This window comes from Necator americanus, chromosome V, assembly GCF_031761385.1.
Source record: "Necator americanus strain Aroian chromosome V, whole genome shotgun sequence".
Classification (NCBI taxonomy): Eukaryota; Metazoa; Nematoda; class Chromadorea; order Rhabditida; family Ancylostomatidae; genus Necator; species Necator americanus.
In genome coordinates, this window is record NC_087375.1 from 16,868,992 (window position 1) to 17,440,579 (window position 571,588).

Sequence of the window (571,588 nt, forward strand, 5' to 3'; positions counted from 1 at the left end):
TAAGCACGTTATTATATAGCATGATGATTACATTATTATGTGATAAGGTTCAGAAACTGAATTTAACAGACCCAAAGAAGAATGCGAAGGTTTCCTACACGCGCAATGATCTGAGCAGTTTTAAAATGGTAAAAAAATGAATGAAGTTGTAGCTTTGTGATAACAGAAAGAACAGAAAGAAAGCACATAGAACGGAGTAGTAGACATGAATGATAGGAAAAGTTAGCAAACGAACATATGAACACTTTGCAGAGCGTAAAAAAAAAGATAAAAGCGTTTTAATGGAAGAATAGTGAGCGTTGCCCAATACTAGGCATGCCATTCGTTTCTTCATTTATCCATGTTTGACCTTACGGATAGGATACGTTGTAAACCTTTCTGTTCAAGTAACGCTAAGATCAAACGATTAAAAAACCTTCGCTTTCGATTCTTCCTTTCTTGCCATATTTGAATTGAGTTCTCTAACATTGTCATGCCTCCTTGGAACCTCATTTCTTTTGAATCTCATTCCTTTGGAACCAGTTCCATAATTAACACTTCTAAATAGGCAACATCAGTAGAACCTGAAACAAAATCGACAGAAAAAGTAATGTCTAGGAAATATATAGTGGAAATGGAAATGCGGTAATGAATATCTCAATCTATTGCACTTTTTCCACATTTCCCCGTTTCTCTTGTGTTTCCACAGTGGTGCCGATACAGGTGCTGTTTTGGAAGTGTCATATATGTAATGTCTAAATAGGCAGCCTACTGATTAGTCGAACACTTCTGTGCACTCACTCACTTTTTCTTTTTAAAAAACTGCGTTTTTGCGCATGTTCGACTGTCTTTGAATCTCAGCATGTTGATACGTAGTTTTTAAATTGATTTCCTTGAGCTGTAACCAAGATTGGCACTGATCGTCTTTACTAAACAACGGCTAACGTTTCGGCGTTATCGCCTTCGTCAGAGCCTGAAAAATTCAAAGCCATTAGTGATTTATCCTCTCAAGCGCCTCATCACCCTACAGAAAGCATCCAGAACTCAAACAGCAACACATTGGCTAGTATTTACCTCAAAACTGCGTTTGTGCGCACTCAGTTAATAACTCGAAAAATGTTTAGTTAACGATAGTTTAGTTAATAAAATTTGAAAGAAAAATTTCAACCAGTCTCTATAATCGAAGGAGTAATCACTTGCACTGTTTTGCAAAATTGGAAGTAAACGTTCATGTACAGAATGCATAAAAGTTTATTTACCCTCACTTACATATGAGAGAAAGTTACTTGCCTTATCAAAGCCAACATGCATGGATATATAGCTTTGGACAGTGCTAGAGCGTAGAGTGCTCGCCTATCAGGGGCATGGCAATGGTTCGGCACCTCGCCGGTGAAGAGTTTTGCATCATTATGGGGTATTTTCGTGATAGACACACCTATCACGATATATAGTAATGAGCTTAGTCCGTGTGTGTGTGTGTGTGTGTGTGTGTGTGTGTGTGTGTGTGTGTGTGTGTGTGTGTGTGTGTGTGTGTGTGTGTGTGTGTGTGTGTGTGTGTGTGTGTGTGTGTGTGTGTGTGTGTGTGTGTGTGTGTGTGTGTGTGTGTGTGTGTGTGTGTGTGTGTGTGTGTGTGTGTGTGTGTGTGTGTGTGTGTGTGTGTGTGTGTGTGTGTGTGTGTGTGTGTGTGTGTGTGTGTGTGTGTGTGTGTGTGTGTGTGTGTGTGTGTGTGTGTGTGTGTGTGTGTGTGTGTGTGTGTGTGTGTGTGTGTGTGTGTGTGTGTGTGTGTGTGTGTGTGTGTGTGTGTGTGTGTGTGTGTGTGTGTGTGTGTGTGTGTGTGTGTGTGTGTGTGTGTGTGTGTGTGTGTGTGTGTGTGTGTGTGTGTGTGTGTGTGTGTGTGTGTGTGTGTGTGTGTGTGTGTGTGTGTGTGTGTGTGTGTGTGTGTGTGTGTGTGTGTGTGTGAGTTTGTGTGTGTGGGTGTGTGTGTGTCACCCGGTGTGTGTGTGTGTAAGTGTGTGTGTGTGTGTGTGGTGTGTGTGTGTGTGTGTGTGTGTGTGTGTGTGTGTGTGTGTGTGTGTGTGTGTGTGTGTGTTTGTGTTTGTGTTTGTGTTTGTCTGTGTGTCACGAAATTCGAAAAAAGGGGTGCGACGGGTCCACCGGCGCCAGACACCTATAGAAGGGGGTGCGGCGGGTCCACCGGCGCCAAATAGCCATAATATGGGGTGCGACGGGTCCACCGGCGCCAGATAGCCATAATATGGGGTGCGATGGGTTCACCGGCGTCGTGTTGTTGCCTCGAAGCCAGAAAGCTATAAATTGGGGTATTATGGGTCCCACGGTGTCGGATCGGTGCACCGGCGCCAGATACCTATAGAAGGGGGTGCGACGGGACGACCGGCGTCGAAATGGTGCGCGATAACTTCATGTGCATGTCGCAAAAGATAAATGGTTGCAGCCGTTTCATAGCCGTGGCCACTGGGCGCTTCGCTTTTCACCTTTATGACTCCTCCGCGTGTCTATTTCCTTCTTCCTTCGCCTCAAGTTTGGTAGCATGCCGTTCTCAGAAAGTGGAAACCCGCATGCAAACGGCTGCTTAAATAGTAGCAGGATGTTTATGTGATCTGACGTGGAACGTTATCTTTATCAGTAGGACGATGTCTTTTACGTCATTTCATGCCAAAACATCATTCTTTGATAACTGTTGGGGAGAAACAGGAGGAATATTTACCCATGTTTCAAGTGATAGTTTTAAATTTTGTGTACAACGTATTGATAAGGAGTGTTTGAAGCTGAAGTTCGAATGTTTTTCAAATGAACTGACGCTTTTAAAAAGAAGACCATGAAATCCTTCCCCTTTAGTTATGATATAAAGTAAGAAGAAAGATTGTTGGAGATACACGAGCCCAATTTCATAGAAAACGACACTAATATTAATTTCCATTGATCAGTGAAGTGAAGCAAATACCACAGAAAGTCTGAAGTTAGATTTTACAGTATTGTTATGCTAACCTTTAGGTACAGCATCATGTTGAAGATACGTTGTCCCTTTTCGTCCTTTTTGAAACAGTTTGATGCGATACGGTCCCATTCTAATTGAAACATGCGAATGCGAATCCGTAAGGTTTCGGGCTGTACTACCTCAGTTTTCCCTCCAACCAACCTTCTTCTCTCTACTGTTGTCAGCAAAGTCCTTATTACACTTGGAAATTTCCTGAATTTTTTGCATTTGTGTCATCGACCGCTTCACAGTTTCACATCATATTTTAACTATTGTTTACCTCACGTGTCACCGTTGTTTACGGACGTTTTTTTAAGCACAGAAAAGAAGGCATCAGAAAAAAAAGCAGGATTTATGGTCTCCTGTAGCATCGGAAACAATTGATCTGTGGTGCTGTATAAGCTCAAGGATTTACATTAAGGGAACAAACAACAATTTCCATGTGAACCATACAAGCTGTTCTGTCACTCTTTCCACGTCCTTTGTGATTGCATATTAGATGTGTTTAAAAGTTGGAGCAGAAGCGATTCCATGAATGGGTTCAGAGGAAAATTAAAATTTTTGTTAACATACACACTTTTTACTGTAACATAGGCTGCTTATAAAATGATAGAGGGTAGAACCAATCTGGCGGTTTGCCGCTAACTAATTCACTTTTGATACGTCACCGTGTTTTCTTCAGTTCATACTTTTTTGGATGTGCCTGGCCTCTAGAAGGACCTCCGGACCGATATGTCGTATCAGCTCTTTTGTCCTCTCAGACAAGTCTACTACCATTTTACGAAATCTGGAAGAATGAATCGAGCGATTGTCAACCGCGTAGTTGCTGAAGAAGTTCTTACCAACTGCGTTACATCAGCCGCACACGGTTTGCTATCATCGTTTCGATACGTTAAAAAAGTGGTCTTTACCAAAAAAAATTACTGGAGTTTGAATGACGGAAAAAGAAAAGTTAATTCCTAGAGACTTGCTCAACGAATCTATGTGCATACAACCAAAAGTGCAGGGTCAAGCGTGGTGATGGGAATCTAGAATACGACCGCGGATTCAATATGTTGGAAAATTCACGTGTTTCAAAAAAGAAAAATCGAAAATTAGCCGGGAAACAAATGGCGAATAAAAAAAATCGGTAGCTGACGGAAGGGAAGAAACACCAAATGGTAGAAGAAAAAATTTGAAAAAGAAAAAAATCAGATACATAGGTAGCATTAGAGAAGAACGACGAAAAAACCCCGAAAAAATCAACATTTTCTTTCTACAATATAGTAATGGGACGATTCAGGTTCGACACCCTGCTGAGCTAAATTTTTGCAAAAGAGTTAGAAACTTGAAACCACTTTCAAAAGATGAAGAAATCAACTTCACAAAGTTTACAACAGTTATAAAGTGGATTTGTTGGAATTTAATGTCGAAAAAAGCTCAGATTCTGTGCACATTGTTAGGTCTGGCAGATTGCGAATAACTTGGTCATAAGAGAACATAAAGGAATAGTTTGGGTGAACTTTCATAGAGGAAGGTTTGCTCTAGAAAAAAATCATATCATTGTTTCTGGAGACCTAGTTTTTTTTTGAAATTTAATGTGACGAAATTTGATATTTTTGTACTTCTTTAGGATTCCTCCCATTTTAATTTTGAGAGAACCAGACGGTCCGAAAAGGAGATTATTTTGCGTATGAGGATTTATTTAGTCTATTCGAATATATGGGTGATTTTATGAAACGCCGGAAACTAAACTATTTTTGTTTTTAACTATTTACTATTTATTATTATTATTATTTATTTAACTGTTTTTGAAACAATTCTTCTGGAGTGGGAAAACTTGCTAATATTCCAATTTTTGCTCGCACGCCGAAAAGCATATGATCATGAATAAAATTCAGTGACTCAGAGTAACTTAGTGCGAAGCAAATAATCTTCCAGTGTGCTGTAGGCGAGGATTTCTTCTAGCAGATGCTGCATCACTCGATTTCCAGGACCTCGCCGTTTTTCCAAATTTTTGATGTGACAAAGATGGGAAGAACGCCGTTTTTCCTATCTTTTTTCCACCAAAATTCCACCGAGACTAGGAACTGAGAAAAAACAGCGATATAACCGTTTTTAGAGCAAACCGTCTTCTCTGAAAAACGACCTAACATTTTTCTTTTGTTCCTCTCGAGAAGACTTTATTCGCGATCTTCCATCTTCCAACAATGTGCACAGATTCTGATTTTTTCGATCATTATATTCCATTAAATCCACTTTCAAACTGCTGAACACTACGTATTATTAAATTCTCCACCTTTTAGAAGTGATTCCAAGTTTCTAATTGTTTTGCAGAAATTCGCCTCAGCGAGGTGTCGAACCCTGGTGTCTCACCGTCACATTGTCAACACGCTTATGCATTTCCGAAACAAAATGTTGGGGCTTCCATACTGTCCTACGCCTGGAACTAAATTAGAAAAACTAATATTTTGTAATTTATGTAATCATTTAATATCAGTTATTGTAATATTTATAATGTATGTAAATATCTTATACGACGTTATATTTTGTCGTGGTTTTCATGTTATCCTTCTTTCACTACTCCTCGCCACTCCTTTGCGACCTCCTTACCTTGCAACCCCTTCCTTCATGTGTGTTGGGAAAATCTCATCACACGCTGTACCCTGGTCATGGAAGGCAATTAGGGAGAGGGGACAGTAGGGTCAAAACGACATGAAGCTGGGTGCAGTTGCTTCAGTGGCTGCGCTCGAAGTTGAGCTGAGCGCAGCGGTCAGGATCGAGTGGGAACCTTGCTAGCATCACGTAACGCTGTGATAGTCCTACCAGGATTCCAACCGTTTCCTCCACCGCTTCGAGCGCAACCGTTTACGCAATTTATGCATATTTCATGGCGTTTTGACCCTGCTATATTTATTAGAGGAGATTTCAGTGGACTCGAAGAGAATACACTTTGAGTGGCTCTTAATTAACTTGCTATTGTGTGATTAGGTTCCTCTGCAGAATAAAGCACTTTCAGTAACATATGAATAATTACTAGCATTGTAAGGACCTTCATTTTTGGCTAACATGTGGGTGAGTTTGCCCTTTTTGAAGTCGAATAGGAAGGAAATTGAATGCGATTTTTTTTTGCTTTTGACATCCTACCCATTCCTTTACAAAGAAAGCCCTGTGGAAAGGAAAGCTGTTCCGGGTAAGAAAGTTTTTGATTTGTCTTTGGTGTGCTTGGTGAGGTGAATACTACCATTAATCTTTGCTGTTAAACTTGAGCTTTTTGCCATGGATCCATAATGCCTCCAGCATCTGGGCGCCGTAATGTGAGATTCATTTGTCAAGATCTTAGGCACTATCTTTCATTTTGTCGAGGAACGTTTCCGCACATTGTGTCGCCATCTTAAGAAGGCGTATCGAAGCCGAACGGATATTCCCATATTTGTTCTAGCAGCTTTGGAATGGGCGTGGCGTGATACTGGAAGCGGTGTGCTTCCTCATAAACGCCGTACGCCGCTTATATTTCTTAATATTGCGGATATCGTTCCAAACTCTGGAAAGATATTTTCCTACCGACTGAATTCGCCAAGGATGTATTTATCTATTTTGATTTCGGACGGTGTTACGATTAGTGCTACTTTTGCTTCATCATTCCTTCTGTAATGTGATTAAATTATAGAAATTATGTCAGTTCTCGTTAATTCCTCTCTTTTATGTTTCGCAGAGTACGAAGCAAACAGGAAGTGCTTCGTTGCTTCCTTCGAAGTGAAGCTCTGTTTGCATCTCGAATTGTCTCGTAGTTTCGCCTAGTACAACAATAGTCAAAATTAAACGATAATTGGAAGTAAAAAGAAAGACTAACACGTTTTTTTACAGCATGAGGTAGTATATATTTTTTGATACACAAAAAATAAACATAAGCCAGTACATTAAACACTACGAGTAAATTTTTGAGCTCTTTTTACAGACAGCTGCCAAGTCGAGTAAGAGAATATTCAGATGAGGTAGCCAACGATTTGCCAGAGCCTGGCTGCTATGTGTAATTATGATGTGCTAGTAACAGGGTAACTCAATGTCGTTCCTCAGGGGGATTTTCTTACTTGGGAAATCTAATTGCAGGTACGTACGTAGTACTTCTTATTCGAATCACTCTTTCTATTGTCGTTTGTTTTTCAGTTTTTTCGGCACTTGTGTTCCTCCTATTTTTCCGTCTACCCTTTCGAGCATTATCCTCAAAAAACACATTAGGTGTTAAGGAGGGCGATGAGCTCAAAAGTATGAGCGAAATATGAGATCAATTGAGTGGTTACGACCAATGATTCCCTGCTCGTACCGATTCGGGATTAAACTAGATCGTCATTGAGACCTTCGTTTTGTTTTCATGGCTGTCCTATCTCTCTTTGCTTTTTTCGCGTTTTTGGTTCTTGTTTAACAGCGTTTCTATGTGTTCTTTGCAGGCGAGTGAAAAAAGGCCGTTTTAGTGTTACTCACTTTGTTTTGATGGAAGTAAAGTGATGGATAAAGCAAACAATCCAACAGAGTAATGTGATAATTAATTATAGGAGAAAAGAAATGGGATTTTCTGCGCAGTTCATAGCAGAGTTTCTGTCATACTCATGTTCCATGTCGTGACCTCTGTGTACTTTCATGCCCTTCTGTTAATGAGCAAGCTTTTCTCAACTACTGCAACAGATAGTAGCCCGAAAGTGTATTCCTGCGGCATAAAAGTGCACGGTCAGTGCTGTCCCGACTCAAATCTCCATTCATCGTCGGTAGTAATCGCGGGAGATCAAAGAAAAAGGACGTGGAGAATTGGACAGAGTTGCACTCGTGGATAGATGCATTTTTGGCTGTGGACGAGCGCAAGTGAGGGAAAAGTTGTAAAAAAACAGGAAAAACCATCCGTCTCCCAGAATTCTACTGTTACGTAGTAGTTAGTAATCCCTCGTGACTTGCATCAATTATGTGAATATATTTGATGTGACAGAGATTGGTACACATCGCATGAATCATGTAACTTCGTCCGGTGAAATGTAAACAGCTTAAAAACTCCGTGACAGAATAACTTTTTTCTTCTAATAAACTTATTCAATTAAAACTAATTCATCTGGATCGCCCACAATTTTGGGTGTGGTATTTGTAAGGATGCTCATAAGCATCCTTTAATATACGTTTTGACATCACTTATATACTTATTGTGCTTTATGGATTTTTTTCTGAAAGAACTGTGGAATTAGTTTGAAATCGTCTTTTAAGACGATCAATTTGGGTAGAGTAGCCTTCTAGCTTTGCTTTGATGAGATGTTCTGACGCCTTTTGACACCTTTTGTCAAATTGTTGAAAATGCATTCGTATAGCAAATCGTATACGAGTCTACTGTTAGCTGGTCACCGTGGCCTCGCTGTTAAGGAACGCAAAGCTTTGAGTATATGCTTCGGGCAAGTTGTTTAAAATTGTGGATTGTCGTTTGGCTGCAGTGACTCCTTCAATGCAAAAAGGAGCTGCTATCCTGATACTCCAAAAAGATGTGCACACCCGCAAAGCTCATAACTTGACGGTTCAAATTTCTGGAGGGGGCATGTGAGCGAGAAGTATAACCCCGTTTTGTCGCTGAGGTGCCGGATGTTGCCCGGTAAGCTACCTAAGGACACTGTGTATCGATGGGCAGTTTAGGCAAGACAATGACGATGAGAAGGCAAGAAAACTAAACGAGTATGTTCTACTGTCCTTATCTTACTCCATTGCTAGGGGTAACCGTATCCATGGAGAGAACAACCACCGTCCTCACGTGACGGTACAGAGGACAAAATATTGTTTAAACATTGTTCTGTTATAGAAATAGAAGAAGAACATTCATCAGATTGCACTTTATTCTTTGGAAATAATGAATGCATTTCGCTGTGAATGCATACTAGCTCATATTAATGTGAAAGCAATGATAAATTCTTGCGAAGAGCTAAATTGTCAAGAAAAACTTCCCTGCCTGTTCCTCCTCACCTCGGTAGTTCTATTCTGGTTCTCAAAAGTTTTTCCAAACCATTTTGCAGTATCGTTCTCGATATTAAATGTTTCTTAGGGTTCTTTGACCTTATGCCGCCAAATACGAACGTTTCAAACGATGTCACAAAACAAGCTGTTCACAAACTTCTCACGCAGCACAAATCTTTATTGAACATAAACGGATTGAGGAATGGGCAGATAGTTATGCTGATAAACGGAAGCTCCAATCCGCTGTATTTTCCGATGCTCGAAACAGTACAACTGACAACTTAGAGACCCTGCTACGGAGAAAAATCACTGCTGTGTTGACATTTCATGGTAGGTGATGACTGTTGCGTCGTCTGTCTAGCGCAAGCAGAATTGGGCACGTGCTTCAATTTCCTCAACCCGCAGTGTCCGCACTTGAAGTTCATAAGGAAGAAACTGATAGAAAGCTAGTTAGCTTTCTTGAATTTGAATATCTACTTTCGGAAGAAGATATGGAAGACTAAGTGATTTCGAAAAACCAGTGGCGAAAACATCTTAATCCACCATCTTCCAGTGCATCCCAGTAAAATGAAAAAAATCCGTTATAGGTAAAAGAACGGCGAAAAGGATGGCAAGGAGTGGCCAGGGAAAATGTGGTCCGTAAATCGTGCACGTATAAACTGGCAATATCCAACGTGTACCTGGGCAGGAGACTGTGTTTCTCGACAGGTGATAGGAATGAGGGTGCAGCTGATGAGTATGAGCCTTAGCGCGCTCTCTATCCCTTCAATAATATAGACAAAGACGTGTGCATAGAGCCCCGTGTGATCTCGTCTCCTCAATGATGGAGCGCATTGCTTGTAGTTTAGAAAGAAAGCAGCTCCGCATTTTCTTAATTATTAAAGATAATTGGAGATGATCGAGCTCGTACTCGTGAACAATTAAAAAATAATTTAACAATTTATTTCCAGAAGGCGCTGCTGTTTAATTCTTGACTGGATGTAGAGCATTGCAGTACAGTAAAACAGATGTGCAGTTGTAATTTCGTCAAGAAATTCTCGAATGTTGTACCCTAAGCCACCTATTGCCTATTCGAGCCTTGTAAAGGTACTTTATCTTTGACGCTCAATGAACCAATCATTCAATCGTACAGGCGATCACGCTGCTATTACATCACTTGGGACATATGTAGAAGAGCAGCCAGTTTAGATATGACTGTACAGTAACCTGAAAAAACCTTTGAACCATGGCTCTCAGTTTTAAGATTTTGCAGACGTTTCTAGAACGAAGCCCTCTTATGAGTTGCTCACGGTCAATAAAAGAAGCGCATCTGATTCATACGAACATTTTCACTTCTATTTTCGTTTCTACGGCCGAGTGTAGTGTAGAGGTTAGAGGTTCAGCTTCCTGCACGATCGATCGGAGGCTCGAATCCACGCTAGTGCTCACCAAGCCTTTCATCCCTCCGGGGTCGATAAATTGGTACCAGTCTTGTCTGGGAGGATAAACTGATTGACACATCGGCTAGCCACCGCTAGTCATTTTATAGGCCAGTTACACGTTCGTGAACCTCAAACGATTCTGAGTTGAAGTGAACGTGGGGACGCATCCCAAGCGCATTGATTAACACCAGAAACTTTATCCTTTTATCCTTAGCTTTCATTTCTATTTTTCTCAGCTTTTAGCTTCCTTCTAAGCTTCCTAAGCATTTCTAAGCCGGCTTAAGTGGTTTTTTTTCTTGGCCAAAAACACTTTGAAATAAAAACTATACGATTAAAGCGATAACTTTGAATTTCGGCTTTTATGCATTCTCTAGTTTTGAATCAGAAGAATTTTACAAATTTACTCCAAAGTTTCTCGCACAGGTTTGGAAAATCGGTTATCGGTTAATTGAGGTGCAAAGAAGGTCTAAATATGGAAAAAAGGCAAATGTGGGTAACACGTAGCGATGTCTTTCCGGCCGATTTAGGAAACGGAATGAATGTGATTATTCAAAACCTAATGAGTATCCACGTTTAGTCCTAGATGTGCTGCCAAGCAACATTTTCACATCAAAAAGTCTGAGCTCCACGCTGGAATTGTTTTATGTCATAATGCCTTGAAATTTCGCTTAGTAAAATTGATTATTCGTGGTCGTAGTACATTTCTCAAGAGTTGTTTATGGGAAAGTTCGTTTTCGTCTAGAGATAAGGGAAGTCATTTTTGCGGTTTTTTTTCGAAATGCACTAGACATGGTGCATTTGGTACCGTAAGAACATGTCGCCTGACACCCTCCTTTTTTCGAATGCAGCATAAATCAATCTCGCAATGTTTTGCCCATTAATGACTAGTACGACGTGCTAGCTCTACTTCTAGCTCTCGCGCATGTTTGCACTTTGTGATACTATTTTCTGTTGAAATTAAGGAGGTGAGATTTGTCTTCCTCTGTGTACACTCTGCCCTGTTCAATATCCCTAGAAACCTGATTTTTCCCAGGCCAGCTCATTTTTGTTTTAATCATTGTCGAAAAATCGTGAGGAAAATGTCGTTGGAGGGAGCGCTCAGTTGCGCCCTTATTTCCCAAAGCTCTAATTTACTTTTTTCTCTTAGTAACTTAAGCTTACAAGTCATAGATCCTCTAAGATTAATGCTAAGGTCTTAAAGCCCTTATTTATTGGTTTGATTATTTACTTCGAGAAATAGGGGCGCCACTGAGTGTCCCCGCTCGCGTCGCGGCAGATGCGCCCTGCTTCTCCGGCTGAACACATTTAGCGCCAACTGTACCTTGCATTGATAGATTTCTTCGTAACTGTGCGAGAATAGGTATGTGTCTCAATCAAAAAAAGTTTCCTTGGCAGTATTTTGATAATCTTTGTTTTTATATAACTTATCATTCACACACATACGTGGAGGACTTACATATCTAAAAACGTTTCTTGTTATGCATCTTGTGAATATTTTACCAGTTCCCCTTGTGGTTAGGGTCAATATCTTGTAGTACCACTTTCTAAGATTCATCTAGATTAGCTTTGTTTATGGCAATGGGACTGTTGTCTAGGATTCCTTCTAAACGTGGAGGCTGCGATTCTCTCAAAGATCTTATTAGACTGCAAAGCTAATGCGATTTTCTCTGGAGGCAGTAAATGTAGGATTCTTGAGTCAACTAGGGATTGCAGACAATTTTAGCCATTGTTCTCTTGGAAATCTTGAGGAAGTCATAATACTGGTATGTCTTGATCTACGTTGAAAACCGTTGAGCTCTTTGGCTATTTTAGGTTTGAACACAGCTTTCCGAATCCAAATAGCTTACAGCCTTATTTTTGCAGATTACAAGAACTTCTAGCAACGTTGCATCGGAGTTTTCTTCAGGGATAGCTGCTATTCAGGTTACTAACCATTCATTTACTAACTTATTATCTCTACACGCCGAAAATTTGTGTCAGCTCCTAATTCACTCAAGAATCTCACGTTTCAGATCTCAAGTATGTTATTTTTCCTATGGTCACAATCTTGAGTATGCTTTATGAGAATCATAAAAGCAAGAAATTTCTTTGGGAGACTTCAGTTGTTTTGTCTACAAGGGCTCCTTTAAGATGCTCATCGGTTCCATTCCTATTTCATCGGTGTCGGAGGGCAGAGCCATTGCTGTTCCCTTGGTTGGTAAGGGAGAAATGACGTTCACTGTTAGATTTGGCTCTAATAGGACCAAAGACCTTTGCTATCCATTGACCCATGGAAGCAAGTTGAGAGTGACAATTGACGGGAAGTCCTTTGCTATGTAGTCGTAGTTTTATCCTTTCGTCCGTGAATACAAGCCCTGTTGTATTCTGTCGCTTTCGATCATCCATAAAACTTATTACTAATGATTAAACTGAGAGTGTAAATATTATGAATTTAAAGCACCACCGGAGCAGCACAAGCAGCCAGAGCCAAAATAGCCAAAATAGCCATAGCTACCGGCAACTGGTCTTATTTAAGAGACGAGATGGGTCGATTAGATTTGGGTTAGGTGTTTTTAGCTGAAATTCTGCATCATCGCATTGTATCACTCTGAAAAAAACATGAGTCTTAATAAAGTGGTTGTATGGTTGTGACTCAGACAAGTACTGCCGTCCACTGCTCCACTGTTTTCTTAGAAAAATTTATTAAAAAGGTATTTCTCAGAACGTGGACAAAGCTGTTTTATAAAGAAAGGAATCACACGTTTCTTAATGCTTATAAATGTTATGAAATACAGCCAGATATGGGCCCGAACAATCGAATCTTCTTTTGTTATCGGATCTGTAAGAAATGATTTCTGGATTTTGGATTCTGGATTTCTGAAAATGTAACTGTTCGGTTTCTGGTGGTCCGATTGGAGTCGGTGCCCTACGATCAAGCTCTGCTCTCCATGGCAACTTGCATAACTCTCAGAAATTCGAAGAAGAACTTATAGTTTTTTATTCTTTCATTATTATGAGGCATGCCGACTTTTATTCACAAATTATCTTGTTTTTTATTCACCGCTACTAATCCCATTTTCCAGATTGGAAGAATTCCTGAGAGTCACTTCATAATTGATTCTTCTGGTCTGCTTAATAAACTTTTCGTTTTGTTCATCGGAATGCTTTTTTCATTCCCCATTTGGTTCGTTTGAAATCTCCCGACAGTCGAAGAAAACAGAATTTATCACGACTCTGCCTGAAATCCGAGAAACACCTCCGAGCAAACAAAATAAGAGTACGAAGAAGGCGTAACCGAGGGATGTGCGAGAGGAAGAGCTGCTAAGTGATTTTTGGCTCGTTCATGCAGTGACGCGAAATGAACACCTTTATCGGGGAGCATCGATAGCGCAGCGAATATCACCAATTGCCCATTTCTACGAAGCGTTAGAAATCTCTCCAGGACAACATCGAGGCCTCGCAGTCGACATATTTTGTGAATTTCAACGGAATTATTGAGAAAATATTGCTCTGTTTTCCGTTAGGACATAAACTAGCGAAAGTAGTAAAGGCTAGGTTACATGGGAATACAATGGTTAGGTGCTTGGGTGGGTAACGGATGCCCAACGGTGTATAAATCAACTCGCTAAATCAATGAAACCTCCGGTAACTCATCCGACACAAAGCTGTTCTTCACATCGTGGAAGCAGATTCCTTTAAAATGTGGTCAAGGAAAACTGCAGACTGGGAGAAGCAGGTTTCTTTTTGAGCAGAAGTGCAAATTTGTCGGAAATTAAACGATGTCCAAAATAAATTTTGGGCGGAAGAGAAAAAGGTGTACGGATACCCTAGTTGTTTTCCATAGCCTAGAGTAGATCTAAGGTAGAAACGTATGACACATCGTGCAGAGCGTTAACAGAATATCTAAGGAATTTTCTTAAAAGCGAGAAATAACTGTAAATTCAAAGATGGCTGCGTTTTATTATGACATTTATTGTAATTAAACCAAGGAACTGTAACTATGTCTTGAAATGAACAACTAAAATGCAACAGAGGGACAAGGGATGAGTAATTCAGTAGCAAAGAGAAGAAATCCAGAGTTAGGTAACATTTCTGGTTACTACAAAAAATCGTCTTCAGCTAATATTACTTGTTTTGGATAATTATCTTGTAAACTCTGCAATACTTTTCCACAATTTTTAATTTCTTGGACTATAAGTGAATTTTTCACTGCCGCTGTTTATTAAGATATGTGAGCTTAAATTTCCTTCAAGTAAAAGTTGAGATATTATTGAATTTCTATTATTTTGATTTGTGTTATGATGAAGCCTCATTCATAAAAGAAATGAATGACCTGAGTTTATGTGGAACAGGAATTCCTTTTGATATCCTTCTTTTTTTCGCTGTCTCATATAATATGGTATGAATTCCTTCTTTTTCTCTTTCTCAACAGTTTCTATTGCTTATTTATATCTATTATTACGAGGAAACCCTCCGAAAGCAACATAACACGAAATTGACGTAATGTGTGAACTTGATGGAGAGCATATAGTTCAGGGTGTAGAATAAGACATTCCAAACTCTATGCTCTCCATCAAGCGTGGGAGCGTGGGTTCGCTTAATTCCCTCTAATCGTCCTGAAAAACGGCGTAGGAAACGGCGTTTGCTCTTGCGAGGTAGGTGAGAACGTGTCACATCTGTGCACGCGGCGCATTCACGAGCGAGCGGTCGAGAATCAATGGAGTTTCCTCAGCAGCTTATTCACGTAATACCAATGAATAGACTGCTCAACAGGAACGTTCAGGAGCGGACCGTCCTTATGTACTTCGTAGAGAGCAGAACCGTTCTCACACCATTTTCCAGGATGATTAGAGGGAATTTAGCGAGGCCACGCCCCTACTCATAATCTGCACCTCGAACTCTGTGTTTTCCACCAGGCTTCCGCATTACATCAATTTTATGAGGTAACCTGATGTTTCGAATGCTCAAAAGGGGAATCTTGCATCAAATATTCGTCGTCCAGCATTTTACTAAATTTTCACTCTATTTCAACTTATCGGATTTGTGACGAAACCAGTAATTTAGTTGTTTACCTTCGCATGCTTTTGTGTATGAACACCCGAATGTCCCTTGCTCTATTGCTATGTTCACTCGGTTAAGTTGATTAAAGTCTGAGTTATAACAATATTTACAGGCATACATAAACGTCGCGAATGTGGCCAACCACGTCCTCGCAACCTCTCTATGAGATAACATTCCTTTTATTTGCGGCTTTAATTTGCAGATTGCTTTATTTGTACAATTACTATTGTGTGACATTTCATTCTAACGTCTATCCTTTCTCCTGAAGACGTTTTATGTGCACCATTAGTTTTTGGACACAACCCTTCCTCCGATCATAAGAAGTTCAGAAAAGCTATTAGCTGCTGAGGAAGAACACATGGGTCAATTTGCCAACAACTGTGACGAACGTCTTTGGTTGATTACTCTCGCCCGTCCTTTGTAAGAATCAGAAGAGTAACAAGCAGAAATATAAGTTCAAGCTCAGAAAAAATGCCATGCCATTTAAAATGAAACATTTTAATGCGCCGAAAAGAAAGAAATTAGTTGCCGGTAGCTTACATCAAATGAATTACTCAAATAATAGCCATGTATGATACTCCAAAACATCAATTTTTGAATGATTGCCATTCGACTCTCTCACCTGATTGAATACGTGTAGCTTTATCATAAGATCTACTTCCTTCGATAGAAAATTTCTCCATACACATTTCAGTGAGTGATCCATGTAGCAAATTCTCCTTCGCATCCTTTATTTTCCCAGAGGCACTCCTCATCGATGATATAAGTGGTACATCACATACTCAAGCACATATTTACCACTTTCTCTAGCAGTCACATGCCGAAGTCAGCTGAAGTGATTCTCGTTCTGTTTTTAAGCGCTTTGTCGTTGGCGCACTTCTTCCACATCCGTTGACTTCTGTCCCTTATACATACATCAGCAGTATCTTGTGCTGTCCACCACCTTCCCTCCTTCGAGCTTATTTGAACAAATACTCAATTTCTTCTATTCTTTGACTCACAACGTTGACAATGATCAGTCTTCGTCGCGGTCTTTCTTGCTAGCAGCATGGGCTGCCACTTCCCTCAGGTCATGTAAGATTTCATTAATTTTGGCAGCGGATAAAAACACTCTTTTCATGGTTTTTTGGAGAGATGTTTGAGAAGTTCCAGTGCAGATTTGGTGCAAAAAGCGGACACTTACTAAAACAGTTAAAAAAAGCTGATAGAAGATACTGATTTGATTCGCGCTTTTCTTTTGTGCTTATGAGGCTTACCCTTTTACCTGGAAGGTGGTTTTAAAATGATTTGATCAGTGTGGTCAACTCTGCGATCAATTTCTTTTTCAAACACTGAGCTGTCCGTTTCTTGTGGTAGGAATTCTAACCGCCCCAACCTCATTCGGTGTACAGCATTTGTTTCATATTCTTCCAATGAGGTTTTCATTGAAAATCGATTGCGGGCATAAAAAGATCCTGAGTCCTGTGTCATCCGCATGCGTCCATCTTGGTTCTTTTATTGTCAAGTCTCCTCTTTACATTTCTGCGGTCTACTCTTCGTTCTACTTCAACAATTAGAGTCTGGTGTTATGACCTATCAGTCCTCATAACTTTTTGAAAACCTTTTTAGTTACGTGTTACACTGCATGCATGCACGCAATTGTATTTTTCATGTTATTATTGTGTCTTCATTCTAACTAACGTGTATATGACCTACTAGCAGTATACAAGGTACGTTCGAAAAGAATCAACTTTTCTGAAATTACGGAGGATACAACTTCGTGATTTGTGCACTCCATTGTTACCCGTTAACCATCGACTGTCTTTCCCAAATTTATTAGTTCTCAGGAAAGTCTGGTTCTGTTTCTGCTGCTTGAATCCTGGTAGAGAGCGTATCCTCGTTAAAGTCATCAGTCCTTTTCAAATCCCGCACAACATTGTCATCCGATTCCGATGACCTAGAGCCCGTTGCAATTGCGTAAGCGGCTGCGCTAGAAGTGCCGCGGTTGAGTAAGGCCCCTCCTCGATTGCAGCCGCTAGATTCACCGAGCTCCTCGGAGCACAGCCGCTTGCACAACTGCAGCAGGATTCAGACCGTTTTGATCAGAACGCATTGTCGCATCCTCCTCTTGGAAAATGGAAATTCATAGCACGCTGCTTATGACGTGCATTGATGGCATCAGCCATATATACTCTGGTCATAGAACTACCAACTAATGACAAAGCCCGCACGACAAAGGCGAAACGTTCAAACTAGGACTAATCAGGATTCCAATAACGTAACTATTTTCCTAATTAGCAGTATCGTATGTTATCGTTACCTATCGTTAATTATCATGGCATAAGAATGTCCGCTCGATCCCGACTGCTACGATCCACCGCTCTGCTTCGAGCACCGCCGCTTACGCCACTGCACCGGGCTTCATGCCGTTATGACTGGAGTATAGACCTTATATCGTATGCAAATTGGTTCTCTCAGGTTTCGCTTCACTACAAAAGTTGTACAGAAAGCTTCCTCCAATGTTGATTTCCTGAATATGATAGAGTCATCGGGAGTAGAGGTAGAATTCCAATGTTTTCTGCCTGTTTTAAGGCAATTGGTTCTTCTTAAATCTCGGAGAGCGTTCGTGTCGATGAAGGCCGTTATCATTTCCGCCCCATACTCAAGTGCTCAACTCTAATGAGAGACTTTTCAGTCCCTTTGGCTTTCCATCAGCCAAATTCTTCCTTGATATATTTCTATTACCAACTCTCCCTAGAATGTGCACGAACTGATCTTCACACTCCTGCCTTTACAGTATAAGTCAAAGGGGCTTCTCTCGTGCACACATTGTTCTTTCAGGAAGAGCAATCGCGAGATTTTTTGCCTTTGTGGGTTTTTCTACACTAGGCCTATTACTGCTGTTAGGCGGTTGTCTGAAGAATTTATAGCATCGTTTTCTATCTTGTTTGCCTCTTCAGCTTAGCAACCTCTGACAAATGTCGATCACATGCAAGCAATGACTATGAAGCCCGGGAGAGTTTTTAATGATGTGGGCACTTTGAGGAGCAATTTCGAGGCTCTTTTCAGCTAAATAAAGGTTGACGGGGTCGTTACTGGATTCCCTTCTTGATGACGCCGCAGATTCTTGGCGTGTTGGCAGATCGTGCTTGATTTCACATCACAATTTCTCCTTGATTTATACTGGTTAGTGCCTTTTTGGGCAGTTTTGAATGAAACATTCAGTAGAGCTGATTGCGTGGTATCAAGAGTAGTGTATCGTATCACATGCAGGTCGTGTGGTGATGACTATATAGGGAAAACGGGACGCCCTCTGTGTATTAGGGTCAAGGAGCATCTAGATGTGCCCGCAAAGTCTAAACTCTCCACTAAAAGCCCAAAAATGAACAGAAAGGATGAGCGCTTTGCGAACAGAAACGAACTAGCCCCTTATCAATAGCTGTCTGGGTCTTAATCTACGAGACTTTATGAAAAAAGCGCCTTGTGATTCATAGTTGTGGTTCGCTAAGCTACCGAATTTCGGCAAATGAGGTAAGCGCTAACCGATGTGTTGTCCTTTGAGTTTGCTCATGCTCTGAATGCCTTCGATAGGGTAATGAGGAGGTTGGGAGGATGAGTCAGCGATGGTTTTGATTTTTCCAGGCTCTGATGAACGCGTTAACGCCAAAACGTTAGTTGTCAGCTATAAAGAAAAATTAATACCAATCTTAGGTGCAGCTCAAGCAGATCAGTAAAAACTACATATGTGATCACACGGTTTCGTGAACACGTAACAAGTAACAAAAGAAAGTCCACAGAAGGTTTTTACCAGCGATGAAAGGCGCAGATGTACTTCTTTATTTTGGTTGTGAACTATCAAAACAACCTTATCATACATTCTATTTCCTGCATTTCTGTGAACATATTCAAAATACTCGATGCGAACTATCTACTGATTGATGTTGAAGTGACGGTCGTGTTTGTCACAAACTAGGAATGTTTCCTGTCCATTATTTACTTGAGCAATTCAAAGTTGTAAACAGCAGACATTTTTAGCGTCAACAAGATGCTTTCCCATTGAAAGAGTCCTTATTGAGATGCGGAACTTCTGCAGTTCTACAAGGACCTCCTAATGCATTTAATTATTACGTGCAGCCGACCTACTACGAGTTATTTTTGGACTTTTTTCTTTTTGCAATGTCATATCGGAAGCAAATCAATGAAGACGGAGATTTCTCAGTTCGTAATTTTGAACTTCCTAGGCCTTCATATTTTCTCTTCAATTTTTTTTGAACTGTAAATTTCTGTGCGAAACTTGAGATGGATGAGTCTGTTCGACGGAACTCCTAACATTACAGGCGATAAGCCTTTACGCTAAAAATTCACTTTGAAAATTATTTGTAATACAAGTTGAAGGTAGCTTTTGTACCCTGAGTTTTTTTTTTAGAATGAAGAAGTAACTTCTTTCGAGGTGGAGTTTAGTGTGTCCCAATGTGCTATGAGATGCTATGACATTTTGTGCATAAGGATAATTGGAGGGGCTGTTACAGAGCACCGTTTGTGTGGAACATGAAGGATTGTGGTTTTAATGTTGTCGGTTTCATTTCCGTTTTGATATACAGTGAACAGAGCATCAAAAAACAGATTCATCCTCATAAAAGTTGGGTTTCCTTATCTGAAAGATGCTAAATCATGTACCAGGAAATTCATTTGGAACACCTACGACCGAAACTTTTGAATAACGTAAGAAAAAAAGAAAAGTTCAATTAAAATTTCGTGTCTTACTGTATGAGAAATCTTCATTTTTGTTTGGTTTTATGATCGCTCCGCAGTCATTTCTTAATTTTTTATTCAATAAAGAAAATGGAGTGAAGCCGAGGTTAATGATAATGAGAAGGACCAAGTCGAAGCTTTCAAGAAAATTGGATTGAACAACGACACAATTGTGAGGAAAAATTCTGTCAAGGTCCAAATGCAGTGAACAATTTTGGACACGCAATGAGTGAACATGGACTGAAAACGTTCTCCTATCGCCCAAAAGTTCTCACGGTAATTCGTAAAGGGGTCGTCATTCAATCAACCTCAACGGTGCTACGATGATTTTTCCCAATGTTACAATAGCGATGGTTCAATAAGGCTTGCCGAATTCCTCGAAATTTAATTTAAAGAAAGTTGAAAGTTGCTCCTTGCCTGACTAACTCCATGTCAGTGCTGTGGGTCGAGTCGCAAGCGACGAACAAACAGGGGCTGATGAAATTAAAAACATCGTGCTCAGAGGAGTTCGATTTCGATGAAATAATGAGGTTGACTTGCTTTGGGATGATAGTGTACGGAAATGATCGAGGTATTTCCTGAAAGGAACATTAAAGGTGAATTTCTGATGATCTAAGGAGCATTTGAAGTCGACACTTGCTTCTATCGGTACAAAGGTGAACCTCACTGGCTTTCAGAAGGCTTTCAGAAATGTTGAATGATTTCTTTTTATTAGTACCGGTTATTTCCAGCAGCGCCTGCCTAGCTTTTATCCAAGATAATGAATTTGTGGACTTCTCTCTTTCTTTTTCTGCACCTCATTTTTTTCCACCTTGCTTTCTTCATCAAATTGTTTGCTTATTCTCTTCTATTAGAAGATTTGAACGATCGGACAATTTTCATATTCATATTTTTATTCCTTTTTTGTAGTCACTAACATCTAGTTTTTACTCAATTTTCTTGAAGGATCAATAAGATCAAAAGTAGTTAAGGGGAAAACAGAAAGCCGAGAAATCACGAGAGTCTGTCGTTGACCAAGGCTTGAAATCTGAAGTGAGCATTCCATTTTTTTTTTGGTGCGCTTCGTAAAAGGTGACTTCAACTAATATTTTGTGCTCGAAAATTGAAACCGCTGTCAAAAGTTGTGGTCGTAGCTGCTCTCAGATGGTGAACTTGCTTCGGTAAGCTCAATAGTGCAATATTTTGCTAATTTAAGTCACACTTAAATTAGCAATATCTAGAGTTGAATCTCCATTGAGTTTTTCGGGAGCAAACCTATCTTCTTCCACGCATGTTGCTACGTAGATACTCCTATAGACGACATTTTCGACGAATGTCTTCGTTCGTTACAAAAATTGCCTGCTATAAAGACAGTAAAAGCGTCTGGTACCCAAACTTGAAAGGCCGTAGCCAGCAGAGCCAGTGGACATTGGTGATGAATGAGGATACAGGACGCAATTCCATTACTTTTTTCACATAGGTTTTCGATGCTATGCATTTTGCGTGTTCCAGAAAAAGTGCATCTTTGAAATGTATGGGAATCGCAATCAATGTACCGGGTCAGTGTGATGCCATTAATTTGAGTAATGCATCCAATTAATGTTTTTGAACACAGTTTTTGCGAATGACTCTTTTGATTAATGGAAAATACTGCCTTGCGGCTTCCTTGATTTGATTCCATTCAAAGTACTGGTTCTTCTCTCCCCTTTCATCCTAACTTCCAGGTAAGCAGTTAGCAGGCACGTACAGCTCTGTCAAAGACACGCGATATCGGCGAAAAATGTTGTTCTGGCCGTTTCACGTTTCATTTAGATCTCAAATTATCGTTCGAAGTTGCACTGATATGGCATATTTTTCATCCTTAACGTCCCATTTATCGTAAAAGGACAAAGGATGAAGTCGTCAACCCGCTTTGGCTGCGCAAACGCATTCGAGTGCAGTTCGGAATAAGCGTGATTTCTCAACGCGTGTCTAGCCCTTACAATAACTTGCGGCGGCTAGCCGATGTGTCAAGTCAGTACTTTCATCCTCCCAGACGAGCCTGGTACGAATCTACAGCGACAGCGGAGGAACGAAACGCTTGGTTGGCACTAGGACGGATTCGAACCTTCGACCGATCCGATTGCAGCCGCTTCGGAACCTCTTAGCGACTGCGCTACATCCATCTTGGGTTTATAATGGTGAAGTGGAAAATCTCTCGACATCATTTCCAAGTTGATACCGGTAGTCTAAGCAGCTACGCGATGTTGCGTCCACAGAAACTTGCACGCGGTGTTGAACCTGAACCATTCCATCGGTGGCAAATTGATGTAGAGCCAAAAATGTGAATGTGCTTATTTCGGAAGAATGTCGTGGAATTGCTAGTGTCTGTCGCGGTTGAAAAATAATTGTGGGGCAGCAGCATTCCAGTGTCAATTCCACTTCACGCACTGGCGAGAGCGGAGAAAATAGCAGTGCACATATTTGCGTAATTCCATGTTTCTCCGTTTTTCTCTCGTTCATGCTTGTTTGCCATGCAATATTTCACAACTTATGGTGCATCATCACATCAACGCATTTTTTTCGAGACACCAATCTTTCTTTTCGTTAGAAATCGCACGTCCTCAGATGTCAGATGTTTGCGGAGAATCTTCTGCTTTTGGTTTGATTTCTGGTTGTGTTGGCGGACATCACTCCATGGATGATTGCGTTGTGTTGCAAAAGTTTTTACTTGTGGACTTGCAAGTCTGTGTTTGTTCTGGTTTGAGAAATCCTGACCGTTTGTAGGGTTGGATCCTCGCGATAGTCAGCCAAGAGCAGATCCCATGGATTTCTGTGGCTGCTTTATCTACAACATCCGACTAATCTTCCTGCATAATGGGCGGCGCCTACCCGGGCAAATCTCTGAGTTTTGCGCAAACAGTCATGTGCATAGTCGGGCATATTCTTGAGGATCAGGAGAACGATGCAATAAGAGAAAAATAGCCATTATAGAGGGGAAAACGAGCTTAGTGCGACACAATCATATTTTAGTAGCGAGCTGCTCTTGAGACGCGTCTTCTCTGCACAACCAGGAAGAAGTGCAATTAAATTTGCGTATCACAAGACTGGCGTAGTTTGGAAACTCGTGGGCAAATATAGAGATGGGGTGCAGCATACGGGTATGAGCGCGGTTTCACCCGTTTCTCGGTAATCGTCCTAAAACGGTGTTTGCTCCTACCAGGTACGTTAGAACCCGCTTTCTTGTACAAACGTCAGTTTCTTCAGCAAACTATTCATTGGTTTTACGTGAGAAGGCCGCCAAGGAGACCTCACTGATCTGCGACCGCTCACTCGTGGACGTAGCGCGCAGAGAAGAGTGGAGCGTTTTTACACATCTTGTAGGAATAAAAACTGTTTTCCACTCCGTTTTTCAGAACGGCTAAAGGGAATTGAGTGCATAGCAATTATTTCTTTCAACTTTATTTGCTTCATGTTTTTTATCCTCGGCTTGTTCTTAATCTATTAGTTGTAATTCTGAGTTATTAGGGAGATTTGCGTAGCTATCATCAGTCTCGGGAACTTTACTATGCACTTCTTGTGTGTTTTATAGTAAATTCTTCTTCTACTAAGAGCATCTCTCTTTTATTGCTGCTTTCCCCCTTCTATACTTACAGTTATACCTTTATTCTGCATATTCTGTATTTTCCCCGGGTTACCTGCCGGACAGCGACCCGAGGTCAACCGTGTCCGACAGTGCACCATCTTCGTTTCGCTGATGGCATTGTTCATAGCAAGACATATCAACCAAAAGGAGGAATTCAAGGAAAATGTAGTTGTGGAGGGGGACGGTTGGCACTCAGTGGCGCCCTTATTTCTAGAAGCTCTTAGTTTTTCCCTCTTATTAACTTTAATTTACATGTCATAAATCCCCTAAGACTAATGCTTAGGTTTTAGGACCCCGATTGATTTAGTTATTTAGTCATTTACCTCCAGAAATAAGGGCGCCACTGAGTGTGCTCCCTCCTCCTGTTTACATTTTATCCAACAGTTCTGTTCGATTTCGTTGGAAGGTGTGGAAAGGTTGGATTAGTTGAAATTGAAAGACAAGAACAACTAACAAGGGAATGCATCTGAATGCCTCAGCTAAATATTTTTTGGATTATGAAAATAACGATGGAATCCAGAAGGGAACCGCAAAGGAAATCATGATTACTTATGTGCAGGCACTTCACAGATATAGCACTGCCAGGCTTTTCTTCTGGACCTTGAATGTGTTCGTTGGTGCTTTTTCTTCAACACCGAAATCATTCATTCAAATTTTGCATGGTAACCTCGTCCTTTTGCATTTCCTTGATCTGAAACTGCCTCTCTACTGTTTTGAGTAGAATTTTCCATAGGAAAATAAAACTGTTGCGAGCAAAGAAAAAAGCTGCAAAATAGCTTTTTAGAGGCTTGCACTATGCACTAGCTATGCATATTGAATATTACGAATTCTTCAAAATTTCGCGCAAATCCCTGATTGAAGCGTCGTAGGAGAGCAGCATAGTTACTATGCAAAGCGCGTTCGAGGTAGGCTTTGGAATCATTAAAGATTCATACTACTCTACATTTTATACTTTGAAAATGTGTCGCATTTCTATGGATGTTCTCGTTTTTCCACGTTTAGGAGTCTCCTCTTGATGCATTTCGGTTTTTTTTTTATATTTTTCCATATTAGTTGACCATGATACAATACTGACCGAAAAGTCAAAGTTGTATCATGGAGTGAGTATCTTTTGGCCACATTTCCTGTAATGTCGGTTCTCCCCGATTGAACCTTTGGGATTCCTTTCCAAAAGAGCCCCCTAGCTGGTCATCTAGTGAACACGGGCGAAGAAATCGTCACCTGTGTTGCCCTTTAACCTTCCTCTCCTCGTAGAACTTCGGCGGCCACGACAAGCTGTGACTATCAAAGCAACCACTATTTTATGTGCGTTGTAAGAATGACGCACATGAATCGCTGCCCTCGATATCCTCAGGGTGTAAGTCTCTTCCCTCAACCACAGTCATTCTGATTCCTGGCTCTGAATTTGACGGCTCTTCTCTCTCCCTTTTCTCGCTATTATTGAAGGATTTGCGGCAAGAGATCTCGTCATCTAAACTTTGCACATATATATATGTACAGTCTGCGCAAAAAAAGTCGCAAAGAGGGGAAACAACCCGTGCCCAAAAAAAAAGAATAAAAACCCCCCCCCAAAAAAAAAATGTACAATACTCTGCATGAACATTGAAAAACCGACGGTGAGTGACGGTGCGGCACCGTCGGCTACCGTCGCCCGTTCAGTACTTCCACAGAAGTGAAGATTTCTTTAAAATCTTTACACAGATGGATTCGACTCGTTGAGATCTATTCAAATATGTATACCATGTAGAACGAATCTATTAAACATGCGGAATAATGCTTGAAAACACCAAAATCATACCTATTTTAACCATTTAGGGGCAATTACAACAGTTTTCGAGGAGGAAATTTATTTTTAGGTGCTGAACAATGTTATGTTCTGTTATTTCTAGAAAGAAGAATGAGTTCCTACCAAATTAAATCATTTGTTCGAATTATTTCTATAATATTAGTCAGAGCTTCGAAAACGGTTTTTTGGGCTTTTGCTGAATTCCAACAACTTTAATACGAGAAATAAATGATAAAAAGTGAATACGTCCCCAGAATAGTGCTTAGAACAACTTATATTTTGACAAGAGGTGAGTTTTTTTCGTCTGCTGGTATCAGAAGGTGGGATATAATCCTTCAAAGTTCACAGGTTGCCAATCACAGTAGGAAAAAAATAGTTTGTTGTCAACTTTGAGCATTTATTAATCCTCAAAGAGCTAGGTAACACAACTTCACCAGGTTTATTTTTGTAGCAGATAAAATATACTACTGTATTTTACTTTAAGAAACTCCGTATATGCGCTTATCTTTTATGCTACAAGCATCAAAGTAGGTAAGTTCCAGTTTTTTCGCGTAGTGCATGATCTCGTTGTGATTTCCTGGCGTTTTGTTTGGCTATTGAAACCGTGATAACTAGAATCTTTTTCAACTTTTGATTTTACACCAATATCTGAGTTTTCACGGTGTTACACCATGTTTGACTTTTTACTGATTTCCTAGAGCTCGGTCTTTTCTCGCACCTTTGCGAAGGCATAGCGCCTCCCAATCGGGTTACGCATGTCGAACAGTGCAGGACTATGGGGGCGCCATTGCCATACACATGGTGTCACAAGTTCATAGAACGATCACAGCTTGACAATAATGACGTTTATTAAATATCAATCTAAATAGAACTTTACATAATCTAAATAAATCTCAGTTAGAATCAGAAAACTAAGCTTAGCAAAAGATGTCAGATGTCATTCTCCTTACGCGGCTATTCATCGCGTCTCGCGCACTCTTCCATACTTCCACTTGACATTTCTCGGAAACAAAGAAAATTTAAAGAGCGCTTAAAACATAAACACTGGATGGAAGTAATGATTAGACAACAACACTGAAAACTTATCTCTTATGAATTCAACTCTGTCGCAGCTGTTGCGCCTCTCAACGGGAACCACTAGATCTGCTTTCAGATCCACGTAGACTTCTTTCTCGAGAGCCAATGCGAACAAATTCTTGTTACCCTTTTTTTGCCGCTTTATCATCTCAACATTTTTTTGAGACACAAAGTCGTATCGTAACTCCTCTCCTGCAGAGGTGCAACACAAATTGCCATTTTTCCGGGAAAAACACGCATGAATAGCGAGTATTATTGTCGTATAATTGAGCGACTTTATCTCCCCTTTCAATCAAGTCGCTATCGAGGTATAATAACCAAACAATGTAAAAGTTTGAGTTCTTCATGTTATTCTCTATTTAAGGATATGCTCGTCTTGTACAGGAGAACGCATCCGCGCATACGAGTTCCTACACTCGTCAAAAATTTCAAGAATGGAATATCCAGCTATTGAACTGGCCTGCTGAGTCCCCAGATTTGAATCCTATTGAATTAGTATGGGGTAACATGAAGAGTTATATTAGGTAATTGGCATTATTTTATTATTTTACAAAGATTTTATCTACCAAATTCCATTTAATTTTATCTGATTTTGCTAACTTCCAAATGAGGTGTTATTCTTTGTCTTTGGAATTTAGACGTCGCGGCGTTCGTACAATAAGCGAATTGAAATCTTCTATCCTTGCATATTGGGAAAAATTAACGCCGGAGACTTGTGAAAAATACGCAGCTGGCATTAAGAGACGTTTGCGAAGAGTTATCAAGCGCAATGGAGGAAATATCCTAGAAGGGCGTCAAACGGAAAGTGATTTTGAAACGGACAATCTCGAATAGTGATTTCAGTGTTCTGGTGTTTAATGATGATATTTAATTACTAAGGTTATATTTAATAAACGTCATTATTGTCAAGCTGTGATCGTTCTATGAACTTGTGACACCATGTGTATGGCAATGGCGCCCCCATAGTCCTGCACTGTTCGACATGCGTAACCCGATTGGGAGGCGCTATGCCTTCGCAAAGGTGCGAGAAAAGACCGAGCTCTAGGAAATCAGTAAAAAGTCAAACATGGTGTAACACCGTGAAAACTCAGATATTGGTGTAAAATCAAAAGTTGAAAAAGATTCTAGTTATCACGGTTTCAATAGCCAAACAAAACGCCAGGAAATCACAACGAGATCATGCACTACGCGAAAAAACTGGAACTTACCTACTTTGATGCTTGTAGCATAAAAGATAAGCGCATATACGGAGTTTCTTAAAGTAAAATACAGTAGTATATTTTATCTGCTACAAAAATAAACCTGGTGAAGTTGTGTTACCTAGCTCTTTGAGGATTAATAAATGCTCAAAGTTGACAACAAACTATTTTTTTCCTGCTGTGATTGGCAACCTGTGAACTTTGAAGGATTATATCCCACCTTCTGATACCAGCAGACGAAAAAAACTCACCTCTTGTCAAAATATAAGTTGTTCTAAGCACTATTCTGGGGACGTATTCACTTTTTATCATTTATTTCTCGTATTAAAGTTGTTGGAATTCAGCAAAAGCCCAAAAAACCGTTTTCGAAGCTCTGACTAATTTTATAGAAATAATTCGAACAAATGATTTAATTTGGTAGGAACTCATTCTTCTTTCTAGAAATAACAGAACATAACATTGTTCAGCACCTAAAAATAAATTTCCTCCTCGAAAACTGTTGTAATTGCCCCTAAATGGTTAAAATAGGTATGATTTTGGTGTTTTCAAGCATTATTCCGCATGTTTAATAGATTCGTTCTACATGGTATACATATTTGAATAGATCTCAACGAGTCGAATCCATCTGTGTAAAGATTTTAAAGAAATCTTCACTTCTGTGGAAGTACTGAACGGGCGACGGTAGCCGACGGTGCCGCACCGTCACTCACCGTCGGTTTTTCAATGTTCATGCAGAGTATTGTAGGCGTAAAACGTAGATGGAGAAGGGCACTAGTCCTCTAATTGAGCTGCACTTTAGAGCAGAAAGACTGCTCTCAACTGAAAAATGGGCTTTTCATTTGAGAAGGTCATCAATCGACATATCGTCGCTGGAAGTGGATAGATGGGTCAGTCGGGGTCCTAAGACGTAGGTATTAGTCTTTGAGGATTATGACAGGTAGGCTGAAGCTATTAAGGGAGAAGAAGAAAAATAGAGCTGGAATCACTAATGCCTGGCCAAACTCACCAATCGCATCAGCTGGAAGCGAAGGGCTAACTCATGTCATGTAGTACTCTCAACGAAACCAAGAATGTTCTTAGAGAGGGCTCCTTTGGAGTTCGCATTTGACAGCTAGGAGCGGTCTTCGTGCTCCAAGAACATTTTTTTGCGTCCTAAACTACAGTTCGATTACAGCAGTGCTGAGTGGCCCGCCACCCTGACTACATTTTGCTCCACGAGATGGTGCTTGAAGAGCTTTTCTTTTTGTGTATCGTAATTTTCCCTTGCTTTTTCTTCGTGTAATAGTTTGTGAATAGGATTAAGCAGTCTTGGGGAAATCCTTTTCCAATAGTTTTGCCGTTTCTTCTGCTTTAAGACGCTTCTAAAATCTTATTCCGGAAGGGCTTCTTCTCCATTTTTTTAAAAGTAATTGTGCATAATTACGTCATCTACAGGCACAATACTGAGGGATTCCTTGTTCGTTTTTCTCCTTTTCAGAGATTTTTTGAAGAAGTTTCTTGGCGGCATTGCAAAAAAGCAGGAATTTCAGTCCGTAGGAATAGAATTTCTCCCCCACTTTCCTTTAATTGTGCGTTGTTAGCATTTTCCTAAAACGAATTTTAGGTTTTCACCACGATTACAAAAAAAGCCAATCATGCAAACGAAGGATTTTAGAAGAAATAGTTTCTTTTGCAGGATCTATGTGCAGCCCAAAATCTTAGAGGCTCCGTAGCAGCAAAACAAGCGATGAAGTTGTTGATAAAGAACTTTGCTAAGACCACTTAATCCTATTCATGAAATGTTTCACGAAAAAATGCCAAGAATATGGAAAGGGAAAAAAGAGATTCTTTCGACGAGGATGCTGCGCTCGGCAAAGAGAGGTCAGGCATCGACCTCCTCTTTTAAGCCGACGGAATATCCGTTTTGTTCTATCAGCCTGCTCGAGAAGTATTGTCTTTTTGGAAGAGCTAGATTCAGATCAATCTCACCAGACCTAAACAGACTTTTTGTAGCGAAGATCTTTTTCCACTTAAACACTCATAGAATGGGAGTCCGACAGAAATTTATGTTTTCCACGTAATTACGAATCCCTCAATTTGACATATTTCTGGGAAGAATGCGTGCCCATAAGAAAAGAATAGCAATGACTTTTATTTATGCTCTGCACATGTTAGATATGACATGGAAAACACCCTCAGCTTAGCCAATCTTACACTTTCATCTCTAACATTATTGTTTTTCTTCTTGAGTGGGAGTCAGAGCCTGTTCGAGCCTGTTCTCGCATTTGTCGTATTACCAGTGACGTCAGGTTGGTTGACTGCTGCAAAGGTGTGTTCGGATATTTTGAAGACTGTGTGTATGTTGACGAGAATTTTCTTCAATACTTTATTAGCAGCAAAATAGGTTCTGTGGTCTTTTGACTGAGAGAACGATTTTTTTGTTGTAGGCTTGATAAATTCATGACAGGTCAGAACGATTGCATATTAAGGAAGAAAATTATATAAATTCACTATTTGTATTCTTGAATGAGAATTAGCTGTCTTTGAAGGTGAAAATTTTTTTGAAGTTAGTCTGGTAAACGAGTCGAAAAAAAATGGTTTTTGTTAGGTAACTTTTCTGTTGCATGGATGAAAACACAGTGAAGAAATTGGCTTACAGAAAAATTTGCGAAAAATCACTTTAACAGTGAACTAAGACGGTGATTTAATTCATCTAAGATCCAAGAGATCCACAGGATGACTTGAGTCTTATTTGAGAAACCAAGGAGAAAACGGTGATTGGTTTTTTTCTGATTGCTCATTTCTCAGTTTCGCTTTAGCTGTGATCTTTTCCCCATTCATATTCACGTATTTATTTGCACTGCTACTTACTTTGTTATTATTTACTTCATTTTCTTAAGATCGGTTTTTGTCATTTGCTACTCGTCATTTCTTCTACAAACCTCACTTCTCTCTTTTGTTCAAAACTTGATAAAGTGATTCAGAAACTACACTTACGTTGTTCTAGCTTGACTCACTCATCACTAATCACATTTTTGCAAATTCCGTTGTTTTTTTTCTTGAAGCAGAAGAAAACAAAGACGGCTGTTGTGACTGTAGTTCTTATTTTACGTCTGCTAATCCTGTCATCCCAGCGAACGACAGCTGACATATAGTTCTTTAACTTTATAAACCAGGAATCTCGCACCACAGACTACTTCAAGCTTAGACCACTGAGGTGCATTTAACGATTGCGATTGAGCACAGGAGAAAGATCTGAGGACGGAAAAACGGTTTTACTGAGAGATCGTCAATCCGTAGATGGTTTGTTCCAGAAAAGGAAACGGCACAAATTAGAATCCCAGAAGCGTTTGTACCAAGGAAAGGATCCAAAGAACGTGCATATTTGGCGCAATAGGCTTCCGCATGTCATGACTGTTTGAGGCAGCTAAAGCAGACCAACCAGCCGTTGTTGGTTTGATGCAGTTGAGATTTCTACTCTTGAAATCATTTTTTTCTTCTCTTCTTCTCCTTTTTGCGTAAATATGATTTTCATCTATGATGGCGTGTACGATACTGTAGTGGAAAAGTGTGCATTGCGGAGACGATTTATCCTATAATTTATGTTCAATAATTATCCTACGTTTTCATCTCTTTTCCTTTTTTTTGTTTTTTTTTCTGTGATTTCCAAGTTAGTTTTATTTAGACTTTTAGACCAAACACTGGTTTCCATTGTTTCCATCTCTAATATTTTTCACTTTCTTTGAGATTTTTTCTTTTCAATGGGGACCTACACTATAACCTGCGGGCTCGGTGGAAACGTTCTCCGGAAGCTCGCATACATACTAATCCTGGTGTCTCATCCGAAGTCTTTTTATTGATTGCCTTAAACCAATGAACGTATGATTTTTCCACATATCAAGATTTAAAATTAGATGCTCGATTTTTGAACATGTGCAAACGGAACCACTGGCGCATCATGTGCTTGGAGATAATATTGCGAACAATATTTTGCACATTTTGCTCACAATTTCCATGATTTTATGATCGACAGAAAATTCGTGATATAAATCTGTTTCAATCGCTTTCAGAGAGTGACTCATTTCTTTCTCGCGCTGAACAGCAAAGTGCTTGAAAGCTTCGTATTCTCGTAGCAGATTTCTGTCAAGTGACTGTTGCAGGAACAGTCCAAAAGCTTTTCCTAAGGGAGTTCTAAGAAAATATGTCTCTTTTTTTTGCTACTGTAGAGGGATATGGCAGCAAAATCTGGAGAGTGATTACAGTGAAGCGTATGCGAGAGCGTAGCAGTTTGCTAGAATTGTTAGAAGGACAGATGGCTGTGCTATCGTTATTCGTGGTGAAAATAGCACCTTCTGCATATATTGAAGGTAGGATACCACGAATGCAACGTGATGAAGGAATCCGCGGGAAAGATAAAGATGGGGTTGGGACTGCGAGATCCAGGGTGCTTCACCATCTCACCTCTGCTTTATCCTCGTAAAAAACGGCGTGGAAACCGCTCTAGTTCTTACTGGTACTTTAGCTCCATTTACACGTTCCAGCCAACTAAGCAGCCTATTCATTGATTTCACTTGAATGGCCCAGTGAGAAGACACCACTTATCCTCGACCGTCGGAAGGCGGCGCGTGCGCGAGGATGGCGTGTATCAACTGAAATTGTCTTTTAAAAAACGTCGTCTTCAACGTCGTTTTTCGCGACGTTTAGGGAGAGAAGAGCGGAACCACTCTGGATCTCGCTATTCACAATCCCATCTCTTCCCGCAGATTCCCTCACGTCACATTCGTGGTATGCTGCCTTCAACCCATTGATGGCAGCCTTTTTTTGCGCCTCTAGCTCGTAGAGCAAGCCAATCGACTTTCGTGAGTTGTATTTGTATTACATTGAAGGATAATAAACCCACTGAATACAAAGATTTTTAAAAAATTGGTATATTATGAACTATAAACGTTGAAGAGTGTGCGACTCACCAGTGAGCTGCGTTCTGCTGAGCGACCGAAAAAAAGCGCGAAACACCGTTGAGCCACGTTGTCCTAAGAGGCTTAATTTGACTGAATCAGCAAAATTCAGAAGAATGTTGGATCGCAGTTAAATTTTACGGTATATGGATTACGAATATGATTTTCGTCTATTTTGAGCTACTTTGTGTCTAAATAGCTTTGAAACGCTCATAAAAATACAGTCTCTTCAAAAGAAATTATTTTTTCGAGTGGCACTTACGCGGTGTGAAATAAACAAACAAATAAACAAGCAAGTAGGTAGTTAGACAAGTAAATAAATAAGAATTGGAATTTTTCGAATGGTGATTCTATTAGCTACCATTAAGCTGCTTCCAATCTCCATGTTCTTCACGAAAATTCTGGAGGTCTGGCTTGTAGTATTGACAAAATAGCGGAAATCTTTTTTTACAAAGAGAATTTTTTCATTGAAAACGATGGTCACATTAGTAGTTTTGTTACAATGATGAATAGACATTCTTGTGTACCAAAATGAACTGTCTGACAATATTCAGAGAATCACTGCCTCTTCCGTACATTTAGCGTAATCCTATATAGAGGACTAAACGCGATATACATAGAATTTATAAGCATTTTGTGGTGTAGCTTTGCTAAAACTAAAACTGCTGTTGTCCCTTACGACCAAAATGGTTATTGCTTTCATATCAGTCAAATTCTTCAGAAAATTACTTTTTATGCCTGAAATTGATGTTCAGAGTGTCATGGGTTTTGAGTGATCCCCACAAATTCTGTGAACAAAGAACGAGTGCGAGTTCCTCCCACCAACAGTTGTGCTAGTGGATTTCTCCGATCATGTTCCCTCCCATCGCAACAGCAGACTTGTCATGAAATATTCATCCGTTCGTCATAATTTGTCCATCTTGCCGAGAGTTCACATGATTACATGTTTTATATAAAATCGCCTTAGCTGTGCTTTGCACACCATCCGTTGTTCTTCCTGAAAAGAGAAACTTCTGCTCCATTGGTGATATCGCTGAGCTCCCCGGGAATATTTCATAACATTGTGATTTTCTGCTTCGTTGTTTTCTGTTCTCTGTTTTTCTTCATGCGGTTAGGACCGACTTACACGACTCTATTTGAACAGATGTTACCTTCCCACGCTCTTAACAATTGCACGTATTCCATTTGTTTTTCTTTACTATTCTTTCTTAATTAGATATTAATGTGCGGTGCTTGCTTGTCTCGAAGAAATATCCTGCTATTGGTAGTTACGGGGTTGTGCCATCTTGGGTGGTCGTTGTGAGCTGAAATTCGAACTGAACGCTGCAAGTAGTACTTGAGCACTTCACTAAAACATGCGATGTGCTCTTCAGGAATCTCCATGCATCCGTGGTTGTGTAAGAAGAGATGCTCTTCAGGAATCTCCATGCATTCGTGGTTGTGTAAGAAGAGGGAAGTTTCTTTCTATCATTATCAAAGTATTTCTTTTCCCTAGAGAATTATCAACAAAGGCAATAAATAAGCAGGACTGACGTATCTTTTGCACAGTTAGTATTTCTCACTGCTTAGAGCTTTCTTGCGTGAGTTTCTAGACGTTCCTATAACTTCCACAATTGCAAGATGTAGACGGTGACCCAAGGTGCCTGAGAATGCCATTTGGAGTGGTTTATTCGCTGGCGACCGACAAAACTATGCAGAAATGTTTACTACGTACATTCGCATAATTTGATAAATAATTTGAGAGGAACAGCTCTGCTCATTGACTTCTGAAAAATCAGCAAAAATTGTGAAAGTAATTTGATCGAGCAAAGTTGGAAAAATTTACTGCGATGATCAATTAATTTGTGCAATATGGCTTACTCTTTCGGACCTTTTCTTATAATTACAATAAACTTATGAGTACTTTTTCCAGCTGACAATTTTCTTTTCAGATCAGCACACCTGTCAAAATACGCTATTTATACATCCTCCATTTTATTCCAGACTACAGCATTTCCCTATCTTGACAAATTTTGTGCATTTCATCAACTTTAAAGCAAACTTATGTCATGTTTTTGGCAGCAAGCAAACAGTTGGAGTTTAGAGTTCTTTTTAAAGCGATTTTTAAACTGATCATTTTATGGAGCGCGTACGAGTCTTTGCAATGATGGGTACAGTTGATCCCGAAAAGAACGACCTGTCCTAGCTGTCTTATTACTAGTACAGGATTAATAGAATTGCGAATGCACAGACAACAAACTTTTATTGAAAGGCCAGGCATTTAGCTTACCCTTCCAGCAACAGAGAAGTCTGGGAGTTCATGAAACAACGATTTCTTGGTAGAGACGGAATGAATTGATTTTACAAATTGTTGCTTTTTCTGAGAAGTTTTTGCTCGTATTTCATCAGTTCTGTGTAAATACATTAGTATCCGTATTATGTCCATGTCAACCGATAAACGAGGGCTTTGTTGGAAGGGAGAAAAATTAATTCTATTCTCCTCCACGAGTAGTTCTCAATTGTATCATATTACATAGATTGCAGAAGGTGCTGTTAGCTACTTCCGCTTTGTTTACTTTCTGAAATGAACCTTAGAAGAATAAGAAAAGCGAAGAGTGGGAGAAAGATTTCATCTCATACTTTCCCGCTGAAAAGAGTACATTCACATCCATGATAGTGCTTAAATTTAGGTTTTGAAATTATCTCTCGCTTAGCTTAGGGAACATCATCCAATGATTTCATATTTTCTGATTCTTTAAAAAAAAAACCAACCGGGTAACTCAGATCTTGGATTAGAACTGGTTCTTTGATTTTTGCTGTGAGAAAAACCTTAGTGGACCACATTAGTGAAGAGCTGATTGTATAATTTGTCGAGAAGAGACCGTTTTGTGAGTGTAAATCAAACGTGACGAGCTACTTCACTGTACTGCTTGACATCCAAATCATAGAGCATCGTTGGCGAGAACCGACAGAGGGAAGCGCTGTAAATCATGGTGCGGTCAGACTTTTTTCAAACATCTTGCAGCATCAGCAAGCATTGATGCAAGTTTTTTTAAAATAGACTCCAACTCCTCCCAAAGTTCCTTTCTGTTCTGGGCACAAGTTAGATGATGCAACGGAGCAATCTTGAGCGATATCTGACTTCTATTTTTCAGTTCTTGCGTTGTTTTATACACTGATATTCACAAGTCATTTGACTCATCATTTTCCCGTAACGGTCTCTGCAACGGCAACGCCGTAGATCTTGTAGTTGTAGTTTCCTTTAATATGATGTTCCTTTAATGGTCCGTGGCCGCTAAAACATGGTATGACTTTGTCAAATTTGTCAATCACAAAGGATCTTTCCTTTTGGTTTCTCGTGAATTTTCACGACACCTCTTCAAAGACTGATATCTTGAAAAACGGACATAGCTAAGGATACGTAGAGTGGCGGGACAGGCTAATAACCTATCTTGGAAATCGAGAACTACGTATAACCAGGTTAAGATATCAATTTCTGGCCGATCTTCAACATTACCATGCGCGCTTGTTTTTATGAGTCCTAGTCCTGGAAGTGTGCTTATTTACTGTTCTGGTTATTTACATTCATAGGTGCGATAGGGAGGAGCCGGACCTTCCATAGGTGAAGGGAGCACAGTCCATGGGGTGCATGTTAAGTGATGAGGGTCCCTTCGCCAACCGTCCAAAAATAAAAGGGTCGGAGCACCTGCTCTGGTTATCGCATGTTCACATTGAAGATCCGTTCTACTTCCATTCCCTTCTTTTTTCTTCTTGATGCCAAATCCATGAGATACTGACGCTTTCTCTCCTCTGGAGTCTTGTTAAACCGCCGTCTCAGGTTTTGTGTTGGTGGAAAATCTTTCCTTCTTTTTCCAAAGTTTTGCACCTTCTCACTGTCAACTTCAGTCTCTGACTTCTTTCTCCCCCCCTCTCTTCCTCCCTCCCTCCTTCTGCCTCTGACCTACACTATGGTAACGCAACCCAACCTAGTTGAGATACATCTGCTATTTCTGTCGTAGTGAACGAAGAAGAAGGATCCGTTATATTCTCTAATAATGTGCTGTAGGCTTTGCCTTCCCATACTTCGGGCTGTCCAGCTGTCCCGCACCTCATGTTCCTATCTTGCAGTGCACTGCAGTGAAGCGTCTTCACATTCCATCAAGCATTTTATCCTTGAGTGAAGAAAACGGGAAAAAAATGCACCCATTTCCTAATGCTGCAAAGATCGTGATTTCTTTTACTTGAGCGTTATTCAGTCATGCAGCACTTTTTGTAATGCTGGACATCTTCTGTGCGTTTTGTTGTTAGGAATTCTACACATATTTTCAATGCTTTATTTTTGTTGTAAATGCTTCAATCTGATGAAGGAAAGTATTCGTATTCAGAAGGTAGAAGAAGAATGTGTGAAGCCGAAAATAGTGTGGGTGTCTGCAGACGTGCTACTCCCAGGGAAATGAACACATTCGATGTCGAATGTGTAATCAAACAACGATTGGGTTGATAAGCGCGTTTTTTTTTTAGCAATCTTGACTCTATTCAAAGGCTTTTGTTCGACACTGGAATATCTCGAGTGAGAGTTCCGTGGTATTCCGCTAAAGATGGAAGAACGCCGAACGCGGAGATTGGAATTAACCGAGGGACAGTAATCTCAGTAATAAAAATAGAAGTACTATCCTCACAAGACGGATGAGCCTTCACGTTTCTCTTATTTCCCATGCACAGAGTTGTTTTATCGCTGCAGTCATTTCGTTTTTGCTCCACAATAACATTCCTCAAGGCACTGGAAGTACTGGACAGCATTTTCCCTTCTCGCCAGAAATTCTAGTTTCATGTGCTCACAAACTCGAAATAAATAAACATCTTCCATGTGTTCTCTATCTTTATGACTCGGCTACATCATGGAAGACAACCAGAACGTTTCGAAAAAATTCTTCGAGTAATGTCCATCACATACCTTGAACACTTTTTTCTGGAAGTAGTACTTTTTCCAGTAACATCCATCGTAGCGGTAATTGTTATTGAAGAAACTGCTCTATGGTTGCTATTCATTTCTGAAACCTTAACCGCGTTATTACTCACACCAGTCTGAATGCTCGCCTTCACTGATCAATTAATCAAAAATTAATGGTAGTGACATTTTCTGTAAAATCAGAATTCCGTTTTTCTAACAATCATTCTTTTATTCTAACATTCTTCTTTTTTTTTTACTATAAATAAAGACAAAAGACTTCATAGTTTTTATTCTAAACGCGTCAGTTGTACATTTTGAGAATATTCAAACTTCAACTTCAAACACTCCATCGATACCAATACAATGTAGACACAATTTGAAAGCATTACTCGAACTTTGGGTTTTCTTCCTGTTTCTCTGCAACAGTTATCAAAGGATGATGCTTTGGCATAAAATGACGGGAAAAACATCATTGTACTGATAAAGATAATGTTCTTGGTCAAATCATGTAAACTGTTGTCTACTATTTAAGCAGCCGGTTTCATTCGTGTTTCCACTTTCTGAGGAAGGCATTATACCAACCTGAGGCAAATGTGGAAGGAAAAAGAGGAGATATACAGGTGAAAAGCAACGCGCGCAGTGGTCACGGCTATGAGACATCCCATTTACCTTTTGCGACATGCACAGGAAGTTATTGCGCACCATTTCGATGCCGCGAGACCCGTCGCAACCCTTCCTATAAGTATCTGGTGCCGACGCGCCAATCCGACGCTGGTGGACCCGTCGCACCCCCTTTTTCGAGTTTCGTGACACACAGACAAACACACACACGGACTAAGCTCTTCATTATATACCAGTGTGAATGTCCGGCTAAAGCCGGACTTCAGACTTTCGGTGATTTTAGCTTCGCTCCCCTTCACTGAAAGTTAATAGTAGTGGTGTTTTCTGTAAAATTAGATTTGGGTTTTTTTAACAACGCTTTCCTTCTCTTCTTTATATTATAAATTAAGGCGAAAGGTTACGGAGTTTTCCTTCCAAACGCGTCAATTCTACATTTGGAGAATATTCGATCATCAGCTACAAACATTCCTTCGATGCCAGAATAATATAGATACGATTTGAAAGCATTACTCGAAGTATGGGTGTTCCTCCTGTTTTCCCCCAATAGTTATCACAGAATGATGTTTTAACACAAAATAACGTGAAAGACATCATCCTACTGATAAAGATAACGTTCCACGTCAAATCATCAAATCACATAAACATTCTGCTACTATTTAAGCAGCCAGTTTCTGAGAACGGCATGCTACAAACTTGAGGCGAAAGAAGAAGGAAATAGGCACACGGGACTAGTCATAAAGGTGAAGAGCAAAGCGCCAAGTGGTTACGGCTATGAAACGGTTGCAACCATTTACCTTTTGCGTCATGCACACTAATTTATTGCGCTCCAATGACCGAGTCCACCGACGCCGGTGAATCCGTCGCACCCCATATTATAGCAATCTGGCACCGGTGGACCCGTCCCACCCCCTTCTATAGCTATCTGGCGCCGGTGGACCCGTCGCACCCTCTACTATAGGTATCTGGCGCCGGCGCACTAGTGCAACGCCGGTGGACCTGTCCCACCTCCTTCTACAGGTATATGGCGCCGGTGGACCAATCCGACGCCGGTGAGCGAGCGTCCGTCGGCATCGAATTGGTGCGTACTTCAGACTTTCTGTGTTGTTTGCTTCGCTCGCCTTCACTAATCAACGAAAATTAATATTAGTGTTATTAGTTCTATGAAATTGGACTCCAGCAATCTTTCTTCCTTTTTTATATTACAACTATAAGCAAAATATTTCATAGTCTTCTTTCTAAACGCGTCAGTTCTACATTTGGAGTACATTCGAACTTCAGCTTCAAACACTCATCAATATATTATAGACAAAATTTAGAAGTATAACGCGAAATATGGGTTTTTCTCCTGTTTTCTATAAACAGTTATCAAAGAATGATGTTTCGGCATAAAATGACGTGAAGGACATCATCTGATAAAGATAACGTTCCACGTCAGATCACATAAACATCTTGCTACTATTTAAGCACCCGTTTGCATGCGCGTTTCCACTTTCTGAGAGCGGCATGCTACCAAACTTGAGGCGAACGAAGAAGGAGATGGACACGCGGAGGAGTCATATAGGGTGTAAAGCAAAGCGCCCGTGGCCACGGCTTTGAAACGGCTGCAACCATCTATCTTTTGCGTCATTCACACGAAGTTATTGCGCACTATTTCGACGCCGGTGGACCCGTCGCACCCCTTCTATGGGTATCTGGCGCCGGTGGACCCGTCGCACCCGCTTCTAGGGGTATCTGGCGCCGGTGGACCCGTCGCACCCGCTTCTAGGGGTATCTGGCGCCGGTGGACCCGTCGCACCCCCCTTTTTGAATTTCGTGACTCTCTCTCTCACACACACACACACACACACACACACACACACACACACACACACACACACACACACACACACACACACACACACACACACACACACACACACACACACACACACACACACACACACACACACACACACACACACACACACACACACACACACACACACACACACACACACACACACACACACACACACACGTGACAGAATAAGCCCGTTATTATATACATGATCATGATCATGATAGGTTGATGATAAAGCGTAGGGTTTTTGCACCTAAGCGCTAGATTTTTGGACTTTCTCCACGCAAATATCGACTTCTTTGTCGCACTCCGTGTTACATAGCAACTCTCTGGGCGCTGAATTCAAACTTCTATCGAAAAATCGCTCCAATCACTTTTCATCGAATTCAGTTGGATGACTGAAACCAACCATACTGTTGAAGTCGATATTACCATTTTTGATTTTAAAACTTAATTAAATTAGAAGAGAAGATGTAAAAACTCTTTTTTTGTCAGCTTAATTACTTATTTTACTGGGCGTCGCTTAAAATAAATCAGTTCCAAAAACAAAAGAAAAAACGTTTTGACAGAGCAAAACTATGTCCTTCGAAAGCCTTAGCGTATTCCGTAAATGTTTGATTTTTTTTTTGTCATTGAAGATGTGAGCCGATTTCAATAGGGGATGTGAAAAAGCATTGGAGAAGTTAGCCGCCAAAGATAAGTGAACTTTGCAGGGTTCTTTGGAATCCTACCATAGAGGTGGAAGAGGATTGCAAATAACAAAAGAGAGTACGTTTTAGGCAAAAAAAAATTTATTAAAAAAAAAATATTTTTTTTTTTTTTTAAAAATTTTTTTATATTTTTAAAAAAAAAAAAAAAATTATTTTTTAAAAAATTTTTTTATTTTTTTTTTTTTAAAAAAAAAAAAAAAAAAAAAAAAAAAAAAAAAAAAAAAAAAAAAAAAAAAAAAAAAAAAAAAAAAAAAGGGGGGAAAAAATAAAAAAAAAAAAAAAATTTACTTCTGTGAGAATACTCGATCTCCTCATTCACGAGTTCACCCTTCCATTCTTAGGCGTTCACTGCCCTGACTGTGCGATTCATTTCCTTATCGTTTTGTTTTTCGAGCTATTTCTAGTGGAATTGTGGAGACGTAGTTTCATTTCGTCGTAATGAAAGGGAAGAACATTTCGAGAAAGTTCAGGCATGCACACTTATTTCGCCCAATGAAATTTTTTATAAGGACATTCTCTTTTCTAGTGGGAAAAACTGACAATGACACTGCAGACAAAAGTATACCGTAGCTTCTGGAAACTTCCATAGTCCCCATCGTTTATTTTGTGGTAGTCTCTTTCATTATAGGAACATATTCCATTCGAAGACTGTTCTGTTCACTGAATTCCTGAACCATCATAAATCTGTACCCTTATATATGAAGTATTTTTCAGCTTGTTATTTACTTCAGTACTTTTCCTTATTTCTGTCTTCCTGTTTTCTTTCAGAAAATCTTCTGCATCGCTCCTCATAATTTAACTTGATTCACACTAGACCAAATAGTCGAGTATTTTGATTTTACTGTGTTGACTGAAAGAAAACTATCCATTGGAATAAATTTTCGGATCTGATGGTGCAAAATTTTCGATGTTTTATTTACGGTCCAGTCCTGGTGTTTTCTCACTTTTTACGTTGTTTGTTTTCTTGATTTTCACTGTTCCCTATCGCTACTATCTCTTTTCCACATAAAATGAGAGGTATGCAGATAGTCAAAGGCTCCACGGACATTTATTCCACTAAGAATACCAATGTTTTCGGAGAAGGGTGTGTTAACTGAAACTGACAATGCGACATACTCTAGTATACGTAGCTGTTTTTCTGTTTCTACCTTTTATTTTTATTCTATTCTACTATCCTTTTTTATTCTATTCTACGATTCTTTTTTATTCTATCCTACGATTTCGGAAGCGACGGATCCTTGGATTCTTAATTGTGTGTATTTCTAAGATATCGAGAGAAACAAAAGAGTTCTTTAGCGCAAGTGCGCCACGATATGTTTGAAGAAAAATCAGAAATTCGCTTGTCAGCCAGCTTATGTGTAGTTCAGGATCTTCAGAATAGGTTTTTATGACATTCCTAGCAGTCTCCGCATCCTTTACTACATTTGTGTAATTTTCAAAGTATCAAGAAAACCAAAAGAGTTCTCGAAAAGAACATTTGTAGGAGACTTCAAGTTTTCTTACGAACCTCTTTTCAGCAAGTAAACAATCTGGACGTAAGTCGTCGGTTTTTTGGTGAAATCATGGACATTTTCCATCCCTTGCGTGCGTGTACATACTTGCACGAGTTTGAGATACGGGAGGCACCTGAAGCTGCCAGTTTCCGAAAACACATCCGACATAATGACTTGTGTCCGTCCCTTCATTGAATGAGGACATGTGTCGTGCTAGAGCAGTAGACTCCATTTACTTACTTGTTAGTAACTCGCTTAAGGTCAGCATTCGGGGAAAATTCTCCCCATTCTGTAAGGGCTCGTCAATCATTTTGTCGCCGATGTTTTCCGAGAATTTATGGGTCGGGGTGGGAAATGGTGCTTTTGAGAGCTACGGATTTCCTTTTTCTGGATGTGTGAGGGAGCTGTGCATCTTCGACATAATACTGATGTATCGGAGGTCTCTACTAATAGGCATATATCTTGAAGATTGCCCGGAAAGCTAGCCCTCGAGCCCATATCGCACAATCTGGATGACACTTTGCAAGAATAATTGCCATCATATCGCTCTGATGTGTTTCCTGGTAGCGGGAGGGTCCCAGCATTTGCGAACAGCTTAGATTTCCAGTCGATCTTTATTCTCTACGTAACCCTTTTTAATCTAATAATTATCATTAATAGTTAATAATAGCATATTATGTTGATAATAATAACAGTAATAAATACTAATTTTAATCCGTGGTTTTACCACCAATGCTTTAATCAGAAGTTAGTGAGAAGAAATTAGTGTTTGTGCGCCCCGGAAAAACTGCTCTGGTGGCTTCTGAGTACGCAGCGTGTTGTACCAGATTGCTTTGCATTTCCAAGATTTCCGTTGCAATGATGGATGAAGTGATCATATTTCATTGGAGAAAAAAGTTTTTCCATAGCCGTTTCACAAACTTTCCGGCGGACGGAGAAGATTTTTCTCGCTACCTTTCTTTTTTGATGTGTCCCTCTTCATGATTGTCGGTTGTGCACTAGCTGTGCTAAATGAGACCTCTTCTTCATCAAAGATCCGTTATGCTTCTCAAGTGTTGCATTTGCTGCTGAAAATCTGTTCACGTCACTTCCACATCAGTTTTGTTTACTGAGCACATATATGTACATGTGATCAGTAGTTCGGTGGTTTTTTTGAAACGATCCTAGGAGCAGTAATGTTCTTTCAGAATTATTCGCACTGCGCACGCATTTTCTACAGGCCTACATTAGGCACCTGCGCGGTGGGGCTCTCGCTCAGCTCAGTAGTTGCGCAGAAAGCCACCCAGCCGTTATGCTGCAGCGATGTGGTTGGATTCATTAGCAAATAGTTAAAAGCTGCCCCATCTTATTGCTCACGCGACGTTGCACTATAAATCGAGGAGTTCTGTTGGGACCGTATCTCATCAGGATAGCAGGGATCAAAGTTTTGTTTCTTTCGAAATATTCGTACGCGTTGGTTATCAGATCGGAAAGTGAGCATATGAATGAGACCTACGAAATAGGATGTACTTTCACGGGGGATATGTTGTATGATATGAATGTTTAATCAGATAAAATGAGAGAAGCGGACAGCTAGAGATAGAGCGGATGGATAAAATTGTCAAAAATAATTTAGTTGAGTGAAATGATGGTAACGTATTTACATTGTGGTGACTGGGTTTGTCCAACCTTTTTTCGGGCACGTTGTCGACACGGTCGTTCCCTCTGTACTTTGATCTCTCCAAATCAGAACAAACAACCGTCTAGCACGGTCCCACGATGTATCGGTTGTGGGCTTTAAAATACTGGTCTGTTGCGTCTCTGAAGGTGATTAAAATTCCGTTTAAATATTGTCAATATTGTCTAAATGGTTCGCTGTTCTGCATCTTCCAATTTCAGCGGTTTCATGACCCATAAAGAGGCCATTAAATAACAACATTTGAAGCATTTCAGGTAGGATTTTCTGTCTTACGATTAGCAGCTGCTGCATGAGCATTTGGTCGAATTTTCGTTCATGCCTTTCTGTAGATCATAAAAGTTGAGACGTTCTTGGACGTTCTTTGATCGAGGAATACACAAAAAATAACAAACGACTTGGTGAAATCCACGGTGGTTACGAATGAGCTGCTCGCATCGTTGTACCATTGGTTGTGCTCTAATTTCGAGCTCTTAGTGATTTTTTTGTACCAGTAGGTCGGTTCCCTTCAAACAATTTTGTGTATGCAATAAAGCAAGGCATTCACAGCAATTTTTCTTATACCGATAGAATACGAAAGAAAAACAGAGGGGTTTTGGTTTCATGTGTCATACAGATGCAAAACCGAGTATGTTGTTAGCTCTTAACTTGGTATTTCTGCTCGTATTAGAAATCGAAGGGAGTCTCTGGACAGTTATTTTCATCTGGTGGTTAATAGAAACGTTAAAATGTTTCGAAGTTCATGTGCGGTAAGCTCATAGCAGTAGAGAGAACTGTTCTTTTTTAGTGTTTGATTCACTGCTACTTATTGAAGCGCTTGTTTATTTGTAGACTACACTATTCTTGAAATTTCCACTCGATGTTCCTGAGTTTAGCCCTCCTTTCAAAATTTCTAGACCTTATAAGAAAAGACCATTAGGGGGCAGAATATTTTAATTAATTTTTTCTCAAATGAAATCGTTGTTGCTGGAATCGTAACTGGCCGGATCGCCCTATGAAACCATCTCTCTCCGGAATGCGCTCGATCTGCTCATTTTGCCTGCGATGATGTGAGTCGCAGCTCATCTCACTGTTATTAGATCGCGCCGGACCCACTTGTCATTGCTCGTCGGATCTGCTTCGCTTCATGGATGCGACATTCATTTCACCGCAACGTGCCATGAGAACTTTGTTTACACGACTAATCTAATTAGACGAAAAAAATCTTCTCGCCTGAGTGCACATAAAGAGTAATTTCACTTATGGATTGAATTGGAAAATAGCAATGTCAGAATATCCAGGACTCAGTAAGAATAATGTCGAAATATGTGAGTTTTCTGATGTAGCCGACAATTCACATGAAGGATGACTCGCCTGATCTAGGCAACTGGGTTTTTTCTTTTAAAAAATGGGGTGGAGGTTGCGTGAACTCACCTCGGAGGACGTCGCTTTGCAAATGTTCCTCGATCAATTTCTTTCTAAACGTACTAGTTTCATCTTTTTTTTGGCCACAATTTCCGTTCAATGAGCGTTTTCTCTGTCAGAAACAAATATTTTTCCTTCTTTTTCGCTTTTTCTCAGACGCTCATTGCTCTCGTTCCTTAATTGCTGTCAAACCGCGGATATCACTCGAACAATAAATTGCCGTAGACGTTCCCATGCGAATACGTGATTGGCAATCGAAGCAGAGGAGTCACACGATTAGCTTGCCATTATTCTTTTGCTAACTAATTTATTGTTTAACTATATGTTAGGGCTCTGCAAAATGTTCATACTTTTTCAAGCAAATCAATGTTTTCTGAAAAATCTTTCGGTGTGAAAATTTCAGTGGTCTTAGGATCGAGTTTCTCTTCAAATTACTACTTTTTTGAGACTAGGCTTCATTTTGATCGAGAGAGCAGACACAGATTTGTTGTCGGGAAGCAGTCGCTGATTTCTGTGCCCGTTTTTGATGCGAGATGGGAAAACCGCATCTTCATTGAAAATTCTTGGCTTCTGTTACGTAGTCTACAACGATTGTTTGCACATTAATCTTCTTAACTCATGTAAACACCTTTTTTCTTTGTAATTCACTTTCGTTACTTATCTTCCATGTTCCCAGAAGTACAGCGTTGAACTAAGAGGTTGATCCGTTTAAATTTACGATTTTCATCGACCACCCTTATTTTTTTACTCTGTGCTGGCTCATAGCCTAGTACGTCTTTCATATTCCTCCATTTTCCCCACTAATACAAAATTCGCTGCTCTTTTGCTCAGTTTTGTTCCGCGAATGAAAAATCCGTATCAGGAATACCGAACAATCGCAACAGCAGTGGCTTGTTTTCCTACAATTGACGTAGATGAGAATTTATGGGAAACAATACAGCCCCGAATACACTGCTTCTCAGTTAAAAGAAAAGTCTGCCCCTGGTCTCCTGACAATATTCCAATTTGAGGCGGAAAAATTCGTTGGCTCGAGCTCTTGAGGTAGTGGAATGTGGAATCGTCATTCCTTATCCAAACACAAACGTCATCTATTCTTTAAAGGCATCACCCCACGAATCTGAGGTGGTGCAGATTTCAGGTGGAGTATTCGTATACAGGATGGAAGACTACGGAGAGGGGGGTGATTCCGTCCATTTCTTCCTATTTGCCGTAAAAAACGCCCCGGAAGATACGGCTTCATTCGTTTTGGCGCACCATTTTGTACCAGAGGTTCGATTGGAGCGCGCCAGTCTTGTGCGGCGCTGCATCTTCCGGGCCGTTTTTTACGGCAATTAGAAAGAAATGGACGGAATCACCTCCCTCTCCGTAGTCTCCAATCCCGTATACGAATACTCCACCTGAAATCTGCACCACCTCAGATTCGTGGGGTGATGCCTTTAATTTATTTTAGTTTCGTTTGAAAGTGTTTCCTTCTAGTCACCTGCAAAATTTGTTTACATAATCTTTAGGAGCTTTCGTGGCTTAATGTTATGGGATTGAAAAATGTTGTATTTTTTATCCCCGCTGTGGACTTTTGCGTGCTACAATATTTTCACTTTGGGGTTTGTATTTAGTTGCAGTGGAAAAAAGTGGAAGTGGAACAGTTGTGGAATGAAGGAACTGACAACGTCTTCGTTTCAGGAAACGTGGATATCGAGTTTTGCTGCAAGTTCTGAATAGTTTTCATGAACGTATCTAATTCTTCTTTAGAAAATAACGAAGTAAAACAACAGAACGTGGGGGAAGTTGTAGTCGATAGTGCACCGAAGAATACACTATGTAGTTTTCGCTGAAGAAGAAAATAACTAGTCACTTGACGGACTCATTTTTTGTTGTATGCGCTCTAATCTTTCTACCATACGTTTTGTTGCTTTACCTCGACTTCTCCTCTTTGAAAGTTAGCAGATAGTCATGTGATGTACTGAAACTTGTAGAGAACCAGATGTCAATGTTTCATATAGATGTGGAAGTTGGATGAATATCAACGAAGTCGATTTTTCTGGGTAAGAAGTTGATTATTTCATTTGAATAACGTTGGAACGTCTATCTGCAGAATATTATTGAAATGGGGCGCTGAGGTTGCAATGCAGTTTTTTTTTCGCTTAAGTGTCAAATGGAACCAATATGCGAACGAATTAGCTTTTTATTGGATAATAATAGTGTGACGATAATACAATGGAGAAGAGTTGAAGAAAAATCTCGTGAATGTGCCTAGGATTTTTTGTTTTCTGAAACACTTGAACCACTTCTCACCAGAATTTGAAGATCGTCGCAGTGAAGGCGCACGAATTTTTTTAAACATAGAACATCTCTGTTCAATTAGTTCCGTCATTTCAAAATATCCTTTCGTCGCTCCAAGACAGCAAAATCATATAACTTTGGCGATTCGCCACGATTCTTTAGATCTAACTCGATTTTTTTTTCTTGTGGTTCTGACCTGACTCATCCTATTTCTGATTTCTGCTCAAATAAGTCTCCTTCACTCCATCGATGTTATCGACACATCTTTCTGCTTCTGATGTTTGACAAATGTGTTGAAAACGCTCACTATCACATTGCTATCATAGGGGATTTTGGTTTCTGGACTCAAGATCAGCGTTTTTTTTTAAATGTACTTTATGAAAGTGCTTGGTGGTAATCAATCTCATGGGGAACACCAACTTGTTTTTCTTCAACTCCGAATTTGAAGGTGGAGTTTCACGAATGTGTATGTGTGATTTGTAGGTGCCAGTCACTTTTGTCTCAGGAAGGAACGACGCCAAAAGGAATAAAGATATATGTTGGACCGGGGCGGTTTGCAACCATTTCGAAAATGCAAGCAAGATCATCTACGATACCACCGCCCTTGCCTGTATAACGATTAATTCATTTTACAATAGAGAAAAGTCGAATGTATTTTACATTTTACATGTTATCCACAGGAAAATAATCGCTTAGCAATTTTTAAAGTCCTTTTGGTTAGTTTTTTCGCAGGTTCATTTTCCAAATGAATTCTAATAAGGAGCATAATTTCAGGAACAGCTCAGTGAGAGCTGGTAGCACTTTTCTTTTTCCTATTAGTCATCGTTAATTTAAAAAAAAGTGACGATGAGTGAAGGTGACATCTGCGGGCATACCGCCATTTCTACAATGTCTTTGTGCAGGATTTTGTACATCCGCCCTATCTGTATTATGAAGTTCGATAAGTGTCATATTTTACCCCGGATTTTTGGAATTTTGACTTATTTGAGCGCAAATTTGAAATCTGGAGTCGATAGCTATCGTGGTTCAATGTCGCACTTACGTCGGATTTCTGAGAAGTTATGAATGTACACTCTCGACATCAATTTCACGCCAAACTTTCACTATGACCACAATTTTACCATGAGAAGAAAATATCTGCCAGCAAGGGTTTGAACGCGTTCTGGAATTGTGGAATGGATCCATCCATGAATAAATGATAAATTAATTGACGCTAATCAATCCGCTTGGGATGCACAACCATCTGCACCACCAGCTTCACTCCATTTCAGAGTCGTTTGAAATTTTCGGGCGGGTGTTTACCATGTACAAATGACTTAAGAGGCAAGCTGATGAATCAAGTTAGTGTTTTTCTGCTCCCAGACAACTTTGGTACCAATTTATCGACCTCGGAGGGATGAGATTGCAGTCACAGTCGAAGCTCTTATTGACCGCATTGCCTCTGCATTGAATCCATACATGTGTAACAGAAATGCCTAGCGGGTATAAACGACTTTGTACCGTTTGTTACATTCGTTAAAAAAATGTCGCACATGCAATCCGTCACTCCATTTGGTTGCCACTAGGAAACTTCATTCACTGATCAATACAAATTAAATGTAGCGGCATTTTCCGGAAAATTCTGACTTCTTTCTAACTACGCTTCTTTCGTTCTTTCGTGTACAGTCTGTAGATCTCATTCACCTTTGGTGGTAATCTAAAGCGGTAGTTTTTTTTCCGTCGGAGAAACTGGTCTGTACTTTTTTCCATTGGAGAACTTCGCTTTACTTCACTACTTTCCTTTCTACTTTTTCTCTTTCAAAGTGTAGTTTGGGCGATTTCGAAGCTTGGCAAAGAGAAAAGATTTGGATGCGATATGCATATTGTTACACAGCGCGAGCCGTTTTCAGACACAGTGCTGAGGTCCTTAAGAGAAAGGAAAAGGATGTTTATGTGTGTTTTCTTTCAAAATAGTCTGAACGTCCGGCTGAAGCCGGACAGACTTCTGGTTTCGCTTCGTGCTGTTACCCCATTCACTGATCAATACAAATTAAATGTAGTGGCATTTTCCGGAAAATTTTGACTCTTTTCTAACTACGCTTCTTTCGCTCTTTCGTTTTCAGAAATTTAAGCATTCACGAAATGATCATGAATTGAAGTGATGATTCTGTGGTTTTTTTTCCCAAAGGCGTTAGTACTACATTAAGAGAGTATTCAAACTTGATTTCACCCTTACATATGTTCCTTTGATAGTAAAAAATGTATGTATGTAAAAGTTTGGAAACATAATTCGAAGCATGGGTCTTTCTTCTCTTTCTATTCATCGATTAGTGCAGAATAATGTGCTAAAATGAAGTGACATAAACGTCATCATCGTACCGGAAGGGTAAGGTTCCAAGCGCCAAATCATATGGACTGTTAGCTACTATTTGAGCAGCAGGTTTCATTCGTTTGAAAACCCTTGAAGAAAGGATGTTGGGAACCTGGGACAAACGTGCAGTGGGAATAGAATGCGGTTCAGCGCCTAATGTGGAAACGCACCACAGCAGCTTTCATGGCCATAAAATGGTTCATAACCTTTTGTTTACTTCTTGACAAATCCATTTGGAGTTGATATGGTGGTACTACTGCATCGTGGGGCAGTGGGAACAGTTTGAGTCATTTTGCCGTTTCCTGGCGCTGGCACACCAACGCGACGCCATGGGACCCGTCTACTCCACGATGACGTTCATTGGCTTCCGCACACTAATCCGCGCCATGGAACCCGCCCCACCCTACTATAACGGTTATTGGCGTCGGCGGATCAGCCCGACGCCGCGCAAGCCCTCTCATCTCCTTTTACCGCTTTGCGGCGCCGGCGCATGAATTGGGAACTTGCTGTGGAACTCGTCCAACTCCTTTTTATCGCTTCGCGGCGCCAGCCAGCATCCAACGCCGCTAGATACGTCTCACCATGTTCTGGAACCCACACATATGCACAAACAAACAGACAAACATACGTGGCAGAATAAGCCCATTATTGAGTAGCATGGTAAATTATTAGGTTATGAATACATATGTTTTTCGTTTGTTTTTTTTTTCTTTTTTGAAAACAATTTAACGTCAACGCAAAAGGTATTGTGTGGAAATTAATATGCGAGTGTAAAGTTTAAATCTTGATGTTTTAAAATGCGGTTCCTTTTTTCTGTGCTTTAGAAAAATGCACTGTAAAATGTAATGTAGAATGTTAATTAAAATGGCAGAACAGCAAATCCAAAAACTAGTCAACTGCGTCACGTTCTTCTTTATCATTATTAGGTTGGTGATTACGTTCTTTCGTATTTTTTGTTTAATATGTTGTCATTAATCAACACAACGATTTTTTCCCCAATGAAAATATTACACCTCAAAACTAAGGTAATCTCCCCAGTATTTACAACTTCGTACCATCGACACGGCAACTTTGCGATGCTCTTCTTACCGGATTTTTTTGCCTACCTGCAAACCAACTTTCGAGCCAATAGGTCAGATCTTGCTCATCTTTGGAACATTGCCAGTTAGGTTCTCCGTGGACTTCTCATACGTTTCTTGCTGCCTAGGCCGCAGTAGTGCTTGCATTATTGTAATAACGGGGCCGCGTATACAAGTCTGCTCGTGGTGACCCTGCCTTTAGAAAACGCAATCAGGAATTTCAGTGTGCGCATTGGGAACATATACCCTACATCATATGCTATATACCTTAGACAGCTATATGGCGCTTCTGTATTCCACCGGCGATTCTCATATATTGCGAAAAGCTGCTGTCGCCTAGGCCATCGCCAAAGGTAACAATCTGAAAGGTCATCTGCTTGGAGAGAGCGTGGGATCTTTGGCAACAATTATCCGTTTCGTCACGATGAACTGTCGTGCATTGTTGCAACTCCAGCAAGTCACCTTGTGCACTCTTCTGGGACATCTTTGTGTTTGCTGCACTGCATTAGACGCGTATCAGAGACCGGCCTGTCATCAGTGTCCGAGATTGCACCTTCTATTGTGGCGATGTGGATGAAAAGAAGGTTGGAGTCTGCACGATAGCTGTGAGGAGCGACTACAAGAATGTAGTGGAGGAATTTGGTTCCTCAAGATGTGCCTTTTTACGACTGCGGTATCACAATGGATGCAAGCCCTGGATCTTAAGTGCCCACGGACCTACGGGGACAGCTGAAGAGAACATCGAAGACGCTTTCGCTTTCTTCTATGAAAGCGATGCGTTTATGCCTAGTATACCCACCCAGCAGGTAGTCATTATCGGACGCAAATGCGATATAAGATATATACAAAATGTATCCAAGATGTGGACTCTTCCACAAAGTGCATCCAGGATGCGGCAAAAGAAACGCTCTCGGTTTTAGAGCCTAGTAAAAAGTTGGCTTTTGTACTTGCATAGACAGGATCCATACATAATTCTGTTTGTGCCCGCCGCACTGGAGATTTCTACCAGGAAGAAGGAAGCTACGTCGTCACCCGCAACAACCAGTGCGATATCGAGTGCTAAGGTGTTCGAAAAGACATGGGAGGACGAGCACCCAAAGCTTATGCTTTACTAAGACAGCACTACATCAAAATGAAAAGATGTTCTGCAGTCCTCAACACTGCTAATAGAATCACTGCTTGTGAGCAACCCTACCAATTTGGTGAGCTCACAAACAGGCAAGCGCTATCAGCTTCAGAGCTCGAGCACGTCCAGCTATTATACGAATTGCGCTGTCAGCAAGGAGTCACCGACGGAGTCGGAGGTTCCGGTTTGTATCCAAAAAATGAAAAATGGAAAATCTGGTGGAGACGACGGGATTAACGCGAAAGCCAATCAAATCAAATTATCGAGCAATCTCATTGCAGTGTGTTATATACAAGGTCTATGAGTGAATCGTCCTGGACCGGCTTATCAAAAACCGCGAAGAAACAACGCGCTAGGAGCATGCCAGCTTTAGTCCTGGCCGATCTTCGACTGAGCAAGTGTTCTCGCTCAGGCGATTAATCGAAATGTGGTAGCGGTATTCGAAGCCAATGCAGTCAGCCATTTTCGACTTTCTCTCTTGCTTTTAACCCTCCTCATGGACCCGTTTCTCCACGTGCTTCCTGCCGATGCAGAACCAGGAAAATTTGTTCGCTTATTTGATGACATACATGAACAGTAGATCAGGACCTTGCAGGAATCATCCTAGCACTACTAGTACGCCCCTTCCGACCAATCTCGAGTACGCCGACGATGTTGTTACATTCGCGGAAAGCACTGCGACACTTCAACATGTTGACAACTTTGTATCGAGGTCGGCTGCAGCCTACGAATGACGTCTACGCCCTGATAAATGCAAGCAGATGTAGGTCTCTTCGGCACTTCGAACGGGAGAACTCAACAATGAGTTCTGTTACCTGGGCTGCATGCTGAAGAACAATGGCAGCTACAGGAAAGATATTCAGCTAAGGCCGTTCGCGCATTCGAGCCCATAACGAAACGCCTGTAGTTGACCAACAAAATGAAGCTGCGAGTCTACCTGTCCGCAATTCGCCCTATCATGATGTATGGATTGGAGACTTGTGCAGCACCGTCTACGTTGATGGAGAGGCTTGAACGCATGAGAAGGAAGCTGCTTAGACGGCTGCTTTTCTACTTTTGGCCGAAGGTATGCCACAATGAGGAGCTTTACGCGGAAGTCGATGTGGTGCACCGGCGGATGACATGTGGAAATTATGAACATCTAACACTGCAGTCGAAATTGGCTACGGAAAATCGTCTTCCCTTCTTTGGTCATATTTAAGGAGACAAGCAGCTCGCCTTCTTCAACGAGTTTTGTTGGATCAGTCGGATTCAAGCTGGCAGAGGCCACCTGGTCGAAAGCGGAAGTTCTGGACTGAGATACTGAAAAAGGACTTGAGGATATTCGGCATGGATAGGCAGTTCAAACGAGACGTAAGGTTTCGCAGGATATGGAATTGCGACGAATGGATCGACTCCGTGTAAGCTTTCGCAGAAGGTCGAGAAGGTTGGGCAGAGCTATGTTTGAGAAAGACGCACCTCGAAGAAGTTGCGATGGTAATCGCATTAATCGATAACATCAACCACCCCATTAAGTAAAGTAAGTCAAGTAAGGCTACCAACCATGTGTTTCAAGTGTTGGAGCCGTCACAACCAAAAAATTCGTGGTCACAATTTTCGGTGCTGACTTGCCAATCGGATGATGTTAGACTTCATCAGTGCAACTGTGTTATTGGCATCCAACTACAACAGACTTATGTGCAAATACGTGGACAATGAATCTGTTTGCTTTTATGTGCTACCAGTCGGAACGTCCCATTTTATAGCTATCTTAGGCCGGCGCACGAATCTGACGCCGTTGGATAGTTGCACCCCGTTTTACCGCTCCACAACGCCAACGGATGTAGTGTAGCGGTTAGAGGTTCCTCTTCCTGCACGATCGATAGGAGGTTGAAATCCGCCCTAGTGCTCACCAAGCCTTTCATCCCTCCGGGGTCGATAAATTGATACCAGAGTTGTCTGGAAAGATAAAAACACTGACTTGACACATCGCCCAGCCACCGCAAGTCGTTGTATAGGCCAGTTACACGTTCGTGAACCTCAAACGATTCTGAATTGAAATGAACGTGGGGGCGCATCCTAAGCGGATTGATCAACGCCAAACACTTTATTCTTTTTTGTTGTTTTTGGGATTTGACACACACACACACACACACACACACACACACACACACACACACACACACACACACACACACACACACACACACACACACACACACACACACACACACACACACACACACACACACACACACACACACACACACACACACACACACACACACACACACACACACACACACACACACACACACACACACACACACACACACACACACACACACACACACACACACACACACACACACACACACACACACACACACACACACACACACACACACACACACACACACACACACACACACACACACACACACACACACACACACACACACACACACACACACACACACACACACACACACACACACACACACACACACACACACACACACACACACACACACACACACACACACACACACACACACACACACACACACACACACACACACACACACACACACACACACACACACACACACACACACACACACACACACACACACACACACACACACACACACACACACACACACACACACACACACACACACACACACACACACACACACACACACACACACACACACACACACACACACACACACACACACACACACACACACACACACACACACACACACACACACACACACACACACACACACACACACACACACACACACACACACACACACACACACACACACACACACACACACACACACACACACACACACACACACACACACACACACACACACACACACACACACACACACACACACACACACACACACACACACACACACTCTAATTTGATAGTACATGCCGATTACTTTAAGAATGTTGCCGAATACTCGTGATTCGTTGGCTAGAATAAATTTTACGGCATTGCCCACTAGCTTCCTATTAAAACAGAAATCTTCACAACTTGCGCGCTATCTTGTCCACGTGTGCTGACGTCTGCCTAAATGGAGAAAACAACTCTGCTCTTATGTAATGCAAATCACCGTTCTTGTCCAAGTTTCCTCTAACCGCTGAAACGTGACATCATGTGACCGAAAATCTAAACGACAGCATAATCTTGCGGTCAGTTTCTCTTTTTCTTTCTTTTTTCTACCAAAATTTCGATACAGATTTAAACATTATGTGTGTTAGTAAACGATTGTGTAGTGTGATAGGTTCAGACATACACTACACAACACACTTCTGAAGATAACGTGATGATCTTGATGGTCTTATAAATTGACTTTCTATCCATTCGTCGTAGTCGTCTATTTTTGGTGAGATTTAGCGTTTTTCTGAACTAACCATTGAAGTCGCCGAATGCCCTCGGATGTTCCTTCACAACCTCGGTCTAATTCTTCAACTCTCACTCCTTTTCAGTTTGTATTCGAAAAAATCTTCAAAACATGCTTAACAAGGCGGTCTCTTTATCTCCTAATAATCTGGCCAAATAAGCATGAGACGGTTCTGTCTTGGACAACGAGGATGGATGTTGTGTTTTTGCAAGTATAATCAGTTGTCGCACCACGTCCACGTCCGCCTTCTTCATTACGGACTATCCTGAACTAAGAGCGGCCGTCTAAAAAGTATCTTAATGTGCAGTAGTTTCACCGTATAAGATGTCCAAGGCTCCGACCTGTGCATCATGGTAGGGGAAATAGCAGATGGGTAGACGAACGCAACGTGACCACATTGACAATGCGTTTCGAACGCATACGCCTGTGTGAAGGAGCTGGGCGCCCTCAGCGCATCTTAGCTGAAAATCCTCTTTGTGGCTGCGTTCTTTTTTCAGCATACGGCAAAACAAGTTACGTGTTCAATCGGTTTTATTTTACCCGGATTCCTGTACGAGGTTTCAAGGAGATTCACACCTGCTTGCACGAGTCATGACGGAAGGTAGCCTCTTGCATGCTGAATCTAGTTATGATGCGAGCTTGACTATGTGTTCCCGCTGCTTGAAGCGAATATTGGCGGATCATCGGCGTAATCGGTTCTCGATCACAGCCGTCTAGCTGTTATTCGCATGATTTCATCTATAGTGAAGTGGAAGGACTGGTCATTTCATTTTCGTACTCCAGTTTTCAATTCGAACAATAAAGTGGACCTGGTTGAGGTTCAAATCAAACTGCTTGTTCTTCGATTCGTGTAGTCAGTTCTGCGACATTTCTGCCATGACGTTGTCGCAAAAAGCGTCACAAGGCAGTCTCGGCAGGCGACGAGGTGGCTCCAGAGTAACCTTTTTCGAAATCTTGTATATAACAATAATGAGACTTCTGATAGTTCCTAAGTTCAGTCACAGTGATCGCATGACTCCAGACGTACGCTGTGTGAACGTTGACATCTATTCTTGGCCACTTTCTAGCTGCTTCGATGTATACAACGGTTGTCTGCATGAGACGGGTATTTTATGGGTTTTCTTCTTCAAGAAGTAGTCGAGAATAAACAAAACGTGCAAAAATAATATGACACTATTCTATTTAATTTCTAATTTTCACACTGATTTTCACTGTGATTTTTTGAATGTAGTTCTCTCTTTCAAGGCTCCCTTTCATCTCCCTTGTCTGGTCACACCGATAGAATTTCTACCATTGCTACCACGCTAAACATGTTTACGTCAGTTGAAGGAGAACTTCTTTGCTTCAATCCAGCGCCTCTATCAGTTAAACTGAAAGCGTAGTGACAAGAGAATGCGTAGCATAATATGCTAATTCGGATTTTTTTTTTACTATTTTGGCAAAATCTTGGGAAAAGTCTGAGATTTTTTTGTGTTCGACGAGATTGTTCTAAAATTCTTGTCTTCCAGTTTCGAAAGTTTGTTTTTGTTCTAGTGAAGTTTCCAGAAGTTCGGTCATAACTTACGTACGTGTACGCGCTCATTATTTGGTGACAAAGGAGTACTCGTCATTCACGTTTTTTTTCGTCTCACTAGTGTTTTTTACAGTTGTTTGCCACTCTTATTGCCCACCAACGTGTTGTGTTTATTCAAGCTCAAACGAGCTCCCATATCTGGTTACAAGGCCGACTACACAGGTTTTTTTTTCTGCGGAGTCATCTTGAATTCTATTCATACAGTTACAAAATTAGCTGAACAGTCTGTATTGATTTTCAGTTAACTTTCGTCACGCCGAGAAATCGTGTGTGCACGCTCACATCACTTTCTGAATAATTCCCTACGCCCGATATCCTGACTTCTCATCCCCCCCTAGTTGTACAGAGTTCAGATGCAATTGTATTTTGTAGATGACGTGAGGCGGAAAAGCAATGTTGAGTCGCACGCGACATTCCTGCGAACATTACTGCGAAAACACCATTTTCCGCATAATTTCTCTAACTACCGTACCTAAGCAATGCTTACGCTTTTTAAGCCCCTCAATTTTTCGAAGTCAAAAGCAATAACTCAAGATATATCTTAAAGTAGTCGTGGTGGCGACCCTTAACCCATAAGTCAACTTGTTCTAAAGCGACGCACTCTGATGATTATAGGAAGTTCTTCGCTATGTATGTACCTCTATATCGTGTGTGATCCACCTCGATCTCCACCTTCTTGACCGCGCCGTTTCAAGCACAGCCGTTCACCGAACTGCGCCAAATTTTTCTCCGTTTTCACCCTACCATAGCAGTTTCAAACTGTTCGTGTATCGCGAAATCTTTCGACAAGTGATTACGTAAATACCCGTTGCTTGCTTTTTGGAGAAAGAAGTCATAAGATTAGAAATAAAGGACAAAGGATAAAGTTTCTGACATTAGTCAACCCGCTTGGGATGCGCCCCCACCTTCACCTCCATTCAGAATCGGTTGAGGTTTACGAACGTGTAACTGGCCTATACAATGACTTGCGGTGGCTAGCCGATGTGTCAAGTCGGTGTTTTTATCCTCCCAGAGAAGTCTGCTACCAATTTATCGACCCCGGAGGGATGAAAGATCGATCGTGCAGGAAGCGGAACCTCTAACCGCTACACTACACCCGCTCCTTAGATTAAAAACACCTCGTTTTATTTTGTAATTTTTAACGGTACGTTGATGGCAGAAAAGCTCTTTTCGGAGATAAAAAGCGAGACTCATAGTGTAAGCCAGTGATTGGGCAAAGATTTGGAGATTCAAGGCAAAGATTAGAGTCCTAATAGCGGCACACTTGTGTTCCGGTTATCTCAGATATCCAGAGTTTGCTTCCTGGTGCTTGTTCAGATTATTCACAGCCCAATCGGATGCCATAACTGATTAAGGCAGTGTCCTAGGTGTAGGCGCACTCCAACACCCTCTATCTCTCTTAAAGGCATCACCCCACGAATCTGAGGTGATACGGATTTCAAGTGGAGTATTCGTATACGGAATGGGAGACTATGGAGAGGGGAGTGATTCCGTCCATTTCTTCCTAATTGCCGTAAAAAAACGACCCGGAAGATGCGGCGCCGCACAAGGCTGGCGCGCTCCAGTCGAAATCCCTGTAGAAAATGGTGCGCCAGAACGCCTGAAGCCGTATCTTCCGGGCCGTTTTTTACGGCAGTTAGGAAGAAGGGACGGAATCACCCACCTCTCCATAATCTACGATCCCGTATACGAATACTCCACCTGAAATCCGTACCGCCTCAGATTCGTGGGGTGAAGCCTTTAAGGTATTCCGACGTAGCAAGAAAATCACTAGGTAAAGGATGTGATAAAATAAAATGAACATATTTCCGAAGAAAGGATTCACCAGGTTAAAAAGCACGATTACTGCAGATTCACTTGGAGCAGAAATCACTATCTCTACGGCAGAAATTCTTTCGAGAGGTCACAGAACGAACTCGGAAAAGTGGACCTAATGCTAAGAGTAGCGGATTCACCACGAACGCTCACGGCAAATTTACGTCCTTAAAGCATCACTCGATACTGGCTTCCTACGTAGAACCAAGAGCCACGTTTGTGGAAAACGCAGGAGTCATCATCGCAGTCATCGCCGTCATCAAAATTTTGTGTTAGGTGACCTACGTATTCCCGACGTCCTGGGTCTCGTTCCAGTCTCCTTTCGGAATTTTTTTTCATTAAATTTAAAGTGCTACTAATAGCAATAATTGCTATCTGAGTTTTCACAGATTCCTCTTCCATGTAGCATATATCTGATGAAAATCCGATATTTCTATTGTATAGGGCTACCAAGGCGAGTGTAGTGTATCGGTTAGAGAATTCGCTTCCTGCACGATTGGTTGAAGGTTCGAAACCGCCCTAGTGCTCACCAAGCCTTTCATCCCTCCGAGGTCGATAGATTGGTCCGGGAGGATAAAAACACTGACATGGCACATCGGCTAGCCACCGCGTTATTGTATAGGCCAGTTACACGTTCGTAAACCTCAAACGATTCTGAATTGAAATGTACATACGTGGGGGCGCATCCCAAGCGGATTGACTAACGCCAGAAACTTTATCCTTTATCCTTTTATTTCTATTTTCTATCTTCTATATTCTTGTTGACGTTGTGTTACATCTCTACGTCCTTAGAAAAAACATTCGTTCTCTTTCAAGTTCAGATTGAGTCATACTCCTTCTTGAATATTTTCGGAGTAGATATGTATGGCATTCGCCTGGGTAATTTTACAGTTGGAAAAGGAAATTTGTGAAAACTCAATTATTCTACTGGAATAGTGCGAAAGCGCCCATGCGCCATTTTCACGCTTAATTTCACTCAGAGTTTGACCACTTTATTCCCTCCACGTACTATTCCTGATTGCCAGCAATTTTCATGTTTGTATATTTTCATGCTCATAGAATATGTCAGCTTTCGGCGTTCTCCGTCCTTGCCGTACTCCTCCACTTCGCTGAAATCCACAATTGAATGTCGCTGCAAATTCACTGGAAGATCCGAGTAGACTACAACTCAATCGTTTATGACCGTTTGATTGCTACGGAAATGCGACGATTTCTCTGAAAAGAAATGGAAAGCAATTGTTATTAAGCGGGTTTTAGGTTTCGAATACTTTAGTAATGTACATGTAATGCATTTAAAGATAACGAAATTCAGTAAGAAAAGAAATATGCAAGTCAGGGTCAGAAGACTGCTTTATCGAAGCAGCGACCGTTCTCGTCAGGCATTCCTGAACGGTTGGAAAGTTTGTTCGTGTACCTTTCAATAGTCGACTTGGAAACACTCTAGTGTTCGCGGGTTGCGGCTTCTGTAAAGATTTTGATTTTCAAGAATGCGCAACTTTTGAACATAAGCGTTAGCTCTAAAACAGCTCCATAAAAATATGCTGGTGAGTGCACGAGCTGAAGGGTTCACGAACCCTCGGAGATCTACAGATCTTCTGGTAGTTGGAGGGGGAGCTCTTTGGTAACATTCAATACGGAACACAAGGGAAAGTGTGGCGCACCTTCCCATCTATTCTATATTAAGCGCTGTTCCGGCTGGAGCTTCTGCTGCTACTGTATTCGAAAGCGTCGGGAGAAAACCTAGCTTTCTTTCGTCTTATCGGGTCAACAGACTGACACCAGGCTTCTCTGGGGGACAAGAAAAACTCGATAGATGGACTCGCTTCCGCAAGTCGCTTTATACGCTGCACACGCATTCATGAGCATCACACGATCCTAGCCTGAAGTCGAGCGTGTAGGAGCATCTCTAAAGGATTGACTAACATACTTTATCCTTCTTACTTTGTCATATAGAGAAATTTCCACGCGTTTTTCTTTTTGCACTGGATGTGGTACGACTGATGCTCAAGGCCATGAGTATTTCACTACTGCGGGTTTCTGTGCTTTCCGGCTTTGGAACCCCATTCTTCGTCAGATCAAAGGTGTATGTTTACTTATTTGTTAGCTGAGTATAAACTAGACATTCTTTGTTTATATTTATCCAATTATGCATAGAAGAAAATGGTGAATAGAGAACAAAAGAAGGTGATTTCCTTGGTTCGGGAGGAGCGTCAATAATCCACAAATATTTTTGCACATGTGTTTTAATCACTTCTCTCCGCAATTTGCTGAACAATGTCTGATTATAAACCGTTTCGCGGATACGATTATTTCGTTTCCATTCCAAGAGAGGCACCGCAACCAAAATGAACTTAGCATTTTGTAACTCCTTGATTAACAATTGTGCATGCAGTATTTTTGCAACGAAAGCACAAAATCTCGTTTTTAATACATAATTTTTGCAGTCTCACAACTTTTTTTAAACCATTCAATTCAAATTCGATTTTTAACGACTTTCATGAAATGTATCCTTTTTTTGCGCTTCATACGACTCATTATTCCGCAGAAACGAGGTGTGCTTGGCGTCATATCGAATCGTACATGTTGTTACAAATTCACGCTGTTTTCCAATCACCACTAGCCTAATCAGCGCCGACTAGACAATTACGGGTTTAGTTTCCACGATTATTGCTCTACTGTTAGTGTTTCCCTCCTCTTAAACTCCTCCTTCCGGATCTTTATGAAGTACCTCATTCACTCAGCTTTTTTTTTGCACTTCAGACTTCGAAAATGCTGACGTCCTCATTTCATTCATCCTTAAGTTCGTCTTGGTTTTGATGTTATCTCCGGTGAAGAATCTCTTTTTTAATCTCTTTTTTTTTACCTTCGAAAGTTAGCACGGCACTGTTTTCTCAATTGTTCCTCTTCTAATCATCAGCAATATGGCAGAATCTGCAAGCAGAAGCTTTTTGCACCACGATGCTCACGTTATGTACCTTTTACCACTTTTTTCTGACTAATGAGGCTGGAGAAGTGGGAATTGAACTATTGTACCAGAGTCGTACAGTAATACAGAGAAGACGGCCGAAAAAACTCTGCAACGACCTGGAGGACCCTTGGACGATCCTTTAGATGAAGCATATTCTGTAAATATATAACGCCTTCAAATATAAAGACACCATCTTGAGCAGTGAACCACGCTCGGAAAGAGTCCTTGAGAGGATCTCGTGCCATTCGCCGCTTTGGAAAAATCTTCGTTACTTCTTGTAAATCTTATTAGGAATCGTATAACAAGACTGCTACGTTTGCAAACGCTGTGCGTGACTGCAATAAGTACAGCAAACCCCTCTTCCGCCACTTACCGCCTTCGCTTCTGAGTGATAAAAGGCGATGTTGCCGGTTTCACTGCAATTTTCAATGCATGAACTCACTTTATTCGACTGACTCTGACAGCAGATATTGCTGTCGAACTGTCAAAGCCAAAAAATAGGCTGTCATGCTAACTATGGTTTTGTCGAAATTCTTTTATTCTTATGAAGTAGATCCAAACTACGAAGTTCGTTTGCTTGCCGGAAAAACCATGACTGCATATCTATGAGCATGTAGGACTTTTGCATCACACAATGCGAGAGGATTGCCGGAAAACGCGTAGGGTTATATTGGGGTATTTAAGGTTAAGGATGTCGGTTGGACGTCACTTGAAAACCACACTGAGAGTGAGAATTACCTTGATCATCCTGAGTGTCGTTGTTCGTCGTTTTCCTCGATCGGACGCCAGTAATACTTCGCTTTTCAAAAGGAATGAATTGTAATACAATTCAGTGCTTATGTTCCTCCTGGAGGTAGTGAAGTCTGGGATCTGTTTTCAATGTGAGAGAGTTTGGATTTTAAAAATGTGTGCCAGAGGTGTATTCGAGAAAATCCATAAGCTGTTATTACGACGACGCAGCACTGAGAGTCCATAATACAATGTTTGCATGGTGTTTTTTGTTTTTTCCCTCGTTTATTCCTCTTTCCTCCTCTTTTTTGCGCCCTCAAATGCCCGCTTGACGGCAGCTTCTGAAAGGGTTCTTAATGTAACATGTTAAGAACGCAATTGACTTTCCCATGGTTGCGTGCAGAAATGTGCACTTTGTCGGCGGAACAATGTTGTTCTTATTTGATGGAAAGGCACAATCGCTCACGAAAGGTTTTTCAAACGGGGGAAATCAAAAGCAGTCATTGGTAGGGATGGACGATTGCATAGTCAGTTTTCTACTCGTTTCTATTTCAAATATCTTTCAACAACACAAATATAAATTTACAGCTACATACATTCTGTAAAAATTTGGGTTTCTTTTCTTCTTCTCTCATTTTTCCTCAACTTTTTTTTTGTTTCAAATTTAACGATTAAAACAAAACAAAACTAGAGCATCGCCTACGTTTTTACAATTTTCTGGAAATTAGTTTCCGTATTTGATAGGCAAAGTATTGGGTTGAGGAACGAAAGAAAAAACTAAATTCTTCCCATATCTGTACAAAATAAAATAATGGTTTCAAATTTATGTTTTATAAAAATTTGCATTTGCGTTTGTTTTCTTTCTCTATTATTCGAAGGTAAGATTAATTCCCATTCACATGGTGTTGGGAAAAGTCGTTGATTCTCTTGTTCGCTGCACAGATGTGAACATCTCCCTACTCCTTTAAACGATTTGTCGTTTAGAGCATTTTTTAAAACTTTTTTCCGTGAGTTTCATAGCGTTTTTAAGCTGCTAACATCTTCAGCGATCGAAAAATTTCTGTGGATTTTTTTCTCGATGACACAAAGCTGATCTGTCATAGCCTTGTCTTAGGCCTCGGGCGATAGCTTAGATGTGACTTCAATTGGTTCAGAACTACATCTAGAATTAGACAAACTTTACAGTACTAGTGTTTAAAACTGAAACAGCTATATATACATGTATGCGAACTTTACATTTCAAGCTTATTCTAGAAAATTTTCATGCAGACGAATGAACTTCATGACATTATGCAGTATGTATTATGTATGTATTATGTATGTATTATTCATTATGTATTACTACACTCGGTAACATCTTTTTTCAGTTGATGAATTTTGTCACGCCAGTCTCTTCCCAGCGTTCTTTCTAAGTAACAAAATCTTGTTGGAAACTTTGAGAAGAATAACAGTGGAGAGTATGCCTTCTGATCAATTCGCAATAGGTTTTCTCCGGAAGAATGAAAAAAGGAATTTACTCTCAGCCCGCGATGCGGCCGACCTGCTTGTGATGCGTTTTCAAAGTCAGAAATCCATATTTTGAAGCGCAGAAAGAAACGGGGCTATTTTCAAGCATTGCTCCTTCTCTGTACAGGGCGCCAACATCACTTCCAGTGGCCGTTTCGTCTCTAAAGTTAGAAATTCTTTTTTGTAAAGGATGTATACATATACATATGACATTTTGGGAATATCTTCTATATCTATGGGTAATTTTCACTTTGGAAAAATGTCCACGACCTATTTGTCTACCCTAGTTAAAGATCTTTAACCCTTCGGTTTCACTACGTATTCAAGTTAGGAGTCACTTTCGTTCGTGACTCAGTTTAGCTGCTAATTCTCAGCTTTGCTCTTCTGCAGTCGTTTACGGAAACGCCAAATTTCTTCCTAAAGCATTACATTCGGATACCCACGGGGTCCACAATAATTGGGATTTGCGGCTGCTTTCATACCTGCTAACTACTTCCGACGACGTCATCAAAGTTGCGATTCGTGTTTTATGAACTATTGACAGATGAAATTTTGGAGTAGGGTTAAAGGTTTCTAGAGCTTCATTCAACCGCTGCTTGCTGTTTTTTGCAGATAGCCAGACCAAACATTTTTTCTCAGCTGCCTGTTCCATAAAGTTCCATAATGTTTTGCATCGTTTGATCTCTGCTCTCTTTGGGCGCTTCAGTTGAATTTTTTCACGCACAGGCTTTCGCGTTGATGTGATGCTATAATATAAATTTCAAAAATTACGAAACATTTCTGAAACTCGGAAAAATGTTTCGAGCATTCATTTATTTGAATGTGTTGGGTTGAGGAATAAGTTATGAGCACTTTTTCAAACTCAAAAATGCTCATAATATAGAAAAGTGATAGCAAAATTTACCGATCTTATTGGATTTTGCCTTCTCGCTTAATTAAAGTGCTAAGTATTGAAAAAGAGCATTTTTGGAGCGATATGTTGTCCAGATTTATTAGAGACCGTGATTCCGCTGAGGCTGGCTGACACAGGTATAGTGGATAGGGAGGGATTAGCGCCTGAAAGTACCGTACTACTCCTTGAAAGTACTCAAAGACCAAGCTAAAAGTGAACTTCTTTTTTGAGTACTTCCAAGCAAGGTTTCAAGGTTGTCTTTAAAGACAGATCACATATCGCTTAACCAATTGGATGGAAGGTGGATTGAGGATTTTTCCACTTTCTGAACAAAAGAACACACAACAAATCAATCAAAGGCAGAACCTCCTCGTTCTCCATGACTTCTTTTCACCGATCAGTCAGTTTTCAATGCATCATGTTGCTTTCCTCATCTATTTTGTTTTTTTTGGTATCTCTTTCTGTTATATTTCGAGTTTTTCTTGCTTCTTTCAATGCTCTTTATGCAATGCATTTTTTTACTTTGCTTTTTTATTTTTTCCCATCGTTTGAATCAAGTTAGGAAATAGTTGGAACGAGAATATGAATATAACTGCACTTCTCGCATTATTTGTGAGGTTTATGTTCTGCGAAGGGAAGCATAGGTTTTAAGGTGAATCCGTGTTTTCCCTTTTGTATCCTGATATGTGTTTTCCTCTTACTGCTACTCTCCTACGGGAACCGGATGTTTTCTGTACATTATGTTCTTCTCTGGTTTGAACGACAGAACTAGAACGAAGGGTACCACTGTTACTCTGTAGAGACCCTCATTCTCCTTCATTTTATTGGTCGGCTTCGCATTTTTTTTTCGTCGCTGATTATTATTGATTCTTGAATATGATTGTGAAAAAATTTAGTTGTTGCTACTAATTTTCGATCGTCATGGTAATTCCATCATTTCTATCCCTGCTATAATGAGATGTATCTTTATTGCAGAAGAAACACAATGAGGGGACGAGCACGATCGTACTGCTATCTGAGCAATGATCGCGAAGCTTTCATGCGCTCACCGCTGCCGATGCGAAATCTTAATCCCTTCTATCTCAGCCAGTTCTCTTTTGGACGAGAGACAGGTAACAAAGTCGTAGATAGTTTAGATCTGTTGAAAATATTCACTTATTCATCCGTCGGGAAACACCACAGTTACCAAGGAAAAGTATCTTATACTAGTTATTTCAGCTTGTATCACTCAACCGAAGCAAGCAGGAGACCGATAAAATGAGCGCAAACTTTAAAAAAGTAGAAAAAACGAAGGCAAAGAGAAGGCAGTGGAAACCCATGGCGATACATGGATCAAATGAGGAAGGCGTGCGCGATTGGGCGGTTGCTAACGTGGATTTAACCAGTAGTTGGAGATCGCTCGAGTTGTCTAACCCCACGCTAAAAGAGGCATATAAGTTGCTTCAGCGCTTTGAAGATGAAGTTGCACTTTCTGTGAAAAATGTTAATCAGTTACTAAACATTCCTTCTTTCCGGAACAGCCTCAACTGTTTGTAGTCATATATTGTTAGTATTAGTTCATTAAACATTATAGAGTAGTTTAAACTTTTATTACTTTTCTGGAAACTTTAGGGATTAAGAAATGACGGGATTTCGTGGTATAACAAGTGGTGCTACAAATCTGCATCGGGGCAATGAGTCTCTAGCGGAAGAGAAGGAGAAAAAAGAACTGGAGAGGGAACAAGCAGGAGTGTATTGGCCAGTTCTATCTGAGTGACAATTTATACACTGCTCACCTACATATACCGTAGTTCTGAGCTTGAGCTTGAAAAATGAGTCTGCAAAATATTAAAAACTTTAGTAACACCTCTGAGAACCTTTTCAAAATTGCTCTCTAAGTAAGAACAATCTCGAAACACAAAATATCCAATTTGTTCTGAAAAGCACTCCAATGTTTTTTATTCAAACATAATTAGCATAGCAGAGACGGGATGTTTCCGCATGTATTTACCCCAAAAATAAATTAATTAAATAATGAACATTTGTAAATTTGCTCTACATTTCAAAGCATGAATTGTGGAAACAAATCTATATATGTTCTGATAGACACGTTCTGTTTGAAATCATCTTCGTGGACGTGAACAGGAGTCGTAAGGGGAGGTGGATTGCAAGGGAAGGAGTCGTAAAGGAGTGCGGAGGACAATAGTAAATGGAGCGTAGCATGACAACCAGGACAAAACATCACGCAGTGTTAAATAATTACATACATGACAAAATATTGAAGGACAAAGGATTAATTATCTGGCGCTAATCAATCCGCTTCGGATTCGCCACCACGTTCACTTCAATTCAGAATCGTCTGAGGTTTACGAACTTGCATCTGGCCTCTACAATGATTTGCTTGGGCTCGCAGATGTGTCAAGTCAGTGTTTTACCCTCCTGACAGGTCCGTTACCAATTCATGGACTGCGGAAGGATGAAGGGCTTGTTTGACACTATGGTGGATTCGAACCTCTGATCGATCGTGATGGGAACTTCTTACCGATCGCGCCACACTAGCCCTGCAAAATATTACATAAAATAGTATTAAATGATTACATACATTACAAAATACTTTATTAAGCTCTAGCCGCAGGACAGTAACATGGAAGCATAAACATTTTGTTTTTTGGATGTACAACGTGTTGATAATATGACAACAGGATCACGCAGGTTCGACATCCTGCTGAGTCAAATTTTTGCAAAAGAGTTAGAAACGTGAAACCATTTTTAAAAGATGGAGAATCTAGTTATACGTAATGTTCAGCAGTTTAAAAATGGATTTAATGGAAGTCAATGGACAAAAAAGTCCAGATTCAGTGCAAATTTTTAAAGCTGGAAGATCGCGAATAACCTCGTGATGAGAGAACCAAAAGAATTATTTTGAGTAGTTTTTTGGATAAGAAAGTTTGCCTTACAAAACAATCATATCGCTATTTTTCCACATTCTACATTAAAATGCAGCCTCTTTTTTTTCTTTTCTTTCTGGAATGGGAAAACTTCCCCAAAAAAAAAAATTTGCCGCGCCGAATGAGCTTTAAGAAAGTCTCATAACTCAACCAGTTCAATGCTGTGCAGATCTTCTTCGATTACGTGGTAGATGGTTTTCCTCTATCAGACGCCGCATCACTCGATTTTCATGGTCTCGCTGTTTCCCCAAATTTTTTATTGGAAAAAGAGGAAAAAATGTCAATTTTCCTATCTCTGTCTCAGTTAATTTCCAAAAAAATCAGGAGGCCGGAAAAAATAGCGATATGACTGTTTTGTAACGCAAACCTTTTTTCTCTGAAAATATCTTCAAATATTTCTTTTGGTGCTCTCATCACGAAGTTATTCGCGATCTTTCAGACCTAACAATGTGCACAGAACCGGAGGTTTTTTTCGTCATTATATTCCAATAAATCCACTTTTAAACTGCTAGAAACTGCTTACAATTAAATTCTTCATCTTTTAAAAGTGGTTTCACGTTTCCGTCTCCTTGCAAAAATTTGGCTCAGCGGGATGTTGAACCTGCATCGTCCCATTTCACATGGCCGAAACAAAATGTCAATTTTTCTAAGCTTTTTTGAGTGTTCTTCTGTAATTTGACCTATGCACCAGACTCTTCTCTTTTCTTTGTCGTATTGTATCAATCAGTATTTAAAAATGTTAGACGGATTTTAGGACAAAAATAGACGCTTCAACAATATTTCAGCAAACTTACTTCCCCTGCTGCTTGGTATTTCATAGCTTTTGCCAGCTACTGAATTTTACATTTGCCATTCGTTTCTCGGCTAATTTTCAACTTCGCTTTTTTGAAACACACAAAATTTCAAATACATTGAACTGGCAGCAACCGAGAACTGCCGCAGCAACATTGGAGGAAAGGAGAAAAAGGAGAAGATGATGATGATGAAGGGAGAGAGGAGAAGGGATTGGTCGTATTCGAGACGGTTGTGTCCCATGTAACTGCAAAGAGTATAAGTATGGAATAATGTCATGCTGTATAATGATGGGCTTATTCTTTCTCGTCCGTATCAGCTACGGATGTCCGGAAAGGGGTGAGACGGGTTCCACGGCGTCAGCTTGGTTCGTCGGCACCAGAAAGCAATAAAATGGGGTGTGGTGGGTCCTACGGTGTCGAAGTGATACGCTGCGGTGCAATAGTACCGCGCAAGAACTCCAGGTGAACTTTTCAAGGAATAAGTGAGACATTGTGAAACGCTTGCGCTTTGTGACGTGCAGACTGCTATATTCTGCTCAACGTCTGGAAGCGCTTTTTTTACTTTTTGTTGGGTGTCTGTCATTAAAACGCAATGAACAGATTTTGTGCTCGTCGTAAACTCAAGCTAAGGTAGTACAACTACATGAGTAACAAAGATTTGTCGAAGATAAAATTGTAACAAACTACATCTTTATACAGGCCCATTTACCGCAGCTATTTTTAATCCTATAGGAGATTTAAGCGGATTAGTTGGTAGTGATTCAGTTGGCATCAAGACCTGTACACAATTCTTTGGGAATTAATGATATTCAAATCGACGGCAGTAAGTTTCAGACCATATTGTCGCGATTTTACTGTTTTCCTTACTTCTTAACTCCGAAAAGTTTGTTGTGTTCAGTATAATTCATAGATGACAGGATGATCCACACAGCAAGGCAAATGAGGCTACTGAATTTTATCGAAGTGCAGTAAACAACACGAAAATATATAAGCACAGTAGATCTTTTCCAGGAAAGTTGGGCGATTCTTTTGAAAACCTCACTCCCTTTTCGATTTTCTTAGACTACACTAAAGTGCATTTCCTCAAGCAGAATCGTCATTTAACTATTATAAACATACATTAAAAACGTCATGTAAGCAGTTATACATTTCCATATTTCCTCTACGTGTTTGTTTATTTCCTGGATTTGTGAGAGGATTAAAGATTCTGCAATTTATAAATAGTCTTAGGAATTTTCTTCCTAATCTCCGTTTAACCACGTGTCAGTAGCATCAGATTTACCTGAGAGCCACATGCATGTACATATCTCGCAGTGGCTGAGTGGCCTATCCACGTACTACCGCAGTTGTGCAGCAATACATCGGTTTTTTTGCACTTTATTTTTAGTGCGGAACTAGCTCCTTTGTAATTTCTTGATTGAAGATTATGCAGATAATTTTCTCGTTGAAGATTACTGCCTGAAAAAGGCTCTTCACAAGATTGACACCTTTTTATTTCCGAGAATCATCCCACCCTTGTATTGAGTCGTTTATGGTCATTCTTGTGTTTAAATGAACATGAAATTCAAATTTTATTCAAATCCCACGTAAACTCATTGACGTTGTCAGAATTTTGACATGAATGAGGTTTCGTTGCGGGCGGAGTTAACAACCAAACAGGCAGATTTTCTCTTTGTTTAGAAACGTCACTCCCGTCAGCTGCAAAATAACCGTCATTTTGAAAAATTTGACCTGTGAATTTGCACCCAACTACGAGATATCGATTCTGCATCTGCTCATGTATTGTCTATTTCCGTCCATTGCGGATTTTCTAACCACCCATTATCCTGACGTTTAATTTTTATCAGAAGCAAAATTGCCCACTGATGATCTTCTTTATGAACTTTCCTGATGCCGTTGTGTTGAACAAGAATATTTTCAGGTCGCTAAGCTTGCAGCAGGAAAGTGTGAAAAAGATTTTTTTAGCAGCGATGCATACTTCACGTGTGAATGAGTTGAGTTCGCAGAGAAACCAGAAAATACTCGATTCAAGAACACCTCATTAAATATGTAGTATGTATTGATTTTTGTCATATTAATCAGGATCGAGTGACCAATTCTGACAATTTAATAATTACTTTTTGAAGTGAAACCCTTTTCTTGGGCTGATTACATGCAGTTCTTGAATTCGTTCAATTCTCTGGGAGGTCCTGAGTGGTTTAAGATTATTATTATTATAAAATTGTTTTATTCAAATATAAAACCTCTCATTCTGATTTCTCATTCATTTTTTGACGTTAACGCTTGTTTAGCAGTTTCGTGGAAGTCGAATATTTGCGCAGTTACTCCCTGAATAATGTTATCCGGTGCAAAATAAGTGAATTTTCGCCGCGGGTTGTCTTCGTGAGTGAAACGAAAAAAAATTGACCTCTTCCTGTTTGATGATTGCTTTTATCGACGTACGTCGCCTTTATTGCTCGACATCATTGCAGCTCTGGATCTCCGCTTGAGGATCTGGACTGAAGCACCTCACACATTCGTATTTCATTTGATGTCACCTTCGCCTTAAATATTATGTTTACCGGCGGAACAATCCAATATTTTAATCTAACGCCTCTTTATCCTCCTTTCTTGCATCTTTATCAGAGTATAGTTCCACTTTGGAGTTTTGCGAATAATTTACTGCATTAAACAAGATACTACGTATATTAAAAGTTTATCCATTGTTTTTTCACACTCAAAGGTGCGCCAACAAATTGTGATAGAGGAAACAGCATTGGTGAGCAAGCAGGTGGTCAAACTCCAGAAAAACTGAAAAAATTCCTGTTTATCTTAACTCACTCTTTCGGATCTCAGTCTCTCCTTTTGAAAGTATTTCTATCAAAGAAAATAAGCAAAAGAACAGTTGTTTGTAGGACAATTTCATGTCAGTATTTTTGGCTATTCAAAGTTTCCGTGTTGTTGTTAATGTTTAAGTACGTGTATTGAAATAGAAAAAATATATGTATGAAATATAAAATAAAATATATAAAGTAAAAAGAAAAAAGCTTCCTTTAGCATTTTGACACTATTTAAAGAACTTAGTGTTAACAATTGCTCCGCACTTGTTGAATAGCGTGATGATGGAGATGCTCTCTAGTTAATTTTTAGGATCAATGGAAAACTGGAAATATTCCTAACTCCCGTATTTCTGTCCTTCTTTTTACCATAACTCATACTAATCAAGATATTCCTCTTATACTTACCCATACGTTGTCGCTCTTTCAGAGAAAGGTTTTGTTCTTTTCCTAAAACAGCAAAGTTCCTTCTTAGATTTTACAACACAATAGACTAGAAGACCTATGCATTCGATTAACTTCCATTATTTTTAGTTAGACACAATCCTGCCCTTTTCTGTAATTTTGGTAATTTTGCTTCTCCATTTTATTTTTTTTTATTTTTCCTTTAGCTACTAAAGAGAAGAGAGTTTTCTGCTTTCGCTTGATGTGAAATGCTATAATGGAAATTTCTCGTTGAAAGAAGTGAATAAGGATACTTCACAATCGGGTTGCAAAGTAGCAGTGTTTGTATTAACGTTTAGTGGTAGCGTTTTTTCTTCAAAACCCAAAGTACACAGAGAAACACAGCGTCTTCCCACAATGTGAAGGTTTTTTCGATAGAGAGTTCCCACTCTACGAGTATTTCCAATACAGATTATATGATTTCATTGATTCATGTTCTTTCAAATCTTTAAAATAAAGTGTCAAGTTGGCAAAACACAGCATTTTCGACACATTCCGTATTTTGCAATTAATTCTGGAGGACGTTGCCTGTGAGATTTGTGCTGAGCATGGAGGACGTCGAGTGGGGCATGGAAAATCTTGAAAAGAATTAGAAAGAACCGAAAAAAAAAACGTTTAAAAACGCAAGAAAGATTATGCCAGGAAGCAATAGGAGGAATAGCGAATCCATTAACCTATGGTTGGGAAATCACTGGAAGTTATGGGAAAAGCAACAAAATAGATAGGATACTGCCAATTAAATAGCAACACTTTTTTCAACAAAAAAAAACTGCAGAAAAAGGGTTTTCTGTCGACCCGCCGCACTTTGTTCTACTGGTTTATGCATGTGAAAAACGCTCTTTACAAGCGTTGCTCCTTCTTCATAAACAGCGCCAATTTTAGCTCAGCTCAAAAATCCCCTATTTTGCATTGCATTTGACACTCCACTTTAATGATCTAAAAAGCAAGAGTTAGTAAAATTAAGGAATAAGAGCAACAGTTTATTGTAGAATTAGAAATTGAATAACGGATAGGAAATACATCTTACATACTTCTATGTACAATTCTTATTTTGAGAAGAAAAAACGCAAATGACTTAACCTCAACCAATCTTCAACCAAATTAATTCCGCCAGACCCATATAATGTGTTTCCAATTCAGTATTCAAAATAAATGGGTAATTTGTCTCGGTAATTCGTGCGTAATTGATTGCCTCGAGTGAAAACTGCTGTCTTATCGTTTACTTCCGTTATGCAACCTCTGAAGATCACACTATTTTCTGCGCTTCAGAGCTCATTATCCCGTAACTGCATCCAAATATCTGGATTTTACTTTCCTGATCATCATTTGTTTCCAATCTACATTTGAGTCGCTTTTCGGCGGTTCTTATGTTCGAGTTTACGGATGGCCATATGGTTTGATCCGTTGGAGACAGCATCGAAACAATCACATCTTCAAAACAGAGTCCAGAGTACCTGTCTTTTGTTTTTAACTTCCGTTCGGGACTCTATTACCCGGAATAATACTAATAGTTTTAATTTCACTGATTTTGGTTACAAATGTCACGTTAAATTTGAAGAAATCTACATCGTCTGAGAACGGAAAATTTGCAAAGTTTTGTTTCACTTTGCTGGAACTGCTTATTTCTAGCAACATTAACATCGCAACTATGTGGTTTTTGCCGTAGTATTTGGATTCCCCCGCTGTAGAATTGGTAGTTATTCAGTAATTTTGAGAAGTCAATGTTTTTGCACAAAAATCGTTGAGTTTAATTAACCTCTTGGAAACAACTGACTCTCAAGCCAGTTGTTCTCACAAACCGTTTTACATTGGATTTATAGGTTCTTACGACTGGTTTCAAATTTTTGAAACTTTTCTGGTGAACTTTGATCGTTGAATGTGTTAGTATTGTTAACAATTCGAGTAACAACTAACTCTCATTTGGAAATTAGGTTTTGGGACCCAGATTTGAAGAAAAATATTGGTATTTTCAACTGCCGTGTCCGGGAAAAGGAATACTCTCTGAGTTTCTACCATAGACTTTCCAATCTAATGACTTGCAAATAACAACACTTGCATTGCACACTTGTACAGTGAGATTCCAAATTTTTGAAAAAATAAAAAGTAAAATGCTGGTAACAATGAATTGATTAGTTAAGCCTTTACAGGACCGCTACTTTCATTCCTCCAAATTATTTACTCCCCATGTTGTACTTACTAGCTGAGAGCTTCACTGTTTTGTTCTGCATAATTTTCTTCTGCGAGAAAGTTCATCTACACTAGTAAAAGTCCTATCAATTTGCAAGGCAACTATAATGAGCTGCTGGAGACACATGCCGAAAACGACGAGATCTCTCTACGAGCTGATAGGATCAAGAGTGTAGATCATGAACATGAACCCGCTCACTTTCCCTTAACTATATTAAACTAAGTTTTCCTTATGTGAAAAAGTCATAGCAACGAAAACATAATTGTGTGGTTTCTGTATAGACTAGTATGCGCGAACTAGCTGCAGTTCTACAGAAAACCCCTGCAAACAAAAGCACGTGAACACAGAAAAGTGGAATTGAAGTGTTGTGATGGGCTGAGGGATTTATACTGAGCTTAGATGTGGAACTGCATGGCACGAAAATTGTAGCAGTTGAGTTGAGCCATAGCCATTCTTGAGTTGATGCGTAATGATGCGTTCTCGGACAATATTTTAAAATATAACTTTTGAATTTTGATGTTGATTCCTTGTCTCTCTTTCAATATTCTGATGAAAACGACTTTAAGCGTAAGTGGCTGTGCTCCGAGCTGTGAGGTGGAGCTAGGTGTCTGGTTCCACGAAAGACCATCTGGAACTGTAGCGATGTGTGGTGCTGGCAAGGGTTCTCACTCGATTCCAACCTACCTATGCTCTGCCGCACCGCTTCGAGCGCAGCCGCTTACGCAACTACACAGAGCATCAGGTCGTTTTCATCCGACTGTGTATATCTCTTGCATTGATGGAGCAATACGCACTAAAAAGTTCTAACCACCATTGTTGATGACATACATGGAAGGGAAGTTCTGCTTTGTTCAGCAATTATGGATTTTATGAACGACGCTCGCTCCATTACGGTATTAGCATCTATTATTTCATCACTTTTTGGTTCTGTTATTCTCGAGATGTATGGAAATTGAGCATTTCCTCTCCTTCATTGTCTTACTCCACCGTTCCCGCCTTCATTTCTATAATATATTCATAAGTTTTGCTCACAGCTGTAAAGAGTATGACTGATTCATTTGAAGCTGCTCAACTCTTTTTCCTCAACTCAGCAACCTTAACCCATGCATTTTCTCATTTTTGAGTGGCGTTATTTTGCTCTTCATCCGACAAGACCACTCAACTCTCCTTATCAAATGTTTTTCGTTTTTCGTTCCTCTGCGTACTTAGTTGTTGTTTCCTCTGTGATGAGGCATTTGAATTCATAAAATGCTCGCTACGTGGAGATGCTACATCGTCCGAGTAACGTTCCCACGTCTTTGTCAGCTATTACTCAGCTACAAGCTCTCGCAGAAGATGAGCACGACCACTGTGGAAGCACCTCCAACATCTTCCCTTGAGAATTTCCATCGACCGAAGTCATTGGATCAGTGCACTCGACGGAAAAGACTTCAGAGAGTTGAAAGAGTACAGTGGTCAGAGGAACTGCGTAGGTTTCTTGCCGGATGAGTTCTTCTAATTTCTTTTATCTTTGGTTCACAATGAAAGTGTTCTTTTCGTTTGATTTCTACAATTTTTTCCGCAATCTGATCCGCAATCGATTTCTGACGCTACCTTTTTGCACATTCTTCGATGTAAACTGATCGGATGCCTATTTTTCCTGAAAGCATTAAAATTGCAATGTCTCGGCATTAAACGCAGCAAACGTAAATGGGGCAGATCATTACATTCATCTACTCTTGTCTTGTTCTTCCAGGTCGGAGATTAATCAAATTTTTTTTGCCACCAGTGAATGCGGCGTTTGCATGTAATAATCTTGCACTTTTCTGGTTTGAGTTCTAACTCAGCTTATTTTTGTGGCAACATGGGGCTAAATTGTAGCCGCTTTCCTTTCGCTTTCCTTTTTTTGTATAACTTCACTTAAAATCACGCACTCGAGGGTATAACGCTCACAGTAATTGTCTTTCATGCTGTGTAAGATATTAAATATTTCACGCAGAAGATTTCAACTTGTTCGTGCATTCCTTCTGCCGGCCTTACGCTGATCAGAAGCGGAGCAAGAGAGTTGTTTTTTTTTTAATGGAAAAAACTCTTTTCCAAATAATAGATAAGTTAGATCTGCATGAATGCGAAAATAAAGACATTGCAACTCATTAATTCTTGTTATATAGTATTGCATTGATTGAGGAATTCTGAATTTTCAAATGGTAGGAGTTTTCCGCTGTAATTTGGAGATTGCTGAACGCACACCAAAAGTGATAAGCTTAGAGGCAGCGTACCACAAATCTGACGTGGTGAGGGAGTCACGGCAAAAGCCAGAGATGGTGCTGTAGATTGTAGGATCAGAGGTGCTTCCGCTCGTCTTTCCCTAATCGTAGCAAACAACGGCGCAGAAGACGCCCTTCTTTTACGACGATTGCAGCCGCAGCGCGCCCCTTGTGCACGCGGCGCATCCAAGTGCGATCAGTCGAAGATCATTATTGTTCTCTCAACAGCCTATTCAAGTGAAACCAATAAAAAGGCTGCTGAGTAGACCAGAACGCATTCATGGAGGAGTGTTCTAACACCTCGTAGGAACTAAAGCGGTTCTTACGCCATTTTTTTCACGATGATTAGGGAAAGGTGAGCGGAACCACACCGAACCAGTCTACAACCATATCTCTAGATTTTTCTGCGGATTCCCTCACAATGTCAGACTCGCGGTATGCTGGCTTTAAAGGAAGCGTACCGTAAACTTAACAATGTTCGGATCCTTCTGCAAATAAAGAGGGACAGAGGTGTAGTTCGCGAATATGACTGTAATCATGCTCAATTACTGTTCGAAAAGGAATGTGAAACAGCGTTCTGTGTTCCCGACTCTCCAACGACAAAAGTTTTTGCGTGATAGAACACGGCCAGTTCCGTCATCGTCCAGTGTTCGCAGTCCAACAAATGTAACTCAAAAAAGCAAAAGAATGCAACCGTACAATCCCATTTGCGTTGCAGATTCCCCACGTTCCTTCAAATGTGATAAGTTGCGTCGATGGGGTGACGGAATGACAAAAGCCTGCTTCGTACGCTATTTTTGAACTAGGGAAATTAATTGTGATTACACTCACTTCCTCCAATCGTCTCAGGAAACGTTGTGGGGAACGTGCCTTCGAACTTTCCTAAGAGGCACCTTGTAGCATGCCACTCTTGCAAATGCTGTGGTCCCATCAGCAGCCTCTTCATTTTTTTTTTGCTTGAAAAGGCTGCCGAGGGAACTTCATCAACGTTCGTCCGCTTGTTAGAGGCGCGGCGCGTGTGCAGACGTGGCCTGTTGTAAGCTGCATCGTTGGAAAATTCGAGCCCGAGGACAGTTTTCCGCGCTCTTTTCAGGACTTTTAGGGAGAATTGAGGGTTGCCGCGCTCATAATTTACATCCTAAATTCTATCTTTTCGTGGAGAGATCCCAATATCGCCAATTTCTTGGTATCCTGCCTTTAATTTTTGCGATAAACAATTAATACACGTACCTCAAGTTCAAATCAGCGTGACCGCTGCGAAGCCGTCATGGATTCTTTTTTGTGATGTTTTTGTCCGTTTCCTTTCATTCCTATTTAAACGCGATTATTATCAAATTCAGTTTATAATTGCTCACGAAAAAACTTCCCTTTCGGTCACATGGTACAAACACGTACTTCTGTATGCTAAGAAATTGAGAGTGTTAGATATTTGGAATTTGTTTTTGCGAAATACAATATTTTCTGACCGTCAATACATAGTAATACCACTCTCCTCTCCAAAAATTCCGTACGAAGCTTGCACGTGTATCTTTGTGTTGCGCAAGCAATTTACAATGTGTAAACACACTTCATTGCCTTCCAAAAACTGCTCTCGAAATCACAGTACTGATTCGATTCCCAGTCCGTAATAAAGTCTGAATTTTTTCGACTCTCCGCCTTGATTTAGTTTCGTTGCGCCGTATTCCTAAAAAAGTTCCTGTTGGAAAAAGGACCTGCGTCCCAATGCAATGCGTTCACGAAGCGAATGTGTTTACGCTAAAAGCAGCTTTTCTGAGTAGTGCTTAGACCAAATGTATTGAATAGTTTAGTTCTCACCAATGAGGTCGCATAATCGAGAGATGACTCGACTTTCAGATTTCTATAAATGCAACTTTTAGCATGCCACATTTTAAAAGGTAACCCACACAATCGTCAACGGACTTTGATGGCCACGCACTGAATCCGGAGCAGTTCATATTGGGTTACGCTCTTTTGTTGCCTTCTACTGCCAGAACCATGCGGGCGTCTGAACAGTTGCACCGGGCTCCACCAGCTTCGGCTTCCTTTTTGAGGGCCTTGGAGCTACCCCTTCCCTCATCTTCCTTTCCTTCCTCTTCCTATGCAGCTGCTTTGGCCTTCGATATCATCGTATTGTGGTTGCATGTATCAGCTAAATAGGGATTATTACAACAGGCATTCCGATACATACGGTTACACATCAGTACAGTATAATACACGTGAGAAAGTTTCAAACATAAGGCTGAATGGGTCAAACAGATTTGTAGCACCCTATAGAGATGAGTGTTTCCACTAAGGGTTCCGTGGTCTTAGTAGTTTGGAAGACTTCTCCTCCGCCCCGCAGGTCGTCCGCTCAACTGCTGAAGACCAATTATTTCGAGGGGCACGAACTTGTATGTCGTGCTGAGCCTGTTGTATACGCACCATGGAAGGTGCAGCAGGGGCGCTCTCCGCAACCACGGTCGCCTAGAGTGCACGACCAGGTGAACATATTTTGAAGTCTGACTCCCCCCACCTTCTAATATTGTGATATACAGGAACATTGTAGTTTTTAACCGTTAGCGTGTTGGCGCTTCAGATATGCAGATTGAACCCTGCGATGCAGAAATAGTTTTTTTTTTGTGGGTTCCTCCGATGTCTTTTCCTTCTTATCCAGATCTTCACACTCAAATGCACATATCGCCAATAAGTGATCATATCAAAAGCTAAGGCATCAAAGGTCTATTCTGAGAAAACCTGGTTCCACTTCCACCTTCTCAATCCCTGGATTTCTTATACCTTTCCTGAAGACATACTAAGACTCCTGTTCCTAAGATCGTTCTGCTTAAATACGCAGTTATCAAAAATAATGAATTTAAGGTTGCGTTAATTAAGAGTGAGTTTTGCATCTAAACTTGAAGGGACAAGAACAAAAATTCGCGCAAATTTGACCTCTCTCTCCCTCCCTCTACTTCTAAGGAGAGAAAAAAATGGAGGCTACGAGGTAAATGATTCTCCCGATATTTCCGGCTCATCCAGTTTTTTCAGACAAACAATTGAGATTTTGCCTAAAAAATCTATTACTGGTTGGGATGTATGTGCATTTGGGAGTAATTTAAGAAGGTTAACCATTTCTGAACTTTACTAGAATTTGAAGCATTCTTTGTTGGTTCTAATAAAAAAGTAAAAGTTGATTTAAAAAAAAGTAGGAGGATTCTGTGGCGTAGTCGAATAAGGAATGCTTTCACTTATTTGTTTCCAGATTTTCTCACTTGTTCTTCCGGTGTAATTCACTAGCATGTAAAAGAAAGCTTTCTAAAGTAGTCATCGTCAGCCTAAGTAAATCATTTACATGCCTATATACTATGTTCCAAATTAGTTGACTTCTCGAAGTTTGGGAGAGTAATGGCAAAAACTGAAAAAACTGAAAATGGATGAGTTCGTTTTGAAAATACATTCGTCACAGCTGCACTGAGAAAAGACTCGGGCGTGTTTTTGAATAACTAACTCCTGTGCATGTAATAAGTTTAGCGAAATGAATACGTTCCATTTGGGGCCATTTGATGCCACATAACTAGTACGAAATGTTTGTCTGTTTGAAATGTATTCTTCGATTAACGATTATGGCAAAAAAAAAACCGGGAAATCCTGAAAACGAGGATGAAATTCAAATGAGTATTTTGTCAGAATGATACTTTTTACTGTGGTTTCATTTCCCATGAGCTAAGCGAGGACGCAAATATAGGACGTTTTTCCTCGTATAACGAGAAACACGCTTTTCCCGGTGTACTTCAAGCACACACACAAGCGAGAGGGGAGACTGAATTTTTTTAAATGAGAACATGAAACTGGAGATACACCTACATAATTTTTCTCTCGTGCGCAATATTAGCCTCTCCTCAAACGGTATTGTTATGACAATATCATGCGAGTCACAGAGTTTGCTTTAGCCGTCCTAGCCGCAGGGAAACAAACATGTCACTACGGTCAACACGGTGTTACTAAAGTATGTTATTGGCTTGTAAGTCATGTAATAAACTTTGCGACTTCTCTTATTTTCCAAATTTCCTGAAATTAACACCTCTGTGTTTTCCTGTCAATCAGACTTCATCTTGTGTGATATCCGAAAAGTCAACATGCGATCGCACAATTGCACGCCCACCTCACAATGTTTTGTGCCCACCGTCCATTGTATCGACTGAAGTATTGATTGACCGATTGTAGTCCACTGAATCCTACAAACGTGGTCAGACGGATGCGTGGGCGTGGCTTATGCGATTGGTAGCCAACCAAGGTTTCTTTTCGCGGACAAAGCCTCACCTGGCACATGTTTGCATATGTTCTACCGCCTCAGCACAGGGTTGTTCCAAAAGTGGTTAGGCACCGCAACTGAGTACCAGCGGTTCACTGAATTTGTGTCAGGAAATCAATCTAATCGCAATGTAGAGCATTACTAGCAGTCCTTAGCCGTACATTTTGCAGATGGTTCCATTTTCATCGTATTTACCCTCCTAAGAACAGCTACATTGAATGGGACCCAGGTTTATGCCATAATCAAATTTAAAAGCCGCCGAACATGGAAGACGAGGAGATTGCCGTGGCTTTTAACAAATTATTTCCTTGTACAGTAAGTAACCGCAATTAATCTAAAGATTTTCGTGTCTCGGAACCTCGACATGCTTCTGTCTGTTTTCTATTAGTGAACCCACGAGATTTTTGGACCCCCTTTATTAGCCTTACGTTCCGGCTTCTTCATGCTCTTCAGGGCGCCTCCGGACGTCAGTATAATAAAATTTCCATTCAAAAATCTCATAAACACACTAATAGAAAACATTAAGTGCAAACGCTGGTCGATTAATTGTAAAAATGTGCCATAGCGATGAATAACCTTTTAAAAAGAAGACCTCTCAGGATTTGTCTGCTCTAATCTGAACAAACGTATCTAAACAGATCTTTTCAGCTTCTGTCAACAATATCTCCAGTTCGATGTCCACACTACCAACAGCCTCTGAAACATTAAGGTTTGCAAAAAATTTAGCTTTTTTCTCACTTTGTTTAGTGCAAAATATCAGCGTTTTCTTTGTGTAAGATATGATGCTATATTTGATGCTGGCAAAATTGTCTTCATTTTTGGGACCACATAATATCGCCTGTGTTAGAAATTCAGAATTATGACTCGAATAAAACCTCAACTATTCCACGGAAATGGTGGCTGTCAAACAGTGAGGAGAGACGTTAACTCTGCATTTTCAGTCAGTCAAAAATTCTGCTGTTCAGTTGCACTGACACAGTTCCATTCTCGTTCTTCATCCATTATTGATGACACAAACACTTGATGAATGTGAAATATGAACAAAAATAGACGTCACCACTATAGAAAAGAGAAACTATTTTCTTTTTGGAGTGTTAGACAAAATTCTCCTTGTCGAGAGATAGCTATTCAGCAACGCACAAGAGATGTTAACTTTCTAGAAAGTAGAAGACGAAGTAAAACCATAAAATAAGATGGAATTATAATATGTATCAACGAAAGGAAAACCATACCATACGTTAGTAATAACAGTCATAATAGGAAAATTCTTTCAAAAGAATCTTTAAAACATTGTCCATTCCTTGTTTCTCCCTAACTTTCTCAAATATCCATTTGTTGAGTGCCATGAGATTCTCGTTTGAATAAAATCCTTCTTGATCTGTTGAACATTGAGGCTTCAAGAATTTCCTAATTAATTTGCTACATTACTTCGCCAGCCGCACGTAAGAAACACATTGTAATGTTTGATCACCAAAAACTGCTGAGTTTTCTGACCTTAATCAATGCTCACATCTGGTTTGCATTTCCCACTGTAATCCTGTTATGTGGCTCTGATGCTGACGAACAAATTACAGCTCAGTCATTGTTGCTGAGGACGAGGATTGTCATTTCCTAGGTCCTAGGTGTTTAATCCTGATTCCCTCTGAAATCAACCAATTTCTTTCGAACAGAACTTGACAAAAATCGAAAGAAACATGCATCTTTGTATCTGTACTTCTGTACTCTTTATGTATTTTCTCTGGCATTGCTAGGTTTGTCAATACGTCTACCTGCAACAATATAGGTTTTAGTTGGTTTTTTCTGGTTCTTATTGCTCGTGCTTTCAATCTCCTTATTTCTAAGAAACCGCTCCTTTTTTTCGAGGAAGGTTCCCATGCTAACGTGGATGCAAGATCCACATCTCATTAGTCGTCATTTTGAAGCTGAGAAAGGGCAATTCGCTCTCAGAGACACAATTTCGAAGCAGAACAAGTGTGCTCATAAGGCAGTATTGCTTCGTGAGGCCATGCTCCACTCAAACTGCTCTCCTGTTTCAAGTTATTCGTACACTCATCTATCCGAAATGTGAGTAGTTTTTGACATACTTCACGATCAGATCTCCATTGATTTCCACTGCTTTCGCGGGACACTTTAGCCCTCTATTGCCTCACGTCTGCCAGTGATCAATGCATGGAAAGTGGAATGGATCCCCCGAAAACTCATTTTTTGAAGAAAACTACGGCAGCATAACAATTCAACGAAAATCATGCCCTCAATGGCCAGTTGAAGCATCGGTTGTCCCTGCTAAATTAAACACCTAAGCCTCTGCTTCTATTGTTTCAGTTCGCTCCTCTTCAGTTAGTCCGCTATCCAAGCAATCTCTAAGTTCTGGGGCACTTTTGAACAGACCTACATCATTAAACCACAACCACCTGAAGTCTCAACCGGTCACAGATGCTCTAAAAAAAAGCCCTTTCTCGAAGACCACTTCACTTGGGGTCCACTTCAATTTTTTTTGGTTCATTCATCTGCTTCTTTTCTCCACACGCTCGAGTATAATTCACTTTCGAAATACATAGAGGACAGGTTTGTGATTGGAGATGGGGCGAACCCGAAAGAACTCCTGAGTCAAGCAGGTAAGCTCGATGAGACTCGTAGGGCAGCTTGTCCCTGGCTTCCCTTATGGGTGCGAAGCTATACTATGTGATGTCATCGTTTAATTCAATTCTTCCTTCTTACGTTTTCCAATGCTATGAGACATCCGTGGTGCACAAAGAAATCTTCGCTATTTGGAGTTCGATTTCGCATTTGTTCTCCCTCACATGGAACGTCATTATGAAGAGTGGTTTCTTTTTTTTACTCAACGCAAATCTTTTACCGAGCGTAACTTCAGTCCCGTTGATGCCTGTAGAGAAATGAGCGACCCCTTCTTCGAAACGAAGGTTTGAAAGGAATCTTTCCGTAACACCCATACTTATGCCTCTTTTTTCCAAGCAAGCGATTTCTTTATCAATACTGCCGTAACGTCCTCATGTACTACACATCCACACTTTTGTCAACAGTATACTGTCAATGGCTTTCTCATAGTCGACGAAGGTTAGGAGGAGAGGCAGATGATAGTCTCTTCAAACCTCTATGAACCTTGATTGAGAAAAACTGCTTTTTTTTATTTATTTAATTGAACAGTGGCCAACATTGGTATTGATATTTATTAACAGCTAACGTTTCGGCGTTTTTGCCTTCGTCAGAGCCTAAAAAATCGTAGCCATTAGTGATTTGTTCTTTCAAGCCTCTTATCACCTACAGAAGGCATCCAAACGGCAGGCAAACCCAACAACAACACACTGGCTAATGCTTGCCTCATTCGCTAGACTTGATAACGCAAACTTCTGGAAATGGCCTCACTTCGAATTACTAACTAGATGACTTTAAAGTGGGACCTATCACTAGTGGTATTGGGGCCCACAGATAGAATTTCCTGGCTGCTCAACATAATCCTATATCAGCCGCTCAAATATGTAGCTAGCTAATAGCTTTAACAGCTTCATTAAACAATTCCGCGCCTCCTCGTTCGGAAGTGAATGTGTATTAGAGTCCTCTGACGTCACGTCATCCTAAACGTACGTCTCAAACGATGTCGCGATGTAGGCTGTTCAAAAACTGCACAGAACTTGAACATGTACGGACTGACCAACATTTACGGACTCACAGGCAATCACGACACTGATAAATGAGTGCTTGAATTGCTGTCCAACAACCTCCAAGTCCTCTCTTCTTGAAACCTCGGCATTTAATAGTGTATTTATGTTTTCTTGTTATGTCAACGGGGTTTAGGTGAAACTTTTTTATTGGCCTGACGTTTCGAGAAACTCGTCTTTTTCAAAGGCCTGAAAATTGTTCGTGGTCTTTGATACCATGCATATCCCATCAAACTCCTCCTCTCTCCTCGCCAACCTCCGATATTGTTCAAAGTACACCACCCAAGACCTTAAAAGGAAAACAACTGACCAGTTTCACCGACTAGCAGGGTTGGTAAACAACCGCGTTCTTAAAGACTGTCACCAAGACGAATGAGATCTACACACTGTGCAGTATCCTTAAGTACTGATGTGTGGATAACGTTAAGAAACTGCATGTGGGACAATCTTATAGCTCACAGAGTGTTACGAACGGCAAGAAGTCATTGGTAATTGATAAGCACTCATTTTTGTTATTTATGGACGGATTCCTGATGGAAATCCAGAATGCTTCCAATGCCTTTCTAGCAGATATTTCTTTCTCGTGCTCTAATATTGTACATTTTATTTCAAACTCATTTCCATCATGCTTATCATTTTTGTGGCGCCCTAACGGTGTCATCGAACTCCCTCGCTTTTTACCAGCCAAATGTTCCTTGATACGCACGTTCAGCATCCTTCCAGTTTCTCCAGTATAAATGGCGTTGCACGTTAGGCATTCTATTTGGTAAATAACTCCGATGTTCGTGCAATCACCGGCCTTACCGAATGGACAAACCACGCAACATTTTGACCCGCATTGCCTATCGTAAAATCTATTGCGAACTAACTGTCGCTTGATGCTGTCGTTTGGGATGTTCACCAACACAACATCATCTTGCAGCTGTGCTCGCAAAAGATTCCGATGAATAGCAGCAGTTAAGGAGTCAGAGACGAAGGGGATGCACAAAGGAATTCTACCTTCACGTGGGATCCTCACTGTGTTGTTCGTAGTTCGAGATTGGGTATTAGATTTCAATCTCGAGTAACCGTTTGAACTAGCTATGCTTGTGGCTAGTTTTAGTGATTCCTCCCGTTCTCTATCCCCTGTGCACATTTCTTTTTTTTTGTTTCTCGATTAAACTCACTCGAGAACAACCAAAAGATGGTTGGCTGCCTTATTTGAATGTTCAGATAAAACTACACAATGGCATTGCAAGTGTGATATGGTATCGCAAGGAAAGCTCGAAAAAACATACTGATAAACGCAAAGTCAGCCCATCCTAATGGCATGAAAAAGGCAATTATCCGAAATATGGTCAAAACAGCAACAGCAATGTGCACAGGGGATAGAGAACGGGAGGAATCACTAAAACTAGCCACAAGCATAGCTAGTTCAGACGGTTACTCGAGATTGAAATCTAACACCCAATCTCGAACTACGAACAACACAGTGAGGATCCCACGTGAAGGTAGAATTCCTTTGTGCATCCCCTTCGTCTCTGACTCCTTAACTGGTGCTATACACCGGACTCTTTTGCGAGCACAGCTGCAAGATGATGTTGTGTTGGTGAACATCCCAAACGACAGCATCAAGCGACAGTTAGTTCGCAATAGATTCTACGATAGGCAATGCGTGTCAGAATGTTGCGTGGTTTGTCTATTCGGTAAGGTCGGTGATTGCACGAACATCGGAGTTATTTACCAAATAGAATGCCTAACGTGCAACGCCATTTATATTGGAGAAACTGGAAGGATGCTGAACGTGCGTATCAAGGAACTGGTAAAAGGCGAGGGAGTTCGATAACACCGTTAGGACAGGTTAGGATATCACCCTTCGACTTGGTCAGTGGTTCCACGGTTACCGCATATATCGGTCTATGAACGTGCTCGAGTTTAGGAGCTGATGGCGCTTCCCGGTTAAGCAAACCGTTGAAGTGAACTCTCCAACCTGATAGGGTTGCTTTCCCGACAGCCACTCCACTGGCAGTGTTGAAGACTGGCTACATCTTCTCATTTTGCCGCTGTGATGTCTTAGTATAACGTAATTTTTCGTGGGTTCTTGCTCATCCACGCGTTTTCAAGCTACTCCGCTCTTGACATCTACTCGTTGTCGTTGTTGTTGCCGTTGACGAAGCAACTTCCTTCTCAGACATTTTTCCAGGTTGACATCACCAGTGTTATGTTCGACAGATACAGAATTGTACTACGTGGATCTTGTCTTCGCAGGTGCAAAGGCAAACTTTTTGGGCGGCATTTGAACCGGAAGTGCTTCCCTTACAGTGTCCTGAATGCACTTCGTAAAGAAATCCATATCGCAAAGCTTCTTCCTTGTCCGTACTCTATCATAAATTGACACACGCTGACGGAATTTCGTTCTGCATTCTTCGTCCTTCAGACTTCCTACGTCGATTTGGGGTCAAAGTGGAAGTCCTCGATTTTTTTCGTGGAACCGTATCTTAAGGCGAAGGACTAGATGGTGATCAGAGTCTAAACAGCTCTAGATGTTCGAATATCCGACTGACAAATACTCTTTCAGGACGTATCCAAGTTGAAGTCTAAGAGTTTTCACCTTTTTCACGCTTGCGCTGCAGTTCAGACGTTAAGGAGGTTCATCTCTGCCACATTAAGCTGATGGGATCGATAATTACTCCTGGATGTAGAAGCAATGATGAGGCCCTTCTGTTCGCACATGACGCCCAGGCGAATACGTCCGATGTTGTTGTTTGACGTGTGTATCACTAGATGATACCTTTTTCATAGCACATCGGATTGTTGTTCAAGTCTCATCCCTGCATTCGATTCGTTTCCAACAACCTTTCTGACCATCTGTTGGATGGATATTTTGGACATTAGCGCATTGACTTCTTCACAGAAAGCGTCCACTTCTGTTTTTAGCAGTTTGCGTAATAGTTCTAAGATCCAGAGTTCACGTTCTTTGCGATCTCGAAGTCATACAAAGGCGAATCTAAGCGATGTTGAGCTAACTTCCTTAACTACTTTGTTGTAGTCATTTCTCACAGCTATCGCGCAGCCTCCTATCTTGTTTTCATCGGCATATCCGCAGTAGATAGTGTAGTCTCCTTTACTGACAATGTTTTCCTTTAAAGCAGTAAAGGGCACACAGAGATATCGTTGAAGTCTAATCCAGGCGGCTTTTTGGAGTTGACTCGGCAGTGTTGGGCAGTTGACGAAACGAATGACTGTTGTCAAAGATTCCATCCTCCTTTGAAGAGTTGACTTTTCAGGTTACAGGCTTTGGCGACACGCTGGGCAACAGCACATTTTTGCAATGTATGGTAACTTTGCGCCATATAACAGTGCAAGTTACATAGCTCGCACGTTCCCAATGCGTACACCTGAATGCCTGATTGCGTTTAGTTCGAAGAAGGCCACCACAACCAGTTAACAATATCTGGCTCCAAAAATGATTATAATTAATTATTTTTCTGCTCCACCTGATATTTCAATTGCTAATCATTATTTAAGTTCCTCAATAGGACATCATCGCTTTGAAAACTCCAAAAATAATAGATAACCTCATACTCATTGAAAAACAGACCTGGAAACACACCAGACGATAGGAGTTCTTGGAAGGGTCTCCAATCTTCAAGTTTGGTTACCACATCAATCGAAACTAAAATAAATTTCCATTTTCTTTTGGGCGGACGCGTTACCTGAGAAAAATTGACTTGCAGCAGACATACATATACCTGCAACATATGTAGTTTTTCTCCGTTAGCTAGAAGTAGCGCAGAATCCGTTAGCACAGAAATCGGATATGGACTTTTTTCTGAAACATCAGCGTTTCATATTACATGTTGTTCTTATGTATTTGAATGTACTAGAATAAACTCGTTAGCAAATCAGGAAAGTGTCAGGAGTTCTGATTGTTGGTGATGTTAGAAATAGAAAGGTTGAGAAATGAGAAGATTTCAGACTTTCAGATATTTAAGAAGGAAGCATATCGAAACAGTCCAAAGTGTAGAAGCGTAGGAAATTCGTTACCTTACATTAAAATGTTACAACTACATTTTTGTTTCTTGGATGGAGTTTACTTAGCTGAAGTTTTATTGCAGAAAAAGCATTTTGCACATGTTTGAAGGCGCTAAATTTGACAGTTTTCGTCGAAATACTTAAGATCACTTCGACATCTGCAATCGTCCAGAAATGGGTCTCCCACCGAACTAGGGAGATCATGCACTTGTGTACCTGTTACGTAACTGTCACGACAGGCCTACCCAGCTAATATCAGGAGTTCTGACCTACTTCAACTTGCTGTTTTTTGTCCTTTCATCTCGCTCGCCCCCCCCCCCCTCTCCTACCCATTTTTCTAACCTTTTGACATTATCTACCAGCAATTGTCGATCATTTTTCCGTTGTACGTTAATATTTTGTATTGATCCATATATATATATATATATATATATATATATATTTATTTATTTATTTATTTATTTATTTGTTGGCGGTGTTTTCAAACCGGACTTAACGTTCTCCAGTGTGCCATAACACTCCACACTCGCAGATGTGTGGGAACTATCAGTGAACTATTTTTTGTGTTAGTAGAACTCCTGTAGTATTACTTAAATTGCAACGATGATAGAGCTGGTAGCATTTCAGAGATGCAGTTTTGCCACGCGGGCGGACGCTAGTCAAAGGTCATACGTTGTCAACAGTGGGGCCCAGGATGCTGTGAGTTCTTCGCTTTTCACTGAGGAACTATAGACTGTAATTGTGCAGGAATTTTCCTTTCCAATTTTTCCCTTTCAATATTCATTTTGATAACAAGTTAAATATTTCCACTATTTTGGGGGTAAGTTCTTAACTCAAAGAAAACTTGCATGAAATGAATAAAAATTGAATGAAAAGTGTGAAAAATAAAATAAATATGAATATATGGAAATTATCAAAGATGTCACTCCGTCTTATTTACATGTTACTTAACATAATGCTGTTAAGTAGAGCATTTCCTCGAAAGAAACTTAAATCGAAATTTGAAATTGAAATTTGTCTCCTTATCTAAATTGTGTGTGTTGTAAAGGAAACATTCTTAAAGGACCTCCGATAAAATAAGGTGCAACAAGGAAAACGTCTGAAGACATCTTCAGGAATTGAATTAATTGAGAGATTAAATTTATTCGATAACAGCTCTCATGAAACTCTTGGAAGCGTTCATGAGACAGTTCATTGTAAGCCTCCTATCATATTACAGAGGCTGAGCGTGAAGTTCGAACATTACCGGTGGATGTGAACAAATTAGGAAGAATGGCGAGGATGAGAATTTGAAGAGGATTCTAAAATGAGGCACTGAAGAAACGGGCCAAAGAAAACTCTGCTGAACATGCTGATCTCAAAATCTTAAGAAAAGTTGGCGGAAATCATTTAACAGTCAATGTCCGTCTAAATTTTAGAAGACATTTCTCTGTGTCTACCAGGATGATCCGATGTCGACCAATATACTGGTGGATTGTTTGGTAGAAAACCCCGTAACAATCCGCAGTCTCTGTAAAGGACGCGTTGACGTAAAGACCATTTGCGAAAACCGCCCCTACATTGAACGGAAGAGAATCGCAAATCGAATCTGGGAAGTTTAGCCAGATCTTTTCGAACATCGAGAGTTAAATGTGGATTGCTGCCAACTTCTCTAAGAATCTTAATGTCCTTTTTTCAGTAGTTTTCTAGGGATTTTCACGATGATTCTCTACTTTTTAAAACTGTGACAAGTCCTAGTAACAGTGCTTGATACAATATAATGAGCAGCACTTTTTTCTCCGCGCCCGGAGAAGTAGCTTTGGTCTAGCTAAAAGAAATAGCACTACCTCATTTAGAGCAAAGTTTTTCTTTCTACCTATCTCTAGAACAGACGAAACTGCCAAAATGCGTAAGGACATCATTAAAGAGTAGGAAAAGAAAGCATTACTAATGCAAACAATGCAACAATTGAAAAATTCCTGAGATTATGTCTGCGGCATCTTCATCTTCTCATCTATATAAAACTGCAGATTTCCTCTCAATAATTTTCGCTTTTTTAAACTGAATTGCATTTCTTGTATCACATTCGATTGTAGCACTGGATTTGATTGGATGAAAAAGTGAGATTGAAGCGAAAGCTCGTAGAGAAAAGAATCCGTAAAATTTGGTTAGATGCTGTATAACGTCGTTCCAAAAATAACGCGGTTTTATCAGCTGCAGAAACTAAAGTTTTCCTGGGTGAGAGAGAGGCTATGTCAGCCTTGAGAAATGAAAAAAGTATAGGCCACTCTATTATCTATGGGATGATCCAATACTTATAAGGCTACTCCCTAGATTGACGGAGTTCCTTCTGCCTTTAACTGCGGACAGAGAGAGGTCATGCTTACTCTTTTGCTCGGCGGCATTGCACGGTATTATGGTGGTTTACACCAGTTGGGCATAAGTTCTACTCTTGAATTTCACTGATGACTGACGGAAATGGAGCCAATGACAGAAAGATATGCGATACTAGGTGGGACACCTGGTATTTGATTGGATGGTCCGCATTCTTGGGCATTCGCAAGGACTTCCTGTAGGCACTACCCGTTTTTCGCTGTATTTTCTTTTTTGCAAAAAATAGATTTGATGGGTTTCGTCAAGTTAGATTTGGCGTACACAGAGCAGCAAAATAAGTTTTGTGAAAGCATCAACTAGGGAGATACCTGTTATTGCTTCTGTGCATCTTAATTAGTGTTTACGGTTGAATTGCTTCGCAGTCGGTTGCTCTACCATTACATATGTGTGACTGTCACCATGAACAACTACGCAGTGCTTCAGCACTAATCAATTGGGATATTTCTGGATACAATATCCTGTATTTCTTACTTAGCAACTATTACAAGATTTCTTGATTCGCAGGGACATTTCAGCAGTAGAGTGATACTAGTGTCTTCATTGACGATGCGGAACAAATGTGATTCGTGCTTCGTCTTCAACCGCATCACTTGCTATCCACCCTCTCGAAACAGATATCTGCGGGCGTTATTTTCCCGAAGGCGAGGAGGAAAACTCCTTTGAGCTAGAGATTTTTTTCTACTGCTCCGATCATTTGCATACATTTGCGGTTAGTGCTGGAATAGTTAAGGAATTGTGGTGAAATACTTGATCAATTTTTCCCCTTTCACACAGTTCAAATTCCTTCAAATATAGTTGTGGGAGAAACTGCAGAAAGCCTAAAAAGAGTAGCGACTAATCATTTTTGCTCTTCTTATCTTCTGCTGAAACCGTGTTAAAAATATCCCGACTTTTTTTTAAACGATGCGGTGAACACTTCTTACTTTCTGAGATATGGTAAACACAAACACTCGTCCATCAGCGGCGGCTGTAAAATTATTTCGAGTTCAGTCCTGAATTGATCGATATGGCGCCAGACTTTTCCTAAGTTTTTTCGTGTTGAAGAATCGAAAGGAAGAAGAGGACAAAGGCGGTCAGCGAAGAAGTATCATTGATAAGCGCTTCGCAAGCACTAGAACAGACCAGAGAAACCCAGCATCTCTCCATTTGCTTGAACTTATTATCCCTTCAGAAAAAGAGCTGAGAAAATTAATTTAAAAACATGACGTTAGGGATTGCGTGCCTTATCAAATTCACATTTTATTCTGAGATATCAGAGGAAATCAGTATTAAAAGCTGAACCTAAGGTTGTTCAAAGAGCTTGGAATTGTTTGCGAGAAGTTTCCTTCATTTTACACCTTTAAACGTTGACCACCATCGATGTGCTTATGGGAACGGTCGGTATGCTTGCCGATCGCCTGGTTATCTCCTACTGCTCAAAACAGTTTTTTGAGCCTGAATTTCATGCCTATTGGTCCTTCTGTCGTTCATTTTTCTTGTTTTTCTTTGCTCCACACCTTGTACATGGACAAAATCTTCCCTTTTAAAAACATCTTGCGTTTGGGAAACAAAAAAAAAACCAGTTAATGAGGCGGAAGCGAAAGGCATAATGAGGTCGGATAAACTCACAAAAGGACTACAGCTTCTTCCCAGCAGGACTGATCGATAGTTTTCGTAGTGTTACACAACTGCGCTCCTTCATAGGGGTAAATGCTTCAATTCTGTTGGTGGATATTTATCTACATTAAGCATTCTCGGGCTGAACATAGTTTTGTTGTGCCATATTTCAAGTCTCTCTCAAGTTTCGTTACTCTTTAGAAGTTCTTTTTGCCGACAATTTGGCCGCTGCACTGTCCACCAGAGCAAGTGTGCTCATTATATCAAGATATCCCATTACCTCCTTTCTCTACAGCTCCGGCCTGCCAGTCGCCCTGCTCAGGACTTTCTCTGACGTTGAAATGGACAGCAGCAGAAAATCTTCTGCTGCTCTATCGCTGACTTTTTTTTCCATCGTCTCTATCTTCCTCATGCACAAGTCTGAGAGTCTCATTCTGTGTCATTCTTCAAGCAACTTTTTCTTAGCTCAGACTAACCCACCCCAATGAAGTGTAGAGAATTCGGCTCTCCTCCGGTGCACAAAGACTTTTTTAAGAAGATAATTTGTGTTTTAATGCCTCTCATACTCTTCTCACTCCAATCCAAATGGTACAGAGAAATCAGAACAATTTAACTCGTGAATTAAGTAAACGCCCACACGGAGATCAGTAATCCATAGAATTCGCGTCCTTTTTATCCGACTTATGCACTTATGTATCTTTGATTGCATTTGCCATTCTGACTGTATATTAATCTGCAAAAGAAAAAAATTAATTCGAAGTAAATCCAAAGTAGCACACTTTATGTGAATTGTTGAAATAATCACATTTCTGAGAAATTTGTGGATTAATAAAGGGCCTCCAGAAAAAAAAGGAAAAAAGTCCAGAAAAGGGAGCACAAACGATTATTACTTGTCTCCAGACTTATAATACCTTCCTTACGTAGTTGATAATATTGAAGTCTCCGGCATATGAATACTGCATCTTTAACTAGAAAGATAAGACTGGATGACGTGTTTTCAACTTGTTGTGGCTCTAGAAGTTTGATTTCCATTTTATTTCCGCAGATAATTACTAGTTCCGAATGACGATGTATGGGTAGATTCTATGCGAGCTCTGGCAGAAGATTGAAAAGAATGGGCTGGATACGCTAAGGGCCACGGACCCCGGCGAAGATGCGGATTAGAGCGTAATATCCACTTTTCTTTTAAGTCAAATAAGTCAAGTTATATGATCCAAAACAGAACACTCACAAATCACGACACTTGAGATTCCCGCTTAAGTTGCGCCTTACTTTTTCTTTACTGCGGTTCGGAGTCGTTGGGGTTTTATGAACGGGTTTCGACTTATGTAATACAATGACCTGTTGGGCGGCGGAAGTTATCAAGTCAGTGTTTTTGTCTTCACAAGGATGTCAGCTTATCCCCCCAAGACAAATGAAATATCTGGATGGCACCAGGACGGTTTCGAACAATCGATGGACCAGTCACAGACTTTTTACCAAATACGCTTCACAACCCAAAATACTACGTGATGACTTAACTAGCCGATATCGGCTGATATTATCGCCTGGCGCGATTCCTCGCGCCGAGGTGTGTCGTCCTTGAACATGGCTCTGCCCATGCTTCTCAATCTTCAGCAGGAGGTTGCACGGAATCAATCCACTCATCGCTGTTCCATAGCATGCGAAACCTTTCGTCTCGCATGAACTACCTCTCCACCCCGAGTGTCCTCAGGTCCTCTTTTACCACCTCACTCTAGAACCTCCGTTTTCGTCCAAGTAGCTTCTTCCAGCTTCAACCCGGCAGCCTCCTCAGAACTCGCTTAACATTGCCATCTGCTGGTCTCCTGAATATATGAACGAAGAAACGAAGACGATTTTCCGTAGCTACTTTTGACTGCAGTGTCATTTGTTCATACCTTCCACGTGTTGTCATCCGCCGGTGCACTGCACGTGCACATCGACTTCTGCGTGAAGATCTTCATTGTGGCATACCATGGGCATACCAATGCTTCATTTCCAAAAGAATACATTTTTCTTGGGTTAATCACTTCTGTGAAATTTATCTACTGTTTTTTTACTATATTTACTTCCGAAAAAAAAACAAAAGCAAGAATTTAGTGTCTTGGGTGAGTAGAAGCGTCATACTCTAGGAAGTTCAGTTTTTACTTTACCATGAGCTAAGGAATTTAGATCTCTCTGTACGTTGCCACAGCTAAATATCTGGCTTTCTCCCTGCCTGTTCCCTCTTGTTTACTTCTCTTGAAGGAGAAAACGCAGCTAATCACATAGTTATATTTCCACTTGTAGCCAGTAATGGTTTTGAAGCTTGGCGCCTCCAAATCCATTAACTATGAACTATCTAGATGCACCTTAATAAAGGATAAAGAATAAAGTTTCTGGCGTTAATCAAGCCGCTTGGAATGCGCCACCACGTTCACTTATTCAGAATCGCTTGAGGTTCACGAACGTGTAACTGGCCTATACAATGACTTGCCGATGTGTCAAGTCAGTGTTTTTATCCTCCCAGATAAGTCTGGTACTAATTGTTTGACCGCGGGGGAGATGAAAGGCTTGGTGAGCACTAGGGCGGATTCGAACCTCCGATCGATCGTGCAACCTCTAACCGCAACACTACACCCGTCCCCAGACGCACCTTACTCTTCACAATTGAAGATTTGGGAAATGATATATTCTGGAAATCTAAGGCGCGATTTCATCGTAACGAATGACTTAATTTCAAAAAAACCTTCGATGGCTAGATTCTGATATTCATCCCTCAGGAATTGGTTTCTGTAGCCTCGGAGAACCCATTTCTCAGTGACGAAGAGAGATGAATAACGATCAGACTTTCGAAAAAGGGAATAGATTCTTTTAAGGAAGAAAGGGCGCCGACATTGATGAGATGAGGTGTCTGCATTTCGGGATGTTTATATTGAAAATTTTATCAACCACATAAGAGGAGAGCTTGTGTTCGTATCATCGGAGCCTATGTAGGTACTTACGTTTATATCCGAGCAGGCGATCATTAATCTTTTCAATTATCCCAGAAAGTGTCAACATATCTATCAATTTGTTTCGGGATACGTTTTGTATCTTTTTTTAGTCTTGAACGGGCATTTCCTTTGAGCGAAACTTTTTCTTCGGTTGCAGCGCATGAATAAATGCACGAATGTTTACAGATGATTGGATTTTGAAGGTTGCAACGGATTTTTCTGCTGTTTGCGGCTTTTTGAGTGAGTACGGCTTATTGAGGTGAAAGAGAACTATGAACGTTTTTTTTTGTTAAGATGAAAAGGTCAAAAGAATTTTCTGCGGAAACTTGAAAGTCAGGTATAGTTGTATAAAAAGATATAATAGCGGCCAAAAATCAATGTCAATTCAAACAGTTTTTTGAGATTTTCTCTTCTGAAAATCAGTGACCCATTTCTTAACTCTCACCAGATTTGTCATTTTGGATTAGAGGCTTATTCTAAAAAAGGTTTACTCTGCCTTTTCAGTATTATTTCCAAAAAACTGAAAATCTTCTTTTTTCACCTTTTTAATTTTTAGTTTATTTCATGTACTTTTTGTGTTTTTCTCCCCCATTTTTTTATTTTACTGTTTTTTAATTCATTTAGGTTATGGCTACAACTTTTGAAGCACGCCATGCCAGATGAAACTCGAAAGTCCATTCTTCGAGGAATCGACCAAAAAATGAGACAAGTCGAATTAGCAAAACTGTTTAACGTCTCCAGAGCGACTATCTCCGTTTTTCTGAAGAAAATGCAAGCAGACGCCGTATATGGAGCAACGCCAAGTCCAGGACGATGCCGAATGACTCACGAGTTATCGACATAAGCCTGTTGAACCAGTCACGAATATGGCCAGATGTGTTCTTCGAGTCATTATCATGCTGGAAGATGAGTCTTCTCTCAGTGAATTGAAGAGAAAATGGACGCATTTTTGCTTCGAAGATATCCTCATAGTCGTACCTATCCAAATCCCCACGAATTTGGCGAAGATTTCCGATTCCATGGTTGCTGAAGCAACACCAAGGGATGATGTTTCTTCCACCATGCTCTACAGTGAACAGTTGATACATGGGATCGAACATTTTTCCAACTGGACGCCTGATATATTTATACCATCACTTTCCATCAAGTTGGACTCGGATTCATCAAAAAATGAAACTTCATTCTACTGCTAGCGAGTCCAATCAGCCCACTTGACACGGGTAACACAATTCTTCTATGAAATGAGCGAAATACTTCACAGGAATCCTTCCACTGAGATTAGCAGCTTGTATGCATCTTCGACATCTTTGAGCAGTTTTAATTGAGGGAATATCTTCATTGGCTAAGATAAGCACGACTGATTCGAAGAATGTTTCTATCGGTAACTCGAGTAACCATTCGGGCCCGCCCTGGATTTGGCGTTGCTCCAATTACTCCATATGTTTGTACTCTCTTCAGAAGGACGGAGAGAGTCGCTTTGAAGACGTTAAACAGTTTTGCTAATTCGACTTGTCTCACTTCTTGCTCGATTCCTCGCAAAATGGATTTTAGAGCTTCTTTGACATGTGGCGTGCTAAGAATGTTCTACCCATAATCTGAATAAAATAAGAAACAGTAAAATAAGAAAACATCTGGGAGAAAAACAAAAAATACATAAGATAAACCAAAAATTTGGAAAGAGAAAAAAGACAATTTTCGGTTTCCCGAAAATAATATTAATCCTAAAAAATCAAAGTAAACTCGTTTTTCAGAATAAGTTTCTAACCCCGCATAAAAGATATGGTGCAAGTTTGGGGATGATTCAGTGGTTTTTAGAGAAGAAATTCTCAAAAAATGGTTTGTCAATTGATTTTTGGCCGCTACTCTATGTGTCTGTCACTATGTTGTTCTTCCAAAATGCTTCCCAGATTTTGTAGCGAAACGCGCCAGGACTTTTAGTAAGATTTAACAGTTTTCGTAAGTCATTTACTCTCAAAAAGGGGGTTGTTCGATGCATTCTTCCGCTCCTTTCCTACCACCATTGAGTTAGCAGCTGTTTTGAAAGAGATAAGTTGGCCTGCATGGAACCATCAATTTTAAAATGACAAGTGGGAGTGGAATCCTTGTTCTTACTCTTTCCTTTCTATCGACTACTGTAAGCCATTTTATTACTCTTTTGCCCCAGAGATTTACACTTGTTGGGTTCCCCTAAATGATGAAACCATGCTTGCTGCATTAAGGCATTTTTAAAAGCGTCTTTGGAACAACAAGTTAATTTCCGATGTTCATCCTGGCTGTTCTGTCTGTAGCATGTTTTTAAAACGTTTTTTTACCTTTGTTTTCACTGTCATGATGGTTTTTTTTCAAATTTCTCGGGCACTTTAAATATGGGTAAACAAATAAAAAAATAAATAGACGGCTTACAACGCATGTGTCAATAGGTTACCTAATAAACTTCTGCATGTCTTTTAAGAACTGACTGCCGCAAGTGGCAACAACATTGTTAACCATGGTTGAATGGTGCTCAAGTAGGTCCAGTCCAGATGTTTCGAAAAAAATCTGCGATTGCGTCGCGGATGTGAAACTTTTTCTGCGTTCGCAATTTTTCTCTCTAGCTTTTAGTGCACAACTCCGAGAGCCCATTTAGGAGGGGAGATAGGATTTCATTTCACTCTTGATTTTTGGCTCCAAAGGTCTTCGCTCTTACTATGCTGATGAGTTTTAAAGAAGGAATTCAATAAAGTCATGAATAAATGGCTGAGGGATCTCATCATCGAGATGTATACGTGTGCTTCATTTCGACTGTGGTTCAGAGGAAATTAACGAATGCGTGCGAATCGCTCATTTACACAAACTTATGCATCTGTTTAGCGTTGAGGGCAAAGATATAGCATCTCCACTAATACTATTACCATACATCTTCGTTATTGTTATTGTCTATTCGTAATATGGATGAAACTTTTCACTTGTCATTACCGTGCACCTTTGAAGACGTACGAAAGAGTTCTGTGAAAAAAAAGGATTTTACCGTAATCGTAACGTTAATGTGAAATAAAAGCATTTATCATCGTAACATGGTGACAGTTAATCTTTTATTGAAGTTTGATGTTATGTCTGAATTTCACGGCAGTATGTTCTTTTGACCATTTCACCAGAAATATAATTCCGAGAACTTGAACATATTTGGAACCATGAACAAATTATTTACTGTACATAACTACCTTCTATGCAGCGATTTTACTGACTATAGAGACTCAGACCTGCAAATCATTGTGGATGAAGTGTTCGGATATCTTGTTGGTTGATCAAATAAACAAATAATGAATTACATCCAGGAGTAATATGCGTTCCTAGGAGGCTGACCCTGAAAAATTCCTCATCGTCGTACGCATAATCTCGTCCTCAGTGGCTACAAGAACATTGTTCGTTGTGTCACACCGTTGAAGCGGTCGACCTTATATCTCAAAGGCTTTTCTTAGCGAGAACAGTACGGCTGGAACGCACATCTCTGCGCAGCATGCGGAGATTTCGTGTGCATTGTCCCTGGAGTGCAGTGGCATCGCATACGCAGTCACCATGGGTAGTTTGAGGATGCATTGGCAGCGATTTTCGCTAGCCCCCTCTGCGACATAAAAATAAGCTCTTTCAATTTGACTAAGTACTTATGATGACATTTTCACCAAACCAGCAAGCTCACTCGGCTGTTTCGAAGCTGAACAACTGAATAAAAGTTGGTGTTTTACGTTGCTCATGTGAATGACTTCATTTTGAAGCCTTTTGATTGGTCAGATATTTGTAAGTTTGACTATTTCCCGGTATATTAAGCCTACATTTCTGTTTTTGCTTCACCTACTCTTTATGCGAAGTGAGCTAAGCCTCTTCCGACTGTTTAGAGCGGCCAAAGAATGAACCCGGATATGTTCCTGTTACAAAATGTTGTATTCTGTAAGTTTCCTGAATGGTGAAGCTCTAGTTTTTTTTCCGTCATTTCCTCAGCACTTCGTTCCGAACTGGGTACGAGAAAAGACAAAAAGAATGGAGAGAAATAAGTCGAATTTGTTTCATGAATTCCGCCACCAATCCTTGGTTGCAATTTGGAGAAGGGTACATCGCGAACAGTGATTCTGTAAATTAGTACCACATGCATATACATTATGCATGGAGAAGAAGTGCAACTGCATATGTGCGCCAAGGAAACATTTATAGGTTTTAAGCAGAGGGTTAGCATTATTGCTTTTCTCTGCTACCTCACAGTATCATTGTTTAACTCTTATGACTCCGTTCAAACGTGCACCAAAAATGTAAACTTTTGGAATTTGAGGATTTTCGGATATCGAAGTTACAACCTTCTACGCAGCACGGCAAACGAAATAAAAAATAATAAGTTTTTTGCTTCCGTCCTATTCAGCAGATTTGTATGAGTATTTCTTTCCTCCACTCTTAATTTCTCTTCTGAACTCTTGCTTTTTTATCTTGCCTTTGTCAACGATAGCATTCATTTTTGGCTTGCGAAGCTTTTAAATATTGTAAAAATGCAGGCTTCTTGTGGCAAAACCAACGAATTACTCAGTGTTTCACAGTCAGAGTCGAAGAAGAACAGTTGTTCCTGGCTTTTGGTCTTTGCTCTCTTCTAGAAGAATATGAAATATGAAACCTCATACTGCCCAATTTCTTAGAGGTAGCAAGCAAAATTAATTTATTAGACAGCGCTATTAGAATTTCCTGTTCTTTATCATCAAATGCAGAGTCCGTCCCAAAAAAAATTAGAGGGAGGAAAGGAAGGGAAGTGCTCTCTTGGGCATCAGTCGGAACCATAGCGACTGTTTTTTCTTTGTTTTTTTTTGTGGGGTGAACAAGAATTAGAGAAGGTGGTACGAAGGAGCACATGTGGAAGAGAAGTGCTTCGTTTTCTGGACGGCGAATAAGACCCGATGACGGGGTCAGCTACTGTTGTACTTTATGTTGTGGAACTGAATTATGTTTTTACGACTTAATATTTGTGACTAGTAGAGCTACTCTGACTACTTTGGAGCACATATGTGACGCTTAAAAACATTTTGTTTTTTATCTTATTCTAAGTAACTATTTGTATTTTATTGAAAGTAGGACATGAATAACATATTTTAGTTTTACTCTATGCAATGCGCAAGTACTTGACTCCTTCCTCTACCCACCCGGCTACCAATGTTGCTTGAGATGTTTTTGACCGCTAAGCTTAGTTGCCTACTGGCTCACTTCTAGCGCTTTTCTCTCCCATCCAAATCTCAGTTGGCCAGCTAGCTCTACACTCCACATGTATTCTGAACATAAGCCTTGATATGGTTATGGTCTCATCTCTGGATCAGCATGCCATAGTTCCCTGCTGAGGCATACATCATAACTGTTTGCTGTTTGTTTACAGCACGTTAAACTATAACGATTTTGCAGAGATTAAACTCGAAGTCAAATGTGACTTCAGCAAAAAAAAGAAGCGTTTACACAGAAACTGCCCGAACTCTCATAGTCAGTTTTCCTGAGAAGACGATTGTGGTGTTATACGGGTAGTCCTTTCACAATCTAGGTACATGCCTAATTTAGTAATAAGTACATAATATGAGAATAATAATAATAGTAGTAATAATGTCAAGTGCAGTTTTTAGTAGTTTTTCTTTAAAATTGCAGTAATGGTTGAAAAACACTAATTTATGCTTGATACATGTGCATGCGTAAGTGCGTAAGTGAACCCGATTCCATTGCAAGGACAAAAATTTAATAACTTAGATTTTTTCTTAGCGCACGTCAGCATGAGGAAAAAAGTTCCCAACGAATGTCGCGCAAAAATTTTATATAGTGGCTCGGGATGAATAGACGCACGATTTCCAAGTTGCCCATTCTTTGGAGTAGATATTTACTACGGCATCTTAGACAATTCTGCGAAAGTAAAGTAGAACATCAGCACACAAATGGAACAAATTGGCACTGATGCATAGATTCCACTGAGTGAGCAAATCTGCTGGCATTTTAATTGCCGTCGAAATCATTATTAATCGTGGCCTCGCTGTAACGAGGCTGAAAAACGCTTCTATCAAGCGATATTTTTCTTGTCAAGACGTTTCCTCATTGAATTATTTCTTACAAGTAATTCTTTCTGATACCAGCGGCTGCGTATCATCCAAATTCTGTAGAACTGCATTCTTTTCGAAATGCGCTCAAATCGCTCAAATCTCTCTTTGATTAGCTTGTAATATCAATTTGTAGAGTTTTTGTTTTCGCGTTTGTTCAGGAGCAAGTTTCCAATCATTTTACAATTAGTGTAAACTATTTAAAAGAGTTTTTTATGCTCTACGTCAAGGTGCTAATCATTTTCTTCAGTCATCTGAGCGAAAGAAAATAACCTAATTCAAAATGGAATTTCGAGACAACAAAAATTAGCATTTTCTTCATCAACACTTCTCCGCTTTTTTTCGGAGCCGCTAGCAGCTGAAGATTAGCAGCTGAAAACATCCGCGCCATGAGAGGATTGGCATTATAGGAGAATCTACAGCTCAGAAAAAATTTTACCAAGATTGAACTAGGTTTGGAAATGACAACTTTGATCTGGACGATTTTGACGAAACGACATCAATAAACCGGTTGAGAGTTAAACAGCGACAGATAGTTGCTGCAGCATTTAACAAAAAACTCTAATAAAGAAGAAATTTGACGAGCTTATGGTACAATCCAATATTTCAAGTTTCTCTGAAAATTAGTGGATCTTCCAGACGATTTGAACATCTTCTTCTTGTACAAAAAAGGTAGACTTTCTGTGTAGTAAGCCTCTATGAAAGTATACAGCTTTATCATTATTTACGATGTGTCAGCTCGAGGATTGTGCCTAATCCTATTACTTCGCGCTTTATGTTCGCGCGCACAACTTTTCTCATACCATACTGCTTGCTTTATTTTGCTTTGCGCATGCTGCTAAATGCTTTTTTCAAATTCTACTTCTCCATAGCCCCTTTTTGATATGAAATCAGCACATACCAATCTTTCAAACTCATCTGAAAAAAGTCCCTGCTATAAATTTCCCGAGAAAAACTCTATAATGTCCTCGACTCGATACGTCAATATCCTATTCCTGTAGAAATGTGTCTTCTTACAGCGTAAACTCACTTCCTTCTTTTGTAGTTGCAGTTGGCAATTTAGAGATGTATTCTTTAATTTAGGTTTTTAAACTAATTTTCACTGTATCAAAGCTGAAAATGTTAGAATAATCTCCAAGTCCTCTCTTCTTTAATCCTCGGGATTCTGGACTGTACTTATTTCGTAGTGTTACGTCAAAAAGGTTATGTGAAAGTTCATTTTTGGCCTGACATTTCGACAAATTCGTCTTTGTAAAAGGCCTGAAAATGTTCGAGGTCTTTGACACTATCCATATGCAGTCAAACTCCTCTCTCTTTGCGAATCCTCGATATTGTTCTAAGCGCAAGAACTACAAACGGAAAACAAACTGACCAGTCTCACCGACTAGCTGGAATAGTGAACCCCGTCCTTACAGATCGTCACCGAAACGGTTGTAACCTACGCAGTGTGCACTATTCTTGAGTACTGGCGTTCGGATAGTGTTAAGGAACTACGTTTGGGCAATCTTATAACTCACATTCATGGTGTTATTCATGGATAGATCCCTGACGGAAATCCAAAATGCTTCCAGTGCCTTCCTAGCAGATATTTCTTTATCGTGGAGTAATATTATGATCGTAATCAGATGGTTGAATGAGATATAATGCGTCTGACACAATATCATATGATTTGTATGTGAAATATTGGAATTTTCAATGGATTTATAGATAATGGGGCACTGTCACGATCCTCTGCAACGGCCCAGCAGCAGGATCAGGTGCCTCACGGGTTCACAAACTCCAGATTGTGAGGGCACTGTATTTCGCACTTTGTCTTTAAGAAGCATGACCAGGACGTGAATACAAAGAGATACGTCGAACTCATGGAGATGTAGGATGAAGTGTTTGGCGTTCAATTCAATGCGAAATCGTTTGGGGCTTTCGAACACGCGTCTAGCCAATGCACCTCGGGGTAATGCCAAAGTCAGTGTTTTTTGAGTGAGACTCTTACCGACTGCATTACATCCGTCCCCTTTCAAACTCACTAATATTCGATTTCCCTCTTTTGTCGAGTAATGCAGCAACGACCTGACGGCGAAAAACATGCGTTTGAATCTTTAAGGCTTGTAACATCGATCCTACGACCATGATTGCACACTGGATCTGTTCCACTCTACTTGCTCCGCTGTGTCCTTCTACTGATATTTGAATGTCAAAGCGCTTATATAGTACTTTTAGTAAATATGAGAAGAACCTTAGTGAAGAACAATTGACAAAAGAACAACTTCTATCTTATGTTATTTCATGTGGAGAACGAGGAGCGGAAGTTTGAGAATTTCTGCCCTACCGCTATGGAAATGAAACAGTTTTTCGGTGCGCGTGGAGCCATAAGTAACTCAAATTCTGCAGGAATTCTACTCTATTTTGATGAATATTCGTTACACATTGCGGAAATTGTACATATGATTGTATTATAATTATCATATTATACATTATTGTATACATATAACACCGCCAAATTCCAGCTACATCGACAGATGTCCACTTTTGCTAACGCTAAACGTTTATTTCACTGGTAAACATCCACTTCTTGTTAATAACAGGTGCAATTTTAATACGATCAACCTACGTACCGACTATTTTTCGAGATTTGCACCTGCTTTGCTTCCCTCATTTCCATCTGCATTAATATTAACTTTACCGATGAACACAAACACAACTTCTAAGATACTTTACTATTCTTAGAACACTACGTAGGACGCACTCTAATTACGCATTCATCAATGGCGTAGTAATTAGTGACTGTGCACTCTCACAGTATAACTGTGTTTCTTTTTTTATTACAAATAGCCGTAGAGTGGAATTTCTGTGATTTTATTGAAACGTTTGTTTGTTTCGAACAGAGACGCTGAAAGGAGCAACGCTTATCATCATTTAATTATATTTACAATCTGCCGTTTCCTTGTCATCTCCCGAATAGTACCATTCTCGGGCTATTTAAAGGCATCACCTCACGAATCTGAGGTGGTGCAGATTTCAGGTGGAGTATTCGTATACGGGATGGGAGACTACGGAGAGGAAGGTGATTCCGTCCATTTCTTCCTAATTGCCGTAAAAAACGGCCCGGAAGATGCGGCGCCGCACAAGACTGGCGCGCTCCAATCGAACCTCTTGTACAAAATGGTGCGCCAAAACGAATGAAGCCGTATCTTCCGGGCCGTTTTTTACGGCAATTAGGAAGAAATGGACGGAATCACCCCCCTCTCCATAGTCTCCCATCCCGTATACGAATACTCCACCTGAAATCTGCACCCTCTCAGATTCGTGGGGTGATGCCTTTAATGTTCAACTACTTCCAAAAAGTTTGCGATGATTTTCGGGTGACATCTTCATTTCTGAGTTTCAAACTCTAGGTGTTACTGTTGATCTTTAGCAACCAACAATCAGTGCTGAGCAGTAATCATCTGGAGGAAAACCTTGTAACGGTGTAGTTTTTACGTGTCCAAGCAAACCGTTGTAGGTTTTTTTTGGAAACTTTTTCCGCCTTGATACCGGAGGGAGAAAGACGATGAAGAGCAGGCAGCAACTTGTGTTCTTTTAATTATTTATCCATTTGTTTATTGAAGATACTCATAAACGAGTTCAAGGAAGGACAGAGCTTGCCGGATTTTACCTAAACTTTATAGAACAAAGTTGACCTTCTTTGTACATTCGTCTGGTCATTTGACAGGTCGTTTTCCTACTAGGTGGGAGATTTCTACGTGAGATCCTTTCCTGCAAATCTGTACAGAAAATTCTAATCCTGAATCGGATGAAAGTAAAACTGTTAACTTGTCGATAGCGCACGTGTAGCTGTGGTCAATATATCCTGGAGCCAACCTCTGCATCAATTCACTCTTCTTCACCTCTTAACCGGACGTGCGGGCTACAGCATCTCTTCCACTCGTTTCGTTCCTTCGCCATCGTCATCCAAGATGTTCTCAAGTTTCGTGAATGACGAATCCTTGAGCCGTATCCAGCTGAGCTCTCAGCTGGTGCATCCGTGTAGCGAAGAACCCCATCTCGTCAGCGGTCTCCTTCGAGGGCGTTTAGCATCTCCTGGGATCCAACCTAGCGTTCTTTTAGTATATCCTTCTTCTTAAGATGTGATCGGCCCATCTATGCTTTGCTTTCGATATATATTCCGCTGGGTCGCGAAAGCGAGACATTGCTCTTAATTCGCAGCTGCGAAGGCCGGTTAGGTGTTGTGTGCTCCGGTTAAACTTCAGAAGACATCTCTGAAGGGCTTTGCGAGTAGTGCGTAGCTTCCTAGACGTGGCAGCGATGTCTGCCTACGTCTCCGCTGAGTAACAAAGCGCTGGAAGGACTGTTGAGTCAAACAGTCGGGCGCGGAGATCTTGGTTCGTCCGTTGGTCCGTAGCTTCCTTGATGGATGCAAATACTTCCCATACTGCTTTCATCATTCTATTCAGTTCTTCCTTCAGGTCGCTTTCCATGTTCATAGAACATCCGAGGTATACGTATGACGAAGTTTCTACGATTTGGAAGCCTTCAAGTTGTACTCCTCCGTTCTCGCAGTAAGCGTTCTTCATGAATTGTGTCCTCTTTCTGTTTATTCGCATTCCTGTTCTCTTCCCTGCTTTGTTCAGTTCCTTTGCAGCGTTTCTGCTTCATTGCTTCATTGTGGTACTTCTCGAAAAGAGAACGATTTCGTCCCTAAAACGAAGGTTGGAGAGGAATCTTCCATCAATACGTCCTCGTTCTTCCCGAGAAAGTGATTTCATTATCCATTGTAATGCAGCCGCGAACAGCTTCGGCGACATAGAATGGCCTTGTCGTACCCACTTTCCAATGGATATGGGGAGGGGGCAGGCTGTACTCCCGGCGAACTTCTTTGACCTTCGACACGGTCTGGATCTGGTCCAAGCAGCTGAAACCGTGACGGAATCCAGCTTGTTTTTGCGGCTGGGCTTCATCCAACATCCTAGATATGCGCGTAAGAATGATCTTAGTGAATACTTTGTATAACACGCTCAGCAAGCATATCGGACTGTCTTTCCGAAGGTCCCCTGGGTTTCCTTTCCTATGGATAAGAACGGTTCGCGAGGTCTTCCACTGGTCTGGGATCCTTTCTTTCTGAAGATAGGATGTCATGTGCGCTGCTAAGATAACATGAAGTGGATGGCCAGCAGCCCGAAGAACGTCTGCTGATATAAAATCTGGTTTGGAGGCTGTGTCCGGTTTCCTTTGAGATGATCGGGTTTGTTAAAGGAAACATCACCTCCGGTTGGTGAGTATGTGGTCGATCTTGCACGAGTCACTCCATTGGGTGTCACTCCATGTCAACCGACGATGATCTTTCTTCATGAAAAGGGAATTCTCATGAAAGAGTAGAGCTGCGGACAACAGCAAAAACAAATCGGCACCGCCTACCGTCATTCATCTGTCGTACATCGCTCCTTCTGCACTTGGCCTCTTGCCGAGCAATTACGTGAAATTTGATACGCTCAGCAGCTTCGAGAAAGGCATGCACGTCAGCATCTGTGGACACTGTTCTCGCGTTGTAAGTATATAGTCCCCATGGCGGGTAGTGCGTGTCGCCCTAGTTCAGAATCAAAGACGTCCTGAGCAACCTAAGATTTGATCGCTTCTCACCGGTCGCCATACTGTCCGACGTCTGAAACGACAGGTTGTTGTTCCAGTGTTCAGGGGACTGAGGCAATGAATATGCTAGAGGGGCAAAAAGACTTTTCTCCAAACTAAGCAACCCTGCCACCGCGAGCTTACCTTTCCCTGCAGCTCGTCTCCAACCTATATGGATCAGGGAGCCATGCGACATTTTGCTAAGACGACGGTGAATCTTGGCGGTGGTTTACTCCCAGCTAGGCTTCCGATTCCGATATCGGATGTGGCAAATATCATATCGGATGTGCCGAACACCTTCTCAACTTGGGAAACTCTGCCGGAGGACGGACCTCCGCGGTGCATCGCAGTTCAACGCCCAGAGTCACTTCCATGCCACTTCCATGCCGAGGTGGTAAACCGTTGTAGAAGTAATATAATAATGTCATAAAAATAATAAGGACGATAATAAAAATCTGACATATTTTGTCTCTAATGGGGAAGTGCAAGATCATAAACATTACGTGTTGAGTCTAATTAAATTTCTGTTGCACCTAATCTCCTATTCTTTGAGTTATCGATGAAATAGTTATGTATTTTTTGCAGATGCAGTGTTCTGTTTGTTTTCTTTCGTTTGATGGCATGTCAGTTTGTTGACGCGATTGAGTAACAGCGATTTGTGTGAGCGCTCCCGCACATCCTACCCAAGCCGCAATTTCTTGTTCGCACTTCATAATCTGTCCGAACTCGCTGTCAATCGTCAAATTTCTCCGTTGCACCTTTGCTGTCAGAATGGTAACTTTAGCGGAATATCTCATGGGAAGGGAAATAAGTTACTATAGCTATATATGGTCCTTCGTTCTGAATACATACCCTTTTTTCCTGCAACTTTTCGTGTTGTAGCGACGAAGACAATAATATAGAGGAACATGTCTTTATGTATGGAATTGGTTTTTCTTCGGAAAGTTCTGCAGCTCCAACATTGCACTTCTGCTGTTCCTTCCTTTTTGCCAATTACTCACGTATTGTGAACGAAGCTCACAGCGACAGTATTGCAACAATGGCCTGCTATATCTAGATTTCGCAGCACAACATTCTCCTATCAGTGGATACTTCAGAGTCAAATCTACTAATGACGATAAGGCAAGTTCCAAGCAGTCGTTAACAACAGTGTTGAATTAGCCTTTCGGTGTTGGGTACTCTACCCTGCAGTAGATATGAATCCGGGCGTAGATTGTAATTGTCAGAGCAAAAATGCAACGCTCACCTACATACAAATTTAGGGAGTTGAGGCTGCAGAAGTGCCCAGTTGCCTTGCTTTACCCGAAGCAACTTTTTGCACCAATTGTTTTTTTTTTTAGCATACAGCCTAATTAACAGAAATCATCCACGAGTTCAATAGATTGTCCGTCCACTCTGATTCCCAATAAGGGTGCCGAGGAGACATATATTTGCTTGCATTTATTAGGGCGGAGTCGCAGTCGGCAGGATGCAGCTAATATCGATAAAAGGTTAAGAACGTGTTGTAACTTCGCGCTGCTTGAAGCGTTGCCATCATCTTCAATAATGACCGCCTGCCGTCTTGTTATCTTGAATATCAACGTAACATGTTCATGGTGAAACGCGTCTTTGTTATAAACCTCAGCGGTTTCCGTGAGTGCGTGAGTAAGATCCAGAGTTTAAGTTCTCTGCGTTCTCTGAGTTCCGCAATCATCTTGACGTCTCGACGAAGTTGATCCAAACTTCTTGACTGTGTTTTTGTTGTGATTCCTCACAGCTAATGCGCGGATCCTACTTTCCTTTCATCAGCCGCAGTAGATGGCGTAACTGGTGCTGATGATGGGGGGCATCCTTGATACGTGTTTCCCGCAATGCAGCAAACGGTCGCAGAAGTCTGGACAGGGCAGCCTGTTCACTTGATAGCAACCGGCAACGCGATATTATGAGACTGATGTTTGTTTTTGTTTGTTCTATGATTCCCTCAAGCATTCGACCTCTCGGTGTATGGGCTCTGGATGCTGGACGGAAGCATTTTCTTGTATTTTATGTGTAGTTTTCCCATGAAACAGTGCGAGTTCTATAGTTCGTACGCTTCTAAGGCGTTAACTCAAGTGCCCGTTCGTCTTTACTAAGAACAGATAAAAACGAAAGCGTATATATGTATATATATATATACATATATATATATATATATATATATATATATATATATATATATATATATATATATGTATATACCATACACGCTTCAATTTGCCCAGTTATTCGTTCAGCTGACCGAAATGTTCATGAGATGCGTGGAGTACTTAACTGTACAATTCCCCAACATGTTCAAACTCAATGTTCGCGTTTAAGGCTAAATGCTCAAACTCCCCATATCTGTGTTTCAAGGTGCATTCATTCCATAGTTTCATTTCTATTTCCATTTTCCTCGTAATCATATTCAGCCTGATTCATTTTGTGCTGTAGAAAATGTTCTTAGGATCATAATGTATACCTCTGCAAATTGCGCACGTACACAGTTTGTAAAGGTTGATATAATAATAGGGCTGAATAAAGATGTTTTGACAGGATCATTGAAAGCGAAAGTTGAAGAAGAACAGAATTATAGGTTACCAACTGTTAAACGTATATCTACATTTGGTGCAGGTTCTCACAGGTGGTGTCAAGAAAGGAAAACAGAACCGTGCAAATTTTGCACAGGTGGTTGCAGATTTTCCATAAGTGTCTGCGGATTTAATAGCTCCCCTCGTCACTCGGGAACCAGTAGAGAACTCTCAGCAAGCCCGAGCTAACTTAAACGCGTGCGGAGCACGCTTTCTCTCCATGCAAATCCAATTCAGACAATTTTGTTGAGCTATAAATCCATCATAGTAAATTAACGTAATACCTTGCCTTTAAGTACCTTTCAGTCGATAGATGCTGTCCACGTCCTCGACACACTACGCTTTAAATCCGTATCTGTAGTTGTATGAAAATGGCGTAAACTATTCTAAATTTCCTTGACAAAATTTTCGAGGATTGGTATTTAGACAACTTAGCGAAGATGTTTTGAATACTGGACTAAAATTTCTCCTGCCGCAACTTTCCCTTTCCAAAATCTAGAAATCTATTCTTTCTCTGTTAGTTGCTCCCATTAGTTGTAATTCGAGACGATAACTCACAAGGTTTTGTAGAGCTTATCTTTGATCATTTTTTTTTCTGCAAGAGAACTCTGAAATTGGGGAAGTTTGGAAGTATGTGTGAATTTTGTTTGCACTGCTTTAGTTCTTGTATCCTTTCGAAGACTTCGTATGTGACTCTATTCAAAGTGGAGCGCAACGAACTTCTTCTCAGAATTCGCCAACGTCTTTTCGCGAACTTTCGCTCCTATTTTACTTCTAACCTATTTCAGCGGACAAGCAATTAGTGCGACTTGAACAGCTAAAAAATACCTTCGAGAGGCTTTATTTTCTAACGTTTTTCCATGTTCATTTGAAGACGGATCATTTAAGTGAGGGGAAGTGCACATATCTGACATTTTATTTCCTTGTGGAATGACATTGAACTGCATAGGATTAGCTAAGTATGCCTGTTTTTTTTTGTGCAATTTGATTGAGGAAATTTAAAGATAGAGGGGAAAACTCAACTCTCGGACATTCTGTTCAAGCAAATTGGCTTCGTTGCCAAATCCTTGCCGAGTGATCAGAGAATGATGCTTTCGCAGTTTGTTCTGACAAACGGATATTTGATTACTATTTTTCTATATTATTATTTCATGCTATTGTAATCGTTTACTGTATATATCTTGTCTTGTTGTGCATTATTAACCCTATTGTTATTATTGCTATTGTTGTTGCATAATTATTTTTTTATTCAATTGGAGGATATATGATTAATTATTAATTATTCTCAATCATTTTTCTCGCTGTTATCACTGCACATCTTTACTATTATTAAATGGATCGACTGTTTTTTGTGACTATTTAGCATTGTTACTACTATTACCACCTATTAAAAAAAGAAACCATTGGTAATACTACCATATATTGCTACTATCTTAGTATTAGATTTTTTTTGTACGGATTTCTTAGTTGCTAGGCATGACGCTTCGCCCTATTTCATTTCTTCGAATAAGCCTCATTCATTCGGCCAGCTCCCGCACTCAGATTTGTTCGCTATTAGCACGACCCTAGGTTTCATTACGCTAAAATAATCTACCCTGAGCGTTGGTACAATGACCTTGATATCGGTCACAATTTCCTCACTTCTGGGGTGCAGCGCAGCTGGAATGAGGTGGCTTCACGATCGATGGTTCGAAACCACCCCAGTGCCAACCAAGCTTTTCATCTCTCCATGGTCAATGAATTGGGGTCAAACTTGTCTGGAATAATAAGAACACTGACTTGGTACTATCGTATAGGCTAACACGCGTTCTACAACCTCAACGTTTCCGAATTCCAGTAAAACGTTGGTGCATCCGAAGTGGATTGACATCCCAGATACTTCTCAGTTCATCCTTAGCGGACTGCCTGCTACTGTTGACAGAGAATCATAAAAAATTATCTCTATTTGATATCAAAGGAAACTTCAGTTTAACTGATGTTTTTCGCTCGAAAAGAGGAAATGAAAGTTTCCGTTAGGAACACTGAGTAGAGTACGGATGGGAAAAAAAACTTGTACTGCAGGGTGTTCCACATGATATTATCATGAAGAACGTGGAATCTTAACAATTACCGCGATTTGAAGTCGCATCGAGCAAAAATGATCAAAATGCGAAAATGCGAACACAGGCCCTCCGTCACTAATATTCGTGGTCCCTTGATGATTGTGTTGCATTTCTTATTTTGTCCTTTTCAAAGGTATTCATTCTAATGTTCTCTTTTCACTGAATATACTTATATTAATGTTTCTTCTCCATTTAATCAAAGGCGAGGTTTTGTGAGGGAAAATCCAGATCGGTTTTTTCTATGTATAAAACAAATTCTTGAAATAACCATAATTCTCTCCTTCGCTTTTTTTTTGCAATTACATTTCTATAGCAAATCTTTCTTTAGTTGCTCGCAATACTTATCTTTCTTAGTTTTTCAAACAATATCTCATGAAACTATTATCAAGAGACGAAATGTCAATTCAGTTATTACAGAGAAAGCTTTCGAGTTCTTGATTTTAGCTTTTTTTGCTGTGCTAAGAAGGTTTTTGTGCAACTTTATTAGTAGCTTGACGCTCCGACGGCCTCATCTCTATCAGAACCCTCAGGATGGTTCGAGGTTTTTGATGCTATGCATATCTCATCAAACACCATCTCCCTCCTTGCCAAACATCGATATCGCCCTGAGTTCACCGCGCAAGAATTGCTAGCGGAAAAATAAACTGACCACTCTCACCAACTAGCGGGGCTGGTGAACAATTTCCCTTTATTTGAGTTCTTTCCATTTCCGTTTTTCAACCTAACGGTCATCATAGTCCCTGCACTACAAAATTATCATTCTTTACACCTTAGGTGAAAATATAAGCTATTTTTCTTTTTTTTGTGGTTTTTGCACGACTACGGCATTCGCAAGCACAAATTTATCATTACTTTTCTATGACTTACTTACTTTTCTATTACTTAAGTACTACATGGTATGCACTTGTCTTTCCTGGGAACTAGCCACTATTTTCCCAGCTATGGCGTTCTCGTAATGAGATCGTGACAAAGTCTTATCGAGTCTTGTCATGCGTAGGGCTTGATTGCATTAACGGTTTTTGCCCTCAGTCGTCTTCAGAGAAAAAGTGGGGTTTGGGATTTCCTAAATCGAAAATGCCAAACGTTGCCGCTTCCTACAAATATTCTGTCCTTTCTATTTTGTATGTACATCAACGCTCGTTTACATGTAAATTTTTTTCTACCGGCGCTTGTTGTCCTTATAAAGACTTTTCTGTGACGCTTTCTCTCTTCATGTTTGCCAGATTCTAAAGAAGATTTTGCGTGATCTCACCCAAGAAGAATGTTGTATGCACTGTGACAACAATAAAAAATTTGATGGGCTCTTCGAATTTTATGCGCTCCATCTTCTTTCTTTTATAATTTTCTTCAGCTGCTTGCCCCACCACATGTTTAAACCAGAAGGTTCTGTGGCTCTTCTCGTGCTTTTGAGTTGTTGTTCCAACTACAAACCATTTCCCTATGTTTCCATCCATTGCGTAAATTATGGTGTCTGGAGACTAGGAATCACCTCTTTCACCTTTCACCAAAAGTTGATTAGAGGTTCACATTTTTCGCATTCCCAAGCATCTTCTTTCCTTTATTTCTTGATGTGTGTTCCATTTTACGTATTGAGGGCCGCCTTTTTATTAGGGCGTCACCACTTCTCTCGATTAAAGGCATCACCCCACGAATCTGAGGTGGTACGGATTTCAGGTGGAGTATTCGTATACGAGATCTTAGATTAAGGAGAGTGGGGTAATTCCGTCTATTTCTTCCTAATTGCCGTGAAAAACGGACCAGAAGATACGGCTTCGAGCGTTCCGGCGCGCTACTTCCTACAACAAGTTCGATTGGAGCGCGCAAGCCTTGTGTGCGCGCCGCATCTTCCGAGCCGTTTTTTACGGCAATTGGGAAGAAATGGACGGAATAACTTCCCCCCCCCCCTCTCCATTGTACTGCTATGCCGTATACGAATACTCCACCTGAAATCCGTACCGCCTCAGATTCGTGGGGTGAAGCCTTTAAGGTATTCCGACGTAGCAAGAAAATCAGTAGGTAAAGGATGTGATAAAATAAAATGAACATTATTTCGAAGAAAGGATTCACCAGGTTAAAAAGCACGATTACTGCAGATTCACTTGGAGCAGAAATCTCTATCTCTACGGCAGAAATTCTTTCGAGAGGTTACAGAACGAACTCGAAACTCGAACCTATGGTAATGAAAGCGTCCGGCTTTAGCAGGACTTCAAATTTTCTGTGGTGTTCGCTTCGCTCGCCTTGACTGACCAAAATTGCCCGAAAACTGAATGTAGTGGAATTCTCTGTGAAATCAGATTTGTGTTATTCTGACAACGCTTTCTTCTTCCCTTTTTGGTAAACTTAGGCGGAAAATTCCATGGTTTTCTTCTTTCTTTTTCTTTTCTTTCTTCCTTTTTTTCTTTCTTTTCTTTCTGAACGCGTCTCTTCTGCATTTGGGAACACTCAAACTTCAGTCATTCAATTTGAACTTCAGTTCCCTCGATACTGATATTATACAGACAAAAATAGAATATAGAAAATAGAAAGCATCACTCGAAGTATTCTCCTCCTGTTTTTCCCTACAATTATCACAGAATGATGTTTTGACGTAAAATGACGTGAACAGCATTGTCGTACTGATAAACATAAGTTCTACGTCAGATTACGTAAAGTGTTCGTTACTATTTAAGCAGCCATTTGCACGGGTGTTTCCACATTCTGTAGAAGGGATGTTACCAATCTAAGGCGAACCAAGGGAATAGACGCGCGGAGTAATCGTCGAGGAAAACCAGAAAACGGGGACTGGCCACAGCTAAGGAACGCTTCACAACGTCTAATTAATTAATTAATTAATTAATTAAAAAAACACAAAAAACCTTTTTATAAAAGGAATTGAGCGTTAGAACGGCGACAACTTTTTCACAATGACAGATAGGCAATTGCAGGTATTTGGATAATACAATAATACCTGATAAAATAGCCATAATTTTTTGCTATCTCTCTCAGTTTTGCAAAATGTTCCACATTGATTCAACTATCGATACTGGTAAACTCCCAAAAACTTCGAAAACTAACAAAAGTTGTCAGGATCATGATCCTATGTCATTTTATCATCTATCATAATATCATGATGTATAATAACGAGCTTAGTCCGTGTGTGTGTGTGTGTGTTTGTGTGTGTGTTTGTGTGTGTGTGTGTGTGTGGTGTGTGTTTGTGTGTGTGTGTGTCGGATTGGCGCGCCGGCGTCAGATACCTGCAGAAGGGGCTGCCACGGGTCCAGCCGCGTCGAATTGGTGCGCCGGCGCCAGATAGCTACAAAATTGGCTTCGACGGGTGCAGCGGCGTTGGGTTGGTGCCTCGACGCCAGAAAGCAGTAAAATGGGGTGCGACGGGTCCACCGGCATCGGATTGGTGTGCAATAACTTTGTGTGCATGATTAAAAAAAAGATTTTTTGTAGTTGTTTCATAGCCTTGGTTACTGTGCGTTTCCTTTATGGCTCCTCCGCGTACTCATTTCCTTCTTCGTTCGCTTCACGTTTGTAGCATGCCGTTCTCAGAAAGTGGAAACACGCATGCAAACGGCTGCTTAAATAGTAGCAAGATGTGATCTGACGTGGAACGTTATCTTTATCAGTAGGATGTCTTTCACGTCATTTTATGCCAAAACATCATCTTTGATAACTGTTTATAGAAAACAGGAGCAGGACCCATATTTCGCGTAATTTATTAAATTTTGTCTATAATATATTGATAAGGAGTGTTTGAAGCTGAAGTTCGATTGTTCTCCAAATGTAGAACTGACGCGTTTAGAAAGAAGACTATGAAATCTTTCGCATTTAGTTATAATATAAAAAAGGAAGAAAGGTTGTTGGAGATACATAAGTCCAATTTCGTAGAACTAATAACACTAACATTAATTTTCGTTGATCAGTGAAGGCGAGCGAAGCAAACACCACAGAATGTCTGAAGTCCGGCTTTAGCTGGACGCTCAGACTGGTAAGTCATATCATGCATAATATATACCATATCATGATATTTATGTCAATTCTTCTTATTGCCTTATCATCGTTTAGAAAACAGTCTACCCGTTATGTAGATCTGGAGCAGGAAAAATATTCAAAAAAATCCTCAAATTTGTAGATTAGTTCCACGTTTCATTTTTAAACTTCTCATGTAGAAGCTAACGAAATCAACTTCATAAGCTACTCTTATGTACTACAACCTTTTTTCTGAACTTCTATATCTCATTGGCTTCTTTTTTCTTATTTTTCTTTTCTACACTCGTATAGTGTGCTGCAATTACTTTCCATATCTGTTGATTTGGTTGAGGCAAATCGAGGATTCGTACAAGACAGAAGCTCAGCCCTGAGTGCTACGAGTAGTATGTGGCGGACCCAAGCATATAAGGGTGGAACTTGTGGAACAGAATTCACACTAAGCAATAGAATGCTCTGATTGTGCAGCGTCCAGGATTTCGTACCTGTACCGGCGGCATGCTGGGATTTGCTGCAAGCACTATCTTAGGTGACACAAAGAACGAAATTATCTGATTTATTCGACAGCATTTAACCTTGAGGCTACAAAAATTTATGATTCATTGGCGTGTAGTGGAACTAGAAGTTTCCGAGTTCGATGACTTCATTCGCAGCGCCAAATAATGGAAATGGAGCTTTTTGGACATGAACGACTCTGTCACTGCTCAATGCTTTGGGGAATATATATGGTGATGTACTACCAAACCAGACACCATACCTTACTGACGGTGCTATTATGTAATGTGCACCTAGAATTGCCTCAATCTCCTACATAACAATCTTTTTTTCTTGCTTAACTGCTTCTGTAATTTTTCGCAGTGGTTTATATCCACAGATATTGTTACTGCTCCAGTTCTTCGAAGTTTACAGATAAATGGGTTCTCTATTTTGAGAGGCTTGTTCATAAGAACTTGTTGGTGAAGTTCATATCACTCCAAATGTCACTCAGAAAAAGGTAGACTAAATCTTTGCCTGAACTTTTGGAATGTCATTTTCACGCACATTATGGTAATGGAAGATGAACTTGATGTTACTGATGGTTCTTTTCCTAATTTTTGTGACGCATTGCTTGTTGGAAAAAAAACCGTAAAATGCGCAACTGTGAGCAACAGGAGGCAGAAGTTTCTAATTACTAAAACGACAATACGACCCACGGCTAGATCGCAGATGCATGGTTGGACTACACGTAGTAACGCACGTTATCCTATTCATGTCCTATTATACGAAAAAAAGAGAAGTTACCGGAAACAGGAAAAAACGCTAAGGTACTGTCACAACGGTTTACCGCCTCATAGTGGCTTGGAGGTGACACTGGGCGTCGAACTGCGATGCACAGCGGAGGTTCTTCCTCCGGCAGGGTCTCCCAAGCTGAGAAGGAGTTCGACACATCCGACATTCCGAATTCTCGGAATCGGAAGCCTAGCTAAGAGTAAACCACTGCTAAGATTCACCACCGTCTTGGCAAAATGTCGCAAGGTGGTTCCCTGATCCATATAGGTTGGGCGACGACCTGTGGTGAAAGCTAAGCTCGCCGTGGCATGGCTGCTTAGTTTGGGGAAAAGTCTCTTTGCCACTCCAGCATATTCACTGCCTCAGTACCCTGCACACTGGGCCCTGCCGTCTCAGACGTCGGACGGTATGGCGACCGGTGAGAGGCGATCAAATCTCAGGTTGCTCAGGACGTCATTGATTCTGGACCAAGGCGACACACGCACGACTCGCCATGGAGACTGTCTCAGACTGTGTACTTACAACGCGAGAACAGTTTTCCACGCCGACCTGCATGCCTTTCTCGGAGCTGCAGAGCGTATCAAATTTCACGTGATTGCTCTGCAGGAGACCAAGTGCAGAAGGAGCGACGTACGACAGATGAATGACGGTACACTCGTCATTCGTGGAGAGAAGGTTCCGTCGCGAAATGTAGGCGGTGTTGGTTTCGTTGTGCACCCATCTGTCGTCCATCTCGTCGATTCTCACGAGGTCCTGTCACCTCGTCTGGCCATTCTTCGCCTCCGCCCTCTGCGCCAAAAATCCATCAGTATCATCAACTGCTATTCACCAACATCAGCAGCTGATGATTCCGAATTGGACGCGTTTTACGAGGAACTGGAGGAAGTAGTCCACAACGAGAAGTCCTTTTACAAATTCGTTGTCGGAGACTTCAACGCAAAACTAGGAAAGGCCACAGGAGAGGAATACAGGATTGGAAGATTTGGACTAGGGGACCGGAATGAAAATGGCAATCGTCTCGCCGGACTGTTGTCCGCCGCTCGCCTCTTTCATGGGAACTCTTTTTTCATGAAAAAGATCATCGTCGGTGGACATGGGAATCGCCCAATGGCGCGACTCGTGCGGAGATCGACCACATACTCACCAACCGGAGGTGGTGTCTACTTGACGTCTCAGTAGTACCATCCTTTTGTAGTGGTTCTGATCACCGTCTCCTTCGTGCGAAAATACGACTTAGCCACACGATGGAAAAGAACATCTGCTATCGGCAATGAAGGAGAAAAGAAGTCGTCTACGACGATTGCGTACTCGGGGACTCCCTGTCCCAAGGTGACTGGCACATCGAGGAGGACCCAAACGTGGACTACGAGATGCTGCTCAGAGGATTACGAGCCTGTGCTGAACGTGCCTCGAAGTCGCGCACGACAAACTTGGATCGAATTTCGAAGACCACCAAGGAATTGTTAGGAAGAAGAAGGGCTTTGAGGCTTGATCCGGCTGCATCGCACATTGAGCGGTTAGTAGCAAACACTAGCTGCAGAAAAGTGTTGCAGGAGGATCTTTTGAAGTACAGGCAGAAGAAGATTCTAGAAACAGCACAAAGAAGAACGAGCCTAAAGAAGTGCCGCAGGGATCTCCGCGAATATAATATTCCGCTAGCAACCTTGCTGAGAGAAGACGGGACTCGCACGTCTTCTCGTCGTGAGATAGAAATCATTACGGAGAGGTTCTACTCGAACCTTTTCCGTTCATCAACTCCTGTGTCAAGCCCAATCATCCCCACTGGCGAAGCTCCACCACGGATTCTCCCTTCGGAAGTACGAGTCGCTATTAAGAGCATGAAACCTGGCACAGCCGCCGGACCTGATTTTATATCAGCAGACTTTCTTCGGGCTGATGGCCATCCGCTTCATGTAATCTTAGCAGCGCACATGACATCCTATCTTCCGAAAGAAAGGATCCCAGACCAGTGGAAGACCTCGCGAACCGTTCTTATCCATAAGAAAGGTGACCGAGAGGACCTTCGGAACTACCGTCCGATATGCTTGCTGAGCGTGTTATACAAAGTATTCACCAAGATCATCCTCACACGCATATCTAGGACGCTGGATGAAGCCCAGCCTCAAGAACAAGCTGGATTCCGCCAAGGGTTCAGCTGCTTGGACCACATCCAGACCGTGTCGAAGGTCATAGAGGTTTGCCGGGAATACCGCCTGCCCCTTGTTCTAACCTTCGTCGACTATGAGAAAGCCTTTGACAGCGTAGAAACGAATGCAATACTGTCAGCGCTGGTCGATCAAGGTGTGGACGCGTCGTATGTGAGGACATTAGCCAATTGCTACGAACGATGCACGACTAGGATACAGCTTTTCCACCGCCCTCTCACCATACCCATTGGAAAGGCGGTACGACAAGGCGATACTATATCGCCGAAGCTGTTCACGGCTGCATTGCAATGGATAATGAAATCACTATCCTGGGAAGAAAGGGGCATACGTGTTGATGGAAGATTTCTTTCGAACCTTCGTTTCGCGGACGACATCGTTCTCTTTTCGAGCAGTACCAATGAAGCAGAAACGATGCTCAACGAATTGAACGAAGCAGGGAAGAGAATAGGACTACGAATAAACAGAAAGAAGACACAGTTCATAAAGAACGCGCACTGCGAGGACGGAGGAGTACAACTTGAAGGCTCCCAAATCGTGGAAACTCCGTCATACGTATACCTCGGACGTTCTATGAACATGGAAAACGACTTGAAGGAAGAACTGAATAGAAGAATGAGAGCAGCATGGGCAGCATTCGCAGCCGTCAGGGAAGCTACGGACCAACTGACGGACCATGATCTTCGTGCCCATCTGTTCGACTCGACAGTCCTTCCAGCGCTCTGTTACGCAGCGGAGACGTGGGCAGACACCGCGGCCACGTCTAGGAAGCTACTTACTACCCACAGAGCCCTTGAGAGATGTCTCCTGAAGTTTAACCGGCGCACACAACACCTTGCCGGTCTTCGTAGCTCCGACTTAAGAGGAATGTCCCGTCTTCGCGACCCAGCGGAATATGTATCGAAAGCAAAACATAGATGGGCCGGTCACATCATGAGAAGAATCGACGATAGATGGACTAAAAGAACGCTAGAGTGGATCCCAAGGGACGCTAAACGCCCCCGAGGGAGACCGCCAACGAGATGGAGTGATGTGTTCGCTGCACGGATGGACCAGCTAAGAGCTCAGCTGGATACGGCTCAAGGACCTCGTCAACGTCACTCACGAAGCTTGAGAACATCTTGGATGACAATGGCGAGGGAACGAAACGAGTGGAAGAGATGCTGGGGCCCGCACGTCGAGTGAAGACGGGCCATCTAAGTATCTAAGTAAGTAAGTAAGTACTGTCACAGGGGACGATAGGGCACATGTGCGCTGCTTTGCGGGTCATCGAAAATAACGCTATGCTCTCTTGTCCCGGGAAATTAGAAAGTTCGCGATCGTCACTGCATCACTTTCTGCTATTTCGCCACACAAGAACATGACCTATGCTTTGCAATCTTGTCTTTGGAGATGCTGCATGTAAGACAGGGCAAGGGGAGGAGATTAGAAGCCTTTAAGCGGGAGGCGGTGATTCATAATAACGGTGGCAGTAAGCATTATCAGCTTGGGTTCTGCTGTGTCTCAAAAAACTTATCCTGTGTCCTGCCATCTCTTCACTAGAAAAAGGACGATATGAATAGTAGCAAGACTGCCGCTTTCAGGACAATAAATCCATTCGAGTTGACTCAGACGCAACGCATAAATTAACTTTCAGTTTCGCAAATCTGTGTGAACATCCTCTCTTATTTGTCTGCATTCAACTCATAGGATGATGAGGAATGCTACGTTGTCCTAAGTAATTTTTTTTTATTTTCTTGTCACAGGCAGGGTTGAAATTCATAAATGAGATGTCAAGCAAAATTGAAAATTCGGAGACATAACGCGATGAACGGGCGAAGAGAGGGAAATGAAGGAAGAAAGAGAGCAGGTGTGAAACTAAAAATCTGAACGAAAGATAACGAAAGATTGGATTCCGTTTTCGTACAGTATGAAGAATTGCTTCATCGAGTAGTTTTATTATCGAGATGAACTGATCTGCCCGATGTCCCTAATCTGTCTACTTTCTAGTTTCGGATTCTATTTTTTTACCTTTCCGGCATGATTCGCAGACTGCTTTCCAAACTCTACCCAATATTGAGATCAATTTTGAAAATTCCCGCGGAGCACTAAAACCACATATTTTACAAATCGCCTACATCAGAAAAAGAGGAAGGCAGAAGATTAGATCGTTCAATAAATAACACATACGCTTTCCTGAAGGGCTTGGAATTTTTTGGCCACAAGGCAGTTGCCAGTGTCATAATTTGCTTGAAGTAGGTCGCGGCCGTACTGACCGCTCACATCGAACGTCATGTTACCGTGCAGCTGCTTTGGAGCATAGTTGAACATGGCAAGAACAGCTCTCGGGCATCTTCAGTGGGCGGTCGAGATTGGAGCCAAATTTATCCGTTCCTGTTTTCTTTTCAAAAGGCTTATACGCAAGAAATTCTCATAGCTTAATCAGTAAGTCTTCATTCCACTGCACTTTATCCGCATCTGTTTTTTTTCGTAACCCTGTCCATTTTACGCCTTTTGGCTGGCCCATTTTAGCTCAGATACAATATTGCTATTGAATTCATTCCAGTGCATGCTTAGTTGCAATACATTCTTTAGAACTGTTTTGTTCTAAACAATGTATTGTCTTTTTTGTTTTTTGTTAAAGTACGACTTCTATCGGATGCATATTCTCCATTGGTATTCTAAACCTCTAGTGTCTCATGTAGTTTGTCAATTCGACTCCTCCAGAACTACGTTGACTGCAGATTGAACAATCTAGTAAGAACATAAGTTGCTTCTAATTTTAGTCACCAAATCATAAACCGGCGAATTTAAGATGGTAACTGTCTTGTTTTGCTTGTTTTCACTTCCGTACTATACTTTATACGGAACCAACATCAAGAGCTTAGAAGGTTGGGCTTTTGGAGCTTAAACTGAGATCTCAGGGGTTGGCATTAGGACGGTTTCGAACAATCGACCGTGTAGCTACAGCGGACGTCTAGCCGACTGCGCCACTCCCGTCCCGAAAGTAAGTAGGAGTCTATAAAACAATGTACTTACTCTCATTTGTATAGTACTTTACTACCGGCACTTCCAAATGTCTTTATGTTTATCCAGGTTCCTTGTTCGTTTTGTATTCTCAAGTACTTCGTTGTACTAGGAACTTCCGAGTCAAGAAAAAATAAATGATAATGTGCTCGGTGTTGATCAGTTATTTGGGGATGCGCACTGTAATTCAATTCAGAATCGTAGCGGTTTTTGGACATGTTTGCGGCTTACGCTGTGACCTTCTGGGGCCAGCTACTACATTACTGACTGTTCCTGTTTTTTCGAACAAGATTGGTATAACGTTAACGACTCTGGAACCGTGAATCGTTTGTTTGGCCTTGTTGTCAATCTATCGACGGTGCAGAGGTGATCTCTCACTAATGCCTTTCAGAAATTCGCTCCATACCTTACAAGGATGCGATGCATCCGTTCACAATAAGGCATTGATTCAGTTAGGTTGTTTTGTTGTTGAACAAGGAACTATAATTCTCCAACACAGGATAGCTTTGACTTCTCGATGTGATCTTCGTCGTATTAGTTGAAAATATAGTCAGCCAGAGTTCATCTCCTTGATTTTACCTGCAAGGAAAGTTCGTTGGTAGAGCATGATTGCACCATTAATCCCTCGGTTCCAAGGTTGCTTGAGTGTCGAGGTCCTTTGAATTTCCAAATTTCAGTACCAAACAGCATTGCAGCAGATTTTCCCGAATAGAGGTCACACAACAAATCATTTTTATTCCAATTTCTTGTATCTTAGAACTTGTAACCTGTAACAATGACATACAAAGGTCAATCGATACAAAAATTGGTGTTTTACCTCCCTACCTAGCTGCCGAGCAGTCGCAGAGGAGCCCCTTAGTACAACGTTACACCTGTCCCTTTAGTAGGAAACTTTTAAAAATATAGAATATTGGAAGGGCTTGCGCTTATTGCGCTTCTTGCGCCGAATTCGGGATCGGCGAAGAAAAGAAAATGAGTGAGCCGTAATGTCATGCCCGTTATAGGAATTCCTACTCAAAATTCCTTAGAGACATTAACCGAAAATGTGCCCTGCGCTTTTTTTTTCAACGATATCATGTCGGGAGCTATTCACATCTTTCACTGCGTAATAATGCGTACCTACACCTGTATATGCCATTTCGCTCAAAGGACGCCTTTTTGAAACATTCTTAATTGATATGACATTCGCGTGCTAGGCAGGTTTTGCCCTTCCTACTCTGCAGAATTAGAACTCTCCTTCGATCATCAAGTTAATTCGTAGCTGAACATCAGTAGTACATTAATATATTTCCACAACCTCAAACAACTGCACAACGAGGTAATGTAGTGAACATTGTAGCCTACAAAAGACTCGTTTCGGTTTTCATGGGTGATTTGGCCGAGCTACAATCTTTCCCCGAACTCTTCAATGCATGGCATACAAGTCACGGAAGCTACCTTAGTCAAATGCTTTGGTGCGATGCGAAACTAACGCGATTTTTGATATTTAAACACTTTTGCGTTGTCATGACATTACAGGCAGGTTTGCTTTGAAGTATCCCGACATTTTTGCAGGATGTAGGAAAATCACGCATTGTAGCATTCTCTATGACGATTACCATTAGAGTTTACTAGTTTATTAGCTTACTTGTTATTTGCGCGCGAAATACCGCGACGGACGGTGCAAAAGATGATTTATTGGTTAAGTGAAAAAATGGAGTTTCTGAAGCATAAACATGTGACTTTGTTAAATTTTTAAACTGATATTGACACAATGAGCAAGTTTTCCCCTTCGATCGTTGTTTTTCTATCTAGAGGAAACACTGATTCGCTATATAAGCAGGAATTCTCATACTTTTTGACTCGTTTTGCGTATTTCGTAAAAATCTACCTTTTTTAGTTTTTTGAGATACTCCTACCTCAGCTTCCTGTATTGCGTTATTTTTTTACATTTGTAAAAAAATTTAAAAGAAAATAAGTTTTAGTATAGTTTTGTAAGGTTTTGTGCTTACTCATCCATCATGCGCATCATCATGCGAAATTCCTCTGACAATTCGACATATGCGATTCATTGTGACACTGGTTAGACTCATATATGATGTTTTCCACAATCCCTCTAGGGAATACTTCATGCATAAGTCATTTCTACTACTAACAACTAATTTGTTCGGCACTTTTCCTTTTTTTCTTTTCTGCAAACCAATTCTCTTCTTTCTCTTCGTATTCAATTCACTTCTTCTCCATATTCTTTTAGCTGTGTATACATGGATGTACTTCAGAAGAGGATTTTTATGATTTCTATGTTTATTCCCAAAAAAAACATTTCTCCAGAAAACACGATCAAAAATCTAAAGTTTTCGTGAGGTTTTGGTGGAACGCAGTACTAGTACTAAGTTATGCCAGTAATTTTTCTTTGTCAAAATCCCAGTTCCTCCACCAATCAGAAGTTTTGCAGAAGTTTTTGGGATATGAATGAAGGTGTTACTACTTCCTTCTTCTTCTTTTGCTTTTGTTCTTCAATGTTTGTTTCGTTTAGTGGCAGGTTCCGTTTTTCCAATTAAATGCTTTTTTTCCGGTTAAAGGCTCTCCGGTTTTTTCTCGGTTCCTAATTCTCGTAAAAAACGGCTTGGAAAATGCGACTTCGAGCGTCCCGGGGCGCTATTTCTACAACGAGTTTGATTGGAGCGCGCCAACCTTGTGCACGCGCCGCACCTTCTGGGCCGTTTTTTACGGCAATTAGGAAGAAGGTGGACGGAACCACTCTCTTCCCCACAATCTACGACCCCGTATAGGCATAACCCATCTGAAACCCTTAGCTCCCCAGATTCGTAGGGTGATGCGTTTAAGTGAAACCATTTCGCTCGGTCATGCGCTTGAGGTTATAGGTTAATGGCCATCTTATGGAGAGTGTGGTTACGTGACCATATTGCCGTAAGCGAGTTTTACGCTTTTCCTCGGCTATTGGAGGCAGGATTAGTTTCTTCCGGATATGTACCTTGTGGTCGATGCGAATGACATCAATCCTCTGCCGCAACATTTCCAGTCCCATACGTTGCGGTCCAACACGCAACGCCATGGATCGTCACAGGACGATTGAAGATTCTATATACTTTTAATATTTTAAATCATTTCTATAACTTGAGACTGTTCTTCCATTGGCAGCATTCGCACCCGTCAGGGAAGCTACGGACCACCTTACGGACCAAGATCTTCGTGCGCATCTCTTAGACTCGGCAGTTCTAAGCGCTCTGTTACGCAGCGGAGACGTGGACAGACACCGCTGCCACGTCTAGGAAGCTACTTACTACCCACAGAGCCCTCGAGACGTGTCTTTTGAAGTTTAAAGGCATCACTCCACGAATCTGAGGTGGTACGGATTTCAGGTGGAGTATTCGTGCACGGCATAGTAGATTATGGGGAGGAGAGTGATTCCGTTCATTTCTCCCTAACTGCCGTAAAAAACGGCCCGGAAGATACAGCTTCGGGCGTTCTGGCGCACTTTTTTCTGCAAGGAGTTCGACTGGAGTGCGCCAGCCTCGTGCGGCCCTGCACCGTTTTAACGGCAATTAGGAAGAAATGGACGGAATCACCCTCCTCTTCATAATCTACTGTCGTTTATAAGAATACTCCACCTGAATTCTGCACCACCTCAGATTCGTGGAGTGATGCCTTTAACCGGCGCACACAACACCTAGCCGGTCTTCGCAACTTCGGCTTAAGAGGAATGTCCCGTCTTCGCGACCTAGCGGAATATATATCGGGAGCAAAGCATAGATGGGTCGGTCACATTGTGAGAAGAGTGGACGATAGATAAAAGACTAGACTAAAAGAACGCTAGAGTGGATCCCAAGCGATGCTAAACGCCTTCGAGAGAGACCGCCAACGAGATGAGGTGACGTGTTCGCTACACGGACGGACCAGCTGAGAGCTCAGCTGGACACTGCTCGAGGACCCCGTGAACGTCACTCGCGAAACTTGAGAACATCTTGGATGACAATGGCGAGGGAACGAAACGAGTGGAAGAGATCTTGGGGAACGCACGTCCAGTGAAGACGGCCATCTAAGTGTCTAAGTAAGTAAGTAACTTGGGATTGTCACGCTTTTCCTTTCGCAAAGCACGCTGCTGGTTGCTAACCACTTTATCCGTGTTTAGCGGTAGTTTTCCTTGCAGGACTGCCGTTGGATGCGATCATGCAACCGTGATATTAGAAAACGGCAGTGTTTGGAATGTCTGTGTCATTGGTCCTAATTGTGCACGTTCTGTGTATATCAGCTGCCATATACTTGATCTTTTTGGCTTTGAGACGTAGGCCCGTAGGCCCGTGACTGTTCATTTTGCAAGCTTCGGAAGATCTCCCATTATGGCATCCATGAAGATTATGGAGCAGGCTGAGCCCGATGCAGGTGGAGGGAGATGAGTAATTCTTCCAACGTTACTCCCTTTCTTCTGAAGTAAGCAAAACGAATGCTCATTACGAATTTAAAAAGTTATTGGATCTCAGGGAAAAAGAATCAATGAAGGAGTAGAAACCTTTTTCTTTCTGTATCTATGAACATCATTTTGTACTTTGGGTTATATCATTTATTCCCACTTCCATAAGACTTGGTAGATCATTAATCATTAATCATCATTCATCATGGATCATTAATCCTAAGCGTGGACAACCCAAGTTATCAACGTTTCTTAAAAACATTTCCTACTTTTGTTCCTCTTGTGAAGGGCGGGTGGAACGCATTGGTAATAGGCATGGCTGGGACCGCGCGATAGATGATTCGAAACCTTCAGTAAATTGCGGCAGACTTCTCTTGGAGAACAAAAGCGAGCATCTGCAAGTCATTGTATAGCTCGTTTACACTTTCCTGAACTTCCAACAATCCTGAATTTAAATCGATCATGTTGGTACATTCCGAGCGGATTAATCAACACTAGATACCTTCTTCCTTAATATTTCTCTCATTTATCAATCATCGCTTTTCCACTCCTAAACTTTCGCGTTCATTCCGCGCTAATTATTTCTTCACTTTTTCAAGTTTTCTGTTGCTATGTGCTCAGATGTTTGATCCACGATCGGGAAGACGATTTCGAAACGGAAGAGTTCCCAAATATTCTGACAGTGTACTCCATTGTCAAAATCGGTAGGTGTTGATGAAATTCAACAGAAAGAGAAGTGTTATTCTTTATCCGTCATCACTCGCTAACAATTTACGTTAATTGCGTACATATATGTGATGAAGTAACGTATTGAACTAATAAAGAAAGCTTTCCATTTTTTCCCCTTGTTTCTTGTTCCTTATTATCGAAACTTCCAAGTTAATTTATTATTTGCTGGTCAATAGGGTTTGCGTATAATTCCCTGCATAGCTCGCAAAAAGGTGCATTCTTCGGGGATTTTCTGTCGGTTCCTTACCAGGAATTTCATATTTTCTTTTTGACCTAAACTATTCATCGAATTCACATGCGCAGGCGAAGTTACAGTCAGATGAAATGAACCTCTATAGCTAATGTCTGGGCTTAAGACCTCTGAAGAGTAAGAAGTGCTTTCTAACAGTCAGTTTGTATTCACTTTTTCAACTTATTCGAGCACGTCCGATAATAATCGAATACTTTATCTCACACTTTGTTTATATATTTATTTGTGCTGTTTTTTTCCAACAAGATTTATGCGATGATTTTTTATCATGTACCTTTTTTCTAGTCTTCATAAATGAGAATTTCTTCATTCATAAAGTCTCCATAAATGTCTGCGTATTCTAATGTTACTTTTTTCACCACTTCTTGCTCAAAACAGCACCTCAAAAAAAGATTATACTTCAACCTTCTGCTTTTCTTGCTTCGATAAACTTTCACTAATTCTGACTTTAGTTCGGTCATCAGTGGGAATCCTCTAAGTCGACGGCATGGAAGAAGTTGTGATCTACAAGCAACTAATGAAGAGGACAAGCCTGACAAGTACGACAACCCTATAGCACAGGTACGACCGCTGACAAGAAGGGGTGGTTCACAGAAAACGTCCCATATTCTGTCGTTCTGTCAATGCGAAAATCGTAAAACACTAAATATCCCTGGTTTTCGAAGGTTTCTCTTTACGGAATTCGCCAATATACTGAGGCCTTCGTCTGCATACGAGTGGTCCTCGCACAGAGCGGGCCGGTTCTTCGTTTGCCACCCTTTTTTGGAGGTAACTGAGTGAATCAGAGAACTCGATTTAATACTGTTAAAAAAAAGAAAGAACTAGTGGAATATTTTAACAGCGACTAAAATTTCATTGGAAATCCGTTGAATTTCCAATGGTTCGAAGAAAACTCTGACCAGTACTCCTTGTTTGCTCGGAATCTAACGCACTAACACGGATAGCAGATTTTCTTCTATAGTTTTTGTTTCTGTCTGAGAAGTTCTGTATAAAATGAAACCAAGAAGTGAGGATTGGAAAACTCCTTTGAGACTCTGTTGAATTACATCTAAACAAGATACCTTTTGTACCTGAGACGATAATTTTCGCACGCATTGGTCCATTTACTTCGAACTTATGTTGGTAGGCGTTCTGGTTTTCAGCTGCTCCTGTACAGTCTGAAACTATTAAAAGAATGAACTACCGTTCAGTCTTCTTGCAACACACATACATAAGAATTCTAATCTGTGGTTTTTGTTAGAATAGTTAACATAGCGTCAAATAAAATAGGCATCTCTTTGGTTATTGTTCACTTATCAACTTTCTGATAAGATGTCGCAATAATTAAGCTTAGTTAGTAATTTTCTACGATTAAGAAGAAATTAGGCGAAACTGCTATCTGTTGAAAGACGCTTCCGAACGAATTTTTATCTTTGGCAGACTTGAACACTTATGTGCCCACTTCCTTACTTGTTTCTTTATTTATTTGTTCGCATATACCAATGGTGCACCAAATAAGGAAAACCATACTTTGTCGGATCCAAAACAGAAAAACAAGTTGTCTGCACCTAATTTTTTTTAATGGAAACCGGCGCAGTCATTCCCGTGGCAGCTCGATCATTCTCAAAGAAAGCAAGTGGTCCTCTCGGAAGGATCTGTTCCCCCAGACTAGAGTGCTTCGTACTAATCAACCTATTCAAGACAAAGGGTGTAGTCGAGTGAAAATAGTTGATATGATGGTATGAGCAGTTCTGAATACTTGAAAAAAGAGTGGTGTATTTTCCTTACAGTCGGTTCTATATGTTTTAAGAAGTTGAGGTAGGCTGCGATATTCTTAGGTATTCGACGGGAAAAAAACTCTGCTCTGCTCTGCTCAAAAAAAAAAACGGGAAAAAACTCTGCTTAACTTTTATTGCAGAATAAAGCATACATTGTGGTTTTCCCAATTAGGTGTCGTAGAAAGAGAAAGGGAGGGGTAGAAAGAGAGAGGAGAAGGGAAAGCAAAAGAGGAGTGAAGGCGAAAAAGGAAAAGAAAAGAAAAGGAAGGAAAGTCGATAGTGGAGTAATATCTCGAAGAAAAAGGCCGATTACAGAACGCTTTTTTTACAAACACGAATACCTCGAAGGTTCCATACTCCACAGTAGCGAAATTTTTGCAGAAAAAAGAAAATCCTATAACTTGCATCCAAAACTATTGCATACTCAACATTACATAGTTTGCAAAAATCTACGCCTGAATTCAGCGACATCATTTGTCGGTCTGGGTGAAGATTGCTAGGTTTAGAAGACTTTCTCGAGAAGAACGTTTTGATAAATGCTTTTGGACATGTTCTGTAGAATTTTTCTTATGAAACATGTCTAGATTAGTATGCTGAGGAACCTTTTAGGTTTCTTCTTTGAAATTCAGATGGGAGAGATTGAATGTCACACGGATTTTTCCCGTCTAAATTTTGAGAAAATCCGACCACCTGGGAAAGAAAAACTTTGCAGATGGGAGTTTCTTTAGACCTCCTATCCAAATAAGGGAAAAGTTTTCAAAACTCTGCACTGTTTTTCCAGAAAGGCAGAACATGCCGAATTTCTGATTTCTGCTCGAGCGTGAATAGGAGTATTTCTTAAGTAATGTTCAATAACTCGGGTCATACTTCGCTGGACTTTGTAACTCAGTTCTCAGCATGCTACACTTCCCAGACCCTTTGCAATATTTAGGTAGAAAAAGTATCTAAATCTCAAGAAAAAAACTGCGAAAAGCAATAATTCAAACAGAACGGATAAGTGCATTGCAATCATAAACGAACTAGCCTCATATCAGTCCCTGTGCGGGTTTTGATCTGCGGGGCGGGCTGTCAGGTCCCTATAAGAGATCCTTGTAATTCATAGTTGTAGTGATACGTAGTGGTCTGTTGTTTTATGAGGTTCAGCAAATGATGTAAACAGTATCCGATGTGTTGTTGCTTGAGTTTAGCGATCGTTTGGATGTTTTCCTTAAGGTTATGAGGTGCTTCAGAGGATAAGTCACTTATCGCTCCGCGTATAATTCAAATAGTTTATGAAGAAAGTTTTTTCCTGTGGAACCTGTTCAAAGTATTTCCCATAGTTTTCTTCTCACAAAATTATTAACCATTTTCTTAATATAATAGTTCGAGTTACCCATTTACACAATCTGATAGTTTTTGGGTATTAGATGTCATCAGCGTTACGTATAAACTGCTGAAAACTATGTGAAACTGTCCTCCTCTTTCCATTAGGAGCAATCTTAAATTTAACCGCTTTTGAAGAATCCGCTCCAGCCGGGAATCGAACCCGTGAGGTCCTACTACTGCTTCCGTTTGACCTGTGTGCATTCCTTCGCCCTTACTTCCTTATTTGGCGGGGAATTGAGTAGGCGCTAGGGCTTGTCCCACCATCACAATTTAAACTACGATTGCTAATAGTTACGCTCTTCCTTTTATAGCATCACCCTAACCTGTTATCGAGGAAGGAGGATGCATACGCTGCGAGGAGCAGTCCATAATTTTGCGGGAGAAACAGGCGGAGTACACACTGTCGTGATTGCTTAACTGTGCACCAATCATTTACTCATCCATCAGCATCCAATACTTCGAATCGACTGCCGCGTGACCGACCCGTGGTTGGTCCGGTAGGAACAGAGTCAAAACTGGTCCTCCTTTTTTTATGAAGTACCTGCAGCAAATGAGTTGATTGCGATGACGGGTTTGTCTCCCGTTACCATTCCCTCGACGATTCTTCTTCTTTCGCGCTTTGAGAGAATTCTTGTGAGAACTATAATGATCACTGCTTGGTACAAATCACTGCTTGGTACAAATGCTTGGTATTCATAAGACTTTGTTTTCATTCCAAAGCTGATTGTGTCCTTTCTACCTCTGATGTCACTCTGGAAGCAAAATGTGTAGCGAAATGTGGATTAGACTGTGAAAATGAACTAAAAATATTCTTTTACTGTAAAATTAGCTAACATCAAAGAGGCACTTAGAAACACTAATTAGATAGTTAACAAGTCGGGCTGAAGGTGTTAGGTTCTCCACCAGAATTTTTTCTGTATAGAACACGTTACTGTCACAGACGAAGGGAATAGACGAAAATATTATAGTGTACTGGCAGATAACTTTAGTGTAGTGGCCTCTACGAAGAGCTGAAATTGAATTCTTTCTGAGCGTATTACGTGGAATATTTGACGAGTACCAGACCGGTAGCAGTATTTTTTACTACCAAGGAAGAAATGAGCTTCTGTTCAGAATATTTCAATCATTCTGAGCATTTGGAGTATTTGAAAGTTGTGCCAACACGAAAATAATCGTACGACACGCAAAACATGGGAATGGCTGTTTTATACTTGCTTTCAATGCTTATTTCACTTCGTTTGGGTAGAATCAGGGTAGAATAAGTTTGAGGAGATTTCAGTTCACTTAAGAGTATTCAGAAAGGAAATTGGTAAGTAAACTGCAAACGTTTCAAGAACTCTTGAAGAAATTACAAATAGGAATGCAGATCATTTAAATTAAGTAATGGATCTAATCCTCGTAAGAGAGACGTGTGGTTCTGATGACGCTAGGTAACTATGACCAACTACGTGGTTCGAAGCCGGAGAAATCATGATTATGTGAAGGAGAAGGAAGTAGTTCCATGTTCGTGTTCTAACACAACCCCCATCAACCTCATATTTTCCGTTAATCTCATCTACAAGTATCAGACAAAGCGGATTTGTTGAACATTTCTTTGGTAAGGAAAGCTGGTTACGTGTGTGAAAATTCAAGATAATTTGCTCGTTAAGCCTTTTCTGTGTTTTCCTTCTGTGAAACGAATCTATCAACTTCCTGGAAATGCACCCCGAAAATTCGTAGTGACTGAAGGAAAGCAACTGCTAGGCAAAATTGCTCATGTTTTTAAAGCGCTCAGCATGACTTCTATACGCTTCGCTGAAGTGAATGTTGTCATTACCTTCCGAAACCCATCTATGTCTCTGAGTGAAACAATGTGACCACTTTTTTCATCTACACTTCCGAACGTTTTTTTTTCATGAACGATGAACGTTTTTGTGAAGGTTTTCATTTATCATTTTCTAATTCCCGTTCGTATCGGTCTCATAACTTTTGCAGTACTGACTATCTCGGCTTGCCTATAATAAATTAATTTGAATTATCCTCAAAAGCAAACCTCAAAAGTAGTTCTGCTCTGATTAGCATTCACTTCACATATATTGAAATGTCATTTTGGGCATCTCAGACATGCACTTTTGTTTCCCGAGATCCTAGATTTTTTCGTTTTCCCCTCTAGACGTTATCATCCGTTTCATACTTGCTCAAACTGGGACCTCTACATGCTGCACATTTTTTTTACTCTTATTTGACACTTCTGTACCAAACTGTTTCTTCATACCTTGAAAATAGTGAGTGTGAACTGACTCCGAGTAAGATGCTAGTTTTCAAAAAGAATACGTTATTCCATTCATTCATATCCCAAAGCTCCAGAGCTCTCACCTCGTCCTTCTCCCTCCATCACGCAAGAATTCCTCCGCAATATCTCCGCTCCAGGCTCCAACATTGTTGAATTGCAGATTGCTAAAAGGCCAACGCTTGGTGGCAATTTGAGTTGACGCCTCTCTCGCCCCCAATTTCCCACACATATGTTCCATGCTTAACGTTATAAGCACCGATAGAGTCTAGTCGTCCTCGCTAAATCCTGATAGGAAGCCAGATATCTTCTTGCAAGTCTGCTAACGATTATATAGAATCTGATTTCATGCTGTCCTCTGTTAGTCGTGTCTCCTATCGCCATTTCCCTTCGCGCTTCTCTTCTTTCCTCTTGATCTCTTTTCTCAAGATATGATCGGAATTGTTGAAAATGTCGATGTTAGCCAATACAGCATCATCAAAGTAGCATTCTGACACTTTAGGTATAGATTTAGGAAGATCTTTTGTACGCTTGCTTGAAAGATTTCTTTTTTTTTTCTAGTTACGTTCGGCTCCAGCAAACTTCATCATCGCATAAAAAAGTTAGACGTTCAGAATCTACCAACGCTTTAGTTTTGATGTAACGGCACATACAGATTTTCCAGAAATCGCTGAAAATCCAAAAATTTCTTAAAAATTAGGCGATTAGAAACTTCATAGGTGGACTCCGAAGTCTTCGTCCTGCTGCATAATGGTTACGTTACTGGAAACTCCAAAAATTTCAACACTCCGGATATAATTTATTAGCTCCGGCTGTTCACATTTCTACAACTGCTTACTAACTTCACAACCCCTCAAACCACTATTTGTTCCATCCGATCCAGCTTGAATTTTCTGTGTTGCTCCCAGGAAGATTCTGTTTCGCGCAGCCCGTAGAAAGGTACCCGTTAGGTTTTAGATATGTACGTGGAAGAAGTTCTAATAAATGTAATTTTTTGAAAGGATTAAGCTTAATTATCATTCTCAACAAATGTTCGGTAGTACATTGCTATTGTACTTTTGAAGTGCAAGGCGGGTGCAGTCGGTGAGAGGTTCCGCCGTGACTGCACGATCGATCGATAGTTCGAAACCCCCTCGTGTCAACTGAACACTTCATACCTTCCTTGTCGATAAACTGGCAGCACACAAGTCTGGGAGGATACAAATACTCACTTCATACATCGGGTAGCCATGCAAATCACTGTATGGGCTGGACACGCGCCTCGTAAACTTCAATCGGCTCTGAATTGAGGTGAAATTTCGCATCTCAAGCGGATTGATTAGCGCAGACACTTTATCCTTAGTCCACTTTTTAAGCAATCGCAATAGTTGCCGGCGCAAGTTAAATAAGTTTAAGAAGTTAAATATCAAGTTTCAAACAATAATACACTCTAAGCTTCCTACATGAATTTTTGAGTAGCCTAATTAAAAATAGATGAAGATCAAAACTTTGACAGAGCACTTTTAAAAATCAAAAAAATCGGATCCGAAACGTAACGATTAAACACAGGAAAGGATGAGCTTTAGGAAAAACAAAATACTCTAAAGCCATTTAACTACATCCTGGACATTTTTCGTTAATTGAATTAATTTTGCCAGCAACTGTTGTGGTAGAGCTGTCGTAAAAATCATCACAACGTCTTCCCAGTAAGTGACTCGATATCCTCCATCAAAGTGTAAGTTTTCCGTCCGTGCGGAGTGGAACAATTGGTATCAAATTTGTCTACGAGTATAAACCCACTGAATTCACATATCAGTGGGCCAGCGATGGAACTCTCTTGCTGCTGTGCAGTCATTGAATGGTTTTTCTTTTGAAATGACGGATAAGGTGCTTTCAGTTTGTCTTTGAGATACCCTAGCACGTTCGATTCTGGATTCGTAGAGGATCAAATGGGTTTAATATCCATATAGGGGCTGTCGATGGTCAATTTATGTATCATATGTATATGTCATATATGTATATGTCATATATATATATATGTATATGTCATCTGTCCTCATCTTCCTATGCAAGATTGATACAATTTATCGACATCGGCGGAATGAGAGGCCTGGCTGGTTCAAGACGGTACCGAACTATCGATCGAATAGAAATACTACTGCGCTGCTTTATTTCCGAAATAAAGGCTGAAGTATGCATAGGAGCACGAAACCAAGTAAACGCTTTTACGAGTGCTGCATACCATCGAACTCATCGCTAAGCTGTTACGCTGGTGGCGCTAACTCGTTTTCCGCCACAAATTTCTAGTATCCCATTGGGATACACTCGTCCATTCAGGCGTTCGGCTCCTACATTTTCTGCTTACCTTTTACTTTTTTGCAGCTCTCCCAAGCTTTTGAATATAATAGTTCCAGACAGCGTCTGTCCCTCGCAATCTGTCTTCCATTGTCTAGAGGCGCATATCAGAAACTCTGAAGCAGCTGCGTCGCTTTCATTCATTCACAGACTAATTTCCATTCATCCATTCATTCACAGACTGATCAGCATTAATTCACAACTTACAGTGTCGTTCGTATGCCCTTTCGCTTAGCAGAACTTGTTGTAATTGATATTTCTGAAAAAGAAAAACACTGTGGAGTGCTGAATCCTACCGTGATCTCATCAACCTAGATTCGAAATTTTGCGAAAGTGAAAATATCGCTGCTAGATTGAAGAAATGAAGCGTAAAACAGTGATTAGATCATCTTCGTTTCTACCTCTGGACAGTCAAGAACGATTATTGCAGAAAAGGTACCTCTAATGAATCTCTACATTGGAAAAGAATGGCAAAGGTCAGAAAAAGGTTTAACTGCGATCGCACATAGCGGGAGCATAGCTATGACGCATTTGGTGGCGTTTTTTGCAGCTCCCCGAATCAACTTTTTATGCAATATTCCTACAATCCACGTTAGATTTGTCCTTTATGGTTAAGTCAAGCTAATTTCTTTGTTGTTAGTGCACCATATACAATAAGAAGTGATTTCCTGTTATCGGTCACTATTATTGGAGTCATTGCCCTCATTAAAGAAAGGGTTAATTTCTGTCCGTCACTTTTGAGTTTTGGGTTTCTTTTCGGATCTTATTGCGCCAAACAACTCGCTCTAAAGACAACACTTCTTTCGACGATAGTCAGTTTTGATTTTTCCATTTTTTGCGATTAATATTGAATGCTTCTATTTCTTTCCAATCTAAAATCATTAAAGTGACCTCCGCGGTTGCTGTTATTTTTTCCCAACTGCGCGGAAGCAAAACTTCACTTTCTCCCGTGAAGTTTCAAGAGAGACAAGAAGAACCTGAAATTCTCATGCTTAATTGTAAAAAGAGCTATAAAATCTGTTCGGGGACAGATCGAAAAATAATTCTTCGGAATTACAACTCTCTTCTGCCGACCAAAGCTCTCGTTACCAGAATGAAATAAAAGGCTAATTTTGGGATTTTCTTACATAAAATATGCATTTTTTTAAGACCCAGAAACATGTTTTTGCGAGTAACTATGCACGATACTTTAACACAAATATAGTGATGTGTATTGTGCAGCTTTAATAACTTGATGTGGCTGAGCTTAGAGTTTTTTTCGGAACCTTTGCCCATTTTTCTTTTCTCATTCAACATGCTTAGGATTTTCTCTAATGGTAATGTTCTTTAGAGCTTTCGATCATTAGAGCTCTTTAGTAATTCATATCCTTGTCGATCTCATGTTACAATAGAATCATGTACTAGTGCTGTACCTGCAAATACTCCCAAATAACGAATTTTTCGTCTGTTTTTGTGCAACCACTTTTCTATCATTAAATTCTGCATCATTCCGTATCAAATAATGTCATGTAAGAAGTAACCATTAAAAAACTCCACTAAAAGTTTCTACCCACTGAATTGTTCGCTAAAAGTCCTCTACATTCTCATTTCGCTAGGAGAAGCTCCTAAAAAAATGGATTTATATCCAGTTAGTCGCAATGATGGATTTTCACATTGCTTGAACATCTGTGTTCGATCGCGCTTTACTCACCTCAAAGCCTATCTTCATGCTTCACTAAGATTTTCTGTCAATACATTCATCCTAACTCATTTTCTTCCGCTCCTTTCGGTCGGTTTCTTAAGGTAACGGTGGTGGCTACTATCACCTTTCAAACAGTCTGTGAAAAGTCTCCTCTGAAAATCATTTCCTTCATTTCTACAAAAACTCTATTTCGAAACTCCATTGCAAAACTTGCTGAACCCCTGAAAGATTTGCATTTTTTTTCCAGAAAATTTTCTTCCGCTTCACTAAAGTTCTTGGACCCTGCAGCTATTTTGATCGGCTGGACAAAGTGGTGAATAATTCCTGAGCAACTCTTCTAGTATGCCGCATCCAGAGAATTCACATTATCGAATTTATTTTCCGTGCAACCATTCATGCGATTCAACAAAATATCTCAAAAAGTCGCTAGCGATGAGTGTGCAATGGAAGAGACATTCCTATAAAATGCGAACAGCAACCGGCAAAATCCTAACTGAATTGCACATGTGATGCATAAATTCACCTATTAGTAATAATTGTCGTAAAGACCACATGTGTCTGTAGATATCAAGGAGGAGTAGGTTCACTCGAATGAGACCGCGTCATGCATTTGGGCTTTCGCTCGAGTAGTTCCACGCCTTCTCTTACTAGATCTACTTTTGTTTCTACCGAAATACCCCCGCACTATATATACCTTACGGTTATCTCCTATTATCTCACCTTACGGAAGTGTATCGCAGGATCTTCCACAGAATGGCTGAATTTAAAGAACGCACACGCATACTCACTTAAGTGATTCCCACCTCCAAGTGATGCTACTGGATTTTCTTAAATTAAATTAGGAATGTGCAAAATTATCATTTTTTTTAACAACCAGCTTGTCCTTAACAAAACAAAAATAAAAAACGATGGAAGGTTTTTTGAGTGATCATTGTTACTGTAACCAACTACTTAGCACCACCCTGAAAGCTTTCGTTCACTCAGAAGCATTCCATTAGCAAATTGCAACTTTGGAAGGTTTCCATGCTCGAAGGCTGTCAGTATTATCTTGATCATCGAAAGCCGACAGACGATCACTTCCTCTTTTCCTCTGATGAATCCCAGGATTTGAAGAGTCCAAAATCCATCCGAGCTTGACCTTCGGTTGACCTTAAAACGGTTTCAAAAATTTCACTCCCTTAAAAAGATCTGGGCTTTGCAAATGATACAAAAGATCAAGAAAGGAGTGTCGAGAATCGTTTTTAGCCACCCTCTTCGACATCGTTGTACCTGATGAATTTTCGTTTCCGATTTGCCGCAACATAAATCATTTGATGATGTGCTCGACGAGCCGACCTTGCTTATGAGGTGAAGAAAGAAGTATAAAATTCCCAAGAGGAGTGTTTTGTGGAGCAAAATATCTCTTCTTCGAGAACACTTGCGTGTCAGTGTTTGGCAACCAGAAAGTCCAATCCAAGAAAAAGAAGCTCATTAAACTAAAAATCGTCATGCGACGATCGCTTTTGTTTCGGGAATAGATGGTTGGGATAAAAGTCACCCTTATGCAGAAAACTTACCAGACTTTCGTTTATAAAAGCTTAATGATCACACATTGGTTGCGGCATCGGGTATATCCACATCAAAGCAGAGTAACACCCATATCACTCTTAAGCAGCACTGGAATCAAAGATGAAGATGAGCTTTCTAGGAATTCTCTGGATCCCACGCGCCCAGATATTTAAAAAGGAGCATACTTCATTCAAAGAACGAGGATTTCATCCTAGTCGGCGTCCTTATTCAGAGTCGTGCAGAAGAACGACTGAGAAGCAGGGAATTCACTAATTTCTCGTTTATCTTTCATCTTCATCATCTTTCGTTCCTGCAAGCGAGGAGGTTAATATGATCCAGCTCTAGTCAAAGCCCGGTCGAAGTTGCCACTTACTCAACTACGTGGAAACATGATTGAATCTGAGAATTCTTTTCTTATTTGAAATGTTTTTCCAAAAACCTACAAGTCCATTTGTTAATCAACTTTAATTATCATAAGAGAAAGCCGACGGGTTGTCAGCTTCTGCTCATCAATAAGACATTTTTCTAACTTTTATTCATATAATCTTTCCAAAAATTCGAGAAATATGAAGGGCTTCCAAACATACGCTTCTTCTTTTAAAAAAAAAACTTAAATTTATCAGAGGACTGGCCTAGTACGTCTAATGACGATCTAATGGACTTGAACCATGAGCAGTAGGTTTTTTTTTTTCGATTTTCTGCGGTGTTATTAGCCACAAATTTTTTTTATTTTGGACTGATTGTTAGAATAGGAAATCATAACCTCTGATATTTAAAATTAACAGAAATCCTATGTATTTTCTGGGGAGAAAATAGTGTAGAAAACTGCATAATCATTTCAGAAAAAAAACACTAAATGGGGAAACATACCCAAAGACGAATCTTGCTTTTGCTTTTCTTCTACCTAGATAAAACGAAATGAATGTGTGCACTTGTGCTTCCCCATCCTTGGAACTTAGTTGGAAACCCAAATGCTGTGTGCGAATCATATCAATGTCTCTGGCCCTCGGAATGAGAAGAGAACGACACCTGGAGAGAAAAAAACTCCTCTAATGCCCTACTTTTAGAATTGTACGTATGATTTATGTAATAAATGTTTTAATTTCTACTAAATTTAAAAAGAATGTTGTAATTACTACTAGTTAATTAAACCTACCTTTGATTAATTTAATTTGATTAAAGTGTGGAAGTTGAGGCCCTACTAGAAATATAAAGTTTCCACATATTATTATTGTTTTACCGTATCAACACAACCTAAACTAAGTTGGGGACGTAAATCCTCTTGGGGCCCATGCGTGCTTTTAGAGAGAAATAATACATAGATCAATCAAAAAATCTTCCTATTTTCCGAAAAAATATCTTAAATTTTCAATGGATCCCATATTGCAGGAAAAAAATTTTAAATAAAATGCATCATCTAGCTCTTCCCAACGAACATTTGTCGGACACTTGACCAGGATGGTATTACATCATCTTAAGTTTTCAAGACAATATGCTTTAGTGTTTGGAGAAAATTGATGATGTTTTCTGGTAGAAGTTACTTCTTTGTCTTTCATTTTCTTTCAATGGGTAACGATCCAGAATTCGCTTTTTATGAATTTATGAATGTTGCTTTCCAGAAATTCTCGTTTCTGCTTTCTAGAAGCAGAAACAAAGAGAGTAAAACAGAAAGGAAAAAGGAATTTTAAGGTTTGGCTTTCTCCAACAGCTAGGCGGAGGCAGGGAATCGGGCGTCGTCAGGCATCGTTTTTCGACAAATGGGCATCATTTTTCTGGATTGCTTCGTCTCTCTTTTCGCAAAGTCCCTTACGTAAACATGAAATCTTCTCCATACGTTTATCGCAATTCCTACGGCTTCATCTTATAATCTCCCCAAGATTATATTGTTGTGGTTATTTTTCGTAATCCATCCCACGGAAAAAGAATCTCCTCTCAGAGGGTTCCCGACACCGCAGACGGTATCGAAGAAGACTGAGAAAATAGAGTTGAAGCCGGAACAATCTGTTGACCCGCGAGAGGAAATCCGATAAAGTTTAAATTATCTAAAAATGTGAGACGCTTTACAGTATATGAATGTTCATCTCTTCGATGAACGCGAGAAGAAAAATCTTGGGCTGATGAAAGTATAAAGAGGTTGCGAAACTTTTTGTGCACTTTAATTCTACCCTTTCGGAAAACCCTAGTTCTCCATTAATGAGACAAGAACGTGGAGTTGTCCAAGAATTCATAAGGCTTCTTGCCGCAACAAAGAAACTCGCATGAGAATCAACTGTGATTAGAAAAGAATGCTGGGAGTGGAAGTGACATAGCTCGATACTGGTTGCAAACGAAAGTACGTAAGCGAATGCTGGAAGTAGTTGATCCGTAGTTGAAAGTTTTTGATGGCCAACAAATACATTGCGCTAATCCAAATCATCTCTTTGTTCTTTTCTTGGCTGAATCCCTCTCAACAAATAAAGTGAATAATTGATAATAGGGAAAAAAGAGAAAGCTCAAGGTACTTGTACGTCGGATTAATTGCTTTCAGAGCAAAAGACGGAAATTTCAGTTGTTTCTTCCGAGTTCTCAACTCGCATATTTTACTTTTATATACTAAACTGATGTTTTCTTTATACTACTCTGCCCATTTATTACATTGTTTTAGACTGTCACTCTTAACATCAATTATTTATTGCTAATTTATCGTGTGGAAAAGGCAGAAAGTAGTCCAAATCGAGGCCGATTTCCCATGGTTGCAACTTGAATGCTATTTAGTGGAGCGCTGGACATACGAAATTACAGTGGTATAGAAGACTAGTGGATGCTCATAGAAGTGTTATTCTCCTTCCGAAGAGTTCACATCGTCAGCCGCATTTCGCCTCATTGAATTTCTTCCATTAGGCCTTCTTATGAATGCTAAAAAAAATCCGTCCTAGCCACTCGGAGCACATTCATTTGGGGGTAGGGAATCTGAGGTTAGAATGGAGTAACAGTTATCTCTTTTTCAGCTTTCCTTCAGTTTGTTCACTCATTTAAACCTTGTTTTTCAATTCTTCTCTCGTTCCATCTTTCCTTTTTCTTTTTTTTTTCATGAACTACAGTTCACATACATCTTTCTTTGAGTCTATATCAGTGGAGAATCTCCAGAAATCTCTCATCGCGTATTTTGCTATTCAGCCTCAATTTTCCTTTAATGAATCGTCGAAAGACCGAACCGAAGCGGCCGTCCTACCAATATGAAGGACGAGAACGAGCAGCTTCCATGTACACGGTAAGTAAAAAGTAGTCAACAAAGTAATTACTGTACCAACACTTAGTGCAGGAACACAAAAATTGGCCAGAAAGTTTTTGAGCTGCACTTTCCGTCTGCTAAGAAGGCAATATGTTAGGATAGGTTGGCTGGTTCATCGGTTCGATTCGTAAAACTAGCTTTCGTTTGTAACGAGTGCGTTTCCTGGACAAGCGACATCGCGAGCACCCGTCCTTCTCAGGAGGTTTGCTGATGATTTTCCCATCGGTTTTCATTTACATCGCTCAGTTTTTACGTGATCAAAAAAGCCTGCTTGGAGTGCTGCAGATCATACTACGAAATTGATGATTTTGAGATCTTTCCACGAAAAGACATGGGTCGCAACATAGATCACGAGTATAAGTCTCATCACACTCAATTTCTCCTAATTGTTCTGAAAAACAGGGTAGGGAAGGGCCTTGACGATAGAATCTTCCTACAAGGCAGCTAATAACGAGGCAAATCTGCGAGCACATGCGCCGCATCTGCCAGCATGCATGCGGACTTTCGATACCGAACTGAATGATCGCGCCATACTTGTGATCTACACCCTTAACGAAAGGTAGGGCACCTCCAACTCTATCTCATCGTTTAAAGGTCAATTTTGTGATATGGTACCTTTAAACTAACTCAAGACTAGTCTATTCAAAATCCCTCTGATCGTGCAAGACACCGGAAAGATCCGGAACGAGATATGAAATACTTACAGTGACTTGGAAGTTTTTCTCTCACTCTCCCTCTCAAGACTGATCTCATCCTTTTCCTTATCGCACATTCTGCGTTTGTGCTGTCACAAGAAACCCCTCGCTCATCGAGCTTCTTTATCTTTACACCTGCTGAAATACTATCCTTAGCTGCATTCATGCTAATCCATTAATGCTGCACTGCAACTGAGTTGGAATTCATAAAAATAAACTTGCCGAAGTTGTTGTCCTTTCAGCTCAACTACAATTTGTGCTAAGATTGAACTGTATAGGCAGAGAGTGCACAAAACAACCTTTGCGTGGGTCTACTAGTACCGAACTCGGGAAAAATTAGCTGTCAAAAAATGCACGAGAAAAATAGAATTAGAAATTTAGCATTAATTTCAGTATAACTTTGTACAAAGAAAGTTACGGTGACGTCTAAGAAACGTCGACAAGTCAATTAATCAGAATCATGGTTTGTTAATCAGAATTTCAGTGGAAAATTATTACTTCCGAGAGATGGAGGTCTTTTTTTTGGAAAAAGGAACCCAATATCCGTTTTGCATATGCGTTCTCAGAATATCAGAGTGATTTATGGTTTTTGCAACACATGAACCAAGCACTGGTTGGCAATCTCGTTAACGAGAATTGCACGCAAACTTTGCACGAGCGTGCTAATCATTTGGTTGATTTACACTTTGGTCACATTTGGAAAGCTACGTAATCGCCTGGCGTAGACGCTGACACTCAATCCCTTCTACCAGTTGGCTGAGCATTCTTTCGAGATTTTAAATAAGATGATAAACAACAGAGTTCAACGAATGCCTGAGGTGAGAAATGTAGTCACTGTGTGTTTTAATTCTCAACGTTGCGCTTATGCTTCTTTGACCAAATGCTTTACCTTAACTATTTACTATCTACTAAAACATTATTAAAACGAGAAAAGGGTAAAATGAGTAAGATTACGATAAGTCAAATTTTCATACAACTGAATAAGCAACTAGTGCATTCGAGATTCTCATTTACCACTTCGAAACTATTACTAATCACAATACTGTTGTATTTTGAGTCCTAATAGACCTCACTAGCGGAAACGGTGGCAAGCCCCCTCAGTGATTAAAATTGTGCAGTTTTTTTCCGCGCTAGTGGTGTGTTTTTTAATCACCTGAAAATTACGTTACTAGGATTTCCCTCCACAACAATCCCACAATAAGATTAGCTGATATGGTATGATTATCGCTTTATGCATTGTGATGAATTTATAATGATAGAAAAGTCGATTTGTTATTGTGATCACCATTTAATTTTCAATTGAAAAAGGAGCGCCGAGAATATTTAATTCAGTTCCAACTCCATTTTTGAAGTAATTAATGATTTGTGGGACGTTCTATTCTCCTTATTTTTGCGGTGCATCTACATTTCTTTCCAGGAGTAATTTAAGAGCAAGTAGATACACAGACAACATGTCTTCAAAATGTTATAAAATATGAAGCAGTCTTTTGTATACACCCGCGCGCACAACTCTCCATCAGACAGCTTTGCTTTGTCTTGGCACGCAGTCATTGCCGTGAGCGCGTTATTTTAACTTCAATAAAAACAGCTTGACTCACTTGACTTAATCGACGAGCTGATATTGTCGCTTGACGTGCCCACATTCTCGCCGAGGCCTGTCGTCCTGGGGCGTAGATGTACCCAAAACCTACTTGATCTTCAGCAAGAGTTTGCACATAATCAATCCATTCGCGGTTATTCCATATCTTGCGAATCGTTCCACCTGTACTTCCTATCCACCCTCTTCTTAGGTCCTCTTCCACAACCTCAGTCTAGAACTTCCGTTTTTGGTCAGGTGGCCTCTTCCAGCTTGAATCCGGGAGAGTCCTCAGGGCACATTGAACAATTCGGTCTGCTAGTCTCATTGTATTGTGACCAAAGAAGCGAGAACGATTTTCCGTAGCCACTTTCGACGGTGGTATCAGATGTTGATACTTCGCACGTGTCATCCGCCGGTACACTACATCGACCTCCGCATAAAGTTGTTCATAGTGGCATACCCTAGTACCCAACAGCCATCTAAGCACCTTCATTTCCACACAGCCGATTATCAGTATCCCCGAAGATGGTGGTACCCAAGTCCAGATCCGTCCATCGTGATAGGGCGAACTGCGGATAGGTAGACTTTCAGATTGAACTCGCGAGTGATGGGAGTCCACCACAAACACTTTGTCAAGGATTGAATACGGAATAGGCCTTAGCACATCTATGTCGTATATGACTCCCACAGCTGCCGTTGTTCTTTACCTCACAGCCCAGGTGACAGAACTCATCTACGAATTCGGTCGACTGCTCATGCCTTCTGATTCCGGTGGAAGGTCTTGAGGAGGCTCACATCTGTGTGCACTTATGAAGGGTAATGGTCATAAGCTAATGCTAGCCTTGATACAAGATCGATAGCATGTTCTGATTTCCACGAATATAACAACATCTTCTACATCTATTCAACATTCATGCCCATCATATACTCGAGATCGTGTGTCCTGATGGTTAAGATTACATCGGCAGTACACTGATCAACTGTTCTTTCCATGACGTTGTCGATGGCGAAATTGAACAGGGAAGGTCCTCCCACTGTTCCTTGTCTTACTCCAGTTACCATCTCAAACGATGTTGTACATCCTGCTGGTATTCGAACCGCAGCACTTGCTCGTTGATGCATGTCATCAAATGGGCGAACAAACTTTCCTGGCACTCCATCGGCGCCATGCGCGTTTGGAAGGCGGCCGCGATGTGGAGACTCGAAAGCGAGTTCCAAGTTTGTGGAGCGGAGTTATGCTCGCGTGTCTCCACGTCTCCACTTGTCAAGGAGTTGAATGCGGAGTAGGCCTCAGCACCATCGTCTCCACCAGACGTTCCATCCTTCATTTTTCTAATATAGATCGGAACGCCCGACTTTCGCTGACCGTAGATGTCGGTCGCTGGACGTGCTCGAGCTCAAGAGTTGATAGTGCTTGTAAGTTCAGCAAGGTGCTGAAGTGATCTTTCGAAATTGGCAAAATTGCTTCACCAACGCCCACTCCATTGGCAGTTTTGAGGATTGGAGAACGTCTTTTCATTTTACTGCTATACTGTTTCAGTGAAGCATAGGCTTTCTTTGGGTGCTTGTACTCCCATGCCTTTTCAAACTCCTTCGGTCTTAACGTCCATTCGTTTTCGCGGTCTGCTCGTCGGTCTTTTTTTGTGAAAGATATTCTGAAGCTGCGAAGAACTGGACAGTGGTTAGAGTCGAAAACGCCGTCCCGATCAGCTCTAGATTTTCGGATATCCGGCTGAGGAATGTTCCTTTTCAGTGGGTAGTTGAGCTGAAGTTTGAGAGTTCTCATCTTCTTCTCTTCAGGCATGAAAAGCGTTGACCATTGCCACCTAAGATGATGGAGACGATGATTCCTCCTGAATCTGGAAAAGGTTACGAGGCTCGCCTGTTCACATAGGTCAGCCAGATGGTAATCGCTATCCGACGTGTGTTTCACAGGGTAGTACCATTTGCCTAGCATTTCGGATTGTTGTTCAAGCCCCATGTTCGCGTTCGCGTCGATTCCGACTATGACCACGTACTGGCTGAGTATCTTAGACATCAATGCAAAGTTTTCGTCATATAAATTGTCGTTGAGGTTCTCTTTACTGGTCCTTGTAGTTGTGTGGGCGCCTACGATCCAGAGTTTGCATCTTCTGTTATTACGCAGTCGTACAAATGCGCATATTGCCGATCCAAATTCTTGTTGGTCGTTTCTCATGCCTCTGCAGCTTCTGGTGACGACAGGCCTATCTTCGATGCATGTTTCCTGCACAGAAATATCGAAGATATCGAGATATCGAAGAAGCCTAGGCAGGGCGCCTTGTTCAAATTCGCTCGGCAATGTACAGCAGTTCAGCGTGACGAAACGGTTGTTGCCAAAGATGCCATGTTTCCTTCAGGAAGCTGATCTTTTAGGTTATTAGCATTGGTGATGCACTGGACGACAGCTCCTTTTCGCAAGGTATGAAATCCTTGCTTCATATAGTTGTGCCGGCCATACAGTTCGTACGTTTCCAATACGTGCACACAAATGCCGGATCGCGTTTAGTCAAGACAGGGCCTCTAGGAGCAGGTAACAGAGTCCCGAAAAAAACTCGAAAGCACAAAACCGTGAAATTGGCTATAATGAGGTCTCTGGGAGGTTAGAATGTATATTATGGGTACGAGCACCATCACGTCCAATTTCCTCCAAATGTGCTGAAAGACGACGTTGGAAACGACTTTTTCGATCGAACATCCTTACAGGAGATCGAACTACGCAGATATACGCGCCAGTTTGTGGGAGAGACAGCGTCAGCAGCCCACCAATTGTCCGTTCGCTCGCACGCGTGTCCCTGCGCTCGCACACGCGGCATGTTGTTAGGTGCCTCGTAGAAAAATTCGAAGAAAAAAAAGGAAAAAAAAATCCGATTTCAAAGCCGTTTCAAGACAATTAGGAGAATTGATCGATTGCGTTCATGCTTGCCCCTATCTTTTCGTGGTGAAGGGGGGATCCTAACATCATCAATTTCTTGATATGTTGCCTTTAAATGCACTATCCATCTCTCTGCACTTTTGCTATTTGAGAAAGCGAAAAGTGCTAGCTTTTTCTTCTGGCTCATTCCCACTTTCCTGCAAATTTCTCGCTCATCGAAGTTATGTTCTATCACTGTCCATATGCTCATCACATAATATACTACGGAGGTGCGGATTTCTTCTGCATCTCGAGTAGTTGTTGATCTGTAACGAAGCGCTAAGTAGCTAGGATTATATAGCTCTGTTAGCAAAAGTTCGTAGCCGAGTTGCACTGTTTTCAAAATAGTCTTTCTCTTAATGTGCCCACAAAATTGACGAACTTTCACTCATGCGTGTACATATATAAGTATTCTGATAAAAGACGATATTATTGCCTCGAATAATATCTTTACTTTTACCTGGACTTTTTGCTGCACTCCCTCATAGTGCATGCGTCTCTTCTATGTACGTTTACAGTGATATTACAAAGATAATCATGGACATTTGGGTCAAGCACGTTTAAACTAGGCTGAATGGAGTTAGTGTTTCTAGGAGGCCACTACGAAGGCCACTTTCACAGAAGTAATCTTTCGTAATAACCCTCAGAATTGATCCAGAGAAAAAGGAGATGATTAGGAAAATGTTATGTTATGTGTTGGATTATGTTTGGAGTCGGATGTAAAAGCGAGAGCAGCTCAGTAAAATTCCGAAATTTTTTAGGTTTCGTCCGATATTCTACGTGTTTCCGGCTATACTCAGCAATTTCGCTCACTCTTGACTGCTCGATTTTCTCCACGGCGGGAATCTGTCCCAAATGTGCACCTGGAAACGGGAAATGAAGAACGAGGTAGACATTCTTTTTGTAGACAAGAATTGACAGCTGTCTCATCTTGGAAAAAAATGATCTTCAATCAGTGAGTCGCGAAATGACGGTTTTTTCATTAACCTCTTCCGTTTCGGGTACTGTTGTCTATCCTTCATGCCTCAGACCCGTCAGACCGTGTCCCCCAACAAGGGTCAAACGTGTGTTGAGATTTTCTCATCGGGGGGTCGTGAAGGAAGGAAGGGGACTGCAAGCGAAGGGGATTGTAAGGGTTGTGTGGTGGGCAGTATTGAATGAAGGATAGCATGATAACCACGACAAAATTGTACATAGTATTAGATAATTACACGCATCATAAAATATTACAAAAATAATATTAAACTATTACATAAATTACAAAAAATAATATTTAGCATCGGACAGCAGTAAACTCATGTTGGAAGCCCCAACATTTTTTTTTGGTAATGTAAAATGTGTTTACAATGTAAGAATGAGACTCGTAGGTTCGACACCCGGCAGAATCAAATTTTTGCAAAAGAGATAGAAACTTGAAAAATCCTCTAAAAGATGATGAATTCAAATATACGTGGTGTTCAGCAGTTTGAAGTTGGATTTAATGGAATTTAATGACCAAATGAGGTCAGATTCTGTGCACATTGATAGGTCTAGAAGATCGCAAATAACTTTGTTATAAGAGAACCAAAAGAAAAATTCCAGGTAGTTTTTCAGAGAAGAAGATCTGATAAAAGGTCTTACAACAGTTTTTTAATCCTAGTCTTGTTTGGAATTTTGATGGGACAATTTTCATGTTCGGGGTGGTCGCGTCCATCACCACGCTTGACTCAGACTTCAACTTTTCCAATATATTTTTAATTTTGTATTTTGCAAAGGAATGTTATGGTTGAAATGGTGAAACTCTGCTCCGTTATTGCTATTTATGTTATTCGTGGTGCAAATATGAACATCAATAACGTATGGATTAACGTTGAGGCAGAAGGTATTAACTTTTGAGTAAAACCAGCAAAATATACTATGGAGGTTGACATACAACTCTTTTGAGCAGGAGAGGTTGCCTTTTTCTTTCCTCTCTTCTTCTCCTTTGTTTCACATCTTTTAGATGTTGATTATTCATTTTCTACTGTTGTATCTGTAAAAACCAGGTTAGCAAAAAAAACCTCCTAAATTCTAGGGAATGCTGTATTAAGAGTTACATATGTTGTTGCGGAGGTCACGTGAAACACGTCACTGTAATTTAACCCGCGCGGTCACGGATCGCTTACTAAAGTTTGTACTTTATCTGTCGTGGACGGCCACATTATCTCGTTTAGGAGCTCTGAACATATTCTCTTCACTTTTTGTTCCGTTGTTCGTCGCATTACGATTGCTCGGTTGCAACTCGTCCAGCAGGCGATTAACCATGCCCTTACCCGATGGAAATGTAGTCATGGCCATGCGATCGTCGTAATGCGACTATCAATGCAACGGAAAACCTTAGCTGTACTTCATCGAAGCAATAAAGTCTCTACTCTCCTATGCGATAAAAGTATCTAAAACCTTTATTTTTGTGTTCATTTAGTAATCATAATATTTAAACAACGGAACTTTCAAGCTTTCAAGACAATTTGGATAACTGGGTCTACGAATTATTCGGATATTCGATTCAATTTTTTTTTCAAGCACCTCCTATATGCGTATGGTAGGGTCAAAACGACATGAAGCGCGTTTTAGCTACGTAGGCGGCTGCGTTGCGGCGCAGCGCCGCGTTTAGGATCGATGGAAGACCTTTGATAGCACACCATTCTTTCTTGCAGTTTGCGATGGCCCCAGCTCTATTCCAACCGCCAGCTCCACCACGACGCTTCGAGGCGATTACGGAACTACTGCTTCATGTGGTTTTGACCCTACCAAATTGTCTGCGCTTTCCCTGTCTTGCGAACCGAAACAATTCACGGTCATACGCATTTGTTGATTACGTACTATGATAGATATCAGCCGTATATCCTAGCTAAATATTGTTGCTACTTTTCCTACCATTTCGCACCACCTGCCATAGTGATTTTGAAGAATGAGTAGAACAGGAAATCTCTTTGAACACGTCGGCGGTCGTGTTATTCTACTAACTTCTTTTTTGCTGTTAATTATTGGTAATTTTTTATCTCTCAAAGTCTTAGTCTTGAATTTTTTTTGTATTAAAAAAAATCACGTGTATTCAACGTTGAAAGTCTGTTTGGCAGAGAATTCGCAAAAGACACCTTCTTCCCTCCTCCCACAGGAAGGGGGTAGGGGACTTGAAATAGTCGTCGAGTGTGAAAACATGTGGCTATAAAGTTATGCATCAGCCTAACCCTCCTGGTTTCGTTCTTGGCTGGTTTAGTACAGTCGACTACAAATTTGTTCAGCTGAGTAGTGGAAACGCGTCACCTGCAGTGCCCCTAGTCTCTCCATTTTCATCCCCTTTTTCTCCTGCTCAGTAAATTCGAAAACACCAAGCACTGAACGGGTATAACACATTCTACGTCAGCTGTATTTCATTTGCTCGATGAACAATGAAATCCTTTCGAACAGGTTGTTTCCGCGGTGTCGGACCTGATACAGCGGTTGGTACCACGCAAACTTAATGTTATATTGACCTCTTGTTATTTACTGCAAAAATATTTCCTCTGTGCATTTTCATTCCCCTGGTTTCACTCCTGTTATTTCAATGCTTGATTTGTGATCACGAATAGCGTATATATGAAATTCGGCTGAAGTTGAAGACTGTGTCAACTTCTCGTGCTAATCCCTACATCATTGAGCGAGTCGGCCATAATCTTTGCAGAACCTTTGTTTTCGCACATCCTTGCATAAACGTGGTGTCCTGGACCGTGTTTTGCTCATCAATGGTTTGATGTAATAAGTTTCGCGCTGAAGATAGCACGGGAGAACTGCCGAGATAGAAAGAAAGTAATCCGACATAACAAAGCAAAAAGAAAGCTTAACAATTGATAAACATTGGGCGATGAAACGATGTGAAGAGGTGTCCGGACTAGTTGACCAGGTTTCTTTCACGTAAAAATCTAGACTTATAAACTTCAATGTTTTAATTGCTGGTCAACACTGTAACAAAGTCCGTGAAAACTCCGCATTTTTTCAGACTTACTATTTTCCCAGCATGTGTAAACTACTATACAAAGCACTACAACTTCATCGTGACCCGAGCACTAGGTTGAGATTACCTAGAAAGCTTCACAAAAGGGCGGTTTCAAATTTCGAATACATCGCATAGGTTCTGCATGTATGGAAAAGCACTTATTAGCAATTGAAATGGATGAATTCACAACTTTAATGTTTTCATCCGGAAAATCAGTCATGCAATCAGTCAACTAGAGTACTTGGAAACTATATTTGTTTTTAATTGATTTTCTTGAGCTGTAGCCAAGATTGGTATTGATCGTCTTTATTAAACAACAGCTAACGTTTCGGCGTTATCGCCTTTGTCAGAGCCTCATTAGCTAGACTTGGTACCGCAACAGACCACCACGAGATTCAAAGACAGTCGAACATGGGCAAAACTATTAGGGTGGTCGGAAAGATCTGCCGAAATATGGCAAGATTTCAAAACAACACAACTTTTTAACAACATTTTATTATTCGACGAAATAATCTCCATCAACATCGACAACCTTCTGCCAACGTCTCACAAGATCACGGACTCCTTTGGCGTAGAACTCCGGCGACGTGGAGGCGAAGAAAGCCCGAAGGTAATTTTCGAGGTGGTCACGATCATCGTTGCGCTTCTCTTCCAGGTGATGCTAAAGCGAGCGGAAGAGGTGGTAATCGCTCGGGCCAGGTACGGGCTGTACGGTGGGTGCGGTAGAACTTCCCATCCGAGCACCACAATTTTCTGGGAAGTCTTCTTCGCGATGTGAGGGCGAACGTTATGGTGCAGCAGGCGAACGTTGTCGAGCTTCGGGTGCTCCTTGCGAATCTTGTCGGCCAGTCTCTGCAGTTCAGCACAGTAGATCTCGGCAGTAACTGTCGTGTTGTCCGGCAGCAGTTCGAAGCAGTATATTCCATTAAGTCCCCACCAAGCGCTCAGCATGACCTTCTTTTCATGGATTTCACCTTTCACGAAAGGACCCGGCATTTCATTGCCAGCGTACCACGCACGTTTGTGGGTGTGGTTGACGTAGAGGACCCATTTTTCATCTCCAGTGACAATGGTGTCCAGCCAGTCGAATCTGCGGCTTCTGGAGAGCAGCTGAGTGCAGACGTCCAGCCGTCTACGGCGGCTGCCGTCGTTCAATGCATGTGGGAGCCACTGAACGAGCTTTTTCACCGTTCCGAGAGATCGCAGTCCATTGCTCAGGATGGACAAGGAACAGCCAAGACTGGCAGACAATATCACACACCTTCATATGGATGCTGCTCCGCCAGATTCTTCAGTTCGTCGAACGACATTGCAGTCGGTCGACCAGGGCGAGGCTCATCTTCAAGTTTCTTGTTTCTGGCTTTGAAGTGCTGGAACCAGGCGCGCACAGACCGCTCAGAAGGGGCTTCAGTGCCGAATACTTGACTTAAGTTTCGATGGGCTTCAGCAGCGGGATTGTAAATTCGGATTCGAACTCGTAAAAGAGTACGCGTCGAATATGGGTGGAATATTCGGCCATTATAGGATGAAATAGGCAAGGAAGAGGGAACCAGATATGTTATGTGTGCACAAGCGGTAGTGTCCTATAATATATTTAAAACGGGAACTTTCAGAACATCTCAAAAAATCTGCTCTACTGCGAAATTTTCGGCAGATACTTTCTGAATACCCACCCCCGATATCCTCATAGACTCGTTGCCTCCGACAGATTGAATGGTTCCTATTATGAGCTATTACGAGGAAGAGTGCAGAAAAACCTGCACGCTAGATGTGTTGAAGCTTCAACATCCTCATAATTTTTCAAATCAACTTTTCCTCATAAAAGCTCCGGCATCACGTCTAGCGCTTAACGTGTTGAACCCGGCCTCCGCAACGAGATAGCGCTGACATCCCCATCACAGGGCCCATGTTCTACTTTGCAGCTTACGCGTCACGTTAGTCTGGTTGATTATCTTCAGGTTTATGAATTCAAAAATCACTATACAAATCAAAAAGATCAAATTTTCTGGGGAACGGAATTGGTTAGGACCCACTGAGACATTAGTTTGGAATTAATTTAACGAGAAGAATTCAGGTCGAGTGAACTTTAAGGCAATTTGCTCCTGAAATTTTGCGCTTATTTGGAACTCATCCGTTGATTTTATAATTGCAAGTGAGTCTTTCTCTTTATTACGACAATGCTCCTAAGCAAGCTCCAACAATAAAATAACACGATGGTAGGTCACCTGCACCACGGAGTTGATGTTTTCTCCACTTAACACCAATCGTCAGCTAATGTACTAAAATAGCTGTATGAAGTCACGCCCTATTTCCAACTTTTGACCCACTTAGAAGGATCTCGCGGCTCGAAGTGAGATATCGGCAAATTGGATTTCTACATCAGCTGATCAGTGATGCAGCTGTAGAAAACATCTTGATGCATATTTCCGGCATAACGCTCTGGCTTTAAAAGTCCTCACATATATTGGCTACATCTTCGTCTTTCACGTATTGAAGCTGCGGCTTCTCGATCCACCTCGCCTACAAATTCGTTGAATTCAGTGGTTCAGTGACATCTCGTTATCTTCATCATTTAACATCTGTCGTCAATTTGATACCTGAAGAAGCTCTTCTGTCAGATTCATGTTCAACTAAGTCGGTCTTTCTCTTCCAGGTAATTCCTTGGTAAAGTGACAGCAAGATCCAGGATGGTTTGGTGAACTAGAACTGACTTCAACGGCGACGAGTATTAGTTAGATGTTTTTCATCTACGATCCTTTGCCCCTTGGTGAGCTTAATATGCAGTTCCTGAGTTTATAGCGCTACTTTATACCTATGAAAAGTAATTGATGTGAAATTATTTTTGAACTAAAGTTCATGTTAACATTGTTGGAGTCCCTTTTGTGAAGCTGGAGAGATTAAGATCTGCGTTGTTGGCAGAGCAGGGTTTTGTAGTCTTATCACGTGAACTAGAATGGCAATTGCGAGACATCACCTGGAGTATGACAGTATATATCTAACATCCTGCGCCAATAACATCTAAACAGGGTAGGAGTTGAAACGGCAGGACCAGCGAGGGCGCAAAAAAATCCTTGACACAAGGTTAAGACTGAACTGCGGACGTGGTACTTTCCATTTCAATTGGAACCTTCAAATTCGCTTCGAAAAATCCATGTAACTTCAAAGTAAGACTTGTCATAAATAATAATGGGGAACCCACTAATAGAATTTTCTGCTTAACATAGTCTCGAACTGCTCAAATGTGTCCCTGCACATCTCGATAGTTCGAACAACTTCCTCGAAAACATTCGCAGTGCCACGTTGAACGCAAGTGTGTCTTGCTAGAGTCCTTTTATACGTAATTTCGACGCTAACCGCAAATAACTGCTGTACTCTCGTTACATAAATGATTCTTGCTCAGCACAGGCCAAATTCTGGACCTGTTTCGATCCCCTTGACTAGTAGTGCACGGACATTATGTTCGCGAGGGACAAACATAATAAATTTTTCTGATTGGCCTCCTTGAATATGAATATCGATTTGCGGAACGAGTGTAGCAGACTAAGCGGTACCACAAACCCAGTAGCGAAAACATCTTGCTCCACTATCTTCCTCCTTCAGCACATCTTAGTAAGATGGAAAACTCCGTTATAAATAACATGTGTAGGACGCCGGAAATGATTACATCGGGTAGTCGAAAAAAACATTTTTCATAAACGTGACCCTTATAGTAGCAATATCTGGTAGATACCCACCCAGAAACTATGCTCATGGGAAAGCACCACTCGCCCCTCGAATGCCTGGCTTCGTTGATGACATAGAAAAGCTTGCGTTCTGTCTACTTCACATGCCCGGCGGTATAAGCGAAAGGCTACGAAGCTACGATTACGTGCGGTTGTCTACGAGAAACAGTGGTATAATTACGCGACAGTGGCACGTAATCATACCACTGTCGCTATAGGAATCATATGACCAGCTGCGCAATTCTTAGCTGCACATGCAGTGGAGCGTTTTCCGTGGTATCAAGAGCTGATCCCATAGCGAGAATTGTGTAAGAGCAACTGCGTGTGTTTGGATAAAGGAGCATCTAGATGGGTTCTCGGAAACCACAGCACATTCGGCATTTGTCCGAAATCTTTCTAGGAGCTTACCGCAAAATGAGACGTCAAAACTGCGAAACAAAGTCAGGATCTTGTCCTTCAAATATAGAATCATAGTATGCAGAACACTGGAAAAGCTTTGGATAAATGATCAATCTTCGAAAGTGCACAGAAAGAGTGAGTGCGTTGCTATCAGAAACGAACTAGCCCCATACAAAGACCTGTGCAGGTTTTGATCTACGAACCGGCCGTCAAGTCCCTTATTAAATCCTTGGGATTCATACTTGTGGTACGTGGTGGTCTCTAACGCTACTAGATTTCGCAAAATAGGTAAGCACGATGCGTTGTTTTTTGAGTTTACTCATCGTTTGAATAGTTCCTTTAGGTTTTTTAGGCTCTGTCGAACTCGATAACTCCAAAACGTAAGCTGTCAGTTAGTGAAGAAAGATCAATATTAATTTTTGAATCTCAAAGCTCAAACAAATCAATAAAAGCTGTATATTCAACATGCCAAAGTTCAAGAACAGCAGAACTTATGACACCACCAATAAATTTACAATTTCTGAAGGATCGACCTTTCTGAACCATACTGCTGAATGTTTTAGATGAATCTGTTCACAAAAATTCAAAGCCTAACAAAGTCTGGAAATTTCGGGACCCATCAGCATCATAAACTTCAAATGATAGAAAATGTGTTCAAAATATAATGTAGATAAGATAGACAAGAAACAATTTCGTCCACGATTATTTTGGATTTCCCGGCTTGACGTTCAAAGGAGAAAGAACAAAAGGATTATACTCGGCGCCGAATGTGCTTGAGCGAGTGCGCTATGTGTTACGTCCTGTACCAACCAAATGAAAACGACCCAATAACTCCTTGCATTTCTTGCGGAGCAGTTCGATATTCTCGATTCTAACTCCTTTAACCCTTTTAGATTCAAGTTACTTTTGCTTGAGCAGCATGTTTTTATTGTAGCACAACTCACTTGCAAAAGTTACACCTGCAACATTGCATCCGAACAAGAAATAGGATTTTGCGAAATGAAAAAAAAATTGTCGCATTCTTCGCTTCGCAAGTATTGTTCTGCCTAGTTCAAAAGCGTTCCCCAGAAATATGCGTTTTAAAAGATTCAATATTTGCTTTTTATAATCAATCCGGACACGATGTGATTAAACTGTCATTCGTAGCCAACGTTTCTGTGACTTCGCCTTCCTCAGAGCCTGAAATGGTGATTGACGCGATTCATCCGATCAAATGCCCTATCCACCCAACAAAGAAAATTCTATTTTCGCTGTTAGCGCTCTGTCTTTTTTAAAAGAGCCAAGTTCGTATCTACAGATGATTTCGAACCCATCCTTCCAGGGAACTTCATAGTGATCGAATTTCAGTTGTCTTGAGCTCTTCGTATAAGTTCACATCGTTTGCGTTCCACCGAGAAATAACCAAATAAATTTCCCTTAACGAAAGTTCCTCTTGTGACAGTTTAGAAGTTAAATTTCATCTGCTTCTACGCCGTGTTCTTCGTTATTTTGTATTTATTAAAAGTATCTCATATTATTCGTCTAGCTAACAGTCTTCAAGTTCTCTCTTTCAAAACCTTTCATTGTGAATTGGATTTATGCTATCTTGTTTTACAGACGAAGTTTTGGTAAATCTTGATCTTGATGGCCTGACGTTTCGACAGCATCACCCTTATCGAAATCCAGAAAACGACCCGAAGTATGATACTACAGATATCCCACCCAGCTACTCCTCGCCAGCAAGAAAGTAAACTGAAAATTTTACGCATGAGCGCAACCAGTGAGCCAATCGCCTATGGTACTGCACCAAGAGAACTCATTCGCGTAGGCTGGCAATATAGCAACGATGTAGATTGCTACCTGTGGCGAATGAAGGTCGCTCGAGACTAATCAGTTTGTCTTACTACTTGGGGCTCTTGTAGAGTGTAGATGGAATATAACGCTTTGAAAAGAAATGGAGGCGTTTGACAGAATATGCCCAGTATCAGATACCTCGAGACATATGAATTACTCTGACGAAGACAGGGTCCGAATGTCAGGCCATTAAAAAAGACACCAAAAATTTCTTGAAAAAAAAGGTAAATCCAATGTGTTCAACTTCTATTCAACAACTAAAATCTCGGAAAATTTCTAAGCGGAAATTCGAGGTAAAAGAAATATGTCTCAAAAATCCAAGTAAAATCTAAAATAAATGACAAAATCTTGGAAGGAATGGTATGAAATTTGTTCTACTCTTCAAGACAAACTTTGCCAAGACGAAAGGACGAACTGATAGACGGCTTTCCAGAAACTTCATCTCTAGTTATTAAATTTGCCGCAGTGGAAAATTATGTGCATCTAATATCTTTGCGCCGTGGAAGATCTGTTGAAATCTTTCACAAATCCTTTTTTTGCTTCATTAGAATGCACTTTAAGTACCATTGACTACGTTTCATTGATATTAACGCGTGGCTTTACTTTCCCTACAACTTTTCTTCATTAGTATAGGGCAGGTGTAACGCTGTGATAAGAAGTCACCTTCAAGAAGTCAAGTCTGCAGAATCGATTCTTCGAAGCAATCGAGAATTTCATTCCTTCGGAATCAATAAATGGATAATACTTATGTGGGATTATAAGGACAGCGAATTATTATATCGCCAGGTTTTAATGTAGGTATTTAAGCCGTACCTCTGAATTTTTTAATAGGAGTTGAGAACGTTAGAGCAGCCCAAGCGCGTTGATTAGCGTCAAACATTTTATCGTTCTGAGGAAATGCGGCGTTTTTCCAGAATGCTGATTTAATGGATCAAAACTTCTCCATCAAAATCTTTACAATAGGAGACAGTGGAAACGTCGTTAGGCAAATAACGTCTACAGCGAAAAATCTACTGGAAATCTACAGCGGTCATGGTGATAGTTTCTGCAACATACTCAATTCCCTGGACCCTAGACGATGTTTGGTCTCTCTACCAATAATCTAGCATACAATGCTGGAAAACATATGATAACAACTTCTGCAGCGCTCAAAATTCAAAAGAAGTAGAGCAGTTCCTCACTTAGGATGTGGTTGCTTTCGCTTTTTATAGGTTATTAGTCTTATCATCATGCTAACGTCATAGCTGACAACGACGAAGCCGTCATAGCTTGCTTGTTCCTCTTCTCATGTATATAATTTTTCCCACCAATATCTACAAAATTCATCGAATCAAGTGTTTTCATGTATAATCAGTGATGTTACGGAAATACTCATTATTTAATTATTATGTCATAATTAATCCTTTTTCCTTTTTTAAATTTCCGCCACAAATCTATTTACCCTAATATGTAACTGTGGTGAGAGAAGGAGAAGATTAAGGATCTAAGCGAGTCGTGCTGGTCTGACATGTCTGATAATTGGTGGGAGTCATGTGAAAATAAGACTTCTAAAGGCGCTACGGCTCCTGCAGGTTCGAGTTAATTCATTTCGATGGCAGCAGGCGAGCCTGTTGTGGGAGAGTTCCCCTCATCGACAGCTTCGCTTGAGAATTAAAATGTTCGTTTGGCGGTTGGTTGCGTTATTTCTGGACTGAGATTGCGCTTCATAGTGCAATTATTGAGCGCAGCACAAGATCTTCGATATGGAATCTTGGAATATCCGTCTTCCGTTCTTGCAAAGTGCTTGATTTCATAAGCGCAACCCACACAACTGCACAGAAAGCTTTTGTCGACATGGAAACGGCAGACAGCTTATTCATTTTTCTCTATAGCCTTATAACTATGCGTGCGGCACTTATCAGCAGAGCACCAGTACATAATGACAAGACGTGACCAGCGACGCTGATAAATGACACTAAGAACAGTCTGAGGAAACGATTATGTGGGCTGAAAAATGAGCTGAGTTCATCTGTTGTCTTGTATGCACTAAATTAATCTGTTGTCCATCAATAAGTGCCGCTAATGGAACAAATGAGTCATCGCGAAACAGTCTGCTTCGGAATGATCCTTTTGTGGATTCTCTACTCGCACAATTAGAGAATTAGAGTTAAATCGTAACTTAAAGATTTGTGATGGCTGCTGCAAGCACGAAGTCTTTTTCAACAAGACATTTTTGGCTTTGAAGAGACGAAGAACACTTGTGACTCCATCAATTTTACTTTTCGCTGAGAGAAACAACTATTTGCTAAAACATTGTTCCGTGTATGAATTAAATTTTTTTGAAGATCTAGATAAACCAACTTCCGGTACCATACAGCACCACATAGTACTGCTGGCTTGAGAAGCTGCATCTGACACCGACTGATTCAGGAAGTGAAACACTCGCCCTCGTTACGGCTATGGCGTTAATGTCTACATGGATTTCCGCCTTCGTCGCCAGGTATGATACATGGGCGTGGCCACAGCGATGGGAGTGGACAAATCCGAAGTCCCGTCATCCCGCTTGTTCGTGTCGCGCCTCAATCACCGTTGTTGTTGTCGAATCGTCTATAGCCCTACACTTCTGTTTCTGGACATTTATCAACTACTACGCTTTCTATGATTATGCGTCTATGAAAAACTCCATATGACACGAAGGAAAAGGAGCGAACTAATTGCTGGATCTATTCCATATTGTTGCCAGAATGGAAATTTTCATCGAGCGGATGCTTCACCCATTCAGCCGCTCCTGGACAATCGACGCTTTTCATCCGTTGAAGGTGTACGATCCTTGAACAATTACAACCATCGATACTCACCCTTGAAATCGAAAAGCTTCAAAAAATGCACTGAAGAATTTTTGAGCGTGCTGAGTACTAACGAATGTGAGAATTTATCTCGTTTTTCAAGATTAGTCAGCTTCTTGGCATTTTTCCCTATTTTCTGTGTCAAAAGCGCTATTTTCTTCAGCATCCTAATAATATATCGCAACATTTTCCAATTAACCAGTTTGTTTGCGGGCAGCAGCAATGATTCATCTAGACTTACTCATCACGTGGCTCTCGTGTGTTAATGAGTCTTTTTCCGATCGTTTACGTCTTTTTCTAACGATAAGCAACAACTTCTAGCAAAGAGTAAATTACTTCAAACTCCTTGGGGCAACTCACACAACTGAAATCAAGCATCTTCCAGCCTCAGAGCTGCCAGCAGAGTTGCCACTACTTGCACTAATTCAACATGCAGTCCTGGAAATAGAGCCCGCACATAGTGATCGGGGCGGATTTAACGCAGTCAGTATGTACGAGGTTCGTATGCAACTGGCGGGTGGTTTCAAACCACTCTAGAGCTGATCAAGCATTTCATATCTCCGTGAAAATTGGTAGCAGACTAGCCTGAAAGGATAAGAACACTGAGTTGATACATGGACTAGCTCCGCAAGTCACTGTATAAGCTCCATGGGGACGCGTTCAAAAACTTCTATCTGATCAACGTCTGGGCATTCGACTTTGATTCTGATTCACAGCCGAACGCTTAGGCACATCTCCGAAAGAATTTATCAACGCCAGCGCCTCATCCTTTATTCTACATTGATATTTCCGTTCTATCACTGATGATTTCTTTGTCGTGTATGGTAACGACAGGGTATTTCTGGACCTCGGGCCTGAGTATGGAATTTATTCCATATACTAGTAAAAACAAGTTTATCACTCCAAAAGTATTTATGTGACAGCCAATTCTCATAAATTTACGGACTTTGCCGGAAAGACAAGAAGTAAGAACACTGTAAACAATACTATAGTAAGTGATGACTTTCATTACGGTAATTTTAAGCGATTTTATTCTTCCTCATCTTTAAAATAATCAAAATTTGGATTTCTCGAGACTTTGGCACTTTTCTCATATTTTGTGTACACCTCTGCATAGGTGCTGAGATTTCTACCATCGTCCTTGTACCGTTCATCTTTACTTTACAAGAATCTTTTTGTTCTGGTTGTGAAAACAGGTCTTTTTTTTAGATTCTTGGCATGTTCCTCCGATGTCCCGACGTTTCTCCGAAATCCTTATTTCATTTTTCTTCTTTTGTTCGAAAATTGTCTTCGTGTTCTATAACGAAGAGAAATACGATACGCTTGAGCTAATGACATCTGAGGTTTCCGTCTGGAATGTGATCGAGGATGTGAGAGCTTATAATGTTATAGAAAAAAATCACCGGACTCAAATCTCGCACAAGCTTTCATCTGATTGTATTATCACACCTTCTCGATCGTCATAGGTCTATCCACGATCAGTCATTTTCGCCAAAGTCGTTTTCAAAGATTCCTTGACGAATTTTAGGAATTTGTATCCTTCAACTGACAACTTGATAAATTTTCAAGGTTTTGGGCGGTCTCATGAAAAAATTGTTTGAGTTAACAATTTCTAAGTTCTGATGCTAAATAAGAGGGAAACGAAGGTCTATGAAGGAATAACAGTATTTATGATTCGCCTAAGCGTAATAGTTACATTTCACAGCCTTAAGCCTGACTATTGATAAAACTTGAAATCTTTCAAGAGTGAAGAAAAAAGAGATTTTTACGCGGTTTTTGCTTTTTTTCGAAAAAAAAAATGGGTAAGGTTGGCCATTACAGTATTTTTGGCAGACGCTTTTTGTCTCCGGCTCCACCCCTATTCACCAAATTGCAGATCGGCTATGCAGTTGTTCGCTTCACTGCACGAACACGTTGCGTTAAAAAAACAGTACTGATTGTAGTACGGGACCAGCGTTGAACACGCATTAAGCACTTCCCAGCTCAACGCATTGTTTATGAGATGTCAGTCGTTTCACCCTTTTCTTCTGAATCACTATCCTGGAAACCGTTTTTTATCGGTTTCATGGACACTAAATATTTTATAAGAAAATCGTCAAGTCGCTAAAAGTGATTGACATTTTGCACGTAACAATGGATGTACTTCAACTAAAACAAATCCACAAATCAACTTTTCTCTACCGCATCATTGTGTTACCATAACAAACTGAAAATCCGCAGCTGGTTGAATCGCATTCGTCTTTTACACTTGCTTTGAATCAGTTAGTTGTATTCAGCGGAAAGTGGCAGCTTTTTTTTTCAAAACGAGTCACATACATCTTCAACAACATTGAATTTTTTTCTCAAAAACATGCGTTCACTGCACTTTTTTTACACACCACGTACAAGCGCAAGTGCATTCATGCATTATCGGTCAAAAAGCATTCCATTCTGCAGGAATGTGCATTGCATTTTGTTTCAGAGAAATATAATGCCGAAAATATTAATGCGTAAATTTCTGCTTCTATTTTCGTAGGGGTTTATCACGAATTAACAAATTTAATCACTGAAGCAAGGACTGACACCCGTCAAGATCTCGATTTGTGAGCAACCAGTAACGAAAGTGAAACTCGACAAATTCTTTTCTTTTTTCTACATTGCAATAGAACAGAAGAGCAACTTTTGAAAGATTTTGGTGCGATACTCATTTCAACGACTGTTTCCTGGAAGTGTACTACACTTAAAACTTGCATAAATTAGCAGTAGAAGTGAGGCTAATTCACAGTCTAACCTAAATCTTTTAGACTTCACGTGGGTTTTATTGCTATTTCGAAGCGTCAAACAAACAATATTTTTGTCAATATAAGAGACCTGGTAAGATTTTTGATGCGTTTTCCCTTGGGAGAAAACTTGTGACAAAAACAATTCACAACATTCGTACGCATGACATTATATTTCATCTTTCTGTTTGAAGTGGGTAACAAGCAAGAAAGAAGGGAAAAGCTATAAAGGTTGTGAAGACCTAATAAACGTCTTGTTGAAATCTTCTCTGTGGCTTCCACTTGTTAAAAAATATGATTGGAGCAGTGTGTGACATTTTCCAGAGAAAAATACACCTGCGATATCTATTACGTCAAACAACATCGTCAGTTTTTATTATAACAATCAGCCTTTCGATTCATCTCCAAACCTCACACCCTTTCAGGTTCCAAAAATCAGTATTGGACTTGTCTTGGAGGACGAGGGTATTGACGTGAAACATCATGTGGACTACTTAAAACATTACACATTCCGCATATACGTCCACAACCATCAGAGAATCTTAAAAAAAATGAAGTCGAACCCATTACCGTATCTCCAAGTGATTTGTTATGACAAGCGCTCTTTTCTCCTTTACGTTCCTCTAGCACTAGAAATACGCTCGGATATGAGCGGAAAGAAAACGCAAGAACTCTTCCGATGTGAGCAGGTATCTGTACTTTAAATGCAGCGTTGACTCTACCTCCGCCTGAGATAAACGACATGATAAACGACATAGGTGCGTCGCGTCGACAACCGCATTCGAGCTCGACTCCGATTTCGCTAATTTTTTGCTGTGCTAATATTTGTACAAAAATTGACTTTCTCTTCATATGTAGTTGGCTATGTTTGGCTGAAAAATAAACACTGTCCACGTAACTAATTTCATTTACAAAATGATATGAAGAAGGAGTGCGCTTGACGATTCGTTTCTATCGCTCGTATGCATTAATACAAGGATTGCCCCGGCTTGGTTCTTCAAGTGACGTGATCGTTAGGTCTCGTGAGTATCTCAAGAAGTCAAAAATACTCATATTGTTTCCAGAACATTTTTCCTCCCCATATTTTTATGTTTTGCGAATTCAAGGTATAATATATAACCTTTGCCTCTACTGATATAATTCCTACTAAATTTATGACCAAAACATTGACGCATTTCTGGAGTATACTAGCCTGATTGCTACCTGCTCGTAGTGAACCCTGCTTTTACTAAACGCAATGAGGCATTCGAGTGTACGCATTGGGAACGTACGAGCTATATGACCTGCAGTGTTACATGGTGCAAGGTTCCCATGCATTGTAAAAGGTGCTGTTGTCCAGCATATCCAAAGCCCATAACCTGAAAGGTCAACTTCCTGAAGGGAGCATGGAATCTTAAGCAACAACCAATTGTTTCGTCATGCTGAACTACCGAACACTGACGAGTGAACTCCAACAAACCACCCTATCTAGGCTTCTTTGATACTCTGTGTGCCTTTTGTTGCGTTGCTGGAAACACTGTGTCAGAAATCGGTCCGTCATCAGTATTGGAGACTACACACTATCTATCTACTGCGGCGATGCTGATGAAACGAAGATAGGTGGCTGCGCAGTAACTGTAAGGAACGACTACAACGACCTGATGGAGTAATTTTGCTTCGCCGACTAGATGCCCCTTTGTACGACTTGCAGAGAACGTGAATTTTAGGCCGTAACTGCCCATGATGCAACTGAAATGCTCGAAAACGATTGCGGACAACAATAAAGATGCTTTCTATGATGCGTGTTTGGCAATAACCGCCGAGCGTCTACCGTACTTCGTTATCCTCGTAATCTCATTGTATCAAAGATGTATCAATCATTGATGTATAGAATAGCCAAGCAGCAGGTGGTTATTGTCGAAGTCGACGCAAATGCGAGGATGGGACTTGAACATCAATCGCATGTGGCGTAAAGGGTTTCCTTTTTTCATTTTTCGTATACAGACCGAAACAATCGGCGCAGACAGATGTTCTGGTCTGTATTCAAAAAATAAAAGATGGAAAATCTGGCGGAGACGACAGCAATTAGCGCACAAACGCTGAAATATCTTCCTTTGTCTGGGTTTCGTGAGATAACAAAAATCATCCGTTCAATATGGTTCGACGAAGAGATGCCTGACTCGTGGTGACGCGCTATCGTAATTCCTCTCCACAAGAAGTTATCCGTCACGGACCCTTGGGACTGTTGAGGAATCTCAAAGAGCAAGTCGATTTTCCTGATGACCCTGAAGGTACCAACATCTCGCACCGCCATCAAAAGTCGCTACAGAAAATCGTCTTCGCTTCTTTCGTCATGTATTTAGGAGATCAGCAGATCAACTTCTCCAGCGTGCTCTGATGAACTCTCTCGGTTTCAAGCTGAAAAATACCCCTGGCTGGAACCGTTAGTTCCGGACTGAGGTGGTGAAAGAAGACCTGAAGACACTCGGAAAGGCAGTTCATGCGAGACGTAAGATTCCGCAGGATATGGAATAGCGACGAATGAATCGATTCTGTACCAGCCTTTCCTGAAGATCGACTAGGTTGGAAAAAGCTGTGCCCAGGGACTACACACATCGGCAAAGATGAGGGCAATCGCATTAGGCGATAACATCATCCCGCCAGTTAAGTCAAGTAAGCCATCCATAAGAATTACAAACAATACGCTCCTGCACGTCATAATTCTTCCGTCGGCTTATTTTCGTCGACCAGAGTTTGGAAGCGATCAGGACTGACCACTTCCGATTAAGTCAAGCTTCCGAAGTGTGTTGTAGTTTCGAAGTCTCTATAGCTCAAGCTTGTCCACATGGCTGTTGTGCACTGCTTTTTTATGGCGAAAGCTTTAAAGCAAAACCAAAAAAGAAAATATTAAGGTAGGGTGAACTTTGGCTATAATATAGCTGTCTAAAAATCCTTCGGAAAAAAAAAACTAAACTCCTTCCTTGCGTACTGATTTCGTGTTTTCTCGTTTTGTTGAGGTTTTGGTCAGGAGTTTATTGAGCAGAAGAATTCATGGTACCTCTAGTAATCACTACCCTTCCCTTCTTCGCAAATTTTTACACCTGATCTTTCCCTGAATCCCATGTTTATTTCATCTAGAAAACTCGATTGCTCGCTGGATCACAATTGTGAAATCTTCTTTTCCTGCTAAAGCATTTTTGAAGCCTTTAGACGACCCATGAAAAACTCTTAGAATTTTTGTTTTGAAGGAACATGACGAGTTTTTAGAGTGACTACTAATTATCTCTGCCGTTATTCATCAGCAGTGGTTTTTCTTACTTTTTCTGATTCCTACACTGTGACTATTGTACTAATGAACAAAATCTAGCTATCATTCTTGCAGATTTTTGGAATTTTAGTCCATTGCATAAATAGGTGATACGTAAATAAACTATTAATTTCTGTTTCTTTTCTTCCTAGTTTTTTCTGCAAACTTATTTATCATGATTCGAGAGGAATAATTCTGTCGACCATATTTTGCCGCAGATCGAGGCGGAATATGTTGTAATCGGAGTAAGGGCGAGTTGTAACATTCTTGCCCTATAAATGAATGAATAGACAAAAACTCTTTATTCATCCTGGCAACCGTGCAAAAATATAGAGGCAATAAAGTGAGAGACACTCGATTTCTCTCAGCAACAGCTTTTTTGCTCCTGTTTACATGCCTTGTAAGTCGTCCGGTTATCCCATGTTTGTGGAGCTCATATTCACACAGCCATGCTGAATTGCGACAACATCGCTTGCCTGATAATCTACTGTAGTAATGAGTTTATCGCCGCCTCAGGGAACAATTCGAGTTGCGGATTTACTAGCAAAAGTGATTCCTAAATGAAGCCTTTCGCAACTCGTACATGACGGAAACTATACCGTAGAACCGTGACGTTCGACGGAAGAGGATTAGTCACGTGAACTCGTGCAAGGAGTATGTGACATTGTTATTCGTTGAGCATTTGAAATGCAAATGTTAGGATATATAAGACTGGACGATTTTCTCTCCGTGATATTCGTGATGTTTCTGAAACGATGAACTGTATGTTTAAAGAGAAGGAAAGAGAAGGAGATCGTTGGAGAATCCGCGAAGATTCGAAGTATAATAACCTTCTTTTCCTGCTCAAACAGCGACAGATTTGACTCACAATTTCTTGCGTTTGCTTAGAATTACCCAACTGTTGTTCTTAGTCTTGAAATTTCATCTTATTAACATTTTTTCGCACTATTCTGAACATTTAATTAAAGCGGCTTTCAAGGACTTCAGAATACTAGCAAAAAAGTCTCTTAGAGGGTCTGTTTGTACCCACACAAGATTGATAAGCAAGATTTTCCGATTGATAAACAATCTTACACTCTAATGTAGAAGAATAGCGTATAAAAGATACAGTCCTTGATGTTTATCAGTCGCTTTGGAATACGACAACACGATTCAGAATCGTTGAGGATTTATGAACGTGTGGCTCGCGAAAGAAAAGCAGTGTGCGAATTCAATGCTTTTTTCCCCTCGGATTAAATCTACTTTTCCTTCCTGGTAGAATTTAAGTGTAGTTAGTCCTGGTCACTTTCAAAGTCTGGTCGACCGAAAATAAGCTGGCATGGAAATTATGACGCTATTCTAATGACTTATTTGACTGTGCCGGTGGGCTGTTGTTACCGCCTGACGCGAATGCCCGCATCTTCGCGGAGGTGTGCTATCCTTGGGCAGAGCCCTGCCCAAACTAATCGATATTCAGCAAAAGCTTGCACAGAATCAATTTATTCGTCGCTATATCATATCCTGCGAAATATTACGTCTCGCCTGAATTGACTTTCCACTCCAAACACCCTCAGATCTTCTTCCACTACCTCAGTCCGGAATTTCCAGTTCCGGCTAGGAGGTCCCTTTCAGTTTGAATCCGGGTGAATCATCAGAACAGTTTGAACAAGGCTGTATGCTGGCCTCCTTGTAACGTGACCGAAAAAGCGAAGACGATTTCGTGCCCACTTTCGACGGATGTTGATGTCAAATGTGTATCAGACGTGTCAGACGTTCATACTTTCCATGTGTCGTCCGCCGGTACACTACATCGACTTCTTCGTTGTGGCATTTACTAAACTAAAAGTGGCTGAGCGACAGTCTGAGCAGCTTTGTTTCCATGCAGTCTATTTTCGCCATCACTGCAGATGGTGCTGAGCCTCCGATCGATAAATCATGATGGGGCGAATTGCGGATAGGTCTACTCGCAGCTTAACTTCGCAAACGATGGAAGTCGACCAAAATCACTTTTTCATTTAGTTGAATACGAAAGAGGCTTTAGCACATCTATGTTGTATATCGCTCTCACAGCTGCCGCTGTTCTTCAGCATGCACCCTAGGTAACAGACTTCATCTACGAGCTCGATCAGCTTTCCGTTTACGCTGATTCTGGTTGAAGGTCTCGAAAAGAACCACATCTGTTTGCACTTATCAAGGCGCAAGTGTAATCCGTAGGCTGAAGCTAGCTTCAAAAGGGGGTCGATAACATGCCGAAGTTTCGTGCTGTTTTCCGCAAGTATTATCAATATCGTTGAGGTGCTCGAGGTCGATCAAGGGGCGTCCTGTGGTGGTGCTTGGTTGATATCAGAAGGACACTGATCTACTGTTCTGTTAACAATTTCGTCGATGGCGAAATTGAACAGGGCTACCGCCGCTGCCCCTGGTCTCACTCCAGCTACCACTTCAAACTATTTTGTGCATCCGGCTTTCAGACTACACCAGCTGTTCCCCGAATCATGTTATCACATAAGCGAACACACTTTCCGTGTACTCGAAACGTGTTCAGAAGACGGCTCCGATGAAAAGAGTGGAAACCCGCTTTGAAGTCCATAATCGAGGACCAAAATGAACAAAACTTCAGTCTTCATCAGTACTTCTCGTGTGCGTCATCGTGTTCTTCGATTTAATCTGAGTTTTGGAGGTATATGCACTCAACACAATGTTTTTCTTATCTTATATGCTTTATTAAGTTGGGGGTCTTATCCTTTTAGACAAGTTTGCTGCTGACTTTTTTTTTAATTTAGAAGAAAAACTTCGCTGATCGGGCTCCGTATTGTCGCCTTTGCAGACGCAACTCCCCAAGTGCGCGTCCGACCCAACTTTCGAAATGATAGGTGTCGAAGGCTTCACACAATGAGTTTCTAAATATTCATGTAAGAAACCTTTGAGCAGTTTGAAAGGTCGGATCTGAAGTGAACTTTAAGGTATGCCAAATTGGAACTGCCAAAACTTGACTGGACCTTCGGCTCAAAATTCTTAATTAAGAAATTAAGAGTACTGTACCAGTTGAGTTGAGTACCTTTTGAAATTGTCTTCTGAAGACTTGAGAGTCCAAGAATCTAGGGAGAATACGACGAGGGTTTTTTTTTCTGCTGCAAATGTCTTACGGTTTTATGATGTTTACAACCTTCTGCATACCTTTACAACCTTTTGTACCAACTCCAAATTGTGACCAAGCTCAGATTTCTCTTGCGAGAATACCCTGATCTCCTTTCTCCCTCTTTCCATAAGCGACCAAAATTCTAGTAATCTAGGGACTCTACGCTTCCTGCAGTATTAATAAGCTTAGTTATATTCTACTATTCACATGATATGACCGCTGTTTTCTTTGAGTCTGGCTGCTTAGAAATGCGCTCTATGTAACATCCGGACAACTGCTTACTGAAGACTATTTTTAGTTGAGCTCAGTTTTCTATGCTCATTTAAACATCCATTTAGTTTATTTTTGCATGAGCGAAACTCGCGGCAAGAAGAAGAAACGCGGAGGCAGTTACTTGTTTTTATTTAGAACTGTGTACGCCGCTCACATATCCGAAGCATGATTTCTCTAAAAAACCTTGATCTTCTGAATTTCATTCTAAAAAAAAACTACTAGTTTAAACCGAAATGATAGTTCATGGCCAATATTCCGTAGGAGAACTACCATAGGATACCAAGCCGTCAATCAACGTCAACTCGTCTTTTTGCATCCTACCTGTTTACGCTTCATCAGGAAAGCTAATGGTGTTTTCTGGAACAAATACAAGATCAATCAGCCGCAAGAATATCATCATGAGGAGCGACGCACGGCCTACACTGGATACATGTTCAATCGGATGAACGTCGCGAACATTCGCCTCACGGCGTAAGGCCTTATGGCATCAGGCAAATATGCTACGTGCGTGGTAAAGGCATCACCCCACAGATCTGTCGTAATATGGATTTCCGATGGTCAAAGACTATACGGGATCGTAGATTGCAAAAACGGGTAGGATCCCACTCATTTCTTCTGAAATCGCCGGAAAAAAAAGGCCCGGAAGATGTGGCGCATGCACAAGGCTGGCGCGCTCTGATCGAACTCCTTGTAGAAAATAGCGCACCGGAACGCTCGAAGTCGTATCTTCTGGGCCGGTTTTTACGGCAATTAGGAAGAATTGGATGGAATTGCCCTCTCCCACACCATCTACGACCCGTATAGGCATAACCCACCTGAAACCCGTACCACCCCAAATTCATGGGGTGATGCCTTTAAGAAATACCGTGCATCATTCGGTTGAACGCATTTGTGGCCGACTATACGCTTGTGGGTTAAGCTACACTATTCATTAAAAGCAGCGTTTTGATCCGGCAGTAGATCAATAACATTTGGTCTGAGCAAAAAGTATTTTACATTTTAATGGACTTCAGAAGAGATCATCGTCTAAGATTATTTAAAATGTATACAGTACCTAATGTTCATATATTGAATCACTACCAAGAAACGCCAATATAGCAATAAAAATAGTAATAAAAATTATAATAATTTTGCGGAAGACGGTTCAATTTGCGGCACTCTTCTCCAAACTGAGCAAGCTGTGCTACTTCTGTTGGTTCAAAATATTTATGTGTCTTCCGTGCGGTGTTCTTTAAATGTGGTTTTTCCAGACGAAAAGTATGTCAACGGAGGTGTTCGATTCGATACCGACCTAGCCGAAGAGGCGAAAGTCACTAATCCACGTGCTGTTAGGCGGCGGCAAAGTGGCTACGCTATCTCCATTTCCAGGTCAGTTTTGGAATTCGGGATCTGAGAAAGAGGGCAGTGAGATGGGCATTACTTTGAAGTTCTTGGATTTTTTGAATTCATTTTCTTTCTCTAGAATGCAAAAGAAGATGTGTAAATAGATGTCATAATGCAAGAATTTTGGCACTTTCAATTAGAAAGTTAACGTTGCATCAGCGCAATTTTTTTCTGGATGTTATGATAGTTCTGTGAAACTTCTTCTCATGACCCTATCTCACGACGCAGAAAGTTCCCGTTCTCCTGCTTTTTTCCCTTTTCGAGGAAGTGACTTGAGAACAATGTGTACAAATTTGTAGAATTTCTCAAATCATAACGTAACGTTTCCTATAAGGTGAAATTTTTTACTTTACATTTTCCACTTGCTGTTATTGATAATGTCGACAAGCCGTCAATGCTCACCGATGTTACCTCAGAGTAACTGACGAATACGTGACCCAGATGCATCCGAAACGTGCGCAGGATCACTTCGATCTTCAATAATCTTGCTCTCCAAAAAAGCCGACTAACTTGTGAACTAAGTAACTGAATGCAACGGAAAGAAACGAAAGAAATCATGAGTTATAAAAGTTCTCCTGTCACATAAAATCTGAAAGTATGGAATTCACAAGCACCGGCGCACATGGTGGGGATAAAAGAAGTTCACCAGATGCTTGAAACGTCGTGTTGCTAGCAGAAGAGACAAACTAATGTGCATCAGAGCTATGCTATGTACTGTCCTTATCGAAAATACGTTTGTCCATAATTATTTAGCAGCAAACGTTAAGAAAAGAAGCACTACTTTGATATTTTTTGTCTTAAACTGTCTGACTCTGGCTAGCATTGATTGAAGGCGATGTTCCACGAAATCCTCAATGTTGGATTCTCTGTACTCATGAATTCTGCTTCGTTCCACGCTTTCTTAGAATGACATCGAGGTTACATGAATATTCCTGAGCTGACGAACCAAGGTCCTCAAGTAATCAAGGAAGCCCACAAGTCTCTAATAACCAGACGGGACGGCTCTTTACACCAGAAAGCTCGTCGAAATGGATATAAAATCGATTAGTGATGAAATTACTCGATAAAGCAGTTGTTAGCATTCGTACGAGTGATGAAATCCACTTTAAGAAATTTCGTTTCATCACTATTCTACGCGTAAAATGTACAATTGTGAGATAAACTGAGACCTCGAAGACCTAGATTTGTATTGTAGTTTATGTTTCGCATTCTCGTTGATATTCGTTCAACTAACAACAGCGTCACATCTAATGTAGGAGAAACCCCGATACTGAGAATTCAAAAAATTATAAGTATAGCAAAGAGTATGTATGGTCTGTGGCTCCGCTATCTAATGTGCCTCGAATTGCGGAAAAGCAGTTTCTACCCGCTTCCTCTGAACGTACGCAAGTGTTCATCCATGCCCAAGATCAATATATCGTTTGCTTTCGATATATCGATGTTATGCTATAAAACAGTGTCTCTACATTTTCTTAATAACTCCTTCTTAATAGCGTTTCCGTAAAATGGAAACTTTTCCGCTATTAGTCTCCTTATTAATGCTGCACAAGGCCTATTTAGTGCCTATTTAAAGGCATCGAATCTGGGGTGGTACTGGTTTCAGGTGGGTTATGGCTGTACGGAGTCGTAGATTATGGAGAGAAGAGTGATTCCGTCTATTTCTTCCTAATTGCCGTAAAAAACGGCCCTGAAGATACGATTTCGAGCGTTCCGGTGCGCTATTTTCTAGAAGGAGTTCGATCAGAGCGCGCCAGCCTTGTGCATGCGCCGCATCTTCCGGGCCGTTTTTTACGGCAATTAGAAAGAAATGGACCGAATCACTCTCCTCTCCTAATATACGACGCCGTATAGGAACTCTCCCCTTGAAATCCGCGCCACCCCAGGTTGCCTTTAAGAAAATCCGCTGCGGCTATCAATGGTTCGGAACCATTCTGGGCCGAGTAGGATCGTCCGGAGTCGTTAAGTTGCTACCAGACTTGTCTGAGAGAATAGAAACACTGACCTAACACCTCAGTCGGCTCTCGCAAGTCATTGTGTAGGTCGCACAAGCGTTCGTAAACCTCGACGAATTCAAGCCCAATGCATTGGCGCATCGCAAAGAGATTGGTCGACGTTTGTCTCTTTAATGTTTTAACGCTAATGTTTTGTGTTCTTTCCAATTATGCCTTCATTCCACTGTTATGGAAACGATTAACGGGATTGTTAAGAGAGATGATTCTGCGCTTCACCTCTAAGCGTTGAGTCCCACAACTCTTTCTTTGGATGACCTGTTCGTGGTAAAACGCTACTCCATTAGTAATCCCTGGTAATCACTTCCTCCTTCCGTTACCATTTCTTTTCGGAACTTTGTTGCCCGTTTGCGTAGTATGCTCCCACGAGATCCGTACCACATCATGTTCTCAACCAATTTTTATGGAAAGCTGAAAGTGCATAAACATGGAAAGAATTGCATACAAGTCAAATTCCATTCGTTGTTCAGTCCAGACAAACTTTTACCTTGTGCGATGAGTTATCATAAATCATTACGCATTCATAATATTGTATAACCGATGACTGAATTAATACTAATTTTATTTAATTTCAGATCGTAATAGCCTTTTAATATTTTTGGGTAGCGAAAATTCCTTTATTCCTTTTTTTTTTTTTTTTTTTTTTAAAAAAAAAAAAAATATTTAAAAAAAAAAAAATTTAAATTTTTTTTTTTTTTTTTTTTTTTTTTTTTTTTAATAAAAATATTTTTTTTTTTTTTTTTTTTTTAAAAAAAAAAAAAAACCTATCGTTGAATAACTACATTATATACTACCTGAAGTCTGAATGTCCGGCTAAAGCCGGACTTCAGACTTTCTGTGATGTTCCCTTCGCTCGCCTTCACTGATCAGTGGAAACTAGTAGTGGTGGTGATATTTTCTTCAAAATTAGAATTGTGCTCTCCTAGCAATATCTTCTTTTCTTTTTCTTTTTTTTTGAAAAAATTTTGGAGAAAAATTTCATAGTTTTCTTTCTTTTCGCCTCGTTTCCACATTTGATAAACATTCAAATTCAGCTTCAAATACTCCTTCTATACAAACATAATATAGACACAATTTGAAAGTATTACTTGAAGTATGGAATGTCTTCCTGTTTTCCCCCAACAGTTGTCACAGAATGAATGTTTTAATACAAAATGACGTGAACGACATCATTGTACTGATGAAGATAACGTTCCACGTTAGATCACGCAAGCTGTTCGCTACTATTTAAACGGCGGTTTCATATCCATAGTCACAGAGGTGAAAGCAGCGCCCGCAGTGGCCACGGGTATGAAACGGTTGCAACGTCCCAATTATCTTTTGCGACATGCACACGAAGTTTTTGCGAGGTAGTACTGCACTATGGCACAACAATTCAAAGCCATTAGGCCCGTCGCACCTCATTTCAAAACTACCTTGCGCCGGCGCACTAATCCGATGCCGGTGGACCCGTCGCATTCCATCTTATAGCTTTCTGGCAACGGCGCACCAATCCGACGGACCCGTCGCACCCCATTTTGACGGGGTCACACACACACGCACACACACGCGCACACACACGTGTATACGCATTGCTGCACACATATTATTCACCACGATTTATTAAAAATTAGTTACATTTCAAGATGTATCTGAAAGTTGGCGCCAGTATTGTTGCGGCGGTTAGCTATTAGTAGTCGTTCACCCTTTTGCATCCGAAAATAGCTAATGAATAATGGACAATGGTTCCAAAATAGAGGTTGTTGGATAAAATGAGTCCGACCTCAAATACCATAAACTCGCTCAGAGTAGTATTGTACCTAGTATTGCATATGGACAGATAAACTCCTTTCGTACATTAGAGTAGCGCCAAGTTTGAAAACCCCACTTTTCGGCGTTTTCCTTTCATTCCTTCTCTGCTTTGAACCTCCATCAGCGGTGATTCAAAAGAAGCGCTCGCTGAGCCTCCAAAAATCAGCGATTACTTTAAACTTGTCAACCAGAATCGCTCTGGTCCTCGACCTAGCGAATTCTAGTGACGCTTTGAGCCTTGGCTCTAGATGAACTACATTCTATCCTTTTTATGACCACTTTCACATTTCGAACCCTTCGTTTATCCTCGGCAAATCTTTTGAGAAGATTAATTCCTCGTCATTAAGCTACTGAATTGAAGCTGTTCGAGAAGCATCCCGTAATTGAGAACTACCTTTAGAGACAGTGGTCACGAAATTGACGACGCGAATAGATAAGGATATGGGTGTAGTTTCTGACGAACAATGCAGAAGAAAACTGCGTAGAGTAGCTCTGTGAAGATTCGCCTCTCTAGCGATGTGTAACCCACGTGACAAGCTGCCTTGCTGGGAAGATGGGGCCCCACAAAGCTATTTCAGCTATTTCACTCTCCTTTTTCCGCAATTTGAGGGAAGAATTGAGGATGCTGAATCGAGCTCATACTTTTAGAGTACATTACTACCTGTATCCCATTATGCACTTAGCAACCTTTAATGACAACATTTTTACTTAGAGAACATTTCGCCTGCAGAGCTATCTACATTTCAGTTGCTTCCAACTCACTTTTCTTCGAACAATTCTGTACTTTTTCTTCGGACTTCGTTTCGCTTTGTCAGTTTTGCTTTGAAAAAATATCTACAAAGTAAAGGAGAACAAGAATGTTTTGAGTTTCTTCGTTGGCTCTCCCTGTCTCCCTCTCCATAAAAAAAATCAATTTCTTTTTTGTGTACATATACATATATATTATATACATATTTTGTGTACATTCATTCATTCAAAACAGACACAAGGAGTCTGAATGCAATCATTCTATAATTTTTTTTTTGATGGCTGGAATAAATAAAATCCAACAAAGTGGATGCATGTGTCTGTGGAACACCGCCGACTGTCTTGCGGGTTTCTGATTTTTTTTCCGTCGTTCACCTGTAGAAATAACCAAACTACTTGCCCGACGACATATCTCAACTAAAACTCTTGTTTTCGCATTGAAACCCATGGCAACCGCTTCTAATCTGTAATGCTCTTTTAAATCCTCTTTTGTTACGTTCATACATCTTGAAGCTTATATTTTCCTTAACTAATGGTCCACAACTTGCTATGCAGGTGCGTTTAGATGAATTTGCTGCTGCTTAGTAAAATTTTCTCAGAACCTTGTTATATGGTTGTGTTCCGACAACATTTCACCAACTTCTCTTTTTCTCGTATCGAGTAACTCCAATTTCTATCTGCAACCATAGCTGAAGTGCAGTCTTTGCATGGTGAAACCGAGCAAGATGTTTTTCGAGCTGTGAGCAGCAGTTTGAGTTCCGTTAATCGTTAACGTTAATTGACGTCACGCGATATGAATGTTTGTTATACTCGGCGTGATTGCACACTGCGTTTCCTTTCATGCCTGCTTCTTAAAGGCAGCGTTCACCGGAATTTTCGAAGTTAGGTTCTTTCAATGGTAGATACACAAGGATCGGGACATAGCTTGTAAGTATCTTAACGAGGATGTGAGGCTCCACTAACAAATTCAGAAATGAGAGACCTCGGGTTTTCCTGAAACTCAGGAATCAGAGACCTCAGGCTCTCCTGAGGTCTCAATTAGCTTGACAGTGTGACTCTTTACAGCTGTATGTGTGATGAAATAAAAGCGCTTAAAGTGGATTAGTGGTAAGACTAATCGGCCTAATTATTTTTATTCGTGTGGAGAAATCTACTTCAAACACTTTCAATTCATTATGGGGCAGGTGTAAAAATTGCTTTGTCTGGTGATTTCAACAATAACGGGCTCCACGTGCTTTCATTTTATCGTTCGCACATGTGTAAAAAGTCCTTGAATGTCTCCTGCGATCTCGTCCTTGCTGGCCCCACGCTACGAAGCCTTTTTCGGTGTCAGTAGACTCTTTCTTGTAACTGGGTCTTGCGTACACCTATGGTAAGGTTGCAGGCCTCTACTCCCACGTGTTTTGTATGTGAACATCGCGTCTTCCCGACATGAACAAATGAAGCATATTAGTTGGATGTGACTCCAAACCGCCTTCCTTGCACCGAGTTCCGAGTTAGCTCTTAATCCGCCACCTGTGAACGCGCGACGTAGCCTCGCGAAGAATCGGCTGTGATCCTTTCATTGATGGAAGTCCGTGGATGATATCCCTAGTATTGGACGGAAGGGCTTTATCAGCATTTTCGCTATCGTCTGCAAATTTTTGTGCTATTTGCGAGTCATAGTATTCTACAGCATGACTCATGATCTGAAATGTCTAGAGTTTACCGCGTCTTTTTTTAAATTATTATGGACTTTCTTGAGTACATTTTTCGTCCACAGTTGATTTTAAAAATCTTCACAATCGATACTTCTAACTGTAGTGGTCATGAATGAGCAGAGCCACTCACATGACCTACTCATCTGTAATTACTAGAATTTATTGTAAACGAAAAATTAATGTGGAACATTTGTCGTGTTCTGAGATGTATTGATGACAATACAGAGTTGATGAAATCCGTACCACCTCAGATTCGTGAGGTGATGCCTTTAAGTTGAGCTTAGTTTTCATCTCCCCTTTTCCGCTCACACCGCCAAACCCTCACACTTCCATGAAACTTCACTCTAGTTTGAACTTTTGTAGGGTTTCTTGGAAAAGAGACTATCTTCCGGGAGTTATGCACTCGTGGACGGCCAAACAAATTTATTTCGGTATGATAGCTTGGATACCATGGAAATGCTCCTAAAAGAATTTTTCTACTTTGTGTCTTCAGCTCAGTGCAGTACAGATCTAATTTTTTTCATTTAAGATGTTTTGAGCTTACCACAGTAAAAACTCTCATGAAGAAGCATACCTATTCGTCCACAATTAAAAAACGGTTTGATTTCACACGTATATTTTCAAACCACCATCTCTGAAAGGTTGTTTGACAACAAATTAAAAAAGGAGAAAATAAATCAGGAGCTCCTCTATGTGTAGTCTGCATCATCTCAAAACTGAAGACTGCATTACTGAGTTATTTTTTTAATCTAAAGAATGTGCCTAGGTAAGGAAGAAAATCACTGGTTCCTCACCTCTTGCCCTGATAGAGGAGAAATAGATGGACTGATAGATAATTACCGGAAGATGCTTTCGACAATTGCTGCCTCTTAACGTACGAAATATCGAACGAATGCGAGGGGCGGAATTCTTGGAGAAAAGCTGACAGCGAAATAAAAAGGAAGTGTAGTGTCTTTTCTTCTTTATTTCATTCTAAACGTGCAGTTTTATAGTTACTCTACGCGCAAAGTTAACTATTCAATAGCATGTGATATTAGAAGTCAGAAGTATTCATAGAAAGTCATGCTCTTTTCAGTTTCCCCACTTGATTTAGTCCTAATTAGGAATATAATCCTAATTTCTGATTTAGTTCATTAATTTCTCTCTCCATTTCTTTCTCCTTTTATATTATAGTTAATGCAACTCTTCTTCTCGAGCTTTATAGGATTTATATTTTACATTGATGTACATATTTGGATACGTACATAGATCTTCACCTACGGACTTAGTTACTACATTGGTAGCGGGAAATAGTTTGGTTATCAAAAGTAAGGATTCCCTTCAATACATCCTAGGTATTGGATATTATTCCAGCTATATTATTCCAGTCGCAAACATCCTGTTTTGTAGAATATCAGTCGATATAAAAATTCTTTCACTTATTCTTTGAATATTACTCTGTAGTTCTTGAAATGGACTGATAGTTAACGTCACAGAAACAAAAAAATGAATTGCGGACTGTAATGGACTGTAAGTAGTAGACCGTAAAAGTTATGAAGTTATTTATAGTACTGTTTGTGAAACTTTACAGTTATCGAACTAAGTTGTCGAGTTGTCAAGAGGTGTTCTAATGATAACCTGAAAATGTGAAGGCGGTTTTCTGTGACTTTTCCAGAAGATCAGGCAAGATGATGGTGTTTTCCGCGCGACATTCGCCCGTCATCAGCTATTGTAAAGGTCTTCGCTTTGGCACACCATTGAAGAAAGTAATCTTAAAGTCATCTAAGCAACATTATGCTCACGCAGTCATGCTTCCCCATCGCCTTTGACAGTCCACAACATAACTCATCCATGAGTTCAATAGATTGTCCACCCTGATTTTCGTTGAAGATCTCGAAGAGGCATACATCTGCTTGCGTTTGTCAAGGTGGAGTCGGAGTCAATAGCCTGCAGGTAATTTCGATACTAGGTTCACAACATGCTGCAACTTCGCGCTGAAGTTATTATATATCACTACTACTCTACTCAAGATCAACCAAGGGAAGTTCTGACGGTGCTTTAACGATTCCAGCTACTCACTACTCGATTTCCCTCCGCATGATGTCATCAACGGCAAAGTTCAACAGGAAGGACCTTACTACATATAGCTGTATAGCCCTTTATCTCACGTTACTTTCCGTTTTGGACAGTAAAGAAAATCCAACTGGTGTTTGAACAGCAGCAGTTGTTCGAAGAATAAGAGTCGCTTTGATTTTCACTCATTTTTCCTGTCGAGTAGAGTTGGCCTTCTGTTCATGTCTTCAATTAAAAGGCTGAAGGATAAAATGTCCGGCGTTAATCAATCCGCTTAGGACGCGCCACCACGTTCACTTCAATTCAGAATCGTTTGAGGTTTTCGAGCATGTAACTGGCCTATATCAAAAATTGCGGAAAAGTCAATGCATTGAGTCAGTGTTTTTATCCTCCCAGACAAGTCTGGCACCAATTTATCAATCCCAGAGGGATGAAAAGCTCGGCGAGCACTAGGGCGGATTCAAACCTCCGATCGTGCAGGCAGCGAAACCTCTAACCGACCGAGCTACACTTCGCCATTTCACGAATCCCAGACTGAGAAAAAGATTCTAAAATTTCAAGGTTACAAGACGGATGGAAGTTGCGAAAAATCCCATATTCTATCTAGTTCCGTGTAGGTAATAACCTAATGTTAATTGTGAAGATAGCATCTGCTTTATCGTGTATTACCATAAATGGCTTTATTTGCCATATAGTTCTATCTCTTCTGTAATACCACGGTGCATGGTGCACCCTGCTTCTATTTCTTCTTACATCGTAGTACGCTGTAGAGTACATCATAATTATAGATGTGAAATCATAGCCTCCGTAATCACGCTTCCCGCTGTCGGTTCCAAGTAGAATCCTCCCCTTCCAGTCAAACCACGGTATGGCCGACTCAGTCAGATTCCGCGGGAGTCATGTATTTTTTTCTACCATTATTTGATTATTCATGCTAGATTTTTCATCTTCACCATCCTCGATTTTTTTCTAGTCTAATTATGCATTGTGAGTTGGGGCTTTGCCATAGTTTTCGCCCCATCTAGGTGATTCTTTGGTTAGTATATTTGCATATTAGACGTATGCAAGGATTTTTTTCTTCTGTCTTTGAAACCTCACAAATAATGTAACTGACTAATTGCTAGACATGACACTTTTTCTGGGGATTTCCTCTCACAAGCAGTCTAATCTTAATGGCAGCGTATCCCGAAATTGACGTAGTGTGGAAACCAGATGAAAAACTCCGATGTACATAGATTACGAATTCGAGCGTAACTAGGCTTTGTTTCCCATGATCGTCATAAGAAACGGCGTTGGAAACGGTATTCGTTCGTTCGAGGTAAGATCGACCTGTACAGGCGCGTGCGCTCGAGGATTATTGAGGTCACCTCAGCAGCCTATTTATGCAAAGGCAATGGAAAGACTACTGAGGGGACCGCAGCGTATAGAAGGTTGGGAGATTCTAATGCACCTCGTAGGGATTAAGGGGGTTCCCACTTTTTTTAGGGCGATTAAAGGAAATTGAGCGGAGTCACGCTCATGTTCATAACCTACACTCCAAACTATATGTTTTCCATCACGATTCCACACTACGTCAATTTCGTGATACGCTGCCTTCAAAATAAAATTTGCGTTCCAACTTATCAAAGATGGATTCTTTACGATTCCTTGCAGAACTCTGGTCGTAACGAAATTCGTCCAACCAACTAAAAAAAAGAGACGATGCTACATATACATAGGCGCTTCCATTTCGTCTGACAACAATGTTTTCTATTTTATGCAAGGAAAATCTTCAAAGACTGGTGGAGGGAGAGTGAGAGAGAGAGAGATAGCTTATATTCGGTTATTGGGCGCAAACAAATTTATATCCTACTGGGATCATTTGCTTCCTACCGGAAGGTCTGGGATTTTCTGGCCTTTATTGGTGATAAGCAATTAAAATCCAAAAAAGTTGTGCAGGTTCGCAAAGTCAGGTAGAGAAAAAACAAATTATGCCGGAAGGCGGACTACTGCTCAAAATCTGAGATTTTCCTAGGATTAGGTCCAGTAAGAGTCTTTTCGCTTTATATCAACTTTATGTATACCGAGTTCTGTAACGGAAAAATTTCTTATATAATATATAAAGCTCTTTTCTGGTGTACAAGCTCCGTCTTACTTGTCATGCTCGCTGAGAAATATTTTCACTTGTACTTGGCTTATCTCTACAAATGGACACACAAACTTTTGCACGTCGATTAGCTGCGGCTACCCGGGTAACAACAGAATCGTCTAACTCCCTCATCTACTATTTCTGAAATTCTGAAAGGATTTGATGCGTGCCGAAAACTTTGTTATTGCTCACATTTTCCTCCACGCTCAAAAGCTACGATATTTACGCCAAACACTCCGTTTACAGCAGTCTGTTTCGTGCAGTTGTACAATTTGGTGCTTTGTGTCACCGAGTGAGTGGCGTTCAAAAAACATGCCTACTTTGTGCGATAATCTTTCCCGATTAACCTAGAAGAGAAACAGGAACTAAGGTTGCTTGGTACTTCAACTCGTGAAGGAGTAAACAATGACATTTCCGCCAACTCCTTTTCGTATTGCTCTTGCAAAAACCATTTGCACATTCCTTGCATTCGATCACCTCCTGGTTTTTTCCTCTGGTTTGAAATTTCCTGCCACTGAATATAAAGGGAGGTGCAGTTGCCTAAGAAGACGAGGACATCGACTTCACCCATCAACGGGCCCTCAAAAGCCGTTCTGTACTTCATGAAAACTGTAGGATCTAAATTGAATCCGAGCGCTTTGTACGTCTTAAAGGGATTACACAATTCCAACACATTATCCTTTTCCATTAATTTTAAGTACCATTAATTGAAACATTCAATTTGACAAACAACAACAATTTTGGCTTTTTGATAGCTTCTAGATCTAACATATAATTTATATTAAAGCTACCAACAATCATATTAAATTGTGAGAAATTTCTTTGCGTATCAGACATGACCACTGCCAGCATGGTTTTCTAGTAGCAAATATACTGCTAAAAGTACTGGGTTGTAAAGAATACGAGAGACATTGTACCAACATTTCAAGATGTAACCGAGTCATCAACCATAGCAAAGATGAAATAGTGAAATATGGTTTTCTGAGCATTTTCCTGGTGCTCCACGTATTCTCTCTTATGAGACATAATCACGTGCATGTATAAATTTTAAATCTTTTTCCGATACTCATCAGCAACTACCTACGGCTGTGTGTTCCACATTCATAATTTATCTGCAAGAGGAGCTAACAATTTTGCTCTAATGGATCGCTAATGGAGTGGAAAAAAAAATTCACCTGTTCCAATAAGCAATGTTGACATGGCCGTGAATGGCGTCCGGCACTGCTGGTTTTACACGCTCTGAGTTTCGTCGTTCTTTTACCTTCAGAAATGTGAAAGACTCAATTTCAGTTTAAGCCTGCACGAGCTGAAGCAGTGTGTCACAAAGTCGGCAAAGTTGTAGTCTTTCAAAGCACATAACGCTAGAGGTGTAGTTCACGAGTGTTTGCATTATCACACTCAATTCCATCTACTAATCCAGAAAAAGGAGTGTGAAATAGCTTTGTCCGTCCCGTCTTCCTAACGATACATCTGACTACCCAATAAAACGCAGCCAACTCTGTCGTCGTTCTTTGTCCGCAGCCCTCAACCTGTGTAACTCAGATAAGCAGCAAGAACTCCCTCACCTGCACCTCTTTAAAAATATACTAGATACTCAATCGTGAACTACACCCGCACTAATGTCTATTTGAGGAGCGATCGCAATGTGGTCAATTCCGCAATACGCTGTTTTTGAATCTAAATTATTAACCACGCCGCTTTCCCTTCATTTTCTTCAGAGGAACATTTGGTGCTAGGAAAGTTTACATGTCTCAGTCAGGTGCTTAGGTTTGTGTTCATGGAACTCTACCATTCAGAACTGAAATCGAACCAGCTGAAAAATCTTAAAAGATCGATTTCCGCTGAACACCCCATTTGTTTTTATACTTCTTGCTGCTAGCTATAATCTTGGCAGTAGATCATTTCCGAACTGCGATGGAATTTCATGCTTTCTCTTTTGGCTAGCAAAACGAACTCAAGCCAACTTTCAGTATTCACTATCAGCGTCAAGTGTGCTGATGAGACGCGACCCTCTCGAATACGACACCTCGTGTTGAAATATTGGTGCTGAAATATTTTCATTTTTTTTCTAGAATCTGTGAAATAGTTTTAAATACTGACTAAAGCACACAATGCGACAAGGAAAAGAGAGTAGTCTGGTGCATATTTTAAATTACAGAAGAACAGAAGCAAAAACTACATTTTTCAACAATATGAAATGGGACAATGCAGGTTCGACACCCCGTTGAGTCACCTTTTAACAGAAGAGCTTGAAACTTGAAACCATTTTTATAAGATGAACAATTTAATTATACGTAGTTTTCAGCAGTTTATAAGTGGTATAGGTGGATTTAGTGGAAGATAATGACCAAAAAAGCTCAGATTCTGTGCACATAGATTTGCGAGATCGAGAATAACTTCGTCATAAGAGGACTTCGTCGCTGAGGAATATTTTGAGAAGCATCTTATAGAGGAATGTTTGCACTAGAAAATAGTCTTATTACTGTTTTTTCTCACCTCTTAGTCCTTTTGGAATTAGGGTAGGACAAAATTATAAATTTTCCGACTTTTTTTGGATTTTTCCCACCTATAGTAAATTTTGAGAGAACTAGACGGCTCGAACAGAGGAAATTCTGCATAAAGGAAGGGGGACCGTAGTCCCTCTATACGAATATATCGGCGATTTGTTTTGCTAAAACGCCGCACTGCTTTTTTTGCAACTAAAAAAGACTATAAAAACCAAAAGTAACAAGAAAACTATCCAAAATCACATTTTTGCTTACGTGTGTGCGATCCTGAACTAACTTTCATAATTCAGAGTAACTTAGACGGAAGCAAATCTTCTTCCAGTGTATTGTAGCCGAGGATTTTCTCTATCTTCCACTTCACAAGGTTTCAAGGGGCTCGTCATTCTTTTTTTAATTTTTCATGGAAAATATGGGACAAATGTTTTTTATCCCATCTTCTTCGAATCTTTGTCCCATCGTGATTCCAAAAAGCATTGGAGGTAGGAAAAAACAGTGATATGACTATGTTGTAGCGCAAACCTCCAAGAAAACTGCCTGAAATGTTTCTGTGTTTCCTCTTATCACGAAGTTATTTGCAATCTGGGCACATTGTTACGTCTGCAATCTTGCAGACGTAACAATGTGCACAGAATCTGAACTTCTTTGGTCATTAAATTCCATTAAATCCATTTTTAAACTGATGAAGACTACTTATAATTCAATACGTCATCTTTTAGGAAAAGTTTCAAGTTTCTATTTCTTTCACAAACACTTATCCGAATGGGGTGTCGAACCTGCGTGGTCTCGTTGTTATAATGTCAATTCGTTTCACATTTTCAACACAAAATGTTGGGGCCACCATTCCGTCCTACACATATAATATTTTGTAATGTATGTAATTATTTAATACCACGTAATATTTCGACCTGTTTATCACGCATCCTCCATTCAGTACTAACACTACACTCCTTTACGACCCCTTCCCTAGGTACTCCCTCCCTTTGCAACCCTCCGATGGGAAAATCCCATTAAGCGCTTGACCTTGATTATTACTTCACAAGACTACCGTAGTGAGAGCCGGACTGATGTAATGCTATAATGTTTTGTACATGCAGTAACTTTATTTTCTTAGGTCGACCTACATACATATTTCCGGTCCCATATATTAGACAGAATCTAATAGCTACATAAGTGCTTCCTAGTATTCATGAAACGTTTTGCAATTGTCTTCACACCTGAATCACTCGGCTGCTGTATCCGAAGTTTTTGAGGTTATTCTGTCGTTATTTCAGTTCATGTCCATCAATGACAGCATGTTCCAAGCGTGCGGTAAATTTTGCAATTTCAACGAATTAACTCTCTTTACTGTGCGCGACACCCAGCAGCGTTCATTAGGACTCTGCAGAAATTCCGATCAAAGTAATTGCTTCTACATGGTCATCAAGATATCGCGATCCTTGTATGTACTTCTCTTATTGCGCTTCGGTAGGATATGCACTACAGTACATAGTTATATGCGCGGTGAGGCCCTCTTAACTCCGACCTGAAGAGAGAAGCCATCCACTGCAATGCTACGTTCATAGTCAACTAGGAACGATTACAACTGCTGCCACGTTGTAGACAACACAATACGCTAAGGTTAGCTAGACTGTACTGTAAATCAAGATATTTTGACTCGACTGTATTTTTGTGCAGGCGGCATTTATCAGAAATGATTTTTTTCGATATTAATCAACGGTAATGAACGACAATTATGGCAGTACTGATTAACAATACTGCTTTTCCACAGAAATTATTAGTTACTATGACAACATTCGATTCTTTGAGAACAATGTTATTGTATCGGCTGGCACTGAAAGCCCATTGAAACTTACCCCTGTGAATCACTCGTCAACCGTGTTCTCCTACAGGACTAGTGTAGCTACGTGCTCTCTCCAAAGTTATACTCTACTAACAGGTAGCGGGGGTACACCTCCATAAACCTATTCCGCTTCTTGAAAACCACCTTAGCTCATTTTCTCGACGTACACAGGGTGACTAGAGGTTTTCTATGAATCTCTGAAGGAGCGCAGTAAGGAAGTAATGGTAAAAGATCACCACTACTTCTGCACGCTTCGAGGTTCACGCGGTCGAGATTAACCAAACTTTTTGCCCTTCCAGGCTTTATAGTTTTGGGGAGACATCATATTTGATGCAGGAGCTCCACAACTTGAATAGTTGATAACCCAACACGGTGACTGTGCGCGACCCGTACGTGCTCATAAACTCCCACAACTCAGAATTGAAGTGGAACGCGTTGTCGCATCCCAAGAAGCTTATCAATGCCGAGACCTTTAATTTCTATCCCTTTTGTAAACCCTTATCACACAACCCTTTTTTTTGTGAATTTTTACGATTACCATTCGAACTGAGAGCACTAGATGAAACTTCCCCAGAAGTCCTGATATGGTTATCACTCGTTGCTTCTTTCTTTTCTAATTGCAACACAGCCTACGCAATTTCCTGCTGACAATCCATGATTGCATTCATCCGATGTTAGTATGTAAATTTGCTCTTTCCCAGGGCTTTGATTTCTGATTTTCCCACGCTTTTGTATTCAGTTTCTTTACCACGAAATTAATTAACTTTCTATTTGTTTTTCTTCCCGCAGCTGTTAGTCACATCCACGAGGATTTTTTTGCTTGAGTGGAAACTTCAGTATAACAACCAGTAATAACAATTCTATAGATAACGCTTGATTGCCCTAAATTAGACGTGTTGATGGGATCTCGGAAGAACGTCGGCTTTCTATAATGTTTGCAGAGCACGCGCATGCACTGTGATCCCCTTCAATGCTCTGAATGTGCCAAAGGACCAGCGAATTTTCAGCTGTTATAGCAGCCCAATCCACTCCATTTTACTTCTCGAAATTTTTCTAAAAATTCAGTTAAAAATTGTATGCTCCTGTTCTCTTTTCTTTCTTCTTTTCTGAAATTTCATTCATGTGCACACGAGAATGCAAGTTCACTGAAAGGAAAAGCAAAAGCAGGTTCAGATACTCCTGGGACGTTGCTGGGTCCGTCTCATGAAAATGAGGTTTTTTTAACATCCTGCTTTCTGTATCAGATTTCTTATTTCTTGGATATGAACTTCGACTGCAGATTTTAATCCATTTGGCAACTAAGACGTAAAACGTGTAGGGTAGTGGTGGTGAAATTCCTTTCACTTGCATCCGCTCTTCGGAATTTTAAATATTTTTGAGTGGCAGTTTTTCCATGGAATGGTGGGTCCTGTGAATTTAGCTTGTTTCTATCTAATTCAAAAGTGACTTTATTTTTCCCTCGGGATCAACGTCAGCCTTCGTGGTTATCGCTTTTTCACGCCAGTAGCCATTGATGATGTCACCAGCAGCAATGAAGGATTTGTTAATGTTCTCGGGCTCCAATAAGTGGAGTTCGCATCTCCTGGTTCTGCGTTTAATGAATTTCTGTTTATTCTACGACTGATTTAATCAATGCCATACCGCAATTTTTCGAGTTCTTGTTTATCCTTTTAAAATTGAGTCTTCATCTTGCTGTTGTTTATGTTTTGTGTTTTATATCATGCCATATGAGCATATTTCAATAAAAAGCAACCATTCTTAGCAACCACCTTTTGATACTTCAGAACTACTCAACTGATAAGAGCAATTAAAGAAACATCTTATAAAAGCTAAGTATATTTAATTTTGTGGGCTTGCTCAATATAGGTTTTTTTCGCTTTCAAGAATAACAAAACTAAAAATTTTCAATCAGATGACTGTGTTCTTGTGAAAAAAATAATATACTTCTTATGCAAGGATGTGTTTGTTAGCCAAGGGATACTTTTAAGCGCATCGACATCGATTCTTTTGTTTTTTTTTTTTTGTTTTTCTTTCTATTGCGTTTTGATAACATATCGAACAGTCATAAGAGCTAGCTTCGTTGTGCCTTAAGCGATCATCTCACATTTCCATGAATCTATCATTAGAGAAGCTGTCATATTACGTTTGCATTCAGGAAATTCTTCAAAGATATTATTAAGTATCCTTGAATTTTTCCTTGAGTTGGATATCTAGAAGGGAATAGGCAAAGACTACTGCAATGCACTTAAACAAGATTTTCTTTCTGCTATAAGGCTTTTGAAGTTTGTTTGCTCAGATTTGAGCCCAAATTCTACTCTTTACACAATGTGGCCTTTTTTCCTCTTTCTCATATTTCCGTCGTTTTTTTCTAGAAATTGAATTCACACTGAAATCATTTTTTTTTAGTGACAGCACCGCAAAGATGAGGTGCCGACTGCGTAAGCAATTATTTGTGCAACGAAATAAGGTAAGTGTTTTCATAATGCTAGTACTTATATTGACTTGAGCGCATCCATCGCAACTCATGGACTCTCTCTCTCTCTCTGTCTCTCTCTCTCTCTCTGTCTCTCTGTCTCTCTGTCTCTCTCTCTCTCTGAATTTCGTCGCGCAACTGAGAGATGCGTCGCGATCACACGGAAAGTACAAATACTGATGTGTGTGTATGTATGAAATATAAACTACATCTACTGCTTTGAAAATGCCAACGTACTTGCTTGTTGATATTTGATTAGAACGAAGTGCTTGTACTTCAACGCTTGTATTTCGTTAAGATTTTCCATCCTAAGCACCAAATTTTCAAACTCATTTTTCGTGTTTTCCGGCTCAAAAAGGAAATTAAAACATAAACATTCGTAAAAGGTGGTGCGGAGCAAAGGGAAACGGGTTAGGAATAGAGATACTCATTTCCTGTTCGTCTGCTAGTGAATTCTGTTTACGGACTTAAAAAAAAGTATCTGTTTAATCACAATGTTGATATTTTCTGTTATTTTGTTTACAACTACCAGAAAGCATTTGCACATTGTAGAACCGTGTATTTCAAATTGTCCCACGGCTTACCGTTCAAAAACGATTGCACCAAATAAAGCAAACTGAAGGTTGAAGATGACACTTTAGCTTTTTGAATAGAAATTCGAGAGCTGAAAGGCTCATGTTTCCATTTACCTGGCAGCAAATTGTTGCTAAGAGTTTTTTCACAGCATTTTTCTGCTAGTTCCGCTCAATGTAGTGGGAACCATGTTTTCGCGGACAGATTACTTGTTTCTAGGTATGTGATCTATCGCTAATTCTGGGGATTGCTGGTCTTCTCTTCGTCATCATCGATGCCGAACTTACCGCACTTTCTACAACTACTCATATTACAAAGGTAGCAATCTCTGTTTGCTTGTTGGTTTTTTTCTGCTTTTTTTCGCGAGAAATACAAGACAACATTGGAGTTTTTGCGGGATCCGATAACTTTTCCTGGGTGAAGCTAGATTTGTTCCTATATAGAAACCTCGCATGACGGATTACGCCTTGAATGCTCCCAGAAGCATAGAATTACATTTGACGGGTGGATCACGGGCCTCTAATCCTTAAGATCTGGAGGGACATTCCGTCGTAGAAGTTCCGCATTGTTATGCAAATGTGTTCGAACAGAAGCTAGGTGTTAATAGTTTAATGCGTTTTTATATTGTACACAAAAGAATCTGTCTATTCTAGACACTAGAAGTTGAACTGTATTTATCACTGTTTCTATTATATAAAAAATTTGTATTATCAGGTCACAGTAAGGGTAAGGAAGGCCAAACAATAGGAAACGTAAAAAGATCTTCTTTTCACCTCCTTTTCTTTTTTATTTCACAATAGCAGTATTTTTACAGCTGTCCTTACTGCATTTCTCCCATATTTTTAGGTTACTATTTTTCTTTTTTGGCACGAACTTCAACGTTGCAAATAAATAAAGAATTAGATAAACATTACAATCTGGAAGTAATAGTAAGACTCAATGTATTTCCTATATTTGTACATTCGCTTTTGTAATCTCCTCTCTTGTATTTTCTACGCCGACTTTGTTTATTCAGGCTCATAACGTGTCGCTGTTTCTTCGTTCCTTAGCCGTGCTCACAACAGTATGCCTCATGTGTTGTCTCATCAATTATCACGCCATAGAAGTGGGTTTTTTCCTCTTTTTTTTTCGTTCACAGTGGATAAAGTAATAATTTACAAGGACTTCTTCTCTGGAGAAAAGCAATTATTACATTTAAAAAATCTCAGTCAATATGTTTCTAGCTCAAATACGGTATGCTATAGTATTATAGTATAATATAGTATTTTGAAATATGACACATATTTGGGCTAACTATTCTCATCAAAAATTCGAAATTTGAGTCAAAAATCTATGGATGATCGGATTTTCCGTTGGGATAATGGCCGAGGATGAGAGACCTATAATTTAAGGGGATTCCCGTGCTGAAGCAATTCGATCTTTGCTGAATCGCCACACATCAATTCATTAAGAACGTGACTGCGACAGCATTGAAGAAACACAAGCATAAAAACAAACTATTAACTCATTCAATTCCTCGCCCTATTTTTGCCGGATGCGAACTAAATCAAGGTTTTTGTTTTGTGTTCTGAAGAACAGAGGTGTACTTTATGTAGAGAAGATGATAGCAGCAATACGCTATAATGACTGCTAAACTGTTCCAGTGATAATCACTCATTTTAACGTTTAAGTACGTAGGAAACTTCTTTCACCAGTAGTGAAAGCAAGTACTATCAATTAATAGGGTTAATAGCTTCTCTGCCGGGGTATACAATATGCAGGGTAATACTCAAAATAAGTCAAGGCTCTGTTGATTTAGAATCAGGGACGATCGGAGAGGAGATTAGAAACCTGGGATGCAATGGGATCTGTCGTTGTCTTCTAACTTTTGTCTTTTGAATCGACAGAAAGTAGATGGACGGGATTTCAAAAGGCGTATTTTAATCTTGTAAAGTCTACACAACCCATATGTCTCGAATTCAAGCTTTTTTGCTTCCGTGTATCCCAAGCAAGTGTTTCTTATCTACTGATTCTATGTTTTAATATCCTAATTAGATTCATCAAGTCAGCAGCTGCATGAACTTCCTACTGTCACTATCTCTTCGTGTGTTACTGCTCTTATAAAATCCATTTTTCAGGTTAAAATAGCGCTTATTGATTCGGGTGCCGATGATTGGCGCGTTGCGGTAAGCATGGATCGGGTGATCAAACTATCAGTGGAGTTGGCAATTTGCGCCGTATGTCCATTTCCAGGTCGGATTTAACACACTTGTTCAGTCTAGTGGAGATTTTTGTGTGCTAGAGGTAGACAATATTTTCGAACAGAAATAATGGACAAAATTTTCTGAAATCTTTTGAAATACGCTTAGTTTTGGTTCAGAATCATTTCAGGTTTCTAAACGTCCTACAAAATGCGTCAAAACCATGTCTGCGTCCTACAAAATCCTAGATAATCCTCTATTGCAGTTTAGACTCGTATTGCATTAAAAATGCTACAATCCAACATACACAAATCGAAAATATACCGTATGTAATTCATCGGCACATCTCTCGACTGGAACTTCACTTCTTATTCAAACATGTACATGAGTTTTAGAATCCTGCCACGATCGTTGAGATTCTTCATTAGAGTTCATTGTCTTTAGAAGATTTCTGAGACAACATCCAAACATAGAATTCCAGCAGAATTTATGCAGGAGTAAACCTAGCTGTAACTGTTTATCTTCTAGCCTGTTTATTCATATCTATATTGGCGGCATTCGTACTGGGACTTATCGCTGCAGATTGTTCGCTAATAGGATCTCAGCCATTCCCATGGTAACATCGACAAAAAAAATCGAAACAAGCTACAATCTGTTAGGAGTATGCATGAGTTGAGCTAATCTAGCTAATCTCACGAAAAATACGAGACTGCGCCAATAATCGGTGTTGACATCTTCGGGAAAACAAGGCCGCTTTCAGAGTTCCATTCTTCTGAAACAAAAATTATAAAGGCGCAAAAGAGCACCAACAAGAAAAGTGGAAACTTGCGAAACATAACATTTACGAAATTTCAAAGGAAAAAATCCATTCATCCTTCATAGAGAGCAAGCAAAGAGATGACTTGGAAAATATGGAAATTGGACGTGCTTCTCAGTCAAAGAAGGCAGAATTTGTTCATTCCTACCACCTTCTATTCGGATCAATATACATGTCTCTTTTTAGGATCTGGCAGCATACGATGGCCATTCATATCGCCAGAAACTCGCCTAGTTAAAATGGTTGACGTACCGGTTGATGTGCTGCTTTCAGTGCCCATGTTTCTTCGTTCCTATCTCCTTTGTCGATTTATGGTACTACACAGCAAGCAATTCCAGGTGTCATAAGTTTTCATCCTTGAACAGGATAAATTGGAATCACTTCATTCTTTCGGGAATTTCACTTCTATTTGTGCAGGACGCAGCCACTCGTTCAATCGCAGCGCTGAACCGTATCTCTATGGATTTTCGTTTTGTCATCAAAACAATGATGGCTGATCATCCTCTACGGGTTTTGATAGTCTTCACAGTGTCATACTGGATCTGCATGTCGTGGATGTTTACTCAGTGTGAAAGGTATCTTTGGAAAAGTTCAATTCAGCAAAAAACTCAGCAAAAACTAACGATTTCTTCCACTTCGAAAACTTGCAGAAGAACTCACTGGTCATCAATTTCTTATTTTATCGTCCATTTACAGGTACGATGGCAAATTGGACGTGGAGCATTACTACCTGAATTCGATGTGGTTCATTATGGTCACCTTCATGTCCATTGGATACGGCGACATTGTACCGAACACCTACTGTGGCCGCACACTTTCTATCACTACTGGTATTGTGGTAAGTTTAGCTGTCAGAAATTTTGACAGGACTATGTTAAAGAGACAGTATCACGGCGCATTAGCCGAGAATGTACAACAGTCTGAGAAAGAGTGCACATCACTGACAAATCCACAGTCTTTTCAAAACGACCTTGTGGTACATTTCCGTAAGTGATCGTTATCCAAATTGCAGTTCCCATTTGAGTTAGCGATGATCACACTGGGAGCGCAAGCGGTCAGACTGCACGCAGTATTCTATCAGCGTCCGCAAAGAACTGACCCAACTGTAGGTTGGGGTCGATTTAGGAAGAAATCGAGCTGATAGTGAGGATAGATCGTATTGTACGGAGGTCTGATTACAGAGATATGATAAAAATTAACCCACTTCTGAAATAGAGGTAAAAGAAGGGGAGAAGCATGAGAAAACAATCTACATTCTCAGATGACTGGTGCTCTTGTACCAGTTGTATTAATTAGAAACTTTGAGCTGAACTTAACTTCATTTTACTCCGAAACTGCGAATTTCTCTTATATAGACACTATTAAACTCTTCGCTAAATGTGTTCACAATGGTGAGAGCGATGGGTTTACCGGAACGCTTGCTTTCTCTCTACTTAAAAACATCACCCCACGAATCTGAGGTGGTATGGATTTCAGGTGGAGTATTCGTATACGGGATGGGAGACTACGGAGAGGGGGGTGATTCCATCCATTTCTTCCTAATTACCGTAAAAAACGGCCCGGAAGATACGGCTTCAGGCGTTTTGGCGCACTATTTTCTACAGGGAGTTCGACTGGAGCGCGCCAGCCTTGTGCGGCGCCCAACAGACTCTTCATCCTCTCCCCACCCTTCTCCAACAAAAAGAGCACCCAAATGAACACATTCGCTGCTGACTATACGTGGGAAGTAGTGAAATAATACGTTTCTGGGAGGAATATAAGACTTCATGCATTGGGTAAATGTTTCTAGGGTGCTGGTGTATCATCAGCGCTTATCGCCGTCATTTCGAGAAAGCTGGAACTTAGTCGGGCGGAGAAGCACGTGAACAACTTCATGGCAGATTCCAAGTTGACAAATCAGCGTAAAAACGCAGCCGCTTCGGTATTGCAAGAGACCTGGTGAGTTTAAAATTTTGGATTTGGGCAACTTTTTTGACACTATGAAGCCTAATTGAACTACACATTTCTTCCAGGTTCATTCACAAGTACAAAAAAGCTTTGCATAAAGGTGATGAATTGCGGTTGCGCCACCATCAACGACGTTTTCTGCATTCTATTAACGAATTCCGACGGATAAAATGGGATCAGCGCAAACTTCAAGAAAAAGGGAATTCTTTGCTGGACGTAGGAAAGGTATACAATTGCAGACTGGGACTCCGTAACCAGTAGTTTAGTATTAACGACAAATCTTTGCAGTTGCACTCGGACATGCATGAAACACTGTGGGAAATGCACCGGGCGCAGGACCACTTCATCTCACAGATAGATATGCTCACTCAAAAAATCGTCGAACTGCAACAAGCCCTCTCTCAACAGTCTTTGATAGGGCAGCAAGCCGCCGCCGCGGCATGCTATTCTCAGCGCCTTCCCTCCACGACGTCACCAACTGATCCTCCGCTGCAACCACTGCTCAACTCAAGCGCTAGCATACCTCGCATTTCGTTGGGAAACCACAGCTTTCATCACAACAATAATGGATCGCTCAGCAATGGATGCATGATATCTGATTCAAAGTTGTACGGTCAGTGTCAGGTGGGTTAGTCGCAGAAATGACCACACAATTCTCCATGACTAGAGGATGTCAAAAATATCGTCGTGTCAATAATATATACGTTAAATCTGTTCAACCGGGTGCAACGCGCACTGAGACGCGCTTTTGGCTGGGGCAAGAAATGGGGAGGAGAGTGTGCGTGCAAAGCGGAGAGGGAGCTTGTAGTGGAGGAACCCCCTCACTCGGTTCTGCACACTCTCTCGTTTTACACGTTTTGACAACATGACGACACAGCACATCCCCAAATGAAGGCTTACATTGAGCTTGCTCTACTGTACGCGGGGAACTCACCAGACCTTTTTTCTGTTCCTCTTCGTAGTTTTTCATTATTTTTACGTGTGGCAGTGCATGAAAAAAATACACAAGTCTAGTGACCTGCGTTTTCATTAGTTCTGTCGTTTATTTTACTCCTCGGATGCTTCAATCTTAAAGGCATCACCCCTCTTAATCTCTTAAAGTCATCACCACACGAATCTGCGGTGGTACGGATTTCAGGTGGAGGTGGTATATGGCATAACAGATTATGGAGAGGGGGGTGATCTCCGGAAGATGCGGCTTCGAGCGTTCCGGCGCGCTATTTTCTACAACGAGTTCGATAGGAGCGCGCCAGCCTTGTGCATCGCTGCGGGCCGTTTTTAACGGCAATTAGGAAGAAATGGACGGAATCACCCTTCTCACCATAATCTGCGAGCCCGTATACGAATACTCCACCTGAACTCCGTACCACCTCAGATTCGTGGGGTGATGCCTTTAATTTGTAGAGGTTTGGTTTCTGTTTGTTTGCTTCCTTTTTCCGTTTATTTTTCCAAACAATGCACACAATTGGATTCTTGACCCTCTTTTTGCGCAACTGTGTGTAGTTAGAATTCCTTAGAGTGAATTTCCGGTTTTTAACTTGATTCCGATTATAACAAACGTCAATCATACATAATTTCACACAAAGATGGGAAAGAAACTGAATCCCCACAAACCAAGATCTCAGAGGCACCCTAGGAACAAGACAAGCAATAAACAAATTCAGCAGGACTTTGAAAAAACCACGCAAGCCTATTCATGCATTATGATACGAAGGAAACAGAGAAAAGCATAATGATTAAAAAGAGAAGAGCGGGGAGTTTTCCACATACTGTAGAAAGAATTCCGTGCACTAGTTCACAAAGGACGTGCTACGCTGTTATGTTACAATACGTATGTATAAAGCCGACTGTACTTCTTTGCTTGCCATGGATTGCTTGAAATGAACTTTTTCAGGTTGATCAAAGGGCTCAGTGTCCAACGGGCGGCATCTATGCCACTGTTACCACACCGTTGATGAATTCGTTTGAAGGAATGTGAAGCAGACCACAGAAAGCTTCTCTGTTCACCATGAATACGGTCAACTAAAGCGGGTTACAGATCTGCTGGTCAAATACATTCCACTGGTTTGGATCGAACACAAGCTACGCCATTTGTGCGAATCAGCGAAGACGACATACCAACCGACAACAATTTCTGCAATTCAGTTCCAGTGCAATTTTGCAGTATTTTCACTCTATTTGACGTCATTGATCAAGTGCATTAGTTAGTAACGGGCGACCTTAACTTTCCGTTTTATACTGCTTTTTTCGCCGAATTCCAAGCAGTTCAATTGTTGTGCACAAGGCCCCTTTCATGGAGAAACATAGGGAAAGACTAAGAATTCTCCTTGAATTTCCATAATTCTCTCTTTCTCGTAATGGGCATCAATATCCAGTTAAGAAGTTGTTTGCAGTTTGCAAGCAACACCCAAGTACAATCGAGGTAAAACTTGTGGCAACATGACACTGCACGTGGTGGAAACATGCAGTGAGCTGTCTCAGCAGTACCTGGAGAAACTCCTCGGACTTCTTTTCACTCCTCTTTTTGCAGATTTTCATTATTCTTTCGTATAATAGTACAGAAATAGCACTACATAGTCTTGGTAAAGTCTTTTCTTTTATTTTTTCTTCTTCGTTGTCGTAATGCTAAATTTTTTCGCTAGATTAGAAGTTTCTGCTGCATCTCTTCGAAAGCTTTCAGCTTGCAGGGGTTGGATTTCTGCACCACGTCTTACGCAACCGTTAGCCTTATTTTAGAGAGGATTTTAGGATTTATTGTTTTAGGACTTTAGGACATTGCAATCCCGATTACAACAAAAACTAATCGTGCACAGTTCCACAAGAGATTACGGGAATTGAATATTTACAAACTAGGGTATCGTAGGAACAAAATAGCTGATAAAACTAATGAAAACGGGCTCTATCAGTACTGCATGAGCGCATTCATATACTATTGCAAAAAAGAGTAGAGGCCATAAAAAGTTCAAAAAGTGCCAGGAATTTCACGCCCACTTTGAGCTCAGTACATGTTTTCGCCGAGGAAGCGTTGCATCTTCGTGTTACAGCACACTTTACGCCGACTGTACGGGGTGTCAATTATAGCGAAAACATATTCAAATCGTCTGGGGCGAACATGTAACAATTTTGAGAAACCAGCGATGCAACAATATTCATCGGTCTATTGTAGAACAAAAACAACATTAAACTTCGAAAATGCCTCCGTTGACATTGATACAGGTTTTGAGGCACTTGGTGAAGGTATCGACTGTGTCACGCAAGTATGGCGCGGCGATCTCGTCCCATGCCCTCCGGAGGGCTTTCTTCAAAGAATCCACAGAGTGGAAAGTTTTTAAGCAGGCTTTTACTTCCAAAAGCGACCAGACAATGTAGTCCATCAGACTCAAGTCCGAAGAAAGCTGATGAAGTCGGGAAGGTTGCTATGCAGTTTAGTTCTGCACCATTCTTGCCTTGTGAGCAGGGGCTCCGTCCTGGTGGTGAGTTCAGGGGGTTTCCAAAATTAGCATTAGCACCAGGGTAGCACTCTGATGATTCATGTATATGTCCCGTGACATTCGGTGGACCGAGTCCGCCGGATTACTGCGAATTCTTCCGCGTATTTTCTGAGATTGCTCGTAGTGGTCACAGATGCAGGACTTCCTCATCCAGATCGATCATTTTCGGTTTCTAGGACCTTGTGGCGTCTAATGGATCTATGGACAACACTTTGGTGTACTGCACGACGCTGGCAAATCTCGCGTGCCAAAAAGCTTTGGCAATGAAGCTCAATGATTAAAGAGCGGTGGCAGGAGTGCCTGACCATACTAAAAATGACATATTTTCATGCTTTAATGAGATAATGATCTAATTAACACAATAAAAACAAGGCAAAGAAAAAACCAGAGGCCCCGAAAAGGAAGTCAAATTGCCCGCGCATATGCTTTCGCTATAATTATGGTTAATTATTACAATTATTATTATTAATTATGATCAATCAAGCTGTCCCATCCAGAAAAAGTCCGATCAAAACTAGTCATAAATCTCTGTGTATCTTCCCAATTGAAAAGGTAAGTATAGGAAGCTTATCATACTGCTCATAATGCTACTGTGTAATATTTAACCATTCACTGTCCTTTCAAGTTGCAGCATTCTCAAAATATCACCTTACAACTTGTCAATTATCTTTATGGACTATGTAGTATTTACAACTGAGTCCCAGAGTATTACGATAGTGCCGTGGAAAAAAGGGCAAACGGCGGAACAAATCTAACCTTTCACATGTAGTACCAATTCACTGGTCATTTTTGTACATACATATCACCACAACATCTCAGTGTAACACGATGTGATTCTCGTAACACTACTCTGCACAAATACGAAGTCTCGACCAAATGCACGGCAACACACGTGTTTTGCTTTTTTTGTTGAACTCACAATGTGATGACTTTTGGTTGTTTGCATTACAGAACATTTTCTAGTTCCAATTATTATGTTTTATATAGACACGTATGAATAAACTTTATAAATATCTCAACGTAGCAACAACGACTGTGTGGAAAACATGAAGCAATAAAGAGTAATTTCGTAACCCTATTTGGTCAGGAATACGACGAAACCATATAAAACTGCCTCTACTTAGAACTGCGAAAGCATTTACAACAATATTGCAGTGAAAATCTGATACTTACATAAAGCAACAACTCATAAGCATCTCGATTAGAAAAGTATCTCTGTAGTTCCTATCCTAAGAGATGGTCGAAGAAAACAACGAACAGTCTAAACAGCCTGAACCAACGCATTTCAGCAATGACACTTATGAATAGCATAGATTGCAGGCGTTAACAGAAGAAAAATTGAGTCAGAAAAAAAGAAAAAAAAACAAAAGCATTCTATTCCTTGAGGTATTAGAGAAAGGTCCGGAATAAGTGAAGAAATGAACATTCTTACAACGAAGATAACAAATAGCGACCAATTGTAAGTTACAGTTATCTCCTGAGATAAAGAGAAACCGGTTACAGGTAAAGAGGCTCCGGTAGATTCTCGAATATGCCTCCGAACATGCCTTGCTCGAGTGATCACCGATAGAAATGTATCCTGTAGAAGTTGACCGTCGCTGATACCAATCAGATCCACCTATTGGAATTTTCTGATGGAAGTTTTGAAGAGAAATATTGTGATGTAAGGTGATCCAAATTTCTAACATCGTATCAGAAGCAAAAGAAAAGTGAAGTATGAGTGCAAGATCCAGTGCATCTAATAATTTCAAATTAGGAAATGAAAACTCTTGTTGAAAACGGAACATTCCAGTTTTCTAAAGTAACGGGTGTGAATATTATCTATATCTTGTAAATCCCAATCTTTTTGTAGTAATCTCCTCCATTGAAACTAACGAATAGTATCGGTACTTGTGAAATAGGTGTATAAATGGAAACGGAAGAAAGCGATAAAAAGGTGATCGTATGGATAGAAAATAGGTGCTTAATAAAGGGACCTCCTGTACCTCTGACCTCTCAGAAGAAAATCCATTTAGCAAGATTTCTAGAATACCTGAGGGTAATTTCCACTAGAAAAATTGTTCCTCTCTCCTAATAGACCATCACACAAAATGTAGTGTATTATCGAGTACACTGTTTCTAATTAATTCAGTAACTTCGACAACTCTCACTATCACTTCTTCCTTGTAACTGTGCAGTTCTCTATACCTCTATAGCAAGAACAGCGTCTAAGACGATTATTTGCGTCTTCATGAACGACTAAAGCATGGCTTTATCGAGGTGCGTTTGCTTCTCCCCGGGTGCGTAATGTCTTGGAGACATTGGAAAAGTTCACGGGAGCCCTATCTTTCTCCAGAAAAACCGAAAAATGGATCAGAACAGTGAGTTCTTACAAATGATCTTGCAACAAAGAACGGCAAACTTTGAAACTAAGCACTACAAATGAAGAACTCAAATTACACTAGCGATATTGATATGAATAGACAAAACACAACATTTATACTTAGCAATTTAAGTTCTCATTGTAAAACTGCGCAGAATCTATTTTATTCATCACACAAACCGGGAGGTGAGATTTTTCACCAAAGAACAGGAAAATCGATACCTTCGCAGAAATCCCTTACTTTTTATGGAGGACTACGATATATATATATATTTATTTATTTATTTATTTACAACACTCATACACAGTGCAGTTATAGTAGAGTTAAACTGAAATGAAGCACCGTGCAGTTGCGTAAGCGGTTCCTCGAAGTGGTGCGGTGGAGTGTAGCAGTTAGGATCGACTGAGGACCCTTTCTACCACCGTTCACAGCTGTAGTTCGCCGTGGTCCCACCTCGATTCCAACCGCTATCTCCACCGCACAACTTTGAGCGTAACCGCTCTCGCAGCTTGTCGTGCTTCTTGTGTTGACCCGACTATACATAAACAAATCAAGAAGCACTACAACAACCGTTAAATGAGTTGTAACATGACGATGCGACGCGTATTCGGTGAAAGGGTGCACTGAGCTCTCTCTCTACAGTATGCAGAAACCTCCCCACACCTCTTTCCTTTCCTTCTTCTTTCTTCTTTTTTATAGACTTTCATTATTTGTTTTCGTGTATTAAAGGATGGATAGGATAACGCAGTCTTGGCGAAGTATTTTACATTAATTTTGTCGTTTGTCTTGCTTCAAGGATGTCTCTAAGATCTAGTGTGTAGGGATTTGATACTTATCTCACTTCTTGAAAGCGCTCAATTTCTATGTTTCACAGTCGTAGCACAAAGAGAACTCTTTTTCGCTCGTTCAGAGGTTTCTAGTGATTCTAAGACGTCTTTTCAAATACTTCAGCTTCGGCTGTAAGAATTGAATTTCTGTTCATCTTTTTGCGAATTTTGTGTAACTGTGCATTGTAAGTCTTCTCCTAGAGCGGATTTTGAGGCTCCACAAAGGTTACGATTACAACATACTGCAAGTACAAATAAGTTTGGAGAGTATTTTTGTAACATTGAAGCTTTGTTCCCGGAAGCTGGTATAATGTATTTTCTTCGTAGTATTGTCTATCGTTACCTACTATTTTGCTTCATCTTCCAGGCGGCATACAGCTGAAGTATTTGAGAAGACGTCTTAGAATCACTAGAAACCTCTGAACGAGCGAAAAAGAGTTCTCTTTGTCCTCGTTGAAAAAATTCAACGACTTTTGAGGCGACCCAAGAATCGACCATATTTTTGGGTTCTTCGAGAGTAGTGGAGTGCTGCTCGGCCAGGCCTTGAGTCATCGACCAGAACAAGTTGTAGTGAGAAGGAGCAACGTCTGATGAATAAAGCGGGTGGGATAGGGCATCCCATTGAAGCACCTCCAAAGTCTCTTCGACGATTTTTTTTTGCAACATATTGTCGAGTGCTGTCGTGCTGTATGATGACTGTTATCGTCATGTCTTTTGGCATACTGGGGGTGTTTGAGCTTTAATGATCGGCTCCGTTGCACTAACTGTTGTTAATTGTTGTTGATATCGTTCGCCAGTGATGGTTTCGTTAGGTTGGAGTACTTCATCGCAGATCACTCGAAGCTGATCCTGCCAGATCCACAGCATTAGCTCTTTGCCATGAATATTCGGTATGGCCGTTGAAGTTGATGCAAGGCTGGGCTGACCCCCCGCGATGTTCTACGCTTTGAATTGTCGGTGTGGATCCACTTTTGGTCCCCTGTCATGATTCAATGCAAAAAAAAACCTTTCCAATTTTGTCTTCGGAGCAGTTGTTCGCATATGATAAAAACGGAACCCAACTTTCTTGTTTTGCATCATACCCATGGCTTTGAGAAGGCTTGAAAGGCGCTTTTTGAGTCTCTTCCAATGTTTCAGCGAGTTTCTCTTGTGTTTGACATGAATCTTGGTCTAATAACCCCACCGTCTTTACACCTTAGAAGCCTCCTTTCGCGTTTTTTGCCGCTGGTGTCCGAATCGTCACTTCAAAAACACTGTAATCACTATTCCCTTCTTTTTATTGATTCTATTTCATTTTTTTTTTAAATTGATGGAACATATTCCCCATATTTTTCACACAACATGTTGATTCGATGTCCGTCAGCTGCATTTTCTTAAAATTAAAACAAAAAAGCGGCGCTTCCAGCAAAGTGTGTTTTGTTGACACAAAGTTTGATATATTCAGAGTACAAACAAAGTAGATTGTTTACACTTCAGAAAAATGACATATACTGATTTTAAGAGAGAAACATAAATTACCTTCACGTAAATGTGGTTACAATATAGGTCCGATGCAATTCAGTGCTAGTTACGCCATCTTTTGCAAATCTTCAAAACTTATTTGTACCCCCAATAAGTTAAAGGCATCACCTCACGAATCTGGCATGGTATGGATTTTCGTTGAAGTATACCTATATCGGGTCGTAGATTATGTATACAGGGGTGGTTCCGCTCATTTTCCCCTGTATCCCTGTAAACAGGCGACTCCGGAACGCTGTTTGTTACGAAGTCCTCTATTGCAACGCCCCACTTTTGTACCCCCACCCTGCGATTCGTCGAGAATCCATCCGGACGCCCCGTTGGGCAAATCACTTGATTCGACAAATTGCAGCCGGGGGCGAGGCGCAAGAGTGGCGCGTTGCAATAGAAGACAAACAGCGATCCGGAGCCGTCTGTTTACAGGGATACAGGGAAAATGAGTGGAACCATCCCTGTATGCATGATCTACAACCCGATATAGGTATGCTCTAACGAAAATCCATACCAGGCCAGATTTGTGGAGTAATGCCTTTAATCAATCACAAAAAATATGACAGAAATTGAATCCTCACAAACCAAGACCACAGAGGTGTTATAGCAGTGAAAAAAATTAATTTAAAAGGCTTTTTAAGGATCTTCTCCTATTCATGGATAATTGCACATGAAAAATATATGAGGAACCATAAACCGGAAAAAAGTGATCCGGGGAGTTAATCGCTTACTGTATTGAAGGTTCACTGCATGCCTTCCTCGAGGATGCGTTGTTTCAATGCATTACAATTCATATTTGCGCAGCGCATTGACTACTACGATCAAGAAAGTCGTGAATTGAAGTGAATTTCAACTCTACTAATGACCATACCTCAGTCATGATTCACTGGGATTTTGATGTTTTTCGTCATTTCGTCGAAGGCAAGTTTGTCGATATAAGCGTTCCGGTCGAGAGAGATTAGCAGTGGTTTGTTGTGGACGAATGCTGTGGCCAACGGAATCCAAACCTTGAATAAATCAGTCCACGAAAAAAGGAAAAATGACAATGACAATGTTCCTAAACTAGGGAACTCGGTGAATATCTGAGCAAGTTCTCAGTACTCCTCAACTAAACAAAACTGTATCTTTGCGTCTTAAGAGATTGTTACATGCATAAATCCAACAGTGGTTAGCTGCGAGAAGTTGAGTGTTTCTGAAACTGTTCACTTAGGAATGACCTTGAAGCCTTGAGCTATGAACAATGTGTCTTCTCTGAGTAATGTGAGTATCCGAGAGGGATAGATTCGCATTTGCATTCGCACCAAACGTAGCGTGTGGCTCGGTGTTGATGCGAAATTCAGAGGAAAGTGTTTTTAGAACGTGCAACACATAAAACACACCTTGGCCATCTCCGGTGCGACCTGTGCGTCCACAACTTCACTTGCTTTGAACTGCCGCGCCATTTTTTTCAGGAAAAAGTTATAGTGCACAGAGGTGAAAGTCTGCAATTTGTATACATTTATCACATAGCGTATAGATAGCAAATTACCCATTTAAAGGCAGCATACTACGAATCTGAGGTGGTGCGGATTTCAGGTGGAGTATTCGTATACAGGGTCGCAGATTATGAAGAAGGGGGCGGTTTCGCTCATCTCTCCCTGCATCACTGCAAACACCCGCCTCCAGAATGGTGTTTTATAGGAAGCCATCTATTGCAACGCTCCACCCCTTGCGCCGCCTCCGTCCTGCGATTCGTCGAAAATCAATTCGGACTGCCCCGATAGGTAGTAACGGACGCAAGGATGGCGAGCTGCAATAGAAAGCATCGTACAAAACAGTATTCAGAGGCCGGCTGTTTGCAGTGATTCAGGGAGAGATGAGCGGAACCACCTCGGTCTCCATAATCTACGACCTTGTATACGGATACTCCACCTGAAATCCATACCACCCCCGATTCGTGGTATGCTGCCTTTAAGTAATTCACGCATTCTTCTAAATGTTTTACGAACAGAATAGAATACTAGCAAACTTAAACAACTTTTCCAATAAACTCAGGTGTTAAAGGATGAAATGTCCAGTCACATTAACAATTCGCTGCTCAGCCTGTAGTGTAGATGAACCATAACTACTAATCCCCTTCTCCACAACAAACACTTATCCTATGCTTGCATATCGAGTTTTGAGAGCTTAGAGTTATGCATATATGCCGTTGATCAGGCACATTAGAAGAAGATACGAACTTCGAAGAATTTGCAATTCGCATACTCGAGAGTGAAGGAATTAATTCGAGAAAAGTTGAGCGACAACTTACTTTGGTATCGTGGTTGTAGTAGATGTTAACAGGAAAACGTTTCACTAAGAAGTGGAGTAACAATGGAGTGAATGACAGCGCCACGAGGAATGTGTTGGCGACTGAATAACTCACGCTTAATGAAACAATATCAAAAAAGAAAATAACATTGAATATTCACAGACGACTGCAATTTAATTTGCTTGAAATTCACGTAAAATCCTTCAAAAGTTTCACCAGATTGCAAATTTAAATCACGAATCTCAGTAATATCTTTCTTCAAATATTTTGAACTAAATTGATGAATACAAACTACAAGACAGTAGTCAGTAGACACCAACTATCACTTGCGAAAAGTAGTAGCAGAAATCAGATTTCTTAACCTCGTTGAACAAATGCATTTGCAATTTCATTGCTTTTGCAGTTTAAAAGCCATTTCACATCAAGAAACCAGGGACTGCTTAGGTCTGCAGCATGAGTATCTTTGTATGTAGCCACTATGCAAGAATTACGGAACTATGCTGCAATTTTAACTGTCTACACCACGCAATATCCGAGATAATGTGACTCAATAGATTTGTATGTCAACGTAGTATGCATATAAAACAACCAGTAACTTCTTAAAGCGAATGCTTCTGAGAAACAGCACCCTATACTCCTTCAAAAATGCAGAAGCAAGCAGAAAGCAGTACTCCCTTAATAAATAAGCCTACTTATTGTGAACATCATCATTGTAGGTCTTTCAGCAGCTGCCTCCCATAAATATGACGAAAGCACAGGAACCATTATCACACCCGCAACCGACGAGGACAATGAGAGGACCTAAAATCTGCGGCACAATAAGGCTTACAGCAATACTTAGAAAAAGAAGAGAAAATCTTCTACTGCAATAAAGAGGTACACAACTTTGTGATAAAAACAGCGGTAGCTACAGTATCGTGTGGACTTTTTGGAGAACCAGGAGGCATTGTTTCCTTGCAGAAGAGAATGGAGTGACCAATCTCATCGCGTGTCAAACTCGACAAAGGGACAAGCTGTGTGAAGGAGTGGGGTATGCCTGAAGACAAATTTGGAACTTCCAAGTAAATAGTTCTATCCTTCAGAAAATTATGTTCAGACTCCAGAAGAATATACGAGTATCGTACCGACCAACATACTCGGGATTACAATAAAGTACAGCTGAAGAAAAGCTTGAGCACTTACACATCATACTGAGTTCCCATCCCCAGGAATTCTCGGATCTGCAGTCATATGCTTTTTTCTGTTTGGCTTCGGGGATTTAAAAACAGCATAGGGAGCGTGATCACGATCGATTCCCCATTCTCATCCAGAAAAATGACATGACAGACGGACCCATCGTATTCATGACCTACACCTCTTATCCTGTCTATTTTTGTAAAAATCAGAACACCCTCAATTTCGCGATATTTTGCCTCTGAGCAAAGACTCCTCCTTTAGGGAAATTTCTCACGAGTAAAACCACATAGCAGAAATTTGCTCAATGATGTCTCATTTTTTGTTGTCAGTTTTAGAGAAAAACAAGAAGTTCGTTGTAAACTATTTTCAAGGAGTGTTGTTCACAAACTTACCTGTACTGTGTTGTCGACAACGGGCCAAGACCTTCCCCGGAAATCGGAATAGTAGTAGTCTCTGAGCCAGCATTACAAATTACTCTGTAACGAGTAATCCGACCCCATTTCTTGATCAATAATATCCCACATAACCAACATTAAAATATTTCACAAACAACTCCATGGAACATCACCTGATATATCCCTAAAATGAGCTGTAGGGGATTCACGGAGCAAGATCGGTTTTAACGACTTTAAGGTGTAGTCGGACCAAAACGTACTGAAGTCCTGCAGAAGCAGACTGCACTGATGGGTGTACCTTGCTGGAACCACCCATCGGTGCAGTCTGCGACGGTCCCAACTCGGTTCCAATTCTGCCTCCACCGCGCGGTTTCGAGCGACTCGTGATTCATGTCGTTTCGACCCGACTATACAGATATCCCCAGGGAGATTTTTTTTTTTGTGAATTTTAGGTTGTTCACAATACTGCACAGCTACAACAATTGAATAATTGCTGCCGAAAACCGGGAATCAAACGAAATGGAATAGAACAGAATTTGGAGACCATAGTAACTTGCGATCTATTCTCAATCTCATTCTCACACAAGGTGAAACTGCAGACCAAACCACAACTCAACCCTCAACTTAAAGCGCGTAAAATGAAAAGAAGCCCGAGATTACCGGACGATGAGAATGAGCTATTCATATTCTTTCAGACTCTTATCAAATGCAATTGACGTCGCAAAGAAAAAAGAGCCAAGAACGAGTTTTCAACACTCCTCTTCGACAACTTGACAAACTTAACAAAATCTTTAATATAATTCAGTTAGGAAGTATTTTATGAATTAAACTGCACTTAACATAGGTAGGGAGACCCACAAACAACCATAGACTTAGTTGCAACTTTTTTCAATAAGAACAGCTTTCATCTGAGTAAATATCAGTCATATGAATAACATTTGTACAGATGCAGTAAGTACGAAACTATTCCTTCAAGATTTTTATTTGCAAAAAAGTAAGTTATTAACATTACATGCAGATAAATTTAAATCAAGAATCTCATTCAAGGAAATTCAGATCTTCAAAGTTTATATCACTGGAGGCTTCTCCATGACTAGAATCAACACCATCGCCAACTGATGCGTCCTCAGCAACGTGCGCAAGGAATGAAGGCCCAGACATGTCGTTAGAATGATGTGCAAACTGTGGTCTTAAACATGGGATTCGATAAATTACGATACATTCCAAGTTTACACAAAAAAAAAAAAGAAATACGAAAATAGGAGCGTAATAACAGGAATGAATATGAACAATAGGAAACACTTACATGCTCGAGGTTCTGATTTTTCTTTTCGCAGTGCGTCTTAAGCAGGGTTCTTGTTCAACCGTGGCTTCAACATAGGCGGCACTGTTCGGATCTACGCTTAAGTTGGTTCCGGCAGGGACTGGGTCTACCCCACGTCTCCGTTTGCTACTGATCTTACTCTAAAGTAAAAAAAAGTAGATTCTTCTAGCACAGAAACCAAATACGAATGTTCAAGAGAACATTTTGGGATAAACTTCGAGAATGCTGGTTCTTCAATATGGCAGACAAATATTCCTCTGTGGGGCACATAGTGTGTTTTCGGAAGTTTTTCTTATCATTACCGAGGCATTAAGCGAGTAGCCACCATCCACACTACCGCCCACAATTGCTTCCGCTGCTTCGACTTAGCAACTTCGAATCAAAACCATCGCAATGTTCTGCTCTACTGCTTCTGTGAATAGTCCATCCACCTTATCTCCCAGACCTCACCTCATCATACTAACTCTTGTACAGTGTCCTCAACCATTCTCTGAAGCAAAGACTGTTCCTTTACCACAAATCCGCTGTTGTGTTGTTCTTTGCATCTCAGCCACCAATTTCTGCTCCCAGGCAATTGTAACCCTTCAATAGGAATGGAACACTGTGGTAACCATTCATGGTGAACACATGGACGGATGATCATCAACGTGTGATTAAGAAACTATGAAATTGTAAAGGGAATGCGTGTGTAAAAAAAATGAGTAGCCAACCTAATAGAAAGAGTGTTATGTAACGCCTTTGAATTAATATTCTGTGCGGCTTCCAAGTTTTTTTTTTTTTTAATTTGGATTCTATCTAGGTTTTGGAGAATCTGATCAAGTGAGAAAGAGAAACAATGCCTACATGGACCACTTAGACAATCTGTCCAAACATGGGAGAAAATTCCTAAACATGATATTGTTGATGATTTCCTGGTAAGGGAAACCTTGCTAAAATTCCTATGTCAGCTCGATTGTGAAAAGTGTCTGATACTAAACGACCTTTAATGACACCAGTCATTCTTCGTGTAAAGAATTCAATTCTGTTTTGTTGAGAGTTTTGTTATAGGTGAGGATTTGCCATATCAGAGTACAGATTCCACACTTCTCAGGTCTTCCCCCTTTTCCAAACATCTGGATGAGAAAAATGCCAGTTCTCCCATCTCCGTCCATCCTGATTTCAGAGAGTGAAAAAATACTGATTCAAGCATTTTGTAAAGCAAACCTTCTCCCACAAAACAAAGTATTTTTTTAGAGTGCTCTTCTCACGCGGCTATGACCGATCTTCTTAACCTAATAATTCTCACGCAACCTACACAATCCGAGCGTTTCTGGTGATCAAATGTTATAAAATTGCGTATGAACTGCAGAAGACTATGTAGTATCTATTTATTCATCTTTTAACTGCAGTTCTAACTTTTCTCATCCTTGACAAAAAGTTGGTCCTCGCGTCCCGCAAAAACCTATTGTTGCCTCTATTGGCTTGTGCAAAGTATTTCTCTTACTTCCGTATAATTAATTTTTGAAATTTTACGAGGAATTGGAAAGAGTCGTATTCCTTCATCACGCCTCAACCTGTTTTACCAAATATATACGTGCAAAGTACGTGTACGTGCCTATATAGTGCTACTCTAAATCACCGCTAGCAAAAAAGTCCCACAGTGCACACGCTATGGAGAAGTGAACTAGTTGTAACCTCGTTGGAAGAAATGATCAGAATACATTATTTTTTAATTCCTACATGAATAATCCAACGTACAAACTCTTTGTACTCCATGATCGCGCAGATTGCCCACCTGTGGTCCGTCATCACGCTTAATCTCACCAACTCTCATCAAGTTGTACAGGGATGATTGTTTACACCAAGCCATGGCAAGTCCTGATGTAGTCACAAATATGATTACCGTGTGATCTTTTTAGAGTTGTGTTTGTTTGTTTGTTTGTTTGTTTGTTTGTGTGTGTGTGTGTGTGTGTGACCCCGTCAAAATGGGGTGCGACGGGTCCGTCGGATTGGTGCGCCGTTGCCAGATAGCTAAAAAATGGGATGCGACAGGTCCATCGGCGTCACAAAGCGGTAAAATGGAGTGACGCGGGTCCAACAGCGTGCTATTGCTGTTCCTCTATTTTCTTGCCTATATTGGTAACATGCCTTCCTCAAAAATTGGAAATACGAATGAAACCGGCTGCTTAAATGGTAGCCAACAGTTTAAATGGTCTGACGTAGAACGTTATCTTTAACGATAGGATGATGTCTTTCACGTCATTTTATTTTAAAACATCATTCTGTGATAATTGTGGGGAAAGCAGAAAGAAAACTCATACTTTGGGAATGCTCTTAAGATGTAGAAATGACAAAAAAAGGAAGGAAACTATACAATCTTTCGCCTATGTTTATAAAAAGAAAAAAGGCGTTTTCAGAAAAGCACAATTCTAATTTTGCATAAGATGCCATCACTATTAATTTTCATTGATGACTGACGCCGAGCGAAGGGAATACCACAGAAAGTCTGAAGTCCGGTTTTAGCCGGACGTTCAGATTGGTACATGAATAAATAAGTACAGTAGATAGGCGGTAGACATCTGATAGTTAGAGCCACACCATGCCTAATAGTGGAGCAAATAAGAAACTAAAAAAGCTGTTTTATCTTACGCAACTTTTCTTACCAAATGAAGTAGTGTATATGCAAAGGCAGAGAATTACTGTTTAATACTCACACATCCAATTCCATTTTCACCACCGTCTTCTTCGGCTCCAGCTTCTGTCTTGAGAAGGCGACGCTCAGGTGTTATAATTAGCTAAAAATAGCGCTAGGTTAGGCATAAATTTGCACAATTTAGCAAGTAAATGTTAAAATCTGAAACTTCCGATAAGCTCGTATTCGATGTACCTGTCTTCTTTAAACCTAATGTAAAGATATAGGCTCTATAGCCAGCACACCCGTTTTCTTCGTTCTTCTTCGATTTTTCAAGACTACGCGCTCGCTTCAACAACTACAAACGTAATCATCACCTCGGAAAGCAAGCATTACTAAATAATTCTGCTTTCCAAAAGGAATTGCTGCACCAGTGATGTAAACTGGAAAATGAGCTCACTCTTCCCGCGCGTTGTTCCAAATCAGCTACAGCAGGTGGAGTAGATGGAATTATTTCCACGCTATTGCTTCGTCCTCTCTCATCCTTAATGAGGATTGCAATAAGCAAATAATATCCGTATAGAAACCGAAACACAACAACAACATTGGGAAAACACTACAGCATTTTCAATGCGAGTCTGGGGTACTACTGTTGTAAAAACTAGGAATTTATACGTCAATATTCTGTTCAGTAACCATCTTCTATTAGGCAACAGAAAAATTTTGAGCTATATTACGCAAGTGATGCAAACAAGCACCCACTTGTGCTTGCATCCGACTCGAGCAAGCCCCAGGAGAATTTTCCGTAATGGGCAGCCCGTTATTAGGATGGGCTCCACGGTGCCTTCTGCATGATTCTGCATGATCACGAGAACTGCGGTCATCAGTGTCAAAGAGATCGTTGCGAAGCTCATCGCGGAGACGCTACAGTCAAAAACAGGAGTTTAGTAACTGTCTATTGGAGCTGATATCAAGTATTTCACCTCATGACGCTGACGTGTAGCACCTAGATTATACAGCTGAGCACCGTACGAGTCTCGATTCAAACGTTCCTGCAGTCTTTGTCGACGCAAGGCACTGCATTGCTGTTGCATCATACGAAGCTGTCGTGTTTTCCTTCTGTCAAGTGGCGGAAAAGACCTATAAATATAAAAACGACCCAACAAATGTTCATTGTTACTGTACTTAGGTGCAGCAGTAAATGGCCAAATTTGAAAGAACGACCCTCTCTAGAAATCTCCCCACAGACAGAGTTTATTGAACGCAGACTTCAAAAATCCCAAAAGCCCGTAAAACAATTGGTCTTATTGGTTTTAATTATTTTTATTTTTAAAATAGCTTCTGGAATCGTACTTCCTTTCGCAGATTTGCAGCTTAATTATCATTGGGTGTAACCATCAAAACGACGAAAAAGTATGAAACATCTGCATACCTTGGGAAATCTCGCACAACATCACGAGAATTAGAGCGGCATCCGCTTCTTCTCTCAGAATCCATAGATGCGTTAGCTAGTATTTGGTCGGGAGAGGTATCACACTGTAAAGGTATCTTTAACGGCACTAAAAAAAAAAAGAATAGGTCGTCAACTAAATTAAATTAATCAATATTTCTTTAACGCTCACGGAATTCCCGTCTAATTCTTGGTTCTTATTCATGCTTTCCAAACTGAGAGTGCCTGCGCGCAGACCATCATAAATCAGTGTTGAGCTTACAAAAAGATTCATGGCTGCATCAAGATTCTTCCGGAACTCATCGAGCACGCCTTTTACAATGTCTGGTAGCTAAATAGAAGTTGATAAGCAATAATTGTTAGAGGAAAGTCAGTTAAGAAATACCTGCTCTAACTTAGCAGAAATTTCCTGGGCTATAGAGACTTTTTGCTCGAGCTCATCATGACAGGAAAGGACTTCAAACTGCATATTACTAGCAATGAGTTCAAAAGTACGAAGGACGTTGTGACAACTCTGAAACGAGTCTTTGGGAATCCACAGTATACAGCCATTATCATTAACTACGCGGAGACAAAAAAATATGCTTAAATCAAAATAATTATAAATTATTGAGGAATAGCCAAAGTCAAAATTTACGTTTTCTTGTTATGCCAATGAGGTTTAGGTGAAACTTTTTTATTGGCCTGACGTTTCGACAAACTCGTCTTTTTCAAAGGCCTGAAAATGGTTCGAGGTCTTTGATACCACGCATATCCCATCAAGCTCCTTATCTCTCCTCGCCAACCCTCGATATTGTTCCAAGTACACTACGCAAGACCTTAAAAGGAAAACAACTGACCAGTTTCACCGACTAGCGGGGTTGGTAAACCACCGCATTCTTAAAGATTGTCACCAAGGCGAATGAGATCTACGCAGTGTGCAGTATCCTTAAGTACTGGTGTCTGGATAACGGAACTCCATGAGGGGCAGTCTCACAGAGTGTTACGAACGGCAAGAAGTCATTGTTAATTGATAAGCACTCATCTTTGTTATTCATGGCCGGATTCCTGAAGGAAATCAAGAATGCTTCCAAAGCCTTCCTAGCAGATATTTCTTTCTCGTGGGTTAATATCGTACATTTTATTTCAAACTCATTTAAATCATGCTTATCATTTTTGTGGCGCCCTTACGGTGTCATCGCCTTTTACCAGCCAAATGTTCTTTGATACGCACGTTCAGCATCCTTCCAGTTTCTCCAATATAAATGGCGTTGCACGTTAGGCACTCTATTTGGTAAATAACTCCGATGTTCGTGCAATCACCGGCCTTACCGAATGGACAAACCACGCAACATTCTGACCCCCATTGCCTATCGTAAAATCTATTGCGAACTAACTGTCGCTTGATGCTGTCGTTCGGGATGTTCACCAACACAACATCATCTTGCAGCTGTGCTCCCAAAAAAATACGGTGTATAGCAGCAGTTAAGGAGTCAGAGACGAAAGGGATGCACAAAGGAATTCTACCTTCACGTGGGATCCTCACTGTATTGTTCGTCATTCGAGATTGGGTGTTTTATTTCTATCTCGAGTAACCGTTTGAACTAGCTATGCTTGGGGCTAGTTTTAGTGATTCCTCCCGTTCTCTATCCCCTGTGCACATTGCTGTTGCTGTTTTGACCATATTTCGGATAATTGCCTTTTTCATGCCATTAGGAATCACTAAATGCTGGGATTGACGAAAGATTCCTGAGTAGTATAGAAACCTTCGGTCTAAGCAAGCAACGCGTAATGATCTTGATCAACGAATGCCTCCAGTGCAACATTTTTAAATGGTCAGGAAAATATTTCTCTCAAATAAGAGGACTTGCTATGGGCCAAAGGCTTGCTCCAGTTCTTGCCGTTTGCTTTATGAGCAGAATAGAACAACCAGTGATAGAACGTCTTCCACAGGTGTACTGCCGTTATATCAATGATTGCTTCATTATAATGAACGATCGCAGTACATAAAACTCACTCGAGAACAACTAAAAGATGCTTCGCTCCCTTATTTGTATGCTCAAATAAATTTTATTTGAGCATTATTTTTATTTTTTTCACACTTTTTTCGAACCAATTCGACAATCCCAACAAGTCTTAGTTGTGACTGAGCACACTATTTGAACAAAATTGGTGAAGAATTGCATGATGATCAAAAGAGACCTAAGAACATCGAATAATACTTTCACAGTAGGCTGGACCGCTACCCAAATGTTATCAACTACGCGCATTCTCAATCTACCCACTATTGTTCAATAGGTCAGTGAAAATACTGTTCGTTAATGCAGTAAAAAAGCTTTATGCCCTGAACGTCCAACTACTGCCGGACCTTTAAACTTTTATCCTTCACGGATCAATAAAATACCAAGTAGTGGCACCGTCTGTAGATTTCTGCCATAAAATCAAAACTGTGTTTCTTGCTAACTGTGGTTCTCTTCTCTTCTTCTTAGAAATGCAAGCAGGGTTGAAAGATCTCGCAGCCTTCTTGGTAAAGGAGTCGGTACTGCATTTTAAAAAAAATATTTAGACATCCCTATTCCATCGATACCGCCACTATATTGAACACCTGACTTTTTCAGTTGTACGTCAGACCAAGCAAACTGCTAAGTGCCATTTAAAGGCATCACCCCACGAATCTGGGGTGGTGCGGGTTTCAGGTGGGTTATGCTTATACGGTCTGACGACGATTATGGTGAGGAGGGTGATTCCGTCCATTTCTTCCTAACTGCCGTGAAAAAGAGCCCGGAAAATGCGATTTCGATCGTTCCGAGGCGCTATTTTCAACAACGAGTTCGATAGGAGGGCGCCTGCCTTGTGCATGCGCCGTATCCTGCGGGCCGTTTTTACGGCAATTAGGAAGAAATGGACGGAATCACCCTGCTCCCATAATCTACGACCCCGTATAGGCATAACCCATCTGAAGTTCGCACCACTCCAGATTCGTGGGGTGACGCCTTTAAGCAGCTGTCTGCGTCCGTGCATCTGATGAATAGAGGAAAGATCTGGCAAACATGACTGGGGTGTGGTACAGAGGAGAAAATACGGAGAAGCACTTCCAGGTAAAACGCTATCCAGGCATCGCACTCCGGCTTTTAACAGCAGTAAGATTTACCTGGATTCAGTGAGTCCCGTCCAAGTAAGTCTTACTGCTTTCTGGCCGCACTGCACCAATAACAAACCATTGGGACCCACCTCATTTTCTGATTTGTAACTTCAGCGTTCCAATCTGTCGCAGTGCTACCTTTCCCACCTAATCTTTTTGTTAGCAATAGTCTAAAGGAGTGAGACTTATCATACCCCATCCACACGTTCTTCACTCTCTGATCGATGCACCAATCTGACTACGCTGGTCCTTCCTCTACACAAAAATTCCAAGTCAGAGCTGAACTTGGTTGATCGTACAAAGTATTTTCGCGACATACAACACACAAATCCACCCCACAAACTAAGCACGTAATTATTTCACAAGGTACTGACCTCCTGAAAAAAGTCTTTAGCACTAGCTGCGCACGCGTCTAGATCATGCGTCGCTTGATCAACGGCCTGATATCCACGACCGGCTGCTTCGGAGACAGATTCCTTACCAACCTGAAAGTCTCTGTTATGGTCACAGAAAATTGTTCTCACTTCCGGATAAAAAATACAAAAAAGCAGCTAGCGCTGCTTCTGCTTTGACTTTACTCTATACTATCTATACATATAAAGCAATACACCCATAAGGAAAAACACTACACCAGAGAAACTGGGCGTTCAACCTCATTTTACTTTCTGGATAATGAACATCTAGACGGCAAATTCAGGATGTGTGTGGAACGTTGGAAGCGTCTTGGATAAGAGTCAAAACTCCAGAAATTAACTAAAAAAGTGTATCTCCGTGTCCAATGACGTCGTCTTGTACCACGAACTCTGCGAGTCGGATCCTCCGGGGTAAGAAACAGGTCAAATGCAGGCAGCACACAACTTCTTACCAGTTGAGCAATTCAACTACGGCGGTCAGCTAGTATCTTGGCCCACGACTAGCACGATATAAGTTTGTTAATTTTATTATTAAAGTATGTAACAATCGTTAACGGTTCTGTAATTTTCGTCATTACTTCATTACTATGCTATATACCGGTTAGGATCGAACGGGAACTTGCTAGCAACATCCAACATCGCAGTTCGCGATGGTCCGACGTAAATTCCAACCGCCATCGCCAGCGCCGCTTCGGTTGCACCCCCTTACACAACTGCACCGGGCTCCATGTCGTTTTAACCCGACTACACTTTTGTTGTTATGGTCAGGCTATCGACTCTTTTCTTCGTCTGACATAATAGTGTACGTATTCCTATATTTACGGTGAGATCAGCAGCGAATGCCCTTTCTAGTGACATTTTCTATCTGTTTCCCAGACTTGGACAATGACACACTTTAACCCACCACTCTGCTTACAAAGAAGCTGTCATAATCGTTTGTTGAATTACAAATGGGTTCATCAATAAGTTTTTTTGGCACCTTATGAATAAAAATCCAATTTTACTGATGTGAGCACAATTGTACACTACACAACAGACATAACTCAGCGCACAGACAGATCGCAGATTTTATTTAACAGGAATTCTGAAGATTTCCAGCGAAGGTTGAAGCCCGATTTCGAGGTCGTAGTTGAAGATAAGTTTTATGAGCTTGAAAGCAGCATATCATAAATCTGATGTGATGAGGAAATGAAATGGGAGGAGTGGTTCCACTGCTCCCATTTCATCTCTCCTTGATCGTCGTTTAAAAAAAGGCGTGGGAACCACTTTGGTTATTACGAAGTACGTGAGAACGCTTCTCTATGCAGACGCTCCGGTTCCCTTAGCAACTTATTCATTGGTTTTACCTGAATAGTCTGGTGATAAGACATCACTGATTTTCGACCGATCACACTTGGATGCGGCGCGTGCACAAGGGTGGCGTGTTTCAGCTGAGGTCTTTCGACGAAAAAAGCTCCTTTTCACGCCGATTCTAACGACGATCAGGAAGAGATGAGCGGAACCATCCTTGATCCCTCAGTGTACAGCTCTAACACTAGATTCTCCCGCGTATTCCTTCACTACGTCATATTCGTGGAATGCTGTCTTTACTGGAACGCCTACAAGCGTAGCGCATGGATATAAATAATAAATTATTCGCTTCTTATCAAAGACTCGGCTTACTTCAATATCACCCATGGTGAGAAAGCGCTTTTCCTCGATGTCATGACCGTTGTGATTTCTGAGGCAACACATAGAACATAATTGACGCTGAAAATAAATTTAGTTGAGAAAGCAGCAGAATACTTTGACAAAAAGTTAACCTTTTAATAACAAAAAGAAGGATAAAGCAGAAAATTCGAAAATTAGCAACAATATGGAAGCAAAACCACCAACCATAGCTTCAGCTTCTGCAGCGCATGTGCGGCACGACAAATAGACTCCCTTTGAAATGACTTCGTCGCAAACCAAGCATTTCGGAAGATGGCTTTCATCGTTCTCATTGTTGTCTATGTTATTGCTCTGTGCTGCTGTTTCAGAGACACGCGCCACTAGTTCTAAATAGAACTAAGAATTCTTCACCTTAACAACATCAAATATTCTTGTCTTCCAGGCACTTTTTTTGTAAGAATACTAGCATATAGGAAGAGGCATTGCTTTGAAAAGAAGGAAAAAGAAAAGGCGAAAATTCAATTCAAGTGTAAAATATCAAATCAACTGGAGAGTAGTAGAACTTTCTTGACAACTTTAGAATCTTGCAAAAGCTGTTCGAAGTCAAAGCCAAAGCTAGTATTTTAGTATTAGTTATTAGTTAAATAGTCAATCCACTTGGGATGCAACGCGTTTTACTTTAATTCGTAATATTTGAGATTTTGGATTGCGTGTTGGCCTATACAATGACCTGCGGGTGCCAGCCGATGATCAAGTCAGTATTTTTATCCTTCAGCTAGGTCCAATTTATCGACCCCGAAGGTACGAAAGGCTTAGATTGCACTAGTGCGGCTTCGAATCGACCATGTGGCTACAACGGCTCTAACCGACTGTGCCACACCTATCCGAAAGCTAACAAGTTCACTGAAATTACCAAAGGGTCAGTATTCTTTGAGATATTGGAACATATGCAGAGGGCACAATGCAATAGATTTTTTCTGGTTTCTGTCCTTTGGACTGATTATCCACTGTTTACGCTTCAAACAAAAAGTCTCAGTAGAACAAAAGGAGAAGTACTATTACTCAACAGCTCCGTGAATGAGGATCGAATTCTACTTTACACTCCTACATTTTGAGTGGAGAAATACCGTTGAGAGTGTGTTTCCTATCTTTACCCAAAAAAATATAATGACGAGAAAATCTTTAAAATCTAATTGAAATGACATAATCTAACGAAAAATCGCGGTTAGCCCATACGATTACATTGTGTTACTGTAATAATGTCACAGCCACCGCTCCCTTGTTTTCACAAGAATATATCCCGGTGTCTGATCACAGATTTACTGTGCTTCCCTAATGCTGTGGAAACTGTACTGAAAACTCATGTATGAACAGAGGTTTCGCAAGACAAAAGGTTTTTTTTTTCGAAACGTAACATGCAACCATGCACCATTTATTATATTTACAGGCATCGCCCCACAAATCTGTTGTAACATGGATTTCCGATGGTCAAAGACTATACGGGATCGTGGATTGCAGAAACGGGTGGGATCCCGCTCATTTCTTCTTAATCGCCGTAAAAAAAACGGCTCGAAAGATGCGGCTTCGAGCGTTCCGGGGCGCTGTTGTTTACGAAGAGTTGTATTGGATCGCGCTAGTCTTGTGCAGGCGCCTCATCTTCCGGGCTGTTTTTTACGGCAATTAAAAAGAAATGGACGGAATCATCCTCATCCCTACAATCTACGACCGCGTATAGGCATAACCCATCTGAAACAAGTACCACCCCAGATTCGTGGCCTTTAAAACATGTATTTACCATGCAAAATGAATGAGGAAGCAGTTGAATCTAATCTTCGAAATTAGAATGAACCAAAACTCCGTCTTTTTAAAGCTACTTTCATCAATTTTTTTTTTTACAGTAGGAGTTCCCACTTTTGGATAAAATCGAAGGAACCAGCTCAACATCTGCACTCCTTACTGTTACGCAGTAGGGAAAGGGAAACAGCAGAGAAGCCTTAGCAGATAAAAGTGAGAAAAGCGGGCAGAGAATGAGTTTTAAAACACATATCGTGTAGCCAGATCATAAGAGATGAGGCTGTTGTTCTGACAGCGTACAAAAGAATGAAAGAATCTGAAGAAGCTATGTCACCAAGCAACTAGTAGAGAGAAGTGAAATGTATAACATAGCAAAAACAATGAAAGAGGTGACAACTCATCAGAAAGTTACCACAACGCGTAATAGTTCTAAAACGCGGGAAGCCACCTCAGCCTCAAATCAAGACAAAAAAGAAATGTTGACCGTAATACCGGAGTACCTTGCAAGCGATAGTTTACTGAGAGACCTTCAGGAGGTACTTTTGTAAGCTGACGACATTCTGGACACTTGATAACCAGCTCGGTATTGGCTCCAATACCACGAAAAGGAAATGGAGGTGGCTGTAATTTAAAAAAAAAAGATTATGTGTAATGCTAGATCATTATGTATTATTTCGTACTTCATAGTGACTAATACCGATGACGAGAAATATGTGTAACCAACCTCATCGTATAAGTAATTACGAAATCCCCCATGTCTCGGCGGTATGCCTCCTAAACCGTAATGTAATGGCGGTGGAGGGCGAGGAGGTTGCACCCATATATCTTCTTCTATACGATTTTGAATCTGAATACAATTGAAAGGCTAACTTAGCTCATTTCCACTCCGCCCTTTTAAGAAACAAAATCAATTACAAAATTCAGTGGATCCTCTCCTCGATCCAGATTAGGAAGGGGTATACGGCGGATGCCTTCCAAGAAATTGTCGTTTCTGGGACCAGCATTGCGAGCGTCAGCTATCTTTAAAGAGGAAGACGAATAATTTGACAGAGTGGGGTGGAAGGATAAAAACAAGGTATAACCATACCGAACACATGAAAATGCAATTCTAAATTTAGCATTGCACGCAATCGATGGGGGTAGCGCCAGTTTGATTTTGTTTACACTACTAATTCGGCAGCTCCTAGTTCTTATAGATGCGACATTGAGGAGCCGGCACCTCTTCAGGTGAAGAGGGTCTAGCTCATGGGGTGCAGCGCAAGTGATGAGGATCCCTTCGCCAAGCGTCAAAAAGTGAAAGGGATCCTTTAGCCAATAATCCAAAAATTAAGGGGGTCGGAGCACTGACTTCGACCATCTCATGTATGCTAGTTCTGTATCAGACGTACTCACGTCTTTTATAGAGCGATCAGTATTGTAAAATGATGAGCATTTAGATTACTTTTACCTTTTGACCAACACTCAAGATAAAATCTTCACTAACAAATTAACCTCCTTAAACGTATAAAGTTGCCTGAACCTGCACACAAAAAAAGACAATAACGTGCAGTTCAGAAACGAAGAAGCCTTCTTAATCCATACCAAGTCTTCTCCATAAGGTAATAAAACTTTCGATGCAACGGTTTCAAAATATACCCTTCTAGTTAAATTTTTCTTTTCCTGACAAATCATACATATTGTTTAAAATCAAAGCTTCTCATACATATTGTACTACTCATACATATTGTTTAAAATCACCACTTTCGATACAGCATAACGCATAGCATTATGCTGTATCGAAAATAGCAGCAACGATAATCACAGAAGAAAGATCACTTCACGAAACTTTAAAAAAAATTAGTTAACTTTAATTTCCAATCTTTAACTTTAATCAACTAATTAAAAACCGCAGTGATTCCCTTATTTCTGGACGCTCTATCTTACTTTTTCCTCTTAGTTATTTTTGCTTACTGTCATAGATCCTCTAAGACTAATGCTTACGTCTTAGAGGAGGACCCCGATTGATTTAGTTATTTACTTCCGGAAATAAGCCCCTGAGTGCTGCCCCCTAAATTTTACATGTTACTACATTTTACCCGCAGTTAGAATAAGCAATCAGTTACTAGAACAGGCAATACATAAAGGATCTTAACCTGCCATGACAGAAAAAATGCACAAACTAACCAGTCTATCCACGCAATTCCCACAGAATGAATGCCCACAAGTAAGTTGGAGAGGCCGGTCGTAACGAAGGCAACATATAGGACACTCGGTCAAATCCTGCAGCTCACTCCTTCCAAACGTACCCGTGCTCGTAGAAGACATCCAGAATACCAAACTAGTCTCCTAATAACTCAAATCTAGAAGTAACTTATACTATATAATACCAAACTACTCTCCTAATAACTCAAATCTAGAAGTAACTTATACAACGAATATATACGAATAAAAAAATGGTAGGCGTATTGAACAACATACAGCATACAATTTAAAAAAAAGAACAATAAAGAAAATACTCAAGAAAATTTCAGAGTAGTGAAAACATATGCTAACACAACAGCAGCAGCTGACCTGAGCATCCGCAGAAATTCGCATCTGCGACGTGATTTTGCAGAAAAATGCAAGGCAAAGCTACTCAAAGAAGAAACTTCTTTATCACTGCTCCTAATGGTTTCGTACACTCGCATTCGAATACTGGAGTTTTTGCACATAACTAAGAAGCATCGTACTAGTGATGTAGTAAAGGTACACCACTAGTACGATGCGGTATCTTACAGGGTCTTTTGCCATGCACATAATCCAAATGTGATAGAGCTACTAATTCCTTCCGGAAATTCCGCTGTAGGTATTTTCCTGGTGAATCACGTTCTCAGCTGTGTCTTGCAAAGCCCAACCGTTGCCAGCCATAAACAGTGCCAGAAATGGCCCGTAAATCTTTACCAGCCCACAAATGCAAGAAAAACACATTCAATGGGGGGAATTCACGTGCAGTCGAGAAAAAACACGACCGAAACAGCTCCGATCCGCATAAACCTGTTCACCACATATTCGATCGTCAACCAAATCATCCTACTCAGGTGTAGTTTTCAACATTTGAGTAGATATTATATATATATATATATATATATATATATATATACATATATATATATATATATATATATATATATATATATATATATAACTATGTTCTTGACAGGAGAGGATGGATTGGCTGCATTTAAAAAGCTACCCACTTAGAGCCGCCATCAAAAAAAATTTTGTGGCGTTACATATAGTCTTTCTAACATGACCATATGTAATACCACAAATACTTGAGAAGGTGCTCCAAAGAAACTGCATCGACAGTTCAGCAAACCAGTCGCTTCCGTAGAATAAAATCCTGTCAGTTTCATGGTGTTTCACCTATATTTCGAAGATGATATTAGCATTTTGCGCGTGCATTTTCCAGAAAAAGTAGAAATAGAGTAAGGACTAAAGTGAGTACAAAATTGCAGCCCTCCGTCTACTAGGCTCGTAAACACTGCAGAATGATAGAGATAACTATCCTTCTGCAGTGCATGAATAAACAGTGGTTCCATGACAAGTTTGAGTAGCACGAGAAACATTCTCAGTCCAAATATACCCGCGTCAAAACTCGACGTTTGACGCATTTGGTGCGCCTAGAAGGGTAAAAACTACATTGAATACGTACGCAATTGCGTACGCGGCTTCGAGACGCTTCGGTGAAGCGTAGCGGCTACGAGCGTGGTGAAATCCTTGCTGGGACCATCCATCGGTGCAGTTTGCGTTAGTGCTGCGCTCGAAGCGACGGGATGGAGTCAGCCGTTGAAACCGCGGGAACCCTCTAACTCCATTCATCTCTGCAGTCCGAAACGCAGATGAAACGCTCTTCGAACGCAGACGCTTACGCAGCTCACAGGCTTTAAGTCTTTTGGCACCATTACAACAATGGAAAATGAGGTCAGCTAATGCGCCGCTTTTCACGTACTACGGTGGTAGTTACTGCGTTCTGTAATATCCCTAGCGCAGATATCTAGAACAGACTCGCCTAGTGCAGACGCACACGAGATTAAAAAGGTTACGAATTAAGAAGAAAAAACATTCGAAAGAGGTACGATCACGAAAAAGCACGTTTTGAAATCCGTATAGTCGGGCGAAAGCGAGCAGAAGCTCGATGATTTTGCGCATGCGGCTGCACCTGCGGAATAGGGGTGGGACCATCGCCAACTGCAGCGAAGAATTTGTTAACAAGGATCCTCCCTTGACCTCACATCATAGCCACTACGATCCATCGTACGTGGCCTTGAACGCAGTCGCATACACAAATGCACCGAGCTTCATGTCGTTTTGCTGCTGCTCATTTTTAGTGTGATCTTTGTATACCACGTTCTCGTCCCTACCTATCAAGAAAAATCCCCGTTCCATTCGCTCACACTTTAAAACAATGTGAAATAATTTGTGGTTCTATAGTAGAGTCAAAACGGAATGAAGCACGACATTGATTACGCGGCTTCTCTGGAGGCGCTTCGGTGGAGAGTAGCGGTTAAGAGTGTGGTGAAACCCTTGTTGGGACCACCTATCGCTGTAGTCTGCCACGGTTCTACCTCGTTTCCCACTGGTGCCTCCACCGCGCCGTCCATGTCGTTTTGAGCCGACTATATGTTCTATACTGCGTTAATATCCGCTTTACTGCTTGCAGCATCAGTGCATTACATGACGGTTTAGGTGAGACCGGTGGAGTGTATTCTTAAAGTAGTGTATGCGGTAAGCAGTTGTTTGTTGATGCTGTTCTTCTCTCAGAGGTGACATTTGATTTACCCTGAATGTTATCAATGAACGGAGCTGTAGTACGCAGGTGTACCTTCAGTGGCACATGGGAATCCTCAAGGCTATTCGGATCCATGGGAAAGGGAACACAGAAGAAGTTTCTCTTAATATCCAAGGCAGGTGTTGGTTGCAGCAATGCGGTTGTCGCTGGTAGCAGTGCAGGGCAGCACATCTAGTAGCTGGGTTCTACCTAGAATAAGGAAGGACGGTCTATCCAGTCAGACACCTATGGCAATCCAATAAAAGCTCTGTAGAACGGGGCGTAACACAGTTCTCAGTGGTATCACAAAATATCATGTTGTAGGTGAAAGGGTTTGTGGTAGTGGTCGATTTTCCAATGTGTACTCTGCGGATTTGATTGAACCAGAGGACAGGAAAGTGGCTATCAAAAATTCCTGGTATGTTTTTAGCCTAAAGCACTGTATCACAGAATGTTTCAAAGATGTGATTTGGAATTATTCTTATAGTGATGGGCATGTCCAGAAAACAATTATTTCTATTGTTTCTCACAGGGCGGGTGTGGTGTAGCGGTTAGAGGTTCCGCTTCCTGCACGATCGATCGGAGGTTCGAACTCGCCCTAGTGCTCACCAAGCTTTTCATCCCTCCGGGGTCGATAAATTGGTACCAGACTTGTCGGGGAGGATAAAAGCACTGACTTGACACATCGGCTAGCCACCGCAAGTCATTGTATAGGCCAGATACACTTTCGTAAACCTCAAACGATTCTGAATTGAAGTGAATGTGGGAGCGCATCCCAAGCGGATTGATTAACGCCAGAAACTTTAACTTTATCGTTTCTCACGTCATGCTTTTATAGCCGGCTCAAAACAACATAAAGCAAGGACAGTTGCATAAGCGGCTGCGCTCGAAGCGGTGCGGTAGAGATAGCGTTTGGAATTGGGGTGGGACAATGGCGAACAGCAGAGATTGGTAGCAGTAGCGCGCATTTCCCCACGATCTCAACCGCAACGCTCCACCGCGTCGCTTCGAGCGCAGCCGCATACGCAACTGTCCGTGCTTCATGCCGTTTTGACCCAACTATAAATTTGTTCTTTGCAGTGCCGACACCGTTCAAGCCTAACGCCTTAGAAGCGTTCAGCTCAAACCGATGCAGCATGTGTTTTCACTGCTTTATAACTTTCTTATCTGAGTGCGTGAGGTCGGGTCGAAAGGACTTGACTGTTGGTGCAACTGCGCAAGCGGTTGCGGTTGGTTGGATCCTTGTTAGCTCTAATCGGAATGCAGAAACCACTGTTTCGCCGCGCCGCCTTGAACGCAATAGCACATTATGTCAAGTTTTTTCTTTACCTCAGAAATCAACTTCTTTCGGGGTCACTCAAGGATTTTTCTCTAAACTGCATCTAAGCAATTCACCAGCTAAAATGTCCCTAGTTTCTGCTTTATCGAGGACACGATAAGGAAGAAGGGTCTTTTGCGATTTTCCAAAAACTTACGCTGCAACGAGAATGTGGTGCTGGAAAGGAGCCGCACAGATACAGATACACACGTAAGCTGCAGCACTCTGAAGAACAAGTGTACAACAAATAAAAACAATTAAATGAAAAGAGATTGTGCAACATATAGGTTTCTTTAGAACCTTTCCATATCTATGTATGTTTTCGAATTTAATATTGCTGAATTCGCTGACATAGTTACACTTGAACAGAACCCGAGGAGCAAGGTTTTTCTTTTTTTTTTTTTTCGAAGATTCTCGAGAACAGGGCGGGCTGGTACTTTGAGCTAAGAAGATTGCGCCACTTTTTTCATCCTCTACTCAAATTATTTCCTAGGAATACACTTCCAGTTATTCAGGTGTATCGCCTTCTTTTCATCGTTGTGGAAGTATTTTAGTGACAGATTACCAACATATAACTACACAGTACATTATGTTTTGTGATAGTGTGCCTGCGAGGTTTTTATATGGAACTCTTTATTTGCCTGATGTTTCGGCTTTTTCGCCGTCTTCAGAGGCCTAAATAGATGATGACTGGAGCAATGCTACGTTTATCCCGTCAAGTGCCACACTACTGTGGGTCAGTGTTTCTATAATCGTTCAGGGTAGTGAAAACAGAAACCTATATACATTGAAATTAGCCTTACGTGTTGTTCCACCGGACGTGGCGCGGCTGGTAGCACGCACTTGTCATTCAGTGTACCAGCGAATGAGTATTGCTGCGTGTAGATCATCAGCGACGATAATTTGATCTACACACAGAATATTAGGCGGTTATAGATCACAGCGGTACAAGTGGCAAGAACTCATTCGTTATCGACAAGCATTCATTCCTATTATTCATTGAAGGGTTTCTTTTAAGAATTCAAATCCTCCAATGTCTTCCTTGCCGATATTTGTTATTATATTATTATTTGATATTATTATTTGTTCCCGATATTATTATTTGTTTCGTGAGCCAGTATAACGCATTTAACATCGTAATCGTTTCCGTTGTGGGCCTCATGTCTGTGCCTTCCTAATGGTGCTATCAAACCTTTTCGTCGTTTTCCTGCCATGTGTTCATTTACCCTCACTCCAAAATTTCTACCGGTCTCCTCGATGTAAGTCGCATTGTACATCAAGCACTCAATCTCATGTATTACCACCATTTGTGCGCAGTCGCCTGTTTTTCCGTAAGGACAAATAACACATCTTTCACAGATGCAATATCTATCATATAGTCTGTTTCTAACAAGCTGGCTTTTGATGTTTGCATTTGGGATATTTACCAAGATCACGTCATCCTGTAATTGTGCTGCGCTGAACAGCAGCACTGACACTGTCAGAGATAAAAGGAAGACAAAGAGAAATTTTGTTTTCGCGCGGAACATTGCTATTCACAGTGCGGGTTCTTCGGTAATGCGGACGTACTATATGGCCATTAGCACATGCAATTTTCAAGGCTACTCTTCGTGATTCGTGTCGTTCTTGGTTGCCAGTGCATACTTCACTAGCGGTTTTGAAATTTTGAAATTCATATTACGAATCACTGCGCGTTTTACTGCAGTCGGATGTGCAGGTTTGGCATGCAATGTGATGTTCTTGCAACTTTCTTTGCGATACCACTTTGCTCCAATAGTGCCGTTTGAAGTACTTATTTGTGCGTTGAGGTAAGGAAGCCATCCTTCTTTTGGGGTTTCTCGTGTGAGTCTTATATACCGCGATTGTTGGTTGAGTATTCGGAAACACTCGTCCATTTCGGACTGTGTTGATGTTATGATGCAACAGTCGTCAATATATCTGCTGCACATTATTGGTCTACGCGAAAGCACTGGTTCTTCGGTTCTGCTCATAAAGCAGATCGCCAGTACTGGTGCTAACCGTTGACCCATTACTAGCCCTCTCAGTTGTGCGAAATAATTTCCTGACCACCTGAAGATATTACAATTCAGGCATTCCTTGATAAGTGTTATTATGCGAGATTTACTAAGTCCATATGTTTCCAAATTGTTACCATATAAATCTCTCATCTCAAAGAGAGCTTGCAACGCCTCACTGTTTTTTACATTCGTGTAGAGTGAGGTCTCTATCACGCAGTTGCCCTCAACTCTCGCATTGCGTAATCGAATAATAATATAAGGAAATGGTGCGTGTTCGACAAATGAGATGGTATTTTAGGCAAAATTTGACTCACGATTTTATTAAGGAACCACGAAATTCGATCCGTTGGTCCTCCCACACAGCTTATTATTGGTCGGATTTTGAATCTTGCCGCTGATATTCAGTTCATCTCATCGGGGTTCAGCTTATACGTTTTGATGAGGCTATAGAACACAGGGCAGGTCGGTTTGTCAAACTTGAGGCGGCTCGCAAATCGTTCGTCAAGACCAGCAGATTTTCGCATAGACATCCATACATGATTGAAGTGTTTGCACTGCACAAGGAATTCTTTCTCTGTTACGCGGCGATAGATCGCTTCATCTTGCAAGTGAAGATTTTTTCTTTCCCGATCAAGAACCTGTGACATGACTACGAATTCCCTACCCCTATCGCTTACTGAAGGGCACATGTTTCCTTTTGTAGTCATTTCGCGGATTTCCGTGAAACCCTACCATTGCTCGTGCATGAGATTGTTAAAGGTAAGTCGTCTATGATGATGGTTATAAGCGGACAACACCCCAGATAGTATAATCCTAAATTTTGTATCTGTTTCGCGAGCTGGTTTAGGTTCTTTATAGAAGTTGCGCGAAAATGGTGTTGAGGGTAACGCTCTTCTGCTCATAGGTACAGCCTGTTGATGGTTACTTTCATTCCTTGCTCTGATTCGAAGCTGGTTCCGAAGCTTGTGGAGGCCTACTGTGACTTTACGGAATATTGACCCATCGATTCGATGTGAAATTGAAAATGATGGCCCAAGGCTCAGAAAGTCAGCAGCATTATAGGACAAATGAATGTTGCCGAGTACCGTTACTCTTGCCCCTTGATTATTAACAACATTTTGAGCTGTTGTGTTAGTTGCTCGGTGGAGTCTGCGTGGACTACTTCCATTGTTGAGATGGTTTCCATTCTCCATACCCAAAAATCTATCGTACTTTACACGCAGGGTCGAGCTGAGGTTAGACCGAATAGAATCGCAGATCGCTCTAGATCCACTCTCAATCCTCCTCCATACTTGATCTGGTAGAAGACGACGACAGGCCTGTTCTTTCGAGATACATTTCAACAATGACGAGTACGATACATACTGTTTTTCCTTAATTACAATTCCTAAGATGGATCGATAAATACCACGGATCCTAGGATGACTCTCAACTCTCAAATAAAGAGTTCTAAAAACCTCGCAGGCACACTATCACAAAACATTACGATGTTTTATTTCAATCATTATACGTTCCTCCTTTTAGGGAACCAAAAAATGTTATAGCAGCAAAAACACAAGTTTTTCCTGAAATCGAAGTCTTATCACATATTCCCCCGCATCCCAATATTGTAACACTTTTATATCATTTCACAAGAAGAATTGACAAACAGGTGTTTCCCTAATTAAAGCTTTATCAAACCCTGCTTTCGAGTGTGTTTCCCAACAAATTTCAGGTTATTCACTGCTTGGTACTAGACTACTTGCCGGACGATATTCAAAGATTGAGAGATAAAGGGATTAAATTTGACGCACTCGATGCAAAAGTAAGATTTGACATTACGAAAACGTGCTTATCAATCGTATAACCCTAACATTTTAGCTGTACTCATATCAACTCTTTTCTGCAGTTAGCTTCCTTTTTAGCTGCAAAATTATTCACTTGGATATTAAACCCTCCAACATTGTTTTAAACCATATGGTGAGGATCAAAGCGGTGAACATTAACAATGCACATGAATAAAAATAAGTCATAAAAATTACTTATTTAGGAAGGTCATTTGAAACTCGCAGATTTCGGTAACGCTGTTCACTTCGGTACTGTAGGGTCTTCTTCTTATCAGGTGAATTAAACGCTCTTTTTTTCGTACAACCTGTGACATTCCAATGAAACATGCGTGCCATGTTTATTGCGGAATCGCATACCAGAAATGCGAATACTCAGCTCTATTGCATAATTTTAACGGTCCGTCTGAAGTTCTCTAAGAAAACGATAATTCAGATCGAGTTCAGAACTGTTCTCATTCTTACCTCTGACTAGTCTCCGCTTCCCTCATTTCTTCCGCGAAAACATAGTATGATTTAATAGTGCGTTGGTTCGCCCCAGAGTCTGCAAGTTGACTGCAATCTTTAAAATGGTTTACACAACCTTGTTTCTTTATGACACTCAATATATTCTCAATTTTAGATAGGCAGAAGTGAAGTTGGAAGAAAAGTATAATACCCGAGATTGATTTGTTCCAGGTAACAAGGTACTATCGTCCACCTGAACTGCTCTTCGGAAGTACGGTGCTTACTCCGGCAATAGGTTCGTAAATGAAGGCTATCAAACCGTGAATTGGCGGTGTTAACCGCATTTTCTTGCCAGACATATCATGCCACAGAACTTCTCAGGTTGATATATAAGTATTGCCCATGTTCGACTGTCTTTGAATCTCGGCATATTGAAACGTAGTTTTAACTCATTTCCTTGAGCTGTAGCCAAGATTGGTATCGATCTTTATTAAACAGCGGCTAACGTTTCGGCGATATCGCCTTCGTCAGAGCCTGGAAAACTCAAAGCCATTAGTGACCTATCCCCTCAAGCGCCTCATCACCCTACAGAAAGCACCCAAACGGTAAGCAAACTCAAACAGCAACACATAGGCTAGTACTTACCTCATTAGCTAGACTTGTTAACTCAGCAGACCACCACGTACCACAACTACGAGTCACAAGGGTTTTTATATAGGGACCTCACGGCCCGCCCCGTAGATCAGAACCCGCATAAGTCTTGATACGGGGATAACTCGTTTGTGATCGCAATGCACTCATCTTTCTTGTTCATTTTTGGACTTTTGGCGGTTATCCAAAAGGCCTCTAGCGTTCTACGTGCTGTGATTTCGGACTCGTAGGATAATATACGAACTTCTACCTCTACTTCAGAGTTTGGATGGCATATTCTACGGTGTGCTCCAAGTGGGGTGAAGGTTTTTGATTTTGCGAGTCCGTCTAGATGCTCCTTGACCCTAATACACAATGGGCGTCCCGTTTCCCCTATATAATCGTCACCGCACAACCTGCACGTGATACGATACACCACTCCCGATATCATGCAATCACCCTCTCTGCCATACGGGCAAACCACGCAGCTGGGAGTTGTGCAGAGTCGATCATACACACGGTTACGTACCAGCTTCGCCTTGAGGTTTGCTGGAGGTATTTCCACAACCCTCACGTCATTCCTTAGACCCGCTTTTCGTAGACAGCCCCGTACTGCTCTGCTCATATCATCAGATATATAAGGTAAACAGAAAGGGATCTTCTCTGGGCCATCCACTACGTTGGGTCTTCGAGAGGGATACCGTGCTTGTATCAAGACTTATGCGGGTTCTGATCTACGGGGCGGGCCGTGAGGTCCCTATATAAAAACCCTTGTGACTCGTAGTTGTGGTACGTGGTGGTCTGCTGAGTTAACAAGTCTAGCTAATGAGGTAAGTACTAGCCTATGTGTTGCTGTTTGAGTTTGCTTACCGTTTGGGTGCTTTCTGTAGGGTGATGAGGCGCTTGAGGGGATAGGTCACTAATGGCTTTGAGTTTTCCAGGCTCTGACGAAGGCGATATCGCCGAAACGTTAGCCGCTGTTTAATAAAGATCGATACCAATCTTGGCTACAGCTCAAGGAAATCAGTTAAAACTATGATATATAAGTGTTTGGGGCGGGTGTGGCGCAGTCGGTTAGAGGTTCCACTGCCTGGATCGAGGTTTTTTTGCCGGAGGTTCGAATCCGCCCTAGCTCTCATCAAGCTTTTCATCCTTCCAGGGTCGAGAAATCGGTACCAATCTTGTCTGGGAAGATAAAAACACTGAAATGACACATCGGCCAGCCCCCACAGGTCATTGTATAGGCGAGTCACACGTTCGTAAACCTCGAACGATTCTGGATAGGAGTGAAAGTGGTGGCGCATCTCAAGCGGATCGACTAACGCCAGACACTTTATCCTTTCATCCTTTCATATACGTGCTCGGAGTTGCCGGTATTTCGAAAAAACCGATTGAATGGGGGTACTCCGCTTCTCCAAGTGTCAGGGAAAATCTGCAAGCTTGCAGATTACTTTCCCTGTGATTGGTTGCTTCGGTTTGGTCACCCTGCATGACTTAAATAGTCTTATGTTCTCTATTTCTACGTATGCTGCTTAACAGAAGCTTAATCATTGCCCTTTTCCGAACTAATCTGAGATAATTATATTTGTTATAGTGATGTAAAATCATTCGATTCATTAGTTACGTTTCATGGATATCTGCAAAAAAGAAGAGGTAATATTTGTTGCTGAAATAGCATGCTGAAGAAGTTTTGGACAGTGCAGCGTTGCTCTGGAAATTAGTACGGCACCTCCCATCTTTCCTAGTGTGTTTTCGTATCTTCTTCCAAGAACTATATGCCGCGAGGAGTCATACGAAGAAACTTTCGGTCGACAAATCTGATTTGCGGCAACGAATGCTATTTATATTTCGCTGACTCTGAAAATGACTTGAAAAGCTGAGGCGCGACAACAACTGTGTAGGAATCACCTCAGCTCGGTGAAACGTGCTGCTCTTGGTCACTACGCTCCCCTCTTTTATCATGTGTTGTGGCGCGGTAAAAATAAACTGTCAAAACGGTTCTTGCATTAATAACTAGCTAATACTAACTGAATAACATTTCTTGGATCAGCCGGATATGTCTAGGTCCTCAATTCCAATGCAAAATTGTAGGATTCCATAGCTGTCGCTCATTTGCAAACTGATATATGAGACAAAAAATCACAAAATACCTCTGAATTATCTACCAATCTACAAGACCTCTCGTTCTCGGCATTGTATTCTCTCATCTAGTACTGTGATATCTCCGCTCTTTGCAACCTTTAATACGCTTTATATTAACAGCTTTAGTAGCTCATGCCTAGAGTTCGGATTGTAGATTGGAGACTTTGTTCCGTAATCTACAGTCCGAACTCTAGGCCTTAGCCGTGGTATCTGCACCACGTCGAAATCGTGATACGCTTCCCTCAAGTATTGATTTCTGGATAATGTATTAAGGAACTGCATATGGGAGATCAAATATTAGGTTGGTGCAAAAATAATGCGCGTTTTCGAATGCTACGCATTATTTTTGTATTATTTTTTCACTTCGAAATGCTATAGATCGCCTCAAAATCAATTATATCAATCGAAGTAAGGACCATTACAGTCCATGCATCTTTGCCAAGGAGACACAAGTTTGCTTATTTCTGCTGCATAAAATTAGGAGCTTTTGGAGTCCACGAACTTCTGGAAGTCATTTTCGGCATCACCTTGGTTTTGGAAAATCTTACCTCTTAGACAGCTCACCAGATGTTTGGAAAAATGATAGTAGGTTTACGAAAGATCTGGCGATTATGGTGGCAGGCATATCTTAGACTAGTTGTGATCACTAAGCCACGCCCAACCATCATCACGTCACTGAGGTCATGTGCCGTTTTTCTGTTGCAATTAAGTGATAGAGTTGACTTCTAGGAATGTTCAAAGAAGAAAAAGGTACCAACGTAGCAAGTGGAAAAAGACGTAGAAAATGAAAATGCTAAAAATGGATAAAGAACGTAGGAGATTTGTACAAGAAAAAAAAACAACATCAGAAAGGATAAATGAAGCCGAAAATTGAAAACGTTCCAAAATAAAAGTTAAAAGGTGTAGAAACGAGAGCCTGGTTTTTGAAAGTTGTAGATTTGTGATTGAGAAAAAAACTATATAGAAGATATAGATGTATATTTGTGTTTATACAGACTATTTAATCCATATGAGATACTGCTGCAGTTTGTAAAAGTTTCGATTTGTTTCTTTTACATAAATAAAACACTATTATTTTCTATTTCTGGGATTTCGTGTGCAATCATTCGATGTATCTTTATACGTAAACAATCGATCCTCCGTGCAGAAGCAATATCAGAGATAACGTGCTCTTGCGAGGCGTGTTTCGCACCTCGTTAGACGATGAGGTCCGAAGATGGACGACGTGATGGGCAGGGCGTAAGGTGAACGCAGGGCAATGCTCTGCTGACGCTATTAACTGCTGCGCAGAGCAATTAACGATAGGCGTTGCCAGTCGTTTCCCCTAAGGATAGGTTTTCGCGGAGGCTGCGGGTACCTAACGATACGCACCCGTTCAAATTCAGTAGCGTCACCTTTGGAATGTGTTGTATTGTCGTGTAGGAGAATCGGGCCCTTTCTTTTCATTAATGCGATGCGAACAAGCTGGAATTTCGGAGCATTTCGTCCACTTCTTTGCAGTACTTCTCTGCATGGATGATCTCGCAGATTTCATGAAGTGAAGTGAAGTTGCAGTGGATTACACCTTCAGCAGCACACCACCATTCAGTCACCATAGTCTTCTTCGGGTACATTTTTGGCTTCGGGAAATGCTTGGGAGCTTCATCCTTTTCCATCCATTGAGTAGGTCGCTTCCTGTTGTCGTAAAGGATCCATTTCTCATCTCACGTAACTTTACGACCGAGGAGTGGATAGTTCTTGTTGCGTAGCAGAAGGATTGACGGTACACGGTGATTTCTTCGGGACTCGCTCAGTTCATGCGGCACCCGGCACCCATTTGTTCAACTTTTTCAAGTTTCCAATTTTTTTCTAGATGGCGGACGACTGCGGAATGCTCAGTTGTTGGGCCTCTCGTGTTGTTTTAAGCGGATGTTCTACGATGATGGCCTTCAGCAGATGGTCGTCAACTTCAGAAGGGCGCCCGCGATTCCTTATCTTCAAGGCTCATATTGCCGCAACGAAATATATAGACCGTGAATTCAGTGGTGCTTCCCTCATCCCAAACAGAGTTGAGATATCTCTGTTGCAGACCAACCCAGCCTGGACTCGTGGAAGAAGATTCAGTGAAAATCTTGTATGGACATATTACCTTCTAAGTCTTGGTACTGACCAAATACAGATTCTCCTTCAAAATTATTTCAACACTAATAACCACAACGAGATGCAATACACTATACTACACAACTTCTAATGTTAAAGATGAGTGTAACAAGAAAAAATTTATCGTGAAGATAAGGCAATGAAAAACGCGAATTATTTTTGCATTGACCAGTAGCTCGAGGAACAACTTGTGACGAGTGTAGCATCGTGTGCTGTACAGAGTACACAAATGATGATTGTTCATTCCGTAGAATATTTCCGATTATGTTTCCGCGCTCCTCTTGGTTACATAAATATGATTCGTTTGAATCTTCTTAATTATTTGATTCAAATGGTAATATGATAAACTACAGGAATTTTAGAAGGCGTTTTTGGCATCCCCGATTTCCATAAATAGAAATATATTAGGTGGAAGTAAAAGTTCAGAACGGTTTTTTGCCTTATCACGACCTTAAAATTAAAATAGAAATAGCCCACTTGTTAATATATTAATGATGGATAATATGTACCATTTTCTTCGATAACTTTTGTCCATTTTGGTAATAATTTCATAATTCCGCAGTTTAAGAAGTCCCTGTCTTTACCGGCAAAAAACTTGACTCATTTTAACAATCCTCCCTTGAGGTCAGATTTGTACCATTAAGAAAACTTCCCAAGAAAAGGAAGAAGAATAGAAAAGGTGATAGTCGCTTGGAGTCAGGTCTGGACTATACAGCTGTTGTAGAACCACCAACCAAGCTCTCGGAGCTTTTGACGCGTCGTTGAAGATGCGTCAATTTGTATAGCAGAGATCATCGAGATTCGTGATACCAGCCTTATGCAGATGGATTCAAACGGTTTTCTGGCTAGTCTTCAGTTGCTGGGCAATACAATACATGCTCGCATAGAGGTCCGACCTGACGATTTCCATGATTTTATCGACATTTTCTACGATTGGCTTACCAGAGCGAGCCTCATCTTCGTGCTGTCGGAACGGAATCATTGAAACCAACGCTTTGCTGTTGCATTCGATAAGGGATAAAAAGGATAAAGTGTCTGGCGTTTATCAATCACTCAATTCACTATAGGTCCGACCTGACGATTTTCATGTGATAACACAACGTTTACTTCAATTAAGAATCGTTTGAGGTTAACGAACGTGTAAATGGCCTATACCATGACTTGCGATAACTAGCCGATATGTCACTTCAGTGTTTTTATCCTTCTAGATAGGTCTCGTACCAAGTTATCGACCTTGGAGGGATGAAAGGCTTGGTGAGGACTAGGGCGGATTCGATCCTCCGATCAATCGTGCAGGTTGTGGAACCTCTTGCCGACTGCGATACACTCGCGCTTTGTATTCGATACAATATCATTACTAGTATTAGGTCCATAAACAGCACAAAATTTTCTGACTGTTTACTCCGCGTTTTCATCTTGGCCGCTGAAGAATGTATCGAATCTTTTTTAACTTCCATTTTTGAACGCTACAACATGCAGCTAACCCGACCAAACACGATGTTGATGAAGATTTTTTTTAAAGGGCAATGTCATCTCGAAATCGCCGTACAGTATGAACCGATGTGATGTTTACTAGTCAGATATGGCTCATTAAAGGTTTTTAGCGAAAACGCTCAGAACGTTTTACTTCACCTAATATTTACATGGAAATACCAACATCCCCACTTTCTTCCTGTTGTGTTTGATAGGGCCAACAAAGGGTGCTGCGACGTCGGAGAACTGCCGACCTAGAAATGACAAGTACTTTTCTCCAAGATTTGACAGCTAGAATACTCAGAGCAAGAACCCTGTCTGAGTTGTGCAGAGATTATCATGTCCGTGGCTAACAATAGTAAGAACTTCCTAAACGCAGTTTTCAAACCAAGACATTTGGAGTTTATTTGCACTCTCTTGGAGGTATTTTGGAACAAGTTGCCATCATTGTAACCGAAGCGTTAGAACATCCTGTGTATAAATTCTCACAAAAACTTTGAGAAAATATTTCAATATTACAAAACTTGCGTTTATAGATGTTTGGTCTGCTGCATGTGTCACTTATGATTTTATAACTGCAAAGCCACTGTTTAAAGGAAGAAATTCTGAAGAGCAGGTTCGCTCACATTTCTAACGAGAAAATGAAATATAGCCATGAAGCTCCTAAAAATTTAGGTGAAAATGATAGTCGAAGTGTTGGGATATCCAAGTACAGAAGAAATAAAAGCTATGGCAGCTAGCAGGCCACGTGTGCGCAGATCATCTCCCAGAGGACTTGCAAAAGTACGAATAAAATTAGTAGTTTCTAGTGGATAGTAATATAATAATCAAGTAGTTGTCAAAACAGAAAAAAAATGCAAGTTTGACGACATTAAGCACTGTGCAAGTGCCTCGGGCTGCCCGCACGGTCTGCGGTTTGATGGTTATTGAGCGCACTGTTGTGAACGTTTAATCAAGCGCAGAGCTGTACAGGTGGCACTGCCCGCACATTCGAAGCGGCGGAGAAAGCGTTTGGAATCGAGGTGGGACCGTCGCCATCATCATAGCATGGCGCTACTTGGTGTTCCCTTTGACCCTAAACGCCACGCCCCGCCACACCGCATCCAGCCACTTACGCAACTGCACCCACTTTCATGTTGTTTTGACCCTGAAAAGATCGCAGCATTGGTGAAAAGTCTCTAGTCTTTTTTACTCGCATTCGTTTTTTCTGCGCTAAAATCTTGAAGTAATATAGAGCTGCCCCTATAATGATCCCAGATTTCAATACAAAAAACCGAATACAAAGAAAATGGGCCCTTGGCGAATGTATCTTCGACTTCCATTGATTTTCCTAGAGAGTGAGATTTTTACCACTGTTGTTTTTCTTTTTACAAATGTTGCAATAAAAAAATTGAAAAATCTTGGCGTTTCAATTATTCAGAGCTGATGGAACTTACTAAGTCAGGATTGATCAGGGTATGCATTCGCGCTAACGCTGCGGTGCAGTATTATGTCTCTGCATTGCTTGTATGCTAGCTTTTATAATGATATCAATACCACCGCTTAAAGACCCATAACGCTAGTAGTTACTGCTACCTTGGAAACATCTTTTGTGTTTTAGAGGACAAAAAATCCAGCAGTAACAATAGTCTAGGGGAAGACGTCTACCTTGAGCAGAGAGACCAATGTTTTCTACTATGTTTTACACTACACCATTGTAAAAGTAGAGTAACTCCTTTCATACATAGATATTCCATAACAACGAAATTCCCATTCTATTTTCTTCTGTCTTACACTTTTGCGAAACATTTAGGTTGTTGTTTCTTCTCTAATACTTGATTTACTTGATTTCATCGGCGACGCGTGTTAACTCCCCATATTTTCGCTGAGGTGCGTCGTCCCAAGCTAAAAGGTAGTTCTGTAAATTAAAATTGACACTATATGTAGAACTCAAGAGAGAGGGTGCACCCAAGACAACCAGAATTTGGTGGATTACCTGTGTGGTCACGAATCGAATGAACAAGGGGGATCCTCTCTGAAGAATTCACCAACAATACCCTGGAATTTCAGGCCAACTAAGTCTTACCTCAATCACAGCGTCGTTTTTTGCGATGTGGCAGGCAATACTTGCAGCATGAAAGTAGAACTAGTGGTCCGCAGTTTTATTTCCAGGATTAATACGAGGCGAAGATACACAAAAAATATTCACGGTACAGACCGTTGCCCCTAGAAAAACCAACACAGTCAAGTAATATTCTTCATCCGATTAAACGGCAATGCTGTTAACTTGTGAGAATGGAAGATCCTACTGAGAGCTCCTGAGATTAGGCGAGGCAATGATTACGATGTACTGAGGATAATGAAGATCGAAGATAGCACGAGTATGACTATAAGAGCTTGTTGTCGATTGGTGAAGTGGAGTAATGCGGCCTCATCATGACACCACTAGTTGGTCCCAATCTGGCACTGGTAATCCAGCTACTTTCAAAATGTTGCGAGTGACCTCCACCGCCACTCGACGACTAATCGATGGCTGCTACTTAGGACCCGTCGGTTTTCCTCACTCAACCTAGGCTATCCGCCTTATTTTGGAACGCTCACCGGAGCCCAGAAGAACCACCTCTCTTCGCTCGGTTATCGGTCCAAAATTCTTTTGTATGCGCAGACATGCCCTTTTATATAAAATATACATATATATATATTGTATACATTATATATTATTATTTATTATTTTATTATTATATTATATATATTTTATATATTTTATTTATACATTTGGTCTGGGCTACTCCGTCCCTTTGCGCGCGAACCCTGAGTCACCAATCGAAATCATTAACGATCGACTAAGAAGCACTAACAAATAACTATGGTCATAAGGCATAAACATAACAATAAATAACTAGGTACCAAATATACACAATGTACATTTTGGAATTCATAGTATTTCAACAGTTCTGTCCAACCTTTTCATCACCAGCGAGAGCTTGCAAAGAATCGTCGCTTCCAAATCGAAGCTTGAAAGAATTTATTCGTCATCGTTGTTCCATATTTTGCAAGGATCTCACCCGAATGCTGATCCAAATGCCTCATTATCGACAACGCAAACAGTTAACCGTGATAAAATGGAGAACCGAGGAAGAGGAAAATAAAAAGAAAAAATGGGGAAGACTATGTATTTTCTCAAAGACTCATCGAATTAGCTTCTAGGGGGTGCTGACCGATAACACTTTTTTGCAGAGTTCAGTAATTTCTGCCGCCTGACTGTTATGTAGTTCGTTCGTCCAAAGCATCTATTTAAAGGCATCACCCCACGAATCGGGGTGGTACGGCTTTCAGCTGGGGAATGCCTGTACGGGGTCATAGATTGTTGAGAAGAGGGTGATTCCGTTCATCTCTTCCTGTATCAGTGTAAACGGACGACCCCGAACCGCTGTTTCTTACGACATCTTGTATTGCAGCGCGCTACCATCGCCACCTCCCTGTCGAAAACCCATTCGGACGAAACGAAGGCGGAGCGGGGCGCAATGGTTGCGCATTGGAACAGAAACTGTCGTAAGAAACAGCGTTCCGGGGTCGTCCGTTTACACCGATACAGGGAGAGATAAACGGAATCACCATCTTCCCATTAATCTACGACTCCATATAGGCATTACCCGGCTGAAACCCGTACCACCCCAGATTCGTGGGTGATGCCTTTAAATGGCTGATTGTATTTAGTGCTAGTGAGTTTTTTAAGCTTTTTTATTGAGGTTAACCTGTACTTGGTGATACAGTGATGATATACATGTGATACGATACGAAAAGTGCACGATACGAACATACGAAAAGACGAGTTAATGCAGTAAAAAATTAGAGAGCTTGTACCACTCCTGCATCAATAACATGTAGAAACTTGTGACATTTGCAGTCTTCATTCAGAAATAGGAAAGAAGCCCTGGTAAAATCAGAACTTGTCTCCACACTATCTGCTTTCTCAATAGTGGTTCAAAAATCCGCCAACGCGTCATATTTAAATGCTTCTTGGTTTACATTTGCCGAAATCAGGGCAAAAGTGTCAACAGGGACATCCCTTAGCCAAGAAGTACACGTGATTCAAAAATCATTCAGATTTACATCTGGAAGATGCGCTTGTTTGCACTTTTCAACTGATTGTTGTCTGTCGACCTTCTAGCTATTGCTGCTGAGATATCGCAATGCGATTATCACACGGTCGGGCCCCTCAAGAAGCACTAGAAGGCGGTGATTTGAGCACAACGATCAAGCGGAAACATACGTATGCAACTGGTTCAACACCTGTCTCATTCTTCGAGCACGGAGTGAAGAAATCACCAGAACTCTGGGGAAAATGTATGATTCAGAAAAATGATTTGTAGATATGCAGGTGTTTCCTATAATTTTATTTTGTTTAAACAAAAGGATTGGTTATATTTGATTGTTTCTCTTAAAAATTTATATGGTATACGTTTTTAAACTATGTATTTGCAGGTGCTGCTCACATGTAAACATAGATAGTGGACTGGTAGCTACTCATTTATCATTTTCAGTTCATTGGGGCTGGGTTTGATGAAAAAGCCCTTTCGCTCTTACAAAATGTTCTTATCTACGATCCGACAAAACGCAAAACAGCCGCGGAAGTACTGGAACTCGATTACTTTGATGCATTAAAAAAGGTAATAAGAGAATTTATAGCAAATGTTTAGTAAAGTAAAACGTGACCCATTTACAGAAATAGTTTAACAGCTTTGACTTCTTTACAAATGATGCGTTTACGTCACTTATCGCATAATAAGTGATATATAAAACTATGAAGAAATAAGGAACAGGAAACTCGTTACAAAGTGCAATGTCTTCACGGAATGAATGCTTCGAGTCCTACAGTGGCAACATATTCTGAAACACTCGTATCCTTGTCTTTAATACTTGCTAACAGGGTTTCGTTACTTCGTCATGAAGTCGATTCCTCATGGTTACATAGGTAGGGCAGGTAGTCATCAGTGAATTTGCATGTAACCTCAGGAGGAGCTTTTCCCTAATCAGGTAAGATTGCGTTTTTGACATCGTGCCCGTGCACTGTAAGCAGACATTTGTACGACATCTCCTTCAGATATAGCTTTCTGCACGTACTTGCTCTGCTGATTGTGTTTCACTAAATAGGCGGGCAAAAACAAGGGAATTTACATTGTATTTTTATTGTTATTATTTGCTTATTTATTTACCAGTCTGAGCGTCCGGCTAAAGCCGGACTTCAGACTTTCTGTGTTGTTTGCTTCGCTCGCCTTCACTAATCAACGAAAATTAATATTAGTGTTATTAGTTCTATGAAATTGGACTCCAACAATCTTTCTTCCTTTTTCATATTATAACTATAAGCGAAATATTTCATAGTCTTCTTTCTAAACGCGTCAGTTCTACATTTTGAGAACATTCGAACTTCAGCTTCAAACACTCCTTATCAATATATTATAGACAAAATTTAAAAGTATCACGCGAAATATGGGTTTTTCTCCTGTTTTCTATAAACAGTTATCAAAGAATGATGTTTCGGCATAAAATGACGTGAAGGACATCATCTTACTGATAAAGATAACGTTCCACGTCAGACCACATTAACATCTTGCTACTATTTAAGCACCCGTTTGCATGCGTTTTTCCACTTTCTGAGAGCGGTATGCTACCAACTTGAGACGAACGAAGAAGGAAATGAACACACGGAGGAGTCATATAGGGTGTAAAGCAAAGCGCCCGTGGCCACGGCTTTGAAACGGCTGCAACCATCTATCTTTTGCGTCATGTACACGAAGTTATTGCGCACTATTTCGACGCCGGTGGACCTGTTGCACCTCCTTCCATAGGTATCTGGCGCCGACGCGCCAGTGTAACCCCTGTGGACTGGACCCGTCGCACCCCTTCTACAGGTATCTGGCGCCAGCGGATCCGTCGCACCCCTTCTATAGGTATCTGGCGCCGGCGGACCCGTCGCACACCTTGCTTAAATAGTAGCAAGATGTTTATGTGTTTATGTTTACGTGGAACGTTATCATTATCAGTAGAATGATGTTTTTCACGTCATTTTATGTTAAAACATCATTCTGTGATAACTATTGGGGGAAATCAAGAGGAATACCCATACTTCGAGTAATGCTTTCAAATTGTATCTATATTATTCTGGCATCGAAGGAGTGTATGCAGCTGATGGTCGAATATTCTCCAATTGTAGAGTTGACGCGTTTAGAAGGAAAGCTCCGTAATCTTTCGCCTTAATTTATAATATAAAGAAGAGAAGGAAAGCGTTGTTAAAAAAACACAAATCTAATTTTACAGAAAACACCTCTACTATTAACTTTCATTGATCAGTGAAGGGGAGCGAAGCTAAACACCACCACCGAAAGTCTGAAGTCCGGCTTTAGCCGGACATTCAGACTGGTGTATAATAACGAGCCTAGCCCGTGTGTGTGTGTGTGTGTGTGTGTGTGTGTGTGTGTGTGTGTGTGTGTGTGTGTGTGTGTGTGTGTGTGTGTGTGTGTGTGTGTGTGTGTGTGTGTGTGTGTGTGTATGTGTGTGTGGTATATATATATATGTGTGTGTGTCTGTGTGTGTCTGTGTGTCTGTGTGTGTCTTACGAAAATCCAAAAAGGGGGTTTGACGGGTCCACCGGCGTCGGATTGGCGCGCCGGAGCCAGATAGCTATAATATGGGGTGAGACTGGTCCCGTGGCATCGAAATGATGCGCAATAACTTCGTGTACATGTCGCAAAAGGTAAACGAGATGTATCATATCCGTGGCCACTGGGCGCGTTGCTTTTCACCTTTATGACTCTTCCGCGTGTCTATTTCCTTCTCCATTCGCCCCAAGTTGGTAGCATGCCTTCCTCAGAAAGTGGAAACATGCATGCAAACGGCTGCTCAAATAGTAGCGATTAGTTTACATGATCTGACGTAGAACGTTATCTTTATCAGTAGAATAAAGTTTTTCACGTCATCTGCTAAAACATCGTTCATTGATAAGATTCTCTCGGAGGGAAACAGGGGCAAACCCACATTTCGAGTAATACTTTCAAATTGTGTCTACGTTATATTGGTATCGATGGAGTGCTTGAAGCTGAAGTTTGAATATTCTCCAAATGTAGAACTGACGCGGTTAGAAATAAATCTATTAGATTTTTTGCCTTTATTTATAATAAAAAAAAGATGAAGAAAGATTGTTAGAGATACACAAATCTAATTACGCAGAAAAGGGCACTAATATTGATTTTCGTTGATGAAGTGAAGGGGAGCGAAGCGAATATATTCTGAATTTGGTTAGACTTTGGACTTTGAGTTCTTTGGTCTTTTTCTAGCTGGGACTTCTTTCTGTTCCTAAACCACACATTGAATGTTGTCTTTTTAACGTGATTCAGGTTACTGAACAATAAACGCATCAAACTAAAGAGTTTTGATTCCTATCACATACGAGCTGAAACATACTGCCTTAAACAGAGGAAAGTACATATATACATCACGTATATCACCTGTACTCCCGTTGTTCATAGATCTGCTCGAACAGGCATCGGTAATACTTCCATTTGACCCGATCTCGCGCAAGGGTTGCCCTGTGGCATATCTTCTCGCAAAGGACTCGAAGATCACCTAAGAAATCTTAATCGGTCAGTGTTGTTGTGATAGTAGAACAGTTAGGTATTATCGCATTATTATTTTCGAATCCAGTAAAGTTAGCAATGCATGTTAGTAGTGCAAAAGTCGAAAACATAAGAAGTATTAATGGTTTTAAAAAGAGGACTTCTTAAGTCTTTGTACAGAAGTCAATTGAATACAAGATTTGAAAGAGACATACATCTTCTCGAGTCTTGAGAAGCGCGGAAGAGATCAGAATACAAATCTTATTCTCGTATTTCACACTATGGTAACACGATTTTAGATACCAAAGTATTACGATGTATTTTGTTGTTTCCATTTCTCGAGTACCAGCTAAAGCGCGACTCTCTACGAATCTAGACTAGACCTTATTATATCAATATAGCCTTGCTTTTTGCACAGCGCAGATGTTGATTCTATCAAGTTCACGCTTGAATGATAGATGATGATGACCGCACAAACACATTGACAACTAGGCAACATTTAGCGGCAGAAAGCCGCGAGCAGAAGCAGATTTCAAGTCTGTAATTCTTTTTAATTTTGTTCTGAGTCATTGGAGAGAAGCTTTTTAACGACATTTGCCTAATGTTCAATTAATTACTTTCTGACTGAAAGGTACTTTAATAGTTTAGAGAACCATCAAAGTGGCAGTGGTCGAAACTAAGTTCCGGGCGTTTCTTGGCCTTAGAAAGATCAATTTTCAAGCAATGAGAGAACAGATTGTAATGGTGCTGATAATTATATGTAGATTACGATGACTGTATGCTAGGAGCAACGTGTCGATAATAGTCACCATAACGAAGTTTTTAATTGATTTCCTTGAGCTCTAGCCAAGATTGGTATTGATCGCCTTTATTAAACGACGGCTAACGTTTCGGCGTTATCGCCTTCGTCAGAGCCTGGAAAGTTCAAAGCCATTAGTGATTTATCCCCTCAAGCGCCTCATCACCCTACCGAAAGCATCCAAACGGTAGGCAAACTCAAACAGCAACACATTGGCTAGTACTTACCTCATTAGCTAGACTTGTTAACGCAGCAGACCACCACGTACCACAATTACGAGTCACAAGGGTTTTTATATAGGGACCTCACGGCCCGCCCCGTAGATCAAAACCCGCATAAGTCTTGATATAGGGATAACTCGTTTGTGATCGCAATGCACTCATCCTTCTTGTTCATTTTTGGACTTTTGGCGGTTATCCAAAAGGCCTCTAGCGTTCTGCGTGCTGTGATCTCGGACTCGTAGAATAATATACTTCTACCTCCACTTCGATTCTACGGTGTGCTCCAAGTGGGGTGAAGGTTTTAGATTTTTCGAGTCCATCTAGATGCTCCTTGACCCTTATACACAGTGGACGTCCCGTTTCCCCTATATACTCGTCACGCACAACCTGCACGTGATACGATACACTGCTGATATCATGCAATCACCCTCTCTGCCATACGGGCAAACCACGCAGCTGGGAGTATCAGGGGCCCCACGGAAAGAATTTCCTGTCTGCTCAACATTGTTGTGCAGAGTCGATCATATGCACGATTACGTACCAGCTGACCCTTGAGGTTTGCTGGAGGTATTCCTACAACCCTCACGTCATTCTGTAGACCCGCTTTTCGTAGACAACCCTCAGCAGTCTAACTTTTGCTGTCTCAGCAGTCTAACATCTTCCTGATTTGTACTTGATCTCTTAGTGATTTCAGATTCCTGTTCCAATGAGAAGCAACAACAAACCAATTCCACAACTAACGATGACGAAATGGCATGTGCGTTCGCAGGAAGCTGTAAGGAAAACAATTCGTCGTTCATCCCCTTCTATATGATTATTGCGCGTTTCAGGAAGAAGAAAACGATACCTTATAACACTGAAAGGTCCCATGTTATGTCACTTCTTATTCAATATCAAAAAGACATACTTTACAACATTAAAGCTGTATTCAAATAATTTCTTGCTGAACTTCTTATGATATTTTGTGCAGATCACTTACTAAACTCGGGACTATGTTCAACTCCAAACTGAACCGACCACGTTTCCATCCTAGTATTAGTACAAGCAGTATTCGTACAAGCATAACTAAGATGCTGGCTCGAGTAAGACATCATCTTTGCACTTATCATATTTCCATTTACTGTTACTGTGTGCACTCAGGATATAACAAGAACATACTCCTTCACCATTTTCCTCTATGATTTCACATATCGTGTGCATACCTCCGAAGCTATATGTTCAATGCGAGTTCTCCCGTCCTGATACAAAACGACCACGGAGATTTCTGTTATGATCATTTATCTGGTTGAATTCTAAAGGCAAAGCATCTCGACATTGACATAGTTGGAAAACTTAACAGAAAACATAGGTTTCAGGGTGTAGATTGCGAGTACTAGAGTGACTCCACTCAAATCCTCTAATCGTCTTGAAAAATGGCGTGGAAACGGCGTTCATAATTACTACGAGGTGTGTGTGATCGCGTTCCCCTGTTTACGCTTCGGCGCTCTCAGCAGCCTATTCCTTGCTTTTACATGAATGGTGTCATGAACCTTTGGTTCAGATGTCATTCACCTAGCTCCCCTTAATTCTATACTTAAAAGCATCACCCCACGAATCTGGCGTGGTATGGATTTTCGTTGGAGAACCTATATAGGGTCGTAGAGCATGAATACAGGGGTGGTTCCGCTCATGTTTACCTGCATGACTGTAAACAGACGGCTTTTGAATGCGGTTCCTCACGACGTCCTCTATTCCACGCTTGCGCCCCTTGGCAATGATTCGTCGAAAATCCATTTGGACGCCCCGATAGGCAATTTATTTTATTCAAAAAAAAACTATTCTAAATAAAGACATATAAACGAATACAAAATATTAGAAAACTAGATGGCGTGGAATATTTTTTAAAAATTTTGCTGGTTTAATTCCACACCTTTTGGTCTGATAATATGATAGAAGTTGTGAAGGTAATGAAAATATTAGACAAATGAAGGATATCGAGATTAAGATGAATGCGAAAGCAAGAAAAATAATATAATAGAATATAGAGTAAATTATACAATGCGTTCTGAGCTAATTCTTGCGGACATGCTTCAAAGTGTGTTTTATAAAAAAAAATTTCACCAAGAGAATGGAAAATACTGAGAATGAAAGAAGGAATAAAAACGAGTGAGTATCCGTTATCTACAGTCAGCTGTCAATTTGAGGACAGACCATCAAATAACCAAGTATATATAGTGCGTTATAGATAATATGATAGAAGTTGTGAAGGTAATGAAATGGAAAACAGTGTTTTAAATGCGCGTGGCTAAATAAGAATTTTGATCCTCATAAGAATTTAATTTGTTGTCATAACCGTTGAACCGTAAGCATTACAAATTTCTGTACTATTATCATGATCATGATCATGCTATATAATTACGGGCTTATTCTGCCACGTGTGTGTAACGAAATTCCAGAACGCGTTTAGACGTGTCCAGCGGCGTTGGATAAGTGTGCTGGCGCCGCAAAGCGGTAAATTAGGGTGAGACGGGTTCTACGGAGTAGAATTAGTGTTATTAGCTGGCGCAAGAAAGCTATAAAATGGGGTGAAAGCTGTAATCGAAATAAATATAAAACTAAGCTAGCTATAAAATGGGACAGGTCCCACGGTGTCGGATTGGTGCGCAATAACTTTGTGGCATGCCGCGGTAGATGGATGGTGTTACAACCGTTTCATAATCGGTGCCACTGCCAATGCTGCGTTTCACCTCTGTGACTCCTCCATGTACTTCCTCCCACGGCGTGGAATTGGTGCGCCACTTTCACCTATATGACTCCACGTATCTATTATCTGGCAGGTCTGCCTCATCTTAGTAACATAGTTCTTAGAAAAAATGGAAACACCGATGCGATAACTGTTAGGAAAAACAGCAAAAAATCCCCTACTTAGGGTAACGCTTTCGAATTGCGCGAAAGTTCGACCTTATTTGAATCTTAGCATAGAGATTGCAACCTTTCGATAGTCAAATTTAAGCAACAGCCAAGATTTTTTAACAAACTTTATTACGGCTGATGTTTTGCCGTTGTCGCCTTCGTCAGAGCCTAAGTAGCCATGTTGTCGTGATGCAATACTCCCGGAGCGATTGCACCACGCGGATATCCGCTAACATAAATCGAAAAGCTAACCGAAAAAAAGAAAATCCAAGAAAGTAGCAACATCACTCTACAACACTTAGAGTTTATAAAACTTTGTAGGATTCTGTAGAACTTTTGATTAATGACCAAGTCACACCCCCAATTCGGCTGACAATCATACCCGCACAGAACCATAAATTCATGCAAGAACACTTCACTGAAAAAGAAATGCAACAGATTTGGAACGCCGACAACGTCACTATTGCGCCGAAAATCTTAATTGGAATGGACTATTTCAATAGTACAATATTCTTAAATGAACCGGCGATACCCTTTACTGTTACTGTCAGGACTTCTTACTACACCCACCTTATTCGGTCCAGTAATATCAAGTATTCCCCTGAAGATGGCAATCAACCTAAAGAAAAAAATTTCTACGAAAAATTAAAAAAAAATTTAAAAGGCCCCCCCCCCAAATAACAACATTGATATCTCGGATCTGTGGAAGCTTGCTACGATAGGGCTAGAGGGGTACAACACAGATGGAGAAATCAATGCACAAATTATACTTCTGCTCAAGAACGCAACTCCAACGCGCATGGCAGAATTTAGGCTCCTTTCAAGTGGAAGCCCAGTAGAACATCTAGCTAACGACTACAATTTAGGATTCAGCCGACTTCACCAATTATTTAAACTCACCAACGAAACCTCCTATGTTGAAAAGAATGTTGTAATATAATCGAAGATCAGTTCAAAAGGAACTTCATCAAAGTGGCTCTTCACGTCCACGAGAATTACAGTACCACAGTCTTTTACAACATCACACGTCAAGCCTTGTCGGTCAAATCAGAAAGCATTACTACCAAATTACGGATTGTTATGGGGGCTTCATCCAAGATGAAAGGCCAACTAAACCTTACCGTAAAGTGTGGGATTGAAAAAAAAAAAAAACCAAACAAAAATTTTAAAAAAAAAAAAAAAAAAAAATTTTAAAAAAAAAAAAAAAAAAAAAAAAAAAAAAAAAAAAAATTTTTTTTGTTTTTTTTTTGGGGGGGGGGGGGGGGAGTGGTTAGAAGCCTGATGGAACATTTGCTGGGACCACCTATCGCTGCAGTTTGCGTTAGTGTTCCGCTCGAAGCGACGGGATGAAGTCAGCGGTTCGCGGGAACCCTCTAACTCTATTCATCTCTGCAGAGTGGAACTAACTATGGTCGTACCTCGATCGCATTGCACCGCTGGTTCTACCTCGCCTCTTCGAACACAGACGCTTACGCAGCTCACAAGCTTCAAGTCTTTTAGCACGATTACAACAATGGAAAATGAGGTCAGCTAATGCGTCGCCTCTCACTTACTACGATGGTAGTTACTGCATTCTATTATATCCGTAGCGCAGATGTCTAGAACAAATTCGCCTAATGCAGGAATACGCGAGATTAAAAAGGTTATGAATTGAACCTTTGGAATTCACCGACTCCAGCGGGAAGTTTGGGCAAGCAGTTTGAGGACAGTAAAAACACCTCCACATAATAGTTGCAATACTAACAGCGCAAGATGTTCAACTTAATGCATTATTTTCAAGGGATTCTTCATCACTAAATGAGTACAAAGTGGTATTAGAAGTGAAGTCAAAATTCCACAAAATTTCAAGCAAAATTTTCAACTGCTTTTCACCATCAGTACTTCTCAAACTTCATTTCGCAATCAATGACTCCACCAATTCGAAAAAAGGAGGAAACACCCCACCCACCCTTTTAATTACTCGAATTTTCATTCATTATTTGTTGAATCATCTCGACTAGTCACATTGATCACGATAATTTTCCTTTTTGTTGTAAATTTCATCGTGTCTTTTCTATTCACTTGTCATTACTCCACTTCCTTCTGTAATTGTGTATTCAAGCCCTACTATTATGGGCGGGTATGGTGTAGTGGGCCTTCCGCTTCCTGCACGATAGATCGGAGGTTCGAATCCGCCCTAGTGCTCACCAACCAAGTCTTTCATCCCTCCGGGGTCGATATATTGGTACCAGACTTGTTCGGGAGGATAAAAACACTGACTTGACACATCGGCTAGCCACTGCAAGTCATTGTATAGGCTAGTTACACGTTCGTAAACCGCAAACGATTCTGAGTTGAAGTGAGCGTGGGGGCGCATCCCAAGCGGATTGATTAACGCCAGAAACTTTGTCCTTTATCCTTTTTATTATTGTACTGCAAATAAACGTGAATCAATCGACTACGATACGGATGATTTACGCTACCACGGCACGAAGACGACAGTATGATGCTTAGTGAATTAGATGCTTAGATGGCCCGTCTTCACTGGACGTGCGAGTAATAGCATCTGTCCCCACCATTCCACTCCCTTGCCTTCGTCTCATTCTCATGTTTTGTGAGTGATGTTGACAAGGTCCTTGACCCTTATCTAGCTGAGCATTCAGTTGGTCCATCCGCACAGCGAACACATCACCCCATCTCATCGGTGGTCTCCCTGGAGGGGGTTTCAAATCTCTTGGGATCCACTGTAACGTTCTTTTAGTCCATCCATCGTCGATTCTTCTTACAATATGGCCGGCGCATCTATGCTTTGTTTTCGATATATATATATATATATATATATATATATATACATATATATATTCCGCTCGGTCGCGAATAAGTAACATTTCTCTTAATTCGGATTAGGCAAAGACCGATTTTGTGTTGTGTGAGCCGGTTAGACTTCAGAAGTCGTCTCAAGGGCTTTTTGGGTAGCTTCTTAGACGTGGTAGCGTGGGTAGCTTAGCGCTGTCTGCCCACTTTTCCGCTGCGTAACAGAGCGCTGAAAGAACTATGGAGTAGAAAGCATGTCCACAGAAGTCCTAGCCCGTCAGGTGATCCGTGGCTTCCTTGACAGGTGGGAGTGCTGACCACGCTGCTGTCATCCTTCTATTCAGTCCTTTTAAGTCCGAGGTACACATATGTTTTTGACAATTTGGGGGCTTTTTTGTGTTCCTCCTTCCTCGTAGCAAACGTTTTTCATGAACTGTGCCTTTTTTCTGCTAAATCACAACCCTATTCTCTTTCCTGCGTCGTTCAATTCCTTGAACATCATATCTGCTTTAGTGGCACTTTTCGAAAAGAGAATGTCGTCCGCAGAACGAAGGTTGGAGAGGAATCTTCTATCAACATGTATGCCCCTTTCTTCCCAATAAAGTGATTTCATTATTCATTGTAATGCAGTCGTGAATAGCTTCAGTGATATATCAGGCTGGACAGAAAGTCCTGTCAACATTTCTCATTTTTTCTGGCTTATTTTTTTTTACTCAGCTTACAATAGCAACTAATCAATAATATAATCACCATTATTAATTACAACAGTGCTTCATCTAATGGGGAGGTCAGTGATCTTTTTCTCCCACAACTAGGGAGATTGGGAGTTGAAGAAGTCGCTGACCGCCAGTTCGACTTCTTCAAACTCGGTGAAGATTTTCTTAGCTAACAAAGCCTTGAGAAGCCGGAATAAGTGGTAGTGTGAGGGGGCAAAGCGGGAAGAATAGGTGGGTTATTGCACCGTTTCCCAGCCTATCTCCTCCAGTTTTTCATGGGTCTCCTTAACTACATGCGGCCTAGCGTTATCGTGGAGGAAGTGCACCTAAGCTCGTCTCGGCCGTCTTTCTCGAACTCCCCAGAACTTCTGGAGCTGACCAGAACTGGTGGCGGTCTGGCATCGTGGGAATAGCTCATGAAACAGCATTCCCTTCAAATCTCTGAAGCACCAAAGGAGACACTTCTTGGGATAGACGTCCGAGTTGGCTTGCGTCGGCGAGTTTTCTCGAGGGAGCCACACGGCACGGTGCTCGTTAGAGAAGTAGAGGACTCAACTCTCTTCTCCAGATCTTCAAGAAACTCCTTTCGATGCGGGCGAAGAAGGAGAGATTGACAGATGGATAAGATCCCTCGATGGATCCCTCACACCTTGACGGACAGCCGGGTGCTATCCGTCAAGGTGTGAGGGATCCATCGAGCCAGCACTTTTCCGTATCCGAGGGTCTGGAGACGACTCGCGACCGTTGAATGGCTAAACCCGACTTTGTCGCACGACTGCGGTGTTGGTCTTTGGATGCTCTTTGACAGCGTCGAAAATGGCGGAGTCTTCAACAGTGGGGAGGGGGGCATACCGACCGCTTGCGAAGCGAGCGAACCAGCGCTTGACAGTCCTTATGGTACAGGTGCCCTTGCCTAATCTGCTGTTGATGTTGCGGGCTGCTGCCGCCACGCCATCGCAAACCTCTATGACTCCCGACACGGTCCAGATATGGTCCATGCAGCTGAAACCTTGACCCGAATCTAACCTAGCTTGTTCTTGGGGTTAGGCCTAATTCAGCTTCCTAGATGTGCGCGTGAGGATGATCTCGATGAATAGCTCGTATAACACGCTCAGCAAGCATATCGGACGGTAGTTTCGAAGGTCCTCTCGGTCACCTTTCTTATGGATGAGAGCGGTTTGCGAGTTCTTTCACTTGTCTGAAATCCTTTCATTCCGATGATAAGACGTCATGTGCGACGCTAGAATTACATTAAGTGGATGGCCACTTATCCGCAGAAAGTCTGCTAATATAAAATCAGATCTGTGGGCTGTGCCAGGCTTCATGATAGCAATTCGTACTTCCGAAAAGGGACTCGGTAGTGGAACTTTACCACTGGAGGCGACCGGGTTTGTTAACGAAGTTGACGAACAGAAAAGGATTAAGTAGGACCTCTTTTCGATCCAAGTTTGTCGTGCGCTTCGAGGCACGACAAACTTGGATCGAATTTCGAAGACCACCAAGAAATTCTTAGAAAGAAAAAGGACCTTGAGAATTGATCAGAATGAGTCGCACCTTGAGCGGTTAGTAGCAAACACAATTCGCAGAAAAGCTTTGCAGGAGGATTTTTCGAAATACAGGGAAGAGCAAGTCTGTAGAAGTACCGCGGGGATCTCCACGAATATAATATTCTCTCAGCAGCAGGTCGGTTCACTTTTGGGTCCTCCCCGATGCTCCTGTCGCCTTGGTACAAGGAGTTCTCTAGTATGCAACTGTCGTACACGACTTCTTCCTTCGTTGTCTATGAGACAGACATTCTTTTCTGTCGTGTAGATGAGTCGTATTTTTGCACGAAAGAGACGGTGGTCAGAACCAATACGAGACATAGGTACTGCCAAGTCGCAGACATTCTTTTCTATCGTGTAGATGAGTCGTATTTTTGCACGAAAGAGAAGATGATCAGAACCAATACGAGATATTGGTACTGCCAAGACGTCAAGTAGACACCACTTCCAGTTGGTGAGTATCTGGTCGAACTCCGCACGAGTCTTGCGATTGGGCAACTCTCATGTCTACCAACGACAATTTTTCTTTGTCATTAAAAGAGAATTCCCATGAAAGAGGCGAGTGACGGACAAAGGCCCGGTAAGTCGATTGCCGTTTACAGTCCGTTCCCTCATTCCAAATCTTCCCATACTGTATTCCTCTCGATTTTTCTGTGATCTTTCCTAGTTTTGCATTTAAATCTCCAATAACAAATTTGCAAAAGGAGTTCTCGTTGCGGGTCACTTCCTGACCCGCAACGGTCAGTAGCAGTTGATGATGCTAATTGGTGTTTGGGGCAGAAGGCAGGGGCAATTAATGGTCAGACGAGGTGACAGGATCGCGAAAGAAATGAGAGGACAAGGTAGGTGACAGATGGGTGAACAACGAAAACCAACACCACCTACATTTTGCGGCGGAACCTTCTCTTCACAAATGCCGAGTGTACCGTTATTTCGATACGATAATACGCTGATAGATAACACCTTCAGTCACCTGTAGGAGATATCAACTGTTAACTGTAACTGTTGAATTGTTGTAAATAGAGATGTCTAATGCCTCTCATGTCAAACGTTACCAGCAGCACTAGGTACACTCCTTGTCCTTTAGGCACACCTCACAAGCGTGCACTTCAGGTACACTTGTTAGGCGTGCCTAAAGGACAAGGGAATCGGGGCCTATAAACCGAAAAATAGAAGCCTGACAACGTACAGATATTGAAGGAGTCCAGTGTCAGTGCCAAGCGCGGCTTAAGTACCGAATTAAGGGGCGGAGCTAGCTGAGTGACGTCATTAACTCAAGGTTCATGACACTCCCCAGGCAAAAACTTGCCATGCAAAACATGAAGTAGAAAGCATAAAAGTTTTAATAATAGCGTTCAATTTGCAAAAAAAAAACCTTTCCGCGAGGAAGATGCAAAACTGACTTTTTCATGCTTACTTCATGTTTTGCATGGCAAGTTTTTGCTTGGGGAGTGTCATGAACCTTGAGTTAATGACGTCACTCAACTAGCTCCGCCTCTTAATTCGCTATTTAAGCTGCGCTCGTGGAGTGCAAGCCGCTCAATCTCAGCTCGTGTCGCCCTCGTCCTATCCAGATTCAATCACCGTGGCTGGCTCGTACTACAATATCCTCTGCAATCATCCTGGCGGACTTATGGTCAACCTCAAGTTCTAGCGAGCGGAAGGATAGGTTCAATAAAGAACAAGGTCAAACTCAGGAAAAAATGGATCACTCAGTTAAACTAACTTCTCCTCAAAACAGATCTACAGATATACACCGAACCCCGTGCAACCCATCAGGCTTCCAGACCTCATAAATTTCGTGATACGCTGCCTTCAACTTACTCTGGACACTGGACTCCTTCAATATCTGTACGTTGTCAGGCTTCTATTTTTCGGTTTATAAGCCCGATCTCCTTGTCCTTCAGGCATGTCTAGCAGGTGTACCTGAAGTCTACGCTTGTTAGGTGTGCCTGAAGGACAAAGAGTGTACCTAATGCTGGTAACGTTTAACATGAGAGGCATCAGACATCTCTATTTATTAAGTCTTACCTTATCCACCAACAGTTAAGCTTTACTAGGTCTAAATGTGTCTCACGAAATGTTTTTATGCAAATGGACAGAACTGACATCCGATTCTTGCGCTGGATCTAGAAGGATTAAAACAAGTCCAGTTCCATCAAACTGGCACGCCGGGGAAAAGGACCGTTAGGGTTGGAGATTTGGAGATAAATATTAGGACGAAATAATTGGAGAAGTTCATTTCATGATACAAGCTATCCTATAACTGCGCCGTGCTCCGTGGTGCCACAATAGTATGGTCCTGAAGTTCTTCATCGGTACGACGTTGGGTTCGTATAATTCTAGGAATAGAATTCTAGGGGGGGGGGGGGAGGAGAATTTGGAAAGATGAAGGGAGAGGTTTTGTCTAGTATTTCAAATAAAATTCCCAAATTGTGGCGTCAGCATTGTAGGATTGATACGATCAAAATGAAGTGAGTCCTATTACTGCTGCGTAAACATCTGCATTCGAGGTGGCGCGATGGAATAAGCGGTTGCGAAGCCTTAGCTAGCTAGCTAGATAGCTTTGCAATACGAGTGGTGTTATCAATGATCCAACCTCGATCGGAACTGCTGGCTCCACCGCGCCGCTCTAAGTGGTTGACGTAAATGTACCAGCTTCAGTTCGCTTTTGAATTCCACATCATGACATCGTGGAGTATCATCGGGTTTCCTTTTTGCATGTTGGTTGCAGAACAGAGGAAATTATTTTAATTGTTTTCTAATATATTTTAACATTGAACATTGAGAGAGTTCAATAAATTGTGCAACTATTCGACATATACATGTTGATTAAGAACTGTAGACTCTAGAGGTCCTCTCGAGCAATTTCCTCTGCCGTCAGCAACTTTATACGTATACATGGTTGTTCGCTCTGTAATATAAACAGGCTACACTGAAGTTCTAACGGTCAAATCAGAAAACAATCAAAACTTTTAAAAAGACATACAGCTTTGTCTTTAGCAGGGCTGCTAGCAAAGTATTCATCAGCTGTTTGTGGAGGAGATTTGATCCCTAGGCGTGTAAACACATCGCTGATCTCCTGAAGAAAACTCTAAGAAGATAAACTGGGTTTCAGTCATGATCACTACCGGTTCCATGCATGGAAAGAATACTATTAAGCATAGAACTTTTAACATTTAAAGAATTTTATATCATAAAGACATCAATCGAATTCAAAAGGAATGGAGAATATGTTTTTACAATGAATATGTACCTCGCTTCACTTTTTTATTACTACTAATTTTGCGACTACTAAACAAATAACATTCACAATTTTTCTCACTGAGAATAAATACCTCCGAAAAGAACATGAGCTCGAAATGAACGGTTCTCTTTGGGGCAATTTTATTTCTTGGGACGAATTCCCCTGAAACGACACTCCTTACACTCTATCTAACTATTGTTGCCTGAACTTTGTGTTCAATGCTAAAATAGCGCTTCGACACATTTTTTCAGTGAGACCTGAACTTGTACAGATTCCTTGGAAGGTACTTTGTATGTTTTGCTCAAGGTAATGAAACAGTCGAACCAAAACTATTTGAAACTTGGTACAGTTGCGTAAGCGACTACGCTTGAAGCGGCACGATGAACTCAGCGGTTGTAATCGACACGTGCGGATCATGCTATCCCGACTCGGACTAAGAGACTAGATCAGCTTACACAACTGCACTAGGCTTCAAATCGTTTTGACCCAACTGCAGGTGCCGTATGACGTTAATAAATCCCCTTTCGATGCGCCACGACAATCATTTTATTCAGAATCGCTTGAGGTTTACGAAAGTGTAACTAAGATATGTATACACTGACTTGCGAGGGCTAGCCAATGTGTCAAGTCAGTATTTTTACCCTCCCAGACAACTGCGCTACACCCGTCCCTACACTTTCCAGTGATACTCTTGGCTGTGAGGCTTGTGATTTTGTTCTGTTCGAAACTTTTCTTCTTAAAAATGTAAGAGAATTATCAAAGAACTGACCGAATCCAAGTAAAAAAATGAAGACGACGGAATTAGAGCAGAAATACTGAATCATTTTCTTCCGTCTGAGATTCGTAAAATGAAAAAGATCTGTTCAATATCGAAACCGACGAATGGATACTTGACTCGAGGAGGCACCCTAACATAATCTCCCTCCACAAGAAGTTATCGGTAAAGACCCTAGAGAGTATCTAATCTCCTGGACTGTACAACGGTTTAGAGCAGATTATCTCGGACCGTTTTATTAAACATTGCTGAGCAACAATATGCGAGGCGTAAGCCGACATTCGCTCCAATCGATCGACGATTGACCAGGGGTTTGTTATCGAGGGAGTGTTCGAAATGTGACAGCGCTATTCCAAGCCTTCTCAGTTACCCTTCCTGCACTTTGGAGCCGTCATCTCGCGCCGATGGAGTACCAGGAAGGTTCATTCGCCTATTTAATGACATGAACCAACGAACAAAAGCTATATCTGGTTGCAACCTAAGGACTACGTCTACGCTCTGATACGTGCAAGACGTGGGTCTCTTTGAGATCTCGAACGAGAATCAGAGTGGACGAACAACCGATTGTGATTCTGAGGAGTTTGTCGGCTTCAGCGTGGGAAGGCCACCTGGCCGTAAGCGAAAGGTTTGGACTGAGTCTGTGAAAGAGGACTTGAGGGCACTCGGCGTAGATAGGCAGTTCAGGGGAGACGTAGAATTTCCCAGGATATGGAATAGCGACAAATGGATTGATTTTGTGCAACCTCTTGCTGAAGAACAAGAAGATTGGGTAGAGCTGTGTTCAAGGATGACAAACCTCGGCGAAGATGCAGGAACTCGCGAAAGTGATTAATAACAACACGCTGTTTGAGTCAAACTGAAGTAAGTAAGCAATGATCATTCCTCTACGGACAGATTCCTATATGGATTCAGGTGCCCCCTATTTGAAAGGGAGTTATGCTTTTCAATTTATGTTTCTATTGGAACAAAAACTGGAATTTTGACTGCCTGATCAAAGCGAAGTGGTTTCGGTTAGACAGTGTCTTTCGGTTAGACAGTGTCTTGATCGAGTGTACAAGTCAAGACTGAAGCCAACATTTGATTGCAGTTTTGGTAATACGCAGATTAGAAGCATTTGCTAAGATGAGAAACAAAAATGTTTTCTTTTTTTTGTATGAGGCAGCTGCAAATATTCCCGTAGTTTAACGTAGACAGCATGGCAATTCTGCTTCAACGGAACTCATTTTTGAGTGGTTATGTGCGCAGTATTGGTTGAGAGTTTGTATTACGACGGAAGAAGCGGCTAACTGCCGCATTCTGCGGAATTTTTCTAAAGACTCATTCATTTCATTTGACTTATGAATGGGCAATATTTAAGTTAACACTGTAAGTAGCAGTAGTATAATGTAAACATACGAATCAATATCTAAGTTTTGCTAAACGCACCTTCAGCCTTCCGCGTTGATAAACACCCTTCATTCCAGCTAAGACTGACAAAGAAGCCTGAAATATACTCTGGATCAGTGCGTTTATGTGTGTATACCGAGCTCGATCAGTATAACTAGTCACATAGCAAATCAGTTACCTAAGTTTGAAGTACACCTGGTCTTTGGCTACACCTTGGATTCTCCTCGGACGGACAAATTAGTGATTCGTATCATAGTATGATGATTCAAAACAAATACAAAAAAAAACTACCGATGTTTTGGAAGACGGCGAACAGAAAACGTGAACTTCTAGTTTGTATACAGTTACATCAAGTTGTCGTGTAAGTCCCTTCCATTTTTCTGAGTGACACTCTACTGTAAACATTTAAAAAAAAAACGGATACGCAATCGGACATCGGAGCTGCGCAACATTCAGCACACTCAATGCCAATCATCGGGCAACATGTTGATGCTTTCTTGAAGTAATGGTAGGGAAAGAAGTTCTGGGTATGCGCAGGTAGAAGGATTGCAAACCTGCCATAGCCGTCTAGATCGACATGGGGTCAACTCTGCAAGCGTTGCCACGATGTTGAGGCGATTTCAGCCTCCTCCCAGGTATGCGAAAGATGAGAACTTTCAGCATCAAAGTTGAGGGACGTAGACGTTCGATAACTTGCTTTTCGGGCAAGTACTCTCCCATGGAGCTTCGATTCGCCAATCGCAACATACCCTTTCCAAACTCAGTCAAAATCCATCAGTACTTCGTCCCAATCTCGGTTCATCTCATCTTCAGTGATGAACGTTTTAACAAAGCTAAGTCTGGTTTGGAGAGAGAAGAAAAAGGCATAAGTTCTTCCTGCTCGTGAAGTAAGATCTAAGAGCGGTCGCTAACTTCCTAATAATAGCAAACCGGATCGTCCGCTTCGTTCCGTATGTTGATGTTCGCCTCTAGTCAACGAATCGACTGCTCAGAATCTTACAGCGAGTAGCCACCATTTTTGAATTTGGCCTACCACTTCGCACAAGTATTGCAAGAGACAGCACAACCGTATCATACCTATAGTAGATTGGTTGAGTCTGTGTTGCCTCCAAATCAGAGTTGTGAAAGAGAGATGACTTGATGAAGGAGCGTCTGCGTGACACTTGTGTGCCACATTAGGATGTGAACAGCAAACCTATGCGTGATAATTAGTACGGTAAAAGTCCAAGGAGATGCGCTCTCCACTCGCTAAAATATAACTCCTATGAACATACGTAAGAAGTGTGAGATCATCGAAAACATTGAAAGAATTCAACAACGGCAACAACCAGATGTTTCTATGAATTACACAGCAGAATTTTATTCAACGCCAACCTTTGCTCTCGTCATCTGAGAGTTCGTTTCGTCATTTACAGTGCGATAGTACTGAATTGCTGGGCTTCGTACAAACTCGAGACTCCGTGCCTTTCGCAGTAATATTGTTAGGGTAACAGTCGCAAGTAGAGTTGCGAGAGCAATTAAAATTGTTGGAACCATATAAACCTGCAAATGTGACAGATAAAGACCAGTATTCTAAATCTGTGGCAGATAAAGACCAGTTTAGAACTAAATTTTTTGAAGTACACGTTCTTCAGAAGCAATGGAGAAGCTCACATTTTGGGCCGATCTTTCTGAAACATTGAATGCCCTCCTTCCTTTTGCGAAATATACCTGCAAGAGGCTGTCATAAAACATCACTAGAAATTCATTTGCGATATGCGGAGATGCACAAATCCTGGAGTGAGGACATCAGTAACTAGTAGTACACTCCAGGCCCCAGGACTGTTGACCAGCAAGCTTTTATGCGGATGAATTGAATTCCAAAACACAACCAATATGAGTTTACTTGTATCCAACAGCTCAGAGGCAATACATCATCGCCACTTCTGTCCAGTTTCAAAATTGCCCGAGCGAGTATTCAAAATTTGTGAGGTGTGGAATAATAATAACCCGTCATCCTATTGAATTCTTTTTTTGAATTCCTCCCTCAAAGATGCTTGTCCAACTGACCCACTAAAAAATTTTATCTAAAAAAACACCATCAAGTAAAATGACATAGCAGTATCAACAGTCCTCTTCTATGAAAGCTTTTAGTTTTTATGCTAGTCTTCCATGCTCTAACCTTCAGTCTTTCAGTCTGTGTTGTTTTTTGTACTGTTGTTTATTATTTGTAGTTTTAGTGCTCTTTTGCAGGACTTATACAGAAATAAAAAATTACTTTTCATGCTATGTTAGTCACGAATTGTAGAAATAACTTTCATTATTCGAACTTTCCTCCACAACGTTTTACCGCCTGAGTTGGAGGTGACTCTGAGCGTCGAGCTGGGATGCACAGTAAAGGTTCGCCGTTTGGTAGAGTTTCCCAAGCCGAGAAGGGGTTCCACACCCCCGAAGTTCCGAGTTTTCGGAATCGAAAGAATAGCTAAGAGTACACTACTGCTAAAATTTACCACAGCCTAGGCAAAATGTCGCAAGGTGTCTCACCCATCAATATAGGTTGGCGACGACTTGTGGAAAAGCTAAGCTATCTATAGCAGGGATGCTTAGTATGAGGAAGTCCTCCTGCCACTCCAGCATACACACTGCCTCAGTACTCTGCACATGTCGCCGGTCTTCTCAGACGTCGGGCGTCAGTGGCCACCGGTGAGAGAGTTTATTTTAATGACAAACAAAATCATCGTTGGTAGACATGGGAGTTGCCCAATCGCAAGACTCGTGCGGAGCTCGACCAGATATCATAGCACCATCCTTTCGTATTGGTTCTGATCACCGTCTCCTTCATGGGAAAATGCGACTTTTCCACACGATAGAAAAGAATGTCTGCTATAGGCAACGAAGGAGGAAAGAAGTTGTGTACGACGATTGCTTACTCCTTGTACAGGAGCATCGGGGAGGACTCAAAAGTGAACCGACCTGCTGCTGAGAGGAGTGCAATCCTGCGCTGAACGTGCGTTTAAGCTGCGCACGACAAACTTCGAAAGGATTCCGAAAACCACCAAAGACGAATGAGTCGCACATTGAGCGGTTAGTAGCAAACTCTAACTGCAGAAAAACTTTGCAGAACGATTGTCGAAATACAGGGAAAAACAAGTCTGAAGAAGTGCCGCAGGGACCCCCGCGAATACAGTATTCGGCTAACAGTCTTGCTGAGCGAAGAAGACCTCTTCTCGTCGTGAGATCGAAATCATTACGGAGAGGATCTGCTCAAACCTTTCCCGTTAGTCAACTCTTTTAAGAAACCCGATCATCTATAGTGGTAAAGCTCCACAACCGAGTCTCGCTTCTTACCATATCCATTGGAAAGTAGGCAATAGTATATCACTGAAGCTTTTAACGGCTGCATTGCAATGGATAATGAAACCACTTTCTTGGGAAAAAAGGGGTATACATGTTGATTCTTCTCAAACCTTCGTTTTGCGGACGACATTCTCTTTTCGAAAAGTGCCACTGAAGCAGATATGATGTTCAAGGAATCGAACAACGCAGGAAAGAGAATAGGGTTGTGATTTAACACAAAAAAGGTTGCGTTGCGATTGCGCGGCTACACTACAGAAGAGCAAGATGGGCAACGCGTAGCAGTCGAATGAAGGAAAAAAGCACTTTTCATTCGCGTAAAGTCATGAAATGTAGAGGACTTCGCCTTTGTTGCCTTCTCATTTTCCATCGCCCTCAACGATTTCAACGAGGTCCTGTCACGTCCTCTGGCTACCTCAACGTTCGTAGCCAGAAATTCAGAAGCTGTACCGGCTGCTAATCATCAACTTTGGCATTTGATAAGTCCGAATTGAAAGCATTTTATCAAGAGCCAGATGAAATGGTCAGAACAAAACGTTTTTTTTTACAACTTCATTGACACGTATGAAAGCGATGGTCGTCTAGTCTGGCGACCTCATAGAAATTCCATTTTCATTTAAAAAAAAAGAGAATCATTGGCGGTGCATATAGAAATCACCAAAGGACAGCTCTTACAGAGGATGAAGGATAAAAGACAAAGTTTCTGGCGTTAATCAATCCGCCTGGGATGCGCCGGCACGCTCACTTCAATTCAGAATGAGTTGAGGTTTACGAACGTGTAGCTGGCCTATACAATGACTTGCGGGGGCTAGCCGATGTGTCAAGTCAGTGTTTTTATCCTCCCAGACAAGTTTGGTACCAATTTATCTAGCCCGGAGGTGTGAAAGGCTTGGTAAGCGCTAGGGAGAATCGAACCTCCGATCGATCTTGTAGACAGCGGAATCTTCAACAGTCTGCGCTACACCCGCCCTCTTACAAACATCGGCCACATATTCACCAACTGAAGGTAATGTCTACTTGATGTCTCAGTGGTATCATCATTTTGCAACGGTTCTGATCAATCTCGCTTTTAAAAGGAAACAAGATTCAGTCATCAAACGGAGAAGAAGAGCTTTCAGCAACAAAGAAAGTTGTGTGCGGCAACTGCATCCTCGACGGCTTTAACTGACGTGTCCGTACCCTAAACCCTGTTTCTTAAACGATTACCTGCAAGTGCTGAATGTGTTTCGGGACTCCTTACTAAAATTTTAAATCGAGTTTCATAAGTTACCGAAGAACTGCGTTAGAAGGCTTCATCCGAATGCACCACACACTGAGCAGTTCGTGGTAAATATCAGCTGCAGGAAAACATTACTAGAGGATCTTTTGATATTCAGAAAGAAGAAAGTTTTCCAAACGTGCAGAGAAAAAGTCTAAAGAATTGCTGTGACCACAGCTGATAAATGGTCTCGTTAGCAATCATTTGAACAAAACCGGAAACCGAGAGGACTTTCTAAACTACCACCCGGAATGCTTGCTGATCTTTTTTAGAAAATTATAGAAAATTTTAGAAAAGTCGCATAAACAATTTTCATGCACATATCAATACAAAAGCACATATGTCTTCGTCGACCAAGAGAAAACTTTCACAACGTGCGAATTTATGTGATACTGTCAGCGTTGGCCGACTAAGTATGAAAGCAATTTATGTGAGGACAGTGGAAGACTGCGACCATCCATACACCATTACTATGCAGGTCTAAAACGGCTAGCTAACTCTAGCAAATGGAAAGAACGCAAAACAGAGCGATGCCATACGTTGATGATGGTCGCAATTGTTTTACGTTGCATAATGCAATCGCCTGAAGGAGGAGTGAGGTGAGTGCTTGTTGATCGAAGATTTCGCCATGATTTAATTTCGCTCCTTTGCTTCGCGAACCTCATCGTGTTCTTTGGAGAAGTGGAGAAGTTTGAGGCAAAGACGATATCCAGTGAATTAAATAAAACAAGGGAGAGCAAAGGACAGGAAATAAAAAAAGACACAGTTCATGAAGAATGCTTGCTGCTATGTCAGAAAATGATAATTGAAGGACGGCGGGATACAATTCTTGTGGAGTGAAAATTTCGTCATACATATACTTCGGCCTTTTTCATAGGTATGGTGGACGACCTGACAGATGAACTAAATAGGAAAACTATGAACTAAATTTAAATAAGATGAGAGTGGCGTCAGCAGCATACGCCCCCGTCAATGACCCGTCCCGTCTGATCAAGGGCTTCGTGCCTACCTGTTTGACTCAAATATTCTTCCAGCTTCTGCTTCATTGCTTGCTTCGAGATTCTGCTACGCAGTGAAGACGTAGACAGACACCGCTGCCACGTATAGCAAATTACTTTCTACCCAAAAAGAGAATGGTTTTAAGGTCTAACCGGTACACACCCAGCCGGTCACAGCAGCTCCGACTTGAGAGAAATATCCCGTCTTTACGACCTAATGGAATGTTTATTCGGAAGACCCGACCAGCGTATACGAGTGTGACTGCTACCTCCTCTGGATTTTCTGCGAGCTGCAGACCGAGTAGGTTGTACTGAATGGCGACAGGAGTCGCCGAAGAGGCCAAGTACGAATGAGCCTGTCACACTGTGGAGAATCGGCGATGGATAGATCGAAAGAATATTCTAGTGGATCCCATACGGACAGCAAGATATGCAGGGCGCCCTTGAGAGAATAGACCACCAGCGAGATGAGCTGGTGTTCTCGCACTATGAATAGACCAGCTGATAGCTCAGCTAAACATGGTTCAAAGGCTTCGTCAACTTTATTTTACGAAACCCACGAACATCGTGGATTGAGGGTGAGAACGGACGGTTTTCAACTATGCTGCGGCCTGCGATTAAGATGGGTTAATACGCTACATTGAACTACCTGAGTGAGCATTTCCGTGGATGTTTTTGTTCCTTTGTTTGTTTTTCTTTCTTCTTATGAACAAAAATCTTTGCTACGTACTTCATTTAGGCTTAGTTTTGCAAGCAAATGCAGACAGGAGTCTCCGCTTTAGTTACTCACCTGCATTAGAAGAAATATAACATCGCGGCCTTCTTGTGGAGAATTGACAGGCAGGTAGACTGGCTAAAAATTACATCTCCCCATACAGAAAAATTGATGTTTCCAACAAATTTGCTTGAATATGTACTAAAGCAAATGTGCACCTGCGTGACGAAATGTTTAATCCAGCTACTGGACTTCTGAAATGTGGGACTCGATCCTTTGGCGTTATCCTTTGCTGTTGTGGGATTCACTGTTTCCATAGACGTGTTGTTCGCTGTAGTTTTTGTCGCTGCCATTGTTAGGAAACGTGATGCGTTCTCGAGTAGTGAAGTATGGAGTAAGCTAGTCTTTCCAGAGACTAAAAAGATTGGGTCAATGTCTTTCAGGTCGTTAATAAATATTAACCTCACGTGAAGGTGTAGTCTCGTCTTCTGCAATAATGACTGTGGTGTCGTTTCTCAGTGGCAGAGGCAAGCACATATAGTAAACAGATCTGAATGGACATACATCTTACGAGGGTTTCTAATCTCTGTTTCCTAAGCTATGAAGGACACATTGCTGACACGAGTATGGCTAGATTTACAAAAAGTAGACCGGGTGCCACATTCATCAATACATGAAGAAGTGTTGCATGCGAATAAACTTTACCAGAAAACTTTCATATCAAATTGTTGTTAGAGGTGGATCAGCATAGCTCGCATTCTTGTACTCCAAAATATTTGCTACACTCACATTGTATTCCAGTCCTTTTGAATGGCGCCAATCTTTCACATTTTTTACCACTTGCTGCGCCTAATCCTGTTTACTTACCTACTTAGGTGGCCCGTTGTCACTGGAGTGCGGGCCCCAGCATCTCTTCCACTCGTTTCGTTCCCTCGCCATTGTCATCCAAGATGTTCTCAAGGTTCAGCTCATTCAGCTTGAGACTATCCAGATGAGCTCTCAGCTGGTCCATCCGTGTAGCAAACACGTCATCCCCTCTCGTTGGGAGTCTCTCTCGAGGGTGTTTAGCATCTCTTGGGATCCACTCTAGCGTTCTTTTAGTCCACCTATAGTCGATTCTTCTCATAATGTGACCGGCCCATCTATACTTTGCTTTCGATATATATTCAGCTGAGTCGTTAAGACGGGACATTCCCCTTGAGTCGGAGCTGCGAAGACCGGCTAGATGTAGTGTGTGCCGGTTAAACTTCAGAAGACATCTCTCAAGGGCTCTGTGGGTAGTATGCAGCTTCCTAGATGCGGCAGCGGTGTCTACCCAAGTCTCCGCTGCGTAACAGAGCGCTGGAAGAACTGTCGAGTCGAACAGATAGGCACGAAGGTCTTGGTCAGTCAATTGGTTCGTAGCTTCCCTGGCGGATGCGAATGCTGCCCATGCTGCTCTCATTCTTCTATTCAGTTCTCCTTTCAAGTCGTTTTCCATGTTCATAGAACGTCTCAGGTAGACGTATGACGAAGTTTTCGCGAGCTGGGAACCTTCAAGTTGTACTCCTCCGTCCTCGCAGTAGGCGTTCTTCATGAACTTAGTCTTCTTTCTATGTATTCGCAGTCCTATTCTCTTCTCTGCCTCGTTCAATTCATTGATCATCGTTTCTGCTCCATTGGTACTGCTCAAAAAGAGAACGATGTCATCCGCGAAACGAAGGTCCGAGAGAAACCTTCCATCAACACGTATGCCCCTTTTTTTCCAGAAAAGTGATCACGTTATCCATTGCAATGCAGCCGTGAACAGCTTCGGCGATATAGTATCGCCTTGTCGTACCTCCTTTCCAATTGGTATGGTGAGAGGGCGGTGGAAAAGCTGTATCCCAGTAGTGCATCGATAGTAGCAATTAGCTAATGTCCTCACATACGACGCGTCCACACATTTATCAACCAGCACTGACAGTATTGCATTCGCTTCTGCGCTGTCGAAGGCTTTCTCATAGTCGACGAAGGTTAGAACAACGGGCAGGCGGTTTTCCCGGCAAACCTCTTTGACCCTCGACATGGTTTGGATAAGGTCCAAGCAGCTGAACCCTCGACGGAATCGAGCTTGTTCTTGAGGCTTGGCTTCATCCAGCGTCCTAGATATGCGCGTGAAGATGATCTGGCTGAATACTTCTTCTTTTGCCTGTGTTACGAAAGATCCTCGTGCAACGCTTTTCTGCAGGTAGTGTTTGCTACCAACCGCTAAATGTGCGATGCATTAGGATCAAGCCTCAAAGTCCTTCTTCTTTCCAACAACTCCTTGGTGGTCTTCGAAATTCGATCCAAGTTTGTCGTGCGCGGCTTCGAGGCACGCTCTGCACAGGCTCGTAATCCTCTGAGCAGTATCTCGTAGTCCTTCCAGATGTCGCAGTCATCTTGGGACAATGAATCCTTGAGTACGTAATCATCGTAGACGAGTTCTTTTCTCCTTCGTTGCCGATAGCAGATGTTCTTTTCCGTCGTGTGACCAAGTCGTATTTTCGCACGAAGGAGACGATGATCGGAGCCACTACAAAAGGGTTGTACTACTGAGACGTCAAGTAGACACCACCTCCGATTGATGAGTATGTGGTCGATCTCCGCGTGTGGCGCCATTGGACGATTTCGATGTCCACCGAAGATGATCTTTCTTCATGAAAAGAGAGTTCCCATGAAAGAGACAAGCGGTGGACAACAGCCCGGCGAGATGATTGCCATTTTAGTTCCGGTCCCCTAATCCAAATCTTCCGATCTTGTATTCCTCTTCTGTGGTGTTCCCTAGTTTTGCGTTGGAGTCTCCTACAATGATTTTGTGGAAGGACTTCTTCCTCCAGCTCCTCATAAAACGCGTCCAATTCAGATTCATCAGTTGCTGATGTTGGTGAGTAGCAGTTGATGATATTGATGGTTTTTGGAACAGAGGGCAGAGGCGACGAATGGCAAAACGAGGTGACAGGATCTCGTGAGAATCGACAAGATGGACTCCAGTTGGGTGCACAACAAAACCAACACCGTCTACATTTCGCGACGGAACCTTCTCTCCACGTATGATGAGTGTACCGTCATTCATCTGTCGTACGTCGCTCCTTCTGCACTTGGTCTCCTGCAAAGCAATCATGTGAAAATTAATACGCTCTGCAGCTCCGAGAAGGGCATACAGGTCAGCGTCTGTGAACACTGTTCTTGCCTTGTACACTGCCTGAGATAGTCCCCATGGCGAGTCGTGTCCGCTTTGTCCAGTATCAAAGACGTTCTGAGCGACCTGCGATTTGATTGCCTTTCACCTGTCGCCATACCGTCCGACATCTGAGACGGCTGGGCCCAGTGTGCAGGGTACTAAGGCAGTGAATATGCTGGAGTGACAAAAATACTTCTCCCCAAACTAAGGAGCCCTGCCACGGCGAGCTTAGCTTTCACCACAGGCCCTCGCCCAACCTATATGGATCAGGGAGCCACCTTGCGACATTTTGCCAAGACGATTGTGAATCTTAGTAGTGGTTTACTCTTAGCTAGGCTCCCGGTTCCGAGAAGTCGGAATGTCGGATGTGTCGAACTCCTTCTCGGCTTGGGAGACTCTGCCGGAAGACGAACCTCCGCTGTGTATCGCAGTTCGACGCCCAGAGTCACCTCCAAACCAGTATGAGGCGGTTAACCGTTGTGGAGGAATCCTCTCTATCGAACTCTAATCATTATGACTCGAAAAACGGATAATTAGTCGCGTAAAAGTTGATCTTCCTTGAATTTCGGCATAATAACTACAACTGTTCGATTGACAATGTGAAGCAAGAGCGAAGATTGTTAACAGCTTTTACTATGGCTAACGCTTCGGCGTCATCGCCTTCGTCAGAGCTTGAGAAGTCAGAGCTTTCGCAATATATCTTCTCAAATGCCTCATCCACAACAAGTCGTTTAAAATACTACACTCAGAACCGAAAGAGCACAAATCGTTGTGCCTGCCTCAGTAGCCGCGTTCCCGTGATGTTAGCGGACATCCGCGTGGTGGAGTTGTCCCAATAATGCTAATTAGGGTAACTAATTAATTAATTAACTAATTAAGCATGTAACCACATAGGTCAAAACCCGCAAAGGACTTGCTACAGAGCCAACTCGTTGGTCACGACACTGCACTATTTCCTTCTACTCATTTTTGGAACTTTTGTGTTTATCCAAAATTTTGGATGAATATAAAAGGTACAAAAGGTCTCTGGAGTTCTGTGAGCCACAATTTCGGATTCGTGCGGCATAATCGTGGTAGCAATGTAGAAAGAAACATTTTCATGACATTGTCTGCGACGAGCTCCGAGAGGGGTCGCTGCATTCAACCCATTTCATTTAGATGTTCTTTCATCCCATTTAGATGTTCTTTAATACGAACACAAATTAATGCACTTCACAACTGACGACTTGAGTAGAGCGATACAGGCTAGTCCGGTAAAGAGCGGTCACGAGAACCAAGTGAGAATCGTGGAAATACCTCCCACAAATCTAAAGAAGCAATTAGTTTGAAATAGAACGTAAGATCCGTTCTGTCTTACCGACTGACTACCCGACTGTGTAATATGCCTATATGTAATAACCAGTCTGAACGTCTAAAGCCGGACTTCAGACTTTCTGTGGAGTTTGCTTCGCTCGCCTTCACTGATTAACGAAAATTAATATTAGTGCCGTTTTCTACGAAATTGGACTTGTGCATCTCCGACAATCTATCTTCCTTTTTTATATTATAACTAAGGGCGAAACATTTCATAGACATCTTCCTAAACGCGTCAGTTCTACATTTTGAGAACATTCGAACTTCAGCTTCAAATACTCCTTATCAATATATTATAGACAAAATTTAAAAGTATCACGCGAAATATGGGTTTTCCTCCTGTGTTCTATAAACAGTTATCAAAGAATGACGTTTCGGCATAAAATGACGTGAAAGACATCATCCTACTGATAAAGATAACGTTCCACGTCAGATCACATAAACATCTTGCCACTATTTAAGCACCCGTTTGCATGCGGGTTTCGACTTTCTGAGAGCGGCATGCTACCAACTTGAGGCGAACGAAGAAGGAGATGGACACGCGGAGGAGTCATATAGGGTGTAAAGCAAAGCGACCAGTGGCCACGGCTATGAAATGGCTGCAACCATCTATCTTTTGCGTCATGCACACGAAGTTATTGCGCACTATTTCGACGCCAGATGGACCTGTCGCACCCCCTTCTATAGGGATCTGGTGTCGGCGCCCCAATCCGACGGCAGAGAACCCTTCGCACCCCATATTATGGCCATCTGGGGCCGGTGGACCGGTCGCACCCCGTATTATGGCTATCTGGCGCCGGCGGACACGTCGCACTCCTTCTACGGGTATCTGGCGCCGGTGGACCCGTCGCACTCCTTCTACAGGTATCTGGCGCCGGTGGACCCGTCGCACCTGCTTCTATAGGTGCCTGGTGCCGGTGGACCCGTCGCACCTGCTTCTATAGGTGCCTGGTGCCGGTGGACCCGTCGCACCCCCTTCTATAGGTATCTGACGCCAGTGGACCCGTCGCACTCCTTTTTCTGGACATCTAGCGCCGGCGCAGCAATCTGACGCCGGTGGACCCGTCGCACCCCCTTCTATAGGTATCTGACGCCGGTGGACCCGTCGCACCCCCTTCTATAGGTGCCTGGTGCCGGTGGACCCGTCGCAACCCCTTGTATAGGTATCTGGCACCGGTGGACCCATCGCACCCCCTTCTATTGGTATCTGGCGCCGGTGGACCCGTCGCATCCCCCTCTATAGATGTCTGGCGCCAGTGGACCCGTCACACCCCATTTTATAGCTTTCTAGCGTCGAGGCACCAACTCGACTCCGGTGGACCCGTCGCACCCCCTTTTTGAATTTCGTGACTGACACACACACACGTGACAGAATAAGCCCGTTATTATATATCATGATAATCTTCTCGACTGTGTAATATGCCCATTTGGCAATGAAAACGACTGCATTGTCTCTGGTGTAGTCTATCCAATTTCGTGCAAAACATGTGGAACCAACACATAGGCGAGCCAGGGCGACCACTTTGTTTTCGTATTAACACAGTGACGACGAGCTTTTTTCATGGCTCGCGTGTGAGACGACACATTTTTTCCTTGTCGAAAATTGTTAATTTTCCAAGTAAATGGATGATTATGATTTTAAAAATATCTGAAAATGCAATGGACGAAGAAACAGTCCTTAAACCCTCTAATAACTATTCGAATTTCCTAGAAAAATCTCAATCACTCGAGACAAGAGGTACGAAAGTAGGAGTATCATTGTCTTTTTGAGTAGTCTTGTCACCATAAGTTCCACATGCCGATGTCTAGAAAACAACGAAAGCCTTGACGATTTGCTGCTCGGCAGCGAGGCTGAAGCTGCTGATGGTGTGAATGGCGACGACACATCTCCTGTTGTTGTTCCTTACACGGACGAATCCGATTCTGACATCTCAGATGACGAAAAAGCAGAGAGCCCTTGGGAGGACGATGCTCAAAAACAGGCAGATGGAACTTTAGCGAACCTGTTGGAGACAGCTGTGAGACGCCGCTCCAATTTTACGAGCTGTTTTTCTCCGAAAAATTCTTTGCCATAGTAGCGGATCAGACCAACGTCTGCGGAGAAGAAAAGCATCATAACTGGAGAGACAGAAGCGGTCATGGAGGATTTGTGCAAGCAGGGTGTCCCTACTCAGTATATAAAGCTACTTCGAGAATTGTACCGTAACTCCACGACCAGAGTTTCGCCATTCTACATGGATATCATCACTGACGTCAAGAGAGGGGCCCGACAGGGTGGTACACCTGTCGGGTCCCTCTCTTGACGCCTGTCTAATCTCACCTAAAATATTCACGGCTACCGTTGAGAACGCAATGCGAAAGCTGGAATGCGACGACGTGGGGATGAAGGTTGACGGTCGGTGCCTACACCATTTACGCTTTCCTGATGACATCGTACTGATAACATTTAGCATCAACCAAGCAGAACGGATGCTGATCGAATTCGATGAAACATGTGGATATATCGGTCTTCAGCTGGATTTGCGAAAGACGATGTTTATTTGCAGCGAATGGGTCTCGAATGCCCCATTCACGCTCAACGGGACGCGTATATCCGAATGCACCAGCAACGTTTACCCGTGTTGGGAAATAAACATGGAGAACGACCCGACCCCCGAGCTGGGCAGGAGGAATTGGGCGGCATGTGGAGCGTAAAAGTATCGAGGATGAGTGAAGAAGACCAGGAACACCCGGCTTACTGCTCATTTCTCCAAGGCCACAGTGCTTTCTGCACTAACCTATGCTTCAAAAATCCGGACACTTTGCAAGCAGGAAGAATATGCTGTGAGCGTCACTGAACCCTCAATCGAAAGAGTGATGAGCCAAGGTGAACAAGGTGATGTACGTTTGTACATAAGCTCGGCAGTTTTTTTTCCCTTCAAACACACATCATGTCATCATGCTTGCGAGTAAATACACCTTGATCACCTTGATCACCTTGACTCCCGTTGATCTTCGAACTGGTCGAGCGGGCGCCCGTAATTCCTCCATTTGTCCCGATCGCGTGTCAGGGTCGCCCAGTGGCTACTCCTTTCGCGTGGGACACGAAGAGCATCAGAATTTTCTTTGAAGGACTTCGTGAAGAAATCTGAACATCGGGTCGGCGGTCTTCCTGCAGTGCGCTTAATATCGCTTAATATCTTAATAACCTTATTTCACTTTCCTCGGTAAACGCGGCGGCGTCTTTAATTTTCGATCGCTGACGTAGGAGAGGACATCGAATCCCGTCCCTCACTTGCGTGAAACGGGATACTCCTAGCATCACTCTCTCAATTGCGCGTTCAATGACGCTCACCGCGTTTTCTTCCTGTTTGCGAAATGCCCAGGTTTCCGAAACATAGGTCAGTGCAAGAAGTACGGTGGTTTTGAAGAAGTGAGCACAAAGCCGGGTGTTCCTGGTCTCCTTCACTACATCCTCGATGCTCTTATACCGCCCCAAGCCGCTCCTGTCCTCCTGTCCAGCTCGGGGGTCAGGTCGTTCATGTTCAATTCTCGACCCAGATAAATGTAGCTGGTGCATTCGGATATATTCGTTCCGTTGAGCGTGAATGGGGCATCCGAGACGCATGAACATCGTCTTTTGCAGATTCAGCTGAAGACCGATGCATCTACATTTTTCGTCGAATTCGGTCAGCATTCGTTCCGCTTGGCTTATGCTAGGTGTCATCAGTACGATGTCATCAGCGAAGCGCAAATGGTGTATCTGCCGATCATCAACCTTCACTCCCATGTCGTCCCATTCCAACTTTCGCATTGCGTTCTCGAGGGTGGCTGTGAATATTTTGGGTGAGATTGTATCACCCTGTCGGACCTCCCTTTTCACCCCAGTGGTGATATTCTTGCAGAATGACGAAATTCCGATCGTGAAGTTACTGTACAACTCTCGAAGTACCGTTATGTACTGAGTAGGGACGCATTGGTTGTCCGAGGCTTCCACGACCGCTTCCGTCTCAACTGAGTCGAAGGCCTTCTTCAAGTCAATGAAGGTGAGACAAAGCGGCATTTTGTGCTCTCGTGATACCTCGATGAGTTTCGTGACAGTGTGAATGTGGTAAATCGTGCTGAGCCCTTTTCGAAACCCTGCTTGCTCGCATGGCTGTACTTCATCCAAGACCTACTACTATTCGTCGGGACCGGGTGCCGTACGATTTCTTACCGAGATGATAGCATGCGTAATCTGGACGGGAGAGCCTCTGGAATGACATGTCCGTCTCCCCTAGGATGGTGAGGAGGCAAGTGGACATGGCTGTCGAAGAGATCAGAGTAGAAGTCGTAGATGATTTTCTCCATCCCCCTTCTCGATGCAATGGCTGTTCCCTTTGGGTTCCGGAGAGCAGTCATCCTCGTCTTGCGACTGGCGAAGTCTCGACGGGCATAGCGGATGCTTTTCCCCGGTTCTGCAGCTGCAGCCAGCACATCTGCTCTTCTCTCTTCGAGGTCTTTCTTTATCGCCTCTCTGCAAAGCCTTGCGAGCTCGGATGTGAGTTCTTGGTTCCCTGCTGCCACGGTTGCGTATCAGCTCAAGAGTTTCAAGAGACAGGCGTCTCTTGGTGGTTTTAAAACTCTGAGCCCTCTTCGTGAAGGTGTTCAACGAGCCGGTCATATTCCTCGTCGATGTTGTCCAATGCGGAATCTTTCCAAAACCGGCTAGAGTACTGAATGATTAATGATAGTTCTGAGATTTCTCTCTCTGAACTTGACGGCTTTCTCTCCCCTCCTTGTGAAGGAGAATCCTCCTCGGAGAAGGCGATGGTCCGATCCCGTATAGAACTTTGGCACAACAGCGACAGGCAGAACCTTTTATTGACGATGATGCGGTCTATTTCATTACGGTACCCTCCACCGGGGAACTCCTACGTCCTGCGTAGAGAGGAGGGCTTCTGGAATTGCTCTGTAGAACTTCTCTAGGTCCATATAGACTTCTTCCTCTCCGTAGTTTGATGTTGGAGCGTAAGCGACGAAGATAGTCAAAGCTGGTGTTGGACCACATCTTCTCATCCGCAGACGTCCGATTCGGGTCGTAAGTTGTTCGAAAGAGTCGATGTTCTTTTCCATACTCGTGTTGAGGAGGACGCCAACTCCACAAACACCTCTACTGTCGCATGTTCCTAAGAACAGTTCTTCCTTCAGTTTCACATACAGCGTTCTTGGCTTGCATCATCAGATCTTCGATGGCCGCTTCCGATGCAAGCGTACGTTCGTTATAAGTGCAGATTGTCATCCTAGTTCTTTTCCGGTTTCGGTAGCGTATATGACTCCTGCAACCCCGTCCTTCCTGGCGCCACCGTAGTAGGCTTTCCTCCGGAATCAGGAGACTCTTTTCTATTGCTGTGACATGCAAAAAAAAATTGAAACCCATGGGCAGGTTGCAAGCCTCCAGTCCCATGAGTTTTTGGGAAACTTCCGTTCTCCGGGGTGGACAGCTTATTTGGCTTAGCTTATTTGTTAGAGGCGACTCCAAACCGTCTCCCTTGCACCTCCTAGTCACTTGATTGTAGGCTTTTGGCTTGACCGACGTGCGGAATACAAGAATGTCATGAGTGGCCCTGGCTAAGCAGAAGCAGTCATGGAGTCCATCATCTGAATCCACTCGCGTCTCTGCGCAAGCACAAGGTCGCTTTTGGTCTGCGATTAGCCCCCTATCGGCCACCCAGGGACGCACCACGTAGCCTCGCGACTAACCGGCTGTGATCGCTCTTGTGGGGGAGATCCGTGGCGCGAATATATACAGTGTCGTAAATTCATTCGTTCTTCTCTTTTACGTTCCGTTTCACATCGTTTTCTATACTTCCTGTCCTTTCCTGTGGTGTGTATATGGTCATGCAGACATTTGGATGCTCCGAAGGAGAAGTTAGATGTATACTTGTAACGTTCTGACCTGATATCTCCAAAACAACAAAAACATTTTGGAACATGTAATCTAGTAGTTATTGTTTCTGTTCTTCACACTTATCTTCATTCTATATTATGGACTTCACTCGTGAGTGGATGTGCTCTGTACCTACACACTCTGTATATTCGATGCCATCCAGTTTTGCACGGGTGTGAATTCTATAATTCTCTTGCTGCATCCAGTACGATCAACAGTTTCATTGATAGCAGTGTTACACCAACTAGCAGTGTTATCGAGTACCTTTATCGTTATATTGATGTTCATTTCTCCTCTTTCTGCTCGGGTGTTCTTCATTGTTATTTTTATAAGTATCGTCAGAGGCCGTTAATATTACTTTGGTATGGCGACTAAAGAAGAAATTGCAAGACTTGTAGACAACCTGTTATCGGGTAGCTGCAAATATCCACGTGACCTTTAGATTTTGATTGAAAGAAGAAATCAATTTGTGCCTTGCAGTTAACGACGCCTCAAATCCGTCCCTCACCTACACAACGACGGAGCAACACATAAGAGATGCAGTTGAAATTTGCACGCAGATTGTACTTGGACAGGATACGATGTTGGAAATCGAAGCGCCAGTGAATGTAAATTTTGTTGGTTCAGTTCAGAGACCATGAGTGAAAAACTGTGATGCTCAAATGAGACTAATTGTGTTTCTACTGATCGAAATAACTGTGACATAAATTCTGTTTCGGTCCCTAGCAGAACTCTACAGAACTAGACCGAGAAGTCATCTCCACCGTTCTTTTCTTTCCTTAAAAAGGTCTAAAGTATGAAGCTCGGGTGAGGATAAACTTCTGTTTTGGTTACTGCGCCTCAGCTAGAGTTTAACCATTCCACAGAAATCTAATACACTTTACATTCACATCTCGGGGGTAACTGTAACACTTGGGCTTCCACGAAACTACCTCCAATCAGTCGCGATATACAATCAGTCGATATGCAAGAGGTGCGTTTTTCCTTCTTATCTGTTATTCCGTCCTGCAAAGCGGAAAGGATCACCTAACAGATAACCTAACCCCCTGGCTAACACTCATGATTGTAGAACCGCATAGATATGAAAGGTAAGGTGTAGGGTATAAATGACTCGAAACTCGTTGACATGAAACTTGTGTTAGGAGCGGCGCGGTAGAGACGGCGGTTTGGATCGACGTGAGACCACTGCAGCGGCGAGTGATGCTAGCAAGAGTTCTCTCGCGATCCTATCCGCTCCAGCTACGATCCTACGCTCCATAGCGCGGCTCCGAATGCAGCCGCTTACGTAACTACAGCGTGCTTCATGTCGTTTTGATCCAACTATACATCAATCAAACAACATCAAGGGCCGTAACCCGCGAGCATTTGGCGTGAAACATGATACATAATATGATACAGTGTATAAGACTATTTCGTGCGTGCAACAGCACACACACATCGTAGACTTGCACTCTCACAAAATAATTAATGTGATTGCAGACGATAGTTCGACCAACTTGGTTAGGAAAAACCCCAGATAACGACTTCGCTGCATACTTACACGTTTGTTTCTACCCGGCTTCACTCGTTCTTACAGATGTACAAGCACATATCGGTTTTTCCCTATGACCCTATTAGGAATGTGAATATGATCTCGAATTCTGGGAACAGAAATCGTTCATATGGACACCCTCACTGGCTCACGCGTATTATTAACGGAACAATGCATTATTAACAACAGCGCATTATTAACAGAACAATGCTGGGGGCCGATGCTGTGAACATTAAACTTGGAAAAAAGTAAAAGAAAAAACGTGAAGTTTTAAGCGTGGATACACATGGATGAAAGAGCAGACACGTTTCGAGTAAAAATGACTAATAAGGGTATGTACAAATCTGTAGACTAAGAACGTAAATGGGAAAACTAACAGTCACGTAAATAAGGGAACAAGGAAGAAAGACCAAAGAACTCATCAGGGTCATTCCCAGAAGTAAGAAAGAGATAAGAACCAAAACCATTTCTGCGTAGTATGTGCAAATCCATACATGAAGCAATCACTTCACGCTTAGTGCTCGCAGATTACAGTGCCTGACATTGCACAGATGTATTTCTAACATAATCCTCCTTTGATGGCACCGCAAGTAGCAATTTTCATGAAGGTAAAGTTTACATGTGTCTTAAGTTTACATGTGTTACGTCATAACACTCGATAATAGGTTGAAAGAAAAAAATGAAAGGAAAGCGATATCACAGGGAGATCAAGCTAAAATTCGGAGAAATATTAGACTACCCATTACTACATGGATACTAACATGTTGAAGTCTCCACAAATTCAGTAATTCCGTTGTATTCACTTTTATCGATTAATTTCTTCATCCAAACCTCATTCGGGAGCTGGCAGTACCTAGCACCTATCCTTAACATAAGTTTTGACATGGCTATACCCCAACTTTGGATCCGATGCTAACCGGCAAGAGTACCGCGGTATGTAACCTTTTCGAACACTACTACCTCCAGAGTAGGAATAAAAGTTATGATAAGGATAGCGAAAGCATTGAGGAAAACAGATTCTTGGGTAACAAGAGAAACAGACTGTTCACGTTTACTATTCAAATGAAATTTATTATTGAATTTCGAGAAAGTTGAAGGTTTGCGGTGATATACATGGACAGTTCCCTGATCTTCTGAGGATATTCAACAGATGCGGTTATCCACCGGACAGCTCGTATTTATTTCTTGGTGACTATATTGACAGGTAACATCTACAGTGTGCTAATTGATAATGCTTACTGGCCTAATTGGCGCGCTGATATCGCGACATCTTCTCTGAGTTGCGTCGTCCCTCAACATGGCTCTGACAAACTTCTCTATCGCCAGCAAGAGTTTGCACAGAAATAACCGTTTGCGCTTTTCCATATGCTGTGAATCTTGTTCTCTCGTCTGTACTGCCTATCGATGATCGATAGAGTATCCTCTTCCACATCTCAGCCCAAAACTTCCGATTTTGATAGGTTATGTTTTTTCAACTCGGACTCAGGACGTGCTAAACAAGGTCTACTGGTCTCCTTCTAACCTAATTAAAGGCATCATCCCACGAATCTGAGGTGGTGCAGATTTCAGGTGGAGTATTCGTATACGGGATGGGAGACTATGGGGAGGGGGGTGATTCCGTCCATTTCTTCCTAATTGCCGTAAAAAACGGCCCGGAAGATGCGGCGCCGCACAAGCCTGGCGCGCTCCAGTCGAACTCCCTGTAGAAAATAGTGCGCCAAAACACCTGAGACCGTATCTTCCGAGCCGTTTTTTACGGCAATTAAGAAGAAATGGATGGAATCACCACCCTCTCCATAGTCTCCCATCCCGTATACGAATACACCCCCTGAAATCCGTACCACCTCAGATTCGTGGAGTGATGCCTTTAAAGGAACGAAGACAATTTTTTGTAGCTATTTTCAAAGACGCAGCAAGAAAGTAAAGTGTGCGACTTACCATCCGCCTATATATCATATCGATATATTCTTCGTTAAGGAATATACTCATCAAGAGAAGCCAAGCAGCCGTCTAAATGGTTGCGTTTCCATGCAGCTGATCTTCTCCATCACCATAGACTTTACTATCTAAGATCCGTACATTATGAGAAAACGAGTAGCGGATAAAATCGCAGCGTTACCGTGGGCGAAGGCAGTCCACCACAAACATTTTTCAAAAAAATTGAATGAGGGACAGGCCTTAGTGCATCATTTACATATCACTCTCCTAGCCGCCGCTGTTCTTGAGCACATAACCGAAAACTCAGTCACGAGTTCGATTGGTTGCCCGTCTTCCTGATTCCTGTTTGAGGTCTTGGGGGCACACACGCCATCGTTATTCTTGTCAAGATAGAGGGGTAGACTGCTGCTAGTTTCGATACAAAGCTGCCCGCATGTTGAAATTTCGTGCTACTTTTTACAAATATGACTGCATCATACTCGAGATCGATAAGGTACGTTTCGTTGGTATCGGCAGGGCAGCGGTTGACTGCTTCTTGCACGATGTCGTCGGCGACGAAACTGAACAGAAAAATCCTGTCATTGCCTCCTGCCTTTCTTCAATTATGAATCCAAACGAGGATGTTAGAATGATGATATGCGTCAGCCTGATGTTAGTACTGCTGCATTACGTTGATTTGTCGATTCATGAATCAATTAAGCGAACGAACTTTATGGGCTTGATGAGATGACATCCGACTACGTGTACATCGGGTATGACGAAGAGCAACCAGCTTGTCTCTTGTTTTTTTTTTTCGCAATATTGGATAAGACACGTATATCACTAACCTCTTGTTTGAGATTATACTAATCGTATATCTTCTTGAACAACGCTTCCTTTCGTCAATCCACATTAAATAGACGCTCTTTGTCATCTCCCGAACCGCCGGTGGAAGAAGGAATTTCATCACTTCTGCGCTATGCGCTAATTTCATCACTCCACCAGACCTTCAATACCTCATTTTTCGGATGAAGACCTACGAATTGGCCGGTGTTTAATCGCTAACCCCTTACGGTGCGGTTAGCGCGTTACTTACCGACCAATTCGTAGGTTCTCGACTTCAAAAGCGTAAAGGCGCTTGCTGGTTTAACAATGTGTTTAAATTGGAGGCCGTTCCCCAGGTTGGTCACATTGAGGATGAGTTGAAAATTTGCGAACGTGTCTTTATGTTGCTCTTAAAACATAGGCTTTCTCAAAATTTTGTTCTCTCATTCTTTTCTGAATCTTCCGTTTCGGCCTTCATTCTTTTGCGCCATTTATTAGATATGGCCGATAATCACCCTCCACTTTTAGGTAATACATTATGAAAAAACATACTAATCTAACAAAAACCTGTTTATCTGGTTACTCTGGAGCGTAGTCACCATCAACTTCAATTACTGCTTTCCATCTGCTTGACATACAAGTGATTCCACGATCAACGTCTCGTAGAGGCAAGAGACATCCATTTTGAGGAATGATTTGCGTGACAATCTGCTGCCCACTCTGTGGGAGAATATGGTGGATGAGGAAGCAGCACTCGGGCCTTACTTGCGATGGATTCGATGACACGCCGCTCAACATGCGGACAGACATTGTCACAGAGTTTGTGAGAACCCTTTGCTGTTGTCAGAGAGTTTGTGAGATACCCATAAAGCCAATTTCCATACCTCACCAAGGCTTAGAGACGATGGACGATTGTGGAATAGTCGACATCGAAGGTTTCGGTCAACTTCGCGTTGGTATGCTTTCATCTTCACCCACGGGTGGCAGAAGTTGCCTGATCGTCTAAATTCGATTAACGTCCTCTTCTCGGCCTAGTGATTATGCACTGTGATTATGCAGCATCCTTTGCAATATAGGTAAGTCATGTGTCAATAACTGCGACATGACCGCAAATATAGCTGTGCATCTTATACAATTTCCAAACCAGATTCTCAAATTCTGGATTGCGATTACTGCAAATAGACCTGCCGCGAGCAGATAATAATCAGATTCGTATGTGCGGCACAACAATCACTTCATATTAGTCAATTAATGCCAATCAAACAGTACAAAGTTAAACCAACTAATCCTCAGTGGAAGTAGCTAGGAAAATTATAGAGGGCGTCAGCAATTAGAAGTCATCTGTATACTGATGAGCTACAAGATCCTTTATCCTGAATGTTTCTTTATTCTTCGTGGAAATCATGAATGCAAAATCATTAACAAGGTTAGTCAAGAAGGTTACTAGTGATTGACGTGTCTCGTTAGTGAACGTTAGTAAATACTTCAGGTGTACGGATTTTACGATGAATGCAAGCGTCGCTACTCTGTAAAGCTCTATAATATTTTTCAGGTACTCCACCTTTAGCACAAACATTTGTCCACGCTTATTGTGTTGTTTAGGACTTCTTTGATGCACTGCCGTTATGCTCACTAGTAGCAGGTCGCATCTTGGGAATGCACGGTGGCCTTTCTCCGAAACTCACATCTTGGTCGCAAATGGATGAGCTTTCCCGCCCTCTTGATCCTGAAGACGTTCCTCTGGCAATGGTTCTTATTTTTATCTTGTTAGACTAAAATCATAGCTTCACACTACACAGCCATTCAGTTTATCTAATTTTGACAGGAGAACTGAAGGCTGCGCAGGTACTAATAGAATTGAGTAAAAAGCGAAGGAGTAACACAGTCGGTAACAGGATCCGCGATTGTATCATCGATCAACTGTTCAAAACTGCCCTAGCACCAACCAAGCCTTTCATCCCTCCATTGTCGATAAAATGGTACCAGATTTGTCTGGAAAGATAAAACACTGACCTGATGCATCGGCTAGCCCCGAAATCATTATTGTATAGGCAAGAGATACGTTCGTTAACCTCAAACGACTCAGAATTTAACTGGACGTGGTGGCGCATCCCAAGTGTATTGACTAACGCCAGACACAACTTATCCTTATAAGAGTTGAGCATTCTTATATAATCGGGTCAGAGTGACCTGTAGCTTGACTAGTACACTAGATTAGATCTGGCTCAGTTGCATAAACAGCTCAAAAGGGAACACAGGTAGCTTTAGAGTTCGAGTGGAATTAGCAAGAGTTCCAACTCGATCGCAACTGCTGGCTCCACTACGCACCATCGAGCTCAACTTTTTATTTACCGATTTCGGTTCTTTATACGAACGGAAAGTCTTAAAGGCACTTTCTAAAGGCAGGAGCGACCACAACTGACTAAAGAGGTCGAGATTGGTTGCTTGCACGTCCACTGAGCTTGTGAATCGTGACTGTAAAATACAATCGGCGTAAAACGGGTTCGGTAGGGTTGGAAGGGTCCAGCGAAGACCTTTGCAGAGGGTGGCCCATCTTCACAGAGCGCAGCAAGGATCTCTGAGCTACTTTCTTCGTATTTCTCCTTCCCTTTTCGTATAGTAAAATTCTCAGCAAAGTACTTTCCGATTAGTTTTGGCGTTTGTTTTGCTGCTACTGGTTTCTAAGATCTTAGTTCATAAATATTCGATTCCTGTCTTATCTGCTTCTGTAATTGTGCAAAACAAGCTGTACTAATCGCAGTTGTACTAATAAGAAAATTTTTCTTTCGACAGCTCAGTAGTTTATTCTGATGCCAGGACATCTCAAAGACTTCACTACGTACGAACTAGATTTTTGCCCCACTATTCGCGTAACAGTGCATAATTGGCGATACTCTATCCCAGTTTTTGATAATTTCCTGCGTCCAGGATTGCTACAAAAAAACTAGTCAAGCACAGTTAGGTGCTAAAATAGAAGAGAAAGTGAATTCCAACGAAATAAAAATTCCATGAAGAAACCCACTAGCAAAACAAACGGTAAAATCCAAGGAAAAGGAATTTAGCAAGACTATGTAATCCAGTTTATGTATTATCACACAAAAAAGGCAAAAGGTACCGTGAAGGGGAGGAGGGTGGTCAATCCTCTTGGAGATTGGGCAAAAGTTACTAAAGTGGTGCCAAGCTACTAAGGTCTTGATTCTTAAACCTAGGCGTCGGTTTTAGTCTTCACTTCGATGAGAAAAATTTTTCGCTTACTACTAGGATGCTTATAAGACCTTAGGTTGTACGGATTCAATTTCTGCCCACTTTTTTGTGTAATTGTGCATGATTAGCGTTAGTTCTGATCAAAATTATAGAAAACTCTAAAATCCTTTCTAAAAGATGGCTAAGTGCAGTTATACAAAAAATGCGTCAGAATTCCAATTCCTCCAAAATGAAGTCTTTGGGAAGATGTTCTGGAATTAGATGAAACTTCTGAACAAACAGAACTATGTTTTCTCTGCTTTACAACAATGAGAGATGAAAATCATGCGCAATTCTACAAAAAAAAAGAAGAATTAAACCCTATAAACTGGATCTTAGAGGCGCCTTAGAAATAAAACAAAAGATAAAACTATTATGAAAGGACTTCGGTAATACTACGTTATGGTATTCGGGCACCATTACACGAACACGAATAATGAAAAGAGGTCCGGGGGTCTTCCGCATACTGTAGAGAGAGCTCAGTACACGATTCCGTTAAAGGCATCACCCCACGAATCTGAGGTGGTGCAGATTTCAGGTGGAGTATTCGTATACGGGATGGGAGACTACGGAGAGGGGGGTGATTCCGTCCATTTCTTGCTAATTGCCGTAAAAACGGCCCGGAAGATGCGGCGCCGCACAAGACTGGCGCGCTCCAATCGAACCTCTTGTACAAAATGGTGCGCCAAAACGAATGAAGCCGTATCTTCCGGGCCGTTTTTTACGGCAATTAGGAAGAAACGAACGGAATCACCCCCCTCTCCGTAGTCTCCAATCCCGTATACGAATACTCCACCTGAAATCTGCACCACCTCAGATTCGTGGGGTGATGCTTTTAAGGGTGTCGCGTCCTCACGCTGCTTCTGTTTTCACGCGGAGTCTTCTGAACTGTGTATGTGAGTGTATCATGTGTTAGTGTTTCGGAAAGATGTGGGGTACTCCTTCAAGGAAAAATAAGAGAATCCTAACAAAGCTGAAGAGCATTGAATTTTCTGTTCCTTGGTGAGGAGTTTCTGGGCGAGTGCATTGCTATCACAGACGAACAAGTCCCAGATCTAAGGCTCCCTTGGGTTTCGATGGGGCCTTATGTCTCCCACAAAAACCCTTGTCATCCAGCAAACCCTTTCATTGACGATGCGTCGCGTCGTTATGTTTCACGCCTACTGCATGTACACCAAGAACAGTAAGAAAGGTGGTCCGATATAGGAAGCTTCTTCGTGTCGAGTATGAGCGATAAAAAATCCCAAGAGATGAGAGTCAGGTCAAAACGACCTGGAGTTCGGTGCAAATGCGCTAGGTTGTGCAAAGTGGAGCAATGGAGCTTATGGTTGCGATGGAGGAGAGGCGAAGGCTTGCTAATTGCAACCGGACCGCAGAGATGAGCAGGAATCATCACAATCACAACCCATTCTGCCACCTCGGGCACAACGATTTCGCAACTGCATCAGATTTCAGGTCATTTTGACTCGACTATAGAGGGAGCTTCTCACACTGCGACAAACGACATAAAAGGTAGTGAACACCTGCTGATCCCTGAAGGAAGTCTGTAGCATTCAAACTTCAACTCTTCTTGTTTATATCTCTCTGGATGGAACAAAATTATGACCCGAATTAGTCTCCCATATTATTTTGAGCTTTCGTTAAGGACCTTCTGTGGTCGGATCCTGATCAACACACCCGAGGCTGGGGTAGAAACAGTCGCGGAGTCTCATACGTTTTTGGAACTGATGTTGTGAAGAAATTTTGTCGAGATATGGACCTTGATCTTGTTGTTAGGTAAGATTTCCATGTCTTGAAGAAAAATATACTCACCAAATTGTCTTGCCCAAATTCATCTTCACAGGGCTCACCAAGTAGTCCAGGATGGCTATGAATTCTTCGCTGACCGTCGCCTCGTAACTATTTTCTCTGCTCCTAAGTCAGTTGGCTTTAAATGGCAGCATATTCTGCCTCTTCTTTCTCTAAACATATTCTTAGAGAATGTTCTGTTCATCTAAAGAGCGCAGCAGAATGCGGAAATACACTCGGGTCAAAACGACCTGAAGGTTGAAGTAAATGTGTAAACGGTTGTGCTCAATGTGAGATCTTTGTTAGCTCCAGTCGGACTGCAGAGATGGGTAGGAACTATTGGGGCTAGCAAAGGTACCACTTCGGACAGAACCACTTATCCATTTACATCGATCATGTTACAGGCTTCAACCGTGACATGATCGAGGTCGGCATGTTATAATCCTGTTACTAATAAAAGAACTAATAAAAGAATAATCCTTGAGAATCAATGGACCAGATGCTGTTCGGGTAGTCTCCAGTCAATTAGCCCTTGGCAGTCATTTTTTCGCTATTTCGCTTTCGCTCATGATATATCTCCTGATGTTCACCTTTGAGGTCCAAATTTTAAGTTTGTAGGTATTGTGGAGAATTTGACAACAATGCAGCCGTAATGGTCGTAAGTAAAAACCTGGTTCGTAGTACTACGAAGCCCGAATGTTTAGTCAGCTCGTGTCACATTTGTCACTACAACTGCCTTAACTTACCTTAAATTTAACGTCTTCCAGGAATGCTCGTTTGAGGTCCTAAAACCGATGAACAACCCCCCAAAGGTGAAGGCTCGGCTCAAAGAAGGGAATATGCTTGAGAAAAGGTCAAAAACAAAACTGAGGAGGTCTAAACTAGCTGCGTGAAGAACGTCGCAATATTGAAGAGAACTATATCAATCTTTAAAGAGTTTTCATAGTAAATTGACAATTTAAATGAATTATGGTTCTTCTTTATGCACACCAGATCTGCACGACCTCAGGCGGTCAGTCAAGGATCCGTAATATAGATTGTTGAAAGCTGTATGAGGTGTGCGTCAGCAATCAAAGAGTGAAATGAATCGCCATGGGTAGTTCCGAATGCAGTCGTTTCATTACATACTCGGTTCAAAATGACATGTATCTTAGTGCAGCTGCCAAAGAAGGCAGCGCTTGAGGCGGCACGCTGGTGGTAACGGTCGGGATCGAATTCGAACCATCACTATCTTCACTTGGACTGCAGCGATGAGTGGTGCTAGCGAAGGTCCCCCTCGATTCTAAACCAGACGGAGACGACGACGTCAGAAAATAATAAGTGGGCAACACTTAATGGGAGCAATCTCATTTGGGTACAAGAGGAACATGCTAAAAGGGCCCATTGTATAAATTAGGGAGATATATTGATAGTAGAGATAATAGCCTCAAAAACCTGGTTAAGATCAGGTAATGACTTCGTTGCATGCTTACATTTTTGTTCTTACATAATTTCACTTTTTCGCGTTACTGCGTTACTTTACTTTCGCGTTAAAATGTTACTATTATTAATTTTTGATTAATTTTGGTTAATTGATCAGTGAAGGCGAGCGAAGATGACACCACAAAAAAGTCTGAAGTCCGGCTTCAGACGGACATTCAGACTGGTTCTTTATACACCAATGTTAAGTACTGATATACTGAAACTTCATGTTTTTTTTTCAAATTCTTTCGTTTAGAGACGTGGTATTATAGAATGAAAAAATAGGCTATGTTGTAATTGTCTTTGCACGTTTTTGGAAGACTGTCAGTAACAAAATTATCCATTTGACTATCCGTCTGTTACTGCTGCATTTTACTTTACGCTATTCAAATTATTCGTGGAAGAAAGCAAGTTCACAAACTTGTCATTTTTTTCAAATCTGAACTCGTTAGTAGAATGTCTGTCACATTATTGATTTTGCGTTGAAATAAATTTGTATCTTAGACTCAACGACCTGATCCAAGGATCAAATCAGCTCTCAGGAATGAGGCACTTTTAGTACTCCACAATATAAGACGACATATATGATCGGTTTTGTTGCAATGTTTAATGGCTATAACTGCAATCAGTGATGGAAGTACCAACTTCCTCAATCGTTACGGCATAATTTTCGGAAGGATTGGGCGCAGCTCACGGAGCTTCCGTATCTGCAACGTTGTCCAACGCAGGTTGAGCATATGTATATGTCATATCCATAACTAAAGAACCTCTATACTCATCAGGCATTGAGAGATATAAAACAACAATCGATGGGTCGACAAAACTGGCACCTTCAGACAAAGTGGCAATCATAGTCGTGGTCTTCACATTCCACTACCCCACTTGACAGATTAGCATAGTTAATTGCGTAAAAATTAAGGACGCTGCTGGAAAGATTTCTATGACCCCACAAAGAAAACACAGAAAAGCAATATATTAGTAAAATCGATATTTCCAGCAGAATGGATATCACATTCGCAAAAGGTACAGACAATACCTCGCTAGCAAAAATAATGAACTCCAAACGTCTGTGTACAAAATCCGGTCGAAGTCGATCCATCCGAAGAGATTTGTATACATTCATACATACATACACTTGTAGATTTTCTGCTTTATACATAATAGTTAAGCCCCCGTAATACAATGAAGAGGTTTGATCGCAAGAATTCAGGATAAAATAGAAGGCAATGACTAAAGATGTGACCCCTTTGAAGAACGCCAAAAACTCATTCAATCACAAAAAAGAGAAGTCTACATAGAGTATCACAGCAGCAAAATCAACTCATTTCATAGACCGATAAAATGCAAAAAAGAAAGTGAAGCTGAATAGCGAAGGTGATTTCTTCTTTAAGATTACCATAAGAACGCAAATATAAGTACATTACGGAATAAGAAAGATCAATGAAATTAGAAGCTGTCGAGAAGACAGTACTGCAAGCTTCAAAGAAGATATTATAAAAAAAATACGGTGCAAACTAAGAAGAGGTAAGCGTATTCAATAACTGTTTACTGATAAAATTCTTTCCACTCAAACTTCTGGAATGGATTTTCGACATCACATCGTGTTAAAGTGAGGTCACCAGGATGAGGCGCATCCACAGTAAGACATTGCCGCGACCTTGTGTAGACAATGTGCCCTGTTTCCTGAAGAATAATAAAATTGGGTGAAACAAAAGCGTTGACAAATGGTTGTATCCATGCAAAGTTGCAAAAAAAAATCAAATTGAATTAAATGAAGAAACAGAAAAGAAACATATTCAGTACCTACCTCTTCGTAAGCCCATGGTCCATTCACAGTTCCTTTTATACAATGGTTTGCTTCTATGCGCACTCCTTTAGGTGTAAGGCACCATTCTCCTTGCGCAAGCTGACCTTCTACATTCAACCGCAGCAACTGAATGAAGCCCAGTATAGAGAAAAAAGACAAATAAGGTTCCATTTCAAAGCACAATAAACACACAACAATATATTTCAAAATACTTTGATGTAAACACGAGAACTAGTCGCAGACAAGAATTCCTGCGGTATCTGATAAGCTGATGAAAAACGAAGAAAAGGAAGCAGTGGAACCAAATAGTGTAAAGTGAAATCATGAATATAAGAATAATGTTACAGATACACCATAGAGATGGAGGTTTCCCCAAATACCATAAATCTCAACTAACTGGGTTTCATTCTGTGATATCTGCTTCTACTCAACTTCTAAAATTCTAACTTTAGTTTCCGCAAATCTAACAACAGTTTGAAGTAATATCCTTTAACGATGAGAGCCTTCACTTAAATATCTTTCGATATTTCTCTCTGGTGACAAGAGTTCAGTTTCCCTCGCAGAAAGTGGAGCCGGCTCATTCGAAAAATATTGAGTTCTACCTACATTAAATACCATGTTTATCTCATCGAAGATCACAGCTGAATGGGGGGAAAATGGAGTTCTTTAGTCAAGTAAACAGTGACAAATTGAGATCTAAAAAACAGCTGGTTGTTTTTATTAATTAGAATCTACAAATTTATGTAAAACATATTTTGAAAGAGTTAGTTCGAATCACAACTGTGTGTCAACATCATTACAACACAAAAGGTATGAATGTTAGAAAAAGCCGACCTGATTGCCACCGAAGCCATGACAGCCATTCACTCCTAACGGACCAGGAATTCCTCCCATCCGATCGAGACATTTGCCTAAATAAACATAAAACATGAAAGTAAGAGTAAACGAGTAAATGGACATTATATGTTAGGTATGCGAATTGTGTATGTCCTTATCATATAATAAAATTAACATCAAGGATGATACGGAACCTACGAATTTTTGGTATGCTACTGATACTGATACTTAAAGTCACCATACTACGAATCTGACATAGTGAGAGAAATCGCTGGACAAGCAAGAGATCGCGTTGTAGATTGTGGGATCAGGGGTGGGTCCGCTCATATCTCCCTAATCGTTGTAAAGAAAAAACAGCATGAAAGACTGCGTATTTCACTACGATTTCAGCTGCAACGCGCAAACCTTATATACGCGCCGCACCCAGATGCAGAGCAGACGAAAGCCACTGGGTTTTTCTCGACTGCCTATTCAAGCAAAACCAATGAATTAGTTGCTGAACGGATCAAAACATATGAGGGAGAGATGAGCGGAACCGCCCCGGATCCCGATCCGACGGGACCTATGGTCAGTAACGACGAAAGTCTCAGAAAGGAAAACCTACGTTCTTTTAGCGAAGCAGGAGATAATTGCTATACTACCACACTTTCAAAGTGTATACAATGAAATTTTAATAACGAGATGTAAATCGAGAGAGTATGCGAAACACATCACGGTGCGCTCTAGAGAGTGAGCATATAGGGTAAGCTTGATGCTAAGAATTGCTATAGAATAAGATGACTTGGCTGTACACGTGCTAATTGTGATACCAACCACAAACAGTACCTATATACCAGTATTAAAAGCCCAAGGCGAACCCTAATCAACGTATTATTCTTCAATCTTTACCTGTATGAGGATTTCGCGCTTCTCCCCAGACTTTGTTCTTCGGTGGGAGCGGATAATTGGGCAAGACATCGTATGCAACATTATCCATGTACCTGGAAAGTATTTTGCTTCAAATCTTCGAAAGTTCTGAATTGCATAGGAAAAACTGTCATGCACCATTTGAACGATTTACAGTGCAATCGTTCCTTCAGAGCCAACTGAGCGGTTAAGTCGCCAGGTTCAACATGTTGTGCTTGTGGTTCGCGAATAAAATAGTACTGAGCATAGTCCTCCATCCATGTTTTGATCACTCGCATCATATTCTGGAGCAAAGTGAAGATAGCGGCGTAAAGAAGTAATGATAACTTCTATTCTTGACAGCTGGCAAAAGAGTAGCGATAGAATGCACGTACCGTCGAGATAATTGGTTTCCCGGAAAGTTTACCAAATGAATATGGCATGTGCGACCTGTACACATGGCCAACATGAGAACAAGGTACAAATAAAATTCCTCCACCGCACTGCCAAATCTGGAGGAAAAAAAACATCAATGAAAGCACACAATATCGAGGAAATTGTAGCCTTACACAGAAAAAAGCTCATAATCTAAGTGAACTTTTGAACAGAAAAGAACTTTTGATCTGTTAGAAACGCATTACTTCGTCACTTTTCTTTAAAGAAGTTGGCAATGTTTTATTATAAGGGTAAATAGAGGCAAAATGATTCTCCTTAGTCTGTGTTCATGCATTTCTTGTAACATGCACGAAGATTGTTTACGGTGCCAATTTACTTTTTACCGGATTTCAAAAAGGAAGAAAGACTATGTCTATAATATATTTTAGATCTATCTTAACACATAAATTCTAAAAGTTCCTCAAGTCACTGATTCATGCACCTTTCTATCACCTAGCATTTCACTCCACTTCATGATTCCACGAGAATTATGATTCAGGATAAAAGCTATGTTTAGCATGGCTCACGTTTGAAGAGATGATCATTGTAGTCGAATCAAAGCGACCTGAAAATGGTACAGCTACGTAATTGGCTGCATTGGAAGTGCCGAAGTGTGAAGCTGGCGGTTGCGACCGAAGCGAGACCCACGCCTGCTGCAACCAGAATGCAACGATAGAAAGGTACTATCGCGGAGAGTCTCGCCTCGTTCGCAAGTGCCAGCTCCACCGCGCCACTTTGAGCGTAGCCGCTTACGCAATTGCACAGGACGTCAGATCATTCTGAATAGATTTTACAAGCAATCCCAAAAGGAAAGATTGCACGAGAAGGGGCTTTCACGACCTTTCGGAGGATTTGGCTTGAATAGGGAAATGAAGAAAAACGAGGGATTTCCAAACTATTTTTATGAAAACAAAGAACCACGTCAAATACTTAGTCCGAAAAAGTTACCTTGAAACTCAGCTCATACTGCTCTCCACCCCAAATTTGAAGACCTTCGTCATAATATCCAAGTTCTTGGAACCATAGTCGATCAATGGCGAAGAGACCACCAGCGTGTGTTGGAGACCTGAGATCAACTTTGCTTACGGAAGAACACTTCTTCGAATCAGTAATCAGCTCACCGGAATGGCATGCTATCGTGGGTCCGGCTATCTCTTTCTTTTCCAGAAATTGAAGTTTCCTTGTAGAGAAGACCCCATTCGAATATTCCGCTTAAAAAAAAACTCTGGGACACACGTAAACTACTAACATCGGTGTTGCTTATTAGATTAGGTTTAAATATGTCCCCACAAAAGATAAAAAGGATAATCGACCATAAAGATCTAAATTTCACATCGTTGATGTCTTCAAGTTGCACTTGAACTCTTTGCAAATTTTCATTTTTATAAAAATTGACACCTTTATAGACCATTTTTTTTCGATCTAAAATGCCGACAGCCAGTGCCTGATGAGACGCATTCAAAAAAACATAATCATGACTGGACTCGCAAGAGTCCAGCCAGCCCACAAATCCCACCAAGGCATCACACCACGAACGGCTTCGAATGTTCCGGCGCATTATTTTCTACAACGAGTTCGATTGATGCACGCCAGCCTTGTGCACGCACCGCATCTTCCGGGCCGTTTTTTACGGCAATTAGGAAGAAATGGACGGAATCACCCTCCTCTCCATAATCTACTATCCCTTATAAGATTACTCCACCTGAAATCTGCACTACCTCAGATTCGTGGAGTGATGCCTTTAAGGGTTCCTAACTACATGTTACGCCAGAACGCGCCCTTTCGTAAACGTTCAGGTGCCCTCCGTAGCCTATTTGTTGGTTTTACTTAAATGGGCTACTGAATATACCTAATTTATCTCCGACCGCTCGCTCGTGAACACGGTGCGCCCACAATGTTGGACCACGTAGGGAAAAAAAGCCGTTTCTCAAGATTGGGGTGAACTGGGCAAGTTCAGGCCCATATTCGTAATCTATAAATAACTCCAAATTTTTCCGCATGTTGCCCAATTACGTCAGCTTCGTTTTTTAGCTTTGAAACAAAGAGAAACAGATAGAATATATAGTTATGCACGCGTTATGATAGTTATGCACAAACCACGACATCGTTTATCACTGGATGCAAGCCATCTAACGCTTACCAAACTGCCCATTATCAACGTTTGGGTTCATTCGCTCACGGAAAATTGAAAAACGAGGTCGTATCGGTCAAAGCTGAGCTTTAAAACACATTTTAATTCAATACCATTCTGCACATTTCTAAAAAACCAAAAAATAAGTTACAGGTCAAGTTAAGGGAGTTAAGTTACTAAGTTATGTTTGAGTCGCAGTGGTTTCATCGAATTCACACTCGCACTGACTCCGTAAATATGATTTAAAGGCAGCACAGCTGAGGTGGTGCGGATTTCAGGTGGAGTATCCGTATACGGGTTCGTAGATTATGAAGGGGATAGTTCCGCTCATCTTTCCCTTCATCATTGCAAACAGCCGCCTCCAGAATGCTGATTTGTACGATGACATTCGTTGCAACGCTCCACCCTCTTGCGCCGCCTCCGCCCTGCGATTCGTCGAAAATCAATTCGGACAGCCCCGATAGGCAGTAAGGGACGCTACGCGTGCAATGGTGGCGCTCTGCAATAGAAGGCATCGTACAAAACAGCATTCATGGGCCGGCTGCTTGCAGTGATTCAGGTAGAGATGAGCGGAACCACCCCGGTCTCCATAATCTACGACTCAAATACGGATACTTCACCTGAAATCCATACCACCTCAGACTTGTAGTATACATCCTTTAACATATCGAACAAATTAATGAAACTCACCAAAGATTTACCAAATGAAATGGAGCTATGTAACAGAGTCGTCGCGGCGTTATAGAGACTCCGTGTGAGCAACACAAAGCTACCTTCATTGGAATTTCATCTCACTGGTCAAAGGCACAGTACCCGTGTGATGGAGTGTTTCCTTCCAGCATGACTTACGAAGTTATTTTTTTTTCAAATGAAAACTTTTATTCCATGTATTCATTGTTTCAAACGTTCTGCTCTTCTCGAAGAGCACTATCGATATAAAAATTATTGAGAGCTGAAGAGAATAAATTAAGAACTTGAAAATAACCATCAGCCATGAACCAGTGCGTAAACAGAATATGTCTGCGGATATTACAGGTAAAGATCGAATTACCTGAAATGTCGGTCTGCTTGCCCATATACACTTCGATACTCCCAAGTATTTGAGTCAATCCCATCAATGACAGGTACTGTCATTACGCGCCTAAAAGACAAGAAGATAAGTAAACCCTCAATTCGAGATTTTAATAGCAAAAAAAAAACACCTAACAAATTGATCAGAAAAGAATTCAGCTCAACTTTACTGCAACTTTCGTTTTGCAGTTCGAATACCGTTAATATAAGTGGAGGTTTTTTTAAGTAATTACAAACGTAGTCATTACTTCTATAGTAATATTCCAGCCTGAACGTCCAGCTAACGCCGAACTTCGGACATCTGACTGAGCTCGCTTCGACAACGAAGTCCGGAGATAAACATTAGGGTACCATTAACCAAATAAATGTCATGGTCATGAAAGGATTCACAACGCTTAATTTAATTCCAGACAAATTCGCATGAAATTGTTGTGCGGTGCTTCTGCGCCGATATCTCTGGTGACTCCAATTGCTTGTGCAATTTGCAACACCTAACACATTCCATGGAATCGCTCCAGTGCTTTCTGACGCACCAGTTCGACGCTCACGCAATTTTGGTGCTTACTGGTATCCGCGCACAAACTCGATGCTATGGGACCCGTTTCACCCCATTTTAACGCTTTGCGCCTACAATTTCATATGTATACGCAGATGCGAAGAATCCATGTTTGCGCACGTCACTGACAAGGAAAGCGCCTTGACAACGGAGCATACATACGGCAGGTAAGGTGAGAGAGTATGGACTGACAATACGGGTCATCCTGACAAGGGAGAGCTTTCGAGAAAGTAAGAAAGAGTAGGGAAAAGAGCGGATAGGGTTGGTCCAACATTTCCTTCAAATTTGGTAACGAAGAAATGGATGTGAAAGTAAGGCAATCTCTAGTGTTTTCTGTTGAAATAGTTATATTTTTTCTTCTATAGGCAATATCCAGTAACAGGATAATGCGAACTATTCAAAAGAGAGTTGATTGAACTGGTTCGGGTGAGGTTTATGAAAACATCGACATCAAAAATGGTAACTAGTATTTTGTTGGTTTCAGTGTAAACCACCAACACTAAAGCTGGAATGCAGTAATAAATTCGGAAAATTAACAAAAATGAAAGTGGCAAGGGTCTGCTTGATGAATATTTTCTCGACGTGGTTGTACATTTCTCTCCACCTTTTCATGGGTAGCTTTTCTTGGGTGAATAAGTTGAATGGAAGCAGTTTGACGTCTAATATAACAAACCCACAACGACCCACTACGGAAAGGTAACTTCTTTTGGTTACCTGTTATGCTTAATTGGCGCGAGAAGGGGTGGCAACCAGTTTGTGTTAACTTCGCAGTGGGCATCAAGGAAAATAATCACATCTGCTGTAGCATGCTTAGCACCAATGGTGCGAGCACGAATAAGTCCTTCACGATCTTCTGTGCGCACGAGTCGAACCTAATGGAAACAATATTTTAACGTTAATCCAAAATTTCGAAGAAAACATAAAAAACGACCAGCACTTACCTTTCCATTGAAGCGCATAATATACTTTTCTAATTTCTCCTTTAAATGCTCTGCAATATTAAATGTGAATGTAACAAAATTAGAAAAGGACTAGAACGCAGCGAACCTTTTTCTGAATAGTCATCAACCATAACAACTTCTTTGATAAGATGTGACGGCGAGCGACGTAGTACAGAATGCACAGTTCTTAACAAAGGAGTCCATCCTTCATTGTGAAAAACAATCACAACTGAGACAGATGGGAGGGTCTCTGGATAGTTCCAGTGCTTACATCTAAAAGGAATGAGAAACTAGTGAAGGGAAGAATTTCAAAAAAAAAATTCTTCGCGGAAGCGTATGAAGAAAGACAAGAGTAAAATAGGATTAGCTACTTACTCCTCCATTCTGATGTCGGGAATTGTGCGATTTAGCGAGATCATGTCGCTTACATAAGTGTTGAACCCAAACTCTCTCTCTGCTCGTTTCGATTCCTTCAATCCAGCATCATCAGAAACTGACACTGGTGAACCACCCTCACCTATAATGTATAGGAGCACTTCTACTAATGAAAGAATAAAATCAAATGTTCTGTCGACGTGGGAGAGCAATCGTGATTGTAGGAGCCCACTATAAAAGCATCGAAGTCATTATCTAAGGGCCACAGAGATGGGTTTCAAGTTGTCGATCCTATTTCATGTTCTCTCTTCTGTCAGCGAAAAAAGTTATGTGAAAGGTTTCAAACAATATATATCCTAAAATCTTGTTCGTTCATACTCCTTATTGAGGAGGAAAGGGAAGAAGATTCTGGACAAGAAAATTCATTATTTCCTAAATCTTAACGCAGTGGTACAGAATTGCAGCAAACTGACTATGCCAGTCAATATATTTTCAAACTCCACTCGTGAATAGGGAGATAGAGCTTATTCAGAATGATTAGGTAAAAATATCGAAACAGTGCAAAATAATTTTCATACAAGAACTGTCAGAAATAGAAAGAAGATGATAGCAATCGAAAAGAGGCCGTTGCTCTCACTATGTGTTAATGACCCCAATTAACATGTAAAAAAAACACTACTATGCATAATAGCCATACGAAGGAATTGAATTAGAAAACAGTTTTACAGCATCCCTCATGCCTTAGCTTTGTAAAAGTGCTACAGAGCAAATGCTAGTACCACATACGTGACTAGAAGTGGTGACAAGTATAGGTGATAAGTTCACTAAATACTTATTCTGCTAAAGGCATCACTCTACAAATCTGGGGTGGTACGGGTTTCAGGGTAATGCATATACGTAGTAGATTGTGGGGAACCCGGGAGCTTTTCTTACGACGGCTTCTGCTGCAATGCGCAAACATTGCGTCCCCCGCATGTGATTCATCCGAATGGGTTTTCGATTAATCACAGGCGGAGGCGGAGCGCAAGGGCTGTGAATTGTAACGGAAGCCGTCGTAAGAAAAGCTCCCGGGTTCCCCACAATCCACGACCCCGTATAGGCATTCCTGAAACCGTACCATCCCAGATTCGTGGGATGAGGCCTCTAAAAAGTACTCAATTTCTGCAATAGAAAAAGGCCACATATGCGTTGCTGCAAATAAAAAATAACAAGAACGAATCCAATTTCCTGGAGATCCAAATATTTTTTGCAACACGCGCAATGATAATGTAACGTTTTCTTACTTCTCAAGAAGCATGATAAACTCGTTTCGTCCAGAACACCACCCTCAGTATTTCGCAACACTTGCAGTGACTACAGTCTAGTCAAAACGACTGGAGGTTTAACCCATTTGCGCACTCGGTGTCGAAGTAGTCCTATGGGACCTTTGCTCAACTCTGCAGGCCGGTTGGCGCTAGTGTCCTAAGTAGCTAGTGGTGGCTAGTAACTGCAACAGGTTTCAGGCTTTTCTCATACGACAGTACTTCAGGGTCAGTGGGGGATAAATTGAAGTTTTCGGACATTTGAATTCGATACGGATTACAACATGGAGAACCCAGTTATTGTCAAAAATATAACAGAGTCAGGAATTTTACGAACAATGCTTGGCTTGTTCTTTCTTCAAATATTATACAAAGAATAAGGGATAAAAAGGATGGGGTTACTCAACCTACTTTGCGTCAACGCGTTCATTTTAATTCAGAGCTGTTTGGGATTTACGACGCGTGTTTGGTCGATAAGATGACTTGAGGGGGCTCGCCGATAAATCAAGTCAACGTTTTTATCCTCCTAGACAAGTATGGTATCTGTTTATTCTGGAGAGATAAAAAGCTTGGTCGACTCTAGGGCGGTTTCGAACCGTGCAGCCACAGCGAAAAATTCTACTAACTGCGCTACACCCACCCCAAATATTATATAGAAGGGAAACTGGCATGCACAAATAAGACAAATGGGATGCTCAAATACATACTAGGCCGAATAATCTCCCATATTTCGGATGATGTGGTCACTAAGAAAAATGAAAAAAAAAATCGATGGATGAAGATGCTTATTCTCTAAATGCGTTATATACTCTATTCATACTCTCTGTTCAAATAGGCGATTAGATGGATGAAACAAGAGAAATATATCAACTCGCTTGGTGGTGGTGAAATATTCAGTTGATTTCAGCACACAAGACAAACACATAAATTAGAGATCTTAGCGTCTGTGTACTATCTATAATTTCACGCTTTCGACTGTTTACAAACAGAGTTCTGGAAGCCAACGAGGACAGATGTAGTGAAAACGAGAAAACTGCAAATATCACCCACCTGGCTGATTCGACGGGACTTCAGGTTGCTTTGGCTCGTAGTTTCCGAGCCGTTCCCCAACGAAAACGGTGTTTGGATCAGCGCTTCCCGCCAATTCGTTATTTTGCCACGCATCGGGGAGAGGTGCGTTAGTTAAGGCATCATTTGCGAAATAAAGACCCTGTAATAAGCTGGTGACAAAGGGTGAGCCCTAAGAGAGATGTTCAGTGGAGAAACCCGACTTCTTTTTGCTTTCGTCCACCAGTGCTCACCTTGTTATATAACATCACAAGTTCTGCAACATCAGTACTCATGTCGTTCTTCGGATTTATACAGGGGTCAGGTCACCTTTTCATTTGTCGCGATCATGCAAGACTCTCCAACTGGTTTTGACTTTTATGACGTACACAAAGAACCTCGGATCTTTCCTGACTTCGTTGAAAAAATCTGACTGACGAGACGGTAGTCTTTCCGTAGCGTGCTTATTACAAGGTGAGACCTAGTCGCTCAGGCAGTAGTCCAATGATTGTCGTTGGATCACATGTCCGACACATCTTATTTTCCTTTGCTTAGCAAATTACGTATCTAATCTTCGATCTCTGACGTCGAATCCTCCCGTTCGCTCTCGCCAGTCGTAAGGTCTCATTAAGGGTTCACGCACAAGTTTCCGTTTTTTACTGTTCTGTAGATTGCGACACCTACTTCTCTCACTAATAGAACTCTTTTTTTTTCTTTGGAAGAAAATTACATAATTAGGCCGGTTCCTAAAATCTAGTCCCTTCGATTAAAGGTATCACCCCACAAATCTGGAGTGGTACGGAGTTTTCACGACGATTAGGGAAACTTGAGCGGTGCAACATCGGATCCCGCAGGCTACAACCCCATCTCTAGCTTTTTTCAGTTTCGTCTTCCTTCACCAAATCACATTCGTAGTATGCTGCCCTCAAATTGTTGCAGTTGTCAAATCAACAGCAATCACTTGGAAACACCACAATAAACACCTTTGCTTGTCTTTTAATATTGCATAACGCTTCTCACCAAACCTTATTTCGATCTTGGAGTTGCGTGATTACAAAGACAACCGTGAACAGGAAGAGTCCAACGAAAATAAAACGAGCCAACCTGAAAATATTGTTATCCCCTACTATATTTCCTCAGAGAAAGGGGAAAGGTGAGAGAAAAACATATCTTGAGCTTACCTCATGCGAAGAAACCATTGTAATTCGATAAGCCTTCTTCGCAAAGTCATCCTAGTTTATTACCGCAGTTCAACACCTAAAAAAACCACATTGAGACGACAATTATCTACCTACAATATCAGTGTACCGGAACCAGATAAATACAAAAAGTATGGGAACAGTAGGACAATAGAATAGGGAGTACGCCAGAAAAGAAGACTAAAACAAGCCCAAACTTAACTAAACTCAAATCCTGAAAGTAACTACTTGTAAAGAAAAATTCCCACGTGTCAAACCAATGGCGTGATGCGGAGCTCGTCCAATGCCCCATATCCGACGCCCACAAGACGAGTGCACTAGAACTTCTTATTTCTCGATGTGAGTTCGGAATAAAATTTCAGTCTCCGTCATTTCCAGAGCTTGGTAACGCTAATTGTACAGAAGTCCTGTGGATGTCTTCTAGGTTTGAAGAATACCACCGTCACTGGAAAATGTAGTTTGGGAGGGGTGCACTCAGTGACTCCCTTACTTCTAGACGCTCTATCTTCCTTTTTCTCCTAGTAACTTTAAATTACATGTCTTAGATCCTCTAAGACTAATGCTTAGGGCTCTGATCGTTTTAGTTACTTAGTTCCAGAAATAAGGGCGCCGCTGAGTGGTCCCCAACTACATTTTACCCCCTTATCCTTTCACCAGTCTGAACGTCCGGCTAAAACCGAACTCTCTTCGCTCGGCGTCGCATCTGAGTAATGAAAATTAGTAGTGGTGACATTTTCTGCAATATTAAAATTGTGACTTTCTAATTATTCCTTCTTTTCTTTTTTTTAAAATACATTATGCGAAAGATTTCATAGTTTCATCTCTATTCGCGCCATTTCTACATTTGAAGAACATTCAAACTTCAGCTTCAAACACACTTTCGCTACCAACATAATATAGACCCAATTTGAGAGTATTACTTGGACTATGGGTTTTCTTCCTGTTTTTCCCCAACAGTTGTCACAGAATGATGTTTTTAGTGACAAAGATAACGTTTCACGTCAAATCATGTAAACTGTTTGCTACTATTTAACCGGCCGGTTTCATTCGTGTTTCCACTTTCTAAGAACGGAATGCTGCCAACTTGAGGCAAACATTCAAGGAAACAGACGCACGGAGGAGTCATAGAGGTGAAGCGCAACGCAGCAACGAAATTACTGCGCGATAATACTGCATTATGGCACAATAATTCCATATTAAATGGGGTGGGACCCGTCCCAGCCCATTACAGGCATCGCCCCACGAATCTGAGGTGGTGCAGATTTCAGGTAGAGTATTCGTACACGGGATAGTAGATTGTGGAGAGAAGGGTGATTCCGTCCATTTCCTCCTAATTGCCCTAAAAAACGGTCTGCCGCACAAGGCTGACGCGCTCCAATCGAACTCCTTGTAGAAAATAGTGCGCCAGAACGAATGAAGCCGTATCTTCCGGCCGTTTTTTTTTTACGGCAATTAGGAAGAAATAGATGGAATCACCCCTCTCTCCATAGTCTCCCATCCAGTATACGAATACTCCACCTGAAATCCGTACCACCTCAGATTCGTGGAGTGATGCCTTTAATAGGTATCTGGCGCCGGCGCACCAATCCGACACTGTTGGACGGACGGACGGACGGACGGACGGACGGACGGACGGACGGATGGACGGACGGAAGGACGGACGTACGGAACGGACGGGACGGACGGGACGGGACGGACGGACGGACGGGACGGGACGGACGGACGGACGGGACGGGACGGGACGGACGGGACGGGACGGACGGACGGACGGGACGGGACGGACGGACGGGACGGGACGGACGGACGGACGGACGGACGGGACGGACGGACGGGACGGACGGACGGACGGGACGGACGGAATAAAAGGAGGTGCGACGAGTCCACCGGCGTCGGATAAGCATAAAAGGGGGTGCGACGGGTCCACGAGCGTCGGATTGGTGCGCCGGCGCCAGATATCCATAAAATGGGGTGCGGCGGGACGTCGAAATCATGTATCGTTGTGTAGAAGTATCGCGCAGTACATTCGTGTGCATCTCGCAAAAGGTAAATGGGACGTTGTAAACGTTTCATACTCCAATCCACTTTCCGCGTTGCTTTACACCTCTACGACTCCTCCGTTTTTCAGAAAGTGGAAACGCGAATGCTAACTACTGCTTAAATAGTAGCCAGCTGTTTACATGATCTGATGTGCAACGCTACCTTTATCAATAGCTGATGTCGTTCACTTCATTTTATGTGAAATATCATTCTGTGATAACTGTTGGGGGAAACAAGAACGAAACCTATACTTTGAGTAATGATTCCAAGTCTAGTCTCTGTTTTACAATGGTATCGAAGGATCGGAGGGAACACCACAGAAAGTCTAAGGTCCGGCCGGACGTTCAGACTGGTATATATATATATATATATATATATATATATATATAATACAATGCATTCTTCTTTACAATACAATCGTAAAGAAGAATGCATCGCTGTGACCAACGAGCTGGCGCCATATCAGGACCTTTGCGGGTTTTGACCTACGGGGTCAGAGGCGAGGGCATCGTTACTAGTTAATACTAGCGGCGCAACTCTCACAACTGGTGGTCCGCTAACATCACGATTTCGTGGCTATCAAGGTGAGCGCTGGTCTGCTTTTCTGACGTTGCTTTTAAATAATCTGTTTGCTAAATCATATCTTGTGGGATGAGGAGGCGTTTGAGAGAGTAGATTACACGTGTCTTTGATTTTTCCAGGCTCTGAAGAAGGCGACGACGCCGAAACGTTAGCCAGAATAAAGATCAATAACAATCTTGGTTCAGCTTAAGAAAGTAGTACACAATCAAACTCTACGATGCCAAGATTCAAAGAAGGTCGAACTTGGAACATATATATATATATATATATATATATATATATATATATATATATATATATATATATATATATATACATGTGACAGACTAAGCCCGTTATTATATAGCATGATAATTATCTGTTCGGATATCTCAGTGTGAGGTAAGAGTGTAATCTAGTTAAGGTAAGAGAGGGGGTAGCGAGCGAAGCTTGATTTAAGTTTTTGGTTAGGTTACGTTTTTGGAACTAGACCGTAGTGGGTTTAGCTCAGGAAATAGCGAAAAAGTTAATGTGTCTTTGAGCTAAAGCTACCGCGCATAGCCTAAAGTTATTGTGTCGAGGCTAAGACTACTGAGATCGAGGTCCTGAGGACCGAGCACAGGTGTCTTCGTAGCCAAGACATTCGAGGCCAAAGATACTAAGGTCGGAGAGTTGAAATTAGGTTCGGGTCGCTCAGTGCTTCTCAAACAATTGACAAACCATTCAACTGCTTGAAATTCGATGCTTCCCTTTTCAAACTCCTCTTTATCAGTTTGGTTTGAATCGTTCCAAGAGTTGTATTTTTTCATAAACGCGATTGTTTTTATATGTAAGTAGAAAACAAATAACGTATATTTGTATTGTTTTATTCATTTTTTATATGTAAATAAAAAAACAAATGGAAGGAACAACAAAAACAAATGCAAAGGAAGAACTGCTGTTCATTCCTTTACATTATTTGTTTTATGGACAGTGAAGGGTTTTTGTTTCAACAATGACTTGAGTCATTCTCTTGTGCACTGGCATCACTCATGAACTGCTTATTTAGATTATGTGCTTGAGTAGGAAGCAAAAAGGAAGAGGTGTTGTTCGGACTTCCAGGAAATTTTATTCGAGTTACGTTTTGCTGACATGGAAGAAAACTGAAGTGTCAGGATCCTTCAAGTGCAATCTTCCGTGATAGAAAGACTTGGAAGCGGTTAATTATAGAATTCGCATAAGCGCGGCTTTCTTCGACATCTTTCTCTGCACCTTTAGCCTTTCTTCTTCACGTTTCACCACACATCGTTTGCTGTAGCTACTGTCATCCGTTGTTGTTGCATGTACGTGATCATGCGAACCATTGGATACTGTGGAGGGGAAGCTTACACGTGTGTTGTACCAAGTTTATACACTATATATAACCACAAACTATATTTGTGCTTACATTTATGTTTACAACTATTTCTTCGTACACAAGTAAATCGCTAAATAAGCACACATGTTATTCTACATGCTATCTATCGCTTCGTCCAGTTTAGTGCCGGCACGAGGACGTACTTTGCTTATTCATTCGGTATGCATCCAATCTTTGCAAGTTGGACACTGAATCCAACAAATTTGATTGCTTGTGCTATTGTTTGGCTGGCTGCATCCGAAGGCAAACAGCGCATGCGTCCCTCTCATCCCGCGCGCAGTCTGGTATGTTCACAGTAATTTTCCGCTTAGCCTGCTCTTCCTTGCGTAGATGAGAGCGCTGAAGAAATATTTCAGAGGATTTCTTTTTGAGTATTGCCAATGTTCGACTGTCTTTGAATCTCGGCATGTTGAAACGTAGTTTTTAAATGATTTTCTTGAGCTGTAGCCAAGATTGTTATTGATAGTCTTTATTAAACAACAGCTAACGTTTCGGCGTTATCGCCTTCGTCAGAGCCCGGAAAATTCAAAGTCATTAGTGATTTATCCTCCCAAGCGCCTCATCACCCTACAGAAAACATCCAAACGGTAGGCAAACTCAAACAGCAACACATTGGCTAGTGCTTACCTCATTAGCTAGACTTGGTAACGGAACAGACTACCACATACCACAGCTATGAGTGACAAGGGTTTTATATAGGGACCCGTAGATCAAAACCCGCCTAGGTCTTGATATGGGGATAACTCGTTTGTGATAGCAATGCACTCATCCTTTCTGTTCATTTTCTTTCTTTCTTACTTTTTTTTTCTACGATTTCTTTTTGCATATGAGTGGTTTCGGACTTTGTGCAGTTTCCTTATCGGTGTCAGTGATTGAGGACGTCCGAACGAAGGCATGTCTGGACAGCGAGCAGTGTTCCGCTCCTTCCATTTTTCGCTGCCAACAAGCCTAATCTCTTCCTTGTTTTCTCCGTTTGCTGTAGCGCCTGCTCTAACTCCATTTACATGCCTTCAGTTAGTTCTCTCATCAGTTTAAGGGCACTCTCATGAGCTGACGCCCACGCTTAAACGCATATTATTGTTTTATGACATACAAAAACGAAAATTGACTACAATAACCATTTCCATACTTTGAAAATATCTTTGTGGCGGCCCTCTATATCCGTCAAACTTCTTGCAAAATCTTGATTTTCCACATCACCTTCCACCACTATTTCCATCATATCTTCATCTTCGTCGATGCTGTAAGGTCCATATTGTTCGCTTTCAGTTTCTCCACCGATTACCGAGGAAACTACTTCTTGCTGCGAACGGCGTCTTAGAGACGTAGAAAGTTAGAAACAAAAGTTGTACGAAGATTAATAGGCTGCTAGATTGGCCTGATGCTGCGTGCAACACAATGATTGTTGAACTGGAAACAATTATCGGCATCTAAACCTTAAACCTTGAAGTCTATTCTCGAAATCTTGGATGCTCGTCGCATGGACAATAGTGCTCTTCGACGCGATACGAATTTCCATTGTCTCTCCCGCTCCTCTTCCAACTTGTTCATAAGCGCAATAAGCAGCTGGAGAAGCCTGTCCATCCTCATGTTTGCTTTCCCTTCTAACATCTCATGCTTGAGTTTTTTTTTAATGGAAACTTTTATGAATTCTGGAGCCGGATGGTCTCCACCACGAACTCGTCTGAGTCTTCAGCATGCTGTTGATGAGCGTGCTCTGCGAGCTCACGGTGGTTCTGCACATATGGGTTCAGTAGAATCACTTCAACAAAAAAGTGAAGATATCAATGTGACTCACTTTAATATTCTCTCTGTAGAGAAGACACATAATAGCTGGTGCTGAATGTTCGTCCGCATGCTTGCTGGTTCTACGCCCACTAAGTCCACTCGCACTGTTGAACACTGTTTCACAGAAAATGCAGCTATGAAAAGGCTTTTCAGGAGCGGCAACTCTCCGATCTCCTTTTCTGAGACATGAATTCCGCAATCTGTTCCTTCGAATATCCATGGAAGTCGAAGAGATGCATTTGGAATTCTTTGCCCTTGTTTACACCATACACTGGGCATTCATCCATGGCAACACTAGAATCAAGACAATATTACTTCTATACAAAAAGAGAAACAAAGTAGTGTTAAAAAATTACTTCCGAGTAGCATCCATAATATAGATTGAAACAGTAGTAGTTTGAAGAGCAGAGAATGTAATTCGACTAACTTGGTTACGAACAATTTCAGACAGTGACCTACTTGCAGGCTTTCATGACCCACTGCTAATATTTCAGATGGTGGGGATATAGAGAGACCTTTGTTTAACAAAACTAGTAACTAAACAAAAGTATGAGCTATATCCCGTTGTATTCAGGTTCAACAAGCGTTCAACAAACTTTCGCGTGGACACCTATTTGCTTAGACACATTATTGGGACAGGTGTAGTACTTGTAATTGTTGTTTTGAATCCAAAGTCACATTATTTGAGCTTCATTAAACCAACAGGGCCTTAGGGGACCATCGGGTAGGAACGACACAGTGTAAATCTGGCTTACCCTCCAGAGCATCCAATGGTTCGCATGGTCGTGTACATGCGACAACAAAGGATGACAGAAGATACACCAAACGATGAAACGTGAAGAAGAAAGGTTAAAGGTGCAGAGAAAGGTGTCGAAGAAAGGTGAAGAAGAAGGAAATTATTGAAGTTATAAGTCCTCACGCAATCACATGCATTAGAGGACAAAATGTAAATTTGGGAAGAAAAAACCAACTGTATGCAGGAATGCATACCACCACATCTAAGAGGTAACCTATTGAATACATAAAACAAAGAAATAAAAGAAGAGAAAACCAACCTGACAGATACTCAAGTAAAAGACGTGGGAATCGAAACTAGAGAATATTATTTTGACCTGTCGTAAGCGTTTGGGTGCTGTGGGCGGACTGAACACAAAACATTGGAAACGACGCCGGTCCAACTTTCGCAAGGAGCGAGTTCTATACTCATGTGGAAAGCGTTGGCGTCACATATGTTCTTTTCAATTATGGCTTACTGAAGTTTGCTATATTTACGTCCTCTACATCATTCCCTTTACCAGTTTGATGTGAACAATTCTTGGTGAAAATGTAGTTGGGGGAGCGGTCAGTGGTACCCTTATTTTGGACTTTTTTCTTACTTTTTTCTCTTAGTAACTTTAGCTTACATGCCATAGATCCTCTAAGACTAATGCTTAGGTCTTAGTGCATCGACTGATTTAGTTATTTACATCCAGAAATAGGGGCGCCACTGAGTGCCGCCTTTCCCCAACCACCCAGCTACATTTTCCTTATTGTGCTTGCATTCATATGGGATAAAGCAGTGGTGTAGCGTGCAATAGCTGTACAACATAAATTGAGACTAATTTAGGGTTTGAATCACTCTTTTCGGAAAACCAAATATGTTAAATTTGAGCTGAGATAAAATGTGGTTGGTGGAGCTCAGTGGCGCCCCTATTTCTGGAAGTAATTAACTGAATTAGTTGGGCTCTAAGACCTAAGCATTATCTTAGGGAATCTTTTACATGTAAGCTAAAGATAGTAAGAAGAAGTAAGATAGAGCGTCTATAAATAGGGACGCTCCCACTACATTTTCCCCTTGAACTCTACGGGGACATTGAGGAAAAGAGTAATTGGGAGATGAGGGAGGGCTTCCTTTTTTCTCTTAGTAATTTTTAGTCACACGTAATAGATTTTGTTAAGACTAATGCTTACGTTTTAGGGCGACGACTAACTTACTTATTTACTTCCTGAAAAAGGAGCGGTTGAGACCCCCACACAAACTACACGTTACCCCAACTTTGCAGCAGCGCTATTTATTTATTAGCATCAAATTTGCAGTCAGCTTCGAACGTACCTTGTTGGTATGGCGCTTTACTGCGCCGTCAGTGCAGTCACTAACTCGCTCCTCCTCTCGGTACATGCGGTTCAGCGAAAGCACGAATGGGTCAGTAAACTCCTCGGAGTTCTTTTCCGTAGCCTTTCAGTCTTTCACTCTTGCGATAGTTGAATTCTTGCTTCTTTCTTTTTGTAACTGTGCGTGTTTATGTCTCGTATCTGAACTTATACCCGGCGGCGGGAGGCCCTGCTTCCTGGACCAATGCTAACCCGGCTCGAAATTCAAAGTGGAGCAGCAGGTACCAATTTCCTCCGTTTTCCCAGAGGAGTATACTCGAAGAAAACTTGGAATTGAATGCTGTAAGATGCTTGACGAACTCTTTCCATAAAATATATGAGGAAATTATCACAACAAAGTAGTACAGCAAACAAAAGTGATTACTATATTCGGATTTTGGGGTAAGTAAGGATTGGAACTGCAACACAGGACGATTACGTAAGATAACTACATGATCCCAATCCTGTATGATGATACATATCCTTCTTGTTCCTATCTCCAGTTCCCTTCTCGTTGTTCCATTTCTTCTTTCATAGCTTTCCTTATTTGATTTGAATTCCGTTTCCTTCCTCGACTTAAGCATTACCTCTGTTTCACTGGTTTTTTCCTCCATTCTATTTGTTTTTTTTTTTGTTGCCTATCTATTCCGCCTTTCTTCTTCCCTTGTCTTGCTTACTTTGTCTTTATCTGTCTTCTTATGTTGTATTTTTGTACCTTTTCTTAAGTGTTGTGTTTATTTTGTTCTTTTTGTCTTATCACAAGTGGTTTTGATTTCAACTTCTTTGTTTTTCGTTCATGCAGCATGCGATCTCTTGTTTCCCACGTATACTTCCTTCATGTTTGTTGCATTTTCGTGTATCTCAATGTTTCAGCACCTTGTTGTTATTTTTGTCATTCCACTCCCTCATAAACTTGCTCTCCTTCCTTCACATTGTCTTTACTTCATCACATGACCGGAACATTAAAGCTAAAGGAATTCAATTTGCACAGAAAATAGTGGAACTTTCTAAAATAAAAGCAAACATACGATAGTCGGAGCAGGTGCTCCGACTTCTTCACTTTTGGGCGGGTGGCGAAGGAACCTCTTCATTTTTGGACTGTTGGCGAAAAAAAGAAAAAAAATAATAAGCATTCACAATTATCATATAAAATAGAAATGTAAACTATATGGTAATGAAATCTTACTGACTTACCTGTTTTCTGATTACAGCGTAGCAGTAGTTTACAGTGTAATAAATACGACATAAGAAGATGTTGCCCAGAATGAACCACCAACAAAACGAGAACGTACGATCAGAGCGTATTTTTCTTCTGCTGGAGCGAAAATTCGCTGAGATAAACCGCTAATATCTCCGTTCAGAAAAGAAATCGCCTGCCAGTGAAGGGCATCTGGAAATACCTCAGAACCTGACGAATCGAGCGGTATACAACACATTCATTATTCTTTCTTCGCCGAAAAATTAGCTTCCAAATTTAGGCATGAAAAATTGAGTGTTTTCAGCATTGAGCACATTACTTTGTTGAAAGACAATGAATCAAAAAACGGAGATAGAGGAGGAAATTTGCTACAAAGTCACGCCAAAGTTGTTTTTTCACTTTGACGACTAAGGTGAAAAAAGTAGACCTGAAAACGGAGGTCGAAGCGGTCAAATTTATGAGTTTTTTTGCTTCGACACTAGCTGTTCGAAACGAATATGTAAGTGTTGTATACCAGAAGAATCCTGATTCTACACTGTATCAGAAAATATATAAAATGTTAGGGAAACTCTTTTTGTAATAGAGATGGAGGGTGAGGGTTGTAGATTCTCCGGCTGTGCAGTCCGAGTCTAATGATTAAGCATAGGAGGGGGGAGCACGCCAACGATAGCGTGCTTCTTCACCCTTCCCGAGAAAGCTACGCATATTTCCACGTCAGCCGAGTTACCTCTGTATAGAATGAAGAATTCTTGAGCGAATATGTGCCACTCTGTTGTTCACTCTATTGTTAGATTTCCAAAAAACAAGTCATTTAGAAAAACTTGTTTTTTCAGAAGCAAAAGACAACAATTTTTTGAGCTTGGGACGCATTTCCTTAAAGGCATCACACACGAATCTGAGGTGGTGTGGATTTCAGGTGGAGTATTCGTATACGAGATCATTAGATTATGGAGAGAAGAATGATTCCGTCCATTTCTTCCTAATTGGCGTAAAAAACGGGCTGGAAGATACGGCTTCGAGCGTTCCGGCGCGCTACTTCCTACGAGTTCGATTGGAGCGCTCCAGCCTTGTGCATGCGCCGCATCTTCCGGGCCCTTTTTTACGGCAGTTAGGAAGAAATGGACGGAATCACCCACCCTCCATAATCTACTATGCCGTGTGCGAATACTCCACCTGAAATCCGTACCATCTCAGATTCGTGGGGTGATGCCTTCAACCCAGTCAAGTATGCTCTGTATAGAGCAAAGAAAGTTAGAGCGGTTATGTACCATTCACTCTACTGTTAGAACAGAGCTGTTTAAGAAGAAACCTTGCTTTCGAAGGTGGTGATAGAAACAGTGAATTTCTGCAACTTAAAAACTCTTTTAGTCCGGTATTTCGGCAAATACTTGTAGCAAATTCCCACGTCTTTTACGCTATATTGTAATTAATCCACGTGTTTTGGTCTGGATTTTGTAATATCTGAAATAGCAATGTATGTGCAAGTGCTGCTCCTGATGACTCATCGCGCCGCACTTCTCTGGGAATTCAGGTGGGAACTATATATAATATAATATATAACATATATGATGTATGTAAGTGCCTTTTTTATTTCGTAATTGAAGTTGTTCATTCGTCCTCGTAGCTGCTCCTTCGTCCAGGTGTTGTTTATTCATCTTCATACTTTCTCATTAAGTACGATTCAAGAGAAAATGCATACTATGCTGTTGCTGTTGTTACTTTTCATCGAATAAGTAATTTTCCCGCTGCCAAAATTGAATTTTTTGTTCTGGTAACTCTTCATTAATACCACTAATCTCCCTTTCATGCTATCTGTTGGCTTATGAGCCCTTCTCTTCTTAACGATGTTTAGGTGTTTATGTTAAACCAGTTTGAGCGTCCGGCTAAAGCCGGACATCAGACTTTCTGTGGTGTTCGCTTCGCTCGCCTCCACTGATCAACGAAAATTAATATTAGCGTTATTAGTTCTGTGAAATTGGACTCGTGTATCTCCAACAATCTTTCTTCCTTTTTTTTTTAATAACTAAAGGCGAAAGATTTCATAGTCTTCTTTCTAAAAGCGTCAGTTCTACATTTGGAGAACATTCGAACTTCAGCTTCAAACACTCCTTATCAATATATTATAGACAAAATCTAAAAGTATCACGCGAAATATGGGTTTTCCTCCTGTTTTCTGTAAACAGTTATCAAAGAATCATAGGTGCGATAAGGAGGAGCCGGCCCCCAGGTGAAGGGGGTCTTGCCCATATTGGGCAGCCGAAAGTGAAGGGGGTCAATGAGACATATATTTGTCGTATTGTCACTTCAACGAGCAAATTTCGCCCTTAATAACTTAGTTATTTGAAAACCTAGAAATAGAATGAAGGGTACATAACTGCTCTAATTTTCGTTGTTCTATACAGAATTTATCTGACCGGATTGAGAAAATGTGCCCCGAGCTCAGAAAATTCGCTGTTATTTTGCACCTGAAAAAACAGGTTTTTTCTAAATAACTCGCTTAGTTGGAAACTTTTTAGTAGAGTGAGGGGTATATATTTGCTCTAGAATTTCTCAGTATATATAAAGGTAGCTCGGTTGACCTGCAGAAATGCGTAGTTTTCTCAAAAGGAGGGGAGGAGCACGTTATGTCACATTTGTATATCGATGTCTCTCGAAGAAAAATAAAATCTGTACAAATAAAGGTGGACAACTCAGAAAGGTTGTTTCATAGTACTCATCAACAAAAGAATACCTAAAAACCATTTATCTAATTTAATTAGTTGGATAGTTGTCCTAAACATTGTTAAGAAGAGAAGGGCTCATAAGCCAGCAGATGGCATTAAAGGCATCACCCCACGAACCTGAGGTGGGGCAGATTTCAGGTGGAGTATTCGTATACGGGATGGGAGACTACGGAGAGGGGGGTGATTCCGTCCATTTCTTCCTAATTGCCGCAAAAAACGGCCCGGAACATGCGGCGCCGCACAAGGCTGGCACGCTCCAGTCGAACTCCCTGTACAAAATAGTGCGCCAAAACGCCTGAAGCCGTATCTTCCGGGTCGTTTTTTACGGCAATTACGAAGAAATGGACGGAATCACCCCTCCCCCGCTCTCCATAGTCTCCCATCCCGTATACGAATACTCCACCTGAAATCTGCACCACCTCAGATTCGTGGGGTGATGCCTTTAAAGGGAGATTAGTCGTATTAATCAAGAGTTACCAGAACAAAAAATTCATTTTTGGCAGCGGAAAAATTACTTATTGGATGAAGAATAACTACAGTAACAACATAATATGCATTTTCTGCTGAATCGTATTTGACGAGAAGGTATGAAGATGACAACACCGGTACGAAAGAGCAGCTATGAGGACGAATGAGCAACTTTAATTACGAATTAGAAAGAAAAAGAGCACTTACATACGTCATATATGTTATACATTATATTATATATAGTTCCAAGCGGAGTTCCAAAAAAAGTGCGGCGTGATGAGTCATCAGGAGCAGCACTTGAAAATCGCTGCTTTTTTGCAGCCGAAAAAACAGGTTTTCTCTAAATAACTTGTTTATTTGGAAACCTATCAATAGAGTGAAGAGTACATATTTGCTCTAGGTTTTCTCAATCTATACAGATGTAACTCTGTTTACCTGCAGAGATGCGTAGTTTTCTCAAAGAGGGGGGGGGGGGGGGGAGTACGCTATCGTTGGTGTGCTTCCTCCTATGCTTAAGCATTAGGCTTGGACAGTTGGGCCGGAGAATCTACAACTGCTCCCCCCTCTCCATTTGATTGAGACAAAAACTTCCCTTAACATGTTATATATTTTTAGATAGAGCGTAAAATGCGGATTCCTTTGGTATACAATACTTATCTGTTCGTCTCGAGTAGGTAGAAAACAAAGCAAAAAACATATAAATTTTGTAATTTCAATCTCCATTTTCAGGTCCAGTTTTTTCTCCTTAGTGATGATTTTGAAATGTGAAATGACAATTTTGGTATCAGTTTGTAGAGAAATTTCTCTTCTATCTCTGTATACCATCTACTTTTGAGTTTCTTGTCTTCCAACAAAGTACTGGCTTCAGGACTGAAAACACTCAATTTTCGATGCCTAATTTTAGGCGCCAATTTCTCGGCGGAGACGAAAGCACAGTGAAAGTGTTGTACACCATTAGATCCGCCATGTTCTGGGGCATCTCTAGATACCCTTCACTGCTAGGCGATTTTTCCTCTGGACGGAAATATTAGCTGTTCATTTCAACGAAATTCTGTTGCTGTAAAAATCACGCTCTAACTGCACATTCTCGTTGTGTTGCTCGGTGGTTCCCTCTCGGTAATGTCTCCTTGTTTAGTAGCTTATTGCAGTGTGATTTACTGCGATACCTCTACCTCAGTGTATTATCTCTTTTTTGATTCCTTGCTTTTAAACAAAGTAATGGGCTCCAAACTGGAGACACTCAATTTTTCATGCCTAATTTTGGACCCCAATTTCTCGGCGGAGAAGAACGCATAATGAATGTGATGTGTACCGTTCGATTCGTCACGTTCTGGGGTATTTCTAGATACTCTTCAATGCCGGGTGATTCTGCTGCAAACTCTAACCGTACATTCTCGCTCTGTTGCTCGGTGGTTCCTTATCGGTAATGTCTCCTTATTTAGTAGCTTATTGTAGTGTGATCAGAAGGCAGGTAAGTCACTAAGATTTTATTCTCATAGTTAATATTATTTTATTTTATATGGTAATTACAAATTAATATTCCTTCTCTTCCGACTGTTCCGTCGTCCATTTGCTTCTTACGTTGAAGAGGATACCTGCAATGGAAATATTCGACTTTCTTACATCTCTCAACATGTTAAACTGTTTATCTTTTTTTTCTTTTTTTCTCGTCTTGATCGTGCAGCTCGAGTGAAGGGGGCCCCTTCGCCAACCGTCCAAAAGTAAAGGGGGTCGGAGCGCCGGCTCTGACTATCGCATGTCTGCAAAGAATGATGTATTGGCATAAAATGACGGGAAAGGCATCATCCTACCGATAAGGATAACATTCCACGTCAGGTCACATAAACATCTTGCTACTATTTAAGCAGCCCTTTGCATGCTTGATTCCACTTTCCGAGAACGGCATGCTACAAACTTGAGGCGAACGAAGAAGAAAATAGATATGCGGGAGAGTTATAAAGTCATAAAGTTGACAAGCAGCGCGCTCGGCGGGCACGACTATGAAACGGCAGCAACAATTTACTTTTTGTGACATGCACATAAAGTTATTACTCACTGTTTCAACGCTGCGGGAACCGTCGCACCCCATATCATAACTATATGACGTCGGCGCACCAATCCGACGCCGGTAAACCCCCCCCTATTATAGCTATCTGGCGCCGGCGCACCAATCCGACGCCGGTGGACCCGTCGCACTCCCCTTTTCGATTTTCGTGACACACACACACACACACACACACACACACACACACACACACACACACACACACACACACACACACACACACACGTGGCAGAATAAGCCCGTTATTATATATCATGATCATGATGATTCGGATAAGTCCTATGAAACATATCCACCGTGTGGATGAAAGAGTCCATATCGTTCTCTCATTCCGATTTATTTCATTTAAATTTTTTATTTAAATTTTTCTCAAGGAATAGCACCACAACCTTTATTATCTCACTTTATAAATTTCAGAATAATATCGTTTCAGAGTAGAATTCTTCTTCAGTTTTTCTCCATCCCATCGCATGCTCAACCTCGAAAACCGTAATGACATAGAAGTAAGGATGCGGCTCCTGAAAAAAGACCGTAAGAAACCGATAAAACAATTTCCGTTTCGTTCCTGCCCTTAGACGGAATCATAGAAAACATTAAGCGCCTTCCCCGGAACTCATCACTAAGGAATTAAGACAGGACATCTGAAAAGCTATGAAATCCCTGGTAGAGAAGAGAATTCCATAGGAAAAATGTGTACGGAAATGCACAAAAGAAATGTAGTGGAAAGAAAAAGAGAGAAAAGTGAAAATAAGAGAAGTTTATACTATTTATTATTTGTGTTCTATTTATTTGGCGGGTGTGGTATAGCGGGTAGAGGTTCCGCTTCCTGCACGATCGATCGGAGGTTCGAGTCCGCCTTAGTGCTCACCAAGCCTTTCATCCCTCCGGGGTCGACAAATTGGTACCAGACTTGTTTGGGAGGATAAAAACATTGACTTGACACATCGGCTTGCCACCGCAGGTCATTGTATAAGCCAGTTACACGTTCGTGAACCTCAACCGTTCTGAATTGAAGTGAACGTGGGGGCGCATCCCAAGCGGATTGATTAACGCTAGAAACTTTATTCTTTATCTTTTATTCTATTTATTTATTGATTTTTGATTGATATTAGGGATTTTTATTTTCGTTGTAGTAAATGTTATGTTTGCGTAATGCGTGTGCGGTGGTGACACAGAAAGTAGCGAGATCGACGCCTACACCGCGCGGTATCATAAATGTGTAAATGTGTACCTTTTTTATTTTGACAACCCCCTTCACTTTGCACCACATTGGATAGTCGGAGAGGGGTAAAACCTTCTTCACCTCAGGAGGGTCATGGTCCTCCCTATCGCACCTATGAATAGAACTAAGGGATCTTAGATCTTCATCTTTTCCAAATTGGAGGAAGTGCCTTTTCTGCTAGACATCCTAAATTATACTGCTCCAATATTGAACTAAACAATAAAAAGGTGCAAAAAGAACACCAGGGCGGTTCATTGCAAGAGCAGTTTCCCGCTACAATTCAACCAATTTCGTAAACGTAGAGAAATCAATGTCTCGTCGTTTTCAAGCTTAAGCGTTGCGCCTTTAAAAGGGAGTAAACGAATGATCGAAAATTGCCGACACTACTTATTACCTTGCTAAACTATAAAACCCCAAGTTTAATTTCATTTCCGTTTTCCGTTTTTGCGGAAGTATGAATACTCATTTGTGTTTTCACAAAAGCAAAAGCAGCAGCACGGAGTCAAGTGTGGAAATTGTGGTTTCGCTCCTCGGAAGAGGTAGCCACTAGCTCAACGCCAACCTTCATCGTCATCAACAAGCCACCAGCCGTCATCAACGCACCTGCACCGAGCCGATCCTCAAGCCACCATCAGCAGTTCACTATTGAGAAGCCACTATCAAGTCAACGTCAACGCACAATCCACTCCACTCCACAAACTCCGCAACAGTCGAGCCTTACGGAGGAAATGGTTTGTCGAACAAGAAATTGTTGTCGAATTTATTAATTTCGTGTTGTCGTCCGCGGCAGTATAATCGATTCCGATGATAGATAAGGGGCGTGGTATAGAGTACCGTTCGCTGCTATGTTTATTTTCGTGGCATAATCACTTGTACCGCCAAGAGTGCGGCAGACAACGCTAGTTACTTCACATTAATTGCACCGTTCTATCTCTACTGTAGAATTAATATATTACACTGAACTCTCGGTCTGTTCAATTAGGGTGATAAAGTCCCTAAATCTCTAGTCACTTACTTCAATCCTCTCTATTTTTCCAGTTATTTATATATGTCATTTCTCAAACTGTTCTGTTTCGTACTATGATATATATATATATATACATATATATATATATATATATATATATATACATATATATATATATATATATATATATATATATTATATATAATTGAGGGTTTTTTTTCATGTGTCTATTGGCATTACGGAGGCTGCATACTCGGAGAATAGCATAATTCTGTAGATGTTACGAACGCTTCAGAATCTTTCGATAGGTAGCAGCCGAGCTTTTGCTACATCGTCGCAACCAGGTAAGTACGTAGTTGCTTATCCGCATGAACAACTACAGCAGAAGTGTTTCTTTAATTTTTTCATACTTCAGCATTTCCAGCGGTATTGGCTCCATCATACTCACTGCTTGATAGTGCGCTGTTTGATGATGTTAGAAGTCGTGTCAGTCAAAATGGGAGAACAATGAAAAAGATCTTAGTGACAGTTGTAAACAGAGATGGATCAAAAAAGGAGTGCCTTATGAACAAAAACATTTCTACAGCATTTGACTGTGCCAAACGTGAGTGCTAAAATTTTAGATAAGCATAATGTCTTTGTAAGAACTTATGATTGAGTTCTTTAAACGTAGTCGTCAGGAAGGAGTACTCAAATCCTTGGTTTTCCATAGTCATATCCTATGTGGAAATCTAAAGACGTGTGTGTGAGACGAGCTTAAAAGATCTTTTGCCGAGGCGCCGAGCGCCGTAGCTTCCAGGTGAACTGATCAATGATTATTTTAAGGTAAGGTGTCGGGTAATGGTTCGTTACTCCGGGAAATAAAGGACAAATAGTATCTACGTACGTCCAGCAGTGGCAAAATCAAAAAAAAAAAAAAGGTGAAGAGGATGAAGGGGATGTAAAAAAGTACAGCATTTCGGAAAGAAGGAAGATGGTGATTAAGAATGAAGACTTTGCTCTTTGAAAAAGGTGGTTATGTTTCATAAAAACTATTTGTTTTGATTAGAGGAGTTTGAAGAAGTAGAAATTGGAAGACTTCGTCGACGTATCCGTATAGCAGCGCAGCGGACCAGACGGTTCACTTTGCTGCGTCTGTGACAACTAAAGTAACTGAATACCGTCATTGAAAGAGAAAATCGACAAGCTATGGATGAAGAAACACTAGGGATGAACAATTATTCACTTTATGACATCTACAAAATCTTATACTGAAACAAAAGCTGAAGAGTAATATTGAACATAAAATTTGATTTTTCATCTTAAAATAAAGAACACGAAACAATTGACACAAAAAGAAAAGCAGCCTCTATTGCTTCATGCTAATGAAGTGTGCTTGAAATAGAACAATGAAAAGTCGAGTTGAGGTTGATGGTTCTAAAACTTTTTTTGCCTTCTCAGGAGAGCTTGTATATGTTTTGTACCAGAGGATATCTGAGATGACACCCCATCATATAACGTGTAAGATAAGCGATTTCTTTTTCCCGATGGTAAAAAAAATCGAGTGCAATTTTTCCCTGCCAGGCAACCAGAAACCTGACAATAAAGCATCCACGAGAACCGTGAGTGTGTAGGAGTGACGTTTTCATATGAGAAAGATACACGAAAGTAATTGTGGATGTGATGGTCAGAAACCAGCAGATTTTTCGGACGGGGGATGAGTTTTGTCACGAATTTTTGTGCTAAAGTGTATCGAATCTACCTTTTTTTATTCAGTACTGTAATTAATATGCAGTTTGGCGTGGCATTAGTATTAAGGCATGAGAATAAAAAATGTATGCAGAAACAAACCGCTTAGTGAACTCATTATGCGTTTTCCTTAATAACATAAGGGAGGATTGAACTGAAAGGTGTTTCAAAGAACTCAGAGACTTACTGAGACCTACTCAACCCCGCTCCTGTTGGGGTCTCAGTTAATGACCGATTCACCTGGGCATGTACTGGACATGTACACAAAAATAGATGTCGACTTTCTTCACTTTGGAAAGGTGAAACTCCATCGTATCGCCCTTTTTGCGATGCTCACAAATATTGGCGAAACTCAGTTCCAGCTCCCTTTCGGAATTCAGCTGCAAACTTTTGGAGTATGGTCATCCAAGAAGAGAGCGCGTATATAGTTGATGGAAGACATCCCTGTTTAAAGGCATCACCTCACGAATCTGGGGTGGTGCGGGTTTCAACGGTAATGGTAATGCCTATACGACAGGGTAGTAGATTGTGGGGAAAAGAGTGATTCCGTTCATCACTCCCTGTATCAGTGTAAACGGACTACCCCGGAACTTTTCTTAAGACGGCTTCTGCTGCAATGCGCAACCATTGCGCCCCCCGCCTGCGATTCATCAGAATGGGTTTTCGACGAATCACAGACGGAGACTGGGCGCAAGGGCTGCGCATAGTAACGGAAGCCGTCGTAAGGAACAGCGTTCTGGCGTTTGCACTGATGCAGGGAGAGATGAACGGAATCACCCTTTTCCCCACAATCCACGACCCCGTATAGGCATTACCCACCTGAAACCCGTACCACCCCAGATTCGTGAGGTGATACCTTTGAAGTCCTTTTGTAAAAGTAGCCACTTTTTTGGACCGGTCCAATAATGACACAGATCGGATGTATATATTTAGATTTCAATATGTTGTGGGCTAAGCGGACGGTGCTGGCGCTCACTTCATATTCGGAACATGTTGTTCAATTGGAGTGTATGAACGAACCGTTGCGAGACAAATGCAGTATCGAGTTGCTTGACTTTCAAAATGAAGACTACGCGGAGCAAATCAGTAAGGTCAGTTGGTCACCCATTTAGTCGTAAGAAACGCTTTTAAGAATGTTGCAACACGTCAACCCAGATAACTCTGACTGAACAGTATTCGATAGCAGCTGCTATTCAAAACCCACATAAAGCGTGGTAACGTGGTCTCTGAAATGCAGTTTGGAAATGTCCTCATCCTTTACATGATTGTTTACATGTTTTAACTTACTACCTTCGTATCGGGTAACATTTGAGCGCAAATGGTGATTGCGAAAAGGAATTTGGTAGCCACCTCAAAAAGAGTTTCAGTCGGTACCTAAGCAGGTTTTTTGAGGTCTGAACCACGTAACAAGGTTGGTTGATTTACTGATTACGTTAACTGGCACAACTAAGTTAATGGGCCTACTGTTATTTTTTGTGAAAGCTCGTTGTAACGGCTTCCTAAGTTCTCCCTGGAAGCATAACGCAAAATAGTTGTGAAAATTGCCGTACATAAGGCTGAGTTGACGGAAATTCGCTATTTATTTCAGTCTTCCTTTCCCAAGTTCGATGAAAAGTTGTTTTTCGGTCCCGTGAATTGTAAAGAGGGAATGAGTTATGTGTAGATCTATGGAGCTTAATCTCAATGACAAGATGAGTGGAGCCTAGGAGGAAGAGAAACTTCTGTAGTTCTGTAGGAGTTTATGTTCATCTACTTCCTTTTGCAAGAGTACTATTGTGCCATTTTTAGCGGTATCCACAAGCAGCGAAGCATAAATAAGGATTAAACTTTGTTTTATGAGAAAGTGTCGGAAGGAACGAGGAAAGAGTGCCAAATGCATTTCAGATTGTTTTGGTTTGTACTAATTCTCTAATACAATACTAGTTGTGAGGGTAGAAAATATGCTGCACCCAGACAGTTAGTTAGCTAAAAGTTTGTTCAGTTAAATTTTAAAGAATGATTTGCAATTGGTTTCTGTTTTGTTGTCATGATTTCCACGTTCGTTCCAGGCATATTGGAGGTCGTGCAGTATACTGTTAGCTGCTGTTTTATCTGCTGGTTTAAGGGATAAGATTTCTGTGTCAGGTCTTTACAATAAAGGTTGCTACAAAAATCCTCTTTTCTATTCCCTTCTGCAATTTGTTTTTCATACTTTACAGTGGAAAAATCGTATTTCGCCGTTGACATAGTTGGATTGAACGATTCTTTGTCACCGGTGCGTTTTGTGTTTGTTACAATCCCAGTGCTTCAGCTTCCGGGTGTCATCTTGGTCTTTTTTTCAGTCTGATCTCAGAGATCTGTCTTGGTTTGCTCGTTCAGAATTTGTCAGCAGTGATATTCCTTTTGAGACTGTATTTGTCCCGCAAGAGTTGGCTTGTGATTATGGGCTGAAATCAAGGCAAGTTCTTCAGTGTCTACGCACTTACTACTTGCTTACTGTTTTTGGTCAGTCATTTCTCACGAACGAATTTGAAGTAAAACACACAGTGTTTGAGATTACGAGTTTTTTCTACACGTTTGCGTTTACTTGTCTCATTTCCCTTTTTGGACGCTCTCGGCTATAATTTTGATTTTCTAGAGTGCGGTTGTGCCGGCTTGGTAATTTTGTGACAGCCATTGATGGCCCAGTAATATCTCGATCTGATCAAGTCGGTCGATTCAGCATAGTTAAGGTAATGGGACCACTATCGTCATTATTAATTCACAGTTTATAGCTTTTCTATCCAATTCATATAATATACATTGAATTTGTTACTTCAACATGGAAGTTTTTAATTTGACAGACTATCTCAAAAGGCGATGTTACCCACGTGGGAGGAGTTTCCCTTCCTGCTGCCCAGAAGACATCTTCGTTCTTATGGGAAAAAATAGTGGAGAACGCGAGAGATGTATGTTTTAAGGTCTCACGCCAAGTACCTTTTTTGTCCCATTCTAAAGTTTCGTTTTGCAGAAAATCGATTGACGATGCTTCAAATAACTGAGAAGCATATAGACAGGGATTGTTTTGAATCTCTTGTTATTAATTGTTATTGTCATTGTAGCGAGACTAATAACCTATAAAATAAACAATTCTTACTGTGTTTTGCAGCTGTCAAAAGAGCATTAGAATTGTTGAAATCAAATAAATAGAGTGGCGAATTTCACTCAGTGATTTACTTTTCCTTTCGTTTGAGAATGTCTCGCAATACTGCTTTAACAATACCTTTCTATGTTAAGTATTATACAGATATTTACCGCTCAAAATTAATAAAGCAAAAAAATATGCTTATGCGTTTTCTGCAGACCCCTTCCTTATTTTTCCGTCTTCCAATTCAACGCAATCGACCGTTGGAGTATGAAGATCACGAATAATTACAGATGTTGAGAAGGTGAAACCTTTTCCTTATGGTTATTTGATATGCAGAAGTTGATGCCAACAACTTTATTAACAACATTACAAAGTGTCATATCAGAGAGTTTCTTCGTAAAATATTTGTGCATTCTGTCCCTCCTAAGTGTGATATATTCTGACTTTTTGTACTGCACAATCGGAAGAAATTCATTACTTTAGTCCCACGTCAACCTCACGGAAAAATGAAAGAGAAAGAGAATATTTGACCTGTATCAGTATGATGCAAAGATTACACCTTCAAAAATTTCCAGTAGACAACACTTTTGGAGCTTCGCTGATGGTTATTCTACTTCGCAAGGCGTTTCAGTTGGAAAATGGATGACTTCCAGGAATTTGAACCACAAAGGTACATATTTGGTTTCGTTTCGAGGTTCGAAACCGCCCTAGTGCCAACCAAGCTTTTCATCCCTCCCGGATCGATAAATCGTTACCAGACCTGTCTGGGAGGATGAAAGCGCTCATTCGATTATCGGCTGACTTCCGCAATTCATTGCGTAGGCCAATACGCGTTCCGAAACTTCAACCATTACGTATTGCAGTAAAACGCGTTGGCGCATCCCAAGTGGATTGACTTTAAAGGTACATGTTACATTACATATTAAATGATATTTAATAAGTCTTCATGTTTGTGCGTGCACCACATGCACGACGCAAATCGCTCATAGAAGTATATTTGAACTATCCTTGTGAAGGAAGCGCCGCATGAAAACCAAAGGGCACTCGCATATAGCAATATGTGGTAAGTTGTAATATAGATACAAACATTCATCTCACTATTCATTTACACACTATATTTACGTTCTTGAATTGGCTCAACACCCTTTTTTGCCGTTTATGTCATTCACAGCAAATTGTCTATTTCCATCTGAAACTGGTGTCATCACCCGCATCCCTGCACCTGCTGTTAAAACTATTTATTACTCAGTTAATAAAAATCAGATCTTCTTGCAATTTGTAATCAAAAAGTTCTTTAAAGGACATTTTCATTGCAAATCTTCAGATGTCGTCATCGTCATCGCTGTCATTCCTCTTTGACAACATGCGCTTCTTGTCTCCGCTCACATCGCAGCTTATTCGGGATAGACGGAGACGACGAAACTTTCTAAAGTGAACCATCGCAGGCCCTGTGTTCTCCACACGCCATGCTATGTTCTAAAGCAACAAACCGAGCACAGCTACGCAGTGCAGCTTTCGCTATACAGTGGACAACGATGGCTGCAAAGCCTGCCATTACTCCTACGAAAATCGGGGCTACAACATTCCTGTGGTACGGTGTACTCTGGAAAGAAAGAAAGAACCCTGATCACTGCATACAAAGAGTGCGCGAAGAAAAGGGAGCATTACCATCCAACTGTCGATGTCCTCACGTACGTTTTGATAGCTGGAGCGTAGATGAGCGATTTCCCTTTCAATGGAAGCGCGCAGTCCCACATGTTCTTCAATGTCTGTTTCATTGGACAGATCAGTGCTAGAATTGGAATATAACACTTTTACTTTTCGGGAAAAAATCAGTATTCCAAAGCCAGAGAGATCTGTGCGCCATTCCTTTGGCAAAGAGGAGAATCGTCAAGATTTTCGATTTGTTTGAAGGCGGAAAGATGAGAACGTTTAAAAATGTATTCACGACTCATTTTAGCAACTTCTAAAGTTCTAACCCTAGCAGTGCACGCAAGCTGTTCGAATGAAATTTGCGTTAGTTATGAGTTATGAGTACACACTAACGCTGTTGATTTCTGCTGGGACAGTTCGGCACAAAACCCAATGCTTATAGTTAATTGACAGTTTATGTGCATTTATTTCACTTCAAAACTTTCAGTTTTCTTGCATAAGCATAAGTAGTTCAGTGAAAAATGTGAAAAACGCAGAATTTTTGCTGCTTTCTTTTCACTATTGGACAGTCCTGGATTTAATTCTTTGTAAAACGACAGCAAAACGCGGAGTCCTGTCCATCCAACAGTGCGACTCTATCACTCATAAGAATGGCAAAATAAAAGATAAAGTGGATTAGTGACGGAATTGTCTAAATAAAACGCTGAAGAGCTCGTTTCATCAAGCAGATCTAATTCCTAGACAGAGAGGGGAGCATGCTTCATGTTTACATTGACATTCCTGAATGCAGCTACCAACGAAGAGAACCCAAAATCAACTATTCTTACGAAAACTGGCTGCAAAGGACTACTTCTATAAGGACACTGAAAAACACTTATGCTCAAACTTTTCTGTTCATGTTTTTGTTTATGGTGAATGAGTGTAGTCTACCTGGTTTCCACTACTACATGAGGATTAGTAATAGGATGATGAGTCGTCGTGGGAGTTGTAGTTACCTTGGTCGTTGGTAAGCCGAAAATGACTGGGACGCACAGAATAGCGAGCAAAGGTATCATTCTGGAAGTATGATCACTACAAGAAGGAAGAAGGAAAGGATGAAAGATAAGAAACTGAGCTTACTTATTATGGTGTCGTGAAGTCAGCGCTTGAGCAGAATGACAGAAAGGTAGGTAGGCGAATCCGAGGGCGGACAAGTGTGGAAAATATTTCCGCGCTCATCTCTTTATTGACTACGGCTTGATCTACTCAACCACCAGTGTTCCTACTTTTTTTTTCTTCTTCCTGTTTACTCTGTGCTTTATCTGCATTTATCATTTGTGTAAAATTACTCGACATAAATTGTAGCATATTTATGAATTACGTAATGTTTCTGCAAATGAAAACCAGCAAGGTTAAGCAAAATTTCATCGGCGAATCACTATCGCCTCAAATCGATGAGTGCACTATACAAATAAATACTAAATCACCACTATGTACATAAACAGACACAAAAGTTGAGCGTAAAGTAACGTGTAAAGGTTAACTAAAAATGAGAGATCGTTTATTTGCCACTGCTTAAGAATTTATTCAGAAAGCCTTGAGCGAATTCGCCTCCAACTAAGCTGTTGATTTGACTGAGAATGACGAGCGGATTCTGAATTAGGTACCGGTTGGAAAATGTCAGTGATAGGCAGAGATCTGGAAAACTGTAATGGCCCAATGTTTCTGGAATAAGTGAATGAAAATTCATTTATTCCAACATCTTAGACTACGTACACTCTCCTCGTAGTAGTTCCCTCCTGCTCACGCATATTTATGTCGTTGTAACGCTTGTGCAGTTGTTCACACTTCCTTAACTTTAGGGACCTTTTGGTAGGAATTGTTCCCAACGGCTTCATCGCAGTATTCCTCATCACTCCTTATAATCTCCAAAAACGTTGTTTTTCATCACTTTCAATCATACGACACTATTACTACCCAAACGACTCAAAAAGGAAATTCTCTAATTTTAAGTCTGTTATTTATTTATTAAATTACTTATGGATGCAGCGAAACAGAGAGTTTACGTTTCTTCGCTGTTTGTTAGATAAAACTGCAAAATCTGTCGGGAATATCTAGACTCCTCTATAAAATAATAGTTCCTCAACAACACCTGTTAGAGCACCTCTCGTCAACGATTCCATAAACGATCCCTCAATATCGCCTCTCTTTTTCGAAATTATTCGTGGAATTTTTGTCCCAATTCGTTCTATACCTCGGAACTCGCTCTATGGTATTAAAGTTCCCCTGACATCATCATTCTTGAAATCCTTTTTTAATCTTCCTACCTCTGAACCACGATTCTTCAGAAAACTGGCCCTTGTTAGATTAAGAAACTAAACATTCAGATACTTGCATGTGGAGCTCTTTTATATCAATTAAAACTTTGCAGAAACTTGGCTTACAGCTTGCAGAAGCTAACAACTATGCTTACTATGTAAACCCAGTATAGCTCATTGTTGCGTCGAGGTTTAATCACAAAGAACTGCTACTAGAACCTTTGATGTACGAAGAAAATAAGCATAGATCAGAGCGCAACAGATTGAGTTGTTTAATTCACCCTATTCTTTGATGTTGAAATACTCTTGAATAATTGTTTTCATAGTCGGGTCAACATGACATGAAGCACCGTGCAGTTACGTATGTGGCTGTTCTCGAAGGAGTGCGGTGGACCGCGATGGGATCCCTGCAAGTACCACTCATAGTTGCAGTTCGCGATGGTTCCATCTCGATCCCGACCACTAGCTTCACTGCATCGCTTCGAGCGCAACTGCTTACGTAACTGCGACGAGCTTCATGTCGTTTTGACACAAATATATTGAGGTGTTCGGAAAGTATCTGCCGAAAATTTCGCAGTAGCGCAGATTTTTTGAGATGTTCTGGAAGTTCCCGTTTTAAATATATTATATAAGGACACTACCGCTTGTTTACGCATATAATATCTGGCTCCCTCTTACTTGCCTATTTCATCCTTTAATGGCCGAGCGTTCCACCCATATTCGACACGTACTCCTTTACGAGTTCGAATCTGGCCACCCCACTGCTGAAGCCATCGAAACTTAAGTCAAGTATTCGGCACTGAAGCCCCTTCTGAGCGGTCTGTGCGCGCCTGGTTCCAGCGCTTCAAAGCCGAAAACAAGGAACCCGAAGGTGAGCATCGCTCTGGCCGACCGACTGCAATATCGTTCGACGAACTGAAGAATCTGGCGGAGCAGCATCCATATGAAGGTGTGTGATATTGTCTGCCAGTCTTGGCTGTTCCTTGTCCATCCTGAGCAATGGACTGCGATCTCTCGGAATGGTGAAAAAGCTCGGCAGTGGCTCCCACATGCCTTGAACGACGGCAGCGGCCATAGATGCCTGAACATCTGCACTCAGCTCCAGAAGCCGCAGATTCGAATGGCTGGACATCATTGTCACTGGAGATGAAAAATGGGCCCTCCACGTCAACCACACCCATAAAAGTGCGTGGTGCGCTGGCGATGAAATGCCAGATCTTTTCGTGAAAGGTGAAATCCATGAGAAGAAGGTCATGCTGAGCGCCTTGTGGGGAGTTCAATCTTCTTTTCTTCGGTTTCTTGTCGTGTTGTCCGGCAGCACTTCGAATCTTCAGTTTCGAAGTGCTGCTGGACAACACGACAGTTACTGCCGAGGTCTACTGCGCTCAACTGCAAAGACTGGCCGACAAGATCCCCAAGGAGCACCCGAAGCTCGACAACGTTCGCCTGTTGCACCATAACGCGCGTACTCACATCGCGAAGAAGACGACCCAGAAAATTCTGAAGTTCGGATGAGAAGTTCTACCGCACCCGCCGTACAGCCCGGACCTGGCTCCGAGCGACTACCACCTCTTCAGAAAGCTTCAACATCATCTGGAAGAGAAGCGCTACGATGATCGTGACCACCTCGAAAATGATCTTCGGGCTTTCTTCGCCTCCATGTCGCCGGAGTTCTACGCCAAAGGAGTCCGTGATCTTGTGAGACGTTGGCAGAAGGTTGTCGATGTTGACGGAGATTATTTCGTCGAATAATAAAATGTTGTTAAAAAGTTGTGTTGTTTTGAAATTTTGCCATATTTCGGCAGATCTTTCCGAACACCCTAATAGTTTTGCCCATGTTCGACTGTCTTTGAATCTCGTGGTGGTCTGTTGCGGTACCAAGTCTAGCTAATGAAGCTCTGACAAAGGCGATAACGCCGAAACGTTAGCTGTTGTTTAATAAAGACAATCAATACCAATTTTGGCTACAGCTCAAGAAAATCAATTAAAAACAAATATAGTTTCCAAGTACTCTAATTGCATGACTGATTTTCAGGATGAAAACATTAAAGCTGTGAATTCATCCATTTCAATTGCTAATTAGTGCTTTTCCATACATACAGAACCTAGGCGATATATTCGAAATTTGAAACCGCCCTTTTGTGAAGCTTTCTAGGTAATCTCAACCTACTGCTCGGGTCACGGAGAAGTTGTAGTGCTTTCTATAGTAGTTTAAACATTCTGGGAAAATAGTAAGTCTGAAAAAATGCTGAGTTTTCATGGACTTTGTTACAGTGTTGATCAGCAATTAAAACTTTGAAGTTCATAAGTCTAGATTTTTACTTGAAAGAAACCTGGTCAACTAGTCCGGACACCTCTTCACATCGCTTCATCGCCCGCTGCAGCTGCGCCCCGATTTGTAACGATTCGAGGATGTCACAGTTCGAGATCGCTCGTCGAAGCGCACCGCACTGCTGTCGCTCTGCCCCTCGTCGGCAAGTTTCTTGGCTGAAATCCCCTCATGAGACTGATTTTTATATCGTCGACAATTCCAACTCATTAGGAACATCAAAGCGTTGCCGGGAGAAACAAAATTGTTGTTCTTTAGCTCTCATCCTCCGGCCAGAACTAGTTTCTGACTTCTGAATGTTCAAAAACTCATTCGTTTATTACTTGGAATGCTGAGAGTTGCCTTATGCTAACCCACCTCGCTTTGAGCAGATCCACTTGTCCGGTTAATATGGCACTCTTTAATTCATCCCCCCACGCATCGAAAGCTTTTTCATCAGCAACTTGTTGGCAGTTTCCGTACGCAACTTGCATGAATTCACTAAGAAATGGTAAGCAGCCTAAAAAAACGAATGAGTGAAATCTATTATCTCTGCTTACTCGAACGAACAACATAGTCTTCATTGGGAATTCTTTCAGGAATATCAGTAATGATTTTTCCAACAGAAAAAGTTGTCTATCAAGAACGATAAGGAACTTAGCCTATGGAAAATTAATCAACTGTTTCGCAAAATACATAAAGCTATACACACTTTATCGCATGTAGAAAAAATCTCCGAGTGTACTGTGATATATAAGATTTGACCGTTTTTTCTCCCCTCCACTTTTCTCAGAAATGCGTGTAATGTATAATTTAGTAAGGATATCTCCTGTTGGAACTTATGCAGTCATGAATATGAATGACGAATGAAGCACTATCTGCGAAATTTTGCTCAAACCAGGATTGAAAACTCAAAATAGAATTTTCCTCACTTCTTCAGTAAAGTAGACAGTAGCACTTTTTTCACGGACAGGAAATTGTATTTTTCTTGTAGATATTAAATTAGTTAAATTAGATATTGTTTTGGTGAGTTCAGTTTCAACCACGTAATCGCCATCAAAGCTGTTCAAGCGGTCATTATTAGGGCAAGAATGAAGAGGTGAGAGTTTGTGTTCAAGGCATTACCTCTGCAAGGGTGGTGCGGGTTTCAGGTGGGTTATGCCTATACACTTGGTCGTAATTATGGGGAGGAAGGTGACTACGTTCATTTCTTCCTAATTGCCTTAAAAAACGAACCAAAAGATGCGGCACGTGCACAAGGCCGGTGCGCTCCAATCGAACTCGTTGTAGAAAATAGCGCCCCGGAACTCTCAAAGCCGCATCTTCAAGGCCGTTTTTTACGACAATTAGGAAGAAATGGACGGAATCACCCTCCTCCCCATATTCTACGACCCCGTATAGGCATAACCCACCTGAAACCCGCACCACTCTAGATTCGAGGGTGATGCCTTCAAGCAGAGAATCTGCGGTAGCGTCGCGCGCCCAGCCGGTCGGTCCGACACCTTTGGCTACGACTACATCCTCAACGTATTTTCCAACAAAGATTTGCCTCCCCTTCGTCACCCTGTTATTACTGTAATAGTAATAATCGATAATAATAGCTGTGGGTGCTGAAGTCAAGAGAACTAATTTAACGTCAACGATTTTAGGAAGGGTTAAAAATTACGATACGACCTCTCACTAACCTGGTCCTTTACGAATACCAAAATTGTTATTTGCTCCGGGAACAAAATCACGAATACCTCCAAAGTCGGGGAGTCCTCCTAAAAATTGCATATTGAAGTGAACTTCTAAATTACAATCTATTTGCTGACCTGAGTTATGCTGACGAGAGGAGCTGCTGGCAATATTTCTAGCTGAGTCACTCGGTCTAGTTGCTTCTAAACATAGTCTCATCTCATCTTGGATGAAATCAGCGCTCAAATTTAAACAGAAACGGAAGAGTGGCAGTGACGAACCCCTCAGGAATGTGGAAGCAAGTCTGATGAAAGGATTTTGTTCAAGTGAACTGTATGGTTTCGATACAATAGGTCGCGGTAAATTCACCGTATCCCCGACGGACTGCAAACGTGTAAATTATTGTGTGACAGCGTTCATTCACAGTTTCAATACTTTAGCGTAATACGACAGAACATGAGGATTTGAGAATGTTGATTATTTGCATGTTGTCTCCATCGAAACATTAAGCAACAATTGTCCAATTCTGCGCAAATCACTCTTAAAGTTGAGAAATTAATGAACACAAGCAAACAGATACGTAAAAGATTACATATGTGATATCCACGGTCTGCAAGACGCTACTTCGACCGAAATTTTTGGAATAAACTGCATAATAAGATAGTTTCCACGATTAGAGCTGATACCTGACACATATTACAATAGTGAGTGGTATTTCCTGAGTATTTTGATTCACCTTAAGATCACTGGGAGGAACAGCTTCGATTGTCTTTTCTAGGTGCGTCGAAACACCATTCTGTGAAATTGGGAAATGCCGAAGGTCTGACGAAAATAGGTCTGCAAGACCAAACGATTTGCCGTGTTAATCTATGGAAATCATCAGGTTACATGAAAAGAAATTTAGAACAAATTGGGATACATTACACACTTCACGAACAACATAGAAAAACAAACAACGCGAATGAAACACGGAAGATTTCTTAGTGAAATATTGATAAAGGTGAAACTCAAACTCACTACTACTTTAATACATCGTTAACATTATGCTATGATCACCATACCTGTGCGTGGAGAATTGAATGGTTTTATTTTGAGTCCTTTGTCACCTGAATCTGCCCTGGATCAAACTCAATTCCAGTTTTGTTTGGTATAAACTATGCACCATTGTCTAGCCCACCTCCGGATGGCTGGAAGCCTCCGCCAAAGTCGGGGAAAAGTTTCGGAAAATCCATAGTTGTGGTTGGTGAAGGAGTCGAAGATGGTAGTCGTAAAGAAGCAATGTTCCCTCGTTCCAGAGGTTCGAATGCTTTCAGCAATGATAATCGTGATTGTGTGGAAACATCGGAAACAGCTACAAAAGTCTTGTATGCAGTTAATTGATATAATTTCGTGCGAATTTATTGTTTTTTGCGTGATTCCCCTTCTGTTGGAAATCGTAAGTTTGCTTAAATCTTTATAAACCAGAACTATAGCGACCTACCTTGCCCTAGGACTTGGGATGGGCGGGCGTCTGCTCCGAGCGGAACTTCCCGTGGTTCTTCAACTGTTCGCCTGAAAAGAGAGATTTCATTATCAAAGCACAAATACTGCAGTTAGTGAGATATAAAGTCGAATTTTGTTGCAAAGTAGAATGAAGAGTTAGAAAAAGAGCGTACAAAAAATTACCAACAAAACAATAAAGTCATAAGAAGTCATAAGAAGCTAGTCATAAGAAAATATGTTGCCCTAAAATGACTTGCCATAAGGGATAGAGCAAAGATCAGATAAACTACGATTCGCATCTTTGGTCAAGATGAAGCGAAAAACTTCTTTTCATTGTAGACGAGCAAAACGTTATCTTTAAAACAGGATTGTTCGAAATCCTCTCATTCAGCGAGGTTGCATCTGCATTGGTGCGGAACCACTTGCTGAAACCACTTTGAGGAAGAAGACTCTTCAAAACAACCTCTTTTTCCTATTCCGGCGGCGCCTTTCATTCCGTCTTTGTCCTCTAAGCGCCGCGCGAAGAATGTTTTTTTAAAACCCATCCAAACAAATGAAGGAGAAATAAAGTTGAGTGAACGGCTCTGCTGTGGAAGTCCAGCACTTTCGCCATGGCACAAAAATTTTGATGTTGGAATAAATTGTGGGGTCTTGCACTATCAATGTGTAGGTGGGTTCTCATCAGTTGTTGCACTCGACATTTTGAAGGACACTTTATGGAAGTTCCTGGGCTGCTTAGCCAGTTGCTGATCATTTTTCTCCCAAACCTGGTCAAATATAGAGGAGTCATACTACTTCTATCTCTATATTCACAGAAAGTATTGAGAATATTTTCCCCAATACTTTTTGTGCTTAACCCTAGACATACACTCAAAACACTCGGTGAGAGCCTCAGATCTTGCAAACCGGCAATCCGAACGAGTAGCCGATGCGAATACTGAATAATTAACGTCTATCAGTTCCTAATTCGAGAGAGAATGCGAGAGAACAGCGAAACTCTACTTCGTGAACATGCAGAGGGTTGTTAAACATGAAGAATGTTCTCTACGGGAACATTGCCCCCTGAATGGTCTCGCGAGACTGCGGGAAGCAAAGGTTGATTTCAGATGTCAGCAACTATTTCTCAAGTAGTACTCTCTATTCCCACTCCAATTCTACAAAAAAAAGAGAAATAGTAAGACATTTCAGTAGTCTAATTGGCAAATAGACGTGTTAAAAAGCAAAAATGGTAGGATCCAGGTTTGAATACGAATCTGAGGCTGGATCATCTGTTTTTTTTTTTGCTGTCCCTTCATACATGTTTTCCCATGACTTCAGGGCTGCAGAGCTCGCAGAGTTTCTGAAGAAGGATAGTTTCTGATTTAACCGAGAGGATTCCAGACAATTTTCACAGATCTCTCTTTCCTTATGACAAAAAAAAAACATAAATATGCGAACTGAAATGCGAATTTTCAAAGTAAAAAGAAGGGGAATGCTGTATTAATGAAGTTTCTGCATTGAAATTAACTTTTTCGTTGACGCCAGTCACATTAGATAAGTGTAATATTTGAATGTCAGAGAAATGTCAGACTTTTCCGTTGATTTTAATTGGTTTGAACAATGCAATCAAACCTCTCTAGTTTCGCATTTTTCGTTACATCATACATTTAGGAAAAGTCGAGACTGTCTGTGAAACTCGACGTTTGAAAAGGCAAGAACTGACTACAATCAGCTGGAACCGGTCAATCGCCGCGTTCTCCTCTATCACACTCAGTTGCCCTCCATTCTCGTGCTGAAGACTCAAACTGCACCGAAGCTGTGCATCGGATAAAATTCAGCGGCTAGCGTTCCGCTTTGATACGGCGACAATCAATTCGTATATTGCACTCTATGATCACAAACACTATCGACAGACTTTTACGAGTGCAAACGTGAATTTCCATAGGATTTTAAGGTATATTTTATATAAATCTACCGGTAGTATATCTGGTTCAGAAGGAGCCTGACATTATTCTTTGATTTCTTGTGTGTCAAAAACTTCCTGTAGCTTAGCGAGTTGTAAAAAAAGTATTTCCGGAGGAAAAAAAAGTAATTGTATTTTCATTGTATAATAAAGTCGAGTTGAAAAAGAGTTCATTAAAGTTGCATCTTTGCAAAACTCAATAAACGGTATCATCAAATACAGCAAAGTTGCTACTGTTCGAGAGCTTGAATGAGTGAAACAGTGCTTTCCCGCAGCTGAAAATGCATCCATAATTAGGATTTCCAGTTATTAAGATTCAGAACGATAATGTCCAGGAAGATGCGATAATGTGTTGGAGAACAAAGCATTCTCTTTTACCAAAGCGGCAAAAAGGTTTTAAATGTTGGAAATATCTTATCCCGAGTTCAAGAGATTATGTGAAAAAAGTAGCTTGCGATTCTCCTTTGCAATTTTCAAAAATGAAGGCGGATCGTTTTGATTCATCTTTGTATTCTGGTAGATTATAGGCCACCACAAGCATCAACAGCGCGGAACGCTTGTATCACTTGCATGCGGGTGCATCTCTAATGATGCAACAAGAATCCTTACGTGCCTGGGATACGCTGATGCGATGACGGAGTGCTGAGTCATCGATTAGGAACGTAATCAATTAGCCGTCGAAATCGGATCGAAACTCCATGGAATCAGCTAACGCCGAGCCCTCATGCGATAAGCCAGTCTACTCCCCAGCAAAAGTGTAAGCTGCGCCGAATGAAAGAAAACGACGACAGGACGAAACACGATTTTCAGGATTTCGTATCCTGTTTCTTCACATTGCTTGGGATTGTTTCGACGAATTAGTAGGAAGTTTACACAGGGATGCCCACAGGACAGATTTTTACTTCCCACATTTTCTATACTACAGAGTGTAAGGATGGGAGTTAAAACGTGATGCGAATTGTAAAGATAAATATTAGGTGGAGTCATGAATAACTTCCGCCCAGGTGCATGGTTCCTATTGTTATTGCTTACGCATACAATGGGTTACCCAGATAAGAGGTTTTCGTTACCACTACGGAGGCAGAACTTCGGTCAGTCCTTAGACAGCAGTTTAGTGTTGTGCATGTTACGTTCAATCTTTTCACCTTAAAAATGGAGAACCAAAAAGTACGCCTAAGCCATGTGATGGTTGAAGTTGTCAACTCGTTGTCAATCGGTTGAAGTCAATATTGGAAATGAATCCATGCTAAATAACGAAAGAGATGGCGAAGAAGCTGAGAAGTGACAATCAGATGTTTTCCGCCACGCCACCTAAAGAAATGTATGGAAAACTAAACGGGAGTTATTTATGACTCAACCAAATATCATTAGAGGAGCAAATCGTGGTTGATAGGTTTCTTTTTGTAAATAATCAAACATCGAACATGTGATCTGTTTTGACGAAGAGCAAGGCAGAATTGCTATAAATCAAATAAAATACGTGAGATTATTTAAATACCACTTTAAAAGGAAGTGCTACTATAAAATGAAGAAGAGCGAATGATAAAAGAAGAGGATAAAAAAGGGAAATCTAAGATTGAATATTTCGTGAAACCGACAAAGTTGCTCTGGTTTTTAGTGAAAGTGAATAGTAAAGGGAACACTCCGATGAAAAAGATTTTATTGCAAGCAAGATACAAATCTGACGCTTATTCTCACATACCGTAGGGGATGGAATTCAGGGCACACTTACAATTCATTGTGTAAAGAGCTCGGGAAGATCTAATGATTACGGAGCTTTCTTTATTGGTTTGCTTGAACTGTGGCCAAGGCTGGTTTCTTTACTCACAGCTAACGTGTCGGCGTTGCCGCTTTCGTTAGGATAATCAAAGCCATCAGTGATTTATTCTCTCAAGCGCCTCCTCACTCTAAGCGAAGACCATAGGATTGTCTTGAGATCGCGTTTTGTAGTTTTTGACGGATAGAGGATGAAGTGTCTGACGTTAATCAACCCGCCTGGAATACACCCAGACGTTCACCTTCATTCAGAATCGATTGAGGTTTACGAACGTGTAACTGGCCCATACAATGACTTGCGGTGGCCAGCCGATGTGTCAAGTCAGTGTTATATCCTCTCAGATAAGTCTGGTATCAATTTATCGACCGCGGAGGGATGAAAGGGTTGGTTAGCGGGTGCCAGAGTGGTTCAAACCTCCGACCTCCTAGCAATACCCCGGAACTGCACAATAATAAAATAGCGACTTTAAAAATCAATGAAAATAATTGCTCAATATGAATAGTATGCAATACTACGCAGTATGATTTCCATAATCCTTACGATAACATAACACCCACATATACATCTGCTTGAACTGAAATGCTTCAAAATCAATAGACCAGTCCAATGTCACTGTTTCATATAGATGTCTGTAATCAAGGATTACAGTATCACAGAACTACTCTATAACTCTACAAATATAGCAGTTTTTTGCAAAAATTGTTAAGCTTTGTTAAACAGAGCTTTGTTAAAGTCTGAAGAGAATTTGGAAGAGGGGAATAGAAGGTCAGAAAGATGAAGGATTGTAGGGAGTGAAAAAGGTAGAACTTTGAATCCAAGAAGTTTTTGCGCATTCTGATTTTGAGAAGTAAATGAATAAAGTATATTTAGAACACAACATTATTTGCGGGTCTACCCAATATCTAGAAATTACCGGGATAAATGTAGTTGGAGTAGTCAGTGGCGCCCTTATTTCTCGAAGTAGATAATCAAATTAAGCCGGGGCCCTAAGAGATAAGCATTAGTCTTAGAAGATCTATTATATGTAAGTCAAAGTTACTAAGAGAAAAAAGTAAGAGCATAGGGAAATAAGGACGCCACCGAATGCCTCCAATCTACATTTTTCCCGAAATTACCGTAGGATTCCTTGGATTTATTTTGTAGAAGTATTTCCAAGATATGTTTTACTTTGCAGCAATAGTGAACTATTAACGTCTGCGTTTTAAAACTGAGTCCAGTCCATGTCCAGGCTACGGACACATAGATACAACAGTTTCTCGTCAGTAGACAAGATACCCGCCGCCGAGCGAACAAAGAAACGAAAAACACGTTATACGAGCTAAACACGATGATGACGATGTATTCATCTTCGGTCGAGATAACAACTGAAAAAGCAGAGATAGAGAACGTAGAGATGCTTACAAGAACCACTGGATATCGACTTCCACGCCACGGTACTGCCAATGCTTGAACGGGATTTTTCTAACATACAGCCTTCTCAATCGGTAAGTCTGGTCCTACCTCCTAATGCGGTAATCAAGGTTTTGTGGAAAGCTTGAAAATATATCGCCGAAAGTATAAAAACGGGGAAACAATGAATAATAAAGTATTACAACCTCAAAGTCCTTTGAAGCTATCGGTAGATTATGGAGAAAAATCATGGATTTTTTCCAACCGTTATTTATTATCATTTATTTATTGTCTTATTTCATTCATCATAACTTATTTTTCGAACGTATGCCGATTAATGTCTGCGGGCCCCTTATTTTCTCAACGCCTTGCTAATTTTAAAGTCTGACTAGTTTACTTTTGGTTATGTGATAATTTATGTAAGGTGAGGTAAGGGTTTTTTTTCGGTCTAATCGCTGGACTTTTATAGATAACAACACTTTTTACTCCTTCACCCCTTCTTATGAGATGTGGTAGGCCCAAAATCCACTTCTAGTAAAATTAGGAGCCATTCAAAAGAAACCGAGCTTTTTTCAAATCAAGTTTCGTCGCTAGTTTTTGTTAGTTGGGACCTAACAAATCAGATGATATCGTGTGGCCAGATTTTGTTTTTTGGTGTTTGCGTGAGAAAAAAAAACTTCCTGAGCGCAGCGAGTGAAAGTATAAATCCAAAGGTGAAACAATCCCATGGATTACTAGAAACAGCACTGGAACGCCGAAAGGATTTCGGACCGGATCAAAACGCACCTTAATCCCAGCGACAGGAAGGAGAAAATAATGAGAAACTTTCAGAAATTTTCATCCCTTGAAGTCCCGAATTAGAAGACCATTAGTTGCCGAAGGTAACAACCAGGCGAAGATCAATTTGAATGCTGCGATAGATGTTTTGAGGCGACATAATAGGCACCTACGCGACGTCCCTTTCATTCTTGGCCATTGAACGTGCAGCAAGTGTGGACAACTGCACGGCAAGATCCGCCATTCGATTCACGTTATCCGGATTGAAAAGTCCCGCCCATGAAGATAAATTCATCTGAAACAGCGAATACATAGTTCTTTTTGGTGATAAGTGCACTGTCGTTCTAAGAGAAGCGCAAAGTGGAATGGAAAAATCCAGTTTCTCTGAAAGATGGTTAAAAAGGCCACTCTAAAAAGATTTGAAAGGAGAGGAAATTAATGGCAGCATAGAAATGTCAAACAAAGAAAAATCTGGTTCGTTCCCATGGAATTTCGGAAACTGCGAGCAAAATCGTATCCTTTGGTTATGTGGTGGAAAAATATTTAAGCGGTGTTCGATGTTTGGAGCTATAGCATAACAGATGTTTCAAGATTGAAGCGGTCCTATAAAATTACAATCAACTTCTTTTCAACCACACCTTATTCGCTGTTTGACAATGTGTCCATTCTAGAATTGTGATTTTTAAGGTCTTTAGGATTATCAGATGAAATGAAAGACAGCTCGTCATGAAAAGACTTAAGAATAGACGAGATTGAAACAAGAGTTGAGACTTAAACTAGTGCCAGCACTAACAAAAGGTCGAAGCAAGTATTTTCACAAAAGATGTCAACTTTAGAAACTTTCAAGATAGAACTTCAAAAATTATTTTCGACGATTTCCAAGTTTCCGCCTTATTCAAGGGAGCAGCGAAGTCTTTAAAAGCCAAGATTTTGTAAAACTGCTGTTTTAGAACATGACAGGACTGGTTCCAATTAAAGGATAAGAGGATAAAGTTTCTGGCGTTAATCAATCCGCTTGGGATGCGCCCCCACGTTCACTACAATTCAGAATCGTTTGAGGTTTAAGAACGTGTATCTGGCCTATACAATGACTTGTGGTGACTAGCCGATGTGTCAATTCAGTGCTTTTATCCTCCCAGACAAGTCTGGTACCAACTTATAGACGCCGGAGGGATGATAGGCTTGGTGAGCACTAGGGCGCATTCGAACGTCCGATCGATCGTGCATGAAGCAGGACCTCTAACCGCCACACCACACCCGCCCCTTGGTTCCAATTAAACGGGTAATTTAACTCAAAAAAGGATTAGCATTGACAGAACCAAAACCGGTGGAAGAAGAAAGAACAACAGCAAACTGAGCAAATAACGTTCTGACTATTAACTGAACGTTCATCGATCTGAGCTGGGAAAGAAGCGGATTTGCTGGCATAACGTGGCCTGACCTACCAAGAAAAAGCATGGCTACAGTTCAACTACTGCGCATTCTGCTGATTTTTCGAAACCAAAGGTCACTAACTAAGAAGTGAATTTCTTGTCTGTTGTTTATCTGTGACTGAAGTTTAAAATTCGAAGGTTATAAAAATTGAAAATTTCTGATAGGAAGAAGGGAGCATTGTATATAATTACATGTAATCATAAACTGCTGAAACTCGGTAGACTTTTTTTTACCGCAGGGCTGTTTCCTGCTGCAAATAGGATGCAGCTGAAGCACATACGCAACTTTCAGTCAGTAACTGCATAAATTCAACAGAATCAAATCATTTGTTTGTGCCACGTGGTTCAATGTTGGATTCTTTTTTGGTTTCTTTTTTCAAACGCTAGAAAAATATACAATTGAAAATGTACTATATTAACATTACATATAACGAAAATTACAAAAAATTAAATAAGAAAGGGAAACGACGAACCCTTAGGGTAACACTTAGTTTTATGTGTTCATCCGATGAGAGACTGAACATGATTTGAATGGAAGGACAAACAGGAGATGTTTTTTCCGAGAATTAATCACAAGCAATAACGGGTTATGATGGTAACTGTAGCATTGCGAGACGATTCTTGGAAATGCTGTGAGAAAGGAGAATCGTACTTGTCCTTGACAGTTCATGGAAATAAAAGAATTGGATTCGCGTTACTTCCAACCCACTCATTTTATTCGCGAAAAAGTGCCTATTATTTGCATTTCGGCTGGATTCCGCAATCGTTGCGCGAATGAGGTCAGAGTGATATCAAAAAAACATTTACGAACAAATCGTATGGTGGATGTGCCTTGGTGTGAACTTTTTCTCTAATCACACAGGAACTCAGCTGACCTGTGCATGTCCATATAGCGGTAGGAGAACGACGATAGCTGCGAATAGCATCTGTCGAAATTCGCAAGCGCACAGCTGAATGAGGATCTGTGATGACCACGCCTCTGCGTACATGTAACCAGCCATGCAAAGCCAGCCAGACGTACGTATCTCCACCGGGGACGAGCAGCGCAGCCCGTGACGCTTACACCGGCCACGGCCCCAATCCCGTTGGCGATGCAGTGATCGCGAAAAACGTCTGAATCGTATCTTTGAGCGCTGCTTGACTGCGCTTACTGAGGAATTCGAAATCTTCTGTCGCAAGTTCATAACATGCAATCACATCCACGTATGTTTCGAACCTATTTGTTTCAAACACAGGTTTGTAGAGTTCTTCTTTCACCGAAAATATTCGTTAAATATTACACTTGTCACAACAAATTGGTCAATTTTTTATTCTACGCTCCTCTTTACGACCTTCTACCACATCTCGACCAATTTGTTCATGCTAGGAACCCTCGGTTTTTTTTTTTTACAAAGCCCTTCTGAGTAATAGATTCGCCCCTACATATTGTAGCAGGTAAGCCTCCTTCGCGCAAAACGCAGATGTTTCGGGATGCCCTCAGTGACGGTTGTGCGTCGATAAAAAACGAAGGTACAATAATTACTCAGAAATGTTTATTTTTGCCGCTTGGCAGTTGTATTTCAGGCTGTTTTATGTTGTTTAAAATTAGGTTGTTTAAGAAAACAACAGTAAGAGGTACATAGAGTAGAAAAAAGCTCTTTAAGATGGTGTACACACTTTGTCCTGAAATAAAAATTGTTTTAAATAGAAACGAAAACAAAAACTCTACAAACTTATGTTACAACCTAACACAGTTGGATGGTAAATATACGGAATATTATCTGTAGTATCTTACATTGTGATAATATTTAATACAGCCTAATCTCGCATGATATAACGATGCAATGTGCAGTAGTTTTTTTTCCCAATAAACACACCAACTTCTACTCTACAAATGGCCCTGAGTGAAGTAATACACATATTGATATCAGTGAAACGCAAAGGATTCGAACTACGGTGTACGTTACAAACCAAGTCCACGCAGCTGAGGAAACAGGTCAACTTGGTTTAGAAAAAGAATACAATACTATACAGGAACATTGAAAAACCGACTGTGAGCGATGGTGCGGCACCGTCGGTTTTTCAGTGTTGTTGCTCAACGTCGCTTGCTTTTAACTTGCCACAAGATGGAAATTTAAGAACAACTCATATATCATTTCATTCCGTTCTATCCAAAGGGACCTACCCAAAAATAGGGATATCGTTGAGAAGGAGCAAAATGCTGCCACATATGCGCCAAAAAGCAATGATTTGAACCCAATGCAGCCTGAGGTTATGCTTGAAAAAGTGTTCAGGGACTCAAACTTCCACATTTGGCCAAAACATCAAGAAGTTGTTGAAGCCAAGCACGAAAATGTTGATTTAGTACTTTTCAACATTTATGCGCGATTTTGGTCATTGTGAAAGACTGTGGTTTATCTTTGCTTTGAACCTGTGTTATAGGGAAACAATTTAACAAAACAGGCAACAAAATCCGAGTAAGCACAAGCGTGTATCTCAATTTCCTGAGATTCCTATTGTTTGTGGAAAGACGAACTCCGTTCGAACACTAGAGCGAAATTTGAAAATCCCACTTTTCTTCCTTTTTCATTCATTTCATCTCTACTCTCGTTAATAAGTTAATCTCCAGAACAGAGACAAAATTCATAGCACCGAAGCAGACCTCTCAAAACGCATAATGTACTTCAGCTTATAAAGCAAAGTTTATAAAGTCCTCTGAATGGATTTCCCCGCTTTCTTTTAACACTTTATTTTCATGACTTTCCTTTTCATGACTGAATAAAAAGGTAGAATATGAAACTTTCGGTTAGATTTTATGCAACTATTTCAATGCTATGCTCCATGATTTCCAAAACATTTTGTTAGCCATAACATTTCGAGTTGATTGGTATCGTTCTCGATGCTATTCGAGATTACTCTGTGATCTATCAGACTACAGTGCCCGACTGTGCACCTCAGCCAGACCTGGCCTACTGCACAATCAGCAACAAAAGCGTTGGAAGACAACATTTATGCAGACGTCGCATATGTTTATTTGAGAAAACTTCTGAATTAGTCCTATTTGAGCTTGAGCCCCTGAACACTTTTTCAACTATTTTGTGACATAAGGCTATGTTAAGTTCCAATCTTTGCTTTTTGGTGCATATTTGCGGTTGTTTTGCTCCCTTCTCAACGATATGTCAGCTTTTAGGTAGATTCCAAAACGGGGAGCCTAATGATGCATAAAATGTCCTTAACTTTCTACTTTATTGCAAGTTAGGAGCAAGCGACGGTGTCCGACGGTGATTCACCGTAACTCACCGCCGGTTTTTCGATGTTCACGCATAGTATTGTATGTACTTGAAGCATGAAAAATGTAAAATATAGGATATTGAGAAGTTACTATTTGAAAAAGAAGTTAATTTTGAGTACAGGCACTTCTTCCTTATCTTCTTTTTCAAACGTCTTCAGATTTCCAATTGTAAACTTCACATTCAAAGCATTTTCAGAGTGTCGGATGGGTCTTCTGCATTCCGCATTACGATATGCGGCTGCAACCCCAGATTATCAGAAACCGCTTCATAATGTTGTCGTCAGCACAAATTCAATGCTCTTCATAGAAGAACAGATCATTCGAAAGCAGGTTTCGATGCAAAATTGGACTTTTGATCAAATTAGTTTTAATCGTGCTAACATCATTCATAATTAACGTTAGTAATTTAACGTTAACATTAATTTCACGTTATCACCCAAGTGATCTTTGTTCAGAGAGAAAAAGTATATTTTATTTTTTATCATAGCGCAATTAGTAACCGGAGAGTATGTAGGTGTTTTAGTTGCTGACTCAAGATAAGTCCGATCAGTTTTCACTCAAAAAAAGGAAGGAAGAGAAACTGAACCTCAGTTCCACCGAGTTTTGCATGTATTTCCTAAGTCAATCTTCAACGACTTCCCGAAGATTTTCGAGGGTTTACTTGATCTTGGCTGGTAGCCGAAACGAAAAGCAGTACGCCAGTGTCTCGGTGTCCGTATTTTTATAAGAGTTACTTTTCAACATACAACGAAACCTTGAAAGGAGTAAAGATGATAATTCAAGAGACTATAACACTCCATAGAAAACTATGACCTGAACAGATTTTGCACTTTTCAAAGAGGATAACTAGATGCCTTGTTCTCCTTGATTATCTTTTTGTCCAAAACTCCCATTTTGGCGCTTTGGTTGGTTTTCCTGGGTTTTTTAAAGCCTCTTTCTTCAGAAAAAAACTATCGCTGTTAGACTACATAAATTAACTTAATCAGGATTATATTAAAGGCATCACCCCACGAATCTGGCGTAGTATGGATTTTTGGAGTATACCTATATCGGGTAGCGGAACCACCCATGTAGATTATGAATACATGGGTGGTTCCGCTCATCTCTCCTGCATCACCTCAAAAACAGTAAAGATAATAATTCAAGAAGCGATATCGTAGAACGAAATGAATTGCCTATCAGGGCGTCCGAATGGATCGCAGGCGGGGGCGGGGCGCAAGAGTGGGGTGTTGCGATAGAGGGCGTCGTAAGGAACCGCATTCCGAAGCCGTCTGTTTACAGTGATGTAGAGATTATATTAAAGATTATATTATTTATAGATTACCGATTATATTAAATTATATTAAATATTAATTGTATTCGTAATCTACGACCCGATATAGGTATACTCCAACGAAAATCCATACCATGCCAGATTCGTGGGGTGATGCCCTTAACAAGATTATTTGTAAGCAACAGTTTCAACGGAATGATAGTTGATAATTTTGTAAACTGTTAGAAAAGGTGGTGGACAGAGAGGATATTTCCTCCAGCCTTTCTGGATTTGGATTCCGGAGCTCTAACCGACTGCGCTACACCTTCCCACGTCTCTTTAGATTAAATTTTCCAAAATCAAAAATATTAAGGATTGAGAAAAAGGGAAGAATTCCTTCCATTTCCTCCAATTCCCTCTTTCCTTTTTAATTTTAAAGTTCATTTTGGGAATACCGCGCAAAATTTATACACGACTATCATGGTGCTGAAAGTGATAGTCACGGACTCTGTGCGTATCACAGCAAGTTAGATTTAATAGACATTCGAATGGCTGACGCCAGTCAAACAGGCGAGTATACCGGTCGTAGGGAGTCTGTGACCAGTTCCCAGGAAGCGTGTGCCAACCTGCGCAAGCATATTCGATTATCTGTTCTATTGTTGTAAAAAGTGGTGTGTTATAAAAATGAGAAAAGCGTTTGATATGACTTAGTAGAATTAGGGACAGACAACTAGAGATAGAGAAATCCTTGCATTGCACAAAGTCTGCGAAGTTAGTCTAAAATAGGAAATTTGAATAGCTTCAATAGGTAAGAATCACTGCAAAGACTTCATGTTTTGAGTGGGGAATATTGCTCAGAGAATCTTAAAGGGATTGATAGAGTTAAAAAGAGTCTTTGAAAGGAGGAAAATTATCTACTTTAGGTCCTCTCCAATATTAAGTGAGATATTTGCCAGTATTTACAGGTATCACAGCAGAACAACGACGCACCAACTAGAAATCTTGGAATCATAGGTCTCAGAAGCATCCGATGATTCAGTTTATCTAATGAGCCAACATTTCATATCCATGGAAGTGTGGAAATGAAGGTGTGTTGGGCTGATCAGTATTGAAATTCTTGACAAAACAACTTTTTGCATCCATATGAGTGATGCAACCCTCTTCATACACCTTCACCTCAACATTCGAAGGGCTGCAGAGAGTTGCCTCGTCGGGTGGACTGAAGCCTCTGTGTATTCCTGAGGTTTTCGTGAAGCGCTGGCAGGGGTGTTTTGCTGCCATTCTTGAGAACTACTAGTGGGGCGGAACAAAGATCGGCAATTTCCGCGAACGCAACCCTCCGCTGCTTTTCATGTGCGCAGAAAGCAAGAAAACAAGGAAAACTCGAAATATGGATAGGAACCCAGAAGAAAGCGCACCTATATCTCTAGGAACTGAAACTGTACGTCTGGTGAATTCTTGTTGTCCCACCCTTACTCACAGCGGGCGGATAAGTAGTGTGTGTGCTACGACACAAGCGTTCTCCGTATTACGGCAGTAGGTGGACGAGTTTCCCAATGAAATTGAGGCGCCGATGTCAAGTTTTTAAATCATATATGGTCCATTTTGTCTAGAGTGAGTAGTTTCAGAATGATTTGTTTGCGCTCATTTCAGATCTCCACATCTTCACCTAAGTTCGTTGTGGTGCACGAGTGGTCTGGTTTCTCATACGACTTTCAGGAATCAAGATAAGTAGTTGATGGGTTGAGTTATCCAGTCATTTTTTTTCAGATGTCGGTGCATCAGCACACGCTGCTCATTTCCGTCACCGAGCAAAAGCTAGATGATACTGACGATCCAGTTCCTGGTAGGTCTCCTTTTTGTTCTGACGATTGTTATTGGCACTCAGTTGAACGTGGACTGAACAAAGTCATTGGAGCTTCTTGAGGTGATAGCATGAGTTTTGTGGCTTACAGGGGCGGCTACTTATTCTGTTTTGCAAGAAGACGGAGATTCACGTGACTCAGGTGACCATACTACACTTATTTCCTTCTCATTCCGATGTATTTACCTCCTCAATTTAAGGCATCGTAAGCGATTACAGCAGCCCTTGGAAGAAGGTTGAGACACATCGAAAGGCATGTGGACTTTCATTTGGTTTGTTATGTTGGTACAAGACACAGAGATAGGTTTCAGGATGCTGTTAGGAAAGGACTTACTGACAGAACTAACACAACCATCCATTCTCAAGAGAACATAAACAGGTGCGCAGATTAGTTCACCTAGTTCAATCAAATCAAAAGTGTAGTCCTGAATTTGTTATTAACTCAAGCATGACTTTGATGGATCATTGCCCTCGAAAAGAGGGTTCAAATGGATTAGTCTAAATTGCAAGTTCCGGATGGTTCGATACGATATTAAATGGTGTCGTAAACCATCTTATTTTTACGTGCAGCAGTCATTCGGTAATATTTGAATAATTTGAGAATACATAAAGGAAAGTTAACGTATTGAAATTGTTTTGTTTTTGTTTTTCCATCTATCGTATAAAATCTTCCAAGTAGTTATTTAAAACTGATGCTGCATGTAGTACGTGATATTCAGCTGTCGCATGAGGCTCTTCCAGCTTTTCGAATCATGCTATTGCGATTAAAAAAAAACTCGTATATCTGAACATCAAATATATGCGCCATACTCACTCAGTACTCGACGCTACCGCCCAGGCGACATTTTGATTCCCTCCTCTCAGGTGGGCTTGATTAACACATTCAGGATCTTTCTGAGCTCGATAGTCTTGGCTTCTTCCGTTTCGAAAGCACTAGAGATGGCTTAATGGCAACATATCATGAAACTAAAGATGTTGGGGTCTCTATAGCAAATATATAACTCGGACTACGGGTATTGCTCTGTATTGAATGAATGATTTGAGAGTGTATTCCCAGTAAACGTCTTGAAACTGCGTGGAGAATGGCGTTTGTTTCTACGAAACGAAAAAAAAAAAACAAACGAAAACGCGCTACCTTTGTGCACGCGCTGCGTACACGAGCGAGCTTTCTAAGATCAATGATCTCTCTCACCAGCCTATTCAAGGAAAAGCAATGAATGGCTGCTGATAAACCCGACGCGTGTACATAAGTGACCATAAACCCGACGCGTGTACTCATGCGTCGGTTTTCTCGGAAGGAACAGTCGCCGTTCCCCACGCTTTTTTTGGGATGATTACGGTGAATTTGGCGGGGCAATGGTCATGCTCGTAATCTAAACTTCGAACTCTATATTGGGTCGCAGAACCCATCAACATCGTCAGTTTCGTGATACACTGCCTTCAAATTCGTATTTGGATGGAAAGATGTCGGGATTATAAGGAACGGTGGAGGTTTACCTGGAAGTCATACCCGTCCAGCTAGATACGGTTAAGTTTTGTTCGTGGAGTCGCAGTGGAAGACGATTCCGGTCTGTTTTCCGCGTGTGTTGTCGTCCTCATCCTTCAGTTTTTGCGGTTGGAGAACGTTGTACTGGTGTTAATAACTTGCCTCTTCGGCAAGAAATATAGTACTTCATCCCACTCTTTGACCTGTAACAGGTGAGGAGCACTTTTTCGTATTGAAATGGGATTGGGAACTGGCTCGATCTCCTCATTCCAATCGACCCAGTGTCTCTTGCTAACATGGTTTTCGTACTTTACTTTTTTCTCATCTCCAGTGGTGACCGTATTAAGAAAGTCTTTTTTTTTTCCTAGACAGGGAGAGAGAAAGAAATAAGAGGAAGCCATGTGTGCTTTCTACTCGGACAACAACAGCTCGTGGGATATCCATCAGCCGATCTTCTAGACCGTGTCAACTTTAGCTAGGCCATGTAGAATAGTGGAATAATTGTTGTGGTAGATGGTGACGAGGTGGGTCTGTTCGGGCCGATACTTTTGTGCGATACGATACTTGCCATAATATCATGTATGGGGCCAGCTGATGTATGGCAGTGAGTGGTGAAAGTCCAAAAGCTGTGCCCAGTAAACCACAACACTTACGAACGTAAACTGAAGTCGTTAAAAACATTGCAAGGGACTTGTGTGACAAGTTATTACGGTAGGTTTGCATAGCATAGAATTTTTCCTTCTTGTTTCTCTCCAGATAAGTTATGCGATTGTCGGAACACTGGAAGATCGACGTGCATCTACGAAATGTCTTCTAATCTAACATCTTCTGATTCGGAAGCAGCTCTTTTTTAGTTAGCGATGGAATCAATTATCTGACAACAAATTCTTCTGAGTTCTTCGTTAATGCAGTCAGCATTGCTGCTTTCTGAACGGCAAAAGGAGCTGAATGCGGTCAATAATCACGAGTGATTATGATAAAAAATCATGTTTTGTTCAACAAGAGGTTTCGCTATTCAAATTTTCATGCAGATTCATTACGTTGTTTCTTTGCTAGTGGGAACTCAGATAAAATCCATCTGCAGTGTGGAGAGGAAAATAGATAACAAGACATACAGTACCTACTACGACCAACTACGGTCTCTTCTAAATGAAAGCTGATCAAGAAATGGTTGACACATTGATCGAAAAGAAGAGTTATTGCTTGTGGATGCCTGAGGTGAGAAGATTTTGTCGGGTGTTGGAAATACTAAAGGAGATGGTATATTGAAGGCAATTTCTGAAAAGATCTTGAAAGACAACCTTTGTTAGAACTAAGATTTTTGTATAAGGTGTAAAGATCTTCTTGACCGTAGTCTTAAAAATTATTTGGTAATATTAAATATTTTAGTAAAAGCAAGGTTGTGGTTGAAGAATCACCAGTGACAAGGCGGCGGGCACCTGTACGTCTTCTCACATTCTCTGTTCTAAACTCAGACGAAGAGAAAGAGGACAACAGTTCTATTACCAGTTTCAATGTACCTGGGAGCTCAAATGCAATAGCTGGGTCGATATCGCTCTCATCATTCTCCGAGGTAAATGTGTTTATTTTTGTGCATGTTATCACCACTGGAAAATAATATATGCCAGGGAGTTTATCAGCTTGTTTCAAAAAAAAAAAAAAATCTTAAACATCATGACGCTAAAGTACTTCTTGTAGTGGCTGATTAGGGCTGCAGCTTCGATTTCTTATTGTCTAGTGAATTTTGGGCTCTGAAGTTTCTGGATTATTTTAGGATTTTAAGGTTTTTAGTCTACATTTGAAAGTCAGCATTCGATTTCTGACATCACTCATATCATGATGCGTTTAGCATTGCCATTTTTCACCTGTGTGCATCTCACTTTTTTTTGCTGCCAAAGTATATTGATTCTGTTGAGTACCATAACATTAGCATATATAAACAAAGGAGAGTTAACTGAACATGTGTCTCCGATTCGTATGATCCATATTTTAGCACTGGCTTTCATTTGTTCCGGTCAGTTACCGATTTTCACAATTCTGTTTTGGACGCTTATCCTCTCCTCCTCTTTAGCTCGATGCTGTTACTGTTAAACTCATCCTACCTAAATTGAGCACCTTGGACTACTCCGAATTGTTGTTCGACATTTTTTGGTGTCATTTAATAAGGCAATCGTAGAATTCAACATTAGGATTTTGGTTTTCCAGTACTCTGAGTCAGACATTGTGTGGACGCCTCCTAGAACGAAAGTCAATTATGATCGTTCGGTAAGTGCTGAAAGGACGGGAGAGAAGAAAGTTCGGAAGCGAATCACTGAGAGTGTGTTCTCAGATAGCGGCATTGAAAAGAAAAGGTCTTGTGCTATACGGAGCGAGGTTTTTCAAGTGAGTCCTCTTAGCTGAAATTAAAGAGGTTATAAAAAAGCAATATCCTATTTCACGTTTATAGATTCACTTCAAGACTATTTCGTTCAGTTTAGGAATGCCAATGTGCACAAAAACCGTTTTGGAAGAACTGAAAATTTGACAATGCGCCCATTCTCCTTGCGATGAACAAGTTGTGAAGAATAATACATGTCGAAAAGTGTTGACATTCGAAAGGAAATTTCCCGTAAAAAAGTATTTCGCAGCAGATAACATTACCCACTTTCAGAATTCCTATGCAGTTGAATGTTTACGAGAAAAAAATTGTGAAATGATTTTTTTTGTGATGTCATGTTTTCCACACAACTTAGAAACATTTTTACAAACGACCAAAGCCTTTTTTTGCTAAACTTCTTTTTTTAGATTCGACATGCCTAATGACTAATTAGGGGTACAAAGAGTTGCTCCCTTGTAGAAACTGGTGCCTAAAATTGACAAATTTAAACAAGAAATAATCAGAGCACTTTTCGTGCATTTGGTTCTTATTGGTTCTTAAGCATAACTTTAGGCTATGACGCCATACAGTTCATTTTTTGCTCTGTCAACATTTTTTAACCCTTTAAAGTCAATGCAAATTCTAGTAGCGTTGCAGAGAATAAATTGTGTCGATGGATTGTCTGGCGTTATTTCATTTTGGATTTTCAGAGTACCATCAGCTTAGAAGATGAAGTTTTCGAGCCCGACGATTTTTCCCCAAATGTGTCATCCTTGAGCGAAGGTCCTTCATCGACATTCCGCTCGTTATCTAGGTGCTTTACACGCACGCTAAGCGCTAGTCACTTAGAGTGCCAGCAGAAATCACCTTTACTAAGTCCAGAAGTGGTAAGTTAACTTCTCGCTTGTCAAAAACTACATTGCGTCTAGCTCTAGTTCAGTCTAACAAACAAAACCCTAACGGAATTACATAATAAAGAAGTATTGTGCCGCATTGCATTGTACTATATTGTGTGCATCTTCTTATAACATGTTACACTTCTGTTAATTTTTTTCTGTTGTTACATTCTTTCGAGTGTTGCAGTGCGTTAGAGGTTGATGTGTCGTGATTGATTTGGAATATAAACTCGTTACGGAAGAGAAACAGACATTGTGTTTCTGCTTTTTATGCTCACATATTCGCATTTCGTTCCGTCTATAATATTCTTTGTGAAAAAGGACAAGCAGATCTTGTGGAATTGTCCTTTGCGCATCGGATTCCTGCAAAGATTAAAGTCTTTTCAGAAGTATTCGCTACCTGGTGTGGAACACCCTCAACAAGAGTCACTTGCTTTTCGTAGCATATCCGCAGAGACGCTAGCGTCAGAAATTCGCCGGCTTGGTCCTGAAGAGTTTGAAAACCGTTACATGCTCATTGATTGCAGATACCCTTATGAATATGAAGGTGGACATGTCAAGGTCAGCCTTTTTAATATTCCTTACTTGATTACTATGAACTTTTGTTTCCATTCACATGTAAAAGTTACACTTCTGTAATACCATCAAGAAGAATTTGGATAGTTTTATACAATGATATCCGCTTAGTGTGCTGTGAACGTCCATGACCAAAGCGAACTTGAGAATTTGTTTTTCCCTGAGGATCCCAATCACCCTATTCGGTCGCGCATTCCTATATTCTACTGCGAATTCAGTCAGAAACGTGGTCCAGGAATGTGAGTTTAACTTCATTTCAGTTTAACTTAGTGTCTTCCTTGGATTTATATGTTTTTTTTACAGTGCTTCCTCACCTCAGGTATTTGTTTTTAAATTCTAACGTTGTTAATTGTGTTGTGATCATACCTTCAACGTCGTCTATTTGCAACGTGCACTTCTTGCGCCTGAGAATGGTGAATAATGAAAAGTGATTGAATTTAGTTGGGTTCCCAGTGAAGTAGAGTAGAAACATAGAAGTTAGTTAGGCGAGCGAGGGAGCAGAAGGCAAATGCGGGAAAAAATGCTAATGCATCTAGTAGGCATTGCAATGCAGAAAAATATTGCATTGCAATGTGTATGGTATGGTCAAAACAACAGTAGCACGGTGCAGTTGCGGCTGTGTTTGGGGCGATGCGTAGCGAATTGGAATTTAGAAGGGACCCTCACTGACACCATTCCTTGCCGCAGTTCGCGATGGTCCCACCTCGATTCCAGCAGCTATCTCTACCATGTTGCTTGGATCGCAGCCGCTGACGCAACAGCGCTGTGCTCCATGTCGTTTTGGCCCGTGAAAGTGAATAGAAGTGGAGTCACTGCAGCAGAAGTGTTTTTTCAGGGCACTTGCACTTCGCAATATTGATCGGATGCGTAACGAATTGAATTATCCGAAAGTTGACTATGCGGAGATGTACCTATTAGACCACGGTTACCGAAAATTCTGGAACGATGGGTGCTATAAGGTTTCTTAACATTATTCTTTCTTTTATTATTTATATTATTTCTTAACATTATTCTTTTCTCAAATATTTCTTTTTTTTTCTTACTTTATTACGAGAATTCTTTACTTTTCCTTCGACTGATGGTTACTTGTTGTCGCTTTGACATTTCTTCTCCGAACGCCTTGTCGTACTGAACTTACAAAGATCTTGTATAGACTTTTTCCTATTATCAGGCTTAAGAATATGCATTTGTGATTTATTTTAGTCAGAATGTGACCCGTGTGGTTATGTACCTATGACGGACTCTGCTCATGTATCTTCTCTGGTCAAATACAAGTGGCACAAATCCAAGTCAACTAGTCAGCTAGTGGTTCGAGAAAGGGAGAGGATTCCACTGAGAAAAACTTATTCTTTATATCGTTATCGTTCTCTTATGCAGGCTAGTTTTTTTGAATATATTCCATCAAAATTTATAATATTTTTTTTGAGTTTGTCGAATATTGGACGAATCAAATCTGTATTAATGTTGTATCTTCGCCCGTATACATGCAATCTGAATTAGCTCCTTGCCTTATGACATCATAGGTTATGCAATTGTTGCGACAGGTCTTTATTAGGGAGAAACTTTATCACTTGAAAAAGTGGTTAGACAATTCCCATATTGGGCTGCGCTATCTAAAGCTATTTTTTGTTTCTTATGGTTTAGAAATCCTTTGTGTTTAGAGCGTTTGAAGAGATTAAGTAGTTCTTTTTTTCTTAGCGAAGATGTTATTTCTGCAGTGTATCTATTTGGGATAAAGTGTACTTGGGGGAAGCACCCAGTGGCGCCCTTATTTCTCGAAGTGAATAATCAAATCAGTCGGGGCCCTAAGGCCTAAGCATTAGTCATAGAGGATCTATGATATGTAAACTTAAGTTACTAAGAGAAAAAAGTAAGTTAGAGCGTTAGGAAATAAGGGCGCCACTGAGTGCCTCTTCCCCCTCTCCCCTTCCCCCCTCCCCAACTACCCTACTCTCTATTTGCAGGTATGTGCTGAAGCAGATGCTAATGAAGAGTTTGCGAGTATAAGTCCGACGGCAAAAACCCCAGATTTGTTGCCTCGGCGTTTAGAATTTACTGACAGTCCGGACTGCAGAAAACTAGAGTAGAAAACAAATTGTCTCGTAATTTTGTTAGTAATTAACTCATTATTTATTGCAAGCACGTGATTACCGTCAGTAGCAGTTATGGATTATCGGCAACCTGTGTAGGTCTGCTGTTTCTATTTTTTGCTGTCTACGCTTTGCATGTTTTGAGGAGTAATTCTTGCACCAATAGCCAGCATATTGTTAATGTTGCAGATGGAATACTTGTTGGTTTTTTTTTACTTTCGCTGCTTCTTTGGGAAAGAATGGTTTCGTATTTATATGGGAACATAGTTGAACTCAAATAGCAAACTTGAAGAAGCGGTGCTAATACGACTGTTCAAATACATCCTGTTCTTGTGAATAGTTTAGATTTCTAGTTAGGTACTAATTTGTTTCTAGGTTAGAATTGCGAATTTCATAAGGTAGATGTCTCTAGCTCTTATTCCAACTTTCAACCTTACTCATATTATAGTATTATGGTATGTCTTTCTCACATTTTCGGGTTGATTTTCAGCTTTACGATTTGAATGCAAAACATTCTGGTTCTTATTGAAACATCATCTGTATATACATGGTTGACCTTTTTCTAGTTTCAATCTATCGCCTTGACCATAGGCAGTTGCTGTCCATCCTGGTGTGCTGCCCAATTTACATTTTCTCTCTCAGTTGTCGTGCTTTTGTTTTTTTCTTCCGTGATGTTGGGCTCATTCTCAGATTTGGTATCTCTGGTATTAATTACTGGTAGTGGTATTCAAAGCCACTAAAATGTTTTTTTTTTCTCACCTATAACATTGGTTTTCTACTGGTTATGTAGCTAGCTTCGACTTTTTTGGTATACATGCAAATGCAAAACCTGTGCCATGAATGGGTCTCTTGTCATGTGTAAGATTTATTTTTCATTTGCTATAAATTTTCATTTGTTTTCCGGTTTGTTGTCTCGAATATCGTGGTTATTCCGATTACGTTGCGTATTGCGTTACTTTTGGTGGTGTCATGCCCATATGTTTCAAGTCGAGGTATACTTCCCACAAACTGTTTCTAGTATAAATAGATTACGGTATGTAGCCAACATTCTTAAATCTATTGACATTTTTTCGATCTTTGAATGCGATAAGCATTTCATCGCATGGTTTTCTTTGGGCACAAAATATTTGTGGCGTAGAACAAGTGTTACGCATTCACATATGAGCTGTTGCTTTTAAAGATTTTCCAAAGTCAGTGAGAAGCGTAGTATTGGACTCGCTGTCGGGTGCAGTAAGCGGCCGACACGGTTTGGCTATTTTGTCGGGTCGAAATTAATAACATATGTATATGTGTCAGATGAATGACGCATTTATTTGTTTCTCTTCTTGCTTTTCTACCTGTTTGATGCGATGACTTGTCCATTACCATATCTATGTCCGATGAGAAGATGTTTCAGTTGAAGGATCCTGTGTAATGAATGGGCCCAACGATGGCCCACTTTGTTCGCTAATTTCATACGTTGTGCCACGTACGTATTTCTAATATTAATACCCAAAGTTTTCGCGCGTCCTGTTCATTTGCGCCTTTTCTGTTTTCAGCCGGTCTCTCGAGGGTACCTGTTGTTGGACCGGCAGAGACTCGCCCTTCCACAGTCACTGACGTTGAAACTATCAGAGCAAAAAGTAAGAGGTTTGTGAGATTTGCTGACACGATTTCAATAGTATAAAGCATTATTTTTTTCGTACCTAAATGCATTGGATATTTAGAATAGGATTGCTTTCCATGTATACTTTGTGGAACTTCTTTCTGTCGTAAAGCCAAAAATAGAGTGTTTTCCTCTATTTAATCTCGGTGGTCTATTTTGTAGGACTTCTTGAATATTCCTTAATATGTCCTTGATATGTCTGAGAAGAACAGAAGAACCTTTCTTTCATACTTAGTTTCCGTTTATTACGTGTTTCACCCATAAAACGAGAAGTTTTGGTTGTACAGCTGCTAGTGAATGTCATAGGAAGTTTCCTTGTCGATACAATTGCATCGACGTATGGAAATGCAGAGATAGTGCAATGCTGTAGAGCCCTAAAGATCATACATCGGAAAGAGAAAAAAAAATAAAACTCTGGTACACGTGAAGATCTCATTTCTTCTGTTTGAGATTGCGTTACGCATAGAAATTAAGGAAGACTCAAGTGCTTTTTTCATTAGAGTTCGATGTTATCTCTTGGAAGTTAAGATCATAGTGGTCGGCTAATCTTACGATTTGGCAATGGTGACATATGACATATGTTGCGAGATTAGGTGCCCTACTCTTAGCTCATTACATCCGCAATGCTGTATTTCCCACAATTTCTGTAAAATCTGTTTTGGATTAACTGTCGGTCGATGCTTTTTTTGGATATCTACTGAAGTGACACGTTTGTGTAGCAGCTCACGAAACGGCCTATTTTTGATTTCAAAACTGATTCTACCACAAAATGATGTTTCTGTAATCTAATGCTCGCATTCCAGTGACTCGTGAAAGAAAAGCGCTCTGCTTAAGTTCTAAATCAAAATACGGTTTATTAGTCGGGGTCCAGTTGCTAGGACTTTTAAAGGTTGCATGTCAGGACAGTGAAGATGTTGAGATCTTCCGACGAATAGATAGTATAATGGTGTAGTTCACGACCATTAGCGTGATTGCGCTCAGTTCTCCTATGTAATCCAGAAAAAAAGGCGTGAAAAACAGCATTGGTGACACTCGTGTTCCTTACCATACAACTCACACGGCAGAAAGCGCGCAATTCCCTCTTCCATCAACGCCCGCAGTTCAACTACTACAACTGAAATAAGTGCTAAAAGCTGTCACACTCGCAAAATCGCAGAAGCGTTGCGGATTGGCATTCTAGTACTATAATAAGTTGCCTCAGAAACCGGTGCAACAAATGCAGTTTGGACATGCCTTTTTAGGATTGCTAGAGGAATTGTGTGTGATTGGGCGCTTCTTTATTTTGTAAACTACACTCCAACCCCTGTCCAATCGCTTAGAGACATTGTCAATGTCATGATGCCCTCCTTTAGAAAAGTTGAGTGGTCTGTACGTTTTTTATTCCTGGATCTGTTATTTGTTATTTTAGGGAAATCGCCCCTGTTAACTCGCCAGGATCTTTAATAGATCGCCAGAATTCTAATCCTCCTACTCGACCTGGTTTTCAACTGGCCACTCCTTGTGTGGAACCATCCGTAACTCCTCCTTCCGTACCATCTGCAGAGAAGGTCGTTTCTAACGGTAGTGACAACAAGTCTCTTTTTGTGAAGGCTCAACCACATCCACCGAGAAAATCTTGTTTGACAAAGAACATCGATCCGAAAATTGTACCCGCTCGGCTGAACCTTAAAAAGAAGACAGTGGCTTTTGGGAAGACAGTTAACGTCTCGCAGACTATTGAGGTGAGTGGTGCTGCCCATTTGCTACATCTCTTGTTCATTTAACAGCTTTACTGCTAAATATGAAAATGAGCGCTTGCTGCTTGCTTGCTTGCTTATCTTGGAATTAGAGGTGCTCATCCTCAGTGTGAAGTTTCCATTAGTTAGTCATCACCAAGTATTTTAAGGGCACTTCACAATTATCCAAGCTAAAGCGACAGATGAAGAAAGAAGATACATTAAAAAAAGAAATGAGTGACACTGAGAACAAAGAAAACAACTCTAACGGTGCTGAAGAACCAACTGGCGAGGTGATTTCGTCGTTTTCTAGACGCTATTATTTTTTCGTTATTAATTTCGACAATTGCTTGCAGGAATCACTCTTTGACATCCTCAAAGGTGTCAGATCGACCCTGGAAGGTCTCAAGGTCCGTGATGAAGAAAGGGCAGAAGAGCTTCGTTCTATTCGTCGAATGGTTGACGAGAAATCAAAAGAAATTGAGAATCTGAAGGGATTTCTTGCAGGTGTTTATTATTTCTTCCTTAGTCCCAGTGCGTGTGAGTGATACGAAGGTCATCCTTTTAGATTTCTTCTCCAAAGATTGTAGTCGATCTGTCGATTTGCTACCTTATAATTCGTCCAAGAAACACCTAGAAGAAATGAAATCTTCGCCAAGGAAGGTGGATGAGGAACTGAAGGATCGCTCCCCACAATCTCCTAGCCACCGAAGGTTTAGTCCGTTACAGAGGGGCGCAGGAAATGCGGTTTGTCATACAGTTTTGTCTCCAAAGACTCAAGCTGAAATACCGATTCTCATTTTGTGGGATCAAAAGCTGAGCGCTTAGGATCGCATTATATTTTTATTGTTTTGAAATATCTTAGAATAGTAAATTTACTTTACGTCTTGATAATAAATAATTTCTTTTCTAGGTTCGAAGGAATACGGATCCAAACAATGTTGATGACATTAGTTTTGAGGAGTTTCGTCGTCTGATAACAACTAATCCTGCTTTGCGTCAATTTGTTTCAGACATTATCGCAGAAGAAAATGACGTTCGTGTTATTTTTTTAATGACGAGAAATGAATGCTTTTGGGATTATGGTCAAACGCATGCCACACTTGAGACGCAACACTCGTTGACTAAAAACGATGGTATTAAACTGCGCTGGTACTCTGTTTCTCTTCATTGTCCCTCTCAAATTGTTCACATCGAAAATGAAAATGTTGGCCTGAATCTTCCAAATGTATAAAAATAAAAATATAACTATTCAATCATTAGAACCTATTATGAACGATGTTGAAGTGTTTGTAGTGATGGGTGGTCAGCTTAAGTTAGTAAGTGAACTTATACATTTCATTAGTACTAAGGAAAATTACTTTGTTTATCTTGAAAGGATCCCTACGTAGTTGTAGACGGCTGAGAATCCGTTGGCAGTAGGCACAATTGTCCAGCTTTAATAACTAACCCCACATCTCATGTGCAGTACGACTAGCGAAAAGCTAGTACCCTAATATTTCTTCCCTGATCTGCTTAAACCTGCTGGGTCTAAAAGTTTCGGTCAAATTTTACTTCGCTACTCTACTCTACACTGCGCTACTTTGCACATTTCTTCTAACGTCTCATATTTTAACTGTAGGTGACACCTTTTTGGTATTTTCTGGAGTATTTTGGAAATTTTGCGAGCACTTCGGAATCTGTTTCTATGATATTCCTTTGTTCTGACACCTCTCTTTTGAATGCTAAATCTGAATAATTCATGCATTTTGTTTGTTAGTTTATGTTTTACAGCATCATGGTAGTTACATATCTCACCGTAGGAGATCAGATAGAGGTGACTTACCTTGGAGAGACGGGCAAGGAAGAGAAGTGGCGAGAGAACCGAGACAAAAAGAGGATCCGAGAACAAGAGGGTACAACATTTCTTTTCACAGTGGTTTAGTCTAAATCACCATCTCAGATAGTTTTGGATTTTAACTCTTAGACCTCGTGGTGCTAAATTCACGGAGAAGGTGACAGTCGAACGCAGTATTCGATGTTCACCACCGGAACTGGCCCAGTACTCAGTGGACACAAGAAGATACATAGCTGATCAGGTTTTAGAAGGTAATCCAATTTTTCGAATGTCGTCATGTCGTTTTTCGTACATCAAATTAGTGTTAACTCTATCACTTTTTTTGCACTACATGGCATTTGCACTGTCTTTAATTCTTTGGTGAGGATGATAAAGTCACTCGGATTTGGATAATAAGGATCTGCCGGTCTCTTCAATGCCTTCTGAGTGCTTCTGATGCTCTTATTCAGATACTTCCAACAATTTGTAAAATCTTTTGGGTAGAGCTTATTAGGTCAACTATACCATGCGAATCTAATTCAACAAAAGTGGGACGATGTGAGAATAGGGACAGCGTTTCTCACCACCAACGGTTGCCGTAAACAGAAACCGAGCTTAGCGCTAAGTGCAGAGCTATCGCCGATGCTAGTGTAAATACATTTTCATTTATTTTGAGGGTTGTCCGCCCAGTTTATGTCTTATCGCTTAAGATGCCCGCGTTGCAGCGTCGCGTCGCATGTAAAGCAAACGTGGAAAATTTAGAAATTTAGAAAGAAGGATAATAATGAAATCTCTTTCAAATACTTTCTTGTAGCATTCTTACTCATTCAACATTCTCATGTTTTCGAGTTGAGACAGCATTTTTGCTGTATCAACTCGAAAACATGAAAATGTGTAGGTGAGTCTTTCACAAGGTCATACATTTTGTCGACTACACACAAGTAAGTGAGTTAATTGTAGAATTGTTTTGTTGCCGCGAGAGAAGTCGCCGTGCGCGACTTGCCCATGTACAGTCGGGTCAAAACGATCTGAAGAACGGTGCAGTCGGATAAGCTGTTGCACTCGAGGCGACGCGGTCCAGATAACGGTTGGAATCGAGGTAGGACCATCGCGAACTGTAGCAATGAACGGCGGTAGCCAAGGTCCTCGCTCGATCCTAATTGCTAACCTCCCCGCTTCGACCGCAACCACTTATGCAACTGCACCGTGTAAATAATTCTTCATGTCTTTGCAGATGAAGATGGTTTGAGCCATTCAATGTATCGCCCCGGTGAGAGTGTTAGCTACTACCCGGAAAATCTTCGAGTGCGTGGGTGCGTTGCAGGATTTTTGGTTGCTATCTTCAGTTTGCATATTGTCGCTCGTTCTCCGTGATTCATGCAGAGGTTTAGCTGTGTGGATGACCCTGCTTTCTCGGACGACGATCAACCTCGAACGCGGCGTAATTATCGTGACTGTAAGTTTTTAGTTCGAAAGAATGATGGGCTAACATTATATCAATAAATCAATTATACCCCTTCATTCCTGATTATTTTCTCGAATTATTTCCTGTAATTTAAGACGCTACTATAGAAGAACGTCGCAGACAGAGAAGAGATCGGCGACCAGATCGTTTTCAAGACTATTGATTATGGGATCACCTGCTCATCTTTGTAAATAATACATTCCAATCTGACTTACATTATGTTAAGAGTTAACGCTCAGATTCGTGTTTTTTTTCCCAGCTTTGTAGTGGTATTAATTTTATCTTGTAAGCACACGTCCTAATTTGTGCGCTAATAAAATTACTAATCTTCTATTTTAAGTCGTGAACCTGATATTTCCTTTCTTATGTCGTACATCAGTTGTGTTTGTGTGTTGCATTTTGTATGTGTGTTACAACCACAAGTTCTTCGGTTCATTTTGTCTTTGCATCATTCCTCGGTCATGTAGAAACAATTATGCTCAAAGGAAAAAGTCATATCATCTTACGATATGAAGATTACCACAGCAGTGAATCTTATCGACGTCTTCTTTGTTTTCGGGAAACTACCCACCACCGAATGAAGCTCGAGGAGATGCTCAATTTCTTTGAAGCAGATTAATTGCAAGAATTATGGAATGTTCGGTCCTTGGGGCCGCGTGTACAAGTCTGATTGCTATCTGCTCGTGGAGTCCCTGCCGTAACCAAACGCAATCAGGCGTTCGAGTGTACGCATAGGGAAGATACGAGCTATATAACTGCACTGTTATATGGCGAAAGATTCCCATACATTGCAAAAAGGTGCTTTCGTCAAGCACATCGCCAAAGCCCATAAATCGGAATTTCAACTGCCTGAAGGGAGCACGGAATCCTTGGCACCAACCATTCGTTTCGTCATGCTGAACTGCCGAGCACTGTCGAGTGAACTCCAACACATAGCACGTGGGGACGACGGAACTTGAGCATAAACAGGAACATCTGCTCCAGCGTCCGAGAAACATGCCGCTCGGCCACAGCATATTCCGCTTTATCTTCCTCAGTCATATGGAGAGCGAGTTCAGGATCATTAATGTATTCCTCTATGACCCAGCTGTGAAACGATAACAAGCATTCCTCTCTGCGTCGGAGAGGACATCGGCATAGGTCTCTCCCAGCGAAATGAGGATCTTATTCAGATCGACTGGAGTAGGTGTAAGATTCTCCTGAGCTACCGAGTCTGCTACAAACCGCAACACGTCCCTACAGGCCGAAAGCGATAACATCGTCTGGGTAGACTGGGCCACAGCCGTATTAGTGCTTGCTGTTGCCAAGACGGGGGCACCTCCTGCTGCCCATTGAGCTGCAATAATCGCGCCAACGAGTGTCTTGCCCGTACCGAAAGCCGCCTGGATAGCAGTAGTGGGGATGCTTCCGGCCCCCAATGCTATGGCTTCGTGTTGCTCTGTCGAAAGAGTGACGTCGCGATCGTGTATCGTGACAACCACGTCCTAAGCTATCGGAGCTGCCGCCCCTTCTCCGCGATTAAGGCAACCAAGGGTGGCAGAGCCATATACTCGATCCATGATGGCGAGGACTACCGATCCTCGCACAAAATTATCGATAAACCGCATCCTCGAAATGTGCTCATTTACAGGGTTGGCGGCAGCCGATGCCTTAGTCAAACGGACTACAATGTCGAAGAGGACGTCTTCGTTAATGGGGCGGCCGTGTTCGTGAGCGAGACGTTCTACCGACCGATTGTGCCAACCGCTGATATCGAAAACCACTCTCAAATTCTTGAACTGCGAGTCCAAATCTGCTCGTCTGACTGTGGCGTGCGTGAGAGTATTAGCGCCGACTATCCACATGACCACTGAACGGCTACCAGCCTCCAGCTTCGGTTGCTATGTCCGTGTGGACGAAGTGGACGCGCAACGGGAAGAACTGGAAACTGTGTATCGCTGCAGTTACCAAGTGCGTCTGTTGATCGTCGTGTATAGTACTTATTCCCGATAAAGCTGAGCAGGCTACGTTGAAGATCCTGGCCGTTTGCCGCTTGGCTAAATCCGGGAAACGATATTAGTTTTCAAAAAGACCCTGCTCTGTCGGCAAGCCACTCCTCGTCTTCCTGGGTTGGGCGAGCGAGACCCAGAACAGGTCCAAAAAGGTATCAAGAGACGCAATTACAAAACGAGCTGCTCTAAAGAAGTAGGTAAAGTTGTCTTACTTACTCCGTCGTACGAGGAATGCGGGACTCAAAAACAGCCGTGGGGTTGCCGAGCGCCTGAGGACTGAGTTTCACGTCAGAGACCCACACATAATCCTTAATCGAGACCATAGACTTATCAAATCCTATATACGAGCCAACAACATTGATGGCATGCTGATCAAGAATTATGTTATGCAAATGGCGACGATCGGGCCCTACGGTGAAGAAGTCTTCAGCTTAACGGAACGGAGTTTCTCAGGATAACGCCAGAACCCCATCCTGTTGAAACTACTTGGTAAAGGACTGGTGTAATGCGATCAATAATAGGCGGTAGAGTCACAGTATCGTGGCGACCCGAGCGAGTCTTTCCTACCAACCCGAGGTCAATATCTGAATATGAGCTTGCTAACACTTCCTGGATAACGCGGGAGGAACGTTGTCGAAACGCGGCCGTATCCTCCAAATGCTGCAGTTCTATCGGCAGAACTGCCGGAGGTACTCCGCCCTCTGGCATCGGGATTATGGGGAACAATGTCCGGTTAAAGCTAAGCTTAGGGTAGCCGGAAGGAGGAGAGTGCGAATAAATTTCCGTCGGCATCCGGGATATACCTGTAAGAGGGGGTTGCGGAGAACACGGACGGGACGCGGATTAACGAACTTCGCCCATGGATGCAAATGCTTCAAGTAATGGTAGAAGCCGATCGGTGTTCCACTCGGTATGCGTACCGGGAGTTATGGACTGCTCTCGTTGCGCCAAACTCCTCGCGGCACCATGACCCCGATCCCTACCATAACGTTTATGGGAAGAAAGGTCTTTGTTTCGGAATGATTGCGATGAACTACGGAATGCTAATGACGCTTCTGAAGGACTGGACAAGCTGGTGTCGTAATGACTGATGCGGTCGTCCACGGCTTGAATGGACCTTGCGGAAGCGACTGGAAGGAACCTGAAACTGAAGGAAAGCCACTACGAAAGGTGCGCTTAACTCGCTTTGGTGGAGGTGAGGAACCACCGCTAGAAGAAGAAGAAGACGTAACGTCGACTTCACCCGAAGTGGCGGCGCGGGTCGAAGAAATTTGGGGTGCTGTGGGAGTAATGGAGAGATTCTCCATAGACGCAGTTAAGACGTACTGAGTTATCGTCTGAGGTGAGAACCGTAGAGTTGAAACTTGCAGCTACACAAGTCTGAACGTCCGTCCGTTTTCACATTTGTCACCTGTAGAGCTACGAAATGTATTTAGTGAATGTTTTTCTCCTTTCCCTTATGTGTGCCTAACCTATAATCTCGGGATTCTCGTGAAGCATTTTAGCCAAGTTAAGCAAGTCACCTATTCAAATTTAGGGACACAAGTGTAAATCTAAAGGGTTTACTTTGTATGAACCCACTAAGGAAGAAAGGACTATTCGCAAAAACAAACTTTAATCTTGTAGTTTGATTCATAGTTTCTTAAGTTTCATAAGTACTACATGATGTAGGATACCGAAATGTTCTAAATGGCCTCATGATTAAGATTGTAATAAAAATTTTGTTCAATTTTGAGAAACCAGTGTGATTTCTATGAATACCTTTACCTTCCATGGGATATATCAATAGTACGATTGCGGAAGTGTGGAAGTGATTAACGAAGGTTAGGAGAACTTTGCCTGTTGTTACATTACACATGTGACAGAACCAAAGTCTGAAAGTGTATTTGAGATCAGCAGCTCCTTTACTTTGGAATGGTATTTTGGAATTTCATCTTTGTCTATCCCCAAAAATCCCGTCGGTTTTCGATGGATTAATCCGTCAGAGGCGGATTTTGGGACATAAGTTAGTTGTAGGTCCTTCCGGAACAGCGGTAGAGTATAATACAACGGAGAAAGAAATCACATTGTCTTAAACAGTTGTTAGCGAGGAAATTTGAAATGATGCATACATTAACAATATATTTATTATTATTATTATTATTATTATTATTATTATTATTATTATTATTATTACTATTATTATTATTATTATTATTATTATTATTATTATTATTATTATTATTATTATTATTATTATTATTATTATTATTATTATTACTATTATTATTATTATTATTATTATTATTATTATTATTATTATTATTATTATTATTATTATTATTATTATTATTATTATTATTATTATTACTATTGTTATTAGTATCATTAGTATTATTATTATTGTTATTATTATACATTAATACATAGTATACATTACATTAATATATCAACATTCACTCGTTTCGAATTTTGTACTTTGATATAGTGACGCTATTTCTCACGAGTATTGCTTGTCACAACACCCTCAGCGAAAGCAAATAGATCGGGCGGCATTTCTTCCCACTTGAAGCGCAAGAAAGATCGAATACATAGGATAAGATTTGCCAAATCGCAAAGTACCCTTTGTATCCTATTTCAGACCTGGGAGAGAATGTTCAAATTTAAGACGCTGCTTGAACTTTTGTAGCTGTGCGTAGGCAAAATGATTTGGAAACAGTTCGTGTGTTATTTCATTTCTGAATTCTTCACTGAGCGAACAGTTCCTATTAAAGGATGTTTCATCACCGAACCATTTTCTCATGAAACTTCCCCTGAAAGCTTCTGAAATTTTCAAAGATGAAACAGTGTGAACTTTTAGCTGTTCGCATATTTCCTTTTAGGCTCAGAATTTTGCTGACTAAGGAATTTTGCTAAGGAATTTCTCTGTTCAACAGCGCAGGTGCCACAGCATGGTTGGATTCTGTTCGGGTAGGTGACGTGTTCGGGTAGATAGGTATGCTGATTGCATGGTGAGAGTTAAAGCACTGTAGGCTTTCCCTTGTAAAATCGGTTATTCGGACCAACATAGGAAACGTTGCCTTCTCTATGAAACTTACTGATTCAGGCTTTCCTAAAATTGTTTTATATTGATCCCTTCTTGAAGATCATTGCAGAGGTTTTGTTGTGCAGATCTGACGTGACCTGGTTCCTTTTATCTATATTTCCTCTTATTTATTTGATTACGTTGAACATTATTCTAACATCCATGCAGTCAAGTAACTTTTCAGACTCAGATTTGTACATTAAACCTCAGTGAGTTCTCCAGCAAGTGCAGAGAATCAAACAGGTAGTTCGACGTCGTCGCCAGTGCTACACAACACTTTCTAGTAGGTTCTTGAGACGTTTGAGTGGTAGGTAAATTTTGTGGATTCATTCCAACAAAGTTCAACATCGTATCTGTGTAGACTTAACTTTATCTGTTGTCCTCCGCTCAGATGTCCTCTTCTGCTTTTGTTATTTCATATTTGTAAAAGTTGAAGCAGTTCTTTTTATGTCAGCAGATTGAGTTTTGCCGCGACGCTGTTTTCGAAAGGTTTGTTTGCGTCCTTTTTATTTATAATTGATCCCCTGGAATCGATTTCTTTAATCGTAGCAATTCTATGTACTGTGGCAAGCTTAGCTTCTTCTTAGCCAAGCCGCTCTCGGCTCTTCCCGAATAGATCCATAAGTGCGTGAACAAACAAAGAAAACACACTTGACGAGTTCTCCAAAGCTTCATCGTTATTGATTCGTTTGCTCTTCTGATGTCATCTATTCATTATAGTTCCAGTCGTAATTTCAAGTTTTTCCTTAATTTCACTTCACATCACTTGAATAGTGTTTATTTGCGTTACGAATTAAAAGCGCTCGGATCTTGTTGCAGCAGCGTTCCCTCTTGACATGTGCACTCGGCGCAACGTTTCCATCAGTGTCTTTTCCGAATTTTTAGATGACGATGACAATAAAAAGGTTTATGTGCAGATTGCTATGACTGACTAACAGACTGGAGTTGTGGATGTATCACAGAGGAAAAAAAGCGCAGCTAAGTATTTATTTCGTAGTTTCATTCTATCAAATTCATGTAACATCGGAAACTGAGCAAGTTATCCATCGTTGGAATGTGTATTCTTTCCCCATAATCTTTTCGTCCTCGCCTCAAAGGAGAATTTGCGTTGCGTAGCCGAGGAAGAACGTATCGGCCTCTTCCTATCAAGCGTTCAATTGTATTTATTGAAATAATAGTTGAAAACAATACTACTGTCACAGGCCAAAATGTGGATGTCCTGCAGCAAACTGCAAACTCTGAAAGGTGGAAAGTTGTATTCGATTCTCCAACATTAGCTACTTGCTTCTTCAGAGCAGTGGACCAATATTGCTGTTATCGCCTAAATTTTTTTTTGTATTTCTTTATGATGAACGTAATGTTTGTTCAGATCATTTACATCTTTTTTTTGCTCACTACTAGTTTCACGGGTAAAACATCTAGTTGGGCTTTCCTGTGATTACTTCCAGAAAAGCAACTTGGAAAATTCCTTGAAAATTTAGAGGTAATCCATCTGTAGTAACTAACTTCATCATTTTTTTAATGTTCAGTTTTATTCTTCTAATAACTCTTTTCCAATTTCTTTCACGTGGCGTCTAATTATCTTATCTAAAATTGACTTCATGTTCTGAAAATAGTGTTAATAAGGGAGGTCTCGGCTGTGGTCTGTACCCATTAAAAGTGCAACGCGAGCACCCAAAAATGGGTCTGGGACATTTACACGTTAATTCCAGTTGCCGGCCACCAAAAAACCATTAGAAATCGGAATCAAATCACATCAGAATGGCCGGTCTATTAGTCTAATTACTAGTTTTCAGCTTTTTTCACTAATTCAGAGTAACCTGATTTGTGGTGCTGTAAGTGGCGCGGTGGAACTGTCGGGTCAGATATTTAGCGTGATTGAAGCAAGTGATGGATAAGCCCACAACGAATCCAACTGTTTACGCGGTTGCAAAACAGGTCGTGCCGTTTTGGGATGACTGCTTTTTAGTGACTGAGAAGTCATTACAACTCTTAAAACTGGAAAAAATATCCCGGGCGAGAGTATTACAGTTCGTAAGAGGTCAGAATGTGAGTAACGACAAACTGATGGTTCGACTGGTAGGATAAAAACACTGCCCTGATGGTAGCCTACACGCGTTCATAAAACCTCACGAATTCCGAAATGCGCTTGCGCATCATAAACGGATTGTTACGCCAGAGATTTTGTTCTCTTGTCCTTTATAAAATTACCAGACTAGTTTTTTTTTCTGAAATTGACAAGAATCAGTTGTTGTTGTTGCAAACTCTTGCGTTATAATTCATGCAGACATCCTTCAGCTGTTGTCTTGTGTACATTCGTAGGCTTTGCCAAGTCATCTTTGTAGGTCTGTTCAGCGAATTTTTATTTTCTCTTATGAGTTATGAGTTTACAGTACGCGTGTTAAAGCATCGATTTACCCTCTTCACTCTTGCAAGTCGATGGCTTTACCGTATACGAACTTTCTTAGTCAAGATTTACTCTGAAATTGCTTTAAATGAATCTGATTCATCTCCAAGAACTTTGCTTGCTCATAACCAATACGACCCCATCCGTTTGACGCAATTTGAATTTTTGTGAGAGTGAGTATGTTGTCATCGTAGTTAGTTTGTACAATCTTCGATTTCAATCCCATTAATTTTCTTCATGGATAATAGTTCCATGCAGTACTCAGGAATGGCGCCATCGTATTTTATGGCTGATTATTCCAACGGAGAGGAAGCTGTGACGGTAATTTTCAATCAAGAGATCATAAGAGTTTCTAGAGGGTTTTTAAAGGTTTGCTTGAAGGAGGACAACACTAGCTGTTTCGAGAGAACAGGACCGTTAAAATTTTCTGTTTGTATTGTTCTTAGCTGTCTACAAATGAGCTAAAATTGAAAATAAAACTAGTCATCTACTTGGTTCTGAAAGCTATCGTTCTTCTGTTACTTGTAACATATTATACCGATAATTGTTCGATTGTTAGCGGCACCCAGCTTGAATGCGCTCAGCGATGACTGTAATCGGACAGTTGATACTTCAAGTAGTTACACCACTAAAAAAGCGTCGATTTCCTTCGTTTCCACTGTTACAGCAATTTTCTACTTGGTGCTATCCTATCCATTGATTTTTCATTTGATTGTTAAATTCAAGCTCCTTCCTCCGACTTCTGGTGCAATTTTGGGTCAATTACATTAGCAGTGCTACATATTGGCATGTTTGAAAGGTTATGTAGCGTAAGTAGTTGTGCAGAACATGAAAACTTCTTTCGCTGTATAAATTAAAAGCACCTTTGTCGAGTTTTGATATTCCATATGTATTGAACTAAGCTGAATATTGGGCCAGGAAATTCTATTGCTTGCGAGTACAATTGTTTATCAATAAACCTATTCACACTCCCTGAGAAAGTCCATAAGAAAATCTCGGTCATCGATCTTGTAAAGCGTTGTGAAAGCGTAAAAATACGAGAAATGATAAAGAATTTATTCAGCTAGGAAGAGTCAGCCTGGATCCATTAGCATTCCACAATTTTCATATATGATCTTACTCAGGCCGGTAACTGCTTTAGGCGCAGATTCCGGTGCTATAATCGACTATCTGAACACCACGCAGAAAATAATTTGTTCATCCTTGTCATAGCATCTTTTTGTGGATTTTTGAAATTTTCGATGGCGCTATGTGTTACTATTCATCTCAAACAAATCAATCTTCGATAATCATTCCACTGCGAGGAAATGGGTCATCTTTCACATTCTAGCGCCTATTTGCTTCCATTCAAATGTTTGTTGAAACTATAAATGTTTTGGCATTTTAGTAACACTTTTCAATGTCAATGTATTCCCGCCGCTGCTTCAACATTGGAATGTGTTCTCGTTCGAGAAAATTCTGTGTAATTTCAGTTTCTTCTTTGTCAACGTAGGGATCCCAAAATTGGTGAAGCTGTGCACTCCAGCATAACATTTGTGAGTTTTTGGTCTATACAATAATCAAAACTAAATTTTTCAATCTTTTAATTAGGAATTTAATAGAGGCATGCCCTGTTCACTGTTTGTTGCGACAGTCCGAGGATCACGACAATGTGCTGTTTGCCAGTGCACCTTGGATGCGCATAGTCCAGATGCTATCTATGTGGAGCCAAGTAAAATATTTACCGCTCCAAGCACTCCAAGGACCGAACGAAAACAGCCGAGGTGCGATATTTGCACAAATTACATCATACCCGGATCATACGCTACTTGTTAGATCAGCAATAGTACACAAATATTGTGGTCGAACGCCTAATCCTCTTCTGTTCTGCTCGTAGAGTAGATAACCTTGTTAGGTATGTTGTACTTCTTATAGTTCGGAGAGCTTACCAAATGAGTGATTGCGTGAAAATGTGAAGCAAGTATATAAGTGAACCAAATCCTAATCAATGACAGCATATCACGAAATTGACGTATGCCTTCATGAAAAGATTAAGGTTAAGGTCACTATTATGAGCGCCATCATGCTCAGTTTTCCCTATACTGCGCGGAAAGCCGCGTGGAAAACAGGATCTTTGACCGAACTTTCCTGCGGGGTACCGTACAAGTTACAGGTACCACGTAGGCGAGCGCGGGCAAATGCGCTGCGCCTGCGAGTGAGCAATCGATAGGCTGTGTTGCCCGCTCGGTGGCCGACGTCGCGCGTATACCTGCGCTCGCATACGTGACAAGTCGTTAGGTGTCTCGTAGGACGACGAGACCGTTTTCTACACCGTTTTTCAGGGCTATTAGAAGAGTTTGAGCATGATCACAAACGCCCGCGATTTAGCTTTCTTTCGTGGAAAGATCAAAACATCGCCGATTAATCACTTTGTCAATCAATTCCTATGCTACCTTTAAGATTTTTCATGGCTCAGTAGGGCAGGATTCTTTTCCTAAAGCAGGATTTCGCTCAAAATATTCTGTGTCAGATCACCGCACACCGCGATTCTCAGCCTGTGCTCACTCGTTTTTGTGCCGTTTTGTATGCCTGGTGTTAATGATAGTTCTGCTACTATAGGAAAAAATGAATTTATGGAGTTGCAAGCTATAGAAACTAGCTGTCTTGTGAGGTTGTATCTGAAAGTATAGCTGAGGCAGTGAAGTCAGCTGATTTGTTGACTTCCCTTGCTTTGCGGCCGCTTTCCTTTCAAGCTAGTCTGAGGATTAACCTTGTGTGGATTGACTTATTGACTCCTCCAGCAGACATCAGCTATACTTTCAGCTGCAGCTCAACAGGACAATGAATGTCATTAAATTATCTCATCTCAGTGACATTTTTTGTTTAATTTTTATTTAATCAAACGTTTCGACATCTTCTTTTTGCTATACCTGAATTATTTTATGCCATTGGGCGATATCACCTGTAGCAGTTCGTCTGTTTTGAAAACCAATTTCTTTGAATTTGAAATTGTGCATTGAAAGCAGTGAATAATGTTCAGGCTTTATTTCTTCTGAATTTCTTAGGGATAGTTTTAGAAATGTAGGGATAGTGTCAACAATCTTTCGGGATTAATATCCGAAGGGAAGATACAAATTTTAGGGGTAGCATTTATCTTTGCACTACAGTATTCTTACGTCTTGTGAGCGGGTTGGTTTCGGACGTCTTCCTCTGGATGAACGGGACATATATTCTTCTTGATGCACATGCTTTCTCTTAGCTCAACATTACAAAACCGATTGCGACATTGTATGTCGCACGTAGTTGAAGAGAAAACTGTCACGTTTTAACCTCATAGTGAATTGGTGCTTTCTCCATCGTGCAATTACCTGCGAGTTCAAGTTTTTAGAGGACTTACAAAGCACTCATTTTTGTTTCGTCGTAAGCACCAAGTAAACACGTTCATAAGGCGACCACTCCTTGAGTGTCCTATGTATGTTTAGGCTCATGTAGTATATGCACACATCTAGTTTACAGCGATTCTATACGAACACAATGATCACCGGTTTCTTCTTGGCATCCTTATGTCCACATTCCCACATTTATCTTTGCACTACAGTATTCTTACGTCCTACATGTGTACTGTGGATCTATGAATCTTATTTCTAGTCTGTTGCTTTCTAGGAGGAATAAAAGGAGAATTTCTACTGACACTGTGACATGAACACTACGTTAAAAGTAACTTTGTCGCTATCGTATGAATGACTAGTGGTGGTAGTTGCAGGTGTATGACATCCACCTTGAAATTAAAACAAACTAACTTTTAGTGCGAAAAGTGGATATTCCTTCATTTTTTACAATCGTTTTCCATATTTCTTTTGGGACTTTCAGTGCTTCTTCTGTTAAGTTCTCCCATTCATGACGAAAAATATTCTTTCAGTGCATAGGCTACATTATTTATGGGATGCCCTGATTCCATTTAATACTGAGAAAATCTAGCGAACCATGATTAACAGCTTGGTTTTCTGCTACAAAAATCGGCTAATACTGGTGCAAGTTCTTATAATTCTCGCAAATCACATGCCCTGCTCTATATCCATAGAACTTGTGCTCCATTGTTTCTTTCATTTTTATCTGTAATTCCTCGTTTCTATTACATGCTATGTGGGGCTATAGAGCACTGTACTTTGGCAGATATAAATCTGTCGAACAGTTCGAAGTACTTATGTGATTAAATTTTGTTTTACTTAAAGAGAATATGCGTTTGAAAAAAAGAGAAAAAGAGAAAAGAGCCATCACAGAAATACTGCACTGAGCACTACGGAACATAGATGGTACTATGCGAGCATGCACGTTCAATACTTTACTCCTAGCCTTTGGGAACAGGATCACGAATGGTCCCATACGAGAGATTAAAAATAACACTCCGTAACTACGTATCTCAGAAATTAAGAAGCGCCCGGCCGTCAATTTGCCAGACTACGATCAGTAACCAGACGAGCTGAAAAAAAAAACAACTCACTTTTTTCGAGGATAATCTGGAATTCTTCTTGAAAATTAGGGATCACAACGGTCGTGAGCAGCCTCATTAGCTACAACATTTTTTATCTGTTTACTATGATTTTAGATGATTCAAAACTTCAGATCGTTTTAGACCTCGTCTCGACTTTTTTCCACCTCGTATTCTGAAGTGATTTCCATCCAAGCACACAATTAGGTTTGGTGCGCAGTTTTCCGAGTGTGAGGATGAAGACTGGATTTCGAAGGCGACGGCGCTATTTACTACGCTCATGGACAAGTGAACGATAGTTTTTCGAGCAGTTTTGTGTCTAGTGCTGGTCACACTGTTCGCATGACACTTTTTCGGTTGTTTTTTGTTAATCTTTGAAGGGGTTTCTTCCCTTCCACTGAGCGTTTGTTTTAGCATCGCACAGAGTGCTGCATGTAGACCTAGTCAGGAGTTTCTTGTTCTCATCGACAAATATGTTGAGTAAGACAATGGGCGGTAAACACTTCGTAGACAAGCAAGTAAACACTAAATTCCAATAACAGCTTGGATTTTTTGTTGAAAATCCGTTTATTTTGTTGGATTCAATTTTCAATGACAAAAATGTAAGGATATAACTTCTTACTTTTTCCCCTTGGCATACTCGTTTTGAAAACTCATGTACTGGAGTCAGGAATGCCGCAGGAAGAATTAAAGAGCTATTAAGCTCTCAGTGAACATCGGCTGCGAGGCAAGGAACGGAGACAACTGACAGATGGGAGAAGTGACGGATTCTCTTCTCTTTTCTTCGTTGTGTTTTCCCATATCGATTTCACTCCACGTTTCTGCATGTTCTACTAAAGAAAGGCGCAGCTCCATCGCATTTCGCGTCCGGTCAGCCCGACGCTGTTTGCGCTCGTCTCCGATCGCACCCTATGAGAGCTGTCAAAACCGTCACTCGACTGTCGATGGGAATCCATCAGTCTATCATTACTCTAGTTCAGACGTCATTGACGCAGTTTATGTAGAATTTCGATAGTGTAGGTTGTTCCTTGCTCGTATTTCTTGTCATTCATGGTTTAAAATCTTTGAACTAGGAAATGTGACACTCCCCTTTCATTTCATCGAATATCGCCGAGAAATTTGTTGGCGTTCATTTGAGATAAGGAAATGTATCGTTTTCATAATAACCGTTTCCGTTAATTATCTATCATTTCGAAGAATGGAAAAGATGAAACAAGACATGGTAGGATAAGGAACAGATGCAGGAAACTGTGGATATTTGGCACATTTATATATAAATATAATTGTACATATATATATATATATATATATATATATATATATAATATACAAAGTGTCTTAGTGTTTTCATTGATTTCTTTGTCAGTAGAACATTTATACATCCAGTTTTTTCTTCTAGTTTATTTCACTTTTCAAAGTAAAACCGAATATCTTTGCAACGGAACAGCAAAAGGGATGATTTTTCTTCCTTTGCAGTGCAGTTTCGTTCGAGTTACTCTCAAATGTGTACTGCATGTTAGCCTGGTTCTAGCGCGAATTGTACTCGTCGATGTCGTAAACTAATTTGTGCCTTGACCTCCCGCAACTCATCTTCGGAACCCGAAATAGGGCAGAGATATCATCACTTAATGTGAGGAAAAGTGAAGTACAAGACAAAGCTCTTCGGCCTATTTTTGATGGGATAGTCGGGATAATGGAGGGGAGCAATGCTAACAGGTCAGCACTATATCTAGCTATCGACGGTTCGTTGCTACGCCGTGCAAACCAATCCTTCACTCAGTCACTTTTTTGGTAATGATAAAATGGTGGAACATTTGTCAGGAAAGATAGGAACACATTTGATACAGCGGTTCCTTCCGCAAATTATTGTATAGACCGCACACACGTTCATGGATCTCCACGATTTTGAGTTGAAATTGAACACGTTGGCGCATCCTAAATTGACTGATCGTCGCCAGGCACTTCACCTTCTTTTCCTTACTTTCATTCACCTACGCAGCGAAGCTAAATGTTCTTTCTTGGATGTATTGTAAGTGTAACTGATGGAGAATTGAGAAGCTTCATTTGAGGATGTGATCATATATCCTTAAGATCTGGTCACATCTCCTGAGTGCATGAACGGCTGCCATTGGATCAATATTTTAAAGTTAGAAAGAAGCATTTCAAATTTGAGGAGATGTAATTTTTCATTTTAATAATATTTCTTTCATTTCTGTCTATCTGTCTTTCGCTCAGCGCATCCATCTAAAATAAAGGAGGCGATTAAAATATGATCCAGAAAGTTTTATGCGTCTACAGCTGCACAGAGAAGGCGTTAGAGGTTTAGCTAACGGGGATCGGAACCAAGAAAGCACAGGGGGATACGAGGTTAACGAGTCTAGCCTTCTACGACAGCCTTCTGTCTATGTAAATTTCCGACGAACTATGATGCACTGTTATTTGGCAGTTGATAGTGTCGTCTGGGAAGATTAGGACAGCATCTTTTAACATCGGGCGAATCTGTCACTTACAAATCCTAAACGGCAGTGTGTTCGTAGGTGCGTCCGCGACCACATGTGCACGACAGCAAATTACGTTATTCGTCGGAAGGGTAGAGGAGGCCATTGTATAAATGAATAATTGCATGAATCCACATTACGTTTTGTGGAAGCGTGGATGGGAATATTCATCCACGGAAAGCACGATCGATTAAGGAGTAAGAAAGCAGAAAAACGGAGTTCGCGTCAGGTAGGGCAACAGCGAGCGGTGCTGTAGTATCGCTCGCTCGCCCGGCTGAACAAATTTGGCTGCGACTATGCACAGATTACTAAAACAATGCGTCTTCTATCCCTCCATAACGAAGAACGTTCGTTAGGCATCATCTTTTTCGAGGCTTTGAGGAAGATGGCTCAGCGTCAGACGGTGTTCCGCTTCAAAAACCTACCGGCATTTGAGTTCTAGGAAACACGGCTGTTAAAATGCTGTAGAAAAGCACTCTCGATTAAGCATACCCACTAATTTTAAAGACAACGTGATCTGATTAAACATTCTCGTCATTTGAGCAAGTTTTGACTCACCCAGCAGAGGCCGGGTATTTTCAGATTGATCTAAATCAGGTTAGAAAGCTAATCACGAAAGTATCTGGCTTCTTTCCTACTTTAATATGCTCAGTTGGTCTTCGATGACTGGAGGCCAGGTCTTTCAGTTTAAATTTGAAACCAGCATTATTTCTAAGCGCTCTAGAGCGATTAGAAACATTGACTTATAGTTAATAAAGCATACACAGGTATGTTGAACCCGCTTGTTGAAATGTTTAGAAAAGTGAGCAGGAAAAGAAGTAACGCCAATACCACGCATGAGCGCTTTTGAACATCCACTTCTAACACAAATGTTGCGTTTTGATTTGCTACATTAGAGTGATTTACTTGGCTATTTAGTCCTTATGCTGTAAATTTTCCCTTTCTAGGCTTATGTGGGGCTTGCAAGCTTCTGGAAAGTATCTGCGGTAAAATTTTTTCGTTCACTACTTATTCTCACACGAAATCCGTACAATGGAACATATGTTCGTAACGATCGTAAAAAGCTCCCGCGTGTGACCAACCGACAAGGCAGCTGGGTTCGCATTAATTTGCCTTCAGAAAGACTCACAAAAATCCTAGAATTCTCCTAATGAAAAAAAAATCAATCATCTAGTTCTGATTGATTTTTTTTTATTAGGAGGAATTTCTACGTTTGCCATCCATCACAAAGACATGAAATTTGATTATATTTTTAATCTCCAACATTAACGGATGCGATGCTAGCAGTTTTATTGCTTTAGAGACAGCGTTTCAGCAAGTTGACGGTATTGGGATCTCTTCACTGATAGGGATAGGGATCCAGATGGTGGGTGATGGGCGCGCTCACACAGTTTCTTTGCGACTCTTTCACTGCTGTTATCGTTGCTTCCTTCCATACTTAACTCCTCGTTGGTACCGTTCCTTTAACATTTATTCCTATGCCAACTCTATTCCAGTAGTTATATGTAAAGTTTGCAAAGTTTTCTCATTTCAGAAATAGCGACAACTGTCAGCATTACTCCGCTCCCATGGAATCTTGGTGTGATTCATTATTTCTCCGAAAGTGTACTCTTAAACACGATGTTGCGATGGCAATATTATGAGACTGAAATTTTGGTTCTCTCGCCTTCGTCACAGCCTTAGAATGCTGCGTAGCAGTCATTAACAGCAGTTGACGGTGATATTTAAAATTGCTGCTTTCTACTTTTAAATGGTTCTAACGAACACGAGTGAGTAAAAGTGGCATCTAAGTAAGGTTGTAGGAAAAATCTGAACCTCATTCTGTAGGAGAGCTGTGACTTTTACTTCTAAATGAAGTTTGAAGCGCTTGGTTCACGAATCATTTCCAAGAAAAATCTCTCACAAATTTACGCATCTACGTGGATAAGTCGTTGTTAGGGTTCTCTTGAGCGCAGGGCAAAAATCTCTAAAATTGGACTTTATAGTGTTTGGGACCTAATTAACAAGAAACGAAACTCGAGGATCTGTACAGGTTCTGGGATCAAAGGCAGCAGTTCACTTAGGGAGGCAACTCGCTAAACATAATAGACATTGCTTTTCTTGTCTTTCTTATCACTTTTGAAAAATACGATCCGAGTTCTACGTACTAGTCAAAAGACCATAATCTCATCATCGATAATTTTCACTAATGCCTTCTTTCGTAACTTAGGATTCAGAAAATTCCGTCTTCTGGGCGGAATGCATTAAGTAATTTTGAGAAAATGACACTGGAAAATTAAGGGACGTGTTTCGAGTTTTTTCATTGTATGACTTTTACAAAAACTCTTGAAGTGCCGTCTCACTCTTTTAGAGATTTTAAGCAGCTTTGATGATGTATCCATCACAACTAGAACACTTAGTTTTTGTTCAGGTAGTGTTCAGAACGAACAAATTTTGACGACGGCAAACTTAGCTCAACGAATTAATCATGGTGGCTGGCTTTCTTGTCCTTGTCATTTTATTAATATTAATGCATTCATTAAAATACAACAGTTCCTCGACTTACGTTGGAGATTCGTTCTTACGGCGCGCAGCGCGAATTTCGCCATAAGCGGCAGCGTTATTCACATTTATCCTCACTTCCACTATTACCTACACTCAACTCAATCAGTAGACTAGAATCAGTAGAATATGTGCTCGACGATCATAGAAGGGTCTGTCGTTGACTTGCACACTAACGGAATGGCAGAACAAGCCTTTCCTAATATATTTGTATTTGATTACCCACATCTTCTCCGACAAGTGCTGCTTTGCAATAGCTCCACCCAACCTTCTCGATCTTCATCAAGAGCTTGCATTGAAGCGATCCGATTGTTGTTATTCCATATATCGCGAAACCTAACATTTCGCTTGAGCCGCATCTCAGTCTAGAACTTTTATTTTTGGTCAGGTAGCCTTTCCAGTTTGAATCCGACAGACACCTCAAAACACGTCGACGAAGGCGGTCTACTGGTCTTCTTTGAATGTGATGAAAAGAGAGAAAACCTTCCTATGACCACTTTCGATGACGATGCAAGATGTTGATACTTTCGACGTGTGATCAGTCGGTGTAATAGACCACAAGAATTCGGTCAAGGAGTTGAATGAGGAGTAGGCCTTTGCGCATTCTGCACATATCGAGGCGTAGGCGTAGTTCATAGGCTGCAACTAGCATTGGCGCAAGATTCTGACACATTTTGAAGTTTTCTTTACTCTATTTTCATTTTTATTTTTTTTTACTGCTTTCTGCGTATATAACAACATCGACAGCCTTCTTGTGGTCAAGGGGCAACCTGTTGCTAAGACGATGTCAGATCAACTAATCGATTGTCCCCTGCAGGGTATCGATGCCGAAGTTGAACAGAGTCCTGCCATTGCCTCTTGTTTCACTACAATTAACACTTCAAAAGATGATGTAGATTCGGCTGGTGTTTGAACTTTTCATCAGGTAAGCGAAGGAACTTTTCTGGTACTCCAAACCACGTTGAGAAGATGGTCCCGATGAGAAGAATCGAAAGCGAAAGCGGAAGCGTCTTCGAAGTCCAGGAAGCTAATTGCATTGGGTTCAAATACTGTTGCTAGATTTCGATCCCTCTCTTGGGGATGAGCACTGGGTCAATCGCAGATCGGTCAGGGAGAAACCCAGCTTATTCGTCGCGCGCTGTTTCTACACGTTGTTTACCAACTGGGATAAAACTCCAAAGCCATGTACATAACACTCACCAATAAGATCCCTCGACAGTTCCTAGGATGTATGATGGTTAACTTCTTGTGAAGGCGAATTAAGATAGCGTCTCCTTACGGGACAGATATCCTTTTGTGGAACCATAGTGAGTTGATGAGATTCGTCATCTCACGGATCACGACCGAGGAGAAGATATTTGATTGATATTTGAGTATTTCCAACTTCGTCATCTCCATCACGTTTCCCATTCTTAACCTTTTTAAACGGACTAGAACCTCTCACTTGATCGGTGGTTCCGTGCTTACCGAAGTGTGCCAATGAACTTGCTCAAGTTCAGGAGGTGTTGTCGATGTGATGGTGGTTTAGAAAGATGCTGAAGTGATCCCTTCAAGGTTGGGGTTGCTCCAGCAAAAGTAGCTCATTGGCAGCGTTGGACACTGGCAAATATACTTTTCTTTTGTTCGATCTTGCCGCTATACTGTTTTCGCAGAACGTAAGCTTTTCGTGTGTTTTGTTCTCTCGTGCCTTTTCAAACTACTTTATCGTTGATTTCCTTTTGTTTTCGCGGTCTCGTTGCGCTTTACGACGCAGCTTTCTTCTTAGAAGCTTTTTCTGATTAAGATCCCCGGCGCTGAGTACAAAATTATAACACACACACACACACACACACACAGTTTGAGTTGGAACTCCTTGGTATCTCGTGTGGAACCGTATCTCGAAGCAGGAGAACTGGACGGTGGTCAGAGTCGAAAACAATGTTCCCAATAACTACAGATTTTTGATTCACAGATAGAGAAATGGCCTTTGTCAGAATGTAGTCGAGCCTAATTTTGAGTCCTCACTTAGCGTTGCGCTTCAGGGGTTGACCCGTGCCACGTACGTTGATGGTGTCGATGATTCCTCTTGAACGTGGAAACGTTGATGAGGCCTGTCTGTTCGCATAAGTCGACCGTTCACTTGTCGTTGTCTGACGTGTAATTCACCGGATAATAAATATCATTTTCCCAGCAGATTGGATTGTTGTTGAAGCCTCATCTTCGGGAGCGTGTCGATTCCGACAATGGCCATCTGATGGCATCACAGTATTTAGTTTATCATAGGAAAGGTTTTTGTTGTTTTCTCCAACTGTTACCGTAAGTGTATGGACACCTACGATCTAGAGTTTACGTCCTCTACGATCCTACAGTTGTACAAAGGTGCATCTAGATGACGTTGAGCCAAATTTCTGCACACATTGTAGACGCTCCGCAGAGCTAACGCGCAGCCTCCAATCTTCTTTTCCTCAGCATTGTTGTAGCAGATAGTGTACTCTCTGATACTAAAGACAGGTTGGTATCTGATGCATGTTTTTGCATGGAGGCTATGACGATGTGCTGGATGACAACACCTTGCACCACATGCATTTTTATTACGTCGAAATCGGTCCAATTGAACTCTTATGAGCAAATTTTCCCAACAACCAATTTATTTATTAGTGTATTGACATTGCACTTTTCAAACAGTTGAGTGAGTGACGGAAACGTGATGTTTTAATCATTCATAGCAATAAATCTGCGCCGAATATTTTCAACCATCTGAAAGTTTCGTGTTTCTGCCACAATGCACCCTTTTTCTCTGCTTAAAATGCAATGCCTCTCCAATTTTTCGCTCCTATAAAAGGAGCTTAGCGTTCGTCTATTTGAAGAGACTCGGCGCTGACTCTACTGCTTGTGGTCTAAATAAGAATAGTTCCACAAGCGATATGCTATCTCACCTATCGTATTAAGGATACTTTTGCTTGTACGCTAGATTTTAGTGATAGATGGATTGGATAAATGATAAGGATGAAGTGTCCGCCAATAGTCAGGCTGCTTGGGTTGCGCCAATGCATTCACTTTGGTTTAGAACAGTTTGGGGTTTACGAACGCGTGTCTTGCTTACTCAGTGACTTGAAGGGGCTTGATAATTTACCAGTTCAGTGTATTTTTTCTATCATCACATACAAATGTGGTGTGGATTTACGCCGGAGGGATGAAAGCTTTGGTTGGCTCTAGGGCGGCTTTGGATCAAGCCATGTAGTCGTGGTGGAATCGCTTACCAAGCATGCCACACCCGCACTCCCGATTGGACATTCAAAAATGTAGTGTCTAGCTTAACAGCAATTGTCTGGTTTCTTTTCTTTTTATTTTCGCTGCTCCTTCGTGTGTAGAATATCATGCAAACCGCCCTAGCTAGTGTGGATTAGCTTTCGTTGATCTCAGAATAGAACGGGTCGTTCTCTTATGCAAACCAAGCACTTATTGTTCAGAACAACCCACTATACAACTATTTTCATTTCGTAAATTCCATCATGTTCTCTTTCTCCGAGAAAAGGTAGTTTTTCTCCTGAGCAAGAGATCTTGTAGAGCCAGAATGAGTTCGGACATAGTTTACCTGACAACATCCTGAGATGCGCGTGAAGTATTGCAGCAAACATTACGTCATTTCAACCGGCATTGCATGCAGCTTTCGGAACCTTTGAGCAAGGTCTGCATACATTCCGTAACTAGTCCCTACATGCTTTCCAGTATTTTTTTGTCGTAACTGTCTTTGCTTTCGCTGCCGGAAATCATCTGTTACCAGGCTGATGATCACTCATAGCTGTTTATCGTTATTTGTGACAGTGTGCGTGCAACTTTACAATCGGCTCTCGTTTGCACCACTTATCAACGATTATCTCTTGTTCATATCTCTTGTACATTCCTACGCTAAGGCTATTCTTCTTTGGGCTGTATTTTATTTGGCTAATTCAATAATTGTTAACAATCAGAAAAGCTGTTATTTGCTATGTCGCTAATGACATCCAGCACACGTCCAAAAATATTTCAAACAGCTACTTGGAATTTTTGCGTAGAATAGATGGACCTGAAATTGAAGAACCTAAAGCTCAATGCAGACAATTTGATTTCACATGTCATCTAGGAATGCTATGACCAATGAACTAGCAATCCAATACGTGGATACGTGTCAGACCTCCTTTATCAATCTTCAATCTTCTGTTTCCACCTCAGTATGTTTTAGTGTAGCCCTTAGCTCATTCTAGAAGAAATTACATCGTTTCCTTTTGGTGCTTGATTTGGTTGGGTCATTCATATGTCTTCAATGGCTTGTCTAAATAGTTGTGGCCACCTAGAAATGCCTAGCAGCGTACTTTGATCTTTGCTGAAATGAGAAGAAGCACCAATTCATTTCTCACCTGCAAGTTTTGACCCACTACCTCAGACCACTTATTTCTAGTTATTGGCTTTCAAGTTGATCAGTTTTTCACTATACATAAAGTGTATGGGGTTATGGGATTGGCGTGAGGCATTCCCTTTAATGACCACAACGAGTTCGTCTTCAACCCAGAATTATAGAGTTTAATGGGCGCTCAGTTGATCTATAAAATGAAATAAGGAACCGTAACTTTCTATCAAGTCACTCTTCCCATCCTCCGAAATACATGTGGTATTTTGTCCAATTTGTCGAGCCGAGAGATGAAACGCTTAGATGACCATGGTCAGTATCCAAACTTCGATCATGCAGAGATCAGTACTAACTCCGTACTGTAGCGCTTCGCCCACTATGGGTCATACTCTCGACACTCATCTCTTTCGGAATTGATTACAAATTTTTGTCTGTCTTTGACGGTGGTATTCTATTGATTCCGTACGCATCCAATGGCGGCGACGCTTGACCTTACTTCGAAAATTTAAAATAATAGTCACCAATAATCTTAAATGTGATGAAATGGTTGGATCACGACGTAGATGCAGATATTTATGCTTTTATGAAATGTGCAGCGAAATTGCTGCAATCTTTTAGAGTAGCTGTTCATGAGTGCAGCTAAACAACATGCTGTGGACATTTTGTTTGACAAAGGTTTTACCGTCCAGATAATCGCAAGAAAATTAGTGCTTTAGAATCAAACATGGAGAAATCAGGAAATTAGAGTTAGAATTGCAAGATTGTTTACTTATACTCACCCATTAAATTAAGATGTGACAACCTTTTGCTTGACTTTTTTTTCAAGAAATAAATGTTTACGAAAAAGAGGTTGTCGCACGAAAGTAGCAGTCATTTCGCGACTTAAAATCTAATTCAATGCATTCTGTCCATTGCAATCACATGTCACAAGCGTTTTTTTGCTATAATGATACCATTCAGTCTTTGGCTGTGGTTCCACATATTGCTGGTTTTTAAGGCGTGTTTTTCTCGCAGCAAGCAGTCTCTGCCTCGATGTGTTAACATCACGCACCCTCCTGCTTCAAGCAAATTTATGGAGTCTCTATTCTACACCTTCTTTCACCTCTTTTTCTGAAATTTACTTTTTTAAATTGACTAAATTTTTAAATTTAAATCGTTTTTTGAAATATTCTATCAGATTGTTCCAGTCTTTCACTACTACTACTTACTACTTATACCAGTACTTATCAGATTTGTTTTTCAATGGACTGTATCGATATCGCTTGTGAACAGATATTTTCAGACTCTTTCTGCTGCTTGAGACATTATGACGAAAAAATGTTTTTAAAACGAATGGTTTTCTTCCCAGCTTGGAAATATCTAAATCCTTTGGCGATTTTTAGTGTTCGTTTACCCTGAAAATTATTTCCGTTGGACTCTTAGAGGTCGATAAGAGAATAGGGAGTTTTTATTGCTGGCGAAAGGACAAATGGCGCAGTTGCCAGCAGACGCGATTACGTACATTCGTGTCTGTTGTATTGGGGAACTATACTAGTAGAATTCAATATTCTTAGAGAAAGAACAACTAAACTCGTTTCTTAAACCCCATAGATTCAAGGGGGATGTTTTCTTGTAACGCGAGGCTGCAAAGATCTTCACTAGCATCATTTCGACCTCGAGAGTAGCCCTACAATTTTTGCTCCTCACCTCACTAGTTTTAAATCCTATATTACTAACAGTCTTTGTCTTTGGGCAACTCTTGATGGTTCTGAACAGTTCCACAATACCTAACAATTTTAAGCGGAAAAAGAAGAAAAGCACAAAAAACAAACAGGATTTGTGTCACGATCGTTGCAAATTCGCTTGAGTTGTTTCGCGCATATATTTCGCAGTAAATAATTCATTTTGGGCGAAAAAATTGGAACGTAACCTACTTTCTTCTAAATCTGCACGGTCAGTTTCTTGCTCTCATTATTTAAACAAATAAGTGGTCATGGTGCCGTTCTATCATAGATCAAGATCAACAAAAACGCCGCTCCTCTCCAAGAAGAACGGAATGATTGAACGGTGAAAAAGCGGTGTACACAGTGGATTAAGGTGTGCCCGCGTTGCGCATTGTCTCGACGCGGGAAGTGCTTGTCCAGCCCAGGAGACAGCAATCCAACTTGGTCGCCAAACCTATAATCCTCCTTAATATTAACGTTTTTGTCCTTGAATGCCAGTGTTTATCTATTCACGTATTTGTGTTTTCACTCAATCATTTCAGCACGAAAAAGTGCGCTATGAAATAGAGATCAGAAATTAACTGAACTGCAATTAGAATCATAATAGCAATGCTATTATCGGTGACTGCTACTACTGGTATGGATAGAAAAGAAGAAGAAGATGTAGCTGTCTTAGATTAGTTTGTGTTTTTTAGAATACGATTCCTGTTTTACTCCGTTCTCCAGTAATTCTGTTTCTAGTTATGTTTGATTGCCAAAAAACGAACTCACATGCTGTTAAAATAAGAGTTGTCGGGTAACATGTATGGAATTAGGAGAACATATGTAAGAAAGGAATGTGAGACTGTAGAAAACTAATTTCAACCGCTCACATCCATCTTCTGGCGACGAGAAAAAGTTTGGACACCTTCAGTAAGTTGTTTACTTAGCTTGACTGAACTACTTTCCTTTTTCTATCAGCTGGAAGTGATATTTGTCGAGAACGTATCTGCGCATGAGCGAACCAGTTCTGTCAGAAAATTTTTTCAGCACAGTTGCTCGTTCTGTATTCCCAGCTGCAGAATTAAATAAAATGTGCCATTCGCAATTTTAGTTTTTCATCAAGGCTGAATTAATTGCCGCCATAAACCAAATAATTCCTAGGAATTTATTATTCTTTCTTCTTTTAATTTCTCTTAGATGTTCACGCCAATTCTTTCGACCTCTCGAAGTCATTTTTCTTTTGGGGAAGCTGAACCAAGAGCGCATAGGGATTTCATACATCTCCTGGTTTAGTTTGTTTGAAGGTTTTTTTTCTCGAATTAGACGTTTCAGGCGTCAGTACGCATAGCAATAAAGCATCTGTTTTGCATCTCAGCTTTTTCCGTACGTATTCGTTTCCGTTTCCAGATGACGACTACTTTAGTTTTATTTACGTTAACGGTGGCTAGTTCCTTTTGTTTGCGAGAACAACGTCTTCTGCAGTCTTCACCTCCGCCACCCTTCCATGAAATTCCTATTCCTCTTACTCCTGTCGAGTGTATTGTGATTAAACGGAGTTCTTTGGTTTGACTCTCCCTCAAACACGCGTTTCGCTAGTTTTCCGAGAAGTATGCCACAGTTTCGCAACCCATATATTGTTCCTGAAACGTTTTCCGGTTTATTGACGCATGCGCATGCGCCAAAGGGCTCTTGTCGGCTAATAGTCGTTTGCTTAAGCGATTATACTGTCCTGCGACCACTCAAATTGCTCACCACATTTTCCAGGATGGGCGGTCTTGAGACGTCCGAGAAGTCCGCCTTCTCGCCGTATTCGTCGCCACAACAGCACTTATCCTATGGTGAGTGATAATTTCAAGTTCGTTTAATGAAAATGACTTCAAATCCCTGAAAATGGCAAAAATTATCTACTTGTATAGGGGATTCTGCAAGTGTATTCAAATGATATTTAACCCAACGTATCTGGACTAATCCTACTGTATTAATATTTCTCATTAGGTTCATGGTCACTAATTCTGTGAAAGTCAAAATCCAGTCCTTGAAAAATTTGTTCTCTGCAGATGTGCAACAGCGATAAGAAGTACATGCATACAAAAGAACAGTATGCAGAGAAATAAACGATGTAACCAATAACAATGTGAGCTTACATAGAAGAATATCTGAAACCTGAATTTGGTTGTCTCTTATGTCTTAGTTTCGATGCTTCTTTCAAAGTGAAGAAATTCGCGTATGAAAGCGGAGTGCTCTATGCAGCTGAGTTTTTACCCGATCTTTCCTAGTTGTGGGAGATAGGGGTGTGGCTGCAGGGAGTGAGTCTCTTTGAGGCAGCGTTGATCCTCCAAAATGTCTCTATCATTTCGTTGACGCAACTTTCTCTTGTCATATTTTAGCATGAACTAGGTTCTTGAAACTTTTGAAGAGCACTAAAGCACTAACTTTCTATTATTGCTTGGTGTCGAAAGTTATGATTTTCGCAAATTTTATTTCTCAGTGCTTACTCTTTTCTCTTTCAAAGTACTTGCGCTGTGACTTGCAGTAGCTCTTTATATGTATCAAGAACATTTATTTCTGCTGTATGAATTGCATATTCGTCCCGAATATCTTCGATCGGGTGGCCGTGGAGCATTCAGCGCAGCGCAGGCACTTTCTCTGCTCGACATACACTTCCTCTTTTCACGGTTCTCCCTCAATCGAAGGCATGTCGAGTTCATCATATTGAACAGATTGACAATGACTGCATTTGGAACTTAGTTCGCATGACGCAAGTAACAAAAATAAGAAAAATCCGGGTTCGTTTTAGGAAAGAATCCCCCAGATATGTAGTGATTCCCGGCTTCCATAACCTGCCCAGGGTCTACCTGCAGATTACTTGCATTCGTCACGGTTACACATGCCTATATGTTCTGTCGTACGAAAAATTGTTCACCTTTCGTGCTCACTAGGATCATTTTCAGTGTGCAAAAAACAAAAACAGCCACCGTTGTCAGTATAACATCGCCTTGCATTAGTCAGTCGGCTCAATAAAGCGTTCTCGTAACGGTCATCTCTTCTATTCGAAGCAAAGTTTCAGTCATTACATATTCGCTGCTATATTCAAATTAAGGAACTATAATCCTTCGTTGTTGAGCCAAATTTACGCCTTGAATTTCTCGCATACGGTTGAGAAATGTACGCAGTTTGTTTGAAAAACGTATAAATAAACAAGTCACCCTAACCCATATGCGCCGGCATCAGATTGGCGCGCCGGCGCCAGACACCTCTAGAAGGGAGTGCGACGGGTCCGCCGGCGTCGGATTGGTGTGCCGGCGCCAGAAAGCTATAAAATGGTGTGAGACGGGTCCCAAAGCGTCGGATAGGTGCGCTGGCGCTAGATAGCTATAATACGGGGTGCGACTGGTCCAGAGGCGTCGGATTGGTATGCCGGCGCCAGAAAGCTATAAAATGGTGTAAGTCAGTCCACCGGCGTCGGATTGGCGCGCCAGCGCTATACACCTCTAGAAGGGGGTGCGACGGGTCCACCGGCGTCGAAATGGTGCGTGATAATTTCGCGTGCAAGACGCAAAAGATAGATGTTCGCAGCCGTTTCATAGCCGTGGCGACTGGGCGCTTTGCTTTTAACCTTTACGACTACTTTTACTCTACTGTGTCTATTTCCTTCTTCGTTCGCCTCAAGCTTTTAGCATGCCGTTCTCAGAAAGTGGAAACCCGCATGCAAACGGCTGCTTAAATAGTAGCAAGATGTTTATGTGATCTGACGTGGAACGTTATCTTTATCGGTAGGAAGATGTCTTTCACGTCATTTTATGCTAAGACATCCTTCTTTGAGAACGAATATGAATAGACGATGAAGTTCGAATGTTCTCCAAATGTAGAATTGACGCGTTGACAAAGAAGACTATGAAATCTTTCGCTTTTAGTTATAATATAAAAAAGGAAGAAAGATTGTTGGAGATACACGAGTACAATTTCATAGAAAAAGACACTAATATTAATTTTCGTTGATCAGTGAAACGAGCGAAGCAAACACCACAGAAAGTCTGAAATCCGGCTTTAGCCGGACGTTCAGACTGGTATATGATATAGTTCATAATAATATAATAATATATAACTAGTCTGAACGTCCGGCTAAAGCGGGACTTCAGACTTTCTATGGTGTTCGCTTCGCTCCCCTTCACTAATCAACGAAAATTAACAGTAGTGGCATTTTCTGTGAAATTAGACTTGTGTATCTCCAACAATTTTCCTTCCTTCTCTATATTATAACTAAAGGCGAAAGATTTCATTGTCTTCATTCAAAAATCGTCAGTTCTACATTTGGTGGACATTCGAACTTCATCTTCAAACACTCCATATCAATATATTATGACATAATTTAAAAGTATCACCCGAAATATGGGTTTTCCTCCTGTTTTCCCCTGGCACTTATCAAAGGATGATGTTTTGGCATAAAATGACGTGAAAGACATCATCCTACTGATAAAGATAGCGTTCCACGTCAGATCACATAAACATCTCGCTACTATTTAAGCAGCCGTTTGCATGCGTGTTTCCACTTTCTGAGGACGGCATGCTTCCAACTTGAGGAGAACGAAGAAAGAAAGAGACACGAGTCATGAGGAGTCGTAATGGTGAAAAGTAACCCGCCCAATGGCCACGGCTATGAAGCGGCCGCAACCATTTATCTTTTGCGATATGCACAAGAAGTTATTGCGCACCAATCCGGCACACCGGTACCCGTCGCGCCTCATATTATAGGCATCTGGCGCCGGCGCACCAATCCGACGCCGGTGGACCCATCGCAACCCCTTCTATAGATATCTGGCGCCACTGGACCCGTCGCACCTCATATTATAGGCATCTGGCGCCGGCGCACCTAACCGACGCCTTGGGACTCGTCTCACACCATTTCGTAGCAATCTGGCGCATGCGCATCAATCCGACGCCGGTGGACCCATCACAACCCCTTCTATAGCTATCTGGCCACCAATCGGACGCCGCGAGTCCCGTCGCAACCCATTTTATGGCTATGAATGAAAAGCACAAAAGAAACACATGTGAGAATTAGTTTCCGACAGAAAATATCTGTTCAGACTACAGAAATTCAGCCGTATCCTTTCCTTTTTGAAGTACTCGTGCAATTCAAAGGATTCATCACCTTGATCACCTTGACTCCCGTTGGTCTTCGAACCGGTCGAGCGGGCGCCAGTAATTCTTCCATTTGTCCCGGTCGCGTGCCAGAGTAGCCCAGTGGTTCCTCCTTTCGCGTGGGACACGAAGAGCATCGTAATTTTCTTTGAAGGACTTCGTGAAGAAATCTGACCATCGGGTCGGCGGTCTTCCTGTATTGCGCTTAATATCGCGGGGAATCCAGTCGCTCACGGCTCTGGTCCAACGGTTGTCGTTAAAGCGCATCACGTGTCCGGCCCACCTTATTTTACTTTCCTTGGCAAACGCGGCGGCGTCTCTGATCTTCGATCGCTGACGTAGGAGAGAACTTCGAATCCCGTCTCTCACTTGCTTGAAACGGGATACTCCTAGCATCACTCTCTCAATTGCGCGTTCAATGACGCTCACCGCGTTTTCTTCCTGCTTGCGAAGTGCCCAGGTTTCTGAGGCATAGGTCAAAGCAGGAAGTACGGTGGTGTTGAAGAGGTGAGCGCGGAGCCGGGTGTTCCTGGTCTTCTTCACTACATCCTCGATGCTCTTGTACGCTCCCCAAGCCGCTCGTCTCCTCCTGCCCAGCTCGGGGGTCAGGTCGTTCATCATGTTCAATTCCCGACCCAGATAGACGTAGCTGGTGCATTCGGATATGTTCGTTCCGTTGAGCGTGAATGGGGCATCCGAGATCCATCCGTTCCGCATGAACATCGTCTTTTGAAGATTCAGCTCAAGACCGATGCATCCACATGTTTCGGCGAATTCGGTCAGCATTCGTTCCGCTTGGCTGATGCTAGGTGTTATCAGTACGATGTCATCAGCAAAGCGCAAATGGTGTAGCTGCCGACCATCGATCTTCACTCCCATGTCGTCCCATTCCAACTTTCGCATTGCGTTCTCGAGGGTGGCTGTGAATATTTTGGGTGAGATTGTATCACCCTGTCGAACCCCCCTCTTCACGTCAATGATGATATTCTTGTAGAATGGCGAGATTCCGGTCGTGAAGTTACTGTACAACTCTCGAAGCACCTTTATGTACTGAGTGGGAACGCCTTGGTTGTCCAAGGCTTCCACGACCGCTTCCGTCTCAACTGAGTCAAAGGCCTTCTTCAAGTCGATGAAAGTGAGACAGAGCGGCATCTTGTACTCTCGTGATACCTCGATGAGTCTCGAAACAGTGTGAATATGGTCGATCGTGCTGAATCCTTTTCGAAACCCTGCTTGCTCGCATGGTTGTCCTTCATCCAAGACCTTTTCAATCCTATTAAGGATCACTCTTGTGAAGAGCTTGTAGATGACGGACAGTAAGCAGATTGGGCGATAGTTGCCGATGTCATGTGGATCTCCTTTTTATACAGCAACACGGTCTTGCTGGTCTTCCACTGTTTAGGGACCTTGCATTCCGACAGGTAACGTGTGAAGATCCTCGCCAGGGTGTTGATGAGTACTGGCGGAAGGTTCTTCAGGTGTTCTGGTTTTATTCTGTCGGGACCGGCTGCTGTACGATTTCTCACCGACATGATAGCATGTCGTATTTCGGACGGGAGAACCGCTGGAATGACATGTCCATCTTCCCTCAGATGGTGAGGAGGCAAGTGGGCACGGCTGTCGAAGAGATCAGAGTAGAAGTCGTAGATGATTTTCTCCATTCCCTTTCTCGATGCAATGGTTGTTCCCTTCGGGTTCCGGAGAGCTGTCATCCTTGTCTTGCGACTGGCGAAGTCTCGGCGGGCATAGCGGATGCTTTTTCCCGCCTCTGCTGCTTCAGCCAGCACTTCTGCTCTTCTCTCTTTAAGGTCTTTCTTTATCGCCTCTCTGCAAAGCCTTGCGAGCTCGGACGTGAGCTCTTGGTTCCCTGCGGCTCGTGCTGCTCCACGCTGGCGTATCAGCTCAAGAGTTTCAAGAGACAGGCGTCTCTTGGTTGTTTTAATACTCTCAGCCTTCTTCGCGCAGTCATGAAGGTGTTTGACAAGCCGGTCGTATTCCTCGTCGATGTTGTCCATTGCGGAATCTTCCCAAAAGCCGGCTAACGTAGCGAAGAGATCCCAGTTGATGGTAGTTCTGGGATTTCTCTTGCTGAACTTGGCGGCTTTCTCTGCTCTCCGCGTGAAAGAAAATCTTCCTCGGAGGAGGCGATGGTCCGATCCCGTATAGAACTTTGGTACAACAGCGACATCCGTCAGGCAGAACCTTTTATTGACGATGATGTGGTCTATCTCATTACGGTACCCTCCACCGGGTGACTCCCACGTCCAGCGTAGAGAGGAGGGCTTCTGGAATTGCGAGTTCCCATGGATGGTCTTAGTCGTCATGATGAACTCGGAAAGCCTCTCCCCCTGGTCATTCCATTGTAGGCCGTGGGTCCCGATGTGAAGTTCCTCCGGCGTTCTTCTTGGGCCAACTTTGGCGTTGAAGTCGCCAATTATGACCTTGTAAAAGGCATGATCTTCTCGGTAGAACTTCTCCAGGTCCATATAGAAAGCTTCGACTTCTTCTTCTTCGTAGCTTGATGTTGGAGCGTAAGCGACGAAGATAGTCAAAGCCGGTGTGGGACCACATCTTCTCATCCGCAGACGTCCGATTCGGGTCGTGAGTTGTTCGAAAGAGTCGATGTTCTGTGCCATACTCGTGTTGACGAGGACGCCAACTCCACCAACACCTCTACTGTCGCATGTTCCTAAGAACAGTTCTTCTCCAGTTTCAAATACAGCGTTGAGAGAGTGACGTCGTCTCGTCTCGGTCAGTCCGATGACGTCGTACTTGATCTTCTTGGCTTGCACCATCAGATCTTCGATGGCCGCTTCCGATGCAAGCGTGCGTGCGTTATAAGTACAGATCGTCATCCTAGTCCTTTTCCGTTTCGGTAGCCTACATGACTCCTGCAACCCCGTCCTACCTGGCGCTACCGTACCAGGCTTTCTACCGGAGTCAGGAGACTCTTTTCTATTACTGTTTTTTGCATGAAATTTAAAACCCACGGGCAGGTTGCAAGCCTCTAGTCCCATGGGTTTTTGGGAGAACTTCCGTTCTCCCAGAGTGGACATGTGGAGCTTATTTGTTGGAGGCGACTCCAAACCGCCTCCCTTGCACCTCCCAGTCAATTGATTGCAGGCTTTTGGCCGGACCGACGTGCGGGATACAATGATTTTACGAGTCAGTCCTGGCACAGCAGAAGCAGGGAGTCCATCCCCTGAATCCACCTGCGTCTCTGGGCAAGCACAAGGTCGCTTTTGGTCCGCGGTTAGCCCCCTATCCGCCACCTGGGGACGCGCCACGTAGCCTCGCGACTAACCGGCTGTGATCCCTCTAGTGAGGGAGATCCGTGGCAAAGGATTCATACTCATTAGTAATTGAACACTGATGCGGACGAGTTCTACACAACATCGCTCAGTTCAGTTGAGTAATCGCTTCTCTTTAAATGAAAATTCGCGTCAGCAATGACTTTTCATTTCCCTTATATTCTGCCTGCGTGTATCTAACTTCTGAAGAAATCATGTGGCAAATATGATGAGAATAACGTATAGATTAGTTGGAATAGGAGTACTTTTTGGTGAAACGCTACGCAGGGAACCCGTCCCACTTCGTATCAGTGTGCACTACATAGACGTCGTGAGACTCATCCCACTGCAACTTAACACCAGTACGTTCACCTAACGTCGTGGGAAACTTCCTACTCCTCCACTCGACTTTATACTGTAAGTGCATCTACCTTACAGCGCCGGACATGCTCCACTCACTCCTACACTCACTCCTACTACTACGGGCGCACAATGCAGGACTCGTCCCACTCCGTCTTTCTTCTTTGCCGCACACCAATTCGACTTCGTGGGACTTCCCATCCCATCCTTCTGACGCTAACACACTTATCTGACACTGTGAAAGGAGAAGGATGGACTTCTGACGCTAACACACTTTTTTTGAAACCGTGGAACTCGTCCCAGTCTATCCTTCTCCTTGCAGCAATTTAGCGTCTTGAGACTCTTCTAAAGCTGGCTTTTGAGGCCAGCATGCCGTAACTTTCGCCGTGGAGCACGCAACTACTCGGCAAAAATATGTGATAATGTTAGAATCTCGCCTGAAACACTACAAAAAAGCAGTCAAAAGCGAAAGTTTGTTGTACTTCTACTTCAAGCACTTTTTTCACAACAACATTCGCTTCGGGTTGTAGATTATAGAAGCAAGTACACTGCCTTTAGGACAACTGCGCATGCGCGCCTCTTTTTGTATGATAATAGAGGTAACCTAGTCGAACTGTAATTTTTTTTCCCTAGGAATGTTTTTCTAGCGAAGTAGAAGACCTAAATGTAAAAAGGAGGAAGGAATAAAAGTGATTCTCATTCTTAATGCTACTCACTGTTCAAAAAACATTTCTGTCTCATATAAGCTTAGATCACCTAAGTCGTCGAATTACCTTTTTTTAAAAACGGAGATGAGATTTCTAGGAACTGTTGGATCGCCACCACCATTGATCAAACCACAACCTCGGCTTGCAGTACCACTAGTTCTTCCACAGGTATCGCAACATAATGCAAACACTCTTCATTGAGTCCTATATAAACGAAGAAAATAGATTCGAAAAATCTTTTCTAGGAAGATCGTTCGGATTCTTGTATTTACAAGAAGATACGCGGCAAACGTAAGGAACGCAGTAGCAGTGCTGGAGAAGTTCGGTGTGTTACATTTCTAGCTTTTTTGAAAAAAAAGTTCATCAGGAATGTTTCTAGAATGAATGTCTGAATGTCCGGCTAAAACCGGACTTCAGACCTTCTGTGGTTTTAGCTTTGCTCCCCTTCACTGATCAGTGAAAGTTCATAGTAGTGGCATTTTCTGTAAAATTGGATTTGTGTTTTTTAAATAACACTTTCCTTCTCTTTCTTATCATAAATTAAGGCGAAAGATTACAGAGTTTTCCATCTAAATGCGTCAATTCTACATTTGTAGAATATTCAACCATAAGCCTCAAACACTTCTTTGATACCAAAATAATATAGATACAATTTGAAAGCATTACTCGAAGTATGAGTGTTCCTCCTGATTTCCCCCAACAGTCACTACAGAATGATGTTTTAACATAAAATCCCGTAAAGAACACCATTGATAGTGATAAAGATTACGTTTTACGTCAGATCATGCAAACTGCTCGGTGCGTGTGTGTGTGTCTGTCTGGCAGGCGCTTTACAAAAAAAAAAAACAGATACTGTTAGGAATCTATTTAGGTTCAAATGCTTACTTTTGGGATGTCTGGAGTAGCTGGAACTGAAATACTTTTGGGAAAAACTCCCAAATTGGACTTATTTTCATGTGAAATCGAGAGATTTCGAAGTGTTTTGAAATCGATGACAATTAGAGAGGAAGAGCAAATGTAGGTCTAGTGTAGACTGTTCTGCGGGGAAACACTCAGAATTTGGGATAAGTTGCAGTGTTCGGAAATTTTTGTGGAATCCATAATATCGGACTTCTTTTTGTTGCGAATGCTGACGTTGAATTTTCTTACAAGAATTAGCGGAATGGAGATAGAACAGAGGTCGTACAAGGCACTAATTCGGAGTAAATTCTGCCGCATGGGGAGACGATACGGAACGAGGAACCAAGGGACATAATTATAAAGAAAATTCCAATATGCTGAATAATATTTATTAGTTCCTGTAGAGACAGTTTTGGACAGCGTAAGAATTGTTTTATCAGAGCTTTTATCAGAACTCAGAGTTCCTTTGAAGTAAACTGTAATGCATGCTTCGGGGATATTCTTGAGGAAGACATCTCTCGCCAGAAAGCAGAAACTGGAACGGTGTTCACAAATATCACGATGAAGACAATTTTTATCAATCCAGGAATTTTAAAACATTAGAAGTATTCAGAAATTTCGGCTCGCATGACTTCTACGATAAAAGAAACCTCATTCGACAAGACGATCCTCGGGGATTCATGAAAAGATTAATATTCACGCGAACGCTAAGCAAGTCGCACACTGGTTAGCAAGAAATGCTGTTGTCCTTGCACAATATATGCTCTCAATTTGTAAGCGCGCGAGTCAATTTGTCGGACGTGGTCTCAAATATGCGAAGTGAGGTTTCTGAAGGCTCCTGATCCCTCCTCTCAAATTTTCTGAAGCGACCTACAGTGACTCTTGTAAATATCTTCCCCTATCTAGTGTTGTGTAGATGCCAATCCCGAAAATTCTCCCGGAAGCTGCCTTTAGCCTGATTTCGGTGTTGTAAACTACTTATGTATGTGGTAAGTGCAAAATATACATGTAATGAAAACATGGCAGTAGTTTTCTAAATAGTTTCTTGCAGCAAATAGAGTTTAAAAATAATAGTGCTATTGGAGTAAAAAAAAAACTATACAAACTGATATAATGGAACAACATGGATATTCTGGAAATCTTCTTAGACTCAGATGTTATGAAAATGTTTCAGAATTCCCCTAACAACTATGCCTCACAGAGTTCCAAGTACACCAACACACACTTCTTCAAATCCCTCTTTCTTTTTACAAGCTTTTTTAACAAGACGGGCATGTTTTATCCACTGTTACAATGTTGGAAAAGACTTTGAAACTACCGCTCTTCTCAACATTCTACCGTAAAAAATCGCGTAAACTCCCTTCCTGGTTGTTTGTTTGTTTGTTTAATATCTTCCAGTGAGTTCACTTGGCTAGTTTGATCCAGCGATATTAACCACAAGGTAACTACAAGTCTACCTGATGGAATTGCAGTAAACATTTGATAGAAAGCTGACTCCGTCTTTCGAGGAATACATCGCAAACCTTTTTCAAATCGACAGGAAGTTTACAACTGGAGGAAAATCATTGTGTCTTACATTTCAACTTGTGCGATCGCAGCGTCGCCTTGCTTTTTTTCTCTGGATTTTCTTCGTATTCTATGCAGTCATACTTTCGTCTCCCTCATTAGTAATGCGTCTGGTTTCCCAAAACAATGATCGATGTGTTGATACGCTGCATCCTTTCATCAGTGCCAGAACAGATATTCTAATTATTTTTTATCTGCACTTGTAGCACTCGAACACTTCCTTAGCGTCATTTTTTCATCAGAAATTCATGTTACTGAGAATTTTTTAACTGGTCGTTAAAGTTTAAGTTAAGTTAAACTGTACAAAAGGATGGGGTGGAGGGAATTTAGGAAAAGTTCTTTTTTTGGATATTCTATAAAGCCAGAATCTTCGCTTCTATCTGCTCTCTAACAAAATACTCAAATTGCGGCCTATGTTCATTTCTTGGTAATTCCTGTTCAATAATATCTATCCAGAAAACTTTCAAAAAAATATCCTGTAAAGTTTGAAAACAAGTGGGATATCTCTGTGATTTCTCTGGCCGATGAATCGATTGGAAGTTTCAATCAAAAAATTAAGCTCTAAGAAATCTAAGCTGCCAGGAGATGTGAGACGGCTTTGACAATATCTTGCCAAATAATCCTCTGTGGATACTTTGAAAAAAAAAATTTGTTAAATAGTTTTGCTGTTCAACACAGTTACCGTTATTGGTTATCGTGCGCCATCTGCTGGAACAGTCTTCGACAGCAAATATCCATCCTTCCGGCAATTTCGGGCTCTTCGAGAAGATTTTAACGAACTTACTGCTTTTCGAGGCAAATGGGGGTGGGAAGTCTGTGTTGATGATTTTGACTGAATCTCAAGAAGGAGCGGATTATCCCATGCAGGTGGATTGAGACTGCTACACTATTCAACACACAATCTTCGACACTCCAAAGTAACTATAGCCGCTAGATGTCCCCATTTACTTTTGAACGTATCCTGAAAAAGAACAGTAACTTCCAGCAGCTTATCCATTCTGAATTAGAACAGAATAGACTGAATAATGAATCCGGACAGGAGAATTCACCGACTACATTTGTATAAAAGGGCAGCTCTCACGGAAATTGTAGTCGCTCTTGAATTTAGTCATCATCAAGATTCCATAATGATCTCTACTAACTATCAAAAATGTTGGTAATAGCTAGAATATACGACGCTATCAATACGAAGATTTTTGACATTGTAAAGAATGAACTAAACTGTAAACTAGGAATACAGAGAAACTGTCCCCATTTACTTTCTCAGTTTCAAAACTTTTCGAAAAAGCAAAAGGTTGACGCCTGCCCTGTAAATGTGGCGAAACTTATATTTTCGGTTAGAAAAAAAAACACATTCTTCATTTTAAAAAGGTTTAACCTTGTATTATTAACACTCGTGCATGCTCAAAAATGAAATGTAAAACTGCCGCTTCGGATCTGCATATTTCAGATTTCGAAGTTATGAAATCATCATATCTGACTGAGTCTCCAGAACACCACAAATTACGAGTGGACATAAGAAAGGAAGTACTGCAAAGCAAAAAAGGAAAAGTAGAAGAACGAACAATAATCAATTAAAATGAAGAGAGAATACATTTATTGAATTAAAGGATGAAGTTGTGACCCAACGAAGGCAATGTACTATACCAAAAATTCCTCAGTGCTGGTATCTGTACTGGAACTTGTATCATTCTGGATGTTCAAAAGTCCGCAGTGATTCTTTGGTGAACTTTGCGGAGATTCCCGGCTGGCTCACCTTTCAAATCTTCTTTCTCTCAGAAGTTGAAATGAGAGAATTGTCGTGTGCACTTCAACTGGATTCTTTAAATCACGAAGACGAAATAACGTGATTGAGTTCAAGTTTCCTGATTAGCTGGTTGAGCGCAATTTTATCTCTTACGTGACCCTTGACTATTTTGATGCAGAAACATTAACAAAGAATTTTAATAACGAACGAATAAATGGAGGTTTATACCTGAGATCACCGAATTTATTTGCTGGGTGGAGCACTCTTTCCTGCAGTTCATTCCATAGAAGATTTCCCATGTTTCAGTGTTTATCTCTCTACATCCAATATTAGCCTCAATAGTGGTATTCTCAGCCAATAACGTTCAGAATGTTTCAAAATTTATTTCATAGTTAAACTCCACTTGTAGGGAAATGAATAAAAGTGGAATTTCTCACATTCACATTGAGTGTACGTAAGTTGCTTCAATAGAATTCATTTTTTTTAATAACCGTATTATATTTGTCCCACATTTTGAGATCTCTAGTACTCATTTTGATACACCGATGAGGGTACTAAGTATTTGATGAACGCTCGGCAAATCCGTCTTTTTGATATCGAATTATAAACAATTATAAAAACATAATTTATCATTTTGGTCCGAAAAGTTCAGCATTTTTACTAGATTTTATGTACGAGACAGCCAAAGACTAAATACTCGACTTTTAGCGTTTGCTAAAAGCTATGCCATATACCTGACAGATTGTTGAGATTCATGTTTCGCTCAGGAGTCCACGAAATTCCTGAAGTTTCATCGAAGCATGAGCAAGAGAAGATATCCTCCCCTGATGACTTCACCATCGCAAGACTAGGTGTGAAACGTTTTTCTTTAAAGCAGCACTACGCTGAAACCCTACTTCAGAAGTGATGACATTTCTGCGAAAGTATAGCCAATTGTGTTGCTCCGTGTGACCACGATACTTGCATTCAATTGGAACTAAACACAGAGAAGAGGAAGTGTGTGTGCCAAGAAGGGAAGAGATTAACGCAGGTTAACGCATCCGGCACCTCGTCGATTGTCAAACTGAAGCAAGAGCTAAAACTGTTTAATAACTAACCAACTTTATTACGGCTACTGTTTCTTCGTCGTCGCCTTCGTCAGAGACTGGAAAGACAGATCCTGTGTTATATATACTCTCAAATGGTTCATCCACCACAAGTCATCATTCCCTATAATGCTACACCCGAAATCGAAACCAAAAAACTACTTTCAGATATATAAAAAAGGATATATTGCAAATGATCTGACTTTTCAGGCTCTGATGAAAGTGACGACGCCGAAACGTAAGTTAATAAAGTTTGTTAACAATCCTGGCTCTTGCTTCACTTTGACCTTCGACAAGTAGCAATCTCTATGCCAAGATTCAGGAGAAGTCGAATTTTCGCACATCCAGCACCAGGTGTAAATCAGGGCTAGGGATGCGTTTTTGCTTTCGACTTCCATTAGGAATCGTAAGGGTCTATGAAATCAAATGCAGGCTATACAGTAGCTTGCAAGAGTTCACCGATATTTCAAGTTAGTGTTGTTATCCTACGAAACAAATCTGCTTCCAATTTACTGAGCTGGGAGGGAGGATATTTTATTTTGGTGGTGCAGTATCAAACCGTCGACGGAGCGAACCTCTTGCCATTGCACTACACCACCATTATCTACGGCTGTACAACACAGTCATCCCCTTCTCCTAATTTTCGCTCGGATTTAATGGATTCGGTGCAGGACGACGACGTGTTTTAAACTCTCTTAAGTCTAAACTATGTCCTTGTGTTTCTAGAGCGGACGTAGTGCAGTTGGTAATATCTTGTCAACTGCACCACACTCGTCGAACGCTGGTTCGAAACCGACCAACTCAACCAAGACTTTCATTCCTGCATTCCAATAAATTGCTGCCAAATTGCTCCTAATATAAAAATACTGTCAAATGTAATGTCAAAATACGTCAGCTGGACCTCACAAGCCATTCTATTAGCTTTGTAGAACGCTTGAATTTTGGAATTTGAGGTGTCGCTTTAATTTGTGCAAAGTATCAATAGGATTATACAGTGATAATTGAAGGTTTCAAACCAATTCGGGGCAAAATAACCTCTTAGAATATTTTCATTGAGAGGATAGTAGGACTGCGGCAAAATTAAATTGTCGAAAGTGCTATATTCATTGCAATTGTGCTCGAGGAAAATAAAGAATACGACAGCAATACTCTGTTCACGCTACCGGTCGTGGATGCACATTCCACGCACTATCAAGACAATCCCCGTTGTATCCTGCCGGTCTTGTTCCCATCGTCAACCACTTGTTCACGTCCTTCCTCCCTTTTTTGAATATCCTCTAAGATGTCCTCTACAGTGCCTCTGTTCTTAGAGGCAACAAAACCTTGTGACAGGTCTGTTCAGCAGTTTAGTCGTGTATCGTCCATCACCTCAATCTATGCATCTTTGAAGCCATCTGGTGTAGAAATATTCTTTTTTCAAAGAACTTTGTACTCACTCTTTTTATCTAAATCTTTCACCCAAAATACTCTTCGGTGAGTGCATTCTTTCAAGCTAAATTGAATATATTTATCCATTAGTTTACCTTAAAATTAATGTAGTTGGTCTGTTTTCCCACTGAGCCCACGAATGTTCGTTGTCTTTGTCCAAATGCATAAACGTGGTTAGTTACTGTTCAACACGAGTGTCGGGGGCACTTAACATTCCATGCAACCTCTCCAGCAAAAATTTCAACAAAGAAAAATGAACAAAATAACAAATTGCTTGGGATGCCACGTGTGGAATAGAAACTTATTTTTATTCATGGCTCTGCACTATACGGTTACGCATCCTCTCCAAAGAGGTCATCCGAAGAAATTTTGATTTGGCAAAGAGCATTGATTCGGTGGAGTTTTTAAGTGCTAGAACGTCTTTGATTCACCTGGTGTTCTTACTTTTATTACCTGACAATCGTGTCTTTTCACCTATATCCCTGCTTTATAATTTCTCTTCAACTGAGAGGAAAATTCGACCATCAGAAACAATGATTTCTTTCTTTTTTCCTCGCGTTTTGAAGGGTGTTAATAATGATAGTAACAATAATAATGATAATAATACAAGTTATAATAGTAATATTATTAGCTGTAATAATAAAAGGATAAAGTTTCTGGCGTTAATCAATCCGCTTGGGATGCGCCCCCACGTTCACTTCAATTCAGAATCGTTTGAGGTTTACGAACGTGTATCTGGCCTATACAACGACTTGCGGTGGCTAGCCGATGTCTCAAGTGGGTGTTTTATCCTCCCAGACAAGTCTGGTACCAATTTGTCGACCCCGGAGGGATGAAAGGCTTGGTGAGCACTAGGGCGGATTCGAACCTCCGATCGATCGTGCAGGAAGCGGAACCTCTAACCGCGCCACCACACCCGCCCCAGCTGTAATAATAATAACAATAATAATAATAATATTAATAATAATAAAAAAAAACTGTGCTTTCCGGAAATCGCATTATTTACTCGAGGTCTTATGTTTCATGTTTCGAAGCATCTGGTCAATACCCTTGTACAGAAAACTTATGTCCGCACGACTGAACATAATTTGAAACGTTCTTTTGTTCCCTTCTTTGATATTGTAAATAACAGAGTTCTGCCGCAAACTTTGAAAAAAAGCAGGATGTTCGTCTTTTTTTATTCCTACCGTTCACGGGTATCCTGGTGGAGAGCTGTTTACAAGATCCCATTATCTCTGGTACCGAACAGAAAACATGCCAAACACTCTCGACGACACCTACTCGTTTCGCGCGAGCGTAACGCAGCGGTTGTCGCGTTCGCGTCATCGGCGATGTTTGAGTGGCAGGCATGAAGATGATCTCCGATGCATTACGAGTGACGCGTAGACGGCTTGACGTAGTTGATTCTTTCGTAGCAAGGCAGGTAGCAAGAATGGTATGGTAGGACAGAAACGATCAGCGACTTCAAAATGGATGTGGAACCTTTCTGAACTCTTCGAAGTTGTTCGCTACTGTGAAAGGAAAAGAATGTTTCTGAAAAAATCGATGAGTTCCCCAACGGGACTTACATTCCGAGCACGTTCTGCTGTTATACGTAGTGAGTTATTGGGCAGTGTCCGAAATGAGTTCTATCACCAAGTTTTGCACCTTAAAAACAAAACGTAATGGAAAATGAACCTTAAAAAAACTACCTTATACTACCCGATTTAACATCTGATAATCTGAGGATAGATTTTAAATGGTACGTGATTTCGCATATCGCACAGTCAACAGTTATCCATATGTGATTTGCCATAAGTAGTAGTGTACGGTTTCTGATGCACCATCCTGGGTGCGGTAGCCATTGACCAGCAATGATCGTGTGCTTTTTCCTCTCCGCGGACACAGTTGCAAGGCATTTTACAATTTTCCTAAGGTTCAGGTACTGGCATGTATGAAGTTGAACTAATGAAATAACACCGTTTTGTTTAACCATCAAGAAAAATGCAACTCCGGAAATGGTTAGTTGAGCTAAAAACAGTTGGAAGAGAGATGGCACCAAATGCTACGAAAACTTAAACTGCAAGAATCATTTGCTCTAAAAACTACATTTGTTTGTGTCATATTCCTTCTCTAGGTCAGTGTTTCTTCACAAAAAGTGAAGCACTGGTTTGTTTTCGAGCGACGGTACTTCTCTGTATCAAAGATTTGTCCTCTTTCCGTCATGAAAGGATTGCTCTTTCCAACCATCGAACTTATATCCAATATTACAGTTCTCCCAGCCCACAGCAGTCAACACGAAGTACTGCGCGATCGTCACCGGTGCCAACAGAAAGGTCGAACGACTTCAAACAAATACTCAAACGTTTTCAGGTAGGACATTGGTACTCTTCCTTATGCTTTTGGTTTGTATATTTATAGTAACGAAGTGTTGTGTGATTCTAGATCGACCTGAAATATGAATAAATTTTCCAGTCGGCTGGGTTTACAATGTAAAGCCTCGTTGACCGTCAAACTAGACAAACAGGTTAATGCTGAGTATCGTTGACGCATCGTTGCTTCGCTTCTACTTTAACGTTACTGTTCTGGGAATGTTACGTTTTTACTCGTAATTCTGGGCCTTTTCTACATATGTCTCGATCCTACGGTATTCCTTATGACTTCTACAACGATCGCCAGTATGCTCTACCCCTTGTGATTATGTTTAGTTCGGGGCTTGTACTGTTTTTTTTATCATCCTTAGTTAGATATTTAAAAATTAGTTTGTATTGAATTAAATGTGATTTAAACCAAGAGATAGGCAGAAAAAGATGGTCCGCAAGTAGCTCCAGACGTGCAAGAAAACAGATATTTCCTGCTCTCCAGGTCAGTAAAAGAATGTATGAACGTAAAAAAGTGTTTACTTGGTGTTGAAGTCAGCAAATTTCGAATTTTTCAGGATTTTTTTCTATATTTGAAGGTGTCAAGATTTACTTTTATGACTACGTATAGCCTTGAAATTCCGTAATCTTGCCGACACAATGCCATCAGCATTCCCTCAAAATCAAACTCGATCCTTTTGAAAAAGTGATATGTATACAGATTTTTGGCTGAAAGAGGTTCTCCAACGGTCTTTACTTGACTTCTTACATTAGCGTTCCATACTTTGCGAAGGGCTTGAAGTGTTATTCATTCTAGTAATAGAAAGAAGTCAAAGAATCACTACTGCTTCTTCTTGATATGAAAGAATACATTTCTGGTGTTTCGGCTGAAAATATCTCTTGAGCTCTTGAAAGTGATCTATTTAAACATGTTTGACGAACAAGCGCAACCTCTTTTCGCGGCCACACGGAATTTGGGCTAGTTCAGCGTGATGTAATGTATATGCAAATAAAGGGCAGCGAAGTGCACCACTTCGTAACAGCGTTACGGAAACTGAAAAAACTGGAACCTACAGATCTGTTCACAAGGATTTAGTCAACGTGTGGATTTTTCGCTTCGAAAAAACATGGGGTTATTGCAATCCTCCAATAAATGCATTTTTGGTGTATCCTTTATCAAAGCATTTGGTCTGCGACTGCACTGTAGACTTTTTTGTATTATGAAATCCAGAGTACCCTTTTTTCCTTACTTCTCTTCCTCACTCGGAAGTTCATTAGATGACTCTTTCTGCATTATCTGCTCATCAATCATTGTGTTCGATACGTGGTTTTCTCATTTTTGTGAACGGGAACTGGTAAAGAAAAGCCATCGGAATCAATCAGTGTGGTTTTACTAGAGTTGAAGCTTTTATACACTCATCCAGCGTCGGAGGTATTCCAAGGGTTACAGTATCTTGGACTACGTCACCACTCGATGGCAGCGCTCTCCGCTTCTTTGGTTCTTCCTTCTTAAGGAGCTACGTCCGGCGCGCCAAAATCGACGAGTGTCATTGAGCAGTGATTAGTTGGCGTGTGTGTGTTTCAAGTGGTTGTCTACACGGCGTATGGTCGAGTGTTTGTTCGATCACTTCCTGGCGAGCGATTCATACGTGGAGTCTTCAGCATTCCTTCGAACTTTTCACCTCTCCAGAAACAAGCTAAATGCACGACTTCACCGTGAGGAGTGTTATGGGATGGCCGAGTTTGCCGAGAGTCAGAGTACTTTACAAATATTTTTTCTTCTAGCTTCTTACTATTTATTTTTTAAAAAATTTGATTAGAGTTCCTGTTGCACTTGCACGACCTTTTGTTGCCAGTTCAGCAATTTAGACAGCAGACAAAAGAACTCAATTGCCTCGTCGCACTACAATGGACTCTTCGCACATCAACTCACCCTCTTCGAGCCCAGTGCATTCACATGAAGCGTGGTCATCAACCAGAAAGAATTCTCGAGAAGTCTTGTCTCCAACGAGGAACACAGGCATTGCTCCACGCGACGCATGGTCTCCAGCACAGCGTAGTAGCCTGAATTCAGCCACCAGGTGAGCGTGAATCTATATTTCCACCTTGTACTGTGAGATCATGATGGATTGACGAAATTTTAGAAGCAGCTCCATTTCAAGAGACACATCAGGACGATCCCGTGCTAGTTTGTCTTCCATGCATAGCCCTATGAGTTTCCTGCCTACTAGGGAGACTTCTCCTCGATCCGTATGCGATTTTTGCTTTCTCAGTTTTGATTAATAGAAGAAAAATGAAATAATCTGATTTTACGTCAATTGAACGTAACCAAGTTAATACAGGTGGTGTCAATATTCTTAAGAGGAAAAATCTTAGAGGATTAAGAACAAAAAGCGACTTTTTATGAAAACAGCAAAAAATTATTTTTCTGTGAAAATGGGTCCATATTTCAAGCGAAGTTTATTATGCTTAACTAGAAATCTGCCACGTGCTGGTTTGAAAACTGATCAGTTCACTAGGATATCCCACTGATAATTCTACTGGTTTTGTAAGTAAGTCGTTCGTTTAATTTTGGTTAAAGTTAATTTATTTTGAGCACGTTTGGCTGAGTTAGAGCAATCGATATCGTTCATGAAAACACTACATAGAACAGAAAATGCACATAACAACTCTCATTAGCGGACAAATGTAACTAGATTTTCTGGATCGATGTCAATACTTCACCCTGTAGACAAACAGCTGGGAAGGAAGAGAGTCTCTGCTTTTCTGTTATCCATAGTTGCAAAAAAAGACTTTCAACTAACTTAATGCATGTACCTCGTGCCTAGTAGCGCTCCCCTTCCAACGCAAGGCGAATTTCTCTCCTCTGCACCTGAATAATATTTTAACACATGAGAGAAAGGAACGAATATGTCATCGTCCGCATTCAGGTCTATAGCAAAAATTATTGATTTTATTTGAACGTACACGCTAGATTCTTATGTAATAGGAGACAATCTTCCTTGTCTTTTAGATGCCTAGCCCATCGTCAGCGCCTTGTCGCGATCCTCCGTCCAGCTCATCAGAGCATACAAGCAATCACAGCCCACTCAGTCATATAGGTTCCACACCTGAACCTTTAGAAATTACTATTCGACCAATTCCTCTCACCGTTTCTGTACCAACACCAAAGCGTCGAAGTTTGCCTACTAGGTTGTTCCTTTTTTCTCCCTCCTTTCTTAACTTCAGTGCTTTGAAGCCGTTCTAAAGTACTCGAGCATCCATTGTTTCATTGTTAGGTGGGTTAAAGAGACGGACATCGATGAGCCATTGTTGTTGAATCTAAGCCCGATCGCCTCTCCAGTACAAGAATTCCAGGCCCTTCAGGTGTGCTATGATTCTCATTTCAATTTTTTCATTGTTCCTGATCCTAGTGGAATCTTCGAAACCAATAACTTTGTGATTTACGTAGGAACTACATCAGTACCTGATGTAGAATACTCAGTCATTCTTTCATTTCATGTTGTCAGCATGACAGCGGATTGCATGAGAAACCAGGTTCAATGTATTCTTGAGACTTTTCGCATAAAATTATTGACATCAGCTTTTTTCCACTTCAGTTTATCAGCTGACTTCATAAATTAGTATGAATCTCGATTCACTGAGGAAATTTTCGTGGAAAGGAAAGGGAAACAGACAGTGTTCCGGTAAACAATCAAGGTTCTGCTGTACTGGTGCTCTTATTAGTATATGTCTGCTGCTTTCGTCATTACCGTATGGCCTCTTTTTTTGTGCTTCCTTTCTTTTGCATTTGAAAATCATAGGGCTAGCTTCGACTGCTAGTACCTTCAAAAGCTGTAATATATACCATAAGTCAGATTGTTGTGACAAAGCTGAACGATACAATTCCTTTAGCGGTTTGAACGCGTTGTCATCGTTATATCAGGGTCATATCTCTTCAAGTCCTCTCAAGATTTGTTCTATGGATGCAAACTGTTCGATTATAGAGCTTGAGCAGTTTTGAGCATAGGAGTTAAATACCGACAAAATGAATCCGTTTAATAAATGCAGTAGTGTGGTTGTGTTTTGCGAAAAAACTCTTCCATTCTCTTGCTACATCATAAATCATCATCACAAATATATCTACATCATAAATACATATGTTGGCCCATTACAAACCCTATATCTTCTTAAAAATATTCTTAAAAATGCAATACTCTTGTACGTCACGCAGTGAGCGAAGAATAACCTCAGAGTAGTGACCAGTGTTTCATATTACTTAGCTAGCTCAGCATCTAGTTCTTTTTTTTATAATCCGTTCCTCCCTTTTATTGTTCTTCCCTAAAGAATTACTTTGCACTCTTGAAGTGAATCTTTTCACGGAATTCTCTACTTCAGACCATCGCATTACCTCGCAGCGCTCCGCTGACGACAGTTTCAAGCTCCGAAAGACTCCAGTCGAGATTAAAAACTGTATGTCAATGTGTTATTTTTGGCATTTCGGTCACAATTTTTAAATCGAAACTTTGTAATTTGTAAGTTTTTCTTCCATTTTTTTTTGTTGTCCCTATCAAAACTCGTAACCGTAACCTATCGTAACCTTAGAGACCACAGTGAAGTAGAGACCATAGTCAGCATTTCAGTCTCGTTACGGTGGTAGCTGCAGAAAGGTACTGGCAGGATTAGATGTGAACTTACCACAGAACGGTTTTATAAGAAGAAGCAAATCGAAAGATGAGCGGTCGACGATAGGAGTTTCTGCATCACCATGCCGATCACAAAGAACGGGTAGGTCTATTCACTAATCATGGCACTTCACCAAAAGGCGGGAAACAAGAAGAAAACGAGAAGTTTATGACAGAAAAATCCTGTTGTTCCTACTTTGAACGGGTTCTTTTTTCTACCAATTCTCGAAAGGAATAGTTCTTTTGATTCATTTTTCCATTCAATTCGCGAATTGATCAGGCAGTCAGTTATTTAGCATCTTTTCTTTATACTTATTTCTAAGCGACTTTTTTTGCAAATAATGTAATTTAAACAGAACATTAGCATAAATGTGGAACACATATTGAAGGGAAAATGTTTGAGGATCACGAGCGACTCTACATTCCATTCCGATCTTCCTGTCCAATGAGAGCGTTCGAAGTGATGCACGCAGCTCCCAGCGGGATGCTTCACCGGCGAAGAAGGCTATGGATAGTCCTGAGGAAATGCACAAGTTGCACCAGCAGGTACATTCCGTTACTTTTAAATAAATGTTAACTGAGTGAAATGTGAAATTGACCAAGAGCGGTTGGTTCCACTCCGATTTTTTTGCATTGGCTACTTTTCTCGATGTAATTGCTCTGGTAGGAGATTCATGGGTATGAAGGCCTTTGAGATAATTTTCTCTTGTTTTGGTGCTTCTTGTTCTTTTGAAAACATTCCATACGTAGCAGAGTTGAACCCTCTGCTCTTACATAAGCTTACTGCATTACAAACTTCCCAGCTAATTCGGAGCATTACTTTCCAGATGGCGCTCTCTCACGTGCAGACCTTGTCCCTGGTCGCAGACAGGTTAGCTGACGACATGATGTAGGTCGATTATGTTTGATTCATCTCTGCTATAGAGCTAATCATAATAAATTAAGTCGAGGGGAAGAGCCAGTATCTCGTAATCAGCTGGGACAACTCGAATTCTCGCACTTCGTCATCTCGTCACCTCATCCCATGCTAACAAAAGGAAAGAGCCTTTTCTATAATGCAGTGCTTCCACGTCCCGGAAGCTCCGACTATCCTGTTACATTAATGGTGCGCAACTCTAAGCTGTACTGGTGCTCTTCTGAAGCAACCTATTGTTTTTTTTTGTTTTGAAGATAGCGCCATGCTCTCAATACGCCCCTTTGATGCGACATGGTGGTTCGCAACTTTTTGCATTGCCTGGTTTCCTTGAACTGGAAGACCAAGACGGCTCAGTCAGCAAATTCCTCCATGATACTGGTACGGTAAATCTAGAGGGAAGGCATACGAAGGTGAGTCAAATATTCATCGAAGAGTGAGGATAATGATAGCACGTAGAATGCTGTCACGTTACCCGCCCAAGCGAGCGCGAGTGGACTGCTAATCATGACATTAGTCTTTTTATACATTATTCTATGTTTTATTTATGTATGGAGAGGAAAAAACGGCAAAACGTTCAAAGAGCAAGCACATCCAAATGAAGCTCATACCTGAGCTGGAAGTTTTCCAAATCTCCAATTCCTCCCTTTTTGAAACCTTGTCATTATCTATTGAAGACATGTTTTCTCATTTTGCCACCTCCTTCGTCCTCGTTAGCAATCCAGCAACGCTTTGGCTCCAAGCAGAGGCTTGACCAATATTTGACTCACGACGATTTCCTAACTGGGGAAAGGAAAAGAAAAAAGATGCATTGTACAAAACTAAAAATAGAAGAAAAGAACACTGACGTTGGTATTTGGTGGAGTATTTTTAAATCAGAACAAACTACGTTGAAAGAACTGAGAAGGCAGGATATTTTGATACATTTGAAGAAAAATAGAAAATTTGTTGTCAACTTGTGGGCAGTCAATGGACAGCGCTCCGCAAGTCGAGGGACACGAGAAGAATCCACAATGTCGCAGTAGTTGGCACCTATGCTGTCATTTTTGATTTAAACTGGAACAGTCATGGGCGTGAATATTATTTAAATTTGATTCATACCAAATTCCAGGTAGTTGCTATGCCTCGCCTCAACCTCTGCTCATTTCATTCATTAGCTGCCCATCACTTAAATGAGGTACGTCATTCCCAACAACAAACGTAGAAGAATGAAATTCGGATTTTTCTCGATATTTCGATAAAGGCTAAGACAAATGTTGAGGGCTCATTCACTATCATAGAGAGGGTTCCTAAACTAAACTCTTAGCTACGATATTCGTCTTCAACTGTGCTTCCCTTCCAAATATTGCGCTTTAGCGAATGGATAGCGCAGCACACGAACAGCTTGTATCTTTCATACTCCTGCAACTCCTTGCTGCTCTCAAAATGCTCCAAAGCGACGGCGTCGAATCTCTTAGCACGAATTTCAAGATATGTTCTTTTTTTGAGCTCAGCTTTTCATAACTTCAACTGAGCTAGTTAAGAAATTCTTCTGTGTTTTAGGAATTCCTTCTTGCCTATCGTTTTGCACCGAATTCGCAAGCTGAAATATGGGAGTTTCCCCGACTTATTTTCCTTCCGGTTTGTTTGACTTTTTCGAAAAAAAAACGTTTGAATGAGACCGTGGAATGAAAATCAAAAACAATAGGAACGAGGAGACCCCATTTTCTAAGGAAATAAGATTTTCTTAAACAAATCTGAAAAAGTAATTTTTTATCTGCTCAAAATGGTAGGGCGATAAAGGGAATGAACATATTGAAGAAGTTAAAGAAGGAAAACAAAGATTTAATAATGGTAGAGAATACAGGCGACTCTCGTCAAGCAAAATACTTACGGTAAAGTTGCTAATTCTTTGACAGAAGTGGAACATAATGTGCTTTTTTTGATGGGCATATACTGGACAAACCACTCTTGAATCCCTTGCATGCAACTGAGCATCATCCTTGAGGCAATAAATGGTGATGACCACGGTGCTCACGTCGTCAGAACGTTCAATGCAATGAGGACGAAATCTAGATCGTGAAAACTCACACTGTCACTCGTACGTATACAAGCAAAGCTAATTTTTGTACAATTGTGCCAACTTCAATGATCCGGAGGAGTCAAATACAATCTGTTATTGCTGGGCTTCACGGAACCGCGATCACTAAATTCAATTCATTCCTATGTCGTTTTCTCATTATGACGGTAGCCTCCTAATATCGTCGAACCCCCGAATCCTGTGCTTATGGTTTCTTCAAGTGAGTTTGTCAATCCTTTCACCTGCAGTTTTGATCACATGTGATGCTGAGAGAGATTCGAGGCCTACTTAACAAAGATTTCGAAGACATATTCATTAATCTTGTAGCAAACTGTCCATTGAAGTTAAGCACTTAAGTCATTTTAATCACATCCAGGTCGCTCCTGCCATCAGTGACCCTCGAAAATCACTAATAATTTTCTAGACAGTAATCTCTCTAGCCATTTCTCCAGGAAACACATGGGGCAGAAATCGAGAGTGGTGGGGACGAGTTAGTAGGTCTATGCCGGTACGCGATGAGAGCTCTGTGCACATTGTTGCATCATAGGATGGATGGCAAGGCACCACCCATACGATTGCGGTATCTTTGCATTCTTCAACGTCCAAGGTTTCAAAAAAGAGAAACGTTCAGGTCGAGATACTCACGTGCTTTGTTGGCTTGTGCTACACTTCTTCAAGAAGACAAGTCTTCTAGTTTAACCAAGGCGAAGAATGTACTTGAAGTCGCGCTTTGGGGAGGTGACAATTGTCGTAACGATGCAGAAGCCCGCGTTTGGCTTGAGGTGGCTAGGGCTGAATGTGTCGATGCTTTGGTAGGTTAAGCCATATAAAACTTTAACGCTTTATGAGAAATAAGATTGGGTCAGCAATCTGACTAAATTGCGATGGTTTCTGAATAGCCCAATATCTCGAATGCTATAAAAACAATTTTCCTTTAAGCTTCGTCAACTCGTATGCGAACCTGGATGCCGCTTAGGAGCCCGAGAACGGTACAGAGTGGAATTTCTGCTAGGTGCAACTCCTCGCTCCATTGTTGAAAGTCAAGCAGCCATAGTAGCAGCAAACGCACGATGATCCCCGTCCCTGCTCTGTTCTTATGAGGAGGAAAAATTTAACGTGTCTGTGGAAGTATACTGTCAAACATTGCTGTGTTCTGCTCTGTCCCTTTTGAAATTGTTTTCGGTGCTAGTAATTAAACATTGCACTTCGTATTTTTGCAGATTCCTCACTCTCTAACACATATTACGTCAAAGTGGATAGAATTTCCAAATCATAAAATTTAAAGAAAAGGAACTTCGAGTGTTTAAATATCTTCCACAATTCGAAGGCACTTAACTGTACTGTGCTCTACGACTACATAGTTTGGTGTTTGGAACCGCACCTGGTTTTTCCTTTATTTAGTGACAGCTATCTCTTCCAGACAATATTTTCCGAAAATTCTCAAAGCTGGACTTTCAAGTGATTTTGCGAAATGTAAGGTTGGTGCGTAATTAATTTCGAAAACGGACCGCATACTTCAAATTGCTATTACTCAGCTCAAACACAATTTTATCAATCGAAATCAAAACTGTCAGAATCTGCATATGTCTTCAAATGAATTGGTAATAAATTTAATCTTTTAGTATGAAAACGGAGACTATGAGAATTGACAAAATTATGGAAAGCACTTTCAACATCGCCTGAATAAGTGAACTGTCGCGAAGGCAAATGTGAATCACGAGCTCGAAAAAAGTGATAGTTTGTTAGGGAAAGGTTTGGGAAATACGGTGGGTGAGAGAGAACTTCTATACCTAAATGGGTTAACTTTTGCCGGGTTCTGCTGTACGTGGCCTTGCGTTGTCTTGCAGCAGAATCGGACCTCCCTTATTCACCACTGCCGGCCACAAGTTTTGCAACTTTTCATGCATATGCTCTGAATCACAGCACTAGGACTCTGCTGTAGTTCTCTGGCCTGGCTGCATGAAGCTGTAGTGGATTAAACCCTCACAACATCACCAAACTGTAAGCATGACTTTTTTGCGGTGGGGATTGGGTTTAGGAAAAGTGTTTGAAAGGACATCCTTGCCTACCCACACTAATCCACGTTTCCTATTATCGTAAAGAACACACTTTTCATCTACATTTATAATAAAACTAAGAAAGGGGTCATTTCTTAACCGAATCAAAAGGTTAGAACACGTGCCGTAACGTGCCAGACGCTGTTCTTCGGTCAGTTCGTGAGGCACCTACTTTGAAGTTTTCTTCGCGTTTGCCAATTTCCGCCAAATGTCTAACTACTGTAGTATGATGTATGCCCAGGTCTTCTGCTAACGTCTATGTGTTAGTCTCCAGTTGTGTTCTACAGCTCTCTCCAGATCATCGTTGTCAAGCGACGACCTGCGACCCGGCTTCACTTCGGGATCAAAATCGCTAGAAGCCAATTTTTTAAACCAGAGCTCCACTGTCCGTTCGCTAGGACAGTCTGACCCAAAAAGCCTGCTATGGTTACGATATGCTTCTGCCGCGGAGTGTCCCAATTTAAATTCGTAAAACATCCTGACTCGATAGTCGCGTCGGTTCATGATTTTTCAGAGCTCTGGAAGAGCCCGGCTGAAAAGAATTAGAGCGACAGCTACATATATTTGAAAGAGCAGAAAAAACCTACAAAACGGTATGTGTTGTCTGGCTTGAGACGGATTAGTTTCGGGTAAGAAATATTTTTATTTACACATACCTTGAAAACCGAAATTAATTCTGCACCAACCTACTTGTCGCGCAACTTACTGAGCACATACAGAAACGAAATTGTTACATTATTACAGGAGAAAAAAATCACCTGGAGAGGGCAAATATAGCTTCTTCCTGTCCACTGCTTATTTGTAATCAAAGTAACCCGAGACTGTAGATGGGGCTTTTGTGGGCAATTATAAAGTTCGGGTTGTAGATTACGATAGTGAGAGTGACCGCAGTCAGATTTTCGTAATCGTTCTGAAATTAACGGGGACTGCTTTAGTTCTTGCGAATTGCGTTAGTGCCACATTTGTAGACGCTCCGGTTTCCTCAGTAGCCCATTCATTATTGTTTGTTTTACCTAAACAGACTACTGAAGAGACCTCATTGACTTTCGACCACTCGAAGCGACGCGCACGCAAGTTTACCGCGTTCTCGGGCACTTCGTAGATCCAAACGCTGTTTCCCACGTCGTTTTCAGGACGATTAGTAGTTAAGGAGAGCACGCTCATACTCATAACCTACACCTCGAATCATATATTTTTCCGCAGGTTGCTCAATTACATCAGTTTCGTAATACGCTCCCTTAATGTTAGGAGCATCGTTTCACAGTAGAATTGATCCTACTGTACCTATGTACTAAATCAAATATATGTTAATCACACGCTTTTTCTATCATTCTTTGTAGCTTACGCGGGTTAAACTAATTAGTTCATGCTATACAATGATTTGCTTATTCAGTCAAATGTATTTGCTCTTACTGCATAAGCTAAAGGTGCTAAAGGGTGCGGTCCTGATTAGGAGAATCAGGGTTGAGCTAGTGATGCACCTTTGCCAAAGAATAAGGTCATACATTTCAGAGTTAGTAAGCAAGTAATTAGTAAGTATTTGAGAGTGAACTATGTTAAAGGCATCACCCCACGAATCTGAGGTGGTGCAGATTTCAGGTGGAGTATTCGTATACGAGTTGGGAGACTACGGAGAGGGAGGTGATTCCGTCCATTTCTTGCTAATTGCCGTAAAAAACGGCCCGGAAGATGCGGCGCCGCACAAGACTGGCGCGCTCCAATCGAACCTCTGGTACAAAATGGTGCGCCAAAACGAATGAAGCCGTATCTTCCGGGCCGTTTTTTACGGCAATTAGCAAGAAATGGACGGAATCACCTCCCTCTCCGTAGTCTCCCATCCTGTATACGAATACTCCACGTGAAATCTAAACCACCTCAGATTCGTGGGGTGATGCCTTTAAGTAGTCGTAGTCGAAGTGACTCTCAGGCCCTGAGGCGAACACGCTGGACTGTTGATCCTTCTTCGTAAATTAATTCCGTTAATTCCGTTAATTTAAACAAAATAGACGACCTTAGGATCTCCCTCGCTAGAGGGGTCAGAGCCGTTCAGTTGCGAGGCTTCACTGGTACGGCTCCTCATCTTATTATCTCTAATGTAATAGTTGCTCATGTAGAAAATAAAAATAAATGTAAAAAATAAATTTTAAAAAGTTGTGAACCTTGTAAATAAAAATAAAAACAAAGTGATGTAATGAGCGACAAGAAAAACCAAAACAGATGAATAAAAATAATTTTCCAGCACTAGCATTAATGCGCGATTTAGACCTGATTTTATCGATGAACACCCGCCCCTGAATGAGTACAGGGTTGGAGCGGATTTTGAAAGGTTGAAACAAATGTGTGTAGCTTGATGCTAAGAAACCTAGGAAAGCTAGTAAGATGGTGCTTTGGAATAACTAAGTTATCTTTTTCAGAAGGTGCCTGCTATTTGTGAAAGCTAGTTGAGAAAAAACTGGAGATTTTATCGAAATTCCAAGCTTCTTCTCAACTGACTTTTGAGGAAGCAAGTAGAAGTATAATGAAGTAGAAACAAGATCCCAGTAAGGGAAAACGTCCTCAATAACATTTTTCAAACCGAATAGGCTTTTAATAGTTATGATCTGAGTTACTTGAAGTCACACACATTTGGACGCACAGCCAATGGTTCTAATTTTTCACTTTTCTTCGCTCTGTGACTACGGTGGCGTGATTAATTTGCTCGCCATTTTTTGATAGAGCATCAAAGATAACCCTCGTGCGCAATTTTTTATTTGAGTGGGAGTCCTGGTTCTCTCTGAAGCTAGTTAGGATAATCCAAAAATAAGAGGAGAAATTAATTACTTTTCCAGATTAGGTTCTTAAATTATCAGGAAAGATGGAAATACCAGATTTTGCGGAAATATAGTCAAGTTCCCCTTGCAATCATTCAAAATTGAACCGCGTGAAATTCTCTCTGAAAGTCGTTATTTAGCAACTCGCGCCGAGTTTTCGGCGATAACAGGAAAAGTCATCAGTTGCTTAGAAAATACGCTCATTTATCTTTTTTACGCTACATGCAAAAACCTCGCTTTTCTCAGGTATTGCTCCGAACGTGTTGATGAAAGCGGCAATACACGGCGCTGTGCCTCCCAATAACGGTCCAGTCAAATGTCACTGGGCGTCGCACCAAAGTACACATTGTATAGCTATCTTAATGAATAAGCTCTTCAATATAAAAGGTGAAGTAAAAAGTTCAAGCGCGTTTTCGCTAGATGTCTTTAGTGAGCCATATCTGACGATTTAAATATCGCATCGGAGCATACTATACGGCGATTTCAAGGGGACATTGCGAGAAAAAGAACCGGAAGAGATTTTGCCCGATCGCGGCGAGCAGGCCCAAACTATTGCGAAGCCCGAATTAACGGCCAAGAAGGTTTTCTTGCGTGGTTGGGCGGATTGGAATGGATTCATCCACCACGAGCGCCTCCCATCGAATCAAACACTTCAAATTCCTATCAGCGACTAACCAGATTGCCCACACCCGACCAGAAACGGGCAGAATTGGCCAACAGGAAAGGTGTTGTGTTCCGTCAAGAAATCGCCAAGCCGCGCACATCTTCAACGACCCTCCGAGATCTTGGATGAGCGGTTCAGGTGATATTCGCTTGGTACCTAGTCCAGACTAGGTACCAAGCGAATATCATCTTTTCAAGTAAGCGCAAATTTTTTTGATGGTAAAAAACTGGTCCAAAAGAGAAGCTTGTGAAAATGAGGTGGTCAGTAAGGACGACGATTTCTTCAATTGCGGAATTATGAAATTGTCATCAAAATGTGAAAAAGCTATCGAACAAAACGGCGCATATTCGGTCATTCCTAGATGATGTAGTGGTGCAAATGTTTCCCTTTTTTCTCTCGTTCTTTCCTAATAATGAGTCACAAACGCGCGATTTTTGCATTTCACCACTGTCATTATACTGGAAACTATAAAAGATTAGAAAAGGTTCGTGTAGGATTGTCAAAAGAATTACCGCACGATTGTTAGGTCCTTAGCTGCTGAGCTGGCTGAGCTTCAATACATTGGACCAGACGTAAACGGGAGAACGGAATCCTTTGACTGAACGTACTATTTTTACACAATAGACAAATTCTACCAGCAGTTGTACCCTTTCAAATTTCTCACAGTAGCAAAATTTAGCCTCTATTTGGCAGCGTGCTTATCTGAATAATTCATCCTCTTCTTTTGTTCTGTTAGCAAGTTGTTGTTTTGTTTAGTTCCAGCAAGTTCCTCAGGTTATTGCTGTTAAGTGGGTCGAGTATTGTGACCCATACTTTGCTACCTCATCACACGTATTCCAGCTCCTAGAAATTCCAGTTTTTGACCCTTCAGGAGTGTGCCGGGCACTAAATAGGTGCAAACCGGCCTATTCTCTTGGTTGTCAACTTTTTTTGGCAATAAATACAGGAGGTTGGTCCTTCAGCCTGGCCTCGCACTTCGTTTTTGGTGCAGTTGGTACTAATAAATCGACATATCCACAGTTTTGGTGTTATTATTATTAATAAAAGGCGTCACCTATTGATTGTTAGTGGTTTGATGGATCTCTATGGATTTTCTGAAGTTAGTCTTCATTGCACTTTGGAGTAATGTGCAGTGATTTTATTCGAAAAAATAAAGCGCCGCGATGATTTCAAACTCTCTTTACTTTGATTATCCTTCCATCGGATAGGCATTTTCATCGACAAACCAAAACAGAGGTTAATAGGGCGCATGCGTCACAATGAAATTGATCACCTTTCCAAATCTCGCTGCTTTTTCTAAGTCCAATGAAGCGGTCATTAAATTAGTGCAACAAAAAAAAAACCGCCCGTGTCTTCTCCGCACATCCGAACGCCTTTCTTTCGCTTAATATCGCGTTCGGATCTGTGATTCGTCCTCTGATTGCAGGATCTCCGCCAGTTTCATTGAGTCAATGCTTTTCTTGCTGTCCATTCTTGCTACAGGTGAGGATTGGAGTAATAACAGTTCCTTCTTTATTATTTTGCTTTCATCTTCTATCATTCTATAGGATTTGTAGAAACTGTCTCGTGAAATATGTATATCTTTTAGTATTTCTTCTATGCCTATCCTTTCTATGTATTCCGCTAGTTATTACACAAATCGCAGAAAATATACATCTAATTTACGTAGGTGGTATAAATTTACAACTATTGCAAGTATAAAGTATGAGCCGATAAAATTGGTCTTAGAATTGGCTGTTAGGATAAAACAACAACGATGACTCGGTACTTCGGCAGCCCCACCCGGAAGTCCTGCAAGGGGTCGAAGACGCGCCCAAACCATTTTGACTTGGAATCGAACGCGTAGGAGCATCCCTAAGGGACTGACCTCTGGCATCCCACGCATTCTGTTCATATGAATAACCAAAGAATGTAGACCAAACTGTATGTAAACTTTCCCAATAAAGTCTAGTCGATAGCGGGGACTGAAACCGTCATAAAATCAAGATAAATGAAAAATTGAGACAGCTCTCATTAACTTATCGCTGCGTTTCACATTTGTTCAGTAAACGTGCTATGTCGCAGGAATGAGTACAGCTGTTCATTTTCGCAAAGAAGTTTTTCCTTTCACCACTGTTTCACAGGTCTCGGTAAGAAAAGTGTTTCCTTTCTTCAAAACGTCATAAGAGCCGTCTTTCCCAATCATGAGTGAGGTTTTGTTCCAATTAATTCTAAGGACTGCAGATATTTGATATTACCTTCACTAACGCTGGGTGTGACGTTGTCGGTAAGCGGTTCCGCTGTGACTATGCGAGCGACCAATCGTTGCAAACTGCCCAGTGCCGACCAAGCCTTTAATCGCTCCGGGGTTGACATATTGGTGCCAGACTTGTCTTAGAGAATAAAAACATCGACTTGTTACATCGAGTAGCCCCATCAAGTCATTGTATAAGCTGGATACACCTTCGTAAATTTCAAACTATTCTGAATTGAAGTGAACGTATTGGAACGCACATACCAACCGTATTGGTTGACGACACGCTATCATTTATGCTTCATACCTTCGTTACTCTATAATCCAGTGTTCAATAGGTTTATAATCCATGAAGTTCGAGGTAGTGATATTTGAAAAAGCGACATACCATAGCCGTATGTGTTCATAGTGAATCGTTTATGCTGGCCTTAATTCAGTTTTTGCATTTCAGAAAAGTCAAAATAATAATCTATCTTTGACATATCTAATAAAGCTCATTAATTTCACAGTAATTGGTAACATTCCGTTGACAAAATTAGTTGCTTGTCTGAATCTGTCTCTTGATAGCACTTTTATCACTATTTAGTCATGGCAATATTATGGCGAAGTCCGTATACTCGGGACTTCATTGAGGCTTCTACACAAATACCAGATCATCTGTTACACGTTCCCGTAGGCCCGTGTGTTCATAAATGAATAAATGAGTACAGTGAGAGAATCTACGCAATGAGCTCCTTGTTGAAAAAGTTTTCTTTTCTTATTTACCAAAAAAACAATTTGACAATCAGCATTAGTCGATATCAGAGGAAGTAAGAATTATAGTAAAAATTATAAATTCACTTGTAAGTTCTTCGACAGTAAAGTGAATAGTTTCCGCATCTCTGTAATGACAATAACGATATCAGAGGTTTCTTTCCGCACGACGCTTATAGGCAGCATACCACGAATCTGGGGGGTGTGGATTTCAGGTGGAGTATCCGTATGCGGGGTCGTGGATTATGGAGACGAGGTGGTTCCGCTCATCTCTCCCTGCATCACTGCAAGCAGCCGGCCCCTGAATGCTGTTTTGTACGATGCCTTCTGTTGCAGCGCACCACCCTTGTATGCGTAGCGTACCTTACTACCTATCGGAGGAGTCCGAAGTGAGTGACGAATCGCAGGGAGGAGGCCCAAGAGATGAAGCGTTGCAATAGATGGCGTCCTACAAAACAGCATTCTGGAGGCGGCTGTTTGCAGAGATGCAGGGAGAGATGAACGGAACTACCCGGTCTCCATAACTTACGACCCCGTATACGGATACTCCACCCGAAATCCGCACTACTTCAGCTTCGTGGTATGCTGCCTTTATGTGTCCAAAAATGTCTTAGAAGGCTTTCCTGAATTTTCCAATCTCAATTTTTTTCCAGTTTTTTTTTTGAAATTCTTAAAAAAAACTTGCTCTCACGGCTCTCTCAGCAGAATTAGCAACTTTCCGTGGCTATGCCAAGAAATCTCCTATGGATTATTCATAGATCTTGTTGAATAAACCTTTGATTTATTGAGTTGGATGTTAGGAAAATCTTTTCAAATTTTAAAACGAAGACGAATATCTATCCTGTTTCAAAAATTGCAACGCCGGACTGGAAAAGCTTCCATTGAGTGCTTAATTGGATTTGCTAAACGCGAGTTACATCCGGAACACGTGCGCTAGATATGCGTTTTAAGCGGATACGCGACCGAACTATTTCATCTATTCGACGATAAAAGAAAAAAAAAGACACTTTCCTCTTCCAACAAAAAGAATTGTGAAAAATTATAAAATACGCTTGTGGTTGACGTTGATATGTAGATGGTTTAAGGTTCATAATCATGATCCTCATGATTATGATGGAATGGCGTTTCAAACACGAAAGACTAGAAAACTAGAGAGGAAGTTGAGTTCCACATTATTTATGACGAGCTTATGTGCTGAACCACCCAATAAAATCCTTAATATTACTATAGGCTCAAGAATTCGACCTTCTTTGAATCCTGATATGACTTTGCAACTCGTCAATAGTGTATTAGAAGTATATATCATATTATATTATGTTATATTATACTACATTGTATTGTAATATACCATATATTATATTATATTATATTATAAATTTATTGAGATAATTAACTAATATCACTGAGTGAAGGAGAGAAAATTATGGCCATAGAGCAACACAATTATATTATTTGTTTTAGTTTTCACAATGGCCTATGGCGTATCAAAATCACAACCGGCTGATGATGATCTGTTCCTTGCGTTAGACAAAGAACTGGAAGACTTCCTCACTAGAGCACTTGATGTTGGGTCGTCGAAAATAGAACGCGACGAGCTTCAGAATACCGAAGGAAGTGGAGAATCGCAATTGATTACACCGACTGGGACGTCTCACACTACACACGAACCCGATTCCCAATTAAATACTACTATGTCATCTTCACCAAGCATTGGAGCCTCCTCGGACGAAGCAAACAGAGAAACGGTGCAAGTACAACCATCCTTCTCAACAGTAGCTACACATACGCTTACTGAGCCGGAAGTGGCAAGGACCGTGGCGGACCGCATTGTGGAGACGAATCTGGATGAGTTTCTAAACTCAACTGAATCTCTTCAAGCGACATCTGGAGTTTCCACTCAGTCGATAACCACCATCAATTTTTTAACAACACAAACAGATTTCTCATTTTTCCTTACCACCAGTGCGACTCCGACAACGATCGCTGAGAGAATGCCACAAATAATCGTACGTGACGCAAATCACACCGTCGTGGGATGCATCGCTGAAGCTACTTGCTATTCAGACAGTGATTGTGAACAGGTAAAATTATGAGCTGTCTTGAAGCTATGAGTTTTGAAGTCTACACGCAGCCAGCGCTGAATATGCTCAGCTGAGTGAGTGTCGGTCGGGAAAGGCGAAGATGAAAAAGAGCGTAAGCCAAGCAGAAAAAGAATGTACCGTGCTGTCAACGTGGTGTACTAACCCGACTGCGCACACCGAGCATTTGTGTTACGCATTTTGCGGAAGCAACATAACTGTTATTGAACTCTTTCTCGTCTGCTCTGAGCTTCCTTAGAGGTGCGGTGTTCAAAAATAACTCTAAGTGGTGGAAAAGGTCAGCTCTATTTTGTTTTTTATTTTACTTACATTAGAAGTGTCTTAACAGGGGATAGAACTATTTTGGAGAGCATCAACAACACTAAGAACGCTACAAGTAAAGCAATGAAGTCTTTTCAAAACTGCTCTCACATGAGTCATTGATGAAATTCACGTTCATTAATTGAAACTGACATTTCCAATACTGCTTCGACTTTTCCCACAACTTGAAAGAAAAGTTGACTCTGCTTTATTTCTTGCTTTGCTGTTTCTTTTCTATTTGTGTTATCCAGATAAAATCGATATTATAGGGCGTTTGCCTTGGAGCTCTTCTCGGAAAGTGCAACTGTCATGCATGCGTGGCAAATGCTAACTGCGAAAACGACTCGAACTGTGGAGGATTGCGAAAGGCTTGTCAGGATGGGATTTGCAGATGTGCTCACGTGAGTCAAATTTTCACCAACAAGTCATCCATGCGGGTAAGTCATTCAAATGATCCATACTGTTTTCAGGCTCTTGCCTTACATGGTTTTCCACTTTACATAGAAGCTTTAACGAAGTTCTGTTCACAACGGACATGTTTGGAAACGACTGATTCTTGCTTTGGACTACCGTGCGGGCGCGGTATATGCTCATGTAATTAATGTACAACGATAAATTTCAAACACTGCAGCTCCATTTGATGTGAGCGCACAGTATAAATGAACTGAACAATTGCAACACAAATTTTTGGGTCACTATACAAATAAAGCACTTTTTCAATTACACAAATCAAAGAACCTTTCGTCATGTGCAAGTGAATTTTGGAAGAATGGCACTGGAGCTTTGTCTGCAAGGACGTATAATAATGACGGTAGAACGGTAGATCACCTGTATCACCTGTGCTACCGCTGTTCATCGATTTGCTCGAGCGGTTACCAGTAATACTTCTATTTGACCCGATCGCGCGCAAGTGTTGTCCGGAGCATCTCTTCTCGCGAGGAACTCGAAGAGCGTCGTATTTCTCTTTGAGGAACTTTGTAAAGAGGTCTGACCATCGGGTCGGCGGTCTTGCCGCGGTGCGTTTCATGTCGCGTGGTATCCAATCGCTTACGGCTCTGGTCCAACGATTGTCGTTGAAACGCATCACGTGTCCAGCCCACCTAATTTTGCTTTCCTTTTTCTCTGGTCTTCAACCGGTGACGTAGGAGTGAACTTCGAATCCCTTCTTTCATTTGCGTAAAGCGAGTTACTCCTAGCGTCACCCTTTCAATTTCGCGTTCTATGACGCTGATCGCATTTTCCCCCTGCTTGCGGAATGCCCACGTTTCTGAAGCGTAGGTCAAAGCAGAAGGACGGTGGTGTTGAATAGATGAGCAAGGAACCGGATGTTCTTGGTCCTTTTCACTACATCCTCGATGCTGTTGAATGCTACCCAAGCCGCTCGTTTCCTTCTGCCCAGTTCGGAGGTCAGGCCGTTCCTCATGTTGATTTCCCGACCTAAGTATACATAGCTAGAGAATTCGGATATGTTCGTTCCGTTGAGCATGAACGAGGCATCAGAAACCTATCCATTCCTCATACGTTGCATCTTTTTCATGCCCGTGGCCACTGCGTTGCTTTTCATCTCTATGACTCCTCTGTGCATCTGTTTCCTTGCACCTTTGTCTCAGGTTGGTAACATGCCTTCCTTTGAAGGTGGAAACACGAATGAAATCGGCTGCTTGAATAGTAGCCAGCAGTTTACATGATCCGACGTGATACGTTATCTTTGTCAGTACGATGATTCCGCTCACGTCATTTCATGTTAACATCATTCTATAATAGCTGCTGAGGAAAACAGGAAGATATCCCATAGTTAGTGTAATGTTTTGAAATTGTGTCTATATTGTATTGGTATCAGAGGAATGTTTGAAACTGATGTTTGAATACTCTTAAAACGTAGAACTGAAGCGTTTAGAAGGAAAACTATGGAATTTTTTGCTTTTATCTATAGCAAAAAAGAAAAAAGAAAACGTTGTTAGAAATATAGAATTCTGATTCTGCAGAAAACGTCACTACTATTAATTTTTGACTAATTTTGATTAAAACTGGTCAGGCTTTAGCCGGACGTTCAGACTGGTGTATATGTATATGTATATATATTATCGTTATAGTTATATATATATATATATATATATATATATATATATATATATAGTTATATATAGAGTTATATAGAGGAGGTAAAAGTTATTTTATTTCTCTGAACATCCTCGACATGTGATCTTCCAACACGATCCTAGGCTATTTCATCTTTCTTCTTCTGAATGCTATTGCGTAGGGGTCTACAAATATGCTGAAACTGAACTGACAACTAACTAATTATTGGACGAGCAAGCAAACAAACAGTGGACAGACTTACAGACAGGCAATCAGACAAACAGTCACATAAAGAAGTGGACAATCACAGTGATAAAAACAGTTATTATTATTACGTGTAAGTCTCTTTGGAGGACGAATATTTCAGTTCAATAGTTTCTTGAGAACCGAGCCACCCCCCAGCCCAACAGTGTTTGAAAAAACCAGCTCGTGAAATTACCTGTTTCATCATAGCACCTTGCTAAATAAAGAATATCAGTAACTGAAAAGGACATTTTTCTGGAGCGAAATAGTCAGATCCGATCCAGATCTTGCCGATGTTTGCGTAGACGCAGTAAGCACAGGTTTCATCCAATTCATTTTCTAGGTTTGAACTCAACGCTCTTAAATTAGTTTGTCTTTCTCGCAGAAGCTGCATTAACTGCTATGAAAACAAAGTTACTGCATTCTGGCAACATTTATTGCATATTTGTGTTTATTTCTACACTATGAACTGTAGTCTTTAATGACTTGTTCGACCACATGGATAGCTGCTTCAGGAGTATCGTAAGCAACCTGGAACACAAAGCATGAGATTATGTCATTTTTCTTTTCAACTTTTCATTAGCCTACATGCAATACTGAAGCTCGCCATAATTGTCATATACGTAGAGAGACCGGTAAGACGGACAGAATTTTTTATTGCTGAAAAAGAACTAACCATATGTCCTCCCCTCAATATAAGATAAAATGACAGGTTGTTGTGTCGTTTTCTAAAGCCAGCTAGAGGAAAAGATTTAGTGCTGAATTTCGTTTTTGTTGCAGTAGTGAAAGATTTCATCCCGGACCACGTCAATCTGTTCATCCACATCTCAGTTCCTAAACATTGCTGCCATCGTTAAATGTACACCTTCTGTTCTGACTTGTTCACACCCAAAAGTTGTTATTGGTATGTTTTCCCAAGAATCTTAAGTTCTCTTTCCGCAAACATACTGATGGGGAGGTCTACGTGGCCAAAGGATAAGATAAAGTGTTCTGCGCTTGATCCACGTGCGGATATGTAGCCTTATCTCTTGGAGCCCAAACAGTATCGCGGATCAATGTTCTCAAATTCAGACAAGTTTGGCAAACAGGTTAAAGCCTTGGCTGTCATGAAAAATGAAATGAAATGAAACTGTAATGAAAAGAAATGAAGAATGAAGAACTATCAGCAGCACAAAATTGTGCTAACTTCTTATCACTCTTGCGACACTCGCTCCAGTGTAGCAAAAGCTCTCTATGTCCATTCTTCCAGAAACGCGGGACAGATGTCTCTAAGGACATTTTTGATTGGAAGCTCACCGATAGAATCGCAAATGAGATCCAGATTTCCATTGTATACGATAACATTTGTGCCGTTGTTTAGAAGGCCGTCAACAGTATCCCAGTTTGGTTTCATAAAGTCCTCCGATTGCATATTAAACACAGCACTCGATTGCGCTAAACACTTTTCTAAGGTATTTTTCTTGGAAAATCCAAAGTACCAGGAAAGTACCCCCAAATTTCACAGTGTTCGGAATTATTCCCAGCTTCTCTCGAACTGTTGTGTCCATATAATTTGATAACGCATCTTTCTGGTAGAAACCAACGTGGCGATTAAAGAGTCGGTCTGTAAATAGCTGGATGTTGGTTCGGGTCAGGGAAGGTAGAGGATTTTAACAAACACAGTCACTAACCCATTACTGCAAAGGTTGACCTCTTTCTTCGCTTTTTGGACCAGTCATCCTGTCCACCGTATTTCAGAATGTTGTACCATGACACTCCACCAGTTTCCTTCAATGGCAGTCATAAAGAAAGTGCAGAAAACAAATACTTCTCTTACGGTTTGAGCCACGCACCGCACCGATAAGATCCTCCATATTTCCCCAACATGTGGTGGCTTGTTTCCATTGATTCTGGTCAACATTCTTTTGGCAGTTTTTGGCCTCTGCGTTTACGCGGGCCAACTGATTGCTATCCAAGTAGGACTGAAAGAGATACAAACTACGAGCGTGGAGAAATAAGCACACAAGGAGAGATTTCTGTGTGAGCGGAGAAAATGTCGAACAAAACCTACGTTAGCATAAAGAAATTCGCCCCAACTATTCACATAATCCATGGCAGAGATCCATGAATCGCCGAGAGCAACGCCACGGAAATTCAAACGCAAATTTCCAGCAGCAATTTCCTGAAAAACTGATGGATACTGCTCTGGATGTCAATTGTGGTCACTTTTGGCTGACGAACCTCTGTTATGACACGAGCGAATTCGGCACTCATTTTACCACCGTAGCTCTCGCAGAAGATGAAGAACGGGCGAGTACGGTACTCAGGATGAACGGCAAGGAATTTTTGCAGCCAAGCGAGCAGATCTTGTCCAATTTCGGCAACATTTTTCGTATATGAGCCGGTCTCTTCGACGTACGAGAAGCCTGAGCCAACAGGATTGTCCACATAAACCATATCAGCAAGTTGAAGCTGAAGCGGAGAACAGACAGCTTAGATTTTTAAAACTCCTCTTTTTGGCTGTTTTTGGAATTAAATTGCAAGGAGACAATGCTGTAAGCCAGTCTTACCCACGTAGCCATATTATCTGATGAGTTCATCAATTTTGGGCCAGTCTCCTCAAAATTGCCAAAACCTGTGCTGGATGCTCCTGGTCCTCCCTAAACATTTTTGCTTGTCTGCTGCATTTGTTCTTTTAAACCAAAAACTCTCGAATTAAAAAGAGTTCATAGGAAATAACCTGAAGCCAGAGAATAAGCGGCCGATTATTAGCGGGCTTCACAGCGTACAACCACCAAAAGGTGTGAGCGCCAGTACGTATATCCGCATAGCCCCAGTCTTCATCGTACTGGAAATTCCATCTTATTCATCAAAAATTGAACTGCTTCGAACCTATCTCCTCCTGCATTAAATTTAAAAAGAAACAAATTGCTCGATGTTTAAATCCTTTCTGGATTTTTGGATGCATTTCTGATCTCTTGATGAGTCAACGACCATATGTAGGCTAGTTTCAATACTTTAGAACGAAAACTTTTCTTTTATTTAAACAAAACCCTCGAAATCCCTTAGAAAATCCAGTAAGCCTTCAAAAAACTACACTCACTTGCAGAAGTCCATTCCACGTGTTAACTGTGTTATGTACAGCGTAGCCAAACGAACTACTGGTTAAAATTATCGCCAACGAAAGGGCAAACATTTTCGCTCAAAGGAAGATATTAAAAACAAAAATTGTAAACACAAATGCCAGCCAATATTACAAATATTACAAATGTTACATCTAAACTTTTGTAGCAAAATATAACCGTGAAGAAAGAGACAGATGACGTATAGATACACATGATACGGTGCACATAATATGGTACGGTACATAAACGTTGCTTTTCATTCTGAGAGAAAAAATCACAGAAAGTGACTAGCAAGAGGTTACAGCTGCAATCTACCAGTGCTGCTTAACACAGAAAAAAAGCAAGAAAAACAGTATGTAAGCTTTTCGTACATTGTGAACAAAGAAAACGGTTTGTAACGATAGGATCTTAGATTAGAACTAGCGTAATCACTACAATGTTATCTATCGCTAGCGGTATTAGTACTAATCCCAAGTACGGGTCAAGCGATAAGTGAGCAATTGTAGGAGTGTCATTCCCGCATGAACGAGGAACACGAAGCATTAGCACAGTCGCTAGCATGGAACTGTGAATTAAATGTGCAGAACGTATTTATGGACTGAGATAAAGACATACTAGTCCTGACTGTAGTTTTTTTGTGTAATCATGGGCTTCAAACACACAAACCATTAAAGTGACTTCAAAAAAAAAACCGCTGAGGTATAGAGCACTATTGCTGAAACCCTACTTAGTCGCTGGCAACATTCCGTCGTGCTCACAAACGATGCCGACCTCATTTTCGATAGGTATTGACCTAAGTACATAAGTTATTGCGGACGGTTCGCCCACAATCAGAGCCCGCGAAAAATGCGAGACTTAGGGCATTTCGAGGTTCTTTAGCGAAAAAAACCTTTCTTTCCTTGATCTACTTGTTTGTCAAATCAATCGGATGAGGAAGAACACCTCCACAATTCGGTCTATCAGTAGGAGGGGATATCAAATTGCCACGTGCTGGGTGAAAGATCATTAGTCGGTATGAATTCTTCCAGAACAGTTTTCCTAAGAAGTCGATTAATTGCAGTTGTCTACGTCATAGGAACTGAAAAGTATGCAGAAATGGAATTTATTTTGTTTGTAGCATTATCTTTGCCAATAGGTCGACTTGATCACTTGAATTTGTGATGATCTAACAAGATTTTTTTTATTGAACGGAAGAAAAACACTTGTTGTTATCGACATTAAAGTGGACTTCGCCAACCATCAGAAATATTGCACGTTTACCTGCTATTATTCTCTCAAAATCCTAACGATGCCTGCCTAACCTTCTTGCATGATAACGCACTTATGGACTTCAAAATGCAATTTTTTTTGCAGTCTCAGGGCTTTTCACTCCTTTTTTAACGATAGCCCTTCTATTTCTTTCTATCAGAAGGTCTGAAAATGTTCTAAAATCTATATTCGCCCACTGTGTGCACAAAATTGTTCAACGCATTAGATTTATTTTACTCATATTTTTCGCAGGCTCGCCGTTGTTTGATCCAATTCGTCTGAAAGCTTTGATGTGAATTTTTTCTTATAATGAGTAAAATTTTGAAAGAATAGTAAAAAGTGGGAAAGGTGGATGCTTAAAATTAAGAAAACAAGATCTGTCATTGACTAGGAAATGAAATTTGTGGAAGTGTGGAGAGTGTCATTAGGAAATAGAACTTATTCTGAGGAATATGATCGCGTACTACATTAACGACGATGGATATACCAGTAAGGCCACCTTGAATCTACCGCGATGTGATCGAGCATCGTCGCAGTCATTAACGAAGCAGCAGTTCGTTTGCGTGTTTTGCACGATCCCCTAATTTGTCAAAACCACTCCAGTATAAAATATTTCAAGTTCTTTCACATATATCATAGCCTGCTATAAAGCAGCAGCTTATCTTTGCTACGGAACCTTTTATGAGTTTGAATTAAATGCTTGAAAGAGTTCATAAGTAGAGATCAAAACTCTGCAACATTTACCAGAGGGATCGTATTAACAGTTTCGTTATCAAGTTCAGGCTACAGCAAGAATCAGTCTCGAAAAACCATGCTACATAAGGCGCTCAGCCCGTCTGTGTATTCGTGTATTTATCTATGTATGTGTCACGAAATCCCAGAAGGCAGAGAGAGTCACGTTGGGTTGGATTTTCGCGGTGACGTAATTCCACGCAATAACTCCATGCGAATTTGTCAAGAAATAGATGAAACGCTGTGAACCATTCCATAAACTGCGTGTGTTGCGTTTCACCTTTGGGTACTCCACTGCACTTCTATCACGTCTTTCACGTTTCCTTCATCAAATTAGTCATACCTTTCCCTTAGAAACGTATAGTAGCTAAAAGTGGACGTGATCTGACGTAGAACAGTACGATGATGACGTTCACATAATATTCATTAGCACATCGTTCGGCGGTAATTTTTGGAGAAAAGGGTAGAGAGTCTCATATTCCGAATGTTCCCAAATCTTGGAGACGTGGAAGAAATGTGGGTGTAAAATCAAACTTGAATATACTCCAATGTTGAACTCGCATATTTAGGAAGAATACTATAAAATCATCACTTAATTCCGTCATCACTTCATCAGTGCTCAAATTTCTAAAGAAAAAGAACGTCGTTAGAAAGAAAACACCAATTTAGTTTTACTAAAAAAATTCACTAGTTCTAATTTCTCTTGATCAAGGAAGGCGAGTGAAGCGAGCACAACAAGAAGCCTGGTGTCCGGTGTTAGCCGGAAGTTCAGTCCAGTTTTTGTATAAGGTGATAAGGATCCAGCAAAGATGGATAGCAAAAGTAGTGTCACTGTCAATAAGAGCCCACTATCTTATCATGTTTTCACAAACAAACAGAATCTGAGTGCCAATACCCACGTGATTTTGATTTTCTGTCCAGCTTTTCCTTATTTTTCTTCCACTTTCAAATTCCCTTTTAGATTATCACTACTCATTTATAAAGGATGAAGGATGAAGGATGAAGGGCACAGTGTTGATCAATCCCTATGTGAATTCGCCCACATGATTGAATTCAATTCAGGATAGTTTGAGGTTCAGGATCACGTGTCTAGCCTATACAGTGACTTGCGAGCACAAGCAGGTGTGTCAGGTCATTGGTCATATGCCACTAGAGGGATCTCCCTCACTAGAGGGATCACAGCCGGTTAGTCGCGAGGCTACGTGGCGCGTCGTCGGGTGGCGGATAGGGGGCTAATCGCGGACCAAAAGCGACCTTGTGCTTGCCCAGAGACGCAGGTGGATTCAGGGGATGGACTCCGTGTTTCTGCTGAGCGAGGACTGACTCATGACATCCTTGTATCCCGCACGTCAGTCCGGCCAAAAGCCTGCAATCAAGTGACTGGGAGGTGCAAGGGAGGCGGTTTGGAGTCGCCTCCAACAAACAAGCTTCACATGTCCACTCCGGGAGAACGGAAGTTCTCCCAGAAACTCGTGAGACTAGAGGCTTGCAACCTGCCCATGGGTTTTAAAATTTTACGCGAAACACAGTAATAGAAAAGAGTCTCCTGATTCCGGAGGAAAGCCTGATACGGTAGCGCCAGGTGGGACGGGATTGCAGGAGTCATGTAGGCTACCAAAACGGAAAAGGACTAGGATGGCGATCTGTACTTATAACGCACGTACGCTCGCATCGGAAGCGGCCATCGAAGATCTGATGATGCAAGCCAAGAAGATCAAGTACGACGTCATCGAACTGACCGATACGAGACGATGTCACCCTCTCAACGCCGTATATGAGACTGGAGAAGAACTGTTCTTAGGAACATGCGACAGTAGAGGTGTTGGTGGAGTTGGCGTCCTCGTCAACACGAGAACGGCAAAGAACATCGACTCTTTCGAACAACTTACGACCCGAATCGGACGTCTGCGGATGAAAAGATGTGGTCCAACACCAGCTTTGACTATCTTCGTCGCTTACGCTCCAACATCAAGCTACGAAGAAGAAGTCGAAGCTTTCTATATGGACCTAGAGAAGTTCTACCGAAAAGATCATACCTTCTACAAGGTCATTATTGGCGATTTCAACGGCAAAGTTGGCCCAAGAAGAACGTCGGAGGAACTTCCCATCGGGCGCCTCGGGTGGCACATAGGAACTAATCACGGACCAAAAGCGACCTTATGATTGCCCGGAGATCCAGGGAAACTCGCAATTCCAGAAGTGTTCCTCTCTACGCTGGACATGGGAGTCATCCAGTGGAGGGTACCTAATGAAATAGACCACATCATCGTCAATAAAAGGTTCTGCCTGACGGATGTCGCTGTTGTACCAAAGTTCTATACGGGATCGGACCATCGCCTCCTCCGAGGAAAATTTTCCTTCACAAGGAGAGCAGAGAAAGCCGCCAAGTTCAGAATAAGAAATCCCAGGACTACCATCAACTAGGATCTCTTCGCTACGCTAGCCGGCTTTTGGGAAGATTCCGCAATGGACAACATCGACGAGGAATATGACCGGCTTGTTGAACACCTTTACGACTGCACGAAGAAGGCTGAGAGTTTTAAAACTACCAAGAGACGCTTGTCTCTTGAAACTCTTGAGCTGATACGCCAGCGTGAAGCAGCACGAGCCGCAGGGAACCAAGAACTCACGTCCTAGCTCGCAAGGCTTTGCAGAGAGGCGATAAAGGAAGACCTTAAAGAGAGAAGAGCAGAAGTGCTGGCTGAAGCTGCAGAGGCGGGGAAAAGCATCCGCTATGCCCGTCGAGACTTCGCCAGTCGCAAGACGAGGATGACTGCTCTCCGGAACCCGAAGGAAACAAGCGAGAAGGGGGATGGAGAAAACCATCTACGACTTCTACTCTGATCACTTCGACAGCCATGTCCACTTGCCTCCTCACCATCTGAGGGAAGATGGACATGTCATTCCAGAGGTTCTCCCATCCGAATTAGGACATGCTATCACGTCGATAAGAAACACGACAGAATAAGACCAGAACACCTGAACAACCTTCCGCCAGTACTCATCAACACCCTGGCGAGGCTCTTTACACTTTATCTGTTGGAATGCAAGGTTGCTAAACAGTGGAAGACCAGCAAGACCGTGTTTTTGTATAAAAAGGGAGTTCCACATTACATCGGCAACTATCGTCCAATCTGCCTACTGTCCGTCATCTACAAGAGTGATCCTTAATAAGATTGAAAAGTCCTGGATGATGGACAGCCATGCGAGCAAGCAGGGTTTCGAAAAGGATTCAGCACGATTGGCCACATTCAACCTGTTTCGAAACTCATCGAGGTATCACGAGAGTACAAGATGCCGCTCTGTCTCACCTTCATCGACTTGAAGAAGGCCTTCGACTCAGTTGAAACGGAAGGGGTCGTGGAAGCCTTGGACAACCAAGGCGTCCCTACTCAGTACATAAAGGTACTTCGAGAGTTGTACAGTAACTTCACGACCGGAATTTCGCCATTCTACAAGAACATCATCATTGACGTGAAGAGGGGAGTCCGATAGGGTAATACAATTTCACCCAAAATATTCACAGCCACCCTCGAGAACGCAATGCGAAAGTTGGAATCGGACGACATGGGAGTGAAGGTTGATGGTCGGCAGCTACACCATTTGCGCTTTGTTGATGACATAGTACTGATAACACCTTGCATCAGCCAAGACGAATTCGACGAAAAATGTAGATGCATCGGTCTCCAGCTGAATCTGCAAAAGACGATGTTCATGCGGAACGGATGGGTCTCGGATGACCCATTCACGCTCAACGGAACGAACATATCCGAATGCACCAGCTACGTTTATCTGGGTCGGGAACTGAACATGATGAACGACCTGACCCCCGAATTGGGCAGGAGGAGACGAGCGGCTTGGGGAGCGTACAAGAGCATCGAGGTTGTGGTGAAGAAGACCAGGAACACCCGGCTCCGTGCTCACCTCTTCAACACCACCGTACTTCCTGCTTTGACATATGCTTCGGAAACCTGGACATTTCGCAAGCAGAAAGAAAACGCGGTGAGCGTCATTGAACGCGCAATTGATAGAGTGATGCTAGGAGTATCCCGTTTCGCGCAAGTGAGGGGCGGGATTCGAAGTTCTCTCCTACGTCAGCGATCGAAGATTAGAGACGCCGCCGCGTTTGCCAAGGAAAGTAAAATAAGGTGGGCCGAACACGTGATGCGCTTTAATGACAACCGTTGGACCAGAGCCGTGAGCAACTGGGTTCCCCGCGATATTAAGCGCACTACAGGAAGACCGCCGACCCGATGGTCAGATTTCTTCACGAAGTCCTTCAAAGAAAAATATGATGCTCTTCGTGTCCCACGCGAAAGGAGGAACCACTGGGCTACTCTGGCACGCGATCGGGACAAATGGAAGAATTACTGGCGCCCGCTCGACCAGTTCGAAGATCAACGGGAGTCAAGGTGATCAAGGTGACATATATATGAAGGAATTGAGAAAAAAAAAGAATTGATTGTCTATACTACTGTCCAAAATTTAATTTTTGCTGTTTACAAGTTTGTACCTCCTCGCATTTGTCAAGTCTCGAGAAAAGAAACGGGCATCCGAGCTTTTTTTAAAGCAAAATTGTAACGGTCATTATTTGAGTCTAGCAGTTTTTCTTCGAAAAATCCGATTGCACGTGTTAGAAAAAAAAAACTTCCACGAAATTTTTACGCTTCTGATGTAGTATCGTCAATAGGAAAAAGAGCTTTTCTTCCATTTTTCTTTCTGATATTTCCTCAGTAGAATAATATAAACATCACTACTGCGCTGGGAGGGATGACTTATGTACTTTGACTTAGTAGGCGAGTATTATCGTCTGAAACGATTGATTGCATTTTCGACGAGGCGTTTCGTCCTTAAACGTAGCTATTTTTAACCTTTGGCAACATATTCGAATAGCGGTACCTTCTTGTAATTTTTGATGTCGTCCGTCACATATATGCATAAGTTTCATAGTTAGTTTCAGTTTCATAGTTAGCTTATAGTTTTATAGCAAGAGCTCGCACAGAATTCATCTACTCATCAATGTTCCATATCCTGTGACACGGCATCTCACGTAAACTGCCTGTCGACACTGCGTGACCCAAGTGCCTCAGCTCACAATGTCCCGCAGATGAACGTAACAATACGAAGAGTTGGAACCAAAGCCCCTTTAGATATTGCACCTATTTGGAAGTGCGAAAGTTCGATCTTCTTTGAACCATGGCACAGAGATTGCAACGTGTCGATTGTCAAATTGAAGCAAGAGTCAAGATTGTTAACAAACTGTATTACGGCTAAACTTTCGGCGTCGTCGCCTTCGTCAGAGACTGGAAAGTCAGATCATTTGTAATATATCCTCTCAAATGCCTCATATAGAACAAGTCATCATTCCCTAAGATGCTACATCCAAAATTGAAACCAAAAGAGTCCAAATCGTTGTGCTTACCTAAGTGGCCGCGTTGCCGTGATGTTAGCGGACCTTCGCGTAATAGAATCGCTTCGCCAATACTATTTACGATGCGACCCGCATATGACGCCTAGATCAAAACCCACAAAGGTCTTAATACTGAGCCAGCTCATTAGTCACGGCTATGCACTCCTTCTTTCTATTCATTTTTGGACCTTTTGCGTTTATCTAAAACGCCTCCAAAGTTCTGCGAGCTACAGTATCGAGTTCGTGCGAAATTAAATAAACTACACCATAGACCATGCAGTCGCCTCCCTTACCGAATAAGCATATTACACAGTTTGGAGTCAAGCAAATGCAATTGTACATTCCTTTTCGGACTAACTGCCCTTTGAGATTTATGGGGGTACTGCAACAACTCTTACTTGGTCAAGACTACACTTAACCAGACTAGTCCTTGTCGCCTTACTCAGGTCGTCGGTTATGAAAGATGAGCAGAAATTGATCTTTTTTGTGTGGTATAATCTCGTTGCCTCCGCGGTTCATTAGCAATGTGACCATTAGAAGTTGCGATCCGCTGCGCTAGGTTAAGTACATCGATCCGCTTTTGGACATCAGATGTCACCTTTGCGGCTGTCCTAAACATGTTCCAAATGACTGATTTCTTGGTTTCCCAAGGATTAGCGGAAAGACAGCGAATTCATATGTTTTTACTAGTAGGTTTTTGGAACCGTCGTGTCTTCCACTCACCGTTGGAGCGCTGTATTTCCACGTTAAAAAGGGCAGTAAATTTTCGTTGGGTTTTTCCGTGCAAACCGTAAGCAAGCAGGTTGCTGATTTAGAAGCTCGGAACAAGTGTCCTTTACCCACGGCCAAACCCCTGACCTGTCTATAGTAGTGCCCCGACCAGCAAAATATGGAGCATTTTAAGTTTCATCCAGGACCGTCACATTCTGTCTTATGGAAAACCCGTCCACGGATCTCCTTCACTTCAGGAATCACAGCCGGTTAGTCACGAGTTTACGTGGCGCGTCCCGGGTGGCGCATAGGGACTAATCACGGACCAAAAGCGACCTTATGATTGCCCGGAGATTCAGGGGAACTCGCGATTCCAGAAGCCCTCCTCTTCACGCTGGACGTGGGAGTCACCTGGTGGAGGATACCGTGATGAAATAGGCCTCATCATCGTCAGTAAAAGGTTCTGCCTGACAGATGTCGCTGTTGTGCCAAAGTGGGTACGGGACCATCGCCTACTCCGAGGAAGATTCTACCAGAACGTACCAGAACTATCAATAACTGAGATCTCTTCGTCACGCTAGCAGACTATTGGAAAGATTTCGCAAAGGAGAAGATCGATGAGGAATATGACCAGCTGGCTGAACACCTTCACGACTGCACGAGAAAGACTGAGAGTTCTAATACAATAACCACGAGACGCCTCCCTTCAGAAACGCTTGAGCTGATACGTTGACGTGGAGCAGCACAAGCAACCAAGAATTCAACTCCTAGCACGTGAGGCTTTGCAGAGAGGTGACAAAGGAAGACCGTAGAAAAAGAAGAGCAGTAGCATTAGATAAAGCTACAGAGGTGGGGAAGAGCACTTGCTATCTCTGTCGAAACTTCGCCAATTGCTAGACAAATACGACTGTTTCGGTTATCCAAATGGAAAAATTATTGCATGGGGAAGGGAAATGGATAAAATCATCTACGACTTCTACTCTGATCTCTTCTGACATCCACTTCCATTGCCTCCTCACCGTCTGAGGGACGACGGACTCCAGAGGTTCTGCCTCCGAAGTACGACATGCTATCATGTCGGTAAGAAATCGTACGGCACCCGGTCCGAACAGAATAAGACCAGAAGAACCTTCCGCCAGTACTCATCAACAACCTGGCCAGGCTCTTTACACGTTACCTGTCGGGATGCAAGGTTCCTGAACAGTGGAATACCAGCAAGACCGTGTTGCTGGTTAAAAAGGGAGACCCCCATGACATCGGCAACCATCGCCCAATCTGCTTACTGTCCATCATCCACAAACTCTTTAGAAGAGTGACCCTTAGTAGGAGTGAAAAAGTCTTGGACGGATGACAGCCGTGCGAGTAAGCAAGGTTTCGAAAAGGATTCAGCACGATTTTTCTTTTGCTTTCCGATTCCTTCGACTCCGTTGAGATGGAAGTGGTCATGGAAGCCTTGGACAACCAAGGAATCATTACACAGTACATAAAGGTACTTTGAGAGTTGTACAGCAACATCACGATCGGAATTTCGCCCAATTTCAACAAGAATATCATCACTGACGTAAAGAGGGGGGTCCAACAGGGTGGTAGAATGTCACCCAAAATATTCACAACCACCCTCAAGAACGTAATGCGAAGGTTGTAATGGGACGACATGGGACTGAAGACTGATGGCTGGAAGCTACATCGTGCTGAGAGCACCTAGCATCAGCCAAGCGGAACGAATGCTGACTGAATTCGACAGAACATGTGGATGGTCTTCAGCTGAATCTGCCAAAGACTATGTTCATGCATAACGGATGGGTCTCGGATTCACGCTCAATAGAACCAGCTACGTTTATCCGAGTCGGGACATGTTGAACATGTTGAACGATCTGGCTCCGGAGCTGGGGAGGAGGAGACGAGCGGCTTGGGAGCGTATAAGAGCATCGAGGATGTAGTGAAGAAGACCAGGAACACCCGGCTCCGTGCTCACCTCTTCAGCACCACTGTACTTTCTGCTTTGACATAAACTTCATAACGGAAACCTGACCATTTCGCAAGCAGAAAGAAAAGGCGGTGAGCGTCATTGAACGCACAAATGAGAGAGTGACGCTAAGAGAATCCTGCTTTGCGCAAGAGAGGGACGGGATTCGAAGTTCTCTCCTGCGTAAGCGATTGAAGATTAGATACACCACCGCGTTTGCCAAGGAAAGTAAAATAAGGTAGGCCGGACACGTAATGTGCTTTAACAACAACCGTTGGACTAGAGCCGTGAGCGACTGGATACCACGCGACATCAAACGCACCGCAGGATGACCGCCACCCGATGGTCAGACCTCTTTACGAGGTCCTTCAAAGAAAATTATAATGCTCTTTTGTCCCACGTGAAAAGAGGATACACTGGGCGTGTATGGCGCGCGATCGGGACAAATGGAAGAATTACTAGCGCCCGCTCGACTACTTCTCGTTGTTCTACGAACACCACGAGCACGGCTCGCATTGCTGTGCTGTTTGAGACATTGGCGTAAGGAGAAGTGACATCCGAAGATCCGATAAATTTAGTTAACAATCTTGGCTCTTGTTTCAATTTGACAATCGACAAGGACCTATTTGGGATTAATAGTGTGCTAGACAACAGCATCTCTTTGCAATATCCGGGCGACTGACGCCATATGAACATTCAAGTTATGTAGCTCGTACTGCCTCAGAGCGTATGCTCAAATTCCTGATTGCATTTAGTACAAGCAGGGCCACCATAGGTAGATAACAACAGCAGGACTTGTAAACGAGGCTTCGTGATAAAAATTAGTTATCTTAAATGCTGGAAACTGAGAAAAACAGAAAGAAAGTAATTTTGCCTCATTTTTTTTTGCTTTTACCTGATGTGATAGGAGCTCACGTACACCCTTTACCGCAATACAAGAAGAACACTCAAGATGTATTGTTTGAACAGTCGAATGATTAAGCTTATGGAAGGAAAGAGAAATTAAGTATAATTAGTGTTTGTTTATAGAATAAAATTGAGACAAGCGTCCTCTGCACCCCAAAAAGCAGTTCATGTTACGCAAACAAAAGCACGTTATCAATGCTTTAGGAACAAGTACTGAGCAGATGCTACGAAGTAAAGTGCAACAGATGCCATCAAAAATTTTATAATCGATTACATTCTACTGATTCTTTGTCTACAAATCCAATTCCTCTCCTGTGGAAATCCACGGGCTAGGAATAGAACTTGAACTATTGGCCAACATTCAGCTTCTCACTATTTCTCATCACATCCTATTAGCAAGAATTTTGAGGGCTATAGCAGGACATAGCACGGAGAATTGCGCAAGCGGCTGCGCTCGCGGTAGAGCTTAGTGGTTGGGATCGTATAAGGATCCTCGCTACCGCCACCGATCTATTCAGTTCGCCATGGTCCCATCTCGATTCTAACCGCTGTCCCCACCCACCACTTCGAGCGCGCAGTCGCTTACGCAACTGTTCATGCTTCATCTCGTTTTGACCCGACTGTATCTTCTGGATTTTCCAGCGTTGAAAGACGGACAATTTGGAAACTAAGAAGAGGGAAACAAAAGAGAATTAGAAGTTTGTTCATTGAAACGTACCTCTATCGCTCCTTCTGAAAACGTTTATTCCATTCTTTACAAGGAGATTTATCGCGCTTGAGTTCCGTAAATTCTTTCTCATAATTTAAAAGACTTGGATTACCTCGATGTTCGAAACTACCGAAACTGTCCTCTAAACAAAGGCATCAATTTGCTGTTGGTTTTTAATGGTTTCAGAGGTGGATTTTCTATCAAATCACAAACATACAATAAGAATAAGTCTAGACATGAAAGGTCTCACATAAAGTATACAGATTATTAATTTAAAAAAATCTCAATATTTGAAGTAATAAAATCTGCTGCTTATGTTTATGCAATCAAAGCATTTTAAACTGATACTAATACCAGCTTTTTAAAGTGCTAGAGTTCAATCATTTCATTGCTAATGAACATTGTTCGTAAAGAACTACTACCTGAACAGGATTCCGATTCAAATTCACAAAAGATGGTGTTGAAGGAGGAGGGAATGTGATCAAAAATGAACTTCGAATAAAAGAAGCTAGGGTTTCGTCTCACAGCATGGTGTCATATAGTGCGAAATAGGAGAACTTATGATTTATATGGATTATTAATAAATGTTTTAGAGCTGTTTGAAAAATTGTAGATGTTTTAGAGCTGATTGAAAAGCACGTTTATTTGACAGTATCACGTTCCTAAAACGTGCTGAGTGCTTATGTATACAAAGAGGCTATCATATTACCAAGCCAGTATTTTTTTCGTATTTTCAAAAAGTACATACAACTGCTAAGGAATTCCTCCGTTGCACCAGACGTCGTTTGACTGAGTTGAATGAGAGGGTTTCCAAAGAAAAACGACGTGGAGTTCGTCGGTGCGACCATGTTTGTAGCGGAAAGACAACGTAACGTGTTTATTTATGAGGTGAGGAGTGAAGAATGTGAATATGTAGTAAAAAAAGGAAGGGTTTGGAGAAAAAGATGGATTCAGTGCTTTAAGGGAGGAAAAGATTATGTTTATATGTAAAAGTGAACTACAAACATACCTGTGGACAAAAATTAATTAAAACAACAATTAATTAATTTAAAAAAACCTTGAGGGTCCCATAAACGAACAGGTAGGATATCCACAAAAGATTTATTGACCCGGCAATCACAAATGTTGATGAAAAGAGTTGTAATGAAATGTTCGGCTTGTTCAGCGAGATTTTCCTAAAAGCTCTCTCGGTTCTCCTTTACCCATCCACTCCAATTGTTTGGATTTCGAACTCTGAAAATAGTCACCTTTTGAAGATCCAATGCTGATACGTACAGTTCCTCTGAATCAAAGCAAGTCAACATTCCGAACGATCACTCCATAATTTTTGTGGATTTTTGAATATAGACTTAGTGAATGCAGTTTCATAGCCGCTTTATGATAGTTCTAGTTCTGTAGTACACAAGCAAAACGTTCAATTTAACTCTTTTTAATGGAAATATTATGAAAAAGGCTTCAACGTACTTGTGAAAAAACGGGTTTGGGCAAATAATAATGAAATATCAAAGATCCGACGGGCAAAAAGGTTCACTAGTAGAAATGGGGAGGGGGAAGGAGATAGAATTTGGCAGTAGAAAAAAATTAACTCTGCGGCGAAAGAAGGTTTTTGTGCAGGTTCACAGTTGATGGGCACTGGAAAATCTATAGTTATTTGCACTGGAAAATCTATAGTTACAGATGATGCTTCAACGCTGCCCATTACAATACTACTAACTCTCTAATATCTTTTGTTGAGACCTCTACCAAAAATCAAAAGATATGTAGGAATATTGAAAAGAAAACAATACAATAACAGTTATAAAAATTTTTGTGAAGTGAGGCGTCCGTGAACTAATGTTTCCAAGTTACGATCCGACGTTGTAGAATTAGTAGTGTTGCAAAGGGCAAAGAACTCAAATTTCGGCTCATTTAAAAAAGCAGAAGGCTGGATAGAGGCCGATTATGGGTGATTTTTGAGAGCAAGTATTGTCACACTATGGAAGAGCTATCGGAAAAAAACTTAATTTGACTTGGCCAATAGTCAGAAAACGTTCGAAAGTGTTTGACTCCACGGCTTTGTGGCACCCATTGCGTAGAAAAAATCAGATAAATAGAAGTAAATGAGGATGCGACTCCCAGACTTTTTAGTAGAAAGCCTCCTAGATTGTATATTCTAAAGAATAAGGATTGTAAAGCAGCGCAGTATATAGCAAATACCATTGATATAATTACAATAGTGTTTATTGATGAAGTTAGAAGTATGGAGACAGATATGGAGATAAGTAGAAATATGGAGGCAGAGATTCTGGTCAAGTCCTTCATGAGGAAAAAAAAACAGCTCCTAAGCAAAGTCTGCATTAAATTTCACGCCGTTATGACGCCTAATTAATATATTGTAGGTAAATAGTGATGTGAGAGCTTTGCAGGACAAAAAATGCGACTCACCAACGTTTTCAGTGTAATCTTCTCCAACCGTCGATTGCGTTGTGGTTTCTAAGTAAAACAGGAGTAAAATATGCAACCATCTTATCATCAAAAAATAATGCAGAAAAACTGGATAACGAATCAGAGTCTACGTAATCCCAGTTTGTCACAACATTTTAAAGACTTCTCCCCCTAATTCTAATCAATTTTTATGCACGTTTCTTTTTTAGAGAGATAATATTTATTTTATTCTAAACTTACGATTTGCAACAGGGAAAACAATAGGAGTCCACTGAGAAGATTGTGATGGGAACTCAGCAGGCACAGTGGGAGGTGATGTCGGAGGCAGTACATGAAGTTGTTTCTCAGCTTCGAGATTGCTTTTTCCGATAGTTGAGGTTCTCCGTGACAATGTAGTGGGTACGTTAGATTTCGCTATCGTACCTGATATAATATTAGCGTTTCGATCATCCTGAGTACTGCTACCGTATCCTGGAGGTGGCATCACAATAGGTGGAAGAGGCCTTCTATAACTAGGTGGATCCTTTGGAAGTTCTGTTGTTGTAGTAGATGATGGCGCTTGTGTTGGAAGCTTGAAAGAAGGTAGGAGGAAAAAACATGAAATAATGAGAGTGCCACTAATTACATGCAGAAGAAAATAAAAAATCTTGTTCTGCTGTACCTGAGTGATAACATCTGCCTCCTCACTAGCTTCTTCATAGTCCTCGTAGTCGTCTTGCGACTCCATTGCTAGGACGTCGTCAAAGTCTACCTTCGTAGCAGGTACTGACGTGACTACTGGTCTGCAATGTGTTGTTTAGATTTTTTAAAATACAGCGCTTATGTCCATAATAAAAGGACATACGTGGGTATGTGTCTCACCGAATAATGTCTATCGGTTCTGCTTCCACTCGAGTAGTTGGAGGAGGACTTGTGTGAAATACTACTCTTGCATCGAGGACCTCATCCTGTGGCTTCACCAGCTCCTGCACCTGTCGAAGTTGGGTACGGGAAGTAGGAGGATAGATCACGTTTTGAACAAGTACAGGCCCAGTTAGCGATTCATTTTGCGGTCGCCTCCGCTGCTGATGCGGTCGTGGGTCAGGAGGAGGTGATGAAACGAAGACATTGGATTGTGCTCTCTGATCAGTAACTCCCTGAGACGTGGGAGTTTGATTGTTCACATGCCTCTCTCTTTCACCATGTTGAGGACGCCGATCAATGGGATTTGCTGGGGTTTGGTTTTGACCAGTAGGAATATTCTCATGCCAATGAATTAGGGTGGTTTCTTCTGTAATCTTCGAAGCTGGTCTATCCAAGCTGGTCAGCTGGCTGGTCGCCGCTTGGGAGGAAACTGCGACACTTGGTTTTTCTCTATGACCACTTTTCCGAGATGCGGGAGTTCGACTACTTGTATGCCTTTCTCGTTCAATGTTATTAGAACTCCACCTACTAGAATTAGTCATGGTTTGGTTCTGACCAGTGGGAATATCCTCATACCAATGAATGAAAGTAGTTTCTTCCGTAATTTTTGTAACTGGTCTATTCGGTTGGGCGGATGTTGCTTGTGAAGGGAGAGGGCGAATCTTTCTTGGGGGAATCTTCATCTTCATAAGCTTTTTCAGCTTCCTTCGTAATTGTGGAGGCAGCATTGTAAGAAATGGCGGCGGCGGTGTGATGCGAGTGAATTCCACTAGTCCGGGAAGATGCTGAGATACAAAATAAAAAATAGAAGCTTAGGGACAATTACAATCTACCTTCAATCTAGAGATAGATACCTGTACTAATTTCATACTCGGTTTGCGGTTCCCAGAGATATAGATCGTTTGGCGATTGATTGTAGTGGTGCCGTTAGGATGAGTCCTCGTTACAGGCCCTGAGTCATACCTAGAAAATGTGATGTCAGCAGCGTAAGTTCCATTGTATTTCACCACTGCTCTTATCGAAAGTACAGAGAAATAGGATCAGTTTAATCTTTTCATCCAGATTAGAATTCGTTATCAAGCAGAAAGTTTTTTTTTTCAAGAAAAATCCACTACAAATTCCCAAACGCCCTAAACATCAACAGTATTACGGCCATGGATTTTAACATATCTAGTTATATGTAACACCTGAATGATGTTGGTAGAGTCAGTTCCATGCTAGCTTAGTAAAAGTTAAAGCAAAAACGAAAGAATTTACTAGAAAAGCTTCGCTTAGTCAAGCATCGATGATGAAATTCTTCTATCAGGGTGTCATTTTATGCTGTATCGGCCAGAAAGTTATGTCCATCGAGCTATCAGAGAATAAAACGGCCGTGTTAACATTCTTATGCCATTAGGTCATTTTATTAATGCTCGTCTGATATTGCAACTCGCATCTGAGGTACATAGAACGAATTCCTCTTCTATTAAAGTAAAATACTATATCGACAACACGGAGTCATGTTATCGTTCTTGCAAGAGCTGTTTACAGACGAAAAGAGAATGACAAAGAATTTTTATCTTCATTTCGAGGTGAAAGATTGAGAAATCAGCTAATTCTGAGTATAAGAATGTTCACCGTCGAGCTTTGTTAATGTTCATCATCAAAAATCCCCTAGTTACTAGTTATCCACATCTTATAACTTGTTGATTTAAAAATGCTTTCTGACTTCATTGGTATCAACCTCATCAGTGGGAACGAGATTTCTAAAACAGGAGAGGGTACGAGTAAGGGACTAGGCAAGGGTAAAAATGCAACTGTGCCTCGAACATATGCTATTATGTTCTATCTAGTACATACTACAGTGGTAACACATGTATCATAAAAGATGTATAGTCGGATCAAAACGACATAAAGCACGGACAGTTGCGTAAGCGGCTGCGCTCAAAGCGGTGCGGTTTAGGCAGCGGTTGTAATCGAGGTGGCACCATGTGCAGAGATGGGTGGCGGTAGCGAAGATCCTTACACGTCCCCAACCGCTACGCTCAGCCGCGCCGCTTCGAGCGCAGCAGCTTACGCAACACTCCGTGCTTCATGTCGTTTTGACCGAATTATAGTGTATGATTCTGTAAATAACCCGTAGTTTCTTTTTAATGAGCCGCGAAGTTTGATTTCGAGTTATTTCAGCTACTCTATTGTATTCTCTGAAATAATCCTCTAATTCCAACTTTTCTTGGAGAAAGTTCCATCCAAATGTTGTGGATATTGTCTTAGCTATTCCATTTCGTTGAAATTTAGGGATGAAATTGCACCCTGTTTAGCTGTAATCTGTACTTCTCTGGATAATGATCTTCATGCTTGTCGGGTCAGCAGTAGCCAAACACTCCTTTATTTACTTTCTCTCCACAAACACTGTCCTTGAAAAAATGAGAAAAATCTAAAAGGCAAAAGACAAGGTTTTTCGAAAGAATGAGTAATATCAGGCAGTTGTAAAAGGTGAGGACTAACTAACTAAATGACCCTCAAAGCTCTTTATTTGAAAAATTGCACAAGCATTAGCCTCTGACTATGTCAGAGAAGGAAAGCACTGAACAGAGAGCGCTCTATGCGCTTGAACCTATATGAAACAGAGGAATCTACCGATAAATACGCTCTCCATGCGCTCGTGGAACCGTCGCATTGTACCAGCCGGTTCTGTGATAGTATCCTTGACTTGAGTCAGAGTGATGAAAATGTGAGTGGGACGTGGTACTGTGCGAAGTAGAACTACGGAATTCGGAGAAACGTGAGGAAGGTTGAGCGGTTTCCCTCCATTCTTGCTTCTCCACACGCTGAAGTTAAAGACGTAGATGTTGGTGTTGTGATATCGGAATATAATAAATACTCCAGAACTTCACAAAAGATTCGATTTTCTAGGAATTTTTCAAGAACTGGATGTGTGTCAAATAAACTCTTCTCAGAACTTGCTCAACAAACGTTTCGAATTACCACACGCTTTTCTGCCAATACAACAAAATATCGCTTAACCTTACCTGATCTCTATAGCCCGGGCCAGTTCGGGTGATGACGACAGTTCGTCCATTTGGAGAAGTACTCTGTTGAATGCGAGTTTGGTGCTCACCACTATCACTCCTCAAGGTTTGATCATAATTGTTTCGTCCAGCTTGTTCCTGTCAAAAAGAAAAAATAGTTTAGTATGCAGCAGATTGTATGTCATATATTGTTGTTTTAATAATAAATCACTATTTCAGAAAGGACCTCGTACAAGGCACAAATCATTATCTAAATCAATTAACCAAATCAAGTCCTTTTTATATTATTCTTCAGCAGGAAAAATGTCGGTATTTGAAAGGGTAAATAAAACACTGTGCTGGCATGAGCTATAATTCGAGAAGCTGATGGAAATTATCATAAAGGTACCGAGCACACTATATTTTCTGTGAGACAAAACTACTGGGTTTCTGTGAGACAGCTACGAGTTCGTGAATTTGTGGGAAATGCCGTCACTTTAACCACAATCCAAATACAAGTACTTGCCACAACTAAGAATCCTCAGCAGTCGACTTTCTCAGCATAATGGGCCTGACTTCTTCGATCTCGGAAATTGGTGATAAGGTCAAGCTATGTGAATACATTTTCACATGCACAATCACCCGCCTAATTCATCTCCAAGCTGTCCGAAGTAAGGCAGCAGAAGAGTTTCTTCATTCCCGGCGAGGAGTTTCTTAATTCACGGCGAGGAGTTCCGGAGTCTATCACACGTGATAATGTTCAAACACTCTTGCTCAGCACAAATATTTTGTCAACTAAAGAGAAGTGCAATTTATTCGCCCTTCATAGCATCAAGGATAAAGAAATTACGCAGAAGTACATAATATCGTATGCATCTTGGCAAAGGGATTCTAAGAGTGCTTGATGGAATCGATAAAACTTATTCTACAAACCATTGCGACTCGCAAGATGATGCACCTCTGACGCTATTTACACATTAGTGGTCGAAGTAGAGGTTTGTCGTAAATGGAAACCTCTTACCTATCAAAGATCCTTAAAAGACGAACTGAGTTCCATTCGACCTACCGACTTTGTGCAACACGAAACGAAAATAACTCTCCCATTTGAAGACGTTGTGAGCAACGATGAGGATAATCTTACTTATCTATCCACAGATGAAGCCAGAGCGATGCAGTGTTGAGAACAACTAATAGAAGCTCTACGTTTGTCATATCAAGAAACCGAAACGTTTAAGACCATAGAAAAGTATACGACCCGGTTTTATTGAGGGAAGACTGAAGACTAGCTCGCATGGCAGCAAAAACGACGCTAATGGAAAATCAATGAAATTATTCTTATATAAACTATTTAGATTTAATGAATTTCCTTGGAAATTCGGAATGTTACGTAAAATGGAGACCGAGAGGTAACTGGGAAGGAACATGAAGAGGAAACTAAATTACGTTTAGACATGAGCGAACATAACTATAATTTGCGTCCTCCACAACCACGAAGCTACTGCTACAATGCCGTTCTTCAAAAAATTATAGGCAACGAGTAACGTTGCCAAAATGGTTTCTTTTCCATACAATGTTCTTCTCCTTGTTCACGCCTTCTTTTCCTTCCATCATAGGCGCAAGCTTAACCTGCGCCGACAATCAAGTCGTCGTACAGTTAGCCCGCAGTCGATAGTTCGGGTTCACCTTCCCATCTTCTCCTTGCCAGATTTCCACAGTGCTTACATTCATGACTACAACGTAGTCTTGAAATGGCACGCTAATGGCAAACTCGTAACTATTAAACAATATGTAGAGGAACTTATGCGATGGACTTTTGGATGAAGGGTGTTGGATTTTGGATTTGCTCTTTGACTCAGCTTAATACTGAGCGTTGGTCACTTGAAGCCATAGCTATATCTTTGCTTGGTGATAGCTTTGAGTTTATATGCCTAGTTGTAATATTCCATCTACTACCTCATGTATATATATAAGTATATATATGAGTATATATATAAGTATATATATATATGGATATATATATATAATATAAATAATGACATAGATATAATCTTGTAGTGCGTTACAATCGGAAGTAGTATTTCTTATAGTTTCCCTTCCTACCCTTTTTAACTCGCTTTTTTACTGCGATTACGACCACACCTGGCCAGGGTACTGCTGCTCTGGCAAACCGTAAGATTGGCTGCTCAGACGGCTTGACTGAGATGGTCGTGGGTACTGTTGAGATCTGTCCTGGTAATGTTGCCCTACTTGGTAGGCCTGCGATTGGTCTTGGTAAGACTGACTATCTCTTCGGCTTGATTGAGAAGGTCGCGGATACTGTTGAGATCGGTCTTGATAGGATTGACCTGCATTGAAAGTCTGCGATTGGTCCTGGTAGGACTGACCGTCTCTTCGACTCGACTGAGATGGCCGTGGATACTGTTGAGATCTGTCTTGGTAATGTTGGCCTGCTTGATAGGTTTGTGATTGGTCTTGGTAAGAAAGACTATCTCTTCGGCTTGATTGAGAAGGCCGTGGATACTGCTGAGATCGGTCTTGGTAGGACTGGGATTGGTCTTGGTAACTGTCTCTTCGGCTAGACTGAGATGGCCGCGGATACTGTTGAACGTGTTGTTGGTAGGACTGAGATCGGTCTTGGTAGGATTGGTCTGCTTGGTAAGATTGGGATTGGCTCTGATAAAACTGGCTATCTCTTCGGCTTGCCTGAGATGGCCGTGGATACTGTTGAGATCGATCTTGATAGGGTTGATCTGCTTGGTAAGATTGGGTCTGGTCTTGGTAAAACTGGCCGCCATCTCTTCTACTCGATTGGGAGGGCCGCGGATACCGCTGAGCACCATGTTGGTAAGGCTGAGATCTGTCCTGAGAGAGTTGATCTATCTGATACGACCGAGACCGATCTTGGTGAGACTGGCTTTCTTGGTATGATCGAGAGCGGTCCTGCTGTCCCACATGTCGGTACAACAGAGGCTCCCCTTCCGAAAAATATTGAATTCTTGGATGAGAAGTCACAGTTTGAGATGGTTGGGACTGTTGGAATCCAGTTTGATATGTAGACCCGGCTTGTGAAAGTATCGCAGCTGAACTTTTTGACAAAGCAGACCTCTGAAAAAAATTCAAAGAGAATCAATAGAACAATCAATGGCTAAGAGAAACCCCACATTTCTGCTTCCCCAGTACTTTTCGTCGATACCAGGGCCATGCTCCGCATATTGTCCACAGTAAAACATACAATGATTATAGGAATAAAACAAGTTAGAGTTTCCTCCACAACCTGACCACCAACTAAATAGTGAATGGTAAGTGTGCTATAGCTGACTGCGTACCACTAAAGTATAACCTGCAAACACATTGCTTCTTGTTCATGTCGAAGAACCACCGTTCAATATCGTTATCACAGGTTCCAGGGTCGTGCGGTTGAAAGCATCTTTCTCGGTCCGACGGCGGTTCGTAGTGACAGGCTGCGGAGCATTCTGGAAATTTGGATATCCTCTCTCTCCGAAAGTTTCTTATCGAAATGTGAAACGGTAAACGCACCTTCTAATGTTTGAAATCGATTTTCATTGCCCTCGCATCCCCCATAGTAAAAGCGGCGACATCTATGATCATAACGGTCGTAGTACCTACGTAGTAATGATGCTTTCTCAAACATGAAACATATTTACATGATAGTCGCTATACAAAATCGTACCAGTGAACTGTAAACTGGATACAGCTTCCCCTGTCCATTTGCAAATTGCAGCGCGGGTTGCTCAAGAGCTCCTGAGCTTGAGATGCTGCTATGAACAGGCATATGAGCAGCATCTGAATATTCCTACATTTATGTGAGACCTGAGAGCCAGGCCCGTTGCGATAGAGAAATCAAGAAGGGTGTTTATGTGCATGAGAAAACTTGTCATTCCAACTCGATGGATTATATTCCATGTTTGTGAAAGTCCGACCTCCCTTGAATCTTGGCATAATGACTGCAACTATTCGATTGACAATGTCAAGCAATAGCCAGGATTGTTAACGGTCTCTATTACGGCTAACGTTTCGGGGCTGTCACATTCGTCTGAGACTGGAGAGCCGGAGCATTTGCAACATATCCTCTTAGATGCCGAATCCAGAACGATTTATCGTCCCCTAAGATGTTACACCCGGAAACAAAAACCAAAAGAGACAAGACAGCACCCCATTCTCTCTATTCTTCTGACTCAGCACCCTCTGATTATCACTTATTCTGTCCCGTCAAGGCTTTCTTGCCTGAGAAAACTTCCACCAAGTTCGAAGAAATCAGCTGAGAGGTCGCCAACTTCTTCAGGTTCCAAACATGAGAGAGGGAGAGCTGGCCTGCCCATCAAGTGGACTGTGTCAAAGTTCATGTGCAAAGTAGCCAGTGCTGAATACTGTCGGCTATTGGATTGTTCATCATTGTTGAAAGCAATTTGGTCAATTCTCTCATAAAGGATGAAGGATAAAGTGTCTGGCGTTAATCAATTCGCTTGGGATGCGCCCCCAAGTTCACTTCAATTCTGAATCATTTGAGGTTTACAAACAGGTAACTGCTCTGTACCGTGACTTGCAGGGGTGTCAAATCAGTGCTATCATCCTCCCAGACAAATTTGATGCCAATTTATCAACTCCGGAGGGATGAAAAGCTTGGTGTGCGCTAGGGCGGATTCGAACCTCCGATCGATCGTGTAAATGGCGGAACCTCTTTCCGACTGCGCTACAGCCGCACTAGATGGACTGTAGGGATAGCTCAGTTGGGAGAACGTTAGACTGTACAATGGCGACCCATCTGACGCTTTCCCTCCACTCCATTGACCGTATTCAGTCATGACAATGCCCGGATAGGGAATTCCTGGTGCCCGCGAAAGAGGTATCCGTGAAAACCGGCTGACCGCTCTTCACCTGTCTTCAGCGCTGCTCGCCTCCGCGTAATTACGGCTCCTGCTCCACCAGCCACACATCCTCCACGACCTTTTGAGATCACCTAGACCCCCCTCCCCTGCTCTCTAATCTACGCCGCTCGCGACGAAACGGTGGATTCTGCGAATTTGAAGGGAACCTAGTGAAAAACGAATTGACGGAGCAAGTTCTGGTGTACGATTAAGGTAAACTGAGCGCATATTATCCGAAATTAAGGAGAAAAAAATAGATCCTAACATCAATTTATCATCGGAAGCACATCATAGAGTAAAAAAATTGATGATCGATAAGAGTGATATGCGGCATGGCTATGCGAACGACAAATAATATTTGCTGTCCATCTATTTTTTTGCATATCTTATTATGTTACTTAAAAACTATTTAAATGAATGCTTTGTCAAAATTTTACATAAATATAATGCTTATATAGAGCTCATTCCAAATATTTTATTACTTGCTTGTACGTTTTATACAATAAAACTTTGTACGGTTCTTTAAACTTCTTTTGACAGCGTTTTATCGCGTTATTTCTATATATTCTCTACATAAAAGGTGTTAGTGGCGACCTTAGCGACAACAGACGCCTCGTCAGGCATTGGATGTCAATTTTACCCAGCTAGATAAGCAAAAAATCCTAAAAAGCGAAAAAAAGTTAAGAAAGATAGCATTATACCGTGGGACATTTTTTGAAACAACTTTTGCATTCCCAGAGACGGACAAGTGGTTTCCATCTAACAAGTCAAAGCAGGATAATTTTACTTTCGCACGTACTTCCAAATGGCATATTACTTATACAAACCCCTTTCATTTATAACAACCATTTCTTTCACTATTATCAAGCACTTTCCTTTTCGTTCGATTATGAAATGGCATCGTAAGAGCTGCGGGCTCGGCGAAAAAAAAAACTCGTCATAGGAGCAGCAGATGCGGCAAAATGGGCGGGGAGGCTGGTGTGGGTGGTGCGTCTGAGAGATGAGAGAAGATCATGACGCTGTCAGAAGACGCGCGGTGCAATTGACGACGCTTATTAGCCTCCTGGGCACTTTTCTACCTATCGCCTTCTACCTCTAGCATTTTTATTCTATTCTCTCTGGCATTTGATTACAACCAGACCTGCACCTGAATGAAGGTCCTAAAAAGGCCAATAATAGGTGCGATCATTATGTGCAATTACAGGAGTCGCTTGCAAGTGAAGGATGCTAAGCTAATACATTTTTCTCTGAATAAATTTAGAATAAACTTAGCACCACTGAGTATAACCTTCAGTTGCGAAACGCTTAAAAACACGGACGACTTTTACCTCGCAGATTCTTAATCACACTTTTATTGAATGCCCCTTCTCTAGTTGCATGGACAGTTGTATGTTTGTATCGGATTACTACCGAAACAGAAGAAAATGATTCTTCCTTTTTGCATTAGATAGTACGAATTGGTGATGGAAGAGATGTTCTACGTGAACCTAGAAGGCTTGGGTGGACGGTGGGATAGTGCAGAGTTTTCTTGGTGCTTTCTTTTCAGAACGTTTTATTTCAACGAGTAAGCTGTGAAGGTTCTTGTTAAATACTCAGGGAATGTTCACGCTCAAGTTTTAAGTGACAATCCATGAGGACACCGTCCTTACGTGAGCTCCCATTACGATAAATGCTTCAAGTATTCGATTGGCAATCAAGCAATAGCCAAGATTGTTAACGGTTTTTATTACGGATAACGTCCCAGCGTTGTCACATTCGTCAGAACCTGCAGAGTCAGAACATTTCCAACATATCCTCTCAAACGCTAAATCCAGAACGAGTTATTGTCACCTAGAATATTACACCCGGAAACAAAAACCAAAAGAGCACAAGCGTTGTGCCTATCTCAGTAGCCGCGTTACCCTGATGTTATTGGACATCCGCATGATGGCATCACTCCGCTAAATAGGATGCGACCCGCATATGGCTCCGTAGGTCAAGACCCGCAAAGGTCTTGATACAGAGCCAAGTCGTTTATTATGGAACTTTTCTTTCTGTTCCTTTTTTGATATTTTGCAATTTTCCAAAACGCCTCTAGAGTTCTTCGAACCACAATTTCGGGTTCGTACGATAGCATCCCGTCAGCAATGCAGGAATGAGCATTTTAATGACATTATCTGTTGTTAACTTCTAGAGGGAACACTGCATTCGATTGTTCCTTCCCACTTAGATGTTTGTTAATAGCAACACAAAGCGGTCGCCCTGTTTCGCCGATGTATTGGTCACCACATGTGTTTGCACGAAATTAGATATACTACACCAGCGAACATGCAGTCGCCTTCCATGCCAAATGGGCATACACAGTCTGGGGTAAGACAGATGCGATTTGTATATCTTATTTCGAACTAATTGCTTCTTGAGATTTGTTGGAGCTATTTCCACAATTCTCATTTGGTCCTTGACACAACAGTTTAACAGACTAGGCCTATCGCTCTACTCAAGTCGTCGATTATGAAAGGCAGACAGAAACTGATCTTTTTCGAGTCATCTACTGTAGCATATTCTCGCTGCGCACCAAAACCTGGTCTACGCGCTACATTTGCAGCGTAACCGTTAGAATTCGAGATACGCTGCTCTAGGTTTGGGGAATGGTTTAGAAGCTCAAGACATGTGTTTGTGCCGTTTTGAGTGGGATATATAATACAACAATTATCAATATTACGGCAGTACAGGAAAGTTTTTCGTTCCAGAATGGGTTGTTCTGCTTCGGATATGAATGCAATATCTAGCGTGGGTGCTAGTCTTTGTCCCATGGACAAACCCCCGACCTTTCCGCAATAGTGTCCTGACCGACAAAAAATGGAGCAATCTGAGCATTCGTCCAGGAAGTCCATAATTGCCTTATGGAAAATCTGTACAGGTTTAGAGTGTCTCGGTTTTCTACTGATAGCTCTAACATAGCTTGTATTGCAGCGCTGTTTGAAACCTTTGCATAAAACGATGTGATATCGAAAGATGACACAAATCAATGACACATTCTTTTTCTTAACGCGTTCTTCGAAGTTGCTCTTAAAGAAACATGTTGGTGTTGGACAGATGCGCGGGAACATACTTGGGCAAAGGTGCAAGTATAGCATTCAAAACAGAGGAAGAGAGTTTATGTGGTTTTATTAACACGTATAGTGCCGGGGAAGCAGGAAGCCTAGTGATCAATGTCTTATGTAACCCCGCAGCCCTTTTCCGCCTCGATCCAAACTCTAATGAGATGGCGACTTGACGAAAAGTGGTGAAATGTAGCGTCATCCAGGTGTTTTCGAGTGCTGCTCATGTCCAATTCACGTGATATGAACAAAAACTCTCCCTTCTTATCGCTGAGTGTGACATTTATCTCGCCACGTGTTGAGAGTTCGCATACAAAAAAGGGGAACACAATGCAATGTTGGTTCCTCCACCCATTTCTTCCTCTCCTGATCTTTGCTCTATATCGCAGACGGTCAGATACGTATTGCAGGCTGCCCACTATCTTTCCTACCACCCTGGGCCTTATTGATTGAACAGGTAAGAAACTTGATATTATTATAGAAACTTGATAACTTGATATGTTACTCTTCTTATAGGCAGTTTTTGATCCAATTTCCGATGCTATAAGTTACTGAGCTTTCCTTGTAGTCTAGACTTGGTATAAGAGCGAATGTCATCACAGATAATTGCTGACTCACCCTCAATATCCTGACTGCCTGGTCACCTTTTCCAAAGGTTACCAGGCACGAGTCGTTTACAACACTTCTTTACGAGCACATTTTAATAACATCGAACACAGTCAGTCATGTTTGGTGCTCAGTGCTGTTCGCAGTAGTAGTTGCTCTATTCCTTTCACTTGCCGGCTTCCCTTCGTCAGTCCGCTGCCGTAACATTGATGATTGTTGCATTTTATGTCCCACTCAAAACGAGATATACATTTGTCTCAAGCTTCTAAACCAGTCCCTTACATACGATTCGCAAAGGAAAACCCCATGAAAAGCTGGCTGTCCTTTTTTAGTGTAGAAATACAATGGTCCAACGGTAAATTGAACACATGGTTCCGAAAACCTTACCAATAAAAGTACTTTAGTTCATTGTCTTTTCGCTCACAATTGGAAAACTAAAGAATACGTATTTGAAAACATGTTTGGGAGAGCCGCAAGAGATTCATTTGATACGCAGAGCGTATTGCGAATTCTAACGTTACATTGCTAATGTAGCGCGTAAACCAGGTTTCGGTGCGCAGCGAAAATATGCTACAGTAGACAACACAAAAAGATAAATTCCTGTTTCCCTTTCATGGGCGACGACTTTCTGGTAAAATGCGGTCTCAAGGACCAAGTGGGAATTGTGGAAATAGCTCCAACAAATCTCACCAACCAACTAGTCCGAAATGTGATATACAAATCGCATCTGTCTTACCCGAAACTGTGTAATATGCCCATTTGGCACTTAAGGCGACTGCATGGTCGCTGGTGTAGTATATCTAATTTCGTGCAAACACATGTGGGGACCAATACATCGGCGAAACAGAGCGACCGCTTTGTGTTGCTATTAACAAGCATCTAAATGGGAAGGAACAATCGAATGCAGTGTTCCCTCTAGAAGTTCACAGCAGATAATGTCATAAAAATGCTCCTTCCTGCATTGCTGCCAGGATGCTATCGTACGAACCCGAAATTGTAGTTGTATTGTAACTGTAGAGGCGTTTCAAATAATTGCAAGAGGTCCAAAAATGGATAGAAAGGAAAAGTGCCGCGACCACGAGTTGGCTCTGTATCATGACTTTCGCGGGTTGATCTACGGAGCTATGTGCGGGTCGCATCCTAATAAGTATTAGCGGAGTGACTCAAACTCTGGATTGTAATTGCTCATGTATCCACATAAATAGCTGAGGACTACAACAAGGACGAGTTTTATGATGAACTCAGTACTCTATTGGAGATAAAAAGTCACCAGGCAGTAATTGCCGGAATTGTTGCAAAGGCAAAGATGGAGCATAAGCAATAATCCGATGTGCCTGGAAGGTGGCACTATCTCACGAAGTAAACATCGGATAACTGAAGTCTTCTGGTAGAGCGAGCAGACGAATCTCATCACTGCATCTATGCTTAAGAGGAGTAATCGATGCCATTAGTTAACATGGCAAAGAACAACCTAGAAGAGTAGCGAAAACGGAAGCTGTCAGCTACTAAACTTTATCTCAATTTTGTTCTGACAATGAATATCCTTTCTTCAGATAAAAGAAAACCTAGCGCTGTGACGAACGTCTATTCGGACCACCACCCACTTCTCCGCTTCGTGGTACAGTTTCAGAAAAGGGGACACGGAGTTTAACATCAAACAAAACTTGACTTGGTGAGTCTGAAAGAAGAAGATGAATGCTGGAAGAAGTCTTTCCAAAGCGTGTCGATCAATATTGGATTACGAAGCAAAAAGAGAGTAAATGCATCCAACTTTTCAACGTAATGTATTCTGTATGCTGCAAAAACACGCTCCCTGTTTTAGCATCAACTAAGAACTTTGCCTTTGCATCTGAGGAGACAAGATCCATCTACAATTCTGTAGGTGTATCCAGCATTGCTGGTTACTTTAACCCAGAGAGGCATTTGAGAAAGAATATGCATCGTCAGCTGAAACTTTATTGTGAGAAATGGGAGGCAAGATTAAGAGTTGTTTGCAGGCAATCCTGCCATCCTGAGAGGATTATTTCAAGACGTTGCTGAATCGGGGAGCACCGTCGGTTCCTGAACTGGTGCACATCCGATCGAAATAAACCGAGGTCGGCGAAGAACCACCGATGAAGTCGGAACTCCAGCTCTGTCGAAAAAATAAAGAATGGAAAATCCGGCGGAGATGACGGAATTAGCTAGAAATTAGAAATGCTGGAATCCCTTCCCATCTCTGAGATTTGTGAATCGACCAATCATCCGCTCAATATGGACTGACGAAAGGATACTTGATTCTCGTAGATAGGATATCGTAATTTCTCTTCACGGGAAGCTACTCGTCATGGAAACCAGGAATTACCGAGAAATATCACTTTTGCGTGGGATGTGCAAAGTTTTGGAGCAAATCATCCTGATCGGCTTTCGCCTTGGTTGGTCGACGATTAGCGAGGTGTTCAATGTGAGAAGAGTGATTGAAGTGTGGCAGTGGTATTACAAGCATCTACTTCGAAGCCGCTTTCGACACTCAGACTTTTTTTCAGCATTGCACTGGTGCTATTCCAGGAAAGTTCGCTGCCCTAGTCGAGGACATGAATCGAAGAACAACGGATTCAACTCGTTGACCAAGTGTCTGTGGTCGACCCTCATCGCCAACGAAATCAAACTGCGAGTCTACCAATCTGCACTTCGCCTTCTCATGATGTACGGATCGCAGTCGCACTTGGGCAGCAGCGTCGACGGTGATGGAAAAGCTAAACTGCTAAAGAGAATGTTCGCTTCTTTGGTCCTGTTATGGAAGGATCGTCTGGTCGTCTTGTCCAGGTTGTCGTGAGGATGGTACCAGACTCAAACTGGAAAAAAGCCCTGATCGCAGAAGAAATTTCTAGATAGTTTGGTACGAGCAAATTTGAGGGCATTTGACGCTGACGGGCAGTTCAGTAGAGAGATAAAGTTCCGAAGATTATCCAAAAGCGATGGCTATCTGGGTTCTGTCAGCTCTAGCTGAAGAAAATGAAGCTTGAAAACGACGGGCTCTGATGTGTTTAAGGGCGACACACCCGGCGAAAACGCTGATATCCGCGTTAGGGCGTAACATAAGCCTCCCGTTTAAAGGCATCACTCCACGAATCTGAGGTGGTACGGACTTCAGGTGGAGTATTCGTATACGGCATAGTAGATTATATGGAGGAGAGTGATTCAGTCCATTTCTTCCTAATTGCCGTAAAAAACGGCCCGGAAGATACGGCGCCGCACAGGGCTGGCACGCTCCAATCGTACTCCTTGTAGAAAATAGTGCGCCGGAACGCTCGAAGCCGTATCTCACGAGCCGCTTCTACCGCAATTAGGAAGAAATAGACGGAATCACCCTCCTCTCCATAATCTACTATTCCTTTTAAGAATACTCCACCTGAAATCTGCACCACCTCAGATTCGTGGGGTGATGCCCTTAAGTCAAGTAAGTCACACGCATTATGGTGACAAGAGATAAACCCTATAATAATTAATCGGGGTGATAAGGCCGCTGAAGCTGTCTGTAAAATTGGTTTGTCCTGGATGAGGTTGAATGAAGCAAGTAAAATTTAAAAAAAAGGAAAAAAAGATCTGAGAAACATGAAAACTGCGAAGAACAAAGAAGAGAAAAAAACAACAAGAAGCATCGAAAAACCATTTAATAATAGAAAGAAGTAGCTGTAGATGATGGAAAGAACAGTACTGGAGAGGATAAAGGATAGTGTCTGGCGTTTATCATGGTTCGAGTCGAGGTTCGAGTCCGATCGATCATGCAGGAAGCGGAACCTCTAGCCGCTACAGTGCTCACCAAGCCTTTCATCCCTCCGGGATCGAGAAGTTGGTACCAGATGTGTCTGAGAGGATAAAAACACTGACTTGATCGTCGGCTGGCCCCCCGCAAGTCAAGTGTATGGGCCAGCACCTCGTTTCAAAACAATTACGAATTACAGTAATTACGTTGGGGCATCCCAAGTGGATTGATACGCCAGTGATTTTATCCTTTTACTTCACCTGGGAAGATAGTGTTGATTAACTTGCAGCAGTTCTTTTATTTAAAAAATCTCTTCCTCACTCGCGACACTCCGTTCGACCGTTGTGTGATCAGTATCTGAGCTCAAGATTTTCTATTTTGAAGCACGAAAACAATCTTCTAGAGCAGTTTTTAACCATTGCTCCTTATTCACACAACACCAACCTCAACTTAAGCAACTTTATCATCTTAATCACATTCAAAAACAGGTGGTGTCACAAAACGCTCCATTTTGCCCATATGACAATACACCTAAATTATTTAAGAGAAGAACTAATTGAAAAAGAATTACAATCCCCTTGACTATGGAATTTTGGGTATGCTTTTTATCATTTATCATTTATCATTATTTATTTGGTTTGTTTCGTTTTTAATGCGCGTTTTTTCACTTTGAAGACGACTTATTCCTCAATCAGTACTCGCTATGTGTGTCTGGAAGATTTTTTTTTGTTTCAGATAACTCAAAGGTTCAATGAACACCCACGAGAAAAGGCTGATGGGAAAACAACAGTGTTTCTCGATGAAAGTACGTCCGAGATGGTCGTACCTAAAATATAAAACAGTATTTTTAGAATTAAATTTGGGAATTGCATTGCTTTATTTTGCCAATCTCGATGTGGAATTGGGCTGATTCTCTTATGTGATGCCTGCCAGACACTCACACAACAACAAAAAAATTCCCTTCATTCTGGAACTTCTCGTTGGCTAAAGTTCTTTGTATTTCGAAACAAGGCATGCAGATTAAATACGATTTTCTTGAAAATAGATTTCCTTTCTCATTTCTTCCTAATTCACACTTGAATATGATGTGACGGGGCGACGTCAGCTTGACTTGACGTCAGAAAGGAACTTCATGATGCATTGAGAAAGTGATGGTGATGACATAAGGAAAAGACTCAAAATCCTAAGAGGTGAGCAGTTAGTCAAACATTGTTAATGTCGGGTGTGGACAATGCGTGAAGGCGCACATCTCCCAACAGGTATTATTTGTAGGCTCACAGCTCATTCTGTGATACTTAATACGAATCTTAGTTTTAAGTAAGCAAATGTAATGATTATGTGATATAACTAGTCTATTCTGTTACATGTTTGTCAGTCATGAAATACCACAAAGCATTGAGATGAGTCCAAAGGTGCTAAATTGCAGCAATTTCTGTAATTTTCTGGAACCTAGAGTGCCCATAATAAAGTTGGAGGTTTGAAAATTTGGGGGACACGTAGCATTTTTGTGAAAGGTCTATCATTCACAAATAAACCCAACAGTTTCACTTCATTTTCACTCAAAAATTAGAGTAAAAATGTACTTTGTTTGCGAATTAGGATGTTATTATCTTTCAGCGCCAACAAGAACTTTAAACATCTCTTCTCTAATTAAACACCAAAGGGGTGATAAGAGACAAACTATGATAACACTACTTTTCGAATCGTAGCTTAAAATCCCCTTATTTTTAATAAGAAAACGTGATGAGTAAGAGAGATAATTCTCTTTTTCTATAATACTGCAAGGAACAAAATTTTCCCCCGGATGAATGATTACGGTTTCATTTTTATAGAACGTATGCTTAGGTGGTGCGTGATTGTTACATGCATATCATGCCCAACGTTACACTAGAACGGATCCACCTTTTCAATAATCCGTCATCCTCAATTTGTGCAATATGCGGGGATTTTTTTCTGCGGTTCCTCTGAGGAACGGCTGCTGGCACGAAGTTTCCAATGATGAATCGAATTACGGAATTGCGCCTACAACGTGAGTGATAACGTGACAATGAGCTAGATTAAGAAAATGGAAGATTTATGGAGTTCTCGAAATGAAATTTCAAAGCGGCAAAATTTCCAGGCAATTCTTAAGTTTTTACTGTTTTTTCGAAACGAACAACACGTGATTGTTGTGGTTAAAGGCATCACCCCACGAATCTGAGGTGGTACGGATTTTAGGTGGAGTATTCGTATACTGGATAGTAGATTATGGGGAGGAGTGTGATTCCGTTCATTTCTTCCTAATTGCCGTAAAAAAACGGCTCGGAATATGCGGCGCGTGCACAAGGCTGGCGCGCTCCAATCGAACTCCTTGTAGAAAATAGTGCGCCGGAACGCTCGAAGCCGTATCTCACGAGCCGCTTCTACCGCAATTAGGAAGAAATGAACGGAATCACTCTCCTCTCAATATCCCGAATACTCCACCGGAAATCCGTACCACCCCAGATTCGTGGGGTGAAGCCTTTAAGTCGAGTAGTACAGAAGGAACGTGAATTCACAGAAACTGTGGTAGAAGGTTTTCTTGAAACTGATCGTGAGATTATTCCATTATACCAGAATAGATAATTTTTATAGCAAATATGTTTTTTCCAATGCAGAAGTGTGGTCAATTACAACTTAATACAAGTGTAGACCTATAATTCTGAAAATCACTTTATATTTTCATCTAGAGAAGAAAGTTTGTTATTCCCCGTAATGCGGAGTTTTATTTAGGAATAAGGACAGTGAGCTCTATTCAAAAAATCGAAAAACCACTCATCTACCATGCATGTCTAATTTCCTGTAATATGGCTAATATTTATAAGTTCTTGAACGATGCCACAAGCAAAAGCGACATTCCTAAACAGAACTAATGTTCATCTAAGCTAATGAGGACTAAGCAGAGCACTTTTCTTCGAAATTGAATAGATTCTGTTTGTGTTTAGAGTACGCACTATCTTTAGTGCTTTTTACTAACTTCCGTAATGAGACATTGGAGTTACGGCAATAGCTGGATATTGAGCAGAAATCCACCTTCTGCGACTGATAGAGAACAAGATCTTGCGATGAACGTCGCTGTTAGTTCATAGCTTTTCCAGACGAGTTTTCTTCCTGGCGGGGTATACTATGAAGGCTTTTTTGTAGAATGACTGGTTTACAAAGGCTTCGTCGGAGCAGCTGACTTTCTCTCATTATGCGGAGAAAAGTAGTTAAAACAGTGCAAGAGAGCAGCGAAATCAAATAAAATACTAGCTGTGTAACCTATAATGCTTTCATATCCTGAGAACAAATAAAACGATGACTTTGATGTTCAGCAAGAAAGTTGTGCAATTTTCAAAAGAATATCAATTTTAGATCATAAATTAATTCTTGATCTATATCCATTGTTCTACTGGTTAACCACTTCTGCAAAAGGTTATAGATAAAATGTACTTTCCCTTCTACAGCTTCGTAATTTTTTCTTTGAATTTTCTAGATTAGAAAGAAGTGAGAATTAAAATAACACAGATAATGAGCGCACATGTTATCCAACTGCTACGTCAGGTTTGCATTTAAATCAGTACCCCAAGTGTTATCTTTCAAGAACTGGAGAATAAGCAGTTGACAAACTACTGTTTAGTATAAGTATTGGTTTTTTAATGACAGCCACAACCAGAAAAATGCTAGTAGTCAATTTATTAAGCACAGAATGTGCAGGGTTTGCTTAAGAGAAGAGTACCTTGAAAATACACAAAGACTAACAGCTAAGATATGCACAAATGTGGAGGTGCTACATGATGCAAATCTTGGACGAAATGATTCAAGCAGTTATGGGACTGGGAGCATGAGACATACTCCCCCCCGCGGATTACACAAAGCTCAAAGTAGGTTGCAATATTTCAAGAGGTGAAAGAAGTTATGCTTGGGAACCAGCTACTTATCGTTTTACACTTGAATAGGGTCAAAAGAAACTAGCGTTGAAGGAGGCGAATAGGATCAGGCTAGAAGATGATAAGTATGGGATTATGTGAGGCAAAGGGAAACTCAAAGATTTCTCCCCAGTATGTGTTCGTAGAAACGTCCGCAATATCGTTTGATCTGTAGAAAATTTTGTTTAGTAGGTGCAAAAGCAAAGAAAACAAATGAACAAATTAGAAACAAGTGAGAATTAAAATAACACAGATGATTGGCGCAAATGTTATCCAACTGTCATGTCAGGTTACTTTCATTAATCTCCGTCGTTTCGTTTCAATCCTAAGTGTACAGCTTCTGAATATTAATCAAAGAATGCCCTAATCAGAAACCATAACCATAGGAATTTGGTACGCAAAGGGAACGAGTGCGAATATTCTAAATTGAAACAATTCAGTGGAAAGGCAACTGACGCGATAGCAAAAAAAAAAAAATGGAGGCTGAAGAGTTCGACTTATTACACACGAACACTGAGGTTTCTCGTTTACAGCCCATCACTGAAGCGGCCAGTCATTCCGCAGTGGTTCAACAGGAAATCCTAGATACATTGGTTGACTCAGCAACTGATTTTTCACATTCCTAGGGTGAATAAAAGAAGAAAAGAAGCAAAAAAGGTTGCATGACAATAATCAAAAGATATAATCATGATATGACATTACCAAAATTCAGAGAGCGAGAACGTATGCACTGAGATTACTGCAGAGAGATTAGAGGAATTCGTTTTCATTAATCATTTTTCAAACCTTTCAAAACTGTTGTACACAAGAGTTTGCTCTACTTTGTTAATGAAGGGATAAAATCTGTTATTCGCCCACTCAGTATTCAAGGAAAGGAGAAAAGAGCACTGCATGGTTTCCATCCATCACTCCGACATGTTACACAACAAATAGAAGAGTGAATACTTGGTACTACAGTAAGGCTGTTGTCATGTGCGGTGCTGAGTCATTAGCTGCTATGAAGTAAAATACCGTAGTTTTTATTCGATTCGAGCATGAAACACCCCGTTTTGTTAGGTACGAATCAGAACAGATCAAAGTTAAACAGGATAAAACTATCACTTGGAGAATTATTTCCTCAGGCAGATAGCTACACAATTTTGTCCGATCTTCGGGTCGCATAGAATGTGCTCATCCCTCTTCTGTCCGTCCCATATTCTGTGAAACGTTACGTCTCTGTAACTGTCTATGCCAAGTTCCTCCAAATCCTCCTTCACTACTTCCGCCCAGGACAAATATCAAGTCAAAGACAATTTTCTAATCCACTTTTGCATGAAATCCTTCTTTTTACTATTCGGCCGAAAGTAGACAAGCATCCTCAAAGTAGTTTCCTTTCCATGCAGTCGAGCTTCTCCATTCCCGTTGACGGCGCTGCCTACGTCTCCGATCCGTACATAATGATAGGGCGAATTGTGGATAGATTCGTTGCTTGACATCGTTGACGGTGGAAGTTGACTATATGCACTTCACTAGGGCACTGAATCCCGAGCTGGCCTTTGTGCACCTGTGCTGGATATTTCTCTCGTAACTGCAGACATTTCTGAACATACAGCACAATTGACAGAGCTCATCCATGGGTTTGGTTGGTTCTCCGCTCGCCCTCATTCATTTACGACTTAAAAGAGATCAATATGTGCTTACATCTACCAAGGAGGCGTGGTAAATCGTAGGCTGCCTAAATGGTCTCGGAAGTAGATGTTGTTTAGATAACGAATGTTTGGAAACTCGCAGTTTGCTTTCGTACTTCAAAATAGCGAATCATGAGTTTAGAAATGGATCACACCTCAGTCGAACGAACTGCTGCGAGCGAGAAAAAGATCATTTTCTTCTCGTTCTTCATTGAGTAAAAGAACTACTGCAAATATACAACACTATACTCTGCAGTAGTGTTTTTTAAAATTATTTCGAAATAGTTCCTACAATATAGTTTTTTCCTATGGTTTTTCAATGCTTCTTGTTGGTCTTTTTGTCGTGTTTGTTTTTTTTTTGTGCCTTCACAAACATTTTTCCTTTTTTTTTGGATTCTGCCTGCTTTGTTCAATCTCCTCCAGGATGAAACTAATTTCACAGGCAGCTTCAGCGACGTTATCATCCTAGTTAATTAATTGAGGGATCAATCTCCTGACACCATGTCACTACGATACGTGTGAATTATCTGACTTAAATGGGACGCGGATATTTGCGTCTTCGCCGGATTGTGTCGTCCTTGAACATAGCAGAGCCATCGCTTTCGAGCTCCATCCTCGTCAGGTAGGGCTCACACAGATTCTATCCAACCGTTGCTAATTGATAATCTCCCAAACTTTACTTCTCTACTGAACTGGCTGCCAACGCCAAATGTCCTCTGATCATTTTGTACCACCTTCGTTTAAAACTTTCTTTTGTAAAAAGGAAGTTTTTACCAGTCTGAGTCTGGTACCATCCTCGTGAAGACCACACACGATCAGACGATCTTTCCATAACGGGATCAAGAAAGCGAAGACGATTCTGACTACTTCAGAGTACCGGACAAGATGTTAATGTTTTCCACGTGTCATCCGTAGGGACACCGTATCCACTTCCGAGTAAAGGACTTTCTTACGGCACACTATCGGCTAAAAGTAGCCTAACAGTAGTTTCAACAGCTTCCTCTAAATGCAGGCTAGCTTTCCATCAAAGGTTTCATCGACGGCGCTGCCCAAGTCAGGTCAGTGACACATGAAGAATTGTGTATCGTAGATAAGACGCACAGACGTTCTTCGTCTTTCACATCTACCACGTCGATCTTTGGTTGACTTCCTGGTCTTTTCATCTGGAGTCTCACCTTCTAGCTAGAAGCGGACTGGGTGGTGATCAGAATCGGAGCCGGAGCCCCAAACACCTCTAGATTTTTGGATACCTTTCAAAAGGATTTCTTTGTCAAAATTAAGTCAGACCAAAGTTCGAGTTCCGCATACCCAGCCGCGGAAGCGGTTGTTTTTTGCACCGTTATCTATCAGTGATTCGCTCTAAATGTGGAAACAGTAATGAGGTTCCTCGACGTTTTCTTCGCGGGATACATCCATTGTTACTGCAAGCATATCGCAGTGTTGGTGAAAACCCATCCTGCGTTTGCCTCACTCAACAACTACCTGCTGGCTAAGTGCAGAGAGCTGAAGCCAAAAGAGAAAACAATGGGACGCTTAACTGGATTCAAGAAGGAATAACATTTGATATGAATATGTGAATGTACTTTTCTGACACATTGCTGTGCTCAGATACATCGTAAAACTAATTTGGGCTTTAACGTCACTGTGGTGTGAGAAGGTAGGGGAACTGGGTGATAGAGTGTCTCGAAAATGGTCAATAATTCAATCAGAACTTGTACGAAGAATGGTATCTGCGTAACATCAATTCTCTAATCGAGGACGAAGTAAATAAATAAAAAAGTAAACGAAAGTTACTCGACACTCTCCTTAAATCACCTTAAATCGCGTCATTGAATTTGAGTCATTGAAGGCAGTATATCACTCAACTGATGATGTCAGGATCCCTGTGAAAGTAACACAGCTCGGAGTGTGGATTACGAGCATGAACGTGGCCCCGCTCAATTTCCCATAGTAACTCTAAAAAAACAGCGCGAGAAATGGCGTTTGCATCTGCGAAGGACGTTAGAATGTGCTCTTGCAAACGTGCACGCTTCGGTCCCTACAGCAGTTTATTAATTAGTTTCTCTTGAATATCCTGTTGAGGAGAACTCATCGATTTTCGGTTGGTCGCTCGTTAATGCGGGATGTATATAGGGGTGCTGCGTTATAACGCACCTCGTAGGAAAAAACGTCATTTTCCGCGCCTTTATTCAAGATGATTAGAGGGAACTAAACGGGGTCATGTATATACTTGTACTATAGACTACGATTTCTATACTGGCCCACAGAGACTCCAACATCGACCGCTTACCGTCTCATTCCGTGAGCTCTGTGACACGCTGCTTTTAATGGTTACAGAGAATGAGCTCTGCTGGACTTACTGTCGTAATTACTAGCTAAAAGAGTTGTTCAAACGATAAAATCACCAGAACAAAACTTCGTGCATTCGACTGTTCAACTCATCCGAGGCTTCAACTCAGTGTCTCACAATATAACAACGACTGCACTTCGCTGCTTTCTATAAGGTCACCATTGTGTTATCCAACTGAAACTCAGTTGTTTCTCATATTACTGAAACATATGTTTGTTGGTCAAGGAGAACACTGGTACCCATAACACTGGTACACTTTCGTGCTACAGTCTTGTTATGTGTGTCGGTGTTCTCCTTGGGCTCATTTGTTGGTGATATATTGGTGCCGCCGGTTAGTTTATTCTGAATACTACAATCATGAAGCCATAAATCACTGGCTATTATCAGCCCTATAAAGACTGAATAAAGTAACGGATGCAACTGAAAAATGTGGCCACTGGAAAGTGGGCACTCAGATAAAACGTGTGAAAGCCCTCGCAGTGTTTTTATTATGAGATCTAGGCCCTCAAGATCGTTTTTCTTCAAATTTCAGGCGCTAAAGCTGGTATGAACACAATGAAATCCTGCCGTAGAATTGCCGTGAAGCTCCCTACTACTAACTGTCGAGCACATTTCTTCATTATAGCATTACGTATTGTTTGCGGGGAAATAACACCTGCAGATGTGCTTCCAAAATAATACAACGGAAAAAAGTGAGTGTTCTTGTTGGTTGCTTTAAAGCTCCAAGGTGTTTTCTGCTAACTCGAAGACTTGATAAATCCTTAGTTGGATTTTGCAGAAATGTCGTGTGCATTTCAATAGTTGTTAAAAAGAAAACTTTAACAACATGATTAGAAGTTTTTTGTTTATCACTAAAGCCGGAACAAATAGGTCGAGAGAACTTACGAAAACTAGCTAATTATTATGCATTACTTTCACCTGTTCTTCGCCCGTCTTCCTCATTATTTTCGCCTACTGCACTGCATGTTGTTATCGTTTTTTCGTAACTCACTTAAAGGCATCACCTCACGAATCTGAGGTGGTACGGATTTCAGGTGGAGTATTCGGGACAGTAGATTATTGAAAGAAGGGTGATTCCGTTCATTTCTTTCTAATTGCCATAAAAAACGGCCCGGAAGATACGGCTTCGAGCGTTCCGGCGCACTATTTTCTAGTAGGAGTCCGATTGTAGCGCGCCAGCCTTGTGCACGCGCCGCATCTTCCGGGCCGTTTTTTACGGCAATTAGGAAGAAATGAACGGAGTCACACCCCTCTCCATAATCTACTATCCCGTATACGAATACTCCACCTGAAATCCGTCCTATCTCAGATTCGTGGGGTGATGCCTTTAAATAGATTTTATAGCGATGTAGACTTGATATGATTCACAACCAGTGCTTTGTTTGTCATGACTCATAAAACGTCTGTATCATTCCAAGTCGATTTCAGTGCCCTATAATTTCCTGCCTAGAATATTTACACAAGATGAAAGTCCAATGATCCTCACACTCCCTCCATCAACACCACATAAGAAAAATTAATTTTAGAAAGAATCACAAGGAAAAAGAGAGATGTAAAGTGCTTAAAGGCATCCTTATTTTGATTTCTTTGAGCACAAAAAGCGTTACGTTGCGGAAGCAATTGAAATTCTTTCAAAGGAGGGTCCAGCAGGGTTCTACAACACTCGTAGTAGTAGTAACACGGGTGCAACACTCTTAAAAGTATTTATACCCTTATTTCATTAGAGAAGAGTGTTGCTTGGTGACGCCACAGCGGGTTTAGAAAATCTTACTTCTGCTGAATGCATATGATGCAATTTTCGTAGCATGATGTTTTAAATGTTAACACAGAAGTGTGAGCTAATGATAGACTCTCTGAGCTAATGGTGAGTTTGAGGCTGATGATACTCGAAAGGCAGTGCTGGATCGCTCGCCTGTGGCTTTTTATTGTTCACCTAAATGACCATATGATTCATTAGACTTACTTTTTGTTTTTTGTAGTAGTGATGTACAGTATGGGGCAGCGTATGCGACTCTGATTGCTAGGTGCTCGCGTTGTCCCTGCTTGTGCTAAACGCAGTTAAGTGTTCGGCTTTGGGCACGTACGAGCTATGTAACTTGCAAAGTTATATCGGGAAATTCACCCGAGTTGCAGAAAGGTGCTGCCTTCCAGCACACGGCCAGAGCCGAACCCAGATAGCTCAAGAGACGTGGAATCATTGGTAACTACTCTTCGTTTCGTTACGCTAAGCTGCCGCACACTAGCTAAGGCTGGATTACTCCTCGATGTCGACAGGCAGTTCATATGGGTAAAGATGCGGTCATCAGCACGATAATGCCAATTGTGAGTATCCAGTAAGTAAGACAATCTTCAAAGACAAGATTATACTCAATGTTCAATGCTCCACCTCCTCGTTGTTGTTTCCAACGAAAGTAGCGAGATTGTTTACCAATCCATGTCCAGCACCGACGTAAAACTTTAAATAGATAAGCCCGAATTTGTATTTGCGAACTTAAATGGTTTTCAAGAGATTGCGATCTTTCCACATGAGAGCAAGAACAATTTTTTCTCGATGGTTCAGAGTCTATCACCTCTAGAAGTTGTAATTTCAAACATTTGGCCCTTCATTCTATTGATAAGGATATCAACAAAATAGAAACCCATGGTTCATAAAGGCTTTGGAGTCTTATTATATTTACATCATTGGTTCAATATCCTTAACGCATCAGGACATTTCTTGGATCCTCTGCTAGGATGAAGACAGAAATAAAACGGGACTAGAACATCCAAGCGTAACTCAAAATGAATCTCTGCCCTATTTGATAACTTCTGAATGAACTCATAGGTCGTTATTGTTAATCTGCTTAGTTTGCTCAACAATAAACTGAAATCTAAAATTCTAATCTGCAGAAGTAACTTGTTGCTCTAGACTTAGAAAGAGATGTTCACCACTCATTTCATTTCTTTATCAGATAGCATTGCGAAGAGAAATATCTGCAGAAATGAGCAATAATACGATAATATAAGCTACCCAGAATGGAAAGGGGGTGAAAAGGAGGTCATTTGGCGGTGGCCAAGCAACGCTGCAAGCCGCAGCTTCATACAGTGACTGCGCATACCAACTTAGTAGCTCGGACAATCACATCGAGCCATCTTCACTACTGCGGTGGTGGATGTTGGGAAGGTGATTTATGACTCAGACCAAGCGTAAACGAATGATGAAAAGATAAAATGACAAAAACTGAAGGAACAGCTGGTAATGACAATCCGACGTGCATAATCCAAAGTACATTGATAGATCAAGGCTACAGGAAATGTGAGGAGGTGCGGCATCTGAAAGATAAAATGTAACCAGTCGCAGGCATCCTCAAACTATGTTCCTAAACATTCCAACGTAACCTGTTTCTCTGTCTCAATGAGCCACGTCTTTAAAACACCATTGAAATACATGCTTCCAGAAACATGTAGTTCAGTGTTAAAGAAAAGAACTAGGTTAATTTTGGTTTGATTCGTAGCCTTCACATTGCCTGCCTACATAAGACAGCCATCGAACGTTACTTCAATCAAATACTGTCGTTTTTTTCCTACTACGGTGCTATATTATACTATGCTCTATAGACCTCTGTGGTGTAAAATAAAAGGAGAAATCTAGACACTCTGAACCCTTTATAAATCATAGGATTAGTTTCCTCAAAGACAGTTTTCCCAAAGTGCTTACTCCCAGTAGAAGACTATTTCTGCAGTGTTACCATTTGATGACGAGCGTCCGAGGAAGTAGTCGTTATTTCGGAAGCATCTGAAGAGTGATAGCGTATCCTTTCTTCACATCCAAGAGGTAGCTATAAACATCGAATTTCATTTTTGGTGAGTTTTCTACAACTTCGAGAGGAATGAAGAAAACGCACTTCGAGTTAGACGCGCAAAGTGTCATTGATTGAACCCCTAGCTGCCTTTCTTCTGTTTTTATTCCCAAGACAGCATGTGAATCGTTCTGTAAAGCATTGTCAATAGACATATCACAACTGGACTTGTAGCGAGACCCTGCACATGAACTTAATCCGAAGTTTTTTTAAAACAAAACCAAAGTTGCAATACGTCATTTGATAGTGACGAGAATTTGCCAATAAGCAATAGGCCTTGATATGATAGCATGATCCGCGCACACGTTATTTTGGCATATCACGTTCTTAATTCTAACCACTGCGTTGTGAGTGTCCGTCGGCAGCGGAGAGTCTCCGAGGTGCAATTGTAACGAGGCCAGTTGGGCAAGGCACACAAAAGTGGTCATAATGGCTTTATAAGTAGACTTTCTGAGGTCTGAGTCACTGGACAGAATTGGTCGGTTTGGTAACTAGTTAATTAGCATAATTATCTTAGTTGTCTTAATACCATAGTTTGCATGCGACAGCATTTATTTGCATTTTGATTTCTATTCAACAGGTTATGGCCCCAAATAAGACCATTTGATTAAAGGCATCACCCCACGAATCTGGATTGGTACGGATTTCCGGGGGAGTATTCGTATACGGTATCTCAGATTATTGAGAGAAGGGTGATTCCGTCCATTTCTTCCTAATTGCCGTAGAAAACGGCCCAGAAGATGCGGCTTCAAGCGTTCCGGCACACTATTTTCCACTATTTTCCAAGGAGTTCGATTGGAGCGCGCCAGTCCTGTGCGGCACCGCATCTTCCGGGCCGTTTTTTTACGGCAATTAGGAAGAAATGGACGGAATCACCCTCCTCTCCATAATCTACTATCCCGTATACGAATACTCCACCTGAAATCCGTACCACCTCAGATTTGTGGGGTGACGCGTTTAACTGAGTGCAGTCTTTATGAAGCTTGTTGTGTTCTGAAATCCCATAAGAAATATGGGATAGTTTTTGTCAATCTGCTTTCAGAGCTCGTAAAAGAGGTGCTTGCTATTGGATTGCAACTTTTGAAGAAGTTTGGAGAAACGAATGTCCCATAGATCGCCATTCAGCATATAATGAAAGCGAATTTTAGCTTCGAAGTGTGATTAGGCGCTTTCGATACAATTGCGTTGTGTGTGTAATCCTGCGACCGAAAGGTGCAGAGTGTTGGCTAACTCGTGGGTGGAGTCCAAGTTGGTCAAGTTGTTGCAATCTCTCCACATTTCTGTGTAGACGACACCTCTTGGTAGCACATATAATCTTAATGATAGCATCGAAGTCTGCAGAACTGAAATCGTCCATAATTCCCACGAAAATAAATTTCGTTCCAACCTGAATATCTCCAACGAGGCAATGTTTGCGAACGATGCGTGTTGCGATACTTCCCTTGCAGGATTCCAAGAACTCTGAGCTCAATATAATTCGAATGTTATTTTGGGTAACACGTTTGTGGTTTGAGTTTTGTTATAGTGTGCCTGCGAGGTTTTTAGATGGAACCTTTATTTGCCTGACGTTTCGGCTTTTTCGCCGTCTTCAGAGGTCTAAATTGAGGATGACTGAGCAAAGCTACGTTTATCCCGTCAAGTGCCACACTACCCTGGGTCAGTGCTTCGATAATCGTTCAGGGTAGTGAAAACAGAAACCCATCTACATTGAAAGTGGTCTTACGTTTTGCTCCACCGGATGTGGCGCGGCTGGTTGCACGCACTTGTCACTCAGTGTACCAGCGAACGGGATAAACGTAGCATTGCTCAGTCATCCTCTATTTAAGCCTCTGAAGACGGCGAAAAAGCCGAAACGTCAGGCAAATAAAGGTTCCATCTAAAAACCTCGCAGGCACACTATAACAAAACACAGACAGAATATGCCGAGGTTTCAAGACAAGAGAACACTCGAACTACTTTGTAGTTTGACTTTCATATTATATCTTATTTCATATTGCTTTTTATTGAAATTTTTACATTATTTGAAAGAGCTCTTTTTGCTCCATAAGAGTTTTATAATTGTTTTTTGAATAGTTCAATTCAATGAAGAACATTTTTTAGCTGTTAATCTCCCAGACAGACACTTAGAAAGTCACTACAACGAATTTATACAAAAAGGGTACTTGGTCAATTGAGGTAATTATGACTACTAACGTGATTACAAAATCAATTAATGTTTAGTGGCTCAGACTTTAACAAAACTGCTTAAGTAGCCATTACGGCCACATTTGAGTGGCCCTTCAACTCCCTTTCCCCCAAGCGGCGGTGCCATGACTGATTTTTTCAGGAATGCCAGATTCTACAGTAAGTGAACACCTGTGTCTGGGTAAAGTCATCGGTAGACTGAGCTCCATTTACTGCTTCTACACGTATGAAAAGAAAGCCGAAGGTAGAAACTCCGTACCATTTTCAACTATAAAATTTCACGAAAGTACGAAAATACGGCTAAATCTACACAATTTTCGAAAGAGTTGATAAGCGTTTATTTTTTTCCTGAAAATTTGTCACAAAGCTAGACATGAGTACATCAGCGGTGACGAAATTCGCCTTGGTTGGTATATCTATCCATTGATATTAGAAGAAAGCTTCAACCTGGATCCAGAGAAGAATTTCATGTTCCTTCGCCTCCAGCAAGAACTTTCCTTCTCCATATAAAAACACGTGTGTGGAATAGAGAGGTTTGCCATAAATTTGGACACGTCCTCTTCTTAACAAGTGTTTCTGACAATAACTATGAAGAAAGCTCAGAAGGTCATGGATGCCTTCCTATGTCTAAATTGCAAATGGAAAGAAAATGTGATGGTGCACGTACCGTAGCTGATCCTTATGTAATTGAATGAAGTCACAAAGATTGATTGACTTGTGAAGTTCCACATCAACTGGCTCGTATGGTGCGTTCACCAAGAAGCTCTTGCCACCAGGTTTTCCTTAAGGACAGCGTATCAAGAAATTGACGTAGTACAGTGGTAATCTCAGGAAGCCCTTGAAATCGAGTTGACATTACGGAATCTATCGTGGCTCGCTCAATTTACCCTCACTGTCTTATAAATTCGTGGGAACGGCGTTTGTTTCACTGAGGTACGTTGGAACATGTCAGCATGTCTTTTTGCTCCTCTCGGCAGTCTATTCATTGGTTTTACTTGAATAGGCTGGTGAGAATGATCTATTATTCGATCGATTATTGATCTTCGACCGCTCGCTCATGTATGCGACGCGTGCAGGACGTGCGTTCCAACTTACCTAGAAAGGAACGCTGTCTTCCGAAGGAAGGTTGAGCGGGATCACACTTTTCTACGTAATCTACAAATTGAACTCTACGGGTTTCCTGGGTTTTCCGTACTACGTCAATTTCGTGATACGCCGTCTTCAAAGAACAGTATCACAAAGTCACTCGTTTCGCGAGTATGGAATCTCACTAATCATGAGCACGTTGATTATTTCAAATGCCTCAATGAGTTTAAACATTGAAGGTATCCCAGTCAGATGGTCACCCGATACCCTCAGAGACATAGACCGAGAAGCTCTTAATTGTCGTGAGAGTCGCGCCCCTCGGAAGTTCGCCAGTATTAATAATGAAAATATGGTCACCCTTGGAAATCTAAATCGAAAAATCACTGAAAAGGGGTAGATAATGTTGGACATGACGATTTTTAGTCGGATCTTTTCAAGAACAACGGTTCCTTTCCTGATAATCTGGTATGCTTTCGAATAGGTAAAGAACGTGAAAGGGTCAGGTGTTAGACTATCAGAAGAATCTAGTGATATTCGTCGACACCTCGAAGGGAGATCAGTTCCTTGAAAATAACGGCAAGAACATCTAAAAGAGGAGATGTGCAAAGGTCGTATGTGGTCATTATTTGTTGAAAGAACAGTGATATCTATAATGTCTCTACTACCTTGATACCCGTTGTTGTTCGAAGTGTTCGAGCGGGCAGTAATTTTTCTATTTGTTCCGATCGCGTGCCAGAGTCGTCCAGTGGTTCCCCCTTTCCCGTAGGACCGACCCAAAGACAACTAAAATCTTCTTTGAAGGGCTTCGTTAAGAAGCCTGACGGCAATGTTCCTGTGCTTGATGTGGCGGGAACTCAGTCGCGCACTGCTCTGTTCCAACGATTGTCATTGAATGGCATTGATTTCCGGCCCACCTTATTACTTTCCCTGGCAAATGCGGCGGCGTCTCTAATCTTCGATCGCTGACGTAGGAGAGAACTTCAAATCCCATCTCTCACTTGTGTGCAGCGGAATACCCATCACAGCATTTTCTTATTGCTTGCGAAGTGTCCAAGTTTCTGAAGCGTAGGTCAAAGCAGGTAGAAACAGGAAGAACGGTGATGTTGAATAGGTAAGCACGGAGCCGGATGTTCTCAGTTCTCACCACTACACTACCTTGATGTTCTTATATGATCCCAAGCAGCTCGTTTCCTTCTACCCAGCTTGGAGGTGTGGTCGTTCTTCATGTTAATTTCCTGAGCTAGATATACATAGCTGGAGCATTCGGAGCTGTTCGTTCCGTTGAGCGTGAATGGGTCATCCGAGACCCATCCGTTCCGCATGAACATCGTCTTTTGCAGATTCAGCTGGAGACCTATCTTTCCACACGTTTCCACATACAAATCGACCAGCATTCGATCTGCCCCATTGATGCTTGACGTTATCAGAACAATGTTATCAGCAAAGCGCAGATGGTGTAGCTGCCCACCATCGACCTTCGCTCCCATGTCGTCACATTGCAGCATTCGCATTGCATTGTCAAGAGTGCCCGTCTTTATTTTAACTGAACTTGTTTCACCATGTCGGACCCCTGTCTTCGTCAATGATGATATTATTGTAATGGTGAAATGGTGAAATTCTGGTCGTGAAGTTACTGTAAAATTCTCAGAGTGCCTTCGTGTACAGAGCGGAACGCCTTGGTTGTCCAGGACTTCCATGACCGCTCCACGATTGAGTTCAACTGAGTCGAAGTTCTTATTCAGGTCAATAAAGGTGAGATAGAGCGGTATGTTGTACTTTTGCGATACTTCGATGAGTTTTGAAAGTAACGTATGAAGAGCCTCGTCAGAGTGTTGAAGAGTACTGGTAAAAGGTTCTTCAGATATTCTCATATTATTCTGTCGGGATCGGGTGCCGTATGATCTCTTACCGACGTGACAACATGTCCTATTCGGACGAGAAAACCTCTGAACTTTCCCCAGATGGTGAGGAGGCGAGTGAACATGGCCGTCGAAGAGATCAGAGTAGAAGTCGTAGATGACTTTATCCATTCCCCTTCTCCATGGAGCAATTGTTCCATTTGGATGACCGGAGCAGTCATCTTGGTCTAGCAATTGGCAAAGTTTCAAGGGGGATAGGAGGTGCTCTTCCCCACCTCTGGAGCTTTATCTAATACTACTGCTATTTTCTCTCTAAGGTCTTCCTTTATCACCCCTCTACAAAGTTTTACGTGCTAGAAAGTGAATTCTTGGTTGCCTGCGGTTCATGTTGCTGCACGACAGCGTAACAGCTCAATCGTTTCTGAAGGGAGGCGTCTTTTGGTGGTTTTAAAACTCACAGCCTTCCTCGTGCAGTCGTGAAGGTGTTTTTCTGAACTGTTTTTTCTGAACTTCGCGGCTTTCTCTTCTCTGCGGTTGAAGGAAAATCTTTCTTGGAGAAGGCAATGGTCCGATCCCATATAGAACTTCGGCACAAACGGACAAAGCCTTTAACTGACGATGGTGTGGTCAATTTCAGTAAGTGTACAGTGTACGGAGGAGAGCTTCTGGAATTGTGAGTTCACATGAGTGGTCTTTGTCGCCACGATGAACTCGGAAATCTCCACTCCTCCATTCGATTGTAGGGCGTGAGTTCTGATGTATGATTATGTATGATGATTGTGATGATGCTCCTTGAGGGTTCTTCTCTGGCCAATTTTGGCTTTGAAATCATCCGTCAATCTTTGTATAACGTATGGTCCTCTCTGTAGAACTTCTTTCCATACAGAAACGCTCTACCTCGTCTTTTTTGTAACGTTATGTTGGAGCGCAAGCGACGAAGATAGTCAAATCTGACGACTACATTTTCTTATACGCAGATGTCCGATTCGGATCTTAGGTTGCTCGAGATAGTCGATGTTCTTTGCCATACTCGTGTTGACAAGCACGCCAACTCCACCACCACTGCTGTCGCACGTTCCTGAGAACAGTTCTTCTCCGGTTTCGTATACGGCGCTCAGTGGGTGGCGTCGTCTCGTCTCGGTCAGTCCGATGACGACGTACTTAAACTTCCTCGCTTGCATCATCAGATTTTCGATGACCGCTTCCGATGCAAGCGTTCGTGTGTTATAAGTACAGATCGTCATCCCAGACCTTTTCCGTTTCGGTAGCCTATATGACTCCCGCCACCCCGTCTTTTCTGGTGCCACCGTACCAGGCTCTTCTTCGGAGCCAGGAGACTCTTTTATTGTTACTGTGGCATGTGTAAAATTTTAAAACCCAGGTTTTAAAGTCCAAGTTACAGCTCTCTATTACTACGGGTTTGTGGGGGAACGTTGCGTCCTCCCAGAGTAAACAAAATGAGCTTATTTGTTGGAGATGACTCCTTAGACCTTCCATCAGGGTGAAGGGACACGACCCTCTCGAATACGACCCATTCCGCCTTTTTTTCTCCTCCTCCTTCTTCAACGTTACTGCGAAAGTTCTCAGTTGCTGCTAATTCAATATATTGGAGATTTCGTGCGTTTCGAAACAACAAAATCAAATATTAGCCGGGGAACAATAGGAAAATGTGAAATTCGGTAACTGACAGAAACGAATAAACACCAAGTAGCAGAGGAAGCGAAGTTGCAGAATTGTTATTGAAATATTGCTATTGAAATATTACCAGTTTTATTCTTATTTATTTATTTCTAAAATCTATGAAACATTTTCAAATACATATTAAAACACGTGATACGACAAAAAAGAGAAGAGTCAGGTGCATAGGACGGATTAGAGAAGAACGAAAAAAACCAAGAAAAAATTGACATTCTGCACCTAGAATATGAAAGTGGGATGCGCAGATTTTACCCGCGAAGTCACATTTTTGCGAAAAGATTGGGAACTTTAAACCACCTCTTAAAGATGAAGAATTTGACGCTCTGTAGTTTTCTGCAGTTTAAATGCGGACTTATTAAAATTTCTTAACAAAAAAAAGCTGTTTTTCTGTGTGCATTGTCAGAACTGGAAGATCGCGATTAGCTTCGTTACAGGAGGACCAAAAAAAAAATTTTAGGTAGTTTTTCAGAGAAGGGGCGGGTGTGGGCAGTCGACAAGAGGTTCCGCCGTCTGCACGATCGATCGGAGGTTCGAATCCGTTCCAGTGCTCGCCAAGCCTTTCATTTTTCCGGGGTAGATAAATTGGTGCCAGATTCATCTGGGAAGACAAACACACTGACTTGACACATTGGCTAGCCACCGCAAGTCCAGTTGTATAGGCCAGCAAAACGATCGTAAACCTTAAACGATTCTGAATTAATGCGAACGAAGTGGCGCATCCCAAGTGGACTGTTTAACGCCAGACATCCTTTATCCTTTATTATTTTTTTTAGAAAAGAAGGTTTGCCTTATAAAACAGTCATATCGCGGTTTCTTCCCCAATTCCTAGTTTTTTTTTTTGGGAATGTTGGGAAGAATGGCGTATTTTGAAAAAGAAAGAAATTGAAGTTCTACAAGATCACCTCTATACTCGGATAGGGAGACTGAGGAAACCCCCGCAAAATTTCTCTTTTCCCATCTGGTTTTGCTAAATTTAAAGTATTAAAAAGTTACTGGCGTATCAGTCCACTTGGGATGCACCAACGCGTTTTACTGGGAATCGTAATCGTTGAGGTTTTGGAACGCGTGTTGGCCTATACAATGGGGACCAGCCGATGAACAAGCCAGTGTTTTTATCCTCCCAGACACGTCTAGTACCAACTTATCGACTCCGGGGGGATGAAAGGCTTGGTTTGCATTAGGGCGGTTTCGAACCCTCGACCGCATTGCTACAACGGACCTCTAACCGACTGCGCCACACCCGCCACCTTCCTAAATTTTAGATGGGACAAATCCACAAAAACTCGGAAAATTTCAAATTTCGTGCCATCTAAATTTTAACAACACTAAGAAGTGGGAGAAACAGCTATATAATTCTTTTTAAAGGCAAACTTGCTTCACTGAAGAAGTACCTGAATTTTTTCTTTTGGTCCTCATATAATGAAGTTATTCGCGATATCCCAGACCTAACAACGTGCACAGGATCTAAGCTTTTCTGGTCATTAAAGGTGACTGAATCCACTTTCAAACTGCTGAAAACTACGTATAATTGAATTCTTTATCTTTTAGAAATAGTTTCAAGTTTCTAGCAACGTAGCCTCTAAGAGCACCCACGGAGCGACGTGAGTGATGAAAGGATGTCATTATTCAATCCTGGCATAGCAAAAACGGGAAGTCATCCTCGAACCCACATGCATCTCAGGGTAGCCACAAGGTCGGTTTTGGTCCCCATTTAGCGACCCATCCTTCACCTAGGAACGCTCCACGTGTCCTTGCGACTAACCGGCTGTGGTCCCAAGAATGAATGAGATCCGTGGAATGTTCGGATAGGAAAACCATCATGCTATATAATAACGGGGTTAGTCTGTCACATGTGAAACAAAATTCCAAAAAGGGGTGAAACGGGTCTCACGGGTTCGCGTCGAAAGGGTGCGCCGGCGCTAGATAGCTATAAAATGGGGAGCGATGGGTCCAATGGCGTGCAGTTGTTGTGTCATAGTGGAGTATTATCGCGCAATAACTTCGTGCGTATTTCGCAAAAGATAATTGGGACGTTGCAACCGTTTCATACTCGTGGCCACTGCGCGCGTTGCTTTTCACCTCTATGAGTCCCCCATGCGTCTGTTTCCTTGCACCTTTGTCTCAGGCTGGTAACATGCCTTCCTTTGAAGGTGGAAACACGAATGAAATCGGCTGCTTGAATAGTAGCCAGCAGTTTACATGATCTGACGAGGAACGTTATCTTTATCACTACGATGATGTCGTTCACGTCATTTTATGTTAAACATCATTCTGTAGGAGCTGCTGGGGACAACACAAAGAAAACCCATAGTTAGTGTAATGCTTTGAAATTGTGTCTGTAGTGATAAATAAATATGTTTTCGAAAAAAGGGAGGTATTTAAAGGTTTTGTTTTTTTAAGGTTGTCTTCAGCAGCATCTGAACAGGGATTAAATTTGTGTTCTTGTCTGAAGAGGTGCCCATTGCTTCCTGGTTTCCTTCAACCACTCAGGAATCTTGAATGCCAATGTTGAGAGTAAGAGGCAAAGATAGGTTATACTATATGATTGCACGATTGGAAAGAAATAATAAACAGCTCGTTGTTTACCATCCCCCAAACCACCAAGTCGTTGTTTAATTCAATTTTAAATCAGCGCATACTGTGCAAATGCAGTATAGAGAAGCACAGCTTCTGTGGACTATAGTTCAAGGCAAACTGAGATCCAAGAAAGTAAGATATAGAAATATCATTTGGGAGGTCCGATGCACACATCAGTGCTGAGCCCATACTCATTGACATTGTGATAGGCTTAGGAGAAAAATGAAAGAGCCCTCCTTTCGCAAGCATGAAAACTTTCAACAACATTGTTAAGGATAAAATTGAAAACAAGCATTGGTCCACCTCACTGTTTGGACATAAAGTGAGGGGATGAAATTACAACGCCTTGAAAATGAAGTTACATTACTAGGCTACCGTTTTGTTATAGTGTCTTCATACGCTGCTCTCATCAACTTGATCAAATGCGAGAAAACTTAGAACAGAATTCTGAGCAGAATTTCACATACCTGTTCTGCATTCTTCAGAAGATTGAAATGCCTTAATAAGAGGGGGGAGATCTCGAACAACGTCATTTAAATGGAACCATCGCTCAAAGAGACGTTCAGTGGACGGCTCCACAAAGTATCTACAAAAGTTTGTAATACTCCAAAAATGGTCACATTGCAAATTGCGATTCAAAGAGGGAACACAGATTGAAGCCATTTGCTCTCAGAAAAGCATTATATCCTGTTTCTAATACGTTTGCGAAGTATATAAGTAAATGAAAATTCGACAATATAAAAACGTGCTTAGTTTGTGATGATGTATGATGTAAAATCAAGTTCAGATATTCTTTAAATGTAGGATATTCAGAAGTTCAGACCATACACAAATGAGAAGAAAAATACATTGGTGAAATCTCCAGTACTTCGTTTTTACTTTTTAGTTACTTTCATAGTCCAGTTTTTTTCATGTAATAACATAAGGCAACTTATAATAACGTAAGGCATATAATAACAGCAGTCAGAAAATCCGGCTGAAGTCTTCAGACTTTTTGTGGTGTTTGCTTCGCTCTCCACCGATCAATAAAAACTAACAGTAGTGGCATATTCTGTAAAATTAAAATTGTTTTTTTTTACCAATGCTATCTTAATTTCCTTAAAAATTGAGGCATAGACGGAAGAATTTATTGTTTTCTTACTAAATGCTCTGGCGTCAATCTCAGACCGTGGGACTCGTTCAGACCATTATACAGCTTTGTGGTCCCTACGCACCAATCCGACGTCGTAGCACCGTGGGACCCCCCTATCACCCCATTTTATACCTTTCTGGCACTGACGCACCAATCCGACGCCATGGGATCTCCCTTCCTTCTTCCTTTCTGGAATTCACACACACACTGTTATTATATGGCATGAATGGGATCACAAATAAGTTTTGAAGAACTCACGAAAGATGGCGTAACTAGTGTTAACTAGCGTCAAATCGCATCTTGTAACTATATGCGTGGTAGGGCATCATCATTTCCCTCTTAAAATCAGCATATGTCATTTCGCTGTAGTGCAAGCAACATACTTTCTTTGTGCTCTAAATTTGTCAACCTTTGTGCTAACAGAACCCAATTTGTGAGAATCGCTCTTCTCCGCTGTTTTTGGTTTCAATTTGAAGAAAAGTGCGGCCGATAAACATTGATTGCTGTGAGAAGCATACGAAAACATTTCCATCAATGAAAACATGGGAGTAGTGGTTTGTGTTTTTAAAGTAACAATCTTCACACGAGCGGTAAAGAACGCGAAGGAGCTCATTGGTGGAATCACCTAGGAGTGATTCACTATGAGCCACTGCAGCCTGACGAAACCACCACTGGAGAACGTTACTAACAACAACTGATGCATTCGAGCCAATGACTAAAGCTCAAACCTTCCCAATATGTCAAAAGACATGGCAAAGTGATCTTTCACCACGACAACGCTTGGCCACCTACTGCAAAATCAAGGAAACTTTGGAGGCCCGTCAGTGGGATATCTTACTCCACGTGTTCACCAGAAGTTGGTCCTTCCGACTACCACTTGGTCCGTTCGATGACTCGCTGGCAGTACTTACTTCTTCCTTACGGAAAAGCCAGAAATTGGGTATATTCTTGGATCACTGCAGAAGACGAGGAATTTTTTTAATGTGGAACACCCATGTAGCCTTAAAGGTGTAGAAAAGTCGCAGCTAACGACTACGAATAATACTTTGAGTAGAATATTTTGTACCGATTATTTAAAGAAAGCTTTGGAACTTACAAAAAACCCTCTTGTTGTCAAGACCATAGCTATGCTATTAGTTGTACAAATAAGTTTTTATTTGTACAACTAATAGCATAGCTATGGTCTTGACAACATGAGGCAAGCGAAGAGATCACAATAAGAAGTCTGGAGTCTGGCGTTGGTTGGACGTTTAGTTAGAACTCAACAATGTGCTCAAAAACAAATTTTGAAAAGTTGAGCAAATGATGCGTAGACGAGTTAAATCACACTACACTGTTTGAGTTACTACAGTTTACAATCTTAAACGTCAAGTACTTGATTAGCAAATGAAATCGTCCTTGAGGACCTTCCGCTGAACTTATCAATCTGTGTTCCCTTTTCGTGATTGAAATGTACAAAAAAGTGTCAATTACCTACATCTTTACAATGTTAAGCTTTTAAAGTATTCGCCAAAGCAGAAACCAACTATTTGACTCCATGTTATAGCCTACATATATAGAAGTAGATGGGACAAAGTAGAGGTGTTTTCTAAGATTGCGGCCGAATGTTTTTACAGGTAAACGTACCTCAGTTACTGAAATCCTTTAACTGTCAAGAAAAGACTTTTTTTTTGCAAACCTAAGATACTCTTCTTAACATCTTTTTTCTACATTCAAAATTCTCGATTCACCAAATTCAATAGATCTCAAAATCCTGGTGGATCGTTATCTGTGTGTGTGTGTTTGTGTTTGTGTTTGTGTTTGTCTGTGTGTCACGAAACTACTCCATACTGATAATCATCGGTGAGTTGCCGAACCATCTCCATGCACCTGCTAGGTTAGCACCCTACCACTGGACCACTGCCCAGAATTATTATTTTATGTATGTGGGCCTTGATAAAGCAAGTTTGTTTCTGTCATATGTTAGTGAGAGTAAATAAACGTTTATGTGAATGTATACATTCCAAATCTATAATTGGTGGTAGAAGGCTGGTAGAATATAAGTGAACAATCCATGTGGACCAATTTATTGCAAAGAGAAAGAGAAGACTAATAAATGTTCTCTCTTTTCTTCTTTTGTTTTCTTTTTTCTCTTATGTTATGCTGCTTTACTTCATCTTTTAAAGTATTCTTTTTGTGAAGTGCTCGATTTGATTAGTGGAAATCAGAAGAAAATACCAATAATTTCACATTGGATCAAATGTTCCGCAATATTTTGTGGCCACAAGAAAATAAATCCACCAAATGTCTTATAAAAAGTCCTATAAGGAGTATTTCAAAATTTTGTAGATTGATGGAATTTCCGTTGAAGATTCACCTACCTGACGCAATCAAACTCGGTGTTGTCGCGAATCCTTTCAACCACAAAACCGATGGTGTTGGCAAATCGTTGGGGTGAGTGCTCCACCCTGGATGGAAGCAGGAAGATTTCACCTGAAAAATCAGGTTCTCTTCCTAGATTAGGTGGACTCTTATCTAATCTATGCTTAATCGCAGATAATGGACAGGTATTTTGAATATATCATCGTTAGTATAATCAACACCAGAAACTCTGGATTTTGATGTCATCGTATGTCGAAGAGAAGAATTATTTGGAATGGACCTATAACCACCTTCTTTTATAGTGATATCGCGTGGTTGCCCACGCTCGATGACCTTCAACAACATGTCGCCATCATATTGATAGAAAAACTGTAAAAATGAGTAGAAATTCATAAATATAAGAGGACGTAACTTCTTTTCATACCTCTTCTCCTTCTTCCAAGTGATAATCTTTCCGTGAATTAGGTCCTCCTACATAGAACACTTTAAGCTGCTCTGCGAACCTGAACCGTGTTACAAGTACTGGTTGTTTAAGAAAGCGAAAAAAAAGAGAAAGAAGAAGGTACTGCAGTATATGTAAATATATATATATATATATATAGGTTTTACATGCATTTGTTGCACACGGGCGGCACAAAATCCTTCTTGTTCTCCTCTATCCATTTTTCGACGTCCACTGTTTCTGCTTGCATTGAGCCAGAAGAATTTCTGTCGTCAGTGGTTACTTTTTAGTATTTTAATATCATTTTTTGATATTTTAAAATAAATTAGATTGCTGCTGAAAATTCTTCTTAGGCGACTTAAGAAAAAAGCACAAAAAAACTGGGCAATAGACTAGTGGGAACCCGCGCTAGACAGTGCGGCTGTTACGACAGTTCCCCGAGATGACTGATTGCCGTGAATAACATCAATACTACCCGTAATTTACGCAACTCCATATAGGTTGTCGCAGAAGGAACTCATTCACCTTCTAAAGGAAAAACATTCTGCCCACTATTTGTGAGTTGATAAAGTTATAAGGTCACTGCAAATGGTAAATGTAATCCTGAAATTTTTACCAGTATTTTCGACAAGGTGCCTTTCATGCCTCATATGACGCTTTCAAATTGTTCTGGCAAAGGGAAGATATAGATCACTTTTGCGCTTATCTGTAGCCTGATTTTGTTGGTAACTTCTCGAACTCTAGCTTGCAAATGAGTTCTTATTTGTGTAGCAAACATTTCGATGACCGTCTCTGAAAAAATCGACGCATGGTGGTTATTGAATTGTCGCGTAATATCGTGAAAGTTGTAGGATATACTTGGAAATCGTTTACATTGCACTTCATTGTTAATTGGGCTTGTTCTATTCCTACATTTTGTAAAATTCCTAACTGTTTTTTTCTTTTTTTTAACTTGTTTCTTGTACACATTGCCGTGATTGAATAATCTTAACAAATACGTTTTTTGCAGGTGGTATGGCGCAGTCGATTAGTGGTCCATTGAAGCCATGCGGTCGATGTTTCGAATCCGCGCTAGTGCCAACCAAACCTCTCATCCCTCTGGGGCCGATACACTGATACAAGACTTGTCTGAGATAATAAAAACACTTACCTGATACATGGCCTAGCCCCCGCAAGTAGAAGTCGAGTTGTTTACACTACATAGTTATGCGTTCGTAAACGTGAAGCGATTCTGATTTGAAGTGAACGCGCTGGCGCATTCCAAGCGAATTGTATAACGTCAGGAACTTCTTCCTTTTCGCTTTTTGATCACTCTTCAGACAAGAAATTTGTCGACACGTCCTGTAGACTGTACAGTAAAGCAGCAGTAGACAACTTTTCCTGCATTCAAATCACAATGAACTCTAAATCTCATCGTGAAACTTTAACCAACTCGCTGACGAGCAAGATCCGATCTGACTTTGATTTTGATTTGACACTTGTCAACAAATCAAAATCAAAGTCAGATCGCAACAAAAAAAAATAAAGGCATTTTCTTTTCAATTTTGCACACGAGTAACGCAAGGTTGAATCAAAAAGGCTGAACTAATTACATGTTCATCCACGAATACAATTAATATAATAATCCTCTCAAGAAAAGCTTTGACACTTACTCAGCGGTGTTTCCCATTCGTTACTAACCCTATGTGGAATGTTGCCGCAGGAAAACCATTCACATTACAGAAACTGACTCAATTTCGAATTCTATCAATTACCACTTTATCAGGTAACAACTGTGAAATTCTTCTATATCGGTGTTTTGTATGCTAAATTAAAATTTTCATTTCTTACTCACACTGTCTAGGAAGACTCCCGAAACTAACCCAGTGCAGTACTAAAAACTTGATAGTTAACAAATACAACCTTCAAGTCAGTTACACGTTGATAGATTTTTTTTTCCTTGAAAAGCACTATTTAGACATTACATCAAAGAGCAATAGCTGGTCGGTCATCTTCTTCATCAACTCCGCCATCGCGTTCGCGGGATTCGATATACTCACAAGTAGTACCTAGTTTCTTGTGTAATTTTCCAAGGTTTCTTGCTGAGATTATTTTGCAAACGAACGGTGTTTTTGCGTAAGGTTCTGAGAACTAAAGATGGTATTGAAGGAAATGAGCTGAGTCGTCCATACAGAAACGAATAGAAACTATAGGGAAGATTGACGAAAACCTTTGATCCTTCTACAAGTAATGCAGAGTCGGAGAAGTTTTCGGATTCAACTTTGAGAAAACTCGTCAGTTATACAGATAAACAAACTCTATCTCTCATCATAGTGAGATTCCCCTTCTATATCGTCGCACAACTTAATTTCTTAGTCCGCCAGAAGGCTTTATATTCGCTGACTCCACCCTCAACAACACTAAAACAGAAAGTCCAAAACTTGATTCGTCTTCAGGAGATGCGTTGTCGCGGTGGAAAAGACTTTATGGTTACCGCAGTGCGCCTTGTGGAACTAAATATTGATATAAAGTATTGTGGAAAGAAATATTTAGCTTCGCGTCCGAAATATCTTTACCTTGTTTGGAAATAAAAAGGTTCTACTGCAGTTTTGCAGACAAATACATCATTCCAATACTCTGGCTCGAGAACAGGACGAACCTCATCATGTGACCCATCTGGAAGCTCACTGCATTCGCTGTCCATGTCTTCGAAAAACTTGAAAGGAAAAAACTCTGGAACAACGTCTCTCTTCGTGGACGCCTCTTCACTCGAATATGTTGGATCAAGTAGCCGCGCAACTACTCGGGAGTCTCACGATTCAAAAAGTGGGCATGGAAGCATAACCGAAAGCTACTCCGATGATTCCAGTGGTGATTCCGGATACAGCAGTGAGCATATCTGGCCTCCTTAGCTTTAAAGTGTTAGAAGATGGTTTTTTTTTCAACTCAGGTCGACCACACCCTTATCGACGAAGTCGATGGGACAATTTTTATGATGGAAGAAACTCGTACGCAGAATTTGAATCAGCAGAATCTCCTAAAGCTAGAGTGAAAATTGCAGTGAGTTCTAGACATTTTTACAGGGAGTAACAAATGAACTGCTTTGAATAGCACTTCATAACTTGTGAGTGATGGAGGGTCGCTTGTCAAGTGATGGAGGTTTAGGTAACTAGAAAATTTTAGCGTTTGCAAGAGGTAAGAGGCCGACAAGAATTCTTTCCATGAAATCCTCGACATGTCGAGTTACTGTGCGGAATTTAACTTACATCGAACAATTTCCTTTAAAGTCACAGGAAGCTTCAGAATTTCCATCACTGAAAGTGAAATGTAACAAAGAGAAAATCGAGTAATTTCCTTATCAAACTAATGATTTATTCAACTAAAAATGAATGAAACACCCTAATGCAATTATAGGGATCTTTAGTAGGGTCAAAACGACATGAAACACGTACGCCGTTGCGTACGCGGCTTCTCTCGAGGCGCTCCGGTGGAGCGTTGTGGTAAAACCCTCGCTGGCACCCACCACCGATCGCTGCAGTTTGCAACGGTCCCACCTCGGTTCCAACTGCTACCTCCATCGCGCCGTTTCGAGCGCGTACGCAAATGCACCGCAATTACATTTGTAATTCAAGTCGTTTTGACCCGACCATAGCAGATGTGCTACAGAACTGAATATTCGTGCAAATGAATGAACCTAAAATAATTAAAAGCGCAATTAAATACGTTTAGCGAAAAAAATACAAAACACAAAGGGCTTGTAATATTTTGATTAGTTTTCTTCTGGGAAAGAATTGGTCTCAGACTTATTCTTATTGTGTGCTTGTGATTTGTGTGTGATTTGATAGAAAATCCACCTTTGAAACCATTTAAAACCAACAGCAAATTGATGCTTTTGTTTAGAGAACAGTTTCGGTAGAACATCGAGGTAATCCAAGTCTTTTAAATTATGAGAAAGAATTTACGGAACTCAAGCGCGATAAATCTCCTTGTAAAGAATGGAATAAACGTTTCCCAGAAGGAACGATAGTGGTACGTTTCAATGAACAAACTTCTAATTCTCTTTTGTTTCCCTCTTCTTAGTTTCCAAATTGCCCGTCTTTCAACGCTGGAAAATCCAGAAGATGCAGTCCGGTCAAAACGAAGCATGAACAGTTGCGTAAGCGACTGCGCGCTCGAAGTGGTGTGGTGAGGACAGCGGTTAAAGTCGAGATGGAACCATGGCGAACTGCATAGATGGGTGGCGGTAGCGAGGATCCTTACACGACCCCAACCGCTAAGCTCTACCGCAAGCGCAGCCGTTTGCGCAACTCTCCGTGCTTCATGTCATCTTGACCCAACTATAGATGGCTTTATACAAAAAAAGGAGCTAATAAAGTAGGCGCCAAACTCTTGGATGCCATTTTTCCTGCAAACTTCTCTTGAAATATGATTGTAGAGGATATGGATAAACAGGGATGGCAGCTCACAATTGCTTGAGATTGTCCCTCTTTGTGTGTAAAAACCTCAGTTCCTTTGTAGGGTACCGCATTAGTAAACCGAAAACCTGGAGATTTCGAGCTTGTTGATGTTAGGCCAACTGAACTTCACACTTTCGTGTGAAGAATCTTCATAAATCTATGAACTGTTACTGTGAGTCACTGTCCAGAGTGTTGGCACACAAAAAAAACTATACAGTAAAGGAGTATAGATAGCTTCCTCCATGATGAATCTGTTACGACACATTTTTGGCAGCAGTAATGATTCATACGTTAAGGTATACACAGACGGATCGTGCATCGACAACAGAGCATCTGGGTTCGGTGTGTATTTCGGACCCGACCACGAACTAAATAGGTGTGTGGACACTTTCTTGGCACTTGATTTGCAGAATTCTAAAATTCCTACGCACCAGCCAATTTTCGACTTCTTGTATTTGTAATTTTTTCATGAATATGACAAGGTTGAGTTATTTCCTGAGCGAATGCATATCTGACCATGTTCCTGTAGAACCAAACCAAACTCATAGGCGAATTTATAAGATCTGATTTGATTTTCATGGGATTCCGAAGATGAGAAAATGCTATCTGAAGCAGAGAAATTCCGATGTGTAGTAGAGAAAATTCATTTCGGAAGTTTCGGACAAACTGCTTCGCGTTAGAATTTCTCCTTGTTGTGAATCACTTCAAGGTTTCTCGCGACGACTGAAGTCTTCCGAAGGCAGGACATTGGGAGCCGACGAAAAAAAAAACCACCGTGCCTAAAGGATAGAAACGTTGACTGAAATGGCTACAGATGGGGCCTTATATCAATACAAGGGAAGGAATGGAAAGGTCAATACAGTGAGATGGAACACCATCACAAACGAGTAAGATATACACGCTGTACAGATTAATTCAGCTCTTGCTCGTGATTACTATCCTAGAGAGCTGCGGATATATGAGTGTAGGGAAGGAACACGTGGTTTCACGACAGTAGACGTTGTAGACATTCGGCGTAAACATGGTGAAATGGTGCTTGACGTGCAGCTTTAATCACAGGAGACAATGTTGCGTAGACGAGACGTTTACTGACGAAAGTTGACGAAGGACGACGACGTTGGGTGACCAGAAGATGATTCAGAGCGACGTGACATGTACGAACACGTTGTGGATAAGTGGCTCGACGTAGACAGTAGACGATAATACAGAACGATTTCGGCTAGACATGGGTGCGGCTAAACGATACGATCGACACAATACCCAAATATGAAGAGGCGAAGAATATAAGCTAGCGGAACGAGGTTAGGACGTGACGAATGCTTCGGTCTTTCACTTTGTTCTTAGTAGGGGAGTAAAGCCGAAAGATGGTTGTCAAGCAAGCGATGGGACGTTTACTTTAGTCCTTTCCCAGGAAGAGGAGGTCGTACAACTGTTATGTTAGATGGACGTAGTGATGAGAGACTATGGTTGTCGACCACATGTCGGAGAGAGAATAATATGGAACCTATCTTATGCGTAAGCAGCCCCGACGAAGTCGATTACTGCGGTCGTGCTTAGCGAAGGATGGTGACGTATGCGGTGATGTTTGGCGACTAAGTGTTATATGTGGTTGCTGGCAGATAGAAGCTATAAATGCCGCCTGTTTCTTTGCCAGTTGTTTGTCACAATTGCTGTGTGGCTTGCTTTGCTTTGTAACATTTTGGTTGAAAAACAGTGTAAGATCGTGTACTACTTTTTAAGCAGAACCAAGATTGTTATTGATCTTTATTCTGGCTAACGTTTCGGCGTCGTCACCTTCTTCAGAGCCTGAAAAAATCAAAGACACATGTAATCTACTCCCTCAAACGCCTCTTCATCCCACAAGATATGACTTAGCAAACAGATTATTCAAAAGCAACGTCAGAAAAGCAGACCACCATAGCACTTACCTTGATAGCCACAAAATCGTGATGTTAGCGGACCATCAGTTGTTAGAGTTGCGCCGCTAGTATTAACTAGTAACGATACCCCTGCCACTGACCCCGTAGGTCAAAACCCGCAAAGGTCTTGATATGGCGCCAGCTCGTTGGTCACAGCGATGCATTCTTCTTTACGATTCATGATTGGACTTTTGGCCGTCATATAAAACGCTTCCAATGTTTTTCGCGCTAGAACGTCTGATTCGCGTGCTAAGATCGTGACAGCTATCTTGAAAGGGATGTTGTCACTGTCTGCGATGAGCACCTAAAGGGGATGATGTTTTTGATTTTACGAGTCCGTCTAGGTGCTCCTTGGCGCAGATACATAGTGATCTACCTGTTTCGCCAATGTACTCAGCCCCACATAACTGGTAGGTGATTAGATAGATAACTCCCGATACCACGCCATCACCCTGCCTCTCGTTCGGACAAGGATGCAATTAGGTGTCTCACAAAGTCTGTCATAGGCGCGATTGCGGACTAGCTGCTGCTTCAGGTTCACACGTGGTATGTCAACTACTCCTACTGAGTCTTGCAGACCCACTTGTCGTAAGCTTGCTCGCACTGCATTGCTCATGTCATCCGAAATAAAAGGAAGGCAGAAGGGGATCTTTGTTGTTTGTTCTCCCCTTTGGCACCGCCGCTCAGTTGCATGGCTCCGATTTGAATGAGAAACCTTTGCTGGGTACCCATTGGATTGAGCAGTGTGGTTAGCCATGTTTATGGAGACAATGCGCCCTTGGGCCTCATATGAAGCTGTTGCCGCTGTCTTAAACATATTTTCAATGACTGACTTTTTGGATCTCCAGGGGTGCGCCGATTGATAGTGAATTAGAATGTTTTTACAACTTGGTCTTCGATACCATTTTGTTTTCCAATTTCCCCTACACAAATGGACCTGGACATTGAGAAACGGCAGCCAATTGTCTTTTTCTCTCGTGAGCTTTATGTACTGGGATGGTTTATTTAAGAGATCGAAGCAAGTGTCCATTTCAGCTTGTGTTGGACATACAATGCAACAATCATCTATGTATCGACAGTACAGTAGTCAATCCCAGTAGGTAAAGTCGTGTTTGAGGGTGGCGGTTGCCTACAAGTAGCTGACAGTGAAATGCAGTGAAAATATTGCACTGAAAGGTGTCCACAGATGTTGCTGTTGTGTGTCCGAATGAAAGGAGCTCCTGCGTGGTTTTGGTACGATGCGGTGGCGGCGTAGACGCGTAAAAAGTTGGCGTATGACTAAGTAAAACTTAGGGCATGCCGCTGTGGCTGCTTGTAACATGTGCTCTATGCATGGTATTGAGAAGAAAAGTTTATAAAGACGGTCTACAAAGAAGGCGATTTTGTTCGGTATGGTATTTATGGTTTTGTATTGTATTGTTGTGAAGACATTGTGGAAATGATGAGTATGGATGTAGTCCACCGCAACCATAATCTTTGTGATAGATTTCTCAAGGTTCCGTGGATATCGTAGCAACTAAGAAGGATTTTGGTGATGGAAAGTACTTGCTCAGATAGATAAAGAATCTGGATAGCAGTTTTAGGAAAGCAACAACAGAACGATCGCACGGTGGGGTGCGCATGCACGACAATTTGTCGAGAATAGCTGATCGCACGCCTGCATTACACGATGCTTTGTGAAATACGAATTCAAATCCTTTGGTTGTTTAGGAGGACTAAGAAATTCAGTATAGAACTTGAATTAGGCACTGCATGTCACGGATACCCAAGATTGAAAAATGAAATTTTCTAAGGTCGGAACGTATCATTGGCCCAATACATAATAGTGGCCTAGCCGAAATTTTGGGCGCACAGACAGCATTAAGATCATTGCGGAACTGGCGAGGATACAAGTGAGTAAGAAGATTGATTTCATCACCTATATTTTTAGTCTTTTGATTAACATTTCTGTCCATGGGATATTTCTTGAGGAATGAGTCTGTCATCCTGCGAACAGACTTCCTTCCGCTGGTGCAAGCAATGAACGAAAGTGTCAACGATGGAAGGTGAATTTATGTTTTGTCGTGAAGGTTATCCAGAGTAAACTTTATAAGACAGTCTCCACGTCCTCTCTTCTTGGAAGGTCGGCATTGGAAACAGTGCTTATATTTTCTTGTTATGCGGACGAGGTTTTGGTGGAACTTTATTATTGGCCTGACGTTTCGACAACTTCGTCTAAATCAAAATCCTGAAAATGGTTCGACCTTTTTAATGTTGTGCATATCCCATCATACTCCTTCTCTCTTCTTGCTAAGCCTCGACTTCCTTCTAAGTAGAGTACGTAAGAACTCCAAAAGGAGAACAAACTGAACAATCTCACCGACTAGCTAGTCTAGCGTATTCCAACACATTCTTGAAGATTGTCAGGTCTGTTTGTTCTCCTTTTTGAGTTCTTGCTTGGTGTAATTAAAACGATACTGAGCCTCGGCAAGGAGAGAGGAAGAGTTTGATGGGATATGCATAGCATCAAAGACCTCGAACCAGTTCTTTGATAAAGGCGTAGTTTTCGAAACGTCAGGCCAACAGTAAAGTTTCACTAAAACCTCGTTGGCATAGAAAGAAAACATATATATTTTACAAGATAGTCAAAAAGTTGTTACTCGTATTATCAAGGTTCGGGAACGAAATAGAGGAAGTACGTAGTTTGGCAGAGAGCTTCCCTCGGGGAGTGCAATTCGAACATGTCTATGCGCACGATGGCGACCCTGGTAACGAGCAGGTAAGCAGTAACACAAGGCCAGCAACACTTTTCACATAACAACAAATACTTAGAATGCAAACTCAGGCTCTCGTCACTTAACAGTAAGTGACTGCCTCCTAGAATACGCAGAGTTTTCTTCAGGCAGATACATTGGCTCGGATCGCGACAGCGGATGCTAGACGTGCGTGTTCTGCAAGTGCTTCAAGATGGCGTTATGTTCCAGGAGCGGGAGGAAGAGAAAGGTCGAGAAGTAGGAACCTGAGGTTTCGTTCACGTAATAGATCACGTAGCGCAAGTTGGGGTGAGTTTTCAATTCTGATCATTTTGCACAAATGTAAGTAACACTTGTGTTGGCAACAATTGTTCCACATCATATTTTCATAGGCGCTTCAGTATTCGATTTCATTGCACATTTAACTAAATTAGAACCCCACATCTGTGACAATCCGTCAATATGTTCCTGTTTTTGTGCAAATAGTATTTGTAGTGGGCATACCATCACACGAATTCCTCCACAGCGTTTGTTTCGAAGCCACTCATAAAATCTAGCCATTGCCACAACATAATGTTAGGCAAAAACGATAAAAAGTACATTTTTAATATTGCACTGTCGCAAGGAAATCAACAATAATTAGTTAGTTGCTGGGTATTGAAGGGTGAAAACAACACGAAGCTCGGTGCAGTTGCGTAAGCGGCTGCGCTCGAAGCGGCGCGGTGGAGAAATCGGTTGGAATCAGGGTGGACTACAGGGAACTGCGGTCGCTCTAACTTACTTTTTCCTCTTAGTTACTTCAGTTCACATGTCATAGATCCTCCAAGACTAATGCTTAGATATTAGGGCGCCTATCAATTTGATTATTTCCAAAAATGAGGGCGACACTGAGTGCTCCCCCCACCAACTACATTTTACCCGGGTTTCCTCGATTCTAACCGCTACGCTTCACCGCTTCGAGCGCAACTGCTTACGTATCTGCACCGTGCTTCATGTCGTTTTGATCTTACTATAGTTATGACGGCAGATTGTAGCTCAGGGCCGACTTCTGTTGAGAACACAACGAATGAGAACAAGCAGATAATAGGAGCAAGTTTAACGAAATAACTAAAGAATAGAGACGAATATTGAGGGGAAAGGAGATGCAAATTAGGAACATGTGGACTTCATCTATGTTTGTTTGAGGGCGAAAAACCTAGAATACAAATATATTCGCTGCTATTATGTAAAGTCCAATCATATTCATGACGTTATGTTTGTGTAGAAGTCGAACTGCGGCAAACTTGAACTTTACTTCTTGATTAAAGGCATCACCTCATAAATCTGAGGTGGTACTGGTTTCAACTGGGTTATGCCCGTACGGGGCCGTCGATTATGAGGAGGAAGGTGATTTCGTCCATTTCTACTTAATTGGCACTCTTTCTTCAGACAGAAACCGAGCTCGATCTCGCCATAACAACCGGGATCACATTAGAAGCCATAGTGCATTTGTTGCTGGGAGACGACGCTGACCGTTGTGAATCCACGTTGATGCTCTTCTTAAAGATAGATATATAAAACAAATGCAGTATTTGGATTAACACTAATAATTACATCTTAATAATGTTTAATTTGAACTCGTTCTAGATGTATAGTTGACAGAATCACAATAATTTTGCTAGTTAACATGTACGGAATTTGTTGTAATTCCAGTAGGCAGTGCTGAGTCCTTTAATTCAACTACCAATTTAGGGTCACTGAATGCATTTCCGATTCGCTAACAACATATCTCCACACACTTTTTGAATACGGGCTTTACTAATACGTGATTGTCACCTAAGACGAGCATTCACTAATGAGGTTATTTGCCGTATCTTCTGCCTTTAACAGCAGCAGTGTCTCACTTTGTCAACTACTGTACAATACTACAAGTTGTGTTTAGACACAGTAATATGAAGGATACATTCATGTATCTTCCTTCAGAAAGGTTTATATCATGCCGGTTTACCACATGATCGCCATCGTTGTAGAATGATGTACATCGTTCACCATTTAAATCAGCACCAGTTCAAAGTCACATTTACTGCCTTCTTCTTCCTCGGCGAAAGTTGTCCAGCTTTAGGTGCATAAGCACAAACAGTTACTGGATAAATGTAGCTAAGTTAACAAAAGCAAGTTCAGAACTCAGTCGAAGTTTTTTGTTGGCCGGATCTGACTGCTTCTAAAGTGTCTTAGCAGTTTTCGGCTTCAGGTCACTCCTATGTGGCTGCACGCGGGAGTCGAACAAAGACATATAGTTATAGAAGTTTTCTGCATTTCAAGCTAAGCTGCGCCAGCGATATGGCACTTATGTTGCCTATTTTATCAGAGAATACAGGTTTATTCACTAATTTATGTAGCAGTTCCAAAGAACTAATAATGAGACGAGTTCGTCAAAACAAGGATGTAAATTTCTCAAAGGTATAATATTCACTAAGGGTTGAACTGTGTAACCTTTGTTTCTCCATACAAGAATCTACGCATACAGAGCATTTCTATGATGGTTAATGTTTTGTACACCAGCGCAGATAAACATTAGACCCGCAGAATATTTTAGAAATACAAGTTTTTCCCAAACGCAATATACGAGAGAGTTCAAAACATTCAGTATGGTTGCAACGAATTTCGCATGCATAGTACATAGAGCAAAGGGGGGTAAAGATCTTTCGAGGTTTGAGCAAAAATTTGTGACTATGCATGATTCAAAGCCAAGTACTTTGATGACATTTTTTCTATGGGAGCATCTTCTAAGCAGCAAAGCAAGTCGACCACAACATGATCCGACTTCGGTGATGAGCTTCCATATCTGGAAAAATATTACGTTTAAATTATTTCGATGTAGCTGAAGAATCAAAGAGACAGAAAGAAAAAGAAAATTCTAGGTTGAAACTACTTTGTTAGATTGACAATAGTAACGCAATACATCGTGTCGGAAAAGTGGATGTTGTTCAAGAATCGCGTGCAACTGCAAAATAAAGGCTGTCGTTAACTCATTACTGATTAAGAACCAAGAATTTCGCTGTGATTTACTTTGTAGCGCAATCCATAGCAAAATCCTTGTATGGTTGTGAAAGCGATTTCCAAGCCCTCTGCTCGAACTCTTTCAAAACCTGCAATCAGGATTAGGATATATGTGAAACTTCCTCCTTAGTAATTGATTGTATATAGTATTTTAGCAGACTATAGGTGAATGTGTTTTCGCATCTTCGCTGTGTTCTGCTTCTTAAAAGTTGGCACTGACCCTTGGAAGTGGAAATACTCGGCTTTCCATTTCTAAGACAATGGATTGGGACCGTGAAAGTTGACGTTTAACGGGTGTTTTTTCGGTTGTTCCATTATTTTCGCGCTGTGGATTCGAGGAGCATTTTGCTAAAATCAAAGAACAAATTAGCTGTGTGTGATCCCATGAGGCTGACCACATCAACACTCACCTAAAGTCGGTTTATTTTCTTTGACTGAGCCTTCCTCCTCGACTGATTGCAGTTTTGGCAGTGGTCTGAATACACTGAATTTAGGTTACATATACATATACATATACATATACATATACATATATATACATTGCCATTGTCAGATCGCTAACATCCTTTAGGAGAAAACCTAATATATATATATATATATATATATATATATATATATATATATATATATATATATATATATATATATATATATATATATATAAAACATATATATTTTATATATATATATAAAAAACATATAAAAAATATATATAACCTATATATATATATATATATAAAACATATATATTTTATATATATATATATATATAAAAAACATAATATATATATATATAAAACATATATATTTTATATATATATATAAAACATATAATATATATATATATATATATATATATAGGTTTTCTCCTAAATTCTCCTAAAGGATGTTAGCGATCTGACAATGACAATCGCGAGACTATTGTCGTCAACAAGTGACGCCATTGAAAAACCTTTAAAAAAGTTTGCTCCTTATTTTTTGCTGCGATTTAAACCGACGGCGAAATATAATGTAAGCCAAAAATTGTAATACAATAAAGAAAGTATTGCACACGTAAACTATAGTAGAGTCAAAACGACATGAAGCACAGTGTAGACGGCTGCGCTCAAAGCACTGGAGCGTAGCGGTTGTAATCGAAAAGGGGCCCTTGTTAGCATCACTCTTCGCTGCAGTTCCCTATAGCCACCCTGATTCCAACCGTTTCCTCCACTGCGCCGCTGCGAGCGCAGCCGCTCACGCAAGTGCACTGTGCTTCACGTCGTTTTGACCTGATTATATGTAACGTCGAGAGCGTTGTAGAAGTGAATAAGTGGAAAAATAGAAAGCGGTTCATGTCCACACCCTTAAACCACTTTGGTTTCAGGTTATAATGTATTGGATTGAAGAAGTCACTCTTGACAGAAAGTTGACTCTTCTCAATCTTTTCTTCTTCTTCTTCTTCTTTTTAAAAAAACAAGAGGCGGAAAAGAATGTAAAGTTTTCACAATGCTCGGCACAATTACCCGCCCTTAATAATAATTGAATAATTACAGCTCACGACTATTTCTTACTTGATTTCCTTGTCCTTCCGAGAATCTCCGCTGGAAGAGACATCTAGAATTTCATGGATGTGGAGCATACCACCCTCCAGTCGTAGTGCTTTACATGCTGTGAGCCAGTGTGCTCGACATGTTGGCACTAAGCCAAGGAACACACGATCGGCGACAAGACAAGGTGTCACCTGAAACTCAGTCAGGTTTCATCTCAAAACAACCAAAAGAACTCTAGTATTTGATGAGCAATAACTTTCTAACCCTTCGACTATCCCCCTCAGTAACTATCATGCGATCCTGGACGTTGTTTGCTTCAGCAGTTCTTCTTAGGGCTTCGCACATGTCGTCCGACCAATCAATGGAGATCACTTGTTTTGCTCCACAACAGATCAAGAATCGAAGCGAGTAGTAGCCAAGGCCTGGAACACCTTTTTTCACAAAACTCTACCTCTCACTCCTTTTCGATGTGCAGAGATATCACTGGAAAAGAACGCCTGTATCTTTTTAACTACTAGAAAGGGTTCTCTCCGCGGGGTTTATCGATGTTGGACTTTTTCACTACTAGGTAAGGTTACAGATGTACTTTACAAGAACTGAAACGAAAATCAGGAGATATCCTCACGAATCCAGGGTTAAGAAGGTTAGGGAGCATCGTAATGTCTCAGCGTACCGTACGCAGCAGCTCTACCATAATATGCGGTGCAGTCAACTGAAAGAGTGTTCCCGTTCGCGCTGTCATTCCTTGGGCTGCACCAAATACCCTACGTTTGCCTGCACGTTATCGAATATTTCCACGGTGGCTGCCCTTCAGCTACTTATGTAGAGGAATAGACTCTCACCTGCATACATATCGACAACAGTTTCTCCGTGACAATCCCAGTCAGATATCCGTTGCATTTCTGGCACTTTTTTGTTGTTGAACACTCTTTTTGACGCATCGTATAAAAATCTGTAGGAGTATTTACTTCAACCTCTAAGTCTAATTTGGTTCTATGATGAAACACACCGTATTCCCCTATCGTCGACATGTTCAACCCAACCATGCTCTCCGTACAGTAAGTCCACATGAGGCGTTCTTTCGTCATCATTCCCGATGAAACGTTTTCGCCCCAGACGCGTAATATTCAGTGATTCAGCCACAACACGCCATAATTCTCGACCTGTAAACTAAACATTACAGGGAAGCACACCTAAATTTCTTCCCATATATTCAATATGGTATTTTTTGTTACGCTTCACCAGATGGCTTGCGTCTTGCGGTCATAAAAAACCTATTTAAAAGAGCGAACATTTTCAGCACGCACAGTCATTTCCAGACCGTAGACATTTGTGAAGTTTTCCTAAAAAAAATATGTCCTCAAGTACTATAGTTCGCCCAAAATGTTTATCGTGTAACATCTTATACTCAGTTACGTACAAGACGGCGCGGTTTTCATGCATTCAATTGTGGCTCGCGCACCAGCTGATTTGGAGCACGAACAGTGAGCTAAAGGCAGCATACCGAGGTTTTGCGGTCTCTCTACAAATAGATAGAAGCAGGGAATAGTTCACGATATCAGCGCGATCACGCTCGATTCTCTTCATTCTGCAGAACAACGGCGCCTCGTCGCCCACGGGACACCTAACGCCCCTGAGAGCACGATTCGTGCCACATCGGCGTGGGAGCTGATAGCCAACAGCCCAATGGCGTTGTCCATCCCGCTTTCGCTGTTCGCAGCAACTCGTGTTTGTGATGTGTCTTGCGTCGAACACGAACGACTTGCAGTGATTTCTTTTATGGTGGGATATTGATTATTTGTGTACTACGCACCGCCCCCAAGGCTAAAATAGCTAAAATAAAGTTTTAAGAAAGAGACTCTGATTCCGAAATCAGTAGTCCTACACTCTGAAAGCCGCCTTCGTTCACAGGCGAATTCGTTCCCTTGCTCATCAAGCATGGCTAGCGCGCAATTTGTGAGAGTGAGATTTCATTCTCAAGATTCTCAGCTCTGCATATTCTTCGAAAACACAGCGGCTGTCTGAAACATCCGCGCAGAAACTTGCAGAGGACGAACGCACTAAGATTGAACTTCTTTACGAAAAAAACTCAACTGCAGAACAGAAGATAATGTTGTGCAATTGGATGAAAACACTACCTCTTAAACCAATCGAGAAAAATCAGACAATATTGTCATCAACATCAACTGATTTTTAAGCACGTCAACAAGGAAAACTAGATGTTATCCTTCCAGCTGTACGCTAACAATCCTCTCCCCGGTGGCAGCGTGTGTAACATAGTTTGCTTGGATTCGTGCACATGTGTTTCTAGAGTGTTTTATTTCAGAGGACCAAATTACTGCACAATAGATGATCTTTTGAAGATGCTTAACATAAATGCTATTTGAGGATTTTCGTACCTCTCAAACAATAAGAAAATGTTTTAAGCTTATCACGTTCTAGACACCTTAATTTACTGTTTTCTTGTTTTTTTATTGAAGCATTGCATTCAAAAAAGAGACATTGTTTGCCAAGAGTAGACGAAGGGTAAGACTCGAATACTTTTAAAAGATGAAATCAATCGGTGAGGTTTTGGAAATGGAAACTTTTTTCCACATGTCCAATGAGTGGATAAAAGAGTTGGTTTATGGGAAAAAATCACGCGCGCCTATCTCACACTAGTTATGCTATGAAGAATTTGTCTGATTCTATGTTTTTCCTATTCTGTTTTCTCTTTTTCTCCAAACCCTGTGTTTCAGCAGCCAGAGGTTTCTCAAATACGAAGCTTCATTGAGGAATTGGCTATGATTACGTCTAAAATTTTCGAAAACTACATTTTTAAATACACCATCTTCAACGAAACAAACAAATACATTCGCAATGACTGGTTCTGAATCCAGATGGAATTGCTTGGAATCGCTGAGTGCTCGAAGTGATGTTGTGGAACCCTTACTCCTCTTTGCAGTCCGATTGCAGCTAGTGAGGAGCACAACTCAATCGCACGGCGGTTCGTGCAAGGGAAAGCAACCATGACAAGATTTAAGTCGTTTTGACCCGACTGTATGTCCAAAAACAAAGATCATACACGAATGCTCACCAATATACCTCCAGTTGTTGTGTGTGAACGAGTTCTGCGGGAAAACAATCATGTCTCCGTGTTTCTCCCATTTCTTAGGGAGATCTCTTTGCATCTCATCATCCCATAAGCCTTTGGACGACGCAAGTGTACGCACCTGTAACATATAAAATACTACGTTTGAGATTTACTACATAGATGTGTGTTGCAGGGAATCCAATGGCTTTCGTAGGATGTTTCCCTCACTTGCTTACACTTTTCTTTGTTTTTTTTTAATTACTTTATTTCCTTCTCTCGAATTTCGTTCTATCGTTAATAAGTGAGGAAGTGTTGGTTTATGTTGAGGTGGTTGGTGATCAAGATTAGCACAAAAGTTCCAGGAGGATTGTACGGCAATCTCTGTAGAAACAAGTTCCAACGAACATGCCGTTATTGTTGGTAACGGCCTTGCAGAGCAAATGGTTTGGAAATTCCACCAAAATGTGAATCCCCACTGACTGATATATTGAAGTGGGGAAAAAGTTATTATAGATGCAGGCGCCTTAGATAGAGAGAAGAAAAAACTTGCGAAAACTCTTACGTTCTCCAACATTGTTCCAAACGTTGACACCTTTGAAAGTTGGTCGATGCTTGATTTACGTCCCACTGAAGAAGAATATATTCTGATGGTGTGAACAACACCGTAAATAAAGGTTAACACACCTGACTCCAGTCCAGGATGTCTTTCATCCTTTCCATTACTCCTCATTCTAATCAGAGGCGGATGTTTTAGCATAATCTAGAAAAACGTTTCAAGAGTAGTTGAAGGAGAAACACTTGAAGAAGCAAGTTGAAATTTTACGAAGATATTCTGTCAAATGTTAAAAACCTCTTGGAATAATCCGCAGACGTTAAGGTATAGTAGTTCATTCGCATACGGTGATCCATCACGTATACATTAATACGCAGTGACAAATAGTGGCTTCTATTTTAATCATTTATGATTGAAAGAAGAAATCAAACGCTCAAATTTCCAGCATGATTATTCAAACACATTGTTTCTCAGTGAGCGCAATTTTTTAGCTCCGACTATTTAATACGGAAGCAAACATCAGTTATTTTCGGAAAACCACCTGTTCACTCGCCACGAAGAGGACCGCGTCAATTTCTACTGCAAAGAGGCTAGGTGCAGAAATAATGTTTTATTTTGCACACTGCCCCTTCTACGGTGCACCATCGGTACATGTAAATAAATAAATAAATGAACAAATAAATATCAGGATCAGCGTGACGCTCCGCGGATGAAATTGCTATTACACCTTGAAGCACTGGAATCCCTAGCAAAACACAGCGCCTAAGAAACATACATATACGAGTAATATGAATTGAATCAATTAAAGGCATCACCCCACGAATCTGAGTTGGTACGGATTTCAGGTGGAGTATTCGTATACGGAGTCGTAAACTATAGAGAGAAGGGTGATTCCGTCCTTTTCTCTACCGTAAAAAACGGCCCGGAAGATACGGCTTCGAGCGAACCGGCGCGCTATTTTCTACAATGAGTTCGATTGGAGCGCCCCAACCTTGCGCACGCGGCGCATCTTCCGAACCATTTTTTACGGACCCTCTCCATAATCTACTATCCCGTATAAGAATACTCCACCTGAAATCCGTACCATCTCAGATTCGTGGGGTGATGCCTTTAACCTGAGCAGGTGAGAAAGAGCTAATTCCACTCCACTGGTATGAAGGGGTCGCTGGACGTTTGTCCTCGCACGTTGTGGCTTGCTTTGCTGAGAATCGCCTCATCATTATCACTTGAGCATTTGTAAAGATATTACAACTGCACTCGACTAGCACCGAACTATTAGTGATTTGTTGTTATAGTTCACTTTACAACAGGTACTTTCCTCTGCAAATTGAAATTTCACTTATCGCTGTAGTTATCGAATGCAATTAAAACAAACTGGTAAGTTAAATATAAAAAAAGGTTGGAAAAGGATCATCAACGAAGGCGGGAGAATCCTCAGAGACTCGGTTGCTTGCATACTGCATCTGCAGTTTGCAAAACTTTCAGAAAAATGAAAAGCGTGACTGTTTGATGGCAGAATACTTATTTGATTCTCTTTTTTAAACCAGTCTATCAGTTAATTCCTATCCAGCCTTTCTCATCCACTCATATTCACGAAGGCTCATCAATTTTGAAGAGCTTTGAAGAACCACTAGGAAAGTCACCAGCTCACTCCACCACCAGGAAAATCAAACCATCTATGTTACTAACTCAATTTAATAACCGACTTTTATCAATAGAGGCGTCCTCCTCAGACAAAAAGCAAATTATTCGATGCATATATGATACTGTGCACTTTCTTCTTTGCTACTCCAACTTCGAAAGTTTTAGTGTTAAAGATTTCATGGAAGAAAGACCGAGAATAGCAAGGATGACGAGGAGCACTGTTGCGTTTGTGGTTCATAATTACGTTTGGTAATTCTGGGGTGGTAAATTCTGACGATTAGAAATCTTCTCCAGCATGAGAGAACCAAGACATTGAAACGCGGAGGGGGAACTCCCGGAACAGAAACTAACGATCTGATGGGAAGAAGACAAAAGCGAAATCAGCAATCAGAAGAATTCCTATGTATTTGATTTGAGACCAAAAATGTGGGACAGTCTAGACAAGTTGAGTGCAATTAACAGAAAACAGACAGAAAAAACGAAAACTAGGTGCTGCAGGAAAAGCCGAGCAAACAGATCCCCTTCGAAAGTGGACAAGACAGCGTGGAGAGCTGAGTCAATAGTGAATTGCAATGACAGCAATAGAACAGAGTGAGTTAGGTGATTCGGAGAGAGCAGTTGCCTAACAGTCCTTTGAAAGTTCCACTTGTTTTTGGTCCTGAGTCAAACACGAGTACAGGGAAACTAGCTTGAATTCGTGCAGTGGTGATTGAAAGGAGCTGAACAGTCCCCCCTTCTCCGCTCACCTCAACACTGCACAAACCGTGTACAGCAAGATTACCAGCGTAAGACCAAAGTACTCCAGATATGTTAGTAGATTATAATATCACAATTTGATATTAGGTATTGTGGGCTGTTTTTTAGTATGATAACTAGACATGATTTTCCCTTAAATTATGTGTGAGATATGTTTGAGAGGAGGATATCGTGAACAGAACTACTGACACGTAGTTGTGCTGTTTGTACTAAACACAATTAAGCATTCGTGTAAAGATTCAGAGAGGTGCGAGCTGAGTGTGCACTGCTGTGGCAAGTTCCGCAAATATTATAAAGTATGTTGTTTTCTAGCCAAACCCATCGCTTCGAGGTTAAATGCCTGTACGGAGACATAGGGTTCTTGGCAACAAACATCTCCACGCAAAGTTCCCAGAGTTTTCGAAGCAAAGCAAAGCAAGCAAGCACGTGCAACAGCTTGAATGGCCATGAATGGATTTATTCTGAACGAAGTACACCAGGAATGATGTGAATGATCGGCTACTAACATCATCATCATCATCATAATTTTTTTCGACTTTCCAAACTGCGAATTATTATAAACTCTACAGAAACTTCTGTAATTGAATTCAAAGAATTAGAAAGTTACAACTGAGAAGCTCAAAAGAAGTGTCAGGGAAAATATCCCAAGCCAGAATTGACCGCAGAGCATTTGGTAACACTTCATGAGAGAAAGATGTGCAGAAAGAGTATTACATTTGCATTACATTTGCAGACAAAGCATTTACGGAAATATGACCGTGTAAAGAAAAAAATCGAGCATGTGTGTGGCATGTAGCTCTGTTTACATGACAACTGCTCCCTGGATCCGTTTCAAAACACTAGGATTTGAATACATAAACTATATTTACCACTGTGACAACGGAAATGTTTCTGTACGACTGACTGTAAGTCCATGTTTTCTACACCTTAGCATGACACAATAACTAGCTTTACCACAGGATGATAGTGGAAATTTTGTCGTTCAGCAAGAAAAGAGCAAAACTACACTTTTCGTAGCTAAGTATTACGTTCCTGTGCAAGTAATAATAGAATATTTTTTCCGTCTGCACCAAGCCACAGTTGTTCCGGAAAAATGAAACGCAGAAGCATTTTCCAAGGAACGGATAGCTCAAGATTTGAAGACTAGAAATTCCTTGGTTCAACTATCTCCTTTGAAAATACATTGTCAATAGTTGGAATATCCTGTTGGAATGCTAGCTAGCCCTACATTTGGGGATGGAATGAGTTTTTGAGCTGAAGAAAACTCATTCCATCCCCAAATTCCATTCCTAACTCTCTTTTAATTTAGTTCATAGCTGCAGAACACTACCTGAAGGACGATAGAAGTTTCTCGGGTATTATTCAGTAAAAGTGAGTAGAAAACAGGTTTGCACTCTGTCGTGAGACCTAAGAATAAATGCGAGAAATCCCCCGAACACGTTAAACTGCTTGTTCAAGATCCATGTATTACAGATAGGGTGTGAAATATACCGCACAAAATTACCATTTCAAATGATAATGATTCTAATTTATGTTTTGCCGGACGTTGGTGCCCGCACACCAAACTCCACTTGGAGATTAAAGGTTTATTGTAGCGATAGCCACGTGACGCCATCACTTATACCAGCGTGTTCGGACCACTTTTCGGAGAGAATTTGCTCGCACAGATGGGAATCCGAAGATATTAAAACGAGTGCGGAAGTAAAAAGGTTCGTAACAAATGAACGAGGAGAAAAATACGAAGAGGAGATTACCGACGGTGAAAATTGGCACGATCAAGTCAAAACGATTGAAGATTAGGGCAATTACACATCGGTCGCGCCCGAGGTGGGACACTTGTTATTTGCATTTGTCCTGCAGCGATTAGCATAGGTGAAGCGCAACCGCATGCGTAATTGCACTAAGTTTCACGTCGTTTTGATTCAATTGCAAAATTCGCAAAGTCGCCATTCTTTACGAAGTTATCGAAAAACGTCATCTCATCCGATTAAGGGAATCAAAACAACTATTTTTCGTTTGCTTTCCAAAAACAACCCTAATACTCCAAAAGTGATCTGGGCAGATACCAATCACCTTGATCATTTCAGTTCATCGAGCATTGCGCGGTGAGAAATTTGAAAGCACGAGAGAGTAGAGATGTGGAGAATTGAACAAAATTTCTACGCTGCCGATTATTTTGTCATGGACTGCGTCCAAAATATTTTAATTTTTGCTGCAAGATCGCGGCGGCGGTCACCTACAGAGCGGTCGCAGGAGGGTGCGAATGAGTGTACCGCTGTTGCACCGCTAATTTCTCATGTAAAGTCCGAGAGCAGAGTTAGGACGCAAAGGTGTATGTGTGTGTGTGTGTGCTGTACTTGGATACGTCGGTAGCACTATTCGAGGCCTCCATGCAGTGAAACGTAGCATGGAGGCCTCGAATATTCAGGCTGAATGTACCAGTTAAAGATAGAGCGAATAAGAAAAATACAAGGAAGTAAAATTCACAAACACACGTCACGTCACAAAATACCGTGTAGAGAATGCAAAAAGTAACCAAAAGGTAAGTAAGTAAAAGAAAGTGCTGCAATTTGTAGATTGGTCCTTTCACTGGACCATACTACAATGATAGAACAAAATAAAGTGAAGGTGCTATAGGAACGTAAGGAGAAACTTTCAAGGTTGAGAGCTCTCCTCTGCTTAGTGGTACCGGAAGGAAACTTTACAAGTATCGCAGAGAAATCCTAGAAAAAATTATTAATTTGAGACATTAAGATCAGTTGGAAAGATCTAAGATCCGAATTTTAAAAATTTTCCAAGCTTTGGCTTCAAGTGGATTGATTAAGATGTAGACTGGAGTGAACTTTCAAAGTTGAGACAAGGATATCTATGCTTCTCAACATGTTTTTAGACCTACTCTGCAGAGACACGTGGGTCCCACAAAGGTGGGAAACACAACATTAAATGAGCAAATGTTGAATACAAAACGACTTCTTAAATATGTACTGAATAAGAAGAGTTGTCCGTCCCAATAAAAAATTGAACGCAACTGACCACAAAGATCCGGGTCTCGACGGATCCAGCGAGAGGTACTCGAACGCAAAACATTCATTTTACACTGCACCGGTGCGGGAAGAAGTGCGCGCGTGACAAACAAATCTTTAAGCTGATTTTGCAGTGAACAGATATTTCTACGACTGGGCACATGATGAATAAAGAATCCTTATAGACTCTCTAAAAGTACACAAATCGAAGCATTCCTAAGTAAGTCCAACAAAGTACTGCTATTTTTCTTTGCAATTATCGGTTTCACTCTGAGATCCATCTGCAGATAGGGGCCGATTTCTGTGGTAAAAAGATTTGCTCAAATGATTTCAGCGGAAGAAGCGGAAACAATTTTCTTTTATATCAAACAAGTTTCTGTAAATGTTTTCAAAACTGTGCTAAAACTCTAAAAAATCAAGATTACTGATGTGCTTCCGTATTGGATACTTTTAGAGAATCTACAAGGATTCTTTATTCATCATGTGCCTACTCGGCACATTATGAATACGGATATTGGAGCTCACAATCCCGGTAAAAATAATAAAATAAAGAAGGACAAAATAATAAAATGAGGAAGGATAAAAAGAGAAAAAAAGAAATTAGTTCTTAGAAAAGATAAACATAGTTTGTTACTATCTCTTATTTTCTCTGTAGTTGTTTGCAATGCACCCATCACGTATTGCTTGTGAAATGTAGATAGAAAAAATGGAATATACTGTGTAGCATTGGAGAAGTAAATATTCCAGGACTAAATCCTCACAAACTCATGGAAAGCAGGTTGAAATGTCAAAAGGAGAAGATCTTAGTGAACATCAAAAGGAAAGAACTATACATGTCACCACTTCTTATCTAATAGTGGTATCCTATAGATAAAGTTCTGAATGGAGGGAATCCAGAAGCAGTGAAATATGTCTATGTAAGGACAAGAAATTCCCAAATTCAAGAAAGCAGAAAAACCTCCGTACCTTCCAGAAGGCGAAGACAGGCATATCACCAGGGCAGCGCATCACAGAAGCACGGTCGTTAGTTAGAAGAGAGTGAAAAGTTAACTGTAACATATTGAGAACCATTCTATTTATATATCCTCTCCAGACCTTTTCATTGAAATGATGTGATTTGTGTGTATCTACTTTTAACCTGTACATATGTACCGTGTCATCCTCCTCCCACACGCAACAACACAACATTATTTGGACAGTGTCATCAGCATGGTTAATGTTCAATCATTTGATAGCGTATACCATCGAGGAGAAAGTGATTGTTCATGTCGTTAGGCCCACAGAATTTCGGAAGTGATTGAAAAAAATTAAAATTGGAGGAATGTTGAGAGAAAACTCAGCTACATCTCCGATTTCACAAGACGACAAAACCACTCAGACCGATATTTACTTCTTCAAGACTTGGGATAACGGCAACTTATGACTAGTATCACTGATAAAGAAATCTGCATACATCTTGGACTCGCATATCAGAGGCGCTACATTTCCCAGCGATAGTCACTCACCGAGGCCTCCCCTTAGACAAACGTTATATTATTGAGGCATAACGTTATATTTCTCTGGTGCCTGCTTGTTGTAAAATTATTTTGACCTTGTCTCCCCGACATAACAATTTGTTAATATCTTGTGAAAAATGTCACTAATCGTCTAATGTATTCTCTGAGGATTGGGGTACGGGCGCTAGTCCCAACGACCACGGCACACACTTCGGACGTAACATTCGGAGGTGAGATCAGCTCGGTACGAAGGACATTATAACGTTGCTAAGCGATCCATTTATAAAACTGTGATAGTATGAAAGAAATGTTGCGAAAACTACCCAACTGTTTGAGCAATTACGACTTCTATGGAACGAGGAATTTTTTTAAAGAAGTTTTTCAATTTGCTGAAGTCTACGCATCGTATGGTTCATGAGAACCAAAATGTCCTCTCAGAAGGGTCATCCAGAAATGTCACTATCCTATAGGAGGGTATATGATTGCGCAATTTTGCGCCATTATGCAGATCTCAAATCCAAATCTCTTTTTGTATAAGAACATTTGTCTCCCAAGTTTCCTCTCGAATAGAAATTCTGAAATAATCAGAGATTCCAAATCTGAATCAATTTCAGTTTTCTCCGTTTTTTTCCCCAAGCATTCATTTTCAAAAGGGTGGGTGTGGGGGGTTGGTAAGAGGCTCCGCTGTAACTGGACGTTCGATGATTCGAAACCGCTCTAGTGCCAACCAGGCATTTCGTCCTCCCGAAGTCGAAAAATTAGTATCGGACTTATTTGAGAAAATAAAAACACAGGTTTGATTCGTCTCAAGTTTCGCAAGTTATTCTATGACTGTAGGCAAGCGTTAGTTAACCTCACCCGATTCTGAATTGAAGTGAATGCGTTATTGCATCCCAAACAGATTAATACCAAACGCTTTATATTTTTATCCTTCATTCATCTCCAGCTTTCGAAATGGTTTTGATGTTATGCTGCTCGATCCTTCAGATGCAATCCAAGCCATTTTTCTCGTATCGTATCTCCGAAGAAATTTCTGCGGCCTGCGCTGCTCCTGACCAGTGCAAAAGCATACTAACGTGATCAAAATTAAGGTGAATTATTCATCTAAATTTCGCGGGTACTGTCAAATGCTGCGTTATGCATCTTGGTAATGGCAACCTAGTGAGCTGCGGGTGTAGTGCAGCGGTTAGAGGTTCCGCCATCTGCACGATTGTCTGGGAGGATAAAAAAAAGCCTGACTTGGCACATCGGCTAGCCCGCGCAAGATGCACGCGCGTTCATGAACCTCAAACGAACTCTGGGTTGAAGTCGAACGGCTAGGCGCATCCCCCATAGGGTTTGATCAACGCCGTGCACTTTATCCTTTACGCTTAATACTTCAAAATGAGGCTAAGTAGGTGCCCAGTAAATACACATTAGTCGGTTCCAGAAAAAATTCAGATTAACCAGTTGCAGAATAAGAGGATTTGGATTATATAGCATAGACTTCGACAGAAAGTACTTTATTCTCTGCAATAGATTTTCTACCCGAAATGCTAAACGGTCTTCAGCCTCTGCATGTGGTTGTGCATGGGGCCGAAAACAGCAAAACCTTCAAACGCCGACTAAGAGAAGCTAAGAAAAGTCCTCCAAACTTTTTAATCCTGAAATTCCGTGAACTTCTCTTCCCAGTTCCGTCCTTCTCCATTGTTTTTTTATTAGCAGAGATTAGACAAGTACGATTTACCATTGATGATATTTCCCTGTTACTTCTTCCTTTGGGAAGCCTAAATATTAGTGTTTCTATCTCTGCACACCGGTTTAGCGGTGTGAGCCACTACACCCGTTTGCTGAACTGCCGGTGCTTCTATGAAGAGACGAGTGTGGGAAGAAAATCATGAAATCTCTCATCTATGCCTGAGTTTTTGACTTTAAAAAATGGTGAAAGCGTTGATAGAAGAAAAATTATAATTATGATCTTACAGAAAACGCCAGTACTCTTATTTCCTATTCATCGGTGAAGGCGAGCGAAGTAAACACTACAAGCCCGGCTTTACACGGGCTTGTAGACTGGTAAATAAATAAATACCACATTATGATTTGTTCTGCTCCATTCAATACTACCTTACCGCCCCCTCGCTTGCGATTCCCTTTCTTTCTCTCAAGGAATGGACATCAGAAAAACATAATAGATTGCTTCGCTCCGGATGTTGGGAACAGAGGTGTCGCCGTCGCCCAACTCCATAGTCCGACTAGGGCTAGCAAGGGCATCATCAGAGTCCCAACCGCGGACGCAACTAAACCACAAGGTCGAAAGTAGTTCCCACTCGACTGTGTCAGAGGGGACTGCACCTGTTGTTATTACCCCATATTTCTAGAAAGAGCTCCCGATAAGCGACGTCATGGACGTAATTGCGGCTGAGGCGTACTGTCGATTTGAGGTCCTCTCCTCGATGTACACATCAGCACTTACTAATGTTTATGCAGCTAGAATATGAGTATTTTTATTCTCATATGCATATTCATGCAGCGTTCTGTTTTTTGTTCTCATCGAAATCGAACGTTGATAGCTATGCTTTTGTTTTGTGATAGTCACAGTTTATCATATTGCAGGGTTCATTGGTCTGCCCTCATGTCTTGGCTAAGGCTAGCTTCGTTGGTGCTTGTAGCAGGGTCTTTAGCCGTCAAGAGACAAGACTTTAAGACCTGCGAGCAGTCCAGCTTCTGTAAGCGCCACAGAGCCATTTCGGTTGGTATCGACACCCGTCCTTCATTACTATTTTATTTTTGAGCAAAATCATGTCAATTTTTTTGTTGTTTGTTCATGTTTTTCTTATGATCACATCGTGCATCTTCAGTATCTTTCTATGTTACTTATTAGGAGAATACTGGTTACGAGGTGGATCCACATTCTCTCAAACATGCAGGATCAAGGCTTGATGCAACGTTGCAGAATGCTGAAAACAAACTTTCTCTGCGTATCTATGGTCTTAAGGTTCGTCAGTTTTGAGTATTGAATTGTTGAGTCTCGTTGGTGTGCAAACCCTAATTGAACACAAGAAAACATCTGCATTTTTATTACCTCGGTAGGTTTATTCCTTCAGTCTAGTTCATGAACGTTTTATTCGTTAATAAAAGACAGAAAAATGCAGCATGTAAGGCCATTCAAAGCGGTGCAATGTTGACCTGTCAAATCCAAAAACTTGCATTTCCGATTTGTCACTTCCTGCTTTCGCTTCTGCTTTATTGATTGCATTTCTGTTGTACTTCATATAAAGAATAATGGATAAAGTGTCTGGTGTTAATCATTCCGCTTGGGGTGCACCATCACGTTCTCTCCAATTCAGAATCGTTTCAGGTTACCAACGTGTAACTGGCCTATGCAATGACTTGCGGGGGCTAGCCGATGTGTCAAGTCAGTGTTTTTATCCTCCCAGGCAAATCTGGTACCAATTTATCGACCCCGGCGGGATGAAAGGCTTGGTGCGCACTAGGGCGGATTCGAATCTCCGATCAATCGTGCAAACACAGCGGGACCTCTTACCGACTGCGCTACACCCGCCACTTTTTACTTCATATATCCCTTTTAATACTTTTATGATTAATTTATATAGCGGGCTATGTATGATTCGTCAGAACCTACTGAGAATTCCTTAAATGAAAGCTCTCAAAATCTGAGCTAAAACTCTGAAGTTTTTTTTTTTTGGAAAGAAGAAAGCGAAATCTGAGCCGTTTTTTTTTTCATTTTCGCTGGATAGATGCTATAAATATTACAGGAATCTTCAGTTCGCATACAGATTACCGAAACTGACACTGCGATCCGCAAGCGGTTTGTTCCTGATGTGGCTCTCAATGGTGAACCAGAAGAGGTCTGTTCATTTGTCTAGTCAGTTCACACAGCTCGTGGGACGGAATCTCTCGGAAGTAAGCGAAAGTCCGGCCGTTTTCTTTCTATATCTTGTAGGGGATGGTGATCTTTTTCCCATTAGATTTGCAGAGGTTGTACATCTTTCTGCAAAAAGTTTTTGTCTTTTTTTTTCTTTGGGAAAGTTTTTTTTTTGCTGTGCTCGGTCTTGCCAGCTCTATGATTGTGGTGTGTACTTAGTGCTCTGAAACAAAAGTAGAATGTTCGTATTAAAAATTCTCGGAAGCAACGAATATGTGTCTAATCGAAGCTCTATATGAATGTAAAGTACTCTTTAAAGAAAAAAATGTGTAAAGACATCATGCAATCATGACGTAGATATTCGCGTCAGCGTTGTCGTGATTTTTCTGTTTAACAGTTTTCAGTCCAGTGTAATTGGTACTTTATTATCCGCTCAAAGTTGGGTAGTCAGTCTGAGGAAGCCTTCAGTTCTTGCATGCTTACACCTTCCTTACACCTTTTTTCCCTCTTTCACCCTTCCTTCACGAAATATTCACTAAGAACTAGGGAGGCTGTTTTTAAATTTCGCCCTTTAGAACTATATGTTGAGCTTGCAGCTTATTCCAGAAGTGCTATTATTAATCTGTATTTAGAGAAGCTAAAGTTTTGTAGAAATTGCTCATTTAGGATACTTTTTCCGCTCTTGAAATCAAATCAGACTCCGCACATGTAACAACCGGCGATAAAAAGTTAAAGGTATTTTGTATTCCTCTTCCTTGTAATGTTTATCCTTGTTCTGATCAAATTGTTTCAGCATCGCAATGAGCAGAACTTCATTTTTTTTATTTTCAGATAGTTATCGCCTTCAAGCCTTTTGTTGTGCATATTTATAATGACTGTAATGACCTGGTCGCTCAAGTAAATCGAGATGGGAAGTTGAAGGTGATTTTTGACTTTTCATGATGTTTCCCATTGTGAAATTCCATTTCATATTTGCTTTGTAAAATTGAGTATTGTTAAGGTTGAACACTATCGAACCAAAGAGGAAGGTAAAGAATATCCTGAAGGCTTTTGGGAAGAAACCTTTAAAACTTTTACCGATACTAAACCTTTCGGATCTAGCAGCGTTGGGGTATGATCGCTGTATTCAGAAGCTCAAATTTGTAAATATGTCAGGCGATATGAAAATCACCACCTTTAAGGTAGACATTTCATTCGTTGGGTTTCGTTCAGCATATGGATTGCCAGAACATGCCGACTCTTTCGCTCTGAAAACTACAGTTGGAAATTCTGATCCCTATAGGTAAATGTTAAAATTAAGTTAACCATTGTTTTTTGAATGATCAATACTTCTTTGAGGCTGTACAATCTTGATGTTTTTGAATATGAACTCGAGAATCCCATGTCACTTTACGTTGCGATCCCATACATTGTGGCCCACAAGAAGAACGCTACTGTTGGAGCTTTATGGTACGGATTTTTACGTTGGTGCAAGTTTTATCACTTTATTACTTAGCGTTTTATAGTAGTTTTGTACCATTGTCATTCTTTATTCAACTCTATTTACATCACGTTAACTCCACTAATGTTTGCCTTGATATCTTTTTCTAAAGTTATGTGCATTTTTTTCTAAACCACTATAATGCAATACAATATAACAAATAATATAATATCATTTGTTCATTTCCTTCCCAGTTGTCACCAGTTTTGTATCTTCTCATCCACTGGTTCTCCGCGTGAGAACTTTCTGGAAGTTGGACTTACCTCTTGCACATCACATATGGGTGTCAGATACTGTTGTGCGATAAGTTGGCATTGTTTTTGTTAGAGTACATTCACTCCTGTATCCTTTCTTCTACTAGCTATGTGAAACAAGTGCACATTCTACATCAAAGGCATCACCTTACGAATCTGGGGTGGTACAACCGGGTAATGCCTATAAGAGGTCGTAGATTGTGGAGAAGAGGGTGATTGCGTTCATCTCTTCTCGTATCAGTGTAAACGGACGACCCCGGGACGCTGTTTCTTACGATGGCTTCTGCTGCAATGCTCAACATGTGCGCCCAGTCCCGCCTGCGACTCACCCGAATGGGTTTTCGACGAGTCGCAGGGGACAGCCGTATAGGCATTACCAGGCTGAAATCCGTACCATCCCAGATTCGTAGGGTGATGCCTTTAACTGTTTCGTGCATGCGAAAAAGTGAATATTCCAATTGCTTTTTGCGCTACTATGTCTTAACTCACTTTTTGATCACATTACACACACCTAAGCGTTCATCTGTCAGAAAATGTAGTTGAGTTTTTGGGAGCGCGTTGTAGTGCACACATTCTAGTCATTCCATGCAATAAATAGGGAAAATAATGAGAAACTTAACAGAACCGTTGAGGACTCAAAGTTAGATAATATTGTTAAACAGTGAGAGTTCTTTTAGGAATAATGACCATTGATGCAAGCGTAATTTTCAGTTGAAAGGTTTTTTTTTGTAAAACTTCCAACTTTAGGTTTAACGCAGCTGAGACTTGGATTGACACTAGTTCTTCGGCGTCGAGCAAAGGATTTTTCAGAAGCGTTATCGACAAGGTGGGATTCAAAACCGTTTTAGGAACTGTTGACGCAGGAACTTGTTCTTTTTTTTAATTTATCATTTTGCATGCAAATCTTGTAAACTTAGGTAATATCTGGGGAGAATGTCCCCCATTTTGATGCTCACTTCATGTCTGAGACAGGTGCTGTGGACATTTTCTTTTTTGGAGGACCTTCACCTCAAGAAGTTCAGCGACAGTTGGCAAAAACAACCGGAGTATGTGGATCTAAAGCTTGCATATGTGGATGAACATCATTGTGTTTCTTCTAAGTATTTTACAGGTAACACCAATTCCTCCTCTTTTTTCGATCGCTTACCATCAGAGTCGATGGAATTACAACGACGAGGAAGACGTAGCGCAGGTTTATTGCTAATTCGTATTTAAGTCCTTGTTCTCTCTGCCTTTCTAACTTTTTTTTTTTTAAATCTTGCATGGCTATCGGTATCTTAGTCTGAAAAGGTTTGTTCAGAATTGATCCGTACATGTAGTCGGATTAAAACGACAAGAAACACAGCACAGTTGCATAAGTGGCTGCGCTCGAAGTGAAGCGGAGGAGATGGAGGTTTGAACTGACTTGCACAGGTCCCTCCTCGATCCTAACCGCAGCGGTCCACCGCGTCACATCTAGCGCAGCCGCTTACGCAGCTGCACTGTGATTGATGTTGTTTTGACCCGATTATTACTATGCAGGTGAACGAAAATTTTGACGTATATGACATTCCGATGGATGTGATATGGTTGGATATAGAGCATACGGACGGCAAAAAGTATTTCACGTGGGATCCACACAAGTTTTCTCATGCAAAGCAGATGATTGATGGTTTGCACGTCAAGGTCAGTACGAAATAAAGATGAAATTCATACTTTATTTTGTTTTCTTCCCACATGCAGTCACTTTGTTTTTTATCTATCATATATATATATATATATATATATATCTTGTAGGGGCGCAAAATGGTAACAATCATCGATCCTCACATAAAGAAGGACGACGGATACTTTGTCTACAAAGACGCCAAAGATCTTGGATTATATGTAAAGAAATCGGATGGTGCTACCGATTTTGAGGGGCACTGTTGGCCTGGAACGAGCTCCTATTTGGATTTCCTTAATCCTGAGGTATTACTTCGTTACTTTTTTCTATATATGAGAGCTTGCGTTGTAGATTATTTTAATTAAGTAAATTATTGCAATATTTCGCTCGAAATTAGAAAGGAAATGTCTGAACTTATTTTATACTTCATTATTTTGTGCTTAGACTCGTAAATACTGGGCGGCACAGTTCGCATTCGACCGCTATGTTGGATCGACTCCTCAGTTGTTTACATGGAATGACATGAACGAACCTTCGGTATTAGTTTCAAATTTGTTTCAAAAAAGCTAGGAGTCTGTTCCGTATAATCAAGATTGTGCCTATTTTGACGACGTAGTTTGCAGGTGTTCAGCGGCCCAGAAGTCACTATGGACAAGGACTGCCTTCATTTCGGAGGTGTTGAACATCGTGAAGTAGGTTTAGTTTTAACTCAAAAACTTTTACTTTTATTCGGAAAATCTTAAGCTGCACAACATCTACGGCTTTATGGTACACTCATCAACTTTCCAAGGACAACTAGATCGAACCGGTGGGAAAGATCGTCCATTCGTACTCACACGGTAAGGCTTTCGATTTGTGTTATTAATTACAATAAAAACCTCTAGGTTGAATACGGAATTGGAACACAATTTCTGCAGATCCGGCTTCATTGGTACTCAGCGAACAGCTGCTATATGGACTGGTGATAACACTGCTGAATGGGGACATTTAGCCATTGCTGCTCCAATGCTGCTTTCACTATCTATTTCTGGTGTGCCCTTTGTGGGTATGTAGTGTTCTAAAATTCAGTGAAATTTGATAAGATGAAGATTTTCACGTTCCCTAAGGTGCTGACGTGGGCGGATTTTTTGGAAATCCTGACGAGCAGTTGCTGACTCGCTGGTATCAGACTGCAGCATTCCAGCCGTTTTTCCGGTGCCCCTTTGTTTGCATGCTATATTTTCTTACAGTTTTTGCGCAGTACGTATGTTGTGATTTTCTTCCAGAGCCCATGCCCACATTGACACAAAGAGACGCGAACCGTGGCTGTTTTCGAAGGACACATTGGAGGCGATTCGACAGGCTATTAAGCGAAGATATATCTTACTTCCTTATTGGTGGGAGTTTGACTTATTTCTAAAGAGGGTAAAGATGTACTCCAAACAAAGCATTTGTAAATGTTCACAGTTTATCTTGTGCAGTTTGCTTAGGACTGAGTGATTTATAATACAACTCTGTTTTGCTCTTCATATTCATATTCTGTCGCATTGCAGCGGTATTATTCTATTAGATTGGTCCGAAGGTCGTGCATCAAAATTTACTTTTCGATCCGGAATTTTAGAGTTCTTGAATTCAAATTCTTTGGCAATCGAATATGGTAGAATGTTCTCATAGATTACAGTAGACGAATTCGAACCACCGTGTACTACGATTTCCTGCAAGGCCACAACGACCGCACTGCTCATATATGTGATGCGCTCAAGGGAGATGTAGTTTCCCACTGTCACACGTTTGTTCGAACAGTTCGAATCAGGTGATATGTTGCATGAAGATCGACCTCGCTCTGGTCTCCCGGATGACTGGAATAATGAGGGTTTGCGTGACGCTCTCAGAGACAAGCCCAATGCCCACTACATGTGAACTGTGAAAGACACTTGAGTGCGGCCGCAAAATATTCGTCAGACGTCTTCAGGCTCTGAAAACAGAAAAGTGATGTCGACTTGGGTCCTTCACGAATTGTGTGCCTCGCAACTAGTGACAAGAGTGAATGTGTACCAGTCTTCCCTTCTACGTTCACACAGACATGATTTTCTCCGCGGAATCGTTACAGGAGATGATTGGGTGTTGTATGTTAGTCCTACACGCAGAAAAGTTCGCTTTCGCGTGGCCCCGTCTGACTATCATTTGTTCCGGCCACTGAAGCTAGATCTACAAGAGGAAATAACCGATGATCAAAAAGAGCTGGAAGATGAGATTTCGTGCTTCTTCGACTCGCAGCCGCCAGAACTTTCAACTTCTGGAATTGACAGCATAGTGAAGCGTTAGACGCAATGGATCTTGATGGTCATTTTGTTGATTGATATCCATGCACAATAAAGTTAAGTAAGTATAGTATAAGTTTGAAAAAAGTGGTAAAACTCGTGCAGGATTTTCGAACCAACTTAATAATTTCTGCGACGTCGTGAAGCACGGTTTGTGAGTCCACGGCCGCGTTCACAAGCTGACATCGCCTAGATATTGTAGAGGAGATGATCGAGTCATGATCGGCATAAGTTATCAAATCTATTTCCTTTCTGATTTCCTATGTGCACTATCTTAATGTTGTTTCGTGTTGCACGTAGCTGCTTTTCCCATTGCTGAAGACTAGCATCTTTCACTTCTCTTTTTGGCATATCCTTACATTAAACTTCAGTTTCAGGAGGCTAAACGATGTCGAAACACGTTTGAATTTTCAAACCTGAATACTGATTAAATATGTAGACAATCAAAAAAGTGGCAGATGTGATAACGCAAGTCGATAGTGATTCGAGAATCTCCTCTACAATATCTAGTCGATATCACCTGAGGAACGCGCCTCGAGCCGCCAATCCGCGCTTCTCAACATCGCAATATTGTTAGGGCTGTGCGGATGCGACTGGCGTTTCAACATACCTGTGCAAAACATCCGCTTGCAAATGGGATGCATCACCTGACAATCTAACCATCGGTGATCATCATCAACTTAGTACACCTCTCATCACAGTGCTGATGTCTCTCTAGTGCTATTCTACCGTACTTCGCTAGGGCAAGCTGAAAGGAACACAGCCAGGACGTGAAACTGAGACAACGGAATGGAAGAAAGAGATTTGCCACTTCAAACTCCAACTTGTTTGTTCCTTTGGGTGTATACGAGTCTTAATCTCCTCTGCTTGCGGTTGCCCTGTTTATACAAAATGCAGACAGTCATTTGATTATGCGCTCTGGGCACGTACGAACTGTATAACTTGCATAATCATATGGTGGAAGTTGACCAGATATTGCATAAAGGTGTTGTTGTAATGCGCATTATCAAAGCACAACTCTAACTAAATACATAGAGGGAGTGTTGAACCTATTAGAGTTGTGCTTCATTAACAACTACCCGTTTCGTTACGTTGAAATGCCGGATACTATCGGCCTCAGGTACCTGGGCCACTCAGTGTCGATAGGCAGTTCCCTAGGATACGGAACAGTGATGAATTGATGGATTTTGTGCGACTTTTTGCCGTGGATATAGGGGGTTTGGACGGAGGTGTGTTTAAGGACGAAATGCCTGAACTCTGGCAGCCCTAAGGAACTTCCTTTTTGCATAGAGAGACTCATCCCAATTTGACAGGACCTCATTCATGGTTCGCTAGAAAGGGAGGAAGTATAAACTATCAGGTTGATGAATAAATTCTTTCGCTTTCAGAGCCAATTTAACTTTAAAAGGAAATCCTTTCTTAGGAATCGATCTAGTACTGAGCAGTAGTACTGAGTAGTATCTAATACGGATCTAATACTTCAAAATGCGCTCCCACTTTGTAGTGCCCCAAAACGGAGCAAATAAGATAAAGATAAAAATGGCAGAACTACGAGTCGAGAAGACTACACAGTTCTGACTCTTCTCTCTATCACTGTAATGCTGCCACTAGTGGCTAAGGGCATTCGCAACGGTGCGCTCAATAACCATCAGACCGCGCGGACAGCGCTGATCGCGCGGCTGTGAACTCTGCGGCCATCCTGAGGCAGCAAGAAACTTATGTGAAACCTATGAGGAAGGATCAACTAAACCGGTTCATTTACTACTTGATCCGCACTAGCGCCTTTATTATAGTGATGAACGGGACGTGGCGGAGTTGTTCAGATGGTTTCCGACTTGTACCTCCACCATCTTTACCTAAACTTGCTCCATTTTTATTCAAAGTTCTACAAAACGGAAGCGCCTATTTTAAGTGGAGAATAAAAGCTTTACGATGACATATTATCTTCCATATGAAGCCTATTGCTTTCATGGCAATAGGCTTTATATGGAAGATCAAATCGTCTTTGGAAAAGAAAGCGAAAGAACTTTTCCACCAGTCTAATATATTTGGATTTGCAATTGTTTCCTTACTCACTAAAAAATTGTTAGAGAAATTAGTTACTGTAGGTCACTTTGCGCATTAGCTCTCGGCACTATTTAGTAGTAAGAAACATTTTGTTTTCCAATTGCGCAGTCATGGGATGTTTAGGTACTCCCTCTTCCGGGAGCATGCCCTTAGTGGAGCACCACCAATGCGACCAGTATGGTTCGAGTTTCCAGATGAAGAGAAGCATTTTGAGCAAGACAAGGTGATTTAGGTCTCTCTTTTCATTTTGACGTTATTTCCTGTACTTTAAGGCTTGGATGGTTGGCAGTGCGTTATTGGTACATCCAGTGGTTGAGAAAGACACTTACAATGTTAACGTTGATCTCCCTCATGGAGACGATAAGGTTGTTTTTGATGTTTCTGTCGCTTTCTTTCTCGTGTCATCCTTTGCTTACAAGTTTGTTGTAAACTGTGCAGTTTGTTCTCCTTTTTATTCATGTACTTTCGGCATCGAAAAGATGACCATTGCCCTAATTTTTACTCTTTTGTGTTCTTTATAGTTTCCATTAAAGGCATCACCCCACGAATCTGAGGTGGTACGGATTTCAGGTGGAGTATTCGTATACGGGATGGGAGACTATGGAGAGGGGGGTGATGCCGTTCATTTCTTCCTAATTGCCGTAAAAAACGGCCCGGAAGATATGGCTTCAGGCGTTTTGGCGCACTATTTTCTACAGGGAATTCGACTGGAATGCGCCAGCCTTGTGCGGCGCCGCATCTTCTTTTAGGGCCGTTTTTTACGGCAATTAGGAAGAAATGGACGGAATCACCCCCCTCTCCGTAGTCTCACATCCCGTATACAAATACTCCACCTGAAATCTGCACCACCTCAGATTCGTGGGGTGATGCCTTTAACACAGCCAATAGGGTGCCAACTCAGAATGCAGTGGATTATTTTATTTTATTCCTGCGTAGTCCGTTTTTTCTGTTGTTTTTTTTTTCGAGTGGTTCTCTTTACTTTTACGGAAAGAACTTACCGTTTTAACATTTTCCTTAGTACTCTGCAGCTGCTCTGAGTTGTACCTTTTCAGACCCGGTGGTACGAATGGGAGACAGGAATTGAACGATCTGCTGGTCCATCTTACGTTGATGTTCCCATTACTCACATTCCAGTTTTTCAACGTGGGGGTACTATTATTCCAACATGGCAGCGAGTCAGACGAGCAGCAAGTTTAATGATTCAAGTAAGAGAAATGGATTTCTGTGCTGAGGGAGAATGTTTTTCGAAGCTAACCCTTTCATTTTAGGATCCATTGACGCTGTACGTTGCATTAGATCGCAACGGTAATGCAAAAGGCAGTGTGTATCTTGATGATGGAGTAACACATGATTACAAGAAAGGTGTCTTTATATCGGCTGAAATGCAGTATAAGTAAGCTTACATCACGTATATGACCTTATAAGACAATTGATTTTGTAATATTGAACTTATCTTATGTCCAAACTATCTATAAGCTAGATTTAACTATCCTAAACTTATTTCTTTTTTGCGTAATTATCGTATGTACTTGATTTACTATTAGACTATTTGCGGTGAGATTAGACAGCTGGTCTTTCTGCAGAGTGAAGTCATCGACGGAATCAACTATTTACGGTCAACCTAGTCCTGACAGTGGCAGTTATGAAACTGAGGCTTGGATTGAACGCATAGTGGTCCGAGGATTGGATCGAATTCCTGCGAATGTCTCCGTATGTTTTTATTTCCTGCTTGTTTGTTATTAAGGAGAGCACTTTGCAAGCGAAGTGCTCTAGCCTACTCTATTCTAGGAGCAACAAATTTATTTGAGAATGTTTGCTCCGTTAAACAAGTTTGTGCCATCGTATTAGCAAGGTGGCGAAGAAGTATGAGCGCGAGAGTTGAAACTAAATTTTTTTAGAAGCATCAATTCGGATAAAAACATATTTAATCCACAGTATATGTCATAACAATCAGATTTACAACAATTTCACGAAAAGGCTTTGATACAAGCGTAAAAACGTTCCACAGGTTCAACGGAGCGCCGAAAGTATCCGAGGTCGGGATTGTGCCAAATTTCCTACAGTTCCTTCTTCAGTTGATCCAAACTAGTCACCTTCTTGCTCGTTGACTGTTCTTCCATGAATCTTCAAACCGAATAGTCCAGCAGATCGAGAACCGGGCGGTATTGATTCTTTGTAAGGTATTACACTGGACTGGGGCGCGGGTAGCGCAGTCGGTAAGAGGTCCCGCTGTGTTTGCACCATCAATCGGAGGTTCGAGTAAGTCTTACTGCTAATCAAGTCTCTTATCCCTCCAGGGCAATAAATTGGTGCCAGACTTGTCAGAGACGATAGAAGCACTGGATTGACACATCGGTCATCATCCGATCTTCATCTTCAAATATCAAATGTCGTGTACAGGAGCCCAGTTCTGTTGGTAGATCAGATTTTGAGATTTTCGCTTCCAAGCCAACGCAGTTTTGTCGAGAATTTCACTTTGATATGTTTGAGCATTGATACTAACATTTTTTTTGATGGATATCACTTGTATCTTCCGATTTTGGACTGATGCTGCCTCACACCTTCAAAAATTTTGGGAGAAATATTCCTCGTATTTACTTTGTGTTTTCATTCTCTCAATGGCTATTTTTCAGAAATAGACTGAGAAGCTCTCGATGATTTTGGGCGTTATTGGCTACTGAAATTGTGAAAATATCTTCATTTTCACGTCTTCAATGCGGTGCACCTTGAAAAAAAATGCCATCGTACCAAATTTCCTACAGTTCCTTCTTCAATTGATCCAAACTAGTCACCTTCTTGCTCATTGACTGCTCCTCCATGAATCCTCGAACCGTATAGTCCACTAGACTGAGATCCGGAATCTATTTGCGAGGTATTGATTCTTTGTAAGGTATTACACTGGGGTGGAGGTAGCGCAGTCGGCAAGAGGTCCCGCTGTGTTTGCACGATCGATCGGAGGTTCGAATCCGCCCAAGCCTTTCATCCCTTCCGGGTCTATAAATTGGTACTAGATTTGTCTGGGAGGATAAAAGCACTGACTTGACACATCGGCTAGCCCCGCAAGTCATTGTATAGACAGGTTACATGTTCGTGAACCTCAAACGATTCTGAATTGAAGTGAACTGAATTGAGTGGCGCGTGCCAGGCGGATTGATTAACGCTAGACACTCTTTAGTTTATCCTTTATATTAGAGGGGAGATCCTAATATCTTCAATCTCCTTTGTACCTTCAAATTTTCACTAAGAGAGTTCAAAATAGTCTAAAACGTACTTCATCCTTTTGCAGATCTCTTTTTGCACTTTCTTTTTTTCAGATAATCCGCGCGTCGGATCCCACCGTTAAATTACAATTCTCATACGATCATGGCAAAAAGGTTCTACTGATACGGAAGCCACTCGTCAGCATTACACAGTCTTATAAGATTACTATAACATTCTGAAGGTTACTAAGGGGATACAGGGCTTTTGACACATAGCTCAATACGAATATGGAGAATATGTGGCTGCTCCTCGGACCTTAGCCTGGCAAAGAGTTTCGCGCGATCGTTTATTTTATTCATGCCATTTCGACTTTTTTCGATGATTGTAGCCCTGTTTCTCCTTCTGTTATACAGCAATTATTTTTATTATAAATACCACTGCTGTAGCGTTTGGTATTGTTTTTCTAGCTTTATGTAATGTTTAGTTCATTAGTCATCAGTTGCAGTATCCTCAAAGATTGTTAAGTTGGAGCCCTTCCTAATTTATCAATGTTTCATTGTATTTTGATGGTAGTTCCATCATATTTTCATTCTTGTTGCGTTGGTTGGGTCTATGTATGTGTATTACGGTTGTTTCATGATAAAATTTTCGAACGGTTCTTCATTGACTATTGTGATCACCTTGTATGTGAAAAACAATAAAGGAACAAAAGTTCTTTTCGGGAAAAACTCCATCTGTTGGGAATCTGTTGTAGTCTTTGAAGAAGGATTGGTTTTGGAGAATACCTAATGTTTGATTCGCGTTTGTTCGCTTCTCAGCTTTTAGAGTCAGTAGACGCAAGTGTCACGCAGATGGACCTTTCTATTCGTTGCCCATTTGAACGCACGGTTCTTTCACTGCTTTGCTACGCTTCAGAAGTATGAGCATGCTTTATTGGTGTGCCTAAAACCTTGTTTACTGTTTACACCTCACTTCTATGCGCAATCTTCTACTGATGCATATTCTGCGCAATCCAGCATACGGTGCTTGCAGATATCGCATTGGTCTGGACAGAGAGGAATGTGGAGTTTATTTTACAGCTTTGTTGCTGCTTTGAAACGGTTGTTTCGTAACAAAAAAATGTCCGGACTGCTTATAGGTAGTCTATCTATCAAAATATGGGCTGTGGCACAGCGCTTTTTTTGATATTTTTGGGACACTTGTGCCGTATAACAGTACACGTGTAGGTAGTTCGCACGTTCGAGAGGCTCAGTACGTAGACGACTAATTGCATCTGGTGAAAGTAGGGCAACCACGTGCGTGTATAGTCGGCCCAAAACAACCTGAAGTTCGGTGCAGTCGCGTGAACAGCTACGCCATATGCAGCGCAGTTCCGAAGCAATCGGGCTGCAATGGTGAGTGCAGCTATCGACAAACTCATCCTAATTCCAACCGCTTTAAGAGCTGTGACAGTCCAGCTTCTGTGAGCGCCACAGAGCTATTTCGGTTGCTATCGACGCTCTCTCTCCATTACATGCCATGCTCAGCCATGCCGCTTGGAGAGTTTTTGGCGCGGGATTGGTGTCTTCTTATTTTACCCGACGCACCAAACCTGTCGTGTATGGTCTTGTAGGCTTAGGGCTTTGAAGAGAATTTGCTCTTCTTACTTGAATATAGAGAAAGCAGCTCGGTGGAACTGTTTATTGAGCGTCCAAGATTACACGCAGGGAGCATAGGCAACGACCGCATTTCCTGGATAAGGGTGTGAGAAGTGACTTGTGTTGTACATTGCCTACTGCCCTTAAAGGCATCACTCCACGAATCTGAGGTGGTACGGATTTCAGGTGGAGTATTCGTATACGGGATGGGAGACTACGGAGAGGGGGATGATTCCGTCCATTTTTCCTTATTGCCGTAAAAAATGGCCCGGAAGATACGGCTCCGCACAAGGCTGGCGCGCTATTTTCTACAAGGAGTTGGACTGGAGCGCGCCAGCCTTGTGCGGAGCCGCATCTCAATGGCCGTTTTTTTTAATGGCAATTAGGAAAAAATGCACGGAATCACTCTCCTCTCCATAGTCTCCCATCCCGTATACGAATACTCCACCTGAAATCTGCACCACCTCAGATTCGTGGGGTGATGCCTTTAATGGACAATAATGCGAAGAAGACAATGGGGATGGTGGTGCTCGCAAACAGTGAGCGATATAAAAAGATACTCCATCGTTAGAGAAAAAACCCACAATTCTTGCTGGTTCTCGACGCTCGCTTTTCTTAACATCGCCAGCACATCAAATGAAAGCCGTTTTGACTCAACCGCATCTGTTGTTATTGCACCATATTTTCCGAAAAGGGGGCTGTGGACGGATGGCACTGTGGGCGGAATTGCTGCTGAAGGGCACTGCCGATTTGAGGCTCTCTTCTCCATGGACACATCAATATTTGCGGACGTTTTCCAACATGAGCCTCATTCTTCCTGTTGTATGAAAGTTTTTTCAGCTATAGTAGGGTTATCATATTGCAGGGTTCATTGGTCTGTTCTCATGTCCCGGGGAAGGGTACCTTCGTTTTTTTCGGTGTTCATAGGCTCTTCAGCCGTTAAGAGAAAAGACTTTAAGAGTTGCGACAGTCCAGCTTCTGTGAGCGCCACAGAGCCATTTCGGTTGGTATCGACGCTCTCTCTCCATTACATTCTGAGGAAAGTACACTAAGTACATTTTATTGTTTATACGATCCATATGACCATGTTATGCATATTCAATATTGTTCTATTTTGCCGATATTGGGAGGATGCTGATTACGAGATGGACCCACGTTCCCTCAAACATTCAGGATCAAGAATTGGCGCATCATTGCAAAATACAAATACAAAAAAAAAAACTTTCTCTGCGTCTCAGCGCACTTAAGGTTCGTCAATTTTAAGTATTGAATTGTTTAGGTATTTGTATTTTTTTCAAATAGAATTTTGTTCACGCACAATGTAGACAAACAAGAAAATTCAAAGTTCAAGAGCAAAATTCCGACCTAGGTGTCGTTCAGGAATTTTTTTCTGTTATGGACTGTTGGATGTAGTGGATTGGCCATATCTGATATCACTTCAGTTTCCAGGTACAGTGTATTATCTGTGCACAGTGAGCTATAGTCGGTTCAAGTTGGTGTCACAACAGCCTACAGCATGACGCAGTTGTTTAAGCGGATGCGATCGAAGTGGCGCAGTGAATTAGCGTATGTGATGGAGGCTGGACCCTTGTGCGCTGCAATCGAACTGCAAATGGATCAATCTCGACGGCTGTTGCTAGCTTCACCGCGCAACTTTAAAGGCATCACCCATGAAATACTCCACCTGAAATTCGTGCCCATGAATCTGAGGTGGTACAGATTTCAGGTGTAGTATTCGTATACGGGATCGTAGACTAAGGAGAGGGGGGTGATCCCGTCCATTTCTTCCCAATTGCCGTAAAAATCGGCCCGGAAGATACGGCTTCGAGCGTTCTGGCGCGCTATTTTCTACAACGAGTTCGATTGGAGCGCGCTAGCCGTGTGCACATGCAGCATCTTCCGGGCCGTTTCTTGCGCCAATTAAGCAAAAAATGGACGGAATCACCCATCTCTTCATAATCTACGATCCCGTATACAAATACTCCACCTAAAATACTTACCACCTCAGATTCGTGGTGTGATGCCTTTAATTTTCCAGAGTTTTTCTTCTTTTTTTTTAAACGAATCCCACCCCTCAACATTTGCTACGCTTCAAGCTTTACGCCCTTTTAACTTTCTCAGGAGCGAACTGCACTCAACTGTCATTGTATTAGAAATGCGATTTCAGTGGGATAGGTGGAGCTGAATAATCACATCGGGTCTATTATATGCCTGGTATCCTACTGACAGTCTTTTCTGCAGGCAAAATTCGGCTGCACGTTATCGGTTGTGGGTTTCTTAGAACCGATTTTTTTTCTGAATTGACACTTGTCCTTTGGCATTGGGCAAAGGATTTTTCAGAAGGTATCGACAAGCTCGAGGTATAGTTATCGACAACGTAGGATCCAAAAACATGTTAGTAACTGCTAACGTAGTGACTAGTTTTTTTTTTATTTATAAATCTGCAGTGAAGTAGCGATAGTGTTCTACAGCTAGTTTGTATATTGTCCAAGACTGAATGGCTGTAATGTTTTGTTTTTAGAGTGTCAGTGAAGAATCGCTGAAGACCATTCAGCCTTCACATGAGCAATCATAGGATGTCTAGGTACTCCCTCTTCTGAGAACACGCCCTTAGTGGAGCCCCGCCAATGTGGCCAGTATGGTTCAAGTTTTCAGATGAAGAGGCATTTTCAGCAAGACAAGGTGATATAGGTTATTGTTGCATAGGATGTCTAGGTAGGTTGAGTGGTTGAGAAAGACACTTGTAATGTCAACGAAGATCTACTTCTTGGAGAGGAAGGTTGCTCTCTGCCTATTCTTTTCTTCTGTTCTTATTTGCTTACAAGCTTGTGTACACTAAGCAGTTTTTCCTTACTTTGATTCGTGCACTGTTGGCATCGGAGAGATGACCACAACTCTTGTTTTAGTGGCTTGTTAACGGAAATATTGTTTACAGGATGCGCCATAATTATAGCGAAGCTATAACTTTGGCGCACAGTGTAAACGTCCGTGGACAATTTGACCTTCTGTTCGGAGTCTCTGCTGTTTGCTGTGCCTTTCTTGCCTTTATTGTGTTAATTTTATCATAGTCATCCCTTATTCAAGCATGAAAATAATCTTATATAGGTACGTGAAAGAATTTGCTTGAATCCGGAGCCTTCGGTCCTCCGAATGACACGAGAAATGGACAAAAAAAAAAGGAAACAACAGATTGCCATCCTGGGCTAATGCTTACTTTGGAAACCGCTCTTGGACCTACCAGCAGGACGGAGCTCCCCCCTCCCGCAAGCAAGAATGGTGCACGACTCGTGCAAGGTCAACTTTTCTGGCTTCATCAGCTTTGATGAGGGCGCAGCCAATTATCCGGGTTTGAATCCGATGTATTATAGCGTCTGGTTGATTGTGGAAGCAAAAGCCTGCTCGAAAACCTTCCAGAAGGCATGGGATAGCCTCGACACGCTACACTTGCGTGCCACAGTCGATGCTTGGTGATGCTAGAGTATAGTAACGATACTAGAGTCGATGCTTGAAAAAAGTAACAGATCCGAATCTTGAAAATATCGTCGTCTGCGAAATGTAGCAATTTCTAGCGAATGCAAGAAAAGAAACATTTTTAAACGATACTAGAGCTCCCGTGATCACATCTTTTCATTTAAGAATCAATATGTGCGAAAACGGAGTAGTTTAGCCACATGATAATGGCCCATTTAGGTGCCAACTAAAAAACTTATCTAATTGCTTGGTGTTCTGTGGCTGCACCAACTTTCCACGAATTGAAACAGTCACTTCCATTCCACCATCGGGCATCCAATTTCGTTGATATTCAAAGCCAGTATTTTAGCGTCAAGTTTATCGTATGTTATTATATGTAGTTTATATCATGTTTCAACTCTGCAAAGTAGAGAATTTATAAATTTTTTCGCATCTTTTATGCATTTGTGGAACAGTAGCACTACACTGCAGAACTATAATCGATGGACATTTTGCTAAATATTTCGCCCTGCGATCCATTACATACCAAAAGGTGATCATAATCTTTTTTTTTGCAATCATTAACAAATCTTCTCACTCCCCGTTTTTGAATTAACCCCTCAAAACTTCCGTAGATTGTCTTTTCTTAGCAAATATTTTAAGAATAAAAAGTGCAAATTAAAGAAAGAAAGTAATACGAACTACAATTCAGTAAACTTATGGGTATAACATGAGTAGAATAGGACTAGAGGTACATCAAGATTTTTCCACGAGATTATTGCTTCCGCCGTTTCACAATTTTACAGGCAGTGGGAATCAAACTTGATTTTACATCTATGTTCCTTTTAAACCTCTACAATATGGAAACATTATTCGAAGTATGAGTTTCCTTCGTTCTCAACTATTAGCAAAGAACGAAGTGCTAACATGAAATGACGTAAATATCACTGTCGTAGTGATCAAAATAACGTTCTACGTCAGTTTACGTCGCGCAAACTGTTGGCTGCTATTTACTCTATTTTATTTACTGGATTTAAGCAGCCGTTCGCACGTGTTTTCGCCTTTTGAAAAAAGGATGATAGCAGCGATAGGGAGACATGCTGGGAAATAGATATGTGAAGGAACCACAGAAACCCATTTTACTGAGTTGGTGGTCCCGCGCACCAATCGGGCGCAGAGGAAACTGTCTCTCCTCACTCTATAACTTTCTGGCACCGGTGCACCATTCCGACCCCATGGCACCCGTTGCACCCCATTTTACAGCTATCTGGCTCCGGAGCACGAATTCGACGCCGTAGGACTCGTCTCTCCCAATTTTACCGCGTTGAGGCTTTAGCGACGCCATGGTATCCGTCTCCTTCTCTTTTTGGAATTTATTGACTGAGACACACACATACACAGACGCACACACGTGAAAGAATAAACCCGTTATTATACAGCATGATAGTTTGCAAGTTTGGGAGTGTACATTCCCATAACAGTTTGTTTACCCTCACTTACATATGAGAGAAACAAACTTGCCTTATCAATACCAACATACAACACTCCAGAGCTTTGCACAATGGATGAAAGGTAGAGTGCTCGCCTATCAGGTGCATGATGATGGTTCGGCACTTCACCGATGCAAAGTTTTGCATCATTATGGAGTATTTTCGTGACACACAGATAAACACACACACGGACTAAGCGCGTTATTATATAACATGATGATTTCGCTACTATTACATTAAATTATTGTGTATGTATTTGCTATCGTCAGATGATATTGCGGTTTAGGAAAATGACTTCCAAGGGCATCACCATTGCTTGGTATAAACAAGATTTCTAACCTATCTAATGTTTTTTCTGTTAGTATTTGCTGTTTCTTTACCTGTATGCTCTACTCCTCCCTTCACCTGTCCTGTGCGCAGACGTTCTTCATATTGGTTCTGCGTCCTGATTCGTGCCGTCAGTCGATAGCGTATTTATTGAAAGTGTTCTTTGGACCCGTGTACTTTTTTTTTTTCTTAAGCACTATTGCATGTTCTGTGGACGTTGCGTGCATTTCGATTGCAAATGCACGTATCACACTGAGGAGTAGCTTGTGAATCATTGCAAATAAAAAAGAAAAGGTGCAATTCTGAGTCTCACACAGGAGCTGCAGAAACTCGTGCGGTTTTCCTCCATCAATCAGCTGTCCGCGTGTATCGATATGCGCCATGCATCGATTCTCGCCCCTTTTAAAGGTCGCGTGGACATATGTTGTTTCTCGGAACAGTTTCTGGAATACATTGTGCCTCGTTTATGATAAAGATGAAGCGTGGAATCCTTTGGTTGAATATCTGGTTGGAAAAGAGCAGGAAATCAACTGTTTTTTTCTGAGGAGCTGAAGCTTTGTGTTTTGACATTGCCATGTATCCTTTTCTCTTCTCTTTTTTTTCTCTTTTCTTCTTTCCTTCTCTTTCCTTAGACTTTTTTCAATGGAAATTTTATTTCCAGGCAATACTGCTACTTCCCAGGTGTTATACTGCTGTCAGGGGTCTCCGGATTTTGCATTCCTTATCACAAACGTTGCTTACTTCTTTACTTTTTGACTCTGTAGTATAGGGTTTATCAGTGGATTTTTCTTTTGTTGATGAGCTTGGAAAGATGAAATAACGATATTAAAACTCCATTCAAGGTGCAGGTACCTGGTCTGGATGTTTTTCAATCACTTCAGTCATTCGGAATAAGTTGATTGAAACATGAAGCTTATACTTCTTCACTGTTTGCACCTAAAAAAGCAAAAAAAAATAGTGATTTTTAGTACATTCATTTGAACATATAGTTCTTGACATAAACTTTTCAGATTAACTTCACTTTCTTACAGAAGTATGACCTTTGTCATGTGCCTGATTTTCTAATGATCATGTTAGAAAGCGTTCTTAAGAATTTATGCCAGGTGAACTCATTTTGAAACCGAATTCAACTTCAATTATGGTAAGTCGGGTGATATTAATCAGGTTATGAGGTTCTCCAAGAAATTCGCTCTTTAGCCGAACTCGTTTTATCGTCTCGCTTTCTATTTCCTCTATCTAATTTAAGAGTTGTGACTTTCGAGGATGTCACCTCCCCTTCCACAATCTACCCAATTGTTGTAATAATTCTAGTTTGACCTCTGGCCTCAAATTGGCAAGTCGTAATTCTCTGAAAGTGTATGCTTTTTCGATCGAAATATTCATGGTAGATCATCGGTAGGCGAAAATTACTTGGATTGCAGTACTTATCCGTCTTGAGATAATAATAAGATGTAGTAGACAAGAGTTGAAATGGTACCTCGTTGGTGCGTTTTTTTAAGCTAAAAAGACTGAAGATTTCTTGAAATAACTTTTCAAATAATTTCAGACGCTTTCACTTTTTTTTTATAAATGTAGTAAACTCTTACAAGTCAATAGAAATAGCGATTCCTTTTACATTCATGAGAAAGAGTAGAAGAGCGAAACATAGTGAATGTAATTGGGCTGTTTCGATTTTTATTTTGGGTTAAGTTTCGTCTTCCTATTCATTTTCATTGTCTGCTTTCTTGCAGTTACGCGACTTAGTCAAATTTATTTCTTCGTTTTCTTTTATCTGTGTTCCGGCTAACATAGATTCCGCTCGAAAACTTAGTTTAGATTTCTCGAGAAACCTCGAAAAGAACACTTTTCTCGAAGGATAACTGGCATAATATTTGTGACTGTCAGAAACTATAACTACACTACAAGCGTGAACTACGAAAACTATGTATGTTGTTACATGAGTCGGGGTAGGTGTAACGCAGTCGGTTAGAGATCCGCAGCAGCCACACGGTTGCTGGTTCGAACTTGTCGCCGTAGTGCCAAGCAAGTCTTTAATCCCTCACGGGTGGATAAATTGGTGCTAGACTTGTCTGGGAGGATAAAAAGAGTGATTCGATCATCGGGTGGCCCCCAGAAGTCATTGTATAGGCTAACACGCGTTCTAAAATCTCAACGACTACGAATTGCAGTGAAATGCGTTGGCGCATTCGAAATGGATTGATACACCAGTGACTTTTTTATACGAGTTGGAGAAAAAATATGTACATATAAATTGGCTTAACTTTGTGATGCAAAGTTCACAGGCTAGAGTCCTACAAGTTGATTGAAGATCATTTTAACCGACATAAGCGGGGAACATAATCATCCCCATCCACTTTACTATGTATTTCTCCACATTTCTAAATGGAAATTTTCGTTCTTTTTATTCATAAAGTCAGAAGTCAGAGTGATGATTTTCTTCAGTAAATTTTTGGAAAACAATCCAAAGATCAACAAATCAATCTGACAGGAAGGTCACTGTTCCACGATCTTATTGCTTCGAACAGAACCGAATGGTGCTACAACTTCCTATCTTATCTCAGACACATATAATCGTTAGAAAATATCATTGCGAAGCAGAGACCAAGAACGGTCAAAGGACATGAAAGTACAGCGTTTGCTTTTCAAGAAAAAAAAAAAACAAATCTCCAGAATATACTAAAGGTTCTTTTCTTTCCTATATTTCCTATATTTTTTAGTCCGTTTCCTGACTTCAGTCTTTTTAACTTTCCATGTTTTTCTATTGAAATGATATTTTATGCCGATGACTCGAATAGGCAAGAGGGACAGCTGGCGCTGTTGCTAAACCAGTTTGAATTATATATTCTTCGATGGATGTGACCTCTGTAATTATTCCCATCCACTTTTTTGTATTCCTTTCTGGTTTAGAACATTTCTTCCGATGGAAATTAAGAGATGATATCCAGTGTTGCTGGAAGCTCTCTCGACACGAACCGCCGTTCGGCGGACTATGGGACAGAAGTACGACAAAGAAGAGGTCAGTGCATGAGTTGCCTGACACACTTTTCCTTTTTCTTAATAAAATCCATTAAGCAGTTCTTTTATCACGGATAAAATATTTTCCTCAATATTTTCTCCACTTTAGATGACTATGACGATGACTTGGTCACTTTCCAGTCCGAGATTTCGATGAATGTAGACACTGATGAAAGCGCCCAAATCATTGACCATGTAGGTTTTCCTGCTAGAGTCAAAATTGACTACCCAGGTATCCAGAACTGACAAAATATTTAGTTAATCAAGACCTGAAACTTCAAGACTGGTAGCTAAGCCTTCGGAAGAACGTTGTTAATTGGATGTTGAGTACTTGTTATATTTCGTTTCTTCGAAGCTTTTTTTCTCAGAAAGACGAAAAGTCGACTAGCGAACAAGTGACCGTCGACGTCTAATAACGGTTTTTTCCCCTTCAGAACATAGTGTATTCTGAGAAGTTGGACGGGTTGTGTCCTAACTTGTGCAACTCTAATGTTTTCTTAAGCATTTGTTATAATCTTTAAAGTTCTGTTTATGGACTGATTACTAGCCTTATGTTGAGGTTTGGGAAGAGAACCATTCTCTGATGCTGGTACCTCTTGTATGGATCTACTTATTTATCCCTTGATCTATATTACAGTTTATTACAGTCGGTCAAAACGACATGAAGCATGGTCCATTTGCATACGCGCTCGAAACGGCGCGGTGGAGGGACCAGTTGGAACCAAGGTGGGACCATCGCAAAGTGCAGCGGTGGCTGATGCCAGCAAGGGTTCCGGTACGCTTCTAACCGCTACGCTCCACCGCACCGCCTCCAGAGAAGTCGCGTACGCAATAGCGTACGTGCTTCATGTCGTTTTGACTCTACTACAGTTGTAACTGTATTACATCTTATTAATTTATCATTATCTTTAGAACTATAATTATGCCATTCAACTATTGGATTTGAATCTTACATTTTATTAATCTTGTGAGTTATGACGCTGTTTACAGTCGGTGCTCAAAGGGCAGAGTAGAGATGTACGAATTCGACCGGTTTATGGGCAGCCTACTGGTTCATTTGATGCCATACCATATTGCCGGGTGGATTCTGCTCACAACCGAATTCAACTGAATGTTGTCGTTTTCGTCAGAACATTGGCTCACTGTGCTGCAAACAATGCAGTTAAACGTATCACATTAGGGAGTTGAAATGAACAGGGTGTAAATTGCACAGCGGAGTTCATACGGCCACACTTTCTTCAAATCGCATCGGAGAAACTCCAGATCCTTACCTACACAAAGAACCGCAGCTTATGCGCAGTGCTGCAAGCAGAGTGGGCGGACCGGATTGCAGATAATGACAGTGTTCGTGGAAATTTCCAATATTTTGTCCACTCAACCAATATTTGGATTTCGCTGCTTACATTTCGAGAATGGCAGTGGAAATGGCCAACTTTTAAATTTTTGAATGCCATTTTTAAATGATTTTGATCATTAACGTACGTTCATTTCTGGTGGAATCTACAAGCTTCAAATGTTGTGGGATCACGAAAAATCCTTGTTGGTAATGATATTTCATTTGAATTTTTTTGTTTACTGCCTTTGCTGGCGACAGCTATATATGTAGGCGAGGCTGGCATAGATTTTGTCCCCTTTTCTCCAATTCATCAGGAAAATAGACTGCCTTCGTCCCTGAAACGTGGTGAAGAATAGAGAGCAGATACGTAAAGTGTTTCCTAAAGAAGTGCAGAACACTTCTTCGTTTCCTTATGTTACTGTTTACTTGATTATTCTTTTGATTAGTTAATCGAACCATTCCTTATTAGCTGGCAGCAAAGAACAGAAAATAAGAATAATAGTAAAATCGATAACAAGGTGAAGCCCGTATAAAAGTTGTGCTCTCACCACTCCAAGTTTGTTTTCGACGTTCACACAAGCGTTGATGTATTTCAACGATATCGAGGCAGAAAATATTTGCAGTCGTTGTTGAGAACATAAAAAAGATGCAATTCCGGGCGGGATGGAGCGGTGATCCTTGTTACTGTGTGTAGATAGCAATACCTTGTTTGGTCGACACCGAATGTGTTCAGCCCATTTCGATGCTTCCTTTGATTCGGTGCCGTGGAGGGCAGAGGTACAGCGGATCACGAAGGGAAAGAGGCACGATGTTACTGCAAACGCATGGCGCTCATCCAGCTGACCACATTCGCCGCGACAATATCTGTTTGTGCAACAAAAAATTACAACGAAAACTCACAATTTCAAAAAACCTTCGAAAATATAATGCCCTCAAGAATACTGGTAGATTTTTCTTGAAAGCTATTTTTCAAGGTCTGTTTTCGAAACGTTATAATTTTTGCTAACATACCGTGTGACCATGTACATTGAACCCTTCCTTTATATGTGTTTACTGCGGCAATAATGCAGTTTGAGGCCTTTTTTTACAACTTGAATGACAAATCGTTTGCAGAGTCAAGATTTTCCGAAAATTAAAGATGAAAGTTCGATCAGCGATAAGTGTTTAGTCGCCTATTTTTGTTGATTACGTAGCTATCGCCTGCAAGAATTTCGTACCAGCCACGACAACGCAGATGTAAAGATATTTCAAGACGACTGAGCGCACCATACTTCCGAGATTCCTTTTGGGTTTTTTTTTAAATCTAATCTCTCATAAACATTTTTGCAAGTTCTTTCCGCGACTTTTTTCTGTTCTTTCGCTGTGATCTCAGAAAAGTCAGATGATTACTTTGGGCTTACTGTTGAATTCGCGTGAACCATCGCTGGTCTGTGGTCTATCGCTGTCGCCACCTGTTTGAACAGTGCCCACTCTTTTTCCTGTTTCGCTGGAGTCTTGTCAGCATGCCGGTGAGTCATGTTAGTTTGTGCACTAGCTGTGTGATCTTTTACAGCTTAGCTAGCTGGACTAAGAAGGAACTCCCGTCACACTAGTTGATAGCAGAAATAATAATTTCATTGAAATGGCATGAATCATACACAAGAGCAGAACAGTGGTTTTGAATACTTCTTGGAACCTTTTCTAGGTATTTAGATTAATTCGTCTGAGGGTGGGTCATGGTGATTTTTCGCGGTGCAATTCCGTAAGCGGGCGAGCTCGTTTAAAGCGGGCGAGCATCACCCTACGAATCTGGGGTGGTATGGATTCCAGATGGCCAAGGACTATACGGGATCGTAGATTGCAGAAGCGAGTGGGATCTCGCTCATTTCTTCCTAATCGCCGTAAAAACGGCTCGAAAGATGCGGCGCGTGTACAAAGGTGGCGCGCTCCAATAGAAATTCGAGCATATCGGGATGCTGTTCTCTACGACGAAGAGTTAAATGAGCGAGATCCCACACGTTTCTGCAATTTACGACCCCATATAGTTTTTGGCCATCGGAAATCCATACCACCCCAGATTTGTTGCGTGATGTCTCTAACTCCAATAATATCGCAGAGGTGAACGATGGTCTGCTTCGCTGCTTCACGTTCAGTCCACTTATGCAACTGCACTGCAAGTTAGATCGTTGTCAGACTAGATCTAAATGGTAAAAATTTTTACTCGAAAGTGAGTGAGTGAAAGTTATCTATTTTCATTGAATAATGGCATGATTTTTTCCTACTTCGGTGCACTAGCAATCTCGTTTTAGAATACACCCAAAATAATTAATTCCCGCATATTTCCTACCAGTTGCTTTTTTTGTGAACTTTGTTCTACCGGTTTGTCTCACCCAGCGAGTCAATTGTAGCGAGTTGCTAACTACAGTGCTTGTTGAGCTACAGATTTCAGATAATTGTTTCTTTTTGACCCTCAGATCACACTCTAACTTGTGACAAGTGCGACCGTAACCATAACCTATCTGGAATGAATTGGCTAGTTATTACTCTCCACCGTAGCTGCAGATTCCTCTAGATATCATCTTTGTTGAACGTTGTCAAAAAGTGGTTGGAAGGTTTTGCAAGCAGTGATGTTAGCAGCAAAGGCCAAGTAATCAAGGGGGTCCAAAGAAGAGTGCCACTGGTGATAATGAGTAACGTTGGTGTTTCAAAAAAAGGAAACCATTTATGTTGCAAAATTTTCCTACAATTTAGTATTTATTAGAATTAGAATGATTTAATTGCGATTGTGATTTAAAGGCTACGTATCACGAAACTGACGATGTTGGGCCTCTGTTAACAAACATGGAGTTCGGGTGTAGATTACAAGTATGAACACACTCAATTCTCGTCTGTCTCCGTTCCACGTCCCCTCCCCTCCGTGATCGTCCTAAATAACGGCGTGCAAACGGCGTTTATTCGCGTGAGATACGTGAAAAGGCGCCGCTTTCATAAGCGCATTTTATCAGCAGCCCATTCATTGGTTTTACTCGAATAGGGCCACGGATCTCCCTCACTAAGGAGATCACAGCCGGTTAGTTGCGAGGCTACGTGGCGCGTTCCCGTGTGGCGAATAGGGGGCTAATCGCAGACCAAAAGTGGATTCAGGTGGTGGATTCCCTATTTCTACTGAGCCAGGACTGAATCACGACATCGTTGTATCCCGCGCATCGGTCCGGCCAAAAGTCTGCAATCAAGTGACTGGGAGGTGCAAGGGAGGCGGTTTGGAGTCGCCTCCAACAAATAAGCTCCACATGCCCACTCCGGGAAAACGCAAAGTTCTCCCAAGAACTCATTGGACTAGAGGCTTGCAACCTGCCCATGAGTTTTAAAATTTTACGCATGTCACAGTAATAGAAAAGAGTCTACTGATTCCGGAGGAAAGCCTGGTACGGTAGCGCTAGGAAAGACAGTGTTGCAGGAGTCATATAGGCTACCGAAGCGGAAAAGGACTAGGATGACAATCTGTACTTATAACGCACGTACGCTTGCTTCGGAAGCGGCCATCGAAGTTCTGATGATGCAAGTCCAGAAAATTAAGTACGACGTCATTGGACTGACCGAGACGAGACGACGCCACCCACTGAGCGCCGTATACGAAACTGGAGAAGAACTGTTCTCAGGAACGTGCGACAGCAGTGGTGGTGGAGTTGGCGTGCTTGTCAACACGACTATGGCAAAGAACATCGACACTTTTGAACAACTTATGATCCGTGTCGGACGTCTGTGTATGAGAAGATGTGGTCTAACACCAGCTTTGGCTATCTTCGTCGCTTACGCTCCAACATCCATCAAGCTACGAAGAAGAAGCAGTCGAAGCTTTCTATATGGACCTGGAGAAGTTCATGCCTTCTACAAGGTCATTATTGGCGATTTCAACGGCAAAGTTGGCCCAAGAAGAACGCCTAAGAAACTTCACATCGGGACCCACGGCCTACAATGGAATGAACAGGGAGAGAGGCTCTCTTCATCAGGGCCTCTCCCCTTCATCTCTTCTCGCTTCATCTTCAGTTCATCATGACGACTAAGACCATCCATCGGACTCGCAACTCCAAAAGCCCTCCTCCCGACTCTGGACGTGAGAGTCAGTCGTTGAAGGGTACCGTAATGAAATAGACCACATAATCGTCAATAAAAGGTTCTGCCTGACGGATGTCGCTGTTGTACCAAAGTTCTATACGGGATCGGACCATCGCCTCCTCCTCCGAGGATTTTCCTTCACATGGAGAGAAGAGAAAGCCGCCAAGTTCAGAGAGAGATATCCCAGAACTATCATTAACTGGGATCTCTTCGCTACGCTAGCCGACTCTTGGGAAGATTTCGCAATGGACAACATCGACGAGGAATATGACCGGCTCGTTGAACACCTTCACGACTGCACGAAGAAGGCTGAGAATTTTAAAACCACCAAGAGACCCCTGCCTCTTAAAACTCTTTAGCAGATACGCCAGCGTGGAGCCTCACGAACCGCGAGGAACAAAGAACTCACGTCCAAGCTCGCAAGGCTTTACAGAGGGGCGATAAAGGAAGACCTTGAGGAGAAAAGAGCAGAAGTGCTGGGTGAAGCTGCAGACAACTGGGTAAAAGCATCTTCTGTGCCCGTCTAGACTTCGTCAGTCGCAAGACAAGATAACTGCTCTCCGGAACCCGAAGGGAACAACCACTGCATCGAGAAGAGGAATGGAGAAAATCATCTACGGCTTATACCCTGATCTCTTCGACAGCTATATCCACTTGCCTCCTCACCATCTGAGGGAAGACGGACATGTCATCCCAGCGGTTCTTCCAGTACGACATGCTATCGTGTCGGTAAGAAATCATACGGCACGCGGTCCCGACAGAATAAGACCAGAACACCTGAAGAAGATTCCGTCAGTAATCATCAATACCCTGGCGATGCTCTTTACAGGTTATCTGTCGGAATGTAAGGTTCCTAAACAGTTAAAGACCAGCAAGACCATGTTGTACCGTGTTGTTGTATAAAAAGGGAGACGCACGTGACATCGACAACTATCGCCCAATCTGCTTATTGTCCGTCATCTACAAGATCTTTACAAGAGTGATCCTTAATAGGATTGAAAAAGTTTTGGATGAAGGACAGCCATGCGAGTAAGCAGGGTTTCAAAAAGGATACAGCACGATTGACCACATTCACACTGTCTCGAAACTCATCGAGGGATCACGAGAGTACAAAATGCCGCTCTTTGTCACCTTCATCGACTTGAAGAAGCCCTTCGACTCAGTTGAGACGGAAGCCTTGGACAATCGAGATGTCCCTACTCAGTACATAAAGGTACTTCGAGAGTTGTACAATAACTTCACGACCGGAATTTCGCCATTCTACAACAATATCATCATTGACGTGAAGAGCCGGGTCCGACATGGTGATACAACCTCACCCAAAATATTCACAGCCACCCTTGAGAACCCAATGCGAATGTTGGAATGGAACGACATGGGAGTGAAAGTTGATGATTGGCAGCTACACCATTTGCGCTTTGCTGATGACATAGTACTGATAACACCTAGCATCAGCCAAGCGGAACGAATGCTGACTGAATTCGACGAGAAATGTAAATGCATCCGTCTCCAGCTGAATCTGCAAGAGAAGATCAACGGGAGTGAAGGTGATCAAGGTGAAGGTGACTTGAATAGAGAGGTGAGAAGACCTCATGCTCGAGCGCTTGCTCGCGCAGGACAAACCGGGGGGATTTAGTGGGGCCGCACAGGCATTTCTAGTCTACACCCGAACCCTACGTTTCCTACGAGACCTCAACGTCGCCAGTTTCGAGATACTTTGTCTTCAAAATAATGAGAAGAGCTTTTTAAAAACTAGGTTCTGAGAACACGAAATAAATAGTTTGAATTGTCTTTAAGATGTCGTTAGTCTAAATAAGAAAAGAAAAGTGAGCATGCCGAGTTTGCTTTGTACTAGGCATTGTTGATTATTTAAGAAATTTATGACGCCTTTTAAAGGAGCGGAGAAGGAGCATTCTCGAAAATCTGCTCAGTCGACAAGGAGATGGATACGACCCGCAAAGGCCTCGATCATGGCGGTTGGTGTAAGAACTGAAATTTATGACAAGTTCATTTCTGTCTTAATTGCTACCAGCAATGAAGAAAACTTGCTTGAGAAGAGTCCTAGAGATAATGTGAATTTTTCTTAAAGCAAACGTGCATCTATTTTTTTACATAGGTTCTTTTCAGAACAGTGAGTTAGTAATAAGTTTATTAACAGGTCAGTTCTTCACTCATACTACTGATAAGATTTCCTTACTCGCTTCCTTTTTGACTGCTCCTTTGAGTGCAAAGAATTGCGTCGTCTGTTTAACTGTGACCTCATGTAAGGGCATCTTTTTTGTCTCTGTTTCATGTGGATCATAGGGTGTGCTTCGCAGATATTTCTAAAGACAACGTTCTATCTACTGCTGATAACCCTGTTTACACATGCACAAACACTAAGACTGTACACTATTGTAACACTAAAAATCGCGGGGAACACTGTTTTTGTGGAAAAATTGAGTAGTTTTTCTGGTCTTTCCTGTAGGATGAGTTCCATGCAAAGCGACAGCGCTTTTCAAAGCACTTTAATCTTTCTGACCAAAGAATTGATGGTAACAGGGTAAGACAGAAAGGTTATAAATCTCAGAGAAACTAGTGTAGAAGAATTTTGAGACAATTTTTCCATGTTTTGTTGTATTACACACTGTTTCAGTTGTCAGTTGTGGAGTGTCATTTATAATCACCGTATTATGAAAACTTCTGCACCAGAGACATAGTTCGTTGAACACTCATCATCACTTTATTGTAGTCCCACTGGAAAAGATTCCCGAATAATCTTTGTGTTAAAGAACAGGAACGCTGATGTTTTCCAAGGCATCCAGTTCGATTATAACGTAACACGATTGAATCATGCAATTTGTTGAAGACAAGACATGCTCATATAACGGTTTATCAACGTGCTCGAAACGGTTCAGGAACTGACGGCAAGCGCCTCGAAACGGTCCAGGCAAGCGCCGTCAGTTCCTGGACAGTTTCGAGTACTTTGATAAATAGTTATGTGACGTTGACGAGGAACCACCGACCGAGTCGGAGGTTCTGTTCTGCATCTAAAAGATGAAAAATTGAAAATCTAATGGTGACGACGAGATTAGTTGAATGTTGAAATATCTTCTTCCGTCTGGGATTCGTAAGATGACAAAGATCATCCGTTCAATATGGATAGACGAACAGAACTGGCTCGTACAATAAGAAGAATAATACAATAGACCATAATTGACTCGTAGAGACACACTATCATAATTCCCCTCCACAAGAAGTTATCTATCACGAACCCTAGGAATTATCAAGGAGTTTCGTTCTGACCGATCACGATTGAACAGGTGTTCATCGTAAGGAGAGTGATTGAAATCTGGGAAACCACTTTCCACTCTCTTCACCGAGGGCGTCTTCTCGAAGCGCTTCGCGTACATGGAGTATAAGGAAAGTTTGTTCGCTTGCTTGATGACTTGAATCAACGAACAACTGTTGCAGTCCGAACACTAGCCGGATTTACAACACAGCTTGATGTGATAACTGGAGTAAGACATGGGGTAGTGACAAGACCCTTCCTTCTTGTTCAATTTTGCCATCGAAGACATGCGGAGAACAGTAAACCAGTGTCCTGCCGATATTATTCAAGCATCATCAGGATACCCCTTGACTGATCTCGAGTACGCTGACGATGTTGCTGTTTGTGGAAAGTAATACGAAACTTCAATATGTTGTCATCCTCGTATCGAAGCTGGCTGCTGCCTACAGGACTACGTCTACGCCGTGGATGCAGGCAGATGTAGGTCTCCTCAAGACCTTAGACGGGAATCAGAGTGGACAGACAATCGATCGAACTCGTCTATGAGTTTTTTTGCCTGGGCTGTACGCTGAAGAACAACGGCAGTTACGAGAAAGCTATTCAGCAAAGCGCATGAGGCCATTTCTGCATTTGACTCTTTAAAAAAATGCGTGGTGGTCGACCCCCATCACCAAGTCAAGTTGCAAGTCTACTTATCTGCAATTCGCCATATCATGACGTACGGATCGGAGACTTGGGCATCTCCATCTGCTGTGATGGAGAGGCTTGATTACGCGGAAGGGGATCTGCTTAGACTGCTGCTTGGGTACTTTTGACCTAGGGTTTGCCACAATGAAGATCTTTACGCAGAGATTGACGTGATATACCGGCGTATGACTCGTGGAAGATATCAACAGCTTGCACCGCTATGTAAAATGGCTAAAGTAAATCATCTTTGCTTCTTTGATCATATACTGAGGTAAGCTCACAATTTCCTTCCACAATGTTCAATCTAACAATGCGACAGTGTATTAGGCTAAGTCAAAAATACTTTTCTACGTTTTCTTTTTCACACTTTCATTGTGATTGTGACGTATTGAGTTTCTCTGCTAACTCTCTCGTAGGTTTTGTTTCACTATTGACTTCATCGAAGCCTGAATGGTGATCCTATCCCACCTTTGTTTTTTTTTTCAACGTCACATCTCCAGAACAGAATTTGGCAGACCAGTTTCTAAGCGCCCTATCGTTTATCACTCTTTCACCATACACAATGCTTATTTGTCGGGCATTAGTCGCTGCACTATTACTTTTCTTAAGTTCCCAAAGCATTACGTGGCGTAAGTATATTTTTAATACTCTATTTACAAGGTGAACAAAAAAATTAAGCATAACGTGCACAGTACTAGACTGCCGTTTAAAAACTACCCGAAGTTCTGCCTACGTGAGGATAGCAAAAATCCCTTGTTTTGGTACTCACTGCATGCGTAAACAATAAGAATAGATATCATGTACCTGGGCTGAGATTGTTCATGCCTTAACCTAATATCTTACAAACTGATGAAACTCTACAGGTGGATCCTGGATATGCCCCGAACAATGCCAATTAGCTTGCGCGTTTTTTGCGGTAATGTAGTGTAGTGTAAAATGTAGTGGTGAAAGGTTACTTATTATTGAAACAGCTCGAGATAAACCAAACTAAACGTCATCATTTTGAAGTTGATAGAAGCTGGTACCACTTACCAGGAAGGACAAGGTCACAGATTTGACACGTTGGCTGACTTTTGCAAGTCATTGTATAAGTCGTATGCGCACTCATAATTTTTAACGTTACTGAATTGATATCAAACGCGTTGGCGCATCCTAAAAGAAGGCATATCACAAAATTGGCGGCGTTGGGATCGCAGGGGAGGGTGCGGTGGGCAGTTGTGAATGAAGGACAACATGATATAAGTACAAAATATCGTAGTACTAGATAATTACATACATTATAAAGTATTGTAATAAATATTATTTGATGATTACATAAATTACAAAATATTGCATTTAAGTTCCGGCGTAGGACAGTATGGAAGTCCTAACATTTTGTTTTGAAAATGTTTAACGTGTTCACAACGTAACAATGAGGCTTCGTAGCTTCGACACCCGGCTGTGTCAAATTTTTGCAAAAGAGTTAGAAAATTGAAATCATTTCTGAAAGATGGAAAATTTAATTATACGTAGTTTTCAACACAATAAAAGAGGATTTGTCAGAATTTAATGACCAAAAAGGCTCTGATTCTGTGCACAATTGATAGGTCTAGGAGATAGCGAAAAACTTGGTCATAAGAAGACCTAAAGAAGAGTTTTAGGCAGTTTTTAAGAGAAGAAGGTTTGTACTAAAAATAGTTATGTCGCAGCTTTTTTTTCATTTGCTAAACTTTTTGGACTTTTATGAGACAAAAATGGGAAAAATGGCATTTTTTCCATTTTTGTCTTTCACACCAGCGCTTTGGAATGAATGCTGGCCGAATTCGACGTGATATGTGAAAATACTGGTCCAACCTGGAAAAACTTCTCATAAAGAACAGATGACACTGAAGAATGTACGTGGTGAACATGGGGGAATCTGGGGGAAGGGGGAAACGAGTGGGGAGAATGCAAGAACCCAAGGCCACCTTTAATGAGTTGATGCAATGTGCGATCAATTTGGTGGAGGCTTCCAAAGTAAGTAAGCTAAACTCTGTTCAAATTTCACGGTGTTAAGTAAATGCAGCCAGTAAGAGGTTACGCTGTCGCACGGTCAGACTTTGGAATGCTGCCTAGTGGCAACCAAGCCTTTCATCCCTCCGGCGTAGATACGTTGGTGCCAGACTTGTCTCTGAGGACAAAAACGCTGACTAGACATATTTGCTAGCCCCTCCCCCCAAAATCATTTTGAGGGCTAGTTTCACGTTCAAACGATTCCGAAGTAAATTGAACGTGGTGGAGTATCCTGAGAGGGTTAATCAACGCTAGACATCACCATTTATCATTTAAGTTAATCAAATTGTTTCATCGAAATATTCTAGTTGAAACATCGAATATATGCTCACCGAAGAAGGTTGCATTGATAGGCAGGTGACGGCGGCGGCCCCTTCTTTTGAAGGGTATCTATTAGGTTTGCGGCGCAAAAGTAGGGATAGGGTTTGTCTTCGGCGTTGAGGGTAAGCTAATGATAAATCCCATGACTGGCGAGCTAATGATAAATCCTATGGCGCCACGCGGATATCCGCTAACATCACGGCAACGCGGCTACTGAGGCTCTGACGAAGGCGACAACGCCGGAACGTTAGCCGTAATAAATTTTGTCAACAATCTTGGCTGTTGCTTAAATTCGACTATCAACAAATCCCATGACTGTTCTGCTAATAGTCGAGAGAATAAGGTATCAAATTGAGCGTTTCGGTCAGCCAAATCAACCAATCGTCAGTTCGTTGCAAGTTTGCGAATGTTGAGCCCCAGTGATCTAATACCAAACCTGTTTCAAGGTTCTTAGTTAAATTAAAACAGCTATCCACACATATCGTGGTCTGATAACAAGTATAACAATGAAATTTCTGTAATTTTTATGTTTTTCCTCCGGTTTTTTTTCCAACGGTTTGCCGTCTCATAGTGGCTTGGAGGTGACAGTCAGAGTCGAACTGCGGTGCATAGCGGAGGTACGTCTTAAGGAAGGGCCTCCCAAGCTGAGAAAGAGTTCTACACATCTGATATTCTTAGTTCTCGGAATCGGAAGTCTAGCTAAAAGCAAACCATTGCTAAGATTCACCACCCTCATAGCAAAATATCGCATGGTTTCCCCACCCATATAGGTTGGGTGATGACCTGTGGTGAAAGCTAAGCTTGCCATGGCAAGGCTGCTAAGTTTAGGAAAAAGTCTTCTTGCCACTCCAGCATATTCACTCCCTCAGTACTCTCCACTCTGGGCTCTGCCTCTCAGATGTCGGGTGGTATGAGGACCGGTGAGAGGTGATCAAATCTTAGGTTGCTCAGGACGTCTATAATTTTGCACTTAGGGGCACGTGCACAACTAGCCATGAAGGCTGTCTCATACTTTGCACTTACAACGCGAGAACAGTGCTCACGGATGCTGACCCACATGCCCTTCTCGGAGCTGCAGAGCTCAAATTCCACTCAATTGCTCAATAAGAGACGAAGAGCAGACAGACCGAACTACGACAGATGAATGACGGTACATTTCGACAGTTCTTTTAGTGCTCTGGTGTGTGCAGACACCGCTGCCACGTCACTAGCCATAGAGCCCTTGAGAGATTTTTTTTTTGAAATTTAGGTGGCGCACGCAACACCCAGCCGGTCCTTGCAGCTTCGACTTAAGAGCAATGTCCCATCTTCGCTACCCGCGAAATGCGGAATATATATTGAAAGCAAAGCATAGATGGGCCGGCCACATTATGAGAAGAGTCGACGATAAATGGACTAAATGAATGCCAGAGCGCATCCTAAGAAAGCTCAACGCTCTCGAAGGAGGCCACCAACGAGATTGGGTGATGTGTTTACTGCAGGGATGGGCCAGCTGAGAGCTCCGCTGGATACGGCTCAGTGACCTCGTCAACGTCACTCGCAAAACTTGAGAGTATCTGGGATGACAATGACAGGGGAACGAAACGAGTGGAAAAGAATTTTGGGTCCGCACGTCCAGTGGAAACTATCCAAATATCTCTGCTACCTAGAACCGAGATAACTTTAGCGGATAATCATAGTAGACGATCTATGTATCTGATGACATCACCAGCCTTGGATCTGATGGGATCATCGCTTCTCAACGTCGATCCCTTCACCTTGTTTGCGGAGTCGCCTTTCACCAAGAAAGTCCTTGTCTAGTGGTAACAAATGAAATGAACTCTCCTCCTGTCTACTCTCCCACGTGATCTGTCATTTTATTCGTTCCCGTGATTGGTTTAGAAGGAGTGTAGTGGAGCGAATGGGTGAATTAAGAGTTTAAAGTGTTAAAATGAAAAAGTGAACATGTCAGCTCTGACGGTACTATTATTCACCCTTCTGATTTGTTATGGTATTAGCGTGAATGCTAAAGAATCGAATAAAGACAGCAGCTCGTTATAGCAACGTTTAACGATGTGGCGACGAAGTGCATCTGAAAGTTGTCATCAACAGATTGGGGTAAAATGGAATACTAGAAATATTAGGGGGAGTACGACTTCTCTTGATTATATGATTATGATTAACATTAATACATTGAATTAAATAACGTTACTGCCCGACTTTCAAATCGTGAACAATTTTTGTAGGCTAGTAAAATAAGATATAATTAGTCACATTTGTGTGCTTGTATAAAGAGAAAGAAGGAGTACGCAACTAGTTTTAATTTTTCTGACTAGTTTTCAGTATTTTTAAACTCTGAAGATGCCTTACGACAACGGGAAATTTAGTAAGTCTGTTGAAGATGCTATTAGCATTCTATTGTTTTTATTCATCGCATAAGTTACCCATAGCAGGAGATAATATATGACTTTATTTCTGGCAGAGACCTGTTTTGCCATCTATTTGTCTTGTGATACTTTTCTATATCGATAGAGGAAAGAGAATGACGTTAGTTGATAAATGCCTTTTGTTTGGCGCTGTTTAATGAACACGTACTAATGCAAATGCTCTTTCTTTTTGGCGGAATATCTGAAGTATATTCTACATCACTTCTTCTTTTTGTGAAACTAGTCATGTGAAATCTTTGTTGGACTTTTACTAGGCGAATCCTCACAATACAAATCCGCGTTTTCTTCTTGTATAAACTAATTTCGAAACATACGGTGCCTTCTATACTTGATTAGTTCACTAATCCAGAAAATAGGAATGCATATTTTTATTTATAGACAAAGAGTTACAAGTCTTCCTATAGCACAATTACAAAAATTATCGTTATCGTGAGGCTTCAGTACGACTGGTATTTCTGAGAGAGCAGAATCTACTTCTCTTTCTCAATAAATATTATGGAGCTTGAGCGTAACTGAAAGTGCATTCCTTTGCGGCGCCTTTTACCCTCAGAACACCTTTACCAGTGGTTCCACTGGCCGATGAACACATCGTGTCAGCTTGATGGTTTACATCCTCGGTTGCTGCCAGAACTGGTGCCGTAGCTCTGTGGTCCTGCTAAACAATACAACTTCCATCGATAAGGCGACGGCGCTGACAAGGTCCTCAGAACTCTACATTTCCCGGTTTTTTTAAAGATACTTTTTCGTCTTGCTGCGTAGGACTAAAATTAGTTCGCAGTACCATTCATGGCAAAATCCGTCCTTGTTAGCACCGTCCTATCGATGGGACGGTGCAAAGAGGCAAGCTACCAGTGCGCACAACACATCAAGTCGACAATCAGGTTCGGCAGCGGCTGGATATCTCTACTTACGGAGTTCATATTTTTGGAATAAAATCCATGATGTAGGAAAAAAAGGATGGTAATAGCGTGGAAGCGGTCTGCAATGTTGTCGAAATGTGTAGGAAACTGCAAATATTTATGATGTAGCGGATTTTGTCTGCCGGAAAATCTATTTCCATCAACTTTAATCGCACCCTTCGTCATCTGGGTGAAAGTTCTCGGTCGCTGGTGATTGGTCATTCTTCTTAAACGTGATTTTGTTAATTCATTGTTTGGGACCTGTTTTCGTTTAAAAACGCTGCACTTTAAAGTATGTAATTAGTGTCTGTCAGAAGTTTTTGCTGTTATTGTGGTCGACATGAAAAATGTTTGCGCAAACTATTCACCAATCCCACCCGTGACATCGAGAGAGTGCTCAATTCATTCCTTTCAAATACGGCTTGGCCAGTAGAATTGCACTAATTTATATTTTTTTAGAGGAAGTGAATAAGCTTAATACACTGTCTCAAACGTCAGAAAGTTTTGAGCTGGTACTACATGAATTGGTAGCCTTTCCTGCATGAAGAAGAGAAGTGTTTTTTTTAATTACGAACATACGAATTATGTCCGTGAGAACTGCGGGATCAAGGATACATCTACCAAGTAATATTTTTTTGGGCATCTTTGCGCGAAGGTGTGTCTGCATCTCTACGCGGTCAATTTCTTTCCTTGTCTTAGTACCATTAAAAAAAACAGAAGAAGTTGAGGAAGTAGTCCTTAGCTCATTTATCCTGTAATTATCTGTTAAAACCCCCAATTATATAGGACAAGGCGTGACGATCATTCCCACGAACGTTTTCTCACATTCACATACTTTTCCACATTCCTCTAGTGATAGTGATAATAACGCATTGTTCGTTAACTCTTCGTATATCGTGAACATTGCCGCAAATATGAGCAATGTTTCTCAATAGACTGCTATCCTTCAATTCTCACCGTGGTTGTTTTTTGCTCACATCTGAAGTGACTATAGTTGCGAAAGTCGAAAATATTAATGATGAGTAACAGGGTTTTTGAAAGCGAATTTGCGTGAAAGCAGCTGCGAAGCTGCAAACAAGGCAGCAATTTTTGCCATGTGCATTTTATTTGTTAATCAACTTATCTACATATTCGGATATTCATTTGCTGGAAAAGTCAAAGGGGCACAGGAAATTGAGCATTGTTAACAAAATCACGCAGAGTTTAGTTTAACAAACCATAACATCAACTAAATCGGGTGTGTGGTCACGTTAATGTAATCAAGAGGAACTACACGTTCAAAATCTTCATACCGTACCCTAATCGCTCCATGGATTTTTCAGTAGACGGGTAGTATTATAGTTTAACGCAGACGAAAGTAACTGCTGCAGCATCACCATGAACGAAGAGAGTCATCTCTTGCAAGAGCTGGGAGAGAGGGCAAGGACGTTCACCAACTTTCATTGTCCTTACCTGGACCACCTCACGTATTACGCTATTATCTCTCTGTCTTTTATTTCTGAAAACCCCATTATCTTTCTAGAGTAGTTTTTTTCCCAACTCGTCGACGATTAAAGTTGAAGTTGATGGCTATTTCTCGCATTTGTACGCATAGTTTACAAATGAGCATTAAAGCTTTCCGTCTTCGGTCTGCGAAATTACGAATTTTTCATGCAATATGTAGTCTTCCAGCCCAACCTTCACATGCTTTTACACTCACACATAGTGTGATAAATGTATACTAAAGGAAAGCAGAAGCTGTCTTTCTTAAGGTCATAATTCATCTTTAAACCGTTTCTCCACACCTTTTCTTCCGTATCTTCACAAAAATGTAATACCTTTTACAGTTTTTTTTTCTTATTGTGCAACTGATCTAACCGGATTGATGGTTCATTTTTGAAAAAATGCATGAGGCGTCCTATCACAACATTCGTGCAATTGGCTACGCTTTCCCAGTTTCAGTTGCTTTTTTTTTAAATGCTACGGAATAGGACACCGAAGTGATTAATTGGTTTTGTGTAGAGGCACGCAGTCGCAAATGTATGCTTCGGTTCGGGTGTAATTGATTTGAATAGTTCCGATCCTGCTGATTTGCTTGCACATGTTTCCAGTGGTGGCCTAAATAGAGTTGTGTGAACTTTCGTGGAAATTTCTGCAAATTTCCTCTCGTTCTATCCACCTTTTCTCAACCTTCACCATGCGATACTTACCGAGCAAGCAAGGGTCCAGTTCAAATTCGACAAAAAGTTGCAACGGTGCTGATGGGTGTCAATATGCACTTTTACACTTTGATGATTTCTCTTGGTCTTGAGTCTAAACTATTTCATTACTGAGAAAGCAAGACATATAAACTTGTTTAATTGAGTACTAGTAGAATTAATTGGCTTTCTTTCTTCACACTACTAATAATGGTGTGTTTAGGCTTTAGTTCTTGAAAGGTGGTTGAGCAGTATAAGATATGTCGAAAACAAGAGTATCTAGTGGGCGATCATCTTGATGAGATATCTTGTCGATGTCTGATTTGTTTATAATTTGCAAGGAAAGGATGTACAAAAAAACTATCACATAAGCTTTTTGAGTTTTGATCAAAAGTCACGACATTCTTGGTCACATGACTATAAGGACAAGGAATTATTGCAATAAGGATAAAAGATAAAGTGTCTGGCGTTAGTCAATCCGCTTGGGATGCGCCCCCACGTTCACTTCAATTCTGAATTGTTTGAGGTTTACGAACGTGTATCTGGTCTATACAATGACTTGCGGTGGCAAGCCGATGTGTCAAGTCAGTGCTATTATCTTCCTAGACAAGTCTGGTACCAATTTATCGACCCCGGGGGGATGAAAGGCTTGATGAGCACTAGGGCGGATTCGAACCTCCGATCGATTGTGCAGGAAGCGGAACCTCTAACCGCTACACTAGAGGAACTCTGCTGTGAACATATGTGGGCGGGTGCATCAAGCGGTAACGGTAGTTCCGCCCATTTTCAGTCTCTCTTGATGTCATACTCACTGATCCATGCTGGTTACCAAACAAAAATCTTTGCGTTTCCCGCTACTTTTCAAAAAATACATAAGGTAAGTTCTCCGAAAAACAATCGGAAAATTTTTAGATGCTGAAGTTCGTATGATGTTATTTTATTTTTGTGCTCGTACAAGTCTTTCTTTTCGTTTCTCTTTTTGTAATTTTTCTAAACATTTTTGTATCATTCCTTTTCGTGTAATATTTTGCCTTTTTTACTGTACATAGCTTGCGCGCTTCAGCCTTCACATACGGTCCTTGGCACTGATGTATGTGGTATTTTTCTTCATTTTTATTGATATATATGAACATTAAATGTGGACACAAAAGACGTTCTGAAACACGTTCTCAAGTTCTTTTTTTCTTTCGTGTGATACTCTTCTCAAGGAAACAGACGACAAACATATTCCACGCTGTTCAAGGTATCCAAAATGCCCTTCCCATGTATCTCCCCAGAACATCAAATGTTGAGAGCCAGTTTCTCATTGTATTTGTTCTGATAACCTCTTGAAGTTCCCATGTTAGTATTATTGCCATGAAAGCACTAACATCAGCAACAAATGGATTCACAACGAAACGTGACTGGAGTTGAAACTGACTGGGTTTGTAGGCCAACTAGTTAGAAACATTTTCCTCTTAATATATCTGCCGTATATCTATCTCTTCAAACTGCCGCATTACTTGTTAGTTTAAGGCTCCGCATTAAAAACTGTATTAGGAACTTCGAATATACTTCAGTTTTTACTGCCAGATTTAAAGAACCTTCGAATAATGCGATGATGTGATCTCTGATTTGTTGTTTTTAGAGCAGTGAATGTCGAGCCTATGATGGTGATGGTCGCCTTTTCCTTCGGTTTCTTCATTACTTCTCAATCACCTTTTATGTATTGGGCGAGATGTGTGCAGATCGCTCGAAGCACAGAGGTTAGCTGAATTAACGAATGAAGCACTCCTTACCTCGTTACATATGTACATAGAAAAAAATCGTTTGCTGCAATTTCCCCTTTCGGAAATTGCAACTGACTTTTCGACATCTTCGAGGATTTTCCCCTACACTTCTTTATCTGAATACAGCTGAGATTTCTTCGTAAATATGAGTTCAACTTTCACAGCAGAACAAAAAACTGACATGCGGTTGCCAACTTCATTCGTTGTTCTTGGCTATTCCTTTACTTGAAAATATTCCTCCCGTCCTCAAATAGTTATTTTAAGGAACATGGTTATTTAGGGACAAGATTTGGAGAACGCCACTGTAATCTGTGCACAGCTGTCTGTTCACGACGACTTGCAGAATATTGTAGAAAAAGACATAGCCTCAACGAAGATTTTCTTACAAGTGTGTTTTTTTTGGTGGTTTTTATTGATCACCGCTTGCTCCAACTCTTCTTTCTTCACCCGAAGCGCTTTTAGAAAGAAGAAAAAACACTTGAAAAAGATTATTCTGATTCCCCGTTTTTTCATCGACAGTCTAAGCAAAATAGCATGAAAGTATTTTAAAAAAATCTCACTTTTGTTTTCCTCACCCTGTTTTCGCTTAAAGAACTTTTAACTTTGCCACAGAGGGGTACGAAGCGTTTGAGATGAGCTGTTTGTTTGAGGGAACTCATAAGATGTTATATTGTTTTATATCATTGTTGGACAAGTATCTGCAAGGTGGCTCAAAAGCATTTGCGAGCACAAGAACGCTAAAATAGTTTTGAGGGTTCAGATATCAGTCGGCTGGAAAACCTACTGCTTTAATATCTTTAAAAAAAGGTAAGTACAGCCTAAGACGGCAGATAGATTTCATGCGAATAGAAGTTGCGCTCCTAAGTACTCGCAGTTCTTGCTATCCCAATAATTCAATGATTTTAGTGTTCACGATATACCACTTTTCAAAAAGTGGAACTTATCTTATCAAAGTTAACTCAGTTGTAAGCAACATAAGTAAGGTATGCTCTCGATAATGGAGCCATCGAAAGCACGGATGATATGAGAAGTCGATAATGTGATCAGCGCAGAGATACGGAATGACGGAAGTGAACCAGAGACCCAAATAAACGTCACTTCGTTTATAGGAAATCTAAAATTGGAGATGGAAAGTGTTTAGAAGGTTCTTGACAGGGCGGTGGAATGTCTGTTGAAGTGAAAGGCTGCCCAGGTTACCCAAGTCGCGACATCGCAACTGTTGAAATCTACGGCCAGGTGATCAACAATAAATGGGTGGTACCAACCAATTTGTAGCTACTTACCAAATTCGACTGTCATCTAAACTTGAGCGAATACGGTATGTAAGCACCTATGCAGCTACATTAACCGAGGGCTCAACCCTGCGAGGTTCAGCCGTCAGAAGTGATGAAGAAAGAAATTCTCTTGGGGGTGAATGTAAAGGTCGCGTATCACGAAACTGACATGGTATGAAAAATTTTCCCTAGTCGTCCTAAAAGACGGCGTAAGAAATAGTAGCTACGAGATACGCTGGAATGCCCACACTTGCACACCCTCCAGTCCTTCAGTCGCTATTCATTGTTATTGCTTGAACTTACTTAAATAGGCTGGTTAAAGCCACCATACCACGAATCTGAGATGAGGCTGATTTCAGGTGGAGTGTCCGTATACGGGTCGTAGATTATGGAGACGAGGGTAGTTTCGCTCATCTCTCCCTGCATCACTGCAAGCAGCCGACCCCTCAACGCTGTTTTGTACGATGCCTCCTATTGCAGCGCGCCACCCTTGCGCCGCCTCCGCCCTGCGATTCGTCGAGAATCAGTTCGTACTACTCCGATAGGCAGTAAGGAACACTACGCGGATAGTGGCGCGCAGCAATAGAAGGCATCGTACAAAACAGCATAAAACAACAACGACTCGGCGTTGCAGGAAGGTAGCGCGTTCCAAATGATTCTGTAGGGAAGAGCGCTGTCTTCCATGCCGTTCTTTAGGGCAATAAGGGGAAGGTGAGCGGATCCACTCTTGTTTCCGCAATCTACAACCAGAACTCCACGCTCTCCCTGGATTTTCTTGGCTGTTTCGTAATACTCTGTCTTTAAAAGATATCCCAATACCTATATATTTGCCCGGTATTTGTGCCCAGCCTTGACTCTTCAATAACTTCTATCTTTCCCATGCATGAAACGTCTTGAACAGTATGCTGTGGCTTGCAGTCCACCTGCATGAATATCGGACAGTTCGACTGATTGCTGAACAAGAGTGAAAATTTTTTGCTCAGATTAAAAGCCTTTTCGCTGCGCTCGCTGCGTACTTGGCGGTGAGTCAACTCTGTGAAAACATGACCTACAATAGTACGACTTAGGCAAGGGGAATTGATTCTTACGACTTCTAACATTTCTAAACTCCCGAGCACTTTACGGGTACTCAACGTACCGGCTAGTAAGGTCGTAGCTGAGGAGGCGAAAACTCTTTCTCAAAGGCGTCAGAAATGGAAACTTCGTCATTACAAAAATCCCAGATAAAGAAGGGCTCACGTTTCTGTGCCAGTTCGACTGTTTCTGCCACTATTTCATCTTCTCTTCCCGAACATGAGCAAGAATTTTCAACGCCATCGATGATTCGTCGTTGACTGATGATGTTGCTGCTCGTTCAACATTAGATGGACATTTTTTTTCCAGCAGAATTTCTTCATGGGTCCTCCTCTTTTTAGGCTTGGCATGCCTTAATTCATCTGAGGTGGAATTCATCAATTTAATTTTCGGAACCATAAAGCAGAGAAAACCCTGGTGATAGCTATCGAATCAAACGCCAAAAATGATTCTGCATTTCCAAAAGAGTTGCGAAGAACACAGAGCTGCGGTGGTTTTTGGGCATTAGAAGAGATCACCATTGGAACGTAAGCTGGTGGCGTTTGTGATTTTTCTTAAAAATGGTGAGTTTTTCAGCTCAGAAATTTTCACCATATGACCGCCGTTCCCCCGCATTTGCTTCGCCGAATAACAAGATTTTCCAAAAACATCGAATTGTTGAACGAGTTTTGAATGCACTCTCATTGATCCAACACTGATCGTTTCCTGTCTCTGTGCTATCTCGAATGCTAACGTATTAAGATTATTGCAGGAAGCACATTTTTAAGTAGTAGTCTGGGCTTGACTTTTAGTAATAGAATATGTCAGGACTACACTTTCTAATGCTAAAAAAATTCAATTGAAAATATCTTGTTTTGACTTCAATGCAATGTTTCTCCTTCTTTTTGACGCACTTTCCATGTATGTGAAGAAAGGTTCAAGTAAACAAACGAAGAGCGTTTTGTAATTGAAAGTTTTGTCCTTCAATTCCCGCAGTTCTCATTTTCTCTTTTAGGCGGCGAGTACTGTTCCCACCATGATTACAGCTCCTCTGATAGGAACTTGGTCCGATAAAAGAGGTTGAGCTTTGTTCTGAATGCCATTTTTGAAACCTGATATGTAATTCGAAGTTCTGATGTCGATCCCTTAAGGTCGTAAAAATCCCCTTCTTTATACAATATTTGGGTTTTCGATCTATATGCTCTTACAGCTACTAGCAACGCTTACTTATGAGCATATAAATATTTATTACTGGTACTTTGCAGCAGAATTCTTGATAGGTAAGTGTTTTCCATGTTTTTCTCACTCATTATGCATGCTGGAATACAGTTTTAGGACTCACAGGCAGTGTAGGATCCATGTTTAGCACTTCGCTGACTATTGTCACGGATGACTGTCGGCACAAATTGAGACCGGTGAGTTATATTAGTTAATTTTTTTAGGTAAACCGACGAAAAGCGAAGTGCAAGCGTTTTGTAGAACGAGTAAGGTAAGATTTGTCTGCCTTATTGGTAAGTAAGATAATATTTCTCGGGTTTTTCTCTGGCTAAATTTGGTTTCTTTCTTGAAAAACATTCAGATACTCTCTAATGAGTTAGAAAAATAACGAAATACTACTTGCTATTTTTTTCTGGCACGTTTAGGGCTCTTCTACAGTTCCAATACGCATTGGGGTTGCTTCTTTTCTACAGTCTTTTGGCACTTGTTTGGGGACATTTGGTATGACCACGCTGGCTGTCCCCGCTAATTTTCCCGCTAGCAGCCGCAAGGACAGCTATATCGGCGCTGCTTTGATTCGTGAGTCCTTGGAGATATCCGCAGAAAATTAGATCTCCCTTCAAAATGAATCTTTCAAGAGTTTGGAAGTGCGGCTTTAGCTTGGGTCTACGCGTTTTTCATGGTGCGAGAGACGCATTTCCCTCTTGACGACGGATACTTATATAATCGCTTGAATAGTAAGTTTAGATAGTAGAAATTAATGTGCACGTTGTAGCTTGTTCGTTATTAATCTTTGGTTCCGGCTTGGATGCACTTTTAGGCACAACTAGGTGATTACTATTAATTGCTTATTATAATTAGTTCGAATGCAGATGTTACTTGAGAAATCCAAGCAGAGAACAAATAAAAAAGATCTGGTGGGTGACCAGAAAATGTCTAAACGCAAGAATTGCAAAAGCGAAGCGTTGAAGATTTTGATTAATGTTATATAAAGTTGGCTTTAGGGAGAATATAGCTAGCTGATTTCCACAAAGAAAAAAAGTAGTTCTGCAGAACCAAAAAAAGCTTTTGCTCACTCTCTGATTCATTTTAAAGCGCTAGCATAAGAAGCTCTCCTCATTTGACTAAAATTATTCAGCATACAAAATACTTCCTATCGTAGCAACCTACAACACAAAATGCTTTGGCATGTTAATACGAACCACGCCTGTGGTTGCAGTACAGGCATCACTGAGTTCTAAATTGTGTTTTATTATTTACTACAATTTCTTTCTTTCTTTCTGCAGAACTGCAATAGTTTTCACGCAATGTTGCCATACTCGCAACATTATTGATGGATTTAACATTTGACCAGTACATCTCTTCCCCGCTGGGAAAGGGATAATTGGTTCCTTGAACAATGAGTCTTCACATTCTGATTGTATTCTTATTTTGACAGGCCAACTTGATGCATCACCATCCGTCTCTAGCAACACACATGTCGAACAACCAAAGCCGCTTGTAAAAAAACTGCAAGAATACATTTCTGCCCTCGTTGATGTATGTTCTTCTCTGTCAATCCACACCGCTCCTGCATTAACTCTGAGAACAGAGCAAAATGGTCTAAACGTAACTATATTGCTTCATTCTCGGAGCAGCATAAGGCAACAAATTCTGCTCGTCCAAAAAGAAATGATAATGCCATTTCGTTTCAGTTAATTTAGTAGATGAACAGATATGAAAGCGCTGTTAATGAACAGAATTTGTTGCCTTTACATTGGAAACGAGTAGATTTGTTAGTGAAAATAGTCCTATGATGTGCTAAAAAAAAACAAGTTCATTTTTGTAAGTTCAGTATAACAAGAAGGAAAAATTTGGAACTCACCAATTGTAGTGATTAGGGTATGAAAAATTAAATTATTAGTGGAACGCTAAAGTGCATGTTCAAGAACGGAATGAGGAGAAATGGTTATTTTAGGTTCTCACTCAAAAGCGCCCTGGATGGACGAGATGCTGTCTCATGATGTCGTTGTTTCTTATCTTTGTCGAATTTTTGGCTATGGGTAGGTATATCACTGATACTGAGGCTTAATTACTTGACTTAATCGCTGATCAGCAAGGGTCTGCCCTATCTATTCCATCTTCAGCAAGAGCTTGCACTGAATCAATCCATTTAACGCTATTCCATATCCTGCAAAACCTTACCTCCATCTGAACTGCTTGACTACGCCAAGCGTCCTCACGTTCTTTTTTTAACACCCAGAATTTTCGGTTCCAGCGAAGAAGCCTCTTCCAGCTTGAGTCAGGGAACCTCCTCGGAACACGTCAACCGAGGCGGTGTGCTGGTCTCCTTGTAATATGGCCGAAGGAGTGAATACGATTTCCTTTAGCCACTTTCAGATGTAAGATGTTGGTACTTTCCACCTTTCCACCTTTCCCGGGACACAACGTTGGGCGTTGAGAAGACGGCACCGATGAGGAGAGTCGAGAGCGACTTCGAAGTCTAAAAAGGCTAACTGCATTGGGTTCGAAAACCACTCGCCTCACTGCGATGGCTCTCCGGATGATGAACACTTGGTGAATCGTAGATCGGCCGACCAAGACGATCTACGAATCACCAAAGTCGGCTTCCACGTCGCGCTTGTTTCTTTGCGATGCTTTATGTTCCGGTCTAGAATGATTCGCTTCAAGACTTTGTACACCACGTAGCAACGAGATTTCTCGATAGATTCTGGGATCCGGATTGAATAACTTCTTGTAGGATGGAATTATGATAGCCTGTCTCCACGAGTCAGTTCTCCTTTCGTCTATCCATATTGAACGGATGCTCTTTGTCATCTCACAAATCCGAGACGGAGGAAGGTGTTTAAGCAGTTCTGAGCCAACTCCGTTGTGTCTACCACACTTTCCCTTCTTCACCTTTTGAATACAGACCAGAGCCTCCGACTCGGTCGGTCGATCCCTGTTCACTGCATATGTCGGTCTATGAACGTCCTCCAGTTCATAAGCTGACGGCGGTTGCCGGTTCAGCAAGGTTTTGAAGTGATTTTTCTAAATGGAAAGGGTTGCTTCACCGACAGCGACTTCACTAGCAGTGATGGAGACTGGAGAAAATCTTTTCATTTTGTCGCTGCACTGTTTAAGCAAATTGCAGGCCATCTTTGGTTTCGTGTCTTTCCACGCCTTTCCAATTTCCTTTACTCTTGATATCCATCCATTTTCGCGATCTTCTTGCAGCTGACGACTTAGCTTCTTTCTCAGACGTTTCTCGTGGTTGAAGTCGTAAGTACTGCGGGCAGCACATGCAGAATTACCTTTGGACCTTCGTCTCTGCGATGGACGGAGGTAGCGCAGTTCGATAAGAGGTTCCGCTCGACCACGATCGACCGGAAGTTAGAATCCGCCCTTGTTTTCACCAAGCCTTTCATCCTTCCGAGGTCGACAACTTGGTACCAGACTTGTCTGGGAGGATAAAAACACTGACCTGATTCATCGGCTAGTCCGCGCAGGTCACTGTTTAGGCCAGTTGCACTTTCGTAAACCTCAAACGACTCTGAACGGAAGTGAACGTGGCGGTCCTATGCGGATTGATTAACCCCAGATACCTCATCATTTTATCCTTTATCTTTGTCTCCGCAGATACAAAAGCGAACTTCTTCTTTGACTCCAGAACATAGAGTCTTTCTTCTGAAAATCGTCTTCGTCGTCGTCTAATCGTCGTCTTCTAAAAACACTTTGTGAAGAAGTCTGTATCGCAAAGGTTCTTTCTGTTCCGTACTTTAACATAAAAGAATGCTCGTTGGCGAAAATTCTTTCTGCGCTTTCTTTCTTCCAGACTTGCCGTGCCAACCTTCGATTCTAGAGGAACTCCTTGGTTTCTTCTGTAGAACCATGTTGTGAAGTTGAGAGGAACTGGACAGTGGTCAGAGTCAAAAGCGACGTTCATCCGTTGTTGCCCGTCCGTTGTTTGAGAGTTTTCATCTTTTGCTTGCGCTGATCTTCAAGCGTCAAAAACTTGACCCTTCACCTGTAAGGCGACGATGATTCCTCTTAAATGTGGAAGCTTTGATGGGGCCCGCCTGTTCACATCTACCCAACCAGACGGTTACCGTTAATCCAAGTGAGCTCCGCTATATAAAACTATTTCAACAATATATCTGATTGTAGTTCAAGTCCCGTCTAGACGTTCGATTCAGACAGTGATCACCTGGTGGCTGAGTATTCTGGCCATCAATGTGTTAACTTTATCGTAGAAGACGGATCGTAGAAGGTCCCTATCGCTCCCCTCAGCGGTTTTCCTTAGGTGTGTGGGCACTTACTATCCAGAGTTTACGTCCTCTGCGATCCCGCAGTCGTACAAGGGCGAATTTTGACGACGTTGAGCCCAATTCCTCTATCAGGTTCTTGTAGTCGTTCGTCACAGCTATTGCGCGGCCTTCTGTCTTCGTTTGGCCAGCACCGCGACAGTAGATGGTGTGATCTCCGACGCTGTTGATGGACCAGCCTCTGATGCGTGTTTCTTTCAGTGCAGCAAACGGCGGACATCCCAGACGTTTAGACAGGGCGGCTTGTTGGAATTCACTCGACAATGTACGACAGTGCAGCAAGATGACCTTGTTGTTGGTTTCGGCGATGTGCTGGACTGCACATCGCCGAAGCCAAAAACCAGGTCATCTTTCCATTGCTGACAGCACCTTTTCGCCATATATAGGAATCTATAAGCCATATAGTTGTGCAGACTATAGAGCTCGTACGTTCCCAATGCGCACACTTCCTGACTGCTTTTAGTGAACGCAGGCAATGTGAAGCGTGTGATGGGATTCTCCCATCGGGAGTCGTAAAGAGAGGGGATTGCAAGGGAAGGGGATGGTAAAGGGGTGTGCGGTGGCCAGTTGAGAATAGAATGATAACCAGAACGAAAGTATTCAAACTAATTAAATAATTAGATACATAAAAAAAAATCACAATAAATAATATTAGATGACTACACAAATTACAAATGTGATATTTAGTTTCATGTGTAGGACAGTAAAATGGAAGCACCAACACCTCTTTTTACAATGTCCAATGTATTGACAATGTAATAATGAGACCACGCAGTTTCAACACCCCAATGTGGCAAATTTTTGCAAAAGAGATGGAAACTTGAAATAACTTCTAAAAAATGAACAATCTGATTTTACATAGTTTACAGCGGTTTGAATGCGAATTTAATAAATTTTAATGATCAAAAAGCTCAGATGCTGTGTAAATTGTTATGTCTGGGAGATCGCGAATAATTTCGTCATAAGAGGACCAGAAGAAGACGTCCAGGTAGTTTTTAAGAGAAAAAGGTTTGCCCTCAAAAAAGTTACATCGCCGTTTTTTCCCACCTCCTAGTCATTTTGGAGTTTGGTGGGACAGTGATGGGAAAAATTACATTCTTTCTATCTCTATCCCATCAAAAATGTGAAAAAACGGCGAGGCCCCGGAGAACATTTGATGAAGCATCTGATAGGGGAAACTCTGGGCTAGAACATACTGAAAGATGATTTGCTTCGCACTAAATTATTCCGAGTTATTGAATTTTATTCAAAATCACACAATTTCCGACGTATGAGCGGAAATTGCGATTTTGGCGATTTTTTCCATTGCAAAAAAATGGGACTGCATTTTGCAAAATCACACATATATTCGAATGGAGAGTCTAAGAAAAGCCCTATGTGCAAAATTTCTCCTTTCCAGATCATCTGGTTTTCTCTAGATTTAGATGGGACAAATCCAAAAAAAGTCAGAAACATTAAATTTCATCCCATCAGAATTCCAAAAAATTTAGAGGGAAGAAAACACAGCGATGTGACTATTTTTTAGGGCAAACCTTCTTCTCCCAAAAACTATCTGAACTTTTTCTTTTGGCCCTTTTATGATGAAGTTATTCGTAATCTCCCAGACCTAACAATGTGCACTGAAACTGAGCTCTTATTGGTCATCAAATTTTGTTAAATTTACTTTTAAACAGCCGGATGCTACGTAAGATTAAATTCTTCATTTTTTTTTGGAAGTTGTTTCAAGGGAAGGGGATGGTAAAGGAGTTTGCGGTGGCCAGTTGAGAATAGCATGATAACCAGAACGAAAGTAATCAAACTAGTAATTGAATAATTAAATAATCAAGTTTCTATCTCTTTTGCAAAAATTTGCCTCAGCCGAGAGTCGAACCTAGGGGACCACATTGCCATATTTCAGGGACAAAATGTTGATTTTTTTTCGGTTTTTTCCTTCGCCCCTCGGTGATTCGATCTGTGCACCTGACTATCCTGTTTTTGGTCTTATCGTGTGCTTTGATCAGAAAGCTAATTCATAGATTTAAGAGTAGAAATAGAACAGAATAAAAATGGAAATATTCGAATTCCAGTATTTCAACAGCGTTTTGCGTTTTCTAGTAATAGTTATTTCTTCGCTTCTGTCAGCTACCGATTTTCACATTTGCCATTTGTTTCTCGGCTAATTTCTCACTTTTCGAAGCACATTTTCCATTTCCAATATGTTGAATTAGCAGCAATCGCAGGAACACTGGAGGATAAGAAGAAAGAAAGGAATGGAGGAGGAGGGGGTGTTGGGGGGAGGGGGTCGTATTCGAGAGGGCCGTGCCCCATCACTACGCTTGACCCTGAACGTAGGACCACCACGCATCACACTTGTAGCAGTCATACTTGTATACACGGCCCTGATTGGGGCTACTTAGTCATTTAACATATATTTCCGCAGAAGCGCAGTAAAACTGTTGTACAGAACTATGTAATAGCCAGTTTTTTCAAGGTTTTCGTTAATTAATTAGAGACTTTGAATTTTGTTCCTTCTTCCCCCATTGTTGTAGCACTTTAGACGCATCGCTGCTGTTTCTTTATGTCAAGAGGCGTCCATTTTCGTGGAGCGACAAGCTGTTCAGCTACTTCAATCTTGTTCGAGGAGTGCTGTTTTCAGTTGGAATGGTCGTCTGTACGTTGATTTCAGGAAAACAATGCGTTTTCGTCTCAAATCCTGCTGTTCTTAATGATTTCATTGTTTTCAGGTCCATTGTTGCTTACCTTAGTTCATTGGTTAGGCAAGGATAGTTTGATGATTATAATTGGCATGGCTGCATCGGCAATATCTTTCTTAATGATATCTCTGGCTCACACTACCAAGGAAATTTTCATAAGTTGGTATATCTGTATACTTCGATCTGGCTATAGGATAACTTCATTAGTCTCGTAAAGTTTTCATTAATAATTTTGTAAATGACTGTAAAAAGAAGAGTTCAGCCACTGCGTTTGGTGTCTTGTGTGGCGGTATAGCCGTAGGCTACCGTTCGTTTTTGCCTCGAATGGTCCCCAAGGAGCAGACCGCTCGTCTACTCACAGGTGAAAAAATGTCTTCTCATAGCACAGTACTTCTGGGAAATGTTTTGGTGTCCAATGTTCTAGCTGGATTTTTCCATAGCTGCTGGTGCGGAAACCCACACTTGTCTTGAGAGGATTACTGTGAGACATGGGGAGTTACCAGTAAAAACAGTGAGGAGGCACTACATGATAGTGACGGCGCGTGAAAATGGACTATAATTGGAATATTAGTGAACCAGTACCGCCCAATCACTCCGAGCGAATTGAACAATTAGTAAATGAGTGAACCTTCTCATAGCTGCGACAATGGCATATTCACTCTAATATGCTCCTGCGTATGTCTAGTCTCATGTGCTGTCTTCATAATTCATTACAACTCTCTTCTTCATAAATTAGACATGCACATCCAGACAGCTGGTAAGTGGTAGATCACAGTTTACCTATTCTTACGTAATTTTTATCGGTATAATGATGATGATGATTACGTCATTTTTGTGAGCACATCATTCTATGTTAGCTGTTGGGCGAAATAACAATCGAAAAACCAATACTTTGATTAATATTTTCGCAGTATAGAAGCATCGAAGGAATGTATTTGTTAAATCATGTTTGGACATTTTCTATATGTGGTGCTGACACTTTTATAAAGCAGACAACGAAATTTTTAAAGGCATCACCCCACGAATCTGAGATGGTGCAGATTTCAAGTGAAGTATTCGTATACGGGATGGGAGACTACGAAGGGGGGGGGGGGGGTGATTCCGTCCATTTCGTGCTAATTGCCGTAAAAGACGGCCCGAAAGATGCGGCGCCGCACAAGGCTGGCGCGCTCCAGTCGAACCCCTTGTAGAAAATAGTGCGCCAAAACGCCTGAAGCCGTATCTTTCGGGCCGTTTTTTACGGCAATTAGGAAGAAATGGGCGAAATCACCCCCCTCTCCGTAGTCTCCCATCCCGTGTACGAATACTCCACCTGAAATCTGCACCACCTCAGATTCGTGGGGTGATGCCTTTAACAGTGCTGATGTTTGTTGCAGAGCACTTTGAAAAAAAACTAACTTTAGCAGAAGTTTGCAGAGTGTTCCTGCTTTAAGTTTCTTTTGATCGCTAAAGACGAACACCACAAAATTCTGAATAATCGAACAAGAATGGGATAGAACTTTTGGATTGCCGTTGAGCCGTGACATGTTTTCTTTAATAGAAGCACTTGTGTCGCAAGCTTCACTTTGTAGTAAAAAGTTAATGGGAAACAGAAGCTGGAATAGGAATGTTAGAGGCTGCACATGACGATGCTTTAGTGTGTTCAATCATAATGGCTTTCTGTCCTATGATTTCTGCTGCAATCTTCAATTCTATTTTCAACGCTACTATTGAATGGTGGCCTGGATTCGCTTTCTTTGTTGGAGGTCTCTTGCAACTGTTTGTTCTTCTTGGACAAGGGTAGGATTCTTTTTCTTTTGAAATCTAGTGTGCTTTTTGCAAATACAGATTTCCGTGCTAGGAGTATTCACATTCTGATGCGACCCCAATGGCGAATTGAGAAACAACTTAAGGAGCAGATGATGGCTCACACGCTGACAATAGGGGATGAGAATGGAAGGCGTGATGGTGCGTTTTCTTAGCTACAAAAAAGTGGATGTCATATGATTTTTATTAAAGAAAAAATTACATCACTGCACTAATATCCGTCACCAATGGCACTCCTGATATCATCCTAGGGCTCTAGATACTTCCAATGTTTATAAGTAATTTTGAATACAAACTTGGAAATCAATCGCTTCTTCACAGTCTTGGTTGGAACCGATTCAACCGACGTTGGTCTTAAGTGGTGCTCTAACCACTGGGCTTAGTTTAGATATTAACTCAAGGTGTTGAAGTTTGAGCCATAACTGAACCTGAAAAGGGGTCACTGATATAAAAACTCAGTGCAGAAAACCATTTTGAGTAACGTAGCATCAAGTGTGTAGAAAAGAAGAAGACGAAGAAAACAAGGAAAAAAACTTGAAAAACTTCTACAAGAGTGTACGGTAGATGGTCCGCGGGTTTTTGACCAATTCCTGAATCAGGGCCATCCTCATCGTCGTTGTCTGTTCACAATTTCCGTTTTCCCTCTACATGCGATGACTGCTTCCTAAGCGGTGTTTCGCAATTACCGAGAAACGTGCATATCCAACAGTAATTGTCATGTCGGTGATCCTATTTTCGAAGGAACACAACTGTATAAAGTTTTTTAGCATAGGTTCAATCTCCTCTGCTACATTTTTGATGCTGAAGCATAGATAGTTTTCTCTGCGCTGTTGTTTACATTGCCATCATTTCCATTCTCGGAACACATTCAACTTGCAGAGTATAAGAATATGCAATGCGTAGAGAATATATGAATAATGAAAAGGAATGTTCAGAACATTTCCGATGTTCTCCTACACCTCTCCAAATCAAGATCTCAAACTCTGCATGCTCAAACCGGATGAAACAACACTACATCATCCTGGGAGAATTTTCTCCTGGAGCTCTGTCTTTAGAACGCAGTTCACTTAGAACTTCTGTACTTTCTTATTTTTAGTCCTTGTCTTCTATTTTTCTCCATAACATCATTATAGTTGGGTCAAAACGGCATGAAGCTCGAACAGGCATGAAGCTTGCGCAAGCGGTTGGGCTCGAAGCGGTAGAGCGGTTGGGATCGTGTAAATATCCTTGCTACCGCCACTCATCTCTACAGTTCGCTATGGCCCCACTCGATTCCACTGCACCGCTTCGAGCGCGCAGCCGCTTTCGCAATTCCGTGCTTCGTGTCGTTTCGACCCGACTATAGTTTTGGAAACTTCTTGAAGCGGTTTAAAGGCATCAACCCACAAATCTGGGGTGGTACGGGTTTCAATCGGGTAATGCCTATGCGGGGTTGTAGATTGTGGGGAAGGGGGCGTTTTAGTTCATCTCACTCTGTATCAGTGCAAACGGACGACCCCGGAATGCTGTTTCCGACGGCGGCTTCTGTTGCAATGCGCAATCCTTCGTCGAAAACCCATTCGGACGATATCACCCTCCTCCCACAATGAACGGAGTAAGAAATATAACAGACTAGGAGGAAAGTATTCAGGACCTGACCTTTGAAAACATGAACAAACTAACGACAGCTTATTTAATACTAGGACAAGAATGAATGTTCTAGATGCATTTTTCAAGTAGAATTGTTTGATGTTGATTTTAGTGGATAGAAAATTTGTTCAAAAATGTGTCGTGTGTGACTGAGAATAATATGTGCAGTTTCTTGTTCTTGAAGGTGTACAAGTTACAAGTTTTTTTTATTTCTAGGTGAGCCTCCTACTTCTGCCACTGATGCATCTGATCATGCTGTTATGAATGTTGTAACTCTGCAACATACTTTACCTCCTCAGTGAGAAGCTTTGTATCTACTCTTCGGATTAATGCTGTAACAATTTTCGAAACGGGATTTCTGTGCGTAGGCGTGATCACAGGCTCATAAACTTACTCCATTCTGTTTTATTCTCCATATTCCTTCTTTTTTTTTTTGTTTCTTCCTTGCAGTCTAACATGTACGTCTTTGTAAATACTGTTGAACGATTTACTATTCCCGACCGTTATTACAGGTTCACCAGTGATTCAGTGATAATTCACAATTATCTTGTAACTTTGATCGTGTCACAAAATATCTGAAAATATTTTGCTACCTATTCTTCTTCTCATTTGTGGAGATCATGAAACACAGAATCTCAAAATACGTGGTTATTTTTACAGCAGCATCATCTGAGTGACTAGGGGCTTGACGTCTAGACCTTTCCGTTTTCTATTGTCCTAAAACAACCCAAGACAAACTTATCAGAAAATTGTTCTGGTTCTTGTTTCACTTAGGAGGATGAAGAGAATTTGAACGATTCTGGATTGATGTCGAGCCTTTTGGCGCATCCCAGACGGCCTGACCGACGTAGAACACTTCTTCCTTTTTTCTAACTTTTCCACTTTATTTATCGGCATGCATAGCTTCCTGCTCCTCGTCTTGCTATTTATCGTGATGAAGGTTGTGGTGTTCTACGTTCCGGATCTTATCATTCGTGTTCTACGATATGAACTATTTCAGACGATTAGAGTGGTGGAATGATGAAAACTCAACCGTGTGTTTTTTTTTATGAACTCTAAGAAAACATTACAGCTTTGACAATTAAGAAACAGGAGCAGTACCCGAAAATATACAAGGGTCTTGTTTGTTTGATACGTCCATCACTGCGGTTGGCTATGCATCTCAGGCTCTCAGGGAAGTCAGCACCATGAGAAGTGAACTTTAGACTTCTCCTGGTGCTCGCTTCGCTTATCTTCAGTTATGGATACAAATTTAAGGCAAGAGCACTTTCGGTAGATTTCTTCTAGAGAATTAAGAACGCTTTTTTCAAAAGAAGCTTATTTCGTACTTTTTTAGAAGGTAAATACACATTGATGGATGGTTTTCTTGTAATCTTTTGCTATGTGTTTAAATATCCTACATTAAAGAGATATTCGAACCTAATTTTACATCTATATCCCTTCGATACCGTAGCAGCTTCAAAATACATGTTATGAATTATTAGACAAAGATTTTGTCTTTTTGCTCAACACTTAACATAGAACGCAAACGAGAATTGACATGAACACCATCATCATTCTACTAAAGAAAAGGGTGCTACGTTAATCCAGGTTACAGCTAACTATTATTTGACTATTTGTCTGAGTGCATGTTTCCAGCCTTTCAATGAAGGATTCAGCAAAATGGTGAGGGTAACCAGAGGCGAATAGACATGCGAAATACATTAGGGTGCACATAATTTTCACGACTATAAAACGGTTCAGAATGTCTCATTTACTTTACAACAAAATCAGTTGGAATTATTCAGCAGTGGTGGGGGATATCCCATTGTTTTGATTAATTTACTTGAGCTATAGCCAATATTGATATTGATCTTCTTTATTAACTAACAGCTAATGTGTCGGCGTTATCGTATCGTCAGAGACGTAAAACAACGTGTTTCAATGTCGTCTTGACCTTACCATAGAAGATTCGGCCGTGACTGGACGGTCGATGGTTTGGAACCGCCTAGAGCCAACCAAGCCCATTATCACTCTGGAGATCGAGAAATTGGTACTAGACTTGTCCGGAAGTATAAAAGCACTGACTTGATACATCAGCTAGTCTCCTCAAGTCATTTTACAGGCTGGACAACTAGGCAACTATTGACAAAATTGGGATTCGCTGCACCGATAACACAACAACCTTTCTCCAGGTTTAGGGACTACCTGTGTTTATCATGAAAATCAAATATGCTACGGTTCCCGAATATGACGAGAACAACTTACACCTCGTCAACAAAATTCTGCACTGAAGCTACTTATAGGTATGGACCACTTTTGAAAGCTTGTTTTTCACGATCAGTTCAGCATATCTTTCCTATCGAATGGATATCGCATCTTCCAAACATGGATCGGTACGGTTGTAGCAGATAATGCTTTTCGACTCAACGACTCCAATAGCGTCGTTTTCAACTACTCAACATCAGTGGCAAATCCTGCCCGTCATTCCGATCTGATAAAGCTACGTTTTTCTTGTCAAACGAGTCACTGGGAATAGTCGATGATCCCGATCAATCCGACGATAACAAGTGCCTAGAAGAATTCAATAACACAAGCAAGTACAACGAACAAGAACGACGATATTCAGTAAAACTTCCATCCAAGGTTAATCCAAATCCATGTCCAATCCCATTCCATCCAATTGCGATCTCGCTTTTTCTCGATTCCTGTCAAACTTGAAGATCCTTCAGAAGAATCCAGAATATATGAAGAATTACCACGAAATTTTTGCAGACCAACTGCAGAGAGGGATAATCAAGAAAGCACATAAAACCACATCTACCAATAGTTGTCACTACCCTGCTCACCATGGCGTCATCACGGAGTCGAAAAAACATTAAGGTACGCTATGTTTATGACGGGTCAGCCAAAAAGAAAGGAGGCATAAATATCAATGAAATACTCCACAAAGGACCAACCCTGCTACCCGACCTACTTGGAGTCCTTCTTCAAACAAGAGCGATGCCAATCCAGGTCTTCAGTGACATTGAAAAGGCATTCTTGATGACCTTCAAGAAGAATGTCGAGATTACACCCTGGTTCTGGTTGCAAGATCCAACGAAAAAAGCGAACAGATGAAGCATAATCGTCTACAGATTTTGTCGCGTACCGTTCGGGCTCATATCCTCTCCGTTTCTACTCGCAGCAACAATCCACCACCACCTTGCTAGCACAGAGACACTACTTGCAAGGAAAATACTTCAGAGCACCTATGTGGATAATGTTTTCTATGGAATATCATCTGTGAAAGAAAGGAAACAATACTACAAGGATTCCAAAGAACTTTTCAAGAACGCAGAAATGAATAACAGAGATTATGTCAGCAACAACCAGGAACTCAACAAATTCATGAAAGAGCAAGAAAGTTCTGCAGAAAAACAAAAAAAAAACACACCACCGAAGTAACATGGACGAAGAGGAGAGTACTACAAAGGGTAGCAAGCATCTACGATCCATTTGGCTGGATCACTCCTGTGGTGCAGGCAGGGAAAATTTCCATCCAAAAACTGGATGGAAAACATCACATTGGATCAACCATTACCGCACCAACTGCAAGGGTGGAAAGATATCGTTGAGTCATGGACAATGTCTTCAGTGACTTTTCCTTGCTTGTTGATGCCAAACAAAGTCCCCAGTACACGATACGATATTTTTCACAGATGCATCACAATTCGCATATTCACTCGCTCACATCACTCTGCCTCCTCTTACCTAGTGGAGAAGTTTGATGGTCATCCCAAAAGAATCATGTTTTTAGTTTCAAAATCACGTCTGGGTCCGAAGAAACCTCTAATGACCGTGCCAAAACTGGAACTCTCAAGATTACTCATCGGCGCTAACTTCGTTATCTAGTTCTACATTTGGATATTCTCATCGATCGAACCTATTTATGGTCAGACAGCATAGTCGCGCTCTCATGGACACAATCAGAAAAAGATCTTCCAGTATTCATACGAAATCGCGTTCGAACAATCCGAGAAAAGGCTCAAGATGCACTCATCCGCCATGTACCAGGTTCATTGAACCCTGCTGATATCGCAAGCCGCGAGTGCACAATCAACGGCCTAACATGCAACGATCTGTAGTGGAGTGCACCAAAATTTTTGCTTGCAGAAGAAGATGCATGGCCTGAAACGAAGATTCACTCGGCTATAGCGGAACAGAACTCATCTTCAGTATGCTATACTGCCCAGCACGACCAAGAAATCGAACCTATTCTTAGCACTTCAACCATAGAATCCGAGAAATTCAGCAAATAAACACGTATGTTACGAACCGTTGTCGTGATCATCACCTTCATTACCTCTTACCATTATCTTCAAAAGCTACACAACACTTTAAAGCTACAGCGACTGACTTTCGATCAAAGGCTGAAATTATCCTAGTCCGGATGGCACAGGTTGAAGGCACACCAAACAATGATCTAATGCGTCAACTCGCCGTCTTCAAATCCAATCAAACAAACTTACTCAGAGTCCGAACAAGAATCCAGAACTCTATCCTGCCACCGGAAACAAAAGAAGCAATTATACTTCTGGGGAAAAGCAACATCACCGAACTTTTCATTGAAGTAGTTTTGCGATTTTACGCTCGCTCTTCTGACACGCGAAAGGACGCTGTCAGGCCACGCGGTACTTTCTCACTACCTCAAACTTGGGTAATTAAACCTGGTTTTATTCAATTAATAACAAATTCAACGAACGAACAAAAATCAATATGATTTACAATAAATGGATGAATAAATGAACAGCAATGAGAATCTACAGAATGAACGCGAGAACACTGACTACGGTTCGTGTGAACTTCTTCATACCCGCCGATGTTATTTCATGACGCCCATTCCCTAGCCCTTATCTATTCAATCTCCGAGTAATGTAACACGCGTCTTACATACCAACAGAGACACGGCTTATTGAATATATCAACCTTACAGATTACAATTATCATTAGTCGTTCGGTGACATGCTCATGCTCTACATCCATGAAAGAAACCACCATTGTGGTACGGAACAAACGCTGTTCGAGCTTCGGCATTCGGTATGGATATCCAAAAAAAGATTGACAGTGAAACACGTCACCAAAAATCGTTGCCGTTTTTGCAAACGAATGAATGCGAAACCCCTCAAGTTACCGTACTTCCCTGCCCATCCAGATCATCGCATGAACAAATCCAACTATCCCTTCAAAAGCTGTGGATTAGATGTCATGGGACCAATGAAATATAGATCCAAAAACGGAGAAGCTAAAAAGTGCTGGATCTCCTATTAACCTGTTTGAACTCCAGTGCCATCGTGACTGACATAATACACAATCTGTTGTCGCTTACATTCCTGAATAGCGTGAGACGCTTTATCGCCACAAACGGTTGACCGAAAAGAATAATATGCGACAATGCCCCGGCATTCAAAGCCTTCCCGCGATCACATGTGGAAGAACCCACGAACTCAGAACAATCTGGACTACTGCACGATCAGCAATTGAAATTCATACCAGCGTTCACCCCATGGCAAAAACAGATGGTAGGCATTATCAAACTTGCGTTTACGCTTTATGTCACAAGATATCAGACACTACTAATGGACGAGCCACATATATTAACAAAGGTTTCAGAAGCAATTTGTAACTCAACGCCTCTCACATACGTAAACGACCAGGCAGACTTTACACCTTCCACAGGACGCAGTGGTCCTCCAGCCCGTTTGTCTGCCCCACGTTTTCTCAATGAAGACGATGAATAAAAACCGCAATTCGCTACAAAAGATACTCTAATAAAGGACTGGCGATTTGGACTGAAACTTCTCAAAACCTTTTGGAAGAAATGGCAAGCCGATTACTTGACATGCCTCGCGAACACCAACACATCCACGAAGTCATCACAATGAAAAACTAGTTCGCGATGAATACGTCTTCCTTATAGGACGACAAGAGAAACGGAGTAGCAGTAGCCATGTACTCAAAGCAAAACCATCTGTTGGTTTCCTGTTATGTGCACACACGGACGGAGAAATTCGAGTGAGTACTCAAGAGGATGCACAACTCTGCTGATAAAATGTGAATGTCCGAAATGGTCCCAATTCTGTTTGCACTACAATAGCTCTCGCACACAACAATCAAGAGCAACAATGATTCCATTTCCTCAATTCCACTCTTGACGGAGTCTGCTCCTTTGAAAATCCAACTAAATGCAATCCGAACAAGAAAATAGGCACGTTCAATCAAATTGAACTCTGCGACGGAACACTACTCTCGGTATCTCGACTTCAAGTTTCTGTGAAAGACTACCTAAACTCCGACGACTTCATTTGCGTCAACTCGGAAGGAAGACAAGTTCGTGCAACACGACCATACCTCAATCATTTGTGATAAACATCAGTGCAGCAACAACGCAGATACATTCTGCATATACGACGCGCCGGTAGCACTCTTTTACTTAAGCAATACAAAGGCATCAGACCTCCTGATTCCAAATACAAAGGCATGGGAACAATAGCAATAGAATTCTATCCTCACAGTTCAGAAGCTCACGCAGAAACTGTTCTGATTTCAGAGAAGTGCTCAAAAGGCGGAATCGAAATTAAGTCCAGAAGTAGACACTATAGAAGCATGCATAAGTTCTTATTGCGTCCCACATCTCAATCAATTCGTTTTTACTTCCCATGAACTGATAGTCTTCAAGTATACTGTCTCAATCAGAGCATGGCAAAATGGAGTGCGCCTTCCCACTCTTCACTCACTTGCCCTTCGCATCCAATATATGAAGTTCTCCACTGCATTCTCTGTCTAGAAAAGCTCTACAATATCCAATGCTGGACAAACCTCGACATCATGCTGATCGTGTCAACTTGTCTTATCATAACGTCTCTCTACTGAGTCTTCAAGCCAGGCATCTTTGTTATCCGAAAGTGGATATCCTCCTTTTCTCCTCTTCATCCATCTTTTTTTTCCTTCTGCGAAGCAAAAATAAAGAATCCATACGGAAAGACACGAATTCTCCTCTACCCACCTTCGATCCTACATTCGCCGGAAACGACACACTCGGTCAGTCCGACAATCCGCTGCCGTCCTGGCACTGATGACTATCATTGCAACGAACAAACTCTTGTTCGGACGTTCTTTGTCAATACTCAGTACAACGAAATCTTGCTCAATAGTAAACTCCACTGAAATCTGCATGTTCAACGAGGGTACAACGCTAACTCTCCAACCACTTACTCAGGAAGTATTTCCTTGAGAAATGAGAAAAGCAACCCATCGGACTCATCTCCCTCCGCGTCAGAAACATTCACTACATGTGTTAGTAAAAAATCGAGTTTTTCACGAGAGACCACGAAATAACTTCGGAATCGCCCCAAAGATGCTGTAGAACGGAGGATGAAAAGCAACGCAGTGGATACGACTAGGAAACGTCCCATTTGTCTTTTGCGACATGCACACGAAGTTACTGTGCGATACTCCTACACCACGACACAGGGATTCGACGCTGTGCGACCCCTCGTACCCCACTTTATGGATATCTGGCACCGGCGCACCAATCCGACGCCGGTGGACCCGTCGAACCCCATTTATTGGATATCCGGCGCAGCATTTAGTGACACACAGATAAACACACACACACGCGTGACAGAATAAGCCCGTCATTATATAGCATGATCATGATTGTGGAGAAGCTACAAGAATGTTCTACAACCACAACAGGGTGCAGCTTGGGTTCCGCCAAAAAATGAAACGTTCTGCAAATTTCGAAAAATGGGTGACAGGACTATCTGTCCAGCCTAACAATGTCTTTGTCTGTGTTTCTCTGTGTGTCTGGGTGTCACCAATATACTTGGTGCAGTGAAACGGGAGATCAGCTCAACGTTGTTAGATTGATGCTCCGGTACCACCAGAAAGCACAAATTGTACGGCGTCGGATTGGTGTTCCAACGCCAGAAAGTAGAAGAAGGTCTGCAGGTGTTCCAGACTGGTGCGCCTGTGGCAAAAGAAATGAATCGGTTTACACAAATGTGATTTGCAAATGATAGAGATACGGAAAAAAAAATTGAGGCGACAGATTTATTGGCACAACAGTACCGCGCAATAGTTACATGAATCACTAATCGACGAATTCTTCGGGAGCTAATTGAGACGTCAAGAACCTTTTCTTGGCCGTGACAACTGCTTGCGTAGCGTTCCACGCTGATACGCGCTCCTACCTACTTCCTGTGGGTCAATTATGTTTGCATTAACCTCGCTAGATTCTTTCATGAAGCTCTGAAATGGGTCGTATGGTGCCAATTTGGCATTTTTGCTTTAGAAGACACTGAAATAGGTCCCACAATGTCGCGCTGGTAATTTTGTCCTGGAAATTAGAGATATGTTCACGAGTCTAGTTTGATGTAGTGACGCCGAAATATAATACTACGTTTAGTCGTTGCGTTCTTGCTTGATTTATTCGCAGGCCAAGACCGTATGTGAACAATTACAGAGGGTTTATATACTCGTCTAGGAATTCAATTTTGACAGTATTCTTTTCTTATGACTGAGCTGGGGAAAGTTCATCATAAGAAAACAGACAAAACAAATTTAGAAATGGAGAAATGACTAATCTTTGGTTCACTTGAAGTTACTGAAAGAATCTAATTAATTTATCGGTTAGATAAATTCCCTGGGACAATTAAATTCGCTCCTTTACTACAGAGCGAAAGGTCATGGAATGCATGAACTGTGGAAATAATACAAGGTATGAACAAGGCAAGCATACAACAGATTAGGATAAACTTAATGTTGAAAAAATTCAATTTTCCGATAAATGAATGTCCATCGATTATTGTCGCGAATGTATTTCTCGGCGAGTCGATTGACCCTTCGTTGTTGATGAATATAATAATTCGTCCTCCTAAAGTTGTGCATCGTTGACATAGTCGAGGAAGTCGCTCATGTGGAAGCTGGACTGTCCTTCGGAGCATGAGATAGTGCAGTTCGTCGCTATCTTTGGAGAATTTAAGTGGAATATCAGTTCGATTAATTTTCCTCTTTTCGTGCACGTAGCAATTTGGTGCTTGTTGTTACAGGCGGTTTCAGCTGTGAAGAGTGGGTGGGTATGTCGTACTACCTGATTATAGTTGGAGTGTAATGTCCGCCATTACTGTAAGTTCCCATATTGGACACGTAAACACAGTGTACACTATGCTTGACTTTGGTGTTACACAGTATCTGTAGAACAAGCAAGATGGTGTGCAGATCCATCGCACGTGATGCACTTACAGCTTGCTTGACAGAAAGTGAAGTTCGGGTTGTTTGATGCTCTCCAGCTGAACTCGGGAATGGTGTCTGAAGACTTAATGTTGTCGCACTTGTTAGGTTGACAGCTGCCTGCTCTACAGCATCTTTGGGGCGATTCCGAAGTTATTTCGTGGTCTCTCGTGAAAAACTCGATTTTTTACTAACACATGTGGTGAATGTTCCTGACGCGGAGGGAGATGAGTCCGATGGGTTGCTTTTCTCATTTCTCAAGGAAATACTTCCTGAGTAAGTGGTTGGAGAGTTAGCGTTGACCCTCGTTGAACATGCAGATTTCAGTGGAGTTTACTATTGAGCAAGATTTCGTTGTACTGAGTATTGACAAAGAACGTCCGAACAAGAGTTTGTTCGCTGCAATGATAGTCATCAGTGCCAGGACGGCAGCGGATTGTCGGACTGACCGAGTGTGTCGTTTCTGGGGGTAGGAGGATGATTGAAGCTGGGTAGAGAAGGAGTTCGTGTCTTTCCGGATTCTTTGGATTCTTTACTTTTGCTTCGCAGAAGGGAAAAAGGATATGAGGAGTGTATGAGACGTTTGAAGAAGACGATCTGAGGTATGACTTTTATTCTGATAACGATACAACGGTGATGACAGAAAATTTCATATAGTTTTCATATTTTAGTGCTATTACCTAATCGAACTTGAGTGATAAATAAATTCACTTCTCAGATACTAACTTTTTTTTAGCAAGAAAGCCGCGAAGCAAGAGCGTCTTGAGTACAAACATTCCTGATAAAGAAAGATATATGGGGTGGTCCACAAGAAGTGTGACGCAAAAAACTATTCACAATTCTGTATCAATCAATTCTAATAAGGAATATTTATCTTTATTAATTAGATAGAAAAAGTTCTACACATGATCTCACACATAGCATTCAAAATGACCGCCTTTTACTTGAATACAAGCATCTAAACTCTTCGAGAAATTCTTGAAAACCCTCGCGATCGTTTCCGGCAAGGTTTCATCCCATGCCTTTATCCGAGCTCTTTTCAGCGAAGCCAATGACTAATGTTTAAAAGAGCAGGCATTTTGCTCCGAGATCGACCAGATAGCAGTCCAAAGGAGAGCGGGGATGTCTGAAGGCCAAACATCCTCCGTCCAAAAATCCAAAAGATTGGTCTCACACCATTACGGTGGCTTCTTTGCGCCGTGGGTGGGAATTTGTTGGAAGGTCCAGTCAATGCGTTTCCTTAGCGTTTTCTATAGCACAAAGAATCACCACATCCTCCATGATTTGGTTTCGAAAGATTTTGGCATTGATTTTAACTCCTTTCTGGACAAAAACAAGCTTGGTCTTGCCCAGGCCCGATATTCCAGCGCACACCATCAAGGACTGTGAAACGATCCTTTTGACAGCAGTTCCTGTTGATTCCGTCGATTTCGGAGTGACTCAACGATGCATTGTCCTTTGGCGAATTTGCATGGATACTGTTCGAGAGGTTCAGTGGTTCTTCAAGATTTATTCTCTCAGAATTCCATCGAATGCCAAGTGCGCTATGACTCGTCTTCAAATACTGTAGCGAATCAATAGCTTATCGGATTACAACATCACAAAATGTTTTCGTTCTCAAGACTCAACAACGGTCATCGATTGACTAACCTAGCATTCAACAGCGGTCATCGATTGACTAACCTAACATTTGAATACAAAGAAAAGGAACAAGCGAAAAGGTTGCGAGATACCGCGGCACTGGCGTGCTCAACAAAGGAACTACGCAAAACACAGAACTATAGAACTGTCGAAGATCTTTCGGAACTAACTGTTACCGTATGCTGCTGTTGATCATAATCCCAGCCGCGATTGATGTGTTCCTCGACTCGCTCGGCATCTTTCCTCGAGTGGCCATCGGTCCATCGATCGTTAGCGACGGCGAAACGAGTCAGACACATGAATACAGCCAGAGAATCAAACTGACGGAGGAACTGACGAATACTGACGAGGGTTGAACGTAGGTGACAGGCGACTGAATACTGGCAGCATCGGCAACTGGAAGGCGATTGAATATAGTAGTTATGACGACAGCACGAGGCGACAGCAAGAAGAATGGAGGGCGACGGACGCCAGCGTAAAAGGGAGGGAGGGAGAATTGCAGTGGTTGAGTCAACCAGGGCACCTCTCCTGCGGGGCGGCGATGAGATTTCAAATTTTGCGCCGCTTGTAGGTGGAAGACGCAGATGGTTTGTTCGGGCATAGAAGCACATTATGAGTAGAAGCGCAGAATGTGCACGAGATTCCACAGTCTTCCACGTGACGAGGTTGAAGGCATCTGTTGCATAGTTGCAGGTTGGACGCTTGTACCGCACGTGAGACGGGATCCGGATATCTGCAGCATTGTCCAGTCGGGTGGTTATCCTTGTTATCTTCGAACGAGCAGAAGACACAACTCGACTTCTGTTTTTTTCTTTCCAGTAGCAGATCCATTTTTTTGTTGACGTCGTCAGCTTGGCGGTTGAGTATTTTGACAATCGCGTCGATCTTCGCGTTGAAATACAGGCCTGAGATCGGGTAAATCCCAGTCCTAGCACCATCCCAGCGACGAATGCCAGGGAGCGCCACTTTCTGGCGTGAGTTGAGAATTTTGTTGTCATGAACGTGTGGCAGGTAGGCAATTGTGCTCTAGAGAAGAATTTTTATCAAGCGGTCGTTGCAGGTGACACGGCAGTTCTGTCTTACGACTGCTTGTTGGTAGTCTAAAGTGATCAGCGAAAGCTTCGCGTTCGGGTTGCATTCCACTGAGAAGCTATGGTCGTCGCATTGAATTATAACCCAAGCGGGAATCTCTGTGGAACATGACGCAATCACGGTAGCTCCTCCTTGACAGTTGTAACAGCCCATCAAATTTGTCAAGTTGATGTTGCTGTTTTGCTGGACAATGTAGTGAGCGCTGTCGCGCATATACTTCGACTCTGTAGCGACTGTCATTTCTTCTCTCCTGGACAATGCCGTTATCGCTCCATTTTTGCTTACAACCTTTACAAATGGACTTGACACAGGCAAAATATTGGTTATGTCAGTTTTGATGCTGCTTATTGAGTCAGATGGGCAATTGCACCTTGTTGGGTTTGCCTGCACGTCACAATCGCAGATCATCTTATTTCTGTATTTTGAAAACTGTTTCAGCGCCTCTTCCTTTGTGGAGCGTTCGGTCGGTAAAACAAAATCGTATGGAACGATTGAGATTTCATTTTTTTTGATTGCAAATGTGCTTTTCAATAGAGCGCATGATGGTTTCATGAACGATATTACCGTTATTGAGGTGTCGTCAACCGTTTCTGTCATATACGGTTGTAAGACGAGTGTTTTGTAGGAATTTTTGTCGTAAAGTAAAACCTTCACTTTCAATCGTATTGACGCTTCATACACATTTCGCGACTTCATACACAACCCTGTCCTTGGTACTTGTGCGACGCGATAGAACGAACATGCTAGGAGAAGTAAGAGACATCCACATAGGAGCCGGCCGCATGATGGCTCACAACCGAAAGTATCCTGGGTATTGTGAGGCGTCCACCAGCTCAGCTATTTCACTGCTTGAAGTAATGTTGGAATATGCATTGCGAGTACATGAACCCATTTGAGCACACCAGGTTGCACTGAAAACCGTGTATTCTGTGTCCTTGGGGTAAAGCAACGTACGCTTAGGACAGTGAAGCTCTACCGGTAGCCTTTCTACGGCTACGGAGCCTATTGTGTCGTTAGCATGCATAATGTTGATGGATGTCATGTGATTAAGCTAGTTAAACAGAATTTCTTGGTAAAATTCAAAAGCGCATTTGTTATGTGACGTACAAATGAGTTCTACGTTGCGTCTGGTGTATCCATGTTGGTGAGCTCTCGCTTGTTCACGCGGAAACACTAGGCAAAGCAAAACAATAGTGAGAGCGATTGCACTTGCGCGGCCGAGCGGTTGCGGCGTGAATGTTTTTAATTGTATGATACTCCTACTGCGCTCGCGAACAAAGTAGTCGTCGGTGGAGACCGAACCGTCGCTGTCTGATTGAGAGGCAACTGCGCTGGCCATTTTGCCATGGTGTTTTTTGCTGTGAACGGCAATTGTAAGCGGAGATTTTGTGATTCATTCTCAAAATATCTGCATGAAGAAC

At 41.3% G+C, this 571,588-nt stretch overlaps 68 protein-coding genes across 94 annotated transcripts in view; 36 read left to right on the forward strand and 32 right to left on the reverse strand.

The window, feature by feature from the left end:
• Positions 1-23,839: 23,839 nt before the first annotated feature.
• RB195_014139 (uncharacterized protein) lies at positions 23,840-27,425 on the forward strand (the record flags this gene model as incomplete). 2 transcript variants are annotated; one of them, XM_064204277.1, is made up of 3 exons in its annotated part: positions 23,840-23,912; positions 26,956-27,115; positions 27,230-27,425. In XM_064204277.1, the coding sequence occupies 3 exons, from the start codon at positions 23,840-23,842 to the stop codon at positions 27,423-27,425; spliced, it is 429 nt and encodes a 142-aa protein (XP_064060157.1). The 2 variants fall into 2 exon arrangements, with proteins under 2 accessions (XP_064060157.1, XP_064060158.1); XM_064204276.1 differs by lacking the exon at positions 23,840-23,912 and adding an exon at positions 26,830-26,899.
• A 25,726-nt stretch (positions 27,426-53,151) lies between these two features.
• On the forward strand, positions 53,152-53,530 carry RB195_014140 (uncharacterized protein; the record flags this gene model as incomplete). Its single annotated transcript, XM_064204278.1, has 2 exons — positions 53,152-53,298; positions 53,435-53,530. 2 exons carry the CDS (start codon positions 53,152-53,154, stop codon positions 53,528-53,530), a joined length of 243 nt encoding a protein of 80 aa, XP_064060159.1.
• A 72-nt stretch (positions 53,531-53,602) lies between these two features.
• RB195_014141 (uncharacterized protein) lies at positions 53,603-96,310 on the forward strand (the record flags this gene model as incomplete). Of its 2 annotated transcripts, XM_064204280.1 has the most annotated exons (6): positions 53,603-53,708; positions 57,154-57,209; positions 57,292-57,380; positions 66,104-66,240; positions 81,480-81,540; positions 89,150-89,225. In XM_064204280.1, 6 exons carry the CDS (start codon positions 53,603-53,605, stop codon positions 89,223-89,225), a joined length of 525 nt encoding a protein of 174 aa, XP_064060160.1. The 2 variants fall into 2 exon arrangements, with proteins under 2 accessions (XP_064060160.1, XP_064060161.1); XM_064204279.1 differs by lacking the exons at positions 53,603-53,708; positions 57,154-57,209; positions 57,292-57,380; positions 66,104-66,240 and adding exons at positions 80,445-80,525; positions 80,744-80,813; positions 96,091-96,310 and having other exon boundaries at positions 89,150-89,221.
• Positions 85,842-86,333, forward strand: RB195_014142 (uncharacterized protein; the record flags this gene model as incomplete). Its single annotated transcript, XM_064204281.1, has 1 exon — positions 85,842-86,333. One exon carries the CDS (start codon positions 85,842-85,844, stop codon positions 86,331-86,333), a length of 492 nt encoding a protein of 163 aa, XP_064060162.1.
• A 9,546-nt stretch (positions 96,311-105,856) lies between the features above and the next one.
• On the reverse strand, positions 105,857-106,147 carry RB195_014143 (uncharacterized protein; the record flags this gene model as incomplete). The annotated part of the gene is made up of 1 exon (XM_064204282.1): positions 105,857-106,147. One exon carries the CDS (start codon positions 106,145-106,147, stop codon positions 105,857-105,859), a length of 291 nt encoding a protein of 96 aa, XP_064060163.1.
• RB195_014144 (uncharacterized protein) lies at positions 106,077-107,513 on the reverse strand (the record flags this gene model as incomplete). Its single annotated transcript, XM_064204283.1, has 4 exons — positions 106,077-106,241; positions 106,371-106,509; positions 107,159-107,336; positions 107,402-107,513. 4 exons carry the CDS (start codon positions 107,511-107,513, stop codon positions 106,077-106,079), a joined length of 594 nt encoding a protein of 197 aa, XP_064060164.1.
• On the reverse strand, positions 106,272-106,679 carry RB195_014145 (uncharacterized protein; the record flags this gene model as incomplete). The annotated part of the gene is made up of 1 exon (XM_064204284.1): positions 106,272-106,679. One exon carries the CDS (start codon positions 106,677-106,679, stop codon positions 106,272-106,274), a length of 408 nt encoding a protein of 135 aa, XP_064060165.1.
• RB195_014146 (uncharacterized protein) lies at positions 107,356-120,449 on the forward strand (the record flags this gene model as incomplete). Of its 2 annotated transcripts, XM_064204286.1 has the most annotated exons (3): positions 107,356-107,562; positions 117,367-118,274; positions 118,376-120,449. In XM_064204286.1, 3 exons carry the CDS (start codon positions 107,356-107,358, stop codon positions 120,447-120,449), a joined length of 3,189 nt encoding a protein of 1,062 aa, XP_064060166.1. The 2 variants fall into 2 exon arrangements, with proteins under 2 accessions (XP_064060166.1, XP_064060167.1); XM_064204285.1 differs by lacking the exons at positions 107,356-107,562; positions 118,376-120,449 and having other exon boundaries at positions 117,508-118,278.
• On the forward strand, positions 118,470-120,449 carry RB195_014147 (uncharacterized protein; the record flags this gene model as incomplete). The annotated part of the gene is made up of 1 exon (XM_064204287.1): positions 118,470-120,449. One exon carries the CDS (start codon positions 118,470-118,472, stop codon positions 120,447-120,449), a length of 1,980 nt encoding a protein of 659 aa, XP_064060168.1.
• Positions 120,450-127,302: 6,853 nt separating this feature from the next.
• On the forward strand, positions 127,303-195,425 carry RB195_014148 (uncharacterized protein; the record flags this gene model as incomplete). 3 transcript variants are annotated; one of them, XM_064204288.1, is made up of 15 exons in its annotated part: positions 127,303-127,385; positions 128,113-128,221; positions 147,853-147,979; positions 170,551-170,668; positions 187,864-187,924; positions 188,723-188,821; positions 189,519-189,608; positions 190,621-190,735; positions 191,687-191,838; positions 191,918-192,075; positions 192,197-192,338; positions 193,290-193,438; positions 193,513-193,672; positions 193,736-194,071; positions 195,342-195,425. In XM_064204288.1, the coding sequence occupies 15 exons, from the start codon at positions 127,303-127,305 to the stop codon at positions 195,423-195,425; spliced, it is 1,983 nt and encodes a 660-aa protein (XP_064060169.1). The 3 variants fall into 3 exon arrangements, with proteins under 3 accessions (XP_064060169.1, XP_064060170.1, XP_064060173.1); XM_064204290.1 differs by lacking the exons at positions 127,303-127,385; positions 128,113-128,221; positions 147,853-147,979 and adding an exon at positions 168,274-168,454; XM_064204289.1 differs by lacking the exons at positions 170,551-170,668; positions 187,864-187,924; positions 188,723-188,821; ... (7 more) ...; positions 193,736-194,071; positions 195,342-195,425 and adding an exon at positions 149,284-149,420.
• Positions 145,060-148,021, reverse strand: RB195_014149 (uncharacterized protein; the record flags this gene model as incomplete). The annotated part of the gene is made up of 3 exons (XM_064204291.1): positions 145,060-145,359; positions 145,526-146,531; positions 147,888-148,021. The coding sequence occupies 3 exons, from the start codon at positions 148,019-148,021 to the stop codon at positions 145,060-145,062; spliced, it is 1,440 nt and encodes a 479-aa protein (XP_064060171.1).
• Positions 151,875-152,510, forward strand: RB195_014150 (uncharacterized protein; the record flags this gene model as incomplete). The annotated part of the gene is made up of 1 exon (XM_064204292.1): positions 151,875-152,510. The coding sequence occupies one exon, from the start codon at positions 151,875-151,877 to the stop codon at positions 152,508-152,510; it is 636 nt and encodes a 211-aa protein (XP_064060172.1).
• Positions 195,426-202,509: 7,084 nt separating the features above from the next.
• On the reverse strand, positions 202,510-204,874 carry RB195_014151 (uncharacterized protein; the record flags this gene model as incomplete). 2 transcript variants are annotated; one of them, XM_013443158.2, is made up of 5 exons in its annotated part: positions 202,510-202,644; positions 203,017-203,118; positions 203,928-204,028; positions 204,620-204,728; positions 204,839-204,874. In XM_013443158.2, the coding sequence occupies 5 exons, from the start codon at positions 204,872-204,874 to the stop codon at positions 202,510-202,512; spliced, it is 483 nt and encodes a 160-aa protein (XP_013298612.2). The 2 variants fall into 2 exon arrangements, with proteins under 2 accessions (XP_013298612.2, XP_064060174.1); XM_064204293.1 differs by lacking the exon at positions 204,839-204,874 and having other exon boundaries at positions 204,620-204,638.
• RB195_014152 (uncharacterized protein) lies at positions 204,695-205,568 on the reverse strand (the record flags this gene model as incomplete). The annotated part of the gene is made up of 3 exons (XM_064204294.1): positions 204,695-204,728; positions 204,813-204,963; positions 205,496-205,568. The coding sequence occupies 3 exons, from the start codon at positions 205,566-205,568 to the stop codon at positions 204,695-204,697; spliced, it is 258 nt and encodes an 85-aa protein (XP_064060175.1).
• A 968-nt stretch (positions 205,569-206,536) lies between these two features.
• On the reverse strand, positions 206,537-220,435 carry RB195_014153 (uncharacterized protein; the record flags this gene model as incomplete). Its single annotated transcript, XM_064204295.1, has 17 exons — positions 206,537-206,687; positions 206,805-206,962; positions 209,516-209,596; positions 209,894-209,977; positions 210,196-210,357; positions 210,417-210,573; positions 210,866-210,969; positions 211,056-211,214; positions 211,269-211,397; positions 214,379-214,489; positions 216,080-216,166; positions 216,293-216,453; positions 218,362-218,482; positions 218,586-218,708; positions 218,777-218,881; positions 220,025-220,186; positions 220,412-220,435. The coding sequence occupies 17 exons, from the start codon at positions 220,433-220,435 to the stop codon at positions 206,537-206,539; spliced, it is 2,079 nt and encodes a 692-aa protein (XP_064060176.1).
• A 1,594-nt stretch (positions 220,436-222,029) lies between these two features.
• Positions 222,030-244,109, forward strand: RB195_014154 (uncharacterized protein; the record flags this gene model as incomplete). 3 transcript variants are annotated; one of them, XM_064204298.1, is made up of 15 exons in its annotated part: positions 222,030-222,136; positions 222,597-222,645; positions 222,711-222,786; positions 222,975-223,068; positions 227,511-227,637; positions 227,701-227,790; positions 227,847-227,945; positions 228,016-228,087; positions 228,488-228,551; positions 231,758-231,778; positions 235,177-235,256; positions 235,316-235,423; positions 239,164-239,289; positions 243,950-244,030; positions 244,086-244,109. In XM_064204298.1, the coding sequence occupies 15 exons, from the start codon at positions 222,030-222,032 to the stop codon at positions 244,107-244,109; spliced, it is 1,218 nt and encodes a 405-aa protein (XP_064060177.1). The 3 variants fall into 3 exon arrangements, with proteins under 3 accessions (XP_064060177.1, XP_064060178.1, XP_064060179.1); XM_064204297.1 differs by lacking the exon at positions 231,758-231,778; XM_064204296.1 differs by lacking the exons at positions 222,030-222,136; positions 222,597-222,645; positions 231,758-231,778 and having other exon boundaries at positions 222,717-222,786.
• Positions 232,474-232,683, reverse strand: RB195_014155 (uncharacterized protein; the record flags this gene model as incomplete). The annotated part of the gene is made up of 1 exon (XM_064204299.1): positions 232,474-232,683. The coding sequence occupies one exon, from the start codon at positions 232,681-232,683 to the stop codon at positions 232,474-232,476; it is 210 nt and encodes a 69-aa protein (XP_064060180.1).
• Positions 244,110-249,368: 5,259 nt separating the features above from the next.
• Positions 249,369-252,854, forward strand: RB195_014156 (uncharacterized protein; the record flags this gene model as incomplete). 2 transcript variants are annotated; one of them, XM_064204300.1, is made up of 2 exons in its annotated part: positions 249,369-249,493; positions 252,716-252,854. In XM_064204300.1, the coding sequence occupies 2 exons, from the start codon at positions 249,369-249,371 to the stop codon at positions 252,852-252,854; spliced, it is 264 nt and encodes an 87-aa protein (XP_064060181.1). The 2 variants fall into 2 exon arrangements, with proteins under 2 accessions (XP_064060181.1, XP_064060182.1); XM_064204301.1 differs by lacking the exon at positions 249,369-249,493 and adding an exon at positions 250,980-251,044.
• Positions 252,855-254,048: 1,194 nt separating this feature from the next.
• On the reverse strand, positions 254,049-263,579 carry RB195_014157 (uncharacterized protein; the record flags this gene model as incomplete). Its single annotated transcript, XM_064204302.1, has 9 exons — positions 254,049-254,114; positions 254,190-254,282; positions 256,648-256,704; positions 257,983-258,150; positions 258,262-258,318; positions 262,988-263,050; positions 263,131-263,327; positions 263,380-263,462; positions 263,533-263,579. 9 exons carry the CDS (start codon positions 263,577-263,579, stop codon positions 254,049-254,051), a joined length of 831 nt encoding a protein of 276 aa, XP_064060183.1.
• A 219-nt stretch (positions 263,580-263,798) lies between these two features.
• Positions 263,799-264,557, reverse strand: RB195_014158 (uncharacterized protein; the record flags this gene model as incomplete). Its single annotated transcript, XM_064204303.1, has 1 exon — positions 263,799-264,557. One exon carries the CDS (start codon positions 264,555-264,557, stop codon positions 263,799-263,801), a length of 759 nt encoding a protein of 252 aa, XP_064060184.1.
• Positions 264,558-264,668: 111 nt separating this feature from the next.
• On the reverse strand, positions 264,669-264,959 carry RB195_014159 (uncharacterized protein; the record flags this gene model as incomplete). Its single annotated transcript, XM_064204304.1, has 1 exon — positions 264,669-264,959. The coding sequence occupies one exon, from the start codon at positions 264,957-264,959 to the stop codon at positions 264,669-264,671; it is 291 nt and encodes a 96-aa protein (XP_064060185.1).
• Positions 264,960-265,141: 182 nt separating this feature from the next.
• RB195_014160 (uncharacterized protein) lies at positions 265,142-265,534 on the reverse strand (the record flags this gene model as incomplete). Its single annotated transcript, XM_064204305.1, has 1 exon — positions 265,142-265,534. The coding sequence occupies one exon, from the start codon at positions 265,532-265,534 to the stop codon at positions 265,142-265,144; it is 393 nt and encodes a 130-aa protein (XP_064060186.1).
• A 103-nt stretch (positions 265,535-265,637) lies between these two features.
• On the reverse strand, positions 265,638-266,036 carry RB195_014161 (uncharacterized protein; the record flags this gene model as incomplete). Its single annotated transcript, XM_064204306.1, has 1 exon — positions 265,638-266,036. One exon carries the CDS (start codon positions 266,034-266,036, stop codon positions 265,638-265,640), a length of 399 nt encoding a protein of 132 aa, XP_064060187.1.
• Positions 266,037-269,108: 3,072 nt separating this feature from the next.
• On the forward strand, positions 269,109-270,143 carry RB195_014162 (uncharacterized protein; the record flags this gene model as incomplete). Of its 2 annotated transcripts, none has more annotated exons than XM_064204308.1 (3): positions 269,109-269,187; positions 269,259-269,467; positions 269,643-270,143. In XM_064204308.1, 3 exons carry the CDS (start codon positions 269,109-269,111, stop codon positions 270,141-270,143), a joined length of 789 nt encoding a protein of 262 aa, XP_064060188.1. The 2 variants fall into 2 exon arrangements, with proteins under 2 accessions (XP_064060188.1, XP_064060189.1); XM_064204307.1 differs by having other exon boundaries at positions 269,796-270,143.
• Positions 270,144-270,621: 478 nt separating this feature from the next.
• Positions 270,622-271,491, reverse strand: RB195_014163 (uncharacterized protein; the record flags this gene model as incomplete). The annotated part of the gene is made up of 1 exon (XM_064204309.1): positions 270,622-271,491. One exon carries the CDS (start codon positions 271,489-271,491, stop codon positions 270,622-270,624), a length of 870 nt encoding a protein of 289 aa, XP_064060190.1.
• Positions 271,492-271,746: 255 nt separating this feature from the next.
• Positions 271,747-272,091, reverse strand: RB195_014164 (uncharacterized protein; the record flags this gene model as incomplete). The annotated part of the gene is made up of 1 exon (XM_064204310.1): positions 271,747-272,091. The coding sequence occupies one exon, from the start codon at positions 272,089-272,091 to the stop codon at positions 271,747-271,749; it is 345 nt and encodes a 114-aa protein (XP_064060192.1).
• Positions 271,747-272,543, reverse strand: RB195_014165 (uncharacterized protein; the record flags this gene model as incomplete). The annotated part of the gene is made up of 2 exons (XM_064204311.1): positions 271,747-272,143; positions 272,332-272,543. 2 exons carry the CDS (start codon positions 272,541-272,543, stop codon positions 271,747-271,749), a joined length of 609 nt encoding a protein of 202 aa, XP_064060191.1.
• A 1,178-nt stretch (positions 272,544-273,721) lies between these two features.
• RB195_014166 (uncharacterized protein) lies at positions 273,722-283,554 on the forward strand (the record flags this gene model as incomplete). Of its 2 annotated transcripts, none has more annotated exons than XM_064204313.1 (10): positions 273,722-273,770; positions 273,838-273,965; positions 275,986-276,092; positions 278,948-279,056; positions 279,120-279,182; positions 279,233-279,379; positions 282,519-282,649; positions 282,717-282,791; positions 283,280-283,364; positions 283,429-283,554. In XM_064204313.1, 10 exons carry the CDS (start codon positions 273,722-273,724, stop codon positions 283,552-283,554), a joined length of 1,020 nt encoding a protein of 339 aa, XP_064060193.1. The 2 variants fall into 2 exon arrangements, with proteins under 2 accessions (XP_064060193.1, XP_064060194.1); XM_064204312.1 differs by having other exon boundaries at positions 283,280-283,334.
• A 2,113-nt stretch (positions 283,555-285,667) lies between these two features.
• RB195_014167 (uncharacterized protein) lies at positions 285,668-296,739 on the reverse strand (the record flags this gene model as incomplete). Its single annotated transcript, XM_013438680.2, has 16 exons — positions 285,668-285,805; positions 285,930-286,055; positions 286,764-286,840; positions 287,655-287,746; positions 287,811-287,956; positions 288,047-288,163; positions 289,035-289,152; positions 289,208-289,297; positions 291,269-291,358; positions 292,559-292,716; positions 292,786-292,835; positions 292,892-293,058; positions 293,161-293,302; positions 295,512-295,671; positions 296,534-296,612; positions 296,690-296,739. The coding sequence occupies 16 exons, from the start codon at positions 296,737-296,739 to the stop codon at positions 285,668-285,670; spliced, it is 1,800 nt and encodes a 599-aa protein (XP_013294134.2).
• Positions 296,740-298,347: 1,608 nt separating this feature from the next.
• RB195_014168 (uncharacterized protein) lies at positions 298,348-299,516 on the forward strand (the record flags this gene model as incomplete). Its single annotated transcript, XM_064204314.1, has 3 exons — positions 298,348-298,616; positions 299,273-299,328; positions 299,446-299,516. 3 exons carry the CDS (start codon positions 298,348-298,350, stop codon positions 299,514-299,516), a joined length of 396 nt encoding a protein of 131 aa, XP_064060195.1.
• Positions 299,517-302,346: 2,830 nt separating this feature from the next.
• Positions 302,347-303,299, forward strand: RB195_014169 (uncharacterized protein; the record flags this gene model as incomplete). Its single annotated transcript, XM_064204315.1, has 4 exons — positions 302,347-302,449; positions 302,984-302,986; positions 303,064-303,128; positions 303,252-303,299. The coding sequence occupies 4 exons, from the start codon at positions 302,347-302,349 to the stop codon at positions 303,297-303,299; spliced, it is 219 nt and encodes a 72-aa protein (XP_064060196.1).
• A 10,240-nt stretch (positions 303,300-313,539) lies between these two features.
• Positions 313,540-317,991, forward strand: RB195_014170 (uncharacterized protein; the record flags this gene model as incomplete). 2 transcript variants are annotated; one of them, XM_064204316.1, is made up of 9 exons in its annotated part: positions 313,540-313,606; positions 313,678-313,866; positions 315,924-316,081; positions 317,039-317,129; positions 317,189-317,244; positions 317,312-317,427; positions 317,608-317,701; positions 317,813-317,917; positions 317,980-317,991. In XM_064204316.1, the coding sequence occupies 9 exons, from the start codon at positions 313,540-313,542 to the stop codon at positions 317,989-317,991; spliced, it is 888 nt and encodes a 295-aa protein (XP_064060197.1). The 2 variants fall into 2 exon arrangements, with proteins under 2 accessions (XP_064060197.1, XP_064060198.1); XM_064204317.1 differs by having other exon boundaries at positions 313,687-313,866.
• Positions 317,992-319,416: 1,425 nt separating this feature from the next.
• On the reverse strand, positions 319,417-335,832 carry RB195_014171 (uncharacterized protein; the record flags this gene model as incomplete). 3 transcript variants are annotated; one of them, XM_064204319.1, is made up of 17 exons in its annotated part: positions 319,417-319,522; positions 319,587-319,699; positions 319,765-319,888; positions 320,680-320,805; positions 320,869-320,893; positions 321,301-321,382; positions 324,380-324,533; positions 324,733-324,874; positions 326,040-326,117; positions 326,169-326,234; positions 326,313-326,415; positions 326,768-326,868; positions 327,093-327,137; positions 327,209-327,382; positions 327,512-327,582; positions 333,572-333,693; positions 335,707-335,832. In XM_064204319.1, 17 exons carry the CDS (start codon positions 335,830-335,832, stop codon positions 319,417-319,419), a joined length of 1,758 nt encoding a protein of 585 aa, XP_064060199.1. The 3 variants fall into 3 exon arrangements, with proteins under 3 accessions (XP_064060199.1, XP_013294132.1, XP_064060200.1); XM_064204318.1 differs by lacking the exons at positions 319,417-319,522; positions 319,587-319,699; positions 319,765-319,888; positions 320,680-320,805; positions 320,869-320,893 and having other exon boundaries at positions 321,290-321,382; positions 335,707-335,757; XM_013438678.2 differs by lacking the exons at positions 320,869-320,893; positions 321,301-321,382; positions 324,380-324,533; ... (8 more) ...; positions 333,572-333,693; positions 335,707-335,832 and having other exon boundaries at positions 320,680-320,804.
• Positions 335,833-338,306: 2,474 nt separating this feature from the next.
• On the forward strand, positions 338,307-348,619 carry RB195_014172 (uncharacterized protein; the record flags this gene model as incomplete). 3 transcript variants are annotated; one of them, XM_064204321.1, is made up of 14 exons in its annotated part: positions 339,903-339,972; positions 340,922-340,968; positions 341,125-341,200; positions 341,310-341,360; positions 341,419-341,471; positions 341,530-341,597; positions 344,094-344,277; positions 344,910-345,086; positions 345,771-345,947; positions 346,344-346,517; positions 346,644-346,771; positions 347,368-347,491; positions 347,736-347,909; positions 348,497-348,619. In XM_064204321.1, 14 exons carry the CDS (start codon positions 339,903-339,905, stop codon positions 348,617-348,619), a joined length of 1,626 nt encoding a protein of 541 aa, XP_064060202.1. The 3 variants fall into 3 exon arrangements, with proteins under 3 accessions (XP_064060201.1, XP_064060202.1, XP_064060203.1); XM_064204322.1 differs by lacking the exon at positions 340,922-340,968 and adding an exon at positions 341,029-341,048; XM_064204320.1 differs by lacking the exons at positions 339,903-339,972; positions 340,922-340,968 and adding an exon at positions 338,307-338,432.
• Positions 348,620-350,035: 1,416 nt separating this feature from the next.
• RB195_014173 (uncharacterized protein) lies at positions 350,036-355,426 on the forward strand (the record flags this gene model as incomplete). Of its 2 annotated transcripts, XM_064204323.1 has the most annotated exons (13): positions 350,036-350,090; positions 350,161-350,251; positions 351,676-351,781; positions 351,857-351,988; positions 352,153-352,275; positions 352,339-352,489; positions 352,551-352,729; positions 352,896-353,018; positions 353,756-353,877; positions 353,949-354,070; positions 355,033-355,111; positions 355,190-355,254; positions 355,359-355,426. In XM_064204323.1, 13 exons carry the CDS (start codon positions 350,036-350,038, stop codon positions 355,424-355,426), a joined length of 1,416 nt encoding a protein of 471 aa, XP_064060204.1. The 2 variants fall into 2 exon arrangements, with proteins under 2 accessions (XP_064060204.1, XP_013294129.2); XM_013438675.2 differs by having other exon boundaries at positions 351,676-351,988.
• A 913-nt stretch (positions 355,427-356,339) lies between these two features.
• Positions 356,340-357,107, reverse strand: RB195_014174 (uncharacterized protein; the record flags this gene model as incomplete). 2 transcript variants are annotated; one of them, XM_064204325.1, is made up of 2 exons in its annotated part: positions 356,340-356,747; positions 356,814-357,107. In XM_064204325.1, the coding sequence occupies 2 exons, from the start codon at positions 357,105-357,107 to the stop codon at positions 356,340-356,342; spliced, it is 702 nt and encodes a 233-aa protein (XP_064060205.1). The 2 variants fall into 2 exon arrangements, with proteins under 2 accessions (XP_064060205.1, XP_064060206.1); XM_064204324.1 differs by lacking the exon at positions 356,340-356,747 and having other exon boundaries at positions 356,748-357,107.
• A 573-nt stretch (positions 357,108-357,680) lies between these two features.
• RB195_014175 (uncharacterized protein) lies at positions 357,681-358,046 on the reverse strand (the record flags this gene model as incomplete). The annotated part of the gene is made up of 1 exon (XM_064204326.1): positions 357,681-358,046. The coding sequence occupies one exon, from the start codon at positions 358,044-358,046 to the stop codon at positions 357,681-357,683; it is 366 nt and encodes a 121-aa protein (XP_064060207.1).
• A 291-nt stretch (positions 358,047-358,337) lies between these two features.
• RB195_014176 (uncharacterized protein) lies at positions 358,338-358,583 on the forward strand (the record flags this gene model as incomplete). The annotated part of the gene is made up of 1 exon (XM_064204327.1): positions 358,338-358,583. One exon carries the CDS (start codon positions 358,338-358,340, stop codon positions 358,581-358,583), a length of 246 nt encoding a protein of 81 aa, XP_064060208.1.
• Positions 358,584-359,354: 771 nt separating this feature from the next.
• On the forward strand, positions 359,355-359,663 carry RB195_014177 (uncharacterized protein; the record flags this gene model as incomplete). The annotated part of the gene is made up of 1 exon (XM_064204328.1): positions 359,355-359,663. The coding sequence occupies one exon, from the start codon at positions 359,355-359,357 to the stop codon at positions 359,661-359,663; it is 309 nt and encodes a 102-aa protein (XP_064060209.1).
• Positions 359,664-362,992: 3,329 nt separating this feature from the next.
• On the forward strand, positions 362,993-380,225 carry RB195_014178 (uncharacterized protein; the record flags this gene model as incomplete). Of its 2 annotated transcripts, XM_064204330.1 has the most annotated exons (5): positions 362,993-363,046; positions 364,198-364,260; positions 364,327-364,357; positions 364,416-364,488; positions 380,048-380,129. In XM_064204330.1, 5 exons carry the CDS (start codon positions 362,993-362,995, stop codon positions 380,127-380,129), a joined length of 303 nt encoding a protein of 100 aa, XP_064060210.1. The 2 variants fall into 2 exon arrangements, with proteins under 2 accessions (XP_064060210.1, XP_064060211.1); XM_064204329.1 differs by lacking the exons at positions 362,993-363,046; positions 364,198-364,260 and adding an exon at positions 380,200-380,225 and having other exon boundaries at positions 364,331-364,488; positions 380,048-380,121.
• A 3,215-nt stretch (positions 380,226-383,440) lies between these two features.
• RB195_014179 (uncharacterized protein) lies at positions 383,441-384,577 on the reverse strand (the record flags this gene model as incomplete). The annotated part of the gene is made up of 1 exon (XM_064204331.1): positions 383,441-384,577. The coding sequence occupies one exon, from the start codon at positions 384,575-384,577 to the stop codon at positions 383,441-383,443; it is 1,137 nt and encodes a 378-aa protein (XP_064060212.1).
• A 131-nt stretch (positions 384,578-384,708) lies between these two features.
• Positions 384,709-386,481, reverse strand: RB195_014180 (uncharacterized protein; the record flags this gene model as incomplete). 2 transcript variants are annotated; one of them, XM_064204333.1, is made up of 1 exon in its annotated part: positions 384,709-386,481. In XM_064204333.1, the coding sequence occupies one exon, from the start codon at positions 386,479-386,481 to the stop codon at positions 384,709-384,711; it is 1,773 nt and encodes a 590-aa protein (XP_064060213.1). The 2 variants fall into 2 exon arrangements, with proteins under 2 accessions (XP_064060213.1, XP_064060214.1); XM_064204332.1 differs by having other exon boundaries at positions 384,709-386,280.
• Positions 386,482-386,941: 460 nt separating this feature from the next.
• Positions 386,942-405,557, forward strand: RB195_014181 (uncharacterized protein; the record flags this gene model as incomplete). 3 transcript variants are annotated; one of them, XM_064204336.1, is made up of 19 exons in its annotated part: positions 387,867-387,950; positions 388,028-388,107; positions 396,761-396,860; positions 398,717-398,928; positions 398,992-399,097; positions 399,861-400,039; positions 400,126-400,213; positions 401,225-401,299; positions 401,470-401,614; positions 401,915-402,057; positions 402,339-402,400; positions 402,457-402,616; positions 402,682-402,837; positions 403,536-403,601; positions 403,781-403,867; positions 403,967-404,044; positions 404,936-405,063; positions 405,115-405,295; positions 405,423-405,557. In XM_064204336.1, the coding sequence occupies 19 exons, from the start codon at positions 387,867-387,869 to the stop codon at positions 405,555-405,557; spliced, it is 2,265 nt and encodes a 754-aa protein (XP_064060216.1). The 3 variants fall into 3 exon arrangements, with proteins under 3 accessions (XP_064060215.1, XP_064060216.1, XP_064060217.1); XM_064204335.1 differs by lacking the exons at positions 387,867-387,950; positions 388,028-388,107; positions 396,761-396,860; positions 401,225-401,299; positions 403,781-403,867 and having other exon boundaries at positions 398,756-398,928; XM_064204334.1 differs by lacking the exons at positions 396,761-396,860; positions 398,717-398,928; positions 398,992-399,097; ... (12 more) ...; positions 405,115-405,295; positions 405,423-405,557 and adding exons at positions 386,942-387,077; positions 391,699-391,732 and having other exon boundaries at positions 387,880-387,950.
• Positions 405,558-411,465: 5,908 nt separating this feature from the next.
• Positions 411,466-416,001, forward strand: RB195_014182 (uncharacterized protein; the record flags this gene model as incomplete). The annotated part of the gene is made up of 4 exons (XM_013452905.2): positions 411,466-411,496; positions 414,462-415,081; positions 415,669-415,800; positions 415,870-416,001. 4 exons carry the CDS (start codon positions 411,466-411,468, stop codon positions 415,999-416,001), a joined length of 915 nt encoding a protein of 304 aa, XP_013308359.2.
• Positions 416,002-418,183: 2,182 nt separating this feature from the next.
• Positions 418,184-420,896, reverse strand: RB195_014183 (uncharacterized protein; the record flags this gene model as incomplete). Its single annotated transcript, XM_013452904.2, has 11 exons — positions 418,184-418,252; positions 418,398-418,555; positions 419,018-419,155; positions 419,211-419,324; positions 419,392-419,488; positions 419,554-419,682; positions 419,772-419,882; positions 419,942-420,172; positions 420,271-420,360; positions 420,441-420,548; positions 420,804-420,896. 11 exons carry the CDS (start codon positions 420,894-420,896, stop codon positions 418,184-418,186), a joined length of 1,338 nt encoding a protein of 445 aa, XP_013308358.2.
• Positions 420,897-424,440: 3,544 nt separating this feature from the next.
• RB195_014184 (uncharacterized protein) lies at positions 424,441-424,968 on the forward strand (the record flags this gene model as incomplete). The annotated part of the gene is made up of 1 exon (XM_064204337.1): positions 424,441-424,968. One exon carries the CDS (start codon positions 424,441-424,443, stop codon positions 424,966-424,968), a length of 528 nt encoding a protein of 175 aa, XP_064060218.1.
• A 303-nt stretch (positions 424,969-425,271) lies between these two features.
• Positions 425,272-426,300, forward strand: RB195_014185 (uncharacterized protein; the record flags this gene model as incomplete). Its single annotated transcript, XM_064204338.1, has 2 exons — positions 425,272-425,435; positions 426,042-426,300. The coding sequence occupies 2 exons, from the start codon at positions 425,272-425,274 to the stop codon at positions 426,298-426,300; spliced, it is 423 nt and encodes a 140-aa protein (XP_064060219.1).
• On the forward strand, positions 426,100-426,300 carry RB195_014186 (uncharacterized protein; the record flags this gene model as incomplete). Its single annotated transcript, XM_064204339.1, has 1 exon — positions 426,100-426,300. The coding sequence occupies one exon, from the start codon at positions 426,100-426,102 to the stop codon at positions 426,298-426,300; it is 201 nt and encodes a 66-aa protein (XP_064060220.1).
• Positions 426,301-426,348: 48 nt separating this feature from the next.
• On the forward strand, positions 426,349-427,221 carry RB195_014187 (uncharacterized protein; the record flags this gene model as incomplete). The annotated part of the gene is made up of 1 exon (XM_064204340.1): positions 426,349-427,221. One exon carries the CDS (start codon positions 426,349-426,351, stop codon positions 427,219-427,221), a length of 873 nt encoding a protein of 290 aa, XP_064060221.1.
• A 3,375-nt stretch (positions 427,222-430,596) lies between these two features.
• Positions 430,597-430,937, forward strand: RB195_014188 (uncharacterized protein; the record flags this gene model as incomplete). Its single annotated transcript, XM_064204341.1, has 2 exons — positions 430,597-430,710; positions 430,773-430,937. The coding sequence occupies 2 exons, from the start codon at positions 430,597-430,599 to the stop codon at positions 430,935-430,937; spliced, it is 279 nt and encodes a 92-aa protein (XP_064060222.1).
• Positions 430,938-433,705: 2,768 nt separating this feature from the next.
• Positions 433,706-442,628, reverse strand: RB195_014189 (uncharacterized protein; the record flags this gene model as incomplete). The annotated part of the gene is made up of 13 exons (XM_064204342.1): positions 433,706-433,740; positions 434,932-434,979; positions 435,172-435,502; positions 435,593-435,713; positions 435,793-436,619; positions 436,689-436,797; positions 438,454-438,644; positions 438,846-438,983; positions 440,964-441,929; positions 441,986-442,109; positions 442,165-442,297; positions 442,362-442,447; positions 442,516-442,628. 13 exons carry the CDS (start codon positions 442,626-442,628, stop codon positions 433,706-433,708), a joined length of 3,222 nt encoding a protein of 1,073 aa, XP_064060223.1.
• Positions 442,629-449,764: 7,136 nt separating this feature from the next.
• Positions 449,765-452,051, forward strand: RB195_014190 (uncharacterized protein; the record flags this gene model as incomplete). Its single annotated transcript, XM_064204343.1, has 4 exons — positions 449,765-449,868; positions 449,944-450,163; positions 451,877-451,946; positions 451,993-452,051. The coding sequence occupies 4 exons, from the start codon at positions 449,765-449,767 to the stop codon at positions 452,049-452,051; spliced, it is 453 nt and encodes a 150-aa protein (XP_064060224.1).
• Positions 452,052-462,844: 10,793 nt separating this feature from the next.
• RB195_014191 (uncharacterized protein) lies at positions 462,845-466,472 on the reverse strand (the record flags this gene model as incomplete). Its single annotated transcript, XM_064204344.1, has 5 exons — positions 462,845-462,902; positions 462,969-463,054; positions 465,555-465,669; positions 465,775-465,889; positions 466,379-466,472. 5 exons carry the CDS (start codon positions 466,470-466,472, stop codon positions 462,845-462,847), a joined length of 468 nt encoding a protein of 155 aa, XP_064060225.1.
• Positions 466,473-467,344: 872 nt separating this feature from the next.
• Positions 467,345-468,223, reverse strand: RB195_014192 (uncharacterized protein; the record flags this gene model as incomplete). 2 transcript variants are annotated; one of them, XM_064204346.1, is made up of 1 exon in its annotated part: positions 467,345-468,223. In XM_064204346.1, one exon carries the CDS (start codon positions 468,221-468,223, stop codon positions 467,345-467,347), a length of 879 nt encoding a protein of 292 aa, XP_064060226.1. The 2 variants fall into 2 exon arrangements, with proteins under 2 accessions (XP_064060226.1, XP_064060227.1); XM_064204345.1 differs by having other exon boundaries at positions 467,345-467,704.
• Positions 468,224-468,996: 773 nt separating this feature from the next.
• Positions 468,997-469,296, reverse strand: RB195_014193 (uncharacterized protein; the record flags this gene model as incomplete). The annotated part of the gene is made up of 1 exon (XM_064204347.1): positions 468,997-469,296. The coding sequence occupies one exon, from the start codon at positions 469,294-469,296 to the stop codon at positions 468,997-468,999; it is 300 nt and encodes a 99-aa protein (XP_064060228.1).
• A 6,366-nt stretch (positions 469,297-475,662) lies between these two features.
• RB195_014194 (uncharacterized protein) lies at positions 475,663-476,512 on the reverse strand (the record flags this gene model as incomplete). The annotated part of the gene is made up of 5 exons (XM_064204348.1): positions 475,663-475,759; positions 475,820-475,931; positions 476,111-476,189; positions 476,245-476,323; positions 476,430-476,512. The coding sequence occupies 5 exons, from the start codon at positions 476,510-476,512 to the stop codon at positions 475,663-475,665; spliced, it is 450 nt and encodes a 149-aa protein (XP_064060229.1).
• A 1,433-nt stretch (positions 476,513-477,945) lies between these two features.
• RB195_014195 (uncharacterized protein) lies at positions 477,946-486,860 on the forward strand (the record flags this gene model as incomplete). Its single annotated transcript, XM_064204349.1, has 12 exons — positions 477,946-478,027; positions 478,106-478,170; positions 478,220-478,303; positions 478,857-479,130; positions 479,192-479,301; positions 480,142-480,270; positions 480,995-481,074; positions 484,411-484,509; positions 484,588-484,662; positions 485,270-485,375; positions 485,499-485,658; positions 486,778-486,860. The coding sequence occupies 12 exons, from the start codon at positions 477,946-477,948 to the stop codon at positions 486,858-486,860; spliced, it is 1,347 nt and encodes a 448-aa protein (XP_064060230.1).
• A 1,198-nt stretch (positions 486,861-488,058) lies between these two features.
• RB195_014196 (uncharacterized protein) lies at positions 488,059-493,747 on the reverse strand (the record flags this gene model as incomplete). The annotated part of the gene is made up of 12 exons (XM_064204350.1): positions 488,059-488,173; positions 488,261-488,332; positions 488,398-488,477; positions 488,609-488,736; positions 488,799-488,863; positions 489,939-490,108; positions 490,182-490,339; positions 490,760-490,869; positions 490,927-491,080; positions 492,994-493,129; positions 493,553-493,617; positions 493,675-493,747. The coding sequence occupies 12 exons, from the start codon at positions 493,745-493,747 to the stop codon at positions 488,059-488,061; spliced, it is 1,326 nt and encodes a 441-aa protein (XP_064060231.1).
• A 9,326-nt stretch (positions 493,748-503,073) lies between these two features.
• Positions 503,074-519,486, forward strand: RB195_014197 (uncharacterized protein; the record flags this gene model as incomplete). Of its 3 annotated transcripts, XM_064204353.1 has the most annotated exons (32): positions 503,074-503,190; positions 503,323-503,436; positions 504,218-504,310; positions 504,994-505,062; positions 505,159-505,248; positions 505,328-505,438; positions 505,509-505,609; positions 505,666-505,776; positions 506,809-506,887; positions 506,979-507,107; positions 507,173-507,253; positions 507,583-507,726; positions 507,838-508,011; positions 508,151-508,243; positions 508,330-508,398; positions 508,451-508,545; positions 508,624-508,751; positions 508,813-508,900; positions 508,972-509,082; positions 512,197-512,296; positions 512,346-512,438; positions 513,126-513,278; positions 513,342-513,466; positions 513,657-513,783; positions 515,388-515,447; positions 517,871-517,914; positions 518,085-518,159; positions 518,292-518,360; positions 518,446-518,467; positions 519,153-519,179; positions 519,252-519,305; positions 519,433-519,486. In XM_064204353.1, the coding sequence occupies 32 exons, from the start codon at positions 503,074-503,076 to the stop codon at positions 519,484-519,486; spliced, it is 3,000 nt and encodes a 999-aa protein (XP_064060232.1). The 3 variants fall into 3 exon arrangements, with proteins under 3 accessions (XP_064060232.1, XP_064060233.1, XP_064060234.1); XM_064204351.1 differs by lacking the exons at positions 517,871-517,914; positions 518,085-518,159; positions 518,292-518,360; ... (2 more) ...; positions 519,252-519,305; positions 519,433-519,486 and having other exon boundaries at positions 515,388-515,513; XM_064204352.1 differs by lacking the exons at positions 503,074-503,190; positions 503,323-503,436; positions 504,218-504,310; ... (23 more) ...; positions 519,252-519,305; positions 519,433-519,486 and having other exon boundaries at positions 517,796-517,914; positions 518,446-518,476.
• A 5,626-nt stretch (positions 519,487-525,112) lies between these two features.
• RB195_014198 (uncharacterized protein) lies at positions 525,113-526,381 on the forward strand (the record flags this gene model as incomplete). Its single annotated transcript, XM_064204354.1, has 3 exons — positions 525,113-525,194; positions 525,303-525,388; positions 526,184-526,381. 3 exons carry the CDS (start codon positions 525,113-525,115, stop codon positions 526,379-526,381), a joined length of 366 nt encoding a protein of 121 aa, XP_064060235.1.
• Positions 526,382-530,001: 3,620 nt separating this feature from the next.
• RB195_014199 (uncharacterized protein) lies at positions 530,002-530,565 on the forward strand (the record flags this gene model as incomplete). Its single annotated transcript, XM_013448879.2, has 1 exon — positions 530,002-530,565. One exon carries the CDS (start codon positions 530,002-530,004, stop codon positions 530,563-530,565), a length of 564 nt encoding a protein of 187 aa, XP_013304333.2.
• Positions 530,566-531,224: 659 nt separating this feature from the next.
• On the forward strand, positions 531,225-531,527 carry RB195_014200 (uncharacterized protein; the record flags this gene model as incomplete). Its single annotated transcript, XM_064204355.1, has 1 exon — positions 531,225-531,527. One exon carries the CDS (start codon positions 531,225-531,227, stop codon positions 531,525-531,527), a length of 303 nt encoding a protein of 100 aa, XP_064060236.1.
• A 211-nt stretch (positions 531,528-531,738) lies between these two features.
• Positions 531,739-558,484, forward strand: RB195_014201 (uncharacterized protein; the record flags this gene model as incomplete). 2 transcript variants are annotated; one of them, XM_064204356.1, is made up of 17 exons in its annotated part: positions 531,739-532,203; positions 532,521-532,600; positions 544,064-544,181; positions 544,486-544,593; positions 547,548-547,611; positions 547,684-547,812; positions 547,868-547,947; positions 548,176-548,329; positions 548,389-548,487; positions 549,189-549,289; positions 549,708-549,792; positions 554,591-554,704; positions 554,778-554,906; positions 555,010-555,108; positions 556,385-556,526; positions 556,588-556,694; positions 558,399-558,484. In XM_064204356.1, 17 exons carry the CDS (start codon positions 531,739-531,741, stop codon positions 558,482-558,484), a joined length of 2,160 nt encoding a protein of 719 aa, XP_064060237.1. The 2 variants fall into 2 exon arrangements, with proteins under 2 accessions (XP_064060237.1, XP_013304334.1); XM_013448880.2 differs by lacking the exons at positions 531,739-532,203; positions 532,521-532,600 and adding an exon at positions 543,255-543,313.
• Positions 534,609-538,734, forward strand: RB195_014202 (uncharacterized protein; the record flags this gene model as incomplete). Its single annotated transcript, XM_064204357.1, has 2 exons — positions 534,609-534,700; positions 538,416-538,734. The coding sequence occupies 2 exons, from the start codon at positions 534,609-534,611 to the stop codon at positions 538,732-538,734; spliced, it is 411 nt and encodes a 136-aa protein (XP_064060238.1).
• A 593-nt stretch (positions 558,485-559,077) lies between the features above and the next one.
• RB195_014203 (uncharacterized protein) lies at positions 559,078-559,373 on the forward strand (the record flags this gene model as incomplete). The annotated part of the gene is made up of 2 exons (XM_064204358.1): positions 559,078-559,194; positions 559,269-559,373. 2 exons carry the CDS (start codon positions 559,078-559,080, stop codon positions 559,371-559,373), a joined length of 222 nt encoding a protein of 73 aa, XP_064060239.1.
• A 9,839-nt stretch (positions 559,374-569,212) lies between these two features.
• RB195_014204 (uncharacterized protein) lies at positions 569,213-570,013 on the reverse strand (the record flags this gene model as incomplete). The annotated part of the gene is made up of 1 exon (XM_064204359.1): positions 569,213-570,013. One exon carries the CDS (start codon positions 570,011-570,013, stop codon positions 569,213-569,215), a length of 801 nt encoding a protein of 266 aa, XP_064060240.1.
• Positions 570,014-570,101: 88 nt separating this feature from the next.
• Positions 570,102-570,863, reverse strand: RB195_014205 (uncharacterized protein; the record flags this gene model as incomplete). Its single annotated transcript, XM_064204360.1, has 1 exon — positions 570,102-570,863. One exon carries the CDS (start codon positions 570,861-570,863, stop codon positions 570,102-570,104), a length of 762 nt encoding a protein of 253 aa, XP_064060241.1.
• A 546-nt stretch (positions 570,864-571,409) lies between these two features.
• RB195_014206 (uncharacterized protein) overlaps positions 571,410-571,588 on the reverse strand; it is a gene marked incomplete at both ends in the record, with an annotated part of 1,488 nt that continues 1,309 nt past the window's right edge. Inside the window, one exon of the mRNA XM_064204361.1 lies at positions 571,410-571,588. This exon is cut by the window's right edge and continues 1,309 nt beyond it. Within this exon, the coding sequence (XP_064060242.1) occupies positions 571,410-571,588 (179 nt within the window).